The 538248-nt window shown below is 53.1% G+C and overlaps 78 protein-coding genes and 3 non-coding genes across 81 annotated transcripts in view; 40 read left to right on the top strand and 41 right to left on the bottom strand.

Moving 5' to 3' along the window:
- TGME49_282190 (hydrolase, NUDIX family protein) overlaps positions 1-2064 on the bottom strand; it is a 5499-nt gene extending 3435 nt beyond the window's left edge. Inside the window, exons 1-2 of the mRNA XM_018781893.1 lie at positions 455-2064; positions 1-9 (exon numbers count right to left, since the gene is read on the bottom strand). The exon at positions 1-9 is cut by the window's left edge and continues 92 nt beyond it. Coding sequence (XP_018637471.1) covers positions 1-9; positions 455-1125 — 680 coding nt within the window. The 5' untranslated portion in view covers positions 1126-2064. The remainder of the gene's footprint in view (positions 10-454) is intronic.
- Positions 2065-5091: 3027 nt separating this feature from the next.
- Positions 5092-10953, top strand: TGME49_282180 (hypothetical protein). Its single transcript, XM_002371383.2, has 7 exons — positions 5092-5893; positions 6823-6897; positions 7428-7778; positions 8317-8397; positions 9063-9413; positions 10028-10098; positions 10521-10953. Exons 2-7 carry the CDS (start codon positions 6895-6897, stop codon positions 10594-10596), a joined length of 933 nt encoding a protein of 310 aa, XP_002371424.1. The 5' UTR covers positions 5092-5893; positions 6823-6894; the 3' UTR covers positions 10597-10953.
- Positions 10954-13015: 2062 nt separating this feature from the next.
- Positions 13016-20853, top strand: TGME49_282170 (hypothetical protein). The gene is made up of 3 exons (XM_018781892.1): positions 13016-14584; positions 16284-16555; positions 17119-20853. Exons 1-3 carry the CDS (start codon positions 14299-14301, stop codon positions 18286-18288), a joined length of 1728 nt encoding a protein of 575 aa, XP_018637470.1. The 5' UTR covers positions 13016-14298; the 3' UTR covers positions 18289-20853.
- TGME49_282160 (hypothetical protein) lies at positions 18713-20853 on the bottom strand. Its single transcript, XM_002371381.2, has one exon. It carries the CDS (start codon positions 19929-19931, stop codon positions 19167-19169), a length of 765 nt encoding a protein of 254 aa, XP_002371422.1. The 5' UTR covers positions 19932-20853; the 3' UTR covers positions 18713-19166.
- Positions 20854-20947: 94 nt separating this feature from the next.
- Positions 20948-32520, bottom strand: TGME49_282150 (hypothetical protein). Its single transcript, XM_018781891.1, has 12 exons — positions 31022-32520; positions 30240-30645; positions 29681-29777; positions 28877-28957; positions 27383-27512; positions 26534-26635; positions 25530-25671; positions 24526-24626; positions 23715-23789; positions 22934-23109; positions 22398-22487; positions 20948-21893 (listed from the first exon to the last, which is right to left on the bottom strand). Exons 1-12 carry the CDS (start codon positions 32186-32188, stop codon positions 21767-21769), a joined length of 2694 nt encoding a protein of 897 aa, XP_018637469.1. The 5' UTR covers positions 32189-32520; the 3' UTR covers positions 20948-21766.
- A 530-nt stretch (positions 32521-33050) lies between these two features.
- TGME49_282140 (cwf21 protein) lies at positions 33051-38950 on the bottom strand. The gene has a single exon (XM_002371379.2). The coding sequence runs from the start codon at positions 37908-37910 to the stop codon at positions 35901-35903; it is 2010 nt and encodes a 669-aa protein (XP_002371420.1). The 5' UTR covers positions 37911-38950; the 3' UTR covers positions 33051-35900.
- Positions 38951-39120: 170 nt separating this feature from the next.
- On the bottom strand, positions 39121-50064 carry TGME49_282130 (hypothetical protein). Its single transcript, XM_018781890.1, has 5 exons — positions 49414-50064; positions 47764-49352; positions 45077-46642; positions 43072-44650; positions 39121-42307 (listed from the first exon to the last, which is right to left on the bottom strand). The coding sequence occupies exons 2-5, from the start codon at positions 48005-48007 to the stop codon at positions 41557-41559; spliced, it is 4140 nt and encodes a 1379-aa protein (XP_018637468.1). The 5' UTR covers positions 48008-49352; positions 49414-50064; the 3' UTR covers positions 39121-41556.
- Positions 49773-49844, top strand: TGME49_282120. The gene has a single exon. It is a non-coding gene; the product is annotated as a tRNA-Cys (tRNA).
- On the top strand, positions 49977-50048 carry TGME49_282110. Its single transcript has one exon. It is a non-coding gene; the product is annotated as a tRNA-Cys (tRNA).
- A 114-nt stretch (positions 50065-50178) lies between the features above and the next one.
- Positions 50179-50250, top strand: TGME49_282100. Its single transcript has one exon. It is a non-coding gene; the product is annotated as a tRNA-Cys (tRNA).
- A 1440-nt stretch (positions 50251-51690) lies between these two features.
- Positions 51691-61402, top strand: TGME49_282090 (hypothetical protein). The gene is made up of 11 exons (XM_018781889.1): positions 51691-53547; positions 54253-54394; positions 55278-55410; positions 55675-55776; positions 56454-56502; positions 57273-57316; positions 57799-57846; positions 58276-58333; positions 59070-59138; positions 59570-59631; positions 60540-61402. The coding sequence occupies exons 1-11, from the start codon at positions 52962-52964 to the stop codon at positions 60873-60875; spliced, it is 1629 nt and encodes a 542-aa protein (XP_018637467.1). The 5' UTR covers positions 51691-52961; the 3' UTR covers positions 60876-61402.
- Positions 61304-68795, bottom strand: TGME49_282070 (hypothetical protein; the record flags this gene model as incomplete). The annotated part of the gene is made up of 9 exons (XM_018781888.1): positions 61304-64711; positions 64911-65024; positions 65490-65638; positions 65804-65865; positions 66260-66381; positions 66584-66648; positions 66928-66982; positions 67330-67412; positions 67950-68795. 9 exons carry the CDS (start codon positions 68793-68795, stop codon positions 62689-62691), a joined length of 3519 nt encoding a protein of 1172 aa, XP_018637466.1. The 3' UTR covers positions 61304-62688.
- Positions 68796-71564: 2769 nt separating this feature from the next.
- PP2CHN (protein phosphatase PP2C-hn) lies at positions 71565-78063 on the top strand. The gene is made up of 13 exons (XM_018781887.1): positions 71565-71936; positions 72089-72100; positions 72255-72257; positions 72540-72551; positions 72799-72810; positions 73021-73230; positions 73438-73558; positions 73720-73815; positions 74212-74412; positions 74930-75108; positions 75547-75658; positions 76043-76255; positions 76447-78063. The coding sequence occupies exons 1-13, from the start codon at positions 71757-71759 to the stop codon at positions 76533-76535; spliced, it is 1440 nt and encodes a 479-aa protein (XP_018637465.1). The 5' UTR covers positions 71565-71756; the 3' UTR covers positions 76536-78063.
- A 4951-nt stretch (positions 78064-83014) lies between these two features.
- On the bottom strand, positions 83015-94155 carry TGME49_282040 (hypothetical protein). Its single transcript, XM_018781886.1, has 9 exons — positions 90726-94155; positions 90049-90187; positions 89176-89671; positions 88388-88585; positions 86733-87882; positions 85928-86173; positions 85293-85685; positions 84284-85149; positions 83015-83782 (listed from the first exon to the last, which is right to left on the bottom strand). The coding sequence occupies exons 1-9, from the start codon at positions 93669-93671 to the stop codon at positions 83728-83730; spliced, it is 6489 nt and encodes a 2162-aa protein (XP_018637464.1). The 5' UTR covers positions 93672-94155; the 3' UTR covers positions 83015-83727.
- A 1400-nt stretch (positions 94156-95555) lies between these two features.
- TGME49_282030 (hypothetical protein) lies at positions 95556-105274 on the bottom strand (the record flags this gene model as incomplete). Its single annotated transcript, XM_002371371.2, has 12 exons — positions 95556-98578; positions 99451-99552; positions 99954-100154; positions 100921-101102; positions 101599-101654; positions 102290-102399; positions 102552-102623; positions 103012-103134; positions 103492-103577; positions 103829-103928; positions 104308-104468; positions 105211-105274. 12 exons carry the CDS (start codon positions 105272-105274, stop codon positions 95999-96001), a joined length of 3837 nt encoding a protein of 1278 aa, XP_002371412.1. The 3' UTR covers positions 95556-95998.
- A 2503-nt stretch (positions 105275-107777) lies between these two features.
- TGME49_282020 (hypothetical protein) lies at positions 107778-110445 on the top strand. Its single transcript, XM_002371370.1, has 4 exons — positions 107778-108086; positions 108330-108435; positions 108773-109474; positions 109995-110445. Exons 1-4 carry the CDS (start codon positions 107973-107975, stop codon positions 110255-110257), a joined length of 1185 nt encoding a protein of 394 aa, XP_002371411.1. The 5' UTR covers positions 107778-107972; the 3' UTR covers positions 110258-110445.
- Positions 110446-111385: 940 nt separating this feature from the next.
- Positions 111386-123364, top strand: TGME49_282000 (hypothetical protein). The gene is made up of 11 exons (XM_018781885.1): positions 111386-112336; positions 112903-113389; positions 114318-114547; positions 115281-115491; positions 115805-115878; positions 116220-116327; positions 116730-117398; positions 117679-118762; positions 119231-119668; positions 120107-121285; positions 121699-123364. Exons 1-11 carry the CDS (start codon positions 112081-112083, stop codon positions 122744-122746), a joined length of 5784 nt encoding a protein of 1927 aa, XP_018637463.1. The 5' UTR covers positions 111386-112080; the 3' UTR covers positions 122747-123364.
- Positions 123365-123470: 106 nt separating this feature from the next.
- Positions 123471-126761, bottom strand: TGME49_281990 (Nicotinamidase). The gene is made up of 2 exons (XM_002371367.2): positions 125179-126761; positions 123471-124704 (listed from the first exon to the last, which is right to left on the bottom strand). The coding sequence occupies exons 1-2, from the start codon at positions 126658-126660 to the stop codon at positions 124417-124419; spliced, it is 1770 nt and encodes a 589-aa protein (XP_002371408.1). The 5' UTR covers positions 126661-126761; the 3' UTR covers positions 123471-124416.
- Positions 126762-128408: 1647 nt separating this feature from the next.
- On the top strand, positions 128409-134741 carry TGME49_281980 (phosphatidate cytidylyltransferase). The gene is made up of 2 exons (XM_002371366.2): positions 128409-133184; positions 133565-134741. Exon 1 carries the CDS (start codon positions 129952-129954, stop codon positions 133156-133158), a length of 3207 nt encoding a protein of 1068 aa, XP_002371407.1. The 5' UTR covers positions 128409-129951; the 3' UTR covers positions 133159-133184; positions 133565-134741.
- An 894-nt stretch (positions 134742-135635) lies between these two features.
- Positions 135636-137334, bottom strand: TGME49_281970 (adenylate kinase superfamily protein; the record flags this gene model as incomplete). Its single annotated transcript, XM_002371365.2, has 2 exons — positions 135636-136440; positions 136620-137334. 2 exons carry the CDS (start codon positions 137332-137334, stop codon positions 136031-136033), a joined length of 1125 nt encoding a protein of 374 aa, XP_002371406.1. The 3' UTR covers positions 135636-136030.
- A 1100-nt stretch (positions 137335-138434) lies between these two features.
- On the top strand, positions 138435-146674 carry TGME49_281960 (hypothetical protein). Its single transcript, XM_002371364.2, has one exon. It carries the CDS (start codon positions 141597-141599, stop codon positions 144981-144983), a length of 3387 nt encoding a protein of 1128 aa, XP_002371405.1. The 5' UTR covers positions 138435-141596; the 3' UTR covers positions 144984-146674.
- Positions 146675-149089: 2415 nt separating this feature from the next.
- TGME49_281955 (hypothetical protein) lies at positions 149090-150278 on the bottom strand (the record flags this gene model as incomplete). Its single annotated transcript, XM_018781884.1, has 3 exons — positions 149090-149310; positions 149552-149581; positions 150185-150278. 3 exons carry the CDS (start codon positions 150276-150278, stop codon positions 149090-149092), a joined length of 345 nt encoding a protein of 114 aa, XP_018637462.1.
- Positions 150279-151215: 937 nt separating this feature from the next.
- On the top strand, positions 151216-156165 carry TGME49_281950 (membrane protein, putative). Its single transcript, XM_018781883.1, has 5 exons — positions 151216-153056; positions 153419-153557; positions 154029-154197; positions 154682-154740; positions 155173-156165. The coding sequence occupies exons 1-5, from the start codon at positions 152403-152405 to the stop codon at positions 155217-155219; spliced, it is 1068 nt and encodes a 355-aa protein (XP_018637461.1). The 5' UTR covers positions 151216-152402; the 3' UTR covers positions 155220-156165.
- Positions 156166-156524: 359 nt separating this feature from the next.
- SRS39 (SAG-related sequence SRS39) lies at positions 156525-158820 on the bottom strand. Its single transcript, XM_002371361.2, has 2 exons — positions 157994-158820; positions 156525-157414 (listed from the first exon to the last, which is right to left on the bottom strand). The coding sequence occupies exons 1-2, from the start codon at positions 158505-158507 to the stop codon at positions 156954-156956; spliced, it is 975 nt and encodes a 324-aa protein (XP_002371402.1). The 5' UTR covers positions 158508-158820; the 3' UTR covers positions 156525-156953.
- Positions 158821-158998: 178 nt separating this feature from the next.
- Positions 158999-165046, top strand: TGME49_281920 (V-type ATPase, D subunit protein). Its single transcript, XM_002371360.2, has 8 exons — positions 158999-159536; positions 160491-160608; positions 161039-161234; positions 161491-161594; positions 162092-162157; positions 162710-162789; positions 162912-162976; positions 163524-165046. The coding sequence occupies exons 1-8, from the start codon at positions 159502-159504 to the stop codon at positions 163595-163597; spliced, it is 738 nt and encodes a 245-aa protein (XP_002371401.1). The 5' UTR covers positions 158999-159501; the 3' UTR covers positions 163598-165046.
- TGME49_281910 (hypothetical protein) lies at positions 164221-169674 on the bottom strand. Its single transcript, XM_018781882.1, has one exon. The coding sequence runs from the start codon at positions 166755-166757 to the stop codon at positions 165591-165593; it is 1167 nt and encodes a 388-aa protein (XP_018637460.1). The 5' UTR covers positions 166758-169674; the 3' UTR covers positions 164221-165590.
- A 1025-nt stretch (positions 169675-170699) lies between these two features.
- KMTOX (SET domain containing lysine methyltransferase KMTox) lies at positions 170700-177649 on the top strand. Its single transcript, XM_002371358.2, has 6 exons — positions 170700-172454; positions 172673-172823; positions 173157-173296; positions 173780-173901; positions 174207-174327; positions 174870-177649. The coding sequence occupies exons 1-6, from the start codon at positions 171282-171284 to the stop codon at positions 175803-175805; spliced, it is 2643 nt and encodes an 880-aa protein (XP_002371399.1). The 5' UTR covers positions 170700-171281; the 3' UTR covers positions 175806-177649.
- A 106-nt stretch (positions 177650-177755) lies between these two features.
- Positions 177756-184528, bottom strand: TGME49_281675 (protein kinase, putative; the record flags this gene model as incomplete). Its single annotated transcript, XM_002371357.2, has 1 exon — positions 177756-184528. One exon carries the CDS (start codon positions 184526-184528, stop codon positions 179183-179185), a length of 5346 nt encoding a protein of 1781 aa, XP_002371398.2. The 3' UTR covers positions 177756-179182.
- A 79-nt stretch (positions 184529-184607) lies between these two features.
- Positions 184608-185084, bottom strand: TGME49_281660 (hypothetical protein; the record flags this gene model as incomplete). Its single annotated transcript, XM_002371354.1, has 1 exon — positions 184608-185084. The coding sequence occupies one exon, from the start codon at positions 185082-185084 to the stop codon at positions 184608-184610; it is 477 nt and encodes a 158-aa protein (XP_002371395.1).
- Positions 185085-188074: 2990 nt separating this feature from the next.
- Positions 188075-191922, top strand: TGME49_281650 (hypothetical protein). The gene is made up of 2 exons (XM_002371353.2): positions 188075-190738; positions 191057-191922. The coding sequence occupies exons 1-2, from the start codon at positions 189232-189234 to the stop codon at positions 191515-191517; spliced, it is 1968 nt and encodes a 655-aa protein (XP_002371394.1). The 5' UTR covers positions 188075-189231; the 3' UTR covers positions 191518-191922.
- A 265-nt stretch (positions 191923-192187) lies between these two features.
- On the bottom strand, positions 192188-199923 carry TGME49_281640 (hypothetical protein). Its single transcript, XM_018781881.1, has 10 exons — positions 198798-199923; positions 198583-198654; positions 198006-198210; positions 196785-197493; positions 195844-196152; positions 195408-195689; positions 194141-194789; positions 193640-193704; positions 193151-193271; positions 192188-192647 (listed from the first exon to the last, which is right to left on the bottom strand). Exons 1-10 carry the CDS (start codon positions 199096-199098, stop codon positions 192514-192516), a joined length of 2847 nt encoding a protein of 948 aa, XP_018637459.1. The 5' UTR covers positions 199099-199923; the 3' UTR covers positions 192188-192513.
- A 1752-nt stretch (positions 199924-201675) lies between these two features.
- Positions 201676-208037, bottom strand: TGME49_281630 (hydroxyacylglutathione hydrolase). Its single transcript, XM_018781880.1, has 9 exons — positions 206934-208037; positions 206454-206527; positions 205892-205937; positions 205314-205389; positions 204969-205082; positions 204403-204513; positions 203441-203585; positions 202790-202898; positions 201676-202298 (listed from the first exon to the last, which is right to left on the bottom strand). Exons 1-9 carry the CDS (start codon positions 207489-207491, stop codon positions 202179-202181), a joined length of 1353 nt encoding a protein of 450 aa, XP_018637458.1. The 5' UTR covers positions 207492-208037; the 3' UTR covers positions 201676-202178.
- Positions 208038-208208: 171 nt separating this feature from the next.
- On the top strand, positions 208209-213747 carry TGME49_281620 (aldo/keto reductase family oxidoreductase). The gene is made up of 5 exons (XM_018781879.1): positions 208209-209901; positions 210359-210552; positions 211016-211264; positions 211785-211913; positions 212498-213747. Exons 1-5 carry the CDS (start codon positions 209073-209075, stop codon positions 212648-212650), a joined length of 1554 nt encoding a protein of 517 aa, XP_018637457.1. The 5' UTR covers positions 208209-209072; the 3' UTR covers positions 212651-213747.
- A 778-nt stretch (positions 213748-214525) lies between these two features.
- Positions 214526-216016, bottom strand: TGME49_281610 (hypothetical protein; the record flags this gene model as incomplete). Its single annotated transcript, XM_002371349.1, has 2 exons — positions 215250-216016; positions 214526-214788 (listed from the first exon to the last, which is right to left on the bottom strand). The coding sequence occupies exons 1-2, from the start codon at positions 215866-215868 to the stop codon at positions 214526-214528; spliced, it is 882 nt and encodes a 293-aa protein (XP_002371390.1). The 5' UTR covers positions 215869-216016.
- A 1437-nt stretch (positions 216017-217453) lies between these two features.
- TGME49_281600 (hypothetical protein) lies at positions 217454-218924 on the bottom strand (the record flags this gene model as incomplete). The annotated part of the gene is made up of 3 exons (XM_002371348.2): positions 218494-218924; positions 218056-218233; positions 217454-217692 (listed from the first exon to the last, which is right to left on the bottom strand). The coding sequence occupies exons 1-3, from the start codon at positions 218749-218751 to the stop codon at positions 217454-217456; spliced, it is 675 nt and encodes a 224-aa protein (XP_002371389.1). The 5' UTR covers positions 218752-218924.
- Positions 218925-219678: 754 nt separating this feature from the next.
- Positions 219679-221005, bottom strand: TGME49_281590 (hypothetical protein). The gene is made up of 2 exons (XM_018781878.1): positions 220631-221005; positions 219679-220496 (listed from the first exon to the last, which is right to left on the bottom strand). Exons 1-2 carry the CDS (start codon positions 220769-220771, stop codon positions 220221-220223), a joined length of 417 nt encoding a protein of 138 aa, XP_018637456.1. The 5' UTR covers positions 220772-221005; the 3' UTR covers positions 219679-220220.
- Positions 221006-222394: 1389 nt separating this feature from the next.
- Positions 222395-231158, bottom strand: TGME49_281580 (PP2C, putative). The gene is made up of 7 exons (XM_002371346.2): positions 228953-231158; positions 227595-227867; positions 226384-226615; positions 225810-225955; positions 225008-225103; positions 224564-224668; positions 222395-224075 (listed from the first exon to the last, which is right to left on the bottom strand). The coding sequence occupies exons 1-7, from the start codon at positions 230090-230092 to the stop codon at positions 224046-224048; spliced, it is 2022 nt and encodes a 673-aa protein (XP_002371387.1). The 5' UTR covers positions 230093-231158; the 3' UTR covers positions 222395-224045.
- A 1224-nt stretch (positions 231159-232382) lies between these two features.
- Positions 232383-234180, top strand: TGME49_281575 (hypothetical protein). The gene is made up of 2 exons (XM_018781877.1): positions 232383-233106; positions 233835-234180. Exons 1-2 carry the CDS (start codon positions 232926-232928, stop codon positions 233954-233956), a joined length of 303 nt encoding a protein of 100 aa, XP_018637455.1. The 5' UTR covers positions 232383-232925; the 3' UTR covers positions 233957-234180.
- A 62-nt stretch (positions 234181-234242) lies between these two features.
- TGME49_281570 (hypothetical protein) lies at positions 234243-240474 on the top strand (the record flags this gene model as incomplete). Its single annotated transcript, XM_002371345.2, has 9 exons — positions 234243-234437; positions 234767-234890; positions 235326-235687; positions 236185-236357; positions 236893-236971; positions 237615-237725; positions 238114-238284; positions 239057-239164; positions 239846-240474. 9 exons carry the CDS (start codon positions 234243-234245, stop codon positions 239972-239974), a joined length of 1452 nt encoding a protein of 483 aa, XP_002371386.1. The 3' UTR covers positions 239975-240474.
- Positions 240475-240613: 139 nt separating this feature from the next.
- On the bottom strand, positions 240614-244200 carry TGME49_281560 (hypothetical protein; the record flags this gene model as incomplete). The annotated part of the gene is made up of 7 exons (XM_002371344.1): positions 240614-240732; positions 241181-241349; positions 242854-242962; positions 243214-243254; positions 243387-243560; positions 243834-243912; positions 244016-244200. The coding sequence occupies 7 exons, from the start codon at positions 244198-244200 to the stop codon at positions 240614-240616; spliced, it is 876 nt and encodes a 291-aa protein (XP_002371385.1).
- A 4295-nt stretch (positions 244201-248495) lies between these two features.
- Positions 248496-250437, top strand: TGME49_281555 (hypothetical protein; the record flags this gene model as incomplete). Its single annotated transcript, XM_018781876.1, has 3 exons — positions 248496-249656; positions 250032-250161; positions 250398-250437. Exons 1-3 carry the CDS (start codon positions 248849-248851, stop codon positions 250435-250437), a joined length of 978 nt encoding a protein of 325 aa, XP_018637454.1. The 5' UTR covers positions 248496-248848.
- Positions 250438-251679: 1242 nt separating this feature from the next.
- TGME49_281545 (eukaryotic initiation factor 3, gamma subunit protein) lies at positions 251680-261482 on the bottom strand. Its single transcript, XM_018781875.1, has 11 exons — positions 259871-261482; positions 259060-259444; positions 257931-258166; positions 257247-257363; positions 256670-256778; positions 255806-255889; positions 255193-255317; positions 254391-254503; positions 253423-253780; positions 252963-253084; positions 251680-252553 (listed from the first exon to the last, which is right to left on the bottom strand). The coding sequence occupies exons 1-11, from the start codon at positions 261159-261161 to the stop codon at positions 252458-252460; spliced, it is 3036 nt and encodes a 1011-aa protein (XP_018637453.1). The 5' UTR covers positions 261162-261482; the 3' UTR covers positions 251680-252457.
- A 1987-nt stretch (positions 261483-263469) lies between these two features.
- On the top strand, positions 263470-271954 carry TGME49_281520 (zinc finger, C3HC4 type (RING finger) domain-containing protein). The gene is made up of 9 exons (XM_018781874.1): positions 263470-264332; positions 265263-265570; positions 266206-266330; positions 267058-267274; positions 267675-267757; positions 268410-268557; positions 269164-269485; positions 270081-270134; positions 270331-271954. The coding sequence occupies exons 2-9, from the start codon at positions 265510-265512 to the stop codon at positions 270428-270430; spliced, it is 1110 nt and encodes a 369-aa protein (XP_018637452.1). The 5' UTR covers positions 263470-264332; positions 265263-265509; the 3' UTR covers positions 270431-271954.
- TGME49_281530 (hypothetical protein) lies at positions 263797-264342 on the bottom strand (the record flags this gene model as incomplete). The annotated part of the gene is made up of 1 exon (XM_002371341.2): positions 263797-264342. One exon carries the CDS (start codon positions 264340-264342, stop codon positions 263797-263799), a length of 546 nt encoding a protein of 181 aa, XP_002371382.2.
- A 97-nt stretch (positions 271955-272051) lies between the features above and the next one.
- TGME49_281510 (ribonuclease H1 large subunit, putative) lies at positions 272052-278425 on the bottom strand. Its single transcript, XM_002371339.2, has 9 exons — positions 277591-278425; positions 277125-277232; positions 276493-276565; positions 275801-275854; positions 275025-275112; positions 274375-274452; positions 273185-273521; positions 272685-272808; positions 272052-272486 (listed from the first exon to the last, which is right to left on the bottom strand). Exons 1-9 carry the CDS (start codon positions 277661-277663, stop codon positions 272321-272323), a joined length of 1101 nt encoding a protein of 366 aa, XP_002371380.1. The 5' UTR covers positions 277664-278425; the 3' UTR covers positions 272052-272320.
- Positions 278426-279279: 854 nt separating this feature from the next.
- On the top strand, positions 279280-282252 carry TGME49_281500 (hypothetical protein; the record flags this gene model as incomplete). Its single annotated transcript, XM_018781873.1, has 2 exons — positions 279280-281155; positions 281669-282252. 2 exons carry the CDS (start codon positions 279280-279282, stop codon positions 282250-282252), a joined length of 2460 nt encoding a protein of 819 aa, XP_018637451.1.
- Positions 282253-283280: 1028 nt separating this feature from the next.
- TGME49_281490 (glutamine amidotransferase subunit pdxt, putative) lies at positions 283281-288396 on the bottom strand. The gene is made up of 7 exons (XM_002371337.2): positions 287640-288396; positions 287084-287182; positions 286761-286815; positions 286071-286222; positions 284947-285057; positions 284540-284594; positions 283281-284240 (listed from the first exon to the last, which is right to left on the bottom strand). The coding sequence occupies exons 1-7, from the start codon at positions 287751-287753 to the stop codon at positions 283972-283974; spliced, it is 855 nt and encodes a 284-aa protein (XP_002371378.1). The 5' UTR covers positions 287754-288396; the 3' UTR covers positions 283281-283971.
- Positions 288397-288669: 273 nt separating this feature from the next.
- Positions 288670-292192, top strand: TGME49_281480 (WD domain, G-beta repeat-containing protein). Its single transcript, XM_002371336.2, has 2 exons — positions 288670-289690; positions 290201-292192. The coding sequence occupies exons 1-2, from the start codon at positions 289243-289245 to the stop codon at positions 291736-291738; spliced, it is 1986 nt and encodes a 661-aa protein (XP_002371377.1). The 5' UTR covers positions 288670-289242; the 3' UTR covers positions 291739-292192.
- A 1489-nt stretch (positions 292193-293681) lies between these two features.
- Positions 293682-296601, bottom strand: TGME49_281470 (hypothetical protein). Its single transcript, XM_002371335.2, has one exon. The coding sequence runs from the start codon at positions 295602-295604 to the stop codon at positions 294180-294182; it is 1425 nt and encodes a 474-aa protein (XP_002371376.1). The 5' UTR covers positions 295605-296601; the 3' UTR covers positions 293682-294179.
- A 2057-nt stretch (positions 296602-298658) lies between these two features.
- Positions 298659-300139, top strand: TGME49_281460 (hypothetical protein; the record flags this gene model as incomplete). Its single annotated transcript, XM_002371334.2, has 2 exons — positions 298659-299505; positions 299740-300139. The coding sequence occupies exons 1-2, from the start codon at positions 298883-298885 to the stop codon at positions 300137-300139; spliced, it is 1023 nt and encodes a 340-aa protein (XP_002371375.1). The 5' UTR covers positions 298659-298882.
- A 637-nt stretch (positions 300140-300776) lies between these two features.
- Positions 300777-308144, bottom strand: TGME49_281450 (cell-cycle-associated protein kinase, putative). Its single transcript, XM_002371333.2, has 9 exons — positions 307280-308144; positions 306619-306774; positions 305964-306061; positions 305010-305221; positions 304255-304404; positions 303663-303798; positions 303016-303124; positions 302515-302689; positions 300777-301857 (listed from the first exon to the last, which is right to left on the bottom strand). The coding sequence occupies exons 1-9, from the start codon at positions 307551-307553 to the stop codon at positions 301803-301805; spliced, it is 1365 nt and encodes a 454-aa protein (XP_002371374.1). The 5' UTR covers positions 307554-308144; the 3' UTR covers positions 300777-301802.
- Positions 308145-310560: 2416 nt separating this feature from the next.
- Positions 310561-326608, bottom strand: TGME49_281440 (hypothetical protein). The gene is made up of 8 exons (XM_018781872.1): positions 324221-326608; positions 321299-323591; positions 319914-320624; positions 314927-319477; positions 313970-314685; positions 312168-312274; positions 311607-311778; positions 310561-311045 (listed from the first exon to the last, which is right to left on the bottom strand). The coding sequence occupies exons 1-8, from the start codon at positions 326591-326593 to the stop codon at positions 310962-310964; spliced, it is 11007 nt and encodes a 3668-aa protein (XP_018637450.1). The 5' UTR covers positions 326594-326608; the 3' UTR covers positions 310561-310961.
- A 6869-nt stretch (positions 326609-333477) lies between these two features.
- TGME49_281430 (protein kinase, putative) lies at positions 333478-340191 on the top strand. Its single transcript, XM_002371331.2, has 7 exons — positions 333478-333890; positions 334597-334878; positions 335508-335657; positions 336424-336560; positions 337128-337244; positions 337719-337907; positions 338115-340191. Exons 1-7 carry the CDS (start codon positions 333758-333760, stop codon positions 338208-338210), a joined length of 1104 nt encoding a protein of 367 aa, XP_002371372.1. The 5' UTR covers positions 333478-333757; the 3' UTR covers positions 338211-340191.
- A 721-nt stretch (positions 340192-340912) lies between these two features.
- Positions 340913-351020, top strand: HDAC1 (histone deacetylase HDAC1). The gene is made up of 4 exons (XM_002371330.2): positions 340913-344831; positions 345232-347773; positions 348157-348448; positions 348494-351020. Exons 1-4 carry the CDS (start codon positions 342515-342517, stop codon positions 350432-350434), a joined length of 7092 nt encoding a protein of 2363 aa, XP_002371371.1. The 5' UTR covers positions 340913-342514; the 3' UTR covers positions 350435-351020.
- Positions 351021-352736: 1716 nt separating this feature from the next.
- TGME49_281400 (phosphofructokinase domain-containing protein) lies at positions 352737-375438 on the bottom strand (the record flags this gene model as incomplete). The annotated part of the gene is made up of 21 exons (XM_018781871.1): positions 352737-352853; positions 353403-354077; positions 354271-354438; positions 355068-355447; positions 356282-356571; positions 357484-357656; positions 358745-358881; positions 359733-359892; positions 360542-360730; positions 360966-361176; positions 361873-362062; positions 362433-362924; positions 363391-364177; positions 364470-365291; positions 365699-366616; positions 367313-368272; positions 368972-369605; positions 370201-370511; positions 370957-371119; positions 371695-371936; positions 372697-375438. 21 exons carry the CDS (start codon positions 375436-375438, stop codon positions 352809-352811), a joined length of 10689 nt encoding a protein of 3562 aa, XP_018637449.1. The 3' UTR covers positions 352737-352808.
- A 3700-nt stretch (positions 375439-379138) lies between these two features.
- TGME49_281380 (hypothetical protein) lies at positions 379139-383662 on the bottom strand (the record flags this gene model as incomplete). Its single annotated transcript, XM_002371326.1, has 2 exons — positions 379139-379519; positions 380429-383662. The coding sequence occupies 2 exons, from the start codon at positions 383660-383662 to the stop codon at positions 379139-379141; spliced, it is 3615 nt and encodes a 1204-aa protein (XP_002371367.1).
- A 1169-nt stretch (positions 383663-384831) lies between these two features.
- TGME49_281370 (polynucleotide adenylyltransferase) lies at positions 384832-388314 on the top strand. Its single transcript, XM_002371325.2, has one exon. It carries the CDS (start codon positions 385207-385209, stop codon positions 388303-388305), a length of 3099 nt encoding a protein of 1032 aa, XP_002371366.1. The 5' UTR covers positions 384832-385206; the 3' UTR covers positions 388306-388314.
- A 1676-nt stretch (positions 388315-389990) lies between these two features.
- Positions 389991-390788, top strand: TGME49_281360 (hypothetical protein; the record flags this gene model as incomplete). The annotated part of the gene is made up of 1 exon (XM_002371324.2): positions 389991-390788. One exon carries the CDS (start codon positions 389991-389993, stop codon positions 390786-390788), a length of 798 nt encoding a protein of 265 aa, XP_002371365.2.
- A 1150-nt stretch (positions 390789-391938) lies between these two features.
- On the top strand, positions 391939-393718 carry TGME49_201100 (hypothetical protein). Its single transcript, XM_002367395.2, has one exon. It carries the CDS (start codon positions 392817-392819, stop codon positions 393504-393506), a length of 690 nt encoding a protein of 229 aa, XP_002367436.1. The 5' UTR covers positions 391939-392816; the 3' UTR covers positions 393507-393718.
- Positions 393719-394274: 556 nt separating this feature from the next.
- Positions 394275-397178, top strand: TGME49_201110 (hypothetical protein). The gene is made up of 5 exons (XM_018779160.1): positions 394275-394889; positions 395183-395233; positions 395453-395566; positions 395933-396146; positions 396772-397178. Exons 1-5 carry the CDS (start codon positions 394833-394835, stop codon positions 396798-396800), a joined length of 465 nt encoding a protein of 154 aa, XP_018637448.1. The 5' UTR covers positions 394275-394832; the 3' UTR covers positions 396801-397178.
- Positions 397179-398813: 1635 nt separating this feature from the next.
- TGME49_201120 (ELMO/CED-12 family protein) lies at positions 398814-408306 on the bottom strand. Its single transcript, XM_002367397.2, has 4 exons — positions 404826-408306; positions 403581-404465; positions 403006-403199; positions 398814-402378 (listed from the first exon to the last, which is right to left on the bottom strand). The coding sequence occupies exons 1-4, from the start codon at positions 407161-407163 to the stop codon at positions 399022-399024; spliced, it is 6774 nt and encodes a 2257-aa protein (XP_002367438.2). The 5' UTR covers positions 407164-408306; the 3' UTR covers positions 398814-399021.
- A 1534-nt stretch (positions 408307-409840) lies between these two features.
- On the bottom strand, positions 409841-416856 carry ROP33 (rhoptry kinase family protein ROP33). The gene is made up of 3 exons (XM_002367398.2): positions 413885-416856; positions 413333-413442; positions 409841-412585 (listed from the first exon to the last, which is right to left on the bottom strand). Exons 1-3 carry the CDS (start codon positions 414985-414987, stop codon positions 411558-411560), a joined length of 2241 nt encoding a protein of 746 aa, XP_002367439.2. The 5' UTR covers positions 414988-416856; the 3' UTR covers positions 409841-411557.
- Positions 416857-419084: 2228 nt separating this feature from the next.
- Positions 419085-428518, bottom strand: TGME49_201140 (hypothetical protein). The gene is made up of 10 exons (XM_002367399.2): positions 427285-428518; positions 426416-426775; positions 425144-425955; positions 424647-424775; positions 423805-423960; positions 423577-423663; positions 423016-423133; positions 422384-422566; positions 421573-421712; positions 419085-420879 (listed from the first exon to the last, which is right to left on the bottom strand). Exons 1-10 carry the CDS (start codon positions 428048-428050, stop codon positions 420475-420477), a joined length of 3156 nt encoding a protein of 1051 aa, XP_002367440.1. The 5' UTR covers positions 428051-428518; the 3' UTR covers positions 419085-420474.
- A 2421-nt stretch (positions 428519-430939) lies between these two features.
- On the bottom strand, positions 430940-442418 carry TGME49_201150 (heavy metal translocating P-type ATPase subfamily protein). Its single transcript, XM_018779161.1, has 14 exons — positions 442052-442418; positions 441329-441584; positions 439456-440627; positions 437691-439160; positions 437126-437448; positions 436645-436844; positions 436087-436227; positions 435359-435964; positions 434521-435005; positions 434276-434345; positions 433572-433793; positions 433323-433464; positions 432788-433000; positions 430940-432202 (listed from the first exon to the last, which is right to left on the bottom strand). Exons 1-14 carry the CDS (start codon positions 442307-442309, stop codon positions 431863-431865), a joined length of 5898 nt encoding a protein of 1965 aa, XP_018637447.1. The 5' UTR covers positions 442310-442418; the 3' UTR covers positions 430940-431862.
- Positions 442419-442654: 236 nt separating this feature from the next.
- Positions 442655-443676, top strand: TGME49_201160 (hypothetical protein). The gene has a single exon (XM_002367401.2). The coding sequence runs from the start codon at positions 442967-442969 to the stop codon at positions 443534-443536; it is 570 nt and encodes a 189-aa protein (XP_002367442.1). The 5' UTR covers positions 442655-442966; the 3' UTR covers positions 443537-443676.
- Positions 443677-443678: 2 nt separating this feature from the next.
- On the top strand, positions 443679-446319 carry TGME49_201170 (hypothetical protein). Its single transcript, XM_002367402.1, has 3 exons — positions 443679-443988; positions 444642-444871; positions 445369-446319. The coding sequence occupies exons 1-3, from the start codon at positions 443967-443969 to the stop codon at positions 445495-445497; spliced, it is 381 nt and encodes a 126-aa protein (XP_002367443.1). The 5' UTR covers positions 443679-443966; the 3' UTR covers positions 445498-446319.
- A 1464-nt stretch (positions 446320-447783) lies between these two features.
- TGME49_201180 (hypothetical protein) lies at positions 447784-453754 on the top strand. Its single transcript, XM_018779162.1, has 2 exons — positions 447784-450930; positions 451099-453754. The coding sequence occupies exons 1-2, from the start codon at positions 448315-448317 to the stop codon at positions 452026-452028; spliced, it is 3546 nt and encodes a 1181-aa protein (XP_018637446.1). The 5' UTR covers positions 447784-448314; the 3' UTR covers positions 452029-453754.
- A 1303-nt stretch (positions 453755-455057) lies between these two features.
- TGME49_201190 (hypothetical protein) lies at positions 455058-455613 on the bottom strand (the record flags this gene model as incomplete). Its single annotated transcript, XM_002367404.1, has 1 exon — positions 455058-455613. The coding sequence occupies exon 1, from the start codon at positions 455415-455417 to the stop codon at positions 455058-455060; it is 360 nt and encodes a 119-aa protein (XP_002367445.1). The 5' UTR covers positions 455418-455613.
- A 108-nt stretch (positions 455614-455721) lies between these two features.
- TGME49_201200 (zinc finger (CCCH type) motif-containing protein) lies at positions 455722-459299 on the bottom strand (the record flags this gene model as incomplete). Its single annotated transcript, XM_002367405.1, has 4 exons — positions 455722-456138; positions 456410-457216; positions 457789-458128; positions 458752-459299. 4 exons carry the CDS (start codon positions 459297-459299, stop codon positions 455911-455913), a joined length of 1923 nt encoding a protein of 640 aa, XP_002367446.1. The 3' UTR covers positions 455722-455910.
- Positions 459300-459965: 666 nt separating this feature from the next.
- TGME49_201210 (hypothetical protein) lies at positions 459966-464535 on the top strand. The gene is made up of 2 exons (XM_002367406.2): positions 459966-462032; positions 462758-464535. The coding sequence occupies exons 1-2, from the start codon at positions 460296-460298 to the stop codon at positions 463148-463150; spliced, it is 2130 nt and encodes a 709-aa protein (XP_002367447.2). The 5' UTR covers positions 459966-460295; the 3' UTR covers positions 463151-464535.
- Positions 464536-465391: 856 nt separating this feature from the next.
- TGME49_201215 (hypothetical protein) lies at positions 465392-466749 on the top strand (the record flags this gene model as incomplete). The annotated part of the gene is made up of 2 exons (XM_018779163.1): positions 465392-465695; positions 466376-466749. 2 exons carry the CDS (start codon positions 465392-465394, stop codon positions 466558-466560), a joined length of 489 nt encoding a protein of 162 aa, XP_018637445.1. The 3' UTR covers positions 466561-466749.
- Positions 466750-466857: 108 nt separating this feature from the next.
- Positions 466858-475737, top strand: TGME49_201220 (zinc finger protein; the record flags this gene model as incomplete). Its single annotated transcript, XM_002367407.1, has 13 exons — positions 466858-467049; positions 467522-467649; positions 468309-468376; positions 469120-469239; positions 469903-470222; positions 470808-470932; positions 471737-471815; positions 472048-472204; positions 472449-472587; positions 473110-473185; positions 473892-474031; positions 474636-474711; positions 475262-475737. The coding sequence occupies 13 exons, from the start codon at positions 466858-466860 to the stop codon at positions 475451-475453; spliced, it is 1812 nt and encodes a 603-aa protein (XP_002367448.1). The 3' UTR covers positions 475454-475737.
- Positions 475738-476741: 1004 nt separating this feature from the next.
- Positions 476742-485366, bottom strand: TGME49_201230 (kinesin motor domain-containing protein). The gene is made up of 9 exons (XM_018779164.1): positions 483053-485366; positions 482339-482545; positions 481577-481744; positions 481047-481136; positions 480211-480531; positions 479210-479823; positions 478350-478771; positions 477581-478006; positions 476742-477301 (listed from the first exon to the last, which is right to left on the bottom strand). The coding sequence occupies exons 1-9, from the start codon at positions 484307-484309 to the stop codon at positions 477057-477059; spliced, it is 3750 nt and encodes a 1249-aa protein (XP_018637444.1). The 5' UTR covers positions 484310-485366; the 3' UTR covers positions 476742-477056.
- Positions 485367-485652: 286 nt separating this feature from the next.
- On the top strand, positions 485653-489332 carry TGME49_201240 (hypothetical protein). The gene is made up of 2 exons (XM_018779165.1): positions 485653-486792; positions 486941-489332. The coding sequence occupies exons 1-2, from the start codon at positions 486543-486545 to the stop codon at positions 488584-488586; spliced, it is 1896 nt and encodes a 631-aa protein (XP_018637443.1). The 5' UTR covers positions 485653-486542; the 3' UTR covers positions 488587-489332.
- A 636-nt stretch (positions 489333-489968) lies between these two features.
- Positions 489969-498737, bottom strand: TGME49_201250 (histone lysine methyltransferase, SET, putative). Its single transcript, XM_002367410.2, has 7 exons — positions 497531-498737; positions 496746-496898; positions 496053-496300; positions 495500-495732; positions 495217-495324; positions 494646-494887; positions 489969-494380 (listed from the first exon to the last, which is right to left on the bottom strand). The coding sequence occupies exons 1-7, from the start codon at positions 497867-497869 to the stop codon at positions 490796-490798; spliced, it is 4908 nt and encodes a 1635-aa protein (XP_002367451.1). The 5' UTR covers positions 497870-498737; the 3' UTR covers positions 489969-490795.
- A 2798-nt stretch (positions 498738-501535) lies between these two features.
- Positions 501536-509278, top strand: ST3 (sugar transporter ST3). The gene is made up of 10 exons (XM_018779166.1): positions 501536-503014; positions 503579-503698; positions 503972-504110; positions 504646-504737; positions 505064-505252; positions 505585-505758; positions 506135-506239; positions 506727-506924; positions 507233-507350; positions 507773-509278. Exons 1-10 carry the CDS (start codon positions 502445-502447, stop codon positions 508147-508149), a joined length of 2082 nt encoding a protein of 693 aa, XP_018637442.1. The 5' UTR covers positions 501536-502444; the 3' UTR covers positions 508150-509278.
- A 1950-nt stretch (positions 509279-511228) lies between these two features.
- TGME49_201270 (hypothetical protein) lies at positions 511229-518623 on the top strand. Its single transcript, XM_018779167.1, has 7 exons — positions 511229-513701; positions 514084-514354; positions 514691-514784; positions 515317-515496; positions 516187-516607; positions 516914-517116; positions 517753-518623. The coding sequence occupies exons 1-7, from the start codon at positions 512102-512104 to the stop codon at positions 517876-517878; spliced, it is 2895 nt and encodes a 964-aa protein (XP_018637441.1). The 5' UTR covers positions 511229-512101; the 3' UTR covers positions 517879-518623.
- On the bottom strand, positions 518607-524913 carry TGME49_201380 (chorismate synthase, putative). The gene is made up of 9 exons (XM_002367413.2): positions 524493-524913; positions 523650-523894; positions 523154-523447; positions 522726-522795; positions 521982-522058; positions 521267-521705; positions 520601-520705; positions 520350-520411; positions 518607-519823 (listed from the first exon to the last, which is right to left on the bottom strand). Exons 1-9 carry the CDS (start codon positions 524716-524718, stop codon positions 519731-519733), a joined length of 1611 nt encoding a protein of 536 aa, XP_002367454.1. The 5' UTR covers positions 524719-524913; the 3' UTR covers positions 518607-519730.
- A 299-nt stretch (positions 524914-525212) lies between these two features.
- Positions 525213-527731, top strand: TGME49_201390 (hypothetical protein). The gene is made up of 2 exons (XM_018779168.1): positions 525213-525390; positions 525517-527731. The coding sequence occupies exon 2, from the start codon at positions 525748-525750 to the stop codon at positions 526072-526074; it is 327 nt and encodes a 108-aa protein (XP_018637440.1). The 5' UTR covers positions 525213-525390; positions 525517-525747; the 3' UTR covers positions 526075-527731.
- Positions 527732-529705: 1974 nt separating this feature from the next.
- Positions 529706-535345, top strand: SAP18 (Sin3-associated polypeptide SAP18; the record flags this gene model as incomplete). Its single annotated transcript, XM_018779169.1, has 6 exons — positions 529706-531134; positions 531832-531980; positions 532475-532586; positions 533125-533210; positions 533931-534370; positions 534955-535345. The coding sequence occupies 6 exons, from the start codon at positions 529706-529708 to the stop codon at positions 535343-535345; spliced, it is 2607 nt and encodes an 868-aa protein (XP_018637439.1).
- A 2747-nt stretch (positions 535346-538092) lies between these two features.
- The window catches only part of TGME49_201520 (protein phosphatase 2C domain-containing protein), a gene marked incomplete at its 5' end in the record, with an annotated part of 5378 nt that continues 5222 nt past the window's right edge, over positions 538093-538248 (bottom strand). The window contains one exon of the mRNA XM_018779170.1: positions 538093-538248. This exon is cut by the window's right edge and continues 601 nt beyond it.

Here is a 538248-nt window from a genome sequence, read left to right as displayed (position 1 = left end):
ACTGCAGGCCTGTGAAACATCAACGGAAATCTTTGCTTCCGTGAATTGCGGGTGTTGTGCAGTGCATAACACGGATCATGCGGAAGCAGAAGGAGGACTTTATCTCTCAGTGGTTCGCTGCCAGCAAGACGACAGCCTTTATCTCTTGGCAGTTGCTGAAAACTTGGTGACCCCACTTCGTCGATGGCTATTTACAACACGATGCACACGAGTCTTTTTCTCACGAATACTGAAATTTCTTGGCTCAACTGCGTGTCGGCGACACCGGCCGCTCACTTGCCTTCTAGGCCATGCGCAAACCGGTTCAATAACCATGTAAAGCGAGAGATGTCGACGATCCAATATGGGATAGTCTCGAGTTTAAAATCCGTGGTAAGAGCAAGGGTCGGATTGAATCCTAACAGTGGAGGTCCCATGTAAAGGGTCGGCAGCAGTCTGTGGAGCAGCTGATTACCGGTACTGTTTGACGAGAATGATGCTCGAGTCATCCTCCTTCGAGGTCCGTCCCCCATGAGCTATGGCGACGACTGCAACGCTGTCAGCCTCAACATTTTCCTGGGGAACATCCGTCGTGGTCTCCAATCTCCCATCTGCACTTGCCATCCTTCCTTCGTCTCGCCACCCATCATGTTGGTCTGTGCGTCCTAAGACCTTCTGCTCTGGCACGTCCTCGCGTCCGGTCTGTCCAGCTGGCTGAGATGTGGCGGCTTCACTGCAGTAGCAGTTTTCTTCACCAGCAGACGCCGGCAAAGTCTGCAGGCAGGAAGCAGCCGAGGACTTGTTCCCATCTGAAACCGCTTCAACGTCCGTGTCCACCTCGCCTTCGGGCCGGAACGACGGCGACGACTCATTCGAAACTGCCGGGACCTGCGTAACCTGAGTGTGGTCTGCATGCAGCGGCGTGACGCGAACGAAGCGCTCCCAGATAAGTTCCCTAGACCCAGTCGCATCTTTGTACGTGACTTTTTCCAACTTGAGCCAGTCTCCACGATGCATTTCTTCGATGCGAACGTGGCGAGTCTTGCCAACGGGGTGCAGGCGCCTGTGCCCAGCACTTGCGCAAGGCCGTGGTCCAGTTGCCGGCAGGCCATTAGGGACAGTCGGTTCAGGAGCTACGGAGTTCATTGTTCTAGTTTGCGAGTGGTTTGTCCAATCGGACCGGATGCCTCAAACTTGCGGGGGATACTCGAGATGGACAGATTCACACGAGAATGTCGTCGACACAACGGGGATACACCCCGGGGCGAAGAACAAATTGACATACGCTACGGACGCGACAGCAGGCGCAAATGCAAGCTCCACATTTTCTTGTGGTAGTACAGGAGCTTGCGGAGGCTCAGCGATACACTTTGGACAGTTCGAATATGAGAGAAGCGCCGGCACTATACAGAACCAAAAGGCACACCGGGTACGCGAGGTCGCATGCGTCGAAAAGGAGCACTCGATCCACGAAGACCTACGTCGTCTACACAGGGGAGCTGCCTTTGGGGCGAGATACCACCGTCACCAGGTCTCCTGTCCTGGTAAAAGAGAAATGAAATCTGTTTGTTGTTCACAGATGGGCACACCGAGAAACGGGGAACAGTGACATACTACTTGTGTCAAGCTGCAACGCCACAGATACGGAGAGACGCAGACACGGAAGTCAAACAAAAACGAACGTAGCTGGGTGTTCCATGATTCCTCAACGATGACGATTACGCAGGGAACGCGTAGCGGGTCCCTGGACAGAGGCGCCGATGCAGTAGTGAACTCTCTTCTGGGCCTCAGGTCGGCTGACAATCTTCAACTGAAACTCCCCCCCCTCCTGGTGACAGGCGCATTTATGGCCTGTGGACAAAAGCTTAATCTGCGACGATCTCCTGCCGAGAAAATGAACCACGAAAGCGCCTCGTCGATGCTACCATCGCCATCAAAAAGTGGCTGGGCCTCCGTTGAAAACGATCATTCAGACAGAAAGTGCATGCACTCAGCGTAGAACACCACCGAGTTCCTGTCGTCTACCAGGCGACTCGAGAAGGCGGCGGAAAGATTTTCCGTGGGAGCATACATTCCTACTGTTTCTTCCAGAGTGACACAAATGCCATTGCCATTGTGACCCTGTCGGCCTTTTGTGAAGCGCTCGCAACGCTGGAGTGGAAAACAACCCACCAGCTGCATGGTCGTAAGTATTCAGCCAATTGCAGCCAATTGCGTAAAGGTTGCCGGCCCCGTTCCCCACCAGAGGTCGTCGAGTTGGCTGCTAGCTGTCCAACCAAAATATATACATATATATATATGAAGGACAATTGTAAGACGATTCTATCAGGCCAATTTAACATCGAGTCAGGCATTCAATATCCTTGCTTCTCGCTGGAATCTCTGCATATGAGCGTTATTGTGTGTGTTTGACAAAGCGGCAGGCTGCATCCCGTAGTGACCAGACTTTTAGCAGAATCCATTTTGCCACCTATCTTCAAAGGTTTCTCCCCAACAGGGCAATCTGGTATTGAAGATTCAGTGGATATCACTTGAACTTTGCTTCGATTCTGCGGGCATACCGCCGCCGTCGCTGTGAGTGCGTGCGGACACACCGTCTTCTGTGAACGGCAAGACGATCTGTTTTGTACTTGTAGCCTCTAGTGCCCTAGATGGTGCAGATGCTCTTTTAATGTGTTGAGAATATGTCAATACAGAACACGTAAGTATCATCTAGCCAGTCCTTTGCAAGAAACAGACCAGAGCCTGTCGTCACCTCCGGCGAATGACTTTTCAAGGCTCTCTCTAGAGCTAGTAAGTTGCGGGTGAGGTAGAAAGCGGAACGGAACTGCTGCAGTAACTGGGAAAGCGGATGTGATTACGTTTTCTGCAACGGATTTATTCAAGAAATGAACTCCATACACCAGCATCGACCGTCCGTATGACAGGACTGGTACCAGAGCTGAGGCCCCCGGTGGACAGTGGGATTACAAATCTTCCGTCGCCTCTCAAGCCAGCCACTTCAATCACTCTACAGTGCAATTTTTGTTTGGAGTTTTCAATTCTTTCGCTCTTATCACGCTCACAGGCCGTCGTAAGGGCGCCTACAAAACATGCCGACTCTGTTTTCTATCCACGCCGACACTTTTAGCGCACAGTGCCTCTATATGGGGCAGTTCGCTTTCATCGTTCAAGTCGGATCCCGAAACGCTCGTTCAGACATACCACACATATGAGTGACAGTACTGGTGCTGCTAGTTGAAGGCGAATGTTGGGTAGATCACAGAGAAACATGCAACAGTTCTTGTGCATTGCTCTATACGAGTAAGCATGCTCCAACACATTCGCAATGCTACTTGAAGGCGACAGCAGCACATGTAGGGCCTTGCTCTGGCTTCCGTGTCGCTGTGCGTCTGTCCAGGATGACGCTAATTCAATGTTACAACCATGCATACTAGCTCAGTGCATTGTGGAAGCAGCACGCACAACATGAACAGCCGACAGAAACAGAGCCCGGTTTCTATGGACGAAACTACGACATAATTTCTCTTGAGCTTGCCTTCGGATGAATGTCCTGTTAGCAGCTTTTTGTACATTTCTACTCCACCATTAGGATGCACTTGCCCTGAGACGGAAAGGTGCATTGGAAGAAGTGAATATTGCTTACGTTAAGGAAATGCCACACTTAAAAGTCCTGGGACAATGCATCTCTCCATTCACCAAGTACAAGTTTGCCCGTGCCCTCAGGACCATCCTTGAACATCAGAGGGAAAGGTGACACATATAAGATTGAAGAACTGCCAAATGTCTCATTCTACCACATCTGTCTTTCTTGCAACCCTCAACGCAGTTGCTCGTGGCCAGAGGCTTTTCCAATATCGTCGCGAAGCTAAATGCACTTTGAGAACATGACGATCCGTCATTTTGCTCCCCCGACGCAGTTTTGTAAAGTTGAAAGATCTTACAGCTCCTTTGGAGTTGTGCTACGCCAGGGAACTACATCTACATTGTCAACGGCTCACGGAAGTGAAAAACAAAAAACGCTGCCACACGTAGCAAATACGGTACGCTCTCTTCTTCGCACCTATCGTATGTAAAACGTGACACAGGCCTTCGTACATTACCGCGTGCTCATGCTCCCCAAACATTCAGCGATTCGCAGAACGCCGCTCAAAAAAAGAGCTGCCAGATTGCATCTCTATTTAATATATACCCGCTGCTACCGCTTAGCATATTCCTCACCATCTGGTTCTCATTCTCCACTAAAGGCAAACTACTTTGAGTTTTTCCCTGGTTACACAGCGCAGGTAGTTTTTGTTGACATTCCGCAGCGGAATACTTGGTATGCATAATGCTGGGTTTTCATACCGATACGACTTTCGCTGAGGCAGAGATGGTAGCTCAGCGGAGAGAAACATAAGTAAGGCTTTACACTATCAAGCTAAAAGGAGCAGAAGGGCGATGTCCCGTAATTTTCAGATGTTCAGCTGCGCATGTCACTGCGTGTGGTACAGCGAGCATTAAGGATGTCTTCACATGCAGTGGCATGTCCGAAGAACGCGCATACACGATTCCTTCGCAGTTAAAACACCGTTCCACAACTGATAAAGCGGAGAAAGAAATCAACACCAGAAACCGTCTTACCGAGGACGCCGCCCTCGGTGGCATTCCCACGCCACACAGGGGTTCGCGTACTGCTGGTTGAGGAATGGTGGTTTCGTATGAAAGGACGTCACGTCTCGACTGCAAACGTTATTATATTCTAGCATGATAGCTTCTTCCTGACATATGATGGTCACAGCCTTCGTGTGTTGCTGCTTTTGCCGGGCAGTACGCTGTGCAGGCGACGCGGCAACGCCCTCTATGAGGCTATGAGGCGACGTTCCATAGATACAATTAGCGGAAGATCTTCTGATTTCCACCAAGTGACGTAGTGAATTATCTTCGCCCCAGCGTTCCCGGAATAGACTCGCAGACCTACTGAGTGCTCGCAACCATGCTCACACAATAAAGCTTGTATCCGGTACACGAAGACTTGCATGCAAGTCCTACGAGTGAACGAAAGGTAAACATAGAAGAAAGGCGACGTTATGCCTGATCCAGTCGCTGCTTATTTGCTCCTTTTCTGCTTGTCTCCACCGCACATTCTGTTTCTCCTACAGTGATCCGGAAACTACGAAGCACAGTGGTCGCACTGACACAAAACCCCCTGAAGCTTTGTAGTTGCAGAGGTGCCACAACCTGCCACGTGGTGTCATTGAGAAACGAAATCCTGGCTCCTGTAACTCCCCCATTGTGCACGGAAGAACTGCGGGAGAAGGAGTTTTGGTTCGAAAGACAACGCATACGCAGTTGCACACGGCCGTCCGACAAAAAAGAGGAGTTAGGGGAAGATGTCGATTAAAGGGCGAGAGGGACGACAGGAGACTCCGCGACAGCTGTGGCCGCTGTTTTCTGTGTCTGAAAATCGACAGAAATAGGAAGCGGACTGCGAGAGCAGAACTCAAGCGTTCCGCACTCTTTCCCTTTTCTATTTTGTCTCAGCGAGTGGTGTACTTGGTAGAGAGACAGTGGCTCGTTTTTCGTTTGGGCTGTTTCTTTTTTGCGACCCCATCTGGACACTTTCGCGGTCGTCTGTGATATTCTCTGTCGTGGAAGCTTTTTTCTCCGTTCTTCGCTGCTGTGATTTTAGCCGGCTTTCCTCCCTTTCCCTCTTCGAGACGCGTTTTATCCCTTTTCTGTGTGCATTCGCAGACGGCGCGTCCGTCTTTCTTCGGTTCGACCGCAACACGGGTTCCATGTCTCTTCCGTGTGGGTGCAGGGATTCATGTCCCACCGCGTACACAAGCTCTGTTCTCTTCTGCTTTTTCTTCTGGGGTGACAGTCTCTAGCGTCCAGGTTTCCCTTTGGCGACGACCGTGCCCCTCTGCAAGAAGTAGGCGGCGGTTTCTGCCCACCTAGACGGTTCGGGTTTCACCGTAAATGCCGTAGATCAATTAGAACACAGTGGTGAAAGCCATAATCTGCGAGAATGTCCGATCGGAAATACTGTTCCAGGATGCTGCCTTTATTGAAACTGTTTCACCCCTCCTGTCCTGCGCATTCGGGTCCACTCTGGGTTTTTTATTTCACCAGCCCCTGCGTGTATCCTCTGCTCTTCGACACGGTATCTGTCTGGGCTTTTTCGCAACTCTTCTTTGGTGAACTCGCGGCATCTGCATCTACTCTTGTTCCTGTACTACACCTTCCGCCGTTCGTAGGGAAAATCTTTTGAGTTAGTGAAGACTGTCATATCGTCAGGCATCTTTTCGCCCAGCCAGCTAAACACAAGCGCCAAAAACGCAAGAGGGTAGCTCTGGGTGGGCCGAGAACTAAAGGCTTGTGAATGTTTCCTGTTTTTTAACGGGAAAAGTTGTCATTTTCTGTCCAGACCAGCACAGGGGTTCATCTGTGTTGTTCCCCGAACAAGAGTTGGAGATGAGGATAACGATGAGGTTCAGAGCTCTGCGATGGTTGTTCCTCGTGTGTTTTTAGTAGCCCACCGGATAAAGGTTGTGGTATTTCTGCGACACACTTCACACACGCACAGAGTTTTTATCTCTCATCGTGTTTTGTGGACTGCTTCTTTTCCCCCTTTCTGCGTTTTATCGAGTCTGTTATCATCCTTTCGGTGGTCGACACCCAGACACGATCTGCCCACATGCACTCCGGGTCTCTAGGCGTTTGTCAAAGTACTAAAGACTCGTATAGACACAACGTTTTTATATTAGTTGAACAGATATCTTAAGGGAATGTGTGCCACGTCTGGTTCTGCTGACTTACCTGCACGGACCCCCTTTTTCGTGTCTGCTGTCCTGCCTGCAGAGAACGCTTTGCCAGCCGTGACCCACTCCCTTCGACCGGCACCTCCAGGAGTCATAGCTACTAGTATCCAAAATGGTACGCCAGCAAATGCCATGATATTTGTAAAACTTGTGTGCAATTGTTGGTTTTCCAACTGCACGATGGATACCACTACAAGCACTTGACACTAAATCAAGAAAATCACACTCGAACGTGGATCTGGTAAACACAGACCTTGAAGGTCGAAGGCCGAGGTTTAACTCGTAGTGTGTGCTGCCTAGAAGGAGGTGGTTATGTATAGCAACCTAAGAATCCCTAGAAAACTCCCTCTTCTTCACACCGCCCTTCCTTTCTCGCGTCGCGTGGACCCGTCCCTGGAACGGCACTTTAGAGGCAAGCAGGGTAGAAGGCGGTTCTGGGATGCCTTGGCGATATTCTGGGTACGGGAGGACCCTTTTGGATGTAAAAAAGAGTAGTGGACACGTCTAAGTGTGCGGCTTGTTTGTGTTTCTGATTGTTTTTGTCAACGCCTTCTCCAAAACTGAAAAAACTTGAAATACGGTGTGTACCTGCTTGCCGTCTCGGGTCGAGATAAGGAAGTTTTTGTCTTTTTCGCCGCCCTGCAGTCGCCGGTCGGACGCCTCTTTTTGGGGTCGAAGCTGCCGGCACAGACGTGGCAGTCGTTCCGTCTGCAGCCAGCACTCCCCCAGTTTGCTCAGAAGCGATTCTTCAGTGGAGGCGCCGCAAAGCCCAGCTGGCACGTCGCTCGAGAACATCGTTTTGGACCAACCCTGCCGGACCATGCGTACTACGGCGAACATGCGACCTACAACTACTTCGTGCTGTTCATCCGCGGCATGCGTCCGTACCTGGAAAAGATTTTCGGAGACTGTGCCTCCACGATCAAGAACGCGGCGGTGGCTGTGTATCGTCCGGTCAACGCCTTTGTCGTTAAACACAACCCCGACCTGAGGCTGGTGAGCAACGGACCGCGCTGCCGGGAGTCCAAAGCCTCGCGCTCCGCTCCAGATTTCGAGCTCGACGTGTCTCTGTTGTCTCCAAGTGAACGACACTCCAGAACGCAAAAAGGGCACAGCTCGCAGAGGCGGAACTCCACAACTGTTCCCAGGCTTGAGCAGGCCAGCAGGTCGCGATGTGTAGAGCATTCATGCAGAACTCCGTTGGTTGGGTTGAAACATGCATCAGCCGGGGGGTAGACCAGGCGCTGTGAAGGGGCCAGCAACGCCATCCAGATGCGATACAAAAAAAGGGAGAGCTGAAGTGTTAAGGAGCATGGAAACGCGACAGAATTACTTTCAACACCGTGGAACTTCCTTGGTTTCTGTGAGTGGCTTGTGCCGATGACTCTTCTCCGTGCTTTCCTGTGCGGCCTCATTTTGCGTCTCCGGTCTGTGAAACCTCGCCGAGGTTCACTTTCCAGAGTGGACTCTTCTCGGTTTTCATGACTTTCGTCGTTACGTCTGCGGTGTCTGCTTTTCATTTCTTCCGCTTTAGCAATTCGTCGCTTTCGCCTCTTTCATTGCAACCCACATGGCCATCACGAAGGAGTTCAACGACATGTATCAGCGTCTCGTGGTACGTCTTCCTTTCACCTTCTTGGGCTCATCGCTCACAATCTCTCAGGCTTCCTCTGTGCATTGAGGCGTCTCTGATAATTCAAAGGTTTTCCGTTTCCTTCACACGATCCCTGAAGTGTCCGCGCAAGAGACAGGTTTCAACGCTACCTTCCCTGTCTCCTTCCTCTAGGTTTTTGTATGTGAAGCCGAGAGTTTGTGACCACACCTTTTCTCCAGTTCTGTAGCTTTTCTGGCGGCTGTTGTTTCTTTTTCTTCGCTTCGTTAACCATTTCTCGTGTATCGCCTGCCTCTGTCAAAAGCACCGTTGTCCGTGCTTCCTGCTCGTTGACGGCTGCGGTCTGTGTGGAAGCAGATCATGCGGGAGAAATGGAACCCGTTGAACAGCTTGTAGAGAGACGGACGTTTGCTTGTTTTCCATCGTTCTGCCAATTGCGCTACCGGCGTTTTGTGTAATGAAAATATACCTCGATTGTTTTCGCACAAAGATGTATTTACAGTTTTTTCCTGACTCGTCTTCCAGTATTAAGTCCCAAAGTAACTAGTTTTCGAAAGCCGTATATATTTTTCCTATTTCCGGACTCGTCTTCCCGTGTAAAGTTAAATGACGTGGTTCATGCAGAGATCCAACTATGTCGTGTTTTCTGCGGCTGCCTCGCGTTGCAGGACATCACCTCGCTGCTGGAGCTGCAGGCGGCTCAGTTGCATGCGTCCGAAGGTTTTTGGGATAGCGAGTCGGAGCAACAGGAAGCGCGTCTTCAGCGCCATGCCGAGCACAGAAACGATCTGGAGACAACTTGGGAAGAGGCGTTGCGGGAGGCGACACTGGCGAGGAACTTTGATGTTCTGGTGAGCTACCTGAACCACGGAACTTCGGACGGCTGTGGTGAACACGGCGCCTGTGGACACAGCGGCCAAAACGGCATTCCCCCTTCTGTCACGTGGAACTTCAACGCGATGCCCTACGGCAAGGAGAACCCCGATACCAAGACCTTCCCTATCCCTGACCACGAACAGGTGGGCCAAAAGCCCGGTTGAAGGCGGCGCAGGGACGGTTTCGAATTAGAATGGGTATTGGAATCGTGCCTTTCTTTCGTCATATAAGTTGAAGGAGCGCATTTATCGGGTCTGTAGTCTAGTCACAAAACTGGGGACAGGCGGTCGGAAAACAGGAATAGGAAGCCAGAGATGCGTCGGGGAGACGAATGTGGGCTATTGGTGCCTGAAACGAGGGGCACAAAAACGCTTAGAAGGAGCAGCCGCACGAATAAGAAGAATGCGATGAGCAGCGCGTTAACGACCGGGAGACTCTTATGACAGAGGTGGCTAAGGATGTCGGCAGGTAGATTGAATCTTTCAAAGAGACAAGAGAGACGTGGAAGACGAGCTGCGCCTTCCGTGCACGGTTTCGTGTTTTTCTGGAAACGATGAATGATCCAGCCCCCATGCGCTTTCGTCGAGCAACGCGTGTCTCACCATTTACAGATAAAATTATTGCAAGAACGCACAAGGCATGCCGTAGAACATAGTTGTCTAGAGCGGTTGCGCGTGTCGTGTCGTGGAAGGTCTTCTGGGACTTCACAGGCATGTGAAACCTCGTAGCCACTTTTGTTTGATGCTTTTTCTAACAGCCCTACCGTGCCTTTTCTCTGGGTTTCACTGCGAACAACCTTTCCGGCAACTGGGGCGACTACATCGACAGGTGAGAGACTGGAGATCACTCGTTTTTTTCTATGTCTTGTCGATCGCTGCTGACGATTCAGCGAGGACCAGGAAAGACAAAGCGCTGTCCACCAGCGTATATGTGGGTCACGAGAGAGCAGTGATGGAAAACACATTTTTCAGAGTTTGAAAGTATCTGGCTGAAAAACGATGACGCCTGAAATGTCTCCGCCCAGTCTGCTATTTCCCGAAGGGATGAGGAATCCGGGGATGAAGCTACAGGTATCCTTGACACATCCTAGAGCTGTTTAAGTACGTGCGAAGCGGACCCAATTCGAGTGTCTATCGGTGGCGCTACTCACCACTGCAGCTCCGCCATCAGTTTCTGTGTAGTAACATTTTTGAGACCATTAAATCCACACTTTTGGTGTGCATTCGGGTGTCGGTTCCTTTTCTCCTCAGACAAGACAACAAGAATGCCCTCATGCGCCCTGCCCGTATGATGTTCACGGATGTCTTCATCCCGACGACGAAATAAACTCGTAAAGCAGGGATGGTGCTGGCGTCAAAGTTCTTGGTTGTCCACGCTGCGGTTGTCGTGGAGAGGCCGAAAGAGATCCTTGGAACGGCTGTGGAGCGGGAAACAGGTTTTTTTTCGTTCACTGTCGTGAGGGGTGAGGGCAGTGCTCTTCATCAGAGACAGGGGGGTTGTGTTCGCGGAAGAAGGAAGCCGAGGTCCATCAAACGGGCTGTCTTCCCTCGATTTCAGAAGTGGCGATTTTCGGTGGGGATGTCTCCAATCGGTACACTGGACTGCGGAAGCAAACTTCAGCTGGTGAACAGGCTTGCTCGATTTGTTCCTGACAGAAACAGAGGCGCCAGTCTTTCGCGCGGCCCAGTGTCAAGCCAGGAAGACGGCGACAAGTATATATTCACTGCACAGCAACAAAAAAAGCTTTGCTCGGAAAGTGTGCTGCCTGTACACGATCTGCCCTAGGCGTGCTTGGTCACCGAAAGCCTATACGAACTCAGTTGCCAGGCTACTGTAGCGCATACCTAGTCTTGGCGAAAAATGTCAGTTGATGGCAACACTTCTCCATAACGTAGTTCCGGACTAAGACTCTGATTTTCAACCTGCCTTAACGGAATGACCGTATGGGTGTTTATCAGCTCCACACCCGTATGCGAACTGAGGCTACATATTTCTACGCTGTAAAAAAGCTAATCACATGCCTTAAGCAACCACAGTACCAACATACTGGAGACGCACATCCTTGAAGCTCATTTGCAGGTGTCGTAAAATAGCTGCGCCCGCCACACGTGACGATGACATGCGTATCAAGATGACTTGTTTCCTTGGTTTTTTAAAGTAGTTCTCTCTGGATTTAGATAGCTCTTTAAAAATTGGTAGATTTGCCGACATGCTCAAGAGCTCTGACTCTACGTAACAGCCAACATTACGGAAGCGACCCCACTATTGCGAACGCAACCACATGCCGTACCTGGCTTTAACCGACAGGAAGACACAAAACATTGGAACCAGCAGGCATAAAAAACTCGTCGTCCTCCCAGTTACTCGGGGGATATGATGTCCGGTTCGTGGATAAATCCGACTTAGACCTAGACCGCAATCTTGGCCTGACCAGTATCGATTCTTTTATCACGATGAACTCTTCTGTGTCCGGCCAACAGCCACGGGCATCCGAACCACCTTTTGGGGATGTGGCGTTTCTCTGCTTGAACTCATCTTCTTCCTGATGACTGGAAGGAGAGGTTTGGATCAATCGCTTCCATCACACTCTATTCTCGAAAATACCGTTCAGGTACTTTGGGAAGTGATGTTACGGTCCGGTGGACTGAGATTATGCTATCTGGGTATTCTGGTACCACCAAACAAAAGCCGCTCGGCAGAAGAGTGATCCAGTTAATTATGATCGACAATTAAAATCCGCAGTAGGGTAACGACTCCACGTGTCTGCGCCGTAAACTTTGTTAGTACACACACCGTACAATTTTGCAGAATGATAGACTCTCCAAGGTACAAAAACCGTTGAGGGCAACGATTCGGTGACAGATTTTGCACTCACCAACACCCGCCTCTCCCCTTCCGCCTTGAGAGTCTCTCCCTCCTTCGACGTTCGACCACACTCAGTGAGGAAGTGACAGCAAGTCACTTCGGTTTTCCCGAAGGCACCGACTTCGAAGATCAGCGAGTGCTTTCTGGGTCCGTGTTACCCAGCTACTCTATCACTGGCGTGAGTCAACACAAAAGGTAGTTTGTAAGGCAAACTGTCGCTGACCAGAAGCTTTGCCGTCCCCGTTCCAAGTTCCGGCTACGATATGCCTGATGCGGTAAAAACCCGTGTGCACTGGCGACTATGGGAAAGGACCTTGGGTCCCGAAAACAAAGACCTTCAAACTTAACCAGTTGTCCAATTCGCAGTGGAAGAAGCACATCAACAATTCTGTCTCGGAGGTGATTACTCCCAGAGGGTACCAGAAATCAGTGATCATCCTAGCATCTGAAGAGTAGTTTTCTCTCCATGTTAACATTCGAGCGCCACTATTCGTCCATAGATACGACAAGTGACCAAATGGGAACCTTCACGAAGATCGGTAGAGATTCCAGAAGACAGTGTCGACGCTTGTTGCCTACGAGGATGGGAAGGCGGAGACACTCCACGTATCCCTTTCGAAAAGCAAACGGTTGCGCTTTGTGCCCAGGAAGTGCGTCTGATCGTGGAGGCATAGCAGTGGGCATTGTCCGTGACTTTCTTACCCGTGCACACGCACAATTTCAGGAGTCCCCAGCGTTGGGTCTCGCGGCCAACGCACCCGGCAGAATTGCGGAATCTCTAGGCACTGTGCGTTTCTCGCCAGCTTTTCTTCGTCTCATCAGCGTCGCCCCACGGGGGTAGCTCCGGAATCGAACACACCGCGCCGCGCCAGAGGGGGATCTTTTTGCCTTGGTGTCCAGGAGTACGCCCTAGGAGTGTTACGTCCAAGACTTGCGTGAAACACGTTAAACCATCGTTTTTTTGTCGCTTCTGGGGACCACAGAAAGCGGGAAAAGACCGGGGAGAGAAGGCGGCACCTACGCGACGGCCTCGCAGCGGGAGTCTCTTCGTCGGATCCATCGGGATCAGAATGGAGAGAAACGATAGAGTGTCTTAGCTGCTTCCTCGTGCTTTCTACTTTTTGTTCTCTACCTTTCTTCGCCGTCGCGCTTCCCGTCTTCTTTTTCGCGTCTGCGGTCTAGACTGCCACGCTTGTCTGAGGCGCGAAACCAGCTCGCAGGGTGAGCTAGGCGCTCTGCCTATCCGCGAGAACCGTTCTTCTCCGTTCAGCGCAGCACTGTCTTCGCCGCGTCCCCCAGCCTTTTTCCGCTCGCTTTTTGTCCACTCCCGCATCTTCACTCGTCACTTTGTGCGCCCTACCTTTTCTGTGACTACCTGAAGGTGAGACGCTGTACCCCAGCTCTCCCCGTGGTTTGCGAGGTTCGAAGGAGCCCCTGTTGCGGGGAATTTCCCTTGAAACTGGCGGACGAGAAACCAGAGGGTTTCTTTGTCTCGCTTTTAGACGGCAGCTGCTTCTCGTTCCTTTTACCACATGTTTTCCTGACTTTTTGCCTCTCTGGAAGACTTCACCAGGCGCCCTAGGGGTGAGTTGCTCCCCAGGGCGTCACTGGACCGAGGGATCTTGTCCCCCTCGAGTCTCGCCTTTTCTACTTCATTTAGTTTTGGACACCAAAAAACTCCTGTGTCTGCCATGAGGTAGTTCGTGTGCCACCCAGGGGAACCTTGCAACCTCTGCCTTCGGAGTGTCTCGTTTGATGTCGAAGGCGGGTGAGTATCCGGAAACCTTTTTGTTTTAAGATTTGCTCGTTGCAGAAACCTGATTTCCCTGGTTGACCTCTGGCCTCCATAGCAGCTGCTCCACGGTTCACTGCTTCGCTCGGTAGCCCCTGCTGCCCGCATTTTTTTTCGTTTCTCGACTCTGCACATTTGCACCACTATCTCTGTCGATATACCGTCTTTCCAGAGTTTTTTCTTCGCCACCGATCCCCTTCCCGTTCGTCTGCGGCTCTCGGTTCCGTTGGTTCCCCTGTGTGTCTCTGTTTCCGTGTCTGCGTTGCCTTTTCGGCGACCTGTCTCAGCTTCGAGAGGGGCGGTTCTTTCGTCCCTGCCTGGGGGTTTCTGCGGACGAGACCCCCGCAACTTCTCAGGTGGAAATCGACGCGATGGACGACAAGGCGCCTCGGAAAGCAAGGCGAGGGATGCTCCCTCTAGCTGGTTACGCCTCATCTCCCGCTTTGAGCCACCTCCATTCGATCGAACACTCTTCTGCCGGCAGGACGGGCTGCTCATGGTTCACGCGCTGTCTCACTGCCTGGCGGGCGAAACGCCAAATGGTTTTTCTGGCTTGCTGCGCCGTCATTTCGTGTCTCTCTCCCCTGCGTCTGATGAGCGACCTCTCTCAGTTCCCGTGGTCTGTTTTGCAAGTGGCTGCGGCCCCTCTGGAAAGAGGTAAGGGCGTCACCTCGTGAATCAAAGAGTACCACGAAACCAAAAATCCGAATCCAATTGATATAACCTTGTTCAGAATGAAATATAAATAACTTTATACAAGAGAATAACGTTATCTTGTTTAAAAATGAATTTATTTACCATATTATTTAAACCTCCTATTAGTCTTACCGTTAATACCATTCAATCAGCATGTGTTAAGCACATCTCTTTTGAGTTCTTTCGGAGCCAGAATCAAACTCGTAATAATTTCCTGAACCGTTAAAACGTCTAAGGGAAAAATATATATGTATCAAACACTCAAAATGTTCGTATGAAAGGATGAACCGAATAGGGTTAGTCGGGACCTAAGATAAGAAATTTATTGTAATTGATGCGAAAAGTTAATGTTCTTGGACCATATTTATATAGTATACAAGTAGTGACCTAAATATACATTCTAGGTAATATAATAAATGATTTCTATTTCGAAGTAAAATTTTTGCTTGAAAAATGATACTGTGTATGTATAGATATGACCGTACTAAAACTGACACAAGTGAGTAAATACTATAACGTACTAAGAGGACGAAATTTTCGCCACATCCGCATACTTATTTTAGTGTGGCCTGGTAGGTTTCGAACCTACTTAAAAAACTTAGAAGGTTTTTGTCCGTGGGCGTGTGTATCTCGGAAAATGGCCTGAAGCTCTCTAACGTACATGTGCAATGCGCGACACGTCACCAACGCCAAGGGGAAAACGGCTAAGGCCGCGAAAAGCGGTGGATTTCCATGTCGCGTCGTACAGGCCCGCAGCTCGTTATTGAGAGACACTCACGAGTCCCCAACCGTAACTTCGTAGTCCCAATGACTTGCGATCGAACCAGCTTCCCAGCAAACATGAATACCGGTAGAATGTCAAAATCCAACACTTGTCGCCGTCGTAAGCAGTCCAGTGGTGTGGCGGCTGACAACGGATCTCGGTCTGTGCGATGGTTCCAGTCAAAAGCACGTTTCAAAAGAAGACAACCCAAGATATTTTTCGTCGCAAAGGGGCCAACGGGGTGTGAGGCGAGTACCCCAGATTCAGCGTGGACTATCGAATGAAACACTCTGATCCAACGCTAGTTTAAGTCTCCAACATTCCTTTTACCTCATCGGACACGCCACGTTGTTGTCGGAGCCAGCGGCCACGGGTTTACGTCTCGTCTGGCACTTGTGGAGTTGTTGCTGCGCTGGACGCGATATTTGTGTTCGTTTACCTTCATGTGTATACTTGTTCTCTCTACATCTTTATAAACATATTATATATATATGTACGTATTTTTATGTGTACATATTGAATGTGTGTTGATAAAATATATAGAGATTCGAAGTTTCACAATTCGGTGGTGTCAAGTTATCGTGCGAGAGACGTTCAGCCTCCGGGAAACTGTGATATATGCCTCGTCTGGTGTCGGTTGCTTTAGAGGAGTTTGACACAGTTCTGAACGCTCGTGTGTTTGTATCTTGGGCGGTTTTGCCGCGAACCACCATATTCGGTTCTCGCGCGTCATCTCCTTTTATTGAGTGTCTTGCCCGAAGAACTTCCAGAAAACACACTCACGTATCATCTCCTGTCTGGTGCATTCGCATCTGTTGTTAGCTACCATTTATCAGTTTTAAAATCAAGCCTCGTTCATGATTGCACTTCTTCCTTTTCGTGTCCTCTTTGTTGCAGAGGTGGCTGCGCCTGCGGCACGTGGCGGAGGCGCTTCGCAGGGCGCTTCCAAGGCGCATCCAGTGCTGCGGTTTTCGGAGGCGGATTTGCGACAAGTTGACGATGGCTTCGAACGCCACCAGAACCTGTACCCTACGTTTCTCCACGGTCGCTCGAAACAGAAGTCACTCGTGATTTACCGAACCATCTCGACGGCAGCCACGTCGGAGCCTTACATCGTCCAGAGAGACCTTTTAATTGACGGCTTTCTTCTGCAGCAGGCGATTTTGCAGGTAGGCGTCTTGCAGAACGGCGAACTGCTCGTGTGTGCCCGGAAGCGTCAGAAGGGGGAGGGCGTGGGCGAAGAGCGTGCGTTGCTGCAGGCTTCAGCAACCTGTTGCGACTTCTGTTTCGATTCACGTAACTCGCGGGAGAACTCTGCGCCTCTGGGTGCACTCTGTAGAGGGTCGTGTAGGTGAAACTCCTTGCTGTTAAGCTGGACATGTACAAGTATGGAGATCCGCTTCACTCTGGGCATAGCTTGGGCAGAGATACAACTTTGTTCAAAAACACTACGAAGACTACAGAAAAAGAGGAGACAAAAACCGAAAACGAACGCTGGGCTAGCGCGAGGGGTCACACTCCCACTCCCGAGGCTTGGACGTCTTCGCATGAAAGGGAAGCTGGAATGCACAAACGTCGGGTCGACGTGGTTTTCCCGATTCTTCAAGAGGCTCCTTTTTTCCTTTATTCAACGACGTTTTTAGGTTTTTCAGTGAGGTCTCCACCTCGCTTTCTTCCAAGTGTTGACTTTTCACAAAGGGGTCATCTGCTCGCGTTTTTCTCGTTCGTTCAGGGGGGTTCGTCCCCGCGTTTTCTTCTGGTCATTGACTTGGCGCCGATCAGTTCCTTCATCAAGGCGTCGTTAGGTCCGGCGGCAGTGGCGACTTTGCACAAGGAGCCGGGTTCGCCGCTGCTGGGTTTCGTCAACTCTGCCCATTGGCAGCGCCTGCGAAGTTTGTTCTTCGTACCGTCTCGGTGTGAAGGCGTGGTGCTGCTGAACGCGCCGGCGATCGTGCTGCAACTGCTCTCGGTCTTTGATCACTTTCTGTTCCACCCGAACCGGAACATGGGTACGGGGCGCGGGAACCCGTCTAGTGCTCATGCAATCGAGGCGGCGCTCGCGAGCAACAAGGGCGGTCGCTTTCTGCTCCAGGGATCGCTGGACACCTCCGCGCTCTGCGACTTCGTCGATCCCGCAGAAATTCCGGCGGAGTACGCGTACGCCTGCACGGCAGGTGCGGAGGAGGCGGAGAGCGGGAAGTCGAAGCTCGGTGAGGCTCCCGAAACACATGTCTTTTTCCAGTCGCTCTTCAGCCTCGCGAAGAGGCTCCACGGGAACCTTGAGAAAGCCAAGAGACGAAATCCGACGCTCTTCGACCTCTCCCTCAAAGCCTCCGCGGCAGGGATCAAAACTGCGTTGTCGTTCGGGCCGGCGCTCCTCGGCGACGACCCCTCCGAGTCGACCTCGTCTGCCGACAGCAAGGATGTGGCGAAGACGCGGGGCGCTCGCGAGAAGGAGCTCAAGCTGCCGCGCTCCAAGACCCGCGGAGTGTCTTCGAAGGCTCGCGCGCCCGCGCGCGGGGTACCCGCGGAGCCTAGCAGGGGTGAGACTTCCGCGCATGCCGGCGGTGCGAAGCGGCGCAAACGCTCCTCGCAGATTGGACCCGAGGCCTCAGAAGCGGAGGCCGCGTCAGGCCGCGACGGTGTCGCCGAACACGCTGCGCCGTCGGTCCCTGCGCAGGAGAGCGGGGACAGTGAAGAATTTGCGGTGCAGGTGGAGAGTCCGTTTTTCGCGCCCTCCGGCCCCGAGAGCGTGCCTGCGGAGGCCGCGTGGGGCGTCGACCCCACCAGAGGCGCGTGGGGTGAGGTGGAGCCGACCGCGCAGGTCGCGCTGACTCGCGGCTTCTTCGTCAACGAGGAAGAAGCTCAGGCCGTCGGATCCGCTTTCGATGATGTTGACTAAACACCGGTGGGGAAAAGGTGAAGACACGGAAAAAAGAAGAGAAATAATGAAGGAAAATGGGGAAAAAGGGTCAAACGAGAGGGTGAAAACAGGGAAGAACCCGCAAACACTACGAGCGACAGGGCGGGAAGAAGAGTGCAGCTTGCTTGGGTGAGTGGACAGGGAGAGAAACTCATACTTTGGTAAACGCTGAATAGTGACACGCAGGTTACTTGGCTTGTTCCACCGGACGGTTGCGAGGGAGAGAGGGAGTAGACACACAGAGAAGGGCGTAGGAAAACGATTTCGACAGTGTTCACTTCCAGTCCCCAACAGGGAGTCGCGGACGTGGCATGAGGCTAGCCACGACAAGACCGGTGGCCAAGGTCGTGGCAGCTTTGCCTTACTCATCTGGAGGCGTTCTTCATAAACCACCCGTTCCTCTGTTTCGCGTAGTGCGCGAGGAGCGGGGAGAGAAGGGAGAGCGAACGAAAGACGGCGGGAAAGTGGAGGAAGACAGATGAGAAACTGGGGGACGGCAGTGAACAGAAACCCTGCGAGACCCGGAAGGTCGAACGCGGAAGAAACTGGAAAATAGGATCAGGGATTCCGAGGAAGAATCAATGGCCATTCGCCGAAAGAAGTTGACGGAAACATCAAACCCTCATATGGTCGCAGGAAGAGAAAGGAAAAAGAGCGTTCGGGTGCAGCAGGACCGTTTCGAAGACCATGCGTAGCGGAGAAAGCCAGTGTCAAGTGTCGACGTCTTTGTCGACATCTTCATTTGTTTCGAGCTACGTCGAGGCTGTGCGTGCTTTTCGTCTTGCCCCAATGCCGTCATTGTTTTCGTTTTTGAGAATGCGATGTGAAGACGCCTCTCTGCGCAAGATTAGGGGCCTCTAGTGAGTCTGCCGTCTGCCTCCAGACTTTGCTCTGCGTGCCGCTGCGAGTTCGTCGGGAAAACCTTGCTCGCTTCCACGCTGCCAGTTAGGCACACCTTTGCTGTGATTCGAGAAGGGGACGTGCATGCGTGCATCGGGTGCAAGCGGCTTGTCTCTCATTCTCCCTGAGGTTGCTCTGCGTACGAACGTGACGAGGCAGGTTTTTTCTATGGAGCAACTCGAGAAAGAACTCGTTCTAGAACGAGCTCGCGCTGCATTTCCCGTGTGCGTACGGCGCGGGACCCAGCGAGTCAAAAACCTGCAGTGTGTCGGCAGGTTAGCAGGGTTTAAAATAGCAAGATAACTCCTCGTCCGTTTCGGTTCAGGTCGTCTCCCGCTCATTTTTGGAGCGCGGGCTCGGCGTGGTCGTGCGTGCGCTCCATGGTTGCCGCGGGGTGTTGGCTCCGCCGTTAACAAAAGAGAATTTTTGGATGGGGAGCCGCTCCAGAAAATGCGTTCTGGAGACTTTAGATCTCTAGTGGTTTCGCTTTCCAAACGGGATGTAGACTCAAGGACAGTGGTCTTTGGGTGGACCTTTGCATCAGCAAGCTTCGCGCCACAGTGTGCTCGGACGGCAGTCTGTCTGCTTAGGCGCCTTCGGTCCCGCCAAACTCGCATGCGCCCGTTTTGGCACATGTCGGTTTGGGAACATGTCCATGCTGGCATGTGCGCACTTTGGGATATGTTCGTTTTGGGATATTTCCGTGTGGGCGACATATTCATTTTGGGATATGTCGGTTTAGTTGGGCGCCGTTGCGGTGTCTTTGCCAGGCGCTGCTTCTTGTGCTGTCTGACAGAGACTCGTTTCCATGTGTTGCACGCTCGCCTGTTGTTTCTACAGCTGAAGGTGATTTCGTCGTTGGCGCGGTACCGTTCCTGTTGTCTTTCCTGGACGGCTGCGTGTGGACAGAGAGCTGTGAAACCATTTGTTGGTCGTGCGTCGAGCCGGCGCACTCTATTTCGTGTTGTGCACAGCTGATGCTTTGTGTTTCGAGTTGTCCATTTCTTAGGCGTCCGCCAGCCGGCGACGAAGCACACAACTTGGTCCTTTATTCGCTCTGTTGCACATCTTTTTCAATTGTTCTGTCTTCTGGGCCCCGGGTCTTCTCCGCGACCCGCAACAGTTCCTTTGTGTTGGGTCAAAATCGCTGGAGCCGAGTGCGCAAATAAAACACTGAGATGCTGTGGAGCTCTGCCTGCTTTCTCGACGCGCAACTCGCGGCAGTCCTTCTCCTGAACGCTTAGGAAACCAAACACAAAATGTCATCGGTTCCCCCACTTTTATATCTACACTCACTTAGCCCACGAAACTTGTGACAGCAGTTGAAATGCCTACGCGCGCGAGATGGCACGCTGTTGACAGCAGGCGTTTCTGCCGTCAAGGCGTGTCAAAAATGTATTCAAATCATGTCACATGTGGATCAGCTACGCCTTGAAGAAAAAGCTGCTGATCGAAGTCTCGCCATACGCTGCCCGTACTGACGCACATCTTTGGGACCAATGATGCGACCGGTGCTTCCGCCTTCCAAGTGAGACCGAGACTTTGCGAACCAAAACGACTCCTGGTGATGAAGATAAGAGACCGCGTTAGCTCTTTGAGTAACAGGCGTGAAAAGCGTTCCGCCAGTTTACTAATGTGCCAGGCCAACAAGAATCCACTCCGGACCATTCGTTGGCTATCTGCACCACGAGGAGCTGGAGCAGAACATCAAGCTCTTTACCCACAGGCAGTTTGGATGGATTTACTTTAAATGCCGCTTAACGTGCGAGGAGATGCCATTCAAGTGAAGCCCGTTGGACCGTCTTGAGGTCTCTGTTGGGGAGTCAAAAGACCCCGTGATGTTCGATTTGGTGTCGGCGTCGAGGGGCGACAGCGTCAGCAGCGTCCCCGCGGCTTGAGAAGTAGAACCAGTGGGACACCGCGTATTGTTGTAACAATGGTGATCATGGTAATGTCATGATTTCTTTTGATTTCGTTGTTGCGAGGGAAGCGACACGGCATGTTTTCTCTGTTTGTGAGGGATACACATTTTCGTGGCAGCAACAACGCTTTCACCTCAGATGTACCGACGTATAGCAAAATGGGAATGGAACTGCCCTCCTGACAACTTGCTTGAAGTTCTCTAATTCAGAATCGTTGAAAAACGCTCAAGAAGTAGCAGAGCTCTTGGCGTGTGGAAAACGTTGATAACATACCCAGTTACGTACTCATCTGAGTGAATGCACCGGCGGGTATTCATATGAGGCTGGGTGACAAGTGGGATGCAAATTTTCCTTTCGATCTTAGGCAGTTCCTTAGTACGTTTCACTTTGTAAGAGCAGCAAGCGCTAAAATTAAATCCCTCGTTTGCCTTTTGAGAATGGTTCCATCTCACAACACAACGTTATTATGCCAAGAATGATCTGATGTCTTCAGATTCCATCAAATAAAGTGTGAATGTTTGTATAGTCACTTGGCGCTGGTGATCGGAGAACGGTGTTATGTGGCTATAATACCGGGGGGTTTTCCTTTGCGAATTTTGTTTCGTGTGACAATCGTAGGTGGAGGCAGGTGGCCCTCATCCCACAGCCTCTTGCACGTCATTTCCCCCGTCTTTCTTGTCGGGGAAAAGCATTTTCTCCACTAATGTTGTGACGGCATCATAGCATTCCACGTTTAAGCGAGACTTCGTTCCGAACGGAAGCCTGAACGCACACCCACAGAAGCGGAATCGGATGATAGTTTAAAGTTTTGCATGCGAAAAAGCTTAACTCGAAAGCTTTCCAGACTAGGAATCCGAAGGAAAAAGCCAAGAAGAATATCCACGTGTCCACTCGAGCAGGCCACAACCACCAACTGACCCTACCTAAGACTTCGTCTATTAGACAGAGTACGAAATATGTCCTGGATCGACTTTTGAATCCTTGACTGCGCGGCTATTTGAGAAGAGAAAATGACACCCCGGGAACCGGTGTTCATGGCAGACGCTCAGGCATATATTTCATGTATAGAGGTGCCTACATTCATCCGTGCTGACACATTCACTATCCTACGTACTACGGCGTGTGAGTCTATTCGATTGGAGTTACACGGTTCTGGACCGCATATCATTTGCACAGGGACAGTACCTCCCTATCATGTGATCATTACAATGGGTAAAGACATCAGAACCTGACCTAGCAAGAGACATTCCGTTATTTCCCGCCTACTTGATTTTGAGGGCCTCGCAGGCATCGAGAATGTATTGGACGGAGCAGTTGAATTCCTCGGCGATCTGTTCGACCGTGTCGAGGGGATACCTTGAGAAAGAAACAAGAGGAAACAAGCGAAGCTTGTCAACATTTGGATTAGAAGCAGGCGGCAAAAACGCGTGTGCGACTTGTTTCGGTTCCACCATCTAGGATTTTTCTGGCTCTGAAGGGACGTGAACAAGACCCTTGTGCACAGACAGACCCGCGGCAGTCCAGTCGCAACCTCTAAGTCCAGGCAACGCCTGAAATATATTGAAACAGGTGTATCTGAAAGTACGATTTCATTCTTTCATCGATCGATTTTCCGTCTTCCCATACGATTTTGCCCACGACGTGATTCTCACCCCATCACCTACGCCGGCAGGTGACAAACACCTGTGAGACCACACACTGCATGATTCTTCTCTCTCTTTTCTGCTTCTCCTCCCTGTTCCTCTTCTTTTTTTCTTCTGCCCCTTTCGCTTTTTTCTTCCCCGTCCCGAATGCTTGCTCACATATTATGGACTTGTGCAGGGTCTTGAACCTGGAGATATTCGACAAGATTCCACACGGCTGCTGGATCGGTCAACTCTTTGAGAGGCACGTCGACAGGGACCGGCGGCTGGACGCCCTGGCGACAGAGAAAGTCGCCAATGAAATCCTCTGGCACTGAGAACGCCTCGGCTAGGCTCTGAGGAAAAGACACGGGGCAGACGAAAGCAAGAAGTTCTACTGTGCCAGCAGAGCATAGCGAAGATAGTCACGACTGCAGAAATAGAACCGCGAAACATTCGATGTGAGGTACGACAAAAGGAGGTGCGGTATTCAGCAGCATAGGTAGTGGGGTGGAATTACTTTCAACACCGCATCCGGAGGTGGCAACTACCATGCAGAGACGACATAATCGTTGCGACCAACGCTTTCGCGGATTACGTCGGTCTCGTAAACCAGCAGGGGGTCTCCTCGACGACAAACCCGCGACTGCAGGCATCCGGGAGTGAAGTTGTGTTCGATACAGAAAGAGAGGGTGAATGCGAATGCCGAAAACAAGATGCAGCGTACACCAGTTGTGTCTGCCTGGTTGCGAGAACACTCCGTTTTCCATGAAGTCTACTTGGAGGAAGACGTCTGGAGGTACCACCGGAGAGGTACATGCTTTACAGTCCCAGCATCAGCGTCTCAACTGTAAAAGAGGCGACTACTATCCACATTCTTGCCAGGTGTGAAGGTGACTCACCCAGTGCCTAGACAGATGGGCCAGGCGGACACCTCCGGCAGACGAGAACGACCACTTACCTGAACTGTTTCTGTAACGACGCCGTTTGGATTGCCTTCAAGGTACTTGCGCTTCCGTTCCTCCACGGTGAGGTGCTGCAGAGGGCGCTCATGCATGCACAACACTCCATGTTACAGTCGCTTGACACAACTCACTGCTGGGGGAGGGCAAACAGTCGGATGGTGGTGCAGTAAAATTGGTGGACTTGAAACTCTACGACGAGGCTAGTGGAGAGGACTCAACATCCGAAAGCACATCCAGCTCGTCGCGCCAGATGCGAGACGAGGGGAGAGTGGTGACAGCCGAAGCTGGAGGGACAGATGTCGAAAGGTCGCGAAGCTGAAACACGCGGTTGTGACTCTCCAGAAGGATGATATTAGAAGTTGAAGGCGACACACGGCCGAGGGCCGAAGACAAGGAAAAAACCAAGCAAAAAGCAGCAAGAAGCAAAATCACAAATCCGAAGTCCCACTCGTGATCTGTACTCCCCAGAAAAAGAAGCTTCCAGACTCGCAGTACGGTCGTACTGATCACACGCGCATCCGAGCAGTCGCTTGCTCTCGCAGCTGTCAATACGAGTGACACCGGAAACCGAGCTGGTGTCCGCTGAGAGAATGTCGATAGTCGAGCAGTGAAGTGGAGTTTGACGCAAAAGACAAGGACACCCACAAAACGCCAGGAAGCGAGCGGATGCAGGGCACTCATCCAGCGACCGCGAAGCGGAAATCGACTTCGCTTTCGAAGCTGAACGAAAATCGCCTGCCAGGGAAGCGGTCGCGAGAGAAGACAGGAAACCCTGCATGCAGTCCAGAGACGCACAAAAAGACTTACGTCCCATTCGTTCTCTGCATGTTTCACAGGCTCGTCGACAACAATGCTGTCATCGTCACGAGGCTGGAAAGTCTTCGGCACGGTCTCCGCCATGAGGTCACCTGCCAAACAGTGGAAAGAGTCAGGACAACGAGTCTCGTTTCTCAAACGCGCGAACGGAAGACTGTGAGAGAAAGAGAACATGCAGCAAGCGAGAACAGCGAGAAAGAGAGAGAACAGAAAAGAAGGGAATTAACACAAAAACCCAGTGAGAAAATAGGACAAAGCCGACATTCGTCGAACACAGTCTCTTCTGGTGTAACACGAAGACTGGATATACGCCTTGACTACGAGAGAACCCGAAGCAGAACAAGAAAGAAATCCACTTCGTGTAAAACACAAACGAGAGAAGGCAAAAAAGACTCTACCTACTTTGTGAGTGCATGAAGGACCTCTACTGCCTTCGACTCTCTTTGGAGAGCGACGGGCATGAACGTCTGTTTACAGTCGTGCCAAGCTTTTTAAATTCTCCTTGTAAACATCTGCGTCTCGGCACTTCACTTTATCAGCACAACAACGGACGCACGCATACACAGGAATCCTCTTGACAAAATCCGTAGGCACATGTACACACATACTTATAGGCGTAAACATGAAAATCTACTCTTCTTTAGACACATCTTCATCTATATACATATACATCTATATTCATGAATACGAACATATCAATTCGTACGTATGATCATTTAATACCCCATGAAAACCCGGTCACCTATAACTGCTCCGTATATACACGCACGCATATATATATATATATATATACATATAAATATAAATATAGAAATATATGCACACATATATGTATATATTTATACATGCATTTATAAATACACACAAATATATATATATATATATATATATACGTGTAACTATGAACATATGTATTCGTTTTAAGTGTTTCTGTTTGAAACAAATTAGTGAGGATGCGGGGCTGTTTGTATAGCGAGTGTCACAACGCGACGTACGCATTTGTTGTTGGAACAGTTCTTGTTTTTCTTCATCTGTCAGTTCGCGCTCCTCCTCCTGCATTTCTTTCTCGACCTGCGCCACATCTGCTGCGGACACTCGCTGGTCGCTCAAGGCTGCGTCGAGATGGAAGTAGGAAACCTATCACGAACGCAGAAAGAAACAAAATCCAAGGGAGACGCCATATAAAGCTGTGCAAACCGATAAGAAGGGAACTCTTCACCCTCTCCGTAGGAAGGGGCAGGACGAGACTCCGGAGGAACAGAAGAACTGCGTTGAACGTATGTAACGTTAATAGGTGGACAGTGTTCACAGTGTCGAGGTTCCGGCCCGGTTGTCCTCAGCAAAAGCAGGCCTCGACGAGCAAACGCTTATGAGAGAGAAGACACACTGGAACTGGAGAAAGGACAAGAATGAAGTGAGAGCGAAGGAGAACCGGAGAAAGGGAACGAACAGAACAGACAGGATCGAAAGGAAAAAGCAGAAGAGAAGAGAAAAAGAGAGGAGGAAGAGAAAACCGAGGAAGGAGAGAGAGGAGACTAGAACGAGTTGGATAGAACGGAGAGAAATGATAGACAGATCAGCATAGAGAGAGAACGACGAGACAGCGGGAAGGCCCCAAAGTGACACGTGAAACGCTCTGCCAAGCATTTCCGACGGAGGTGAGCTCGTGCAGAGTTGGTCATAAAAACTCCTCGGCAAGATCACGTTTCCCACATGCAGATGTGACAAAGAGAGATGCAGGCTCATCGGTTTGCTGGAATTCAAAGGTTTAAAAAACGCGCGAATGATCTGTTCGCAGATGCACCTCCAAAAACCTTGTCATCACGCGAGAGCAACCCGCGCGAGAAAAGACCACGGGGAAAACACTCCCGCGCAGAAGTCCCGCGACATAGCGGAGAAATGGCGAGCGGCAAAAAGCGGCAACCACACGGCGCCGCGACACCCAAGACGCAGAACGGCAAACGCCTTTCTAAAAAATAAAAGGCACCTGTTTCCTTACAGGATCCTCCGCAGCGTTGCACAGCTCCGTGCGCGCAATCCACCGGCGAACGATTTGCGCAGGGTCTGCAGGATTTTCGATGGGTCTCGAGATTTCTTCGAGCTGCGGAGAACGAAAACCAAAAAAGCATGCAGACCTCGATTCAGGCTCGCCTGCGTGTACAGCCAAGTGAAAAGTACCTCCGACCCCCGAACCACGAAGTCAAACACCACCACGTTCTCTACGAAGGGGAGGAGGCTTCTGAACGCTCTGTGCGTCTCCGTAGAGGCCCTCGGGAGATAAACGCTTCTGCCTCGTGTTTCAGGTTTGCGCTCCCGACTTTGCTGGCTGTCTCCTCAGCGGCTAGCGAGGCCTTGACCGCAGCGACGACTTGGTCTTTGTTCCACTATTTCGACACACCATCCAGTCGGTTCTGTCTCCACATCTGTCAATGAACTGCGCTCTGGCACGCAGAGAACTGTGCTGCAGCGACATACGCTCTTCCAGTGGTCTTTTCTGCACGAAGTCCGACATGAACCCTGCTATCCCGACACACACTTGGATACGAGAGACACAGACCTCAAGACCTGGACAAAGCGCCCCACTCGCAGCCTCGGTGCCCCAGCAAACGTTCTCTTCGCCTGCGCCGCCGTTGCCTCCTCGGTGGCGACGGATCCAGAAACACTCCTTCCAGACCTTTTTCGCGTAGCACTCAGGCGAGGAACGTGACCGTCAACTAGGGCACTGAATGCGTGTATTTGCATTTTAGGACCGCGGGTCCAGCGGTACATGCGATGGAACGCTTAGAAATGGCTCCAGGCTACTCAAGCAAAGACCTTCACAGGAAGACTGCTCTGGAAGAACTCTTACTGCATCTTGGTAGGTTTGCGCAGCGCGCTGAGAGTCTTCGATGAACGACCGTGTGAGAGGACTCTCGGGCAAATCCTCTTGCGTGCCTTCCTCGAAGCTGCGAGGCCCGTCCCGGACGGCCTGCTTCAGGCTGTGCAAAACCAGATAACGCTGCATGCACAGATGACCTAGCCACGCCTTTGGCGCGGTCACTCTATGCTTCCGAACTTGCACATGCATCTGCTATCTGGGTGCGTAGGCTGCGTCTCAGTTCAACTTGCACTTCATTGACAAGTGGAGGCCATCCTAATCATCACACAATCTCCCAGTTTCGTTTCTTTTCCCCTCTGCTTCAAAGTGCAGAGAAACTCGGAAAATGGAATCATCTATAACTCAAAGGACAATAAAAGAACAACTATTCCCTTTGTGGTGGCGGACGACTTGGGATTAGAAACTCTAGACGTTCAGTGTGAATACAGTAAAGTTAACAAGAGGTTTATATTGAAGAAACAAGACCTTCCTCAAATACGCGCGGCCACACAGCAGAAATGGAAACTGCCAAAAAGCCAATGGTGCGGACGTTCTCGAGAGACTCCCCTCCCTCCAGTGGGAGGATCGAAACCTACTTATATCTGTAAGCGTTTTAACTTAAGTAGCTTTACACATCTATTCACATGCATGTTTGCTGACCCACGTACAACTGTATGATTTTGTATATATATTTATATATATCTGTATCAACCGAGGTAGGCTTTTTTTTATCAGATGCATGCTGACCGGCACATGAGCGTATATATATATATATATATATATACGCATGAACGTCTGCAAGCATTCGTGACATAAATTGTAGTTGTTTTCTCTTACACAAGATCCCCAGGAGACGCATGCAAGAAGGAGTCCCCGAGTCCTACAAACCGCCCGACCCACTCAGAGAGGTTGCACGCACATGCAACAGTTCAACGCCATACTGTTTTGCGACGGAACTCATCTGACTCACAAACCACGATGACCTTTGTGGGACTTCCTTTGTACCGATATCTGTTTATCAGGGATACGAAACACGGCAGCGAGAGAGGTTCCCTGCCTCTGGTGAAGAAATGGCATGTGAAGGGCAGAGATCAGAGACAGATCGTCTCAGCAACTACAGAAAGACATAACATTGTTTTCTTAATTGATTTTTCTCTCGATATCATTGCAGGTGTCCCCGCGGATCTGGGCCCTGAATTCGTGAGCGTGATCACTGTACTTCTAGTGTGCATATTTACACAATTTAAATCGACAGAAGCACAGCCGCAGACAAGCCGCAGAACGCGCTTCTCTTCAGGCTCCAAGGTGTTTGATTTGTCAACTGTGTAATGTAGACACATGTGGAGAAGTCCATGTTGCGACAGAGGACAAGTGCTCTGAACACCGGCTATCCAACATCTACTCTCATCGCAAATTCGGGAGAGCTTCTCCTGCTCGAGAGATCACATCGACTCTGAAAGGTTTCTCAGGATAGCTCAGCCTCACCGAAGGCGAACCGTCTCCACCGGCCCTGCAGTCCGGTAGCCACGCAGTCGCAATTCGTTTTTCATCTCAAAGAGGTCCATTCTGTGGAGACAAACGGAGACAAAGGAGAACGAGAGAGCGAGGCGTTCTCATGAAAGGGCGAAGACAACAGTCGGCGCCGACGCCGTTGGTATCTCCTTTTCGGAATACAGGTCCTTCAGCTATTCCACCTTTTCCTGACCCTTGCAGCTGACTTCACTGCCACTTCAAAGAGCTCCACACCTCAGAGTAAAGCGATTGCAGGTGACCAACGGACCGAAAAACTTCTTTTCTTCTCCTTCCGAAAACCGGGAAGCTTTCGTGGACCCTCAGCTCCTCTTGACCAGAAAGACGAGAGGCGAGAAACAATTAAACGAAAGACTGTCTTGTGTTGCTGAGCTAGCCTCTGTTTACTCCCGTGCACACAATCGCCAGGAGGCCTGTTTAGGCAGGACGGAGCAACAGGGAGAAAAAGATGGAAAGATCGGGATGATTCCTTCGGGGAAATTCTGGTTCCAAAAACAGGTCTTAAACTTGGAAAAATGCACTATTTTAAATTCTTGGCGTTACACTTTACACTCAGAAGTCTCTAGAAAAAGGCACATCAAAACCCCCGTTGCAGGCTGGGTGTGCTGTGCCTTGCGTCAGGTGACCCCGACGAGAAACACATAATGGCCATGTTCACAATCACGCGACCCTGTGACTTTATGTCTCCTTTTGACGATACAAAGTTTGATTTCCGAAAGAGAACCAGGAGGTGACAGAGAAAAAACTCGAGTGACGTACCGATCAACTTCTTCATCTGTGAAATGCGGGTGTTCCTCTGCATTCTCACGCTCCTCTTGCTTTCTCTCTCTCTCTTCGATCTCCGCTTGGACCTCCTCTGCACAGGACGAAACTGAAACACCTGTCATTATTGAGAAAAAATGCAGATGTTCCCATAAAGGAGGTTTTCATGAGGAAACGCGTACACTCGCTGTGCCAAGGAGCTCTGACCTTTGCCCCACACAGCATCTTGTACGGGCGCTATCAAACGCGTCATCAAACACGACGATCTGCAGGCATTCATCTGCTCCCCACACACAGCCCTCCACACAGAAATAAATGAAATATCTCTCTAAATGGATGCAAACGCATGGGCATATATAGACAGACACATAGACCCGTGGAAGCGCACTGCCCATCCGGGGAACACACATATACATACACACACATGTAGGTACATATATATATATATATATATATATATATATAGGTATACATGTTTCTGTATGTATTTACGGTGAGGAGACTGGGAAGACGTTATTTGCTTTAAGTTTTAAGAGAATTTGTAGCTATCTCATACCCACGAGTGGCTGGATTCGCTGTTCTCCTTCCTGTATGGCGCTGTCGATTTCTTCGTCGCTCATCCACTTCCCTCGAACCCAAGCGCCGCCCTCAGCTTCCTGAATGTCGAGAGGAGTGAGGTCTTCCGGGAAGGCTTTTTCTTCTTTCGCAGTGGTATCTGTCTGCAGCGTCGCTGTCCCGTCAGAGTCATCGTTCCTTCCCCTGTTCGTATCTCTTCCTCTCTCTGTCAGGCGACCTCCGCTCTCGCGAGACTTTCTCTCAGTGTGCAGACGCAGAAGCGCGTCGCCTGGCAGAGCATGCGGAAGCTGCAGAAGAAGGGAACTCGCAGGATCGAGAGCAACGAGATTTCCAAACGGCTCTTCCGGCTTCGGGCGATCTGGATCGTACGTCCCGTCTGGAGTCACCTGCGAAACGACAAAGAAAAGGAGAATGGACGGAGCCCTGAAGAAGAGAAACAGCAACTAGGGAATGAACAGACACCTCGAAATCGACTCAAAACGCGCTCACAAGTTTCAAATGACGAACCCTGCAAGCGCGCAGGTGGTCAACACAGACAGAAATCTTCATATCAACATATACTTTTCAGTATAGTTGTATATATTTATGAATTTGCCTTACGGACAAATATTCACATATGCATATATATATATATATATATCTGTGTATTTATTATATTGACGAGTATCTGTTGAATTTGTTTTTACCGAAAACCAGATGCGCATGCAGAGGCGGATCGGCTAGACATTTAGCGAGATTTTTATACGGCAAGGAGATACCTACAAAGAGAGGAGGTTTGGGGGGACCTTCCACTGTGTGTTTGACGTCCTTCCACGAGACTGTTGGAAGTTCTCCTGGAGGCAGAGAAACAACTTTTTCCTCGCCTGTTTGTGCAAAGTGTTTTCTGCTTCGTCCTTCTTCTGAGGCATGCTCCGGAGCAGAAAACTGCGAAGATGAAAACTGTGAAGACGAGGAAGAAAACACTGCAGGTGGAGAGGAGACTGCAGGTGGAGAGGAGACTGCAGGTGGTGAGGGTGGCTGCGGAGAAGAGAACAGAGAATAAGAGAGAATGGAAGGAGCAGGGAACTGCGAATATGTCCCCTTCGTTCCACACTGGACGAAAGAGGTCAGGAGAGACAGAGAAGTCTGCGATTTCTCATCGGAGAGAGAGAACCTTCGTTGGGAAGGAAAGGAAAGAAACGAGGAAGAAGTCTCGTGTCTACGAGACAGCTTTCCCTCTCTTCTGTGCGCTGTGCAGGCAGTTTCGTGAGACCGAGAGACGCTCCCAAAAGCCTGAGAGTCGTCGCGAAAGAAAGGCACTTGGTGGCGTGCATGCGCAGAAACAGAAGAAGAAAGAAAGGAGACGGCCCGCAGAGAAGGAGGAGAACGAGGAGACAGAGAGAACAAGGGAGGGCGAGAAGAAGAGAGCAAGGAAGAGCTAGAGGAATGTGACAGGGGAAATGAAGATTTCGAAGGACGACGCGGAAGTAGTACCTGCAATTGGCTTTCCTGACTCAGAGGGAGAAAAACGTAACCTGGAGAGAAGAGCAAGGCAGGAGAGGAATCGAGAATCGCATGAGAGGGCGCATTGGGAGACCGGAAAGAAGAAGACTTGCGCGCGGAAGTTTCGGCGAAGAGAGAAAAAGACGACGAAGCGTTCCCGTAGACACCCGGAGACGAAGCAACGAGAGGAGAGGCAGAGAAAGGAGACGCAGAAGAAGATGGCGAGAAGAGGGAAGGCAGTAGGGGAGAGGGAGAGAAAACATTGGAAGAAGAGAGGAGACACGTTGGAGCGGTGGAGGCCGGCGAACCGCAGGGCTGTGGCACAGCCGCTGTTTCTCTGAGGCAGAGAGATCGAGAGGAACTGACAAAAGAAAAGAGGAAGAGGGCGAGAGGGACGCACAAAGGTCGGAGGACGAGTGTTCTCGCCCCCAAAGCAAGAGGAAACATGGCTCGGAGCGGAAGTCGCAATCGACCATCGGTTTTAGATGGTATTTTACTTTAGCTCCACAGACGGTGGGCGCGGAAATACCCTGAAGGCACGATGTGAAGTGGCGCTACGAACCGCCTGCCTGTCACTGACTCGTCTGTGTGTGAGTGCTCCATTAACCAATACGACAGAGGTCACAGATTCAACAGAGGACGCTCAGTTCCGCTCCGCGAAATGCACAGGAGACTAGCCGTGCTCTCCACGGCTGTCCTGTCGCGAATCTAGGGAATGAACCGCTCAAAAAGGCAAGGAAAGATGCCTTCTGGCGGCTCGTACACGAGGGCGAGACGGCAGCAAGAAAAGATGTCGTGGGTTCTCTCTTGGAGAGTCCTTTTCGAGAAACGCCGAAGCAACGGTCCAAACGCGTGGAAGGCGACAAGCAGCAGACACGCACACCGCTTGTCTCCGGCGCATGCAGCCCCGAGAAAAGCCACAGGTGCGAGGGCAGTGTGGATTTCTTCCCCCGGAGAAAAAAGGGACGGTGGACGAGAACCAGGAGACGGACTTCACGTTTTTGACCTAAATTCGAAAAGACGTTTTTTCCGAGACACATCAAAGTTTTTACGCGAGGTAGAGCTCCAGGCGCCTTCACGCTCCATGGCTAGATGCTGCTTCTTTTCCCGGTCGGACCCCTGCTGGAAAATGAAGGCGCAACTAAGGCGACTGTTCCTCGCGGGTTGTGTTGGGGGGAAAATGGGGAGCAGAAGAACGAGACTTCGAAACAGAAGGACGAAGAGAACGAACAGGAAGAACTCGGAGAGAGCTGGAACGGGGAAAAAAAGAACTGCAACCAGGAGGAGACACAACGAAGGACTGCATGCAAAAGCGCGAGGATCTTCGTTTGCGGAAGAGTTTGCCAACAACTGACTCATGGTGTGTCAACATCTCTTTTGTTGCCTGGGAAGCCTTTCTCGTCCCTGCGGCAACTCTTCTCCCGACGGAAGCAGAGAAGCACTCAAGCAACACGAAACCACGGGCCTCCTACAGCAAACAGAGAAACATACCTTTGATCTGCCTACCGATAAACACAAATATATACATATATATATATACATATATTTAAATATAATTTTATTTCTGTATATACCCGCATATGCGCGTATTCACATCTGCATATTTCTATTTACATATATAAATATTTATGTACTTCTATATATACATAGCACTGAGGGAATGCAGCTGAGTTGAGCCGCGAAAGTGTCACTGTTTCGAAGAGCAGAATCGTGAACCCGTATCGCAGCTTTGTTTCATCAGCTCGAGAAAAAATTCAGAAAAACACACCTCAGCCGTTGGAGACCACCACGCGGCAGTGCGAGGTGTTTTGTCAGACGAAAAAACCGCATGCAAGAAAGCAACGCTGTGAAATATTAGCAAGCAAACGCCAAAGATGGCACATTTACAGTTTATGAAATGCCCACGCACTTGTGCGTGTTTTACTCTGACGACGTCTTCTTCGCACATCGCTTGCATCCTCCCTCTCAGCTGCCTAACGGACTCTCTGTTTTTTGCGCTCTCTACAGTGGGATTCCTTGGTTTCTGCAAGCACCCCTTTTTGCGGAAGAGAGCCTGCCCGTTGCACCACTTGTTGAGATCTGGAAGGTCCGGAAATGAAAAAGGAGGAAGTTCAGCCGCTCTCGCTGTTTCGCTACAATCAGGACTGGGATCACCGTGAACAAAGACCTTGACAAATGGCAATTCCAGGTATTGAGGAATGCATGAGACGCCGTATAGCAGCGACGGAAAGCTCCTACTCAGTCGTGCACCGATAGAACAGAACTGATCGCGGTTGCTGTGAGGACCCGTTAACTGCTCCCTCGGTCCTTGTTGTCCTGGATTGACCTCCCTATCCTGTTGCAAAGTTTATTCAGAAACAAAGAACACAGTTTGAGCCACACTGCCGGCGCAGAGAATGCCGCGTTTAAAGTGCGAATTCGTCGAGTACGGACCGCGGAACATGGAATGAACGCCGGGGCTTGCCCCAGGGTTTGTTGTTGCATGCAATTTTGATTTATTAAGTTGTCGAGAAAGCGGCCCGCATTCGAGGAGCGACTGCACAGATGAGGCAGAGAAGGGTAGAGAAAATCATCGGCACATCCTTCCAAAAAGTGTCTCCTTGAAAAAGCAGCAATGGTCAACCGCGCCCTACGTTCCTTGTTCTATTGGTGCGAGACAGGCAGAAGCTCTGAGGAGGCAGAGAGACTCCAGAGAGAAGCAACTCGGCTAACTGATTCGAATTAAAGTGAGAAAAGGTTTCTCGTTGGACAGAGGACATGCACAATGAAAAAACTCGTGGAGACGCGTGGGGAGTTTCGGACCCTCTCAAAGTGTTTAAGCATCGACACGCAGCTCAGGGATCTCGTGAAAAAGAGGAAAAACTGGAGAAGAAATGTTTTTGACGAAGAATTCGAGAATTCCCCTGCCGGTGAGCTGAGGAAGACGAAAGAAGATATCAGTTGAAAGGACTCACTCAAGAGGCGATACACGCGGGAGACAAAAACTCGAGTTCTCCACTGTACATGCAGTCAAAAAGAAAAGGACAGTTTTTTTCAGTCGTTCGACTTGCGAAAGCTGTGCGAACTGATTAAAGATTCATGTCAACTGCATGCACGTTGTCACTCTCCGATAATCTTTCTGGTTCTTGGTTGACAAAACAGCATAAGGCATCCGCTTTCTCGGCTCCTCTCACGAAACGTCGGCATTTCTGCTTTCGCAGCTTCCCTCTGAGCGACCACGAGCCACACTCCTCTCCCTTCTCGCCCTTTGCTGCTCGTTTGCCTCTGTCTCTCGTTCGCTCTCGTCACCTTTTCTGTTCCACCTTCTTCGCCTTCTCTGTCTCTCTCAGTCGCGAAAAAGTACGAACCGCCACCCTCGTCACATAACGGATTTCCGAGAGAACCACCACGCACTGATATGAAGAAACACATTCCACAGCGTATTCCCCATCGCAGTCAGCAGTAGGTTTGACACTTTGTACCAGACGGCGGACGCCCGTGGTCTCTTTTCGACCATGAAAAGCTCTTTGGAGGTCCATCCGCCCTGCTTCGTCTCCTTGCGAACGCCTCGTTTTCTTTCCTTTCTTGAAAAGCGAAGCACTGGGGTGAAGAAAATCTCCCTTCTGTCTTCGTAGCTCTCTCCGTCCTTCGAGCATCCTCTCTTATCCTCTTCCACCTACCAGCCTTCGCAAAGCGACTGGAGGGAGCAACATGTGGCCGCCTTAAAATGGGACTTTTCTTTCCTTTTTCAATCTCTGCCTTCGATCTCTGTTTCCTCGTCACTCATCTGCCTTCGCGTCTTCACGCTCCCTTTCCTCTCTATCCGACACCCTGTAGATTGGCCCACCTCTGGCGTGTCTGAGAAGCCGCGGTGCGCAGCCCCCAGCGACCTCCGCGGGTCCTCAAAGTTCCTCTTCCGTGGCAAAAAACGCGTCGTCATCTACGGAAAAATCCCCCAACAAAGAAGGACATCTTCATCCGTCTCTTTCCCCCTCCTCGCCTCCTCTGGCACACGACACGGACCAGTTCCTTCTCGGTTCCTTGCCCCACCTAAGCTGTTTTCCTTTTTTCCACCCCTGTTTGTCTGCTCTTGTCACTCCACGTTTGCCTCTCCTTGCCTCTTTCTTGTCTTTGTTTTCACCTCTTTCTTTTCTCTGATGTTGCCTTTCGGTATGCGTTCTTATGCGTCACCGCTGGACACACTTCTTCGGCGTCTCCCCTTCTCCTGTCTGTACTCTTCGTCTCTGTCTAGCCCGCCATCTGTTCTCTCTTTTCCGTCTTCGGCGTTTCTTCTTTTTCGTGCGTCTTCTCGTTCCTCGGAGTCTCTCTCTCGTCTGTGTCGAGTATTCGACGAATGCCCGTCAGCCTCAGGGCCCCCTCTCTCTTCCTCCCTCCGTCGGTCTCTTCCTCCAGTTCGCTCTTCTTCTCCCTCCGTTCTTCTTCGCTTCCTACGATCGTCTTCCTCCTCGACTTCACGTTTCACAAGAACGCGAGAAGACACTTCTCTTTGTCGATCACCTCGATCATGTCCCCTGTCTCCTCGGTCGTATCTCCTTTCTTCGCGGTCATGTTTCCTTTCTTCGCGGTCGTGTCTCCTTTCTCCGTGGTTGTGTCTCCTTTCTCCGTGGTTGTGTCTCCTTTCTCCGCGGTTGTGTCTCCTTTCTCCGTGGTTGTGTGTCCTTTCTCCGTGGTTGTGTCTCCTTTCTCTCGCTTCCTCAGCTTCTTCTCTCCCTGTGTTCGCATGTCGCTCTGCCCTTCTTCGCGTTCTCTCGCGTTCCAGGTCGGGGGTTCTCCGGTCGTCTAGCTCCTCTTCGACATCTTTCTGGGACTCCTCTCGAGTTCCCTCTTTTCCATTTCTTCCCTGTTCTCTCTCTTGCTTCACATGTTGCTCCTTCCTGTCTCCTATCTCTTCGCCGTCTTCATACCCGAAACGCGGGTCTCTCTCTCCCTCTCTTGTCTTCCGTCTTTCTCGGTCGTTTTCCCTGTGTCTTTCCATGTTTTCTCTCTGTCTTTCTCTGTCTCTTCTTCTCCTGTCTCTCTCTTCTTCTCTCCTTTCTCTGTCTCTTTCTCTCCGGTCTCCCTCTTCTTCTCTCCTTTCTCTGTCTCTGTCTTCTCTTCTTTCACGATCTGCGCTCCGTGTGTCTTCTGGGTCCATCCTTGTTTTTTCTCGCCGTTCATCTTCTCTCAGGAAGTTGTTCCTTTCCTCCTTTGGTCGCTCCCTCTCTCTCGACCGTTCTCTCACTTCTCGCTGTCGCCTCGGTCCTTCTCGTCCTCGCTCCGCCTCCAGTTCTCTGTCTTCTCTCTCCTTCTTCACCTCCTTCTTCATCTCTCGCTTTGCAGTCCTCTTCTCGTGCTCCTCCTCAGACGACGAAGAGGAAGAGGAGGAAGAGGAAGAGGAGGAAGAGGAGGAAGAGGAGGAAGACGAGGAAGAGGAGCTATCACTGCTTGACTCGCCACGTTTGCACTTTTTCTGCGCGTTTCTCGCTGCTCTCTCGCGTTCCTTTCTCTTCTTCTTCTCCGCTTTGCGTTGCTTCCGGGCCTGCAGGAGGAAGTCTCTTCTCTCCTCGACCATCTTCCGCTTGCGTTCTTCCCACTCGCGCTGTCTCTGTTCCTTCAACTCCTGCTGCTTCTTGAAGTCAAACGCGAGCCCGACCTCGTGGCGAGCCTCGTCGATGTTCAGCGCCCCCGCCGCGAGTCGGAGCTTCTCCTGCTTCTTCGCAGCGACTGCATGCGACGAGACAGCCTGCTCCGACACCCGAAACTCCGCAGCCGACTGTCGGTTCTCCTCCTTAGATCGATAGCCTCGACCCGGGACGAACGTCGCAGTTCCGAAGAGGCCCTGCGCGCGCCCCCCGTCGCGCTTCGCGTGGAACGCGACTTCCACGTCCTTCAGAAGTCGACTCCGCAAACTCCTGATCAGCTTCTCGGCTTCCCGTTCGCTCTTCCCCTCTGCGAGCAACAGCTCGCGCTCCTCCGCGAGCTTGACCTCGACTCTCCGCTTTTCATCGTGAAGAAGAAGCTCCGCGTCAGGCTCTAGAGACGCCTTAGGCTTCTTCGCCACAATCGGCTTGAGCGCCTCGCCTGGCCGCGCAAAGTCCGTGCGACGCTGACGCAGAAAAGAGTAGTTCCGCTGAATATAGCCGTTCGTCCCGGACCCTCGCGCCGTCTGCAAACCCACACCGTTGTACATCTTGGAGAGGGCGGGGGCTTCGCGAAGAAGAAACAAAAAAGCCAGGCAGGCCGGAGAAGACGAGAAGCAACGGCAGGGTGGCGGCGGACACAGATCCTCGTGGAGGGAGCTCCGCAGGTGCCGAGAGCGCAGGACTGCACAGATCCTCAGGAGAGAGGAGAGGCAGAGTGAGGAGGAAGACGAGAAAAAGTGGCGAAATAAAAAGTATAAGGAAGAGTCTTTCGAGGTTAAGAGGCAGACAATGAAGCCAGACTGAAGAGAGTTGAAAAGAAGCTGAGAAGAGCGCGAAAAAGCAGATTTCGAAAAAACGACGGGGAGGTGAACACGGAACAAAGAGCAGGGAGGGGACCGAGCGACGAGAGAAAGCGCGAGACGAAAGCAAAGAAAGGGAGGGTAAAAAAGCTGAGAAAGAAGACGGAAAATCCGTGAAAACACGACGAAGAGGCTTCAGAGAACGACAGAGACACAGAGGAAACAACGGAGACAAGAAGAGAAGATGGTGAAGTTGTTTGAAGCATGCAGCGCAAAAAAAGCGTCACGCAACGTACTTGCCAGGCACAGATATGGACACGCAACGAGGGAGAAGAAGAGCCCAGAGAAATCAGATTTCTTCACGAAAAGCTGGTTTGATCATCGCGAACTCGAGAAACTCGGGGAGGCGAGAGAAAGAAAGAGCGGTGACAACGACCGTCTGGAGGAACTTTTTTCTCGTCCAGATAGGCGAGCCGGCTTCCGAGACGGGGAACACCCCTCAACAAGAAACAGACAATTGGAAAAGAGTAGAAAGACAAAGAAGCAGGGTGCTTTTTCACGGGAAGTCAGACAAAAACCGGCGCGAGCACGCATCCCCGACCGAGAGAGAGGCCGCGGAACACCGAGACAGAAGGCGAAAAAAGCGCGCCTGCCTGTGTCGGCCAGGGAAGCAGCGGAAAAGAGACGAACCAGAAGTGAAAGAAACGAAAATGGGAAGTGAAAAGAAAAAAGTGGCGAAACCGAGGATGTTTCTCGCCGCTGGGTCCCCAGCGTGAAGCATGCAGTTTCGACAACCACGTTGCGTTTCTCAGTTTTTGTGATCATTTCGAAACAGAAGCGTCCGCGTCTCCATTCCGCCGTTTCCCGGTCAAAAGCTTTTCCTTCGTTCTGCGCAGCTGCAAAAGGTGGAACGCGGGGGCGTCGTTCCGAGCTTCAGTTCGCAAAAAACGACTGGAGAGGCTTCTCCGTGTCGCGCTATACACGACGTGTACATACACCAAATCGAGAACTCCGGACGAGAGCGACCAGTTTGTTGCGAACAGGAAATCTCCCCCTCCCTCTTTTTTTTAATACGAGAGGAAAGAGGGTCTCAACGGCTCCCTTTTCTGGAAGCGGAAGTCGAGAGAAAGGGGAAAGGTTTTCTCGGGAGACTCTCTGCTTTGCTCTCAAGTTCGCAGAGAGCGAAATATTGACGCTCGAAAGAACTTCGCAGTGAATAGAGACGAGAGGTGTATCGGTGTGGCTTGGTAATTCTGGAGTTCAATACTGCGAACGTCCTCACTGTCCACCTCACAGTCGAACGGAAAGCACTAGGGTGGATATCGACGGAACTTCGTTTCTGTTTACTGGAGTACTCAGGCAGCCTAGCTTCTTGCTGACATCTTATGCTCTTTCACTCCACGCATACCGTTCTATTTGGTGTATCGTTCTACTTGATGATCTACGAACTGCATACTGCCTCTTTGCGTCTCGTGTCGCCAACCGCAGAAATCGGAGTTTAGCATCACTAAAGGACTGGAGAACTGACAGGAGGCGGCTGTACGTGGAGTTACGAGTCTCCTCCCGAGAAACTAGATCCTTTTCCTTCTTTTTGTGGACTACCACTTCTCTCTGTTCTCTGGAACAAAGCAGAGCATGGCGGTGGAGAGAAGAGCCTTTTTGAGTGGGGTGCCTTCTCAGAAAACCAAGAAACTCGGGAGCTCTTCTTTCCCTAGACACCTGAGGGAGGCCAGTGCCTCTTTGTCTTTTGCGTCCTTCTTTCCGTTTCCCCTCTTTGTCTGTATCTGGCTTTCTGCTTCCTCGTATACTCCCCTGTCTTCCTCTCTGTCTCCCGTTGGCATCCTTCTGTCCTGCACTTGTTGCTCGATCTTCCTCTCTCCCTCTGTGCTTATCCTCGAATCACGGCAGCGACTTCGAGAAACAGCGAAAGGGAAAGCGAAAGAGCGACGGGACTTGGGTGCTGCCAGGAGGCCCCTGCCAAGTCTCTCCTGGCATTGAAGGTTCTCGTTTGTTCTGAGTCTCTGGAACATGTTTCCTTCGGGAAACAAGCTTCTCGGCACCTCCAAGAGACACAAGGTCTGTGACAGTGCATCATTGCCGAGTGGGGACGAGGTGCCGACGAATAGTCGCTCGGGTGGCCAGGGTTTGACGCTCAGATATCGAGCCCTGCTTGAGAACAGACAACAGAAATGCAAAGAACCTTCAGGTCTCGAATAAAAGGAGTTAACTGCACAAAGCAGACTACGCAGCTGCAAGTGCTGGACTTCAAAATCGTGTGCGACTAACGTTGCTTCACATCGTGTACGTTCGAGCCGGAATGAGTGGACTTCTGTTATCCCTTGTGGCACCCGCGAGCAAAAACGACTGCTCAGATGCTAAAGTAATCAGGACCACCGAGCACTGGGAATCACCACCTCTGACAGAGAATGTTTTGGTGGCATTCTCCACAGGGCGCTGTCTCTGTTTCTTCTTTTCTGCGTTTCCTCTGCCCCGTCGTCGTCTCCGTAGAACTCAAAAGAGACTTGACCCATTTCTAGTTCACATAGAGGCGTGTCGTACGCTTTCAAAAAGGAAAACAACGTACGCCTTTGAAAGGTCTGAATCGATATTTACCCGCTTCCCCTCTGCGGTTCTTTTTTCAACCTGTTTTTCTGTTTCTCTCCACATTCTCCTTTCCTGTCAAGGTTCGACCCTCAAAGACAGAGAGGCACGAGATGCGTCCAACGTGAAGAAGCAAAGAGAGAAGACGCTGTGTCTGCGGATATAGTTCAAAGGCAAAAAATTCGCTCTTTTTGCGAAAGAGCAGAGACGCCTCTCTTGCCTCCCTGGAACGAACTGACAACTCAAGATATCTACACACACGTTAGTCCACATTTGTATGCAGGAAATATGTGAATTCTTGTTATCAGTCATGTAATAGCGCGCAAAAATTACTAGTCAGATGCCCGTTCGATCAGCACCACAGAAGCAGGATAACAGTTCCTTAAAAAAGAAATTAAACCGGGTCTCCAAGAGCGGTAAACATATAGTTCGTCGACAGCATCGTTGACAGTTACTACAGAAAGGAATTCGGTGAGCGTCGTCTACCGAAGGACCCACAACGGGACGTGACGGCAGACGAGCTGCAAAGGGAACGTGTCTGGGTTTCTTTGCAGGCAACACTTTTTTCACGGAACTGGCCAAGGGAAGAGAAGTTCGCGATTCGTATCTGTTTAATCGTCTTCAGAGTTCTCGTCTTTTCCGGATGTCTTTCTCTTGAAGTTCCACATCTTTTCTCTGCAGTCTCTCAAAGTTCATCTTCTCGTTTCGTGAGTTGGTCGGACGGCTCCCAAGTTATCTCTTTGTGTTGGACGCGTTTCTGCTTTTTCGAGTCTCTTCTCTTTTTCTGCTCTTGTCACTGAAACTGTTCCTGGCAGTACTTGAAAAACACACTCTCTTTTCTTCCATCTTCTTCTCCGTCGCCCCCCGTCGTCGTCGCCACTTCGACAAGAGCGCTGTCTCCGCGGTACGTCACTTCGTACGAGCTTTCTGTTTCTCCCAGGGGATCGACGATTCGTCTCCAGTTTCGGCAGAAATCGTCTTCGTCTCCACCTTCTCTTCTCTCCCCTCTCTCTCTTATCCACGGATCATCTTCCTTCTCTCCTTTCCACACATCTTCTTGCTCGCTGTTCTGCAGATCTCTGTGATCTCCTCTCGCGTTCGCCCGAACGCTTGTTTTCTCCTCTGCCCACTGCTGGAGCATTTCTTCTCTCTCCGCTGTTCCAGTTTGCGTCGAGGCTTCCTCGCGCCGTCCACGGCTTCCGCTCTCCGTCTCGTCCGCCGAATTCGTTCTGCGTTGTCGTCGCGCGCCGTCACCCGCCCCGACTGCCGCGGTCGCCCGACTGAGAGAAGCACGCAGTTCTGAGAGACTCGCATCCATCTTTTCTCTCGCTGGCTTCTCCTTTCGTGGAAGCACCCACTGAGGAGACGCGCAGGACTGCGTCTCTTGTGCCTTCTCGATGCTTCCAGCAGACACAGGAAAGCACCCGCGACGCTCCTCCAGAAACGGGAAGAAAGCCGTTCCCCCCCGCGCATCGCATGCAGAGCGGAAGGGAGACCCCAGGGCGGCGACGGATGACGGGGCCAGATCTGGAAAGCAAGGAAATCTGAAGAAATCGAAGAAGGAAGAACAATAGGCACCAAGTCAGAAAACCAGTGGGTTTTGTTCCAGAACCATCTGCAGAAACATGGAGAGACTGCAGGCTCAGCCGCGCGCTGCCGCTTGAGCCTGATCGTGAGAGGCCACAGTGAGAGAGGACAGCATGAAAGGGGGGGAGGGGAGAGGAAGAAGACGAAGACATAGAACTGGGCAGGACGCAGAAAGAAGGACAGACTCCCAACATCCTTGAAATACAGACCGACCAGCATATCCCCAGAGAACAGCACACAAACTGCGAAACGAAGAAATCACGAAGCAATCAGAATCCTACCTAGGCATGCAATCCCATTGCGGCACCCGTCTACACAGAAGGACACAGACGCATATACGCATACATACAGCTGCAAATGTATACATTTGCACACGCACACAATTCCCTCTCGACAAGCGTACATACCTATACAAACCATACAGCTACAGTTACCTCTCTACATGCACACACACACTGCCCACATAACATTACCTCTTTAAGGTAATACGTATAAATATATATATATATATATATATATATATTCGAATACATATATGCATATATATATATATGTATATATATACACATCTGCATCTCTGAGCACGTGAAGAAGGTTTACCTGAACGACTTCAACACCGGATTCAGACGTGTGTCTGTCCATTGTTTTTTCAAGAACCCCTGCTTGGACATGTTTTCGACAGTTTTTCGACTGCATGTATGTGTCTCTCCCCAGTTCCTACTCGCTCTGTTCATCTCCACTGTGGCAAGTGGCGTCCTTTTCTCTCGAGGTCGCGGTGCACGTCGTCTCCACCGTTTTTTCTGCCGCATCCTTTTCGCCGTCTTCTACGTTCGGGAAGAAGGAGTTGAACAGAGCCGGCTCGTTGAGGACCGCGCCACGCCGTCCGTCTTTCTCTCCTTCGGAAAGAAGTGACGGTTGATCTCTCTCTCCATGAAAGGGGAACTCTCCTCGACCTGTCTCCTCGGCTCTGAAGAAGGAACTTTCTCCTCCAAACGGGAACTCTTCTTCAGGCTTTTCTTCTCGCTTTTGTACCTCGTCGGCGGGGCAGGCGGTCCACACCGGTGTCTCCCAAGAGCCTTCTCGGCGTGGCGGCAGCTGTTTCGCAGGAAATTCCAGGAAGGCGTTGACGCTTGCCTGCAGCGCGGCCTGCCCACACGCGGTGCCCGAGGTCCTGCACATGCGAGGGAGAAGGCGACAGCTCTTCTTGGACGTCTCTTGCAGTTCGAGGGAAAGTGGCGACCATCCTTTGCGAGGTATACTCTTCTTCTCCCAACTGGGCAGACGAACAAGGTCGTCGCCTCTGCAGAAGGGATCTCTCCTCTCTGCAGTGCTACCCCACGCTGAGCTGTCTCCTCCAACGACGCTGTCTCCCCTCTCCAAACTGTCTCCGCTCTCTACACAGTCTCCTCTGTGCAGCGCGTCATCATCTTCCTCCCGCGGCAGAAGCGGGAGGCGCGTTTCGCCAGGAGGCAGGGCAGCTGGAGAGCAGAACTGTTTCTCTACAAGAGCGAAGGAGGGAAACGCGCCTCTCTGTTCAGCTGCCTCAAGGCCGCGAGTTGGAGAAGAGAGACCCCGCCAGCGACCGCCAGCCGCCGAAGAGGCTCCAACCGCACTCCGGGACGCGGAGACAGGGCCCTCGAGATCTACGGGGAACACCGAAGGCAGAAACGAAGTCGGACGACTCAGACGTGCCGCGTCCATGTATAAGACCAATTTGATCGCAGTCAACATCGCAGCCGAAGAAATAAACAGCAACAGAAATAGCCACAAAAAACTCGGAGCAGACGGAGAGGAAGAGGGAGTAGAAGAGGGAGAAGAAGAGGAAGAAGAGGGATAAGAGGAGGGAGAAGAAGAGGGAGAAGAAGAGAGAGAAGAAGAAGACGAACGGCGAGCTGTATTTGAGGGGAGAAGCGGAGAGAGAAGAGAGGCAGGTGATGGCGTGTCTTTTGCGCCTACAGTGACCCTTTGAGGGTGAAGGACGCCGAATCGGAAATTCCAAGTTTTCCCTTTTATACTGGACGGGAAGAGGAGGAGCACGGAGACACTGAGGCCTCTCCGGGAGGGGCTTCTTCCTCTCATCCCATTTTCCGCTTCTCCCTCGCCCTCCAGAGAGGCGCCCGCCTCTCGACCAGACGGTAAAAGAAGGAGAGGAAGAAGCAGGTGCCGGCGAAGATACGGAAAAAAGAAAAAGGGAGACAGAGACCGCTCGCGTTCTTCCTGGTAGAGCAGAAGCGGAGCGCGGTAGGCGTCAGGCAGCGTCCCTTGGGTCAGGGACGGCGCAGGATGAAAGCTCGAAATCTCTGGAGAAAAGCGAAAAAACCGAAAACATTAGAGAAAATGAGGAGAGATCCAGATCGAAACTCGCCCAATAGAGGGTACGACACAGGCGGCAGGTGATTGAGAAAAGCACGGAGGCAGACGCAAACGGAGATTCGCTACATCAGGGGGAACCCAAGATGACCCCACCTTCAGCTAGGACGAGACTCCTCAAAAGTGAAGAAAAAAGACGCGAGCGGAAGGGCGCACGAAACTGAAGAAGACGCAGAACCTTAGGTCCAATGTCACTGTCCTCCGTGTAGGTGCAAGTAACGCTCTCAGACAAGAAGATTTTCTGACGTCGGGAGATCCTGACACTTCCGCGGCTGCCCAGGGCTGCGGTGTACGTACACCGGAGAGTTCGCGACTCGCATCGCCAGAAAGGCACCCGCGGGGCACCCGAGACGCACCTGTGCACGTTTTGCGTGGTTTTTGGCAAATTAAAACTTGTGGAGATTCTTCAGGCGACGCGTCGTCAAGTTCGACGAAGAGCAGCCCGTCGCCTCGACTCTGAGCCTTTCGTGCCGCAGCGTTCTTCCCCTCTTTCTTTCCGAAGTCTTCTGTTTTATCGTCTCTCCCCGAAAGAAGCGAGCTGCGCGGCGACGGGTCTAAACGAGTCTGCATGGACTCGAGGGAGAGGTGAATCAGCGAGATGCCATCTTCACCTGGCGCCAGAGTCACATCGACAGTGGTCGCTTCTTCCGAGTCTTCTTCCGACGCGTCTCTTGTGCCGTCGACATAAACCTCGTTCGCCGCCGGCAGACCCCCCGCCGCAAGCGCCGCGACTTCTCTCGCGTTTGCATTCTTCAACAGAAGCGGATTCACACTCAGCTGGACGCACGCGGGTTCGACCGCAGAGGCTTTGCCCGACAAACTGGTGCTGTTTCCCCGAGATTCCGCCTCCGCCTCTCCAACTTCCCTCGCTGCGGAGAAGCCACTATCTTCGGGCTCCGGCGTCAAGTGTACAGACACCAGCAGGAGGACCTTTTGTGGGGTCGAATCATCCGCAGCGGCGGAGGCAAAGGAGCGATCTACAGCAGTGAGGAGGGGGTCTTCTGTCTGGTCTGGATTCCCCTGTTCGCCTCTTGGCAGGGAAGGCAGAGTGAGGGCGAGGTTCAGAGTCTGGGCAGAGACTCCCGGGAGGTCGTTGGCGCCGCCAGTCTTCGCGTCTTTCGAAAGAAACAGTCGGACGGGAGACAGCAGAAGGATCTCGCCAGGGCGACGCGGAGCCTCGTCCGCGACACGTTCTCGTCTCTCTTGTTCCATCAGTTTCTCCTTGAGGAGTCTCGCGACTTGCAGGCGAAGCCGCTCCTCAGAAGAAACTTTTGCCTGGGTGAGGTCGTCGTCGCCTTCTTCGTTTGTGCGCCCTGCTCTCTGCGACTCTGCTCTCGGTTCCACGGAAGACTGGAGAGACTCGGCAACTTCGTCGACAGGAGTGACGCTCAGCAAGAGAGGGATGAGGAGAGAAGCCGAGTAGACGTGAGGGGCGGCGTTTAACGCAAAGCCCGACAGCCAGCTGCAGACGGAAGCGCCGTCGTACGAGCTCAGGATTTCGGATGTCATGACACCTGCGGGTTGCTGCGGCGCGCCTTGCGACGAATGGCGCGGAGGACTCGCTTCCCGAGAGTCAGGAGGGACGGGTTTCAGCTTCGCGAACAGCAGGGGAGGAGCAGAGGCAAATACGTCGACGCGGAGGAGAAACGAAACAGGCACAGACGAAGAGGCGTGGTTCGAAGAGTCTCCTTGCCAAAAAGCGTCTCCAAATGCCGCTGGCTCTTGCGCAGCTCGAAGCGCCTTCGCAGCCGCCAGCGCCCCCAACCCGCTCAGGTATACAGACACCTCGAGGGTCTGCGCCGGCGCAGAGTCGCTGGTTCCCGGCGTCAGAGTTCCTTCTAGAACGACAGAGTCTCTGCTTTTTTTGAACGCATTCGCCACTTCTTCCAGAGAGAGATACGCTTGTGTGGAAGTCACGACTCCTGCGGGCAGCGGCGCGGGCGCAGCCGAGGCAGACACAGATAAGGACAAAATGCCGGAAGCGACTCCTCGAGGCCAACCCCAGCAATCGACAGACGCCGGAGGACCAGTAGCACTGCACACAGACAACAGGAGAAGAGACCACACCAGCGGACCGCACCGCCACAGGCGAGAAGCCTCAAGGGAACCCATCGTAGAAAAAATGAAAACCCTAGCGAATTCGATAGAATGAAAAATGTGGGTCAAAAGAAAGTGCTATGCAAGAGAAGTGGTTTACGTGAGCAGCAGATTAGAAAAAGGTTCGAGAATAAATCCTTAAGGGGAAAGTTTGCCGGAGAACTACTCTGGAAAGGTTGACGCGAACGAGGTGGCGGTGACGGCGTATAGAGTCACACAAGTTCAGGCGTCTGTGGTGTCAAGTCCGAGAATCCCGGAAAAAGGGGGCTAACACGAGAAGGCCGGCGTCAGGCGGAAGCACGCGGAAATCTCTGAGTTCGTAAGAAAAGACTCTTTTAAGATGTAAACGTCATTCCACGAGTGTCTAGAGAGCAGGAAGAAGCACCGGAGACTGATGCCGACTAGCAAGGAACGACGACACGCACTGGCTGTTTCTATCAGACCACCACTCAGATTATACAGGTAGAAAAATCAAGGAAATGAGGAAAAGACGAAGTGGAACAGCACTTGCCACTAAGCAATACACCGTAGACAAGGGGAAGAACGCGGAACGCACGCCGAGAACAGACAGCTCGCCAGCACACACGAGGTGGGCCGGAAAGTGTGAAATGCACTGCTTCTCACAAGCTGAATGTGAAAAACGTAGTCCTGGGAGGAACGCGGAGAAAGTTGCCAAGGGAAAAGAACAAAAACGACGGTACAAAGAAAGATTAACGGTGGAACGCTTTAAACGCCCGCTGTCACTCATGAAACTCCAGCCAGCCAGTTTGCCAAGGAGCAACCTCGAAGCATCGCGGAAACCGGAAAGCCTTGCGAAAGTGAAATCTTCGGAGTCCGTTTCATAGTTGCGACTAAGAAGCCGAATCAGGAAAAAAAGAGCAAAAGAGAACAGAGATACAACTCTTTGGCATGATGAAAGACTGCGCAGTGTCTTGTTGAGGTTTACCCGGCACACTTTCGGCAAAAAGCGCCGTGTCGATGGCGCTTGCACACTCAAATTCGTGACATTCTCGGCGCTGGTTGCAGCCGCGCCGGAAGACACAACACAAAGATTGTCTGAGGAAAAAACTAAGCGAATCTGCGGCAGGATTCGGCTTTGAAAACGAAGAAGATCCGGGAGAAAATCGTACACGTGCTAACAGGGTCCCGGCGGGTTGCGTACACCAGGTGCGCGACTCTAGCGTAGACATGCAGCAGGCTGCTCGACACTGGAGGTAATTTGGAATCTGTTTTGTCGCTAGTTTTTCAACAATCCAATAAAACGACTCGCGAGTGTCAGAAAGGAGCGAAACTCCACACCTGCGGTGGGCTTTCTTCGAGCACAGTCTCGAGCTTCGAGTGTGCCACGCCCCGAGCGGGGAATGCCTGTGGTTCTTATCGTTCTTGGGGGGCCAGCAAAGTCACAGGAAAGGCTCGCTGACCGTTGACAGTTTTCTGTTCCTCTGTCATGTCACCTCCTCACAGATGCCAACTGCGCGCGGTCGTCAGAAAGATATCCGGCCCTTCAAATCCTGAAACTGAAGAGCCGCCGTGTACCCAGCAACCAAAACGAATTCGGCGAACAGACAACCAAGAAACCCCCCGGATTCAGTGCAGCTCGACTTCTGCTGGCTGGCCAAAGGGTGGAAGACCTTATGCGGCCGGTGGTACCTATAATTGAAATCCTTTCCGATCGGATCCCATCTAATAGTTGCGGTTTACATTGGAACAGGGTGTCTTTTCTCGATGAAAACGCGGGAAATGGAACATCGCGATAATCTAGGTTCCAGAATGGAAGTGGTGGTGTACAATTGCAGAAGCTTTCTGTATTAGAAATGATCGAGGTGAATGATTGCACTCAGGAGCGACTGCGTCGACGCCTCGAGCTAGGCCCGGCTCACATCAGGGTGACTAGTCGATTGGAAGTTACGACTAGATGAATCGACCACGGTATATCACAGGAGACTCTCCGTTGTGCTAGCAAGTACAGGCAGATGCAGCTGAAGAGTTTGCGTTTCAGATATCGTGATTACGTTGTCAAATCCCTTCCTAAAACATCAAATTTCGACATTTGCGAGAGTTCGCAATTCCTGATGAACGAGTCTACAAGCAACACTCAATGGCAACTGCAAGTCGACCCTTCAGCCACAATCTGCTGATGCAGACCGGAAAGGGAGCCGGGGGTGGTATTCGATGTCCTTCTACGAGAAACAGACCCGCTTGTCCGGTTTCTGTCAAAACACAGCTCAAAAACCCACCCAGTCTGACCCTTCTGGCGCGCGACTTTTTCTTTTAGACTGCTGCAACGATCCGAAGCCGAACCTGCTCATATCCTGCGAAGATAGTGGAAAGTATACGAGCATCTCTGCTGGTTCTTTGGACGTCCAGGTGAACATGACACTCGGATACGTTTTAATTTTAACTTACTAAAGCCCACGGGAGCGAAGCAAACAGCTGCTTGTAAGCAAATTTCCTGGTTAGATGCGTAACAACTCCACATCCTTTAGAAATTTCGTCGCGGTGCCGAGTTCCTTGTGTACAGCCGAAAGAAATGTGCTTCACATTACTCGTGAATGAGTGCGCGAGAGCGATGAGTCTACGGATTTGTCTGGCCCACACCTTCTCGACATGAGTGCGAGAGGGGCCGGGCGACCCGTCCGATTCCATGAAGCATGCTTGGCGTCTTTTCTGATACAGCAGGCATCCCGGTGACCCAGACCGAATGTGTGCCGACTCACCGGGATTTCTGCGGTGTTTTACTGAGTGTGAGTCAAAAAAGCGTTTGGTTTTTCCTTTCACAGCATACGTGATCATTGTATCCGGCGATATGAAGTTTTGAAACCCATAGATGCGCACGTTCGTTCCGTTCGTGTCCCTGCATCTGCTTAAAGTACGTGCGGACGATAATTATATCAATGAATTACCAATTTAAGCTGAAGATGCACTTCGCGTGGCTAACTCGTTAGCTCGTCGACAGGGTGTGTAGCTCAATGGTAGAGCGGCCGACTGCAGATCGGCAGGTTCATGGTTCAATTCCGTGCGCGCCCTTCTCAGACGTTTGAGAATGGGGGTTCTGCGGGTTAATTTGTTGTCCGGTTTGCCAGTTACAGGATGAGCGGATGCCATACCTCTGTCTCGATCTTCTGGAAAGAAGCAAGCTAACTCGTTAGCTGGTCGACAGGGTGTGTAGCTCAATGGTAGAGCGGCCGACTGCAGATCGGCAGGTTCATGGTTCAATTCCGTGCGCGCCCTTCTCAGACGCTTGAGAATCGGACTTCTGTGGGTTAATTTGTTGTCTGGTTTGCCAGTTACAGGATGAGACTGCCTCACCTCTGTCGCGGTCTTCTGGAAAGAAGCAAGCTAACTCGTTAGCTGGTCGACAGGGTGTGTAGCTCAATGGTAGAGCGGCCGACTGCAGATCGGCAGGTTCATGGTTCAATTCCGTGCGCGCCCTTTTCTAGTGTTTCTTCACTGTGGGGCTGTTCCGTTATTTTTTTTTGTTTTGCAGGTTCCCAAGAGAAGCGACTGATTCCACGGCCTTTTTCGCGTTGAAAGACACATGGAAAATCGTAGGCCACCCGGGCGAAAAATCAGCAGCACATACCGCGTTCACTACCGGGACGCTACGGCTTGGGCCAAGCGCCCACGGATGAAAGACATGTCGCGTCTTATTGACTCTGAGGTAGATCCTTTTCCCTGCCACGTAAAACTGTCCGTCTCTGCAGGAAACAAAGACACATGAGTGGTTTTTCTCGTGGACAGACAGCGCGACACACCCATCGTGCCCCTCTCCACTCCTGTTCACTAGTAGTGTTTGTCCGGTCGAAAGTAAACCATGTTACCAAGGAAGTACCACAAAGAGATGCCTTGTAAATTTTAGGTGTCTTAGATCAGGCAGCACCCTCATCGTTGGCTTCCCTGTTTTGCTGAAACTGAACCGTTGGTGATGCAGAACTGTTTTTTCCGCGTTTGACCCAAATCAATCATTGTTCGTTTTCCTTGCGTTCTCGGCTTCAGCCTCACACTAGCCGCCGAGAAACCCGATACAAAGCTCACTTTGATCACTCCTGATGAGCAACAGATGAAGCAGAGTGCGGTATCCCCTTTGCCTCCTCCAGAAAATGTCGAGAACTCGACAACGGTCCGGTGCTCGCAGGTACTGCTGCGACTTCTAAGTGTGCACTTGCGACATTCGTGTCAAGCCCCTTCTTCCAGGTAGACTTCATGGAACACTTCCATTTCGCATGCTAGATTGACAACTCTCTGCGAAGAAACACTCCTCCAAGATATTGCTGACTATAGCAGGTTGGGTTTGTGTCCCGTCACTCTACGCAGATACGAAGTGGCTTCCTCGGTGTTACTACGCACAGCGTGTGAAACTCCAGTCACAAGGAACAGGTTTGAGTTTTCCTAATGCATATCATGAAACGAACACATTTCCAGCTTGACAGACTTCTTTCGAACGTTTCTCACATCGCGGTAAATCTTGAACGTAATTTTGAGGCTCGTTATGCGCTGTGGAAAGTAATTTCGTCCAAAACCGTCAACCAGCTTGTCTCGTTAGATGTTGGAATTTTGTCAACTGGAACCCTACAGATTTTTGACTTCTCCACCAACGTTCTCGGTTGCTCGTTAGCCTTTGCCGCATCGAGTTCCCTTCTCTGAGGAGCGAATGGCCTCCTAACTGCCGGCCTGTGTCAACATGGAGTGGAATAGAGAAGGAATTCCTCTCTGTCGCCACAATACCACGCCCTGAACACTCTCTCGGAGCTTCGCAGAAGCTGGGGGGTGCCCTCGCGCTCCGTGCGCTTGGTGCCAGCCCCCATTTGCAACAGCAGTGCACGCGCCAAGATCTCGTAAAATGCATCTACTTTCTTTATTATAGTTCAAATGAGCATTATTGTCTGCCGCAAAGCGGCGCAAAAAAGGAATTTTTCGGGGAATCAGCTGTTTAAAAATTCCACTTTTCCGCCGGGACCGTCCCAGCTACCGTTCCTGTCTCCAGCAGGACTTTCCCTGCTTACCGCATTCGCATCCGGACGCCAGCCAGACAACTTTTCTTCCATTTCTTAACTTTCTTTGTTGTCGTTGCGGTCTTCTGAGGAATCTCCGCTGTTTGCTCTTAGCTCCGCCGTCCCTCTGCAGTGCGAGGGACCTGTCGGGTTCTCTCTGTGCGTTTCTTTCTCGATCCACACCGGCTACACAGTCCTCATCTTGGCTTCTGCCGTGGGTTTTCCTTCCTCTCTCTTCTCTGTCAATGCGTTCTGATGTTTTCTTGCTCCTCTCGACCCTTTTTTCTCCCCGGTGCCGACCCACCAGTAGACTGTCTAAAGTCTCGCGTTGGCAGAAAAGCCCCTTCAGAGACCGAGTGTACACCTGCGATGAGACTTCTGAAACAATCCACGCCTCACTGCCAGAAAGGCCTTTTCACCTCTATATCTTCGAGAGAAGGCTCTTTAATCGCCACCTACAAGGTGTTCAGAGCAAAGGGAAATCATAGCGAGGACGCTTCACGTTTGTTGAGAGGCGAGGGTCGCGCCTCGACCGCTCCGTGCGTTTCGCGCCTTCTCGTCGTTCGTGTCTGCTTTATCTTCTGAACACAGAGACGCTCCGCAAAGGGCCTGCGACCTCCCTTTCAGAGCGGCGTTCGACAATCCGATCGAACTAGAAGTTCTCTCCCAACCGCTCTCTGGGTTTCTTGCCCAGCTTGACAACCATTCGAGCGCCGAGTCCGATAAAGGTTCAAAAGACTAGCTCAAAAGACCAGCGTGAAATGAAGTGTCTTTCAAGGAGACCACATTTGACCGGCAGCTTGTGATCGAATTTTCAGCGTCTTCTCTTGAGTAAATGTTCACGACAAACCTGAGAAGCAGGCTCTCTTTCGAAGGCATGTCTTCCGTCTCAGAATACCCCACTGAAAATAACAAAGAAAGCATCTCCAGTCAACCACCTTTGATACTCTTTGACTCTGACGGCGTTCTCTTCCTCTAGTCGTTTATCCTTCGTGTACTCACATACATGTATACGCATATATATGCATATATATATATATATATATATTTATATGTGTGTATACACATATGTACATATATATGTGTATGTATCTAATGTTGATATATATGTATGTATATTTAGATAATATATGTGTATATAAGTAGATAATATATGTGTAGATATATGTATCGATGTATATGTATATATATATATATATATGCTTGTGTAAAATCTGGCGGAGCCATTCGTACCCAGTTCCTCGTTTTCTCTCCTAGCAGTTTATCCGCGTCCACTGCTTTTCCCTTGAAGATGTCGTCGCTGTCCGACTCTCAGCCGGAGTCGCCAGGTGTCGTGGAGGAAGAATCTCTGCAAGAGAAACAACATGAAAAAGAGGAAGACGTTCGAGAAGAGCGAATAGTTACTTCTGCTGAACCTGAAAAATCTGATTCTTCAAGTTCTTCCTCGCGACGGAGAGCAGAGCGTGTCGACTCCAGCTCTTTCACAGATGAAGGTCGAAACCTGCTTTCGAAGCGGAAAGGGCAAGTGAAAGACACGATTTTCTGTTCCCCGGGAACGGAGGATGGCGAGGACTTTGTTCGGGTGGAGGAGAGGAACAGAGACGGAGGTCGACAAGACTTGGAAACACAGAAGCCACCTCGCGCGACCGTGGAAGAAGCTCTCGAAAAGAAACTTGCGACGCTCTCCTCCAGTGCTTGCGTGGATGAGCTCGTCGCGGTTTCTTTTGATGAAACAACGTGTAGGAATCACGTTTCTCGCATATGTGCCTTTCTTCGCGCCGTTCTTCGAGTCTATCTTTACCATCTGCAGCTGCTGTTGAGGTCACGGTTTCGGCCTTGTCTGCGTCTTCTGTCGCGCTCTCTTTTGTTTCGCTGTCGTCTGCGGATCTCGCCTTCCGTTCTTCTTCCTTGGGGCGTCGAAACGACCAAGAGAACGGACACGACAGCACTCAACACAGAAACACAAAGAAACCCAACGCATGCTCCGGAAAAAAAGAAAGGCATTCACAACGAAAGCGTCTCTATTCTTTCGTATAGACGTATGCATGTGTACATTCACGCATATATATATATATATATATAAAGATACGTGTATGCATGTGTACAACAGAGTTCATGCCTGAGAAATTTGAGGACTTCCCCTACGGATCGTTCCTCCGATTCTGTCACAGAGCTCATGTGCTGAAATGGGGGGAAGAATTCTTGTCTTCGCTTTCTACCGAGAGATGTGCATGCCCAGCTGAAGCTCAGGTGTCGGAGTGCATCGACGAGAGCATTCCGCTCTCAGACAAGTGTCGACGCCTTCGTCTTTTCGACGTCTCGGTTCCCCTTTTTCGACGGAGTTTGTGGCAGGCGTCGGGGTCAACGCCTCACGTCGTTTTCCATGTTCAGAGGTGGTGCGTCTGAAGTGCCTTCTGCAGAGCGTTTGGGTTGCGCTTCTTCAGGTTCGCTTTCTCTCGAAGAGTCCTTGCCTTTTGAGGGGGACTCGCTGGACGCGCGATTCGACAGACTCGGAAAACTCGCAGTTGAGAACTTTCCACGCATTTTCCTTCTTCGTCTTGACGTCGAATCAAATTCCCCGGAATGGTGGGCGCTGTACAAGATTCGCTTTCCGAGCAAGACGCGTGCCTCTACTACTTCTTTCTCGCTCACGGAACGCGCATTTGTCTCCCATTTCCGTGGTCACCTTTCGATGCTCTGAACCAGCTACACTCGTTCACGAAACTGAGAAACACGGCTCATTGACACGGACTGCTGGCCAAGGACAGACACAAATCGACGCCAAGAAATGCCAAACACAGATCCGCACCTGGAAGTCTCCGCTCACCATGTGTGATTCTTAACACACACTCATAGATGTACCTACCTTTCTACTTGTCGACCTATATATATATATATATATATATATATATATATATATATACTGTGTTTGTGGATTTCTGTATGTTGGCTTACCCCTTTTACCTCCGGCCCCCTTAACTGACTATATAGGATGCGTTTCTTCCGTCGAACATGCATATGTCCTTGTCTCTGTTTGCTGTTGTCTTTGTTTTTTTCGGCGAAAGAGTGGTTCGATCGATTCGTTGTTTTGTTCCTGTCAGTCTATTTCGAGTGCCGCTCAAATGCAGTAATTTCAGTGTCCTTCAAGTCGACCGCTGTGTTCCTTTTCAACGAGAAAATGCATTTTCAGCCCACTGCCTCAACACTTTTCTCAGTCGTATCCCTGCATACTTCCACTTCCGCCTACACATATGCATATGTATAAATGTATATATATTTATATGTATATGTATATATATGTATATATATATATGTATTTATACATCTATATATGCAACTATGTATATATCCATATATATATATATATATATATATATGCAGGAGTGTGTGTACAGATAGTCTCTATAGTGTATGTGTGCTTGTTTGTGTTTTTTGACGTTTTCTGTCTTTCATGTCCACAAATTTTCAGGGCAGTCATTTCCTGGACTCCTGCGGCAGTCTGCTCTCCGTGCCGACGAACGTTCGTCGATTACGCTGCTTGGTTTCTTCGGATTTCCCTGCGTTTCTCTCGTCCTGTGAAAGAGTACTACGCTAGCAAGAAGGTAAAAGTTTGATCTCTCGTGGATATCCTTCTTGGCTTCCGTGTTCGCTCTCTCCTTTTCGTGTTTGTGTCTGCGTCTCCGCTTTTTCTCTGATGCGCCGCTGACGTTTCTCTTGTTCCCCTCTCTTCGTTTTCTCGCGCTTCTCTCTCTTCTCTCTGTTTCCTCTTCGTTTTCTGTTCGCTGTTACCTTGCTTCGCTTTCGTCTGGCTATGTTCTTTCGCTTTCCTGTTGGTACTACTACTCCGCTGCGTCGGTTTTATTCAGGAATTGCTCACGGTGGAAGCCTTTCGACGAGCTCAGCGTCAGGCCTGTCGCGTGCAGCCGCAAAAGCCTCGCGCCGACGACTTCTGCCTCTCCTACGACCGTGTACGTTCTACGACAAATGGAAAAATTATAAGGAGGCTTTTAACCGTGGAAAAGAAAAATTAAAGATGACTTGAAGGCAAAGGAGAGCCTGGTTGTCTCTCCACACACAATTGTCAAGCTTGTTTCCTCGTGACGCCCAGAGGCGTCGCAAGACTCTTTGTTCCTCCCTCCGGAAGTGTTCTTTTGAGTAAACTCGAAAAAGCAACATTCGCTGTTCTTCCTTTGTTCCAGTCGGCAGGTCCTCCGGTGGGCGCCTGAAACTTTTTCCGCGACTAAGGAGGCTCTTAGTTTCCAGGAACAGAGTCTAGAAGACTTTCCCTGTTCACAGAATAGGGAGTGCGTATGCCTACATGTCCATACTTCATATTTGCAATATATATATATATATATATATGGATATAGGTATAGATATGGATATATATGTTTGTAAATTTGACTGTCTCCGTGTCTATGTGTTTGTGAATAAATTCCTTGAATGGGAAACTATGAGCAGAGGGTTTTTGACAAGGAAAGTGTTTCTGCCTTGCTACATCGAGAGATGCTTCGATTCTCCACCCATCTCGTTCCTTTTCTTCTTTGCGTTTGCTGCGCTGTCCAACTTGTCTTTTTATCTCCCTCTTTCTGCTTTGTCAAAAAATATATTTCGATCTCGTTCTTTCACGACTTTGTTTTTACAGATTCTACCTCCTCGGCTGTCCGCGCTCGAAAGTGGGCAAGCAAAATCGCGTGAGTTTTTCCGTTTTTCTTCTCCCCTTCGCTCTTATCGTCTTCCGTCTCTCATCCCTCACTTTGCAACACTCTTTGTTTTTCCTACGTCGCCTTTTCCCTCGCCTCTCTGTTGCTTCCTCTCTTTGCCACCGACGTCTCTAGACGCTGAGAAGCATTTCTTCACTCTTGAGGTGACCGTTGGCAGCACGAAGATCCGTCGGTCAAATTCTGTCTCCATTTCCGGCGGCGCAGCGGCTTGCCTGCATTTGCTGCTTGTAGGGTTGTCGGGTGTCGAGAAAGAGGGGAGGTCTGTTCTGTGCTCTTACGGCTGTGTCTCCATTCGTTCGGGGCCTGTTTTCCTGGATTTTCTTGTTGCCTTTGGTTTCAGGGCATTGAGGGGTGTTTTCATTGGATCGCCATTTGTTTTAGGGCGAGAAGGCCAATACACTGTACGCACTTTGTGTCCCACGAATCCTCTGAGGAAAAGTTGCTCTTTTTGATTCTTCGCTCACTTCGAGTCTCTAGCCGCCTCAGTCTCACCCGAACAGCCGATTGGAGAACCGCTAACTTCCATTTCCACTGTAAAACCGAGGAAGTCACCAAGAAGAGTCGAAATGTAGAACGAGTGTGTTTCACAAACGCAGGTGAATGTGATTTTTCCCGCGGGTCCTCCGTTTTTTCCGGATCCAAGTCTTTTGTGAAAAAGAGAAAAATCCAGAAAAGTCGCTCTGCGATGTATGAAAAGAAACTTCATTTCTCCTTCTGATATGTGTTTCGTGATTCGACAGCCGTGTCACCACAGGTCCCTTTGACAGTAGACAACTCGTTCAGTGTAAGTCGCCGACAAGAAAGTGGAAGATCGTTTCGCTGGCATTGCGAGCGTCGGCGAACCTTTTTTCAAAGATTGCCAGCCACGCAAAACAAACGCCCTTCTGTGGCAACTCTCTTGTTCCCCCAGTCCCCGTTCTTACTATACTCACGTTTCTGCCGGTGGATCGACTAGTCTGTGTCTCTCTGTATCGTAAACCCTACCCCAGCCCTACCTATGGTCACCTCCATATACACGTATATCGTTTCATTCCAGTCGATCTATCTATATATTTCTATCTATATCTATCCACCTATATTTGTCTATGTATATCTGTATGTCTTTATCCATCTATATGTATCTGTCTCCGTATCTATCTACTATCCATCTGTCTATCTACCTATATTTGTGTGTGTTCACTTATTTGTTGAAGCTTTCTGTAGCTGTTGTTTGAATGCCTCTCTGCGGCACTGTTCATGAGCGCGTGGTTTTCTCTCTCTTTTCAGGAACAATTGGAAGAGTTCCGAAAGGGCGAGATCGCCTGTATTGAAATTGTAAGATGCTCATAAACGCCCCTTTTTACTACTACGTTTGCTTTGCCCTCTGTATTCAAGTGTACACGTGGTGCAGATATTTAAGATGGCATTCGTCTACAGGTGGCCTTTTGAAAACTAATTAGGCGGGAGACCCCGAAACATGAAGGACTCGGTTCTGAATGTTCGACGCTTAGTTCTTTGAAAACATCTCTTCTCTTTTAGAGAACTGCCCTTCTCGCCGTTTTTTTTTTCATGAAACGAACGTTCCAGAAGCCACGCGATCATGGTTCCCAGAATCGTGCTTTCAACTGCCAGTGTCTACCATGCACAGCTGTTGCTCTGTTCTTCGAACAAGGCTTCATATCGGGTGGTACAGAGGTTCCAAGCAAACACGAGTTAGCTGGGGGATAGGTCGCAGGTTGTGAGTGTCCTTCCCTGCTCTCTCAGTTCATCGACGACGAAGATTCAACGCTTGTCGCGCTACCCTGTATCCATGACACTCCAGGTAAGAGGAGAAGCAAGGTGCTTTTGTTCGTGTGCATGCCTGCCTAGAGAAGCGGCTTGTCGGGATACAGACCCGCCGGTAGCCAGCCGACGGGTGGTCACGACGGGAGCGCAAATCGAAGAGAAGAATGAAAGTGTGAATAACAGCGAGAAAACGCCGCGACGGGTCTTTGGGTGTCTTGCCTACTCTGCTAAAGAGGGGGTTTCTAGGCAAACATTCCTAGAGGAAACTTCGTTTTCGCTGAGAAAGCAGACTTGAGTTGTGTGTGCGGCAACCTACTACTAGCTTTTTGCTTGTACCGGAAGATCCACGCTTCATCGTGTTCGTTTAAAGGCAAGCAGCCATATGCATATATTTATGTACGTGTGTTTGTGTAAATACATGCATAGATAGATACATGTTTGTGTGTGTTTCTGATTAGATGTACGGATTAGGTGTCTGTGCGTTTGATAGATCGACAGCTATGCATATATGTGTATATAGACATTTCTGTACTTGCAGAGTAGATGCATAGAGAGACGGATATCTTTCTGGACTCCTTGGTAAAGCTGCAGATGTGCCTGTGTGCGTATTTCTCTCCAGATGTATAGAGAGTCGCCGTGGTGCGCGGTTGAGGTCTGCGTTCTGTGGCCTGTGTCTGAAGGAAAAGAGATTTCGTCTCTCCTTAACCGCGAGTGTTTATGAGATTGTTCTTCTCACGTAGGACACAACATGCTTTTCATGCGTACTTTTTCAGCGCTCCTTCAGCAGCATGTGACCGACGGTCGCCCGCGCTACTTTCTCCTTCGCTACGAAGACTCGGCGGGTCAGGATTTTCTCTTTTCTCTTTCGAAGTATCCTGTCCTTCTGCGTTCCCCGAAACAAATGCGTGCACTGCTGCGAACTTCGTTTCTGCCCGACAGGTCGACTCGTTTTTTCGCCCGTTTCTCCAATCTCTCGTTTATTTGCTTGGAACTTTTCTCTGCTTCCCAGTGTTCGTGTGTGCGAAATCCTTCGGTCTATCAATCTGCGTCAACGAGAGTGGACTCCCGAATGGTCCACTTCTGTGTAAGGGGACAGCTTAGTCCTTCCGGCGTCGGTGGCTTCGTCCAGTTTTCGATTAAGTATATGTGTTTTTCCAAGGCTCTTAGAAGAGGTTTCTGCGGACGTTTCTTTGTGGCGACAGTCCAGGCGTTGCGCCTTGACAAACAGTCTGTGATTGTTGTGTTCCTTAGCTCTTGTTTTCTTCTCTGTCAGCATTCATCTTCTTCGCCGCCGCCGAGAGTCGGCGAGACTGCGTGCTCTACGCTGCATTCAAGGTGCGTTAGAGAGACGGCCGAGCGAAGCGACGCTTTTGCCGTTTAAAAGCGTCCAAGCCATAAACAAAGGGCTCCTTAACTTAAACTGAGGAGTCAAGTAGGTACAAACCGTACAAGGATGAATTGTGCCCATATGTGCATCTAAATCGAAACTCGGTTACACATGTTACGTTCGGGCCTGGACGTGGATAGGTGAACGTCGTTTTGCGTCTCAAATGCAGAACATCTGTCCGGTCAATGAACTCGTTTGCGCGGCGGCATGTGGCTCTGCTCTCACCCATATGCGATCGAGGTTTAGTTCGGCCTGCTCCCAAACGCGAAGGCATGTCTCCTCTCTTTTATCTGCTGAGCCCTCCCCTTCTCTTCCCTTCCTCACTTGCTTCGCTTTCCTTTCACTGCCTTCGCGTAGAGGCGAGTCCACAGGTGTCGATAGAACGTAGTTGTACAGAGACGTTTCTCCACAGAGGTACGAAACCGTATTTTCACGTGCAAGCTGGTAATTAGCTGATGGGTACGCACGGATCACGTAGGAGGCACAGTGGATGTGTGTTTGTGGAGGGAGCCGAACTGCGAGGTCTTGACTTTCCCCTGCATGCGCCACACACCTCAAAACCTAGAGAAAGAGACGAAGAGGAGAAGAACGAGAAGACAGAGCGAAACAGAAGATAGAGGCCACAAGTGTTCGTGTGCAAATGGAGGCTGGACTGAGTATATCAAGAGAACCGCGGCTTCCACGCTTGCTCGCCAGACTACAAGCTACCACGAGGCTGAGCAGCCAAAGGTGACGCCTTCGAAGCTCTAAAGGATCCATTTACGCGTCGAATGGCATTTCTAGGTTTTTCTGTGAACGTGTTTTTCTGAGGTGAAGGTTCATGTCCCCCACGTCTCGTGTTCTCTCTGTTCTCCAGCAGCGCGCCTTGGATCTGATTCTCAAGTGTGGAGTCCAGGTTTCAAATCGCTACGAAATTCGCTGTGCCGAGGACCTCCCATTTGTTCTCGGAGAGGCAATCACCAGAAGTCCAGGGGCCTCGCGGTGTTTCGACTCCAACTCGCTCTCCGGGAGCGCCTCCCTCTTTGTTGGCGTAGGAGAGCAGCCGGCAGAAATGACGAAAGAAAACTTCCTTGTCCTTCTCGCGATGCTTCCTGCCAAAGCGCCTCCTCCTGGCGACGGGTGGCAACAGACTGCAGTTCTCCCCGCTGCCCAAGACACTCTGGAGGCCTGGCAGGTATCGGCAGCTCTCTAGAAACTTCAGGAAACGCTTTTAGGAAAGAACGGATTCTGCCTCATCAATAAAACCCAAAAAATGTCTGGTGCACCGAAGCAGACACACAAGAAGGGTCGGAGTGAGAGCAGATGTGTTGTCAAGGGCGGCTTCTCAGGTTCAGGGTCCGCAGTCTATGAGCTCTTGAAAAACGTTCGCTTTATACAGGCGGAAAGACCTGGACAGATATGCACTTGCAGTAATTTCGCGCAACTTCAAGTGCCTGAAAAGAGGACGTTCTCTTCGTAAACGGGACCGCAGATCAGACGAACCATCGGTCGCAGGCTTCTGAACTGCAGACATGAAAACATCATGTCTCTATCCGCACTCATATATATATATATATATATATATATTAACCGGTAGAGTTGCGGGAAGTACAAAGTGCTGGTTTCAGCTATTTTTTGAAAACCTCGGGCGACAAGGCGTCTCTCTGGTTCAGAGGGCAGTTTTGGGAGTTTTAGGGGAGCGAGACCGGAAGTGTCTCGCCTCGTGTTTGAAAGAAAATTGTGGGTGCCTGGGATCCGTGTTTTGTTGCGTCTCGTGGTATCTTCGATGAAACCAACCCTGAGGGGAAAAAACGTTTCAAGACGCAGTCAGGTTGTGCAAACGGGGAAAAAGATTGTCGCACGAGGGGCGAAAGAGTTACGTCGGAAGACGTGCATATTCATCCTCGCTCTCCCTCGATTTCAGTTCTCTTGCCCTTGGCAGGTCCACCCCCACACCCAACACGCCAAAAGTGCGACGCAAAGCGGAAATTTCCTTTTTGTTGGCCGTCTGTATCTTCTTGACAAGAGTTTGTCGAGCGCCAGCTGGGCCGGGGCTATCCAGATCCAGCCCCACGGGTCGACGAAAAGAGAAAAGCGAGGTGGAAGCGCCGACACGGTTCTCGCACGCTGCAGTGAATACCATGCTTGATGATGCCTTCCATCGCCATGGGTTAGTGACAGATGTGTTCCACCGCCCCTGCCGCATCTGAAACGGGAAACAGGAGTGAGTCTGCTGGAGGAACGCGCAGAGAAAAATTGAAAAGCAATGGCAGTACACTGCAAGTGACTGAACAGCCAAACAGAAACACGGGTGTATAGAAAAGCGTGGCCTTAATAAAAGGACGCGAACGAATGAACTTGCGGAGCTTCGCTCTTGCACCTGGTGCCTTCAGGTGCCCTGAGCCTGGGCGGTTCACATGGGGCAGTGTAGAGAACGATCCACGACTTGTTAGGCAGCAGAAATCACAAAACACTTTCGAGTAGGATAAGCCTTGGCAAGAAGACACTTTCGACGCATTCATTCATGTAGACGTAAACGCATTTGCAGCTTAAAGGCACACAATTGCACGGAACCACGTCGATCCCTTTCTCAGGTATCTGACGTGGGACAGGAGGGGGGCTCGAACGTTAGTTTGAACGTAGACCCCTCAGAGAAACCTAGCCACATTCACAGCGCTCGCTTGGCATCTCCAGCGGCACCTCGTCTCTCCCTTGACGATCGGAGAGGTCCGAACGGTTGTCTCTTTCATTGACGCTTGTTGACGTTCCTTCGACGCGTTTTCCATTTTTCACGAACAAAGCTGCATCGCGACAGGCATCGACGGCGACGGTTTCTCCACAGACTTTCCCGACACAGTTCCGGATGTCGAGACGCGCCACTTTGCCGCTGTCGTGAAGAGTCTGTTGTTTGTCGCAAGTCCTTCCTTCTAGTGGCGTTTCCCCCTGCAAAACGCCGTCAGTGGACGTGTGATATTTTGGGGAGTCTGTCGTAGCTTTTCTCGCGTGATCCTCGAAGTCCCTTCTGCCTAGCGTGCGCTAGCCATGCCCCCCCTCTGAAGTTGTTTGGCTGTGGCAGCGAAGTCGACAAAAGCCACGTGGCCATTATTCGCGAGTTTCAGAACGGCGCCGCCAGCCAAGCGAGGGAGATTTGGGGTCGGCGCGCCTAACACGGGAGCCTGGGGGCCTGCGAGCGGCTGCTTCACAGCTGTCTGGGTGGGGAAAGGCGCCGGGGATCCGTTTCCCTGAACCGACACAGACGTTCCTGTCTTGTCAGACTCCGCTTGCACGACTCCTTTCTGAAGAATGGCCTGCGTCTCCGCAAGCACTGGGTAAGGCAAATTTCTCGGCGACGGAGGTGTGAACGACCCGACGCCTTGCACCGGCATTGGCGCGCCCTGGAAAGCCACCATCGGGTAGTTCGGTTGTGCACTCATCGGCGGGGCTTTGTCTTGGACGAAACCCACAGGCATGCGGGCAGGGAAGCCAGGCGTCTCCGCCATCGCGTTGGGCGCTCGGGCACACGGGAAGGCGTTCCCTATCACGGTGCGCAGCTGCGCTCCACCCAAAGGTCGCACTGAACACGACTGATGAAAGGCCTGAACCGTTCCGCTCGGGGCCACCACGGCGCCTCTGGCGTTGTTGCTCATGTTGCCGGCACTGGCGACCGCATTAGCGGCATTGTTGCTCATGTTCCCAGGATGGTTGCTCATGAACGCCATCGCTTTCATGTACCCCGCGCCGCCCCCGTGCATCGAGTGTAAAGTCGCATCGTTTTGCGTGTTGGGAAGCGTGTCTATCAACGCCGGGTTCCCGCCGTTGCTGGCCATCACCCCAGGGTCCCCTACCTGCTGCCCACTCAGCTGACCATTCCACGTGCCAGCGAAGCGCGGAGACGCCGCCACATTGCCGAGTGCCTGTCCTGCTTGTCTCTTCGCGACCGGCGAAGAGACGGGGCCCAGCGTCGGAGGAGTCTGCGTCATCATCGGGGGATGCATCAAGGAGTAGCCCGAGACAGACTGGAAAGCATTTCGCGTAGACGCTAAACCCGCGGCTGGGTGCTGGGGTGCCTTTCGCGGGGTCGCACCACGGGACGAGGGCACTCGACTCGGGCCTTCGTCTCTGTCAATGAAGCCCCGCGACGCGTTGAAGCTGCCTCTGTGCGACGTCAGCGGCGCGCTCCATAATCCGTCGCTCCCATGGCGAGACGGAAGCCGCTGGCGCATCTCATGTTTCGCCTTTTCCTTCTGCCACGAAGTCAACATCCGCGGCGAGGCGCCTGCAGGCGAAGCGACGTCTAGTGGTTTGCCTTCTCCCGAAGAGTTGAAGGCAAGTCCTTCGTTCTCGATAACAGCGCCAAACCCGCCCGACATCTGGAAGCTCTTGCTCGGCGACTGGTTGTTTTGAGGGTACGAGTCACAGGGATGGTGGATCCCGGCTGAGTCGCTCGGCGTCAAGGCCCCGAAGCCGGAAATGCAACGCCCTGCAGAGTTTTTGCCGGAGCTGTTGCTGCTGGATCGCAGTTCAGGGCTGGGATACAAAGCCGATACCGCTCGGAGCGCGGGACTGGCGGGGCGCTGGAAGCCGAGAAATCTCGGACTCACTTGCGGCGAAGGCATGCTCTGCTGCAGGGGCTTCGCAAAGCCGGAAGGCGCATCGCCGCCAAATGTCGACCGACGGACGCCGCCGTTCGCGGGGCCACTCGGCCCGGGGCTACAGGAGCGGCTCGAGTGCATGTGCAGCTGGCTGGCTTGTCTGGAGACGCGACGCGTGCTGGCGCCCCTACGGGAGAGCGCCGGAGACCGCTGGCGCTGCTCCAGTCCCCGGGAGAAACTGTCTCCTCGAATGGAAAAACGGTGACGGGACGCCGACCGACTTGCCAGGTCGGGACCCTTCGACTGACGCCGGCTGTAGGCCGCGTCAGCGCCGTCGTAGAGCAGAGACACGCCCCTTTCGTTTGGAGGAAACAACGGCTGACCCGTCGTCACCGCCTCGAGAATCGAACGGAAACGTGCTCCTAGACGCAGCGAATTGGCGGCGTCGATGTCTTGCCTAAGACGGGGGGGACGCAGAACACAAAGAAAATGAACACAAGTATAAGCAGGAGACGTACATGCTAGGAGAGTTTTGGGAGAGAAAGCGAAGGAAATCAAGCGTGCGAGGGTCCTGTCCTTAATCGGACTGTTCGCCAAAGTGTCGTATGCTCATATAGAGGCGACGGCTGCCGTGATTGAAAAGGTCTCGCGCTTACCGGATTTCATCGTTCAGTTGCTCCGCCAGCTTCAGGTCGAATCCAACAGTCTCTGCGATGTCCGACTCAACAAGGTTGACCGCAGCGGCTGTGCGTTTGTACTGCTGCTCCAACCTGAAACCCCAGATCGAAGGAGAGTGAAAAGATGTCTTGTTTTGAGTCACAAAAGTTCTCAACTGTATCTCGAGGGGAAAACCTTTGTGCACAGGCAACGGACGTGTTAATTCGCGCTCCCCCCAAGCCCCGCAAAACGACAACTATGTTCTGCTCTCCTCTGCAGAAAAAACCGTCGACCTGAAACCCTTGTTTCACATGTGTGGCACCTATGAATTTAGGAACATCCCAGAATTGTCCTGTGCCACGGTATCTGCACGGCCTACAGATAGCTTGGCGTCTCCAAAGACAGGTCATCGGCTCGGATCGAGAGGCAGGAGAGTGTTCAAGAATCGCAGAGCTAATCCTAAGTATTTACGTTTCCCGGTTTTCTCCCGGATACAGGAACAAGCGCGTAATTTTGTTCAAGTTTTGAAAGTGTTTGCTACTTCCAGGTCGGCTGTCGCGGTGCGAATGCGTTCGTACCTGGAGACCTGAGACACAAGGTCGAGTTTTAGGGAGCGCAGACGAGATGTCTCTTCTGCTCTGAGATGGCGGTAAAAGTCCAAGACTTTGTGAATTTCGTCGTTGTTTCCCGATTCCGACGCGCAGGCAATGTCTGCCTGAAGTTCCTTCTGCAAGGAGGGAAAAGATATTTTACGACGGCGACGTTGGAACAGAAAGAGACGGGAAAACCCGGGAAAAAGAAAGCGAGAAGTGAAGCACACGTTGAAGGTGCCAGCGAAACACAAGAGATTTAAACCAAAGCCATCCGCCAAAACAGAGGCATTCACACTCACCGCGATGAGGTCGTCGATGTCGCGCTCTTCTTGGTGAAGGACACACACAGCGTTTATCAGATCTGTCGGCAGATAGCAAAGCAACAGATACGCACGAACACGCTGCAGAAATGAAAAGCCTAGCACTATGCAGAGAACAAAAAGAACCTCTTCTCCACGTCCAGATGACAGAAATGAGTCGTTTCACCCACAGCGACACACAAAGAAAAACATCGCCACGAATCGCGAGGCAAATACGTGAACAAGCAAGGCGAGGCCACGGAGACAGAAGAGAAGAACCACTCGCGGACAGACACCGGTGAAGTGTATCTAGCTTAGCTCAATTTGGAGGTGCAGATACAAACTGCAAAGATCACAGTCGACCAGTGCACGCGCTGCGCCTGGAACATACACATGAACCCCCGCACCTCTGAACCGCTGGAAAGTCAGAAAAACACAGCCTAACAGCCATCTCACCTTTTTGTTTGTCAGCGAGTTGCTTCATCTTGATAAGGCATGATCTCTGTTGAGCCAGGGGCTTCCGTGAACTCCGTGTAACGGGTTTGAAAGTGCATTCTCGTCTTTCGTCCTCGAGCTTGCTGTACAACAAAACCGAGGACGGAAGAAGCACCAGAAAGGTACTGAAGACCACCCGTTTCCTAGACGTCATTCCAGGTGTTACTACCTCACACGCAGCTACGCTTCTCGCACTTTCCAGAGTGAAGATTCAATACACCTCTCTGCTACTCCTCCGAAACCCCAGACCGACGCTACGACACCGTGTGGTCCTTCAAAATTCACCTTATGTCCAGCTTGCGTCGCAAGTTCTCGTTTGTCTGGAGCTTTTCTTGATGTCTTTTCACCATCTGAGACAAAATAGAGACAGCAGACGTGTCCGGCATGAATGCAGTTTAGGAGGCAAAGTGTCAAGAAAGGGAGACGGAACCCCAATTCTCAAAAGAGAAACTGGCCACTCGAAAGGGGAGCAACAGCAGCTGAAACCAAATCCTACACCAGAGCCCGCGAATGCACAGAGCGACATCGAATCTGTCGGAGAGCAACAAACGTGGACACGTACGGAAGGGTGTTCGCTCATGCAATTCCTTTACGGTGATTCGACAGTTCATAAAGAAAGCCTCACGTACCAAACTCCATCTCTGCTCCCACTGTTGTGGGGTTTGCTTTTGTCCATTACTCGGCCTGTCAACGAAAAAAACACAGAGAAACAAAACTCCTAAGCACAGGTAAAATTGACAGAACCTTGTGTTCTACGCAATCACGCGTCTCTCTTTGAAGTTTGGATACGCATGAGGCACGGCTTCTGCTGCCTATTCGGCAAAACGCGAGCGGAACAGTCGTCTTTCTTCTAAAGCGGACACAGCAGTCCTACGGATCTAAGGACGCTGGAAACAGAGTGTCGCGCATGATGCACGGCCACTGCGCGCTTTGCTCTACCTTCCATGTATCACTACCTGAGGCCGCCGTGTACATTATGCGGCGAAACCGGCTTGCACTTCTTTCTGTGTTTTTCAGCATCGCTGGCGTACTTGGAACGAAGGGCCTCCTCCTCCCTCTGTTTTCGGGCACGTCTCACAAGGGCGTCGTTGTACAGCAAGTCGAAACAGGTCGGCTGCAAACACACGCATGCATTAGTCCACGGCAGAAACACTTTGTCACATAACAAACGACAGTTCAGGCAACACTGTCCTTGCAAGTGACCTGGCGAAGGAGTTCTCTCACCATCTTCCACAGGGTACTCTGCGATTGTCGCCTGAACTCCAACTGGCTCTGTGCCAACCGAACAATTCAGTGAATTCACACAAAGGCAACCGCCAAACGACGATACCTTAAGGGTGTCGAACGCCACCAATGATGAGTATCATACCACTGAAGAAAGAGTAGACGAAACCAGGGTGAGCAGTCAGCTACAAGATGATCAGCCTCACTGTATATGCACAAATGACAGGGCAGCTCTCGGTTGGGAGAAAACATAGGGGTGGCTATACACACATTGCCTCTGTTACTGTTGCATGCGGCACGGTAGGGGGAGACGGTGGCAAATCACAACGTTTCCCAGTCAACAAAAAAACGATCCTAAGGGTAATACACTTGCTGCAATAACAGTCGGTCCGAAGTCGAAACGCGCGTAAAGAAGAATTTTTCTCACCTTACGAGAGCGTCGGCCACTGCCTTCTGGATGTCGAGGCTGAGACGAAACGTCTGATACGACGGTTCTTTGCGAATTCACGTTTGACTCCAGGCTACAGTCTACCGAAGTGCGCTTGGCTTCGCCGGGAGTTTTCGTACAGCTTGCGGATTCATCGGAGCTGCGGTATTCTCCCGGGACACTCGATCGCTTGTCGGTGAAAGAGAGGTTCGACATTTTCCTGGAATTCTCTGCCGCAGGAGAGCCTGACGCGCGGAGACCAGGCAGCTGCTGTAGCTGTTGCTGAGCAGTGTGGTTTTCGCCGGTCGAAATACCGTGACCGGACACGGAAGAAATTCGCGTTCCCTCGAAGCTCGACGATGCCTGGAAAGTGTCCGACACAGTAGAAGCATAGCGGGAATTTCCCGGAAATGTTGGAGTAGCGGCGAAAGACACACTAGTATGGTCTTGGCTTATTAGCCGCGTGGCTGAGTTCAACTGCACAGGTTGGCCGTGTTGAGTCTGTGCCACGGAGAATAAGGGAGTGACCGGATTTTGTGTCCCAGATGGCGCAGACCCCGTCATGTCCGTGGGTGGGTTTGAGTGGAACACAGGTCCCATGGAAGACGGGTTCGTCCACGAAGGAACTTTCGTCTCTGCGTTCTGAGATGAAACGGAGGGTCCAGACGGTACAGCGCTGCTGCCAGCAAGACCATTCATTTGTGCGACTACTCGACCGCTAGAATTGTAACCGAGCCCTTCACCGCGCTGCAGCTGAAACTGAGCCTCCGTAGCCCCGTTCCAGTAGGCCTCCATTGAGGAAGAGCGTTGTTTTGCTTGATCCTTCGGACCGGCCTGACACGACATTTGGGACGTTGGAAGGCCAAGACAAAAGGCAACTCAGAAAAGAAGTGACCACCTCATGGACGAGCGAGATACTGAATGTTTGAGGTTGTCTTCGCTTCTTCTGTCCCGTTGTGGCTTTAGCTACCCCGGTCAACCAGGTGTAGCGCGGCTGAGACACCGGGGAGACTTGCTGAGTCCCAAATGAAAAACAGATCTCGGCAATAGCCGATATGAGCCAAAATAAGTAAAACACTGGTCCTGGATGAAAAGAGATTGAGAAGTCCGGATATGCCCAAACGGACTGAGAAAGTTGCGAGAAGGGGCGATGTCCTGATGGAGAGCCCACGTTGAAAACGGGTAAAAGGTTGGGCACGAAGACTGCGCAAAAGTTTGAAAAGTGCCAGAGAAACAGAAGCGACAGCGCCGCTTGCGAAGTATACAGAGGTTCTTTTCGTTTTCTGACGAAATTTACTTCGCCGAACGAAGAATGAACACTAGGAAAGCGAGAAAAATCAAGAACGTGAAATTCTTTGCAGGACACGCGCGCGGCCAGCGAGCGGCCAGCGAGCGGCATGGCTTGCGCGGTGAGAGTCATGAACGCCCATCACCACGTTGTCGCGGCAAGTGGGGTTCCAAGACAGGGTTGATTTTTTACGCTCTGTGCTTCTTTGGAAGAAGTTACAGAAACAAAAAACGCAAGTAACGACATTTCGTGAGCATCACATTCTGCATTGGACGCCTTTGCAACTCAACGCAATTCCACATTTTTTTGCCACAGCTAGAGCGTGTTGAGTACCGCTCGCTGCCGAAAGTGCTGCAGGCCCGCAAGTTACTTCGAACATCTCGCTGTGCTTGTCTTTTCACAGGGGAGTTTGCCAGCCAGAGCGAGCAGATGCTTTTCGCGCGGTTGCCGTCGCCTATTCCTGTACGCTTCCGTGCACGGTTACTGGTGGTTGCGCTGTATTCACTGTCCGTCTCAAGCTGCGAGTTCGGCGTGCCCTGGCATGGGACAAAAAGACACCAGTCTCTTCACAGAGAAATGTATCGCAAGACACTGATAAATCAATCAGAAGTGTGCGCACCGCCTCCACATAGTTTTCTTCGTTATATTGAGTCGCTCCAACGCGTGATGTCGGGAAGGCCTTCCCTTTGCAGGGGTAGTCATGGTCACAGTAGCTGTGCAAGACGAGGAGGATTATGCAGGCGCGTGTATGCGGAGGGACACTTGCAATTTGAATCGCGGCGAGGTGCCGAGGAGCGAAAAGCTAGAGCAACAACGGGGCACTCTGCTTGCGACTCTAAAGTCGACCAGACGAAACAAGCGGAAGCCCGTCTGTTCAACAGAGCACACTTTTCTGACAGACGTTCGAGAGAATTCGCGACTCGTGTGCCCACCCTCAGGGCAACACTCCAGAAGCACTCAGTTCACGGTTCTGTCAATTGCTCCCTGCATGTCAGCTTCTCATCCTGTATGTTCCGTCTGGACTGCCAAGTAGACTCCGCAAAGGCCGTGTCGTTTTGTCACCAAGGATGTCGGTGTGTGCGCAGGTATGGCACGCTTGGCGTCCCAGGTAGCAATACGTCAACGATGAATGGCAGTACCACACAACATTTCCCGGAATTCCGGGATGCACCCAAGCAGTCACACGGAAACGCCAAGCACACTTGTCAAACTTGCCTCGTGCAGTTCTGCTGGACTGCTAGTCCTGCTTTCATGGTGTCATTATGGCTTCAAAATGCGGGCCCCAGAATGTCAGCAGCAGTCTTTACAGTCACGGCAGAACGGTTCATCGCTCTCAATAGTGAGTGATCATTCACACTGCGCAGTTTTCAAAATGTGCCACACTAACCGGGACACCTTGAGTCGTGAATGTACCTTCATAAAAGCACACACCCTCGTCGAAGGCACTCATTCGTTTATCACTACCACACGAACGTCGCTGTAGCCTTATTTAGTCGTCTAGAAAAAATGCCACGTTTTAATCTTGTGGTTCAGTGGATGACGGCAGTCGGTAACCCAGACCTTCAAAAGGGTACTTGATCGAGCCGTAGGTATCGAGATGTGGATGAAGCCACTGCTGTCTCCGATGTGGGGGAAGCATCTATCTCGAAGTTGTTACGAGTTTCCCTTGCCAGGCTGACCGCAGGGCTGAGATGACGAACTGAGGTGTAAGATGAGTTTCACCACTGGAATTGATTCCTCTGTCGAGCTTACAAAGGCGTTTCGCAGGACACACGAAAAAGACCCAAGTGAGAATGGAGTGTTGCAACACAAGACATTCTGAACGTCGACAAAAGTGTGATTGTGAAATTTGAGTTACCGATGTTGTGACATTTCAAAGTACAAGTGCATTTCCAACGATAACAGCACCAGGAGTGTCTAGGCTCGGTATTAGCTTGTATTGGTTGACTGGTGCCTCGCCTCATGAGAACTGGAGACTTCCAGTTGTCTTGCTCATGTCGCGACGAGATATGGATGACGACAAGAAAGAACGCTTCTGCATGCATATTGTCAGTTTGCGGCCATACCACTTTGGTTCCCAACGAGTCACCCATATTGGTTTTCAACGTGATTTGATCACTGTTTCTCTAGACTGCAGTTGAAACATACGCGCCCATCAATGTCCGCGTCTCTTTAACGATCGCCTATAGGTGACGACTAGAATAGGCTTTCGCTCGGTGTCCCCTCCCGCTCAGGTTACTTCGTGGTTACCATCACGGCAAGCGGAGCAGATTGTAGTATGCGGCCGACTAGGCGGAAGTGCTTTTGTGTTTTTCTTGTCATTGAAAATGACAAAAGGGTTCCGAACGACTTGCAACACTCTAGACCAGTCAGCAGCACCAGCGCACAGTGGAGACATAAAGTTGTTCCCGGTTGGCTGTGTGTGAAACGCTTTAGCTAGCCACATCGCGTGAGAGATTGAGCCTGTATGGAAGCAATCTACAGGACCAGATCATTTTTTATTATGCTGCATTTGTTGCATGTTTTCGTGCGAGTGTCACTTTTGTTGTGCAAACCCAAATAAATCTCTGCCTGTCATTGAACAAGTAACTGCATACACTTGTGCCAAAGCTACCGCAGCCATGGCTTCGTTAAGAGTGTTGGCGCTGGCATGCCTTCCGCTCTTCGCAGTGCTCCATGCGGACGCCAAGACATTGCTGGTAAGGTTCTAGTCAAAGCGAACCATCGGTTGCATTTTTCCATGTTAGCAAGATTGGGTGGAATTACCTGTTTTCAAGCTCGTGCAAGGCGTTTTTTCCGTCTCAAGGGCAGATATGCCTGGTTGTCTGTGTTACGTTTTGTTACTTTACAGGGGAAAGTCAAAGTAAGATTCACGGTTACGGATAAGTATTTGATCATTTGAAAAAGCCACGGTTTCGTTCATCGTACAGTCATCTCGTCGTGTCAAGCCCTCCTACTTATGGTTTATGAGAGATAAAAAAAATGTGCCCCAACACGTTGTCTCTCTCTTGTTTAAGAGAGTAAGGTTTAGGGATGGTGGGGAAGTGGCGTATGAGCCGGCGACATAGTGGTCATGTACCTTGGTTCGTTTGAAGCTGCTGTAGCTAGGCGTCACGCTGTCTGCGCAACCCTCTGAGGCTCTGATGGATTCCGCATTGTTAGACTCGCGTACAACTAGACAGATGCTGAAGCGCAGCATCTGCAGATCCTGAAATAGCCCGGTGTATCAAGGTTTTCTAGAGTTTTGATTCTCGGGTGAAACGCTGCTGTGCTTCTTTTGTCTGTCTGTTGTGTCTTCAAAGGCAACAGGGATGGTGAGTAAAACGCGGATTGTAGCTCTTCGACGCGCTCAGGTTTCTCAGGCTGCCGTGTTCGCTCACATTTGCTGTTACGCGTAACATCCGCGTCTCCAAATTACAGTCTGAACTGATATTGACCGTGCCACGTATCGCAGAAAACTCAAGCGAGGCAGAACATGTTTTTCTTGTGTACTCGCTCGAGCTTTGCTTCACTGCGCTTATGTGCAACTCAAACTTCATTTGTGTTTACCCTGGGCTATAGGGAGTGGGAGAAGTAAGCACCAGAAGATACAAACTACATCGGCAGTGAATGACAGTGTGCGACACTCTATGCGTACAACATTAGCTTCCTTTCGCATTTTAAATACTTGTTCACCTACCGGGCGGTAATCCATGAGGAAATTGTTCGTGTAGCAAGCATACAGTCAGCGAGTAAAAACGATCATCTCTATGTTGGTCTACGACTACCACATGTTGCTTTCAGGGTCCTTCAGTTGCCAAAAAGCCGAAATACACAGCGACGGTCCCAGGATTCACTCCACCGTCTGGCGATCAGCGGATGAATGAATTCATGGCTGTGGACACATCAGGGGAATTCATGCGTCATCTCTACATCGAAGAAGGGCGCACAGTGTGTGCTAGTGCCACCTCCCGCAATAGAAGACCGACGAGCGAGAGCCCCCACAGCGATGATGTGGGTGAACAGACTGGTTTAGCGTAACCATTTTGTATCGCTGAGTACTGAGTAAATGCAGGGAGGTAAATTCGTTGTGGAGTTAGCAGGATCTGCAACCCGTTGTCGTGTTCCCCCCTTTCTTTGGTGTCTCCACAAGGAACTGCAGAGTTAGATCTCCCACCATTGAGGTCATTCTGTTTCTTGTATTGCCAAGGTTCTTTCCAGGTGGTGGTCGTCGAAGGAATGCTCCGGGGAAGACCAGAAACGCGAGTACATGCCATGTTCGACGGATTCCAGGGACGCCACAGTGCTATGTGGCTCGCGCAGAATGTGATGAACTATCTCAGTGAGTTGAAAGATTGTTGAGGAGATACTTTTGCATCGCAGCGCCCTTCTACTTATGATGGTTTCTGCACCATGATGAGAAGACTGCCGAGACAGTATGTGAGCTGTAGGGCTTCGTGCAACAAAGGTGACTTTTATTGGTGTTGGCGTTAAACTGATCAGACGATCTGAGAGATGTCAACGAAGAGGAGATTACTCGGCAGTTCGAGAGAATGGATGGAGACTTAAGAGCAGCGAATCTCCCTGGCGGGTCGTCAGGTCAGTCGTCAGGCGTATTTCCTGGGTTCAGACGAGTTTCTGTGCCATTGCACCTGCACTGATATCTCGAAGTGCTAATCTGCCAGCAGAGCATAGTTAAGACGGTAATTATTGTAGAAATAGAACCAACAGAACACTATGTATTAACAGAGATAATCATGGTAATTCCTGATTATTCTTGGCACAACGATAATGCCTTGTACATGCATCATTGAGAAGTTTGACATTTTTTTCTGTGACAGATTGCGCATTTGCCGGAGTACTGCTAAGGTTCCTGAATTCCTCTGTGTGCGTCTGCTCTAAATGCATGGCGCAAGAACTGATTCAATTTTCACTTTATCTCTATCCGGTCACACGCTGACTGCACGTTGTCATGTCTGCTGTGTTCATCTGTAGCTCTAATCATTTTTGTACGGTATGAAAAAAAACCGACTGAGGCCCGGGTGGTCGGTAGGCAGATAGTACCGGAAGGTGCCAAGGAGTTCACGTCAGTCGCTGAGGCGCTAGGAGGTCCGCTCATGCCAGTGGTAGCCATGAACTTCAGGCGCGATCCCAGAGCTGCCAAGGGGATCTATACCATACATGTCGCTAGCTTAGGTAAGGCACTTTCCCATCATTTAAATAACATATGCAATCGAATGACGGTGGGGCGCAAGGATTCGCCTAAGTGTTGGATTTCAATATCTTACCGGTATTCATGCTTGCTTGGAAGCTGTAGTCATTAGCAATGTTGGTTTAGATTACCGGCGACAGCGAATCACAGGGATCTACGGTAGTGCGTTGCGGGTGTGAGAAAGAGCTTTTCTTCTTGATTCTCATTTGACAAGGATACCACACGTCATTCTTGAGTAATAGACGAAAGACTGATGCGTTCTGTGCTTGTATTCTTCTACAATCTGGCTGTATTTTGGGGGGAGGGTTATAGGGACGCCAAGAGGCAAATCAATTTCATTTGCAGGTTGTGCATGATGCCGTAACCTGCACCGCAGTCGAGACGAATGACGCATCCTGCTGTACGATAGAACATGACAAAAAGTTCATTTGTATGAACTGAAACGGCGAGCGAGATACATCACACAGTGTGACACTTTGCTCTTATACGTTGCTCCTGCAGGCAACTCTCGTTGTGTACTTAAGTCTGGCAGAACTGCGATTCACTTGTCGACTCCTCACACTGCCTCGTCTCATAAGGAAAGACACCGCGTCCAGGCAGCAGGAGGGGTATTCACTACAGTCAATGGCGAGCTTTTGCTAGGCGGAGTTGTCCCTATGACGAGGGCATTCGGCAGTTTTGTAAGCTGGTGTTCACAAACAATCAACATGCCTTGAGACAGAGCGTGCCCATCTATCGCGATGCAAGCAACACACCGGGGAGTGGATGGACGACAATACTGCAGAGCCATGAATTACTAGAAGCCAAGCACCACGAGTCTCGCCCGCCACTGCGCCTCCCTACGGGGGTGTTTTACCAGCAGTGTCCTTACTGGCATTTGTGGTGACCTTTGGGTTCCCTGGCGTAAGAACAGCGGCCACACACAGTACAGGATTGTAGACATAGTAGCAGAAGCCCGAGGAGAAGTAAATACTTAAACCGAAGATTAGAAAGAAGGAGCCAAAGATGTAGAGCCTCTGTTGGAATCTACTGAACGTGAGAGGCACCAAGGTGAACCTACAGTTGTGATTGAACTGATAATGCGTGATGTGGGATCCTCAATCTTTAACTTATCCCAGGACTTCAAGAAAGGAGGACAAGGGAAACTTCAACAGGATTTGGTGTCTGCAGTTCCAGACGTAACGACGTTTTTTGCATATCCTGGTGACGATATCGTCGCGGGTACTGCAGGTGAGACGGTCACCATTCAACTCAACTCTGCCGAGTGGCGATATTCCTGTCGTATGATGGTCACCGTCGGACCAGCAGATCCGTGTGTCACAATTCTCCGTTTTGTTTTTCTCCAGGAAGCTGACACAGTAGAAACGTGAATGTGAGTTGCTCATATTTGCCTGTGTCACATGCCGCGCCCGTTCATTGCACCAGCGACTCAAGGAAAATATTTCTTTGGACACCTCTCAGCACAGACTATCGATCGTTCGCGTCAGTGATAGATGCGTCGGACTGCCGTATAGTTATTTGACTTGACAGTGGGCGAGTTGTTTTTCAATACACGAGGTCGCAGCCGGAGAATTCAATTTTCTGTACTGCTGTACTTGCTGAAATACAACACAGGCGCATTCGCTCATTTCAGATCACATGCGGCAATAGCGGCTGCGATCGCTCTCTACCCGGTCAGTCCAGAAACAGTTCTTGACGCAGCAAAAGCAATGGTGGTGAATGCAAAAAGGAGGAAGGTAACCAAAAACATCAGCACCTTCGTAAGGCATCTCCCCGAGTCACGCACAAGGAGTCAAAAGATGCTGGAGGGCACCTCCGGAGAGAATGGTGAGAAACCGCAGTAGTACAGCCGAAATGGATGTAGGTTGTGAGACACTTACGAGTAGTACGAATGGCAGTGGCCTGCGGTACACACACATACACCCCATAAAAGGTGCAAAAAAGTCACGGTGCAGTCGAAATGGCCTGTTGCTTCAGTTCTGCTTCTGTAGCGTGTCCGTTTTATTACATGACTTCAGGCGAAGAAGACTTCTCGATCGACAGGACAAACGAGCTTACACAGGCGCTTCAGGCGGGATTTTTTTCCTTCTTATTGTATTATCCATGATTCATTTGGCATCGGACTTTCACATATTTGCATTTTCCAAAAGCTGCTTGGCAACATCCGAATCATTGCCCGGCCACACACAGGTGGAGCCGGTGTGTCACAGCGTGGGGAACAGCAGCACCGTGTTCAGGTGAGAAAGACAGGCGCCTCATACTCACCATAAAATCCAGTCCGATGAAGGATTCGGAGGTACTATGTGAGGAACGAGGCTACAGACATGTGATGTTCCATCTTGAGGATCTGTATGTGCATTCAATGTATTTAGATATCAGTGACCTACGGTGGTCACGGATCGTTTAGGGTTCCCTACGCACTCTCGCGAAGACGGTTCGCCTAGATTCGACAAACAGTGGGCGCCATTACTGTGTTTTGTCTATCCGTTGATCCACTGCCTGACTAACACTCCACAGTAGGAGATATTTGGGACTTGCAACCCTCAACATTTCACGTTGCTGACTGTTGGCTTGTAAGGGGACAAGTCCTTCGCAGTGTGTAACTTTTGGTGTTTTTTTTAACTCGATCTTAGTGAACTGGGCTCTAGCGGTGTCAGCCAGTGTGTGTAGGACCACCTTTGCACCCACAGCTGGTGTCGTTGCCTGTGGAGAGGAGACCAGTATTTGTTTTGTTCACGTCCGGATTCTCTTCCGGCGCATGAGACGGTTATTCTGCCTCAAAAGTTGCAAGTCACAATCTCACAGATAATGACACCGGAGATGTCCGTTTTAACTGTCGCTTGACTCGTCTACACTTGTGTGATGTCACGAGGCACACTGTAGAACGGCGGTTCAGTACAACTGTTGTTGGTTCGCTACTCCGTAACACGGAGTAGCAACCTCTCGAAGTGTGGGTTTGCGAGCTACTCTGGTTTTTAAAGCTACTCTAGGCATATTAACTCGCCGTGATGGCGAAGAGGCTCTTCTCTAAACTCTGGTTTGCCCCACAGGACTGCATGTGGGGCTGTGAAGCACCCGCGTTACTGCTGAGCAATCATATAGTGAACCGTGGGGCTATGGCTGCAGGTATTGAGGTTAAGCGACTTCGACTCGTGAAACCGAAACGACGCAACAGGTTGCTCACGGACGGAGAAACATCTCCATGTGCTTCCTGTGATGGACTAATCGCGTCCCTACACTCACTGCAGGTCCATCGTCCACCGTGGTTTTTGCAAGATAGCGTGAACTTCAACTGACTGACAACGAGCTTTTCACCGGTGGATCCAGACGCTAATCAAAACTGTGACCACTGCGCGACACTTATTGCCGTTTTCCTCTAGTGGGTATCGAGTCTACTCGCCCGCCTAGTTGACAAGCTAAGACGTTTTTGCGAGATGACCCGATCCCCGACAGGCAACCGTGGGTGCTCTTTCTTCAGTTTGATCTGTTTTCGAGTCGTATCTACGTGTGGCGTTGCACTGCACCACAACCAGTGGCCAGGGCTGTAGACCCATAAAGCTCAACCGTTGGTTAGAGAAGGGCGTTTACCACCTGTACCCGCCGTAGCGGGGTCCTTCGTCCCCAGTTTAAGGCTCGTAGTGTGCGAGTAAGTGTTATGCCATCCAGGCTTTCGCATAAAAAATATGCGCTACACACGTTTCCTTGAAAAAGTTATCCTACACTGTGAGCATTCAAGAGTCAGAACAAACTATAGGGAGGCTCGCTGGATTCTTGGTGCTGAAACAAGGGCTGGTAGCTTACGCATTCGAATGCGGACGAAGGGTGACTCCTGCGTAGGCACCAGTGGAAACACACGGACGTCGTTTCAAAGCACGCTTGACGAAAAATATGTAGCAGGATTGTTTTGGGGTCACTGTCCTCAAATGTCACGTTACATCATCGACTTATAGCGGACAGATACAAAAACAGAGTTGTGGAACAGACAACACGCCGTCAATTTAAGCTGTGCGTATGCTCTCTGGGCCATTCCTCCAATTGCCCACTAGTTTCCGGGCGAGACAGAAGCTTGTGGAGATTTATGCTGTCGTGGGTATGAATGGAAATGAACTTCCCCCAGAATGGGGTAAGTCACGAAATCGAGCTGAAAAATCGGAGTCTGCTTCAACCCCGAGAGTCGAAACATAGGTTAACGGTGGTATGCAGCTATTTGGAGGATTGCAGCATTGCGCATTGCGTTCCCGTGGTGACTCCGATGAATGCAGGTTGAACGACTTGCTTCAAGTGGGTAGTGGCTTGAACCGGAACCGGAAACAGTAGATGGTTGCGTTGTCGGCACCGCTGTGGATTTTACTGTACCCCGTTTGCCACTTGTGGTCTACGCTAAGCTTACGAACAGTAACTAGATTTAGAGAGGTCGTTTCTCTTGTGTCGCTCCCGATCATGGCAAACGCTTCTTCAGCCTGTTTCTCTTCGCCTGCAAGATCAGATTCACGCCTGGTTAGGCGACTGCTGTATGTGGATCGCGCTCGCAGGAGGGGAGTGGAAAAACACAAAACGTGTTCCTTTTTTCTCGTAGACGCCTTCCTCAATAATGGCGGAGGCGGTAAAGCTAAGCCTTGCCGCAGCAAAAGACTCAAGAAGGCAGGCCGAACTGGATGCCCAGCTGCTCGCAAATCGCATTGCGCTGCTGAAGGTAATGATTTGTCTCAACAATCTCCAAACTTAACCCACAGAAATCACCCGACGCGCCGAATAATTGCGGCTCCCGCGCCAAAGGTGACGTTACATTGCTAACTGTGGTTGAAGAGCGAGAACGTCAGCGAACAACTCAACAGCCGGTGGAACGTGATAATAGGTAGATGATGTTGCCCGAAAACGACAAGCGTCCCAGTCGTCACCAACTGCATGGACGAATCCGACCAGCACAATTACTGGGATACTGTGAATGCTTTGGGTAACAGTGTGGCCGACAACAAGAACTTGCTGCAAACATATTTTTGTAATTCAAATTTACAGCGTTTGTATGAACCAAGTTAGCGCTTACCCACTAATGGAACATGGACGAACACAGTGTATTAGTAAAGCCCGCGTCAGAACTGACAAAAAAGCTGGCAACAGTGTGAAGAGGTCTTCGAACATCACACACTCTAACAAAGTCATACAATACATAGCAAGCCATAGGAAAGGAGGACTGATATGTTTTTGCTGTGAATCTAAGTAAAGGATTATATTACCGTTCTTCAGGATCGTTTTCGTTTCCCTGTCTTTCTACCTCTCCGAGAAGTTGAGACGGAAACTGCTTTCCTATGTAGTGTAGCATGATTGTAGAGAGTCGTGCCTGTCGCCTTACACGGTGAAATATCGGTTGGCGACAGATCTGCCACACGCGTCGTGACGGCGCCGATTGTAAAAACCCCTGTCGGTCTTCGGGGACTATCGATCTGAGACGGTGATCAATGACACGAATGTGTTGGTCACAGCAAGAGGAGGCCAGAGCATGGAAGAAGATCGAGGAGACGCGCCGGAAGGCTCAGGAGCTCCAGGAAATCAAGCAGCGGCAGGAGCAGCGGCAGGAAGGACGGGACGAGGTAACTCCGCAGCCGTTACGTGGGAGTTTGAGAGAAATACGCTGTCTGCGCAGTACATGAGTGACCTCTGTGAAAAATCCAGTCGTTAGTATACGGGAAGCGTAAGAATCGACTGAGACTTCAAACGCGAATAGATCTGAAAGAGAATCTCAACCAAGGGTGAGCATACACTACGGTAAACTAGAGATTCAGCTACACTCTGCGACGAATTCGGGACAAAAGTCACGAGTAAAAATTCGGTGTCGAAGATCCTGTGCGCCGATTCGGTTTCCTTCTTAGACAGGCACAAGAGAACTGTTGGAAATTAGCCTAGTGATTCCCGTCCAACAGATTTTGTGATGGGTGAAATCGGAACTTCCTGTCTACTGTGGGGAGCGAGGCAAAAAAAGTCGTCACTCGCTTAAGGGCGGCTTGCAGCTCAGGGGAGTCCTCACCGCCCAACTGCCTCGAACCCTCTCATCTTCGTGCGTTCTGGATGCGTCAGATGATAAGGGAGCGCGTAAGGCGAATGAAAGAGGCACAGACTCAAAACTTGCTTCTTCGCGAACAGGCTCAACAAAAGCGAGACAATGCACGACATCGGACTGAGCAACAACGCAGGTCAGCAGACGGTCACTACAAACGGCAGAATGTTTTTGATTCACGCGGTGTCGGATGCTTGCCGTCTAATATAGTATGATATCTCGCATAAGATGTTGCGATTGTGGACCACTGATAAAGTGAGTCCAGGACACTTGTGGAGTCATTTGCAGGGACGATGCTCGACGGGCAAAGCAGTTGCAAGCTCAAGCAGCCGAGGAGCGGCGGCTGAGAGACAGCAGAGAGAGGTATTACAACCACGAGAGATCAGTGGCAATCCGACGTCAACAGGAGGAGGTCAGGAAAAAACGTGAGGAAGAACAGGTAGGCCTTGCGGGTCAGATGAGCCTCGCAGAAGATACCCCGTGTGCAACTCGGAGAGGTGGGAGCGGCGCGACGGTGCCCGCCCGCGAGAGATGATATGAGAAATTACAATTACCTGCAGGCTACACTTTGGAAAAAATAACGACAATGGATGGAACGGCAGGAACTGCCCCAGTGGAACGATGCATGGTGGGATACTGTTATACGATATTTTCAAGAAGATCATCTGGTTTCTTATTTGGACATCACGGACACAGTCACCTTGCCAGCTTACGAACCTGTATAAAGAACGTCGGCCAGCAATGTTTCGATCTCCAAGAAGGCCTCACAAAATTCGCTGTGACTGAACCGGTTAGCGGCCGATTATTATATCCGTGGATGATTCTGTGCAGCTGAAGAGAATGCAAAAAACCCAGGAGAATTATGAGGCACGAGTCGCGCAAGAGGAGATGATCAGAGCGAGGACAGAGGCCCTTGTTGCAAAGTTAGAGAAAGAAGAAATGGAACTGATACAGCGATTGCAGAACACGCAAGTAACTCTCCGCTTGCCTCTCTGCTTTCTAGGGCTGCTTCGACAGTGAGGGTTGGGATTCAGTCTCAGCGCTCTGCTCAGACTACACAGGTGATTTGATCAGAGAGAAAGAAGGTGACAACGCAGCCTGTCATGGACATCCTGTCTTTTTGCTGCGTTGTCCTTCCTTTTTCTACGCTGCCAAGATGATTCAGCGCAACGCATATCAACAGCTTGATGAGGCCCTACGCAAGCCCGCATCTCATCCGGGACCTCCCAGACCAAAGGTGTGGAATGTTTTGGGGGGAAAACAACAAAGAAGCCTACATTCGACAATTTCAGAAAAAAAAACAGCACAGGGAACCGTATCAGGCCCAGATACATGCCACTGGGACGACATGTAACCGACAACTAGACCTATATGAACGCGAAGCGTTTTCTTGTGGGCGGGCACATCTGTGTTCACGAGCATAGCCTGATCGATGATGGTTCCGCGAAGCAGAAGTGCGACATGCACTACAGAAATTCTTTCGTCGCCAGAGAAGGGTCTTTTCTCGATGAGATATCGACAAGAGGCCCTGCGTAAATACATCGGTTTTTCCGCCACGCAGACCGAGAAGGGAAGCACATGTGATAGATGTCCTTCTTCTACTGAATCATCTAGCTGGCATCGCGTCAGCTTCGCCGTAGGATCAATCTGCCTTTTTCATTTAATTCCCTGTCACAAAGGATTGACAACGCGCTTGTTTGGTAGATGGCTGTTGCTGCACTAAAACCTCACTCGGCACAGCGGAGCCTTGTTGTGCAGGCCACACATTTTATCATCACGACGCCCAAGCAGTCATACCCTGCTTCCATTTGTTGTGTTGTTCAGGCTAACTCCAAACCAAGTGGCTCGACTAGCCCCGGCGGCCCCGCTCAGGTCAAACATGGCCCACCGTGATGACGCTAAATACGCTGCAGACATCAGCATGTTAGATTCTGCTGGCTACAGGTCACCCCTCCTATCGCGCATCCGTTAGCTAATCCAGGTGTAGGCGGACGACAGTTCGACTTAAAAGGGTGGACGTGTTATTCTCCTCGTGAAAGAGCAGATAATGAAGGATGGCGCTATCGCACAGATGGAGAGTTACGTTAGTCATGCTTACAAAGTTCCTATTCTCCGTACGGCTCTTTCGTGCATGGTTGAACCTACGGATGTGCGGGCAGCACAGACGTGACTTTTAGCAGATTAGAGCTATGTAAATCGTGGCCCAAACTGTTTGGTGTGTGCCTTCGGCGTGCGCATGATCCTCGTAACATGAGGAAGCCACCACCTACGAATATGAGATGAAAACCGAGCGCATTTCTCCCTCTAAATAGTAATGTGGGTGACGACGTCGTGTTCTCGAAGAAGCAGAACATTAACTCTACCGCGATGATGAAGTGCCTACCAAGGCACTCGAGACATTTGATCCACTGCATATCCGGCAGAAGCGTCTTGCCAATATTCGGGAAAAAGCTTTCCATTTGCCTGGTGATGCGTTACTATCTTGTTATATTCGTCTCTTCTTGAAGCTCAGCCGATACTGAATCTTGAGTTGTCATCGTTGGCTCAACGATATTCTCTATCAGAGCAACAGTTTCCGAAGAACGATTTCGGTGCCACGTTGTAGACGCAACCTTTTTACAAGGGTCGGCAATAGATGTACCGGTCGTCAACACGTTCACGAATGGAACACATACAGCCCTCTATACCATTCTGCTGCAGTGCGTGCGTCGTCGAAAATGAAGCTGGCAAACTTAGCATTGCACCTTGATAGGCGTGGGGCATTTGTGTTCACGTTATGAAGTGAGGGTGAAAATTCGAAACCCACAACAATTTCAAACTGGACACATGAACACCGGCACACCTGCGTCAGAGTAGTGGAAATTCGTGAAAGTTCTGCTTTTACACGTTGAAGAAATCTCCATATGACACTTGCTCCTCGCAACAAGATCACGAGTCTGAGTGACAAGAACATGTCTCCAGCGCCCCCGTCTGAAACATCGCCATGTTTGGGTTAAAAAAAAGGAACCTAAGGGTGCCTTCGCCATGCTGCACCCGACTTCTCAAATTGGGAGCAACCTGACCCTAACGGAAGCATGCCTCGTGTGATAGCATGCTATCCTCGAGTTCCCTGAAAGCACCACGAGATTTGCCGCTTTGTTTTCTTATACAAACCAGTTGCCAGTTCTGACGTATGATCTCGGTCAGGAAGGAGCACGTTGACTTATGGTGCTTCGGCTATGCACGATCGAAGCATCGACTGTCCTTCCTACCTAGCAAATACATAGAAAACCTGCCAACCTAGGTCCTTCAAAACACGGTCCCTGCAGACAAAAAAAAGCACACACACATGCGAGGCCACAAATCGAGGCACGGGGGGAAAGAGCTAACAGAAACCAGACCCCATTGTCTATGCACATAAGACGTATTCAGAAAAAGAAAGTGGTTCCACAGTGCCCTTCACGATGCTGAACATATCCCAACCAAAGCTGCCGCGCGCTCTCCTACATAATACGCCGTGAACAAGGGATCCCATCTACGACAGGCAGCAGCAGAGCGTCGGCACCATACACTCATTCCTACAAAGCCCTCTGTCCACCACTGTAAACTCTAAAGGTCTCACACTCTCCATACTGCCAGCAAGACGCTTTTGTCGAGTTGCTCTCAAAAGACACATTAACGTCGTCAATACGCGACATCTTGGCTACAAGCCATTCGATGCTAGTGACTGTTTTACTTGCTCTGAACAGCTCACAGAGCAGATGTAGCACTGGCAAGATATCAGCCACATGTTGATATGCTTAGTGTTTTGTCAATTAACCTACCGGAGCTGCTCATACGGTCCGAGTCTCCACCCTGATGAGTGCTCCAGGGCACTCTTCGAAACAATTGTAACGACATGCTTATTGAGGTCCGTGCGCATCGCATTTCCTTCTGTCTCCATCGGAGTCTGCTCGCGTGATCCTAGCCCTTCACCAGTTTCCGGCAGTGGAGCATCTCTCTTTGTCATCTGGTTGGTCAAATCCAGTTCCCACTGCAACGCAAAAGCGTCCTCTCCTTTGCAAGGCATTGTGTGTGAGCCATCATGTGCCGGACGGACTTTCCTTTCTGCCTGACGGGTTTGCAGAAGGCTTAAGTCGCTAAGACAAAGTGACCTATAGCTGCCCACGACAAAAATAGCGACAGGGCTCACATTGCCGGTTTCGGTGCCCAACGTGGATTCCTGACTGGAAGGCGAACGAATCTTCGAAGATCCCTGAATCGCGGACCAGATGTACACCTGCTCGTCCTCGCCTGCGGCTGCATGCGGCGCTCGAAACCCTTCATCTGGGACTTGCCACGTGTGAGACCACACTGGTTTTGGCGGTGCGAGCGTCGATCTAGAACACGACTCTATGAACGGTGGAAGTGCTTCAACTTCTCTGCCCTCCTCGTCTCGATCAGGCGATCGTGCGAGAGACGCTATGGTCCTATCTTTTTCCTCATCGGCCCGGGTTCCGCGAGGTTGCGTGTGGACTTGGCAGTCGACAGTGGCCAATGTCAATCCCGATGCTCCACCGGATGTATCTCTTTCCCCTTTCTCGAAGCTCTGATCGTCTCCGGCGATCGACGCTTGACTTCGAACCACGGGCCGATTGAAAGCCAAATCCACGGTGAATGGGAACGCGGGCAAGTCGTGAGCGCATACGAGCTGCATACAAGAAACAATCGATACCACACGCTTCACTGAGTGAACCGCTCTGTCACACCCTGGGAAGGAACGAATTAAGTCCCAGTGGCATAATGCCCCAGAGAAATTGTATAAATGTCCTATCCCGGAAAACACTAACTTACTCCTTTATTCTCGAGAGCCGCTGCCACCGCTTTTCGCGTTGCTAGGTCTCGCAGCCTTGTCGCCTCAGATGGAGAAGTCGCGATGGCCTCATCAGAGTCTCGTGTTCTGTTACCTTGCTCTCGCCACCCGCCTGTTGCGCCCGCTAAACCAGTTGCATGCGCCTGTTCGCCTGTTCGGAGTCCGTCGCCCTCTCGGTGCGCATCACTCGCGAGAGCGGAACGAGCCACAAGAGACCTCACAGAGAAACTAGCGGGTGAACTTGCACCGCCTACATTGCCTCCTGGCAGGATTATTGGACTCCCCTCCACAAGGCCGGCGAAGCGACCCAGTTCTTCCGGCTGCTGCAGATGCGGGTTCCTTAATGCATCAAGACGAAAGCATACGCCTACCACCTGGTGAAAAGAAACGAACCACAAACGGAGAGCACTAGCCTGTTTGTACAGACGCACCATGACAGGAGGCGCCTTTCAACGCTTCCAACATTAACTTTACCTTGAACCCCTCGTTTCTTCAAAAATACCAAACTCCTTGACGCAAGCATCAAGCTCTTCGGCAGAAACACGAGACAGTTTGGGAAAAGTCTACCTACGCGTTCTGAGCTGTAGGGATATGCTGCAGCTTTGACATTCCGTACCTGAAGCAGGTGCATAAGCGGGGCCGACACATTTAACGATGCTCCAAGGAATCGACGAATAAGCTTCACAAGCGCTCCCGGTTGGGCTCGGCACTCCGCATCCGCCAGGTGTTCATTGGCGGACCCGATGCTGAGACGGTGTTCGTCGAGCTCACTTCGCAGCGACGGGCGAACAGCAGGAATGCCGAGAGCATACGCTGCCCAGATGCATGCAGGGACCTCTTCGTCACTCAGGGCTCCAATGTGCTACAAAGAGCAAGAAAAAACGACGCTGAACAACCGTGCAATGCCATCAGGACACCGCGTTCTTTATAGTGTCATACAGCTGTTATGGTGGGTCATCGATTAAAAACAAGCCACACAAGAGTTTAATATGTCCACCGGTGCACCTATGTCGCTACCTAGTCGTATAACACATCCTATATTTTAGAATAGTCACTGCGATTTTCATTGGATGATGACTGATTCTTTTTCAGGTGCCAGGCTGTTTTGCCTCGTCGTGCACTGGGGCTAAAGGCACTTTAACCTCAGGAACTCAGTTCACTGTGCAAAGCTGCGCTACACGATCCGCCCGACAATGCAGAGTGCCAGTTTGCTCCCTGTGCGCATGCGCGACCACACCTTGATTCTGACAATTCATACACGATGTGAATACCACGTGATTCAAGACCACGCGTCACGTGGAATTACGCCTGTGTGACCCGGATACAGGCTGCATTGCAGGCGGCCCGCCGGAAACTAAACATTGCGTCAGATGCTAGCCAAGACTCAGCCTGTTTACGACTTCTGCGCCGTTTACACTTACCGTGTCGATGAGTTCTTCCAGAATGTTGGTCGCAGATGCCGCCTTATGGTTTCTCCCTGTGTCGTATTTCGATCTTTGCCCTGTCTCCGCGTCGAGCCAAACAGACTCTGGGCACCCAGTCGCCATCAGAGGATACGCTCCACCCCCACTAACTGTCGCAAGGCCGCTGAGAAGACCAGGAAGATGGCCCGCTGTAACTTCCGACTTTCGTCGCTCCAAAATCCGCAAAACCTGGTTGGTCAACGGTTTGCTGCAGCATCGCGAAAGCTCCAAACCTCGTAGCAGCACGACGAGATCATCGACGGAGAATAAAGCCAGGCGGCGAACGGAAGGTGTCTGCGATCGATTGCCTTTTTCGTCCGGGAGCCGAGACTCCTGTGTCCCTACAGAGTCTTTGGGTTGCCTTGACGCTGAAGTTGCTGAATCTGCCTGGTCTTTCTGAGAGCCAGACGAAGATTCATGCCTCGGAGTTGTTTTAAACAACGGAGCGGAACTCTCAATGGAGTCGTCTGTACAGAGGCGACTCCACCTGTCCTGTTGCTCTGCGCTCTCACGAATGTCTGTTCGTGCAGTTCTTGCATCCAGAGACATGTCGGTGCTCTTACAAATCTCTGGCTGAGTCGTAGGCAACAGGGTGCCTTCATAGTTACCTGCGTCGCCTGATGCTTTATCATCCGCGGCTTCTCCACGTACAGAGCACGTCAATGCCGGATCTGCCATCAAGGCTTCCACGCTATTTCTCCAGCGAGCCTCACGGGCGGCGTCGGCAGTCGCTGCCGCCGTCCCCTCTTTCTCCCCCTGTACAAAAACCGTTTTGCTGTCACCCGAAAAGCACACTGGAAAAGGCGACACTGCAGAGACAAACGAGGTAGAAACGATGGAGGGGGGGGAACGGGCGGTGAGGAAGGAGTACCGAGTTGACGAACTCAGACTGTCGCCTGCCTCAACAGCGGACCCAATGTCAGTTGGTGGCGAAGGTGAAGCTTCCTGGGCCGTTTCGCTCTCTTCTGCGCCCGCTTCTTCTAGTCGCTTCTCATTTAGTCTGTCCTCACGCCCGTTTGCAGCGATGTACTTAGCCGCCGTCTGGAGGGTTTTGTGCCATTCGACATCCTTGTCACTAAAGAATTCACGCATCGTTGCCAGGGGATTGCTGCGAGAACCGACACGACCGACATACAAAGAAGTCAGAAAAACATCCTCCATCGTAGGCGCTGGAAATCCCTTCCGAACGTGACAGGGTGCCGACAACAAAGGCGGAGTCTACTTCAGTGATAACTGCTAGGTGAAGCTGCTGTCACGCGTCCGCGAAGGTAACACGGAGCCGTGACGTCACAGTCCGCCTCGCTGCAGCGTTGTCCCTTCTCCCCTCCGTAGTCGAACTTCCTACTTTACCACGGTATGACGAATAACTGCCTATCCTCTGCAGAGTTGCCACAAACCAACGGAGCAACCTCAGAGACATCTCGGCCACTCAGGCCGACATAATCCCCCACATCTCGTAAAACTCTCGACCGCGGCTCTGCTTGGCAAACGGAGCAACTACCAGCCCCCCGGCTGAACTGCTCACGTAGCCAAAGATACATCCGCGGCCGCGCAGAAACTATCTAGGCCAGGAAGGAAATTTGATTCATGTGAACAACCGGTTTAGGACTTACGTTTCGTCGAGGAGAAGCTGGTGCAAACGCAGCAGCGTTGGCATGTGAACTGGCCGGCATCCGCGAATGCGACCCAGAAGAAGAGGCAAGAGAGCCAGAGCCGCCGGACTGCAATTTGGTAGCTCAGCCTTTTGGCGCTCTGCGTCTAGGAGCATAGCCAGCAGACGTTCGGAATGAACGGATACCTCCTGCATGTCCCTGAAAACGCAAAAACCATTCCCGAATTTGGCTGTCTCTTTCACACGGGGTCTCTGATGCTGAGAAACCCTACAGTCGACAGGTTTCGGCCCAACCGGAGTGCTTGTTTCTACTCGGACGCCCGCGAATCGTTTATCGTATACGTCGTCAAACTGTCACATTTGGCGACAACGGTACGACCCCCGCTTCTTCCCTAGAAGATTCACACTGAAACTGCCGGGAATGGAAACAGTCCTCGGCGCCAGACGATGTGATCCAAAACTCGCTTTCTCCCTCTGTGCAAGCGGCGCCGTCAGGGCAAAATTTTATCATCGCAGGGTGCTTTCCGATGGCTCTAGTATACTGTAACAGCGCCACTTCACGAAAAAAACTGTCACACAAGTTCTTTGACTGGAATGTGGACGCAGAGACCTAAGGGAAAAAGGCGGTAAGGGGCAGCATGGAAGCATGTATCTTGAGCAACGGCAAGCATCTCTGGTGGCACATGTCTCTCTATAGCACCCTTCACTTACGTAGCTCTAAATGTATCACACTCGGCACCCGCAGCCACGGGGAAGTGCACATGTTCCCATTGTAATCCCGGGGCCTACCGCGCTAGGGAAATCAGATGCTGCAGATGCATCCATCCGCGACCTTCTGCCTCGGCCCTGTCGACTATTGCATGCAACAAAGCTGCCTGCGGCACGCCTAACCGCGCAAAGGCTGTGGCAATCTCGCAGCAGAGAAGTGGAGACGATACTGTATCGATGAGCCGTCGCAGCCGTTGCTTTTTTCTCGACACAACGACTGGTCGCGAGGCAGACGGAGACGTAGTCACGACACTGCTTCCTGCACTGTCTTGCGCTTCTGCCTCGTCTTCCACACTGAACTTATCGGCTTCGCCGTCCTCTCCAGCCTCTTCCTCGGCCTCCGTGAGTGTGCCACTCGGCTCCTCACTGCCAGGTGCTGCTGCGGAAGATGCGTGACTCCCATCGAACGGCGTGTCGGCGACGCCTATCGGCCGGAGAAGATAAAGTGCGAAATTGTTGTACAGCCGCCAACCTGCAACGTGGACCCCTTTCTTCTGACGCTCCACGGGAATCCGAGCTGCAGCGAAACAAAAACCGCCCGACAATGCTGGGTATTCTTCCGTCTGGGGGTCACGGCAACTCGGAAGCGTCTCATCTCTTCTATTGTGAAACCGCAGAGCTCTTAGATGCCCGGTCAGCTACGTTCGAGGAGCGACGAAACGCAACTGCGTCTCTACAGTTCAACCACATCATACTGCGAAAAGAGATGGCTCTCCACTGATTCTCTTTAGGGCTTACCGTGATGCATCTGTGGACCTTAAACTAGCCACGTCTACAGAGTACACGTGAAAAGGCACGAGACCCTAGTGCCCCCAGTGTCAACACCATGACGCTTCGAGCGATAAGATCCTAGGAAGGAGTCCTTGCCTCTGTTCAACAGCGTCGCATCCTTACCCTTGTAGGCCGCAGTTGCTGCTGCCACAGTAAGCTCAGCGAAGAAATTTCCTGCCCAGCTGAAACCGAAGAGTTTCGTCACATGGCGCAAAAGGCTTCTTTGGGTACGAGGATCCCCGACGTCCAGTTTATGCAGAACCTGCAGAGGGGCAGCGACCCAGAATCACCGGAAGAACATGCGGAACGAGAAGGCGTACACAAGCGTTGAACGGCAGAGAGAGACCGGCAACGCGACTTCAACGCAGCCCCCCTGGCAGAGTTACGCTTCTAATGCCAGCCGAAGGATGAGCTGAGCGAGGAGAGCAGGGCTGCGAGGAGCGGTCGCTGGCACCACGCGCCTTGTTGCCACTTCTAAGGAATCAACAAGCAAGAAGCGAAACTCCCCCACGTAGTCGTACGAGACGCTAGAGTGGACGACTCGACCACAAAGCAGAAGCTCGCATAAGCGGCACCCGGTGACTGACACTTGAAACTTCCAGATTGTGAACTACTTCCCTAATGTCCCACCAAGGAGTCCAGTGCTTAGATCAGACGCAGCATCGACTTGATAGGCTGACCCGGCCGACCTGAAACTGTTATGAGTTTGTCGTTAACGTAGATCTGGTATTGCTCGGCAACCCATGTGGCTAGTTAGGTTACCCACACCGCCGGCAACCACTTTAGGTTGCGGCACTCACCATCAAAGCTTTTCCAGTGTATCCGAAGCGCATCATGATAGAAAACTTCCAGACTTCGCTTGCGATTCTCTGAGCGAGATCTTCGCCCTCTGTGTCTCCTCGAGGCTCTAAAACACCCTCTGCATACGCCGTCGGAACGTAGCCAAACTTCCCCGCCAAATCGGGCAAGTCACCCCACCTGGAACTGACAGTCAGGGCGGCATTGGATCGCGGACAGCTTAGTCCTCCGCTTCCAAAGAAATCCTTTCTATCTGTCTGAAACTCCGCTATCATTTCCCCTACATCAATCAGATTCCAGTATCGAAAATCATGGAGAGTCAAAGGCAGGTGGCGCTGGAGCGCCACTCCCAGGGGCCTTTGCCATACGTTGAAATACGCCGTGAAGGGTTCCAAGTGCGGGAGACGTTGCCTGTCTTCCAGGTGAGCTAGAGAGCAATTCTTTTTCCTGTGCTTGAACTCTTCATCCCTGCGATCTCTGCGAGTTGCTCTGTCGTGTTCGATCTGCCCTCTGTCTTCCGCATTTCCGTGCAGACGCAATGCGCGGCCCTCATCCAGTGCCTGGCGCGCATGCTGCTCACGCAGCCTGTCGTGATTGCGTTTCATTCTCACCAGCGCTCGACAGATATCTCCAACATCGTCGTCCGTGAAGAACTCAAATCGCTCTGCTAACCGTGCACCGGCCAAATCAAATACACGAAACACGGCCGCGGCGAGATGCCCTCTCACGAGAGATTCATCCACGCTGCTACAGACTGCATTTGCGCCCTGGAGAGTCGCCGCACTCGACACATCACGCTCAGCTTGCTTGGCTCGCGCCTCACTTGCGCAAGGGACACCGGGCGTCCGTCCACATTTTTGGTGAACAGGAGCCAGCGCCACCGCTGCGTCAAGGCTCGGGCGTTCGTAGAAAGCAAGGAACGAGCAGAGGCGCACGAGTTGTCGCTCGTCGATCCAAAAATGCTCAAGAGCCACACAGTTCAGAAGCAATGCGAGGATGTCCGGCTGCTGGAGGCCCAAGCGCCAGTAGGCTTCGAGCAGCGGGAGAACCGCAGACTCGTCTATCGGAGGAAGTCGCAACACCTCCGGCGCCACGGAAAACATCGCGGCACCAGAGGGCGCCGAAAGTGTGTGGACGGGGCGATGAGCGCCCGTGTTGGGCTGTAGGAGGGTGAAGTGCTTGGTGTTTTCTTCTTTATTTCCATCTCGCTCTTCAACCCCCGTCGCAGCTGAGGCCTCGCCGTCTGGAGGGCCAAGTTCTCTCCCATCTGTCGAATGCGGTGCATCACCGGAGCAGATGCGAAGTAACTGTTCAAAGAGGCGCTTCGCAGCCGGATGGGCAAGAAGCGGCTGGAGCTTCCTCAACTGCTTTTGACGTCGTTCTTCCTCCAGCTGGTGCGGCATTTGCTGGCACTCGAAGGGCAGGGAAGGGCTGAGCGCAGAGAAGGCCATGAGAACGGACAAGGCTTGGAAGCTTGTGGGTGGGTGGGCGAGGAAGGCAGAGGCCTGAATCAGCAGGGCGCGAAGAACAGCTGCGGCAAACACTCCCTCGTCCTCGTCGCGGACAGAAGACCTGCTCGTCGCCGCCAGGTCCGGAAGAAAGGGGACAACCTCAGTGAGGTACTCGGTCAAGTGACCTGCAACCAGTGCCGCGCCAGCAGACGCGAGGGATACAGGAGACACCGAGGGTGATGATGGGGAAGCCGGGACACGGGCAGCCTGCAGAAGGGCGCGGAAGTTCGGCAAGAGCGTCGGAGAGGGAGTCGTCTCGCCAGTCGCGCCAGTTCTGCTATCTAGACGAAGGACGACGAAGAAGGGAGAAGGAGACGGAGTCGAAGCAGCCGGCGCGACATCAGATGGTGCTTGAGAGTGCGACACGGCATCGCCTGGAGACACATGTCTCTCGGTGTGCTGCTGAGAGTGTCTCCTTTCGGTCGTTTTCGTCTTTATGTTGGGGGGCTTTCTCCCTCCCAGAACATCTCCACTCTCGTGATTCAGCCGCTGTCGGGGACGCGCGCCACTTGCGGCCCCGTGGGCTCGACTGCCCGCTGTCTCTCCATCCACGCTGCTGCCCGCTGGCTGGCTCCTCGCTTGGAGCTGCTTCTGAACCTCTGCAGGCAGTCGCCGGAGATGCAGTTGCCCGCTTCGCTGCAGACTTTGGATGCGCTGAACGAGTGAGGCATTTGCGAGAAGCAGCACTCCGCGAATGTCCGCGGCAGGCGCGGCAGAGCCGGCAGATCCATGCACTCCGTCTCCTCCCTCTGTAGCCGACAAGTGACCCAAACGGGCTCGCCGTTTCGGAAGCCACCGCTTCCAGGGCGGCAGCGCTGCGACATCGCATTTGGTGCGGATTTGGAGTCCACCGACTGGAGAAAAGGCAAGTTTTTGCAGAGCGAAATGCGTGGCAGCTGGGTGTTCTGTGAGACGCTGTGGCCAAAACACGCCACTAGGGGCCTCAAAAGGCCTTTTGGAACAGGACGACAGAGAAAAGGGTGTGGACGCAGGGAACGCGCCGCACGTTTGCAAATGATTTACTGTAGGACGCCACAGGGTGTGCCCACCTGGCAACAAAGGACGAGAAGGAACGGAAGAAGTTGAGAAATCCGTGCATTCACGTGGAGAGGTCCTTGCGATGTGACCGGCAGTCACCGCGTCCGGGGACGCTGAACTTCGTCGCTTGACGAAAATCTTGATCCTGTTAGACAGGTGAGAAGCCGCAGAGCTGGGAACAGAGACATGCGAACTTTGGAAGGGTGGAGAAGACGAATCCTGCAAACGAGAGCGAACAGATTCCCCAAGAAGGAACTCACATAAAGAACAACACTTGTGTGTATCCGGAAGAAGCCCCCCTACAGCGCTGCCCGCGCAACTGCGGTTTGGAAAACTTCGGGTGACGCTTTGCGGCCCCAAGCACCCCGAGGGGAAACTGACGACCACAGGGCGTGCCATGGATCTCAGTCATGAAGAAAGGGGCATGTTGAAATTCACAGTTTTGCGAGGAGGCTCATGCCTTCAAGCGAACAGACAGCAGGAGGCGTGCTGCAGAGGTGGATCTGATAGAATTTGACCTTTAATCCTAGAGGGGTGGGGCATCATCGTATTCCGGACGCGTGCAAGGACTCTTGCGGAGAAAAAAAGATTCAAAAACGAGTGGGAAACACAGCCATGTGGAAGGGGAAAGGGAGAATCCCTGTGAAGGCGGATTCCACGGGAATCTCACTGGAGCGGGTGAAACAGGGAAAGCGACGGAATAGCTCAATTGACAGGAAAACCTGTAAGCCAGAGCCGAGCAATGCGACAAATGTCGACGCACAAGCGCGCCGAAATTACCGGGGCGAGCTTTGAGTCAAATGTAGGTGGGCAGCTGGTGTTTGAAGGCATTGTAAATGCCCCAGAGAAGGGGAAAGCTCCGTATTCTTCCTCGGGTCGTGCGAGTCGCCTGTGGCGGCGCCCACACGCACATCAAACGAGGAAACGCGATTGATGTGGTTCAATGAGAAAAATACTTCTCCGCATCGTACAAACGTGTAGCTCGCACTTGAAAACTTCAAGTGTTCTCGTTCACCATAGTCTGAATAGCGTGGATTTTCGCTCAAACGCACATGCAGTCTCCGCAGCGTGCTGCGAAAAGGTGTCCGGAGGAGACACGCCCTGAAGACGGCTCTGAAAAGTGCCACGCGATGTCTTCGCTGTGCTAGTTTTGTATCAGTGAAAACAAACCAGGGGAAGGGGTGTTTACAAACAACATTTCCAAGTAAGTGGGTTTTCCTGCGTTCTGGACATGCCTCTGATTTAGCTACCTGGCTCTGCAGCGCCTCAGCTTTTGTGTGCTGTCAATGTCAGAACGCGTGGTCAGTGACCATTCGATCTGGTCGTTGCAGGAGACTGGTAGCGAAGCAGCGCACCTGATTGCTCTAAAATACTGCGAAGTTAAGAGCGAGAAAGCCGGCATTTTTTACTGAGGAAGGAAACGAAGAGGTGACGCACATAACCTTGGAAAGTGCGTGAAGCACACAGATTAAAGAACTCGGAGTCCAACAACTCTCTGCAAACACAAAACGGCGTAGCAGCCCGTTAATGTCCTCAATCGCCACGGTTCTTCCAGTTTTGGAAGAAAAGAATTCAGTTCCCCATCACACAGATATTTCCTGCTTTTTAGTGCCGGCATCTAAGACAACTACGCGCGGTTAGTCCTTCTGCGCGTAACGTCACGGTTATATTGCTTTGTCGCTTGCAGGAAAAACTCATGGTTCTGAGTACGTTAAGGCTACTATCCACAGCTACTCGTGGCTGGCTCGTGCTTAATTCGAAAGAGCAAACACTACTAGCTCAACTGATACGCTGGGCAGTCTGCCTAACTGCTAGAATTCTTCCCCGCCGGCCGGCCGTGAAGGTTATTCGTCCCGTGGGTCACTGGCGCGTTGTGCTACACGGTACCAACCCTGCTGTAGTTCGCCTTAATGTTTTTTATTGAGTGCGATCTTCAGTTGCAAGATGGCGTTCTATGGCTCTGAAGACGCATCTATGAAACCGCAGAGCGCTAGCCACAGGGAAGCTGAAACAAAAACACTGAATTCCACAGCCAGGTATTTCCGTATCTGCCACTGTGGCAGAGCCCCCTATTGAGAGACATGAAACCGAGCTAGATCCTTTTGTTCTCAGAGGGGCGATAAGCCTTTGAAACATCTGGTCCGGGACGAGACTTCCGCTTTCTTGACTCAAAATCATGAAGCAGGTTACGCTGCGAAAGCGAAATCAGGTTGCAGTTGCTTCCAACAAGCATGCTGACGACAACAGAATTTCTCTCCGCTCGTTTGCTGGGGCAGGGAAAAGTTCAGGGTTACACTCCAAGAGTAATCTATGTAAAACCGGCCTTCTTCGAGTTCCGACTTTGAATTTGCGCGTTTCGTAACTCCAGGAAATACCAAAACGTTTTCCTCCACTCTATGAGGGAGTAGTAAACAATAACATGTACCTTGTTCAGTCAGAGCCCAGTTCCCAAGCTTCACCATTGATCACGTATCTATTGAGCAAGCGTCAATTACATAGTGTGAAAGGAAGTACGGCATGCGTTCGTTTCGAAGATTTGTATGGGGTGCGTCGATGGCTACCAGCACAGATATGGAACAAATGCGTCAGTTTTTGGTAAGGTAGCATGTATTTGAAACAGTGTCCGAGTGCAACATTGCCACAATCGCGATGTTGAACAATTGAGGTTACTCGATTTGGAGATACGTGGACCATTTTCCCTTCCACACTCGTTCCTCAGAACACAGTCAACTAGTACCAGCCGAGGAGTCCGACACTGAATCAGCAGGCTCTGATTCGATAGGCCGTGAAATATTAGCTTCGCCGTTATCCAGCAACCTGTCATGCAGTTCTAAAGTGTCGTTTTTTTCCACAATTTGTTCACGACTGCCTCCTGCGGGCGGACCTCCACCTGACCCATCAGGCGTTTCAGTGTTAGCCGTCTCGTCGGGCGTTGATCGCGGAACACCCTCCTCGAGGGATTCTGCCTTGCCATCTCTGCCATCATTCTCAGTATCTCCTCCAACTCCCTCCACTTCAGCAGACGCATTTATGGACCCCGAGGTAGCGTTTAATTGTTGTCTTTCAGCAACCAGGACGTTGTCACTTTGGGTCTTCATGATGGCGGTTTCTTCAGCCATTGTAAAATCAGAAGCGTGCCCAGCTGATTGTTCGTGACCCGTCTGTTCCACATGATCTGCGTCACATGTAGAAGAGACATGGTCGAGTGGCTCTCCTGATTTGACTGTGTCTCCCTCCCTGTCACCAGAGGTATCACTATCACCGTCCACTTTTTCCGTTCCGTCGGAGCTGCGGTGAAAGCTGAGAGGCACTGCAGTGGCCATTACTGGGCTGTCTTCGGCTTGCTCTCCATCAACTGGACTAGCCGTATCTCTTAAACTGGATGAGGATTCTCTCTCTGGCACTTCGTGCAGAGGTGCTGGTGACGGATAACTCTCTTCCCGATCTCCACGATTCTCCTGTAACAGTTGTTCCTGCGTCGTCTCATCTTCAGTTTTCAAGGCTGTCTCCGTCGCTTGTTGGTCGGAGTTGGGAGGTGCCAGGGTGTGTGTGTCTCCGGTAGTGCCATCGTTTTCTGTGCCACCTTCGATCGTCATGTGCGACACGTCGGAAGCAAGGTCTGCTTCATTCCTTTGGTTTACTGGATTCGTAAGTGTGTCGAAATCGAACTGCAGCTCTCTTTTCTCAAACGAGTCCTGGCACTCAGTGTCTGGATCTTCTGAGGAAGAGACGCGGCGGCTCGGCAAGTCAGCAGCTCGATCGCTTTGGGTTTCCTCACTTTCCACCTTGCAAGCATCACCACCTGCCTTTTTCGTCGCTTCTGGATGCGACAGCTGAGAACTTCCGGAAGAGCTATCACCTTCGTAAGCTGGTTCATCCTTCGTCCTGGCGTCTGATTCTTGGTTTGTGGCGGTTTCAGGGGCGAGAGGATCACTGCCTGGCATCTCTATCATCTGTGTTTCAGGTATCGTCGGCTGCGCCGTATGGGCAGGTGGCAAATCTGGTATGGGACTTTCTTGAGCTGTAGACACTATGTCAGCGCCGACTCCCACTGATTCTGCTTGTCTGAAGGCCCTGTCTCCAGCGTGTAATTCGCCGTCGTCTCCATCGGCGAGGTTGGCTTGATCAGATTCCGGCGGACCTAGAGGGACACCGACACTGAGCGGTTCGTTACTCTCAGGTGCATTCGGACCTTCAGGTGAAATTTCACAATTCTCTGACGGTGAAGTGGGAGATTGTTGTCGTGGCGCTGTATCTCCGGGCAGTGCCTCGCCAAGAATACTATCTGATTCGGTTTTACACTTTTCGGCCGCTTTGTTCTGCTCATCTCCAGGAACCACGTCGTCGAGGGCCACTTCAAAACTCTTCTCTTCTCCACCATCTGTGACTGGGATTACTACCTCGTTCATCCCAGGCTCAAACGTGTCGTGGTCGTCATCTTTACTGACTCGGTTCGGCTGCTGCGTAGTGTCTGCTTCTCCCGATGGGAGGACTGCTAAAGCGTTTGAAACCGGAGATGCTTTATCGGGAATGAGCGAGTTTCCTGGATTGAGTGTCCCGGTCTCAGCGTGCTCGGGTAGACAAGCTTCATCGCGGGGCGAAATGATGTCATCTCCACGCTGTATCTCTTCCCCGGTGTCACCTCTTTTGTTTTCTTCGGTGGCTGCGTCGACCTCGCGTCGGTCACCGTATTTTGCCTCAAGTCCTCGTGAGTCAGTTTTTTCGACGGTTCCTATGCCCGGCAGCTCTTGGCCTTCGTCTTCCGGAGGGAAAAGAGGCTCAGTCAGGGGATGATCCAGAATGTTTGATGTATGCACGTCTTTTTCGCCCCTCTCTGTGTCTACCTTCTCGCCAAATCCTGTTTGTGCCGCGTTAGTCTGCTGACCGCCTTTCCTCTCGGGATCGGTGCCCGCGGGCGCACACGGCACGTCTAAGGAGCTGGGCTCTTCTATGGCGTTTGCTGGGGCTGGGTCATGGCTGGTGGTGTCTACCTGAGATGCCGAAGGGGATTCGATCTTCTTAGAATCGTACATGGGAGCATGCATTGCAACGGCTGCTTCTTGGCCTGAAGCGGCTGGCGGCAAGTCATCGAAAACAGGATCCACGCAAGCAGCAGTGGCCTTTTGGAAGATGCGAGGGGCAGAAGGATGACATTCGTCGTTTCCAGGTGGTGAGTTGGTCTTGTCGCAAGTGGCTGATTTCTCAACTGATCCCGGAGACAAAAGGCTGTCGATCTGTCGAGCGTGATCCGCCGCTTGCTCATTATTTTTTTCTTCTTGCAGACACTCTTGTTCCCGCTTTAAACCCTACGTCGGCAAGGTGAAACAACGCAGACAGAAGCAACCTAAGATGCTTTCGTCGAGGACAACACACGGTCCAAATATCACCAGCAGCATGGCAAGGCGTTGCAAACGCCGTGAACGGCGTCATTCCTTCTCCGCCTCACAGCTGCATTTGCTGCAAAATTAAACGTGTATCCACCACTTCTCAAGTTTGAGCATGTACGTTCCCTTTTGTTTTTGTAGATTGGCGAGTAGATTTTCATACGCGCGACCAATCGCACGATGTGGAGAAGCTTATTGAACTTCCGCCTACAAAGATTTCTTCGAGATATGCCACACGACGGGCAAGGGCAGAGGAGAAGAACAGACTAGTGGGGAACGTAAAGGGAAGTGAATAAAGCGTGAGAGCTTTGTCTGCAGCCGGCCAAACCAACGTGGTCTCACGATGTTCTGAGTCATGTGTAGCATTTGCTGTACAAACAGCGAAGCCGGGGTGCCTCGTATGCAACGAGTCGTCTCATTGCCGCGCTAGTCGCTCTTTAACATCCACCTAAACGTTTCTTTTAGCGGTCACTGTAGTAACTTAGTGAGATAATTTCCATGCACAGATAATCCTGGGAGTCAAATACTGTAGGATGTGGGAAGACCAGAACTCATACTCACTAAAACTGTCGAGCCATGCATGTCACAATATCAGTCCTTCAATAGGAAACACCGCTCAAGGAACTTTGTTTCACTAATGTGGTAATGTGTTGTATGTGTACCGTCACCTCCTCTGCCCCTCCGTGGCTGCATAATTAAACGTTCTTCCACTAGCATCAACAGCTGTTTCCGATATTCTTCGGGTTTCCTTGCCACAGTTATGACCTGGCAGCATTTTTCCGACTAACACTCACATCGGTTGTCCGTTTCACGAGGTAGTCAAGTTTCTGTAGTGAAGCCTGGACCATCCACTCTACGGTCGGCTGAGTTGCTGAGGCCTGGCGACGGACATGGGGCTGAAGGTACAATAGAAACACCCCCAGAAAATACGGTTTCCTTTTTACCGCGGCTCAGTGAGATCCGGATTCACTCTTACGGATAAATGTCCTGCTGGGTAAGCTCGTCGACTGCTAAAAACCCCGACTGACTTTATCTCCCCGTGTTACCCATTGGGATATGCACTTCATTCTAGTATTGACGGCACCTCAACCGAGTCAGGATACTTGACGATTATATTCCTCTCTGTGTAGGGGAACAGGCTCGACGTGAGCAGGGAAAGACGAATATTTTCTCCACCACTGGAAGGCCAGGCACCAGGGCTTCCTTCCTGGTGTGAACGAGAACAGGGCACTGGGCTACAGAAAGCACGGGGACACAGGAAAAGGAAGGCAGTTTTTTTATGCTGGAGAAGACTCACATTAGTCTGTGTAGTGGACATCAGTTTCTCATAAAGATGCTCCAGGCCGGCTTGGAGCTCCACAAGCAGCTGACAATTCTTTTCGTACTTGGAGCGAGCTCTCTCGTGTCTGGCATTGGCCTGGCAAGCGGAGATTTCTAAGTCATCCACGACGGGCCACTTGCTCTGCTTGGTAACCGATGAAAGCTTCATCTCCTCCAGCTGAAAGATACAAGGCGCATACCACCCTTTTCAGATTCGAGGTTATTTCGACACTTCGTCTCAATCCTCTCTCTTCTTGGTAGCTTTCCTTGTTTTCGGTTGCCTCTGAAATGTTAAACGTCACCTGTCGTTGTCCACCGACAAGCAGCGGAGGTGGAGATAAGCAACCACGCTCTACTCCCAGTAGCACATGCCCACAAGAAGACCGAAAGCAAACTCAGTGGAAATGTGTCTTTTAGTCAGTCACTACAGTTGAAGTAGTTCCCGTCCAACGCCTTCCCTACGTATTATCCCCAGGCCTTTCGATGCACATCTCAAGGGTGACAGTAATGGTTTCTATAAAGGATTATTACGCACGCGCGTGTTTCATCCGAAGCATCGTGTCTTCATGGCTGCACTTCCTAGGCTGGAACGGAAACAGCCTAGAGTGTTACTACATCTCTGTATGGGGAGAACCGGTTTTTGCTGGCAGAAATATGTCGATCCATTGGATTCCTCACCACTGCTTGCGTACGTATTCGCTTCTCCTGTAGCGTCTGAATCTTCTCCTGGTGCTGACAAGGCATGCACAACGAGGCAGGTAAATGTTTTGACCGTGAGAATGTGATGTGCCTCGGTATCAGCAAGACAACACACAATACGGCGTGGCAAAACAGTCTAAACAATCTGAAGCAGTCGATTTAGTATCAACTGAGTGATGCTGATGTGATGCACAAGACTACCTACCAGCCCTTCGTTAAGCTGCAAAAAAACCAGTTACACTCACTTCTTTGGCAAGGGACACCAAATTTTCTCTTGTTTCTTCTTGCATAAGGAACTTCTGGATCACTTCGTTCACATCAGAGACTCCTGTTGCTTCCTTAATTCGGCGAAAAACGTTCTCGTAATCGTCAAGCGTGGGTGCGTCGTTCCCGTCAGTGATGTTCGACTCTTTCACCTGAGCCATGGCTTATCAGGAAGACAACAGTTGTCAGTCATCTATAATCTGAATATTAACGAGGGACCATTGAATGCTCCAGTACTCTGTCAAAAACAAAAAACACTTGATGCGTCGGAACTTCTCATTGTCCCGACAGGTCGCAACGTTGAGGGGTAGTGACTCATTTCTGAAATAGAGAATGGCATCAAGACTGTGGGTAAATATCTGGTACCTTTCGCTCTCTCCAAGGTCAGCCTCAGAATTCGACTTATCGAGGCGATCCTTTGGGTGGGAAAAGGAAAAGCATTCTTTGTGGAAGTTCCAAGATAGAGCTGCACGACGAGCCACTTCATGTGCATTGCACACTACTTTGTGCACCTACCAGCAAAAAAACTGTTGTGGTCTGGTCACGTAGGAACTCGCCTTCACCAGAACAACAAGCGAAGTAGCTAAAAGAAAGGGATGCTTGTAGTGAAGACAAGACTCCAGAAATCGGCAAGAACTAGGTGCATCTTCCCTTCTTACCCTTCAGCCGATCTTCTTCGACCTTCTGTTTGGTCGCAAGGGCTTCGTCGACGAGCCTGCAGGCGACGACGGCAACCGCGTCTGAATGACGTTTTGTGAAGCAATACGTTTCAGACACAGCTTGTTGCGATGGCTGCACTCCCCTAGAATGTCAATCACCGTGAAATAACGCGTCACCCTTCTGGGTAGCGTGTCGACAGTCACGTGATCAGACGAACAAAACTGAATGGACGGTTGCACTGAAGCAGGAGGTAGGCACATAGCGCTGGGTTCCCCGTCCGGGACACCCCCACTCAAAAGCTAGGATATCGGTACAGCGGGAGAAAGTGTAAATCTGATGAACTGCACATGTCCACAGACACATGACAGACAGGAGGGAGGCTGCATAGTTGTAAGCCAGATATACCCTTCACGTCGGGACATAAACTATTGGGAAGCAGGCTGTACAAACGGGGGAACCGGAGATCAAGAAAATCCATTCAAGATCTAAGCCAGTGCTCCAGTTCGCTATATGCACTCCCGAGAAAAAGCTTATAAGTAATATTTTCTCACACATCTTCTCCCCGAGTACGGTAGTATACTCTCAGGAGAGGTTTTCTGGCCCTGCTAAGCATATTAAACGATAAGATGCCATCCAGGAAATCAATGCAAAATGAAATCAGAGTGGTACCTAACCAGAAGGCATTCTTACTTCTGGTTTGCCGTCACGCACGCCTGCACTAGTGCTCTCTTTTCTTCCACTTCTTGTTCCCTGTGGGCTCTCTCTTGTTCAATCGCCTGGGAGACTCTGTGCAACTCAGCCTGATGCACGGGATGAAAAAACGGAAGCACGATTGAAAAGCCATGCATCCGAAAGCGGCATCATGCCTCGGACCAACATGCGTCTGGTGGTCAGCTTGTTCAAGCAGTGGCGTCTCACGCCATTAGCTGCCTCAGAAGAAAGTGTTACTCACCTGTGCAAGTTCACTTGCGTGCGTGGCATCATGCGACAGAGCGAGGAGTTCCTCGTAATCGTTGTCTTTCTCCTACGCCGCATTGTACAGAGACAGATATACAGCTACGAGAATTGTTCCTCTGTGCGTTTCCATCTGTCTTGCATGAAGTGTAAATACATGGCACTAATGTCCAGGTAAAGTCCACTGTTGTGTTGGTCAATACCCGTTGTCTGAATTCACATGCACCGCGTGGACAAGGGCCTCGTCGCCATACGATCTTTCTGTTTCGTTTCCCACCCGCATGTGTGGAACTTGTTCTTTATAAAGCAAGCGAGTCATACTTGTGCATTCTCGTCGGCTTATATGCCATCTTCCGCTCAAACAAGACTTCCGTCTCAAGTCCGAGGCACCCTCACTATTTGCCCAAGACCCCCTGGTCCATGCTATAGGGTTCCGAAGCAGGATGCAACACCCATACCTTCAGTGTCTTTTCAAGCTGAGCAAGGTGTTGATCGAGGCCCAGACGCTCATCCTTGAGTCGCTTGACTATCTGCTCGTACGTTGACCTGATGGACTGCGCCTCATTCAATTTGATCATCGCCTGGAGCAACAAAAAACAAAATGGGACATGTCCGTAAATTCTTTCGAGCAGTGAGCAGTTCGCTTCAACCTCTGGCCATACCGCGTCTCAGAAGAGAATTGCCTCCTCCATAACAGCCATCAGCTGTTTTTGCTCGATACTATACGCGATCTCTTTCGGGAGGGATAGTAGCTCACACGGCAAGGCCTCTCTTGTGACGAAATTGCGAGCGATATTTCGAGTTCACGTAATGGCAAAGCGTGCGGCCGAGTGAGGCTGACAGTGAATGTAGATGAAGCAACTGAGGCGAAAAAAACAGAAAATCCAGGTCGCTGTATGTTCGCTTCACACCAAAGGGCCAGAGGTCGAAAGCATCACCTGGTCCAAACGGTTTTCGATCACCCTAATTTGTTTCAGCTCCGGAGATGCCTCGGTATTCGGACGTTCGGCGGCAATCTCGAGTTCTACGGAAATTCAGAAGCGAAAAACCAGTAACATGTCGTACCGTTATCCGTGTCTTTGTGTGCTGTGTCAATACGTTTCAGAAGAAGACAACGGTGTCGGCTGATGTTAGTTGCCCAGCTGTTCACACGCTCCAGGAACAGCGGATGTTCTTTTCTTCCCGAAGGATGTGCTGCTTCACATACGACACGGCTTTTAGGTTTTGACTGACGATGTACAATATCCGTTGGCACGAATTTCCTTGTCTTGTTACCTCGCAGCTTGTCCTGCAGAGAGGCCAAAGTCCGCCTTTGTCCCACGTTGTGGTTTTTCATTTGGTCAAGCTGGAGGCGCAGTCTCGAAACTTCGTCCATCTGCAAATGACGACCAAAAACTAAAAACAGTTCCATACTTGATATTAGCAAAATCACGCTACTACTTTTGTTGCGATCTACAGGTAGGGTCTACAGCCATGTTCGTAGGCTCAACCGTCGTTGACAGTTTCGTGTCTTTTCGTAGAAGCACACAGAAAGGGTGAAAAAGATTGCATTGCTCGGCATGTCACCTGAGAGAACTACAAGCCCTATTTCGAGGATACCAGCAAACATCTTAGTGTGTCGGATGTTCATCCTACAGCCCAGACTAAGACAACTGCCGCTCAGCTGATTAGAATCTCGCAGCGGAGACGTCACACCTTGAAGATCTGAATGTGCGGCGGTCACCCTGAGGGAGCTGCCTGACGTCTCTGCGTACCTTCTTTTGCAAGTGCTCCGGCGCTGTCAAGATTTTATTTTTTTTCAACAATTTGATTTGATTCCTGATCTGAATATTTTCGTCCTTCAGTTGCTTCATAAGACCTTGATTGTATCTGATCGCGTTTTGCGCTGCCTCGTACGTCGTCTTCCTCTCCGCGTCTGGCCAGGGAGGCAGCCAGTACGATGATACACGGGATGTGGCAAGAGGAATCGAGTGTACACACGACGTACATTGTGTGAGTAAATGGATAAATGGAGAGAGAGGTAGAAAAGGGGAGGGGCAGCGGAATATAATGATGCTTATCGAGGACATTTGCGACAAAACAAACAGATATCTTAGATGGGGCATTCTATCGTTCAATTTGAAGAGACGCTACTTTGTCTGGGAAGCAATTGTGGTGCATTAGGAAAGAGTTGATGGCGAGTTTTCTTCATCAATCACTACCCATGCCACGTGATACAACGTCGCAGTGTTCATGAGATGACGGAATCCGCTGAGCGCACTTCTCCTTTCAGCTCATATTTTTCAGACACTGTTGTGCGACGAGAGCAGCCAGGGTCTTTGCCGTTTCTTCCTTCGATGGTTTCGCGAGATACTTTGCTTTTGTTATCGTCAATACTCCTAAACGAGAAGAAAAGAGGTAACTGTACATTCTGCGCCCAATCCCCGGAGGGGCTCCACCTTTGAGTGTTTGTGGGGTCAGAGGAATCAGCTAAGCGGAAGCATTTGTAGAACCCTCGGTGGAAACTTAAGTGCCGGTCAGCTGCTGGCATCCATACAGGCTGATGAGAGGAAGAGACATGCTTCCTCGAAGTCGGCAGCGTCTTAGCAGAACACAAGGTGACTCACGACTTTATCTGAAGAGCCAGCGCCCCGCGTTGCAGCAGATTATCGTCTTACCCATGATCTGGAATCGCTTGAGGAGGTCTTCGTACTGCTCCTCTAATGCGAGTGTCGGCGGCATGGTGACAGTCGTGTGTTTTTATGTGGCTTCAGGTATTGGAAAAACGAGAACTACGAGAAGCAGCGAAATAGCCTAAAGTCTAAACATGCGCACAAGACCGTTTTAAAGAAGTTGAGGGCAGCCCTTAAATGTTCGTGCAAACAGCAGCATTTCTGTTTTACACATGGCAAGCTCGTCTTCGCATCACACCCAAAGCATTTTGAATGTGGGAGGTGGGCACAGAATCGAGATTTTGTACATTGGAGAACGCAACACTCCCTTCTGCAATAGATACAGCTAGAAAGTGAAAACTGCATGTGAAGGCCCACGGTAACGGAAAATGTTATCAGAGTGAGTTCTAATACCGCAGAGAACGGGCATGTGTCTGCGGTTAATTTGAATTTTGGGCTCTCGGTTGGGATCCTATTCTGCAGGTGGAGCGACACAGAGTAGAGACCACCAGTTAAAAGTAATGCCGAGACACATTCGTGAACCCCCTGAAGGTTAAACACAGGCGTTTGAAAAAGCCCCGTAGCCGCAGCAAAACGCGCAACAAAAGCCCCACACACAGCGGCCCCCACACCCAGGGCCTGTAGATTTTTTGATGAAGCTGCAAATAGAGTTTTTTTTTCGGCACTGTCGATCCAGACAACATTGTAGACAACGCACAAGGACAATGCTGCCTCAGAGTACAAAAGACCATATATGCCAAGCGTTCATTTCCTCGCTCGAGTCCGTTCGTTTTGTACGAATGCAGACTGAAGACCCAACTGCGCCTGCGAACTGTTGTATAATTTTCTGCTTCCACGGGTAGTCTCTCCGTCGTCGTACCTCTAATGAAAACGAAGAACGCACGGAAACGGATAGGTTCTCAGCGAGATAGGCAGCATCCTCAAACTACCTACATAGTGCGGAGAAAATTGTGTAAGTTGACGTGCTCGCCGTTTTGCGGCCTGAACGTGCCGATATCACATCACCAGATGCTTCGTTCAACCATAAAAAATACCTAGAGAGGTTATGGAACTGTCAGATATTGTGATACTTGCGATTGGTGAGGTTGCGGTGAATCGCGGCTACAATCTCGAAACAACGTCATTAAAGACTGACACTTATCAGAAAACTGTGTATTCCAACTGACCCCAAGTAAATGGAGTCGGCATACTTTCACGCTGAGGTCGATCGGTTCGTTCTATTGGCACACCACATGAAAATTGAACGCACTGAGTGGTTGAAGGAAGCATCCATGTGATGCACGTCTTGTCGCCCGTTGGTGCAATTGGGCAAAGTCGCCTGAGGCAGCAAGAGACACCCCCGTGTGCTTGAAGAAAGCGCGGGATATGGCGTGTCAGTCAGTGGTTTTCGTGTCAGTGCCTGCGGAACTGTTGCATGTCAACCACTGGACGCTTTCGGATAAACCACGTATTCTCATACCGTAGACGTTAGTGGCAGGAATGCGGCTCACCGAACAGACGAGCAGCGTCCTAATACCTGCACACAGGCGCAGCAAGTCTTACTAGTTTGACAAAGCACAATCACTGCTCATTATTCCCGGCTACATTCAGACACCTGACGCTCGAGTGACCCCGATCAGTTCGAATTCACAGTGTTATCGGCAGCAGGTTCACAGCTAGAATGACTGCAGGTAGCGTACAGAAATTCAGTGCGGAGAACAAGTAACGTCACTCAGCAAGGAGAATCATAGTTTGCCCGCCTCATATACGAAGCAGCGTTTCTATTGTGCTCTTCATGACCATCGTGTTAAGTGCATTTAGTATAGTGGTATCCAGCGTATATTTGAAAAACCAACAACGGTTACCGTCATAGTCAAGGGAGACATGTCAGAAGACTGTGGTTAAGGCTCAGATTTCTTTTATGAGTGCAGTTTGTATCAGGCATTACTGTGCTCCTATAACACATGAATACGAGGTTTAGTTTCTGTAGGTACTTCAGCTTCAGAGCTGATTGACTGCAGTGCCGCCCCTGGGATTGTGACGTCGGTCACTTGAGGCGGAGTTTGTTGATTCGTTGGGAAAATATATGCAGCAGTTCGTGTGGCGTTTGGATTGTGATAAGAAGGTGCACACCAACGGTAGCATGCGGGAACTAGTTGTATTAGAGCTGAGACAGGTGACTGATTCAGGAAAACACGCGCAAAATGCCGCAACAACACATGCTAGAGGGAATGGAAGGCCGTCTTTCTGGTAGGCGGCAATACGACAAGCGCCCGGATGGGTCGCGGCGAACCTGCGGTGAACGCTGCCGACCGTTGAGCTGAGAACCAACTGAGAAAACGATGAGATTTTGGCACCGATAAGAATCGCCTCTTTTGCCTATCACTCAGTCTTCCTGCACCTGGCACTTGGACCCTTCATGTGTCATCGGGAAAACGGCAGCGTCAGAAAAGAACCAAGCGAAACAAACGGTCAGTGCATCAAACGTCCCGTGAGCTGAGGCTGCTCGTTGCTGAGTGGTGTCGATTGGCGGCTGCGAAACAGACGCTATGTTGTCTCCCCTCAGTGAGTGCATTTCTCTTTCGTTTTTCAACATTATTTGGAAGGAGCTTCTACTCCCACGTAGACGCGGCAGAGATTGTCAAAATTCACCGCTTGGCTTCATACAGACTTTGAGCTGTGCGTCTATCGTCTCATCTGTATTTTTTCTTTGAGTGCCAAGAGTTACGAAGCTGGAAGATCCGAATCAGAGGACGCACGACGGCACGATGAAGCTTACCTTTCTCCCAGAAGCCCACAATGTGCCCGATTGTGGCGTCGCCCACCCCGGACATCTTCCTGTGGAAGCTCTCGCTGGCCAGGAGAGAGAGACAGAAATTCAGGTATACGCAACCCTGTTGGGTTCCGCCGCTTTTGACCGTACGTAGGACGGTGCCTCAACACTAATGTGCTGCACTTTACAGTCCTGACGAAGAATTGAAGACTATTTGAGGCAGTTTACTTTGTCAGAACTGATACGTGTGAGTTCAGCGCCTCCTTTTGTTCGAAGTTACGGTGCGCACAGGTCTCTCGGTAGGTCTTTGTTGTATCGTTTCGCAATGAACTTGTGCTGTGTTGTTTTTTAGGCAAAAGGGGAGCAAACTAACTATAGACTGCTGACTACCATGCTGGCTTGCGTCGTTCTGTCAAGTATCTGCTTCTGCTGCTTTACCGTTTTCGTCATCTGGAGCTGTGAGTCAGGTATTTCAGAAGTTTCAAGACCAGTGGGACTATCGATTTGTTGCATTGCTGTGTGTTCCGCGCCTAGGACTACTCTGGTCTCTCGTCTCGGATAATTGCTTGCTCTTGCGATTGCATATGGAAACCGAAAAGCAGAGTTTTGATTTGCGGTTTCTCATTCGCTGCCGAGCCCACTAGTAGCTACTCAAAAGTGTTACAGAGACGTTTTGCTCGCCCAGTGACTCGCTCTGTTGGACAGTTTCACTCTTTGTTGGGAGCTGGTGGCAGGCATCACTCCATTGTTAGCCCAGGCGTGCGTCCTCTGCACTGTATCATTACCTACCGCCAGGCGCGTATCAATCACCAATCCTTGGCGTCCAGTGGTCGAATGCCCATGACGCCAGCTACGTAGGGAATGGAGATGCTACACGCTCGTCAGAAATTCTGAATTCCACAGGCTATAGGGACGAAGGTGAAGTTCATTCCTCCGTGTCTTCATCACCCTTCACACCCCTCGAAACTGGCCCTCGCCCGTTTGTGTCAATCTGGGAAATCAACACGATACCACTTTTTGCAGTCCAAAACATGGGAGCGTTGTCGCTTCGGTGGGGAGATGACTCTACTCTGAAAATGACGGAAATGATTCTGCAGGTTACCGGAATTTCTCGCTCTGGATCTGACTTGAATTCAATTGGCACGAACAATGTTGGGGCCACGACGATTTTCTTGGCTGGAGGGTCCACGTTTGTCGTGGAAGGCGAACGCGCCGTATTATATAACTCAGATGGAAATGTTGTGAAATCAATGACCAAAGTTGTTAATCCTTCACAAGACAGGGACGAAGGACGAAACATACCCCCCGAAGAGGAAGGAACGATCCAGTTCTTAGGTGTGAGGCGGTTGGAGCAGAAACCCGGAGGCATCTTCGGAAAGCCTAAGCAAACAGGATTCGCTCCTGCCATGCTCCCTAATGGGCCGCCTCCGCAGCCTCTGGGACCACCCGCAAGCTTCATGGATGCTTACTGTCGATATGGATGCGGAGGCATGTCAGGTATGGTGAAATGTAGCAGCGGATTCACTACCGTCACACTTCTCCCTCAGAGTTGTGGAATCGAAACAAGTCCGGAAGCACAGTGTGTATATGTGTGATTAGTGGCAGCATGCCACAGTGCTCTCAGACGATCTTCTTACGTCATGTCAGGGGCTCGCGTACTGGCTCTTGCTCCCTGAAAGCAACTATTACTACTCCTTGTGTTGGAGGACTACAGAATTCATGAAGCCAGAATGGCAATCGACGAAGGCATCACGTAGTTTATCACAATAGTGATTTGCCTCGTTGTTCCGAATAAGCAATGCGTTGCATAACGCGCTGTTCACCGGTAATACTCTTGAGAAAATTAGGGACTGTCATTTTTCATCTTATCCCTTATTGTCTGGAAGCACGGTTTCTCTGCATCTGCCCATAAACACGGTTTCATGTGTTGGGCTCCGTTTGAGCCCATCCGGTGTTGTGCCGGGCACAAACTGGAAAACGTATTGATTGTGGTTGTACTGTGGGTGCTGCGCTGCAGTGACGTTCCCTTACTACTACCGGCCCTTCTTTGGGTACGGCTACCCATTAGTAGGAACAGAAGCTATGTTCCCCCAAGGATATGGCGGTTACCCTGCTGCTCCCCTTCTGGCATCACAAGGTGGTGCTTCGGCCATAATGGGCGCCTCAGGACCTGTTTTGGCAGGCGGAGTGCCCGCAACAGCTCTCGGAGTGCCTGGCATGGGCGCTGCTAATGTTGTCGGTGGAGTTCAGCCGGTCGCCGTTGCCTTACCACTGCGATAAATTTTCGTTTCTACCTGTGTGTATGCCCGTTAGGTGGCATACTCGTCTGTACAGACTATTCATTTTTACCGAGACTACATGCATCTGCAGTTACAACTGTATGGTTGCTAGATCTGCCTTTGTTCTATGCTGAATGCAGCAAGCGGAGTGCCTTGGCCTAATCGAGGTGCCCGGTGTTGCATGTTTCCACGCATGTTTGAACATGTGTAGTCTCACCAATAACTGCATCTCCACATGTATGGTTGTGTCCCTGTTGAGGAGAACTTCATAAAGAGCGCTAGGAGTGTTAGTTTAGCCATATTTGTCTTTTACTGAAGGACATTGAGCTTTGGTTCTTCCTTTGCACGGAAATTGGTCTATGTCATTTCAGCAACAACGAATGTAACAGGTGATCGCATTGCATTGTTTGTACAAAGCTGGGCTGTGCGTCCTTTGCTTCCATTTCGTGTGACGAGTCTCGTTGTGACACCGGTCTTCGGACTTGAAGCGGTAAGCATCACCTCAAACGTGTAAAACTGCATTAGATGGCTGTTTGCTGTTACCGGCGTTAAAGATTCGGCTCTCCTCTGCAGCTACCACTTGTAGCAGTTGCACAAAAAACGCTTTTAGGTGAACTTTCGCTCGAAGCCTTTCCGAATGCGTCGATGAACGGCAAAAGCAAAACCACTGAAAGTAGTGCCACAGTGAGCTTGGGTAGGCGCTTGTTGCCGCAGAGCACATGGTGAATAGTTACACTCGGATGAAAGATACGGAGATGCCTCCAGCCGGATCGTCTGACAGAATGTGCGAGAGTCGCTGTGAATGTCAGCGCTGTCCTGATTCGTGAAAACGCCACGCAAACGATCAAGTTACACACTCTGAGCGCAGGTAGAAACCCGGTCCAAGATGGAGGTGGTAACTGGTAGCAATTCCAGTATCCAAGACGTGAAGTGCCGCACTTGCACATGCGTCTTGTGTGTCAATGCGACGGCCTCTTTGTTAAAAAAGTGTTCTTGCTCGCTTCGGTGCACACGCGGCATTTTGTCATTTTGTCCAGAATGGTGAAAGACCTCGAAAATAGATAAAAACTGTGGAAGCATGTCTTTTAGAAAACCTGCAGCGGGAATAGCTTCATCAATCAACTTTTCCTCATCAATGAAAGGCACACGCGTGTCAGTATGCGAGCGTCACGACTTACCCGTGTAACAAGGCATGAACGCTCATGTCTGAAGGCGCGGGTGCTTCTCCCAAATAGATTTGATGGAGAACTAAAATACATTTCAAAGCGTGTTTTACCTGATTGACGGAATGAAGGACGCTGTAAAAGGTCTTTTGCAGGTCTGTGAGGGGCGTTTAGCTAATTAACAGGCATGCCAGTCCGATGCTGTTTTCATGCGACGGTCGTCTGTCTCTGCGAAAGCACACGGAGAAAAGCGAGTCGCCCGTCTCTCCTTGAAGTACGAGTCTTTCGTCCATGTTGTATAACCTGTGTTTTCGTTGCCCTTGCCGTACTCTCACCCACTTTATTTCGGTTCACAGTAGATCATTTCTTGTCCGGTACTACAACTAAATTGTTCCAGGTGAGCCGTCCGCGAAGACGCAACCTTGTGGTGTTTCCATATCTAGCAAGGTCTGTTTCAGTCTAAACAGTGTAGAAGGAAAGACTTGGGGCACGCTGCGTGGGGGCCTGCTTTGAGCTCTGAATAGAGGCCAGCAGGTCTTCGTCGGGCGTCCCTTCTGTCTCCCCAGTACACAAGCTCGTTGGTGACTCGTCGAATCCCCCTGCATCCTTCTTGCTTCGAGACTGTAAAGAATTCCACAGGAACCCGAAGAAGTCACTAAAAATGTGGGGCAACTCACGTATCGCGAAGTCCCCTTCTATCGTCTCTCGCCCACGACAGGCCCGAAGTGATCATCAAAAGCTTGAGGTTGGGTGGTGTGCACTTCTAGGCGGTAGAGGGTGTGCTTTCCTGTCAATGATTTCTTGTCTTCTCGTGCTTTGCATTGCCTGGCTCAACTGCGTTCCCCTTCCTCTTCAAGCATCTGCTGCCTCTTCGCCTACCTCACCCGGTACTGCTGTCACCCCGTCCCTGACGGAAGGTAAGGCCCGTTTCCTCGACATTACGGTATCCGTTACAGTTTAAGAAACGAAGCACTGAAATGTGTCTGCCAGGTCTCTTTAACGCGAGATGTTCGGTGCCTCTTACTACGTCCTTTGTCTGTTTCTGGGTCGGGAATGACATTTCTGTTACCGTAATCCTGACAACGTCTGCAGTATGACTGAAGCCTCTAAGAGTGCGTTTGTAGTCTATGTATTTGACGTGTCAGCTCTTCTGCAGGGAATTGCATTAGTGCTCACGCAACATCCGCAAACTCGCGTCTTAAGCCTTGCAATATCTATATTTTTATCGCGTATACTCAAGATAGACTCGATGGCTGTTAGCTTCTGTTTCTTTCGTCGTTTTTTCGAATAGTACCAGTGGTCTCGTTGAGGGAGAGAATTTCACTAAGTGCAAACCAGAATGCAGTCGAGCAAGATACCAAGAAATCTTTTTTTTCTGGAGAAGCCGGCCTCATCTCTCTGCCGGAATGAACTGAACCATTGCCACACTATCATTGTTTGCCCCCACAGAGTTATGTGGGTGTCCTGTTGTTCTCTCTGTCAGACTATAAGGACATGAGAAGCGATGTTCTGGCAACGGAAGCCAGCATTTCCAAGGACGAGTCGAAAGCAAAGGTGCAGCTTAATGAATCGAGACTCCCTCCATCTGGCACAGCACCTACCCCTGCTTCCTTCGAAAACGAAAGGAGACACGCTGGTCAAGACGGTTTCTTTCAAAATGGAGCGTATGCTCCTATTCAAGAAAACCTGCTGGTTGCTGCATATGCGACAAAAGAGACAGGCTCGGCTCATCACGGTAACGTGAGTCTCGGCACTGCAACGGAACAACCGCTCTCCACACGAGTGGAAAGGAGGGAGAAGAAAGACGGTGATTCGTTTGCAAAAGTTGATCCTACCCACAATGACAACTTATTCAAGGATTCTCAAGGCGATAATGGAAATCCGCTCATCGTAGTGGATAAGGAATTCGTGTGTAAGTACCCCCAAGGCGGGTGCGACGAATCACCGTCGGACTATTGGTACATGACAAGGTGCGTGTAACCCTCATCAAGCACCTTTATTCGAGCAGACAACAGTGAAACAGCTCTAAACGAGCTTTTCGTCTAAGCACAGATAATTGCATTTCCCCCAAAGTTTCCCATCCTATTAAAGGCATTCCCCTTTCCGAAGATGACTTTAATTGGATGGGAAACTTTGCGCTACACAACGTATTGACTCTAGCGCCAAAACAGCATCATCCTGCACAGGAATGTCACAGTTGCGTCCGCGTTTCCATTTCAATACATCTTCCTCGCTGTCGATCGTGTCCCCTTCAACTGTCCGGGTCTCCGTAATGTGTCCAACAGGTCGCACCGATTAGCCATCGATTCCTCACTCTTCTTTTACCCATAGTGTAAAGTTTGAACGTAATGCTGTGAAGTCTTTTACTTGAATATGCTTATCAAGCACGCGTCACTGTATGGATAATTCGTTGACACGTATCTGTGTTTTCGGTTTGAGTTGCACTAGCCAATCTTAACACATAATATCGTCGAATATAACAATTTGCTCCTGAATGCAACGGTACACACTGAACAAAGGATTCTTAGTCCATCTTGTAGTACAGAGTCCCCCAGAAAACGCTTGTTTCAACCCCTGTCTGTGATACTATCACTCAGTTTCACGGCTTTGTATGGCGTGTATCCATAGTAGGCATTCGAAAGGCATTTCCCAAGCAGCAAACGCGGTCGTGGAGGAGACTATCAAAGTGAATAGCATGAAATTTGTATGGCGTCTGTACAGTGTTGGCGTTTCAAATATACGCTTCGCAGGCACTGGTTCACCATCAGCTACGTTGTTTCGACTTCCTATCGACAGGCTCGTGCGTTCAGTAACCCATCACTTCATCGCTTTTCGGTAAGCCCCTTTGCCCAGACATTTCTCTCGTCTTTTGTTTTTGTCCATGTTGCCTTTCTTCAGCGGAGCTCTGTCCGCTTGTCGACAAGTTGTCCCTTTAGGCCGATACCGGTGGCTGCTTGTCCTAGATTTGGGGTGCGCCAAGCGTCAGTTACCGCATCTTCGGATTCCCCCAGCCGCAGCCCGCCGCTCGGCTTTCAAAATGGGCGACTACGGACATGGTGTAAAAAGGACTGAGGCAGCACAAGACGGTCCGGGTGACAGAAAGACGAAACGAGATGACGACGAGGAACGTACGCATGCTCATTCAGACGGTCACGATTCAGAAGAAACTGGAGCGGAAGACAGTCGCCGTCCATCACTGCCGCCATTGCCTGCTCTCTCGGAGCTTCTCGAAGAGTGCAATGAAGAAAGTAGTCACAGAGGAAGTGGCGAAAGTGGGTCGCTCGATGCTGACAGCATGCATTCAAGGAAATAGCACGGGCACCACGCATGCAGCCGTCTGCGCATACGTGATCAATAACGTTCTACATTTTCTGTACTGAGGAATTCGACAGTGTGCAACGTTCGTCTTGGTTTTGTTTTTAGGTATCGCACTGTACAGGGACCGAGAGAGCTACATTTGAATGCGTGTATGCGTGTAAGCATGAAGACATGCATGCAGGTGGTTGAACGTGCTCAACATATATATATATATATATATATATATGCATATAGGTAACTTCAGGTATGCTTCATTCACGTTTTCAAATGTATTCACTATATGGGTATGTCGAGCTGTCCCTCGGTTTCTGTATGTATCGACATCTGCATGTATGTATATATGCATCCGTGTTTTAGCAGCAGATACATTATGTGCAAATATCTAAATCTATGTGTTTGTTTTTGGCTTGGTCTTTTTCTGCGTCAGGTGTCGAACCCGCAATGCATCCTCTCTTGCTTTGATTCCTTGAAACTTGGGTCGGTGCCGAATACGTTCGTTCCCATCCCTGACTTCCCTTCTGTCGCTTCTTACCAACTGCACAGAAAAGCATCCCTGGCTCGCGCCACAGTTCTCCCTTTTCCCAGAAACGGACTGCAACCACAATGGGCTGATTGATGTTCGATGCGCAGTCGACTGTGGCTGGCAGCCGCGCAGGGAAGCAACACATGCTCCTGACGACGAAGGTCGAGACAGCCAACGCGCGGACCAGGCATCTGCAGACGCCACGAGCACTCCACCGCGAAAGACACTGAGGTATCTGAAGCACAAATCGTCATGCCCCTAATGCATGCATGTATATGCACGCATGTAAATAGCATCCGCGCTCCTTTTATTTGCTTGGTCTCGTCCCCTAAAATATGAACCGATGTTGTCTGCATTCCACTACCTCGCACATGCAAGTGACCGTACCATGTCGTTTCTTTCAGAGCATAGGTATCTAGGTCGAAGTATATATATATATATATATATATATATATATATATACATATGTTTAAATATAGATGCGTCTAAATAATGAACTGTATAAATGTTGGCTGTCAGTGCTGGTGGGTTTGGACTTCTGCAGATGTCTCTTTCAGTACGACAAAGATGGCTTGTGGGGTATGCGGCAGGAGCACGTGCAATCGTGCTTTGTCATTGGTGAGTTCGCCACTGTGTCATCATACTCCCTACAGTCGTTTTTTTTTCTTTCCGAATGCACCTTTCCTGTTTGCGTACATCCGCGTTTAGTGTTTGTCGCCACAAAGATGAATCTACAACTTTACGGGAGGCTCTCTGAAGCTGTAAACTTCCGAAGAGATACGTAACATCAGGAGGACACAGCCACTGCCGGTGGAGCTTCCCGTAAAGATGATGCATTAGCGATATCTGGATCTTTCACCCGAAAAAGAATTCTAGTTTTGCTCCAAGACTTGCAAGGCTGTTTTCCGATCCTCTGTTGTTTCCACACTGTTTTCAATTTATCTGTCGCTTGTGACCAGATGGGGGCTGCAAGTCGCCCTTTGAGGAACATCATCGAATCTTTTGTACGGGATGGCGTGGACAGGGTGCCGGCTTTGACCCCCGAGATCCTCCACTCCCCCTAAGCAGTAAGCTGAAGGCTACCACGTTTGCGAAACGCAGATAAAGAAGTCTTCTGCGAGGCTCAAGGTCTACGGAGGAAAGTGCAGGGTGTCCACAATCACTTCCATATTTGTCGTGAACATTCGTGTTTGTGCATGTCAGCTGTAGACACAAAAGCATATGCGTGCGAACATTGGTTTGTGCTCACTTTTGTGTAGATGCATGCTTGCGAGTGTGTGACTGTCTATGAGAACACGTTTTTGCCTGGGCTGTATAACAGTTCTTCGAGGCGCATTCGTCACTCCCTTATAACGTATGTTTCACTTCCTTGCTGGAAAAACCGCGAAAGCATAGCAAGGACCTGGAGCCAAGAACGAGTGGATGCCTGAGACAACCTCTCCTCTCTCCTCACATGCGTTTCTATCCAGATGAATCCGTTGGCCTTTGCATGGAAGAAGACTGTCGTTACTGCGACGCCTTCCTTCACCCTCAGACAGGCCTGGTGACTCGAGGGTGTCCAAACGCATCGTGGAAGGAAGAAGGCGGGGCATATGGTCCGGCGTGTTACGGGCGAATTGCTACAGCCTCCCCTTCTCGGGATGCGGCAAGGCAGGGCGGTGGGGAAGATAGGAGAAAGCCAGCACAGGCGAAACCTGCGACCAGTGAATTCCAAGACGTGCCTGCCCAGCTGGCTGATGTAGCTGTTGTGGGAACAAAGGTAGAAAAACGAAAGGCAACTGGGGGAAGCCAACGGCCTGGAAGTGTAGGAGACAGCGGGACAGACGAGAAGCTGAGCGTGACTGTACCGCAGAAAAACAGAGAAGGAAGAAGCGGCTCTGGAGAAGGCGGATCAACGGAGGTCTTGACGCTCTCCGCTGTCTCGGATACAGAGGCGGGAGAGAAGGAACGAGAGGAAGAATCAATCGGTGGCTCCGACCCTCTGCAAAGATTGCGAGCAAGGTCACTACAGGGTGTCCCTAGTTTGGGCAACGCCGCGGGGAGTGCAGCTGAAGAGCCGACAGCGAAGGCCGCAGCGGCAACAAGTGAAGGGATTTGTTTTTCCTACAGTGACTCGGCTCTACCCCAACTCAGCATTTGTACGTCAGAAAGGACCAGTTTGAGACAGGCACTGACGAACGTTAAGCAACGAAAGGGAGCTGATGATGGACGCGCACATGGAGTATCTTTCTGTTTCGATTTGCTCTCCGTTTCTCAATGCATACTTCCATACATACATCTGTATGCATAGTAGTATACAGCGGCATCAGTCGAGCAGTTTGTGATGCGTCTTGCGGTTTGGTGTGTACAGTTAAACTTTTTGCATTTGTAGACTTCCTCTTTTACATGCTGAATAGCATGCGTCCATGTATGCTGCAGATTCGGCCGATGAGGACTGCTACGGAGAATGGAGCGAATGGTCGTCGTGCTTGCCCTTTCACCCAGTTCTTCAGTTGAACCACAGACAACGGCAAAGGCGTGACGATTCAGCGACCGAGAGTTCCACAGGAAACAAAAGCGCGCCGTCGAGCGAAATGGCGTCTATGCAGCACCCGCATCCAGATGCACCCATAGACCGAAACGAACACTTTCCTCATGCATCTCAAGCATCGGTTGGCTCCTTTTCTGTATATCCACCATCGGTAACAGACGACACAAGCGTCCCGAATTTCTCTAATTTCTCAGTTTCGGATGCGCCTTCCCAGATGTCCTCCCCTATGAGACGACTGAGTTCGGCGTCTCCTTCGTCAGAACCTTCCTCCTTTTCGAGTGCCGTGATGGTGGCTTCAGAGACTCGAAGACCAGAGAATGTCTCTTCGTCTTCTCTGCATCGTCATGGCGATCCCGTAGCGATGTCGTCACTCCCAGGTGTGCCAGTTCCCCGAGCAGTTGACAAATGGGAAGTGCCTTCGTATGTGGATGGATCGCCCGCAGCGAGTTGCTACAAGACCCGCATTTTTCAAGTGTTTATTCAGAAGCACGGTCGTGGCAGAGAATGCATCGAAAGGGAGGGGAGCGTCCACTACGTTGGATGTGAAGAGAGCGAAGGGTGTATAGACGCGCTCAGTGCAGCAGGAAGTCAATTCCAGTCATTCCTCAATTCCATTCTGCACAAAACAGAGACGAGCTCCGCCAACCAGCAGACACAGCAAGGCTACGGGGGAAACACTTCGAAGAGGAAAGAAGTTTCAGAAGAGGACACAACGGAGGCGAGTGTTGCAAGCGACGACGCCTTCTTCGCCTTCTGGCAAGCTCAGGAGAAACGTGGGCACGGGAACAATACGTCGAGAAAAGACGCTGGAGAGCCGCAAGGGAATTCACACCAAAATGGGCAACACACGACACCCCCTTACTCGTCTCTGACTGACGAGGAAGAAGAAGCAGGAAGGCTCTTCACGCCAGGTGTTTGTCCAGGGCGATGGAGCTCCTGGAGCTCCTGTGAATCAGATTGCTATGCAAGAAGGTAAGACCATACGATGGGGAATGAGGGAAATCAAGCGTTTCGTTGTTTTTTGTTGTAGCAGGTGTACGCAGCTGGTCTCCCACGTCGGCCTTTCTTCAGGCACGAAGAACACAAACCGCCAAAAGTTGAACAGAAATCGTGTTTCAATCACCATTCCCACGTGGAAGTTCCGGAAACTGGCCGGTTTTACCTACGCGGAACAGGATTCGTTGGACGCTACTAACCCGGTTAACGCTACGAGGGTCATGGTAGGGGTGATTTTTCATTTTCTGTTTTCGCAGCGGCCCGTGTGTGGACGGCGTGGCGAAGATCGCTATGATCTACGGCTCCCTTCTCCAGAAGATGTTCTTACACCCGTGTGGTTTTTGTAAAAGCACCTGTTCGGTTTAACTCTCGCTTCACTTCTGAGGCTCTTGGGTACCTCAATCCTCCCGTTTCAGTCCGTTTTTGCCGGCTCTTCTGTTGCAGATTCTTCACTCTGACTTCCTCCGTCGTTCCTTCTCAGTGTTTTAGAGCGGCGGCCGCTATGGAACTTACGCAGTGCAACAGTAACCCCCCTCTCTGCGGCCGGGGGTTTTTCCAGACGGGTGACGCACTCAGCGCGTCGTCTAGCGACAAAGAAACGACCCGAAAGACGTCGCAGCCTACTGCAGACGATGAATTGGAAACCGGGGAGGCAGGGACGGACGGAAGATACGGAAGTGCATCACACCACTCCGAAGAAGACCGAGGGGAAAAGGACTCCGCTGTGCGCTGGTTGCAAGTCCGTGTTCGACCTGACGGAACCGCGGAAGCTTTTGACCAAGATGGTAGTCGGGCGCCTTTACTGATGGTGTCCCCTGACTACAAGGGACGCTGTGGGATCGCAGTTGGGAACTGGAGTTCCTGCGACGGACTCTGTCGACGGTGAGCACACGCGCAGAAGTTGTGCTGGATAAGATGCGCATGGATGTTTCTCTTGTGAGATTGGGTTGGAAATCTGCTAGCGAGAAAAGCATTAAACCCTAATGGCTGAGCATGCTTCAGGAAAGGGAAAAGCTTACAACATGCGATGAGGCAAGTGCCGATCGTCGCGGAAACTGGTGGCGATCATCACTGTTATTGTGAGTCTGCGATCGAATGCGTGCACAAGTGCCCGCTTCAGAAGATCTCGAGGGACACTTTGAATACACGCACGACTTACTGGGGAATGTCGTGGGGGTAAAAGTCCATGGGAGCTGCCGAGTTTCATACCGAATAGCCGAGAATGCCATGAGCACGTTAACTTCGTAAGTGGAAGCCTTTTTTCCAGTTTCTTTTTCTGAATCGCTTGTAAATTCTTACCGTCTTTGTCCCCCTGCGTAGGTTCCGGGTCTTGTCTGTGCGTCGTCTACAGAAGCACGAACGAGGAGACGAGGATGACGCGTGTCCCATGCAAACGCCGCTGACGCGGGAGCGCGAACTGTGTGAAGAGCCAACTGACTACTCTCCAATGTCATCGTATTTACTTCCTCATCTACAAACAATACAGAGAAATTCATCTGTGCAGAGCAGTCCCAGTGAACCACGAGACACCTCAAAGCTGCGGAGCTGCGTCGACCCTCTGGTAGTGGTGGCGGACCTGAATGTGTCTGTCCTTTTCAACGCTCCCAGTGATAGCGCCTCCGACGGCCTTTTTGGGAACGGCGATGCCTCTGAAGCCGCGTCGGCTCGCAGTGCGAAAAAACCAAGAAGAACGGGAAGCCTGGACGACGCCGTGTTTCATCTTAGCCTCGTTCGTACAATAGCCCGGTTTCTAGACCTCCGGCCGTCGGACCTTATCATTGAGCAGTTGAATCCAGACTACGAACAGCAATTTGCAACGAGTGTTCCTTCCTCAAAAGCAACGCACGGGAGTGCAGAGAAGCATGCAAGCTTTTCACCGCGTTCAGGCCCTCAAGAGTCACCAGAGTCTGCAGGCTGGAATGCCACCAAAGGTACTGTCATGCAAGCGCACCAGAAAGACGTTCACGGAAAGCAAACCCGAGGTGCAGCGGGTGAGGTCATTCATGCTCCCGAAGCTGGCATGTTAACGAGAGGACTTCCGGAAGACATTCGAGGCTCAGCAGAGGAAACCGACAGAAAAAAATTGTCAGCAGCAAGGGAAGAGCCAGTAGAGAGCTCATCAACGAGAAGGCTGAACGGGTCAGAAAATGAAGAAGTCACGAACTCTCTCGCTTACCGCAGGCAGCTTGGTGATTTAGAACAGGTGGCGGAATCTGCCTTCCAAGGAGCAGATGGCGGAGGTGAGAAGGCAGAAGTTGTGCGTGGTAAGGAACAGAGTCTTCTCTTTCGACTGAAAATCCTGATGCCGGCATTCTCACAGGCTTTGCAGGCTGCGGGACTAACGGAGAAGGACCTGAAAAAGAGAAACACAGAGACTGCACTCTTGTCTGGAGGCGATGATTCTAGACTAGGAGACACGGAAGAAGCAGCCAACAGAAAGAAAAGAAGAGCTGCTGACATCATGGACGACATAGAGGCATTTCAGGGAAGAGTGTTCTGGTAAGTTCCGTGGCGCCAAAGCATTTATGGCAAGGTATTCGTACCAGTTTGGTGTCTTACAATTACAGGAAGCAACAAAAACGGAGGATGTCACAGCGGTTTGCATAGATATGTGGACATAACACAAGTAGTCGTATGCATGTATATCTGCTCTGAAGGAAATGTTTATTGCGATGCACAAGTGGATGAGTGTGCGTAGACATGCAAATTGTATTTGCGGCCATACATATGTACGAGCGTTTCCTTAATCAAACGCGTATGAAGATGCATATATTCGTATAAACTGTGTTGTGCGCGTGGTGGAATGGACACGTCACCATCAAATACTCTTAAATACATATCGGGCTCCCTGGCAGCCTTGACTGTATGCAAAGCACCCATTCGTGTTTTGTGTCTCATGTATACGCACGCAGGCTTCCTGGTCCGCAGGAAACTCGCGTAGAGATCGTGCGCGTTATTGACAGAACAAGCAGTTCTCGAAAGGGATTTGGTGATCCGTCCCTGCCAGTCGGGTCCCTGAATGGCTTGCTCGCCTCTCTGGGAGTCCTCGGGGTCGACGGCATTCGGCCGGGTCTGGATTCAGAGGAAGTTCCTCAGATGGTGCCCGTGTTCTACATTGACGCCTTGTTTGACCCAAGTCCGCTAGTGCTCTACATTGTGATTTTCTGTATGGCAGTCGGCGCAATGCTGCTCTTCATGGCTATCTGTGCTTGTGTGCTCGATCGGTGGAGAAAGCAACGACGCGCTGACCACGATGCTCACGTGGAGCTGTCGCAACGACACGGGGCTTCCCAACCTCCAAACAAATTTGATCAGGCGCCGCCTTTCGCACGGGGCCTGCCTCTCTGGCCTCAGCCGTCTTTGGAAGGCCAGAACACAGAGTTTTCAACGCGTTCTTTTTCGAGGGCGGATGGGAGATATAACGCAAGCGAAGGGTTTGTATCGAACCCCAAGTACAGTTTGCCTAGCAAGGGGGGGGAGCGGCTGCAGGAGGTGACTGTGTCGGGGATTCCCGACGCGTACCTCTCTGCAGGTCTGGAACCAACATTGATGGGGAAACCTACGTTCCAGAGTGCAGAACAAAGCGGCAAACAATCTGTAGGAAAAGCCTTTGTGTTTAATGTCAGTAAAGGAAATAGTTCGTGTCCTCGGGAAAACGACTCAGCCCGCGCCCCTGGTACCATCCGAGTGCAAGAGCCGATGGCGCAGAGCAGAAGATCGGGAGATACGCAAAGAACTTCAGGAAATGTGGCTGGAAGACCCTCGGACCAGAACACAGGCCAAGACCAGCAACAAAACACTTCACGAATTTCTTTCCTCAAACGGTTAAGAAACCTGGGAGGAGGATCGAGCAGGGAAGGATCTTACCACAGATTTGCCGCCGCATTGCAAGAAAGAGGACAAAGCGAGAGTCAGGAAGGAGCTAACGGAAAGTCTCACAGTCCGGAGGTGAAACCGTAATCTTCGAACAGATAAGAAAAAATGAAACTTGCTCCACAAATTCCTGGATAGTGGCATCAACAGGCACTTAGACTCGAAACCGTAGGTGGAGAGTGAAGTGAGGAACTCCTATTCACGTGGAACTGATTGCATCGACGAGCTGGACAACTGACTTAGATCTTGAAGGTCTTTGTTTTCCAGATCCGAGATATATTGTGCTTTTCGTGACCATCATGCTACGTGTGGTGTCGGAGCATTTGTGGACTGGCATTTTTGAACGACCCCTGCATGTATCCTTGTGAAAGTCATATTCTGCATGAACAGAGAGGCGCATTCCATTAGAAGGGGTGAAAGGTTTTGTCATGGAACATATACTTGCTTATAGGTACAGATATGTGCGTGCAGCCGCCATCATGTCCACAGAGGGCTTCACGGGCAGCCGGATTCCAACTAAACGCTGTGGACATTTGTCGTGGCAGAAGCGTATTCTTGCTAGACATCCACTGGTTCGAACTACTTGAGTGTTTGCATGCATGTGCGTGTGTGCTTTATCTATTGGTGTGCATCTATTTCGATGTTGACGGAAAAGTGGACTGTGTGAAACTGGCACTCCGAAACTGAAATGGTGTTCTTGTTGTCGACTGGCAGCACAAAGCCACGCATCTGTCGCAGCGATAAATGAACAGAGGCGACACCCGAGGTCGGAGCCGCTATAGTGACACGACGGAGCTTGGAGCTCCAGGAACAGGAATGAAACTTTTGCTGGTAATTCTTCGACCACGACAAAGGGCAAATAAACAAAAACTCTTTGTTCCTGCAGAATTACGAACATGGCAGGCAGCTGACATTACAAAGGTTGCGTTGTCCGAAAAAAGATTCCAAATCGCCGTTACTCTGCTTGACAGGTAACGGCGACTCCGTTTCCATCACGTGATTTGCTCCAGTTTCCACAAAATGTACCTTGTTCCTCCGTCCCTTCGAAACGTCTTCGTTTCCTTTTCGCTTTCCACGGCGGACTGTAGCCACGTCACCATCTCTAGAAGCTCAAGGTGCTGTATCTCGCACCCGGCTGGAGTGAGTGAGGCGGCCAGTCTTTGTCGGCAAACTGCATTCCCAGCCTCTTTGCCTCCCGATCGCTTCGTGCCTCTAAGATTCACCGGGACGAAGACAGACGCTCATCACCTCTTGTAACTCATTCCGGTACAGATAAGCAAAGGAAAACGTTCTCCACAAAATACCGCGCCTCGCCCGAAAAAAGTGATGTCAGTTTGCATGCTTCACGTCATCAGCACAACTGCTGCCGTGCTTCTGGCGGTAGTTCTCCTCAAGAGCCTCCAAATCTTCTCGCCCTCCTCCCGTCGACCCTCTCTACATCCTTCTCCCTGACTCGGATCTCCCTCCTTTGTTTCCTCCGCTTCGTGGACAGTGCCGTTCCTCTGTGTCATGCTGCAAACTGGCACCGGAAATGTACGCTCTACGCAACCGTCCATTGCTGCTTTCTGCAACAGTCGCCTGTCCTGTTCTATTCCAGGGACCGCTGTGTCCGTACCCTTCTCGCATGTGCCGTCCTTACAGTTCAAATCAGAGCAGGCACCAGGACACAGTGTTGCTCGCAACAGCAAAAGTGCGAATAATACCTGTAATTTTTGCTCTTCGTTGCCTTGCATAAGTCTCAAATGCAAGGCATCTTTCTACGTCTGTCCGCGAAGCATCTCTTTCGCGGTGCACACGAGGATGCCTTTGCCGCTTAGTTCCTTACGAACAGTGGGTATCGCTTCTTCGGCAACTGCCTTGGAACAATCTAGCAGAACGCACACAGTCTGTACACCTGGGACTTCTGCTGCAGCGAGTGCAGTGGCTTTGACGCAGTAGTCGACGCACAGCCCCACAACGCACACCACCTCAACTTTCCATTCTCGGAGCAAAGACTCCAGGCCGGTCTTGTGCTGACCGTGTCCAAAACATGAGTAGCTGTCGATCTGCAGTGGAACCGGCAGACAGAAACAAGCACATCATGTCTGCCATCACCAGCTGCTCTTTGCAGTCTCACGACAGTGGCAGCTATTAGGTTCATGCAACAACGCGGGCCGACGCCATCTCCAAAAAACCTAGGCATTCAGCATATGTTCTTCGAACAGAAGATGACTTTGTGCCGAAGAAACCCATGGCCGTACGTCGTGGACTGAACGTTCAATTCCCCGCCCACATCTAAGCAAACACACGGACGTGTACATTACCTCTACGAGAGATCGACTACGGACGTCTGCAATCCCTCTGCTGTCTGTCCCCATTGTCCTACCAAATATGTAGACTTGAAAGGAGAGGCTAACTCTCAAGCCACTGCACCCGTTTGCTGCAGTCGAAAAACTCAAAGACACTCGTTTCGCTCCCTGTCTGCCTTTTCTCTCTTGACTAAAATACAAATTTAGCTGCAGCTGCTGAGCAGAACGCACCTCACGATCGGTAGCTTTGTGAATTGGAACGTCGCTGGCTCGAGTGAGAAGGTTTGGATGGAGCTCTGCGCCCGGTGTATTTTGCACACAGTGCACGGGCCACAGATCCAGCACAACGCCTGTTTTTCGACGCCGGACTCGATTAGGCCCCAGAGGCGGTAAGTATTTCCCTTTCTTCTTTGCTCTTTCACCCGTCACAGTCTCTGGAGCTTGTGCGTCCTCGTCTCCAGAGCGGTCTCCTTCGTTCACCTCACCATCCTGAGCGTTGCCATTTGTTTCTTCATGTTGGTTTGCCACCTGTGGCGACACTTCTTCTGCAGTGGGGGTTTCAGGCATCGCGTCCAGAGTTCCGTCCGTTCGGTCGTTGTTTCTCGTTTGAACTGTGTCGCTGGTCGCAGCTTTTTCGTCCGTGGCGTCTCCAGTTTCTTCCTGTTCGTCGCCACAAATGCAAGCTTCGCGGTCGCAACTGCTTGCGTGGTTTTTCGCGAAGGAAAGGTGGTTCGGAGGGTGCCAGTCTTGGCTTACGACGACGTAATCAAACAGCTCGTCTGCAATGTCGGCAGCTTCCAAGCTAGTTGGCAGTTGTTCGAAGGGAACACCACAGAGAGGGTGGTCCGTGCCCGGACTTCTCCAGCAACGCAGGCGGTTGATGTTGTGCACCATCTGCAGGCGGCCTTCGCCTCCCAGTGCGCCTCCCTCACAGAAGTCCCTCTGCACGTCCGTGACAATAAGACACGACACCGAGGACTTTAGCGCCTCCAACAGCTTCCGCGGTCCTTCTTCGGCGGCTGTCGCGTTGTCTGTAGTGTCCAGCAAACTCCGTGGAGCCGTGTCACCGCCTGCCGCCCGAGACGCCGCCGCAGAGTCTGACGCGCAGTTCTCCGACGCGGGATGAGCAACAGAGGGGTGGGTTTGTGGGGCCGCATCATGTTCTTCGAATGCACCAAGCGCCGAGGGTACGGGCGCCTCGACAGTCGAAGAACTGTTGCAATCTTTGCCCGCGGCGAGAACCGCGTCAGTATTGCCGAAGTCGCCTGCTCCTCCGAGTGGGCAATCGCACGGCGGCTTCGGCTCCGCCATGGTGAGTTGACGAAAGAACAGCAGCCAGGTAGCTCCTAGAGGTGCAGATTCCCTGTTGTCCAAAAGGGGTATAGAGATGGGCTGCCAGATGAGGAAGAAAAGGTTCCCGTTCGGGCACAGCGGTTTCGGTACAACTTGTGGCTGCGCCCGCAAAGACGCGGACCGCTCCCGAGGGAACGCCCGTTTGCACAAGGAACCACCTCTCTCGCGAGCCAAGAAGGTGAAACAAAAGAAAATGAAGAACAACGTGTCTACGTGTCGCGGCAAGACAAAACCGCCACCTCCGGAGTCATCCCTCGCTTTTTCGCCGCAAAACGGTTTAAACGAGTGACGCCCCTCTGAGCTCGGGTGGCCACTTTTCAGTGCTCGCACTTCACCCTCAAACTCGTTGTACAAGTACATGCACCCCTCAACCGGCAGTGCACAAGAAGTTTTGTATCACACGTACTAACTCCAGTCACAAACATTACATCGTCGGGGAAAAATGTTCAAAAAACGGTTGTAAGCTGCCTGCCGCAGCACATGGCGCTCGTAAAGTCGCGTGGGCAAAGGCATGTCGGGCCCAGTTGGGGAAAATGTGTCTGTAATCTGCGCACGGCTCCTGTCTTCTGTTGTCTCCCGCGATTGCTGGTGTCTGTAACCCGTTCGGCCGCAGCCATATAGGACGAAACGGTACGCCTTACCAATCAGAGAAACCCTCCTTCCTTTAAAGCCACGTGTATCTCTGGCATTCGGGTATTTGCAACATCTGCCGTATCAAGCTTCAGTAACACCCGGTGCCCATAGACCATCATTCCATGTACGTAGGTCGTCACGGTGAACTTACGAGTGCTTTTTCTCCACTGACACCAGATGCACCACAGAGATACTAGAAGGCTTTTCCATTGTTCTTGAGATCAGGAGGCAGGAAGCACGGGAAGAGCCCAACGGTTCTTCTGGGTACATGTGGGGTCCTGTGGTTGTATTGAGTGCGAGAGACCAAAGATCCTTTGTGCCTGAGGGACCGTTCACGGAAACTTACCCTGTAGCATGACACTGCCACCTTCAGCTGTCAGTTACATTGGTTCCAGGCCAGAGGCGCGGTAGGGTGACACTCCAGAAGTTCTAGAAGTATCTGAAGTGTTTGCACTGTGGCACGAGCAGTGAGCACTACCTCAGGTGGCTGATAGTCGCAGATGCAAAGTCCCCTAGACCGTTAGACGTGAACCCCCGAGGAAGAGTGTGAACCACGAACATAACTAGAGGAGATGCATGATGCTCTTACCTAGAACTCTTTATGAGCGAGACTGCTTGCTAAATCCGTGGGTACTTTCTCTGAGGTGATAGACTCAACCTAAAGCGCATCAGAAACGAACTTCTGGGCACTCACACAACGTGTGTTGTTCAGAGTTGCTGGTGTGCGCTGGCAACTGCGCCAACTGTTTGATGGATCTGGGTGCTAAGAGCCAGGCTGTGCTTCCTCTGCGAAAAATAAAACGGTCCTTAAGGCTGCGAAATAGCAGCAAACGCCTTTACCAGAAAGTGGAGTTCATGGGCACGACTGCTGCCTTTCAGCTTCACGGTGAATGTGTTCTTTACGAACGTCGTACCACTGTGACTCTGTAACACCAAAATACATGAATATATATGCCTGGACAAAGAAAGTGGGAAGCGTGCCGCCAGGCACAAATGTTGGGGGGTGTGTCTTGACTTGGCTGGTCTTCCTTCTTCCTCGACGATTCGTATTCTAACGCAGTCCAGCACAAAATACCGAGACCAGGTGTTCATGCGGTGTTTGTGACTTGTCCTAAACTGAAGCCCCGGTCGACTTGAACTCCTCCATCTGCAGCCACAGTCATGTGCATTCGGTTTCCTAAGGAATCATGTATTATCCCGGTGGGACAGGCAAGGAGGGAGGTCTTAAAAATTACACGTTGGCACAGCCGGTATGCAGGAAGACTCCCTCATATCCTAGTCATGGTGTGACATACGACCATCGCCTCTAAAAAACTTTTTCTGTTTACTGTGTTCACGCGGGGGGCTCCCTTCCTCTGTTCCCGCGCTGTACGGGAACCCGATCAGTGACACCACCCTGAGACATTTCGTTTCGGCATTGCTCAATGCCGGGGTCGCCGTCTCTCCCCTTTCCTCTCTCTTGTTCGTTTTTCTACTCCGTACATAGGGTTAATATCTCGGTGTTTTATATATACGGGTCCCAATACACGCATGGTGCACAAATGCCGTTGATAGGCGATGGAAATATTAGTACAGCCTGGGAAGAGGGCGGTATCCCACTGTCATCGGCGACAACGCGCCAGCTGAACCGGAGCGATGAGCGTTTTTCCTGTTGAACAAGTTTCTGGGCAGCAGTTTTTACACGGAAAGAATGTTTCGGTTCGGAACAACAACAGAAACTGACTATGCTGTATTCGCTGCCTTCTTCTATGGGTCTTGCAGGCCGTCTTCATAAAAATGCCTGTGTGTGCCGCGTTGGAGGTTCTTTTCGCGCTGGGGACGTGGTTCCTACACGACTTGGTAACGTCCAAAGTTTTCCTTTCAAAGAATTCAAAGATTAGCCACAAGGCTTGACTGCCGTGCAAACGCATTTCGCGTGGAAAAGGCGCCTTTTTGAGCGGTGGAAAAAACGGATATCCACGTGCGGACAGCGTTTTTATTCGCTGTCTTTCCTGCGTTGTCTGTGGCGGCGTCATTCGCGGCCCTTCCGTCGTTCCCCTTTTTTTCGTCTCTGTGAATGTTGCACAAACGCCATTTCCCGTCCGCAAATAAGGCTGGTGTGGTTTTTTCTTCTCTCTTCTGGAAGTGCATTTAGTCTACAAAGGCGTGAGGAAGGACCAAGAAGTGAGGCTGCGTGTCCGTGTAGTTTGTTGCTCAGTCTGTGGAGCCGGCCGATACTCGAATCGTGTTTGTTTCCTCTTTACAGTTACCGTGGCAATTGACAGGCAACTCTCGGAACTATTAAGTCGCTATGCAGTAGTTGTGGCTGGAGAAGAATGCAGCTGTCGGCACGGAGTCGACGAATTTCGGGCGGGGTACGTGGTTTCACCAGCCACGTCGTCTGTCGAGTCGCGTATGTGTGTTTGTGTGATACGGTGGCAGCCGCATGATCACATTTCTCCCGTGTCTCCCTTCTGTTTACATCCCACCGCTTCCTTGATTTCTGTTCATGCGGGTGAACTTGAGCTCTGCATCTTTCGCATGCGCGCTTGCTCCTTCGTCGGGGTTGGTAAGCTCCGACATCTCAGAGGGCAGGCGGGAAACAACGCCGCGGCTAACGCAGTTGCTACTGCACTTCAATCGTGGCTTCATCGCCGTTCTTGAACGGAAGTTCGAGGCTCCAGGAAACTTCGCCTTCGCAACCCGATCTTTTCGCTGCTTCTGACGCCCTCGGAACCTGTTGTCTGCCCTCTTTACCAAGGGGGAGCCACACATTACTCACAAAGTTCAGTGCGAGCGAGAGAGAATCTTGGTCCTGAGAAAGGAGGCGAACTCGCTGACGGCTGGCATGTTCGGTTGACAGTGCTCAAGGGAGTGTGAAACGCATCAGCTCTGGGGAACGAAACGGAGATGTGTTTTTTCCAACCGGCGCGGTCCTCCGCAGCGTAGCCGAGACGTGAACCTCAGTCAGTGAAGTTCTTTTGTGTCTCCGTTCTTCTGAACGAGCCCATATTTTCTGGTAAGGGTCAAAACCCCGGAATGGAACCCCCGTCGTCGCCGATACCAGATGCGTCAAAGGTCGGAGATTGGCTACACTCCAGTCCATTTTTCCGTGGCGTGTCCACCGACGATGTTGCTGAAGGACAAAGCAGGGAAGAGGTAGAGAATGCGGAGTACGTCACCAAGGTGTCTTTTTCCTCCACTCTCCCCTCGTCTGTGTATTCCTCCGGCTCCTTTTCCTCCCGCTCCTCTTCGTCCCTCTGTGTGCCGCGAGTCCCGAGTGGCTTTTCGCCCACTCAAAACGCGTCTCCCCATGAAATGCGTACAGCGATGAAGTCGTCCGGTTACGCCACGAATATGAGGAACCCCGATTTCTGTTGTTCTGCGTGTGGCCGCCCACTCGAATCGGAAGCCGCAGCGAGTCCGAAAGACACCTCGGGAGGTTTACGTAGACCTGCAGGTGCTGCAGCTGCAGCGGTCCCGCCGACAGGAGGCGCTGCGCATCGCACTGGGGCAGGTATGGGACCTCTGGAAGACAGCGAGGGAGAGAACACTGCGACGGATTGGGGTTTGGATACCGATCCGGAAGCTGAGTCGTACGCCGGCGAGATGGGGGGGCGCAGATTGTCTTCTTCTGGACCTCTACGGACGGCGTGTAGCCAGCAACAGGGTCCCGCACACGGTGCAGCGATGCACGAGAGCAGCGGGAGCGGCCTGAATCCCGGCTCACATGTGGCCAGCGCTCGAAAGGGCGACAAGGCAGTAGAGGAGTCGTGTCTTGATGAATTTGGAAGCGTTAGCGACAGGCTATCCCCCGCCGTGCCTGTTTCTGCCGAGCCTGCGTGTCTGCGACAGCGGCGAATCAGCCCGACAGATCACCAGGTGGCCTCTGTGCGGGACGGCGGGGCGCATCGCCTCAGTCGACCTCGGTCTTCGGTGTCGTCGTCTGCGTCTGCTGGGTCCGTCTCCGCAGTTCTGTTGAGACCATTTAAGTATTTGGGCCTCTGGTCGCCGGCTTATGGTCGGAGTCGATCCGGACTTGAGTCGCCTGCCTTCGGGGTCTCCCATGGTGGTGCGGACGGACCGGGCGCGGGGCTCTCAGGGATACGCGGCGGACTCTCCAGCGGCCTCGTCTCGCGCACGAGTAGCTCGTCCCATTTGCCGCCTGTGGGTCAGTCTTCCGTCCAGTTGGAAGCCGACAGGCCGCTCGAAAAGAAGCTCGAGACCTTCCGCGTCCGGTCGCTGTGGACGCTGATTCTCGTCTTCATCTTCGTGGTCATCCTGGCTGCGGGCCACGTGTACAGCGCCGGCTTGGTGCTCGCCCTTGTGGCGTCGATGTACTGGGAGATTATCGCGGTCAAGCAGAAGCGCGAGGAGGCGCGGCTCCCGGACTTCTACCTGCTGAAGTGGTATTGGTTCCTCATCACCATCATGGGTTTCGGCCTGCCTTCCGTGCTGCGGATGCCTTGGCGCCCCTGTGCGTCCCTGACCAGCTCGCTCGGCGGGGCTGGGACACTTTCCGGAGATATCGACGAAGCCGGTCCGTCTGCGAGTTCCATCTTTGGCCGCACGGCGCGCCGCTTCTTGGAGCGCCTGCTCACGTTCCACAGTCTCGTCACGTACACTGCGGGGTTCATCGGCCTCGTCTGGTTCATACTATCGCTGCGGAAGGGTTCGATGCGCTACCAGTTTTCCCAGCTGGGCGTCATGCTCGTCGCCCTCGTCTTCATCGTCGGCCAGGCCCTGATGCAGATCGCGAACATTTACTCGGGCCTCATCTGGTTCATCCTCCCAACCTCGCTCGTGATCGTCAACGACGTCTCAGCCTACATCTGTGGCATGCTCTTTGGCCGCACGCGGCTCATCCGCCTCTCGCCGAAGAAGACTGTCGAAGGATTCGTCGGCGCCTCGTTCATCACGCTTCTCTGGGCGGTCATCGTCGCGAAACAGCTCCAAGAGTACAAAGTCTTTGTCTGCCCGCCGCGCATGATCGACTTCCGACCCTTCGCCATGTGGCACGACCTCGACTGTAAGGTCCCCGACGCCTTCGTTCCCCGGTGCTACGACGAGGAAATCGAGAGTTTCCTCGGACTCAAAGGCTGGCTCACGCCTCCCGAACCGACTCCGCAGGAAGTCGCTCAGTTGCAGCAAGTTGGAGCGACTCCGGGGCCGCTGCAAGGCGCTGGGGACGGCGAGGCTCTGTCGAAGGGAAGCGCGTTGGAAAAAGGACAGGGACGTAAGGCAGCGGGGCGAGGAAGCGTTGAAGAGCGGCGTCGCGTTCACCGTGCAGACTTGGCGTCAAGTCGCAGCCCAGGGGAGGACGAGCGAGGGAAGGAGGACTCCGTAGGTCGGGGAGAAGTGGAACCCGAGGAGACCGAAGAGGTGAGCCTTGTTCTGGACAAGCAACAGGCCGTCGCCGTGTCGGAGGGGAGTTCCCAGGAGGGCAGGTCCTTGTCCAAGGCTGCTCTCGGGTCGCGCGCTCCGCAGCTCCCGGCTCGTTCGCTGGCGTCGTGCCGTTTCTATTTCTCTCCGTTTCAGTTCCACAGCATCGTGTTGGGGCTGTTCGCTGGCTTCCTTGCCCCCTTTGGCGGCTTCTTTGCGAGCGGGTTCAAACGCGCCGCGCGGATCAAGGACTTTGGGGAAATCATCCCTGGCCACGGCGGCGTCACCGATCGTTTCGACTGCCAGATTCTAACTGGAATGTTCACGCATCTCTACTACACGAGTTTCGTCTACAGTGACGACGCGAGTGAGCCGGAGGCGGAGCCCCGCTGGCGCCTCCCCCGCCACACACCTCGCGGCGACACGCTTCACTCTCGCGAGAAGACTGAGAACGACCTGCGGGACTACTCTGAGGGCGGGGTCGACTCCACGCCCGACCATTCCATCTGCGGAGAAAAATACGCGGAGCCTTCAGGCGCAGCCCCGCACAGCCCCCAGAGAGTCTGTCTGCAAGATGCTGGGAACGAGTCGGGGGGAATCGCGAGCCCGGACGCGCGTGGCAAGCTGTCAGAGTGGAAGGCGAAGACCGGCGCCGAGCTCAAAGTAAATAATCGAAAAGCTGCGGCAACTGCTGCCGAAGTTGATCGCAGAGACAAGGAAAAAATGGTTCTCGCGGCGGTCGCCTCTATGGAGGACGCGGAAGAACTCGAACGCGTGAAGGCACTCGTCGTCGCGAGACTTGCAGACTTGAAGAGGAGGAGGGAATCGACGCAGCTCGTGCAAGGACAAACCGGATTTCGGTGACATTTGTAAGAGTATGCACACGTGAGGTAAGACAGAAAAGGCTCGAATAGCGCCGTAACGTTCTACTACGAGACTTTTTTTCCTTCGGCAATGAAAGAACTGATCTTTGGGAAGACGTGTCTGGGGGGGGAGAAGCTGAGAAGAAGTCGAGTGTGTGATAATCTCATTGGAACCCCTTCGAAAACGTCTTTTTGCACTTCTTCCGTCAGCTCCTTGACAGGATGCATCCCAACCTACACTCGACGGTGCCGCGACCGCTTTCTTTTTTTCCGCAGCAGTGCTGGGTGCACTGCCTTCTGCAAAATATGCTGTTTCTCCCTTCTGGAAATCCACTTGTATCGGGGTCGGTTCACCAGCTCAAGAATGCTTCTCTTGTGTATGTTTCTGTGCAAATCGGTTTTTTCAGTGGCGTCGACAAGTCAGGAGAGCCTAGGCTGGTTGGGTGGTTGTGGAACAGATGCCGTCGTGGAAGTGCTTCGTAGAAATCGGACGCGGACTTTCGCCGTGAACTTTCTGACGTTCCGGGAGTGCCTGTGGATGAAGGCGCTGATTCCCAGAGACGCAGTTGAGTGGCCGGTGCTTCCATCGCAGTTTTGAACTGGGCTCGTCTTTCTCGCCGCCAAGTGCATATGTGTCATGGGGAACGGCCCTCACAAAGCGCTCAGGAGGCTGTAGGAAAAGCACATGGTTTCCCAGTGGCATAGAGGGCGACTGTTTTTTTCCCTAGGTTGTTCTCTATAGTGACTGGTTGCCTGTACACCAGGAGTCGACCTCTACCAAGGCTCCCCCCGGGTCATCGCCTTTTTGAGAATTAGACCTCTTCTTGTTTGGGAAACACTTTACCGTTCTCCTTGTAAATGCTTAAATGGGCTGGCGCAGGGCCCGAGAGCGGAAAAGGAAACCGGAAAAACTGCATGCCTTGAGCCAGACGCTGGTAGCCTGGTTTGTATGATGCATACACGCTGCCGCATGTATATGGTACATATGCATCTGCATCGGTTAGACTGGTATGCTGTCTCGCTTTGCCTTCCTCGCCCTTTTCCCCACCGCAATAACGTCGTTATCAAAGGAATTTCGTAACTTGACGCATCCGTTCAAAATTTGAGTGGTCGAAAGACTTGCGAAGAGGAACCTACGTTTACGTCGTGAAAGAAATTCCGTAGTTCTTTCAGCAAAGATATATGTGTGTTTCAACTGCGCTCTCGAGTCACGCTGATTGTTCGCGCGTCCGACCAGAATTATTCTTCCTCAGCTGGTGCAGTCGTCGGTGTCGACCAAAGAACTTTGCATAATAGCCTGCTCAGGCATTCATTGGAAAACTATGTGTACCGGAGAGGAAATTTACGAGTCTTTCGGTTCTGTGGCAGCATCGGGACTGATCGTTTTTTACGGGACCTCTATTCAAAGCAAAAACGAGGCACACTGTTGCCAGCCCCATCCGGCGTTGTTTTCATTTCACGCCTTACTACGGGTTTTAGTAAGGCAGAACAGGGATCAGAGAACAGATGTCTTCGCTGTGCAGTAGCATGGTAGGAGACAACCGCCTCGAGGCTGCGATCCGAAGGTGCTGAGTCACAAGCGGAACATCTACTTCCTAAATTTTCGTGCAAGTATGGGTATGAAGCGATGCGCTTCACCGCGGTATCACTACTTGTGAACCAATCACGTAATATGTATACATGTATACATACGTATGGATATACATGTATGTGTTTTTTGCAGTGCCTACTGTAATTTAGGCAGAACTAAGTTCAATGACTAATGTGTACGTAGACACGGTCTGATTCTCTACAGCCGGGCAGCCGAAGAATACCAAAACCCAGTTTCTGGCCTCGCAGAACACAGAAAAGCGGTGGTCCCAGTTTTCACGAAGCAGCTCGGCCGAAAACGGTGTAGGACAGGAAGCAAAACCGCTTACCGAAGAACAGGAGCGGATACCAAAAGAGTTAGCGGAACTTCATGCAACTACCGCTGTGCCACTTGAGAAGAGCACTCGGAGCGAGTAGAGAGAGCCTAGAAGATACAACCCGATGCGTGCGCGACTAACGATTTGAACTCTGGTTTACCCAGCCAGTACATCAATAGTGCCGCTTTCTCTTGTGAAATCTTGCAGTTCTCACGGATAAAGCACTACTATGAACATCTGTGGCCAAGCACAAGCAGCATGCACCCTCACACCTGTACTCATGCAGTTGCAATCTTAGCAGTTTGCTGATGCTCTTCCAAAAGTGAAGTCCCGACCCTATCATCCATGGCAAGCGCTCTCTTCACGCGGCCGAGGTGGATTGCAAGCGGCAGCCGGCCAACGAGGAGAACCGTTTCCGAGAGGACAATTCATGTATTCATCGCTAGAATCCTTTGTAGGCCTGTGGCTAGTCACAGCTACATAGAACAGTAGCAATGATCTGCAGGATGAAAGCATCCGATACACAGGTTTTCGTGATTTTTCTGTACAACATCACTGCGCAGGTGAATGTGGAGTTGTATGGGCTCGATGTTTGCTTCATGGGAGCGAGAGCAAATATTCGTATTTTACATGGAGCTAATAAATTGCTGAATTGCGTTGGTTTATTCTTGATGGTTGACCCGGGAGTCTTTTGGATAGTGTTCGGATATGTTCAAGCAGAGACCGTCGTGAAGATAACTTGTCATGTGGAATGTGGCTTCTGCGGTGCATACATTAACGGGTGGGCGAAATTTTGTGAAACAGGAGCAGGTTGCCTTTTCCTCTTTCATTGCGTTTTCAGACTCCAACAGAAATTAGAAGCCTCTCCAGTACACGAGGAGTGTGACAAGGAGGTCGAGGGCGTGTGGCTTGTTGTAACAGAGAAATCCCAGAGGTTTTTACTGATGGGCGTTCCAGAATAAGGAATCAACTGAAGACTGTCGGAAATTTCTGTTGGAGTTGTGTGTGGACGTCCTTGAACACCTCTAGTATATCTCGGTCTCCTGCAACCTCGATGACTTCACACGAAGCACGTGTTTTTCCTTCGCTCTCGTTTCCGTCTTGCAGTGTCCCTTTTTCCTCAGAATTCCCTCCACCTTCTCCCTTGTCTCCGTGTAATTTATCCGCTATTAGCGCCATATTTGCTTCGAACTCTTCGATCCTACACTTTAGAACCTCATCGCTGTCGTCTTCTCGGCGAATCAGCCTCTGTTTTTGCTCTTTGTCAGTTGGTTCGGAGCCAAGACCAAAAACTTGGCCAGTGACTGGATCTACGCGGCGGGCAGCCATGCGCTGGAACAGGGTCGCATTGGGAACCTTTAGCAAGAAACAAACATCTGGAAGCAGCAAATTCCAGCACGGGAAAAAGCGAAAAGATGGATGTTTGCAGGACCAGGGTGAAATAGCTTCATTGGCGTATTTTTGTGAGGAGTTAATAACCGAAAGTCGAGGCCGATCGCAAGGGAAACCACAGTTGGCAGGAAATGCCTTCTCAGCGTGCTTCGCTTTTCCTTACCAGGCCATAACTTCATTTCTCTGAGCAGGTCGACCTGCGTGTCAATCCTTGGGAACCCGTCGAGAATGATTCCCTTACACATCGCGTTTGCATTCTTCGCCACCGCATCTTGCAACACGCGAGCAGTGACTCTATCGTCCACGAGTTTCCCAGCCTTCATGGCGGTACCGACCTCACTGTTTTCTCCCTCCTCCTTCGCTATTTGGCGCAGCAGATCTCCGGTCGAACAATGTAGCATTCCTAGGTTATCTCTGAGTAAGGCAGCCAGCGTTCCTTTCCCACTGCAGGGAGGCCCGAACAGACAAATTAGCGGAACAGAGCTGGGACTGGACTGGAGGCAATCTCCTCCCGCGGCCACTGTCACCGCGCTGTTTTCAATGAAACCTGACTCGGCATTCGCTTCGTTTTGGGGACTTTTCGCCAGTTGACTACTCGTTTTGGAGTTTCGACTAGTGTCCCCGCCACCTTTGCTAGGGGAAGGCGTGGGGCTCTTTGTCGAGATGCTGTTTTTCTTGTTGGCGCCTTGTTTCCGACTTTCGGCTGCCGCAGAGGAAGAAGCAACTGGGGAAGCTGGAAAAGAAGCTGCCGGTTTCTCTCCGGTGAGCTTTTTGTTCGCAGCTCCCGCGGAGGAGGAGCCTCCACGCGCATCTTTCTGTGCAGCAGAAGCGGCTGGCTGTCCAGCAGTTGTCTTCTTTCCGGGGGTTGCCGGCGACATCTCTTGTTCGATGCAAAACCAAGAGGTCGAGGCAAGATAAAGAGAAACTTTAGATTTTCTCCCGTGAGCAAGAGGTATAACCCAGAGCAGCAACAAAACCGGAAGGTGTAGTGCGACGAAAACGAACAAGGCTTTTGCCGGGGCGTTTAGACGCTAGGGCACCAGCCGAACGCAGTAGTCACTGTCGAGAAGACCTACTTGTCACAAAATGGTAAACAGAAGTGGTTTCCTGACGAAGCCACTTTTCCTGCTTTATCCTAAAAACGTGGTATAGAGCTTACCGTGATGCTGCATTTAGTACAGTGCGCGGTCGTGGTCGAAAATTTAGAAGCTTCTTCAAACGCCGTCCTTTGTACAGCGTATCGTACAAAAGACTCAATCACAAAGACACCTTGCACTCGCACAGGTGGCCACAGACTTCAAGAGGTCCAACTTCGCTGAAGAAGACCCGAATCTGCCGCACTGCGAGGGTGGGGGTGGGGACGTGTGGCGGAGGCCAGCCCCAAAGAGGCACCGAATGTCGAAGGGGCTTGGAAGCAAAGAGATGACTCTAGCCCGTCGGTATACTTCAGAAACATCTCTCCAGTTACACACTTACCAGTAAATTGTATAACAGAGTAAACGCAGAGGTAAACTAACTAACGACATCTCGGAATTGCTGTGTTGGAGAGCGCGTTGAAGAAATCCACTTTTCAGGGGTTGGAGAACGAAGCCAACCTCAGTAAAAATGGTTCTAACCTTAATATGGCTATATAGTTAGAAACAGGCAACTCTACAGTGAGACTAGGAGACGGCGTAAAACCGGAGAGTACGCACAACTGAAACCTTTCCTAAGGAAGCATCTATTTGTGTACATGGTCACTGGCTTGAAACTGTTTCCAGATGGTGAGCCTAATCACACGCGGTCAGGCTTGATAGACTGGAAAGATGCACAGAAACTCCACCGTATCGCGGCTTGAAGTGGAATACAAGATAGACACGTGCGCTGCCTACGAAGTGGACCACACCATCGGAGTTTGGCGGCGAGCGCAGAAATCCCAGGTGATATCGGTCTTCGCTACAACCTCTTCTCTCCTTTATTTCGTCTTTTATATCTTCACCTTTTGCTTAGGTGGAACCATCGACCCATTATTTTGGTGAGGTGGTTTTGGAGATTCCAGCGGATGTGACATATTTCTCGGACCAGCGGCGAAGCGGCATCTCTTCGTAATTTAGACGGGAGCAGCGGGACTTTTGACAGAAGAGTTCGAAAGAAGGGTACTTACCCACCAATTTGTGCGCACCTTAATGCGCAAACGTCAACATGTAATTGGGTAGGTTTCGATGAATGAGTACGCACATAAGTCCGTGAAAGCGACTGTGATCGAGAGAGATTCGTCGGCTCGAGGAGCTCCACGACCACGCTGATTTTGACACCAGTGTATCTTGGTACATTTGTCTCTTTTTTCTATCCGCCGATGGGCGTATACGCCGGTTAACAGGGTACTTGTTTCTGCTTGTCTATGCATGAATTGCCGTAATGCAAACTGTCTCAGGCCGTAGACAAAGAACCCGGTGATTCCGAGCACTGATGCGGTGAATGTGTGCTGTTTGCCGGGTTTTCCGTGCCCGGCGTCCGGAGGTTTGCATCGTGTCTGTGTGTTGCAAATCGGAAGAGAGCACCTCCCCAGTTCGTTCGATACGTGTGGGAGAATTGATTGGTAGAAATGCATGGTGAGGAGCCAACCAAAAGACAACGGACCTATTTAACTTACTCGAGGTCGCTGTTCTCCCGCAACGGCGCGACTTCCCCTAGCAACCGTGGACGCACGTTTTCCTGCTACTGTGTCAAACGCCCCTCCATTGTTTCATTTCTTCTCCGGGATCTCCCGCAAAAGCACGAGAAATCAGAACGTTTCTTTAGCATGGAAAATGCACGTCTTGACCTTGCACACGACGCGAGCGCAGCCCGTATCGTACGACAGTGCCACAGGAATCTCGATGGACTGCTTTTATGCTGGTTCTTGTCCGGGTCCGAGTTTCGGGCGTTGCCACATCCCTAGTAGACCCGGTGCCGCGCCAGTAAACCTGCCGCGCTCGCTGAGCTAAGCCCCAATTGAACCACACTTTTTTAATGTCTTTGTGCATTGGCTTTTCTTTGAAGGGCTTTCTGCTGCTTTCCGTCACCGAAACTAGTTTGGCGCGTTTCTTCCTGCTTCCTGCTCAGTTGCTCTGTTTGTTCGCGCCGCTGTGGCGCTGCGGCTATTTCCCTCGGTTGAAGCGCCACGGCCGCATGAGATTCGGGCGCGCATGAACGAGCGCAATTCCGCAAGTTCAGCCAGCCGCAATTTTGTGGAGTTTTTCCCGAGCGCCCGGATTTGTTTGTCTGCGTTGTCCGCACCTCGAAGATATAGAAAAAGACAAAAAACAGGCCTGAAGGCTTTATGTCTGGACAAAAAGACCGCAACGCGCCAGCGTGTTTTGTGGTCGGCAGCCCGCTGCTGATCGTGCGGTGTATTTCGCGGAGGGGCTGTTTCGTGAACTTTGTTGCAAAGAGTTTTTTTCGGTTTCTACTCTCCCATTGTTTTCGCCCGCTCTTCGGTACACTGTGTCTTGCTTTGTCTATGTCTCCCGCTTCCTTTTTTGGAAAGCTGCTGGGCTCTGGGTTTCTGCACTCCTGCCAGCTAAGTTTCCGTCACTGCTACCTGTGCATCGAGACATCAGCTTCTCGATTCATGACGAGCTAGCGAGCCTTCCGCTGATGTTTTCACTCCAGCCGGCGGACCGAATCTCCTTGTTTGCTCCAGGAAAGTGACAGTTCCTGCAGTTTCTCAGCAAAAATACCTACCATTAGTAGCGTGGTCGAGATAACCCTTCTATGTTGCACAGAAGGAACAGGCAAGCGAATCCACTTCGTTTTGGCGAGCTCCGAAGTGTCGGATTCCTAGCAGCAGCAATCCGCAATTGCTGGGCGTGTCCTGCCCCGTTTCGTGTCTCCGCAAACAGGGAGTGCTTTGTTGTTTGATGAAGGAACTTCTTTTTCTTTCTGTCGTGAGGCAAAGTCCCCAATAGTCAGCCTTTCCGCGGTCGGTTGAACAGAGAAATAAGCGAATTCTCGGTCCCGGCAACACCGACAGACGAGCCTGTCTCTCGTGCGGGCAAAAGGTGTCTTAAGCGACGTCGTTATTTCTTTCAATATCAGCCTCTCTCCACGCAAAATTCGTTTGGAGGAGAGGCAACACTGCGTGGGTGTCTCCGTGTGACATGAAGTCGTTGCATCAGAGAAGCAGGACGAGAACGGAGGTCTCGGACTCTCACTTCCTGAGTGCCGCAGACCTCGCGTTGTCTACTCTGCTCGCTGTTCCGTGTCCGTCCGTCCGTCTCGAGCAGCCGAGCAGATTCGCCTGTGTTAAGAGAGGAGATTGGACTTTTAGCAGTAAACAGTTCGAAACGGACACGAGTGATCAATCTCAGAGGGAAACTCTGGCTCGCTGGCGCGACCTCCGCCACTGAGATAAGGACGTGCACGACTTTTTGACGACAGAGAACCCCGAAGAAAAAAACCGCAAAGTTCGTTCTCGAATTGCAGGGTACGAAGGATATAGAAAGACTAGGTTCCTGGCTGTTGGTTGAACGGGATCGCGAAACGCCCTCCGCCAGCAAGCACCTGCACCGGCAGTATAATCGCATTTGTTTCTGCATGTAACGAGACTGGCTACTCGCTGTCTCTGTATCAACGTAGTCCATTGCGGTTATGTACTTGGCAGGCGCAAACCCCTTTTTCCGCTGATTGTTGGAACTGCACCTTTCGTGGGATTGTTTCACAGCGCGTCAACTCTGGTTTTCGAGGTCTTTCGTCAATCGTAACGCAAGCGTTTATCACCTGGTGCCTGCTGGGTCACCTTTTGCGTAAGAATTGCGTGCTACGTCCAAGCTTTTCTGTTCGAAGGTGTCCTGTGTTGTTTCGATCGTGTTTCAACCGTGTCATTAACCGCCTGAGCTCTCCGTCCGATTGTTTCTACTCACCGAGTTCACCGAGCCGATAATTTTTCGTCGTCTGAACGCCCGTTTCCGTTGTTCTGTTTCACCGGTTTTGTGTTTCCTCACTGTCTGGTTTGCGGTTTGTTCCAGTGTGGTGCACCCGTTTGTCCAATTTTTTACGCCCTCACCGGTTCCCTTCCATTTGTGAGTCCCGTCGGGCCGCTTCCACACAAACACCGTTTTCCGCCACACCCACTCCCTTCGTGGCTCACACCTCGCCCGCGGTCCTGTACGCTCTCACCATGGAGACCGGCAAAATCGACGCCCCGAATTTCGGCGTGTCTGCCCAGCAAGAACAAGACGCCTTTCTCTCCCTCCTGAAGGTCGGTGGTCACCAAGAAACCGCCCTCGAGTCCCACACTGCAGAAACGGACTCGAACACAGACGCACCAGCGCCTTCTTCAAACGACGGGGAACTGGAGAGTGCCGATCGTCTGCGAGCGCCGTCATCACCTGCCTCGGCACCGTCAGAAGACTCCTCATCCCTTACCTTTCCATCCATGTCATTCCAGGACTCGCCTGCTCTGGGTATCACCCCGAACGCCTCTACGCACTCCCTCGACTTTGCCGCTCCCGCGAGCTCGACCGCCTCCGCAGCGGCGCTGCTCTCTTCCCCAGTCACGCTCAGCCTCCTCGCAACTCCGTGCCCCGACGCCACAGCCGACGCGTTGGACTCCGTCTCAGTCATGGCTCGAAGTTCGCCGGGCCCGCAAACGCCTTTCGCCCGGAGCGCGGTTCCGCGTCGGCAAACGCAAACCCTGTCGGGGATGTCTGGCGCTTCACATTCTCTCGATGATGCTGTGTCCCGCATCGAGGCTCGTGTTCTGCAGCAGCATGAACAACAGACAGACGTTGACGAGGCGCAAGTCCAGCTGGGAGTTTCCGAGGAGTCTGAGTCGAACAAGGCTGACGGTGAGAAACCCGCGTTCGCGTCTGCCGCAAGTGCGTCGGTGGACAGCGCGACGACCGCGGCAAGCAGCTCTGTGGACAGCTCCCCGACTTCTTCGCCTCCTCGCGTGACCTGGACTCCCGGATTTCGTCTGCCACTCGGCGCTGAAGGCCGGCAGGTGCTGCTGCGGCGCCTGCGCCGGGCGTACCATGCCTCGCCCCCAGAGACCCGCGACACGTTCCTCGCGTCCCACGGCCTCGTGTTCTCGCGCATGCCATTCGCGACCGTCTCGGAGCTCTTCCACTTGGCGCACCTCCTCGGAGTCTTCGATTTCGCAGTCCAGTGCAGCGAAGAGTTCGGAGGCGTCTCCAGCGCAACTGCCGTCGCTGGCCGTGGCAACCGCTCTGGGGTCCACTCATCGAACGCTTCTGTCGGTGCTGTCGGAGCCAGCGAAGGTGCATCTGGGGAAGGCTCTGAGGGTCTTCGCGTCGGCGCGAGCGCGAAGCGCAGACGGGCGACACTTCAGCGCCACGCCGCCCCGAGTCCGCAGGCTGTCTCCCGAACTCTGCGCGCGCAGGCGCCCCAACGCTGGCTGCATGGACCTGGCGCCGAGGAGGCGTTCGGCGAGGCCTCAGTGCAGAGCGACGAAGCCGGAACGGGCTTCGTGGCCGACGGCGCCCCCAGGTATCTCCCCTTCGAAGACTCCGCGGAAGCCGACCAGCTGAGCGCGGACCTCCGCCACTCCGCAGACTCCTCGCCCGTGAGTGCCCGGCGGACGCCGCGCGGCTTGAAGAAGCGCCGCCGTCGCCCTCTCGCCCACGCCCCGAGCCGCCATAACTGGGCCCAAGCGCAGGTCGACGAGCATGCCGGCGCCTGCTCGCCCTTCGGCTGGAGCGGTGGGCTGAACGAAGTGGCAGACTGCATGCATGGCGGGGCGTTGGCTTCAGATCTTTTGCTGAATGCGGCCAGTCGTTCAGGGTTCTTCGGCGCGGAGCGTAGAGTTGAGGCCGCCAAGATCGACGCCTGCACTCAGAAGCAGCTGCTTCAAATCCTACAGCAACTCGGCCTTTTCAACGGGGAACTGGAAGGGGCAGCGAACGAGCTAGGCGACACCGATAAATTCTCTGCAGCTGTCCAGGCCCTGCAGATGCAACTCCAGGCTTTGACAGGCAACTCAGCGAGCCACGCGGAGAAGGCGGCACCGGCTGTTGTCCCCAGACGGACGGGGGTGAAGCGCGCCGTGGGAGGTCACGCGCGTCGAGCAAGTGCTGGCATCCGCAAACGCAGAGACATCGCCGACAGGCTGAGTAAGGAGGAGCTTCGAAACGGAGAAGCTGACTCTGCGTACTGCGTGAGAGGCCCTTTGTTTAACATGCAGCAGCCGGGGCAGAAGGAGGTCCTTCACACACCGGCGAAGGCGGCGGCCCTAGACTTCCTTCAGGTCGCGAGTCGAGACGCCGTCAGCGACCATGGCCAGACCCGGCAGGAGTCGCTTACGCTTTCAGTCGCTTCGTCACTGCCCTCGCTGGCGGAGGAGACGACCCAGGCCCCGTCTTTGGAGACGTTGTTGGCGCGATCGCTGGCGGCGATCGGGAACGGCCAGGACTGTGCATCGCTGTTCGGCCCCCAGATCTGTCTCCAGGCGGACCGCACGCAGCCAGCCTCGTCTGAGCGGGACTTCTTCCAATTCGTCGACGAGTTCAAGACACGGATGGACGCCACGGAAGATGCCGTCGCCGCCAAGCAGGCCGACGCGTCCCTCGAAGAGCTGACCCGCGAGCGCGAAGCCCTCCTGCGCTCCTTTCTCCAGGGCGACCTCTCGCAAGTGTTGAAGGGCCATGAGGGCGGAGAAATCGCAGCGGATAACCAGGAAGCGCTGCTGCTGAGTCTGCTTCAGAAGCCCAAGTTGAAGCGCCCGCTCGACTTTCCCAGCGACTCGACGCGGCTCCTGGACGGAGCTACGAGCGCAGAAGAACCGTTTCAGACCTCCCAGGGCCTCCTGGACGTCTCGCCCGAGGCGCTGCGTGGCTTGTCTTCGCAGGCCCTGCAAGCCTCTCGGCCGTTGGCCGCGGCTGCCTTTCCAGGTGCCGATTCGGGGCTAGGTTCCGCCTTGCTGCAGCTGCTTCAGAATCTCCCGACGAGAGACATGGCGGTCGCAGACCGGCTCCTCCCAGCGAAGGCCGCCGCCGTTCCGGCGCCCGCGTCCACGAATGCTCAGTATGCGGTTGGCCTCCAGTTCTTGCGACTCGTCGAACTCTTCCAGCTCCACAACAACCTGTCAGGGCTCCTGGGAGCTCTGCCCAAAATCCAATGCGAGTCGGGCCTGGCCCCGGGCGTCGAAGAAGAGCTGAAACGCGGAGCGCTCGCAGAGAGAGACGATGGTGCAAAGACCTTCGAGCCGCTTGCAGTCCGCGCCACGCCAGTCACCACAGGCGAGGACTCGAACTCGCGAAACGGGACCAGCTGGGGTAGCGGCTGTGACAGTCTCCGCAGTCGCAGCGGAAGCTTCAGCGACAGGACTTCTCTCTCCATGGGGTCCAGGCTTCCCGCAGGGACTCCCTGCATCTTGAGGACCACAGACACCCTCGCTGAGGGCGTCCGCAGCTCCTTTACTACTTGCTGTAGCGACGGGCTTCCCGCGACCGCTGTCGCCGCCCCCAGGAGTGAAGCCTTGAGTTATCCGAACGCCGAAGAGTGTCTCCAGCTCAAGCTGTCCCGTCAGGGTGCCCGCGTCTGCTGAGATAACCAAGGGACAGACTGAGGGAACGTAAGTGACCCAGGTCTCTTGGAGCGCTTTGATCCGACGGCGGTACAGGGAGAAAAAACCGGTCAGAAGATTGAGCCGGAAACTGGAGCGAAGAAAGTCCTGCATGCACTCATTCACTTTGTGACCACATGGAACCGGCACACAGAAGGACGAAACTCGTGAGGTCGCCTCTCGCCAGAAGGAGTACAAGAAGTGGATGCGCCTGAAACGACAGAGAGAATGAAACGAGCTGGACAATGAGGGAATCCGTGGCGATCTTTTAATCGGAGGGAGCACGTTGTCGTGTCTGGGCTGGCCGGAGCGAGCTGTAGACGTGGGGAGTGGCGTTCGAGTGCAGAGCCCGGAACTACGGGATTGGCAGAAAGCAAGTAGTCAAGAGTGAGGGGGTTCTCGGAGCGTAAGTCCCTGCTAAGGGATCCTACGAAATGGGGACTTTTGTGGTGGAGTTTGTGTTGCAGACGTGGAAAGTGGTGTTTGTCGAGGGTTCTGTCAAGTTCCTCCTGTTGCTCCGGGCAGCATGAAATGCAGGAAAAGTCACTTCGAAAATGCAGCTAAGTTTGTCGTTTTCCTTTTGTTTTGTTGCAAACGATTCCCTTTGTCATTAGAGTGTTTTTTTCAGGTTTTTTGTGGCTGAAACGTGCCGCGTGTTGTGCTCGTGAGGTTTCGTTTGACGGTGCGGATGCAGAGAGATAGGGAAAGCGCAACATGCTGACACCTCTGCATGGCGACATTTGGTACCCAGACAGCTGTGTTGACTGGGAAAGCGGGCTCGCGAAATTCGGTGGCGAGAGAAAGGACGGTTTTCTCCGAATTTCCTTTGCACCTCTTGCCGCTATGCCGTGTGCAGGCGCCGTCCGACATTACCGAGCCCTTTTGGGCTGTTGGGAAGGTAGCGTTCAGTTGCTTTGTTTTCGACGAGAAACTGAGAAAGCAAGCTAATGAAGTTCCACTTTCTCTAGCGCCTTCCGCCGCGGAAACCGAAACCGCATCACTGTTACTCTGCGCGGAACTGCAATTGCGGGCTGTTCCTTCCCCACTGTATTATGTCGCTTTCCTGAGCTCCGTGTATCTGTTCAAGAACGGCAGAGATTATACTCTTAGAGCAAGCACGCAGTTCGGTAGGCAGAAGCTCAGATGCGAAGCTGGGCTAAACGTGACCCGAGGGACTGTCCATAGAATTAAAAGGAGAACGTTTCTGTTTCCAGAGTACACAAAAAGGAACGTTGGCCAAAAAAACGAACCAATCGCATCATCTACATGTGCAACAGATTCTTGTTTTTTGAGAAGGGAGACCGCTCCAACAGAGTTTTCGGCGCCGTTCGGTCGCGTTCATCGGAGATGGGCTGACAGTGGTTGAAAGTCTGTAGGCCCTGCGCGAGGTGGCGTTGCACCGACTGCGTAAAAGGCCGTATTTCTGAAACTAAAATGTGTCCGGTGAGTCGTCGGCGACGCGACGGAAGTTGCGAAGCAGATGCTGCAACAATCCTTTCGGCTTGTTCATACGGGATTCGCACTGATTGTCGCACCCACCAGCGCAGTCCAAGTTCAATCAACGATCGAACCACCGCTTTGTGCTGTGTCGATTTCCCGCCACGCTCCAAAGATCCGTTTCCCACAACCTTGACGGTAAAGTTAGACCTAACTCTTCCCTGCGATGTACGCCAAACTGGAGCCAGTAGTTTCCAGGTCAAGGTTTATGTCCAGTTTCTATAGCCCCTTCCGCTAGGAGATGCAGCTGCAGTTGTTTGAAGTACAAAGAACATCACAGCTAAGAGAAGAGGAAAATATACGATGAATTTAGATACAGAGCACACCGATAACAGACACGGTGAGTTCTGTGCGAGTAACTCGAAGCATCCTTTCTGAATTCGGTAGTGTCCGAGGGGAGTCTTCCACCTGAAACAAGGAAATCTGCTGCTTCTCGCAATTCCTTTGTCAGTTACGAGGCTCAGTACACGCAAATGTCAAAGAACTCAGTGCTGCAGATGATGTTTGTTGAAAACTTGCGCCGAATGGGACCTCGCTGCTTAGATCTCAAACGCCATGTTTACACATTTAATGGGAGGTGAATGATACAAACACGTATGTACTGATCTGCTGAATGCATTTCAATGTATATGTGTACTTTTCGCAGGCATGTGATACTTCAGTATACATGAAGGGTTGTTTTATGAAATCGTGCATGCAGTTGTCAACCGCAGTGTGCGGCGTTTGTGTGTCTCGCCGAGCTGCTCAGCTTCCGCCTAAAATTGCTCAAAAAAAGCTCCAGCTCCTTCCGAAGATGACGAAGAGGCCAAAGGGTAATCTTTGTTGTAGATTCCCGGAAGACAGTCTGGATCCCTCCACATCGTCTCTCAGTGGAACGGAAAACGGCTTTCCAAAGGCGTTTCCCGTCTCTCCCGTCGCTGGCGGGTTTCTGTGCGTGTCTTTCGCGTGTTCTGCTTCTCCAGTGGCTCTGACTTTTCTCTGAATCTGAATTTGAATTGTGTTTTCCCGTGAGAGTCAAATATGTGGTAAAATCTGCATCCTTTTCCCCCAGATGTACACGTTTCAGATCTCTCTGGCCCCCTCCCCCCTTCTCGCGGCGGCAGAGTTGACTTTCGACGAAGGGGGTGCGTGCCGCTTTGACAGAACTCGAGGCTAAAATCGAGCGCATTCTTCTCCAGGTGTTCTCCGACCCGTGATTTTTCTCTCTTGAACACTTTCTGCTTGTTTCGGCCCGTCTGGTCGACCCTGTGGCCGACAACAAAAGAAATTCCACCAGTGCAAACGGTTTTAACCCGCCGCTCCACATATGTGTGTCTACATGCGCTCTCCTTGTGTGGGAGGTAAAAACGATACATGCCGTCTTCGCAGCGGTTGCACGTCGAGAAGGAGTTCAGCGACCTTTGATTTAGAGGCTTAGCCGAGAAGTTGGCGCGTAACGTGGAGAGTAGCGCCCGGGGCCGATGGACTTGGACGCGCGGGAAGCAGCGCGCCGGGATCACCCCAGATGAAGGTCGTGCTTCCTGTTCACCAGCATGGAAAGAGGGGATTTTTTCTCACTCTGTCACCTTCGCTGTCAAGGTAGCCTTCCCTTCGCGAGATGCGGCCTCGCTTTGCTCTTTCTCTACAGCGCTACGGCGAGCCTCCTCTTAGAGTCACTTGAGGGGCTCGCTCTCGTCGCGCCTGAGGGCCGTCAACCTCTAGTGAGACTGGATGCTGCCCCGAGAAACGACAACGTTTCTCAGACCGTTTCGCAGCCGTGTCGCCTCTCTGTCGGAGAAAGAGGCGGTGGACGTAGTTCTTTCTCTTTCCAGAAGATTGTAAGAAGCCTTTCGACTCGCGACTTGTCTAGCCCTCTGCTTCTCTCGCCGCCGCTCTTGTCCGGAAAGGCCCAGCTGTCCCGATTTGCATCTCCAATCTCTGATGGACGCTTCGCGAGGGCGCCAGTCGCCCTTGCCTTTCCTCGTCTTGCTCCTTCGTCCGCCATTTGCAGTAAAGACAATGCAAGGCGCTTCCGCCTAGGTGAACAAAACAGACGCAAGGTGTCTGGTCGGGCCTGTACGCAGCCTACGCGTGGGTCGACGCTTTTCGTCGACGCGGTGTCTGGACACCCGGAGAGGGACCGACGGAATCGGAAGGCGCGGGTCTCCGGCCTTTCTCGGTTCCCTAACCACGGCAGGTTGTGCCGCAGGGTGGAAGGCCCTGTCGCCTTTCTGTTTGGCTTGAAGGACGTTTTTTCTTGGGGGAAGAGGAAGAAAAAGGCGGAGGAGGGGGAGGGAGCGTTTTCGGAACGCAGGGACTCCTGTTCACACGAAGCTGCCGATTCACAGGGGTTTTTCGCTGACGAAGGCTCGACAGACGAAGATGCAGACGCCACCGCTGCGACTGCTGAGGCGTTTGAGTCTCCTCTCACGTCGTTTGTGGTGCGCCAGTGGAAGGCGACGCCGAAGCTGACAAAGGGGTATCTGTCGATTGCGGCGGCACTGTCGCTCCTGTCGTCTTTTTCTTCGTCGCGGCACTTTGCGCCTTCGGCGCTGCTGTTCGACGCAGAGGCACTCCGGCGCGGTCGCGAGCTCCAACGCCTGCTTTCTTCGCTATTCTTCCTCGGCCCGTTCTCGCTGTCGTCTCTGCTCTCCTTTTCCTTCGTTCACGCCTACTTGGGAGGCCTCGAAACCCACTTTCAGCGGACGCACGCGCCCGCCGCCTTTCAGCGCATGCTTGCCTTCGCGCTGGGGTGTACGTACAGCCTGGCGGCGCTGCAGCAGATTCCCAGCGACCATCTGCTGCAGACGGTCTGCACGTTTCTCCTCTACGTCTGGAGCAGGACGCATCCGGGAGGCGAGGCCGACGTCTACGGCCTCTGCACAATCCCGAACGAGTATCTTCCTTTCTTCTTTTTACTGCAGAACTGGATTCTTGAGGGGAAAATTGTTGCCGCAGACTTGTGGGGCATCGCCGCCGCTGCGGCTTGGCTGCTCCTCCAGCGCCGCCAGTCTACGAAGAACGGAGAAGCAGCTCTCTCGCTCTACCCCTTCGCGAATGCAGAGATGCCTGACGTGTGTAGTGCAGAGCAGGCAGCGCGGAGCCTAGGTAGCACACACACATTTAGAAGCGCAGAAACAAGTGACGAGAGACTCGCGGGGCGGCAGCCGCGTACCCAAGAAACGCGCGAAAGTGACAAAGGAGAAAGGGAGAAGAAAATCAAACGCGAATCGGAGGGACACAGCGACGAGAAAGGGTCAGAACATCCTCTCTTCCGGCGAACAAGTGAAACATTTAAACGAGGACGCCGTTGGAAACGGTAGACGCTTCGATGTCTTTATCGGCATCGATGGTCTTGCGGAGAGAAGCGTAAATAAGTCAATCTACATTTGCATGTGTAGGTATATGTTTGTAGGCATGTATATATATATATATATATACATGTATGCGACACCGCAATGACAGAGTGCCTTCCTGAAGTCAAAGCGCCCAAGTTGTGCAGAGAAATTTCGCTGCTGGGGTGGTAACGTGATGGCGCGGCCAAAAGCATGCACTTCCAGTGGAAACCAGTGAAAGTCTTCCTTTAAAAAAGATTTCGGTGTCGTTGAATGGACAGACACTCGAGCTGTGTTGTACTGTCGAGCTTGTTGGAGTGGAGGTGCCGCTCTATGGTTTTTTCACCTTCCCTCTTCGTACATTTGACGAACCCGAAGAAAGCTTTTTTTCATCACTTCTCGCTGTAAAGGTTTCACCGCGGCTGAGAATTCTCTGACGGCACTGGCCCCTGGAGAAGAGCTTCATCTTTTGACTCCCAGCACGGTGGTCCTGTTCATCCAAACAGTTGACGAGCATGTCTCCGTCAGCGCTCCTTGCGGTTGTCCACTGACAGCACTTTTACACATTCTTTCAGTGCCAGTCATACTCTAGGAGAGTATTCGTGAACGCGACTTTCCATACAACTCTTCAGAGTTTGTGTGGCAGCTGGCCCTGTTCCAGGAAAGCCGCAGTCGCTGGATGTAAGTCCTTGTATTGGTTCACGTGCAAATACAAAATGCCCATGTATGAGCGTATATATACATTCACATATCTGTGAAGAAGACTCAGTGACCTCACATGCTCACTGCTAACTTGTGACACACAGAGAGACAGGCTAAGTGCCGCTTTTCAGATGTTTAGCGAAGCAAGCATGGGGTGTTTCGTGACGGGGAATATAGGAGGAGTGGCCCGTTCTGTCTTCACCGAAGAGAGGCGGGTTGGAGAAACCGTGTTTTCCCAATTTAACATGAACTTTTGCATTTACTAATGTTCCACAGTCTGCTGACAAGCATGTAACTGTCTCCTTAGAAACATCTATATTTGTACATACGGCTAGAGTGTAAAGGCTGGCGAGTTGTGTAGCAATCGCGCAGTCTGTCAGTTCTTTTCATCACTTGACGGATGATCGAGCGACGCATCTGCGGATACAAAGACTCTTAGCGCGGCATCCATAACTGCAGGGACGATTCCTATGTGCTATTCGAGCTCTGAATCGCCGAATGCTACTTCGTCAACAGTTTATGACCCGGAATGCCCAGTCCCGTCTACAGTGGGTGCCTGGGATTACAGAAACACCACGAGGGCATAAGTCGCTTGCTGCATGCTTCGCTTCCGTGCAGAAAGGAAACAAATATGCGTTACTGACAACCATCCGTTCAAAACATTCTCAGGAATCCAATTCTCTCACAAACACGCATAGATACGCATATGCAGATGAAACTCGTGACCGCGTACACGGCCTCATGCGCGTTACTATGAGTAAAGGTTGCCAGCGTTTTCACTGCATGTGCGGAGCCTCGCGCCAGTCCGGCTTGTGTTTGTCTTTTTCGTCGATTGTCGCACTTCTCACGCGCTCATGTTGTCCTTTCTGTCCTCTTGACTTCTGCTGTTTGTCTCCGGGGAGATGTGTCGCTTGCAGGGATGAAAGTCGAGCATTGTTGGGGTTCGTGTCTCGTGAAACTTTTTGTTTCCTGCTGTCTCTGCACTCTGTTCCGGGAATCGAGGCGCGGCTATGTCGGCGTCAATCGTGACTTTTCGGCTTCTTTTTCTGGAGAGGAAGGGCAAAGGAGAAGCGGCCTGAGTTACGCTCGGTGAGAAGAAGCAGGAGTTTCAGATTCCAGCTCTGTGGACGAAAGTGAGAACGTAGAGCGGGGCAAGCAGAGCGCTCAGAGGTCCGGCGCCAGGGAAAGAGAACCACGGAGGCAGAGAGGAAAGGAGGGGAAATAGAGGAGAAAAAAGACAGGTAGTGAGGAGAGGAGGACCGGAAGACGAGCGTGTGCAATGCTCGGGCAGAAGAAACGGTTTTTGCCCCGTTTTTCGACGCTGTGACGCAACAAGGCACTACACAGACTCAGCGGTACCGGTCCACCATTCTTCTGCTTTTCCCGCTGTTTGAAGCTTCCAATTACTCGGCCGTTTCGCTGTCTCTCTCTATTTTTTCGCCCGGAAAAAGGACTCGATTTTTTGCATGTGCCTGTGCGTTCTTTTCTTCACCAGTGTTGCTCTTGCAAGGATCTTCCAAGGATAAATTCAGACAGATTGGCAATCGCGTTCACAGAGCGCCTGTGCGTTTCCTCGAAAAAACGTTTCCCCCTCTTTCCAGCCTCTCTTTCTTCTCCACTCAGACCTACGGACGCCAAGAAGAGCATCGCTTTCCCGTTCTTCCCTGTATCTCCCTTTTCTCTCTTCCCTCTCTTCCCTTTCTTCCCTCTCTTCCCTCTCTCTCCTCTCTCTCTTCCCTCTCTTCCGTCTCTCCTCTCTCTCTTTCCTCGCTTCTGTCTCTTCTGTCTCCACTTCCCCGCGTTCTCTCCTCTCTCGCCTCTCTTTCTCGCCCATTTGCGAGTGTCTCGCCGACCGTCCCGTTCCTCTGTTTTCTCTTCGTTTGCCAAGATGGCCTCTGCAGCTTCTTCCTCTCTCCAGGGAGGGGGGTCGAGTTCTTCTTCCGCGGGCGCTGCGGGTGTCTCTTCGGGGCGCGCGGGGCGGGGGCGAACGGGTCCGCAGCAGAACGCGGCGGATCTGAGCTACCGGGAAGCGGCGCCGTTTCTTCCTGCGAAAATTCAGTCCGCAACTCCCCTGCCGCACGTGACTTTGATAAAGGTTCCGCCCTTCGTGGCAGCTGCTTGGCGCGCCGCAGAGAAGCAAACGGTCGTAGGGGTGACTTACGGAGATCCGAAGTCGAAGAAGAAGTGCATCTTCGGCATGGCGGAGCAACGCAGCGAGGCGGGGCGGGCGTCGGAGAAGGGCGAGGCCCCGGGCCAAGAGGCCCCGGGCCAGAAGACCCGCGCGCCGGCACCCACCTGCCATCTTCAGTGTGCATCTGTGAAGCCGAACAAGCTGTTCGTGCTGCAGCAGCAGAGCGGCGCTTCCTTTCCGGCTGCTGCAGACGTCCTCTGCGTCGTGGAAGAGTCGTCGAATTTCGTTCCGCTTCTCGACCAGACCTACCACACTTTCTTGCGGAGGAGACACGAAACCACGGACGTCTTCAAGACGCGCGGAACGATCGAGGAAACCCGCAGAGACACCGGATTCGACTCCACTGCAACTGTAGGAAGACCCAGAGGACAGAGAGACACAAAGGGAAGAGGGACGAGCCAGGTGGAAGCGAGAGAAGAGACGACGAAGGAGAGGAAGGAGAGGAAGGAAAGAAAGGGAGAGAGGATAGACGTGGAAAAGAGAGCAGAGAGAAGGAACGCACAAGAGGAAGGAGAAGAATGGGCGAAGAGAAGGGAGAAGAAGAAAGCAAAGGACTTGGGCAGAGACAGGGGTAGGAGGAAGTGAGGAACAAGTCTCGACATTCCGAGATTTCCTCGCCAGTGGCAAGACGAAATCCGTAGTTTCACTCTATCTTTCTCATTTTTCCACTCCTTCTTCACGCCATGATTCCCTCGAATCTTCTTTCTCTTCAGCTCTTCCACTTCCACACACCAAAGCCTGCGGCTGCGAGCTCGGCAGGAGTTGCAGAAGAAGACGACGAATTCTCCATGCTGGGAGGTCGTCGCGGTGGCCTGAGCGCGGCAGAGGCTGCGCGGACGCGGACGGCGAAACGTACGAAAAACCGATATACTTGCAAAAGTGTCTGTCTTAACACAAACATCTCTTCCGCGCTCCATCCAGGATATCATCTCCCTCTGTCCGCACATACGTGTGTACACTTATGACGCTTTTCTCCGTAAACGCGTGAATGTATGCAGCCAAGTGAGACAGATGATTTGCGCCTGTTGTATACGTGATCCTCGGGCACGTAAGCTCCCGTGCATGCGTATGTATACACGTATGCATGCCGTGCATATATGCATATATATATATATATATGTATATATTTGTCACGCATATATATGCATGCATATATATATATATACATATATATATATATATATGAGTACACGGACAACGCCTGCGATTACAGCGATGTGTTCAGGATCGGTTTCTCGTTTTTTCCGTAGTTTTTCTTGTGAATCTTGGAAGGCGGATGTGGTGGGCAAAGCGTTGGACTGCTGCCTCGCTTGTTTTTTTCAGAGAAGAAAGCGGTGGTCACGATTGACGAGGATTCACTGAAACTCCGGCTTTTCTCGATTTTTGAAGCCGCTGGAGCGAACGGGCTGCAGCTGAAGCAAATTGCGATGCAGACGGGCCAGCCATTGTCCTTCGTGCGGCAAGTGGTCGAAGAAATAGCGGAGCCGAGGAAGTGAGGAAAAGCGCGATAGGGCAGTGCATGTTCGCAGCGAACGTGGAAGAACCGGAACAGAAGAGCAAAGAGTGAAGCAGACGAATGAGACAAAATCATGCGCGAGACGGAAACAGACCGAGCTTAGCGCTGGGGAAAAGTGGAAAAACAGAAGGACGAGTCTTTAAGAGGTTGTGTTACAAACACCAACTAGAACAGATAAGCTTAGTCATGTAAACCTACTACGTTTATCGAATAATGGAATAGGAAACTCCACATTATATTCACGCACATATACTGTTGTGTAAATCAACCTTATACATATGTATGTGTTGACCTATATATATATATATATATATGTGACGGTTGCAATATGTCAGCAATCTCATCTGTGTTTTGAGAACGTTAGGGGGAGAATCGACCGAGCTTTGTTTGTTTTATTTCTTGTCGGAAGTTCTTCGCTGTCGAGCAGTTGACTGGTGCGTCTTTTGCTCGCTCTCTGCAGGCGCGCGAGTGACAGGAAAACCGTGTTCTTCTTGAAGGATCAGTACAATCCATATGCTTGTAAGCTCTCCTGCTGCGTTGTTTTATACTTTTCGATGCTTTTTCAGACTTGCCGTTTTCTTTGTTGCATTTCACACGCGTTCTGTGGCGTCTCTTGCCGCGTCACATGTTGTGGTTGCCGGTCCCCGTCGTTCTCCTTTATTCACATTTGTGTTTCGTCTACGCATGTCAGTATCCTAAACGCCGCCTAGACCCGCCGTTGCCTTGCCTATGCGTAGGTTCAGAAGCGCTTGAGGAATGCTCCTGCATGTCCCTGTGTTTCACTTTCATCGTTTCTTTTTCCGCATCGACTCTAGTATTTGCTTCTTTCAACGCTTACGGTCTCCATCCTTCCGAAGATTCCGAGCGCTGAGATTCCATGAGGCGCGAAATGGAACGGTGCCTGTGGGCGGTGTGGTGTGACTTTGCTGCGCATCTTTGTTTCCTTTGCAGCTCTAACTGGAGAAGAACCGCTGGCAAAGAAACCGAAGCTAACTTAATTCTCTGTCGTCAATGCAGTTGCAAGCAGGGGAATCTGACTGCTCTACAGGCGCTCTCTGGTCTCCCGCAACTCTCAACTAGAACTAACGTACATTTCTGTACATGCGCACATGCATGTATATATATATATATATATATATATATGCATGCACGTACTGTCTCTTGCATGTTTAATGCATGGAGAGGAAAGGGGACGCGGGCGAGGCGACGGGGATGATTGCGCAACTGTCTTGCGTCGTTGTTTGTCTGCTTTCTACAATCACTTTAAAAGAGATGTTGTATTGTGCACGCGGTGTGTGGCAACTTTTCGGTTCTTCCACTCGCATGAACGAAAATCCCTTCGTGAGGTTTGCCTGCGTTTGGCGTTGGTTTTCTTGCGCTGGCTGCCGTAGGGAAATTACAACGTCTGTGCATCGGGTAAACTGAGAGGCTCTTGTGTGTCATCAGAAAGGGGGTCAAATGGCGACAGCTTATCGCCGATCATGGCATGAGCTAGGCACAGTCAAGCGTTGAATGAGGATAGTGAAGGCAGGGGAAACAAAGGAAGCGAGAAGGTAGACAGGAAATATTAAGGGGAAGATGAAAGGTGATCGTTTTCTGTTTCCGCACTCGCAGACCTGTTTGTTGCTGCATTTTCCTTTTTTCGGATATTCTCTTACCATCGACGGATACTTCTTGGATGACAGAACCGTAACGTAGCATCCGTCAAGCAACTCTAATTCACTTGCGTGTAGTACGTATGAACGAAGTTATCTACATGAATCACTGACAAGCATGTACACTTACCGTACACCGCCTGCGCCTCGGATTCAGGGATAATTGCGGGACAAGAAATGGCCATCGTGAATTCTTGACTGCTAAAACCGATGCAGGAGTGAAACCGCCTCGTGTCATTCACCTCAAAAGTACGTGCATTGTGAGCCGCACTGCTTCTCCCGCATTCAGTGACTACACTCATAGGATAACGCGATGCCACGAAAACGTTCCTTTCTCGGGATTGACACCACGCTCTTTTCTAAGGTTCCTGTTCTACTGTCCTCTGTGTGCGTCTACGGGTGCGCTGGGCCTCACCGATCCACAGCTTGTCGCTCCAAAAGAACATCGCATAAGCATTCTTCACTCCTGTCCCTTACAAAGCCGAAAAGCGGGCCTGAGTATCTCTGAAACGTCCGATAATTTTTGGTAAGATAAACCTTTTTGTTACGTGGAAATCTGCACTAGGATATTCGTCAGACTTCTGCAGCTAATCGTCAATTCAGCCACAACTGCACCTTCCTGTTCCCTCTACAAGTGTCGGGCCGTTCCCAAGATGCAGTAGAGTGCGCAGAAGCCAGCGAGCGCACTGCCAGTTCGTTTGTCTTGTGTCAGTTGACGCAGACTCGCAAATGCCATACAAAACACATCAGAGGGCACCAAGCTCGCAGTTACTCTCGTGAAAATAAATCGTACAAAAGAGTTCCCTGGGGAGGAACAAAGTATCAACGGGCTTCCGTCTGCTGTACTCAATCGCGGGAGAAACGAAAACTGTCCTAGTTTTGAGAACAGAGCTTCGCTTCCCGTTTTCGACTACCTGTCAGGTAGACACAGCCAGAAAGGACTGTCGTGTGGGTAAAACGAGGCGCCTCCGCGATGCTTCTCTGGGGGCGCGGGAAAAAAGCAAGAAACGTACCGTGTTGAAACGCTTCTACGCAGCTAATCCTGCCGTACACCGGAAAATCCGCGGGGGGGGGTCTCTACTGAATGAGAGAGGAGGCCAAGACAAAAACGCCAACGGCAACACCAGAGACAACCGAGGGTCTGAACCCTGCACTGTCTACTTCTGCGTCTTTGCCGACAGCAATTTTGAAGGTGCAAGTCTTTTGTGGTGTCGTTGTTTTCTCATTTTCTAGTTGTACACACTTGAGGCAAATTTGCTGGGTGGCTTCTGGCATCGACGTCACCTTAAGGACATAGTCCTTCTTTTCGTCGGGGTTCTGAGCAGGCGGTGTTTGTTCTTGCGGTTTAACCTCCAGAGTCGCGTCTTTGAGCACTGTATTCAGTTCAACTTTTTCTGTGCAGTCAGCACCAGTGAACACATTTCCCCGGGCGAGGGTGGGGTCCGCGGTGGGGGTCTCTGTGCCGCAATGCAAGGTGAGGGTGCCGGGCTCTGTAACTGCAATCTTTTTCTCGCCCTCTCCGTTGCAAGTGAGATCCTCTGTAGCGCACATCATAAGCATGGACGCTTCCGCCTTGTAATGAAGATACGACAAACGAACGGCAGAGACACACATACAGGGACGCCCACCTGACAATGCACACGCACTACCCTGTGTTGGGGGAGACTCGAGTTGCCAAAATCTTCGGTTGTTGCACGGAACGGCCACCCAAACATACCACCTCACTTTTCCTGAAACAGAACTGAATGCCTGACCTCGCGACACGCTGCCTGAGACCCAGGTCATATCAGCTAGATAGACGCCCGACGGGCTACAGCATCGGAAGACAGCAGCCCGAAAACAACGGAGCTATCGATATTCACACAACAACGGAGGCTGCAAGTAGATCTCGAACTGCTCTTCTCTAGTACATGCACATTTACACACCGTGAAGGATTCACGTCTTGTTTGCTGCATTCAGCCTACTTTCAGCGCGAGGAACATATTTTTAAAGACGCTCTCGATCACACGACGTCACCACTCATTCAGAACACGTTGGTACGATGCAGTGGATCTGTTTCTTTCTTGACTAGCGTTTGTGTCCAACCTCTCTCGAAAGCTATGATAGAAACACTTGCCTTCCACGGCGCGGCCGACTGTGCGTCCCGCGATCGAGATGACGACGGGGCAGTCTTGCTTGTTTGCCGCTCTGCCTGAGCACGAGAAGCAGACATTCTGCGCCGTCGCGGGGAGTGCAGGCACGAAGAACGCAACCGTCGTTTCGGATATGCCTTCGCCTTTGATGACCGTCAGGTAAGAACCCGGGACTTTGTCACTCAACGCCTCAGGGGCTTGTGACGACAAGCAGGTCGTTCCGTCGGCGGAAGCCGCGTAGAACCGACCCTGCTGCACTGCACGGGTCGGGTCAAGCGGAGAACCGTCAGGGCAAGTGAAAAAAACTTGCTGGCCAGCCCGAGTCACTGAAAGCGCCACGCGTGTGTGGTTTTCGACACTGAGGTCTGCGCCAGGCTCTGCCAGCACGCATGTATTGCTCGTCGCTGGAGTTCCCGAGACACGTGCGGCGATGCAAACAGCGGCGAGGGCGGCGAGGACTCCACGCTTCATGAACGCTCTCGCCCAAGAGTGAACCATCGTGTCCACAGTGGTTAGTAACTTGGCAAGGGAAGAAAGAGGCTTTCGCTACGGAGACAAACTCACAATGTTCTGCAGCTGCAGACACAAGTGGAACGAGCTGAGGCCAAAATTGCACACACTGCGAGTCCCGGGCGTAGTACTATCGGACCAGAGCGGTACAGCTTCGCCCATCCCGAAAAGTATGCCGTACTTCGTTTCTACGTCGCAAAAGGCTTCAATAATTCAAAAGAATAGACAAGAATCGCTCGAAGTCTAACACGCCATGGGGACACTGGACCTCGTTCCTCGTTCTGTCTTGTCGGCCGCCGCCTCGATTGTCTTTAGACTGTCGCGTTCCGAGCTGCGCACCTGACGACCGGCTCTTAAGAGAGACTCGTTGAAACGGATTGCAACGACGTCGGCTTATATTCGGCGACGAAACTTTTTCGAAAAATCTGCAGACGAGTAAGTATCTGTGCACACCGCTGGCCAGCTAATGTGAGGCAACCACAATCGTAAAGCGTCAAGAAACAGCAGTTGCTGCGATTGCTTTCTTTTCCGCTCTTTGAGCGTGGCTGGGAGAACCGCGAGAAGTCGAGCATCTTTACCTAACGAAAGGGTTGCTAAAAGAGGACGAAAACAGAGCGGTTGCTCAGGACCTGAAACGGCTATTAACTTGTTCCTTCGTCTATTCTCGTTCACTATTTCTGTTCCCGAAAATCCTCTCCGGCCCCCAGCTGTGTTTGCGTAGACGGCGACCGTGCCAGCAAGCAACGGCTCCGCCAAGGTGTATTTCCCTCTCTCTGTCCTAGGAAACGCCTTATCCTCTTTTCTGACTGCTTTTCGTCCCCGAAAGACAATCGCTGCTGGCCAAGCGTCGCCTGCGACACACGGCGACTGGGATACTTGTTCATCTGTCGTCAGCCCTGGTTCTGAACGCGTCGTCTGCTCTACAAGTTGGCGTTTGCCTTCCCCCCGTTTTCTCACCCGTTTCTCTCTCCCAGAAAACAAGATGCCGCAGGACATCCGGCCGGCGCCGAATCGCATGTGAGGCTCCTTTCGACCGACAAGACAGTTAGTTGACAGGAGGCGAGCCCCTGAGTTGAAAAAGACACTACCACATGCGTTTCTCTGTGCTGTCGGTCCTCGCGGGTTTCGTTGTCACATTCCGGCTTCCACGCGCTTCTCTCTCTCTCTCTTCTCGGGTGTGCTGGCCTGCCGCAGCTCCTGTAGCAAACGCGGAAGCCGGGCAAACGAGATTGCGGGTGGGGGGGGGGGGCTCTGTGGATACACTGTTTGCAGCGATGACTGTAGAATGGCCGGAGGTCGTTGTTGATTCTGTCACGGTCTCTGTGTCTCGTCAGTTTCCTCATCGTTTCCTGTGTTGACTTCTTTCCACGCCTGTCCCTTGACTCGTTTCCATGTGTGTCTCTCTTTTCTGTTTTTTCTGCATATCTCTGACTGGAGTGTCTCCTTTTTTCTGTTCGCCGTCCTTCCTTACGACGTACCCAGTTCCTCAGTTCCTTTTCAGCCTCCAGCGCCACACCTTTGCGCCGGTCCTCCTTCTCTTTCCCTTCGACTGACCGCGTCGCTTTCTTCGCTCTCCCTCTTGTCGTGCCTTTTTTCTCCGTTCCTTCTTCACAGGGGAACACTCTGCTCTGTCCCCTTCTCGCTTCCTCTGCGACTTCCTCGCCTCGAGGCCGCAGAGACACTCGAGTCCTCTGGGGTCCTGGGGCTTTTCAGCACGCATGCGTCGAGAAGACCTTTCTCTGACGCGGAGAGACATCGACACGGTGCCGGTGCCCGTGGCAGTTTCTCTACGTTCTGTCTGGGGTGTCGTTGTTCGTCAAGTGGTTAGACCATTCCAGGTCGGTCTTTATGCTCCGAGGGCGCGTCTCCTCTACTCACGCGAAAGAGTCGTTGTTTTCTTTGAACGACGCGGGATGATGCCCTGGCTTTGCTCGGCCTCACGACTCCGATCTGTGTTTCCTGTTTCCGCAGGAACCTCGCGATCATGAAACAAAAACGCAAAGGGGCCCAACAAGGTTACCAGTTGCTGAAGAAGAAGAGTGACGCACTGACGGCAAGATTTCGAGGCATGCTCAAACAGATCGTTCAGGTGAGAAACCCTTTCTCTATCTCAAGCATACATCGAGTGCTATGCCAATACAAACGCGCTGGACGTAAACAAACACATATGTGTACATATATATATATGTATATGTTTCTAGGTATACATCGATTGTTCTGTCGCGACAGAAGCGTTATACACTTGTATATTTGGATATGTCGTGGTGCGCAGATCGCTGTGTTGATACACAAGGCGATGGCTTCAAGTTGCAGACGTCCAGGCATTTGTCCCCACTGTGCTGAAGGAGTGTCCAGACTTATGTGTCTAGTGGACAAGCACATATCCACGCAAAACGGTTTGTGTCGGGTGTTTGGTGTGGATCGGAGAGCTTTCTCATCGAAGCAGTGCTGGGCGGAGGGGGGGAAACGCGAGTTCTTCTGTGGGGCACCGTTCGTCTTTTTCGTTTGCGCTTCTGCAGCTGAAGCAAGCCGTTGGAGCAGACATGAACACCGCGGCCTTCTCGCTGGCGAAGGCCACATGGGCCGCCGGAGACTTCAAGTCCCAGCTCCTCGAGCGGGTGCGACGCCCCGCGACTTTTCTGAACGTAGCCGCCGACAATGTCGCGGGTGTCACTCTCCCCATCTTTCACATCTGCACCGATCCCTCCGTCGACGGTGAGGCGCCCTGAGAATAAAAACGAGAACAGGGGGAGCATCGAGAGCAGGGAGAAGTGAAGAAGAGAGTGAAGAGAGAAGAGAGGAAACTGCAGCGTTCTCTGGTCGTTCCCTTCTCCGTCGAAGGCGTCTGTCCACGTCTATTTCGCCGCACTTCCAGGAGAGAAAGTTGGAACAAAGTGCTGGAGCTACTGTCGCTCTGTCTCTCGCTCTGAGGAACAAGAGGCTTTTCGCTTGTCGATGTTTTTGTCCGCAGTTCTGAAGAACGTCGGAGTCGCGGCAGGCGGTCAAGTCATCATGGCCGCTCGCGAGATGTTCCTCAAGGTCTTCAGTGAGCTCGTGAAGCTGGCTTCTCTCCAGGTGTGTCTTTTTCTTCTCGAGTTCTCGTTCCGTATCCACCTTGTGTCCTCTGGAGCAACAGTTCGTTTACATGTCTGCACCTCATCACATCTTGCATCACAGTTTGCCGCACCTCCCTATATATATATATATATATATATGTGTATATATATATATGTGTATATATATATATATATATATGTATATATGTATGTATATGTATGTGTATTCGTGGATGAGATACTGACAAGAAGTTCCTTATGGTTGCTGCACACCACCACTCCACACAGGACTGCGTTTTGGCCTGTCCTTTTGGCATCGCTCATGCGGGTTTCTCCTGCGCCTCTTTGAACAGGTAGAGCAGTTATGATTCTACGGGGTCTGCATATAGAAAGGGGATTCTTTGACGGTGTGTACTCTGGAGCCACTGTGGTGCAGGTGTGCTTGTGTGGCAGTGGTGGTGCGGAGTGGAAATATCCACAACATGTGTTCCACTTTTTTCGCACTTTTGTTTTCAGACGGCCTTCTTCACCTTGGATGAAGAAATCAAGATGACAAATCGGCGTGTCAACGCCCTGAGTAATGTAAGCGCTCAGTTTCGCGGAAAAAGCAGGCGTTTCTTTGCATCTGCTTGAAGCTGAAGCGTTGTCGTCTCCCTCTGTCTCTTCGCTCAAGAAACGCACGTCGCCGATCCAGAGCTACCACTCGTGGCAAGTTTTTTCTGGGGCTTTAGAGCTCTTGGTTTTCGTCGGTTCTGCGTTGTAGATCTTTGGACCCTCTTTGTTCCTAGAGGCATGTCTGCGGCACTTGTCTGTTGCCACAGAACTCTCGTCTTTCGTGAAATGCTTCTGCGAACGAAGACCCGCAATCCGGGACCTCCCTGGCAACGTGACCACGACCTGTACGTGTATGCGCATCCGTCATACACAGATAGATACATATGTAGACACGTATATCTGTACGTATTTACTTTTCTGTATGCAGGTGTGGACATGTCTGTAGCAGTACGTTTTTCGTACCAGTGCGTAGCTACACAAAGTGCTGTCTGTCTTCTTGGAGGTGCGAGACACCCCGCATGGAGATGAGTCGAACCAACGTCGTTGAGTGTGTGAGTGTGTGTCGTGGCTTTTTTGCAGGTCGTTCTTCCCCGAATCGACGGAGGCATCAACTACATCGTGAGAGAGCTGGACGAGATGGAGCGCGAGGAATTCTTCAGGTGCGTTTCGCTTGTTTTGCGGCCGTGACGGTGAAACAGACATCCTATGCGTTCCTTTGCACCAGCCACGCTGTGTCGCGGTCCAAGAGTACGCTGTCTTTGACGTTCGTTGTTTTGCCCAGGTTGAAGAAGATTCAAGAGAAGAAACGGATGCGGAAGGAAGAAGAGGATCGACTGCTTCACGAAAGTAGGGTTTCTTCCAAATGGGTCTTCTGAAGAGCTGCCGACCCGTCTTGGGGATGGGATGCCTCCTTTGTGTGACGCGTGTTCCCTTCCCTCGGTGGTTTTCCGACGGCTGCAAGCGAGCTGTGGGTGTCGAAGCTGTAAATTTCTGACGGCTCGCGAGAGCCCTCCTCCTGCATGTAGTACACTCAGACGGTTACACTCACTGCAGAGGGGCAGAAGATTTTAGGAGGACGACGCAGCACGCCGGGATCCTGTTCCAGTCGCTGCCTTTTCCACTTCTCTGTCGAGCGTTCAAGGAAAGAACAGGCACTCAACCATGTATGCATACATATATACATATATATGCATATTGTGTAGGACTGTGAACCTCGGGATGTGGGGGTCTGCATTGGGTGTAGAATCGCCAGATCTGCCACAGATGAGAGTGAGGTCGTGCGGAGGTGGCGCCAGCCAGAAACAAGGTTCCAAATGGCTGATAGGGACAGGGAGTTCGAAAGTTCTTAAGAGAATGCAGCTTTTTCCCGTTTGGATCTGTGTGTGGCATACAGACGCTGCAGGAGCGGCGAACGGTCACGCGCCTCAGTCTCTTCTCAACGATGACGACGATGATTTGCTTTTCTGATTGCGTCAAATACGAAGGTGGAAGAGGTTTCTCGTCTGTCTGTTGGCAAGTGCTCGCTGTCTCGAACTGAAGTAGACACAGACGCTTTGCCGATTTCAGATATCTTTGTCGATTTTCCCTGTCGCGGTGGAGACGGGAAGACTCCGCTGCGTGGTCCAGCTCGTGTGGGAAGGGTCTCGGAGTTTGAGCAGTGGGTGTCGTAGACTTTTGAAACTACATCTGCCAGACACGTTTGCCTTCCACAAAGACAAACGCACAGCTGACTGGACTCTATCTCAGATGCTGGTGGGTGCGGATCCCTATGTACACCGTAAGATCTAGAGTTTTGACGCGAGAGGTGCACACTTTCGTGTTTTCGCGGCCACGCGTGTGTGGGAAACTGGCTGAGGCGGGGGAGCAGGTGGAAAACGGCTACTGGCAACAGGAGTTGTTTGGTTCACCTGGGATCCAGGTCTGACTTCCCGTTACGGATTGGTGGTATGGAGACGGGTTTGCCGCTTTGCCGCGATGCCCATTGACGGCAGAGAAAGGGCGGACTAGAGAGAGTGCGCAGTCTAGCTCCGCTAGGCGTGTGAGTGGGCCGGTGTTGTTTCAAGAGGGAAGCACTCAGCAATCGGTAGAGTGCGAAAACGACGGGTCAACCATTTTGTGAAAGTGGCTTCAAGCGGGTGCTCTGCACTCGTGCACAAAATCGAGTCACGCTTGCCGATCTGGAGAAACGCGGCGTGGAGATCGGAGAGTGGTAGTCGTTTCGGTGTCGAGAAGACACGGGTTAACTGGGTAAATCCTTTTCTGAAGCACCCGAAAACGACGTCTCCGTTCACGGACGCCTGCGGCCATGGAGAGACCAGCCGCTGAGCAAGTCAAAGTTTGGAACGAAGGGCTCTTTCCTCCGAAGAGCAGCCAACTGTAGACATTGGCTTGGGACTGCTCCGACTGCAGCGTTCAGTGGCTTACGTACACTTTGGTAGCGAGGACATTTCTGAGAGATTCTCGGCGAAGCTGTGTACCACACGAAGTCCTGTTGCAAGTAACCAGAGTGCATGCGTCCGCGAGCTTTTTTACCGGAGCTCCTTTTCGACTTGACAGCTCCAAATGCCAGTGTTGTGACTCGCTTCCCTCTCCCCTGGTCGCACCACGCAAACGAAGAAGGTTGAGAAAATGCTTCCCACACGAAACTGAGACGCACGTGCAGCACCGGTTCGTTGACAAGTCAGCCCTGAGCCTACAAGGCTGCTGACGGGAATCTCGCCGCACACAAGGATGTGCTGCCACGGAACGCGGTGTCGACCACCACAGTTTACAGCTTACCAGCGAACGAGCTCGCTAGACAACACTCCAGTTGCTGGAAACTGCACAGTCACTAGAAGAAAAAGAAGCCAACGGACCCACGAGCAGGCGGCAGTACAGAAAAGACTGAGGCGCGTCTGTCTGCGAACTTCAGTCAGAGCCACACCCGAGAAAAAATGGCAACAGCCCAAAATATGTGTTCGCAAGGATGCACTTGATGAATTTTCACAAGGTGAATGCCCCGCTGCCACCACTGTTGCTTCAGAATGGCACGAGGACGGACCCCCTCGGTAGTGAGGAATCAAAGTGCCTACGGGAGACCGTAAATCGGTCCTTAACGTCATGTTTCACGGACCACGCATTCTTACGCCAGACGCGCTGACTAGATACCGCGGCTGTCCGTGTGGCTCGTGCACAATTTCCTTGTCTTCGATCATATGTCATAATGCGCGGAAGTGGGTCAGCTGAATTCGTCGTCGCCAATCTGCGCCTTGGCGGAACATTCTCCGGTGAAATGCAGCTCACCCGACAAACGTGTCTGGCTCCGGTCGCACTCGATTCAGTCCTCCACCGTTTGCCATTTCTGCGGCACACACACCTGTTTCTGTATATCACGACACTGCGAGCGGACGTCGTGGGGGAAACCTGCCTGAAGCGAAGGCGCTGGCGACCAGCTGGCTAGCCTTGCGATATGCAGCGTCGTTCACCACACGCTGCGTATCACCGCTACCAGAACCGTGGCCGCGACCAGAGCGAACGCTGGTTTCGACGCGACACTTGACGAGGGCCGAATAATGATGAAGATGCTGTTGTTCGGGTTTTTGTGGTCATGCAGCTGTACGCAGACTCCTCCACGAAGAGTCACATGTTGGCCTCCCGCCGGCCACGAGAAGATGTAAGTCGGATGCTTCGCGCCTGGGGGCGTCTCGATTGCCCAGAAATCTGTGAGAGGAGCCGCGAAGACGAAGAAGCCCGCGAGACGCACGAGCTGTGACGTCACGCACACCATAGGCAAGTTGGACCGCACTTGGTACGCTTCCTGCTTGAAGTTTGCAGGCGATATTTCGAAGCGCGACCGATCGAAGCCGGTGATATTCAGCGTCCTACCCTTCCGAAGGCGCACCGTGAGAGTTTCTCGCGGCCTCGTCAGTCCATCCGACAGGTCGAGGAAGACGTCGTTGTACGAGTCACTGCTGAGAGTGTATGCCATCGCACCCAGCGTCGATACCGGCGGGGAAGACAGAGCCGAGGGCAGCCCGCTGGACCACGGGAAGACAGCTGACAGCGCGGACGAGTCGCGAGAAACGGAGGACTGATGTACAGAAAACATCGCGATGATGAGGGCAAACGCACCCGGCAAAAAGAAGAGGCGCTGACGGCGCGCAGACGTGAAGAGAGGAGACGCGGCTGAACCTGGTTGATCCACGGCGAGACGTTCTGAGCTTGACTTTGTCCCGAAACCGGCGGCTCGTTTCCCATAGGACACGTCCGCGTGGGGATATCCACAGTTCGGCAGCGAAGTGTGTGCCGCGTGCCGCGCACCGCGCTTCACTGAGCGGTGAGAAGAGCGGGCAACAATTCTTGAGGGCGGGATGCAGATCGACTGCGGATGCCCTTGGCTTCCCGGTGGAAACTTCGAAGAACCGACCCGTCGGTCGGACAACCTCGGAGGCGGTGCCACATCTGAGGTTTCCCCCTCATAGGAGTGGCAAGCGCGTTGTTTCTCCACGTCTCTTTTGCAGCCCTGTGCTCTGCGGAAAAAAAACGAACTAACGGCGTTTGCCTGTCTCGGTGGACCCCCATAGGGGCGCCTAACTTCGTGTAGCTCTTCGGTTTCTCGCATTTTCCGCGAGTAACGGTCCACCGCCATATCACGGGATCTCGTGCGTTTCCCTGTACCCAGGCGTGGTCCTCTTGCGAGTCCGCGTGTCGCCGGGCATGCACGTTTCAAGAGCTCGTCAGGCAAAAAAAAATGGAAACGCCACAAGTTGCTGCCTCTCTACATGCGCAGTCACCCAGACAGGAGGGAAGGTCTGCGACGCATGAGCATGAGTCCGACAGGAGCGCGACGGAGTTCACGAGAATGCTGTGGCCGGCAGGGCGCACAGAACAAACTGTCGTCAGTGGAGAAACCTTTGGGAAATCCACCGCCAGGTCGGCGAAAGAAGATGAGACCCCTCCGCGGGATTCCTGAACCAGTGGCAAATCCGACGTGATAAAAACCGATGCTATGGACAGCTCTGTATTTGCCAGATCGGCCTCCACAGGAAAAGCGCATCGGTTTGCCAGAAACAATTTGTACCGTGAAATGGTCCTCCATCACCGGAGAATCGACGCAATCCGCCGGACAGCTCCCCCTCAGACATTAGTTGACCGCACGAAAAAAGCTCACGTGTCGCAAAGTAAGCCCAACGTGTATACAATAGGAAAAAGTGGAGAAAAATTCGCGTCTTTCGCCATTCACACACGGCAAGAGCCCGTTGTGTATTGGCACGGAGGAAGAGGCGACAGACACAAAGCGAACCCCAGAGGCGCGAGGGGATTGAGGAACGGGTGTTCTGTATTGAATCTTCGACCGGAGGCAGTAATCCTTCGCCTGGTTGGAGCGAGCGTTAACCAAAAAGTCCTACGTCTCTTTTTCATTCGATCTGGCGCAGCACTTGAATCGATTCCTTCCGTGGAAAAAAAACTCCGCATAACTCTGGCCACACATGCTGAAGTAGGGTTGATCTCATGGACATGCATGCCCTGTCCGCACTGTTGAGAGGACCCCGGCTTTAGAGTACGCGACCGTGGCTGGGATAGTTGTGCAATACGACATGCAAACGACCGTGTTTGAGAAAGGCCTTCAAACCTGCAAGCCGTACTTTATGGCGGAAACTTAATGCAGAATAGATTTTTCGAGGATTGAAGAGACGTCCAGGCTCTTGTTTCTGACCACGACACAGTTGCGCGGGTGCGGCTAGCTGACGGCACACCAGAATAACCACAGGATGTTCAGTTTATTTAACATGGTATATACGTTGTGAATGGAAAAATCCAATAAAAATCAGAGCGGATTCGGCGGTCAAACCCTGACTACTTCGCCAGGTTGTCCCGAATGCTCAGCTTGGCACTCGATCAGCGCTTGGATTTAGTCGTCGCCTGTGTCTAATGCGGGGCGGCCTTCATTATTGCGATGAGGGGGAGGTCTTTTTTGTGAACGCTGCTGCAATTGTTGCAAACATCCTGTACAGATTATACGGTATCCTGATACTCCACGAGGTGCAGCATGGCTGCGAGGAACTCTCGTTCTGCACAACAAGGACAGTCGCGTTGGTACGATACCTCTCGCTGGCAACACCGGGAACCAGCGTTCTATGCGGAGGTATAGCAGAGCCTAGGATTTGATGCTTTTGGGAACGGCTGATGTCGACGGAAGAGAGTCCTCAATCAGCCAGCAGCAGCGACCTTGCCTGCCAAGCACAGCCGACGGGTGAGATGAGTCTGACGTGCAAAGCAGGAAGTGCTCTCAGGTACTTCCTCATTTCACATGTCTTTTACGTGCCAGTTGTCTCGGCTGCTTTGCATGTATACTGTCTGACCACAGTAGCGTGTCAGCTTGCTTAAATCCTGAAGGCCGGCTACGAAGGAAGACAGTTGCAGCAGGACAGCATCGTGCGGTCAAGCTGTGTTGGTTAAGAATGCTCACCTGTGGCTGACAACAGATGTTCTTCCTTCACATGGACGCATTCCATCTCCAGATATTGCACACCACTGCACGTCGCCGGGGTGTCGTCACCTCATGTTTGGATGCTGTGCAGGGTTCGGGGATTGTGGCTCCTCTGGAGCTGGCAGTGGCCAATGGAGGTACGTGATTAGTATCTCTCAGCGGTTGCTATTCGCGCTAGGTAGGCTGAGAAACAAAGAGAGGGAACGTTTTCCATCTGGGGGGTGGGAGGACTTCTGCTGGAGAGTGACTACCGGGACCTGTGGCCGGACCGGAAACGCTGGTGTCCCTGCAGACAGGACTGAACTACAGAAGCATACTCCGCTGCGGCGCTCAGACAGATCCGTATCATTCATTTTTCCCATACGCCGAGAATGCTTTCACGAACGGACGTTGCTTCGCTGTCAATTGGCCTTCGCTTTCACCTCTTTGGCGCATGACTTGACAGCAAGTCCATTTCTGAAAAGGCCTGGAAAATGCTGTGAGGTCAATCAACTCCCTACGCCCATGCCTTGTCCTCTGAGTTCGTGGAGAATGAGTTTTCCGAACAGTGATTGATACCCTCTTGAAGACAAAACTAGCCCCTCGACGCTGCTCCCTCACTTCGGGGGCAGTAGCTTGTAAAATTGCAGGAGGGCTGTGATTTGCTGTAGGCGGACACTCCTTCGACGATCTTTCGAGTACGCAGTGATTTTTCAGAGACGCAAGGGAAGCAGGCCATGTCACGGGGTCTAACTTTTCTCGGCTTTGCTTCGTCGGATCGCGCTGCTCGAGAAACGACAGTTAGCGCATAGTACGTGAACGAATCAGCAGTCTGGAGCCTGACACTCAGTGAATATATCGGACCAAGCGAGCATTCGCTGTCTTCTGAAAAGTTATAGCGTGGGTGGCCAAGAATGCACGAAGTGGAATACGTGGAACTGAGGCAACACTAGCAGGCGGGGAGCCACGATGTAAAACACTGTCTTTTGCAACGTGCAATGCAGCGGTAGCTCGGCTCAATAGTCTCCGTCTACGAACAGGTACATATGCCAAGCGCATACGCTGCGAAAAATGACTTCTTCCTACCAGAATTGCGTCAAGCAGGAGTGTAAAAGAGCAGACAGACTAATTCGTGCAGTCGTTAACCAGGCAGACATCGAACGTGACGAGTGTCAAGGGCCCCCAAAAACCAAGGGAAACGATGATTTACAAAGCCTTCCGCTAAACACTCTAGAAAGAATTCCTGTTCTGAGGTGGGGGTGAAGCTTACTGAAATTTCTTGCTTGCTCTGTACCATCAGTCTGACGAATGAATCGCAAGACTTGCGGGGGGGGGGGCCAGCTTGAGCATACGCGAGTCTGTGTTCATCGTCCAGTACGCACGAAGTTCGGGGCGCCGGTTACCGACCCGAAGAGCTACAGAGCCCCACAAAAGTCTTTGTACAAAGATACACAGGCGCTACATGACATTATGAAAAACAAGTGGTAAAAACGTGTTACACTATGTCCAAGCCAGGCTGCTGCAGTTTGTCTGGTGCCCATTTTATTTTGGTGGCTTATCACGCTGAGGATGCTGGTGAAGACACCGTCAGATCGACGAACTATGTAAATCTTGCCTGTCCTACAAGTTAATAAGCAAGAAAGTACATCATCTGAAGCGTTCCCACACCACTTGTGCATCTTTGACTTCCGTCTTCGCCGTTCGGTCCGCCGACGAGGTGTGTGGTGTGTGTTCTGCGAGTGCCGACTTGCGGGAAATTGTAGAAATAGAGCAACAGGTTTTCGTTGCTCGTACTCGGAGATTAGTTTCGCCCTTCAACGCACCGGATTCAGTAAGCTGGAAGTGCATAATGCGTAGCGAACGGCTTTTGGATGTGTAAATACCACCGAGATGCAACTTGCACATACACATACCGTTCTGTTACGTAAGTTGTTCAGGTTCGCGTGATGCCGAGTATAGCCACAGCAGCTAGTGCCGACCCGGGGACATGTTAAAAGGGACGCTGGAGGCTCAAGAAATCCGCTATTAAGCCGGCTTGTTGCACCACAGTGCCTTCACCAAAACAGGCAGTTCCCTGGCAAAAAGGGTATCTTTTCTCTCGCTCTCAGCCATGTGCTGTCGAGCACGTCCACCCTCCTCCCATCAAGTCCGCGGTGATTTCAGGGCGCGTGCACTTCACTTGGACGGCAAAGCTGGGCACAAGTGTCCCGGTTTCCCCACCGGTTGGTAGAATCGGATTTTTTGCGCAGTTTCTTTTCTTTTCGGCCGCAGCTAAAAGTGCATTTCGCCGGCTTCTCTTGGGTACTCCTCCCAGCGAGACTGCGCTGTCTCTACCATCCGTCGTCTCGTAAGACAGGCGCATGGATCTCGGCTGTGCCCCCCCCTTCGTGTGAGCGTGGTCTGGTGGTCGCGACTTTCTGTGATGCGCTCAAAAGGGCGTGGTGTCCACACACCCGCGCGCGGAAAAGACAAGTTTTCCTCTTCGTTTCTTTAGTTGAAGTGGAGACTGCAGAGCTTCCAAGAGCGGCGGACAGCGAACTCCCGTTGGCGAACAGTGGCCACCGCGGAGGCGCTTTCCTCTCCGTGAAACTCCCCGGAAGACGGTGTGCAGCGGCCCTGGGAAAGCAGAGTATCTCTGGATATTGCGTGTCTGGGAAATCCTTCTGCCTCGCTGTGCCCAAGTCTAGTGAGCTTTCTGAAGACATGGCTTCCGAGTGCGTGGATGAGAACTCGAAACCGTGGATGCGTGTCACGGTGAGCTGTGCCCTCCTCCCGGAGGTGCTCAAACAAGGCGCGGAGGCAGGAGGCGCGGTGAAACTTACCGGGAACCCGTCTGAACAGAGCTCCGAAGACGGCAGCCACCACTGCTCCTCAAACTTCCAGAACTCTCCTGTTACATCGGACTTGTCCGTCCTCGATGCCTCGCCGTGCGGCCTGCCCGCCGAAAAGCGCAAGCCTCCACACAGAGAGACGTCCATCTCGTCGAACGCCTCTCAGTCGGAAAGGGAAATTGCCCCCACAGCCACTCGACGGCTTTCTCCGAAACCTGAGACAGCGACTTTGTCGCCGTCCGAGTCCAGCTCCCTCACTGCCGCGACTCTCTCCAACTGCTCCTCACGTGTGCAGTCAAGCAGCGACGAGAAAATCGGAAACTGCCCGTCCACGTCTGCGTGTTCGGTTTCCCAGACTACCGCTTCGTCGGAAGCCCCCTCTTGGCTTTCCTCAGGTGCGTCTACAGCGCAGGTCCTCTCTGAGCGCCGCGGTTCCATTGAGGAGCAACCTGCGCCCGAGACGTCAGCCGCGGCTGTTCGTGTCTCTCGCTCTTCCTCCGACTCGGAGAACCTCTTTGCCTCTTGCTCTGCTTCTCTTCGAAATCTGGAGCCGGATGACATCAGCGATCCGGAAAACGAAGCTGCGGCGCCTGCATGCGCCGAGACAGGTGCATCGCGCGCGCAAGACGCTGCAGCCGTACGTGCGGACGCGGAGAACCTGGGAGAGGGCGAAAGCCACATGGAAACTGCTTCCACACGAGCGGAGTCTCTCGCAAAGGACGCAATAAGTAGCAAAGTCTCACGGCGGGGCTCCGCGCATACATCCTCAGATGCCTCGGGGCAGTGTCAGGATGCCCTCCCTTCTGTAGGGGAAGGAAAACCTGGCGAGATGAACGGGAGGGAGGAAGATGGAGAGGCCGAGAAACCGGAGGCCAGTGCGGAGAGTTTACAGGGAAGCGATGGACAGGCAAATGAGAGTGAGGCGCCGAAACCCGGCGGAGGCAGAGTCGACGCGAAAATGCGGGCAAAATTCAAAAGAGAATTCGTGCGCAGTTGGGTCGACATCAACCGCGCGCCTTCCTGGCCTCCCATCAAGAAAAACAAGGTAAGCAACTCGGGAAACGAGGCTCCTTGCCTGCAATGTCGACGACACGGCGGTCCGGAAAGCCCGGTTATCTCCTCTTCCCTCCCTGTCTTCAAATGACTCTTTCCGTGCATGCATCCTCACGGAGTTCCAGATTCTGTTTCGCTTCCAGAGGTCTGGGAGTGCTCCGCGACCTTTGAACTTTTCGAGTCTTTGGTGTTTGTGCCATATCTGGACAGTACCTCAGCAGCGACTGGAAACGCGTGGACCTCAGAACGGCGGCGGGCGAGATTCGCGTGGAAACGAAGAAACATCGGCTTTTCTTGAACGATTTGTGTTTCCTCTTCGACGGCGTTTACACCCAAAAGAGCACCCTGGGAAGGAAGGCAGGTAAGGTCTCTGACGTATCCGACAAGACGCAGTCCCGCACAGTTCGGAAATGCCCTTTCCATCGCGAGAGGGTTCCTCCCAAGTACACACAAGTGAACGAGCAGGTTGCACAGCGAAAACAAAGCTGTGCTGCATGCACGGTGTGTCCGGAAAAGAGACTCGTACGTATACTCATCTATCCGAATGGGGAGAGTCATGAAGTGAATGTTCTCGAATCCGTGGCGACGACATTTGTCGACTCGTCTGCGCGTCTTGCCTTTTCGTTGGTGTAAACGCGTGAGAACGCCCACTGACAGTCGCGTCCGCGGCTTCTCGTGTCTCCTTTCTCTGTAGGACTCGGCCTTTTCTGCGAACGACCTGAAGGACTTCACAAGGGCCAAATCATCACGGAATTCGTCGGCTGGCTCGTCGATCGGGACCTCGCCGAAAGCTACAGAAAACAGCGAACCGCCTCTCACATCGTCGCCGTCCAGGTGCGCCGTGGACCTTCGGAACAGTCGCGCGACGTCCGGAGTCGAACTGCATGCAGAAAATGCAGAGTCGCTCCAGGTCGTTTTCCGTTATTCTCCGCACAAACATAAATGGCTGCCGCCCGTCGATCCTTCTGCCTCCCCTTTCAACATCCATAACGATATACATGCGTATACATATATATATATATATATACATATATACATATATACATATATATATGTAACTCTTTCTCTTGATGTGTGTATGTATATGCGGAGAGAGACCTATGCAGATATGTGCTTTCCCGAAACTGGACGGTGAATAGAGTGGACGATTGTCTTCCGTTCCCTCTTTTGACAAGTTCCGTGTCCCTTGAGCGGTGCACATTTCCGTGGTTTTCTCTCGCAGGTCGGCGATTAAGCCACTCAATCTTTAGTTCACATTATTAACTTCGGAATCGTCTCCGCCGCGTTTTGTCTTTCTGTTTCACGCACATTTTTCAGAAAGGCTTCCTGTACATCGACGGAGCAAAAGAGCCGGCGTACGGCATGGGCGGCGGAAGCTTCGCGAATGACGGCAGCGAATTTCTCGGAGGCCCGGGGAACAACGCGCAGTTCTACCACTGGTGAGTGCGCAAAGTCGAAAAAATGTTTTTTCGCAGATACGCTTGACACGTTTCTCACATCTCTCTCATCTGCATCTATACGTATACATATACTGTAGGCTTACATGCGCATATACAGCGTTGGATATGTGAAGGAAACCGTTTTCTGGACTCTCCGGAGAGGAGTGATTTCTATGTTTTATGTCGTCGGTGGATAGAGAGTCGCGCCCTCTTGTGATCAGAAGAAGCAACACGTCCACTTTTGTGTCAGTGCACGCTGTCGCTGTCTGGTGTGCGTAAACGCATGCGCATGCTTGTTTTCGTAGGTTTGACGACGAGTTAGGGCGGACGCGGGTTTTCCTGCGAGCCACAGCGGACATCAAGAACGGAGAAGAAATTTTCGTTCCGTACCACAAGACGTACTGGGTAGACAATTTTGAAGAACAGGTGAGAAACGAGCCCCTGAGGAATCCCCCCCCCCTCCCCCCACGGCCAGGAAAACCTTTTCATCTTTTCCGTAGGTATTTGTACATGCAGCGGACCTCATGTGCATTCAAACACAAGCTCGACGGTGTTCATTAACATATATATATATATATATTAACATACGTATGTATATATATATATATATATATATGAATGAACCTATTCTTGTGTATGTATGCATGCATACAGCCCATGCAGGTGTCAAAGGAACAGGATTTCAAGGATGCATCGAAGACTGTTTTTGTATTTACAATCCTGTGTCGGGGTCTCTCCGCAGTGCGTTCGCTTTGATCTGTTTCGCACAAAGCCCCGTGTTTTTTCGTTTCGTACTTTTTTTCTTTGGGATTCGGTATAAAGGGTTGAGGCGAAACAAAGTCAGGAGAAAAGTCTGCTTCTGCAAAGGCTCGGGCACACATTCGCTCTCCCCCCCCTCCGAGAACCGTCACGTGGTGTTTCGCTTCGTCTTGGCGTGCGTCTGCGTCTTTCTTCTGCAACCTGTTCAGGCCGAGAATTGCCCGGATGCATTCAAGCAGCGGAAGCTGGAGCAGCTGCGGCGGCGGTACAAAAATCCTGAGTTTGTGCACATTCCACATCGCGAGGAGGTAGCGATGCGCGAGCGAGAGGAGGCGGAGCGTAGGAAGCGGGACAAGGAAGAGAGTGAGAAGAAGAAGGCGGCCGCGAAACAGCCGCGGTGTCCCGTCAAGCGCCCCTGCTCGGCGTACCTGCTCTTCTCTGTCGCGCGTCGGAAGGAGTTGCTGAAGGCCTGCGGCATTTTGTCAAAAGGCGACGACGAACCGGCTTCGCAGCAGGTCTCAGAAAGCCCAGAAGTTCCGCGAGAAGGCCAGCGGAAGCGCCGCGCCTCCTCTGCGTCTCAGGCGGCGGCGCCCGTCCCCGCGGCGGCTAATAAACGGCGAAAAGCGGAGAAAGACGAGCCGAGCAGCCCTGAAGAAACCAAGAGGGGACAGGTTGTGGCCGCTGCAGGCTTGAAGCGCGGGGCGGCGCGTCCTGCATGTGTGGGCGACGAGACCGCGCAGAAGCTGGCTGGCTGGCTAGCGAAAGACGGCGCCGCAAATGTGCGGACGTTGTGTGCAGAGTTGACGCGCGAGGTGGCGCGAGAGTGGGGAAACATGCGACCCGAGGAGAAGAAGCCATGGGAGCAGCTGGCGGAGAAAGAGAAGATCCGGTACGCAAAGGCGGTCCGGACGTGGAGGGAGAAACTGAAGAAGAAGAAGAGCGGGAGGGAGACGGCGACGCGCAAGCGGAAGGTGCCCTGCTCGAGGAAGGGGCATGGCACCGAGAAGGGCGAGAAGGCGGGGAAAGTCAAGCCGCAGGCGGACACGAGCCCAAGGGAGGCGGCCCCAGAAGGGACAGAGACGCGCGACCACGAGGACGTCCAGGCGGGAGCGAAAGACAGGGCAGCGACACAGAAAGAGCGATGAGCCGCTCCGACGCACAGGCGCCGAGGAGGGCCAGTGGGAAAAATGAAGCACTACCCAATAAAAGAGGCGAGTTTGTCCGAGAGGTCTGGAGGACGCGAGTTGGCCTCCGGGCTCAAGTGAAGAAAAAACCTGCGTTTCTTGCGTTCTCTCTCTCAAAGCCATCGCATAAACGGCCGCTCTCCCTGTCTTCGTGGGGCGTATGCAGCTGCGCTTTGGATCTCTGCGTCGCCGTGTCGCGATACACCAAACCCAGTGGCAGTTCAGTTCTCGGCGGCTGTTCTGTGGCCGTCGTTGCGGAGGCTCGTGTCATGTTTCTTGCGTTTTCCGACCCGTGGCTCTCGCCATAAAGAGAGGTTCCGCGCAGAGTGACAACTCTTGGCCTACACTGGCGAATCACTTGTACACAGATACATGTTGAAGCTTGAACGGCAACGAGAAAGGGACGGTGCGGCAGGTGGTTTGAGAGAAACATGCGCGTGTCGCGTTTGCTCTCTCGCCGACTGTGCCTTGAGTATAGATGGATCTCGGGGTCCGCAGAGGGAGAGAGCGACGAAGGCGGCTTCGCGGTCCTTGATTTATCTGTTGAAAGCGATCAGCGCGTCTGTCCGGAAAGCGAGAAGATGGGGGTTCCATGGGGGCTCGGTACTCCTCTCCGTTCCCACGACACATGTAGCGCTGATCGTAGCCAAGTTGGAGTTCTCTACTGTAAAGAAACCGACTTTTTGTGAACTATGCAGAGGGATCGAGACTCCAGGGGCCAGTCGCCATGTCGCGCTTTGCACGACACCAAAACTCACTGGTCACACGAGTGTGTTTCCGACGCGTTCTTGTTCTTTAGAAAGGGTCACCCACGGAGCTTACAGCTTTTTTCATTGGCTCCAGTATCGGTGAGCAAGACGGCGCCGGGGAACGCGCACTCTTACCCTTGAAAGTATTCTTCGGCATTCGATTTCAACTCGCTCTAACGCAAGAGACGGAGGACGTGCGTGTTGCGTGTCCTTCAGAAAGAACAGAGCATTCGGTAGTGCGCACGACTTTGGGTGGATGGTGCTCCCTCTTTTTGTTGTTATCCTTCGTAAGCAACAATGGACGCGAAGGAGTCAGAACGACGCTTTCTGACGGTTCACTTTTCTCCCTTCTCTGTGAGTCCTTTTCTTCGTCTTGACTGCGTAGAATCAGCGTTTGGTCGGCATACGCGTCATGAGAATGTCGATTTTCTCTTGGGAGTGCTGAGGTTTTCTTGATGCTTCTTGTGGGCAAAGCAACGCGCGGGATTTCAAAGAGAAGCGCATTCTTCCGGCTGCGTGTTTTGTGCCTTTTCTAGAGAAAAGAGGTATGCCTTCGCAAGTCTCGTTTCCCTTTCTGTAGAAACAAATGTATGACGGTGAGATTCACCAGTGGGCACTTTTTGTGGCTTGTCCGGTTTCGCGTGGCCGTGGACCGCCTCGTATCATCCACTTTCCTTAGGCGACCTCACACAGTCTGATCTTCTCACAGCGAGTAAAGGACAGAATCGTTTTCCCCCACTCTGACACCTTTTGAGCTCCCTTCCTCGCAAACGTGTACACCCCCGGAAATTTCGAGTAGTAAGGGGAACACTGCTAACCGCACGTACAAGGCACCAGCGTACGTTTGTTTCACCCCAACAAGTGGGTCTTGCTCCCACACGTCATCATCTGAACACATGCCATCAACGGACTGCCCTTCCTGCTTTAGTGCGTAGTTGCGCACCGATTTTTTTGGTAGTGCGTGTCCTCGTGGCGCCTGCATGAAGTATTGCCCATACGGATTTTCCAGTCTAATAATCTTGAGGATCGCCTCAAAGGAACCTCGAGCAGTGAAAGACACGCCCTAGATCCGGAACCCTAGCTGTTTTGTGCAACCAATGACGTCCGAGAAGATCGCGCAGAAATGGGATTTGTGTAGAAAGTAATAACTTTGACGACAGATGGCGTAGCGTTGCCTAGACAGCTTCCTCAACACGGACAGATCATTATTTCTGGCGGTGCATGTTCCGATCGCACAGAGTGCGGTCCTCGGCCGTTCTCTCCGTGCACGCCGTCGTTTTGTTTCCAGTGTTTCGGTCTGTTTGTAAATGCTCGTGACAGTTCCTCAAATATTGCGATGCCGCATGATCTCACACGTCTTCATTACGGAAGTCAGCCATAACACAGAACAGACATGCTTCTGCCGGCCACCGAGAACCGCAACCAAATGGCCGGGTCGACTCATGCTTTTGTCAGAGAGATAGTCCTGTTCGTGAGAAACGTTCCTAACACAGTCACGGACTGTTCGTTGCTTCCGAGTTGGGGTGCCTTGTGTTTTTGACTGCTGGTCGCGTTTCCGGGTGAGCTGCAGCAACTCCTCGGTTTGATGTCCCGTGAAAATCTCCATAGATCGCGTAGCTTCAGGTACCTTGAGATGTCTCTGCCTTGCTATCCTCCGTGAACCGTACGGGCCTTAAACCACTCCGAAGCACAAAGCGACGCGGAGAAGGGAACTCAGTCAAAGAAGGGGATAACAGAGGAAAAAGCCGCAGTTGTAGAGAAATCAGTTCTTCGGTGTGCCCTACCGAGCATTGGCAGTGCCTTGGATACGGTTAAAGACGAAACGAACTTCGTCAACTGTGTTTGCTTTGGGACATGCACACATGAAAGCATTTTCAAAGCTTTGTATAACCCGTTTTGAAACTTCAATAACACACGCCAAAAGGACGGCTATGCGAATAGACTAACATGAGACAGGTCTTTGCAGTACACCCAGACCGGGGGAAACCGGAACAGGCCGTGCCACCACGAAGATGAAAAGGAAAAACAGGGATAGAACCGGCCGCAGAGGGCGAACAAGCGAGTGCAAAAACTGTTTCCGGGATCCGAGAGCGGTCTTGGACTCCCGACGTACCCGGACAACGACTGACAAAAAATTGCGCCCCCACTTCTGCCACAATTCTGAGCTGGGCTGGAGTTGCTTCGGGACGGGACGACACGTCAGGAATCCTGTCTCCTCAAGTAAACCAGGAAAGCTGCTTGCCAGTGCGAGCGCGGCGGGCAAGTTTCCTTTACGAAAGCGCATCATCACACAAATCAACTGACAATACACAAACACCTACACATCCGCGCTGTATGTACGTCTCTATGTTCCGCCTGGAGTGCCTCCTCGTAGAGACGAACAGGACCGTTGCTTCTCCGAGAGCGCGGCACGGAGAAGAGAACCTGCATTCTTTTCTACGTTCAGAACAGATCCACCTCCAGTTTCTGCCGAGACATTTGCTTTTCCACCTCTGCACTGTGCCCTGGGGAAGCAGCCGCGGGCACCTAAATATCGCACTTTCCGCCAGCTGTTTCCGCCCGTCACCAGCATCTGTCTCTCGGTTTACATCAGTTATTTCTTTTTCTGTTTTTGCTCGAGCGTTTCCCGGAGGTCAAGGGAGAAACGGAAGGGCTCGATGCGTTTCTGGCCACAGCGGGGTCGATCATCAGAGGAGAGGTGAAGAGGACGTCAAGCGGCAGCCAGCGCTTGACGCGGTCGTAAGTGAGGAGGCCAGTCACAATGCGCTTCAGTTCAGGGTTCGTGATGTCGCCTCCTGGACAGCCGGAGAAGTCGATCTCCCCATCTGTCCGTCTGAGGAGTTGGTCGAGGTACTGCGCGACGGCGACCGGGCCATTGCTCCAGAGCGCGTCGGGGACGCGGAAGGGCGCTTCGCCGCACCATAGCTGGACGATGGCGACACCGAGAGACCACGAGTCGGTGGCCATTGAGGGCGTGAACTTCCTTTGCTGTCGCGCCCAGCAGGCGAGGTGCTCGGGGCTCAGACTCTCGAGGGAGCCGAACTCGCAGCTGGTCGGCTCGACGTTGACGCCCGTGATCTTCTCGCTCGTCGACAAGTCTCCAAGGTACACTTTGCCATGGTTGTCGAGCAGAAAGTGCTCGAGCTTCAGGTCCAGGTGGACGACTCCACGCGAGTGCAGACGGCCGACCGCCGCAACCATCTGCCGCACGGCCTCGAGCTTCACTTCCTCGGGCATCACGTACTGCTCCGCCAGCTCCCGCATGTCGCATGCCGCGAGCGGGTACAGGCCTCCGATGTTGGTCACGTGCTCGCCGTCGCGGAGCTGCGTCACCTTGGGCAGCGAGGAGACTTCGCCCACGGCTACGGGCAGCGCGATTCTCTCGCGGCAGAACAGGTCCCGCGGTTGCTCGTTCTGCTGCATGAGAATCCGCACTGCATGCAGCTCGAGCTCCTCAGCCTCTGCGCAGACGCCATCCGCCGTCCGCTGCCATGCACTCACGCCGGCACCCGAAACTCGGTCGACGGGGAAACGTGACACGAGCCCAGTCCGCTCCCGCTCACTCAGCTCCGTCAGGTGCAGGCGCAGGGCCCAGCGCGTTCGACCCTCCCAGACTTCGAAGAGAAGGGTGCCTCCGCCGGCCTTGAGGAAGCGGCCGCGCTTCAAGGTCTTCGGCTCGAACGGCTGACCGTGCGTCGGCTGCAGTGTGAACAGGGCACCACGTGGAAAGAGCCTCTCGAACGCGCCACCCGCGGCGGCGACTCTGCCGCGGTCGCCCGGGAGAACTGGCGTCTGCCGCGAATGCGCAAGTTCCTTCGCCGCGTTCTCCATCATCTGCACCGCGCGAGAGTCCTCCAACAGCAACGCCGGCTCCGGATACAGCAGCCCGCGTCTCGGCCAGCTCTCACCAGACACAACGAGGGGCGGCCCAGGCGTCAGCCAGTTGTGACCTCCGCTGCCGTACCCACCGCGCTCGTCGAACGTCTCTGCCGCCTCCATCGCTTCCTTGGCACGTCGCTGCTCCAGTTCGTGATCGAGGCGCGAACGTCTGCGCGAAAGGCTCGGACCGGCCGATCGGGAGCTGCGCTCGCGGGCTGGCAGCTTTTTCATGGAGTGCTCTTCACGGCTTCCGCGACTTTCCTCACTGCTCTCTTCGGGGTCGACGTCTTCGGCGCGCGCCAATCCGGATCGGCGGTCCACCTGCCGCAGGTGTCTCGAGCCTGGGGTTGCTGCAGACGAACCGGCCTCGCGATGGCCCTTGCTGCCCTTGCGTCTGCGTCGCGACCGGTCCTCGCTCCTCCGCTCGCGGCTGCGGCGGCTGCGGTCACCCCCGCCACGCCTCTCGCCGAAGAAGCCGAAGCTCTCCTCGATGCCGGCCGCGTCACCGAACTCGGCGACGTCGCCTTGGAGTTCCGCTTCCAAGTCGCTGAACGCGGAACCGAAGATGGAGCGCGGGACAGGGCCGAAGCCGCGGCGCCGAGGCCCAGAGACGCTGTTGTCGGCGGTTGCCGAGAAGCTGCTGGTGCGCTCGGCGGTCTCGTCGCCGCGTTGTGGCTTTTGGTGCAGAAGGACAACATCCGCTTCACCAAACGAACCACGAATACTCACGCGGTGCTTCATATGCCGCGAAGATGCCGGGCCGGAACCGGAAAACGAGCCCGACATACCCCGGTACTTGATATCGCTCTCGGGCCGAGTCCGCGAATTGTCAGACTCTGTCTCACCCCGCGTCGAACTGATGTCTCCGACCGTCTGCGACTGCATCCCCTTCTCGAGCTCCCTCAACTCTTTCAACAGCTTCTCCGCTTCGCTGTCGCCCTGAGACTTAGCTGTTGTCTCGACATTCGAGTTAGCCGCTGCCCGCTCCTTCGGCAACTCTGCAGTCGGCGGCAGCGCTCCTTTCGTCTGCGGGGAGTCTGCCGGAGAAGTTTGTTCTCCAACGGTCGCCTTCTTCTGCGTCGCCCCGCTGGCAGGCTGGGCGAAGAGCAACGACAAGCGAGGAGGGAAGACAAGAGACGAGATTAGAACGTTCGCGAGAGACGTCGGGACTGGCTTCGACTCGGTCGCTTGCAGCGCGCCAAACCGAGGCCCACGCATTGGCTCATCCAGCGAAGGACCAGTCGCTCTCAGCTCGGCAGAATGACGACCATGCTCGTTTGACGCTTCACGCTGAGCCTCACTCTCGGACAGCCTTTCAAGCTGAGGAACCCTCGTCGCGAGCTCTTCAAGCTTAGGTAACTTCTGCAACAGCTCGTCAAGCTGAGGAACAGTCGCCATCAACTCCTGTAACTGCGTTTCAGTCTCACTCGGCTTTTCAGCCTTGGGTTCGTCATCTGTCACCTCAAAAGCCTTGGTCGCAGCGCTGGTGTTATCCGCCTCGTCTGGGTCGAAGAGAGACTCGTCCCCTGTGTTCGCCCTCCTGAGTACGGAAGCGACGTCGACGGGAGGCAGAAACTCATCGTGCGTCTGTCGCTCGCGTCCTGAAACGACTGACTCCGAATCGACCACCGAGGTCGACCCGGGGGCCCCCTTCGACTTTTTCGCGGCGTCAAGCTTCGACCCGCGACTCGCGAGAACCGCTGAGATGGCGGGGAAACCGCTGCTGAGCAGAAACTCTGTCGCCTCCTTTTCTGCAGAGGTCGGAGTCTCGGAAGACAGGGGGAGCGAGCCTGTCGGTGCGGAAACACCAGCGGTGGTCGGCGCGCTGGAGCCTGTGTGAGACTTCTTCGACTTGCTCCTCTTGCGGTTTCTGCGGTGGCGCTTCTTCCCCCTCTTCGTGGACTTCTGCCGGCCCTGTTCGGCCGATTTGGAAGCATCGGCGGCAGAAACCGCCTCAGCTGGCTTGCCGCCTTCTTCCGTTCTCTCCGCGCTGACAGCGACTCTTGCTTCGATCGAGTCGGTCCCGACAATCGCATCTGCATTACCTTCTTTCGGATCTTTTGCCACGGCTTCCCTTTCGGTCAACGACCCGCTCTCCATCTGGAGCAACGCATCGACAATCGCGGCCGTCTGCGGCTCGCCTTTCCCAGCCAACTGCGTATCGCGTTTCATGGTCTTCTCACCACGCTTCCCCTTGCTCCTGCTCCTCTTACTCTTCTTCCCTTTTGTTGTTGCATCGCGTTCCACCTGGGCTGTCGTCTCCCCTCCGATGTCGGCCTTCGATTCGCCTTCCGTCAGTGACGCCTCTGAATCGCCTTTCGCACCCTCCTGAAGATCGGCTTCCTTAGACTTCTCACCACGCTTCCCCTTGCTCCTGCTCCTCTTACTCTTCTTCCCTTTTGTTGTTGCATCGCGTTCCACCTGGGCTGTCGTCTCCCCTCCGATGTCGGCCTTCGATTCGCCTTCCGTCAGTGACGCCTCTGAATCGCCTTTCGCTTCCGCCTCCCGATTGCCTTTCTTGGACTTCTCACCACGCTTCCTCCTGCTCCTGCTCCTGCTCCTCTTACTCTTCTTCCCTTTTCTTGTTGGATCGCGTTCCACCTGGGCTGTCGTCTCCCCTCCGATGTCGGCCTTCGATTCGCCTTCCGTCAGTGACGCCTCTGAATCGCCTTTCGCTCCTGCCTCCCGATTGCCTTTCTTGGACTTCTCACCACGCTTCCTTCTGCTCCTGCTCCTTCTCCTCTTACTCTTCTTCCCTTTTCTTGTTGCATCGCGTTCCACCTGGGCTGTCGTCTCCCCTCCGATGTCGGCCTTCGATTCGCCTTCCGTCAGTGACGCCTCAGAATCGCCTTTCGCTTCCGCCTCCCGATTGCCTTTCTTGGACTTCTCACCACGCTTCCTTCTGCTCCTGCTCCTTCTCCTCTTACTCTTCTTCCCTTTTCTTGTTGCATCGCGTTCCACCTGGGCTGTCGTCTCCCCTCCGATGTCGGCCTTCGATTCGCCTTCCGTCAGTGACGCCTCAGAATCGCCTTTCGCTTCCGCCTCCCGATTGCCTTTCTTGGACTTCTCACCACGCTTCCTTCTGCTCCTGCTCCTTCTCCTCTTACTCTTCTTCCCTTTTCTTGTTGCCTCGCGTTCCACCTGGGCTGTCGTCTCCCCTCCGATGTCGGCCTTCGATTCGCCTTCCGTCAGTGACGCCTCAGAATCGCCTTTCGCTTCCGCCTCCCGATTGCCTTTCTTGGACTTCTCACCACGCTTCCTCCTGCTCCTGCTCCTGCTCCTCTTACTCTTCTTCCCTTTTCTTGTTGCATCGCGTTCCACCTGGGCTGTCGTCTCCCCTCCGATGTCGGCCTTCGATTCGCCTTCCGTCAGTGACGCCTCTGAATCGCCTTTCGCTCCTGCCTCCCGATTGCCTTTCTTGGACTTCTCACCACGCTTCCTTCTGCTCCTGCTCCTTCTCCTCTTACTCTTCTTCCCTTTTGTTGTCGCATCGCGTTCCACCTGGGCTGTCGTCTCCCCTCCGATGTCGGCCTTCGATTCGCCTTCCGTCAGTGACGCCTCTGAATCGCCTTTCGCACCCGCCTCCCGATTGCCTTTCTTGGACTTCTCACCACGCTTCCTTCTGCTCCTCTTGCCCTTCTTCCCTCTTGTCGTTGCATCACGTTTGCTTTGAGTCTTTGCATCACGTGCCACGGGAGGCGTTGTCTCGAAGTCGACGTCGGTGGTCGATTGGTCCTGCATCTCTGACTCTTCTGGACCGCCTTTCGCGGAGACGTTTCCATCGCTTTTCTTGGATCTCTCACGACGCCTCTTAGATTTCACGGTCGCGTCTGGCCCGGCCTTGGAAGCTCCACGCTCGTGTCCAGGGACAGAGGATACGCCGGTGTCGGCGGCGACGACGGCGAAGACATAGGTGTGAGAAGCGGGAGTGGAGAGAGAGACAGAGAGAGTGAGGAGGGCTACGAGAGAGCAGAGAAGCGTCAGAGAGAAACGCAGAGAGAGAGGTGTGCGAGAGGCCCCCGAAGAGGAGCGGGGCGCAGCCGCGCCGCCCGTCATTTTTTTTCTTCGGAGTCAGTGACGGCAGAGAAAGGAGAAAATCGCACCGACAGGCAAACTGCCCGGTTGACCGGGCTGGCTAGAGCGTACCCCAGGGAGGAGACGGAAGCGACAGGCGGTACTCGAAGCCCGGGCAGTTTTCGCGGTACATCTGGCGAGAGAAGGACCGCGAAGACCGCGGCAGGAGCGTCGTGGAAGGAGCACGCGCTTCCACGCAGATGAAAACGGAGGAAAAACGAATGCTGCGTTGTCTGTCGGCGCCTCGATTCGGTTTGACACAACGGAAATCTTCAGCGTCCTCGGCGGGCAACCCCACCTGGCCGACACCCCGCGGAACGCAATTTCCGCCGACTGCGGTACTTTTGTGTCTTCCGCCTCGAAGAGGCGTCGGTTCCGACCTACGCGAAAAACCGATCACAGATGCCAAGCGCCGGACCGGAAAGAATTCAACGAAAATAGTCAGGGCCCGACAAAGCGCTGCGCCGCCCAACTTCACACAAGCGTCCGCAGAGAGCACGCACGATCCTCGGGGGGCATGCCAGACGCCGCATGCCATAATGCGCGCGATCCCGTCATTCCCGCGCGGAAGATGGCGCGACAAAAACGGCGGACATGCACGCCCGGTGCCCTGGAGCGACGTCTCTTGGGGTGTCTGTACACCGTGTTCACAGACGAACGAAGGGTTCCAGAAGAATTGGCGCGTGGAAGGGTGAACGACTGTTGACAGACTGTTTTTCCTCTCCGCTGCGCGGATTTTTCGTTCCTCGCATGCCCGAACTCCAGAGACACAGCAGGCCCAGGCGACCCCGCACGGTCGGAACGCCTCCGCCCCAGGCGGAAGTGGACAAAGTCCCCCGATACAGACCAAGAAACCCGACGCAGCGCAATGTGAGCAGAGTTGCTTCTCCTCATTTCCGGAAACCTTTGCTAACGGGAAGGCGAACTCAGAAAGACGAGTATTTAAGATGAGCCGCCACACGCGGGAGCGCGGACGATCCTCCCCGGAGAGGCGGATGTTTAGTCGGCAGGGTTGTGTTGCGACACCGTCGGCTTCGTTGTACGCACGTACGGTGAACCTTCGGTTTCTACAAAGACACAAGGGGGAAACGACGTGGAAGACGTTGAGTTGCATGGGGTCGATAACACCGCGATGCTGCTAGAGACCGCAAAAACCCGTATATAGAGGCAGAACGGCAATGCCTGGGAGTGTGCGATTTGCCGTGCTCCCGTTATTTCTTAAACACTGCCAGAACGAAGCACGACTGGCTTCTGTGGAGAAAGCGAGAGATGACACACCGAAAGGAGTAATGCACTGGAAACTGCCACTCGAGAAAAGTGGAACTGCGTCCCAAGCGCCTTGATCCCTTGAGCCGCGGGATAGAAACAAGGTGCAGAGTAACGACAGAGCGGAAGCCGCCCCAGATCGTTAGCAAGAGAGGGGAGTACGTGCGGTAAACCCTCAGAGCAGAGAAGGTTTCCGTTGTTTCTGCCAGAAAAGAGGTATTCGCAGCCTTTGCGCAAAATAAAGAAGGTAACCGCCGCTACTTCTTCACATCAAGTACTCACTGCTGTCGTCTGTCGTTCCCCTCCCAGATACTGCTGTTTTGCCTAACTTGTCCTTTAGATGTGAGAGCGTCCATGGAAAACCACCTTCATTTACGACATTCTGATTCAGGAGCTGACTCCTTCAACTCTGGAGTCGATTTCTACTCACTTTGTGGATCGAAACTCACGTCGACGCTTCAGGCAGTGACCCGTCAAATTTGGTGTCATGTTGCACACTTTGTTCCACTGCACTCTACCCTTTTGTACAGCTGCCCCTTCAGTGTGTTCATGTCGGAAAGAAAAACCTCCATGGAAAGGTGGAAAGCGCACTGAAAGGCTTCCGAGTGCGGCGGCATGACCCTGGATCAAGGGCACTTGTGTCTGTACCTATCCTCCCTCGTAAAAAAATTGACAATAGAGACACAATACATCTGAATTCAGACAGACGGCTGAAGCTTGAGCCGCTCACACTGATCTTAGGCTTCGCACAGATTCCATAGCTCAGGCAAAGCTCAATTCGTCTTACCAACCCAGAATCTAAAACGCAGCTGTAATTCCCCGACACGAACACTTTCACTTCTGGGTGCGTGCTTTAGATTCTGCGAATTCGCAAAATTCTTACCCGCGGAATAATGAACGTTGCAGTGAGTGTGGAGCGTTGACAAGCGCTTAAACTTAGTTCAAGCCTAGTGGTACCGTGCTGGACTGTTTCTCGCAACGACGAAACACCAGAGAGATTCGCCCTGCCAATTGCGGCTGGGAGAGTGGCAAGGGAAGACCACTGGAACGTTTGTCTTTCGAGACTCTGCAGACACAAGACGTTTCTTTTCCGCGAGCTGCACGTGACGGCCGCCAGCAGTTCCTCTGTCTTGAACCACCGACGGAAGTGTGCACCTTCACTGCAGATTGCTTAGTGAAGAGGTCGCTGTTTACTTCTGTCCGCGCTCTGTTTTTCTGCACATGGTCATTTTTGTGACATCCTTTCCAGCAGTGATACATCATTAACGGAACTATGACTTCCCCTACGAAAGAGCCGCCTCCCTCTGCCCCCTATAAACGCTTGCTTAGAGAGTAAATGTATGCAGATATGTTCATTCCGTTGAATATATCACTGAACTCTGTCCGTGGAGATTATAGCGACCCCCTTTAACTTCCCAGTTTTCCTGATTTTCGTTTCGGTACATACTGATATGCAGATGCAGTGACAAAGAATCTTACCGATCTTAACCAATTCACGCATTACTTCTTACAGCGAACAATCGTAGTACGATGCCGCTTAAAGTCGTCGCTGGCTGTGTCGCCGTGTGCCGTGGGCACCCTTAGATTTCCAGACTTTGGGTCACCAGCAACGCTCAACATTACACCTTGACTCTCACCGAGGCCGAGCCCAATCGACACTTATTTTATATATCTGTGTAGATATGTACAGATATAAATACGGAGAGAAAGGTCGACATTTCTACCGTGACGGACCAAAATAGTGCGTATTGTCCCGTGTAGACGAGCTTCCAGACGGGATGACAGAACTTCCACCGTCACCCGAATCAACAAGCACTCGTAACTGGCGTCTGCACCAGCAGCGCTCCGACCCTGAAACCGTGAGTAGTGCGTGCTGAACCCGCTGTGTCATTGGTTTATTGCACCTCGATTAAAACTGGCATGGCAAGCCTCATGAAAGAAACTGAACACGCCTGTTTGTGTTTTAATGCTTGTTTCATTTAGCAAGCAAAGAAGAGAGCTGCGTTTTCCCTAAGAACAGACACCGATGAAGACGCGCTCCTGAAAAGCCGACCGTTACAGGAGGCACGAGTAATTACCGTTGCTCCCATATCTCTCCTGAGTGTCCGGCAACCGTGAAATGCCATTTCCCCCCCCAAAAGAGGAAAAACACGAGACGTGCAAAAGCTAGCTGGGCAAACGGGAAAAGAGAATCGACGAAGCAGCGACGCGGGGCAGTCGTAGAGAGAGCCATCCGCGACAGCCTCAATCTGTCTGGCGTCTGTAAAAGACTGTCGACTACCCCTGATTTCTCTCTTTTTTTGCTTACTCTTTCCAATTCAATTGGAATTCGCCAGCAGTCTACTCCGGCGCCTATACCCTTTTGTTCTTCCCGTTTTTCCCGCGGAAATGTCGCGCGCCGAATCTCTGCGCAGCTGTTCTAGCCCTGTGTAGCCGTGGCAGCTGACTGCCTTGCAGCTCATTTGTCTTGAATCGCGTTCGCGGGATTTCTGGCGTTCTAGGACTTGTCTTTCCGTTTTATGTCTGTCTCATGTCTCATACGCGATCCATCTACTCAACGCGCAACCTCGCACTCTCTGCTGCGAGTGACAACGTGCAGACTCTTCATGCTTTTCTCAGCGCTTTTGTTCGCGGTAGAACCCCGGTCTGTCAACCGGCGTACTCACCTTTGCGCCATTTTAACGGTGGTGTCTCTCTTGCGTCGGCTCCTTTTTACCTTACCCTCGCCATTCCCTTTGTCTTTTTGTTTCGTCTGAGTTCACGCGTGCATTGCCAGTCTTCCTGCGTCTTGGGAGAAGCCCGCTTCGGGTGCCTCTTTGCAGCGCACATTCCCCGCGGTTGTAGCCCCGCCCGAGTAGCGGCTGGTCGAGAGTCGTTTTTTGCCGACCAGAAGAAGCGGCTCTGCTCAAGTCTGCCTTTACTGTTTCCTGTATGCCCTCTTTTCTCTTTTTTTCTCGTTCTCCTGCCTCATTCCCGTCGAAAGAACTCGGATTTCCTCACCAGCTTGGTGGAAGTCTCTCCGGGCAACCTTGCGACATTCCTTTAGGCTCAACCACGTCCTCACTTCTCTCAAGCGTCTACCCATCCTTTTACTCACTTGCTTTTGCTTCCTACGCCTACTGACGCCTTTCTGTCGCCTGTGGTCCGTTTCATAAAGTTCTAGTTCGTACGCGTTCGATAGCAGGTTCCGCTCTCGGTTCCCTCAGTTCCCCGGGGGCGGACGCAAGTGCTTTCCGCGCTTTTCTCTACTGTCTTTTCCGTTGCTGTCTTGTCGCCGCAACGCCTCCTCCAGCCTCTCTGACAGACAGGCAAAGTCCTTTACGCCAACATCATTTGTGCGCATGTGCATGCACTCGAGAAGCGAACCGTAAACCCCAGCACCTCAAAGGGCCTAAACATAACGCTCGAGAGCAGGCGCCATGGACGAGGAGGTTGTCTCTTCAGTTATGGAGGAAGAGAGCGAGCAAACGTCTCTTGCTTCTTCCGACGACGAAGGCGACGAAGCGTTCGCGCGCGACCTCGACGCGGAGATGTCTGCTCTTCTCAGTCAGCTGCAGCCGCCGGCGAAGCACATAACCAAGAGCCTCGCGCCTGGGCTGCCGAAGAAGGCCGGCTTACCTCTGCATGCGCGGAAGAAACTTCCTGCGCTCGTGCCTCCGAAGAGCATGGCAGTTCTCGGAGTCAAGGCGAAAACGCCTTCTCTGTCACTGCCCCAGGCTGCAGGAGCGGGAAGTTCTGAACTCAGCCAAACCGACACTGCCTCTCCTGCGAGTATGCACACCCCGCAGGACTCACCCAAGGCAGAAGGAACTGAGGAGAAACATGAACGAGAAGATGAATCGCGTCCAGACGCGACGCTTCAGAAGAAAGCCTTCCCGCGGCCTCCGTCGGTGAAGCCTACGCTCGAAAAGTCACCTTCCCTTTTCCCGCGACCTCCTAAGTTAGGGGGACCTGCAGACAGCAAAAGCAAAGCTATTCCGAAACCGACAGTCGAGCATCGTCCTGCTCCTTCTGCGCCTCTGCGGATGCCGCCCAAGGCGACGGCGGAGCCGCAGCCCAGTGCAGGACCCATGACGCAAAGCCCTGTCTCAGTGAAGTTTCCTCGCCCCGCCAAGGCGCCTGCCCAAGAGAAGGCAGAGCATGCGAAAAAAGTTGTGCTACCCAAACAGTTCGGTGGAACACTGGGAGCGAAAACGGAAGCCCCGAAGAAGACAGCAGCTGCTTCCAAGTCTTCTCTGCCTCCACAGTCTCTGTTCCCTCGTCCTCCCGCTCTTCTTTCTGAGTCGTCGCCGTTGGCGTCGCAGCCAAGCTCTCCTCTCTCAACCTCTTCTCCTTTCCCCGAGTCTCCTGCTTACCGTGGATCTCCTCCTCATCCACCCGCTGCTCCGCATGCAGCCGCTTCTCCACACCCAAGCGCTTTCCCGCACCCAGGCTCTCCTCCGCAGCTGAGAGCGCCTCTTCCGGACTTTGTGTCGCATCCAAATGCGCCGAAGGAGACAGGGACCTGGGCAGAAGGCGCCGTTTGGGAGACCCGCCTGGACCATGCAGACGGAGACAGCGACGAGGGTCGGGGCCGCAGAGACTCGACGACGACAAGTGAAAGCGTGGAAGAGGCGCGGAGAAGGGAGGGCAGAGCCATCCCGGGAAGCCTCGCCAGAGTGGCGCACAAGAAGTTGGCGGATCGCCCGCTGGCGACCGAGACAGAAGCAGTAGGGGGACCGAGCCCCAGGCCGTCCCGCGAAGCAGGCGACAGGAGGAACGCACACCGTCTCGACGTGGATGACGAGTGCAGACAGTTCGCCGCCCACATCCTCGATGAAGCAGAAGCCGACGCAGAGGTCACTGCCACCGCCGAGGTGTCTGGAGACGTCACCGGCGAAATTTGGCTTGACGAAATCCTCGAGTCTGAATCGGACAACGACTTAGGTGGGGTTCCTCGCTCTCACGCTTTTCTCTGTAGAGGAGGAAAGGCTTCGCGACGCATCTGTTGATGCGTGGAGGTCGTGGTGCTGCACATTGATGTTCTTGTTCTCTGAACCGGACCGCCTTCGACCCTTTACACGAAGCCTGTGCAGTGCAGCGCGTTTCCGTGAGGCTCTCTCGTCATCGGAGAACCACTGCGAGTCTCGAGACAAGACCGTTCTTCTAGCTCTCTGATTTCGCTTCTTCTTCTCTCCTTCGTACAGGGCTGGTCGCTTTCGCGCTCTGTCGCTATTTCTTTCTCTTTCTGCTTTTGCGTTTCAGATCCGCTGGACCACCGGTGGGGCATGCTGCTCTCGGACCCGCGCTGGGAACTGCAGCGCATGCAGCCGCGCTACCAGTATACGCCTGTGGTGCAGGCGTCGTACGTCGCTTCTTGCCCGTTCGGTACTTCCGTGGGCGTCCGGGCGCCGCCCTACCGGAGTCTCTACCGTCGGCCGAAGAACTACGTCGTAGGCGTCTCCTACTTGCGGCACTACGAACTCCCCACGGTCTCTCGCCTCCTCAAGGCCCCCGCCCCGGAGTTCCTCCGCAAGCGGCCCTGGACGAAGCACCCAGAGGGCTTCAAAGGCATGCCTGTCGGCGGCGGCCTCCACTTCGAAATCGATCTCTGTGGAGGCAAGCCGCGCAGGGCAGGCAGAGAAGAGAGAAACGTTTCTCAGCGGTGCTGGAAGGAGACCAGGCGAAGCAGCAGAGCGAACAGAGACGCCGCTTGGTTTGCGTGAGAGAAGAAGAAGACCCAGGAGCGACTCTTCGTTTCTCTGGGTCAACGCAGCAGCACTACGGACAATTTGCGTGTCTCGCTGATTGGGTGGAGTCGGTTCTTCGAGCTAAGTGGAAGAGCAGCCTTCTTCCCATGCCTGTGCCTCTTGGCTCTTTTCTGTGTGCTTTGTGCATGCGATGAAGACACAACCGCGCTGCTTTGTTGTTCATCTGGACACTGTCGACTTCGCCTGGCACCATTCCGAGGCGAGTCGTTCCCTCCCGAAACGCATTTCGTTTCAATTTGCGAAGCTGCGCATGCACGGCGGATCTTAGGAAAAGCACAGCTCCACGACAGTGAACGGAAGAGACTAGAGAGAATGGAGATAAACATGAAAAGCGAGATGGAGAGAAAGAGGAGGGGAAGAGAGTGACATCGAGATGAAAGTAAGGAAGTGGAAGAGACCCGCGAGATGCGTCACGAGCCAAAGGTCTTTATGGTTTACAATTCATTCAAGCGTTTTCACACGTCAAGCATCACATGGTGCCCTCGCGCTAGGCGAGCTCGGTTTCGTCATTTCGAAAAAATGCGCTTCGCTCCGCGAAAGATTTTTTCTCATCCCCTTCAAAAGCCTCCACACAGACCCGCCGGATCAGAAAGCCCGGAAAACGAGGAAGAACGCGAAAGGAGCGATGAACGATAAACACAAGACAACGCACCTGCTGAGAGGAGAAAAAGAGGATAAAAAAACAAAAGGAGGAGGACTGCTCGATTCCTTTTTTTTCACTCTTCGCAGCCACGCTCTTCTCTCGAAGCATATCGCCTCCTGGCTTCCTCACTCTGGACTCCAGAGACTCAGACATCTCAAGAGCTAATGCAACTGGAACTATATACACACACTTGCGCGTACACACAACTGCATGCGTGCATATTGCATGTGTATATGCATACATTTGAACGCTTCTGGCAACCTTCACGGGGGACGGCTGCGGCTTGAACTCCTCTTTCGGAATGTCTTTCACTGCGAAAGCAGTTTCCGCAGCTCCGTCTGCGTGAGAGGCGAGAGAGAAGCTGCAGGGCCGAGACCTGCCGCGAGAGCTTGGAGCCGCAGAGCCTCGTGGTCGCGCATGCGCAGCATTGCCTGGCGCACTCCTGAAAAAAAGTGACAGGCGAGCCTGGAAGTTCCCTGATGCAGTTCTCCCTGCCGCTTTCAAACGCTCCAGTCGACACTAAACGATCTTAATCATGTACGCGTGGATTCACGAGCATGTGTGCCGGCCAAGACACCGACATTTACTCATCTATCTATACAGGTGTATGTAAATATAAACATCCACGTATCCACAATTTTCCACCTCACCCAGTGCATTTGTGCAGACGGATATATCTACCTGCGTTCACCTATCTATCACGTCCATCTCGATATATTTGTACACAACTACAATTACGTATCCACCCACATGTTCACGTCTGCATACTCATACCCATATATATATATATATATATATATACTTTCATATGCAACTCCAGATATAAACCTGTACAAATTCATATTTCTATCGACCACTGTATTCGAATATATATATATATATGTATCTTAGGATTTGACAGCGATGTGTAGTGTCCTTTGCGTTTTTTTTTATTTTTTGACCGACGTCTATCGAGTTCGTCCATCGCGGCGGAGAGCTCTGGAGAGAGGGCCGAGGTCGCAGGGCTCGCGCCGCGAGCGGAAGCTGCAAAGCGCCGCAGCAGCTGCTGCTGATGAAGCACCTCCAGCTGAAAAGGACATTGCATGCAACCAAATCAACAAGTGAGCAAGTGCACACACAGAGAGTACGAAGCAATTTGCATCGCCTCGGTGCTAAAGCAGAGACATTTTCTCCTTTTTTCAAGCACCTGACACGCGCGGTTCGGCAACTGGCGGCCGCGCCGTGTGCAGCTCCTTTCAGAAGAGGAGGAACAAGCGGGAGAAAAAAAGCAGAGACGGAGAAGAAGGCGGGAGAAGGCCGCGAAGAAGATACGAGTGGGGAGAAGAAAGAAGAGAAAACGAGAACCACAGAGTCAACAACGAAACGTTGCAGTAGCGCCGTGTGGAGAAGGAAAGGAGGAAGGAGAAGCCGTAGACAACTGGCGAAGAGGCTTACAGAGTTGAGAACAAGACCGGCGGCGGCGTCGCGGGCGGCGACGCTGACATGCGGGTGGGAGGCGCCTGAAGAAAAAGTTGATGCACTCGAAACTCGGAAGAATTCAGTTTCAGCCCACACTCGTCTTTTCAGGTACTTTCAGCTCGTACTGACGGGGAGAAGGGAAGCGCGTTTCACAGAACAGCCACCCACTGGACTGTTCGCGGTGTCGCCTGCACTTCACAGCGGCCTCGTTTCGAATGGACATCCCCAGGGATACTTGACTTGCTCATGAAGAGTCGCACGGTTCCAGGAAAAAAATCGCAGACAAGCAGAATGAGAGCTCTCGCGGTACACGGCTGTCTACCTCCACGCGTCTCTCTCCTTCCCCAGAAACCTTTTCATATCAACAACTGGAGACACAGCAGCAGGGACGCGCATTTTCGGAGTCTCCACGCTTCCGATTCACCTTTTCGTTCTCCTTCAGATACGTTGGGCTTCTACTGAATGGCCTATGCTCACCAGTAGCCATTTCTTGCCCTGAATGTCCTTCGCGGCTTTGCTCGATCCGACGGGTGACGGCGGCTACGGTGCAAAGCCAAAGGGCAAAGCCTTCGACGGCGCATGCGAAAAAATTGATCAAGACGGAGCACTCGACTTGCGCCTTTCTCCAGACGTCTCTGGCGTCTGCGGCAGTTTCCTCGGAGTTGAAGACTGAAGAGCGCCCTGTGGGTCCCGGCTCGCTCGTGAGGCTTTTTCGCCGGTTCCAGATCGAGGCGAGAAGGCTCAGGACGGCCGCCATGCCCCGCGCCACCGCGCCGTCGCCAGCTGCCGCTCGGCGCTCTCTTGCAAGCTGTTTTTCCCCGCATGCGTCTCGGGCAAGTTCATGCCCTTCCGGCTCCGCAGAAACAGCTGAGGCGCCTAGGCGACGCTTGAGGAAGGCGAAGACGAGAGGCGGGAGAAATGGCTCGACCTTGGTCCAGAGAGGAGAGGCATCGCGCGGTTTCTTGAAGGAAGCGACAACCGCGGCGCCACAGGCAGACAAGAAAGGCGAGCCCGCGAGGCCGCGCCGCTCGCGAGAGGCCGCCACACACAACTGCTGCATGTCGTGCAGCAGACGGAGAAAGTACACCGCCGAACCTCTCACCAGGTTTCCGTACAACGAAAAGAGCTGAACATGACACATACGGGAAGACAAAGACATGCATGCACACACACAGAGACCCTCACTTCAGGTACGCAAATGTACATATAAATATACATAGAAATATATATATATATATATATATGCATGTATATGTAGAATTGTAGGCATGGTTGTTTTGCGTTCCCATGTTGTGCGCCTACAGGTGAACGAGATTTCGAGCAAAGACATCCCCCCTCAATTCTCGATTCTTCGACATCCATGCAAATGCCTGCCTGCATGTAGAAGTCAAGGTTTTTACTCTCTTTTCCTCTGTCTGGAACATTAGCTCATGATGACGTAGTGCAACACGGCGAGCGCCTGTTGTACAGCAGCAGTGTAGGCACCGCTAATACCCCTGCAGAAGTCCTCGCTTTCCTACTAACAGAGATGCACATCCCCACTAAAAACACAAACGCCTACGCGCCTACCTATATATTTATATATTTACATATATATATGACTGAGTCCATACATATATATATATATATATATATAAAAGTGCATGTATTTCGGTGAGTACGAACCTATGTGCGTAAATGTGTGTGGAGAGATGTCAAGTGTATGCTAGGATGGAAAGAGCATTCGTCTTGCCGTGATTCTCACCAGACTGGGCGTCCCGAAGATTCCGGTTTCGAGCATTTGCTGCGCCGCAAGAGTGGCGGCTTCGCGTTTGGAAAAAAGGAAGAGTTCTTCGCCTTCTTCGCTCGCGGCCGTTTTCTTCGCGCTCCGTCGCGCCTCTTCCCACTTGGCTGCCCCTGCGCCCGTTCTGCATGCATCGCAGGGGCGAATCAGCGAGGCCTGCGGGTGGGGTGGAAGCAGAGGGAAGTCGTCTGAGGTCTCCGCGAAGAACTCGGCGAGGGCCGGCACCAGCGGGCAGTTCTCGCGCTGACAACAAGAAAGAGGAGAAACCGAGACTCTGTGGAAAAAGACCGTTAACTCTTTTCTGTCTTTCCCCGACCGGAAAACGAGAAAACTCACAGACTCTTTGCCGCGCTGTCTCGCAAAGCAGAACCGCCCTTCTGCCTGCTCCGAACCTCACCTGAGCAGTCGAGTGGGGGTCTTGCAGCAGAGCCAAGAGCTGCCAGGCGCCGCCGAGGCAGCCCCCCGTCTCCGCGCCCCACGGTCCCGTGGAGCCCAACGCGGTCGCGGCGGCGCCTGGGGCTCCAGCGAGGTCGCCGCGCTCGCAGACGGGGCAGAGACCCCAGAGCGCAGACCCAGCGGGCGCACACGAGAGAAGACTCGCGCGAGGCCTAACAGGCACATAGGGCGGCAACGCGGAAGGTACGTCCGCAGCGACGGAGCTCTGAAGCGCCTCCACGCAGTCGTACAGCCAGTGAAGAAGGAGACACTGAAGAAACAGGAGGAAACAGACATAGGGAGGGAGACATAGAGACTGGACAGGACAGAGTGAAACGCACAGCGACAGAGCCGCAGAGACGGACGGGCAGAGACAGCAAGCCAGAGGGAGACACACAACAGCAGCAATACTGAGATAGAAAGGAAGAGACAGGACTTCAGAGAGAGAGGGAGAGCCAGTGGAGTCTACGAGGTGCGGAGTTGTCTTTCGGACATTCAGCGCGTCTTCGACTTGTCTTTGGTCACGGAGGAAAGAACTCATCATTCTCTCCAGACACCACATGCGCGATCTGTTCACGAATTGCCTCCACTGACAGTCGTCCGATTTGCGGCTTTGCCTGCGCCCCCTTTGAACTGTGTTTTTCCGTTTTTCAGGCTAGGAAACTGGCGACGAAGGCTTGTCTTCTCTCCTGCTGAAAGACTCGGGCCGTAAAGAGCCAAAGGTTAGTTGTCGAGCAACTGACAAGAGTCGAAACGCAGTCCGTTCAGGACGATTCGTTGGGGTGAACTGTGTCTGTCTCGATCGGCAGAGAAGGGCACACTTCACACGCGTTTTTCGTCGCTGTGCATTTGCTTGTCGTCAGCTCGGAAGGCCCGGGTTTCGATTTTTTTTCTGCTTCTCACCTGGCCGTCGAACCCAGTCCCGGCATGTGGCGGCGAGAAGCCGAGGAGCTGCGCCGCAGAGTCGGAGAGAGGCGCGCAGTCGCGTGCAGCTGGAGTTCCAGAGGAGGCCGACGCAGAGGAAGAGAAGGGAGGAAAGCAAGAAGAGAAGGAAGAGTTTTGAACAGAGGACGACGCGCAACAGGAGCGCGAGACGAGAGAAGACGGACAGGAGAGACGGCCGATGAAGGAGGCGACGGAGAGGCAGTCTGACGCCCGCGCTTGCTGCTGCAGCTCTCCGTGGACGTTGAAGAGAAGGAGAAGAAGAAAGAAGACGAGAGAAGCGACGAGGATGGCGATGCTCCAGTCGCAGATGCCGTCTAGGGCGAACCCCGGGCGCGGGGAGAGCGAAAACACGAGAGAGACGAGGAAAGAGAGAGGCCGCGAGAGCGCAGAAGAAACCGAAAACGTGGAGACTGAGGCGTCGTCGAGCGGCGCACTCGCGAGGCTCTCCGGAGCCGAGAAGCGCGCCTTCGTAGGGAAGGAACTGAAGACCAGGAAGACTGGCAGAAGCAACAGAAACAGAGGAACAGCCAAGAGGAAACCCGCGAGCGTCTCCACGCAAGCCAGACGCGCGCAAGGCACAAGAAGAATCGGCGCAGGCCCCGGCTTGGAGGGACACAGCAGCAGCTGATATCGACTTTGCGCAACGTGACGATACAGATGGAGAAATCTGCACAAAACACACAACATCAAACAGAAAAGCGGCAAATATGCACGCGCACATCTAGACATATACACATTTACATTTGTATGTATACATATACATATATATATGTGGAGATAGATACACACAGAAATACATGTACACATACATCTACGCAACAACATACGTACATATATATATATATATATGTATATATATGTATATATATATATATATATAACAGGAAATGCGTGTGGGATGATGGGGCAGTCTGCGAGGCGTTTCGCGCTGAGAACAGACGTAAGGAGAAACTGAGAAGCCTGGGAGAAGGCAGGAGACTTCGAGAAGACAGAGAACTTGTGGGAAACTCTTCCGAGTGGAAGAGACGCGGGTACAATCTTGTCAGGATTTGAACCTTCGTTAGAGTTCAAACTGGACCGCGAGACCTTGCGTCGTTCTTTGAACTCGATTTCCACCACATCAGACGTTTCGGAGCTCCTCTCTGGATGTTTCGCCTCTGCACAGTCAGAGGGACGTACACCGTGGCGCAAGCAAAGAGGACGAGAAATGCATGCAGGAGCGTGCGGGACTCTTCTTGCAGGGCTTCGCGGAGAGGCGAGAGAGCGAAGGAAGCCGCGCCTAGGTGGAGGAAGCCGGCGACGAGGAGGCACAGCAGGAAGCGCGGGGAAGAGAGAGGGCCGAGCAGTGAGCCTTCGGACGCAGCTTTGACAGCCTCGCTCGGCGCTGAAGAGACGAGGAAGAGAGGAAATGAAGACAGTGGAGAGAGGCGTTTGAGAAACGTGGATTGTGAAACGCGACAAAGAAAGACAGGCCCCCCCGACAAGAAAAGAAGGTGGACTTGACCCTATCGAACTGCGTCGATGTGACCTGGAAGAGACCTTCCTCGTCACGAGTTCCTCTTCTTCGCGCTTCTGCCCTTTTCCGCGTTCCGTCATCTTCTTCGTCGCCATCGTCACCTTCTCTTCCATTTATTCTCGCTCATTCTTCTCCTTTCGACCGCCTCTTTCGCTCTCTTCCCCTCTCGCTCTTCCTCTCTCGCTCGCGTCGCGTTCTCGGCTGTTTGCCGCCTTGACAGACCCACGGGGAGACACTTACGCGCGAGAAGAAGGGAGCGCGCGCAGACGGCGAGGAGGAAGGAAAGGAGAGACAAGACGGCCGGCCAGACTGCTGCAAACAAGACAGGATAGCAGGGGAGACTTGAGAAGTCGAGTCAGGCAGCGGCGGCTGACGGGGACAGAGAGACGCACGCGGGGCGAGAAGCGCCGACTCAGCAGATTCGCAGCGCAGAAAACAACGCGAAGCTTCCGTACCGTCACTGGGTCCAAGGAGCTGAAGCCGCGCGCCGATGACGCATCCCGCAACCAGGCAGCAGGTGTACATACTCCCGACGACTTTGAGCGGCACCTTCAGGCAGCATGACTTGAAGAACGCAGGCCACAGTCGGAGACGACCCCTGCTGAAGACAAGGCTGGCACCCTGCGCGCATGCAGAGAGCGCCGCGCTTCTCTCTCCCAGGGCGTCTGGAAGCACGGGGCGCTCGTGAAAGTCGGAGGACGAGAGGGCGGAAGACGCGGACGGCCGAGGCCGCGCACCGCCTCCGTAGATCTCCATGGTTCACCGAAGAAGCGAGACGAAATCGGAACTCGGCAGGCTAATTCGCGCGACGGAGTCTCTTGAGAGTACCCGAAGGGGCAGGAGAGAGCGCGCACCCCGGCGTCTCTGCGAAGCCTGTCCGCGACTCGATATGGTTCTGTATTTGGAAGGGTAATGAGCTCGGAGATGAGATTCGGCGGTGAGGGAGGAGAGAGAAGAGACAGGAAGAGAGGGTCTGGAAACGGAGTTGAGGGGAGAGGCAAACGCGTTCGAGAGATGAAGGAAACAAAATCGGCAGGAAAGCAACAGACAGGGTCCTAACGGTTTCCGCTGTCTGGTGGAAAGAAGTGTATGACGGGAAGAAGCAAGAGAAAAACGCGACACAGAGAGAGAAGACGACGCAGAAGCTTCTTCTCTCTCTCGTCGAGAGAATTACGAAGGCAGCCTCGAAGGTCGAGGAAGGAGGTGACCGGGAGGTGAAAGGTCTTGGAGAGACAAACAGCTCAACTCCGTTTTTCGTTCTGCGAGGAGCACGGATTTCCGGAGTGGCGGCAAAGGCGGCTTCTCCTTGCAGGGCAGAAGAGCATGCAGCCGCAGACAGCGGACGGGGACTGAGGTCCGACGAAGACTTCAGGTACCCAAGACAGGAGAAAGAGCATGGTGAAAAGAGACGAAAGGTCGTAAAGAAGAGGCGAGAACGCGAGGTCTTTTCTACGAGGTCAAAGTCACACACTTTTGTGCTGGGCACCGGGAGAGCGTGCGGCATACGCGGCCTCCCTTTCTCCTCGACTAGAGGAGAAGTTCGAGGCTTCGCTGATTTTCCTCGCCGTTTTTCACTTGTTCTGCTTTCCACTCTTCTGCCGGTGCTGAGCCTTGTCCCCTTTTCTCGCGGTCGCGATCTCTAAACGACCTCTGTTCGCGCATGCACGGACACACACCGGGGAGAGACGAAGACAAGCGACCCCGCATGCGCCGCGCAGATGCTCTGGGAGAAACGGTCGAGACTCGAGCCCCGCGAATGTCAGCGGCGATCGCCCGAGACAGCTTCCTTCCGCAAAAGAGCCTTTCTGCTTTTCTCCGTTTTCTGGAGAATCTCATGAGAATGCCTTCGCTGGAGAACTCAGCGTCTCTTCGGTGTGCCAAGTGTGCTAAAGAGTTCTCTCTTCGAGACGCCTCGAATGTTCGAACACACGCTGCCTTCCTTGCTGTCTCGACACTCCAGACTGAACTGCTTGCTCGAAAAGCAAAGCGACAGACGATCGCATGCAACTTGACACACGTCCCCGAGTGCGCTGAGTTGAAAGAGCTTCCTGAGAAGCGACAGGCCTTTTGAAGGTACCGAGCCAGCGCAGAACAGAGGCACCCTCACAGCCTGCAGGACACCGATACACTCGGATCTGTAAGGAGTGAGGTGTAGAGACCGCGGGGGAATTGAGCGTTCTCTCGTAGCGCCTCTGTGGGCTGGCTCCTCGGGCATCTGCCGCGGAGCTTGAGCTGTTCCTTGTCCACTCACGGCTACACATGCGCCGGGTTTCACACACACTCGCGCACTTTTGTGGGAGAACGAAGACGGCAGTCGATACGACTGCCACTGTCGCCGGAATTCCTTTCTGTCGCTGTTTCCGCGGCTCTCGAGTCACATGCTCTTATCACTAAACTGTTGAACTTTAGTTAGCAAGGCGACCTGTGTAAGGTCCTTTCGGAGCCTTCACAGTCTTACATGTCAACTTTGTCGACGCATCCCGATGGGCAGCGAAGGCTCGCTCCCGCCGCCTCCACACAACCGCCTGAGTTCCGCTGCCTTTAGAGGCAAATTTTAAACGGTTCGACCGCGCGGGACGGTGAATCCTTTGTACGCAGACACGGTCGACTCCACACGCGACAGCGGCAACACTTGCTTCAGCTGCGATCTGCGTGCCCTTCGCAGGGATCCGAAAAGTTCGAGATGGCAAACAACGCCTCAGGCGTCTCAGCCAGAAATTGCTGCGTCGCACGCGGCCCTGTCGGAGTGTCTGGACACCCCCGCGGCCGGAGCGGGCCGCGCCATTCACTTGTTCTCTATACAAAGGATTCGCGAAGCAGCATGTGCAACTCGACTCGAAGGGAGAGACACAGATGTCGATTTGAGTCTGGAAAAGTTGCCATTTTCAGCCGCATGCTGTCGCGGTTTTCGCAGACGGCTGTCGAGCCCCGGCGGAGAGCCGCCGCCGATCACCTTAACTGGACTTTTGACTCATTCTCTGACACAACCTGAAGAGAAACTGAGGCTGTGTCTAAGTGCGTCTTCTCTGTAAGTGTGAGAGGACCCGAGGCACGAAGACTCAGACACGTAAACGCAACAGGCTCCTGTGAGCGGAGAAAGACGCGGTTTCTGGGAGCTTCAGATGAACTGTCCTGTGCAGGGTGAGAGGCCCTTGCTAGACTATCTTGCGTTTCACTGCCTCCCTTCATCTGCCAGTGGACAGCCACGGCACTCGACGAGGGAGTCTACGCTAAAAACATCTCTGTACTTGTATACACACCGAAAGCAACATATATAGCTACATACATAAACATATGTATAAGCATCCATATATGTTTATATGTAAAAGCTACACGGGACAGCGTCTAGAGTTGCGCACATCTGCATCTGCATATGTATATATACAAATATGTGGATATTTGTGTCTTCACGGACGAGGCGGTTTAACTGTTTGCTAATACAGGTTTGTTGCGTGTACAGACACTCTAAGCGCGCTGTTTTCCCGCTGGAACGCCAACCGCGTTCGACACCCACGAGCGGTTGAAAAAACTGACTTTCAAGAAGTGAAAACCAGGACAGAAAGCCACAGATTCTTCTCTCTTTTATCCAGTGTCACACCAACAAAAGTCACACCTCCGCCCTCACTTCCACTGCCCTGTTCGATCGCAAGGCTTTCGCAAACACACCGACACAGCGAGCATGCCTGCACGATAAAATCTCCCGCGAGGACGCCCCGATGATACATCCATTGCGGTCACCTGCGGATACACATCAAGTGCCTCCTTCCTTTCTGTGCTAATGCGTTTCTTTGCTGTCGTTTCTTCTCTGTCGCTGCCCTCTGTGTCGTTTTATCTTTTCAAGAACGATTCTTGAGGTCTCTGAGACGCTGCATCGTCTCGACTTTGTCTCCCACTGCATGCATCGCCTCCTGCACCGCCTTCTCCTCGACGCGCATAAAGGGATTGTATCTCATTTCCTGAAAAAAGCGAGAGCATTCACTTCATGAGCACCTGCTTTTCGTCTCCTGTGTCTACCCCATGGATACCACACATGCACATGCGCTATCTATTCTATCTACATCTATCTATATTTATTTATATCTATCCGTTTATATCTTTCTATCTATGTGTGTCTGTCTTTTTCGCTCCATCTCTCTCGCTGTGTCTCTCTATAACTCTACAGCGGTCTATGTGTCTGTATCTGCAAGTCGTTTCCTGCGATATCTGCGTATATTCATTTATCGATTTCCTTTAGTCTCTCTGTGAATCTGCCCACCTGTGTAGCTACAGCATGCGTGAACATACATGTTTTAGATGAAACTCGTTTACTGCTTTGTCTCCCCCCCCCCTCCCTCGGGTCCGTCCCTGGGAGGTTCATTCCTGGACGAAGTGCGGCGGCGGAGCTTATCTGAGAAACCTGGAAAAAGATTCCACTCCCTCAGCGTCGTTGCAGAGAATGTAACCACACCTGCTCGACAGACGAAGGAACTGTCGGCTTGTTCGCCTTTCGCTGCTCCACAGTCCACGCATACTTTTCCTGCAAGTCCTTGTTGCTGGGTTCCACCTTCAGCGCAAACCTGGAAAGAGAGTTCCCCGAAAGCCACGCACATCCGCAGAAAAGACTGCATGCACAGCCCCCTTCAGCTGTACAGACCGCCGCATAAAGGCGAGGCAAATGCGCGCGCGGAGGAACGCAGGAGAGAGGAGTGCCGACCGATGGGCTCTCGTATCCCCGCCTCGTATTTACTGGAGACGTCTGAAGAATCAGAAACGAACTGTCACCCCTTCACCTTCACACCCGCAATGTCGCGAACGCCGGTAAAACTCGAGAACGGACGAGAGGCCATCGCCGTGGAAGCAAGAGAAACTGTAGGAGAAAGAAAAGTAGCAGACGTCGGGGGGAAGCACGAGGAAAAACAGAGGTGGGTGAGGAAGAAAGAAGAGAGCGGGGCAGAAGAGAGCGGGAGATAAGAAGACGGGAGAGAAGTTGAGGAGAAAAACGGGAGACGACTCGAATCCAGCAGAAAGGGGGGCGGAAGACGAGCCGGCAAGGAAAGTGGGGAGGGAATAAAACCGGAACTGAGAGCGAGAGAAAACAACTGCCAGCACCGAGGCTCACTCAAGATTCGACTTCGTGTACTCGTGACCGCAGTACACTCGCGTCGCTTTCGGCAGCGACCTTATCACGTCCAAGAGGGCATGACACATTTGTTGTGCTGTCCCCTCGAAAAAGCGTCCGCACCCGCCGACGAACAGAGTGTCTCCTGAAAAAGAGAAGAAAATAAAGAGAAAATGAAGAGAAAAAAAAGAGAAAAAGAAGAGAAAAAGAAGAGAAAAAGAAGGGAGAAGGTCAAAGGAAAAGGAGACCAGCAAGAACAATTGGTAAGGAGAAGAAAACAGATTCGCCTGCCTCGGAGAACAGACAGACACCAACACCCAGCAAACAGTCTGAAGCATGCCCCGCTTCGATCTAGCGCCTCTGGCATGCATCCTCAAACGCGACACTGTCGACACTGAAATCTTCCAAGTTCCTCTCGCTGCTGCCACTGCACAGCACCCGCCCCCGGAAAAACTCATTCTCCCCACACCTCGCTCTCCAAAGATATAAATAAATACATATTGAATAATGCTTGAAAATATATTGATTTCGTCAAAATAACTAACGCAGTTGTAAACAGTTATCCAAAATATTCAACGATTCCCAAAAAAACATTTATACATATATGCACGTTTAAATGCGTGATATACGTCTACTCTACAGATATGTACACACTTTTCCTACACCCACCTCCATATACTACTATGAAAAAAAACATAAATATACAAATATATGTACATATATGCATAATAACTGTATATTTATATGAGGACATCTCCACAAAAACGCGGATCTATGTAGACAGTTTCGTGTTGATATATATATATATATATATATGGATGTCTGCTCCATCGACTGAGAATCCTGCAGGAACGGAGCCTCCCGTGTTTCCGTTCGAGGTGTCTGACTTTTAGCTCGCTTCTGGATTCCCCGTTTGCCGCAGCACGAAAAGGAAATGCGCCCGTCACTGCGCCTCGACGCACCAGTGAAAAGGATAGGAGCCTTTCCCTCCGGGTGTTTCGAAGAAGTCACAAAATAGAGGACATGACCGCCCGTGTGGCAGGGTGCATGCAGAACGCGAATGCGCAAGCTTCCTGCAGAGAAAAGAATACGACAGAGACAGGATCAGAAGAACGGGCAGTCGAAGAAGTGAGGGAGAGGAGACCACCAGACAGGAGAAGAAGGAAACGACAACAGAGGAAGACAGAGTTCACAGAAGACGAGACAGGGAGAGGAGAGAGAGACAGGGAGAGACAGGGAGAGGAGAGGCAGCGATCGTCGAGGCGAGTCTCCTCCAGAATTTCGACGCTTGTTTTTTTTGCTCCGCAGTCGCGCCGACTGCGAGAGTTTGCCTTCCCCGGGCTTCTTCTGTTTTTGTGTCTCTCGGCGTCTCTCCGTTTTCTGCGCAGTGCGGAAGAGGGGAGGACGAGCGGGTGGATTTATGAATGCGCCACGATTCATGAGTCGTTCCTCCACCAAGACCTAGAACTGTTCCTGCGAAGCGTCATGTGTGTCCGCGCAAAACAGCATCCTCGTTCTGTCTCCTCACCAAGAGAGAAGACGTCTCCATCGCGGACCATCTTCTGCACTCCAGGCGTACGCTCGTAACCGCTGCCGACGACCTGGATTTCTGGGTGTCTCTGAGCGAGCTCCTCGTTGCCTCCTGAGGAGACGAGGCACGCGAGAAGAGAGCGAGTGTACGTACACCCGAAAGGCTGCGCCGCGACTGCCTGCCGCTTCCACGCCGACCCGTCAAAAACCGCCTTCACGACGCATCGCCACAGGCAGCGAAGCGAGAGAAACAAACCGACCTAGAGACGGAGACACCGCGGAGGAGGAGACAGAGAAAGAGGAGAGAGAGACGAAGCAAAAGATGCATGTGAGTCTCTCTCACCGGAGTGATCAAGATGTTTGTGAGTGCAGAGACACATCTTCAAGTCGACGCCTGCCTTCTTCGCGGCTGCCAGCACCTGCGCACAACGCAAGAGTCCAGCATGCAGAGACTACGGACAGGAGCTCTGAAGAGCAAACGGGGAAGTTCCCCGAAGAGCGGAAAACCTTCAAAACGCGGGGAAGACATCAGAGAGAGAAGGCAGATTCTCCGAAAAGCGACAAATGCATCGCAGAAAACGAGCAGAGCCGAGCCGAGGAACATCGACACATAAACTTTTGCGCATGCTGACAAATCGCTCTACGGTAAAGCCGCTGAGTTTTGAGCAGTAGCGTTTTTAGTGCCCTCTTTATGCAGAGAGGACCCGAGGCCTTATTGATATAGACATATATACACATGCATACACATATATGTGCTTATACATATACGAATATATATATATATATATATACATGCTTTTGTTCGCGTTTTTTCCTTTCAGAAAAGAGGGGAAGCCAAGATACATCTGCTAGGAGTGTGGAGGACTATTTCGCCAAAATCAGAGGAACAAGGACACACGGTTTCGCAGCAACTCTGCCCACCTTTTGTGGCTCTGCAGGATCCACACAGGCGGCCTCCTTCGTTTCTCTGCATGCAGGACGGACGCGAGCAGGGAAGCGGAGAGATGGAGAACGAACGAGAGAAATGAAGAGCCCGCGAGAGACGCGCGGAACGCAGCGACAGAGGCGGACGGCGGCAGAACAGAAGGACAGCTGTTGCCGAGAAGGGAAGCCCCATTGACCTTTATATTGAGTGCAACGGATCTTCATTATTTCCAAATTCTTCAGTTGAGGAAGCCAGCAGGGATGCAAAAAGCGCAGGTGGTGTCATTCAGGGAGAGAGGACAAAGAAAGGAACAGCATCGGCAACTTAACGTGCAATGACTGGCGTGGTAGAAATATCCTACTCCTTGCAAAGGAACATGTGGAAGAAAACACAGAGGACAGCGGACAGCCACACAAGTCTCCATGTCGAAAGAAGGCGTTTTAATTGCGGCATCTTTCCTTCTTGCTCTGGGTATCTCTGCCCCTTCCTCTTTGCTTCCCTCTCCCGTTCTGCCCTTTTCGTTCGCCTTTTTCGGATATGTTGCAGAACTGCTCTTGCCTGTCGACGAGGAGATAGGCGTAGTTGTCAGAGAGGGTCGGAACGAGCATCACATCTGCAACTTGCGCCGGATCCTGCGAGAAGAGAAGGGAGGGCACCGACGAGAGAAGATCACAGGGAATCACTGCGTGGAGATGCAGACATGCGCGACGCCAGAGGTCGGCCCTGCTGTGACAATGAGGGAGGAGCGAGCAGTTGCCGGGTATCGAGCAAGTCGATATGTTCTTGCCTCCTCAAAAAAGGGTGGTAAACGAATGTAGGTGCGGCGCACAGAGAAAGGACGAGGATCCACTGCAGCGAAAAAAGGGAGAAAACGCAGAACAACACAGGAACGAGAAGCGAAAAGCGACGGCTCGGAGTGAGACACACGAAAAAAGGCACTTCTCGAGTGTACGGACACCGCCTGCGCAGAACGGCCTCGCGGTGGGGTGTACGTCCACCGGAGCGAGTCCGTTTCCTGGACAGGCACGGAGATCTCACCAACGGATCGAAGCCGTTCATATGCGTCGCCATGGCGTTTCTTTCCGCGTTTGCAGAACGCGAGGAGAGAGCCGCGGAGGGAGGAACTGCCGCAGAGTGGAGACTGCGCGAGTAGCAGAAGCCGGGCTGCGCTTCGCCTCCAGCGCTCGCGGGAGGTGTAGTGACACCTGAGAGCCTGAGGGTGTCGGCGAGGCCGGCGGAAGGCGGCAAGAGCGAAGGAAGTCGAGCAGAGAGCGCTCTGTCTGTGCAGCGAAGAGGCAGGGAGGCTGACCTGTTCAAGAAGAGAAGCGAGGAGCAGAAGAACGCAAAAGCTGCTCGGGACGACTGCGAACCCGGTGCACACACACCGGCCGCAGCGGTCGGGACGGAAGAGAAGCGACTTCTTGTCGCCGACGCAGAGGACGCGGGGGCGCACAGCAGCGAGGACGCAAACAGAGAGGAGGCACCGCGAGAGAACTGGAGAGGCGACGGCGAAAAAGAACAACTCGAGAGTGACGCGCGACCCATGGAGCTCGACGGACATACGGACGCGAGCGACAAGAGAGCCTTTGGCTGCATGCGCGAAGAACGGCTCTAGTGGCACAAGACACCACGAATGAACACACAGGTGAGCACGAGACACAGTCGCTACTTTTGCAAACAGAGCTCTGGCGCGTTCTACCGCAGCAGCTTGCGTTCAGGTGCTCTCCCGAGCTTCTCAGGCAGCGAGGTAACAGATCCAAGCTCAGACACACACAAACTGGCGCATGTCTGCGAATATGTTGAGTCGCATTTGCTGCATGCAGTAAGATGGACTTGAGTGCACAACGACTCGTCGTTTTGTGTGTGTTTTCTTGTATCTGCGTGTCTCTCGAACGAATGCAGGGAGAGACGTTGAGAGAAAGAAGGGAGCCTTTGTCATGCGCACCGTCTGCCCGCTCAAGCTGTCGGATGTCCTGGAAATGTCTCCTCTCTAAAGAGAAAAAAACGACGAGAGAGCCAAGCAAGCCTGCTTTTCTGGACTCTACGAGACACCCCTCCTTTGCTCACCAAAAAGGCACCGTTCAACCAGCAGCCTCGAGCACCGCGCATGCGGCGCGTCCGCTGCCGCAAAAACGTTTCGAGCCAAGCGGAAACAGGCCTTTCTTCGCGTTTCGAAAGTGAATCGACTGCTCGCGCTCCTCAAAAGACCAATGCACGGTAAGACAAGTTGCTGAATCCAACTGGGGCTACATAAATACACATAATACATATATACGTTTATATATATAAATATATATAGGTGCAGACAGTGAAGTTGACGCGCACATCATCGCTTCTTTACACACGTAATCTACGTGGTTGCCTGTGCCTCCAAATATCCGTGAAACTCGACAGCCCTCCCTGCCGAGAATGCAACGGGCACACGGGAGATTCAGCCTTCCTTCTTTATTTTCTTGTGAAAAGTCTAAAACTTGTCTCCTCGGACTCTGCGCGAAGTACGGAACTCGCCCGGTGGGACGACTGCCGGACGAGGCTGCAGACCTTGTGTCCGCGGACCGTAATGAGAGGGGCTGTTTCCTCAGCAAAAGAGAGGAACTCCTCGGAGGAAGCGAAATCTCTGGACGACGTTGGACGGTTGCTTAAATGCACATTAAGGTGTAGAGGGAAAAATGCTTTTTCACTGGCATTCTTCCGGTGTGCACAGAGAAATCCCCCTTTTCCGCGACAGCTTCGATCGACGCCCACTCAAAATCTCTCGCTGGCGCCTCCCTGTCGACCCGGCTGCCCAGGCACGGTTTTTTCTCACCCTTTTTGGCCAGAAGATGCGCGTGTTTCTCACTTTTGTCTTTCGAAGAACGCAAACTTTTCTCGCGCTGCGTGAAGAACTCGAGTTTTTACCTTTTTTCGCTCTTCGCCCTCTCTCTGTCTGTCTCGCTGGGTACGCCCGACGCGCGAGACACACACTGCGCGCAGTCTTCCCTCCTCGTCTCGCCAGCTCTGTTGTTCTTGTCGGGCAGCTCCTTTCCGCCATGCAAGGACCGTCGGATTTTCTGCAAACTGTGTTGCGGCGTCTTTGATTTGCTTGTCTCGTTTCAAAACCGGCGCGAGACGAAACAAGTCAGTCCGCGAGGAACTGCAGAGCGGGACTCCACCTGGCGAGTCTCCAAGGTGCCTGGCATGACACACACACTGAGGCAAGTCGCCGCCCGGCGACAACAGCCTGCCGTTCCTCTCAGCTGGCGCCGCTTCTCGCCTGCCTTCGAGTTTCTCTTTTTACACACAACAACCTCCTTTCTTCTCGACGAACAACGATCGACTCCACCGCTCCGCACCCTCCGTCTCGACTTCTCTCCTTCTTCTTCCTCTTCTTCTTCCTCTTCTTCCTCCTCCTCGTCTTCTTGCTCTTCTTCCTCTTCCTCCCCTCCTTCTTCTGCTGTGCCTCACCGCGCGTCGTCTGTGCGCTTTTCTTCTTGTCTGGGTCCGTTGTCTCTCTCGTTTGCGTGTCTGTGTCTCTCTCTTCTTCCTCTCGCCCTCGGCGCGGAGGAGACGCGCGCGCCGCTGCATCAGTCGGCGCTGGAGGCAGTCGCTTCGGCGCCGTCCTTCAAGTTCCTCGTGTGCCTAAGTCTCTCGGCCTTCCTGGCCGCGGGCGTCGTCGTCTCGCTGGGTCGCGCGATCAATCCTGTGGAAATGTCGCGTCTGCCGCCTCTCTCACGCGCGGTCTTCCTCCCCGCCTACGCCCGGCCCTCGCCGGGAGCCCTCGAACTTTCGGGTGTACGTACACCTCCCGGGTCGCCGCCCTCCGCCCTCGGCCGCCGCAGAACCTCCCTGGAGGCGCAGCGGCTACCACGGCGCGAGGACAGTGGCGACGACGCGCCGGAGCGGGAGACAGCGTCTCGCGAAGGCGTCGAGCTTCCGAGACTCCTTTACGGCACTGCGTGGAAGAAAGACAACACGGCGCAACTCGTCAGGCAGGCACTCCTCGCCGGCTTCACTGGCGTCGACACAGGTCAGAAAACAAGAAGGATTTAGGCAACGGGAGACCGAACAGCGCGCGGCGAGAGGAGGAGGAGGCGGGCAAGAGGCGCTAAGGACAGAGAGAGGGAGACGAGGCACGCGAGAAAGAAAGCTCAAACAGACACGCATGCGGCGTCTACCGAAGAGCAACAACGACAAGGAAACGCTCGCACAGGCTTATGCAGAGTGAAGCATGCATACTTAGGGACATCCATGTATACACAGGGCTCGCCATGTACACACACATATATACATACATATACTTATATATATATATATATATATATATATATGTATATGTGTATATTTCCATAGATATAGTTATGTTTGTATGTATGTATGTATGTATCTCTATGTGGTATGAGTGCCTGTGGTATGGTGAGGTCGGAGAATAGGGAGAGAAGAGGATCTGGTCTCTTGGAACTCGTTTTTGAAATCTTTTTTTTCAGCGTGTCAGCCGAAGCACTACGACGAGGCGGGGGTTGGCCGAGGCATCCAGGAATTTCTGCGAGAGAAGAACTTGCCCCGGAGCTCGCTTTTTATTCAAACGAAGTTCACACCTCTCGACGGACAAGACCGCAGCAAGCCGCTCCCCTACGACCCACACGCGCCCGTCCACGAGCAAGTGAAACAGTCGCTTCGGGTGAGGAGGTGCCGAGGAGGAAAGAGGAGGAAGGAGGAAAAAGGGAGAAAAAGGACAAGAAAAAAGGCGAAGAAAAAGGAAAAAGAAAAAAGGAGAAAAAGAAAAAAGGGGAAAAAGGAACCAGAAGACGAAAACAAGAGAGAAGAGTGGAGAAAAGGGGGGGAAAGAACAAAAAGAAAAAAAGGAAAAAAGAGAAAAAGAGAAAAAGAGAAAAAGAGAAGAGAGAGAGGGGGAGAGAAAAGGTATAGGGAAGGCACTGTGGAGAGGGGAGGAAAGAGAGGGAGGAGGGACAGAGTCGGAAGGCGAGTAAGAAGAGAGAAGAGAGAGAGTCGGCAGAAAGAGGACGCCATGAGAGAAGCAAGGAGTAACCCACTTTGGAGACCTGAGGATGGCCGCCTCTCTTCCACGTTGCAGCCTCCGCCTTTCGTCTCGCTTCTGCGTGTCTTCGCGTATGCATGCACAGACCTCTCTCGCCAATTTGCAAGTGGACTTTTTAGACAGCGTGCTGCTGCATTCGCCGCTGGGGAGTCTGGAGAGAACTCTGGAGGCCTGGCGAGCTCTCGAAGCGGCAGTGGACGAAGGCACCGTCCGCTTGATCGGAATAAGCAACTGCTACGACGTCGAGATGCTCAGACGCCTGCACGCTGCGGCGCGACACAAGCCGAGAGTCCTGCAGAACCGGTTCTACGCAGAGACAGGATACGACAAAGACGTGAGTCGAGGCGGGGGGAGAGGAAGAGGGAGGAAGCTGCCACACAACGAAGGGAGATGCGACGGGTCAATCTAAGTCCGGAAGTGAGAAGGAAGGCAGAGAAGAACGAGACGAACGAGAAGAACGAGAAGAACGAGACGAACGAGAAGAACGAGAAGAACGAGAAGAACGAGAAGCAGGAACAAAAGGGGACGAAGGAGGGAGACAGAGACACCGGAACACGGATGAGAGACAGGAAGAAGGGAGAGAGTCACGGAGAAGGAAAGGAGGAGGAAGAAGAGGTGCAAGAGGAAGAGAATAAAGTGAGAAGGGAAGCGAATAAGGGAAGAAGACATGTGTGAGGAAGCGATGCATGCGACAGAGTGGTGCTGCTGCAGCTGGATTGCCGGCGACAAGGACTTGAGTCTTCGTTAACGAGAAAGATGAAAATGAGAGAGAGAGAGACTCGAAGACGTTTTTCGTTTCATGGGGTTTCACTTCCCTTCTCTTCTCCTTCCTTTCTGTGTTGGGGGCTTCGCAGCTCCAGAACTTCTGCCTCGAGCAAGGCGTAGTGTACGAGGCCTTCTGGACGCTCACGGCCAATCCACACATGCTGCGGTCTGCCGCCGTCCTCAGCGCAGCTCGCGTCTTCCACTGCACTCCGGCGCAGGTACCTGCAGACAGAGGAAGAAGAAGAGAGGAGGAAAAGGAGAACGAGAAGAAGAAGCGCAGGAAAAAAGACAAGGAGAGAGAACAAGATGCGGGCGGGACCGTGGCGAAGGAGAGAACGAGAGGAGAAGGAAGAAGAGAGAAGAGAGCGAGGAGGCGCGAGCAAGAGACGAGACAGAGGAGGAAAGAGGAGAAAGTGCAGAGGAAGCAGGAGAGAAGGGGAGGAGGAAAGAGAGAAGAAGAGAGGACGCGAGGAAGAGAAACAAAGGCAGAAAGAGAAGGAGATCCCGAACGAGAACAACGGGAGTTAGGACTGGTGTGTCTGTCTCGGCCTCGTTAAAGCGATAGAGGTGTGGTGTGTGTGTGTTTGTCTTTTGAAGACGAAGGCTGTGTCACCCAGGGGCCAGTGCTCCGAGTTTTCGTGGTTTTTGGTGACACTCTGGGCGTCCTTTTTTCTTTGCAGTTTTTGTCTTTTTTCAAGAACGCGCCGCTACGCCGCGTTTGCCTACATCGCACTTCACTTCTCTCTCGTCTTCTTTCCTTGTTACGCTCGCGTTTGCCTGTTTCTGGCTGGACCGTCTGCAGGTTTGGTTCCGATATTTGCTCGAGAAAGGCTTGGTGGTTTTGACTGGCACGACGTCTGCACAGCACATGCGCGAAGACCTCGACGTTCTGGACGTGGACTTCTCTCAAGCTGCCTTCGACGAAATCGACGCAGAAGTCGAGAAGTTCACCTGAAACGGAAAGCAGACCGGAAAAAGTCGAACCGAAAGACCTGGGAGAGGCAAAGGCGAGAACGAGCCGTGCAGTGAAGAACAAGAAGAAGATCACGCGAGAGAAGAAGAAAGAGGTCGAGATGGAGAAGAGCTGTGACAGAGTCGGTGTGGAGACCTCGAACTCCAGGCTCGAGTCCCAGGAAAGGAGGCGAGGACAGAAAGCGAGGAGAGCGTGTGACCGACAAACGTGGATGGAGAGAGCAAGAGCCAGAAAAAGGGAGGGGTCAAAGCAGAGAAGGAAGTTCAGAAGACGAAGCCTGTGGACTTCCGGCTGCTTTTTCGTCTTCTTTCTCTTTTCATGCAATTCTTCCTATGCATCGGCTTTCCCTTCCTTCGTCCGTTCTCTCCGTCGATGCGCTGCTCTCGCGCGTCGTGTGTTCCTGCGACAAAATGCGTTTGCGAATGTAGACTGTCTCCTAATGTAAAGGATGCGTGAATGCACACGCGTACCTCTCCGCGTTTGTATACACCCTGTATGTGCATATATATATATATATATATATATATAAATATTATATATATATATATATATATGTAATGCACATCTGAGCTTGGAAAACTGGTCTATGGTGCCTGGCTGTGCGCAGCTGCTTTCCAGAAATATGTTTTTTAATGAAATGATAGACATTTTTGCAAGAGAACGCGCATCGGTTGCAGATCCGACCGCGTGCAACTCGTTTGATTCTTTTCTGGGAGTTTCGCACAACGAAGCAGCCCCGTTCTACAGCAAGAGCGATAGTTTTTCTCTCCGCAGAGGACCTGCGAGAAAAAGGCGACCCTGTAGATGTGTGTATATGCATGCATGCATATAATCATCATAATTTGTGGAATTATTTATATTTACATACGGGATGCATATATATATATATATATATATATATATATAAATATATATATAATTATATGCATGTGTGCGTTTTCATGCTTGTATATGTTGGTGTCGACCCGCGATGAAGTCGCAAGGCTGCTAGGGAGAGATGCGTTTTTCTGAAGGAATTGTTTGTGGGCATCTGCGCCTCGGAGGCACTGGGCTTCTCCGAAGAGGTTCTTGAAAGTATTGTTTCGGAGACGCTTCTTTCTGCGTGTCGCGAGACGCCGTCCGGGAGCGAAAGAGGAGAAAGCGCAAAGAGAAAGATGAAGCCTCGAGGGACGTTCTCCGCATGCTCTCGGGAGCGACAGGTCGACGCAGGGAACAAAGGAGTAGAGACTGAATTTCTGTTTCGCGGCGAGAGTCACCTCAGTGCCGTAGGCATCACAGTATGTCGCTGTTGAGTTTCTTGCCCGCGATGCGAGGGACAACAGGAGTCCGCACACGACACTGAGAACGTAGCTTTTTGTGGAGGAACGCTAGCGTTGCCAAGAGAGAGAGAGTTGAAGTGAGAGAGGGAAGGACCAACTTCCACGCTCGCTGCGCGCCTCAGCGGGAGAGGAACGAATGCAGAGAGTGCGAGAGAGGCGCTGCCGGGCCGCCCACATGGACACAAAAGGACGAAGAACTCAAGAAGACGCGCGAGGAAGAAAAGGAGACGGACGAGAAAAGAGACAGCGCGAGGCATGGCGGGAGGGAAGTGCACACCGAGAGAGGTTAGGAAGAGACGAAACGAGGAAGAAGGACTCTGTCGGGGCCGGAGGACAGCAGAAAAGAAGATGGAGAAAAGGCGATGGAAAAGTCGGAAAACGTTCCAGAGAATCCACCCCGCTTTGACATGCAACGCCGACGCGCTCTCCCGGCGCCACACACCTCTTGATAGAGATTCGCTTTTTGCTCAGTTTTCTCTTCGTCCCCCTTCCCTGCTGTCTCCTTGTTCTCTCTCAACACACGTTTCTCTTTCGTCTCTCATCGTCTCTGCTTCTGGCGGGAAAGGCGCTCTTTCGAGAGAGAGGGACGAGACCGTCGTCTACAGTCGATTTGTCTGCTCATCCATTCTGTCAGTTTTCTTGCCTGATCGTCTCTTTCCTCTTCGACAGAGCAAAACGCGCCTGCTCTTCCCTTCTTCTCACGCGCTCCAGGAGGGCGCTTCTCGCTTCTCTTATTCGACTTCTCGCTCTCCACGTTCAGCACGGCCGCGAGGCCCCGCAAAATGCGGCGGTTCGCAGGATCTGGAAACAAAGACGAAAAACAAACTCGGGCAGGGTCGGACGCTCGAAAGAGGAGACAGAGATAAAGCAAGAGACGAGGCCGCTGTGAAAGGGATGGGCGGAGACGCCACAAGAACAAACCACACTTCAAAGAACGTGGAGAAGAAGTCGGAAGAGAAAGCGACACCCACGGCCATGGATGGAGACAGACAGGAGGAAGGCGCTAAAGAAGAAGAACAGAAAGAATCCTCGAGGAAGGCGCTAAAGAAGAAGAACAGAAAGAATCCTCGAGGAAGGCGCTAAAGAAGAAGAACAGAAAGAATCCTCCAAGAAGTCGTGAGTGTGGCGACCCACCCGTTGTCGGCCCAGAAGGCGAACCGACAGGAACACAAAAATGTTTCTCCCTCCTTCGCTGTTTTGTTGTCTTTCCTCGTAACATGTGGATCCACTCGGCTCTTTCCTCTCCTTTTCGGCTTTTTTACCTTTCCAGAAAACCTCGAGTCTGGTCGACGGGGTCTCTGCCTTGACGGAGGTTTCTCCAGAGCGCGCATGCGAGGCAGTCGATCCATGTCTTCTCTCTTCGCGAGTGGTGCCGGAGAGCACAGAGACGTCCGAAGCAGTTTCTCTGCATGCGTGATTCTCTCTGTCCCTCGCTCGCGAGCGGATTTCTCCGGGCAGGTGCCGACGTGCATGCAGCCGCGGAGAGAGCAAAGTTTGAGAAGCTCCACTCGGCAGCAAGGCGTCGTCGGCCCCGGCTTCGTCTCCGTCGGCGCCGAGCGACAGACGCGAGCTGCGGTGGCTGTACACAAGGGCGTTTCCTCCCTTTGCGCAGTGTGGAGCACGAGGAGGTTCTTCTTCCAGGTCCTCCTCGTCTTCCCAGTCAGGAAGCGAGAGCGAAGCACGAACAATCGGCGTCTTTCGCGTCTCGACCGACTTGGCCTTCTTCGAGTTCCGCTGCCTTGAAGGTCGCTCAGGCGCTCCAACCAAGTTTCCTCGCGGAGTTTCACACGGCGGTTCGCTCCCGAGTTCGCCGGCTTCTCGTTCGCGCTTCTTCCCTGGCGAGCGAGACAGCGTCTCTGCTTCTGCATGCAGGTACCCCATTTCTCTGGCCGCGCTGCAGAGGATCGAGAGGGAGAACAGAGCAGACGAAGAAGGGTGAGGATCGAGAGCAGAAGGCAGAGGACAAAGAGGGAAGTGCAGCAGGGAGGGAGAGGAAGAATTCACCCAGAGACAGCGAAGGGGAAAGAGTTCGAAGACGGCGCGTTTCGCAGCGAGACAGGAGCTGAATACGGGAGAAAAACGCCCGGAGAAACGGTGGGAGCGCGGACGACGTGTACAGACCGATGTGGCGTCTACAGCTAGCAAGTGGAGGAAAACGAAAGGTGCCGGGTGTCTACAGGGAGCAAAGAGAGACGAAACGGACGCATAGAAGCAAAGTTAATCTCCAGTGTTTCTAAAGGATGAACGAAGTGGAACGCTGTTCCCGCAACCGCCCGCCTTCACGGTGGAGTATCGATACTCCCCGGGAGGCTGGTGGAAACGAAAAGCAGAGAAAGTCTCCAGAGTCTCGTTCGCACAGCGCATTCACTCGACCGCATGTCCCCCTCCTTGGTACAACGGTTTCTAGATGAAGGAATGCGACTTCTGCGCAGCTCGCTGATCAGCGTGGTAGAGCAGGTTCAGAGAAATGCGAGGCAGAAAGGGAGAAGACCAGCGCAGTTTGAGAAGCCTCACTGAAGCTGTGTAAAAAGGCAACGGCAATCGCTCTGTCGAGTCTCGCGTACACCGTGCCTAAGCTGCTCTTGCAGGAACAAACGCCGTTTTTCGATCGCTTTTCTCCGCTGGGAAAGCCGGAATACGGGATCGGAAAGTGGGGGAAATTCTTTGTGGCGAAAACCGACAAAGGAAAAGAAAATGCGTGCCTGATTGGCTGCCAAGCGGGAGAAAGTCGCGCGTCGATTGCATGCAGACGCGCACGAAAGCTGGAGCCACTCTGCGGGACGCTAGAGAGTTCGCCATGACTGCATGTAGCGAAAAATGAGACCTGTACGTTTCGAGGACTTGTTTAGGAACAAAGGAAACTTTTCGGCTCGTCCGAAGTGCCTTTTCGGCTGTCCTTCTCGTCCGGCTGAAGCGTCCCTCCACACGTTCAGGGAATCGAACCCTCCAGAACATTTTCCATTGATTTCTAGCGCAGTGTCTCTATGTAGTTTCTTACGAAGCTCTAAAACCATAGGGGGGTGCTTCAGCGAGCTACCCACGCAGGTTTCAAACTTAAATCAACTCCAAGCAGCGTACAGCCAGGGGCGTATGAATGCCAGGAAGGGCGCCGAACTGCCGGATCGACCGCCGGAAAAGGTTCCACTCACTGAGCTTGTGAACTTCAACTTGTTTCACCACACCTCTGAGATTCTGGGCAGCTGTCGTTCTGTCTGGAGGAACGAGGCAACGAACCGGCTGCGGGGTGGTCTGACAAGTCGCAAGGTTCCCTGCAGTGTGTCGAAGAAGCGAAGTCTTTTGAAACGTGTCTAGGACGCAACACCCGGAATCCGTCGAGCGCTCTCTCGCCAGGTACAGGGAAGCTTCTCTTGCGAAACGAGACTAAAGGTGTGCTTAATGAACATGGAAGAGCAAACGCGATTCGGTGGAAGGAATGTGTATGTGTGTGTGGGTGTCTATGTCGTTGTCATTTGGTGATAAGCTCCAAAATAAAACCTGAAGGTGGCTTTTGATGAAACTGTCCGAGTCGCACTGTCACACGGGTTTTAACGTCGTCACGCGCCAGCCTCTTGGCACGGATCGGCTCGAGTTCTTGAAGGCTCGTAAACGTTGGGGTTGAGAGGGCTTTGCCGTTACCCCAGAGTTGCTTGCGAACGAAAACCAAGAAATGCTTGAAAAGGATGTGACGCAAAGAGAACGCGTTCCCTGAGACGTTTCGGATGCGAAAAACTGCATCACAGTTTCATCGCTTCGCAGGTGGCGGTGCTCATGGATCAGTTCTGAGAGAGTGGCATCTGCTCCTTACGAAACGAACATGCCATCTGAATATCTCTAACGCCTAATACGCAGGCTTGATAAATGGGTCGGGGGCATTAAACAAATCTCCGCGGCACACAAATGCAAAGCACGCAAACGAATTAGGTTGTTGCTCTACAAGGCGTGCGACAAAAGAGCCACCATCCACACTCTCATCCAGCAACTGTCTTGATTGAATTTCTTCTTCCAGTCCTCCGCAGAGTTGAAGGATGCGAGTCGAAGCACAGTAATAACGAGATCACCGACGCAGACCTGCTAGTATCTTTTCTGCGAGAGGTGCCACTGCGTCCCTAGCCGGAAGAGCATCAGAAAGGGAGTTGGGGTCGTGCTGGAATTTCTCCGACGGGATCGGCCTGTCGCCATCCCTCGCCTTGACCAAATTGATGATGTCGTGAATCTCCTGCTCGTCGGGGATCATTTCGCCTGCCATCTGCAATACAAACAAAGAAAAAGGATAAAGAACAGCACACCGCGCAGTGCAATTGCGCCTAGACACGTCGGTCGTCTGAAGTTGTCACATCGTCGGAGCTCAGCGACCTGGAACTGTCGACGAAGTAACAGTCAGCTATTCAGCGCTCGAATCTCAGTAATCGTCGATAAATAAGAGATGACGTGACTCCTAACAAGCCACCAGCTTTACACGGAAGTACTTCAACACCGTGGGGAAGCGTACACGAATTCCGAGCTTACCCCTTGACCCACAGCAGGAGAGAACCCTTCGGCCATGATGCCGAAAAGTAACATGCTCAGTGTGGACGCCTTCATTTTGTTTAGGTGACAGCCAATGCGTTTGGTAAACTTTGATAATCGACTGTAAAAATGAAGCACATGCGGTGACCAGGTCATCTGAAAAAATGACTTACAGGCGGTGACCAGGTAACTCGTGGATGACAGAGTGAGAAGGTTAACAAAGCATCGCCAGACGTTTCGACTATAAAAACACAGCATAACAGTTGCAGCTGATCTGAATTTGTGGCCTGGCGTGTGATCCCAAAATCAGTAAGTAGCATACGCGATCTGGAAGTCACCAGTCGTAATAGAAACCGCAGCAGCGATTTCACCAGTGCATAGAAGGCAGCACCACGTTTCTGCTTTTTCAGTTGCACGGAGCAGCCGGATGAAGACTCCCTGATGAAAGAGGCACGCTAGCTGCAGATTACGCAGCCTCCAAAGCCGCAGGGATGACAGCTAGCTGTACCTCTTCTAGAACTACGCTGTCGCTGGCTCCAGCAAATTCTGCTTGGTGGAGTCTCTGATACTGCAACGAAGAGAAACCGGCTCGTTCAGGGACAAACAGTGCACGATGTCTGTTAAACGACGGTGAAAAAGTTGAATCGTCGAGTGCTACGACTCGTAGGCGACCCCCACGCGTCAACGGCCAGCCTTGCTTCAGAGATTACAAAGTTCCGTCAAATCGTCAAGACTGAGTAGAGCAACCGACCTCAAACCGTAAAATGCTTCCAAGAAGTGAGGGTTCATGAGAAGATGCCTATTCACACCTGTGTGTGTGCGCATGCTGGAGCGAGTCGAAGGCATCCTTCTCCGCGTGGCACAAGTATGGAAATTCGTTGTAGGTTGCTAATGGTGGAAAGAGTTGTGCCCAGTGCACGCAGCGACTTATCAACCGTCAGAGGAACAAGCTCTAGGTCCCTTGGTAAGAGAAAGAGATTCATCGCACGCACAGAAAATCATTACCTTCGTCTCTTTTTTTCTGTAATCGAAAACGTCGGTTGGATCAAAATAAAGACTGGAGGCGTTGCAGCCACGGAATTCGGTAGGATCACACGAGTACGGAGAAATGAGATTTGTATCGCGTCAAATCGATGGCAGACAGGTGTACAAACTAAAAACATGCGTGACATGTGAGCCCATTCACTCGGGGATATATGCTGCGATTTCTGATAAAGGAATCCGGTGCATTCTCCACAGAAGCCCCCTGAGAGCTGATGCAGTGTCAATGACAGTATAATTGACAAGTGATTCTTAGCGAGTTCTTCCCTCGGCTAATGTGGTTGTTTCTCTACCTCTTTCCACGCCGGCTTGCCACCGTACGCGTCTGGCGTCTACCTTTCGTCTAAGAACTTTGTTCTGAAACTCAATCTCAGCTGCTTCATGACCATCTGTTGTCGCTACGTGTACCTAATGAGGAGCGCGTCATCTGAAGGTATTTCGCTTCCTGTCGACAGAAACCGACAGCTTGCCTCTGTGGTTGCACAGTAAGGATTCTGCGCTGTGTCTAAGTGGGCGAAAGCCGTAACTGACTGCCGGCGCCGCTGATCTAAGAAAGAGAAGTTTTAAAATTGCTTAAGTGTCAAAGAAAACAAACTCAGGCCCATGACAAAAGGTCTCTGTTGCATTTTGGCGGCACCATGCACACTTCAAATCGTGGTTCTGCAACAGATCCTGACAAATGACTTTTACCAATAGTGGCGCCCCCAAAAGCGGTGTCCATATCCGTAATAGCCGGGATATCCATAGCCGTAATAGGGGTAGCCGTAGCCATAACCACTGTAGTAAGGGTAGCCGTAACCGTATCCGTAGCCTCCATAGCCTCTGCGTCTGCCCATTCGCCTCTCTTCAGGCTCCATGTCGCGTTCAACTTCTTTCATCAGCTTTTCCATTTCTTCAGGCTCCTCCATCATTCTCTCTATGTCTCGTTCCACGCTTGCGTCGATGCGTTCGGGTTCTTCCATCTGTAGGAAAAACAAACATGTCACACTAAACCGGACTCGTGGGTGCATGACCTCTCTGAAGAGATCTCGGTTTTACCGGATTCTGCTCTTCCCGCTGCACCTAGAGCACTTCTTTCTGGTCGGCTGGCGCGTACCTTTTGCCCTTGAACAGTCCCGGCTAGAACCAGGACGCAGGAAAGGACGAGAAGGATGTTGGTGAGGAACTTCATTTTGGCGATGAAAGGGTCTGAAAGCAGGTCACGCAGATGAGATCGAGGAAGCAAGTGAGTTTGCATCGTTGTGCTTGCGGCGTTGCCAGCAGGCTTCCACAGAGAGAACGAGCTGTGCTGCCACACAGCTTCTGCAGAGCGCGTTGTTGACTTCGAATTGCGAAATGCCCAAACAAGAGTTTTCGTCTCGAAGACAATCCTCACTTTTCGAAGACGCGACAATAAGCTGGACTTCTCAAAGCCGGACAGTGGTGGAATTTCTCGTCGTAGAGATCTTGGGGAAGTAAAACTTGGAAAAGGGCAAAAGGAAGAAAGGAAGAAGTGAATGATCAGTGTGCCTTCCAGTAGCAGGTGCTCATCCCGAATGGTCACCAGGTGACACTGCGACGAAGGTAACCATCGCGGACGTGGATGAGCTGTTTCGCGGTAGAATTTGTCAAATTCCGCCGGCCTCGGGATATCCAATCGCTCGAACAGGCGAGTTCCGGGACCAGCGAGCGGCCTCGTTGCCGCGCTAAAGGGCCTCCACAACACTTTAACAACTGCGAGCGCTAGCCCGTCCCACTTCTCGTGGAAATGCCGGGAAACACGGGCTCCTTTCTACCTTCCACGCCTGGTTAGCTGCTGGTTTCAAGCGGAAAATCCTTCCTGCATTCAACAACAGCGACCCTGTTGTTCGCTGACACTGCCATTGGCCTCTGAACGCAGGCAATTGTGTACGCGTTGGCGAAGTAACATCGACAGTTTGTCGTTCAAATCACAGGTCTCAACAGTACACGGCTCCTGCAGAATTCTGAGGGACGCAGACGGTCATGTGTTACCTCGCTTACGACTCAGTGTTACCGTCACAGGCGGCGAACGTTCGGTTCGTTTCGCATGGACACAGCTGTTCATACTCAGTATTCGTAGCTTGCAGGGCAGGTCCTGGAAACCATATTTTCACTTCAGTGGCAGGTCGTACCGAGTATTCACTACCAGCTCATATTCTGCATCTTCCAATGGTTGCCCTGGTCCGGTAAATTGACTTGATTGCCTCTGTTGCATTTGCAGAAAATCAACGCATACATGCATCATTATTCTGCTTCTGAACAGGTACACAGTCTGTCTCAAAGCTTCAAGCAACTGCAATGGGTCGAGCTGCTGCCACGAATTTTTGCTAGACGAGAACCTACGAGGCACAAAGCACAACGTAACGCCCAGTGGCCCGGACACTCCTGTGTATTGCTGGCGTATGCCATGAGCATCCGTCAAACAAAGGGTTCCACCCTTCTTTGTTCGCTGACACGTTGCATTTCTCCGCCACTGGTTTGTTGCGATTCGGGGAATCGTTAAGCGGCTGCTCGCATCTGTTCCAGACGTGAGTGTCGCCTGTTCTGGCTAGACTAGCCCTCAAAGGAACTCGAGTGTTTAGGAGTTTTCTACACATATGAAATACGTTCTGCTGCTGCCTTGTTGTCACAGACGCCTGTAAAAAGGACAGAAACAGATGTGAGAACATGCGATGTCGTAAGGAACCACCGCGAAACCGGTGGTATGACCCTCGACATTCCGGATCACAGTTGCAGTTCTGTGCCTCAGACTGTGACTCGGCCTGCTAGTGTTACACCGAAAACTCGCGCCTCTTGGCGTTGTTCAAGAGAAGCTGGTGCAGAAGGGGCAACGCCGCCCGTGAGCGCGATGGCGTATTGACGGCCGGAAACCGGTTTGAGAAACAGAAACGTACAGTTTTTGAGGTTTTCGCGTGGTGATACACACGCATCGTGTGCCTCCATCCGTCGAGGTTTTGGTGTCTCAAAAAGTGGTTTTCCACTGTTTTCGGTACAAGGAGAAATGTACAAATACCGAGCTCCCCTCACATACGAGAGCGCCATCCACGCGTGGAATTTTTGCTTCCTCCTCTCCACAGCACGCGTTTCTTGTTTTCATGCGAGCGACGCCCTTTCCTTCGTCGCACATCGCAATATAAACTGTCGCGCCTACACGACTGCTTCGTTTCCTCCCCACCCAACATGAAACAACCGAGCACGCTTTGGCAGCTCTCTGTCGCTTTTGTACCGGAAACGGATTTCCACCCTGAAGCAACGCGCCACGGATGTACGACCGCTGACGCAAAATCTCCCCTCTTCTTCTGGTCGACAGCTCGATCGACCACGGACGAGTTTTCTTCAGAACGACACGAAAACTTAAGTGTAGGCAAAATCACACCGGTTCCCGCCCGCAGTTTCAACCAGCTCTCCTGTGATGCGGTGGCAAAGTGCCGCTCTGAATTTCAGACACGACACATCTCAACTTGTTTTGAGGGCACACCGACTGCGGCAGTTCCAGTAGGTACACAGACAAATATATACCCCGACAGGCCTTCATATACCCGTGGAAACCCACAAAAGTGTGGGATCGACGGCCACAAAGTTTCTCCTCGGCACTGTTACGGGAGGCGCTCCAGGCAATTGCACCAGAACGCCGGTGCCTGCGGGTTTCCCCAGTCCGTCCGGGAGCGGCGCTCTGGCCTCTTGTTTCTTTGGTAACGAACTGGTACGGTAACCTGATAAAACTGAAGATGTATCGCTGCATTTCGTACGCATCCCTCAGAGCTTGCTACGAAAAAACGCTTCTTGCGCGGGCCAGGTGTACATACACCAAGGCGCCCACGAAATATCCACTTTAGCGAGCGCCGCGTGGATGCCCGCCCTCTTCAATGGACTCTTCTCAGGTGAGAGTGTATGCAGAGAGACTGAAGGCCGCGCAAAAACAGAACGGCATGGTACGAAGAACATCTTCCTGCTAGTCAAAGTGCCTTCCTGTCTGACAAAATGAACCAGGCAGGAGGCGGGACCTATAATGGTAACGTGCGCACCGTCTAGCCGAGGAACTCCTCGGCGCGCTCTCCATCCGGGTCCATGGACTCCAGCTGCGAGTGAAAGTCGAGACGGTTCGACAACGAAAATTGGAATCGACACAGACCGCAACGCTGGCGACGTCCTGGTCCGTCTCTTTCAATCCCCCGTCGCCTATCCGCGCCCCCGGAAGCAGAGACAGGCGTAGACGAGCGAAGCGAAACACTTTCGACACCACGCCGCGCGTCGCCGTGAGCTGTTGCATGAGACGGACTTGGTTTTCTCGGTTGCCACATTCGCAAAGAGGCAAGGGGATCTGTTCCTCGCTTTTAGAGCTGCTGCGAAACGTTGGAGCCCCAGACAGAGGTACGCGACGAACGCGGAACCCAACGAACGCGACGCAGAGAAACTCCTGCTCCAGAAAAGCCTCGGGGAGGCGTGGAAGAGGAACCACATTCGCGGTCCGGGCGGAGTCGGCTTATAGGTGGGCAACTCGAGGCGCGGTCTCAACGGAGGCAAATGATTTGACAGGTGATCTGTACAAAAACACAAAAGAGTGGAGAACGAGCGAGTGACAGGATGAGAGAGCAGCCACCTTCCAGGTAAACGCGTGTCCTGTCAGTGCCGAGCCGCGGAAGAGCCAGGGAAAAAATATTTCCATATTTGTTCCCATCGCACAATATCCACCGTCCTTTTTCTGCCAAGTAAGTTGTCGACGACCCACGTTTCACCCGTGGTCAGCAACGGAAGAGCATGAGAGCCACCTGGAGAGACCGGAAACACCTACGCGAATGCACGCATCAACTCGCACACTGTCTGCATGCATGCATAGAAATGCGTAAGTTGTGACAAAGCACCGATTGCTTGAGGTGTATGTACACTTCGGCACGCAGCCATTCTTTATCTGTTCCTACAGATACCGACACGGGGAGACTAGAAGAATAAAAAGACGGGAGCAGGCATCCCAAGCGTTTCCGCTCCGCCGGGCTCTCTTTTCGAGTCTGTGGTCATTGCTACAACTCACATCGTCCACCACATTCCCCTCTTCCTCGACCCAGCGCTTGAAGGCCTCCAGGGCGAGACGCTCCGCCGCCGCCTTCGCGCGCACCTTTCGCTCGGACCCCATTGCCTGCAGAGAAAAGCACAAAAAGGCGTCTGACAGTCGGAAGGAGGGCACCCCGAGGTGTAAAGACAGCCACAGCCACGGAAGAGCCTGAGAACAACAGATGAAGAGGAAGACAGATGCGACAGACCAGACAGCACACGGAAGCTCAGTGCAGCAAGAATGACCTGAAAAGGAGACAACGAGATAGGAGGGGAAGAAAGGGAAGAAGAGGATTGGCACAGGAGGACGAGAACGAGAAAGAACGGAAGAAGACGAAAAAGAACAGGACGGGCTTCCCCGTATGCTTTGGTAGACTGTTCCTTGACATGAACACTGAACAGAACGCGTCTTTTTCGCACTTACTTCATTCACAATATTCACTGCTTCCTGATTGCTGATGAACTCCCAGACGCCGTCGCTGGCGATGATGACGAAGAGACAGCTGCGGTCAAGTTCCACCTGAGAGAAAAACAGGACATTTGGAAAAAAACGTCTTATACCCAAACGAACGCCACGTAGTGTTCTCTGCCTACGCGAAAAAATGCGGGGAAGCTTCGGTCACTCTTGGCTGAAACGTTCACTGAATCTGCCTGTCGAACATGAGTCCTTCGACACGACTCCCGACCCCGTACAAAGCAAACGACTCGCGACGCTACACACATAAGAAAAACGAACCTTCTTTCAACAGAAAAAAGTCCTTCACAACGCACGGACAACTTCCACCATCCTTCAGTATCCACAACTCTGCTTCATTACAAACGTACGAGTAACTACAGAATACACGCACGTGAATCTATCTATATCTATATAAGTATATTTATATATATATATATATATATACATGCATGTGAATCTATAGAAACAGATATAATACACGTATACACGCATCTACATACACGCATATATATATATATATATATACATATTTGCATGCATGTATACACGTTTGCATAGATAAGGGTACACGAACAAGCCTCTACGTACACAGAGATAGACAGGCAAGTGCTATATGTATGAACATGTGAATGCATATAAAGACATCTACGAACGCATCTACGAATCAGTATGTGTGCATGAGTACGTCTACAAATGGAGATATGCATTTTAGGATTTAGACACTTGCACTGTGTGTCCTCGACGCTCTTTGGGAACTGTCGAGACTGACAGTGGAGAGGTCTGGCTCGCAGCTGACTCCCGCGTGACTGGCGATGGCGTCGCCGAGCGCGCGACTCATCGCCAAGCCAGGGTACAGACGACCTTTGAGAAAAACGCGGTAGGGAATGTCGCACTCGAGGCGTTTCAGTTCGCCGCCTGAGAAGAACAGCACAAACCGAACAGCCTTTGCTTCGTCCTGAAGCTCAAACAACAACACAGGACACACCTACGTATCGACTTTTCTATCCATATCGATCTCTATACCTAGATGTATCTCTATCTAGAGCTATCCATATCTCTCTGCATGTATCCTGACGTATTTGTGGGCTTTCAGTGACGCATATATATATATATATATATATACATATATATATATACATATATATATAGATATATGCGGCTTCGTGTACAGACGAGTGTCGCTGTTTCGCGTTCAGTGAGCGGCACACTGTGTGGAGAGTCAATTCGACCCCGAACGCGTCTCGCCCAAAGTGGCGCCGGCGAGAGATGGCTCGACCTCTCTGACGGACTGGTGGGTCCAGAACGTCTTTTTGGATGCTTTTACGCGGAAGAAATCGCCTGACCTGCGGCCTCGATTCTTGCGCGCTCCGCCGGAATCGTGGGTTTGTGGTCGACGGTGAGTGTCTCTGCAACAACTCCGTCTCTTCGCTGCCTCGCTAGAACCGCTCGCGAGTCTCCAACATGTGCGACGAAGAGCCTCCTCTGCGTCTGCAACACCACCGAGGCAGTCGACCCACTCAGCGAACAGTCGAAGCGCTCCGTATGCGCTGCGTACGCCAGTACACTTTGGTGAGTCTGCGGGCAAGAGCGAGGCGGCATTTGGAGAGAACAGACGGCGCGTGAGAGGAAGGAAAAAGTCCGGGAGTGCCGGGCCGCTGCAGGAAAGGGGGAAGTGCAGAGGCGAGAAAGAAGAAGTCCACAGAGAAACGGAACTTCGCAGAAAGAGGAGAACAGAGACAGCGTCTCTTGCACACATCCAGGAAGCGGTTCCTGTCTCCTTACATAACCCCCAACGTTTGTGAACGGCTGCGGTCTGAAGAGCGGCAGACACACCACCTGCAGCAGCGCGCTCTTTCTCAGTTTCGACGGCTGACGGAAGACCAGCACACGATGGAAGGCGCCGCGAGACTCGCCGCGCCTCCGAGCGAGGAGCAGAGACAGACAGACACACTCGAGATGTGCCACCGGCGCGGCTCGACGACGGGGGGGGGGGGGGAACTGGAAGACCTTGCGTATCTGCGTCGCTCTCGCGAAACAGTGTCGAGAACAGAGAGAATCGCCGCTCAAGCCTCCTTGGGCTGGGGCGACGCAACTCACAGACTTCTTGCGTATCTGTTTCACTCTCGGGTACAAGGAAACGCGTTTCACGAGGACGAAGCACTCAGAAGAGAACCTTTCTCGAAGTTCAAGACTCTCCCGATGCCTCTGGACGCTCTCCACCCGGAAACGATGCACAGGCCGCGCAGAGAGAAGACGCCTTTCGAGACACAACGACGCACCTCTGGCTAGACACAGAGTCAGAGATCTCTTTAGATAGACCCCAAGCCTGCGGCGCCTCCTCGGAACGTGTGTTTCGTTTCCTCTCTTTCTTCCTCCCGAGAAGCAGACGCCACCCCCCCTTTGTCGACAGCTTTGACGCGTGAGAGTCGCGACAGCGTCTTCCTTCTTTGCCATTCTTTTTCCTCCGGAGCTCTGTTCCGATCTCTCCACTTCGCTCTCCATTGCCGGCTTGCCTCCCTCGTTTTCTTTTTCTTTCGGTCTTCGCCACACCTACGGCAACGAACGCGTTCCGGAGGGCCAGCTGCGGATTCCGGTTCAAGCTCTCGTCCGTGAGCAGCAGCGCGAAGAGCATGCGGTGGACGTAGCCACTCACGTCATGCCCGCTCGGCCCATGCCCATCGAAGACGCCGAAGAGGCGGAAGGCGCTGCAGCAGAGAGCCGCGAAGTCGTCTTGGTTCGGACTGTCTGGCTTCAGTCCCTTCTTGCATGCGAAGCCGAACCCCAGAGATCTCATCACGTTCTCCACGCTCGATCCCGGCGGGCGAACCTGCCAGGAACGCCGCAGACACAAGCAGAGACGCTGCAGATGTCCAGAGAAAAAAGCAAACCGCGACAACCCAGCTCGCGAGAAAGGCGAACGCAAAAGAGGAGACACATCGACGGAGAAGAAGGGAGACTGCACATGTCGACGGACAAGGTCGACGCGTCGGCACAGATGCCGAGAGAAGAGAGAAAACAGACGACGCAGATCTCGAAGGAGAGGCTGCTCGTTTTTCAGCATCTATCTGATCGTGATTAACGGCAGAGAAGTTGGGTCCGGTAGCAACACAGAGACGCGAGATCTACGCCAGGACTCGTAGGCGTCGTCGTATCTGCACACAGCTGGAAGAAACTCGCGCCTGAAGCTGTCTTTTTCCTAGCACGCAACGAACCCATGGCCTCAAGTGGCTATCGGCAGACAGTCACATGCGCGTCTTTTTCCTTTTCTGTCACGTCGCTCTCCGCACATCCATTTTACGCATCTTCGCCTAAAAAGTACCCTACACAGACATATACTTACGTCCATACAGACACACACGTATATGTAAAAACGTACATATATATATATATATATATATATATATATATACATATGTATGCATGTATGTATGCGCATGACCTGCCTGAGGACCAGCACGGCCTGCAATGATGGAGAAGTCATCGAGTGAGTCCAAGCAGTCGCCCCATCACGAATTTCGGGAGCTAAGTGTCTCCATGCATCCTTGCATCGCAGCCTTCGTAGCGGCGAGGAAACGAGGTTAAGCTATAGCAGGACATGAAGAGTGGGGAGGGCGAGAGTCCCACAGAGAAACACGAGGCACAGAGCGCGACTTCGAGGAAAAAAAAGAAAGTCAAACGCGTTAGTGAGTCTTCCTCTCCCTTGTCAGCAGTTGTTTCTTCTGTCCTTCCGGAGGCGCCGTCTCTTTCACCTCATCGTTTGTGTCTCCTGCTCGCTTTCTACTTCTTCCACTGTTCAGGCGTTTCTTCTTATTGTTTTCCATGGTTCTCCCCTTTGCTGCGAGACAGATCTGGAAGGTCTCTGCAGCCGGAGAAGCTGCAGTTCTCTCTCTCCCGCGGCTAAGACTCGCGTACCGCACGGTCTTCGACTTTGTCGTCGAAGCTTTCTTGACGGCAGTGGGCGGCTGCGCCGAGGAAGCAGCACGAGGGCGCGGCCTGCGGGGGCGTGAAGAGGTCGAGGAAGAGACTGGCGGTGAGGACTTCCGGGTGTTTCCATAGGGTGTCTCGCGAGACAGGCAACGAGCCTCTGGCGCAAGGCACGAGCAGTTTTCTCGCCTCCGCGTCTGAACGCGTCGTCGCTCCCAGCCCACTCAAGAGGCTCGCATCGTCCGCCTCACTGGGTGTCACTACAGACGGCGGCTGCTCGCGGCTGAAGCTGAGAGCCTTCGCAGCGATTGGGTCGTCTTCCTCGACAGCCACCGGCAGCGACTTCTCGCGACGAATCTGCTGAATCAACTCGGCCTCGTTCTCTGTCTCCGAACCTCGCCCCTTCCTCTCGCCTTTCTCTGCGCCCTCGCCTCGGTCGACTCGCTCTCCCCTTTCCTCGTCTTCTCGGAGGGAGAGCCGGCCGTCGACGGAGGCTGGAGGCGACGAGTGGAGACTCCGGGAGAAAGATCCTTGGCGCACAAGCGTCGAGAGAGAGACGGCCTCCTCGCGTCGCTCCACGAGTCCTGCGCCGTTCACTGACTGCCCAGGTGTACGCGCACCGCCGGCACCGGGGATGGCGTCCACGCGCTGGCTGATGGTCGACCGCGAGGCCGCGAGACGCGCGGCGACTTCCACAGGGCGTTTGAAGCGGTCGGCGAGCGACGCGTGCTGCGGACCTGCGGCCGAATCGGCTTCCTCCGTCTTCTCCTCTGGGGCTCTCAAGACCGTCAGGCGCCGTCGGCGGAGGTCGCCGACTGTCTCGACACCTGGCGAACCTGGCGCGTCCACAGGTCCTGCCTTCCCTCGTTCACCAGTCTCGCCGTCCGCAGTCGGTGCCCCCGAGGAAGAGGAGAAGGAGGTCGAGCAGCAACTGTCGCGCTGTGTCGCCTTTGCAGCCTTCAGAGGGAGTTGTTTTGCCTCGCCAGTTGGCGGCGTCTCGCTGTCGACAGGCGCGTCGCTCTTCTGCGGGGAGGCGGAGAGTTCCTGGGGCTCCGCTCCTCTCCCCCCGCGCAAAGCCTCCGCCTCATCGCGAGTCGGCTTCGCTGCCTTGCTCTTGCATGCACCCATCTCGCGGAGGAAGGACGCGAAGATGAGGGAGAAGAGACAGGAAGAGGGGCAGCAAAGAGGCGACGCACGAACAACAGTCGGCAGAAAGGGAGCTTCCAACGGGCGCGAAGAAGCAGAAAAGAGAAGAAAGAGAAGAGAGAAAGAGAGGAGAGAAAGATAGGAGAGAAAGAGGGGAGAGAAGCGCGGGAAGAGTCGGGGAAGAAGGAAGGATTGGCAAAAGAGACTCCTGAAGAAGAGAGAGCGGTCGACTCGGAAGAAGTCTCGCTGCCTCAGCTCGGCGGCCAGGTTCCGCGCCGACGGAACAGACACAGGGAGGCTGAGAGAAGAAAGGCGAAAGGAGTGAACACTGCAAAGTCTCGAGGGCGCTTCAGCCGACCGGCGCCACCCCCAAGGCCTCGGCGAGCTGTGTCAGGAGCCGAGCAACGCGCGGAGCTCTTGGCGCCCCTGCCTGGCAGCGACGAGGCGGAGAGTTGAAAAGGCTTACCGCGTGGAAGACGCAAAGTCCGAACTCCGGGAACCTGGGAGGAAACGGCAGAGAAGCCAGTCACTTCACGGCGAAACGGGGAGCTTTGACGACACGACGCGAACGCCGCGAAGAGTCGTCGACTGCATGTCCCGTTCACGTGTACATACACCTGAAAAAGTGACGGTGCGGAGACCGGAAAAGAACTCCGAAGGCCGTGGACGGCGAAAGAAGCCTCGCGCGTTCTCTGCTGTTTCTCTCCCGTCCTCGCATCCTCGCGTTCCGGTCAACTGTCGCATCTCTCGCTGCGAGAGAAGCGCGGGCGGGAAGAGGGCGCGCGAAGCACGGAGAATTGGCGGCAAGACGCGGAGATTTACGTATTGAAAAACGGGGAAGAGGAGCAGAAACGACGCGAAAAAGGCCCGACGCCGCGTTCTGAAAGCCTCGCGCGTCCGGCGCGCAGTGCGACATGCAGCTCGCGCACCCACTCAGCTGCCAGCGACGTTCGTCAGGATTTCTTGGAAAAAGAGCATGTAGCTCCACTCCTTTTGAGGAAGGAGAACAAGACTTCGCCTCCAAAGCGCGAACGAAACGCAATCAAACTCTCCCCGAAAGAAACTCTGCCGTGAGCGACAGACTCTCAGGCGTCCATCTACACCTTGACGTCTCCCGCGGCACCCCGCGAGGCGCCCCCGCTTGCTCTGCCAGCCCCAAGAGCAGCCCCGAGGGAGCTTCCCGCAAAGAAAAACTTTTGGAGGCGCCCGGACAAACTTTTCGACAACGAATCAACTTTCGAAAACCTGACTCTGAGAAAGGCCTTTCTGAAACCCAAGTCTCCTCCCCAGTTCTCGACTTGAAAGAAAGCATCATCCACGCAGCTAGCGTGTCTCGCGAAGAACCGCGTTTACACACCTACATACATACGTACATACATACATGAATACAGATATGCATATGAATGTATGTCTGTATACATGCACATATATACAGGCCTATACACACATGCACGCACAAACATATATATATATATATATGTATATGTGAAATACATGCATGGTTTTATGGGGCATTGTGTGTCCTGCAGAGACAGCCGTGAACAGCTTTCAGAAGGATGCAGGAAGGTTTTTTTCGCGAGGCACAGTCTGGGGTGTGCAGAGGTCCGTCGGACTATTTTGCGAACTGAGAGCGGGTCCCGCTTTTCATGTTGGCCTTCGATTTTCTCTCCTTTTCTGTCTCGTCCCGAGGGCTTTCGAAGGAAGCAGATGCAGCGTTTTACGGCGCTCACGAGCAGCGTAACCGAGAGTACCGGCCTCACACACCATGGAGAAAGAAGCATGCGTGTATGTACGGGAGCACATAAGCGTTTCCATCTTTACATACACGTATATGCATAGAAGTATGTGTGAGCAGTCGTGACACCTTTCCAGCCACTAAAGAATTCCGACGCAAAAAAATGACTTCCCTCTGCGGGACAAGGCGTACACGGTAGGTCCTCGGCATCGACACAGGCAAGCGGGGGATGTTTGCACCCTTTATCTCAAAAGGATGATGACCCATGCATTATATACGCATCTATCTAGATGTGTGGCACTGAAGAAGATTGAATATATACATATATATATATATATGTTTATAGGTTTATAGATGCATATATTTATGAAGAGCAAGAAACGTTTTCTTTCAAGCACTTGGATTTCTTGTGACGAGGCGCGCACCCTCCTCCACCCGAGTTGGGTGCTTCGTTTTTTTCTCTCCTTGGCTCGAGCAGCATCGCGGCTTCCCTAGTCGAAAGTCAAGAACTGATTCTTCTGTTCAGGCACGAATCCTTCTGCCGTACGCAAACGTGAGACGCGTGGGGTGTACAGACAGTCCCGGAGGCAGCTCGTAGAACAGCAGATACACGGACCCACCACCATTTCCACCTTTTCCTCTCTCCGTTCGAAATACATCTTCGCTTCCGCGTCCTTCGTTCTTCATGAACACACATTGTTACGAGTGCCACAACACAGATACTCTACTTCCGAAGTTACGTACTTGTGCATGCAACCGTGTGTGCGTCAAGCACTCGGAGGCTCTTTGCCTCAGATGACGACGGCGACCGACAGAGACTTTCCTCTTGCTTTGTTTTCCTTTCTGTGAGTTTCGCTTCCTCTGACACTGGCTAGAAAGGAACAGAGAAGAGCATGCACCCAGAGAAAAAAGGACAACGAGGGACCAAGGCCTGTCGACTGTGCTCCCGAGTTCTTCAGGGTCGCTGATTCCGCCACCGCAGTCGACTCTGCTCTAAGAGTAGCGTTCGGCGCTGCGTCTCAAAGATTCAGTCTAAGCCGACGTTTCTCCAAGAATGGGCGCGACCTCCGATGTCGTGAAATGCTCAGTCGCCTCTGTGTTCCCCGACCTCATCGAGCCGCTCCCCTCCACGCTGAAGTGTACATACACATCGGGGGGAGAGTCGCAGAGTGCGCGGCTCTTTCTCCCCAGCTAGCGGGCGGGGGCGACGTCGCTGGGTGGGTTGAGGGCGAGCTTTCTGCGTTTCCTTCAATATTTCCCGGCAAGTCTCGCTGGAAATGACGCCTTCTTTCTCTTTGTTCGAACCTCTCTCCCTCTAAACTGGGCGGGACTCTCCCGCGTTTCGTGTGCGCCAAAAAGCAGCGCGAGACGACGCAAAGCAGGTGTGAGACCACCGTAAGGAACTCCCGCCCTTGGCTGGTCTCTCCACGCGCCGTTCTGTCTCTGGACTTTCAGATTTGAGAGAGCATCAAAGAGACCTCTGAAGTTTACCGCGCTCTGCACGCTGGCGCGCTGCGTACCAAGGAAAAAGAGAAAACCAACCGCTCTCTCGCCTCCGGTGTCTCTGTTTACGGACACAGAAGCCGTCCGTGTCCTGAAGAAACTCCCAGCGAGCGGGCGCCTCCGCACTGCACACGCCATTCTTTTTCTCCCGACACACTCTGCCTCTTGTCTTTCTTCCGAGGTGCCTTCACCGTCAATCGCTTTTTGCTACTATCTCTATAGATATATGCATATACATACATGTATATGTGTGTCTGTAATTCAGGGTGGATTGAGGTCTGTGTTCATTAGCATGTGACGCCTTTTGTCGTTCAATGCCGCGGTACTTGTCGGCGCACCAGCGCGTTACTCGCCTAGTGCAGCTTTTCCCCAGCAGGCGCATCTGCCCGGCCTCCCCCCCCCGATGTTATCTCTCGTCGTACAAGGAGGCCGTCGAGAGACACTCCAGCTGAACGGCCAGCCTGCTTCTTCAGGCGTTGCATGCAGGACTCCTCTCCAGCTCCGCTCTGCGGATGCAGTCCGCACGCTCTTTTGCAGAGAAGGCAGAAGAAGGAGAGGAAAAGCGCCTGGAGTCAGCGAGAGAGAACGAGAGGGTGAAAAGAAGCTGAGGGAGAAGAGGATAAGAGAGCGGAGGGCGCAAGGCGGCGAGCAGGAGGGAGAACAAGAGAGAGACGAAGAGAGAGGCAGATGGTGACCCCTGCCTGTAGAAGAGAAATCTTTGAGGACGGAGAAGAGAGAGGGGCAGCTCGGGCACCCCAGTGCGCGTTCTGAAGCGTCCTGAAGGCACCGCGTCGCTCTGTCTTCTCTCCTCTCCCTCTTCTGCTTTTCCTGCTTTCTTCTTTTTGCCTTTTCTTCTCTCTCTCTGCTTCTTTCCTGGTCCTGTGTTTTCTCTCCATGTCTCTGGGGTCGCACGCTTTCCTGCAGCGCGTGGTGCGCCACCACGAGCGAATCCTGACGGCGGCAGCCTCGTCGAGTGTCGCGAGCAGAGAAGCGAAGCCTCAGGCAGGAAGCCGCGCTTCGCCGGGAGGGTCCGTCTTGGTCCTCCTCCCCGTCGAGGAAAGTCTGCGCGACCTCGGAGTCCCTGAGCAGGTGCGAGGAAACGGACGAGAAGACGAGCAAGTGAAGACGAGACACAGGAGAGAGAGCGAAGAAGAGAAAAGAAAAGACGAAGAGGAAAGAAAAGAAGAAGAGGAAAGAACAGAAGAGGAAGAGGAGGGAGGAATCGTGGACAAGTAGAGAGGTACCCAGCCAACGAGAAGACTGCGAGAAGGTGAGAAATGAGAGAACTAAGCGGGGGACGAGAGAGGAGTTGAGGCGAGGGCGAAGGCAGGACTGAGGGAACCTCGATGAGGTAGAAGAACAAGGAAGTCGGCGATCACGCAGGGTCTTCGTCCTTTTTTCTCTTCTGTGTGTTGCAGCTCCTCGTGGAGACTCACCTGTTTTTGCCCGCCTCGTTTCCTTCACAATTCATCAACTTGAGGGGTCAAGGCATACACCGCGACAACGGCGTCTTGATCTCCGACTTCGGCTTCCCTACTCCTCGTAAGAGTGCAAACAGAAGGCGACTTCTGTGAATGCACCCATCGGACGCATTTGCGCCCTACATAAATATATGGATATATGTATATATGCATGTATATATTTATATATATTATGTGTGACTGGATATTTATTTTCGGTTATTTGCGCATGTGTGCCTCCTGAACGGAATTTGTATGCGGAGATGGTGGACAGGCTTTCAAAGAAAGATGTCCACTTCAGTATATGCGATAGGGCGAAGGGGGGAGTGTGTCTGGAGTGGAGCCCAACTAGCGGTCGCGTCCGTGGATGCGATCGTTCTTCATTGCCGGGCCTCCGCCTCGAAATTTCAGGCGTTTCGTGCGTTGTCCCCGCCCTCTGTGTCTCTTGCTGAGCCGCGCAGCCTTCACTCTTTCCCTCCTCTTCTCCCTTCTGTTTATCGTGTTCCTTCCTTTCCAGTTCGCCTCGACATCCTAGCGGAGGAAGTCATCTACGACCGCGGTTTAATTCTCGAGTGTCTTCTCGTCTCCTCTTCCCTCTTCTCCTCTTCCGCGTCTTCTTCCTCTTCTTCTTCCTCTTCCTCTTCTTCTTCCTCTTCTGCTTCGAGTCACCTTCCGTCGCACGCATCCGGTCGCAGAAGCTGGAACGGCGTCGCTCGCGTGGACGACGAACAGGAGAAGGAAGAGAAGGAGAATCTGGAGAAAATCGAAGCGGACTTGCGCGCAGAGACGACGCGGTGGTGGCGCGGCTCCAAGGCCGGCGCAGCTGCCGAGAGGGATGTCGAAGAAGAAATTAGCTTCTTCAGAAACACCTACGTCTTGGTAAAGCAAGCAACAAGTGCTATGGATCCTGGATGTGTACATGCACATATCCACATATTCTTACATGCATGCCTCGACATGTGCAACGCTATATCCAAGCACTCTTGACGTATGCATGGAACATACGCATGCAACGGTGCATACCCACAGACACTCGATACATACTCATATACATGCATATATATATATGTTTATATATATATATATATATATATATATATGTTTATATGGTTTTTACTGTGTATGCAAAGACACTGGATAAGTGTTTATCCATAGGCATGTTTTATACATATATATAACTTCCTCTCTATATGCATAAACCAAGATACACATGTATATATATATATATATTTGCATGCATATATATATTTACCTATATCTGGGACGTTGTAAGCTTAGCTCGTTGATAGGTATTGATATATACATATATATTTATATTGAGAGAGAGCTTCTGGTCAGTTGTATGTTGATTTTTCTTCTTCTGTTGTCGTGTACAGACTTTGGGGTGTGACACAGAAATCGCGAGTCGACTCAGAGAATTGGTGTCTGTTTGCGCGCGGCGAGTCTGTCTCCTCGGACCTGCGTTGGGGACAGGCGCCGGGGGGGCGTTGCTGGCAAGAAGCTCGGCTGGAAGCGAAGCCGTCGCAGCCGTCGCCAGTACAGTCGAAAGGTGAGAAGGAAGTAAAGGAGGAAGGACAAAGGAGAGAGAAAGCATAAATTAAGGATACAGAGTGGAGAGAAGAGGAGAACAAGGAACGGAAGAAGAAGATAATCTGAAGAAAGAAGGAAGGAGGGGAAGAACAGGATGAAAGAAGGGAGAGGAAGGAGGGGAAAACGGGGAGGCGGGGCGAGAGAGGTGACATAAAGAGAGATAGTAAGAAAGAAGCAAGACAGGAAGAAGACTCGAGGAAAAAGAAAGGAAGAAAAAGAAAATACAACACGACAAGACGGCCCAGTCGAGTTGGACGAGACAGAGAAGAAAAGAACGAACAATGAGAAAAGAAAATCAGAGACAGGAGATGGAGAGACAGGAGACTGAGAGAACCTTCACAGAGACGAGCTCCAGTTGTTCTCTACTTTCTTCGTGCTTGTCGTCTTTCTTCTCTCCACTGCTCTGTTTCTCTTCATTTTTTCTCTCGCGTTTTTGAGTTCGTCGGCCGCGGTCTCTCCACCATGCGAAAAATGTTTCCTTTTTTTCCTCTCAGTTTCGTCTTTCTGCGACTCCAGGACCGCCTCTGGAGCTTCGCGGTCCAAGCCCTGGCGACGCGACAAGAAAAATTGGAGGTAATATTTCCTCAAAAGTCATCTCCACATCCGGTTTTGGATAGCTCTTTCTTCCTCTGCACTCCCGAATTTCTTCATATTTGCACACTTACGAATGCATGTGTACGAGCGTACAAATATCGACACCTTTATATATATATATATGTATATATATGTATATATATATATATATATATATGTATATATGTATATATATATATGTATATATATATGTATATATATATGTATATATATATATATATATATGTATATATATATATATATGTATATATATATATATATGTATATATATATGTATATATATATATATGTATATAAATATATATATGTCTATGTATATGTAGATAGGTATTTGTATGTGTTTCTAGATGTAGGTGTGCGATGATCTGTGCAGGAGTCTACGTGTAGACGGGTGAATTCAGACAGAGGGAGAGCAATGTCATGAATTCACTCTACTTGCTTTTTTACAGTGCGAAAAGTTGAACCTTGGGGTTCGTCTTGTTAGTATCTATCCAAAGGTCATATATATATGCGTGTAACTGTGTGTCTGTGTCGATACATCAGTAGGTGTGCATACACTGAGAATTCATTTGACAATGTCCTATTCTCGTTTGTCCAGGACTTTGCGTGCTTTTTGCAACAGATGAAACTCAAGACTCTTCGAGAAAATCTGCCTTTTCTCCATGAGCGTTTGCAAGTTAAGCCCGTTCTCCGCAATGTCCCTCTTCAAGCTTCTGCCGCGATTCTCGACCAAGTGAGAGATTTGTTTTCTTGTGGTCGTTTTCGTCTGTTTTCGTTTTTCGTCTCTTCTCTTCTTGCGCCTTCGGCGTCGTTTTCTTCTCGCTTCTTCGTGCCTGTCGACAACCTCTCTGTTCTCTCTTCTGTCCTTTGTTTTGCCGCAGCCTTTCCTTCTTTGCCAGTCTTCTCCCTGTTTTTTCCTGCTTTTCCCCAGGATGTTTCCTATGAGCACTGGAGCTTCCGTCTTCGTTCCCTCTGACTGTCTCTGCTTGTCGTTCTAAATCCTTTGTGGACTACCTGTCTGTCTCTTTTCTTCGCTTCCCTCGGCGCCGCTCTTCGCTCCCCCATCCCTCTTGCCTTGTCCCACTCACATGTTGTTGCATCGGTTGTTCTGCGGTTTTCAGCTCTCCACTTGGAGACTCCCAGAGCAGAAAACTGCATGCTTGGCCTGGGTGGTGCGCAGCGTTCAGAACGCATGCAGAAAACATGTTCGCCTCGTTCACGGCCAACAGCGCAGAGCGGAAATGGAGAGGAAAGAGACGCGTGTCTCTCCTCCTCCACCACAACCTGTCGAGGTAGAGCCTCCCGTTTTCACTCTGACTTCCTCGGAGAAACTTCCACCTCCCCTTCGCTCTGTTGAAGTGTTGTTTCCTTTCCCCTTCGTTTCCAGTTAACTTGCAGAGGCTCTCTGGGGAGCTCCAGGTCTTTGCTGTTTCTTCAGAGGGAAGTTCGAGTTTCATTTCTCTTCTTTGTTCGCTGTTTCTGCATCTCTACGGACTGTTGTATGTGCGCATGACCCCCTGGAGACGTGAGTGTCGGAGGGTGTACAGACGCCCGCTGGCGACTGGCAGCGAAGCTGAAGAAGGCGCGCATGCGCTTCATTTGTCTGCGTAGATGAACGCGTCAACCTCACTCGCGATCTGCAGACGCGTCTGTCCTCAGCACAATCTACATGGTTATCCCCACAGAGCATGTCCACGTAGACGTGTACATGCACATCCGTGAATGTATGCGCAAATACCCATATATATATATATATATATTTATATCCATTTATATACACATGTCTACGTCGATGTATGCATATTTGTATATTTAGATGCGTCAGTGGTAAACATGCATATTTATGTGTAGTGAGGGAGACATACGGGTGCGCATGAGGAAGTGTGTGGAGCGCGGATTTGTTTTTTTTTTCGGATTTCCGTCTCGAGCGATCGGAGGGGAAGCGTTTCTGCCTGTGTGACAAGTTTTGCGTTTTCGAGTCCTTCTTGTCTACTTCACAAACAGGAAATGTTTCTGAATTTCCGATGGTGATCGAAGGCACCAATGCGTGCGAACTGTTTCCAGATAACGGTCGACGACCTCGTGGGGTTGTTGCTCGTGACGGCTGCGTTGAGTCAAGGGCGACTTCTCCTCGCGAATCTCTGGATGATGAATCTCTTCAATCTGCAGCGAGTAAGGAGATTCCTCTCGACGGAAATCTCGCCTGTCTTGGGGATTGCAGAAAAAGGTGTGGCGTGTTGTCAGCCCGGTGGAGTTGAAACCGAGGACAGAGAAATGCGCGTTTCTAGGATACTGAAGATGCCGCGAGTGCAGGCAACGGAGGTGTGACAGGCATGCGGTAGGAGGCTTCCAGTGAAAACAGAGGCGTTGTCAGCATAAATCTGTCCTTTCTCTTTGCCGTCTGCGGCTGCCGTCGCTCCTTTCGACGTCCTTGGGGATACACGCGGGCGTTCAGGACTCGCAGGGGAATTGATGGGTGGGCGCGTTTGCGTGGGCAGATTGAGGGGAAAAGCGTTGTGTGTTTGAAAAAGGCGCAGAAGTAAAGGCTGCGGCACCGAGTGTGGCTTCGATTGGAGGAACTTCTGTTTTTTTCGTGTATGAACGACGAAGGAGAGCGAGAACAATTTGCGCCTTCTGAATCCCAACCGACGAGAGAGAAAGAAAAAACGGGGAAGCGAAGGAAAAGAAGAAAGCACAGAGAGGAAGCACGAGATCTACGTAGGCGGTGCATACTGGACTCTTCGTGTCATCTCACCATCGCCTGCTCTGTGCAACTCTGTTTCTTCTCGGCTTATCGATTTCTTAGAGAGTTTCTGATTCAGCGGTTTCTGATTTCTCTGTTTCCTCCTGCAGCCACGAGAAGCCCAGTTCGATGAGGCTTCTTTTCATCTCACCACCTTGCAGTCTGCCCTTTCATTTGCATGCGTCGTCTCCGTGCCGCAGACGCAGACGACGCCCCGCAGGGGTGAACCTCAGACGTAGAAAAGAATTTCTTTTCGTAGGATCGCTTCTTCTCACTCTACTGCAGCTTCCGCATGCCTCCGTGAAACGACTGATTCGGTGCTTCACATGGACACAGGATGGTGTGTACATACACGCGTGCTCTCGCCGACCAGAGATCATCTTTCCAGAAAACGCAGAGACACGTACGCCTAGACAAAAGAATGTGGAAGGTGCTCACGTACTTGCATCTACAGAGATATATACAAACGTATATATGCATTTTTACGAAAAACACTGTATCTTTTGACCGTTCGACTGGATAACTTCATGAGTGTGGAGAACGAGATGGGAGCGCGTTTTTCGAAATCTACGTTTCGGTGGGCTGGGGGATCAGGTGTTGTTTTTCACATGGACGTGTAAAGGAAGAACTCCGTTTCTGTCCCCACAGTCGGGTGTGTGTCTTTGTGTGTGGAGTCTTCGATCTCTGTTTCTGTCCTTCTCGAAAAGAAACGTCTAGACTTTGAATCGTTCGCATTTACGTCAGTGTCAGGCGGATCCGGAGTTTCGATCTCCTCTCCGAGTCGCAGGCGCCCGCGCTTTCGACGTTCTCTTTCATGTTCAAAAGGCCAGTCGAAGCAGCTGAGCTTGTGACTTGTGGATGTCCTGGGTGGCAGTTTTCTAAGTCTCGGGGATCTTTTTGTCCGTCTTGACTGCGTTCGCCACCGCAAGATGGTCTGCGTCGCTGTCGCGGAAAGAGGCTATGATCCTTCTAGCAGACGCGCTTTGTTCTCGGGAGCCTGGCAGCAGGCAAGCCGTGAGACCACGAATCAAGAAAAACGCGGTCCAGAGGCAGAAAAGCGGAGCGATTTGGAACGGCACTTGAGCCAGTTCTCTTCTTGGCAAGGGAATGTACACAGAGATGTGCATGCGCCGCAAAGAGGGAGAAAGGGATCTCTCACGCAGCATCATTTAAAGACAGGTTCTCGGACTCTCGACGGTGGTAGGTCGGGCGGTACAAAAGGCCGCACTCGTTTTCATGGCGAGACACGAAACCCAGCGAAACACACCTCCCGAGAGGTAAACAACTGGTGCATGCGCATAGGTATATATGTATATGTATATATATATATATATATATATGTATATATATGTATCTGTGATATGTTTTGTCTACACAAGTATGTGCATTGAAGATGTGGAGACAGAGATACGTTAGTGATGCTAGCGACGAGTCTGGAGCGTCACCTTTGCTGTCGATTTGGCAAAGAAGGCGTTGGAGTTCGTCTTCCACTTCGGCGCCTCCGTCGTAGAGGTGGAGGTACAGGAGCTCGACCAGCCTCTGTTTCAGCGTGCCGATGTCTTCCACTTTTTCTTCGTCTTTCTGCGCGTTTCTCGCGCTCTCTTTGACCTCGATCTGGGGTGAGTAAGGAGAGCAGGAACACGGAACAGGCAGAAGAAAAGGCTACTGCGAACCGGGGACGGTGAGGACGCGCCGCGCGGGTGGCCGGACAATCGGAATGGATTCGGCTGGGGATCCTTGCCTCTATCACCGGTCGTTCGCTCCGAGCGAATGCCGCGACGACTGCACTTTTGCATCAAACAGACGCATGAAGTCCTTCCGACTTGGGCGGGGCTGGACGTGGCGTCGCGTCGAAAGAAAACAGGTTTTCCCGCATGCAAGTGTCAAAATGCCAGCCACTGCGACACACTCCGAAACCACCGCGCGCTTTGGGAAACACACGGTTGTTGCTTAGTCCAAGAACACAGAAAAGCGGCCGAGACGCAACGCATGCGGATACACCGGACCGTAGCGCCTCGAAACGCGTTGCTCTCCTGGACGGCGGACGCGTTCGCAGGAGGCAGTGGGTGCAATAAGTAGTCACAGACAAAGCGATCCAGGTAGAAGTTGAAGAGCTGCAGCGCACATGGGGTCACCTAGCGCGTTCACGAATGCCGTAGGACACAGGAGATCGCGTTCAATCTTGAAAACCGGCTCTTCGCCCATCCCGCACAAACGCAAGCAGCAGGCTGCCTGCGCATGCGATGGGAAGAGACGGAAAACGAAAGTGTACACGTGGAAATTCAACGAATATCACCCAGAGTCAACGGGGATTTCTGCACTGTCTTCATGAGGAACGGAGGTGCGTTGCGGAGAATGACACTTTTCGCGTCGTTCCGGGGCTGAATCAGGCTGCAGCGTATTTTGCCTGCTCACACTCCGTTGCGTGTCTCGGCTAGGCAGTTTCCCCGCCTCCAACGGATCTGCAGTGTCGGAAGAACTTTCGCGAGTGTCTTCTGTGACGACCCTTTTCTCTGAGCCTGCAAAACTTTTACGTGGTCGACGCGGGGGGACCGCTGCTAGACCCCGACTCGAAATCGTGCTGCCACAGCAGCTGCTGCCGCTGCTTCGCCGCCTCTCCGAAAGTCGCCAAGCTGGCGGATCGATACTATCAAGTACCGGAGACTGAAGGACAGTTCTGCCGTTATCGCGCTGCCACTGACAGGATGGGAGCACATAGAACACAACGTACCATCTTTGACACCATCTGACGCCTAAAATCCACTTGATCCGCCTGTCTAGGCAGCTCCCTGCGGCACTGCTACTCAACAGTTCACTTCCTGCGAGGTGGGCATGCTTTGCTCCACCTTTTTTCTACAGCGAACCCAGGCTTTCCCTGTCGGTGCAGTGTGTCATCCTACAAACCAGAGGCATGTAGCATGGCTCCCTTTGTGTCCTGGATCACCATCTAATTCAGAGATTCACCATTTCCTGCATCGCTCTCTCTACAGGTCGCTAAATAAATACATCCGTGTATCGTCACAGAGCTGCATACTTATCTATACAGTTATACAGGTGCTGGAAGGTTTGCAGGAAAAGAGCTTTTCTCTAGAGACTTTATTTGTCGGAATGCATTTACTTGAGACGATTCACGGCTGCCGTCTTCTCTGGTGTTCAGGCGAACTCTCACCTCGACGGAGCCGGCAGGCAGCAGGAGAGAATCTGGGTCGGGTGTTCGGTTCGTGTTTCTTTACAGACACAAAACACAGAAAGCACAGGAAAGTTCATCGCGTCCTTTCGAGTGAAGTGGCATGCTCCAATGCTGCGTCGAGCATTTGTTCGTTGTTCAATGTTGCGGGTGTATTGCTCAGGCGACATACTGAATTAAAGAGAGACGCATTTAAAAGCAGACCTTCTCCCGTTCACTATAGTGGGAGAATCTGCGGAACACTAGTCAATTGGGTGCGTGAAATCTTTTTCTGTCAGGGCTTTCGCTTACTGCTGGTGGGCAGATGCCATGGCAGTGAGAGTGTCAATGCCCTGAAAAAAACTGGAAAGGCACTGCATGACAGTTTTCTGCCCTCCATGGCGGCGGCTACTCTGGCGCTCTGGTCAGGAACTCTGCTAAAGGCATGAGCTGCCAATCTTAAAAAACCTGACCGAACATCTCACAATTTTCAAGCTGGACAGCCAAGAAGTTTTCTCTGTTGCACCCGGATAGTCCTTCTTCCTCGTCTTCACCCGCTGCTGTCCTTCACTGAATTCGTCGTTCGTCTGTGCTGCCCTAGGCAAGTAGTAAAGAGTGTTTTTCTCCTCGATTTTCGCGCGAATCTCTTCCCGTTTTTTCTGCAAGTGGCAAAGCAGCGGCGGAACAAGCACGGCGTCGCAGCCAATATCGAGAATCTGGTATTGAGAGCTTCCACCTCATGCAGTTCGCTAACGGCGGGGGTCGTTGGCAATACTGTATAACTAAAACCACAAGTAAGATGACAACTCCGTATGAGAGGGTCTATTTGATTCTGCTGATTGAATGACCACAGGAACCGCCAGAATGACCAAGGAGCACCGAAATTCACAAATAGATGGACGTTCTAAAACGGATCGAGGGAAGTCGCTCACTGCCTCGTACGCTTTGAGCAAGTTCGCCGTTTGCTTCAAGTTTTTTTCTTCGTCCGCAATGGTGTGAACGGTCGACTGTCTGAGGCACAGCAGAACACAGCGCTCACGTCGGTGTAACAAACGCATCAGAGGCACACAAGCTCGCGGCAGATCACGATGGGCATGCACTGCCGTGGTCTTACTTGAGCATTCTTGAAGCAGTCAGTTTCTTGTAACAGGGAATCCTGTCTCCTTCATCGAGTTTGGTAACTTCATCGTGAGACTGTCCGGCCGCTGGCCGGTTCGTAAGAAAGGTGTAAAGTTTTGTGATGACCTTCACAGCAGCATCTGAATGTACAGAAGGCGCGGAGTGAGGAAAAGAAACCATGAGAGGATCGTCAATTCTTTGCCAAGGGAAAAAACTCTGTACACGTGTGAGAATCCGCGTGTGTCAGTGGCTATCCAAATGCTATAAATCCTAGCGTCACCTTTTCTAACACCTGAATACGTATACGCCCGGGATGAAATATAGTCACTCGGAGGTCTTGGAGTTTGCACGGGGCTTCACCGATTCAGCGTCCGAACCAAATTGCACGTCTTTAAAAGTGTGCCTTCGGTTCTTCATCGCGTTGCAGATTCGCCACGGTGATATAGGACTCATTTTTGGATAGCCCGTCGGCTCCAGGATATGTGTGAGGAAGGCGCCTGACTGCGTGACAGTTGTGCATTTCGGCTGCCACGGACGCAGGCGTGCTTTCTACAATTCCATAGGGTACCGGTCTCAAAGTTGACAATGCCTTCAATGTCTGGTCCACCGATGGCAAAGCTCCGCTTTGCACAAAACTGTTGAATGTACTGCCAGTTCCTCTGCCTGGCCTCCAGCGCAAAGCTTTTGTCCAACATTGTGGTTGCGAACACCTACGCAAAAGATGAGTGGCATATGCGTGTGGACGCGCTCACTCTCTGCTTCTGCAAACGGCATCTGAGCTTTCTATTTCCTGGAAGTTGCTCCGCCAGGCGTCCTCTACCACACCCGTCTTGCTCTGTTCAAGGCTTGTCACGGTGTCCGACCTGGCATTTTCTCTACTAATGAGAGGATGCACGGAAACCGATTCACTTAGGCGGACGTCGTCGAGGGTTCGTCAAAGGTGAATACACCTAGCGAGCTTTTGTAGACCCACCTGGGCAGCGAGCGCAGGTCACGAGTTCAGCATGCTGAAACAGCTTACTTTTGGAAAGTGTTTCTGCAAGATTTCTGCAACCAACATTCCGTTGGCAAAGTCTAGCCGAGTATGCCGAAGAGGTGTGGACAGACCCAAGCCCTGCAACCACACTACCACCTCTCGAGCCAGCCGTGGACCCTTTGGTGCTTCACAGACGTCATTTAGTTGTATGCCATGCTCTCCCTCCATTTTTCTAACTGTCAAAAAAAGATACGCTCAAACTCGTCTCCGTCTTGCTCGAGAGGCACTCCTCCTCTTGTAGGACTTTCGGACGAAGGCAGGGACAGGTAGCGACTAACAGACGAGTCCTTGTTCGACACAATAGACTCGTGCCTAGATTCTAGCGTTGTGTGTTCAATATGAATGTTCGTGGATCAGAAGTCCCTTATGATAAGAATGCTCCAATTTAGCATGGAATGGATAGAGAGCTGAGTCTGTCTGCTGACTCCAGAGACAGGCTGTCTCCCAACAATCGGGCACGAGTGCAGTGGATGCTGCACAGTAGCGTCATCAGGGCGAAGGGAAGAACCATAACGGAGGATTTGTCTTTGTATCGAGGGAGTTTCGGCTGTCTGTTGTCATGTCAGCTCTGAAACACCTTCACTACGCGTGAAAGGTAATGTGGGGTCGCAGGCACACCGGCCATTTGGAGCAGAAAATCCATTGTTAAGGAAGCGTAGTCGTGTGCGAGTCACCACAAGTCATGTAGACATTCTTGCTGGGGAGGGTGCCAGGGACCCAAGTCAAAAAGGACGGGGAAATACCTACAGATAAGAACTTCTGACAAGAGAAGAGGAAAATGCCCACATCCACTAACCCTGTTCTGCTTTGAATAACGCAAGGAAGCTCCACGGCTAACTAGATTTCCATTTTGCCCGTCCGTTATATTTTGGTTTGTATTCGCATGCCCGGTCTTGGCTAAAACACATCTAGCTGCAGCCCTGGACAGCACGGTTTCGGCCCCGCAACATGTAGCGAAAATGTAGGACTGAGTCGTTTGCGGAACGAAAGTTCCCTGAATTACGAAAATCGCTTCCTAGAATAGGTATGTTCACGTGTCGCCAGCTGTCGTGTTCTAAGAAGACCCGTATCGCAGGTTGTACATCGCAGAAGCCGGGGGGGTTCTGTACGCCGCGGTATTGCACAAGCGACTGTTGCAGTTGACAGCTGTCAAAGTCACCAACCATCCACTTGATGGTTGCTCGACTCCCGCTGTTACCCTAATGGCTCATATCGCTTGCCCGTTTGCTTGACACACATGGCAGGCGCTCTTTGAGCAGTGAGCAATACCTTTTGCTGGCTTCGATTGGAAGTTAAAAGCTGTTGCGCTCGGCGCTTGTGCATACAACAAGCTAGGTCTAGATCGAGACGTTTACCCCCCCCCCCTCCACCGTCCCCCGTCTCAGGCTGTCGGACAAATTTCCTGATGGGAACTGGTGGCACCCAAATATCCGATCCCAGCGAACCTTCCTTTCTATACGTGTGGTGCCTGATCAAAAGCAATATACACAGAAGTTGTGTATGAGGAGCTCAGAGCACACAACGCCTCACTATGTCCCGTGAAGGTGGTAGCACCTCGAAGGCAAACCTGAAACTCAAAGAAAAATCTCGTCTGTGAGATGTTTTTCGTATCCGAAAAACACGCAACACCACTATGGCAAGACCACCATCAGCAGCGACAAGCTCCGCGACTGAGTTACGGGTGGGAAAGGGCGGCGGAAATGGAAACAGGATTGGGCGACCTAGTCGAGAGGCCAGTAGCAATGGAGTATCGGAGCCTTTTTCTGTCGGTACCTCACTCTCCGAACCGCATTCTTGGGCTTCCTGTGGCACGGACGACGAAGACAGCTGGTCCGTCTCTTCCACTGAAAGTGACCCTGAAATAGATATTGAAGCCATTTTCGACGGCGCCGCTCGACTTGGGTGGACTCAGCCGCAGCTGGAGAGTAGCGATTCGCCCTCAGGGAAGCTGGGCAATGCCTGCATTCCGACCTTACCTCTATGTTCGGCCCCTAAGTCATGGGGTGGCTCTGGACTGGGAAAGGCGGCAGAGAGTGCGTTTGCTTTAGCCGGACGGGCTGGCCTTTCTGTTACGGCGAAGGAACTGGTCTCGTGCAGCACTGAACTCGACATTTCCGTAGACTCTCTTTTTCACCAGAGACAGAGTCTCATGGAGGCAGCGGCGGATCTCGAAGCAGCCCTGGAAACAGACTCGCTGTTGGTGTGTCGAATAAAACAACTCGGAGTTGCGAAAGCCATCGCACAACTTTACCCGGAGGCCCAATGGCCAGGCGAGGTTCCATTGATAACGTGCCTGCTGAGTCGTGCGTACGCGAGAGCTGGATACGCGGAACAGGCTCGCTGGCATGTGGAGGCTGCAGCCGCGCTGTTGGACAGTTTGGGTGTCGATGATGCTCAGATAGCGTGCAGTGCCGTTTTGCAGAAAGCCTCTTCGAATCCAGCCGGAGACAACGGTTCTGCTGAGCGTCAACGCACGCTGTCTGCGGAGCTGCCTGAGAAGAGACGATCGAACACGACCGTCACAGACTCTAGTGCACCCAGTGACTCCATTGGTGACACCAGTACGCCTTGTCCCTCCCGTTCCTGTGACGAGCTCTCGGACGATTTGCTGTTGATGGAATTTTTCTTTTCCCTTGCCGAGGCGCTGTTTGCATCTCGGTCGTTCACGAAATCCATCGGTGGTTTCTTTAAAGCCATCAAACATGCCGACAGGGCTCTTGCTACACTCGGAGAAACAGGCGACACGGAAAAATACCCTTCCGGTGAGCCTCCAGTGGCTGGTAGGTCGAAAACTGAGCTACCGGATTCCTCTCTTTTTGAAACCCTGAGAGGAAGCGAAACCTCTGACGAGGTGAAAGCAGCTGTGAGCCAGTTGAAGCTCAGAAGAGCAGAACTGTTGATGGGTGTAGTTGAGGCTTCTCTTCGCGTCAAGGAAGTTGAGGCCACTCGGCAGAGCCTCGAAGCGGTTGAAATCTTCTCGCGGCTGCGCGGGTCCGGAGATGTGAAAACCCTGCAAGCGAGATATCTAGCTGCAAAAGTAGGCGCATTTATCTGCATTTTTAGCCGTCTCATCGTTTGAAAGCAGGGATGTGTTTGCTGGGTCAGCTGCGGAGAAACACCATCGGTGCAACCCAACGAAATATTTCACCAGCGCTCGTCCCCAGCTCGACACCTAGTTGGAACACCACAGATGGCCTTTTGTGACTGAGATTCTGGACGAAATTGCAACTGAGTAGTTCGGCATGAATGTGCGACAGTCGTTACTCTACACCCGACACGGCGGAAACTACACTTCAGGAGCCTGTCGCGGCACTCGAGAAAAGACAAGACAACGCCAGTCAGCACGTTTGTTATAGTCTCTCTTGCGGTACAATGATAATCTTTCAGAAACCTCTGTTTCTTGTAGCTACATGGGTCAACAACGGAAACGAATCTCACCGCCAAAGTCAGAGATTAGGTGCCCAAGGCCACTTGACGGACATTACGCCAGAGTCAGAAGAGTATGCAGTGGACGTTTTTGTTTACAATTTACTCTTGAAGTTACCCCGATCAGGCATGACAGAAGCGCCCTCCACTGCTCACGAGTTCCCCAGAGCAACTAATGTCGATATTGGGTCGGACACTGACAGACTGCCCAGGCTGCTTAAACATTGAGACAGTAACGGCCTTGGGAGACCATAAAGCTGACACTCGCCGCGTACCCCAAATGCAACATCGGAGGAAACGTGAACAACGTTTCTAACTTTCAACATCTCTACGTTTCTCCTTGCTGGTGTGCAACTGCGGTTCTAGATGCTCGACCACGTCGGCAAAACTCCTGAAGCCTTGAGAGAGCTCAACGAAATCATTTGCAGATGCACGGTCGTGGAAACGGACGATTCAGAGGCTCTGTCCCGCGATGGTGTGCCTGCTTCGCCTCCCTCATCCGAACTGGAGACTGACAGTGACCGGAGGCGAAGTCCGACGCCTTGCTCGCCGGAAAGCGAATCCGATGGAGTGTTCGACGACTCTGCGTCAACGACGCCTCCAAAAGAACCTCTTGACCCGACACGGCTCTCGGTTTCTCTGCAACAACGCGTCGATCTTTTGATGAACGCGACGCTGACAGCACTGGACTGGGTCCCGAAGCTGCCAAGAGAAGGTCAACTAGACTCTGTGAAGTTCACCTCCTCTATCTTCACTGCCCTAGCGCACCAGTCTCTAGAGAACCTGCACGAACACCACAGCAGACGAATATCAGGGGAAAGTTTTCGGCAAAAGCGTAGAGTTCTCAGCAGACGACTGTCGCGCGCGAAACCTAGGAAAGTGCACGCAGGAGACGGCGCCCACGGGGAAACGGATTCCTTCGAGGCGCCGGGTGTAAGAGAGGAATTTCTAGAAGAGTCTGGGTATGATAGCAGCGAGTCAGAAGATGAAGGGATACGACAGAACATGGCGCAAGACAATGAACGAAGCGGTCGCATGAGCTTTGCAGGGAGTCTCATTTCTCTAGGTCGCAAACTGCTTTCGCTTCAGCGAAACTGCGGTATGCACGAGGCTGAACAACGAACTCTGGACCTCCTCATACAGTTTTCGAACTTGAAGTTTGGCGAAGCTTCTCGTAAGCGTTTCCAAACCTCACAGAAAAAGTGGCTCCACTGCGAACTCCTGGACATCTCGGACGTACTGTCCACGGATTCAGGACTCCCGTTTGCGCATCTCAGTTCATACTCACCTATAGATAATTGACACGAGTTTTTCTTTGAAAATGTCAAAGAAGGGTTGCTGGCCCTCATGCGTAGCCTATCGTGTGTGTATTCATTTTTCCATCGGGAAGTTCTCGTCTGGATCTGACCGCCTTTCTGTCTATATCCGCATGGGGGAAAACCGGTGCAGTCGCGACAGAAATGGTGGATGGTAACTCTGCAGCGTCGCAGTTCTCTCTTTCTCTTTAGACCTTTTTGTGTTTGCTGCAATTTCCGCGGTCACCTCTCAGCTCAACACCTCGCGTTTCTTCTCGAGAAAAGCGAATTCGAATCCTCTGAAGGAAACGTCGAAATCGCCCTGGCTACTGCACAGTATGTTCTGGAGGTCCTAAAAGATCGGCGTCTGTTCCTAACTCCCAGGTCCGTTCCAGCAACCCTTTCTTTTCTGAGTACAGCAGTCAAATCCATCGCACGCCTGGCTTTCGCCGTCGAAATAAAAAACAGCCGCACCTTCAAGAGCACTGCGACGTTGTTGCCCACCTGGAGTGATCGAAATCTGAGATCTGTTCCAGCAGAAACAACTCCGTCGAGTTCCCCGGATACGACGCACGGTTGCACAGTTCCACCTTCTCTTGCTGTTTTCGGATCGCCGGCAGATTACCTTCCGTCTACGAATTTCCACTGGTTGAACCTTGATCAGACGCATGTGTGTGTTTCTGAACGAGGACGATATGGCGTGCGCTTTTGTGTCGCGGCCCGTCGCTCAGCATTTGAAGGTGTCTATTTACTAGACCCAAGTTGGTTTGTGCGTTTCGTGAGCACCGCAAGTGCGCCAAGCATACGGGCATCCCACGTTGATCCGGAAAATCAACCTTCGCTCACTGGAGGCCCGCTGCTATTCGATTTCCTGCGTCTTGCCCTCTGCAGTGAAGACATCCTCATGCAGAGAGCACAGGTGAAAGTGGAGTCGGCCAGGAAGCCAAGACGGTCAACGCGAAGCCGAAGCTCCTCACGTCTAGGTTGACGAACAGGGGCGTCTCTCTCACCGTGCGCTACTGAGTTCCCGCGGCTCGCCTTTGCTCCAGAAAACACCACTTTGCCTTCCTTTACAAGCGAGGGGGAGAGGGCGTTTTTATGTAATAGACCTTGCGTTCAGAGACTCGAGAGAAACCGCTCTGAGGCCGCATGCGCGAAAACAAGTGAAACCTAGATGGAAGCTGAAAACAGCTTCAGCAGTTCACTTGAGACGAGCGTGTCGGTGGGAGAGACGGGGAACATTACCGTGGCAGTCTTCAAGAAACATCTGATTTGCTCTGCAGAAACACAGTCTGCTTTTCGTTTGATACTTTTTATACGCCTCCATGGTTATGTATTTCTCTAATGGCATCCAGATGTGCCGAGGAACTTTTGTCAATCTTGCTGCGGCCGTTCTGATACGCATGTCTCGACCTTTTGTCGTTTGTGCATCATTGTCTGTCTCCCTCGCCGTGTTGCTGGAGCTTCCTCCGAGATCTTTGTGAGTTCTCTGCCTCGGAATCGCGACAGCTCTCTAGATATATCTACCTCTAGCGTCGAGTCGACGTTCCTCTCGCTCTTCCACCTGGACCCCCCTTCTACAGCAGGAACAGCTACGGACCTCTGTATACAGGAGACGCATGGCTCGACCCTGCGCTCTTCTTTTCCCCTCCGGAACTTCCACTGTGGAAGCAGACGCTGCACTCTCGAAGCTGGAAACTCGACTGTTTTGGCTGCACCTGGAGACTCGAAACTCTATGAGTCGGAGAGAGAAGACTCTCCTGGTTGTCCTCTGAGAGCATCAGAGATCGAGGGCGTCAGACGGCCTCGCCATTCGACCACAGAGAGGTCGGAAAAGGCGGCTACGTCTCCACACACACGCGAGAAAACGTCGTTTCTCGCCTTTCAGATGAAAAGTGAAGCCGTGGAACAAAGTGTCGCTCCCGACAAAGATTCCAAAAAAAAGTCGGAACGGCCCCGACCGCGTGGAAGCACCGCGGACGGCCTTACAAGCAGAGACATGTCGAGACACACGAAGACGAACGTCCATGCGCAACGAGAGAGAGAAGTATATGGCAAATGCATACGTGCAAATAGGCAACATACACACAAAGAGGATGAAAATTTTTCAGGATGGAACTTCAAGCCTGCCCGTGAAACGCGTGCTTCTCGAAACAGCGGCGAGAAGATGTGGAGAGGGTTCTTTGCAAAAAGAAATGTTGAAGAAGTCGAGGAAACCTCACGCAACACCTCAGACAGGCCCGCACAGGGAAACGTCAGAAAGGGGAACAGATCATTGGCGACCAAAGGCGGAGGTGAACGCAGCCGAAAACACCGCCGATTTTGCATGCATCTAAAAAACGTATAGATTCGGGAACAACGCACAACACAGAACAACAACCAGAGATCTACACTCGACCGAAGCGACATCCGCGGTCCCCAAGGTCCACGGTGTGCCAGGCGCACAGAGAACGCCGAAGAGACGGAACATCCACACCCTGATGTCTTCACGTCTCGGTATATCGAAAGGGTAAACATGCCCACACATGCAGGCAGAAATACTTATTCACAAATAATATACATATATATACATATATATATATATATATAATATATATAATATATAAATGTAAATTGGTAGACAGAGGGAGAGGCTTCCGCGCGGGTTTCTCAAGTTTGGTTTTCCACATGCTTTTCAGAATCACTTGTCAGGCTGCATGCGAATGGCCGAGACGACGAAGCCGCTGAAGAGCGGAAGCGAAGAGTTCATCACCGGGTGGGTGCGTCGCGGGAGAATCTGGAAATTCACAGAAACGCGCATGGACGGATGTTTCGAAAGTGGGCAAGCGAAACGGCGAAAACAAAAGCAGCCAAAGCGGCCGCAGAAGACGCATAAAGGGCAGATGCGACAAGCGTTCAGGAAAAACGGACCGAGGTAGAGCAGAGCAGACGAAAAGGATGAAAACGGCGAAAAACACAGAGAAAATGCACACGGTGTTGAGATGTGCACCGCGAAGGCACCTAAACTGGAACACAAAAGAGAGTTGTGAAACTACGAGGGAGAAGAGAAAAGAGAGCAGAAGTGAACAGCCGAGAAGAAAGACAGGGGAGACAGAAGAGAAAAACGAGAAGGGAGAGAAGCGAAGAGAGAGGAGAGAAGAGGAAGAAGATAGAGAAGAGAGAGAAGAAATCCGATCCAGACTGACTTGCTGTTCTCTGAGCATGAACTCCTGCATTTGGACGTGGAAAAATTCGCGAGAGGCGCCAGCGGCTGCATGGAGGGCAGAAGCTATTTCCCAGTTGTGACAGAAGACGACCAGCCGTCCCCCTGCAGAAAGGACATCCAAACGCGTTGATATTTGTTTTCTTCCTCTGTGTCCAGTGCTCGTACTCCTTTCGCTTCGTTCTCCTTTTTCGAGGCTGCGATTCGTATTGTGTCTTCCGTCCTTTCGTTTGTCCGCAGGCTTTCGGACTCTCTTCCTCTTCCTCTTTCTCTGCTTCTGCGCAGTGTTTTTGGGTGAACTGCTTCGCAACCCAGCGGAGTACGTTTCAGAAGAGAAGAGAGATTCTGTGTGTGTGTGAAGCGACTCTCTGGACTAATATATTCTTGCTTTGTGCTCTGGTGTTTTTTGTCGCGTTGAACTTCACTCTCTTCGAACCTCTCACCCGATTTCAGGAGACGAAAGGCGAGGAGCAGAAGTCTGTGCGCAAGCTGTCGGAGGGAAGGCAGAGCGTCTGCGGGCGTTGCCTTGATGAGTTTCTTCAGACCCAAAACGTAAATCACGCTATCCACTCCCGCGCTGTGCATCTGCTCCATCTCGCAGAAAAAGCGATTCGAAGACAGAACAGGAGACGCAGAAGCAGAAGGAGAAGATGACGAAGAAGAGGAAGGCGAGAGCGAAGCTGCTGAAGAAGAGTTGACAGGAGAGGAGGCGTCGACTTGCGCTTCAAGCACGGACGCTTGCGTCGGCCGATTTTCAGAGGCAGCCAGAAGCTCCCGGCGCTTCGTCGGCCAAGACTCAGCCTGCGGTGGGAGAAAAGCGGAAAAAGAGAGAGACTCAGATCACGCGACCTCATTCATCTAGAGGCTGCACCGTTCAGATCTAGGAGACCCGCGATGAAACAAAAGAGAAAGAAAAAACCACAGGAAGAGAAAAACACGGAGAAAAGAGGAAAAAGGGAGAGAGAACGCCACATAAATATATCATCTGTTTTCCTGGACAAAAGAACAAACAGAGGCAAAGGGGTTGCGCTTATCCGCATCCTTTCATCTGACGAGGAATGAATTCTCTTTGCATCCACTTTCATGTTTCGCGCTCTGTGCATGAAACTTCAATCACTCGCAAACGAAACATACACGCATATGTTCATATATATATATATATATACATATATAAACACGCATATAAACGTATACAACGACATACATGTATGTACATACACATACACTCATATACATTCATAAACATACATATACATACATATACATACATATACATATATATATAGATAGATATCTCTGTATATAAATATATATATATATATATATATCTGTTTTCCTGTTGTTGTGTTTCTACCGATTTTCCGTTGTTTTTCCTTTTGATGTGTCACGTAGGAGAGTTGAGGAAACTGACGTTGGCGAGAGGAACGTTGAAGATGGTTCGGCGAACGGAGGGCGAGAGATTCAGTTCCGCTTCGATTTTGTCGCTGCTGCCTCGGTCCACCAGCCGCCAGACGCGGCCCACACCTGAAGCAGGTGGATTGAAAAGGCGAGAACTGGAACTCAAATTCGATTTCCAGATCTGGAGCGCCCTCCCATTTCCTTGTTCCTTCAATGAAGGTGTAGGGTGCGACCGTTCGCAGTGAGCGAAAAGCAGAGAGAAGATTTGATACAGAAAGCAAGTGCAGAGAGAAAAACGAGACTCGAGGAGACCAGACATACGCACAAGTGCACACACTAGTTAGCGTTACTTTCGAACTCGCTCAGAGTGCAGAAACCTGGCAAACTTCATTCTTCAGACTGACACCCTCCTCTTCTCGAGCACCTCACAATCCAACCAAACGAGCGGGTCCTAGCAGACAGACACGACGACGAAGACGCGAGCGAGCAAAAACGATGGATGCGAGGTCTCCACACAAACAGATATGTCCCATGGGTTTCTATACACACAGACGCCCCCAGATGCGCTATCTCCACAATGAGGTAGACGTATACAGATGAGCATGAGGAGACGAAGTCCGAGAGATACATAGACCAAAAGCTCGGTGGCGCTGGAGGCTGAGAAGACGCACATCGATAATCACACATGTCCGCAACGTATCGACCGTTTCCTCAGAAAAACGTCGACGACCAATCTTGTCTCTTAAACGCGGATCCGAAAAAGGTTCAGCGAGCACAGCGTTGTGAAACTTCAAAGCGCATGCACCTCTGCTCACCGCTGAGCTGAAGAGCGACAGCGCCCGTGAGCAGACCCATGGCATGATCGAAGACCAGCACTCTGTCCCCGCATTTGATGTTTGCGTTGATCAACACCGAACTCAGATAGTCCATTCGCAGGTGCCTGAATTTGAACAAAGCACAAGCCGATATTGCATGCACTCTTAATCGCATGCGTGTGTGTGTGAGGCATGCGTTTGAACTGCATGCAGTCTTTGCTGCATCCGCGGTGCAGCAAGTGGCGGATTTCTTCGGTGCTGTCCTCGTCGCAGAGACAACAAGGCGTCATGGCGAACAAGTAAAATCACGAACTGGCAGAGTCAGAAAAGACTGAGTTTTCGTCAACGAAACGCGACGAAAGAAACGCATCTCCCGGAAACTCGCGAAAACCTGAGTGGAACTGCGACCCTCTGCTTATCTGTACATCTATACACATATACATACGTCGTGCAACACACTCACGCCTGCGTCGATTGATGCGCATGCACATACCTATACAAGTACACATATATATATATATATATATATGCCGGGGTAGAGCCTGCACCTCTGTAGCGTAGGTATCCATTTGTTGTTGAATGAAGCGGCGCTTTTTTTTGCATTTTCTCTTACGCAATTTTTGCGGCGTCAGTGGCGTAGTAGGCCTCGCATACTTCGCGAAGAGTTGCGGGAAGCACGGTGACCCTCTTCAGGTGTCTAGGGAGATGCAGGAGAGAAGGAGAAACCAGACGCAGAATCCGCATTGAAGCGGGGACTACACCTTTCGTCGACAATATGAATGCCAACGCACGATCTACACTGGAGAAATGCATTCACAGGTGTGGCGACGCAGAAGATCCGGCCGCACCACGGTCAAAAACGGCCAGGAAAGCAGGTCAGTCTCCCGCCGTTTTTCCCTCAGCACAGAAGAAGCAAGCTGCTTCGCTCAATTCGCGAGTCCTGCCGAGGAGGCAGGCGAAAAAAAAACCGAAGAAGAGACGAAACCGAGGAGTCGACCGCTGCTTGAAGCAACTCTTCCTGCTCACTGGAAGGTGCCTGCGCCGCGCAGGTCTCCGAACTTGAAAAGCTGATGCATGCAGAGATCGAAGACACAACCGAGTCACCGTCGTACAGGTACGCCAGTACCATGTGCACGAAACATCTCCTCATCAGACGGGGGAGGTTAAGGGGACAAATGTCCACCCAAGCACGCTTGATGAGTTTACACGCTGCGTTGTCATGAACGACTACTCTGACCGCGGAGCTGGCGGACGACCTGAGGTGTATTTACACCCGAGAAACGTACGGGAAGACGCGAGCTCATATCGTCCGTGACATTGTGTATGTATGAGTCGATTCACACAGCTTGTTTCTGTCTGTGAATGCGTGCGAAAGGATGTTTTGAAGCGCGCTGTCCAGCGTTTTCATTCTCTCCCTTTTCCTCTCCTCGGTATGTTTGTGTTCGTTCGCCTCCCTGCCCCGCGTGTGTCTGCTCACCTGGCCATCTTCTTCCGGATGTACTTCTCTTGAGCGAATTTCGTCTTTTTCTCAAAAGTCGAACTGTTGGCCATCAGCAGACGAATCACCTCCTCGCCGCGCATGCCTTCTGCACGCGCCATAAACACCATGAAACCTCACCCTCACAGTCTGGGAGACAAGGCACTGCCATCTTCACCACGCAACAGGACTCTCTTTGCATGCAGCGAAACGCTGCTCATCGGTCTCGTCCCTACGGTTCTCCCTCTGCATGCATCCGCCATTAATTAATCCTGACACGCATCTGCACCTGAGCTACCTCCTCCTGCGTCCCTGTGTCCAAATCTAGACATGACCATTCCTTTCTTCACTATTGCACATACTACACACACATATACATATATATGTATATATATGTATATATATATATATATACATATAGATAGATAGATAGATAAACATAACATATATATACATATATATGGATGTACAAGTATGCAGATCTGCATGCTCCACAGACATACATATATATATATATATATATACATGTATGTGTGCATCTTGGTGTTTTTAGATCCAAAATTGTCTGCGTGCTAACCTTCTCGAAGGCACTCGATTTTCCCAGCTGTCAGCTGCTGGGCGTCGTTGCTATCTGCGATGTCTCGATTGTCGCCTTCCACTTCTTCGTGCAGGTCAAAGGCTGTTCGATACGCGCCTGAAAATACGCGCAGGACCGGCGAACCGCGAACGCGAGGAAAGTCAGAGAGGACAGAGAGAAGACGAGTTCGTGACGCAAACGGAACGCACCAGTCGCTGCGTGGTAGAAACGTCGCGAGTCAACCAGGAGGCCTTCGTTCTCTCTTTCTCGCTTTCATATTCGACTGACTCTCTCGCTGTCTTCCTGGTTGTCGCTCTCAGAAAACGTATCTGTGTTTCTCCTCTCTCTCTTTCTTCCTCGTTCCTCGCTGTTCGGTCGCTCAGTGCCTTCGTCACTCTCGGAGCCTCGCTTGCCGTTTCGCCTTCCTTATGCCTGCTTTTCCTTCTTCTCTCTCTTCTGCTGCTCCTGGCAACCCTGCCTCGTCCGTTCTCGTCTATGCGGCCTTCGCGTCTGCTTCTTGTCTCCAATTTCCTTTTCACTATGTCTCCGCCTTCGCTGGTCGAGCTTCTCTTCGCGTCTCCGTCTGCACCTTTGTCTGTTCGCGTCCTTCCCTTGTCTCTGTGTGTGTGTGTCGCCTGCCTTCCGCGGCTGTCTCCCAACGGCTTTCCACCGCCTCTCGCCTACTTGGGCTCTTTCCTTCTCGACTTCCTCCTTCCTCGGAGTCGCCGTCTCTCTGCGCCTGCGCGAGAAGCTCGTCGACGCATGCTGGCGAGTCGTCCAGCCGCCAGACGCCTCGACAGCAGAGAAAAGAGGAGAAAAATGCATGACCAGGAAGCAGCGAAGGCGGAAAGTCGAACGGAGACGCCGAGGAACTCCACGCCCCTGACGACGAGCCGCGCGACTCACGCTCTGTCTCTCTCCTGCACAAACAAAACGCAAACCACAACCGCACCTCTGCAGCATATGCAAACCAACGTCTACGTCAATACATACAAACATGTGTATGCATCTAGACACTCACATCTAGACACACACACACACGTATCAATACAAACAAAAACAAACAAAAACAAACAAATACATATATATATATATATATTCATATGTATACAAATATAGATACAAATATATATATATATATATGTATATATACAAATGTATGTATATGTATGTGTACATGCAGAGACGCACCCCGAGAGCGGCGCGCACAGGTGAAACTACGCAGTGGTGTGGACAGAGAGGTGCAGATGCACGCTGACGTCTCTTGGATGGTTTCTCGAAAAGGAAAGGATACATCTCGCTTTGTCGAAAGGACGAGAGAGAGGCGGAAGGTCCGAGGAAGCGACAGAGCCGAATGTCCTTCGATATCCCAGACGCCAGAGTCTCTCCACCGAGACCGGTCCAGAGAGACGCGAGAACGCAGGCAAGAAGTTTTCACGAAATGGCGGAACCGGCGCGCCCAGAGGCCGTTTCCCCCTCCGGTGGAACCTCAGACTCCGCAAGGAATTGCATGCAGACATTTCCGTAGATGCAAGGAAACGCCGCTGCATGCGCCTCAGCTGCCTCGAGCCGAGGCTCTTGCACTTCGACGAAGACGCCATCTCTCACCAACGTCGTCTCCGTTCTCCACACCGGCCGCCAAGAATTCGACAGACGACCGAAGGCGAGACGCCGATGGACGAAGCGTGGAGAGAAGACGGAGCGCAGAAAGGCGGAGTCAACAACACAGCACCAGATGACCCAAGAGAGACATGAAAACGGAGACAAAGGAAGCAGAGCTTCACCCCGAAGAAAAGAAGAAAACGAAAGTTACCTCGACGTGCGAGAGGCCGCTGCAACGGCGTCGCCGTTCTCCTCTTCCTCGCGGTCTCCTGTCTCCGAGCATCGCGGGACTCTCACAACGAAACGCCGGCCGAGAGAGCAAATCAAAACGACAAACATGCCTTCTTCCACCAGCCCAACTGCAGACGGCGAGAGAGCGGAAGACGCAGACGAAGAAGAGGGAGAAGAAGAGGAAGAAGAAGAGGGAGAAGAAGAAGAAAAAGAAGCAGAAGGGGAGGGAGAACGAGAAGTTTTGGTTTGAAGTTCGGAGGGGTGGAGATCTCGAGAGGAAGAGGCGAGTTTACGCCTTTTCAGCGGCACTGCGATTTCCACTGGAGACGAGGGGTCTTCGGTGCCCTCGTCGAAGAGGGGATTGCCTGCGCCGCGTTGTGACATTTTCAAAAGGGAGAACTGCCGTGGAGTTTCCAGTGTCTCTCTGGTCGATGAAGCGAGAACAGAAGACGAGAAGAGAACCCCAAGGGCAGACGTCAAAGAAGGAAAGACGAAAAAAGGACTCTTGGCAACACGCAAAGGTTCTCTATTTGCTGTCTTGACAATGCTCGGAAAAGAAGAAGCGTCTCTCTCTTCTTACGAATGGTGCATGCACAGGAAACCGTTCTGTGAGACTAGAATCCGACCGAGAAGTACACAAAGCTGTAAATGTACAAATGCATAATTCAACTTCTATGTTCATATTCGTGCACATATATATATATATATACATATACATATATAAATACATATAGCATGCGCGAAGCATTCACAACATGGCTACGCGTTGAATGACTCTTCCAGACTCCTACATTCTACGAGACGCTGGGTGTCCAGATTTTCCGGAAGCGTTTTGCTGATTAAATTGACTCTGCGAGGCGGAAGAGAGAAGAAAAAAGGGAGGAACGGTGCTCTGAACGGACCAAAACGGGGAGGAAACAAGAGCGTGGAAAAGAGATGAAAAAAACGGAGAAGCCTGCAGTGGGAGAGGGGGGGGGCAGCGCACGAAGAGCGTATAAAAGCAAATGCTGACAGGAACAGTTGTCGAGACAGGTGACACGAGAAATCTGAATTGCGAGGGATAGAAATGCCTTGTCTACCGTTTCTGAGAGGAGAGAGCTGGGAAGGAGGCGTCGGATTCAGGTTTGAACGACATGTGCATGCGCGCGTTTGCATGCAAAAAGCGAGAAAAACAACCGTTCGAGGGGGTGCATGCCTCGCGACAGAAAAAGCTTTGTCGTTGAAAAGAAAGGGAAAAACTAGGTAGGCGAAGCATTCGCTTCTTTCTGTGGAAGGAGGAAGGCAGTTCGGGGGAGAGTCTCGTCCCCTCGGCACTTGCTCGCGACTTTTTAGGTCGGTTCCGCGGCTCAAGAAATGCCAAGGAGACTCTTCTTCGACAGGCAACGCTGCGTGTCGCTGCGCGAGAGCCACGCAGGCCTTTTCGCTAGTGTCTGCAGAGAGTTTCTTCCGCAGCCTTTTCCAGAAAAAAGAGTTCGAATGCCCGGTCAATCGCTCTCCGACCGAAACGTAGCGTTCTCTCACAACGCGGCCCATATGGAAAAAAGAAAAAACAGAGACCGAGTGACTTGGAGGTCTAGGACTGAAGTGCAGCCCTTTGATTTCTTCTTTGAAGGATCTTTTTCCAACTGCGCTTGTGCGTGATTTAACGTGCGTGTCAGCAGTTGAGGTACGGGGAGGCTGCCTGGGCCAAGCAGAAAGACCGCAGGTGGGCATTTCGTTTGTCTCGAGATCCGTCAGTTTTTCACAAGGCGCCGTGCACTGAAAGGCGAAAAGACGTACCTGATCCAGGAACTGTAACTGGGACTCTGCGTGCAGGGCAAGGTGGCTGAAGATGCCAGGTTGTCTTTCTGTGGTTCTCGTTTGAGGAAAAACCCCAAGACGTACGAAATGGAATCGGTAGACAGTCGCGTCGGGGAAACAGGTTTCTGCGTCTCGCAGTGGGCCGGCCACGACCCCTTGAAATGAAAATCCCTTTTCCGCGGAAAATACAGCGAAAGATTGCGCCCATCTGAGACTCTGCGGTCTGCGAAGAATTTTCGAAGCGTGCGTGGCGGTGAAGGTCCACACCGCAGGTACCAGCATGGCCCCGGGCGCGCTTCGGTTTAGTCCTTTAGGAAATGGAGGAACGATAGAGACGACTACACTGTTTAGGGTAAGAGCCACCCTTTAGTGAAAATCCAGTTAAACACTATTACAGACTTTAATTAAATGCAGACTCTTTAGTGGTAAATGAAGTCGAAGGCGCTCAAGCCGTAGGTCTGGACTGCGGCACAGACACAGGGAAACGAAATCGGGAACTTCAAATGGAGGGCCAGGAAAAACAGAACGACAAGGAAGCCGCGAAGGTATTTTCAACTCTGCGAAAGAGAATGTGCACGTCTGAAATCTGGCACCAGACTGGAGTTTCTCAGCGCAGAGGCGGGAACTCGACAACCGCGTTTGCGACCCTTGTCGTTTGCTCTGCCCGGGGTTCAGCTGTCAGTGGATTTCTCTCAAACGCTCTGTGGACCCTTTCGCGACAGAGTTCCGGATCCGTCTTTTACCGCCGAACTTTTGAGCAGGACCTCCTCGCGAGCGGCTAACATTCGCAGAAGTGAATCTCGTTGGCTACCATTGAATTGACAGTTACGTGAGAGCGACTGTTCCAGTCCTGGCCGACCAGAAATCTCTACCGACACACAGAGCTGTGCCGACAGCGCGCGGACCTTTTCCACGTGAAGAGGACGGAGGAGAAGACGGCACTTGAAGAAACACCGGCGGAGACAGTTCTAAGCGGGCACAGCGCTTTCTTCCCGGATGAGATCCGTACTCCGCCCGTAGTTATTGTCAGCAATTCGGAAATCGTGAATGCGGGATGGACACGGCTTGCCCGAGTCCTTACCTCAGAGAGTGCATGCTACATTACTTTCGATGGGGTAGCTGTGATCTGTGCGGTCTTCCTAAGCGAATATTTTCCGGAGGAACTGGCAGCTCTTTTGTGTAAGAAAGTCGTTTCTAGAGCTAACGACGCGGGAGGATTCAGCGGCACATGCATGAAGCAGAGTAATGTGCAACGGACACTCGAAAAAATCAGCGCCTGAACACAAGCCATAGATGTGCCATGTTTCGCACCGAGAGCGACTCATGGGGTAAATCTTGATGGCATAACGTGCAACAGGGCACACCCCGTCAGGCTGCATTTGACACAGACGAGGAACCCTCGTCACAGAGAGAGTCGACTTTTCGTCCCGTGGCTCTGACCACCACACCGAGATCCCTTTCCTCGGGATTCGTTGTGGGTTCCGTCTTCCAGCATTTAAACCAACTACAGAGTAAAAGGAGCGCATGTTAACGCGTCTCAACCGCACCCTGCCTCTCTGAAGCGAAGAAACAGAAAGTACGGAAAACTCGGTGAGGCTGAATGGAGCCCTCGACAGGCGAAAGAAGCCGCCACCGTGTCTTCATAAAACTGCAAAGGCTCCCTACCACTGTGGTTCTATGACTGTTCAAGAACATTCCCAGTTAGAACTAAGCGGCAGCACTTGCATTTGCCAGAGAAGAGCGTTTTCCGCCAGGCAACGCGCCGTACCATCGCAGGCAACAGCTACTTTTCAAGTTAAGCTTGCGCCTGCTACAAAAGTCCAACACACTGTTGCTTACCGCGAAACGAACGCATCTTTATAACGCGGCGAACAGTTTTCTTGAGACACACTCTCGACGCGGCTGTGCCTGTGGCGTACCAATGAGAAAGTCAGGAGTACCACCCGTGGAATCGTATTCCTTCTTGAATTTCAGGCGAAGAGTTGCTATAAGGCCGCCCGTACAGAGCGTCCAGGAAAAACAAACTACTCGCTGTGAAGTTCGCCGGAAAGTGACACTGCTTCGTGTTTAGGGGTACGGACGTGAAGACAGACCGCGTTCCCGGGAAGTCTGGAGCCTGCGCCTACTGCCGGGTCTTGCCGCCAAATCTTTCAAAGGCAGCATAGACAGAGAGACCTGAGAAGTTCTTGCAGCCTTCGCGGACGTCCGTCCAAACGCCTTCCAGAATCCGGCGAACCGTCGTACCCTTGTTTGCCGTGTGTGGCTACTTGGTTACAGGTGTGTCTTCGTTCACTGTCGCCGTCCATAATTCAGTAACTGCTCCGACTGTCTTGTCTGCGGTTCGTCGGGAACGTCAGAGACTCGCCTCTGAGCAGCAACCTTTTCTCGCCGTTAATGCGACGCTACACCAGAAAAGAAAGCGAAGCCAAGGTCTTTGCTTTTTGAGCAGCAGCTGCTGGCGGTGCCGCCTGCTGCATGCACGCGCGATGCGAGTTGCGCATGGGCGGTCTCTCGAGGGCAACGCGCTTTGAGCTTTTCGTGGACTCCGCTTGTCTGTCGAAAGCCCTGCGAAACGCTGCAAAAAGTCTCCAGTTGCTCTCCGTTTCCAAAACGGATTTCGCAGTCGGCAGAAGCGCGGGAGTGTCTGCATGACCCGCGACCGACTGCTCGTCTCTTGCGCGGCGACTCAGGCTGTTGCTAGCCTTTTCTCTGCACACGGTACACATCTGAGTCCAACAAGAGATCTGTGCCGAAGCGGTTCGCTGCAGTCGGGAACTCAACCCATTTTCCGCTTCGTTGTCCGGCCATAACTTATCAATGTCGAGTGGAGACAGGCCACGGACGCTGTCAAGTTGCAGCGCTAGCCTCCCGTGAGTCTGCTGTCTGAGGCAATTCGCCGCCCGCTCCCGGTTTCTTGTCAGTCTCCCGCCCTTACCTTCACGGTACGATGCATTCCTTCTTCGGAGGAAGGTGTCTTCCCCCGATCCGCTTCGCCGCTGTCTAGCCGACTCCGCCGGTCTGTGCTCCATGCTGGTTTCCGTCGATTCTCGGACTTGTTCTTTGTAGTTCCACGCTTGCGAGCCCCGAGACTCTCCTCTCCTGCCCTCCAGTGCTCGCGGCTTTCAAGAAAGCGGCCGTGAAGCGCCGCAGTGCCATGAGATATGCTCCTCCAGATAACGCGATTCGCCGTCTCACTTGGGCAACCGCCAGGCGTCTGTACACCCGAGAGAGCAACTTGGCGCGCGCGCGCGTGGAACCTGGCAGAAGCCTGCGGTGCAGACGTTTTCCTCTCCCTCTTCGGACTGGTCGTCTCCGAGTCTGTGCAGCTGGACTTCCCCCCCCAATTTGCTTGTTTGGGGTGACGCGGCTTTTGCGTTCTCGGAAAAACCTGGTTTCCGTCGCACTCAGAACGCGGCGCTTCTCCCTGCACCTGCCACTCCAGCGCCTGCAAATGTGAATGCATGCGTCTCCCGTTGAGTCTTCTGTTCTCGTTCGTCTGCGTACCAGTCTCTGTGCAAGGCTGCGGTGAAGCGTCCGCTTCCTGGTCGGCATAGCTGTCGCTCTCTCTCCTTGCCCAAGACGGATCCCCCGTCGTCGACCCGTGGTCTCCGCGTCGTTTCCTCAGGGTCTTGCCGCGTCTCGGGATGCTCCGTTCGAGTCTTCTTTTCCCCTGTCGTTTGAAGAAAAGAATATCTCGTCTGCCGTCTTGGACGGGACAGCTTTCAGTCGCTGCATATCTGCTCTCCGGCTCTCTGGCTTCGACAGAATTCCGCCAAGTCGAGACGACCTCGACCTTCAAGAGGCTCTTTTTTTTGCGTCCTCTTCGACATATGCCTCCAGGCTTCACCGTGCAGACCTTCGCGGCTCGTCAGTGGAGTTCCGTCTCGTCGGTGGCTCGTGTGGGTCGCCTCTGGGGCGTTCGTCGAGTTCAAGTCTTTCCTCTTTCAGCTCGCGCGCTTCCGCCGCCCGTCGCTCATCCGCGTTTGCGTCTCCTCGACTGATCGTCGTCGACAGACGTTCATATATATGTATATATAGATAGACGTTCATAGATATATATATGTATATATGTGTATAAAGGAAAAGTAGGTACCGCTGGACAGGTGCAGATGTAGATCGATCGATCTGTACGTGATTGTGTCTTGTTCGAGGGAGCGCCTGCGGCTTGGGTGCCGTTTCGCTGTCTGCTTGTCTGTTTGTTCGGAGAGGAAGTGAAGAGCGATCCGCAGAGAAGGCGAGAGCGCCGGGGTGTGGTGCCAGAGCTGTGGATGGACCTTTCTCTTCTCTGTTCGGCTGAGCATTTCGACAGAGACGACGGGAGGATACACGCCTCCTACTCACCCCTCTTTTCCTGCGTTCCGCTGGCTCCGTGCGTCTCGCCAGGAGGGTCCCCCTCGTTGCCTTGTGTGCCTCGCGCGCGCTGCGGCCTTCTCCGCTCCTTCTCTGCAGAGTTCCCGAGGCCTCGCTCGCCGCCGCAGACCGCAGAGAGGCAGCAGAAGGCGTCGGCAGAGCGTCGGGGAGATGCCTCTGTCTGAGCAGACAGACGGGGACATCGGCGAGCTCGGCGCACACAAGAAGAGACTGAGAGAAGACCCCAGCGACGCAGGGCGGACGCCGGAAGGAAAGAAGAATGGAGGCGGCGGAGGCCGAGGCCATTGCGTTGCAAATTCAACGCGACCTCAATGAGGAAGGTAAGAAGGAGGCCTTTGACTTCTTTCGAGCCTCCACGCTGAGCAGAACTCGAACAAAGAAAAGCAAACCGCCCCCAGGTTTTCCGGTCTGCTTGTCGCACCGAAGCTGTCGGACGAGCAGCCAGGACTGCGCGCTGCTGCGAGTTTTTTCCATACTGCGGGCGTCAAAAGAACACCGAAGGCGTCACGTGTGAGCCTTCCTTTCGAGTTCGCTCGACTTCCCTTTCGCAGGACCAGCTTCCTTGCGATTGTGGCCAGTGCACGCTCAAGAAAACTGTTTTGACGCATGCTTTTAATTGCCTGTCGTTCGCTGGGCCTAAGCGAGTATCGGCTCTTCTTCAACTCGTCCTGCCTTCGTGAGAAACCGCTTTCTGCTTCTCTCCCCCTCTCGCTCGGCTCCCCTCGTCGGAGACAGCTACGGTCGAACGAACGAGAGAACGACGCTGCAAAGTTTCACACGTCCTTTGTCTGTTTCTTCCGAGACACTGGAGAAGCTCGTTGCATGCACCCTGCAAAACACAGTCGAGGCGTGGAGCCTCCAGGTGCGTCTTCTCCGCGCCGCGGCGAACAGAGACCGAGCCTGACGCGCCACATTCGAAAAAAGTTATCGTCTTATATTCGGGGTTTTTCTGCAGCTGAGAATCTGCGCCGGGATCGGCGCATGGCGGTATCCGTCTACGTTTTCTACGGCTTCTGTCTTGTCGGCTTCAGTGCCTGCCTGATTGCTCTCCTCGCCCTCTACAACAACGACTGGGGTCGAGTGAGTTCCCTTCCACCTCTTCTTTTGCATGCTTCGAAAACCGGCTTTTCAGCTCTCTTTTCTGCGCACCCATCCACATGAAGAATGCGTGAAGGAAGGGCAGGAAGGCATACTTGGACACAGTAACATGTCGCGTTACGCATAGATCTGGATGTATGTATATACACACATATATATATATATATATATGTGTGTGTCTGTACATGGACATAGTTTCTATGTACACGAATACAAAGGTTTCTTTGTATTCGTGTACATGCGACGGCCGACTTGTGTGATTCTCAAGCAGGTGCCGTGGAACGTTGTGCTTCGTGTCTGTGGGATGTGACAAAGAACCTTCTTTGAGGTGCCATGACCCAAGTCAATGAATCGAGTCCCTGCTACTACTCTCCTGCGCATGCATCTCAAAAGAGGCGTACAAATATCTGGGCGCTTGACCTTCTCTCCATCAATGCATGCACATCGCTGTACAGGATCACGTCTGTATATCTGTATCTATATCTGTGCATCTATCTATATCTATTTGTACGTATATCTTTCTCCTCCAGCCATCTCTCTCTCATTTGTGATATATTTATATATATATATATATGTATATATATATATATATGAGCCGGTCTCCGTGCCGAGTAGATCTTTCTGCTTTTTCTTGTTTTTAATTTGGCGCATGCATGCGCTTTTCCGCGTTTCTTAAGGGAGGTGTGGAGGGCGTTTCTTTTCTTTTCAGAGCTGCGATGTAGGGATGAAAGTATGGAGCGTCGTCTGGCTGGCTCGGATGATTCTGCAATTGATTTGCAACACAGCAGTGACGGCCTGGCGCATGCGGGCGGGGACCTCGGTGCCGCGAGCGATGATGCTTCTCCCGCGACTTGTGCATGCGTTCGGATTTACTTGGTGGCTTCTGGGCGTCGAACAACTCTTCTTCGAACCCAGCTGCGAAGAACGTGAGTGACGAAGCGGACAGGACGTAACGACTGAGAGAGAGGATGAGGGGAGGAAGAAGGAAGAGAGCGAGAGGAGAGGAACTAGGGAGGAGAGAGAGGGAGTCGAAATAGAGAAGGAAAAGGAGAAGGAGTGAACGAGAAACGGAGAAGAGGAGAATGAGAAAGAAATTGCTTGGGAGAGCTGGGGAAGAAATTTAGTGGAAAAGAAGGAGTGAAAAATGCGAGAGAACGAACGAGACAGAGAGAAGTCGCATGCGGGTATTCTGAAGAAAACGTTTCGAGGCTCTTACGGTAGACCAGGCGGGCGAGGGAAGCGTCAAACGTGCGACAGTCAAAGAGAGCCTCAGAGGAATCTTATTCAGGAAATGAACATTCTTTTTTGTTTGGGCTTTATCCCCAGCGACGCTCGCTCGGACGGTCTCGCAGGTCATGTTTTGGATGACCGGCACTGTCTACTTGATTCCCTTTGTTGTCTATACACTCGTAAGCGTTCACTCACCTTCTCTCTCGCTTAAAAATGTCCAAGTTGTTCTCACACGAAAAGCTGTCACTTCCTCACCTCCACGATGTCCCTTCGTGCATACGCGTACGAATCTGTACATATATGTCACTATATCTATATCTATATAGATATATGTATATATATATATATATATATTCGTATGCAAATGTGTGCATACATGTATCCACGTATATGTGTGTATAAATATATATATATATATATATATATATATATATTTGAATTCATTTCAGTAGGAACAAATGGCGTCTCTGTCTGCGTGGAGGCGGTTTCTCTTTTTCTGTGTCTTCATCTCCATTTGCGCGAGTGTATTTTTTCAAGTGGCTCTTCATTTGCAGGGATTTGTAGATGTGTACAGTGAGACAGTTCGGTGAATTTATTTTTACATTTGGAGGGACGTTGTCGCCTCGAAGCTCCACCCTTTGTGCACGGCTCTTCGTGTCACCCGGTGGGTCGTTTGACGTTTTCATGAGCGCGCTAACTCCGCAGAGACAGCGGCGAGAAAGGGGAACTCTACGGTCTCCCGATTCGCAGCAAAGCAGGTATACGACAGGCACTGCAGGAGCTGTTGCGCATGCACTTGCGGCGCGGTCTGCGTTTCGGGTGTACGTACAGATCTGCGTGTGTCTGCCATGCATCATTTACTTCATGGTGCGATTCGCCGTGAGACCCGCGGATCGGCAGCCGACGCCGCCTTCACTCGTGCAGCAACTCGAAGTGAAGACGTACGGCGACTTGATCGAAACTCTGCGACGCCAGTACAGTGAGTTCTCTCGTGGACTCACCTTGTTCTCCTCGATGGTCTCTGCACTTCCTTTGTGGCGCTCGCCTCAGAACGAGACAGTCTGCAGGCCTCTCCAGCTTTCTTCTGGCCTTTCCAGCTTTCTGCGCCTGTGTCTTTTTACCCATCGATTCTCCTTGCTTCTGTGGGGAGTTTTCGTCTCTCTGTCCATGCACATGGTCTGTTTGTCTCTCTCTCTGTAGCAGGCTGCACAAATCTGTCGGTATGTTTTCGTCTCTGTACCACTCTGTACGTCTCAATCTCTCAATCTCTCTCTCTCACTCCATGAACGTCGCTCTCAAAACCGCTGTCTCTACGTACCTTTGGAAATTGCCTCTTTCCGCGTCGTGTGGGCGGATTCCGGTTCGTATCTCTGCTGCTTTCCACCGCTTTCGCCTGTCCATTCCTCTCTGTGGGCGTCCAAGAAACATCTGTTCCTGAGCCGTTACATGCTCCCGAGTGCTCGAAAAGAACGGGTGGCGCCTGAGGTCCGGAGCGACTTTGGCGGACGCGCGCTAAGAATGCCCCGACCGCGCCGACATACCGTGACGCGCGCGTCGATCGATGTCTCTCTTTTTCGTCGTTCAGCTCTCGACACCCATGAGGTGGACATACAGCACGAGCGTCGGACGTTGCCGAGTCTCTCTCTCGAGACGGTGATCGACGGAGTCTCCAATTTGCTCACTCCTGGCCCAGCGGCTGCCGGGGCGCCAGCTCCCTCCACGACCGTTGGCGGACTCCCGCGGACTCCGGCTGGAGCGCCCTGGGCCATCGACCTCGGCGGAGACAGTGGAGTGAGCGCCTCGGGGCTCCTCAGTCGACAGTCGATCTCCGTCAACAAGGCATGTCCGATCTGCATGGTCGACCTCGACGACGAAGACGAGGTTCTCATCATGCCTTGCGACAGCCGGTAAACAGATACTTCTCGTCTCCGCATTATCTGTGTACTTTGAGTTTCTGATTTCCTTCTTTATCTACCTAGATCTATCTGTCTCTCAATCTATATGCATCCCCATGTTTTCGGTCCTCACTATCTGGTTCTATCTACATGGATATATATATATATATATATATAACTGTATAATTACATCCATCTGTAACTGTTTGTGGGTCTATCGGTCTGCCTAAGTGGATCAGCTGCGATCTTTGCCTGTCTCGAGATCCATTCCATCTGCGAATCCATTTCCATATGCATATACATATATATACATATATATATATATATATGTATATATATGTTGATGTATGTGTGTGTGTATGTGCATGAAGGTATGCATATCGCTGAATCCTGTGAAAGTGAATGCGAGAGGCTTCTTTGCAAATCCTGTTTCACGGGCGCGTGTGACGAATGTCCGCACAGGGTGTACAGCTTCTGCATGGCTGTTTGTTTTGCGCTTTGCGTTTTTTGTCACAGTTTTTGATGCGCTGAACGTGGTGACAGGAGAGCGTTTTCTGCAGCGTTGTTTCTCACAGCGTTTCGAATGGCTTTCCTGGTGTCTGTACAGCCACTTCTTCCACAGGGCCTGCGTCGAGCACTGGCTGGAAACAAGTCAAGCTTGGTAGGTTTGTCTCCTTCTGTCATTCTTTTCCTCTGAGACCCTTGCTCTTTCGCTCTCTCGCTGATCTGGAGAACTTCTCGCTGCTGTCTTTAGCTTGCTCTCGCTCTCTTTTCGCTCTCCTGCCTGTCTCCGAGCGAGCACTCACTTGTCTGCGGTGTGTCAGGCGTTGCTCTGGATTGCGCTACCTTCTGTGCAGCCCCATTTGTCGCGCCAACATCGTCAACATCCTCACAGGGACGCCATCGGATCCCACCTTGCTGCCGGTGGACCATCGAGACCTGGAATTACAGATTTGAAGTTCGGAAGCCAGGCGGGTTTCTTTCGCTGGCCGCGAAGGCGGATCAGAGAGCGAGAGACAGCGCTTCGAAAGCGGGTTCTCTCCCTCGCTGTTCCGCCGTTCTCTTCCTCTCATCGCTAGCTCGCTCACACACACGACCCCAGCCAGAGACCGGAAGGCAGTCTGTCCAGCTTGTCAGGAAACTTAAGGAAGGGAACCTCCGTCCCTGCCTCGGAGCGAAGTCGCCTCCGGCTCGGCAGGCGATTCGGCTTATATTCGGAGCGCACCTGGGGCGCGCGGCCCACAGGCCCCCTGGAGACGCAGTCGCCCTCTCGAGTGCATCGCCCGTCGGGTGTCCAGAACTTTCGTGGCTGGCCTAGGCGTACAGACACCGGGGTGCGTGGCGGCCTTTCGCGGTGTTTCAGGTTTTCAACAATTTCCGACTTCCTTCTCGAGGTTGCCAGGGCAGCCGGTTTTCGCGGGATCGAATGGGGTCGCAAGAGTTCCAGAACCGTCAATTGTTTCGTCTAAGAGACCACGGGGACCGAGGGAAACGGACAGAAAGGCGTTTGTCAAGTTTCTGACGCAAGAGGTTGACACTACCCTTTTCAGGGTAGATGCGCCACCGTATGAAAAAATGCCATCATCCCTAAACGCTGTCTGTTGTAGTGTGCAAAGCATCATCGTTCAGTCGGATTTCTCTCCGGCCCGGGACTTCTCTGCGAGTCTCGGATTCTTCCTCCGGCCACAGTGGTGAGCGCCTTGGTGTAAACCGCTTTCAGAAACCGCGGATTTCTCGGCCTTCCGAAGGACGCGTGACGAAGCGAAGAGAGTTGACGAAGGCAATCTAGAGTCGATGGAAAACTCGAGAGAGACGCAGAGCGCAGACCCGTCGCTATCGCCCACTCCGCACACCTTCCTGGGGTCCCGGCACCGGCGGGGCTTCTTGCTGCGCGGAAGAGAATCGTATTTTTAGGATTGCATCCAGATATTTCGTCGCGAAACAGGTCGTGCTTAGAGGAGAAAAGTTCTTCAGTCGCCGCTCTCTCGGGAGCCGAGTCGCACAGGCTCGTTCCTCGAGAATAAGCCGCGAGGTATCCGGGTCGAGAAACAGGGGATTCTGTTGCCTCGCCAGTGACAAAAAGAACTATTTCTGTCAGAGAGGAGAGTTCAATCGAGATCAGTTGATGAAGAAACTTGAAGCAGTTACGTATTAAAGTGGATCTTCGGATTCAAGTGCTTCGGCAGCCTGAATTTCGGGGACTGTGATTTCGTCTTCAGTTTCACAGACACAAGAAATCCTGTATCTCGCCACGTCTCGAGAATCTCCTCCATAAATCTGGAGTCCTGGACACCGCACAGATTTGTCACAGCCCAAATCTCGACGCCTCTCTCCGTATCTCACTCTATCTGTATCCTTTGTGCAGTGGTCTCCACTGAGAGATGCCTAGACTCAAATAGAACAATCTACATAAATTCTTACGCATATAGATATATGAATATGACGATAGACGCAGGTACTCGTATAAATACATCTGCCCACACACATCTACGAATATATATACACATATATATGTATATATACGAGTATATATATATATATATATTTATACTTTTCCGTTTCCGGCGAGACGAAGGGTCTGATTTGTACGTTAGAGGAGGGTCTCGTTGCCTTTTTGTCGGCGTCTTCATTCTTTTAGAAGCGTGTCAATCAAGTTCTCGTGGAATTTGACAAAAGCCTCAGCGTTGGTGCAGAGGCAAAAGACTTTCGAGCGGCGTGGAGGCACAGAGTTTGAGGCTCCACGCTGAAAGCAGGTGGGATTCGAATGTACACTATTGGATGTCGCAGAACCCCAACAAATGTTGGTCACGCACAGTCTCGCGCATTTCAAGAAAAGCTGAATTTTCTTTAAACGCCCAGGTTGGAGAGCAGCTGCAGTTTCGATCGAAGAAAGAACGCAGGTCTTTCGATGCCGCCTGCAGTCGCCTCGCGCTTTGCGGCGAAGAAATTCGTGATTCTGCTCTGCTTCGCTTCGCTGGCACCTGACCCTGCCTCGTCGTCCACCTCGTCGTACCTGAATTCGACAGACAGACAAAGAAACGCGTTCGCCTAGCAATGCGCATGACTCTGCAGCGGAATCCCTCCAGAGAGAAAAACACAGACTCGCTCCTCGCTAGCGGCGAGCTCCGACGGCGCCACCGCTGTCGCTGTAAACCGCGCCTCTCAAAAACGAGACACGAGGAGACATCGAGGTCGGAGGGCCTCGCCGTACCAGTCAACGGGGACGCCGCGCTTCTCGAATATAAGCCGAGCCGTGGACCAGCTGAAGCGGACGAAGCCGTCAAAGCCGAAAACGGGGTCGCAGTTTCTGTTCAGGAAGGCAATCGTCTCCGAGTCTGGCAGGAAAGGCAGAGAAGGCGCGCAGAGACTGGGATGGAAAGAGAGAAACCTCCCGCCCATAGAATCCCCGACAGAGAGCGCAGAGAGGAAAACCACACAGACAGGGCGTAGGAAAAGAGAGAACACACAGGCGGGGAACAAGAAGAGAGAGAAGAACGTGGAGACAACAACGAGAAAGATGATGATGAGAAGGAAAAAAAGAGCGGCAATTCGAGAACTAAAATCAAGGGAGAACAAGGAAGGAGAAATGGGAGAAATAAAGAGAACGCATCTCTCAGTAACCCAGGCCATGCGAGGAATGGAAGACAAACGAAGGTCACCTCATCACAAATTAGAGCGGTGAAACAACTGAAACTACTTTAATCCGTTTACCTCCTGGATAGCCGCTGCCGAAAATTGACGAGGAGGCGGCGCCTTTTGCGTTTCTCGTCTTCTCCTTCTCTCCTTTCCCTTTCTTCTTCGGATTCGCCTCGACCTCTTCGTCTTCGTTCACTCTTTTTCGCGGCGCAGGCGAAGTCTCGTTTTCCTTCTCTGCTTCCGCCGCTTTCTCCTTCTTGTTCCCTTCTCTGTCCGCGTCTTCCTCTCGCTCTCGTTCGTCTTCCTCGAGCCTGTGCGGCGTCCAGCGAACGAGCATGCGATCGCGCGTGACTTTGGCAAGAATCGACGCCGCGCTCACAACCGGGAACAGCGAATCTGCCTTCTCCGCCACCTGAAAAAAGAAAACGCAAACACTCACTCCTCAGAAAACGAAAGTCCTTCCCAGTCCTCATATCGAAATGCACATCATATATATATATATATATATACATATATATATATATGTGTATACACATGCAGATGTAAGCAGTTCTATCTACCTTTTATCTTTCTGTCTATCTGTCTGTCTATATCTCTCTCCATATACATGAATATTCATGCATTGCTTCATAGATGTATATCTCGTTGAGTCTATGTAATTACATATACATCCATAAATAAATATATATATATATATATATATTTGGCACATGTTTGTATATGAATACGCATAGGTGGATGTGAATATGTTTCGGAACAGCTGCTTCCGTCTATGTGAAGAGGATCGAGAATCGATTCGTCCGTTGTTTCAGAACGGGGAATGCGTGAGATGAGTAGAGTTTCTGACCGAATTTTCAACCGTAAACACAGTGCATGTATTCGCTCTGGAACAGTCTTCATGTCACGACTTCGCAGATGCAATCCAGCGACTCGACAGCTCAGAAGCGCCTAGCGAGGAGACAACCTCCTAGCGAATTTTAGATTTTCCCCCAAATCTATCTGGAAGAGGAATCTTGACAGTGCTCCCGTAGCCGCTGAAACACGACCCTCCAAGACAAATTTATCTATCGCAGGTTCGAGGTCTCGTCTCCCGTTGAACTGGTACGCGCCTCCACTACCGCAGCTTTTCCAAACCTCTAGGCGTCTCTGGTGCAGTCGAGACAAGCGCGAGCGGCTGCGGAGAACGCCGAACGCCTGCGCCGATGCTGCGAACGAGCGAGAGGCGAGGAAAGACTTAAAAAAAGACAGCATATCTGGTTGCTTGCCTTGATTTTTATAGACGGAAAATGAGCCTTCAATTTTGCTTGGTATGCGTTCGCGTTGCCGACGGTGTCGACAAAGACCTGCAGAGAAATGGAAAAAAAAGTAGAAATCGGTGAAGAACAAAGGAGACACTTGGCCTGTGGGGCCTCGCGCTGGGCAAGGACCTTCGCCTGGATACATAAACGTTCTGCGTCACGTTGACGCGCTTCCAGAAAAGTCGAAAGCTCTCTTCTCAGGCACAGAAGAAAGGCAGATGCATGGTACAGGTCTAATACGCATGCAGGCGTTCTTTCGTGGAAACCTGCATTTGAACAGCCCCCGGAGAATCTCGACTTCTCGTCATTCTGAAGTCACAAACATCAAACCACAAAGCGCTCGCTAGCCTCTGACGCGCCAAAGGCTCGCCCAGTGTGTGAAGGCCGTTCGCCAGAACGGTCAACACAGAAAAAGCCTCTGCCTGCCGTTGTGAAGATGGAGGCGACGTCAGACGAATCTGCTGCTGTTTCTCTAATCTCTTCTTCTGTTTTCTGTCGCATCCGCTTCCATCCGTCGGGTGTGCATACACTCTCGGCCTCTAGGGCATCTCCTGCGCTTTCTTTTCTCTCGCACTCTGTTTTTTCTGGACCTGTGGAGAGCCGCAGATGGGTCTCACTTCTGTGACGTTAACTCCGCTTTTCACCGTTCGCAGGATCAGAGAAATCGCAGTGTCATGGGAGATCTCGTTCAAGCTGTATTTCTTCCTAAGAACAAGCATGGCAATCGAGGAAACAGAAGTGAAGAGGAAACAAAACGAGCTGACAAACAAAGGTATCTCGACCGGCCGAACTCGCCATGCTCCACCTCTTCAAAGCCAGTCTAGCGAAGAAGACCATTTAGATACATACACGCACATACATACATGTACATGCATTTGTATGCCGGTTCGCTCCGATACTTTACTTGATCTTCATGTTTCTTCTGCCAGTTATGCACTCAGATTTTACGCACAGATATCCAGACAGATAAATATTCGCACATGTCATTAGAGGTTTTCTCTGCTTTTTCCAGAGGGTTTCGAGCCTCGCGCATGTGAACGCAGAGACAACTGTGGAGGCGGAAGAGACAGGAAGAGCGACAGAGAAAAGAGAAGGAGAGCGGACGCCGCAAACGAAAGCGAGAGAGCGAGAGACAGACACACAGAGAAAGAAAGACAAGGAGAAACCGAGAGACACAAAGCAGGACGAGAGGGATGTGAAGGCAAGAGAAGAGAGACATGCGGACGTGGACGCTGACCCCCTTCAAGTCGGCAGAGACGCCAGCGGCTCTCTAAAAACGTTTCGAGCAGCTTCTTCATCGCAGCGAAAGCGACGAAGAGAACGAAGGAAACGAACGCAACAGACACCCTCTCGAGCTCCTCTAGGCAAAGAAGTCAGTCCTCTCGACTCTCACTTCCTCAGCATCTTTGCAGAAATTTCCTCGGAGCGAATCGCATGAATGCTCCACCTGGAAAGAGACGCAGTGTTTTCGGAGACCAAACAAATCGCGCATGGCGCCTCGCTTCTCTCCCGACTGTCGGAGAAATCGAAAAAGCTACCTTCTAGTTCGTAGAGAAAATCGAGTTCCAAGACACCCACACGCAAAGTCCATTTTTTCTACACAATTATACACACAGATGTATATACATATAGAGAGAGATATGTATATGTACATCTACTCCTATCTCTGCAAACATCGTTACGTAGACCTCGATTTTACCTCTCCACCTAGCCAGACAAGTCCATCTGCACATGCATATATCTGTGATTTGATACATACACCAGCATAGATTTACGCATATATAAATATACACGCATATATACACACACATGCATATATATATATATATATACATACATCTATAGATATATATATATATATATATATATATATATATAGATAGATAGATAGATATAGATATGTATAAATATATATATATATATATATATATGTATAAATATATATATATATGTATAGATATATATGTATAGATATGTGAATACGACTCTATATGAATGCATGCACAGGATTGAAAAGCAGGAGATGTCTGAGGTGTGACGGAGACCGAGCGAGAGGAGAGAGAAGAAAAAAGAAAGTTTCCGAACCCAAACAAGTCGCGCTTCGCCTGAATGGCTTCGAAAGCTTCTTCACGCTCCCATTCTTTGAGCTTCTTCGAGTCTGCAAAGACAGAAGAAACGTTCAAAAATAGCGCAGGTTTCCAGACTGCCCGAAAAACGAACGAAAAGCGAACGAAAAGCGAACCTGGAGACACCAGTATCACTTCTCCACTGTCATTCAACAACGCTCCGCTACAACACAGCTGCGCTCCGGTACATAACCACTGCCGTTACCTACACAAAAGTCCTCGCCGCAGTCGACGACACGATTCTATCTATTCATATATACAAATATATATATATATGCATATATACATACAAATATATATATATATATATATATATGCATATATACATACAAATATATATATATATATATATGCATATATACATACAAATATATATATATATATATATATGCATATATATATATATACATTCAAATATATATATATATATATATATATAAACACACCCACATACATATGTAAATGTATATATGTGCATGTGTGTAGGCAGCTAGGTAGATACAGATATCGCTTTATCTTATCTTCACGAGCATTGCCGGAAGCCGGTGGAGAGCGCAGAGACACCATTGACAGAAGAAAGGCACTGATTACCGTCGACGTTGAGAGCCTTGAGTTCCTTTTTCTCATCTTCAGCTGCACAGAAGAAGCAGGCGTAGACCATCGCGCCCAAGACGCAGCCGCGCCCCGCTTCGTCAATGCCTGCAGAAGAGCGAGGAAACGAATGGAGAGGACAAGCAGGAAACTGGGGAAGAAGAAGAGCCGCAGAAAGTGGAGTGGAAGGAAGAGAGCAGAGAAAAGCGAAGTTTGGAAAAGGAAAAAACTGGCGAGATGTGGAGCAGACTCTGCGGAGAAAAGCCTGCAGGCGACAAGAAGGAGATGGTCGACTCTGTGTGAGGAGACGACAGAGCAGAGACTCTCGCACACGGAGAGAGAAGCGAGAGACCGGCGATGAAGAAATCCGAACTGCGAAAGAGAGGGGAAACATTCAGAAAAACCGAACTCTCGGAACGGAGCGCATGCAGCCTGGAAATGCTTGTTTCTCTCCCGTTTGCCGTACCGAGACGAACAGGCTTTCCGCCGCATTTGTGGAAGTTCGAAGAAATAATTGGCTGAAGAAGAACAGACTCCATCTTCGGTTTCTGAATGCCTGCGTTTTCGAGAGCGGGACGCTGCAAGGGTGCATGCGGACGAGGCGTAACGAGGCGTCTCCCTCTTCCCTGGCAACGGTGAGAGACTGCAAACGCTCTGGCTTCGTCGCGAAAGGCTTTTTGCCCAGCGAGACGAGCAGACGCAGCATGCGACAGGGAGAGAGAGAGTGGAAGGGAGAGCGACGAAGTGAGATAGAAGAAGAGAGTGAGAATCAAGCGCAGCGAAAAGGGAGAGGGAAGACTGAAACGAGCAGGAGGTACTTTGCACAAGAGACAAACGAAACAAGGACTGAGAGGAAACAGGAGAGAAAAAAACGAAAGGAAATGGGGACCGGGAGAGAGACGAGGAGAACGAGATCACAGTGGCGGTGCTGGAGACGAGACAACGGTCACACAGAGCGAGGAGACGGGGGGAGAGGCGGAGAGAAGGAATCGGACATCAAAACCAGCAGGGAATGACGCGAGACGACAACCGGATGAAAGGAGAAGTGGAAACAGGATATCCTTATACACTCCGAGACTGGGAGGAATCGGCTGTGAAGACTCGACTCAGAAATTCGTTCTTCGGAGAGCTGAAGGAGACTGGGAAAAGGTCCGCAGACCTCTTTTCAAGAAAGGGGTGAGAACGAGAAGACCCAGACGCAAGAAAAAAGGATTCTGAACCGCGCGCGATGTTCCGGCTCAGGGCGCATGGAGAGGCGGTCGCGTCTGCAGTGAAAGAAAGAGAGAGTGACTCCCGCAGAGGAAAGAAGCAATGTGTAGAAAAAGAAAAGGAAATCCAGAAGAAAAAAAACGGAGAAGACACAGGAAACAACGAAAAACGTAGTGTGCAACCACCAGGGGGGTGCATGCGCGAGACAAGCGCGCGGTGTCTCTGTTTTTTTCTCTCACGAAAACGAAGAGAACGAAGAGAATGCTGTTTTCTCCTTCGTGTCTTTCTCCTTCTTGGCCTTGAACCGTCGCTTCCTCGACCTTTCACAGAAAAACGAAAGAAATACTCTTCTCCAGCGACTCTCACGTTCCCTCGAACTCGCTATGTCTGCCTCGCGACCTTTCGCCAGCTTTCCAAGCTGCTGTCTTTGAGAGAGCGTTCCCTCCGTCCTTTTGGAACGAATTTCTTCTCTCCAAGAAATCGCCTCCGCGTCCACACCCCGGACGCGTTTCGGCATACAAAGACCTGTGCGTTACAACCGACGAGGCCGTCCGGCAGAGTCGAAAACAAGAACTTTCCCTCAATCCGCGAGACCGTTTCTGCATGGGCAACGGAAGTCGATTTTCAGTTGCACTCGAAAGGCTTCTCTTCTTGTCTCCGACCCAGGACGTTCCGCTCCCCGCAGAAAAATCTGTTTCTCTTCGGCAATCAACTGTGGATATTTTGGTGTGTAACCGAGAAACGCTGCGCCCTCAAAAGAAGCTGTCCTGAAGCTGTCTTTGAATTCACCTGAGTAATGCAGACGTTTTCGCGAGCATGCGGATAACAAAAAAAAGGAGACGCATTTCTTTCTTCTCCTCTAAGACCAGCGAGAAAACGCCGGCTGCTTAGGGCCGCCTCCAGGAAAACTGGAGAAACTCGAGGTCTACCGAGGGCGGCGAGGAAGATGACAGCGAATAACACAGCAGTCTCGTTTCAGAAGTTGTCAACAACCTCTTCTGCTCTCTCTTCTTCTCTCCTTTCTTCTTCAGGTTCCGTGATGCCTGTGAGGATTTCTCAGACGGAGTTTCTCGGTTGCTTTCCCTCTTCGGCGTACACCGTCTGTCGCACAATCTCTCGCAGGTGCCATATGTTTTTGCTTCGCAGTCACCTCTCTCGGCTGGCTGCTTCTTTTTACAGCAAAGAGCGCGAGCACCCGCTTCTCAGTGTTGACGGTCGCGATGGGTGCAGCTCCTCTTACGTTCTCTCTCGGTCCACAGCGACTGGGCTTGGAGAAGAGAAAGCAGAGGTCGAGGAAACGGAGCTCAGACGAACGACAGAGTCTGCGCTTCTTCCCTCTCACGAAGACATCGCCGTTGCGCTCACAGACAGTCTGAAAACTCTTCTCAGATACGCCAGCCGTCTCCACGATCCTTCCTTCTTTCCAACTGCCGCTCCTTCATTTACGTCTTCTCCTGTGAATGCTTCTTCGTCTGCTTCTTCGTCTGCTTCTTCGTCTGTCTCCCCGACAGCTCCGCAGCTGGCTTCCGACTGGCGTTTCTCGGTAGTCGTTGTGCGTCTCTCGCTAGCGCGCTTGGCCAGGCTGCTTTACAGTCTTCGAGAGAGAGGAGCTACGCGCAAGCCGTTCCAAGAGGGGAGGCAGAACACCGACGACAAGGAAGGCAGGAACTCCACGACCATACGACAGACGAGAAGCCGCCGACTCGCGTTCGAAGAGTGTGACGGAGAGGAGATGGCAACGCAGACGGCAACGCAGACGGCAGACGGCCCGACGCGCGCGGCAGAGAACTCGGCAAAGGGAGAGAACAGGAAGGAGAAAAACGATTCGCAAAGAGACGAAGCAGACGCGCTGGTGCAGAACGGACGGTGCACGGAGCCTCGTCGAGACGGCAGCGAATCCCTTCTTTACTGGACGGTGATCACACCAAAGTCTCCCGCTTGTGAAGCCAAAGAAAGAGACCGAGGAAACTGCGTCCGCCATGATGGGGAAGACCGAGCTCTGAATGGACGAAGCACGAGAAGTCTCCAGAACTCTTTTTCGTCTTCTTTTTCTGAGACTCCAACGGTCCTTCAGACGACATGTCTGCCAATCGAAACTCCTTCCGCAGCGCCTTTCTCTCCTTTCTCCTCTGCCAACCCAATCTGCCCTTCCACCTCGTCGTCTCTCGCTGAACCTCCTCCCTCGTCTCTCTCCTCTTCTTCTCTCTCTTCTTCTCTCTCCTCTTCTCTCTCCTCTTCTTCTCTCTCTTCTTCTCTCTCCTCTTCTTCTCTCTCTTCTTCTCTCTCCTCTTCTCTCTCCTCTTCTTCTTCTCTCTCTTCTTCTCTCTCCTCTTCTCTCTCCTCTTCTTCTTCTCTCTCTTCTTCTCTCTCCTCTTCTTCTGTCTCCTCTTCTTCTCTCTCCTCTTCTTCTGTCTCCTCTTCTTCTGTCTCCTCTTCTTCTGTCTCCTCTTCTTCTGTCTCCTCTTCTTCTGTGGTATGCCTTTTGGTGTATGCGGAGCCTCTGCGTGAGGCTTCTGTGCCGCTCTGCGGTCCAGTCTTTGCTTCTGCCTCTCACGCTCGTTCTTCTTCCTCTCCACCTTCACCTTCTTCGTCTTCTTCTGTCTCTTCTTCTTCCTCTCCGTGTATGTCGGAAGAAAACGCGGCGAGAGGCTGCGTTGTTCTTGCTGTGCTGCATGAAGGCCGAGGCAATGCGCAGACCAAGGCGACGAACTGGGTCGAGGAGAAAGAACGACTTCTTTCGTTCGCTCGCGCTGCCGAGGAGACCACTGGAGAGAAAATTGAAGAAGTCCTGTTGATGAATACGTCCCAGGAGATTCTTGAAGGTGAGAGAGAGACGACAGGAAAGCATGCGAAAGAAATGTTTTCTTTTGGGGGGAAGTCTGCCGGTTCGACTTCTCTTTCTCCTGTTTGTTGCTGGTCTCATCTCTCTTCTTGTCGTTCTCCCTCTCTGCTCTACATCCCACAGTTCGCCTGCTCTCCCTTCTGCTTCCTCTTCTCTCCCTTCTATCTCGTCTCCTTTCTCTCTCCCGGCTTGTTTGTTCTTTCCTCCTTCTCTTCTTTCTCTCCTGCTGTTCCTCCTTCTCCTTTTTCTTTTTTTTCTTTCATCTGCTTTCGTGTCTGTCTGCCTTTATGCCGCACGGTGGTTGTTGGCTCCTCTCTGGGTCACCTTCTTCTTCCCCGACGGCATTTCTTCTCGTTGTCGCTCTTCTGGACTCTTCTGGCCTCGCGCGCTTCAGTCCGTGGTTTCTTGGAGTTCTTGTCTCGCGTTGCTTTCGCCTGTCGCTTCATTGCTTCTTTTGCTTCGCATCTTTTCGTGTCTCTTTCGCTCAACTTAGGTTTAAGCAGTAATTTCTTCGTCTACAGCGCCTCTCAGAATCGCCTGTTTGCTGGCGACGCTGCGCGCTGTCTCCCGGGGACCGTTCGCGCGTTGGTGTTGAAGCTGTTGGAGAAGGAAGAGATTTTTATCTCGGAATCTGCGCCCTGCTGGCGCCTCCGAGAAGCAGAAGAGTGGACCGCTGCCTTCCTCACCTCCACCTCGCGCCTCGTCTGCCCTGTCCGGAAAATCCTCGTCTGGCGAGAGCGGACGCCAAACAAGGTCCAGCGGAAGACGCCGCGCCCCGGACCGCAGCGCCTCGCAGACGCAGCGAAAGAGAACAAGAAAACATACCAGGCCAGCGCGGAGGCACGCACAGAAGCAGACGGCGAGAAAGAAGAACAAGAGAAAGAAGAAGAGCAAGAAGAACAAGATGAAGAGTGTGACAAAGGACGAACGGAAGGAGGGCAAGTTGTCGCCACACTGGAATTTGATCTCCAGAAAGAACGTTTTTCTCTGAAGATCGCCGAGATGGTCCGCGAAGCAGCTGATGCGGCGTCGACTGTCGTCGCCATTGCCGACGAGTCAAGTCGAGAGGGAAGCTGAGGCAAGGAAGTCTCGCAGATCCGGCAGCGTGAGAGAGAACAACTCGAATGCGGCGGCCAAGACAACTGTCAAACGCTCCCCGGGAGTCACGTTAGAGAGAGGAAAGACATCGAATGAACTCGCAAAGGCGACAGAAAAAAACACAGAGAAACATGAGAAAAAGACAAGAAAGGCCTCGCAGAAAGTGGAGCATGTGGAGTGGAGACCCAGCAGCTCCCCGCACGGAGAGGGAGTCGAAGGTCTTCTGGCTGTCTTTCGAACTTCCGTCGTAAATACATGCGCGTCTGCTTGCTCAGGATGATCTCTATTCTTCTGTGCGAGAGGTGAAGACACCAGAGAAGTTTCGCTGAATTGAAGAAGTCTTTGCCGCCAGTGCGCCTCTGCGAAGCAGCCTTTCAAGCGCGGCCCAACAAAAAGAAACGACAGAAGGCACTCGATCTCTGCTGCCTCACAGAGAGTCTCTGCATGCATCCAGGCATGCATCAATGCATGCAGCGGCGACTGTGTAACGGCTCCTTCGTGTCTCCAGTGGATCTCGTGGATTCTCAGCGCCGGCGTTGCTTCTGGCTTCTTCATTTGCACAGCCTTCCCCCTGTGGCTTCGCTCTTCGCTTCCCTGTTTTCTCGTTTCCCCGCAGTTCGCGATCGCGACTTGCGAGGCTCCAGCTGCGCTCTGCGCCGGGCAGGAACCGGAAGTTGTTCTTCGCTCTGGTGCAGCCCCCCCCTCTGTCAAATCCCGTTCAACAGGTCTCGCGAAAACGCCAAAGAAGGCGGAAAATACTTTCTTCTTCAGTTGCAAATGCATGCCCAGACATATATATATATATACATATATATATATATATATATATATATATATTGTATATATATATATATGTATATGTGTATATAAATGCATATATGTATATATATATGTATATATAAACATGTTTATAGATGTAACTCTAAACGGTTAGATTGGTGAGGAGGCAGAAGTACAGATACAAGTGACGAGCTGTACAGAGGCTTTACAGACTACAAGTGGGGTGCATGCGCGAGATACGTGGATCTGTGTGAGTTGCGCGTGAGAACTACTACAACGCCTACATAATCGTGAACATATATATATGTATATGAATCAATTTGTCTATGGAAAAGAAGAGAGAGGTCTGCTGATTCGCTTGTACGTCTGGGAGGCCATTCGTGGTAGGCGTCGGCTTTTCAGAGAGTGTGTGAGGCAGCGAAGAGGTCTGGGAGGCCCTGGGAGCGTTTCCTTCCCTGCATGCAAGTGCCAAGGCACCCGAGACTTCACAGCAAAGGCTGTCGCTCTGGCCAGCGACGGCGAAGCTCAGAAGGGAAGCACCCAGCGCCTCAAGAGCCTCGTCGCTATTCGGTATCCGCAAGTGTGACTGGAACGCACGCAGCATTTTCTGCATGCAGTCGGAGACATGACAGGTTGTGCAGCGCCGTCACTGCACAACCTCAGGAAACCGCGGCGCAATGCAGAAAACAATCGATCAAAATGGTATTTGTGTGAACTCGTCTCGGAAGCAACGTAGACACACCTGCCAACCAATGCGCATGCAGTCATCCACACACAAGGATCTGTGCAGATATGCTCTGGACAGAGCAGACACAGGGTCTGTGCTGCTCGGTTGCATGCGTCAGCCTCCGGAGCGACCTTCGATGGAGCCAGCGAGAGCAAGTCGCGAGAGTATTCTGGGGAGACTTGTGGTCCGCCTCACGAAGAGCGGATGCCGAGCTGTGGAGACTTCGCGTCTTGGGCTGCCTGCGCTCTCTCAGAGACCCGGCGTTCTCCGCTTGGAAAGGAGACAGACGGCTCGCTGTTTCGCGCGCCAGACGCCTCGACCTCACGTTTTGTCGCCTTCGCAGAGGAGGCTCTGCCGAGAGCAGGAAAGACGAAGTTGTCGAGGAAGAACGCATGCAACCGTGTGTCGTTCGTCAGCTCAGGGTGGAAAATTGTGAGGAGGAGCGGCCCGTGGGCAGCAGCTGAGAAGCAGAAGACAAAAAAAAACAGAACCAGCAGCGCGAAATTCGCTCGTAGAAGGCGAAGAAGAGAAGCGCGAGCATCGACAGCAGGCGTGTACACACACCAGGACGTTACAGAGGAAGAGGAAGCGAGAGAGGAGGAAAAAGAAGCAGGAGAGGAAGGAAACGAAAGGCAGAAATGACGGAGGCAGAGAGTAAGGAAGTGCAAACGGACGTAAGCAGCTTGGGCAGGCCGACTTCTCTGTTCGACTGAAGCGAAGAGGAAAAAGGAGTCTGACGAGCCAGCAACGTTCCCTCACCTGCAATGACGCTGGTGTGACGACCGGGGAGGTCGATGTACGCAAGGACTTCGACCTAAGGGCAGACAGGCACACCCTTTTTTTCTACTCGGTGTTCCACGATGCGTCGGTGAATCCGTTTGTGGAGACCAGATCTCCGCGTCGAACGTTCGCGAGATGCAGGAGCTTCGAATGGCCTGCTAAACAGTGTCTCAGCGCGCGACTGGCCAAGCGCTCACGCAGCGAAGAAACGCAGGAGCAACGGAGGATTCGCAGAGAGAGGAAACTCACCCTGTCTGAGCACAGCGGCAAGAGACGCGAGCGCCCCGGTCACCCAGTGGGCGAAGAGGTAGTAGAGGCGAGTAGAAGAAAACGACACAGAGAAGAAGGGGAGGACGCGCAAACGAACAGAGAGGTAAAAGGCCTACCTCCGGGGAGACGTCCACGATGGCGGGAGCACGGATGCAAATTGCATGCATGCCGTCTGCGGCGAGTTTGAGTCTCCCGACAGCTCGCAACGGCGCCTCGAAGCTGTCCACCTGCAGAGAAGAAAGGGGACCGAAAACCACTCAGTCGGAAAAGAAAAGTCGGCAACTGAAGGACGTCACAAGACAAAAAACAACGAACGACAGAGGAGACAAAAAGAACCAGAAAGAGAACATCCGAGAGAAACAGAGACTCCATCCAAGCGGAGGCTCTGCGGAAAAATAGACGAGACACGAGGAGCGCAAAAGGAAAAGAAAAAGAAACAAGAAAAAAAGGGAGGAACGAACAGAGACACAAAAGACAAGAAAGATGACGACGATGAAGAGCCGTGAAAGCAGATGAGGTCGACGATCTAGGTGATTAAGAAGAAGAGAGAACGCGGAGAAGCGGAAGGGGGAGAAGAAGAAGAAGTCGAAGAGAGAAAAAGAAGAAAGGGCAAAACGCGAGGAGAGACGAGCGCAAGAGCAGGTGGAACACAAAATGACAAAACAAACAGGGAGCCGAGGAAAAAGCGACAATTAAAACATTTCTTGTTCATACGCACTCTCGCCCATTCCCCGCATGCAGAAAGCAGACCAGTGTAGGCACATATTCGTCAGTTCTTCCAAATTCGTGATGCGCGCTCACACATGCGCAAGCATATACACGCGCAGGCATATATAAACACACAGATAAACATATATGCACAGAAAAATACATATTTACATGTAACTCATTACGTACATACATATATAAATATATAAATATATATACAAATATATATATATATATATGTATATATATATATATATAAAGAGAGACAGACGCCCAACTCTATTCAGATGTGTATGACGGTATATCCATAATGCGGCAATCGATCAGGAAGTCGTCTCTAAAGTCTCCGAGACAGAAGTCGTTCGTCTGCAGTGTCTCCGCTCTCGGAGACTTTCCAGAGGCTGGCCTTCGCCACACTTCCGTTGCTGGATTTTCTGCGAGTTCTCTCGTGTGAAGGATTTTGCGAGGGTCTCTTCAACAAGCCAAGACCGCAGGCTGTTGAGCGAAACGCGAGGCCTTTCGAAACTCTCACCTGTCTGCCGAAAAAATTCCTGCAGGTCCGCACTGCGGCACCGCCAATGAAGTCTCCGTACCCGTCGTCGCTTGGCGTCTCCCGAATTTCAGAAGCGGAAGGCGAGGAAGACGTTTCGAGAGTACAGACGGTGTTCGAGAGGAGAATGCAGCCTGTCGGAGGAAAGCGGAGAGCAGGAGTCGAGGGACTGAGAGAGGCTCAGGTATCAGGTCGCAGTACACCAAAGATGGCAGAGCTTGGAGGAGAAATAAAGAAGAAAAGAAAAAGAGCCGACCGAACAGAGGCAGAGCCGCGCATCTCACTGACTGTGGCGACGCGCAGACACCCGACGAAAAAGGAAGGAAAAAAACGATTCCGAAACCGCGTACCACCCCAGACCGAAATGTGAGAAACGTAAGGAAAACATGAAAGAAAGGAGAAAGACGGGTGCGAACAAGGACGAACGTAGAGAAGAAAAAGGAGGCCAAAGTGCGAAGGTGAGGAAAGGGAAAAAGCAAAGAAACGAAGAAGCAACGAATGAAGACGGCGCCGAGCAAACCAAGGGAGGCGAGAGAAGGAAAGCATCCACTCTGCGAATGAAAGAAGGCACATTTGTTTTTGTCGAAGCGAACAAGAATGCCAGAACACAGCAAGAGAGATTTCCTTTTCAGAAACGCCCTTGAAAATGGCTGTTTTGAGTTTTTTCCTCACCTGCGCAAGTACCCCACACAGGTTTCTTCTTTTCGTGGACAAAGGCCTGGAGAGCCTGCGAGCGACACAAAAGAGATTTTGGAGGGGAAGGCGCTGCTCGTGAGGAAACGCGAGATGCGTTTGTCCTTTCTCGGAAGAGTCTCCCTCCACAGGCGAGGTTAGCGCCTTTCTTTTCTCGAGTTATTATCTTTCTCGTTCTCTGCCTGTCTCGCTTGAGCTCCCTCTCTGTCGCGCTCTCTCTTTGCATGGCTCCTTCGCCACTGTCTCCCTTTTTCTCCACCCTCTAGGCGACTTGAGCTTTCTTCGCGCTGCGGGGTACGTACACTCATCATTTCCTCTCCGGCGATGATCCGCATGGCCGTCGACTCGCCTCCAGGAATGACAAGCGCGTCGATCTCCTCCAAGTCTGCAGGCTTCTTCACCTGCAGACACAGAAGGCGAAGCATCGACGGCAGCAGATCACACAGAGAAGCCCAGTCGACAAAAAGCCTGCCTATGCAGATGCATGTCCATGCATTTCCATTAAAACGCAAGTGTGAGAACATCAGAATAGGCGTGGTGAAACATACGGAGGAAGCGAAAGACCTTGCGGATGCCCAGGCATGCGTAGTACGGGAAACATCTTCACATAAACAAGTAGATAGAAATGCGTCTCTGTTGCGTCTGTGCGTTGCGAATACGTCTGGATTTGGGCAGATCCTGGGCCGAAACTCCACCCTTGGCACCGCGACTCCTTTTTCTATCTCGGTGTGAGTCGAGCGTCTCTGCATGCAACGCAAGATGGGCAAGGAGAAACGTTTCGGAAGGCAGGCGCGACGCGCGTTTCAGAGCGAGCAGAGGAGAGAACGAAGAAAAGGCCCCCAAAGCTCGATGTCTCACCAGAGTGAGGCGAAGCCTTGTGCCCAAGTTGAGGCGCTTGAACGACTTTATGTGATCGAAGAAGGCGCCCTGGAGCGCGAGGACGCCGAGACAAACTGGACGTTCTTCTCCCATCTTTGCCTTCGTCCAGGAAAAGATTTCCTCTCCACACTCGCAGGGAAACCGTCGCACCTGCAGCCTCCAAAAGGAGCAAAGCGGAGGGCGGAAAAAAAACGAAAAACAGAAAAGAAAAGGAACAAACAGAAAGGACGAAAACAGAAGAGCACAGAGGAGGAGTCGAGGCGGCCACAGAGACGAAGACGAAGACTCGGTTTTTGAGTAGATGGTGAATTGAAGGCTGGCTGGCGAGAGAAGAAATGTCAAGAGTATCTCAAAGGCGAAGGCCAGAAAGTGAGACAAGACCGTTCATCTGGCCTTGGGGCTTGGTTCAGCGAGAGACGCGCATTGCCTGATGAAGAGGCTGGTTTGCTTTTTCAGTTCCCTGTTCAAGGAAAGATCGATCTCGCTCCTCTGTCCGCGAAATTCTTGCTCTTTCTTTTGTCTTTTTGTGTGTTTTCTTTCCTCTTTCCTTTCCTCTTCGTAGAGGGGTCTCCTGGCGGATGTCTCTGCAGGGTCGCCGCGCGCCCTCGCGCTCCGAGGCGACCTGTCAGCTTTCCTCCACACGAAAACCGCGGGGAAACCTTATTTCTCGAGAGCGAAGAGAACCTTCTTCTTTTGCAAGAAAGAACTGACGAGCAGTGGCTGACGCGCTGTCTCTGAGCTGTCTCCTTTTCGGCGTTTTGTCTCGTTCTGTCTTCTCGTTTTTGCGTAGGGTCACGAGGCCTGCTGAAGTCTGTGCATGCACTTTCGCGTCGAGCAAAGTCGCCCTCCTCACATAGTCGCGGCACTCTTTTCGAAGTTTCTCGATAGACCTCGTCTTTTTCCGTGGAAGGGAGAATCTGAGAGCACAGGAGAAGCGAAGTCTCGGGCCTGCTTTCTGTCGACGCATCCTTTTTCGTCTTCTTTGTCTCTCTCCCCTCGGGTGTGTGCGGCGACCGCAAACGAGCACAGGCTTGCGCGTCGCAGACAGCGCGAGCGCGAGTGTGCAGAATATCGTTGGTGCTCTGGATTTTCTGTTTGCAGTCTTTCTCGTTTCTTGCTTGCCTTTGAATCGCCTGTAGCCGCGGCGAGTTGCGAGAGCGTTTGCTCTCTTTTCCAACCTTTTTTTCGCTTCTTCAGAGCGGGGCAGGCATGCGCTTCCACCCCCCTGGAGGGCGAGCTAGACAGAGAGCAGGCGAAAAGGAGAGACGCCGACACCCTGTAGCTGGTTTTTTAAAGCGGTGAAGAAAGCTGAATTTCCGCTCATTTGACTCTTCTCCAGAGGCGCAAAATGCAGACTTCAAACGGACGTTTGACTCCACACCGAGTGACGCGGCTCGTCGAGAAGGCTTCGGTTTTTCCGAGAGGCTCGAGACAGTGCTGACGAGCATCTCGGTCTCGGTACGCCCCCCGCCCACCAAAACCGCGAGAAAAAAACGCTGGATCAAGCAAACGCGCCTCTCAAAGGCTGAACCTTACAGTGTAACGAGAGGAGAAGAAGAGTAGAAGAAAAGAGGCACAAGAGATGGCGGAAGAGTTCTTTCCGGCCTCGTCTTCTGCGTCCAGCCAGCGAGGTGGGGGACGCCGCGAGACAGGACGGCAGTCTTCTTCTTCTCCGTCGCGCTCTCTGTTGTCAAGATCTTCTGTCAGGCTCTCGACCTCCAGAAGGGACATGCTTCTGCTCTCTTCTTCGCTTCCCTCTTCGGCGCGCGTCGCTGGAGAACCGGCGCCGCAGAGCCGAGACGCAGGGCCAGGGCAGAGAGGAAGCAGAGAAGAAGCGCAGGCGAACATCCCGACAAGGGAGAAGAACGACTCCGCAGAGGACAGAAGAAGCGCCGGCGTTCTCCGGTGGCTACGACAGTTCGCTCCACTTCGGCGCCGCCTCAGCGCGACGAGGACGGTGCTGCCGAGACTGACGGTCCTTCCCGATGGACATGACCGCAGTGTTCTGAGCGTCGACGTTCATCCCTGTGGTGAGAGAGAAGGACGCCACAGGCGGCGACAACTGCGAAAGGCGCAAGACAGGTCCACAGGGCAAGAACGAACGCGCAACGGATAGAAGAACAGGCAAACAGAGAGCCAGAGAGATGGAGATAGATGGAGACGCACAGAGTGACAAACAGAGGTGGAGATATCATAAGATATCGATAGACAGAGAGATCTGTAGACGAATAAACAAACCCGTAAATATATAACTAAGTATATAAATAGGTAAATGTGTGCGTGCGTAGGTAAATGAAGAAATCCATGACTAAAGAAGTGAATAAATGAATGAATAAAGCAAGAAAACGACATGGATAAGAAGGATCCGACAGCATGGAAGACCAAGCGCAAGTGGGGACTTTCTGTCAATGCGCGGGTGCGTTGTTTTCGACGTCTGTGCATGTGGGGTCGCGCTGCAGGTCGTCCTGGTTGTTTTCGCAGTTCACTGTGGCCTTTTCGGAGACGTTTGCCTTTTTCTCGAGTGTGATTCGTCGTCTCAGGGGACTTCGCAGTCTCGGGGAGCGCAGATCACGGACTGCGTCTCTTTTCGCTTCCGCCCCGTCTGGCTCCTGGCCTCGTCGGCGAGCTTTTTCGCGCGCGCGAAGGCCATGCAGACTGGGTCACCTGCTGCGCCTTCGCGCCTGACGGCTCGGTGGTCTCCGGAGCGATGGACGGGAAGCTCTTCCTGTGGAACACCAAGAACCATCTTCTGCGGCGTTCTTCTCACGCGACGCGGACGTCGAGGAACCTCCTCCCCTCTCCAGGATCTGCGACGCACTGGGCCGCTGCCGCCGCGGCACCACCCCTGGCGAGGGAACGGGGCGAGAGAGGTCGCTCGCAAGAAGGCGAGGCATCGAGAGGACGGGAGCGTCTCTCCGCGCGGACGCAGACATGTCGCGCGAGCACCAACCGGATTTCTGGAAGGGAATTTCGAGGCGGGCACTTGGCGTCGATTAGCGGACTCCAGATCGCGCCTGTGACCTCTTCTCAGCCGGCTGCCTCTTCTTTGTCGGACGCTGCGTCGAGCCGAGGCACTCAGGAGTTCTCGAGACAAACATCCGGCTTCGAGCCCCCTGCGTTCTGCATGACCTCCGGGTACGATGGCTTTCTCCGGCTGTGGAACCTGCAGACGCTCCGAGAGATGGTGGCGCTCTCGAGGGTCGCAGAGGGTTCCCCCCTCGCGCCCTCTCCCCTGGTCCGATTTGTTTGGGCAAACGCATTTGCATGCGCCGGCTCAAAGGCCGGAGACCTCACGGTGTGGGATGTGAACGCCGGGCGCCGCGTCTGCTCCTCGCGAGGCGGTCTGCACGCCGCCGGGGTCGCCTGTCTCCGTCTGTGGGCCTCTTTTTGTGGGGTGGAGACAGTCCCGCTACTCGCGTCGGGAAGCGTGAGGGACGGCCAACTGGCTCTCTGGGACCTGCGGGCCTTCTCGAGCCCCGTCGCGAGTTTGCAGGCGCATGCAGGCTCGCTGAACGAGATTCTCTGCCTGAGTGACTCAGGCGGAGCGCTCGGAAACTCCGACAGACGCATGGCCACCGAACGCGTTTTATGCACCATGGGAGCCGACGGCGCATGTCGCTTCTGGGACCTGCGCAGGCTTTCCTCCGGTGGGCAGGCCGCGACTCGAGAGAGGACAGACACGGGATCGGCGAATGGAGCGCTCCTTCGAGAAGTTTGCCTCGGAGGGCCTGCACGCGGCTTCTTGTGTGGAGACGTTGTTCACAGTGGCTTCGTCTGCGGGGGGGCGGGGGACGGCTCGGTGTATCTGATGAGCGCCGGAGACAGGGACGCGGACAGCGAATTCGGGTGTCATTTCGCGGAAGCAAACGAGCTTCCTGGCGTCTGCTTTAGGCTCCAGAGCGACAGGAAAGGCGCCGTGCAAGTCCTGCGAGCTGTCGTGACCCCTGCAAACGCGGCTGAGGGCGCCAGCGACCAATTTGAGGAAGACCGAGGAAGCCAAGCCTCAAAACAGGAAATTGTGCGGGGTGTGATCGCGGGAGGAGACGACGGTCACCTGTCTTTCATTGAATTTGACTGAGAGAAAGAGGATCTGGACAGTTGTCGAAAAGTTCGAAAAGTACGAATGAGGAAGGCAGGGACCGAACGATGCTGGCAGGGCAGGGAGTGAAAAACTCAAGAGGAAAGGGAGAGACGGGGTGGAAAGAAAACGGCGGAAAAGCCTTGCATTTTCTTGTCTCGGGACGCTGACTCTGCGGCTCCAGAAGCAGCGACGATCTTGCAAACCAATTTTATTCGCAAAGGAGAGATGAGACTTGGTGATTTTTAGCATCCGCGGGGAACGTTTTGCTCGAGTCCCTCTCAAATTCGGCGCACTGGAAAGAGAATTTCCGTGGTTCGCTCCGAGTATCTTCCTCTTCGATCAACTGGAATACGTCCCCGCAGTTTTCTTGTCAAGACGCATTTCGTTTTCCTTTCCTCGCTGGACAAAAAACGCGACGCAACTGACTTCTCTCACTCGAGAAACAGAGGGCAAATGGCATTTAACTTGATCCGTCTGAAGTGGACGTCGTTTGTGTTCTCCAGCTAAACTTTCAAGAGGAACTTTCAACTCGAATTCAAAAGAAAGTTCAAAATACACGTTACACCAGTAACCGTCACTCCGAGCCGTTTTTTGTGTCGATTCTCTCTTCACTCTTTCTTCCTCACACTCGAGTCTCGTAGATCGTCGCTGAATGATCAATGCAATGGCACACGTTGGGGAAGAAAATAAAACGCCGGAGAGGGCGACGACGATCTGGACGACCCTCATATCAAAGCGCTGTCATGTCAAGTGTGTAGCCATTCCTCAGTAACATCGCGGCTGTCTCACGCCAACGCACAATCGACGGTACGGATGATGCCACAGACACTATTCACCTCACTACAGCTTTATTCTCGCCTACGTACTTCTTTTTGTAGCGGCAGACGCCGGGAGTGTGGGCGACAGTATCGTTCACATGCACCCTTTCGAGACGACCCCAGTGATGGGGAAAGGCAACGGTCCCAGGTGAACCCAGAGGCGACTTCTCCAGTCCTGTTTTTCTAATTCGCTCTCTGCAGCGTTTAACGCAGTTGGTCAAAAATGTCCATGAGCCGAAAGGGAACGCCTTAACTTTCTGCGTTCGGCGGAGTCACGCCTGGGAGTGGAGTTGCCGAGGTGTCAAGGAGAAGGGACCAGCCCAAAAGTGGACTGCTCAAGAGAGTTAAAAATGCTGAGTTTTATACAAACCTCCAATCTGAGCCACATCGGTTACGCTCTGGGCGTAAGAGGTCGATTACCGTTATCGCTCGCACTGGAAGCGCGAGGAAACTACTCTTCAGATGCTGGAGCCTTCGTGACGTATCATTAAACCGAGTGCGTGAGTAGGAAAGGAAGTTACCGTGACAGTAGCTACGAAAACAAGAAGAGACTTGCTTAATTGACGAGACGAACCTGTGTTCAAGAGGTAACGATTTAGAGGAGCTCCAGAAAACCTACATGGGCACCTTTGTGTAGAAAGGGCGTTTTGTCAGTCTGGCCTCGGACTACGGAATTTCTGTTGTTGTCGTCAGAATTCAGAATCGAACCGGATTGCTGCGTGGACCGTGTATCCTCAAACAACGAACGAATGCGTTTGCTCAGCACTGTTAACAGCTTCAAGTTCAAGAACGGTCTGGAGCTGGACTGTTTTGGTGAAAACGTTTTTCACATGCCAGCACTTGGCAGGTCTTTTTTCCGACTAAAACGTCTAGTGCCACCAGGCAACTCTGAGTGATGGGAATGTCGCCGAAAAGCGTTGCGCCCTCGACAAGTTAGCGCAACAGTGGAAGTGAATAGAGGGAAAGATGGAAGGAACCTTGAGAGGAACGTTTTTCGAAAGTCGTCTCCATGAAGGAGATCTGTTGGCACCACTCAGATGTCGTAAGGTGCGCCAAGGATAACAGATCAGATAATGTTGGGAGCTCTAAGCCTCGGACTGTGTCGGCCCATGCGTGTCAATTCAGTTCTCTGTTCTCATATTGAGCAAGAGTCGAGAGTTATCCATATATATACCATTGTGTAAAGGCACGAGAGACGTGAATCACTAGAAAGGCAGGTTGCGCTACTTCATTAGAACAACTGCCCGAGTTGTTGTGATCAGGAATTACCTTACAGTCTCTTTACTCTGGTGATGTCTTGCGGCGAACGTTCCCGACGGGGCGGGCCAAGACGCAACCGACATGAGAGTAGCCACCTTGGTGAACGCTTTCAGAGTCGTAAAAATTAGCATGAGTACCGAGACAGACAGAGAGAGAACCACCAAAATACGGTAGGTTAGTGCACCGTATACCAACGTGGAGTTTGGGAGCCTGTCTGTAACTCGAATAGAAAAAACTCGCAGAGACGAGGGAAACCGTGGTGGAAGTGGAATCTGTGTACGTGCAAATGAGTGCTCTTCATACCTCGTTTCCTCTGAGAAACAAGAAAGGATGGTCTGGTTCGTGTCTCGTGGATGTTGATTAGAGGCGGCGCCCCACAGAGCGCAAGTACGGATGAGACGCCTCGCCAGACCGCTTGTCCGCTTCTTCGTCGTCATTACCTGTGCCAGATTCCTCAGTCGCCAAGGGTGCAGGCTCGACCTCAGCTGCGCTATCTTCCCCCTGTGTTTCACTTTCCTCCTCTTCTTTCTTTATCTCATTTGCCGTGTCTTCCTTCTTTGCTGCATTTGTCGTCTCTTCCGCGTTTGATTCATCCGCATTGTCTTCTGCTTTTGCTTCATTTGAGTCTGCTTCCGTCTCTGCTTCGTTCGCCTCCACTTCCTTTGCTGGTTCGTTCACGTCTTCTCTCCTTTCCGTTTCATTTGTCTTGTCTTCCTTTTCAGTTGATTCACTTGCCGCAACAGCCGGAACCTCCTTTGTCACCTCTTTGTCAGTGGGTCCGTCTACTGCAGGTTTACCGGCAGCTTCTGTAACTGCAGGAGGGCTGGCGGTCGTTGTGGTAGTAGTTAAAATGTTTGCTGTTGCATCTTTCTGGGTTTCCGCACCTGCTTTTTCAGCATCATCTTGGGCCGCGTCGTCTGTCCGGGCCTCCGATTTCTCAGAGCCTGTCTGAGACACTTGAAGATTGTTCTCCTGGGCTGTCTCTTCGACTGTTGACTCCTCTGAGGTAGGAACGTCAGCGGTTGCTGCGGTAGTCATCGTCCCGTTATCGGGAGCCTGAGAGGGTTGTGATTGCATATCGTTCGTTTTCCCGGCTTCTTCAGGCACTGGTTCTCCAGATGAAGTTGTTATTTCGACTTCCGTCGTTGGCTGGACGATCGGGAGGTCCTCCGTGTTTGTGTCCACCTGTGGAGTTACCTCGTGCGAGAACAAATCGCTCTCTGTGTACACATCTCCGTCAAGGAAGGCATCGAGAGAGGGTTCTTCTTCACTGAAGATGTCATCAAAGAGATCCTCTTGGAAGGTCGGTACAAAGTTCATGTCGAACTGGTGCCCCCAAGAGGGGTCCAAGAGACCTTCACTGATGAGTTTTTCGATTGCGGATTCGTCGTTCAAATGCCAGAACCGGTCCTTCATGTCCTGATGCATATCGTACATCAGATGCTCCGAGTTCTTGTGTTGGGGCTTCTCGACCCACGCCTCCTCGTCGGCAATCCTGTGATGCACCTCACCGTTTAACTCGTGACTGTATTGCGGGACTGGGGAGGTGGTGAACGCCACACTCTCGGGTTCGAGAGATGGCGTTTCGTCAGTCACGACAGGCGCGCTGTGGTCGAACGACGCCGAATAGGAAGTTGTGTGTTTCGTCGGGAACGGGATCGTTTCAGATGTAACAGAAAGCAAATCCGCCGATGCTCCCGTGGACACGCCCGCAGCGGCCAGAAGGCCAACCACAATGGCTGACCTCGAGAAAGCCGCTCCTTTGGCGGATTCGAAAACCTTCATTTTCGCTGTTGAAACGAAGTGAGACAATGTGTGTGGGCGCAAAGAAAGAGTTATGCACAGAGAAATACTGATGCAGAAAAGTCTATATCATGTGTTGATGAAGAAGAACAAAGATCCCAGTTTATGACCTAGAGAAGGAAAAGAGCACGAGTCGATGCGAGAGCTTTTGGATTCGAAGGCAGGTGTTGAAACTCGAAGAGATCGGCCCTGCAACTCAGGCAAAAAAAGCTCTATGGGCAAATCTTTGAGGTAGTCGCGACAGCTGACAGTGACTTGGAGACTAGCCAGTCATTCCCAAAGGCTCACGGACTGAGGTATCTTTGACTTCCTGACTCCACCTGTTCACTTGGAGAAGGGTAACGCAGCACAGAAAGCAATAAGTCCGACCTAACCTGCATCAGAGGAAGGCTATTTTATACCGGATCAAAGTAAGCTACTATACAACTTTCGAAACCTGGAGAAGGCGAAGCGAGATATATTTTTTTCAATTTGGGAGGAAAGTAAGAATTGCTGGTGGAAGAGTTCACGGTCGTCGGACAGACGCTGGTAATGTGCAGAGATCGTGAAAAGCAGCGCAATTCCCTCAGCAGTAGCCGCCGCAGCATTCGACGCTATTCTACTCCCCTCGCCTGTCATGACCTGCTTATCAAGGGGGGACCTTGCTCATCTATCTGCCACGAGGATAGAAAGCTGAGAATTTCTTTGGAAAAACATGGCAGGCAGGGGAAGAGGCTGGAATGTGTGTTATTTAGCGAACAATTTCCGGCGATGGTTGACCGGAGAGACGTCTTGCGGTGTTTAAGGATTTCTCTCAGATAGACACATCGTGATAAACCTCTTCTTCCTGATCCACCTGTGAGGACAGCTTTTTTCCACTGAAACTCAGTGAAGCGACAGAAAGTAAGGTCAAAAGCCATCCAGAGGTTCCGAGTCTCTTCTTAGGATTCAAAAGTAACTCATCCGCTTGAATAAAGTTCACCTGTCGCGGGCACGCACGGGAAAGAGGCAGGACAGCAGGATATTGGGAGATGCTGACAGTTAAGAAAGTAAGAAAAACGGAGAAAGCGAGACGAGGAAAAGGGGCAAAAGGAGACAACAAAGCGACAAAGCAGGACTGTGCACACTGAGCACATGGAGGTTCGACCCTGTGGCGGGATGTTTCTAACAGTTGACGTCTTTTACCATCTGTGAATCCACACGTGTGGAAGTCTTGCCACGCTGTCTCTTGGGATGTTTATTGCAGAACAACGGAACTTTTATTAACCAGCAATCCCATTAACAAGCCTACTGAAACGTATCCTTGAGATGAACCCGCAGAAAGCAAGATTGAAACCACGCGATCTTCACCTGAATAGTGCATTAGAGGCCACTTCAAAGCATGCCAGATGTGATTTAGCAGCAGGTTTTGCTGGCGATTTCCACGACATCTGGCTAGATTCGCCAAGACTCGTTGCACGCGGCAACCCGAAAAAGGACGTCTACTTGATATACAGAAGTGGAAGAGCGTCCAAAAGTGGTGCTTAATCAAATCTCGAATGTTCCAGAAATCACACGAAATGGGAGAAGTAAGATTGAGAAATGTCAACATGGAACTCGACCTTGCGAAATGGACAGAAGGAGTCACGTGAGCAACGCGTCTGTGCCTCTCTTCGCCTTCACAGAGAGTTTCCTCTAGGAAAGGGGGCTCTGCGGCAAACCAGACAGTGCAGTCGGGACAAATGGTATCTCTGCGTGCCAAATAGAACGGGCGACAATTGTGAGTGCAACCCTTCTGAGACAGAAGGTCTGCCTTTCGTGGTCACACAGCATGCACTTTCAAATCGGAACAACCGTCTTGTCGAGTTCCTATTGTGGAACGAACACCGTCCACGTGTCATTTCCAATTCGGGTTATTGTAGAAATAGAGCCAGCTGAACACCATAAGATTGACGTGGCAAAAATCACAGAGGTAATCTGTGATCCTGCTTGGCATAGCGTTAAATCCTAGTTTATGCATAGGTAAAAAAGATGAACGTTTGTCGGTCAAGCGCTCGGAGTCAGGGGTTTCAAATGGACAAAGCATGTTGAGCAATAAAGAGCGTTTGTGCACACCGTGTGGAGAACGCACAGTGTCAACCAATCATGCGACTATCAACTTTTCCATGAACTGTTCCAGGAAGAAGAAGCGTGGTGACTTAATGCTTTCAGAAAGAACCTAGTTTTGATCTCATCAACACAGCCGTATCGGCCCCTCAGGCCCTCTTGCTGGCTCTTTGCAAACGATACAGCGTACGCCGTCACTCTGTGACTTCAAGTGAAGACTTTATCGCCATTGGGAAACCGCAAAACGTTTCTAGCGGAACCGTGTTTATCTGTCTGTGAAAGAAATTTGTGCAAAGCCTTGCATACGAACTCGAGCGCGACCGGAGATCGAAAACGAACTGTCTGTGTGTTGCTACTTGTGATGGTTTGCCTTCATCGTGGTCTCTGAAAACGGTTTTTCCCTGTCGTGAGAAGCACGGGTCTGTCAGCTTTCCAGTCTGCACGGGAGAGAATGTGATCACGAAGAACTCGCTGGCTTCGCTCCCTGAATCCCAATTCTTCAGGTCCCACGGTCGTTCTCGTGTTTCTCTCAGAAAGAGTAGGCAATTCGGGACAGGGTAGACTAGTCAAACAATGACGATCCCGAAACTGATGACTGAAGTGTGGTTAGGTGTCCTGAATTCCTTAAGATGCGAAGCTCCCGAGCAGAATCTCTTTTTTACTTCGTTCTGCTTCATGTGCGCGGTGCCAGCTCCCGCCTCGTGGGTCTCGAATGCTTCCCCAGGAGACCTGGGGCCCCTCGTTCTGCCTTTGTCGCGGCCACACTTTGACAGGGTGAGGCGGACGGTGCTTTCTGGTGTTGCATGCACTGAAGGTCAGTTGAAGGTCAGTCAATAAACACTGTGAGGCCGCAGTTTTTTGTGAAGCCTCAGCACGCGCTCTCGGTCTCCTACACGGATGTTCTCGAACGATGTCTGCAGCCCTCGCGTGACGGGGACGTCCTCGCGTGCAACGCAGTCTCGATAGCGGCGACCGCGCAGCATCGACTCCGATCAATTTGCCTGTTCGAAATTCGAAATTTGAAGGGTTTCGAGTTCAGTATCTTTCTGTGATAGCGGCAAAGACAAGTCCGCGAACCCCCGGGAAAACGCGGGAACGGCGCAGCAAGGGCTGCCTTGCTCCCGGCGCGCATCTAAGAGACGAGGTTCACTCAAACAACTCCCTCGTTTTTAGACTTGCCAAAAGGCACAGGCACAATGCCAACCCAAACGTTCCAGGCTTCCTCTGTGGAGGCCAATTTCGGCTGTCGCAGTCGTTCCCTACAGCCCCGTATAGCCGGGGCCCTGCTGCTGTACACGGCATGTTCTGTCGTGGTCGTTCTGTCGCTTGCTTCTGCCGACGTTGTCTCAGCCGCAGCGGAGAACGACGAGGCAGTTCTCAGACAGTTCCCAAAAGCCTGGGGGAAGCAGGCCGTGGAAAACTACGAAAATGAAACAGCCGGCCTCGCTCCTGCGGCAACGTCTGACCTCTCGGCCGACCCCCCCGAGGCAGGTGAGGATGGGGTTTTTTTGGGTTCTCGTTTGTGGCAGTCTTCCTCGGACTACTACAAGGCGCTGGTCGATCGGCTTCCGGAAATGAACGCTCTTATGACTTCTGCATCTGAATTCCTTGCCGCTTCTCAAGCGCGCCTGTCCACCGCTTGGACGGAGTCTCGCGAGAAGCTGTCTTCGGCGTTCACGCAGACGCGCGAGAAACTGAGTTCGTTGTCAAAACTCCTCCCGAAAAGAGCGGACTGTGAACCTCTGGCTTTCACCCCCGTGACTGCAAAGGAGACAAACGCAGCTTTGCTGGCGGGGACTGTCCCGGCGGAGTTGACGCCGTAAGCTGCAGCACTTCCTTGAGCTAGTTCCCCCCTTTTTAAGACGTTGAACTCGGCTGGGCTCCTCGCGCAGTTGCGAAACGTATTGGGGACGACGAAAACGGCACGCAATTGGTGCATCGCGAGACGCATGCTGGAAACAAAGGGAACACTGGACTTCTCGAACCCTGCGGCGGAAGACATTGTTCAAAAGATAGTGGTAGCTCTAGTCATTGTGGGCACAGCTTTCGCCAGTGTCTTCTCCCGCGACGTAGTGCTGAGGAACCGGTTGCAGTTGGCAGGCATTCCTGTTCTTTCTCGAATTTTAGAGGTGATACTTGGTCAGGGGACGGTCAGTCTTCAGCGCCATCGTGGATGCGCGGCACCCGCCGAACTGGCTGTGTCCCGTGCTATCCGCGCTATACAAACGATGTCTTCGGGTCAGCTCTCCCAGATCGAGGCCAAGTACGAGAGCGTTCTCTGCCGGTTCGGCGTCCACCGAGGACAGCTGCCACGAGGGTTGCAGATCGCTGTCGGCGACTCTTTTGCGAGTGACGAACCGGACGCCTACGCCCCTGTCTACGCTCTGCCCGCGCAGGGAGTGAGGCGGGTCGATTCAGGGATTTATGAAGAAGAGAGCAACGATGCTCTCTAGAGAAAGAGCAGAAAGAAACATCTCTCTATCCGCAGTGTGTACACAGACGAGGAAGAAGAACGAGACACGAGCTGGAGTTCAAAATCAAAGGTATAGAGGAAGCGGCTAGTGGCGCTGTGTGTTTTCCTACGTTGCATGCAACCGGAAACGGGTTAGTTCAAGCACACCGTTAGGTCAAGATCCGCAGGGTAGAGGTAACGAGAAATCTGTTGAGGATATGAAAGCAGACATTTCCTTCGTTCACCGGTTGAGCAACGTACACCCCGTTTCTGAATCGCCAGCTTCCTCGCGAATTTCCAGGGGGATTGCCTGGCTTTCTCTTCGACCTTCTTCGTTTTGTGAACCTTGCGCCTACGTGGCTCGTTCCTCCGTCTGGATGTCTGGGCTCGGTGCATGGCCTTCAAGACTTTTCCAGAGATCCTTTGAGACCGGGATTCGGAAATTGCGGGAGCTTCGATGCAGGCGGGACGCGCCACTTGAGAGTTCTCTTCACTGGCGTTTTCCAGTCCAAGAATTGTGTCAAGTGTTAAGTGATCGGAAGACTCGCCAGGAACAGAGAGAAGCGCATCCAAAGGAAGGCGAAAAGTGTGGCTGGGTGGCAAACGCGGTAACGTAGCAGGGTGTCAGTGCAAGCTTTTTCTGTTAGTTGTGTGTTTTCGAAGTGAAAGGTGTATTCGCAGCGAACGAGCCAAAAAACGGAACTTTCCACGCGCATTTGAATTAAGCTTTCTGCCTTGAAAAAAATAGCTGCGCTGCACGGAACGGACGCCACCAACAGACCCACTGACCACAGAATCCCCGTAGAGTAGCACGCGACGGAGCTTCCATGGCAGCTGCAACTCCCGCGCAGCCGTCCAACGCCCAGGTTTTCCACTCGCAGGTTCCGGCTGACGTCTCGTTACACTCTGCAGATCACTTCGCTTCTCTCAGTTCGCCTCTCTCACTTCGCTTCTCTCACTTCGAGACACACTGCGTCGAGACGAGTCAGCGACAGGCGAGTTCGTGAGGCACGAGCACTGAGTTCCCTGTCCTCACATGTCCTCACAACCCGAGGTGTAGCAACTCCGTGACTCTGTTTTCGCTGGTCGCTGAAATTTTATCGCAAGAAACGAACGCAGACACTCAGTCGCTAGCCACGCAGATCGGGGAGTTGTTCTACCCCCGCGCTGGTCCAACAGTGTGAACTCTTGCGGCTTCCAAGGCAACGCGACTGCCGGCAGGTTATCGAACTCCAGCGCGTTTACTCCGTTTCGGGTGCCTGTTGCCTAGACAGGCTGCTTCGCTTTTCCACGCCGACTAGCTGCGATACGGGCAGAAAAACTGTGACGGCGCGCATTTTCTCCAGGCAGTGCGTGAGAGGCATGCAAAGTACAGAGAAAAGTGAACCTACGGGTGTGCATCCAGTCGCCTCGTAGGTGGATCTTCACACCACCTATACACGGTGTCCGCAGCAAAGACGCAGAACCAGACGCGGGTCTTGAGAGAAGCAGCTCGCAAAAAAGACGAGAAGTCCGAACCCGACACTGCTGAAATTCACAGTGTATGTACTATGTGTCCGACGGGACTTGACAGACTGTTCTCGAAAAGTTTTTCCTAAAAAAAAGTCACGTCTCGAGAAAAAAGCGAGGAAACAGGCAAGTCGTCAAGAAGGCCTCGGTCCACGTCAGTCGAAGATGGAGGCCTTATGAATTCGCTTCGCCTCCAGAATGAGATTTTCTCTGAAAAACAAACAACACCACGACAGAAAAAAAGAGTCCGTTCCTAAATATTCACACAATCACACATAAGGTGGTGCAAGCTCACGGCCGTCTGTGGCGCTGCAATCGGCCTCTTTTCCTTCTCTTTCCTCGTCGCTCAATGGAGGAGCGGACTCCCGGCCTCTTCCACTGCGCCGGGCAAGCTGCTCGTAAAAAGGCTTTCTGTAAATCAGAGTTTCCCTCCGTTCTTTGAGACACAGAAAGTCCGAGTTCTCCGCGAGCGAACACTGTTCTGACACCCCGCAAATGTCTGCCTGGAAAGAGAGCTCCAGAGCACCCGGTTTCTGCTGCGATCGGCTTCAGTCGCATCTCGCCTTGGCAAGCAGAAAGCCGCGTTCGACGCAGGGCACTGGTTAGACCGAACGCCTTAATTTTTCGAGTTAACACAGCACTGGGTCGCGGCGCATCTGCACAGAGACAAGGTCTCGTTAGTCGCTGACGACTACAGCGCACTGTCGAGCTTCCTCCACCCCCGCTCATCACCACCCGGCAGAACAGGCTTTCTTAAAAAGGCCTGAAACGGAAGCATCTCCCGAACACCCCCGTTGCTCGGGGATCAGCTAAAAGAGAGTGGCGCGAACATGAGGAATCCTTTGACTCTTTGGAAAGACTCTGTACCTGTCCGAGGCGGCGTTTCGCGGTTGCCGGGACTTCTCCTTCTCCGACCCCTCCACGTTTGGCCATCGTCTCTTCGCCCTCGCTTCTTGTTTCTGTCGTGTGAGTTGCATGTTCGTCGAGAGAAGCCGGACGCAACTCATCGCAGGCTGGTCGGTGAAGTACGGGTGCAGGAGAGCTGAGAATCCGCGCCGACAGGAGAGAAAACGCGAGGGTAAAGGGAGGGTGTGCAGGGGCGCTGCAGGCCCACGCAGAAAAGACTGGAGAACGTGGAAGCGTCAGCTGGGAAGAGAAAGGCGTCGCGAATGTACGGACACAAACACAAGACGAGAGAGACATGCGAGACGACAACTAACTGTGTGAAGGAGAAAGAAAGCGGAGGCGAGATTCGGAGAAGAGAACCTCAAACGGGAGCGTTCCCTGAACGCCCCTGTTTTTCGAAGACCAGCTGAAACAAACGTGCGAAGAAAGGGTCGAGTCCGCTCACTCGTTGTCGAGACTCACCGTCACGAGCAGAGATTCGGTTCGCCGGATTGTAGATGAGAAGGCGACTCAGGAGGTCAACGCAGTTCGGCGTTTCCTTCTTGAATAGCTCGCGAAGAGAGCTGGTTTTCTAGAGGGGAAGAGAAAGACAATGGGAACAACGGAAGAAAAACACAAAAATCAAAGAGAGGAAATCGACGGAAAGACAAGACCAGAAGCACCAACAAGCACGAAAAGTTGAAAAACCGAAGCGGCGAAATCGTCGAGACACGAAACACCATCGGAAGAAAGACATCAAAAGAAAAATGAATTCACCACCACACGATACGTCTTCTCTCCAGGATGCGTCCTTCGAGTTTCTTTCTGCGCCTCTTTGTTTGATCTATGCTTCGTGAGTCCACCTTGACGAGTTCAACATTTTCTCTTCCTGTTCAACCTCGCTGCCTCCCCGCGTTTCTCCCGAATTCTTTCCTTTTTTTCCTCTTCTCATTCACTTTCTCCCCTTGTCCAACCTTGTGCCTTCGTGACTTTTCTCCTTGCCTCTGTGGTCGGCTACTCTCCGTGTTCCTTCTCTTCTGTTGTCTCTGTTTGTGCTTCGTACTTCCTGCCCTCTCCTTCCCTCTCGTCTTTCCTCTCTCTCCCTCTCTTTTTCCTTGGCTTGTGCTTACGGGAGAGGCGGGCAGCCGCAGCTGCGAGTAGCCTGGAAGAGCCTCCATCTCCGGCCATGACTTCGGCTCAGGAACCCCCAGCAGTTCGCACATCAAATTCACCTGTTCCTGCTCTGTTTTGCCTGGCAGAAACGGACTGAGACAGCGCGAGGACACAGCGCAAAAGCAGACAGCGAGAGACTCCTCTGCACGCAATGAAATCTATACACAGTTATAAAGAGATGGGTGCGGGAGGAGAGAAACGGAGAAACACCAATATACAATCACATATATAGATACATAAAATCTTCATAAAGAGACACCTACTCACAGAGATGAATCCATGTGAAGAAAGAGAGATGAAGAAACATCAATAGACAACTACGCATATATATATATATATATATATATATAAATACATAAAGCAGTGGAAACGAGAAGAGGGTCAGTTGGTTTCCAGCGCAGAAAAGAGCGTCTGTGGAGCATGTCAGAAGGAAGAGGGCAGAAGAGTCACGGGAACAAGGTTAGGACTCGAAAGAAACCGAGAAGACTCGAGGAAACAGCTCCCTGCGTAATTGGTGTCGGAAACCAGTCGTTTTAAGGCTCGCCTCACTTGTTCAGCAGAAGCTCTCCAAAGATACATCCCACAGCCCACATGTCGATTTTCTCGCTGTAGGTCGACGCTCCGAAAAGCAGCTCTGGCGCGCGATACCACAGGGTCACCACCCCGTCGGTCATCGCATGCCCAGGCTCCGTGAAAGTCCTAACAAACAAAAACGTTTTCCAAGCTTTGTTTCTCAACCCATTTCCCCAAACAAAAGCCTCTCGCACTCTATCCATATCATCATGGACACACACACGTATATACATATACAATATATATATATATATATACATATATACATATGCGTATCCATACCGCAACGTTCAGCTATGTATGTACGTTCACATACCTATATATATATATATATATATATATGCCGTATGTACAGCACTGTACTGGAAGAGGCGTATCTATGTATCTAGAAGTACTGTGTAGAAGACTGTGGTGGTGACGGTTGAAGAAAGGAGAATTGAAACTCCGAGTTGCTGGTGCAGTCGAAGAGAAACGAAGGCGCCACTGCTCTGTCGTGCCTCTGTTTTTGGAGAAGGTCGCCTCCATGAGACGCGGAGATTTCCGTTCTGTTGCATGCGCTGCGGTTTCTGGGGAACCACTAGAGAGGTACGCCCTCTTCGTTGACTGTTCTGCAGAGACCCAGGCGTTTTAGTTCTAGAAAGAACGCTCTGCGTCAGGACGGGGAAGAGGCCTCTGTTTTAGTTGAGAAGCTTTCGAGCACTCTGCATGCAGTGAAGGCACGCCACGCTCACCGAGTGAGGCCAAAGTCTGCAAGCTTGATCGATCCGTTCGAGCTGATGAGAATATTCGAGAGTTTCACATCTCGGTGAATGACGAAGTTCGAATGCAAATGGTGAAGAGCCAGCAAAAGTTGTCGCATAATGAGTTTAATTTCACTCGCTGAAAACGGCTGCGTTCGCGTATCCAGAAGGACTCCCAAGTCTCTTTCGCAGTGCTCAAACACCTGGAAAGCAGAAGAAAACAGAAACAATCCTCTCAAAGGACATACACCTCCGGCCGACGTTTCGCCTCTGTCGCCTCCACATGCTTTTAATCGAGTTTTCGAGTTCAGTCATTCGGACGCAAATTCAGCAAGCCGCGTTCGACTCCACGAACGAACTCTCACACAGTCGCTCTCATGTTCCACCACGCATGCACAAATCGAAATGCAAATATCTATAAGCGCATACATACATACAGCCAAATACATACATATATATACATATATATATATATATATATACATATACATGCATATATACATATACATACATATATACATACATACATATATACATACATATATACATACATACATATATACATATATACATATATATATATATACATATATACATATATATATATATACATATATACATATACATACATACATATATACATACATATATACATACATATATACATATATACATATATATATATATATATATACATATATACATATATACATATACATATATATATATATATATATGCATATGCGTATACGTGAATGTTCTCTTCAGCAGGACCAGGTTTCTGAAAAGAGGGATTCTATCGTGGATCTGTGGAGGGTGAGAGAGACATCCACTAGGCAGAGTCAAAGAAGTCGTCTGGATGGATCGATTCGGAGTAACAGAGGCGAAATGCAGAGTCGAGGGAAGCTCAGGACTTGAAGACCGCCTTCCGAAGGGACAACTCACAAGGTAGACGGAATTGCTTCCTGAGTACGGCTGGTCGTTGTTTTTCTTTGCCTTTGGCTTGAGAGTCAAGTCAGGTCCGCACGCCACCTCCATCAACTCTGGCGAGAAATCCAACGCATGCAAAGAAGGAAAGATGAAAGCAGAAGCAATGGAATAGCGCCACAGACAAGTTCACCAGTGGAGCTCCGCGGTTCTCAGAAGCACCGCAGTTCTCAGAAGCACCGCAGTTCTCAGAAGCACCGCCGGTCGCGCTTTTGCTCAGCTTCTTTTCCCAAGATTTCTTCGCTTGTGCGTTCCTTCTCTTGTTTCTCCCTTCTCCCTCAGTGCTTCATGCAACTGTGTTCGCTCTGCCTTGCCTTGGTACGTTTCTTCCTTTGCCTCTTCTCTCGCGTCTTGCGTACAGGCTCGCTTCTACCATATCCTCTGGCCTTCCCCTGTATCGCCTCTTCTTCTTCGCTCTCTGCCTCATCTTCCTTCTTCTGTGGGTCCTTCTCCTTTGTCACCTCCCTTCTTGTTTTCTCTCTGCCTTTTCTCTCCTTATTCTTTTCCTCTCTTCTCTCTCCTCCTTCCTTTCTTCTTCTCGCTCGCGTTCTTTTCCCCGGCTCTTTGCTTCCTTTCTGTCCTCGCGGATCGCCACAGCCTCGGCTCTGCTCACCGACGATGTGTGGATGCTGCAGCTGCTTGAGCAAGCCGATTTCTCGGACAGCAGTTCTCGGAAATCCTTCGTGACTGCTTTGCTGTTGCGCCAGGCGCATTTGTTTCACAGCGACGACGACATTGTGGCGTTTGTCGTATGCTCGCCAGACTCGTCCTGAGGAGAACACAAGGTGGACGCTTCAGGGATGTCAGTGCGGCATTCTTGCGAGGATAGGAACGCTGTTTGCAACTCCGAGTTTTACAGAATGGACTGGATTGGTTCCTCTACAGATCTCGCGTCGTCTTCAGCTCTTTTCTCGACTGAACGCTAGAGAACAGCTGACTTCGCTGAGAACACTGCGAACATCCGGTACATCTGCGAGTTCGAAGCGAGCAGGCCATAACCTTTTCCAGTTTCAAGGCGAGTTCGACAGACCGTCACCACATGAAGGAGGCCAGCATCAAGTCGACACACAGCCTTTTCTCGAGAGCACCCGAAGAGAGCGAGAGAGGAGAGTCGCTGAGCGCGAACAAGGAGAACGAAAAATCGCGCTTTACGGAGATGAGGGAAAAGCGGGAGGACGCAGGGAACCGAGCCAGGAGGCGAAGGCGTAAATGAACCAAGAGAGAAAGGGAAGGCGCCGACAGAGGAAACAAGACAGAAAGGATAACAAACTGACCGTAGGTGCCTTCTCCAATAACTTCTTTAATCTCAAAGTCTGAGATCGAACGACAACTCCCATAAAGTTTAGAGCGACGAGCCTTCTGTCCAGAAACCTGACGAAGCGCAGAAGAGGACGACGGGGAAGAGGAGGAAGTAGACGAAGAAGAAGAGGAAGAAGAGGAAGAAGAGGACGAAGAGGACGAAGAGGAAGAGGAGGAAGTAGACGAAGAAGAAGAGGACGAAGAGGAAGAAGAGGAAGAAGAATGTCCTGGAGAGGCGCAGGCAGTCATGGCGCAGAGGAGAAGAGACAAAGAAGAGAACAAGAGGAGGAAGAGGAGGGGATGAAGACAAGAATGAGACGAAAAGGATATCTTCGTCTCGTAGAAAGGAAACGGGGGGAGGCCCTAAGACTCTCTTCCCCCGTTCTTCTCTCCCGCCAGTCGAGACTTTGCCGTTTGAGAAAGGCGGAGACTTCGAGAGAGAGTGTGAAAAGACCGGCAGAAATGTCTAAGAAAAGTCTAAGAAATGTCTCTCCTCTCACGAAGAAAAGGGAGAAGAGAGGGGAGGCGAGCGTCAACCTGTGCTGAGGAGTCTCTTCTTCTCGTCGCGTAAAGACACAGAAGGAAGGACACCGACGTTTACTTCACAAAAAAGTTACAGAGGACAGAAGAGGATACGGAAGAGAGAGGAAGAAGGATGAGAAAAAGACAGCAAGAAGGTGAGACTTGACATTCGCGGCGCGCAGAAAGGAGAAAGACGAAAAAGTTAGAGCAAAGGAGAACTTGGGAAGAGCGGAGAAACAAGGCCCAAGAGATACCAATAAGAAGCTCGGTGTCGTCAGTGCTTGTTCTCGTTACAGGAAGAGTTTTTCGCCTTTTTAGAGACAGAAGGAGAAGAAAGGGAATTGAAGGAAATCGACATTTCTCTTTATTTTGCAGAGTGGGGGGAAAGAATTTCGGTTGAGTTTCTCGACGTTTCTCCGGTGGAGAGACACCGCGAACGGTCCTCCGACGTCGCATGCAAATGCTGTTTTCCTGACGATCGTTGTCTTCTCACTGCGAAAAAGTTAGCTGAGCGCGACACTCGCCACCCAACAGGCTTTTCCAATTTAAAAAAGCAGCTGACGTCTCAACTGGTGAAACAAATATATATATATATATATATATATATGTGTGTATGTGTGTGAGGGAAGAACAGAGAGAAGAGTAACGGAGGAAGAAGGGTGCCCGTCAGCTCTCTTTCACTTTTTTTTTTTGACCTTTCCTCCGTGTGTGTGAGAGAGAACGAAGACGTAGAAGGACGCGAAAGCAGAGGAGAGCGGCGGTGTCGGTCAGGGAGACAAAGACGACTGCTGGAGTCTTTGTTCCGTGGAAAAGACGTGAGTTCCTCGTTCGATGACTGCGCAGGTCGAAGTCTGTGGAATCTCAGTGTGGGCTTCTGGGAGGCAATTCCTTATAAGAAGTCAGTGTAACAAGTCCCCGCTTTTCCAGCATGTTGCGTGACATTTCTTGAGTCGACTGTACGGAGTTGTGCCCTTTAAACTGGGTCGTTTCTGCGTCGGTGGCCTAGGCACGCCTCATCGATGCAGCCAACTAACTCGGAAGGCATCCCTCTCGAGCGAGGTCAACCGCCAACCGCAGCGTCGAACAGGAAGAAAACAGGAGCGCGTCTCCGAGAATTGACTCTCCGGACGGCGGCGCTTGCCCTCCCCGCCTCTGCGGACTCTTTTTCTCTCGCTGCTAAGCCGTGCGTTCCATACCAGCTTTGACCGAGTAGAGGAGGTCGAGACAGCATATCTTATTTGTACAGTTCTTCTGCGAGTATTTTCTCGTCTAGCCGAAGGACGAAAGCAAGTGCTCTTCCACACTCTTTCCACGGCTAAAGGCGTTTGCACGTTTTGCATCGCGCAGACCCACCGTCGCTCTTCGCGATGGGTCTCTTCCCAGATTTACAAAGTGAGCTTTGTTTCCGAGACCGTTGCAGGTCTCTTGTTTTGCGGTTTCTTTCAGTCGCCAACTCCAGCCACGAAAGGTACGCTGTTTTACCGTGCGTCCAGTCAGGAGGCGCCTTCGTAGAGTGGAGCTCAGGTAGGCTGTCGCGCGTTGGCAACCGAGCTGCCCACACCAGGCAACGCGGGGAGTTTCCACACTGTTTCGAGTGTCTTCCCTCAACTTTCACAGAAAGCGTTTCGCCATCTCGCAGTCAAACCACACATGGCCAAAGGCTCCACAGATCGACGGCCTGCGCGCAGAGCCGTCTTCACTTTCCACCTCGACAACGGGAGATTTTCGCAGTCGAGAAGTTTCGCCACCCTCTTTCTTCACAGAGTATCGAGTTCCTGCCTCGGGCACCTGGGACAGGAACTCCGAGAAAAAATCTTTCTCGCCAGCGACGAGCGGCTCGCGAAGAGAAAAAGAAGCAACAAGAGAGACGCGCGCTTGGGGTCGCGAGAAGAAGCCTTTCTCATCCAAGCATGAAGGCTCTTCTCTCTACGGAACACAACCCGACAGCAGATCATAAGGGCCGCCTCGCGAAGCGCGCGACGTACGCGTGTATTTTCACCAGCCTGCCTCAGCCTCGACCTTTCTGTACATCGGAAACGCGCAAAAAGACGGATCTGTTGACTCGCCACAACATTCTACCATACACATCTCCGCTCGAGGTCTCTCCCCTGCGCATGCGCGTTTCCCGCAGGAAAGGAGAAACCAGCAAGGCTTCTCGCGGTTCTGGAGAAACTCCTCGTCGCAAAAAGCAACTCAACTCTCACGATACCGAACGCCACACAACAGACTCTCTCTTTAACTCACACAAAAAATAAGTCTAGTCCGCCTGCACACTTCTATGTAGACTGGATCTGGTTACATATATATACATATATGTATATATGTATATATATATATATATATATATATTTGACAGTATATATTTGGTCAGGGGGGATCGAGAGGCGAAAGAGGGGCGTCGGAATACTGGCAGGATTTCTGGGCATTCTTGGGGAAGCGCTTTCTCTCTTTTCTCCGAACTTCATGCCCCCGCCTGATTCTCCCGTCAGATCGCTATGAAAGATGTCCGCATGTGCAGCGCATTTTCGGAAGCAGGAGAGGGGGTGCGTCGGCACCCTGCCACAATGCACTTGACAGACAGAAGCGCATTGATGTCTCACCAACACAGATGGTCAACAAACGCATCACTCTGTCTTGAACGCGTTCTGAAGAAGCCGTCGCGGAGAATCTCGAGAACGGGAGCGAAGAGAGGAGGCACACAAAAACATGCGTCTCTCCCGACGCGGAAAACGCATGCAAGAGCAAGCTGAAACGATGCGCGTACAACAGGGCCGCAATGCACGCAGCGCGCGCTACCAGTCTTCTCTTTGTTCCATCTCTTTTCGTCGAGCCTGAGAAAAAAATCCTTCCATCTCTCGTCTATCCACTCCGTCACCCTCCTGCATGCGATCCCTCCTTCCACTTCCACTCTTTACACAAATACATATATATATATATGGTATATATATATATATATATATATGGTATATACATACATATATACATATATATATATATATATATGTATGAGAATGCATTCGTGTATAGAGATATACACGTATACGTCTATTTATGACCAGTTTTGTCTGGCTCTGCAGCTGGACGAAAAAATTTGAATGTCTGCGTAGACAGAGACAGCCGGAACGACGTGAGAAGCTAGAAAGCAATTTGGATGCCTTCCATGTCCACGTCGAGTCCGATTCGAAAGTCTTGGATGCCAATGCGAACTTCTCCCTTCGCCTGCATGCAGGAGACGCGCAGCAGACGAGAAGAGTCAAATCAAACGCCGTTGGCTTTTCAACGGAAACCAAACTCCCTCCGCCCCGCTCCACACATGCAGCTCTCAGGCCTCAGTCAAGCAGCGAACATCAGAGAACGACACACAACGCGTCTCCTCGTCCTGAAAAGACGCAAAACATTCCTTCCGGCACCACAACGTCTTCATGTAACAGGCTGAATCAGCTGTTCCCGCTGCTCAGCCACACCCAAAGAAATGCAGGCACCTACACAAATATTTATATATATATATATATATATATATACATACATACATATTTCCTCGATCGCGTGAAAATCATACTTCCTCATACGTAAATAAGCATATATATAAACATCTATGCATTATGTATATATGTATATATATATGTATATATATATGTATATATATATGTATATATATATGTATATATATATGTATATATATATGTATATATATATGTATATATATATGCATATAAAAAGATGTGTATTTATGTGTGAAGATGCAGGTGGATATTCACATCAGGTTGTTGGTGTACGTACATCGATGGCGACGTTTTTCCGGGTGCCTGAGACGATGTTTCTGACAATGGCGAGAGCCGCGCTCGTGTTCTGCAGCTTCGGAACGATGCGGACTGGAGTTGAATGAGAGATTTGCATTGGAGGGATAATGTCTGGCTTGTCTCCCTTGTCGATCACCATGCCTCCCAGAGACCTAAAAAGCACCAGTGAAACAATCGAAATTCCAAAGATGTCCACCACAAACAACTCCACCAACAGCGAGTGCTAAAGTGTCTCCCTGTAATCAAGTCGATACACGTGATGACACATATATACATATATATATATATATATATACATATATATATGTATATATATGTATATATATGTATATATACACGCATGCATGTATGGATCTCTGTGGAGTTGGAGAGTTACGGGTGGAATCCACGAGAAGGAATGGAGTCATTAGGCAGATGCGTCGAGGCGAAGGAGTTTTCTATTTATTCCTGCTTGAGCGCCAGAGAGAGAGACAGGCACACACAGAGAGGGAAAGAATCCGCCTTATATTCGGACACAAGGACGCCTTTTCGGACTGCTTACTGTCCTTCGTAGAAGGTTTCCATGTCGGCGTAGTACAGTTTGATCGGAACTTTCACAGGATTTTCGTAGACGGACACCGCCTCGATGACGGGGACGAAGAAGTTGAGCTGAGCACGGGAAGCAGAAACACACAGACTCCCTTGTTCTTGCAGACTCGGTCACTCAGTTCCTTCCCTCTGAAGAACGAAACGCGATTGTCTCCTCCACTCCGGCGCTGCAGAGAAGCATCTCCGAGTCAAGGAGAATCGTATCTTCGTTCTCAGGCTTCCCCCGCCTCTGGTCACACACCGAGACAGCGTCTCCTCTTCAGATCTCTGTCTCCTCCAGGGGATCTCCGGATCCGCAGGAATAGCCTGTCTTGTCTTTCCCTGACGCACGGCCACAGATTTATCGATTCTGCTTCCAGAGATCCAAGGCTCCTCGAAAACAGCGGCCTTCCTCGTTCTCTTCTCTCGCTTTCTGTCCGGTTCCTTCCGACTTCTTCGAGGTCATTCAGGGCAAAAGAACAGAGAGCAAGAGGAGTAAGGCGTGGAGAGAAAGCGAGGAAAACGTCGACGAAGGGAAGACTCGGCGTCCCCACAGGTCTCACGGAAGAATATCCATGGTCTTCAGACCTCCAGAAATCCGAGGCGACGTGACTCACTCGCGTTTCGCTCTCCCCAGCAACAGAAGCCAAGCGAGATCAGCGCGTCCTCTGTTCCCTTTCCACTGCCTCTAAAATGCCAAAATTCTTCACCAGGCAGATCTGAAAAATTCGCGCTTGACACCTGCCTCTCGGTGACTGATCTCTCTGTCTCCCTCCACACGAACTCTCCGGCTCTCGGTGTATACAATTCATACATATATATATATATATATATATATATATATACCTTGACCCTGAAATATAAATATATATATATATATATATATATACGTATCTTTCTGTGTGTGTGTGCACAACGTCTCTGTCTCTCCTTGGACGGGTGACATCCCATCTGTCTCTGTGTCTTTCCCCATCTCGACGCGAGTCGTTTTGTTTTCTTGACTTGCACAGACGTCCGCAGCCGAGGGATTCGAGATCCAGTCCAGATGGTCCAGAGGCGACGAGCAACTTACGGACGGCAGACCGCGGAGGCGCGAAGGACTGGCGATTTCCGGGAGCGCTTGCAGCAAGCTGTGTGGATCGTTCACTTGCGAGAGAAATGAAGAGACTGGATTCTCTGCTCCATTCTGTCGATTTGAGGTCCAAAGCAAATGCGCAGGTCGTCAGAATCCAGAACAACAGGGACACCGGGACGCGAAGAAGAAACTCCGAACAAAGAGAAGAGTCAGCAAGCGAAGGAAGTCCGGAAAAGAAAGTCTCCGCAAAAAAAGGCTCGGCAGCTGCTCCTTCATTGCAGTCCGCAAGGAGACTCGCGCAATCAATCCCCTTCCAGCCACACCGGCTCTTGTACACACAAAGCCGTCTCTACTCACGTGATAACATACACATACATATATTCATATATATATATATATATGTATATATGTATATATATATATATATATACATGTGGATATGTATGTATGTATATACATGCATGTGTTTATAGGCACGGACTTAGAGTTTGGAGACCAGTGTCCTGTCTTCGAGGGACTTTTAGAAATCTTGAGGATCGCACCACACCACATGCCTCTTACCTCTCTCGCCTCACACAGGAAGCGTCTTCCTCTCGCGTTCCATATGGATGCATATATATATATATATATATATATATATATATATATATATGTACGTGTGACTGCATCGCATGGCACAAACTTGGTTTTCTGTGGCTTACTCGGAAGGAGATCTGGACGCCTTTGATGAGTTTCTGTTGGGTGCCAGGTAGGTCGACGACGGCTTCCATTTGAGCGAAGAGGCCAGCGAGAATTGGGTTCTCCGAGCTGTCAAGCGAGCCGCGAATCACGAGTTTGCCGGTTCGTCCATTCATGTAGTTGCTCATGATTTCGCGAGTGCCGATCGCAACTTCCTCGCCTGCGACGTCCACGACGGGGCGCAGCAAGACCGCCTTCCCGATTAGCCAGCCGTCGCTCGCAGCGTACTTTTCTCCTGCGCCTTCGCCCCCTCCAAATTCTTGGTCGTCTTCCTGCTCCGCCCCCGAGTCCAGGAAGTCCAGGTCTGTGGCCGCGGCCGAGCGAGAGTCTTTCTGTCGCGCAAAGATCGCAGGGCGCTTGGAAGGCACAGCCATGTCGGCGACTTGAACCATTCCTGCCTGAATGACGTAGCCGAACTGCGGGTGAGGCTGCACGAGCTTCAGCGCAGGGGGAGACAGGAGTTTCAGGTCTCCCAACTGCTCGCGTTTCGCGGGAGAAATCGGGGTAAACATATCCAGAGTCACCTTCCCCAAACGCACTGAAAAGTTCTCCACCACCTTCGGCATCATCAAACGCAAATGCGCCGACGCCAACAACCCGTGAGCCTTCCCAGACTGAATGCCAAACTCCTCCATCTGAAACGCGTTCTTCACTGTCTCCGGATCAAGGCCTCCAATGCCTACAAAGAAAACGCGGAAATAAAAAATACCCAAAAAGACGTATACACACATATATATACATATATACACTTATGTTTATATATATATATATATATAGATAGATAGATAGATGAATAGATAGATATGTATATATACATCTATACATAGCTTATATGTGAGTGTATGTGTAGGCTGTGTTTTGTCGTTCTCTGTGGGCGATGCAGGCATGGATCTCGCCGTCGGTTTCTCTTTCAGATTTACATTTGAAGCTTTTGGTAAGGTTGATAGGTACGTCTTGGATGTCCAGAGTCCCGAGGGCGGTGTGTATTTTGAGGTTTGCGCGGCCCTTCAAAAGGATGTGCATTTCTCCGCGTTTGTTGACGATTTCGGCGATCATGTTCGACAGGGCGTTCTCAGCGCCTTCGAGGACGCTCAAGCGCAAGGCGTCGACGAAGAACTTGAGCGCGACAGGCGCCCCGACCGCGGCTTCCGCAGCATCTCCGTGCTGCGCTCTGACGAGAGCAGAGACCGGCTCGTCGCGCGCAGCCGCCGCGAGCGTCACGGGCGCCTCGGCCTCGAGGAGCTGAGCCGCAGAGACTGGGGCCAGTTCTCCGAGGTGCATTGAGCCGAGCGGCGTCGGCGGTCCTTGGTCGTGGCGGTGAAACAGGGACATGTCTCCGGCCACCGTCTCCACTTGGTGTCGGATGTCGAGTCGCTCGGGCAGCGCGTAGAAGACCTGGACCTCGCCGGAGACGAAGGGATCTCGGGGACCGGTGAAGTCGACGTCAATGTTGACGAGTTCGACTTTCTTGACCATGTCCGACACCGCGTCTTCCGGGCGTCTCCCGCGACCTGCGCCGTCGCCGAACAGCGACCCCGAGACAGGCACCGCGAACTCGACGTTCGCGAGCACCTCGCGAAGCCACCGTGGCGCGCGGCCCTGGACGCCTGCGTGGGCAACCGCGAGCTTCGCAGCCTCGCTCGCGTCGCCCGCGGACGCCGAGAACAGCCGCTTTGTCGGAGTCCCCCGGACTCCTACCGTGTACTGTTTCTCCAAGAAGAACGAGGAGGCGAGTCGACTGAAGGCTTCCAGGCCCTCCGGCTTCACTGCGCCCTCGAGTTCCACTTCGTTCCTCCCGGGCAACATCGCAAAGTGAGGAAGGACCACAGCGCCGATCACCAGTCCTTCGTAGGTCAGGTCGAACGCCATCGGGCCGAGGTCCACAGAAACGTCGTGGCTGTTCTCCATCACCAGGCGCGTCGACAGGTGAAGACCTTTGACCGTCGGATCTGCAAAGTCCGAGACGCGCAGGTTCTCGAGAGCCCCCTCGGAGAGATGTTGCAGCGTGCGACCTGCGAAGATCTCCAAACCTTCGACAGGCACCTCGAGAGACAGCGGAAGCTCGCGCAGATCCAGAAGACCTAACTCCGTGTCAACCACAACCGACGCGGACCCCCGGACGTAGACCTCAACTGACGCAGTCGCCTGCATCAAACTGAGAGCGAGCGCCGCGAAAGAGTCGCCTCGGTCTTCGAAGGTGAGGACAGCATGCTCGAGGTGCACGTGGATTTCCTCGCCGACATGTTCTAGCGGGACGTCTTGCATTCGCAGCCACCCGACAGTCTCCAGGTCGTCGTCTTCGTTCGTCGCCGGTGCGTGGACCGACCCTCCACGCGCCTGCAGTCGTCGCACAGACCCACCAGACGCCGCGTCTTCCTCGGCAGATTCGCGCGTCTCAGACGGCCTCGGTCCTTCCTCGATCCCTCCGTTCTGCGCGCTCTGCTTCTCTTGTCTCTCTTCTTCGTCTCTTCTTCGCTTCAGTTCGACGTCGAGGCGCACGGTCTTCACAGCTAGCCGCGACGCGTCGCCGAACGGACTCTGCAGGCGCGCGCGGACGTCTGCACTGAGGGCGACGGCGTCGTCTCGGCTCTGCACTGCCGGCGCAACGGCCGAGATTCCGACACTCTGCAGAGAGAGGTTCGCGAAGGAACCTGCGACGTACTTCTCTAGGCCTTTAGCAGGCAGCGGCGCCCAGACGCGCATCGCCCTGGCTGCCTTCGAGAGCCACAGAGGCGTCGCGGCTCCGACCAGCTCCACGTCTTGGCCCAAAACGAGGAGGTTCGGCGACAGGCCTCGAAGGGCATGCGAGAGGAAGTCGGAGACCACAGGCAAATCCGCGGCGCGCGGCATCAACTGTCCAGACACCGCAATCGTCGACACACCCGGCTGCAGGGACAGATTCGGGATGCGCAGTGAGCCTAGGAAGGCCGAGGAGACCTTTCGCGCGTCCGTCGCCGTCGGAGGTTTCGAGAAATGCTCGGTCAACGGCATGTCCACTCTGAAGGCCAGCGACCCAAGCGAGAGGGAAACGTCCATGGGAAGGCGGAGAGCCATCGTGGCGTCGAACGCGACACCGGATTCGCGGGGAGACTCCCCGTCACTTCGGAAGTTCAGATCCACGAGGTCGAAAGAGAGGTCGTCGAGGAGCCCCGCAGGCGTCGTCGCTGCGCCTTCTTCCCGAGCTCCTGCCGCTTCGTCTCGGCGCTCCGCTCTCTTCGATTGCGCAGCGGCGCCAGCCAAGTTGAGCAAATCCGCCGCCGAACGCACGTTCAAGCCTTCGATTTTGAACGCCCCGAAGGCCGTCGAGACGCTGGCATGGACCGTCGCTTCATACGGCGTGGACCCAGCCTCGCCGTTCAGGAGCGCGGCGACGAACTCGCCGAAAACAGCTCCGTCTCCCGCGAGCTCCAGGGTGTCTCCGAAGTTTACGTGACTCAGAGACAACTCGAGTCGAAGCAAGTCGCCCTCCTGGGACTGCGAGCTTGGCGGCCGCGAGGCCAGTCTGAGGGTCGCCATGCGAGGTCCGCGGGAGGCTCCGGATTCGGCGCCACGGTCCGCAGCCGGCGAGAAGAGCAGAATGTCTGCCGCGACTTCCTCGACGCGGAGCGCGACGTCGGAGCCCAGCGGACTGCGAGTTTCGACAGAAACCACAGCGTCGGTGGCGAGGTGAGTCGCATCGAGAATCGCGATCGACAGAGCCTGTAGTCGCAGACTTTCGACGAGGTGCAGAGCAGAATCGAGGCCGGAGAGGGCAGGTCGTAACTGCATGCGGTCGATGGTGTCGAGGAGCCAAGCCGGGACGGCTGCGTTCGCCGCCGTCGCGCGGTGACTCTGAATCAGCAAGCCGACGTCTCCGCTTCCCGCGCCGACTGCGCTGCGCATCAGCGCGAGGAGACGCGAACTCGGACTGCCTCGCACACTCGAGGCCTCGAATAATTCGCCTTCGACTGCAATCTCCCGCGGCTTGCCATCCAAAGCTCCCAGCACTGCCTCTCGAGTCTCGACCGAACCGATCACGACTCCGCCAGACACGAGGTCCAGCTTCAGAGTTCCTGCCTGCACCTCCATGGCTTCCGCACCTGCGCGCGCCTCGGAAGTCGCGTCCGACGCATTCTCCGCGTCTGGGACCGATCCGAGAGCGACGCGAGCGGAGAAGAGAATTCGGTCAACTCCATCTTGGTTGAAAGCGACGTGATTCACTTTGAAGGACTGCATCGACACACCCTGAGAGAGACTCGCGAGCAACGCTCGCACTCCGGAGAAGGGCACCGCTTGCCTGATCGCGAGGCCGTCGACAACGAGCCGCCCCAACGGAGTATGGACAGTCGCGCCGGCCTCGCCTTCGACGCGAATCAAAGAAGTCGGCGCAGGCCCAGCATCCGGAAAGGGTGTCTCCGTCGCCTCTGCGACAGCAAAGTCGGCGAAGGCTGTTGCGTCGGTGACTGCGAGAGCGCCGGAAAAGGGCAGATCCACAACGCAGAGGTCTCTCTCAGAGGACTGCGAACCGCGGTCCTTCGTTTCGTCGAAAGAAGAAGATCTCCCTGCTGTTTCCGGCTTACACGCGTAGCTTGATGCCAGCCTTGACGCAAGCGCGGAAGGGAACGCCTGGGTCTCGATGGCAGACGCTGCTTCTGCGCTCCTCTCCTCGCTCTCTTCTACGTCACGCGAACTGATACCGGAGAGGCGCCCGAAGACTCGGTTTCGCTGCGCGTCGCGCAGATCTGCGTTCACGGATACATTCTCGATTTCCAGAGACGCTCCAGGACCGAACGGATTCTGCAGATGCAGCTGGAGACGCGAGTCCAGCAGCAGCGGCGCGTTCGCCCCCGGCTGAAGGCGCACCAAAACGGTCTTCAGCTCCAGTTGCCTCAGCAGATCCCGAGGCAAGACCTGCTCGCCGTCCACGGGCGCTTCGAGCGCGAGGCCGTCGAGCCCCACAGCGAGCCAGAGGGGAAGAGTCCCGGCAGGAGCGTTGCCCGAGCCAGCGGCGTCTGTGAGAGTCTCGTGAGATGGCTGAGTCACGAGACCCGCAGTCTCCAAACTCCTGTCCACCTTGATCTTCACAGAGACCGGGGAACGCCTTCCACTTTCTATCGCTTCTTCTCTTGTGTCTAAATTCTCTCCGAGAGTCACTCGGCTGACTACGGCCTTCACTAAGGCGTTCAGGTCGTGCAGCCCGCTCTCAGTTGTTTGTCTGTACAGCCGACCGCGGACGCGAAGCTGAGTCTCGCGAGGAGAAGGCTCCACCACCACCATGTCGTCCGCCAGCCAGACATGGCCGAGGAGCGTCTCGTTGAAGGAAATGGAGAAGAACAGACGAGGCAGAACAAGCCGAACTGGCGCCGGATTCTTCATCGACGCGACAGCGGCGAGAGAGACGCCTCCGTTGGGGTGGGTGCCGTCGAACGAAAAACTTAACAGACGCGGAGAAAACATGTTTCCTTCATTCGGGGAGGCAGGCACTGACGACTCTAAACGCAGACAACAGAGAGAAATGCATGCATGGCCACAGGAAATGCAGAAGAAAAAGATGGGGAGAGTGGGGAGAGAGTCGATGGGCAGTGATAATCGAGTGGGCGGGGACGATGCAAAAGGGGAGAGAGGAAAGATGTCTGGGATTGAGTGGAGAAGAGGTCAGAAAAAAAACTCAACGGGGACGAAAAACTAGGAAGTACTCACCAACCACGTGTGAGGCAAGAAAGAAGGTGAAACACCGGAAGCGGCGCTGAAAGAAACGCTGAAAGAAACATTTTCCGATATATCGAAAACCGACATACACAGGTCTCCTCTCTCTGTTGTTCTTTCCTCTCCTTTTCACCTCGATGACGGTCTCTCTCCTCTCTTCTGTCGGCTTCCCTCTCGTTCTCCGTTCTCTCCTCTCCCGCCTTCACTCCTTGCACTCCTTACCTTCTGCATCGTGCCTGTTGGCGTCTGGCCTCTCTGCTCCTCCGAGAGAAATTGCTTTTTCGATCCGCAGTCCACCGATGACAAGCGTCGCCTCTCCGACGTCGACTCGGACGTCGGCGCGGCCTTGAAGAACGAGGCCCAGCGACACAGTGGGCGTTTCGAGGAATTCCTGAATGGCTCGTCCGAGCTGGACGCCCTCCGCGTCGAGCAGCAGACGTCCGTCCTCGACGTTCACCGAGACCTTCAGCGAGGCCTCAGAACCGGACCCGGTGCTCGTCGCGGGCGTCTCCGGCAGTGCGAGGTGCCCGAGGCGGCGGCCCTGACGGTCGGAGACAGTCGCCGAAAAGGAGACACTTCGGACAGAGACAGGGACGGCGGAGCCCAGCGGGTTGAGGGCGACGACCGTCGTGGCCGCCTGGAAGAGAAGCGACGCGGGAGCCTTCGGAGTCCACCCCACAGCAGAGACAGTGAGGGCATCGAAGGAGACATCCTGGAGGAGGTGCTGTCGATCCATGCTCGGCAGAAGCTCCGCGAGCGGCGGAATTTCCGGAAGAATCGTCGCCCCGCGGAGCGCCAGCGCCAGCCACTCAGGTCCTTTTTTTCTTGCGGCCGCGGAGACCGCAATACGCAACTCCAAGTCTGCATTTAACAGCGCGCGAGTAACCAGCGAAGAAACTGCGGCCTCCGTGCTTCTGCTTAGAAGGATCCCACCTGAAGAAAAAAGACGCGCATTCAGAGACAAACACAGGGGCGCTCAAAAAAGCGTCTCGAGACGTCGAAGGACGGTCAAAGGGTCCAAAAAGCAATTCACAAATGTGCAAAGGTCCGTAAGGAGACTGGACAGCATCCACGAGATTCGAAGGAGAGATCACTCAAGCGAAAAGAGTGGATAGGGAAAAAGAGAAGAAGGAGGGGCACAGGTCCGAGGAGACAGAAGGGAAGCGGAGGAGGTTTTGCATGCGCGCCAAGAACAGGAAAGAACGTAGTCGCGACCGCAGAAAGTTCTTCACCACGACGCTCTCGACTGGACGAACAAAGGATTATTGGAGGATCTTCCTGCTTGACGAGGTTCCTCCCCCTTCAAATGCACCGACAGTCCAGATGTCTCTCTGCGCGCGTCTCCTGCTTGCAGGGGCTATCCATCTCGACAGAACGCGATACGCGAGCATGCATTTATAAATTTATATGTATTGCTCGACAGGCACATAGGCAGACATTCATTCGAAAAGCTAAACAGGGTGCACTTGTACGCACTGCTGCATCGTCTGTGCATCGATTTCAGTCAGTTTTTGACAACAAGAAACTGCCAATGCAGAGACTGTTGTGCACTCAGGTCGACACCGCAGCTCGCGACTGCATGCGCCTCAGCGATGGTTTCTGCCTACCGACGAAGTTGAGGAAATTGTCACCGGGGACGAGAGAGACGTTTGCGCCCTTCACCCGTCCGACCGTCGCTCCCATATGGAGGATGTCCAGTTCGATCGACCCCATGTCGACAGTGGCCTCCGACGGATTTCTCATCAGCGCAGTGAGATCGAGAAGAAGCGCCTTTTCTCCAGTTTCCCTTGACACTCCCAAACGTTGCCTCCTTTCTTCCTGCCCGACTTCACCCTCTCCGTGAGTCTCTTCGCTCGTCTCTCTGTTGTGAGCCTTTCCTTGTGTACGTCGTTGGGAAGCGTCCGGACGAGGGATCGAGGGAGGAAGATTGGGTCGGTTTCCGGCACTTTCCGCGTCCGGAGAACTGTGCGCGTTTCCGTCGAGAAAAGACCGGAGGGATCCATATCCCACGATTTTGAACGCGGTTAACCTCGACCCTTTCAGCGCATGGAGCCCCTGAAGCGGCAAGGCGGACTTGACGTCCACGTTTCGAATCTTGACGTCTCCGAAGCCGGTCTGAACGGTGCATTCGGCCTCGCCGAAAACCAGCAATTCCACGTTTTCGCTCTCAAGAAACGCATTCACAAATTCCGCAAAAGCTGCGCCGTCTCCCGCGAGTTCCAGAGGGACCGCCAACGGCAAGACGAGACGCAAAACCGACGCGTCGCCTTCAGAAGAAGTCGAAGGCGGCGTCGCGCTGTCTGAGAAGAGATGCCCGACGGCTTCCGACTGCAAGTTTTTCACCTGCGTAGCGAGACGTCCAACCACGAGACGGCGAGTCTTCGGCTGCACTGAGAATCGCTGGGTGACACTGTCGACCCCTGCAGAGTCTTCAGCGCCTTCGGGAACCTCCGAGACCACTGGCCGGGAGAGGCCGGAGGGCGTCGGCACAACAGCAGCCTCTGTGGGGAGGTCGACGGCCAGCGCGAAGGTGAGGGAGACAGCCGACAGCCTGAGGGCGAGGTGTCTCCCCAGCGGATTGTTGAGGAAGAGTTCGACGGATCCGCGCAGCGGGACAGCTTCGTCTAAACTGTGCGTCGCTGTCTCTCCATCCAGAGACATGCGGAGACCCTTCATGTTCACCGATCGCACCAGGTCGGCTGTCGTTCCAACTTGAGGCACAGGGACATCCATCGAGACTCCTTCGACGCCTTCCTGCACCCACTTCATCGGCTGTCTCTTCTGTGAAACGCGAGACAGCTCTCCGTTTTCTCCTCCGTCTTGGTCAGCCTTCTCTTCTTCGAGCGCATCCAAGAGCCGCGCAGCGGCGGCCGTGATGGTGACTTGCATCATCGGGACCTGTTCGCCGGCGGCTTCCTCGACCGCGAACGCGGCGTCTCCAGGCATCGAGCTCGGATCCTCGGCGGTCTGTCCAGCTCGGGAGTCGCCGCGCGGCGGGGAAGCGACAGCGGCGGAGAAGAACTCGGAGATGGTGTCCAGGGCGTCGGCTGGAGGCTGCAGGCGGCCGGTGAAGCGCAGCTTGTTTGTGCCCTGCGCAATATAAACGTTCCGCGCAACCACGCTTCCGATCAAGACGTCGCGGAACCTGAGATTCAGTCCGAGGTTCCCCAGGTAGACGGACGTCGGCGCCTTGCTGGGGAAGGCGACGACGGTCGAAATCAGCCATGCACCGGGTACTTCGCCCGTGACTTCGAAACTCTCGATCTTCACATTGCGCATGTCCCCCATCGAGGCAATCGTCAGCGTCTGGTCCAGCGGCAGGTTCTTCAGCACAAGCGGTCCGAGTGCAGTCACGGTCTGAATTTCAACGTCAGACTCGGTGAACGCGAGAGCGACGAACGGCGCGGGCTCCGACACCATGTCCCGAATAAACGCCGAGAAGGGAACACCCTCGTCGGCCAGTTCGATCGTTCCCTCCATGTCGAACGAGACGTCCATCACAGACATGTTGACCAACACTGGCTTGTTGTCGCGGGAGACAGCCAGCCGTCGAGAGGGTGCCTCGTCTCCGTCTCCTTCCGGTTTCGCCTCAGCCTGCAGGCGCTTCGCCAGAGGCGCGAGGAAGGCCCCCGCATCGTCACGAGATGGCTGAGAAGCGGCCTCAGGGAAATTCACCAGTTTCTCTTCGCGCTCAAAGGCAGCGACTTCCGTCCGGCTTGCCAGCGGGGCCGCCGCAGGCTCGAGAGAAGAGGAGGGCGCGAAAGAGTTGTTCTCGGAATTCAACGAAATTTGGGGGTTCTCCACTGGACGCGGCGGACCGGTTGCATGCATCAAACCGTTTATCACTCCCATTGGAGTTCCGTCGAGGCCGCCTCGCCGCAGCGAGGCAGACAGAGACACCTGCAAAAGCGAAAGAGAGAGACAGAGAGAGAGAGACGGGAGACAGGATCAGAGTTCGAGGAAGCTTCGCGTTTCTCCGATTCGCCGCAGCCTCTGGTTCCTCTACAAACCAAATGCAGACGTGGTGAAACAGTTAACGAGCAATCGAGGAAACAGGAGGAGAAAAGAAGAAGTGTCTTTCAAGGGGGAAGAAAGAAAAGAAAAACGCGCAAACTCAAAGGTTCATACACTCGCGACGAACGTCACACCACCTCGATTCACATCCTGGATGTTCAGTCGCTCCTCCACACCTTGTTCTCTTCGTTCACCTTATTTTTTCTTGGTTTCTCCCGCCCCTTGGATCAAAGTCCTTTCCTCTTCTTGTTCCAGAGACTCGCCAAGTGAAGACTCGCTTTCCGAAAGCGGAACCCCCAGTGCTCTGTTGTTTCAAGAAGCCCCTGGATAGCATTCCACTTGCCCCACACAACTCCGCGGCCATGAAAAGCAGTCTTCGTATCCAGTGAGCAAAGACCCTCAAAAGGACTTCATCACTCGACTTCGCAGTCTCGGCACTCTCGCGAGAAGACGTTCGGAGTCCTCTCCCTCGCTTCAACCTCTTCCGACAGCAGCGTCTCGCTTCCTGTTCTCACCGTCTGGATGTCAAGGGGAGATTTGTCTCCGAGGGGATTCGCGAAGCGGACAGTGACTTTGGCGGCGACGCGTGCTACGTTCTCCGCACTCGGTTCGGCGCTGATGTCGAAATGGTCGAATCGCATTTCCTTGACGAGTCCGCCGCCTTGTGTTCTTTCTCCAACTCCGCCGTCTCTCCGCCGCATGTGCGTCTCCTCGGCACCAAACAAGTTCTTGACAGGTGTCTCCATGGCGAGGGCGCGAACTGCCGCCGCGAACAGCGGCTGCGTCGTGTACACGCCGACCGTCTTGACGTACACAGGCGCTCCGGAGAGCGAGGCGGACATCATGTCCGACAGCGCAGTTCGGAAGCGAGTTGCGTCGTCCTCAGAAGGCGTCATGCGCGCCATGTCCGTGCTGTAAAAACCTTCAATTTCGGCGGGGGAACCCACGGCTTCTGCGTTCCGCTGCTTCGCGACTGTCTCCTCCGCAGGGCTGTTCGGCACCTGCAAGGCCTTCTGAATCTCTCGAGAAATCGGGACGACGGCGGGATGGAGTTCGGCGTCGAACCAGTACAAGTTCCGCCCGCGCTCCAGTAGAACGGGGCCTCGGGAGCGTAGGAGCCCGATCGGGGTGTCTCGATACGAGAGAAGAAACTGGAGTTCGCCCAGCGAGTTGATGGCTGAGGTGCTCGTGTTGTCAAACGCGACTTTCGCGCGCGCTCGGAAACGGTTTTCGTCGCTAGCCGCCAAGTCCATCTCCTCGACCTGGAAGCCGCGGGCGTTGCGGGCGGAGTCGACGACGGGCAGCGGCGGTCCTTCGATCTCCACAGTTTTGTCAAAGGGGATGTCCGAGAAAGTCAGACCCAGAACGCGGATCTTGGCTTGACCTTGGATTCGCCACTCACTCTTTCCGTCTCGGAGCATCGCCGTGAGAAAGGCGTCCCAGTGCGGTCGATTCGTGACGCGGAAGTCCGAGGAAAATGCAACATTTCGAGTCGACGGCTGCATGGTGAAGCCTGGAACGGTCATGCGTCCTACAGGCCGTTCCTGCCAAGAAATCGACACCGGCAAGTCCTCAACGTGTGCCGCGACCGGCGTGGAGGAGAGGAACTCGAAGTCGATGCTCGCGAGGAAGCCGGAAGGATCGGGATTCTCAATAGTCGTCGACCGGACGCGAACTCGCACCGCCTTCACCTGCTCAGCGACGATGCGCGGCGCGACCAAGAAAAACAGGATCGGCAAACCTATCGCAAGGAGCAGCAGAAGAAGCAAAAAGAAGAAGAGCAACCGGCGTCGCCTCTTGTTCTTCCGAAAAGTCGCAGGCAGCCACCTATAACTCCAGAAGCCCCCGCCATCGCCGGCCTTGTCCGACGGCTCCAAACTCCGCGACGACGAGTCCTCCCCGTCTGTCAGCAAGTTCTCGCCCCCTGGAAGGGTCTCCTCTGTCCCCTCGCCCTCGCGCTTCTTCTTCAAAGATGCAACTGGCGCGATCCCCAAAAACGAATCCGCTTTCGCATCTCCACTTCCGTTCTCCTTGGAATGTATGTTTCGGCCCGCGTCTAATCCGCAAGCTCGACTTTCTTCACCTTGACCTCCACTTCGGCCCTCCTCCGAGGACCGCCTCGCCTCTTCAGGCTCCATCTCCCGTAACTCCTGCACTCGCGCCGCACCCGAAGACGCCGCAGGACTCGTACTCGTCGCGTCGGGCGCCGCGTCGCTCGAGCCTTGAGGAAAGCCGTCGTCAGCTTGGTCGTTTCCTGAGGCGGTGGTTCGATCGGATTTTCTGGTCAGTACGCTTCCTACGCTGCGGCCATCCTCAAGAGAAGCCAAACTCGGAGACGCCTGCCCAGTCTCGAGTTTTTCCGATGCATGCGTCTGCACCGACTGCCAGTAGGACTGACGACCTAGAGAGTCCTCAGGACTCATCTGGCCCCGCGACTGGGCCGTCGGCGCCACGGAGACAGAGGGCGAGGTCGGAGGCACTTCGGACGGCGCGCGGATCTCTTCCGGGTGTTCGCAAGACGGGAGAGAAGACTGCTCCTCCGGCTGGCGTCTCGGATTCGAGGTCGATCGCCGCCGAGTCTCTGCGGTGACCTCGACGAAGTTCTCACAGAAGAAAGAGGAGCTCGAGGAGAAGGAATGCAGAGAAGGCGCAAAACTGAGGCCTCGTCGCGCATCCACGGGGACACAAGGCGAACGTTTCGGCAGAAGCCGAGGCACGACCCGCCCTACAGGCGCCTTCGACGCGAGGTCGCCAGGATTCACACCCGAGCTGTCCGCAGCTCGAGGCTTCTTCAAGATCGAACGAACGGGCATCACCGGGGCCTCAGCCGCAGACACCTCCCTCTCCAGAGAGGCCGAGGACGCGAGCTGGCGCGACCGCGCCGGCATTGCGGGGTCCGACAGAAAGAGAGATGCGTGCGAAAAAGACGGAGAGACGCGGCGGAAACCAAGAATATATCTAGAACAGGGCAAAGAGAGGAAACGGGTCCTCTACGCCTCGGTGAAGGGAAAGAAAAGAAACAATAAAAAGCGAAGAAGAGAGGAAGGTGTAAAGGTTGTTTGTATGGTGGAACACGCAAATCCAGAGGCGAATCGCATCCACAGCGAGCAGCTGCGGCCCGTCGGTTCACGGAGAGACAGCGGTTGAAAGAGAGACACAAGAGATGCGACCTGCCAGCGAGGTCGGGAACCGGAGAAGGGGGCCTCGTTTCTCGATGTGGGCGAGAGAAACAGAGGCAGACCACGGCGAATACGACAGGAGAGGGAAGCGCGTATCGAGAGAAAACATAGCTACGTCTTCCTTTCAAACGAACGTCGGAAGAAGACGCTCGTTCCTTGTGCATCTCCAGACAAGAAACTGAAAACCATTTGCTACAACGCGCTGTACCTCCACGTGGGCGGCAATGTAGAGAAACTTGTCTCTGAATGGTCTGGCCCTTTCGCCTTCATCTTCGCCGCATGCGGCTCGCCTTGCGCCTCGCGCGCTTCAGTGTCTTCTCGACGCACAGGAGACGAATCCCCTGTTCACTGGATAGGCAATGAGCAACAAATCGCCGCGAGGAGCGGAATGAGCGACGATGCTGCCGCTTGAGGGAGCTCTGCGCAAAAACGCGACTCAGCTTTTGAGCCAGAAAAAGTGAGGAGGCGGCAGCCTGTCTGCCTAACTCTAGCTCCGGACGATCCCCAGGGAGTGTTCCGTGCCGGTTTGCGTCTGCAGAGAGGCAGCCTGAGCGAATGGTTGGCGCGAAGAACACGGGAGTTTCAGGAAGCCTCGAGCGTCCAGGAGACCGGACTTGTTCGGCGCTTGAAAACCACAAATGCAGAGTTTGGGCCGTGAAAACTGAAACGAGGCGGCGGACGAGATGCAGACAAAACTACAGAGAGAAAATCGAGACAAGGACTTGCGGATAAGATGCGGGTGGCGACCGCGAACAGAAAAAGGGAAACAACAAATCGCCAGTTCCTCCCCGCCTTTCGCCGTGAACCGGCGGGCGTCAAACAAGACCCGCAGGACGGGCTTCAGTGGCAACGAGGAACCGATAAAACAGCAAGAGACGGAAAAATGTGGAAAAAACGGACGCTCACACAACCCAGCGAGAAAAATCGGTTCGTCGCGGGGCGGAAACAAGGAAGGCGCAAATACGAGCGGCCATCGGCGGCTCGCTCGTGTGCACAAATCCGTTTTCCCCGAGAGTTCTCGGCTGCCCTCGCGCGCCGAGAGGCGACCTCCTCGCAACTCTCGGGAAGCCTGAGAACGATGTCCTCACAGAGCCGCGGTACCGGAGAAGAATCCACGTGTGTTGCCGCTTTTCAGTACATTGGGCAACACACAGGCAAACGGAGCGTTCAGCCGGCTGTACGAACACCCGAAACGCTAGCCATTGCCAACATGCGCAAGCAGCAGGCCGTGACCTTTGTTGGCACCCGAGAAGCCACCGGGACCGAGGCGGTCGCGTTGAAAAGCTACAAATGCAAGACTCCAAACTTCAACGGGAAGACAAGGAATGGGATTTGCCCCAAGTTGGACGGGCATCTGTCGCATGGACAGAAAAGCACGCAGCCTCGGCAGCTCGGCACTCGCTGCCAAGTGCTACAGTACCTCTTCGCTTCGCTGCTGCGCCGCCCTTTTACGCGAACATGACCGAGCAAGACCGGTAGTTCATCTGAAGAACGCATCTCTTATCCAATGCTTCTTCTTTTCTCGTCTCCCTGACATTTGCACGTTGATTTCCGTACACGCGTACGCTGTGCGAGAGCGGTACAGCGGCGACGACAGGGGAACGCTTAAACGGCCAACAAACAAGAACTTCAAAGCGTGAAAACTCAAGCGAAATCAGTGCGAAACAAGGAAAGCTGTCGACTGACTAAAGAGAAAAAGGTCTGACCGATACGGTGGGTTCACTGGTGAGACGGCAAAGGGAGTCAGCAAAAACCGCGCAGACGAGGCGAGTAGACGTCAGGTAGACATGGGGCAATATTTACGACGGAAAAACGCGAAAAACAAGTGAGGCAGGGGAATTAGGTGAGACCTCGAATCTCTAGTTGAAGCGCCCTCGATGGGAAGAAATTTTCCCTCATCTTCCCGAGGGAAGTCGCCGACGTTCCGGTTTCGCTTGAAACTTTCCGGTCCGCACAGCCGGGGCTTCGGTTGTTTTTTCTGTTGGGCAGCAGCTACAAAGGCAGAAAAGAGAGAACCAATCGTGGCATGGATAGATTAACGTAAACGTTTGAGAGGAATTTGCCTTGGAACAAACCGTGACAGGCACGCAGAAAGAGCAACAGGAACACTGCCGCTTCTACCACAGAAGAGAGATACGGCGACGCGCAACGGATGGCATCCCACTGGAGTTTCCGGGTGTCTTCCTCGGCTTTTCACGTTCGTGTCGGAGAGGCATTCTTCTTGATCCCTTAGAGATTTTCCGCCTTAACGTGGTGGAGGAAACGAGCAACAGTTGTCTGTGCAAAAAGCCCCCGGATGCTGCTCGAGGCGACCGCGGTTCTAAGCGCGGTATTCGCCGCCAGTCTGGACAAAAACACGAAAAAGTGCCACGGGAAGAGGAGTACGCAGTGTGGCTGGAGGCAGAAGACCCCCAGTTTCACCACTTTTGGGTTTTTTGCCGCTTTCCAACGCGCTCTCGGTCACGCACACGTCCGGGCTTTGCCGGCATCTCTGCCTCCGCAGCGCCCGTTCTCGGGACTCGTTGCTTCAGCGCAGTCCACTCCTGCCCCATATCTTGAACGAAACTGTCGCGTGAATGGCGTGGGTCAGTTGAGTAAACTGGACAGCAACGGAGACGGTCCGTCTGCCAGAAAAAATCGCGCAGAAGACACATAAAGGGGAACCGTCTCCGTGAACAAAACGCACGCGTGGTTACCCTCTCATATAGAGCGCGGGAAAACATGCAGACGTCCAAAAAATCGTCAGCGCCTTCTATTCCTTGTGATATTGCGCGCTCCAGCCTCACACACCGTTGCACGGCGTGTGGCTTAAGTGCAACGCGGGTGGGTAGCGCGAGAAAACGGAACCAAACCCCGGGAAAAAAACGGCTGCCGAACTCGTCTCGAAACTGCGGCCGAAGGCTCTCTGTCGCCTGTCGTCTCGGGGAAGACAGGGGAGACCGAAAACTTTCCGTCTTTCCTCGTGTGAAAATCCCAAACCATCACAGTGGGGGTAGCGCGCTGGCCGCTGCCAGCCATCCACAAGAAATATCGGGGCAACGCCCTGGGCTGCCGACGCCGTTTCGCCCCTGTCGAGAACCAGGACCGACCACCCCCCGGCTTCTGGGACACAAACGCCGGGCACGGGGTTCCCGGCAGAGAAAATGAAAACGCCGGGACACAGAGACGAACCTCAAGGCAGTTCTCACGCTTCCCTGTGGAAAAGTTCAGTTGGATGCGACTCTTACCAGGCAATCGATAGGGCTCGGAGACACAGTCCACCACGTTGAAAGAGTGGAAAAAACACATCAGGTTCGAGGACCTGGTCCCAAAGGGAGTCGTCAAACAGATTAGACACGACGCTCAGAAGGGAGTGTATACTCAAAGGAAATACCCCACTGTGCCGGTGTGAGAGGCGGCCGTCGCGCCCGTCCTAGAAAGGACAGCGTGAGGTCACTGAACACAGAGTCACGCCTCAGTCGAGATGTTCCACGGTGTTTATCTCGATTCCTAACGACTCTCTAATAGAGTCGACAGGGAAAGCAAGCGTTTCGCCCTTCAGCAACCTCGTCGTTTCGCGGTGCCCAAGCTCCACACGAGGGCATACAGCCGAGTTTCCGGAAACCGGCACACCTGAAGTCGGGGAAGTTACCCTCAGACCTAGGGACCAGAATGCCGGGAAAAACGCAGAGTGTAGAGAAAAGCAAAGTTTTGTTGCCACTCTGTCTGAGGTTTTGGGCGTGTGCCGCACAAGAAACAAATCCATGTGTTTCACGAGAGGCGGAACGGCGGCCCCCTTTGGGGTACTGGGTTACGGACACCCAACGGAGCCGATGGGTCTGGCGATGCTTCACCCGTCGCTTTGTTCCATTCTGAAATACGCCAGCAGGCGCCCTGAACTCGACCCCTCACGTTTTGGAGACGCGCGGGACGTGTGGGGGAAACGACAGTTAAATCTTTGAGGGACAAGAGAGGGCATGTGCCGCGGACTGCGTGCCTCCAGCGTTTGTATTGGATGGTGTTGGCAAAGAGTGAAGTAAGCACGGAAACAGTGTGTAAGCAAACGAGCAGGAGTCGCCGAAAGAGACACATCCGCAGAGCGCCGTCTGTGCTACACTGGCTATTTGCTGTTTCATTAAGATATTAGACAAATCGGCCCGCCTTTGAGACGACAAATGCTGGGGCAACGAGCAAAAGAATGCAGTACCGAAAACGTCTCTCGTTCACGTTGGTTCTTTCTTTTTCCGGCTGAATACCGGGACGGATCACTTGGCCTCTTGATGCGAGGCTCAGTAACAGTCATAGGAATGTCTCCTACCACTTTTGACACAGGAATTGCAGCCACAGGCGTGATGTGTTTTTCTACCTGATATGCGTTTCTTTTCTTGAGGCAGGATAAACAGTGGGGTCCCTTTCCGTTAAAATGTTCAGTCACAGATGACCGTTTCGATACTCCGAATCACCAGAGCTAAGGAAAAGCGGACAAGGGCCACCGAGATCGGGAAACTCGGAATACAATTTGTAAACCAAAACGTGGTTTTGGGGTTAAGAGGCATCTGAAACAGTTGATTCTCACGACGCTGTTCGTCATGTTGGGGACATTTTGATCACTGTCACATTATGCTTAGCCAGACTGCAGAGGTGGTATTCTGATGATCCGCCATTTGCTTTCTGTTCTTGTCTGAAAGCGGGTGATTCGAAGCGAGGGCATTTGGAGGACACACTAAACGTGGAAAAAAAAGAAAGGTCCAAAGAATGAAAAGGAGTACGCCTGATACTCAGAACGGGCTGGATGTAGTCCCTATGTCTGAGTGCGAAACGGATTTCTCTACTCCACTATAAAGGTCACATACACAATGATCATGAGGTCTTTGGCACAACGTACAGAACAATGATTAAGGATGTGGACTTAACAAGCCACAGACAACAGTAGACAACAATGAAAACGCAAGTGAAACACCAAGCAGAATTTCAACAACGTGGTAGAACACTGGCATGTCGTCTCCCCTGCATTTGTTGTGGAGCCTTGTTTCTTCTCAAGTTTCCGCCAGAGATTTTCTATCGCTAAAAATAACGGTCACCTTCCGCCCTCGGTTTCCGTGACCGAAGGGTCGTGCGAAAATCCCAACCGGCAAAATTTGCCAGAGAATGAAATTCAGGTATTCCTGATGAAAACAAGTCTCTGGAGAACTGCTTGCTGCGTGCAACAGACTCTTGCGACACTTGAGGTGAAGTGTTGTTCAGAAACAAATGCACAAGGAAACTGTTTCTTATGGGGTACCTTCGATAGTCTCTCGTTAGAACATTTAGTCTGCTGTCATCTCTGCTAACACAGTGTCGTGTTTCCCGTCTCCTTGTCACCACTGTACTCGGTCAAGAACCTGCAGCTGGTTTTCTGCTCGTGGTCGGACACCAGCCAGTGAAGTTCATGCAGTTTGCTCTCTCCTTCTTCATTGTGCTTCTTCCTTCGCCGTTTATTTCCTCCGGTCGGTTTCGTTTTACCACGACCGGCTGACACGCTCCTTCTTTCCTCTTGCGGCATGCGTTTCGGTCGCACTCCGTAGAATCTGCGTGGAGTGGTTCCTAGGCCATTTTCCGTGTCGCCCTTTCCTCCCCTTTCTCTCGGGCGCCATCATCACTGTTTTGTCCCGCAGTTTCCCTCTGTTTCTGGCTTTTTCTTCCTCGCACCATCGCAGAGAACTGCGTCGACCTCGACAGGGCCTGATTAAAAAATCCACTGCGAGGACAGGCTGCTTCACCGTCGGAAACAGTTAAAACGGTTCGCATCTGCCAGCATCATATGAGGGTGAAAGCACCCTTATCAGCGGTAAAACACGCCCACAATATAGCAGAAAAAAAACTTCTGAATGTAATGGTACAACGCGGCAAAGAGACGATATCCACGTTTGTATGTACCGGGGAGTATGCACTATATGTTGGACTCCTGTTTGAGATCTTGAAGGGATCTGTTTACTGGACTCGAGTTCCTTTGTGATTTCCATACGTTTTTCTCAAATTGGAATTCTTTTTGGATACAGGGATCGAGATACCCCGACGGTCAGAGCCTGAGAACAGCACTTCCACAGTTGCCAATGCATTCGCCTCTGTGAAGTGAGAAGGTTTGACTCAAAGCAACTTTTTTTAAGATGCGGAAAACCGAAAACCGATGAAAACATGACTTGCACATGCACGGAGACTAAGGAGAGCCTGTGGACTGGAAGACTTCGAGTGCCACTCGACGGTGATTTTTAGGGGTTCCTACGCGTCGCTCCCCTTCCTCGCATTCTCCTTTAGAAGCACCCTTTTTTTCTTGCTCTAAAGTTGGCGGTCGTCACTTTTTTCGAGAGTCTTAACGCGCAAACTTGAAACCACGGGAGCAGCTTCATAGCGCGCCCGAGATTGAAGGCGACTCCGGCACCCCAGGAAAATGGAGGAGAAAGGAAGTTGAGTGCGTTCCCGGCACTCCCGGCAAGGCTTTCTTTTAGAGACTTTAGTGCTCCTTTTTTAGGAAAGCTTCCAGGTTTTCTCGTCCGTCGCGCTTCCTGTATCCACTTTTCCAGGTGCTGGCTGCCTGTCTCCGTCGTCTAGCGTGACCGATCTGCACAGTCTTGTCTTCTGCATGCGCTGGATAATTGCCGGCTACCTGTCAGACTGACCTCCGTTGGCCTTTGTTTTTCGCGAGTCTGCTCCCGAATTGCTTCCGTCTTGAAGCCTCCGTTCTTTCTGCACCGAGTCAGTCGGCCGTTAATCCGTGCGAAATCCTGGAGCGCCTAATGCGAACAAAAGAGGCGCAGTCTAGTCGAGCTGCGCGAGAGACGACGGAGAAACGACGCAGCGAAAGAGAAACTGGAGACCCAAGATCGCGGACAAGAACAACTAAGCGGACGAAACAGGATGGCTTTGGCCAATGCGGCAAGGCAACCAGACGCCTCAGCTGTTAAGACGACGCCTGTCGAGAAGAAATTCCGAGATGAAAAAGGAATCACACACGTTAATAACTACATTGTTGGACGACGCCTCGGATCAGGTACGCTCCTTCCTTGTGCATTTCCCCCATTGACAAAGATTAAAAGGTATGTGTAGTCACAGACCTTTGGTTTTTTGCTTCCCTACTTACTTTCTGCAGTTCTCCGGTGGGATACAGGCTTCGTTCTCTTTCCTTCCCCGTTGCATGCGCTTTTCACCACCAAACAGAAGATTCTGTTGTTGTCATCGAGCGAGTGTGAACAAGCCGAATCCTTCCTTCCGTCTTAGTCCCCCTTCAAAGATGTACATATACCGTTTCATCTTAACCATCTGCTTCCTGCATACGTGATGTCTGTCAATCTATCTAAATCTATCTATTTATATCAATCTATCTATATCTATATCTATATATATCCATCAATCTGTATCCATCTATCTATATCCATCTATCTATATCCATCTATCTATATCCATCTATCTATATCCATCTATCTACATCTATCTATATCCATCGATCTGTTTCTATCAATATGTTCTTCCTCTGCATCTGTCTACATCTGTCTGTGTGTCTGCATTTATCTGTGTGTATGTCAAATCGTGAATGTGACTGTGACTGTGTGTGTGCCCAAGTCGTTTCCTTAGAAGCTTCCTTCAATTTGAATGGCCGCCTGCTGTTGTGTACGTATGCATTCGGCGAGCTTTCTGTTCGTTTGGAGCGCGTTTTGCTTGTCGCTTGCGTTACCCCTTGACTTCCGCGTCGCTTTCAGGCCGCTTTTCCTCCACGAAAGAATACGACTTGATTGATCCTTCGACGGGGGCGGTTCAAGGGCGGTTCGCCGGCAAGCGGTATCGAAAGGGAGTTCTGGCTCGAAAGAAAGAGTTCCGAAGAGACCCTGTCACCCAGAGACCACAGATCTACACGAAGTTGCAGGAAGTTTGGGAGGAGATCAGAATTCTGTCGCTTCTGAACAGTCCGTACTGCGTCCACGTTCGAGAAATCCTGGAGTCGGGCTCCCAAAACGGTGGAGAAGAGGGAAAACTCATTATCAGTAAGCTGTACCGTCGTTTCTCGCTCGTTTATGTCACCATATGTCGACTCAGAAATGCACACATGCTTGTGTATGTCCTTGTCTGCCTTCCAACATCCTCCACAGAGAATTCGCAAGTTGCGTGCGTCTCATGTGAGGGCTCGTACGCGTCTGTCAAAACGCCCTTTCACTGACTGGAGTTGTTAAATGTGAAGCGACCAGCTAGTCAACACAGTTCGACGTTTGGCGATCAGGTTCTCTGCACAAATGATCCGCGACGTCGAACTCCGGACACAGGACGGGTGAAAACATTCAAACCTAAACAGACGAGAAACCTCTCATCTCATCTGTAAGGTGACTCCTCTCACATCTTGTCTTTCATCGGTGTGCTCTGCTGGCCAAGTATCGAACATGACCTATACATACATATACATACATATTCATACACATACATACATATACATACATATACATATATATACATACATATACATATATATACATATATATACATATATATATATATTTGTATCTCCATGTGTATCTCTACGTATATGTATGTATGCCTGGATGCGCGCTCGTGTGCGCTAGGGTGTCCTCCTTTCTCCACGGACTGTTTTTCGTTTGTGTCTGTCCTGCCTTCTCCGCAGTCACGAATTTGCAGGCGTGTGGGTCGGTGATGTCGCTGAAAGAAGAAGCAGTCGAAGAGCGCTTCGTGCCTGCCCTCAAGAATGCCGTCACCATTTCCGAACCGGTTTGCAGGTGCATCGTCCGCGATGTCGCACAAGGACTTCTCTACTGTACGTTGGTTTGAGCGAGAGCGAGCACTGGGATTGTCCCAATGGAAGAAGGCGTTGTCTTCGTACACACGCTCCGCGACCCAGAACTGCTTTTTTGACGCAAGCCGAATAAACAAAGCCGTGAAGAAAATCGACTGCTTGGATGCCAAGTTCACTTTCTGTACACTCATGACAGCCACTGCCTTCGTCAGCTATGCACTGCCCAATGGAGAGGTCAAATGAACTTCCGGGGGAAAAATGGATTTCAGATTCTCCACTGCCTTCCGTCACCTTGCGGGTTTCTCGTCGAAGTATCATCCCTGTGTTTCGTCTTCTTCTCTCTCTCGTCGCATGCTGTCTCGGCTTCCCTGGCGTCCGTTTTCTGTCTCTTTCATGCGAGTCACACCGGCTCACGACACTCGAGTCTCGCACACAAGATTTGGACCGTTCTCGCCCTGGGCCTGTGCCCTTGGAGATGCTCTGAATCTATCGCATGCGAACAAGCGCTCTAAACGATGCTGGCCTCCTCACCATATGCAAGCATCGAGCTTCAACGCTGCGTCGAAGACGCCCCAGACTTCCCTGATTGTCTTTGTTATGTTAATTCCTCGTGTTCACTGAAGTCTACTTCCACAGGAAGGATCGTCTCAACTGTGCTCTCCTTCATTTTTGCGGAGCCGCTTCGCTAGCGAGCTTCGCTGTCTCCTGGCTCCACGCAAGAATGACATTTCTACCACAGAGTGCATGCAGGGCGCGACGCCCGAACATCTGTGTGTGTCTCTCTCAGTGCATGAAAAACTGAACATCGCCCATCGAGACGTAAAGCCGGACAACATCCTCATGGGAGAAGACGGGAACGTTCAGCTCGGCGACATGGGATCTGCAGATTTCATGGACCCGCAGGGCCGCGTCAAAAACACCAAGGTATGTGACCGACTGTTTGCGTCGTTGTGACTTCCGTTGGCTGACAAAAACTCCGGGCATCTTTATCACTCGGGTGTACGTTGCTCTCGAAGAAAACGTTTCTGTGTACCAAGTCCTGAAGCGTAGAAACATTTGGTGAAGCGGATGCACCAGATGAAGAAACGCAACGCTAGGAGAGCTCCGAAAAGGTGACGTATGCATGTTGCTATTCAATGGTCGTGCTTGCAAGTCATGTCCATTTCCACTCGTGAGGATCGACATCCCGCGCATGGTTAGAAAAAACAAGCTCTTTTTTAGACCCGTGTGAAACAAGCGCGCATGACAACAGTCGTGGACCCCACAAAAGAAACATGTGCATTCGTATATATCTATATATATCTATATATCTATGTAGAATTATATATATATATATATATTTATTGATGATTGTGGTGCTGCGAGCTTCACTGCTCCATTTTGGTCGAGATGGGGGGTTTTATATCTTTCACTGTTTACAACTGTCTGGTATTCTGGAGGTTCACAGTTTCGGAGATCTGTCCTCGAAAGAAACTCGGCCTTTGTTTTCAGGGTACTTACATGTTTATGTCGCCCGAGTCGATGAGGGTCTCGACCTCCCCTGAAGAGCCTTACGAGGGCCATAGCGGACGAGCGGCGGATGTGTGGGCGCTGGGGATTTCTCTCTACGTGAGAAGGCAAACAGCATGCACAAAGCAGGCAGAAGATCGCGAACTGCGAGTCCCTGCCGAAAACGACACCGCGATTTGCAACCAGTTTTCATGACTCCACGCGTCTAGGATAAGCCTCACGTTTTCAAATCCCCTTCCCCTTCGGCCTCGGCCCAGCCGATCTACGCATGCAGATCGACGGGCAGACCTACGCACACTGAGGGAGGCACACGTGGATGTTCAGTATCTTCTGCGTGAGACAGTTTCTGTAGGCGTCTGCATGTTGATGCATGCGTTGCGACTGCGCGACGAGGTATCTTTCCCCGATCTGGTTGCTTTAGGGACTGCTTGACTGCTTCTGTTCTCTCCTCGGATCCCGTTCGACGAGGCTGAAGCTCGGTCAGAACGGAGCGGACTGTCAAAAGTAGATTACAGCTTACGCATGCGTGGGTAGATCTGTGGCCTGCGTGCGTTTCGCTTTGTTCGTATGCAGGTTATGCTTTTTGGCGAGATGCCTTTCAAAAGGGCGACTTGCATGGAACAACTTTTTGCGCAGCTCGCTGAGGGAGCAGTAGTGCTGCCAGACGACAAAGCAGCCTCTGTGTCTGAAGATGGAAAACGCGTTCTTCTTTCTCTTCTTCAATCAGAAGTGAACGATCGAATGACTCTTCCTGCACTTCTGGTGAGAAAAACCAAGCGGAGAGGAGGGCAGGGGGGAGGGTCTTCCTTTCAGCTCCCATGCCGTCCAAAGCAGCCTGTCGCCATGCGCAGTTCATAGTCTCGTGGCTCGCGAACCTCCACACTCGCGATAGGGTCCGGACGAAGGTTTTCCAGGTGGTTGTCTCATGTTTAGGTCTTCTCTCATTTCTTCGTTCGTGCATGTTTCAAGGAACACCCTTGGATCAAAGGAGCAGACAGCGCCGAGGCAGCGAGGTACGCCCGGCTGGTGATGGACGACATGGCGACTTCATCGGGGTCGGCATAAGTACGAGAGGGAGAAGAAGGGATACGCCATTCTCGGCTCTCTCGATTCCGGTGGATTTTGCCTCGGTAACTGTTTTGTCGCAGCCTTCTTGGCACTTGCACAAGGCTGACTGCTGTCCATTCTGTTCTTGGAAGTCTCCAGACGTCTTCCGAAACGACTTCGTTGCAGGCATTCACAACTTCTCGGTTGGGATGCGGCTTTCCTTCCTCGTCCTTCCGCCTGCGTGACATGCTCGGATTCGCTCGATCGCTCGCGATTTCTCTCGACTGTCCATTCAATAGGATCTCCAGTGCGTCCTCGAACAGGCTTCAGCGGGGCTGAGTAGGCCGTGAAGACGACACAACGCACAACGAGGAAAGTGCATGCTTGGCAGAGGGAACACTAGAGGAAAACTATTGATCTGGCAGCGCGGGAGATGTTCTAGTATGGGGTGCTGTGAAGAGAACTGTGAACAAGGGAGAAAACACAAAGAAAGCAACTGTGCAGTGTCGGACCGGTAAGGCACCTGAATTGAGAGTCTGGCTTCGAGTTGAGAGTCTGGACGCATTCACCGTTGAGTTCGCGTCGCCAGTGTGTGTCTTTCTGTGCGCACTCTGTATCGTTTTCTACCATTCCAGATTCTCTTTGTTTGACACAGCGCTTGTGGTCCTGTGGCGAGAAGACGAGCCGGGTAAACTGGCCTAAAAGAACGGCGTCTGCACAGCGTGTGTCTAAGCGTGACGCATGGTGTCTTGTTGATTTTGATTTTTCCGAAAGAACGAGAAATACAGCAGGGACTTTCCCCTTGTGACCACTGTACAGGCGCGATACAAATCTGTACGCAGAAGCCCACGACCACAAACGTTCAGGAATCCGCATATTTGAATATGCATACGGATACATGTGTGTATATACATGAATGTGGACGAGTCACTTGACCGCGACTCTATGGATGGGTGTATGCATGCTCGTGACTGTGCGTTTGTCCCGGATCGTGCGCCGTAGAGCCACAAGGAAAACACCAGACGAACTGGGGGACGGGCGGAGTTGTGCAGACATTTTGTCTGGGTCGAGAAAAACTCTCGTGCGATCATTTGGAGCAGAGAACGGAGTGTAGATGATCGTGTCGCCGTGTGCGGTTCAAGATAAAAGAGAAAGAGACGCAAGGGAGTTCAACGCAGCGAAACTGTGTCAACAGAGGCTCCGCCCTATAGTGTTGGAAAGCCGAGATTTGTTCGGTATTCGAATACCAGGTCCTGACTAGGAAGGCACCGTGGGGATATCTGCGTCATTCCATTTGACCGATTGCCAATCGAGTGGAAATGTTTTTTTTTCCCTCTTCAAATATTCGGATACATGTATAATCATGGACATCCGGTCGCCGTGACGTCTGGTTTTCTGTCTGTGCGCATGGCAGTGTACCCGCATGTCTACGCATTTCTGTTGTTTTTTTCAATGGCGGTGTCAGGGACTGTTTTGCGGGGTGCGGACGGTTCGGAAGCATCTTGGAATTGTGGAGAGAGTGAAACTGAGGCTGCATCTTGTCCACGAATGCTTCGTTTGTCAATCCTGAGTAGACGTTACGCCCCAAGAGATTCTTTCGTCTGGCACCTATTTTTTCAATGGGGCAAGGTGTACCGGTTCCGCACTTTGATCAGTTTCGCGTTGCACGCATGAGGCCTGAAGCGTATCCTCTCTCCCTCATCAGTTTAAAGTACTCATTTATCGCTCTAAAAGACCTACTTCGGACTCATGTCAGAGCAGTTCAAATTTTCCAAATGCGTTACTCTGTCACGGCCAACCGTGAAAGTCCGCCTTGTCCAGCGTTTCAACTCAGTTCCACGTGGCGCATGATTCCTGTCAAAATTACGTTTTTTGCGGCTATGTTCCGGTCCTTAACGTAGCATTTCTCCCGAGAATACGGTGGCTTCTGCGTACCACTCCAAGTGTTTCCAATTTGGGACTGAACCCCTTCGTTTTTTATGGGGTGCGATAACCAGCAACACAACTGTATTCAACCAATATTCTAGAGCAGTTCTTTGCCTGCGACACAATTCTACGTGAGTTGTGTGGCTGTTCTCCGAAACACAAACGTCACTGAACGAAACGCCTGACAGGAAATAGCGGCAGAGAAATACGCATGTATGTAAACTCCCAGGTCAGCGAGTTTAGCGGTATGCTCCTGAATGTAACGGCGCAAGCGGTAAAGAGGGATTCCTTTGACTAAGCAGTCAAAAGCAGGTGATATCGGTCTCGTATCCGGCTATACCGTCGAAACCACCCGTTGTTTCCGGTGGCAATAGCAGGACATTCCCCGTCCATCCATCGTCTTGGAGAGTTGTTCCACCGTTCTTCTGGGGAACCTACGCTATGGAATTCCATCTTCCCTTCTGTCTCCCACCCTTGATGTCTATTTCTGCCTGTCACGCATAAACATCTCAGCTCGGTCAACACAAAAGCATTCCTACCAGGGACATGGGAGGACGCACGTGAGCAGAATTCGCGAGTTGTGTCGCTTACGGATTTATAACAACCCCCTGAAAGGCTGCGCCTGTCTCTCACGCTCTTTAGTTCCCCTCGGGATGATTGACTGTCTTTCGCCTGAGAAATTCCAGTTTTTTCTACCGAACCCCCCGAGTTCCATGCTACTTTTCGTGGCGCAGCGGATTTGCCCGCGTTCATTCGCGCAAGCTGACATGCCTTTGTCAGGAAAAGCCTCGCAGTGTGCCGGGTGTGTCGGCACACTGGCAGGCGCTTCTTACCCTAGAATTGCTCTTTGTCGCTTCGTTTAACCAGTTCATGCGTCTCTTGGCCACTGAAGCTGTTTGGTGTTCTTCTGGAAAGTCCACGTCCTCCTGGGATCTGGATGAGAGGAGCGAGACAGCGTCTGTTTCCGCATTTGCGAGAGTCTGCGGAACTGCATGCGCGGAACACGAATGCTGGACGAGGATCGTCTGTTGGCATTCCTGACCAAGCTTGCCACTCTTTTCTCAGCAAATGGAAAGGCACCTGCCTCTGTCCTTGTTCCAACTCTGTCTGCGCTAAAAATCGCGATTTCATGGGCTCAAAATGTCCGTGTTTTCATCCGTTTCTGTCGGGGCCGGCTAGCCGGAGCCCTGACAACTTGCTCTTGGCAGCATGACTTTCGTTCGCAAGCTTCCCCCTCCGGCCTTCGTCTGCAAAATTGATGCCGCAGTGTAAGCACCAGGGACTTTTCTCGAGTGAAAAACTGCGTCTTCGTCGTTCCCCTCCCTTCTTGGCGGTGTAATTCCCGTGGCGCGCCTGGCGCATGCTCTCGAGTCGGTTTCTCCCGTTCTGCGTCCGGCGACAGTCCGTGTCGCCATGACCCCTCGTTCTTCACTTCCCTGTCGCTTCCACCTTTCCCTTTGGCGACGCCTCTTTCCCAGTCCCGTTTGCTGTTTCGGTCTGTCCGTCTTTCCGGCTCTTTTTCTCACCCGCGGTCCGTTCACATCTCACGTCACTCTCGTGGAAACGCGCTTGCTTCATATTACCGACACAGCGCGTTCCTTGCCCATCTCAGCTTCCTACTGGTCTCTGTTCGTCTGTCCTTTTCCTTTGACTGTCTGACGGCTGCCCACCAGCAACCCAAAGACGAATCTCGCGACGCCTGTGTGGTTTCTGGGGCTTCGTCGTATGCGCTGCTGCGAAATCCGAGATAACGCGGAGAGAAAACGACTACTCTGATGCTAGGACGAGCTGTCCCCTCGCATTCGGAGAAAAAGTGCCTGGAGGAGTCATCGTCGAACGCAGTCTCTCACTGTCTTGAAAGGTGAATCGACCGCGGGCGAGCTTCAGAACAATTGTAGTCTGTAGGCTGTGAGAGGCGGAGACTCGATGCGGAGCGTCGGTTACCGGGGAGCAGCAGGCACAGGAAAGAAAGGAGGAAGCAACGAAGGAACTTTTAGAGTTCAATCGGCTGCCTCCGAGCCATGAAAGGAAATCGATCCGCCCTTCATTTCGAACGTGAGAGCGACAAAAGGTTCTTTTCGCTGGGTGTCTTTCGCTCGCGTTCTGCTTGTCTTCCTTTCGTTTTCGACGAGAGGGGAAACGTTTCTGTGGGCAGGCACATTAGAGGGACATCTAGACGTCCTTCGATCATGGCATCCTGAAGACCGCGGTTCCGACTGTAGCGAGAGGAGAAGCGACGCGTCACGGCTCTTTGCGCAGGTGACGTTTCCTCCTCGACAGCGCCTCGCTCTGCTTTTCACCCTCGCACATTCATTCGAAGCGAGCAGGCCGAGACACATGCCCCGGAAAAGCAGTGAAGTCTACTTCTCCTTCTCCTCCCCAACCTCGGAAACGCCATGGCGAGGTTTTGCGGATCTCCGCCTCCTTGCTCACCCAAGGAGAGACCTGACGACAGACCCTCCCCTTCCTCTCCGCCGTCACTGTCTTCGTCAGCTCCACTGTCTTTGAGGGCGTCAGTCTCGCCTGCTTCTCCGTCCTCTCGTTTGTCTTTCCCTCCTATCTCCGATCTCTCTTATTACTCCTCTCGCTCTCCGCCTTCTTCCTCTGCCTTCTCTTCTTCCTCGTGCGCTTCAGTGGCGCTTCTGATCGATGAAGAGGAAATGGCGTCGCCGTTCTCTCACGCTGGCCCCGCGTCTCATCCAGAGTCTCCCTCGCGCATTTCTGCAATTCTCCGGACTCTCGTTCACCACGGATGGCTCTCGAGAAAAACCGGCATGGGTGTGCAGCAAAGCGAAGACGCAAGCGAAAAGCCGCAAACGGAAGAGACGCACCCTGCAGTTTCGTCCCTCTCTCCGCCTACCTCAAGCGCATGCGGTGAGACACAGGCGGCTCACACTGATGGCCGCGAGCAGCGGCGGAGTCTCCTCGGTCCCGCAACAAAGTCAAACGCCGTTCCAGGTGTCTCCGAATGCCCCTCCCTTTGTTTGTACGAGTCTCCCTCTGACGGCGCCTCCGTCTCTCTTTCACCTCCTGGCGAGGACGGCGCTCCTCCCGTGTCTTCGCGTTTGCCTGCATGCTCCTCCAGTGAAGGACGCCGTCTCCGTGATTTTGACGCTTCTGTCCCCAGAGAGTCTCCTCCCGCGTTTCCCTTTTACTCGACGCATCCGAGCCTTTTAGTTCTTCCCTGTGGGCGCCTGGCGACAGACGAAGAGCTCTGCTTCTGCCACACTGCTGGTTACGTTTCCCGCGTCGAGTCCGTTTTTCCTTCCTTGGGATCCTCTCTGCCGAGAAAGGCCGCGAAGGCGGGGGCGGCGAAGGGGCGAGGCGTTCCAGGGGAGAAGGAGAAGAAGGCGCTGCATGCGTCGCTGCCAGATCGTTTCAAGAAGGGCAGGAGATGGTCTTCTCACAATGTAGACACGGATAGTAAGTCGACGTCTTGTCATTCTCCCTCTGCCGCGTCTTCGGCAGATTCGAGTTTGTCTGCTCAAAGTTCTGCGTCCTCTCCGTCTTCGCGTGCGTCTTTCCCTCTTCCTTCTTCTCTTTCTGTCGTCTCGGTCTCAGAAACGCCGCCCTCGCCGTTCTCACGCCTGAACGCCGCATCGGCAGACTCTTCCAGCAACGCCTTCGACTGTCACCTTTCCACGCACCCCAGGAGTCTCGACGGTACGCAACCGGCTCTGTTTCCAGGAAGTTGTGGAGGAGAAGGGAACTCAGGACATCCAGTGTCCAGGTCCGAGGCACTCTGTGAAGCGGAGACAGTCGCGTCGAGCGAGGTGCATGCAACGCCTCTTGCGGAGGTCACACGCGCTCCAGGCACAGGCTTCGGGGGTGCAGCAGCAGCGCGAGAAGAAGAGAAGAGCGAGAAGAGAGAGGCCGTATTTCCTTGCTCTTCGCCGGTGTCTCTGTCCGTCTTGTCGACCGCGCCCTCGACCGTCGCCTCCCTGGAAGAATCTAGCGATGCCCGGACTGCATGCGACGCGTACGCAGCTTCTTTGGAAGCTGAACCATGTGCGGTGACAGACGCGAAGCCGAGCGCTGCTCTGCCACCAGCGCTCGCCGTTTCGTCTTCCTGCGAGTCTCATTTGTCTTCTGAGGTGACAGAGGAGCTGGGGAACAACGGCCCGGCGTCGCCGGCGCTGCCGCAGTTCGTCAATCTCTTCGGAGGAGACACCTTCATCTGTCCCCGCACACCCCACACTGCGCGCCTGGCTGCAGGCGCCGCCCTCGAGCTTTGCGACCTCATCTACGGGTCCCCCACCGTCGAGAGACACAAGGAGACTCGCCGCAAGAGACAGGGGCTCAGGCGGAAGGAAAGCAAGGGAGAGAGACACGCTGAGCGACACCGTGAGAGACAGCAGCAGGGGGGACGTCAAGAGAGACATCTCGAAGGAGACGAAGAGCTGAAGGCGAGAGAGGGCGAAACGGAGGCGCGATTGGCATCTGGCGTCTCCGACGAAGGGGGACGCGGGGCCTGTTCTGGTGTGTGTGACGGGCGAGACAAGCAGGACAGTGAGAGGGAAGATGACACACCAGCAGCGACAGAAGAACATGGCGGAGAAGATAGACGAGATGACACACCAGCAGCGACAGAAGAACATGGCGGAGAAGATAGACGAGATGGCCCCAATGAACAGCGCCAAGAGAACAAAGTGAAACGTGGTTTTGCGATTATTCGTCCGCCTGGCCATCATGCATGCTCGCATGAAGCAGCGGGTAAGAGGGCGGGAGAGGACTTCTCCATGTTGACACTTGTGCGTTGGCATGCAGGATTTGTCTTGCATGGGGTCGCAGATCTACACGCTTTGTTGCTTTCTTTTCACGGAAAGACTGTTCTTCGCCTCCGGCTCTCTCCTGGATTTGTTCTCTGGTGCGGATCATTTGTCTCATCTCTTTTGTGTGAGTGAGTTTCCTCGGGATACCATTTTCTTTAGCTGTGATCTCTTCTGTCTTCTACGCCTCATGTCGAATTTCCGTTTGCTCGCTCCGGTGAATCTCCTGTTCCATGTCGCGCGGGCCGTCTGCGTCGACGCAGTGTCTGCGTGTGATGTGATGGGCGCCATACGTAAAGACTGGCGCGACCCAGCGTCTAGCTCTCTGTCTTTGTTTGTTCCAGGTTTCTGCATCTACAACAATGTCGCCCTCGCCGCGAACTATCTTCTCGCAAATCACGGCTTGTCTCGAGTCGCGATTCTTGACTGGGATGTGCACCACGGCAACGGGACTCAGGACTTGTTCTATAACTCTTCCTCCGTCCTGTATTTGTCTGTCCATCGGTTCGAAAAAGCCAAGCCAGTCTCCGCTTCGCATGGAGAGGCGCTCCACGCCTCCCCGTCTCCTGGCGCAGGCGCCGCCGGCCCCAGTCCAGAGTCCCCGCGCGCTTCGGACTCTCCGGCAGCGTCGGGCGCCGCCTTCTACCCTGGCACGGGGTCTCTGACGGAGACAGGTGTCTCTGTGGGGCGCGGGTACACGATCAACGTCCCGCTGTCCAGGGGCTACACGGATGGAGACATGTTTTGGGTATTCTGTGGGGTCATCGCACCCGCGCTCACGGCCTTCCGACCGCAGGCGATCCTCGTCTCTGCAGGCTTCGATGCAGCTGCCGGCGACCCTTTGGGTGGCTGTCTCCTGTCTCCTGCGCTCTTTGCCTGGATGACGAGGCAGGTGTGTCGCCTCGCCGACATCCACTGCGAAGGGAAAGCTCTGTTCTTCCTCGAGGGCGGCTACCAGGGAGACGTTCTGGGAGCCTGTGTCGAGGCCTGCGTCGCTGCCCTGGTCAACCTTTCAGAAGAGAACAAGCCGGAGGAGAGGCACAGGCCCAAGGAGACGGCAGACACCGCGGAGGATGCGGGAAAAGGCGAAGAGAAGCCGGTGAAGAGGAGAGAGAGTCCAAGGGGGGCGAGAGACAGGGGGAGAGATTGCGTCGATCAAACGGTACAACTCTGTCAAAAAGAGCGAAGGTCGAGGGACGAAAACGAGGCTGCATGCAGCCGATCTCTCCTCTCTGGAAGGCTGGGGGAGACCCTCGCTCGTCTCGATTCGGGGATTCTGCAAGGCGTCGAAGAGGGCGTTGAATTGCCATCGACAGAGGGTCCAAGTGCGTGTGGTTCACCTCCCTCGATCTCGCTGCCGGCCTCGCTTCGCGTGCATGCGAACCCACCAGGGTGGCCGCCCTTCCGCGTTTTGTCTCCGTCGTCGGCGTCTTTTCCTTCTCCGGCGTCTCCACTCTCGTCGTATGCACTGCCCCGCCTCCTGGAAGAGCCTGTCGCGGCCTTCTGCCCAAAGTGTCGCCACCGCGTCCGCAAACGGACCAGCTTGTCGGCAACGTCTTCGGCTGGGGAGGCTTTGTCTCGAGGGGCTTCAAGGCGCGCTTCAGCATGCAACTCTGATCTGTCCTTCTTTGTCGAGAAACGCAAAGAGCCAAAGTTCGTTCCCGAACCGTTCCCGCCTGCAGAACGCTGGGTGGTGATCCCCCCGAGCGCGGTCGACGTGGCGATGCGGGACGCTGGGGACGTGGCTCGTTGGGCTCCAACCGCGACCGCGGAGACACCCCGCCGGAAGAAGGGCCGCGGGGACAGGAAGAAGAAGGGGGAGAAAGGCCGGAGCGAGGCGCGGAAGAGCGGGTCCCGGAACGCGAACTGCGAGGAGAGAGACAGTCACGAGGACGTCGCCCTACGCCTCCAAGGAATCGCTTCTGAGGTTGAGACGGAGACTGGTCGAGCGACCCCTGTGTCTGTGTCCGAGTCGTGCCTGTCGCCCTGTTCGAATGTCTTGCTTCCAGCGTTTCCGGCGGACTCAGCGCGCTTCGGATCGACTCTTCGTAACCCTTGCCCGACCGTCCGGTCCCCAGGCGCTCTGTCGCAGGGTCATGGCTTGCCCGCCGTTTGTCCCCAGTTCGGTTCGCGGCCCTCCTCGCCATCGACTGTTCTCTCCCTCTCGCCCCTCTGCAAGGTGTGGGCGTCGTCGCCGGCCTCCCGGCCCACTGAGGTCTCTTCTGCATGCGGACCGCTCAGCGACGAGGTTACGTCTCTCTGCCCTGGATTTCGCTTAGATGCAATCGAAGAAGGAAGCCAAGAGATGACAAATTCTCAACTCCCGCAGGTTCTTGGAGCCCTCTCTGCGTCGTCGCTGGCGGCGACGCCAGGTCCCCAATGTCCGACCTCTCCCGCGCTCGTCTGTGCGGCTTGTGGGGTGCCCCTGGAAACTGCGGAGACAGCTTTCCCCTCGTCTTGTCCAGCCTCGCCGACGCTGTCTTTTTCATCCTTCTCTGCCGCCGCCTCGCCTGCGAGCTTCGTCGCGAGGCCGCGGAGTGGGTCGGTCTCGGATCACGTGAGAGTGGGGAAAACGCAAAACGACGGAGGCAGACAGCTTCAGAAGTCGGTCGTCTGTCGGCAGGCGACCTACGACACTCTCCGGCTTGTCCGGAGAGTTCATGCAGGCTCCCCGTTCTTTCTGCCTCCACTCCCGCCTCTCCCAAAGACAGTGAAAACGAAGAGCGTGGAGGCGGCCCGAGAGCAGACGGACGGCGACGCGGAAACCGCCGAACAGGTTTCACTGTGTCTCAGGGAAGGCGGCGACTTCCGCGACCAGGCGACGGACCAGCAGTCACTCGCGCATGCACAGCCACCAGACAGCGCCAGCGATGGGACCGAGACAAGGTACAGCTCCCACCGATGTGTGGGGTGCGACCCTTCAATGCACCTCCGTCACCGGGGAAAAACGCATATGTCGAGTTCGGAGACACAGTCATTTCTGCATTTAGGCGCGTATATGTGGATCGCTTCTTCCATCCTCGTGTTGAGGGCAATGCCTGCATTTGTATATATACATATGTATATATTCATGTATACATTTATGTGTATATATATGTACAAATATATATATATATATACACATGTGTATATATTTATGTATATATATATATATATATATATATATATGTGAGGGTATTTCAAGGGACGATGGGGGAGCGGCGTAGCGATGCAACTGGGAAACAAAGGTAGGTTTGTTGGCATGCGGTTCCTGGTGTGGTTTCGCTCAGGCACTCCACCCACGGAGTGAGAGGGTCCCGAGCCAGCGCGGCTCCTGAGCCTCGTCCGAAGACTCCTGACCTCTCTGCAACACCGTCCATCGCGTCTCCGCTGGCATCCTCGTGCTCGGCTCTATCGTCGTCGGGGCCTCCACACACCTCTACGACTCCGTGCGGTTCCACGTCTTCTTTTTCTTCTTCGCTCTCTGTTTCTGCTTCGCTGCTGCCTGCGTCACGGACTCTGGCGAATGTGCTACCGGCAGGTTTACTGTCGCATGTGCGAGGCCGCATCGTCGGCGGCCGAGTCAGTCGCTGGCTCCTCCCCTCGGTGTGTGCAGAGGCGGTGCAGGCTCGCGGGGCGCGGGAAGAGAGCGAGGCGGCTCTCCAGAGGAACGAAACGATCGAGCAAGGGCAACTCGTGAAGCTCTGCAACTGGGGTGAGGCTGCCTTCTACACTTGGGTGCAGATGCACTCAAAGAAAGGGGAACCTGAGGAAACGGACTCCGGCGAAGACGTAACAGTGACGCTGCAGGCGCTCGAAACTCTCTTCGGGCGCCTTCAGCGTCCACGCAAGAACTCACGCGAGAACTCAGGCGAACTGCAGAGGAAATCGAAGGATGAGAATCCGACGGGCAGCGAAACACTCGCCGTCCACACGACTCGGATGCCTCGCCAGGAGGCAGTGCCGTCCGCTGTCCTCTCCTTTGATCCTCAACAGGTCCTGGACCTTCTGCGGATTCAGCCGGATGGTGTCGCTATCAGCGAGCCTCCGTCTGCCTCTTCCGTCGCTTCGGATGCTCTGTCTCCTTCTTCTGTTTCGTCCGACGTCGCCACCGAGCTAGCCAAGTTCATGCCTCGCTGCCACCGCGTCTTCTGGACGCATGCGTGGGCACTGGCGGAGCCGCCGTCCACTCGGAAAACAAACTGCGAGGGAGGAAGGAAGAGGTGCCATGGCGACGAAGGGATGGGGGAGAAAGAAGGAGAGAGTCGACTGCCACGAAGCCCCACTGAGCCTCGCGATGCTTCCGTCGCTGACGTCGACCGCAGATCTCGTTCTGCGTTGAATTCCTCTCAGCAGTCTGTGCCACAAGGCTCCTCCGGGGAGGCCTCGCGTTCTTCTTCTTCGTCGGCTTCTTCTTCTTGTCGCGGGAGTTCGGGGCCGGAGTCTCGCGGTGCTCCGTTGGCGTTTCCTGCCTCGTCTGCGTGCGGCTCGCGATTTGCCTGCGCTGTGGCGTTGGCCGACCTCGCGCAGTTCGTCCGACCGTGCGTGATGGATATAAAGATGGGCATCCAAATGTACGACCCGAGCTGTACAGACGCTGGGAAGATTCAGCGCATGCAGGAGAAGGCGCGAGGCCGGTCGGTCGGCTCCCATGGCTTCTTCATTTGCGGTGTGTCGGCGGGGGCGGTCGACAGCGGGACTGCACGGGTCTCTGAGGAAATTTCGACAGAAGCAGGCAAATCGAAAGTTCTGGAGAGCGAGACGACGGAAGACTTGTGTGGCGGCTCCGAAGCGTGTGACGAGTGCAACAGGGGCGCAGCACAGGACGCCGGACAGGTCGCTCCTTCCTCTCTGAGGCCCTTTGTGTTGTCGTCGCAAGAGGCGTATGCGGTGACTCAAGACGAGGCGTTCCTCCGCGTCTTCACAAACTTCTTCTGCGTCAATAACTCGACCGAACTCGCTGCGAGGCTGATCCGCAAGTGTCTGGGGAAGCTTGCGACTCTGCAAAGATTCTTCGAGCGTCAAAAGCAAGTCTCGTTCTACGGTTCGAGCCTCCTCTTTGTGTTCGACGCGGACCCGGCTCCTGACCGCTTGCCGGTTCTCCGGGACTCCTCAGATGGACCACCGGCTCTCTCTGTTCGGCGAACTCAATACGCTGGAACGACGCAGACGCAAAGGCCGCCTGTCTTGCAGCAGAACGACAGAAGGGGAGGGGGGAATGCGGCGAGGCGCCGCGACGCCCACAGAGCCGCGGATGTCGAATGTGCAGAATGTGGGCGAAAGAGAGAAGCAGTTTACGACGCAATTGTCGAAAGTTTCGGCGTGTACATGGTCGACTTTGCCCATGTGAATTTCAGTCGAAAACAACATGACCGCGGCTACCTTTTTGGCCTCGCCAACCTCCAGAGGCTGTTCGCCCGCGTCCTACACAGTCTCGGTTCTTCGCCTTCTCCGGCGATAGCGGAGGCGGCGGTCGTGAGCGAAGAAGAGACGAGAGCGAATTCATCAGAAAGTGGAGAAAAGAAAAACGAGGCTGAGCCAAAGCACGACAGGGAGGGAAGGCCGTAAACACGCACTCAATAGGGATTGGGAAAACCACAAGGAACGGAACGAAGGAAAGGCGAAGGCGGGCATCACACAGATACAGTGTGTCAAGGGAGATGCATGCAAGACGTGTATCTGAGGTCTGCGGACAGAAGATCAGACATGGAAAGGAGACAAAAACGCCTTCAAGAGGTGACATTTTGTACAGACAGGCTACGCGAGAAGAAAGGGGAAATGCGGGGACCGGCGATGACATTGACAATGTGCTTGTTCCAGTGTCATTTTTTTCTTGGGTCGGCTTCTCGGAGATCTTTGGCGGACCTACTTGTCAGTTGACACAAAGCGACTGTGTTTTTTTGGTTCTTTTCGGCTTTTCAAGTTCTCTCTCCTTCGCTCGCCATGCCGCCTGTCCCGCGCAGGCAGCCAAATTAGGAAACTGCGGAACAGCGTCACACCCGTACAAAAATCGGAGTTTCATCTCTCCCGTGTGCGGAGCGAGCTCGCCGAAAGAGAGGCAAACTACCATCTCGCTTGTGTCCGCAGAAACCACAAACTCTAATGAATATGGAAGCGAACGTCGTAGTCGTTGCGAAGGTGAACCGCGACGAATTTTAAATTTTTTGGGGAGCGTAAACCACGAATTGGACTCCGGGTTTCGACCCAGAACTAGCCAACTCAAATCGAGAAGAACGCGTTATCTCATGTCCCTCTCTCTACGTCGTAGCGATATACACGAGATAAAATAAAAACCTGCTTGCCGTATGAACGTTTACCTACCTATATAAAAATATGCTTCTGACTTCGTGACTCTTGTCACGCAAAAACATCTGCATTTGTACAAGCGTTTACCTATATTCACACGCATTTATCCATACCGAAACACATGCAAATATACAGAGGTCTATACTGGTTTAGACACATTTGTATCTTTAGATACATTCGATTATACACACGGATACTCATCCATGAATATATATATATATATATATATATATATATATATATATATGTATATATATGTGTATGGAAGCCCAGCACTCGGCGCCTGCGTGTGAAGCAACCGTCCCCGGTGCAGTATCTAGTGAAGAACTCGGTCATTTGATTCAAGCGAGAAACATTTACAGGCAAATGAATGCGTTGCGTCCCCGTTCACTGAAGAAACCACTTGATTCGGTTCCCAAGTATCGGCGAGAAGTGAATGCCTCAAAGGACGTTTGCGGAGACTTTCGTGGAGCCTTGCGAAATGGCTCGAAGTGTCTTGCGTGCAGTGGAAGGAAACGCGCTTCCCTTTTACGTGATCAAAAGGAAATAAAGAGAGCAAAGCAATCTGATGAATTTCCTTTCTCCGACGACACTCTGCTGTCTCCAGCGTTGAAGGACAGGAGCCGCCGGCGTGTCAGGCCAGGTGCGAGGACAAAGACACGCACAGAAAAGAGAGACAGAGAAAAGAGGGACAAGGGAGACAGAGAGAAATGAGACAGAGGAGAGACGGGGGAGAAGAACGAGGGACGGAGAGGAAGAAGAGAGTAGAGTTGGAAACTCGAGAGGAGAAAAGAGCGAAGAAAGGGACCTCTACGGGGAAGCCGAGAACGGCAACCGAACCCCATGGGTCAGCGCAAGACAAAGACAGAGACTCTTTGTAGGCCGAGGCACTGTGGAATCTTCAAGAACAAAAAGGAGAGAAAAGCGACGGGATGCAAACGTGGAGGATTTTTCCGGGCAAAGCGGGGAGTGAGCAGGCAAAATAAGAAAGTGCGTCGATAAGAAAGATAGGACCGTGCCAGCAAAGGTTGCAAGTAAAAGAAGCGAAGGAGACTCAGACCTGGCGTTTCACATGCAAACGTTTCGCGTGTCTCTCTATGGTTTTCCTCAGTCACCACATCAACTGAAAAATTTCGAAAAAGAAACGGCAACTCTTGCCGTATCTTCAATTACAGAATGCCTCCTCGTTTTCTGTCTTCTTCACTCCAGTTTCCTCTTCCCTGTCGATCGCCTCTACTCTTTAAATATCCCTCTCTACATTTGTTTCACAGATACATACCGATTTGGTGACGTATGTATATAGTATATATAGAGTATATATATATAGTATATATAATATATATATATATATCTGGGTATATATATACTATATATATACTGTATACGATTTGATACGTGTTGAGCGGTGATGGCCACTTGCGCAATACACTTTGAATATACACTCTCTGCAATGGCTTCGTTAGTTTCCTCGTCTCGGCCTCTGGACTGTGTGAGGTATTTCCCCCAAACTCGAATCGTCTTCTTCATCTTCGCCTCCGTGTATCTGCAAGGGTCCTGAGATTGGATCCCATTAACGATCCATTATCGATCCATTAACGATCTTTTTCTCTCTCCTCGTTTCGGACTTTCTGCACTTTCAGCGTCGCTCCTGGAAGTGTTGGGCGGCGTAATTGCTCGATGCCTAACCAGACAAGACAGACGCAAAGGGACCGGCAAAGAACGCGCAAGCACCGCCGATATTTTTGAAGCGCCACAGTAGTATACATCCTCAGAACATATCTGACAAAGGCGGTGGCTCCTGGAAAGGAATAAAAACGAAATGAGACACCTACGCGAAGAAGCGAATGATCAGGGGCAAACACCCGATTCGCCGGTAACTCGCCCTCCCTTCGTTCGCGAAATTCAAACTGTTTCGTCACGACGATTCGAAGCCGGTCTCATGCCCTCTCTGTCCACTCTGCTGAAGGTTTTCAAGCGACGTTGTTTTCTGGCACAGTTTCTTCACACCTCCGTGGGCTGTTCTAGACAACAGACGTACACCACACTGACAGGCGATTTCGGAGAATCTCCAAGGCACCCTCCGAGTGGATCTGGGGTTGCGTATCCAAATGACGAGTGTGTTGCTTGTGTGTAAGTACGCTGTGCGAAAGTTGCAGTTCTTTCGGCAAAGCTGCGAATGTCTGTTCGAAAACGAAATACGCCACACACATCGCTAGAGACTCCCGCTTGCCTTGTTGAGACAGACGAGAGAAAAGCTGGGGAGGCGCCGGGTGCCTGCGTGGGCGTCCCCACTCCAGAGAGTCTCCATTTCTTCTTCTCTCGAAATGGAAGGTTCGGTGGCTCCGCCGCCTGCGGCTCCTGTCTCCTGGGCGAAGGCCCGGCCGGTCTCCTCGCTGCCCCTCGGTGCCGCTTCGCTGTCTCCTTCCGCCCAGTCGCGGCGTCCCACACGAGCACGAGAAGGCCGAGCCGCGAGCGTTGCGAGGGAGACCAGAGAGCCAGGCCTCTGTTCTCGGCAGCCGCGGCTTCTCTCGAATTCCGCATGGAGAGTCTCTGCGGCTTCGTGTGCGACGTGTGGCTCTCTGCCCTTCTCTGAGGTTCGCTCATGGCGTCGAAAAACATCGAACGGACCGGCAGAGAGAACCCCAGCGGAGGTCGCAGCCGGCGTCCAGGCGTCGAGGCCAGCTCCTCCCGTGGGGAGACCCGCAGAGGCCGCAGAGGAAGCCGGCGGCGACACCGAGAACTGAAACCAGTCCTGAAAGGGAGGGGGCGAGGAAGAAAGAACACAACTGCCAGCTGGCGGGCCGCCTGGGCCACAGCGGTCTGGATGCCCCGCGCCGGGGAACGATCCCGGAAGCGGAGAAGGCCAATTTGACAGCGGCAGAGACTCCGCCGCCGACAGCCAAGCCTGGAGACAGGAGACGGAGAAGATGCGGCTTCAGAGTTCGTGAAAACAGTCGAGAGTCGAAAACCAGGATCGAAAGCGAACGAGAGACAGACGGAGCAGGAAAGAGTAGGGTCACGTTCTGCATCGCTCGAGCATCACCGAGACAGACACCGGTGCGGCGCTCTAAGAAGCGTCCGAGCATGCGACCGCCTACCTTGGTTGTGCAGCGCTGAGCGAGCACATGAGAAATGTCGTAGAACTGCATTTGTTGGTTTCTTTCACTTCTGGATAGAGTTGAAAGAACCTCCACGATGCTGTGAAGAGAAGACTCCGCCGTCTTCAACAGGGGAGGCGTCGCCATCACGCTGCACAAGCTTTTTACCTGAAAGCAAAGACAGAGAAAGATAAAGAAAGGAAACGAGCAAACATAACTTCCAAACCTCTCGGTCTCGCCGCTGACCACCGTCCTCGTTTCACCACAGTCGCAAACTAGACGACTCTTCCCAGCGACACTCCCGCACGAAGTAAATCTTCTTACCTCGTTCTTCTCGCGCCTCCACCTCAAGTTCTAAACACTCTACCGTCACAGAGCGACTTCAGTTCACACTCAAAGATACATATCTATACACATATATATATATATATATATATATATTTATTTATTTACAGTCGGATGGTTTTTGCACCTGCCTGTAGATACTGGAAAATACGCGACTCTTACGACCTATCTGTTGCTGAATTCACTGTGTCTCTCAGCTCATAGTCAAGCACGTATATCTATCTATCTATCTATCTATATATATATATATATATATATGTATGTATATGCAAACGAATGTACGTGCGTATGAACTTTTAAGTATGTAGGTCCCTGTTGCTTTGTGTATCCACGTACAGAGAGGACTGTTAGGACATATATGTTACTGAATTACGTGCATTTCTCGGATCGTCGTTTCCCGCGAGTCTCTGCTAGGCGTCGCTCGCTGGCGCCAAGATTTGTCCAGCGTTTACCTGGCTGCAGAGCTGAGAAATCTTCTTGAGTTTCACTGTGGGGTCTGTCGAGGGGAGCCGAAGGGAGTTGAGCCGCACGCGACTCGCGGCGCCTTCATATTGGACAGGACCTGGATTGGAGAAGCAGTCCCCAAGAGCCCACTCGGCCCGCGACAGCGCGAGCGTTCGAAACATGCCCCCCTGCAGAGACAGCTTCTGCAAAGGCACTTCCACCCGAAACATCAACACGACAGCCGAAGAAGAAGAGGAAGAAGAAGAGGAAGAAGAAGAGGAAGAAGAAGAAGAGGAAGAAGAAGAAGAGGAAGAAGAGCCCCGCATGTCGCTTTCGCACTTGAAGGATTCTTCGGATGTGTGAGCAGACGCAGAACAGCCGGCGCGACCTGCAGGGCAGGACAGGGAAACGAAGAGGGAAGGAGACCACAGGGTGGACTGCTGGGTGGATCTGTGTCCACAGACTCGCATGCAAAAAATCGGAAATGCTCCGTCTTTCTTGTCAGAACTCAGCACACGCTTTGTTGAACAAGGACGGTGCTTCACGACGGCGTGGTATCTTGAACGGCAACGGGGTGCCCTGATCGAAACGTTGGTGTACAAAGCCGAACCATCCCGACGGCGGTTTCCTCTGAATCGAAGTCCCCAGTACGTTCGATTCGAGGTGGACGTCAAACACAGGAGAGAAAGCAAAAGAGGTACACAAACAACTCGTTTTCTGAAGTGTGTCAGACTGCGGAGTAGCCTCCGTGTTCAGATGGTGATGGTCTTTGTTGACGCGGTCGACGTTCACTCGTTTGGTTCCTGATTGTGTTTCACAGGCTTGGGTCTGAGGGGCAGACACTCAGGAGACTCGCTTTTTTTCTGTTCCCTCTCTGCCCCAGAAGCAGGCCCTCCGCATTTTTAGGATTCATCTTGGGCCTCCCTTAAGCTTTCGTCAAGGCGACTCCGAACTCAAGAAGCTTTCCATCACCTGCAAAAGCCTTTGGACTCGAACTACACCCGAGTAAGCAAATCACCTCTCATCGAAGAGAACGGTGCGGCGCCGAAGCCAACGCTTTCAGTTGTAGAGAACCTTGGCTTCCACGCTTCGCTCCCTGCGGAGCTCGCGCTGTCCCCACTCCTCGCGATTAGGAGCAGCCTCGGCGTCTCTCGGACTCGCGGGGGGGGGGGAAGTATGAACGCCTAGTCACCCTCCGGCTGACCATTGCCTCCCGTCTCACCTAAGGCAGGACCGCAGTAGTGGTGGGTCTCATGCGTCGCCGGCGACGCCTGCGCAGGGGACCAGACCTGGCGGCCATGTTGGTGAAGGTGACCCTGTCGCAGATGAGCAACCTTGTGGTGCAGGGGCGTGACTGTCGACGTTTTCACCGGCTGTACGTCGACTAAACATGTAAAGGGCACTGCGCTAACCGACCATTCCGCAGGCTGTCCAACCAAGTTGCTGATCTGCGCCATGTAGCCTGTGCAGCCGCCATCCACCAACACCGCCGCGGTGTAGCCGTAGGAGAACCTGCCGCAAAAGAGAGCAGTCCAGGAGGCATGCCTGTTTTTCATGGACCGCAACAAGGAAGGCTGCGACCAGTCAAGGGACCCAGCGAGGGAGAAAGAGACTGGTCGCGGAGGCCGGGTGAAGCGGTGTTTATGGAGCTCGCGAGGCGGTGGATGGGGACAAGAATTCGTTCCCCTGCTAGACACTCATGCGCAAAAGTTTTGATTCAAAACTTGCGGAGAGGCCATGCAATAGGGAAGGCATATACGAACGGGTTGCGAAAGTGCAATCCAGTCACATATCCACGCGTTTCAAGGCAAAGAGAACTCCAGAGGAACATGAGGACCGCATCGCAACGACAGAGAGAAGGCGAGCAGCGCACGACAGTCAAGGCGGCAAACGGCGGAATTCGACAACCAGCAGTCAAAACGGTGAACAAGGGATTCTCGGAACTGAAGACACTGAACACACAAATTCAGTATCCCACCTCGGGACGGAGAGGGAAAAAAAACGCGAGAATGACGCATGAAATGGGTCCGCGGTGGAGAGCGAGAAACCGGGAGTGAGACAAAAGTCACCGAAAATAAGCAACGAATGTCGAAATTGCAATACACGTTCTGCAGGGACAACTTGTGGGGTGCAGCAGAGAACACTATCGGTTCAACACCGACCGGGAAAACAGACACTCACACCGAACAGCTGAAACTGAAAGCAGACTCCCACAAAGACGATCGACGCAATGCGGGGTGAGCGCAAAGCCATCTGGAAGCAGGAAAGGGTGCAGATTGATATTTAGAGACTCTACGACAAGACCGGAAATCCCATCAGTACCATGGCATCTATTCCTCCTGGCGCAGAAGGCTTGAAAAGGTGCATGCCATACAAAACAGTCTTACAAGAGGTCGCTAGAAAGCGCGGGGAACCCAATCTTACCCCAAATCAGCATCGAAGATCGTCGGCGCCGCAGAGCGCCCCTGGTACGCAAGAAAATGAGTCTTGCATAGAAACTGTCCCTTGCGGAAGGCTCCGATGCTCTTGCGCCTCGCCAGCTCTCTCTCGACGAGGCGCTTCAACAAGACTTCTGTGTCAATGGCCGTGAGATCCACCTGGTCAGGCAAAACCGGATGCGAAATAAACACACACAGACCTCCGGTGAAAGACCAAAGACGACAATTTCATGTCAGTCGCGAGGCCCCAAAGCAGGGAATCGATAGAACATCCTACGCAGAGATAAGTACTCCTTCCTCAGTGCGCGCTGCACGAACAGCTGCCTCGACACAATCAGCTGTTGATGTCACTTGTGAACCAACCACGCAGTGGACGCGAAAAACAGCCAATCTAACTATCTCTCTGTCTATATGTCTATCTCTCAGTCTATATGTCTCTCTCTGTCTATATGTCTATCTCTCTGTCTATATGTCTATCTCTCAGTCTATATGTCTCTCTCTCTGTCTATATGTCTCTCTCTGTCTATATGTCTATCTCTCTGTCTATATGTCTATCTCTCAGTCTATATGTCTCTCTCTCTGTCTATATGTCTATCTCTCTGTCTATATGTCTCTCTCTCAGTCTATATGTCTCTCTCTCTGTCTATATGTCTATCTCTCAGTCTATATGTCTCTCTCTGTCTATATGTCTATCTCTCTGTCTATATGTCTATCTCTCAGTCTATATGTCTCTCTCTCTGTCTATATGTCTATCTCTCTGTCTATATGTCTATCTCTCAGTCTATATGTCTCTCTCTCTGTCTATATGTCTATCTCTCAGTCTATATGTGTATCTCTCAGTCTATATGTGTATCTCTCTGTCTATATGTGTATCTCTCTGTCTATATGTCTCTCTCTCTGTCTATATGTCTACCTCTCTGTCTACATGTCTATCTCTCTGTCTATATGTCTATCTCTCTGTCTACATGTCTATCTCTCTGTCTACATGTCTATCTCTCTGTCTACATGTCTATCTCTCTGTCTACATGTCTATCTCTCTGTCTAAATGCCTATCTCTCTGTCTACATGTCTATCTCTCTGTCTACATGTCTATCTCTCTGTCTACATGTCTATCAGTCTATTTCTGTATCTTTGTTTATACCTGCCTTTCTCAATATCTCTCTGTCTCCATCTGTATATTATCTCTACCTGTCACCTACTCAGCGCGCATGCATGTATTGACAGTTTATATTCATACAGAATCTGACCCGGTATGTTTGATCTTTGTTGAAAGCAAGCTGCCACTGGATCGCCTTGGGGAGACTGCTGAAGAGGGCGGCGCTCCATGGCGTGAGCCGCGCCCGAAGGAGTTCAAGGCCTTCTTCAGTTTGAGCATAAAAACCACCTGCAGAGACACGCAGATCGAGAGAGGAAAACTGAAAAAACTGTCCTGTTAAGAGCGTCGCAATCGCTGGAACCTTTTTTCCATGTTTACTCCCTGGTGAATCTGAGGAGCTCAGATGTGACGACAGTGGTAGACGCGCTCGAGTTAGAATCCAATAAGGTGGATTGTTCAACTCTCGCTATTTCCATATCCAGAGGCGACGACAACATGGACGTTCTCTATATAGTCGGGAAGAAGCCTATTAAATACGCTTCTCGCCGGCGTCTACTGAAGGCCCCAAACCGCGCCAAGGCGACAGGAATCCGGTGGATTCTGCATGGATCCCCATTACAAAAGAGCCTAGTGCAACCTGTTTCACCGAAGACGCGCAGACCCTGTGGCCTCTATCCTCGTTTCGTTCGTTTTCAACTGAAGAGAAGAATCTATGAAAAATGATTTCAGTCAGGCCGAACTGGCTGAGGACTCACAGACCCTCAGTCCCGAACCGCCCCCTCACCCCCCGAAATATATCTCAACACAAGAACGTGATCAAAGGCGCATCACCAATAAAAATATACATGGTAAACAGTCGTCGGTTGGACAGCCACAAGCTGAGACAAAAAAGGCAGATGGAGCGACGTGGACAGAGAGAGACGGACAAACATACGTATATAGAGACCGATATAGTTGTAGAATGATGGAGACAGGGAAAGACGCATAGATAGGTATAGATAGTGATATAGACGTTGATTCGATATACAGAGAAAGGCCGCGAGACAAGAAACGGAATCGACGCAGAGAAAGACACAATGAGTCTCCAAAAGGACACAGAGGTGTGTAAAGAAGTCGACAAAGAGACGCATGTCGCCCACTTTCGAAACATGCATCCACTTCGTTGATGAGCATGTGCATTTCCGGCAAATGCGCCAGGAGAGAGTCGGGAAGAAGGACGGTCCCGTAGTGAAGGCCCAGGCCGGCGCGCGTCTCCACGATATCGCTGATCAAATTCGTTAACGCCATCGCCCCCATGCGCTAGAGAGGAAACACAAAAAGCAGAGAGAAGTCAACATTCGAAGTCTGCTGCAGCCAGACAGAACTTGGTATCCCAAGCTTGTGACTGGAGAGTGCCAGGCAGCACCCTAAAAAACGGGTGTCTCTGTCTACACTCCCGCCTCGCGTCGCATGCAATCCGGAGACGCGACAGGGCCAGAGTCTTGACTTGGTCTGTGACTACACAGGGCGGTTGACAATCGTTTCACAGAGGAACAGTCTTTCGCGCGCTGGCGCAACGAAGGAGACTGAGGCAGAGCCACTGCAGAGGCGATACGAAGTCTCGTTTGCCTTCGTGGTGGTTTGTCGACTCCCAAGTACAGTGCCGGAGAGTGAACGCCTGCTTTCAACATTAACCTGGATTTCACCTCTCTCAGAGATTGTCCCTGCTAGAACATGCGCAAGCGGTGCGCGAGGCAGCGTAAGGCTGCGAGCTGCGACTCCGGTGCATCCAAGTGAGCGGCGATGTTGCCCAGCCCAGCTGTGAGCCGAAGTCGGATTTGAGCGTTTTTCTGGCCATTCTCCAGACACTGGGAAAGCGATATACGGCTTGCTTGCATGCACTGGCACAACGGTGGCTCTCGCTGTCATCCCGCCCATCTTCCAGACATGGAAATCCTGCAATTGTTACCTTCTGCTCGATTTCTTCGTTGATAAGGACCAAGTTCGGGTGCGTGTCGAGTGCACATTCCGCAGCCAGGTGGGAGAGACATTTGCCGGAGACGCGGATAAAATACCAACACTTTGAGCTGCGACTCTCGTGCATCAAGCTGCCGATGATGCTGTTGAAGACACGACAGACTGTGTCGTGACCGAGGCACTGCATGCAGAGGGACGCAGAGAGCAGTGACGGCCAATGGAGACAGAAAACGAAAGGGTGGAGAAGGGAGGAGACGAGCGCGAGAGAGAAGAAAGCGACGAGACAGACAGACAGACAGAGGGAAGGAGGCAAAGAGGAAGAGGTAGAACAAACGAGCGACCAAGAGAGAGCAAGAAAAACATGACAAGGCAGACCCGCGCAGAGGCGGTCCGCGTCGCGGTCCGATGAGGCTTACTGCTTCAATGAACGGCACACCGTTGTCGACCGTCATGGGGACGCCGACGACACAGGTTTGTGTATCCGAGTCGAGGAGGTGCTCAGTCAGGATGGCAGCGTCGCTGACAGCGCTGGTCCCTCCGAGGACGACGAGGCCATCAAGTCGGAGGGCCTGGATTGTTTTGATGCATTGCTGCAGCTCGAATTCGTTGCTGAAATGTTCCGTTGTTCTGCAGAGTCCCAGAGTCACAGACGCGCAGAAACGTCACAGGGGCAAGTCAAAATCATAAAAAATACCGCGATATTTGGACAGCCTGTCCACACACGCTGGTTTGCCAAGTCCACTCTGGAGTCCACGTTTCGTTACGGTGTCAAGAGAGAAAAAGTTGACTCACGTTCGCCTTCAGCAGAGACGCTCGGCGACTCTAAAGTTGAGACGACACTTTGATGCGCGCCGAGCGGTTCTCCAAGGAGAGCGATGGCTACCGTCTGTTTACGAAAGCATTCTCTGTGCCGAAAACGAAGCTGTACACATCTCGCGTTCACTTTCTGACTGTCGCCTCCCCGATGTCGCTGTCAACACAGAGTCGAGTGCGTCTTGACATCTGTGGAGAGAAACATGAAAGAAGGCCTCTTCCCACCTTCGCCGCCGTGAAGTTGGAAGTGTCATGAATGCATTCAAGTCCAACAGAAAGCTCGGGGACATCGTGAGACGGGAGTCTGAAATGAAGTCCTAGACTGACGAGATACGCCTCGCACACTCACTGCGGATGGAGACAGAAAGCGAATCGGTCCGAAGAAAACGTACTGTGGAAGGGAAGCCGCCAGCGCGACGCACGATCGACACCCAACAGCGAGACACGGTAGCACTGGAACAGGGGCAGTGAGCGAGGCAGACGTTCTTTCGAAAATCAAACTTCACTCACCTGCACAAGAGGTCGAGGCCGCCTTGGTTCCGAAACAGGGAGAACGACCGCCTGTCCACGATTGTGTACCAGCCGTGAACGAGACCCAGGATGCCTCCAAGAATGCCAATGCAAATGCCCTTGGGAGACAAATTTTCCAAGTACTCCAAAACGCCCATGACTGCGTTCAAACCTCCGGGGGCTTGCCGCCCTGAGCGTCGAAACAGCCAAGCAAGCCCAGCCCAAGACGTCCTGTCGCACTCACGTGAGCGTGGAAGTACGCAGAACACACACAGGCGGAGAAACCGAAAAAACCAAATACCTAGTCTGTGCAGAAAAGGGCACTCCATAAACGTACAACGACGCATACATACATTATGTTCATACAAGTGTAGAGCGCTCTTCGTACAGACACCGAATTGAATCTTCATGAGTATGTATGCATGTACGTATGTGTGTGTGCATGAATCCGCGTTACGTGTACACAGACTCTCACATCCATGAGAGCAGGGCTTTCTGTGTAGCATTGTTTTCTCGCTACTCGATCGACATTTCTCCATGTTCTCTGAGCAAAGCCTCACCAAAGAAACAGACAGCAATCCTGAGAGGCTCTTGGCTCTCGACAAGATTGACTCGCGACGATTTTCTGCTCAGACAGAGTTTGGGCTCGATGTACCCCTCGTCCGCCTTTGTTGGCTGTGGGGTTCCCCGAGCGTTGGCTTCTTCTCTCTTTCCTTCTCTCTCGTCCCTTTCTTCTCTCCGTTCTGCGTGTTCTCTCTCGCTTCTGTCTCCTTCCTGCAAACCGTCTTTGGGCGCGGCCTCGTCTGAATCTTCCTCGCCGCCTCGCAGCTTCGCGGCCTCAGCAGAAGCGGCAGACGCGAAGGAAGAAGAAGAGAAATGCCCGGCACAAGGAGCAGCGGGCTTCTTGCCGTCCGCGCTTGGGCCTGATCGCGGCAACGGAGCACCTCGCTCCTCGCTGTCACCTTCGAGTCTCCAAGGCGGCTGGTTCCCGGTGTCTAGACCGGAAGGTTCTCTGGGGTCGCGGAAAGGCGACAGACTTCGGCAGCGGCCCTCTGAATCGAGAAGAAAAACATAGACGGTCTCTCAAACCATCAGCCACAACCGTCACCAGCTCACTTTTATCGGACTACCACTCGACTGTAGGTCCACAGAGAGATAAGTAGAGAGATAAGTGCATGTGTTTTGTCTTCTAGCGCCTAACCTCTCTTTCACGATCTATAGAAACCCCGTACTCGACGATCTCGCCACGCATTCCTTCTCTCTACCTCTCTATCTATCTCTCTATCTATATAAATATCTATATCTCTATCTCTTTTCTCTCACTTTCTCTCTCCCATTCGCCCCCTTGTTTCCTCATGTCCTCCCGCGTGGTCCCTTCATGAAACAATCTCTTTTTTCGAATCCAGGCGCCTTCTCCCGTCTCGCTCGCCGTCGCTGAGTTTTCGTCACCTGTTTCCACCATCCCTGGTTCTTCTCCCTCCATGTCCGTCCAACAAGCAGGCGAACGCATGCCCTCACCTGTGGGTGGGCGACGGCCCTGACAGACCTCGTCAAGCACAACGCGCGTCTTGGCGCTGTCGCCTCTCTCCAGCCGGCGACTTGAGTCGGCCCGTGCAGTCTCGTAGCGGAGCATCACCACAGGCGACGCAGAACCTTGCAAATCGATTCGCGTGTTTCTTCTCACGATGCCCGAAGCCGCAGTGCTCTCGACGGCGCTGCGTCCACCTCTGTGTGCGCCATCGCCTCTTAACAAAGAAGCGACGAAGGAAGGAAACCTAACTCGAGCAGCAGGAGACGTGCCTGCCGCCCATCTCTTCTCTCCGACACCTGGAGAACTTGCCGGCCTCTCTCCCTCCGCGCTCAACTCTGTTCCCGCGCTTTCTCCCCTTTGCATCTCTGTTGTGTGGGGGGCTTTCGTGTCTCTTCCAGTTTCAGCATTCGTGTGGGGACGCTGATGGAGGTTGCCTTCCTTCGCGACTGCACCCGCCGTCTCAGAAGGGCCAGACCAGCTTTGGGCCTTGCCTGTGCCTCCTGGGGGGGGCTGCCCGTGCGCCTCGTGAGACCCCGGGGCCAAGTCACTGAAGAGTGCCGGCCCGACCGGAACCGGTGGCCGCACCAGTTGGGCTCCATCGGACACAGTCGGCGCCTGGAGGGGCGGGGACGGAGCCGCGGCGCCGGAGCGGGCGAGAGAGCCTTCGTGGGAACTTCTGGCGCTGTGGGGGCCTCGCCGCAGAGCTACAGATGGGTCAGCTGTCGAGTGAGAGGCGGTGCAATGCGATGACTGGAACGTCTCCTCTTCCTCGACCTACAGAGAGAAAACGGTTTCCGCTGGCACAGAGAGTGAGTTTCAGATGCACGGTCTGCGCTTCGAAAACAAACGTACTTGTTGAGAAAAGGATGGATTTCTAGAGACAGAAAACTGCCCCTTTGGATGGCAACTGGAAGCCCGGATCCCCCCCCGTCCCTGCCTGCAAAGATTCTACCATCCAAGCGTCTCACGCCACTCGACACAACACCGCTGTTTCACTAGATGCTGGACGCACAGCAGCCGCCTCTTTCGCACTTTGTTCCATCACTGTTTACAGTGTTCTCCTTACTTTCGGGAAATCTCTCTGCGGGGCTGAAGCGGCGCGAATGAGGCCCAACGAATGCAAATGAAGATGCCCGGTATCCTGCTCTGGGGTTGAGCCGCCTTCGCGCTTCCACGAGGCTCTGGACTTGCTCACTGTGGCCTTCTTCGCTGTCCCGCTATCTGCTTCTCCTCCTTCCCCACAGGCGCGGCCTCCTGCTCTCTCTGTCTCTTCTCCTTCGTCTCTGCCTGTTGCCCTTTCTCCAGTCCTACTCCCGCTTCTCGAAGTACCGAAGGCTTTGGTCGAGGGTCGTCCGAACGTCTCCGTCGCCGGGACGGCCACCAGCGAAGGCGAAATGATTCGGGCCATGGTCGCCGGCCCCGTGGAACCCACGGCGTGTCTCCAAGCCCCAGCTTCACCCGCGGCCGCTTCGCTTCCGAAACGCGGGGGCTCGCCTGCCCCCGCCGCGGGGCGCGCGAAAATGGGGACAGTCCCCTCCACGCAGCCCCCCGCGCGCCCCCGAGAGCCCACGGGGGCCCGCGTCCCTGACGGCGCGAGAGGCGTCGACTCCGGGAGCGGGTGTTTGCCGGTTTCTAGGCCTCGCTTTCTCGGACTTACCTCGAGGCCTCCGCGTGTCTCCGATGGGGGCTGAGGGCCCCCAGGCATGGACGCCCCGAAGGGCACAGAGGGGAAGGCTGCGGGATAGGGCGAAACGCGCCGCGGTTTCTCCGCCTCCAAGGAGACAGGCAAAAGCGGGGCAGGGTAGACCGAGGAACCTGGCAGAGGGCCTAGGGGGTTCGCGAAGAAAGGCGCCGCCGAATTTGCGGTCTCGTGCGCGTCGAACTGAAGCTACAGGCACGCAGATAATGATCCACGTAACCGTTTTCATCTCTAAAGCATATCGCGGTTGTAAAGTCTACAAAACACTGATGTGCTGAAGCGCAGATGTCGCCTGCCTCTTTCGTCTGCTTTCTATTCTTGCCTTGACAGAATTGACGGTTCATAGGGGGGAACCAAGAGACACACCCTGACAATGAGGCTGCCTCCCAGATCCCGATGTTTTTATTCACAGAAACATTTTGATGCTGTACATTTCGCTCTCCACCTTTCTGCATCCATTGTATACCCATTTTCAAAGAAGAGTCCCCACTGACTTCGCAGTAGCACGTATTTTGGCCCTCAGAACGAATCCACCCTTCACCCTGTCCCTTTTAACTCCACCCTCTCTTAGGGCCTTTAGTCAACTTCCGCCTTACTGCCTCTCCCAGATCTGCGTCAGCTCGAAGCGCCAAGCCGCCACGATGGACACCGACAAACTGAGGGGGCGGAGCAAGTTTTTTTTCTTCTGTCCTGCGAAGGCCATCCATGTCTCCTTCATAGTTCCCGCCTCTCCGTGGACTCGCTGCTGCAGATCTCAGCGCGTCCGCCGCGAGTCCCGGCGTCGGAGACACGGGCCTGGCGGAAACTGGCTGTTCAAAACGACACTCGCGTTTCCTGTTTTCGCTTCCTTCGCTCTGCGAAGGCTTTGCGTCCCCGAACCGTTGGTCGCCCTCGCCATGTTGCCTGTCGTCTCCTCGCTTCTGTGCCCCTTCGAATTCTCCGCAGTCGTCTCCCTCTCTCGCCTCTCTGGCAGGCTCGTCCCTCACGGCCTTCCCTTCCTGCTCTCGCTCCTCCCTCCTTTCGGCGGCCCCCACTGTGGCGACCGGCGCCTCGCCACCTGAGATCTGCCTGTCTCCTTCTTCTCCGCAGTCTCCCTGGCCCGAGGCCCTCTCTTCGCCCCCGCAGCATGCGGCGCCTGCGGGCGCGTCGCATGCGTCGTTCACCCCTGCGTTCGCGCGTTTCGCGGCGCGCTTCAGATGGTAAGGCAGACAGGGTGGAGGCAATGCGGCCGGAGAAGAGGAGGAGTCTCGGGACCCAGGCGAACGCCAGAAACGGAGGAGACAGCTAGAAGGAGGAAGGGGCGCCGGCGTCCACGGATCTGCCTCCAGAAGCTGCTTCATCGGGACGACGTCGATCGCTCGCAGGTTGTGGGTCAGAGGAAAAACCCTCTGGAGTAGAACCGGATTCGAAGAAATCACCGCGGTGATGTCCATGCACGCCAAAGTAAAGGGCTGGAAGAAAACTGCTGGCAGCTTCGGCTTATACTCGAGACGACGTAGTTGAAACGACGAAAGCTGAGCACCCAGACGCAGAGATCGGACATCCGACCGACAACTATCGGACCCTGAAACGCTTTGGGGGGACGGAGGCCAGGCACACACATTGCAATCGTTTGCTCCCGAACAAGCAGACCGGCGAATCAACTCAAAAGGCTCATACTTCGTAGACACATGAAGCATGTGGAGGCGGTTCTCCATCGGATAGGCCGTTCTATAGCGTCGACATCTATCTATACAGACACCACGCACATATATATATCCATATTTCTCGTGATTGTCTCATGGCTCCCTCAGATGCCGAACGTCCACTAAACTATATATATATATATATATACATATATATTTGCATGCTACGCCATGATAACGGGACCGTGTTGCCTTCGTTTTTTTTAAACAAAGTGCAGTCGGGGTAAGTCCGTTGGCCCTTCAAATCGACAAAGAAGAATACATCACAAAATGCCGACAAATCCTTGTATCAAGCGGCCTCTTCCCGGAACCTCGCATGCACTGGGGCTTTTCTACGGCTTGGCTCGTTAGACGGACTCGGACACGCACAAGGGGTTTACACAGGATTTGTCTCAACTTCTCCCAATGGATTATCAATACCGTTTCCCTTCCCTTCTCCTGCTCAGTGTGCATCCGGGACCGTCTTCTCTCCCTCCTTCTCCAACCCCGCAACTGTTTTCTTTCTCTTTCTCTTTACAAGCTTGCCTGACAACGTCTCCTGCAGTTGAGGAAGAGGGTGGGGGGTTCGAGCGGAAACACACGTTCCTCTGCATGCTCGGCTTCACTGTCTGTCCAGGCATCTTCGAGCAGTTCTGCTTCAGCCCCGAAGAACATGTCCTCGCCCTGGTCTTCGTCTGTCTTCGTCATCTCCATCCTCGTTGCTCCGGGTCCTTCTCCGTCTCCCACCCGTAGGCCTTGTGTCCCCTCGCCTTTCCTAGAGTCCGTTCTCGGCTCCGCGCCTGCGTCTGAGGATGTCACTGTGAAGCTCTCTCTTCGCCTTCCTTCTTCGCCTGGGGGGTGCGGCCTCGGGTGGGTGGAGTCCTTCAAAAGATTGAAGCCTGCATGCGTAGGCTCAGAGCTCCGCGTTCGACTCCAGATAGGATCGCTCGCGAGTTGCAGGAGACCGCGGCGTGAGGCGACACCCGTTGAGGCCCTGCCGAACTCTGGTGATGCGAAGAGCTCAGTGAACTTTGACTTCTTCAGCTTCAAAGGCTGGACTCGCAGCAGCGTTTCCAGCGGGGAGCAGAACTGAGCAACCAGCATCAAGGGAATACTCTCGTCATGGACTTCCGTCGAGAGAAGCAGCTGTCGCTTTCGTCTGAGACTCTCTTCCATATCCTCGTCCTCCCCGCCAACCGCTGTCCGCCGTTTCGGCTCTGCATCAGCTCGCGAGCCTCCTCCCGTCTTAGCGTCTTCTGTCCATCGCCCGGACGCGGGGCTGAGAGACGACCTGCATGCAGCAGAAGGCCGCGGCGTCTCGCCTCCCTCGCAAGAAGTACGTGCAGTCCCCGACGAGAAGGAATCTGGACAAAGAGCGTGGAAAGAACGTCCAGACGCGCAGATACAAAGACTCAGGTACCGGTGACACGCGGAACAAAGCGTCAGCGCCAGGCGAGACGTCGGCGCAAAACTCACGGGTCCCGGGCTCCTGTACAAACAGTAGACCTGCGAAGCGCAGATGCCACAAAAACAAGGAAATGAAAAACATGTTGACGATCCACACTGGAACCTGCAAGAAAAAAACCGAGACAGGCCAGTCGGCGATCAGCCAACAAAAGGAAAAACACACGCGAAGAAATCGCACCGAAACACCGAAAAAAACGTTCACTTGCACTCGGGAACGAACGCCTAAACATCAAACTTGTACCCATATATATATATATATATATATATATATATATATCTGTACTATATTTAACATGTTGGCCTTTTACCCTTTATATATAATATGTCAAGAACAATATAACATACAAATATGTATATGGTATTCGCTAAATACAATATAAACTATAAACATATTATATTAAATGTTAAGCCTAAGACATATAATATATAGAACATATATGAACATTTACGCTGTTTATTTCAAGTTATATATACGTATATATATATATATATATATGTAGGGGCTCGTGTCTGTGCCTGTATGTGACTCGGGCGCGTCTTTTTGTTCATTCCTGCGTCTTGACGCCGTCACTGCTCTCTGTCTCTCTGCTGCTTTCTCAGCCTGCAAGCTGTATCTCTCTTGATATCATAAGCGCGCGATCTTTTCTGTTTGGTGTCGTCTTTCAGAGACTTTCGCTGCGTGCATGTGCACTCTGTCTCCCGTGTTCTCTTTTCGGCCGCCCCCTCCAGCGTCCTCACCTTCCAGGAGTCTTTGACGCGTTTGTAACAGCGAAACAAGTTGCTGTTGGCCGCGAGTCGATAGGGAGGAATTGTCGGCACTGACAGTTGCTGATGGTGATTGAGCCGCGCTAATCCGCCAGTGTTTGAAGGTCTCCTCACTGTCTGCCGAGACGCAGAGCCGCCCCCACCTTCAGCATTTGCCTCCTTCGTTTCCCGCCTGCTACTCGCCATGCTTTGTGTGTCTTCTCGCGGCAAAAACGGGGACCCCGAAGACCCAGCAAACATCTCAGCTGGGTCAGACAAAGACGCGCCAGTGGACGGTTCACCCGTCGCAGGTCCAGCAGGTCCGACAGAAGATGCAGAAGGTTTCGAGGCAGAAGCAGAAGGTGCAGAGGGCACTCGAGAGGAAGGTCTGAGGAGACAGACGAGAGGAAGGGCGCATGCTTCCCAGCAGTCCAGAGGCAAGTGGATGTTTCGGACGCATGCCATGTATCCAGTCAAGCCAAAAGAGACGATGGCGCCTGCCACAGTGCCTAAGGCGTACCCCAAGGTGCAGTCGAAGCGCGTCGGAAGAGGGCAGCGGCCCTCTTGGCCGAGGTAATGCAGGCGGTAAGTAAAGGTTTCAACGCAGCGCGCGTCTCCCGCAGCTTTTCTGAGCAGAGTGAAGAAGAGAGGTAAGCGGGCATGCGGACGAAGAATGAAGGATACAAGGAGACACAAGGAGACACGGCGCATAACTGACAATAAGGTCCACGCCAGCTGGGCGATGACGACACACGGCAGAGAGATCCCCACACACAAAGGAGGAAACAGTCAAGATGCTCGATTTACTTTTCTTCCAAAAGAAAAAACAAGTTAAACCGTAGACGAAATCGCGGCTGCCTCGTCTGCCGTTTGCTCCCTGACTGGATCCACACACATCAAAGCCTAAACAAAGAAACGCCGCACATCTCTAAGCATCAACACGAACATATACATATATATTCACATATTTGTATTTATATATATATATATATATATTCATATATACATATACATATTTGAATACATGTACCGGTATATATATGTACAAATAAATGCATATATATTTGTATATATATATATATATATATATTGGCTGGCATGAGGGGACTCGGATCGGAAGTCGATGGCGAGAGACTGGTAGAAAGTGTGATGACTGTAGCACCCCAGGCATTCCAGTCGAATATCGTCATTTGTTGACCAGTGGATCCTGTGTTGCGTCGAACCTTTTTCTGAGTTCCTTTTCGACTCTCTGAGCAAGCAAAGCCTCGGCTTCGATGGTGGGGAGCAGTGGCCGTCCCCGACAGTCATGTTGAAGCATGAGCGATCTGCGCGCGTAAGCGGGAAGGAGTCGAAAGGCCCTCGCGAGTCTCTCAGGAAGCAGCGCGCAAAGAGAAGCTTCTGTCGGCGGTTGAATCGTCCACGCATGCGTCGCGGCCGTGTTGTCGGAGGGTGCAGCGCAAGCTGCCAGAGGCGAGGAAGATGCGGCGGACTCGGCATGAAGCAAGTCGTGAATCATGTTTCGTAATTCTTTCATCTGATACGAAAAAGAGACACGAGAGAGATCAGGGAAGTACACAGGCATCGCTGCCCACAAAGCCTGAGCGTTTCCCCGGCAACAGAAAAACCAGACGGATCGCAACACTCGGGGCGTCTAAAGCCATGCATGCAGATTTCTGTCCTTCATGAACATGTATATTTATTTTAGGTAGACACGCGTTTCTGTGGGGTCAACGCGGCGTTCAGACAGGTTCTCAGTGAAGCGAACCAAGGCGAGGACTATGTGAACATGCTGAGAGAGAAGAGACAGGCGGTGTCCCTGAGCGTGGAGAGACAAGAGATCATGATGGATTCTGCACGAATGGAGTGATAGAGTATCCTGAGACATCTCACTCCTTCTGAAGGTACAGGGCGAACCATGCGAACGCTGGAGGGGCAAACGCGACGAGTATTTCCTCAAGAACAAGGCAAGACGTTCGTACCTCAGGCAGGTTTTCGACGAGTTCCTCGGAAAGGAGAATGGTGCCCGAGCGCTTGCCCAGGAGCTTCCGCCTCTTCACAATGACGTCGCAGATCGCCTCTATAATTCGCTCTAAACTCCAGCCCTCGATGTCACACTCGAGGCCTGTTAAGCACATTGTCGGTCTGCAAGTGAAACGCACCAAAGATGCGAGCAGTGCATGCACATACACACACATGACACAGATCCTACCTCCCTTCGTTTCGTCTTCCCAAGGGGCATCCGTCGAGACACATGGCAACAGAGAACACAACGCACAACGCGTTGAAGAGATAAATGAACCTCTCAGTTGTATTGGAGACAACAGACATGCTGGACACAGATAAGCGAGCTTGCAAACGCCTTCATCGTTCCGACAGATTCTCGCGGGAGCTCGCTTCCACACTGCATGCAAGAACGAACTCCGCGTACACACCCCTGTCGGCACTACACGATACCCTGCTCGGTCTCGACTACGTTCGTTTTCCTCTCCATCCATACGTTTCTACACAAGCGCTTCTGGCACCCTCTCCTCACGTGTATGTGACCGCGTTGAGAGCGCTTAGTACTCGGCATGAACACACCTACTCCTTTACCTATACCCACATACACCTATACCAACATATACCCCTACACACAGATACATGTCTAGCTACAGGACTAAAGACTTGGAGGTTGACGGACGTTCGGTAGTCGTCAGCTTGTAGTGCATGTTCCCTACCTGGTTTGGAGAGCGCACTCGAGAGTGAGGTTGCTCGACGAGCACCGGATAAAGTGATAGTACTTCTTGCTGCTCGAGCTGTCCAGCGCGATATTGCCACAGAATTCAGAGAGCATGCTCCGGGCGCTGTCGAAGCCGAGAGTTATTGGAAGAAACTCCTCACAGTGCAAGTCGCCTCGCGCGCTGTGCGGCACCGCCACGACCCGGGTGCGCAGGCCTTCTTGCAAAAACCGATGCGCCAGCTGCAGCATGCGATGGTTTCCAGCACTCAAAGAAGGACCGTCACACGTTGAAAAAGCCCAACGACGGAACCGTTTTAGGTGGTAGGCCTCAGAAAGCAAACGGTTGAGAGCTCAAGCGCAGAGCCCCAAAAGAGAAGAGACACTCGTGGACCTCGAGCTCCACACGAAGAAACGGATGAGCACAAAAAACGCTACAGACAGACACCCGATCCTGGAGAAACGTGGAGGAAAAGGGGATTGAAACAAAGCCCTTGAGAGGCTCGATCGTGTGGAGGTTAGACTCTCGGAGAGTCGGCAACTCAGACGAGACAGCACGGAGAGACAAATGACATCTGGAGGAATATGCAGAGGGCAACGCGCCCGTTCTGAACTGTCTGCGGCGTGTGTCTGTATCGTTCTATCTTCGGAAAACAATCACAAAGAATGGCGATCGAAGCCTCATCTCCAAGGGTACACCAACAGCACCGAGTGACTCCTGTATGTCCCCACCCCGCATCCTGTGCCTGCAGCATACGCGCGCTACATCCCTCCCAATCCCTCCCTCTCTTTCTCTACACCCTTCGTTTCCTCGCTCTTGGAAATCAGAAACGCACATGCCCTCGACACGCAAGTTAATTCTCTCACATTCTCTCTTCATCTCTCTCTCTCAGCTTCTCTGTTCCCTCTTTAATGTTGCCGTCTTGTGGCCTCCTACATCCCCAACGCGCAGCTTCATTCTTTCTCATATGTTGCCTTGCCGAATCCATCAGCGGAAGCTCACCTGTGTGGCGGCCTGCAGGTCTTCCGCGCCTCCGACGATCACGAGGCCATGAAGGCCGTGTTTTTCGCAGACTTGTTGAATTCGGCTAATGGAGAAGTCGGTAAGAGATTTAAAGGCGCGGTATCCGAGCAATTCGCACCCGCCCATGTTCAAGAAGTTGGCGACGATGTCTTCTGTGAGCTCCACGGACTCATCCTTTGAGAGGCCGAGTGCGCCGTCCAGAAAACCTATCAGTTTGCTGCACCTGCACACACTGTTGTCGCGCAACTCCGCTTCGCCCCCTGACCGTTGGAGGCCTCTCCCTTCTCCTGTTCCACGTCTCCTGTCTCCCTCTCCACGAACGGACGAAGACGCAACGGTGGATGCGAAAGCAGCTGCTTGGGAGGGTGTGTTTGTGTGGGGACTGTCGAGGCGCAGCCTCGTCGGTTTCGCAGAGTCTCCTGAGGCTCCAGAAAATAATTCCTCTCGCGCAGGCGTCTGCCAGAGTTCTTCTCCTTCGGCATGTCCCCCCTCTTCCGCCTCGCCGCGAACCGCGAGGTTCGACGGCTCAGAGGTTGAGAGGCGAATTGGCGTCTGCGGCGCGCCGCGGAGCCTGCTGCCCTTCGGAGACGGTAGCACCTCCCCCAGAGTCCCGGCAGCCTCCTCTTGGGCCTCACCGTTAGCAAAGTTTCGCCTGCAGGCGCAGTCGGGGATAGGGCGCGTAAAGTCCCGGAGAAAGTGCAAGAGGCCGACAATCACGTTGTGTACACCCGACGAAGGCGCCAAACCCCCGACCATGACTCCAAGTCGGAGGGGAGGCAGGAGCTTCTTCTCAGTGCGTGCTGGGAAGATCGGGAAGAACGACGCATGCGTAGAGGAGTCTTCTTTCTCGTTGCCTCGACGTTCGCCTTGAATCTCAACGGCCGTTTCCTCCGCACCGAACGCACCGGATTCCACCTCTGCTGACTCCTGGATGTGAGTGTCGCCCTCTGGTTGCTCGGCGGGGGAGTCCGCCTCCACGACGGGGCTTGGTACGGCAGAAGTCGACAGAAACGCGACATGTCCCTCGTCTCGCTCGGTGCCTTCGACGCGGCGCCCGAACGCGTCTTGGCCAGATACTTCCGACAGACAGGTCCGCACTTCCACGCCACACATGGTTTCGCAGGAACTCGCGTTTCCCCCGCTTCCGTCATCTCGGGTGTTCTGTCCTGGAACTCCCCCTTGGTGAGCAAAGATCGACAGTGAAGAGAGACGCGAAGACGAGGAAGAGACAACGTGCACCGGCAGCCCCTCCAAAACGCGGTGCTCGCTCCTGGCCGCCCTCGGGTTGCCCGCGAGGCTACTCAGACGGTTATCTCTCTCTCCGATCCGTTGTTCTTCAAACATAGGTTCCGACTGGCCGCCTCCGCTACCAGTTTGAAGCAGCGAAGAAACCTCACCGCTCGGTGACACCCCAGGCTTTCCCCAGGCTCCACCCGTCCCCGGTCCACTGTCTCCGTTGCTCTGGCGCAGGAGGCCGTAGCGCCCCGAAAGCCGCTGCGCCCCCAGAGCGGCGAGGACCGAAGCTGCATGCGAGAGATTCGGAAGCGAAATTGCGTTGGGCATGCCTCGAGACATTCCAGGACGACTGTGCGCGGATCCGGAGCGCGTCGCGGGGTGCGGGGCCCCAATGGGCCATCCTCGAGTGTCAAGAGACCGCTGCGAGTCGGGACGCGACCCATCGACCTTTCGGATGAACCTACGCTGGACAAACTGGTAGATGCGAGCCTGCTCGTTCGCCAGCATCGGATAGTGGTGCAAGATCTGCGGATCGAAGTCCAGAAGCTCGGCTGCCACCTGAGCAACGTTCTTCTTTCCTGTCTCCCTCCGGTGTCTCTCCGGCCCGTGGCGCCTCTTCCCCGCGGTGCCAGTGGGGACGGACCTCGGCTCACCTGCAGCCGGCCCAGACGGAGCCCCCGGACCGGCCCAGGATGCCTCAGAGTCTCGACCTGCCTCGGGACCTCCAGGCCACTGCGTGGGCCTCCCCGATCCGGGGACCGACTTTCCCGAAGGTGACGAATGCAAAGCAGAGTGGGGAACCGGAGAGAGCGCCGGCAGGTCTGTCTCTGTGTCGCGAACACTCTCCCGAGAGACATTTGCTGCCCCGACAGAAGACCGCCCTCCCTGTCCCCACTGTCCAGTCTCTCGAGATGTCACAGCGCCTTCTCTCCAAGCTCTCTCTGACCTCACGGGTTGCTCCCTTTTGTCCGCCATTGCTTCACCATCAAGCCGACTTGGCTGTGTCTCCTCCCTCCCGTATTCTGGAACTCGCGTTTTGATTTCTGGAGCCGCCTGCGGAGTGCCGTCAACACCATCGCTGTCTGTCGCTCGTCCCCGGCGTCTCTCCACCACCTGCGACTGGCCATCGGCCAATACTTGAACATCTAAGTGAACTTCTTCGACGACAAAGGGAGAGAAGGGAATGACGGGTGCGGAGGAAAGCCGGAGAGGCGGCGACAGGCCTGGGCTGCGCCCGTGGAGAGGGTGACGAAGATGCGCAGAGACTTCCACGAAGGGCGTAGCGGCCCGGAGAGACGGAGAGATCGAGTAGCCGTCGGGTGGCTCAGTCTCGCGCTGAGATGGAGAGACACCAGGGTAGAGAGGCAGGCCCGAAGCTGGGGGCAGAGGCGCCGAAGGAAACGCAAAGCAGCGCGGCAGCTGAGGCGTGTCGTGGAGGCGCTCTGCCTCCAGTGGAGACAGATTTTTCGATGGTGGTAACAGCATCCTGATCGACTATAGGGTAGGGACGGGGAGAGTGGAGGGGGAATAAGCGAAGATACGCGGAGGGGGGGCAAAGGGGCAAACGGCACGGAGGCAGAGGGGAGAAACGCGGACGGCAAAAATGCGTGCGGCCGATACTGTCGATAGACTGCTAGATGTACGGCATGGCATGGCAGTGGAAAAAGCTAAAAAGTGTGGAAGGGTCACAAAAAATTAAGGCGAGAGCACAGACGTGTAGGAAACACGGCCATGTGAAAGTGAGAAAAATGACGAGCAGTATTTGGAAAAGCATGCATCTCAGAGGCAGAACTGCAAGGGAACAGCATTACACGTGGAGGCACTGCGAAACAACCTTCATACGAAGCAGGGAGACCGGGTCAAAAAGCAGATACTGCAGTACAAGAACAGAAATGTGGAAGCAGGTGTTGAGGTGATTGGGTAGACGATGCTGAACGATAGGCTGCAAACGATAGGTCGATTCACTCCAGACAGCACTAATGATGTCGGCGTTGCCACACCCGTTAGCCAACTTCGTGAAGGTGTATTTATATACTTGACATACACAGAACTACCTATGTATTTGTGTGCGCGTGACTCAACGCATTAGCGCCTCGTGAGCAGATACCCTCCCGTTCATTCCGCTATTTCCTTCAGTGTGGCTTTTTGTACGGTCTGTGAGGTGCAGAACATTCCCGGATCCACCTTCGTTTCCGTCTCCGTCCTTCTGGAGGCTTGTGTTTTGGGCATTTTAGTCAACACACCGATAGAAGGCAAAGTCCGTACCGCGCCAAGTCAAACGCTGTCGTTGCGTCAGGTTCGGATTTTATGGCGCTTCTACAATTATACGGCCGTAACTACAACTGGTGAAGGAAAGGAAAAGTCAAATAAGCCAGCTAAAAAGCTGAGGCGGGCACACCAAACGGGAAGCGATTCAGAACGACGTCGCACGAAAACGAGACACACGGCGGGAACTGTCGCTTGCCACAGTAATCATGCGAGGTCGCTTCACAGCATTGAGCCGGACACTCTCAGCATTCGCGAGGTTGAGACAGCAAGCAACAAAGAAGGCAAAACTGAGAGACACGTGGCAAAAAACACGCAGAAAAGTGACAGTTGTGCCCCAACGCACGCTTGCAAGCCATAGACTCTTTACCGACAGCGTGTGCCGGCTTGTACCGCCGCCTCGAGATGCTTGGATGGTCCAATTAAGAAAGCGGAAAGCCAGTCCGTCACCAGCTGAGACCAGATGAAATATGAGCAAAGACAAGCCCAGTGAAAACAGATGTTACTCGGTGGCTACATCCTGGCACAAAAGGCTGTGTGTGTCTAGAGTCAAAACCCGCAACATGGACGTGTGCATGCAGACTCAATACACTCGGCGAAGAATCCGTGCATAGGTTTCCTTGCACGGAGAGGGAGTTTACAAGTCTGTTTCTCTGTGTATCCGATGTGTCTGTATTTAGAGGAATCCACGCAGTTCATATATAATCGAAGTCCACCCTAGAGACAACGCGCTGGCGCTTCCGTGTATCTCGCTGGTGGAATGGCTCTGGACAAAGCGAAGAGAACGGCTGAACAGTCCCATGGCACTTTTTGGCAAGTGTAATACTAAATTGTCCTCGCAAAGACACGCCCGAGGTATGCTAATACATTTTTAGATTCAACAGCCTGCCAGAATCGTCACCCGCACTACATGAAACTTGAGCCGCCGCCATACCAGCGAGGCTCCCTTATGCCCCATACCTTAGTTGTTGATAATCGGGGATCCTTCTGGCTGGAAAAGCGTAAATCCGAGCACATGCAACGGTTTCAGAACGATGAACGCAAACGATAGCTCAGCTCAACCAAGGCAAACTTGCCTTTACAAGGACAGGACAGAAGCCCCGGCGTGCGTAGCATCTTCCACGCCCGCAGCTGTATCTATCCTTTGACGTAGATGACGTAGAACTACACTTCTGACAGATATCGACTTTCTCAGGGGCGGTGTGCAGCTGCGAGTGTCTCCGTCTCACCGACATGATTCTGTAACATTCTACTCTCTTGAGCTGAACGTGTTTCATACAATATCCCCGCCACATAGGGGGACTGTCTGTGGCCGACGGTATATAGATACACACATTTGCTACATATATATGCATAAATGAATATATAAGCATACATGGAAGTTCTTTCCTCTGACGGTAGACCCTGTAGGCGTATAGCCGTGTGCATGTATGCCCCTCCTCGCCTATGGTTTGCCTCCACACAGCCTTGGCCTCAAGTTCACGCCATTTCAGTTTTTGAAAATAACAAAAACTGAGTGGGGAAAAAGAGTTCGCCGTCACGCGTTGATGGGCAAGTGAGTACACCCCTTTAAACATGTATTAGTTAACTCAGTTGATTTGTATTTTCGTCTTGATATGCTGCACGTACCGAGCTAAAATAGTGATGTCTGTCCACATGAAGTTAGGACTCTGAATGCTTGTTCACGAGGGGACCAAACTGATCAGAAAGCAAGACTAGGAAGGTGTGTTGTTGTGGTCTTGTGAAGTCGTGGCGTGTGTTTGTTTCCTGGCTACAAGGGTGAACCTGGTGTGGATCGAAACGCTCCAGCCTTGACTTGTGTTTCCGATTCTCGTTTTCAACGAAACGGGTTCGCCAGCTGTGACAGCACGCGTTTTGACTTGGTTGTCCCGCTTCGAAAAACAAACGGAGTCTTCTATGTGCAGCTCCCGCGAAGTCAACCGAGCTGCCAAGACAACTGTTCTGGTTGACAAAAAGAATCCTCGCATGTGAGGATCGGGATGGCCCGACGGATAGACACTGAGAATCTTCACATCTCTTGAATCATGAACAGGATCTACTCTCCCTTAAGCGAATCGACAGGCATCCCAGGCTGGTTTAAAAAGTCAAAATTTAACGTCTAACAGAGAGAACCGAGTATCAACTTAGATGCATAGATGGCGTACGAGACTGTCGGACTCTCCGTCGTGTCTCTTGCTTTCTCCCAGCTCAGCTCGCCGCTTTCCTTTCTTCTCTGAAATCATGACGTGTGGTCGTGAGACATCTGCTTTTTCGTTTCTTCCTTCCCTTGTATGCTTGTGTCCTCTCCTGGACACTCTCCTGCACATCCCACTGACCGAGACAAGAACTGTTTTAATGCTGAAACGTCACATCTTTTTCATCTTTTCTCTGTTGTAATCTCTTGTGCTTCACCCAGCGCCTTCCACGGCTTCGCTTTCACAGATTTGTCCCTAAACCCTCTTCTCATTCGTTCGCGAGTCTTGCGGCTCTATATGTGAGAGAATCTCGCAATACAGGCTGCCAAGCGTGTTGTTCAACCGCTATTCTAAACTCTTCTAATTCTCTTCCTCTCTCTCTTCTCTGTCTCGGAGATGTCGCGCGTCCACCTCTTCCTTCACGTCTGTCATCGTGTGTTCTGTCTCGGGCTCCAGCCGTCTCGTATCTCCCTGTTTCCTTTCCCCTGCCTTTCTCTTGAACGTTCCTTTACGTCGCCGTGTCTCACCCCCGAGTTCCCCTGCTTATCCCCTTATCCCGATTTCCTCATCTCTGTCGATTTCTCTCGCGTTTTCCTCCCCTCCCCACGATTCTCCCCCTGCGAACGCGCGGTCTCGTCCCCGTCCTTCGCTGGTTCACACCTGCCGTCGCTTTCGCTGTCTCGCAGATCTCCCTGTCGCTTCCTCACTCTCTCGGCTTCGCCCGCCTACGCAGCCGGAGGTCTCGCACGTTCGCCTCTTCCTTTGCCCGTGCCTCTGCCTTTCTTCATCGCCTCTGCTGTCCGCTCACTCCAGATGTAGTCTACAAGCACCTCGATGTCCCCCGGCTCCTCGCTTCTCCACTTCACCGGCTCGAGGGGGGGCAGGAGGTCCTCAAAGTCACCGTACGGATCCGCCTTCTGGATCGGGCGAGAGACCCGCTGTATGTCGTCATACAGTTCGGTGTAAGACGCGTAACATGTCGTTCGCTTCTCGAGCAGATAGCCGATAATCTTTTCTTGGCCGCGACCTCGGGGGCACAAAACACGGCTCAAACGCAGAAAGCGAGCAGGCGACGGAGTCGCAGTGAACGTTGCGCTGTGGATGACCTGTGCAGGAAGAGACAGTCCGCCAAAAAAAAAGCGCGAATGGGTCAGGGCAAGAGAATCTGAGAAGGTGGAAGCCCAAAAGGGAAAAAACGAAAGGCGTAGACGAGAGCAGTGTATCTTCGACTTCGCTCGACCGCCCCCCCTTCTCTTCTTCACCCGGCTTTTGTGGCTCTCGACTTGTGGAACGACAGAAAACAAGAACCCATTCTTCAGCGATAGCAGGGAGTCGCCCTTCAGTTAGTATCCGCCACATCCTTGGCTGTCTCGTATCCCCGTGCGCTCGACCTGATTTTTCATTTTCTCTCTGATCACATCTTCGCTGTGTATCCACTTGATGGATTTGTATCTCTCTCGAGCAACTCGTCCTGCGTTTCGCGCCAGAGAGAAGGATCGACCTGCTATCTGTCTCCTTTTCCAAACTCGTTTTTCTCTGCTCGACGCCAAACAGTCCCGCGATTCCTCTCTGTTTAGCTCGCTACAGGTTTCACCCAGCAACACTGTCCAGAGTGGAGGACGTCGTCCGGGGAGGCGAAGCAGTGAAGGTGCCTCCCTGCCTGCTGCAGAAACGACTGCGTGGTGTGTGTTCCTCTCGAGTGACCTCTTGCGAGTTGTGGAAATCCCTCTGCCTGCATCAGCCTCTCTTCCTCGATTTCCATCTTTACCTGTCTGTCTATGTCCATCTCTCCCTATCCATCTATCCACCTCTGTATCTAGTTGTCGGTGTGCGCTTGACTCTCCCTGTCTCTTAGTCTGTTCGTCCACGTACTTATGTAACTATCTGCATCTCTGCGCATGCGCCTAGTTACACGAGGATCACGTTTGCGAAACTCTTGTCTCTGCCTAGGTCGCTGTGAACCTGTTTTCTCTGCATGCTGCTCCTTCTACCGGCGTTTCTCAAGTTTCCATTACCTTGATAATTGTCAGGAGGTGAATTCGTGCTTTGTTTCTCGGCTCCAAGAAAACGACGCAAGGCGTGGACGCGTCCAAACTTTCACGAGTCACGCTGACCTTCTCGAGGCCAGGCGAAACGAAGGTGGGCAGCCCCTGTGTTCTTCGTCTCGCCTTTCCTTTCTCCTGTTCCGACTTGCCTCTGTTCTCCCTCAGCCCCCCATCGCCAGCCAAAGTTTCTTCGCGTGCACGGCTAGAGTCGCCTTCATCACCGTCTTTCCTTGATGTTTTCGCCGAAAGGTGAGACCTGCAGAGAACCCCAAGAGTCCCGCTGTCTCCTGCGTCCCGGGTGACTGTCTCCTGCGTGACTGCCTCTTGTTGCGGGGTGGTCTCCTCCAGGCGTGCCTCTTGCTCGCTTGTCTCCTGCTTCTTGACGAGCAGGAAAGTACACTCGTTTCTTCCATGAGGTTTGCTGTCTCCCTTTGCCTCCTGCACTGTCGAGACTTGAGTCGCGTCCGCGCTAGAACTATCCCCAGCGAGTTCCGGCTCTTCAGCCTCTCTTCTTTCCTCTGGGGCGCCTTCCTCACTGGCTTCGTCTGGACGTCTGACCGGCACAGACTCTGGAGCCCGGTGAGCAGAACACCAGGCAGAAGGGGAGCCAGCAGGCAAGAAAGGAGACAAAGAAGAAGACAACACGGGAGAGGACAAGGAGGGAGGATCTTTAAGGAGCCGCGCAAAGGAATCGAACCAGACGACGAGTTGGCGAGGAATGCGAAGATCTTCGTCCCAGTTCAGCGTCCCCGTGCAAGGCAGCATGACGCAGACGCTGTCGAGTGTGCTCTTCAAAACGACATATTTAGCGCCGCCGGGCTTCAGAAAAGAGAGAGCTGACGAATCGACGAAGTCCTGAGAGACACCGGAAGAAGAGGACCTCTGCTCGCGCTGGTGAGGTGGTAACACGACCTCCTTTAACGAACGAGAGGGCGACATCAAAGGCGACTGCTCTCGACGAGGAAAAACAGAAATCGAAGCTGAATGCTCTGAGAGAGGGGAAGACTGAATCAAAGACGACGGTACAGAAGGCGAGGGGGAAGAAGGCTCTCGACACCCGGGAGGATCTTTGGAGGTTGCCACAAAAGGCAGACAAAGCGAGTCCGCCGCCTGAGCTTCTTGGCAAGAGGGGCGCATCGACCCCAGGTTGACGGCCGTGACGCATGCAGTTTCGCGATTTTCTTGTCCAGCATCAGAGTCGTTGGCCTTCTCTTCCATCTGCTTCCCTTTTGTGCCATTGATCCCCTCTGCTGCAGCGAGAAACTCGCCCTGGTCCTCTCGCCGGCCTTCTCCTTCCTGTCTTGGTCCTGCGTCCGACTGTTCATTTCCTTCTTGGTCATGGCCTCGCTGTGGCGTAGACGAAGTGCGTCCGCGTGGTGGGCTTCCCTGCGTGCGGTCTCTGTCTCTGCCTCGAGGTTGTGTCCGTCTCCTTCGTCTGGGGCTGGGTTCTGTGAGCAGCAGACTCTCGAACTCGATTCTTTCAAGCTGCAGGCGTCCGGCCTCGTCGACGTAACGGAAGCCGTCTGTACACACGGCGAACTCGAGACAGCCGCAGCGCACCATTTCTCGCAGGTGGGGGCCTCCGCATGTGTCTGCTTCTTTCTCACTTCTTCCACACTCTCGTTCTGTGTCGTTTTCTGTGGAAGGACCTTGCGGGCTTCGTCGGTTAAGACCAGCTCCGTTCTCGATCTCAGTCAGCCCCTCGTTCGTCTCCCCTGCTAGCTCTGCAGCGTCCCCTCGTTCGCTGGTCTCGCGATTCCGCCTCACATCGTTGCTCTCGGAAAACAACGAGATCGACAGCTCAGGTCCCGAGTCCCCGTCTTTGGCGGCGTGTGCTTTCTCGGAGATTGTCGAGACGTCGGACATGTTTCTTCTTCGCCTTTTCCTGTCCTCCAAGTCGTGAGAGGGCCGCCCACCTGGCGCCCCCCGAGCGCCGCGCCCGCGCTTCCAACATGTCTCCAAAGAAGGCGCGCACTTCCCGAGAAGAGCCTCGAGATCTCGTCCTTGAAGCAGTGCAGCTTCAGCGGCTTCGCGGCAGCTCTCGATGCCGACGTAGCTGCCAAACGCGAGGCTCGCTGAGGAGTCCTCTGCGTCGCAGTCGTGCGTCTCTACACGCGTCAAAAGGCTCGAACCCCCCTCTGCGCCCCACAGGCCCTCCGGCGCCTCTCCCGCCCCACAGTCCCCAGGCGACAAAGGAGACAGAGGAGACGGAAGAGTCTTTGCGGCTCTTCGGATCTCTCCGCCGCCGTCCACCTCGCAGGTGACCCCCTCTATCGCTTCGGCTGGGCGGACGCCAGCCTCCGCCCTCACTTCCCGAGTTCGTTTCCGCTGCCTCGCTGCATTCTGCCTCATGCGCATCCAAATAAAAGGAAGGAGAGGACAGGCGCCATGTCCAACTTCCACCATCACCTCGCCGGCAGAGAGCGAGAAGCAGGGAACGAGACGAAACAACAGCCTCACGGCGTCCCTCGATGTGAAGGAATTAAACGGCGCTCGACTGTCTGCGTGATGCAAATAAAAACGAGACCAAGCCTCTGCATGCGCCGGCGCATCCAACAACGTCGACGGCCACCCGCCCGTCTTCCGACCTGCCAAAGACGGCAACGCAACATCCCAAGAAGAGGAAGATGGAAACGAGGATGGGGACGAAGAACAGGGAGACGAGGAAGAACAAGAAGACGAAAGCGAAGCGGGAAGGGCAGGAGATGATGTGGAAGGCGAGGGATTTCCTTCGTCACTCGACGAGGGCCTTGAGCGATGTATCTCTGCCTCAAGTGTACAAGCTAAAGGGAGAGAAGGCGACTCAAGTTCGGGTGACGAAGCCAAAGATGAAGACAAGCAGAAACCAGTTCCTCCTGGACTATCGAGCAGTTTTCTCGAAATACATTTGTCAGGCGCCTCGCAACCATTCCATCCTGCGCCTGCGAGGCACTGGCGCATCACAGACCCCACATCCTCTCCAAGCATTTGGTTGTCTCCCGGGTCTCCTGCGTTTTCGTCTTCTCCTCTGTCGTCTGAAATTCTGGGACTCAACTGGTGGTGTAAAATCCATTCTGTGCAAGGCAACAGTGAAGCGCAAGTCGGGCGATAAACGCCGGCGCCGGTCACAGGAGACGCTCGCTGACGACAGGCTCGTACGGGTCTCTCTCGCCTTGTCTCAGGGCCTCCTCTCTTCGGAGACAGTGTAGCGTTGAGGTCCACCATCTGTGCTCGTATTTGTCGCGGGGAACCGAGGCCCAATGTGCTCTTCAGATGGACGCCTGACTCTTTTGCCTCAATGCAATTCCATGACGGCCATGGAAAGCACAGCCGAGCTCGGATCCGGCGAAGTATATTACATTCAAGACCTAGGAAGGCCCTCTCATTCAAACAGGGTCGGCAGATAGCACTGTGGAGAGGCCGAGCAGAGAGAGTCTATACGGAAGACGAGAAGTCAGCTGAGAGGCACCAGATCGAGAGACGGGAAGGAAGCGGTACAATGTACACACAAGAGTCGAGCACGGAAACACCGGCTTCCTGAGACATTGGTACACATGCATGGAAGAGAAAAGACGAGGCTTACGGGAGTTTGTCTCTGCCTTTTTGACGACGCAACAGTGTGGGTGTAACAGGACCAAAGACCAAGCGCGAGAGAGGAGTCTGGAGATACGCCAGCAGCAGCCAGGGACTACAGGAAGGTCCGCCTCGCTGGCAGCGTTCCCCGACAGAGACTCTCCCTGGAGTTTTTTCTAGTCGACAAAGGAGTCACGGCGGCAGTGGAAGCCTGTGTGGAAGACTCGATGAAGCAAAAGAGAAAAAACTCGACACCGGCGCAGCACACCCACCTACAGCTCTTCTTGGTGCGTCGGTTGTCTTCTCTTGGGTGTCACACGAGGATATGCAAGCAGCTTCGCTGCGTCCTCCAAGGATAATACAAACTTCCGACATCAGAATAAGCGAGTCGTTGGCAGTTCCAAACACAGACAGACCGTGTGTTCCGCGCTTTCTTGGCGCAGAAATCCCTCCAATCTGGTGCCTCTCTTGCGTCTCCTGGCCCAACGGACCCGCCGTCGAGAATCGCAGACAAGAATACACAGTTCACCCTGTGTGTGACAGCGGCGAAACTGGCGAGGCAAGTCTTCTCGCTACATCGCTTCACTTCGTCTCTTGTTCCTTCCCTTTCCTTGCAAAACTCGACACCGGAGTTGCTTCTGCTTCTCGGCCGTAGAGTGCACCTGCCTGCACACTAGAGTCTGCCGTGCATGCAGACTGGACAGCATGCGCGCAAAGCCGCTTCTCTCACGGCGGAAGTCTCGTCTCCTTCCGTGTCAATGTCCGTTTCTTTCGCGTCCTCCTCTCTTCCCCACGTGCCTCGAAAGATTCTGCGGTTGGCTGCCGGTCTATGTGAATCTTAGTCTCGGCAGAGCTTCTGCACTAGTCAGATCAGCCCGCCGGGACTTCGAATAACGGCCAGAGTCCCGGACCCCATTTCAGAGATTCTGTTTTGCATAGTCACTCATGCAGCAGATCTCTTCAAGACACAGAACTCGGGCCAGTGAGCGAGCATGGGAGAGAATAATTGAATGGGGAATCCTAGAGGGGGTGCATTGTGGGGGAGATCCTCTCGTCTTCAGCATCTCGCGATGCCTCCGAATATCTCAGCGTGCCAAATCGCCTTTACTGGACGAACAGGAGAGCCTCGACAGCAGACGCATTGGAAGGCGTTTTTCTTGGGGTTTTAAAAGTGGTTGAATCCCCGCAGGAAGATCATGGCAGGGCCAGTCTCGTTTTGTGCCTGTTTGCTCCCTGTTTCAAGAGCGACAGGGAGAGGCACAGTTTCTGGTTCGCTGCTTTTTTCGGATTGTGTCTGCTTGAATGAATGGAATGCCTTGCAACCCGCTGGAACCAGACAAAGGTGCAGCCTGTGGGACCCCTCTTCTTGCAGCTCGTGGCGTGTGTCTTCCTCGCCGGCTTCCTTCTACTCTTCCACTCCCGAAGGCTCCTCGCCGCACCGTTCTTCTGCTTCTTTCTATCTTTCTTCGAAGTTCACCAGTCAGTCTCCACATCCTACATCGACTCGCGCTTTGTCTGGTTCTTCCCTCCGCCCTTCGACAACCACGGGGCTCGTGCGGAGAGTGAAACAGTGCCTGTCGCTGGAGTCTAGAGTGACGTTTGCTCCTTTTCCGTCCTCTCGCGCTTCTTCGTCTGCTTCCTCTCACGTATCAGCAGACCGGCCAACTTCCTCTCCTTTGTCTCTTTGTGTCCTGCCTCGTTCGAGGTCCCGCCCGTCTTCTTGTGTCTCTCGCTCTTCTCACTGGAATCCCGCCGACGCCTGCCTTCCTCTGGAGAAGCGGAACTGTGAGGATGGCCATCCTTCTTGTTCTCGTCCACACTCTCCCACGGATTCTCTCTCTTCCTCTGGACTCGCCTACACTTGGCACTCTCTTCCTGGGATTTTCCTCTCCGCTGGCCTGTCGCTGCCGTCCCCGCCTCCAGGCAGGCGCTCTTGTCGGCGTTTCTTCTCTGTCTCTTCCTTCTCTTGGGTTGCGTGTGCTTCACACCCCTCTTTTCTGTCACCTCTGCCTTCCCGTGCACTCCGTGCCTCTTCTTTTCATTCGTCTTCTCCGTTGGATAGCCGAAACTTCTTCGAAGACAGCGGGAGCAGCAGCGGGGAGGAAGACGCGTCCAGCTCTCCGCCATTCGCGGGATTCGCTCCAGAGGCGGCGCGAAACAGGAGATACGAAGAGACGCTGTGTCGCCCATCGGGGAGTCCGCGTTCCGCGTTCGACTTCAAAGTCGGTGAGGGAGAATGTTATCGCTCAGAGAGGACGGAGGCAGAAAACCGCAACAGAGGCAGAAGGAGCAGAGCGCTACGCGATGCCGCCGCGAGGCGCATGCTGGAGAAGGAAGACCGCGCACTCAGTGTGGGATGGCGACGGGAGCGAGCTGGGTCCACAGACAGGAAAGGCGACGCAGAAGACGGACATGTGACTCCGCTCATAAGCGCCTTCGCTGCAGTAAGGCAGGCGCGGCAAAAAAGGGGAAGAGAACGAAATGACTGCGTCCTCAGTCGATGCCGAGATGTTTCTTCTTCACTTTCCTACGGGAAAACAAGCCTCGAAGCGTTGAAGAAGCCCCCCCATTTAGGGTCGGGAGTATCCGCAGGTCATTCCCAAGGCCTCTCATCTGGCTTGCGAGGCACCACAACGAGTTCGTTTCCAGGCAATGGGCTTCTACAGGAAGCTGAGCACGCGGCTAACTCTCCCCATATATCTCCTGTATCTTCGGTGTCATGCACCCCTCCCGTTTCCGCGGCCGGTTCTCCGTCGCTCCCAGCTTCTTTTGGCGCCCCTTCATTGTCTGCGTGCTCCAGCTTGGAGTCCCGGTTTGGCGTGGCGGTGTCGCCGTCTGTCTTCGAGGCATTGAACCGTGATATGCAGCGGCTCGAGTCGCTCATGATGCCGGGAACGGAGGACCAGGCAGGGATGCGCCGCTTTCTATCTCAGCTACAAGATTTGCTGAACAGCGTGTTGGATGCATGCATCGTGACGCCCTTTGGATCCGCAGTCAATGGCCTGTGGACTCCACAGAGCGACTTGGATGTGTGTGTGCAAGTGCGCGACGCCTCGACGCGCGCCAACCAGATAAAGGTCCTGAGACAAGTTGCACATGCCTTGCATCCCGTCCATACGCACCTGGTCGAGCCCCGTTTTCAAGCTCGCGTTCCGATCATTCACTGGGCGCCTCGATTTTCACACTCAACGAGCGGTAGCGTGGCGCTTTCGGGGCGGTTTCTACGCGACCCGGTGGCCCGCGCACTGTATGAAAGGCCGGGAAACGAGCGGCTGCGGGAACGGGGAGACAACGAATCAGCGAGACGGACGACAGCGGGCAGAAATTTGTCTGAGGAGGGTATGGAGGAAAGGAACACTCAGATGGTCTCCTGCGATATAAGTGTGAACAATCTGCTAGCTGTGGTCAACAGCAAACTTCTTGGCGCATATGTCGGGGTTGACCCGCGACTGCGAACTCTCGGGTACGCAGTTAAGTTCTGGGCCAAAGGACGAAACATAAATGATCGGTCGCGCGGCACCGTTTCGTCGTTCTCTCTCGTACTCATGCTCATTCATTTCCTTCAAAATCATGTCCAGCCGCGGATTCTGCCGTCGCTCCAAGACATGGCAATCCACCAGCGCCTGCCGCCAGTGTACATTGGGGGCGTCGACTGTAGATACACTGCGGATCCTGAAGCGGTTCAAAAAGAGCTGGAGTTTCTCCGTGGGGGTGCACCTGCGAACACAGAGAGCCCTGGAGAGCTTCTGCTCCAGTTTTTTCGGTATTTTGGGTACGAATATAGAGGGGGTATCATTGCTATACGCGACATCTCTCACTTCTGTCTGTCTTCGGGTGCGACTTCGTTGGACAGGAGGGTCGGATCCGTAGATTGCGGAGGGGGGTTTCTGTTCCGCGATAGACGGCCAAAGCAAGGTGCATCACGACGAGGGTCGCCAACCCAGAAGCTGCCGGCCTGGGGTCTAAACTGTGACTATAGCGACGATGCGAATCACGCTTCTTCATTTGCCTCGGAGTTCGCGGGAAGCGACACTCGTGAGGAAAGGGCGGGAGACGGAGAAGATGACTTGCTCGATTCTCTGTCAGTCTCGATTAGGGAAGCAGAGCTAAACAGCAGTGGGGGAGATTTTCTTGTCGTGGATAATCCTTTCGAAGTCGGCAAAGATGTGTGCAATGTCCTGCCTTGCCAGTATCAGCGAATCCGCCACGAATTCAAACGTGCTTTCCGTTTGCTCGCGGATGGTGCCTCATTTCGGCAGGTTGCGTCTCCCGATGGAAAGAAGGTCTTTTGGTGATGGTAGCAGACTCTGCTCTAGTGTCGTTTTTTTTAGAAACACAAATAATAAGAAAGTTCTGCTGCCTTCGTTCGTTGCTGTCTAACTATTCAGCTGTTGTTTCTTCCCATTACATTTGGTGTTCGAATCCATATCGTGAGAGCTGGTGACGCTTGTTCCACTGCTTCAAGAGCTCGTGACAGTGGAGCGTGCAGTCTCACTTCCTCTCATGTGTGTGGACTCAGGCCAACTCACAATCACGGAAAACGCTTGCGGGAAAACGCAGGGAAGTAGGGGAAAACGGCATTTATGACACTGTGACTGAGCGGGCGGCCGGGCCGTGGTTAATAGTGCATCACCTTTGGACTCAGAAAGGGGCAACCGTCAGAACGCACTCCGTCCAGCTTAGGAAAGTAACATATCCTCCAGACTCACATAATGCAGCCAACACTTCTGCGTACAGATGGAAACATTCGTCAGTAGACGTGCGTAACTAGATTCCATAAATAAGCATGTACCATGGGAACCAAGCACAGTATTGTATATCAGCATGGAGGACAGGGGGAATACGATACGGCACGCACGAGAGAGAGCGGGCTTCTCGGTTCTTTGAGCGGTCGCTCATAGAATATCCTGGAAGAAAGGTACTCTCGTTGATGCGTGTAATGAACTAGTGAACGTGAAGACATTTCACTGAAATGACACTGTTCGTCGTTTCTTTCGGGGGCTGTCTGTGGCCCTTTCCGATTCATGCACTGACTGGCAGTTTGATTCTTGTAGTAAACAGCTGGGGAAGAGTGGGCTCGAGAGCATATGCATTCTTCCATGAGGCTCTGCCACAGGGCAGATGTGCCTGACTCACTGACACAGGCGTCTATCCCCGCCAGTGATACAGCAGTGCTGCTACAGAGAGCTGCTCGCATATTTCACTAGTAGGGTGAGCTCAACTGAATAAAGAGATTGTCCAGGGATAAGACGAGTCACCGGGCAAACCGGTACCTTCGTACAATCCAACAGATTATTCCCAAAAATTGAGTTACTATCGTTGCCACCGTTCGCTCTTCTGGACATGAAATTGAATTGAATCTACGTCAGTCACTAACTAAATCTATGCTTCCTCACCAAGAACGGCATCTTTGTGGCACGCTGGTTGCAAGCTTCGAAACTAATCCTAGGGTGCAGATCCATGAAGTCGATAGAAAGCCTGTTTCGCACACTTCGATCCCTGTCGATCGATATCGTTTTCGTTTGAATGATCACTACACATCGTTGAGGACGAGAAGCGGGGAGAATAAGAGTTAATTGTGGACGTTTGAATCTCAGTGGTAACAGCAAATGTATGCCTGTCAGGCGGAAACCGGCAAACTACGATGGAACCCCTACGGAGGGAAGCAAGTGGTACGGTGGGAGAGGCGATCGCAGCTGCTACTCGCATTTCACAGCCCCGCTATTTGTTCTCTCCCATTCCTGAGTCTCCCGTTCCTGACACGAGCGAAGTCCTTAGCGGCAGAAGGAATGACAAGTTGACAGAGGACTGTCCGAACAGTCAAAAATGTTTCTTCCCATTCTGTCGTCTTTATCTGAAATACCCCCCCCTCCCGGGCGGCTGTTCTTCTCTACTCAAGTTCGTGGCGCTGCACAGTGCAAAAGAAAACTGGCAACCTCATTCATAATAATTCCAGGTCAGTCCTCCTCTTACAATTCCGATGAAATTCAAGATGGTGGGTTTCAGCAGATGCCTTGTTTGCTTGGGTGTAGCCACGGCCGTGGCAGCCCCGGTCCTAGCGTCGGAATCAGACAAGACCTTCCTCGATAAAGACAACTTGACGAACTTAAACGCCTCCATGGCGACTCTAAACTCTGCGGAAGACCCGACAGTCGATTCCCGATTTTACACTGTATTCTCAAGCTGGAAAGATATTATGAGCGATATCGTGTACAAAAAGTATCACGCCAACTATGAGGCAATGAAGCATGCTCAGCACTCATCTGAGACCTCGGAGTCCTCTGACGAACCCACACTGCCGAAACCTCCATCCTACCACAACCATCATCACCACCACCATCATCATCACCCACATTCCTCTGAATCCTACTCCGACAGCTCCTCCGACAGCTCCTCTGACAGCTCCTCTGACAGCTCCTCCGACGAAGCCAACGACCGTCCGCCTCGTCCTCCCCACCACCCCCGCCCTCCCCACCACCCTCACCCTCCGCACCATCCTCACCCGCCCCACCACCCGCACCCTCCTCGTCCGTCCAGCTCCTCCGAAGAACACAGCTTCTCTTCTGAGGACAACCGCCCACACCACCCTCACCCGCCAATGAAGCCTTACCCTCCCATGATGCCCTACCCTCCCATGATGCCCTACCCCCCCATGATGCCCTACCCCCCCATGATGCCCTACCCTCCGATGATGCCCTACCCTCCTTTCTATCCTCCCTCCAAACCCCCGCGTCCCACTCCGAAAGACCACACTGAGTCGAAGGTGAATCCGGCATAGAGCATGCGTGATGTGTTGGTGGTGGAACAGGTTCCAAATTTTTTAGACAGGTATTCCGACATCGACTGTGTCTTCATGCGTTGCTTGCCATATGAGCAACGACGTCTGTGTTGGTGACATGCTGCTTCGGAAACTGCCGAGCTCTACACAGGTTAATCGCATTATTGCAACAGCTCTGTTGGTTCCTCCAAGTCTATTGTTAGCTTGTCGATGACTGGATCTGCCTCATACGCACACGTCGCTGGCTCGCACACAGATTCCACGAATGGCGTACACGCGGCTCCAGTGCGCTGGTGACCAGTGGCAGCCGGTCAGCATCACGGCGCCTGTAGCTCATCATGCATCGCCGCTTGTGACATTGCAGCTAGTGCAGGCAGCCTTCAGCATAGCATGGGATACGGCTGTAGTTCAATCCGGCAGTCGCATCCACACTGGAGCTACGGCTCAAAGTGATAAATCAGCAGTCCACCACCAGCCACGACACGTATGGACCGCGTTTGCCAAATACACATGAAAACATTAGCGCCAAAGCAGAATCTGCGGATGGCTGCCTGCCGCTCAGGAGAAGCTGCTGGCCTTGTGTATCGACCACTCAGTCGGCCCTACCGCGGCAAACATCGACAGTCCAGTTCTCGAACCTAAACTGTCCGCAACATTTGATCTGGGTTCCCTCCTATGGGCACCGAGCAAGGCTCCGCGACTAGCGGTGTCAGTCACGCTTCAGCCGTACAACGGGCTGCTCGTCGAACCACGATCCTGCGCCAAGAGGACTGAACTCTGCGCCGTTTCAAACTTCATTCACAAACTCTCGTTCGCCTCGCGACGTCTCCCATCCCACAAACAAAGACCTCCCAACTCGAACTCATGATAAATCGCGAAGCAGAGCAGGTACGGGAGGCTGCCTCGCTGAGACCTGGAGGCTGTCAGAAGGGTGGTTGATTTCGAGGAAGTGCCACGCTCGGTGTCGTCGCCGATCTCCGACCAGTGTCACATTCATTCAAACGCTCAAGCCACCCCAGACACTATCGCTTCTCCCGTCTCTCGACTACGCGCAATAACTATGGAAGCAACAGCAGCAGACCCGTGTGTGGCAATGGGCAGCTGAACGACGAATGCGTCCTGTCACTTCTCGGACTTGGAGACTGACGATGTAGCAACATCCTTTTGGTCCGATTGTACGTACGCAGTGAGGTCAGTAGATACAAGGAACTCGACACTGAATGAAACTCCAGTAATGAGATAGATACCTCAGCTCATTCGAATCCGCGGCGGTGGCAGTCACTACGGCCTGGCGGTCACGTCTTTTTTTTCCTCGCGCACGCGTCCGAAGACGTGTGTCTGCACCGAGATATACCAACACTGCGCCAGACGCATCACCTGTTTTCTCCCCCCTGTGGCATCGTGTTCCTCGTCGTCTGTTCGAATCATTCCGACTAACACTCCTGCGAACCGAAAGCTCAACTGCGTGTATTCGCTGTCTCGCCACAATGTTCAGTGATGTCTATCTGACCACCTGTCAGCCAGATTCCACACTGGTTGTGAACGCCACCGCCTACGCTGTATCACAGAGATCTGCGTGGAGGTATGGCGTGAGTCAACAGATTCCTTTGGTGGCTATCGCCAGACTGCAGGGTGCAACGCCATCCTCGTTACTGACGCCCATGTCAGGAAACTTGCATTGCCGACGGACTAGCTGCGAAATGTGTCTGGGAGCCCGCGCCACCTCCCGCGCATGCCCCCGCGGCTTCCCGCTCGCGCTTCGCCTGCACACCGGGGCTCCCCTTTTCGCCTCTTCGGCGCTCAAGGAATAGGCCTGCCACCCGATAGACAACAGTCTTTCTCGGAGCTCATGTCGTACATCAGATATGTTTCTTTTGCCTCTTCGCTTCTACGCAGAGGCATGTCCAGTAAAGGGGAAACAGGTAACAAGGCAAACAACAGGACGTACTGACAGCGTAACATTAGCATCCGCATTCGCCGCGTTGAACCCTTAAACACCCTTCTCTCTCTTGTTGTGTGGACGTCAAGATGATGGGACTTCGCAAGTGCATGCTGGCCTTTGGTGTGGCAGCTGCTTTGGCAGCTCCCGCCCTGGCAGCGGACCAAGAGACGACCTTCCTGCAGAAGGATTCCGACAGTGCCGTCACCATCGCGGAGGAGGATCCGAAGGTCGATCCACGCTTCGTCTCACTCTTCGCAGGCTGGTTTGATGTCATGTGCGACCTGATGTACAGGAAGTACATGTACAACTATGGCGCCTATGTTCCACCGCCATCCCAGCCGCCTCACCACCATCATCATCATCATCACCATCACCCGCATTCCTCTGAATCCTACTCCGACAGCTTCTCTGACAGCTCCGAAGAAGGCAACGACCGTCCGCCTCGTCCTCCCCACCACCCCCGCCCTCCCCACCACCCTCACCCTCCGCACCATCCTCACCCGCCCCACCACCCGCACCCTCCTCGTCCGTCCAGCTCCTCCGAAGAACACAGCTTCTCTTCTGAGGACAACCGCCCACACCACCCTCACCCGCCAATGAAGCCTTACCCTCCCATGATGCCCTACCCTCCCATGATGCCCTACCCCCCCATGATGCCCTACCCCCCCATGATGCCCTACCCTCCGATGATGCCCTACCCTCCTTTCTATCCTCCCTCCAAACCCCCGCGTCCCACTCCGAAAGAACACACTGAGTCGAACGTTAGCGTGGCATAGGGAAACTGGTGCACGGTGAACGTGGTCAGGTGTGCTGTTTGCATGATTTCGAGTTCAAGTATACGGTGCCCTGTTGGTATCGTGTAGCTCCTGTTTGTTTCATATTCTGCAACTGTTCGTTTTAGCAGCAAATGATTTGGCGTGTCCATATGAGACAGTTGCTATGTTCGTGATGTAGGATGTTGTCGTGTAAGCAAATTAACCGAAGGACCTTACTTGTACTCTCATGGAAAATGAGAAGACAATCAACAACCGACAGCCCCGTACAAATCATCGTCGGTCCTCGGAATATCAGAGGTATCTCCGACCAACCTTGCTCTGGAGAGGAGTACATGCATTTGCCATACGTTCAAGGTTGTCAAATCAGTGATCCCCAAAATGTGTGAGTCCTGCTCTTAAACAATCCCGTAGGGGACGAACGCCTGTAGTTGCTCTAACTTGGCTGTTTGTCTCTCGTGACGGAGGGAACGCGCAGTGATTGTCTCTGGTCACTGAAGGGGATTTCCCGAGCTGGCAAAACTACAGCTGCTCAGCCGAGCGTGGCTGGCAGTGTAGAGCTACACTGCTGAAAAATGTAACACAGCAGCGCTGCTCCGGCTGTCTAGATTGTTCCTGCGAAAAGAAACCAATGCGTTTCAGCTGCATGCAGCGAAGCGTTGTCCCAGAGGTACGACAGTCGTGGAATCATAGCTGTGGTTGGAAAAAAGCTATCCTCGTGACCGCCAGTCGTTCGCAGCAATATGCTGTCTCAGCCGCTGTAGCCGAGCTGCCCGTATTATCAGGGCTGGCAGGAATGTCGGAACTGTCACGCGAACTAATACGGTTCTAAGAGTGCTGTTGTTCAGCACCTATGCCTGAGCAGCTCGCTGCGACAACGCGAGTAACCGCGGAATTCACCATCCACACCCTAAATTCGGGGCATCCATAACGTGCCACCAAAGCAGCTTGCAAATGTCGCGAGACACCGTCGGCCAACCTAATCAGTTAGTAGGGCATCCGCCACCGCCACATGCAAGTTAGAGAGAAAAACGGACGCACATGACACCAGGGGCGTGGAGAAAGATGTAGGCATCCCACTGGGCTATATGGAGACGCAGAAACGATAAGACCTATCTTTTCTCGCCTGTTAAACATAGCTGTGCTGGCGCTGAGCCCAATCACATACCACTGGAACCCTCAAATCCTCATGCTGCAGACTCTTGTTGCCAAAGACAAACTTGTATCACTGAGCTTATATATTTGCTTGTTCTTGCCCAAAGCATTTTGTGGCACAAACTACGCCTCCGGACTGAGCCTTGCGCTGCTTACGTCTACCTTTGCGCATGCATGCATCGGAGCGGTTATCGACCGAAGCTGCGAACGGCCGTCAATGATATTTCCGAAGTGCGATCCTTCGTGAACGTGCTGTTAAGACTTCCTTAGAACGCACATTTTTCTTGGTTTCTGGATAATCGTTTCTCCTGATTTTTTTTCCCGGGAAGCATTAAATATATTGGCTTGACTCGCTGGACTTCAACGACCCCGGCCTCAATACGGGCAATCGACGCGAAGCGTTTTCTCCATTGCCGTTCTTCTGAGCCTCGTCTCCACCGTTTGCCTGCTTACCTCGTTCTATGTATTCCCTTTAACTTCCCCGTCGTGCTCATCCTTCGCTGTACGGGTTTTGCACATTCGAGCCCCAATGTCATTTCCAGCCCCATCAACCGGATCCCTGGCACCATCCGCTCGTAACAGACAGACCCAGACACTTGCAACAGATTCTGACTGCCGTTACAGCCCCTATGAAGTCTCCACATGCATGATTAAGCTCAAAACATCGCGGCGTGTCTCACGGCTCTGGTCTTTTTAGACTTATTTGCATTTGCACGCGCAGTTCTCGCAGCCAATGTATACCCGGTGACATCTCCAAAGTGGTGGAGCAGCTTGATCCTTTTCTCTGTCTTCAGCACAAATCAGTCGACGGATCGTCAAATACACCCACCCCTTTGGCTGCATCTCTCGCTGCGTTGGTCCGGTACCGGCGTCTCACTGCTTCACTGTCGGACTCACACAACATGGAGGTGCGGCAAAATTACCACGAAATCCATCGCACAGAGAAGCCTATGTTGTTGGCTTCAAAGACATGGCAGCCTTTGTTTGCGTTTATTCGCAACAGTCGAAGCCTGAGCATCAGATGGAACAAGAAGGAGCATACATGCAGTCAATCAGAGGTGACATCGTGGAAGCAGGACGTTTTTTTGCGCCCCTGTCCCTCGACATTAACTTCAACCCTTGGCGCAGCATTTGTAGGCGCAACACTCCATGCTCTACCCGGTGTCAAAATAGTATTCGGCCTGGACATGGATACCACATCTGATGTTTCAAAAATGAGCACTTCCGAGTAACACACGGACTATGTTGTCTGTGCGTCTTTTTGTTCCTGGCAGGGATCCCAAGCTTTGGGAAAGCCCAATCTGCGACGGAAGCTCCCTCTCCTCGCTGTCTCGATGTTCCTCGTAGGAATGGGTTTGGAGACGGCTATGTGTCTGTCGGGCTTCTACTCCGTGTATACTGTGAATGAAGCTAAGCGAAAGGCAGAAGAAGAAGTGAGAGAAGAAGAGTTCTGGCAGCGCGTTCGCGACAGAAGAGCGGCACGACAAGGTAAGGCCGAAGGAGTGATCTTTCTATGCGGTCCCCCTCAGCGTCTCGTGCATGTTCTGCTATTCTGTCTGGGTCGCTTGCGGTCAACGCTGTGCATGCATATCACTGTTCATTTGTAAGCCTTTGTACCAGGTATAGGTGCTCAATCACGTCAGAAAAAGGAACCGTTCTCTTGCTTTTCTCGCTCCTTCAATCGGATTTGCGTGTCCTTCTACCTTTTCACTGCTCTTGTCTCGCTTGTGGGCATCGTTCTGGTTGTCATTTTAGTATCCTTTGTGCAAGAGGAAACCGAAGACAGCACAGTCATTTCCAGCTTTCTACTACCATTCCAGATTAGCACAGAAATATTGACCACCCTTTCGATACCAAGCGATCAGTGAAGCGGGTGTTTGCTTCGGGGGAAAAGCAGAAACCATTTCGAGACTTGCTTTCTGGTTGCGTTGTATTTGCCGTCTCTTGAAGTGCCTCCGGTCGAATGATGTCTCTGCAATCTTGCTCTGTAGAAAGATCTGCGTTTTTCTAGGAGCTAGCACTTGTCGAATTCTTTCTGTAAGGAGAACAAGGATAAAGTCCGCATTTCTGGGATGGTCCAACGGGTTTCGTCTCTCTTTTTTGCTGTCTTCAGCCGCTGTAACCATTTCGTCGGAGGAGTAAAGACGAACTGGAGGAAGCGACGGCTCGTGTTCAACTCGCACGTGCCGGCATATGCATAACTTGAATATATATATATATATATATATATATATATATATGCGTACGCGACTATACTTTTATATGCGCATATGCCAATGAGTTTTTGAATCTGACAGGTTTTTATGTCTTTTTGTTTCCGAGAAGATCTTACACAATATACCTCTGCATTTACTCGTAGTGTTCAGCCGTTTTCTTCATTCCTTTCTACTAAGAATGAACTGTCGACAACCTCCGCCCTCCGTGTTTCTGGACCACACAAACACATCGGCGAGGACCTGTCGCGTGTCGTGTGGTACCTCTTGCGTTTTTCAACGGGATTGGCCGCATAATCCTATTGGAAGATTTCCATGGTCTCGCCGCCCTACAGTAATATCTACGTCCACACACACACACATAAATGAATAACATATACAGATATAGGGAAAGGAATTAACTTGCTGAGACAAGCGACCTTGCACCGCAGGAGTCATGTCCGTTCGCAATCTGATGAAGCGAAATTTGATTGAGATTCAATCAATGTACGATACATGAGAAACTGATTTTACGTCCAGTTACGCAAATTAGTTCCTGTCGCGATAAACACAGAACTTACCACTTCGGTTTCTTAGTGTCAAGGTATGCCATTTATTTGTCGCACTCCCAGGACAGAATGTTTTGGCACGCCGCGTTACTATACGAGCGATACCGGTTCGAAAGAATCCGGATTCGACAAAACTTGCTTTAACGATTTGTTTTAGCCCCTGTAGCCCACACCCCTTGTTCTGATGTCATGGTAACCGACATTCTGTGCCATTCCACGGAGCACTCTTGTACTTTTTTATATCGAGCTCCGGAACTGAGATGAACACAGGGAAGCAGCTGCGAACGCGCTATCTTTACCTGCCGGGTTGCTAGCACCATTTGAATGTAAGTAGAAGATATGCAATACAATTTTTAAACTGCCTATAAAAAGCGAGAAAAAATGTAATTAAGACAAATCGTCTTCGTGCTACATCAGATACTTAGTACCCTCCATGTAACCAAGGTAACGAATGTAAAGGGTACACGTGTGCTTACGTAGACGAAGAAATTGCCCGATGTCTGAGAGCATGTAATGGTTCATCCCCTCATACAAGCACAAGTGCGGCCGTTTGACTCCCGCTTGCTTAATCGGTCAGTGCGCGTCAAACATCGAAATCTATCTTCCCAGAGTGACAACAACAGCTGGTGCCGTCCCCTGTATCACGCCGGATTCATGCTGAATTATCGCTTCATCTGACCATGTTTTATGTGTAGATGTGTATGGAATGACATAAGCATACTGAGTACATCTTTCTGATTGAATTTGCAGTGATAGGTATGGGTTCGAGTCCTGTGTACGGTACCCCTTATCCCAGGCATTATGCGCGTGCATGTGGCCTCTACTCTGAATAGTGGTTGCTAGTCATGGTCTTCTCCCCGTTGGCAGCTTCCGGTACACAGGGCAAGGTAAGACACTAGGATGCCGAAAAATTAACCTGTCTCATCGATGACGCACTTGTGTCGTAGGCCTACGGAAACCACGTCGCACAACACGGAAAAGGAACGTGCTCTCTTCTGAAGCAAGTGTTTCGTTCCTCAATAACTGGATAGAGGGCCTGCCACCCGCTTCTGGACGTAAGAGGCAGACATGGTAGCAATACTCGAAGCAAAGGTCGGGTTTTTCTGTTCCAATTCCGCGTGGTAAACACAGTCCACGAATGGCTAAAGCAGCAGAGCATCCAGAACCAATCGAATACGACTTGACGCTAGATTTAGGTCACGGGTGCAGAAATGCCTGCCTATTCTTGTACTTCTACATTCAGCTTGACAAAAGTATAATTTACTGCTGAATCTCCCGGTGGTCTCTACCTATGCTAAATCAATGGGTGTACACCAGGAGGCAGCTGGCTCGCCTGGCTGATCGCAGTTTGTGTTCGTTTTCCTCTGCGTGGGTGGCGTTTGAAGTGCAGAGGTCGGTGCATTTCAAATTTTGCAAAAAACAAAATAGGTCTGTTCTTCTCGAGAGGAAAACAATACACACGTTTCCGTACAAATCGCCCTTGAAAAGAAAACGTTCCACCACCTCGGTGTCTCGGTCACCGCGAGCTTACACATTCTCGCTGGTCCAGACTCACGAAAGAAAAGAACACGAACCCACAAATTCGTTTCTCGTTTCCCTATTTCAAGACAGCAGATCAAACGGTTCTCGCTTTTCGCCATTTGCCTTGGGTCCCCCGATTCGACCCTTTACAGCGTCTCCGCCTGCGGGGCCTTTCGGTCCAGGCGAGGTGGAGGCGTAAACAGGACCCCCCGGGCCTTTTGCTCGAGGCGGCAGGGGAGACGCACACATGTAAGGAGTTCCGGCCTCCGGGGTGTGTCTCTGGAGATGTAGCCGAGCCTGAGCCGAGGCGAGAGAAGAGGCAGATGAACGAGGACCCGCAATCCCTGTCGGCGGATTGTGCGTGACGAAAGGCACTGGGGGAGCAGCAGCAAAGCTCTGTGACGATAGAGACGCGAAGCGAGAGAGGAGAGACCGGCAATCATCCTGGGGGTCCGCCGACTGCAACGAATGCCCAGGCACGGGGGTGAAGTACGCAGTTGCGGCAGACGCGGAGAAAGACGAAAACTGCGAGTGGGAAGCAATTCCCCGACCTCCTTGCAAGAAGGGCGACACGGTCTGTCGGGCACCCGCCGCGCCTCCAGACAGCGACGCCGACAGCGGCTGCTGGGCTCCGGAAGGTCCTCCCAGGGCGCCATCCGCGTGTGTTGTGTTCTCACTTAGGTTCGCTTTTCGGCCGCTTGCCCTGTCGCTGTCTCCGGTCGGCTTCGGCGGCGTAAACTCGCCTAGCTTGGGTCCAGAATAAAGCGCGCCGCCCCCTCGGGTCCCCATCTGGGCGCTGCAAACCGCGCCTGCGCTCGCCGAACCCCACGGAGCTCCTGGCCCGCTCTCTTTCGACCCACTGGAAGAGGGGTACGCGTAGTACGAAGCGGAGGCCGCGGAAGAGTCGCTTTGAGAAAGTTTCGAAGACAGTCCCGGGGGGGCAGAGATCATGCGGGATAGCGGCGGGGCAGGAAACCCCTGGGGGTGTTGATCGCTGTGCAAGAGGACTCCCTGGGACAACGAGCAGTAACTGACATGGCTCGCGAGTAGGCGTGGATTTTCGATTGTGTGGCCAAGCGGTCCTAGACCGGACGGAGATCCGCCTTCCGTTGCACGCCACGGAGATGAAGTCCGATCCGAGTGAGAAGATGCATATCCTCTTTTGGACTCCCCGGGCTCGTCCACTTCGTCGTCTCCGCTACTGAGTGATTCTCGATCGTCCACGCTATTTCCGGAGGCTACGGAGCTGTTTTTCTCTTCTTCGTTGGTGTCTTCTGTGTCGCGGCGCCGCGAAGACAGAGAACGATTCCGGGACGACCTCGAGGTGCTTAAGTGGCGATACAGGCGCCAGCTCTTGCTTTTCGTAGCAGGTTCCCTCTCTCTGCTCGACCCGTCTCTCTTTGGCGCGAAGGCGAAACCCGCCTGGCCCCTGGCTCTGCCGCCTCTCTGTCTCCCAACTCTGTTCCACCCCCTTTCTCTCCCGTCCCCATCAGAAGACAGCGATGATGGGGACGAGCCGCTTTGCTCTCTGTGCGCGGCAGGCGTCCCCTCGTCGCGAGCCGACTCATAAGGTGTCTGTCTTCCGCTGTCCTTCGCTGCTTCTCCTCGCCCTCCCTTGCTCGCTCTCTTCGGTGACCCCTCAGGCTTCTTCACGACGGAAGAGAGCAGCCTCCGGAAATGCGGAGACGCCGAGGACGGCTTCGTAGGCAGCCGCTGCTCCGCTGTCGGCCCGGCGTTCGGGTACGACAACTTGGGGATCTTGAAGCGGTTCGATGGTTTTCCCAGTGTCTTCGACCTTTCTTTGTCTCCCCGCCTCGGCAAGCAAGTGCGTACTTGCTTCACGCTTCGGTTTCGCCAGAAAAACGAGGAGGCTCCGCGCGCCGCTCGATTGTCCTGCTCTCTCTCCTCTTCTCGGTCTTTCTCTTCTCGGTCTTTCTCTTCTCGGTCTTGCCGATTCGAGAGGCGTTGCCGCAGTTTTGTGTACCTCGGAGACCCGCCCACAGAACTCGCTGCCGGAGACAAAACGAGGTGAGCAGGGGACCAGATCCAGCCGCGGCAGCAAGGACAGTCTCCCAGGTGGGGCCCTGCCTGGACGTCACTTGTCCTTTCCCGCTCCAGCGCCCCTTTCTCCTCCTCTTCTGTCTCTTCTTCGCTGTCTTCCTCTGCGCTCGCGTCGCCTTCGCTTCCCTTCGCCTCCTCGCGTTGACAGCGGCGATACGTGAGCCTGCCGCCGACGCTAAAGCCGCCCCGAAAGCACCGACTGGAGGCCGAAGAGAGCAGACGCGAGGTCGCGCCCGCCTCTTTCGACTGCGGACTGCTTCTTAGTTTCTTCAGCATGGTGTACTTCGGAGACAGACTCGAGGTCTTTGGGCTTCCTGACGGAAGGTTCTTCGCTCCGCCTTTTGGTTCACTCTCTTGTGGGGTCCTCGCGTCTCCCACGATCCGCGCACAAGCCGACCGCAGAGAGTAGCTGTTTGACGCCGCTGCTGGGCGCTTCCGGTCAGAGATCTCCCACCCATCTTTGCTCCGTAAATGACAACGCTCTTGGCTGTTGCCCCGCTTCGCCTGCGCCTTGTCACCTCTTCCCCTTTCTTGTCGGCTCTCACCTCGAAGACTCATGCCCTTCTCCGAGCGGCCGCCGCACCCCGAGGGCCCAAAAGACCCTGTCTCACGCGAACTGGAGAATAACGCTCTGTCAGCCTTCTCGTCTCCGTCTCTTTGCACCTTCGTCGCTCTGACGCGCCTGTATCCTCCTCCAGCCCCAGGACCAGCTTCGTCGCTGTCTTGCTCGCTCTCCTTTTCTGTCTCTTCTTCGGCGCCCCCGACACGACCCCGGTTCTCCTTCCGCATTGCCCCTACAGATCTGACGGGTCCTGATCCTTCTCGGTCCGCCTGCGTCTTTGCCTCTTTCTCGCGCGCCGCGTCCTCGTTCTGTCTCTCCGGCTGCTTGCCGCTCTGCCGGTAGGCTGTTAGGGCAGCCGTGTAGCACCACGCGTCCTCTCGTGTTTCGTCGGAGCTGCAGACGCCGCGAGGCGAGACGAGAGCGCATGCGGGGAGCGAAGAGGGCAAGACGCACATGTTCTTGAATGCGCCTGCAACGAAGGGGAACTCCATGATGGAGCTCGGCTTCTTGAGAAACCAGAACTCGTGGAAACGCGTGAAGATGTGTACGAACAAGTAGTAGAACGTCAACTCGACCGCCTCGGGAGTGTGCGTCGTGAAGAAGAAGAAGATCACCTGGGCGCGACGCTGAAATAGCCACTCGCACAGCCAGGACGTGACATTGATGCAGGTGATGGCGAACGAATACCAGTACGTCGAGTGCCGCGAAGCCTCGAGCATGCTCCGTGCGTGCGACGGAAACCGCGAGGCCAGAAAGACCAGCGCGTCGAGGCCCAGCTCGCCGCAGCCGCGAAAGTCAGTCGCCGGGTCTTCGCCCTGAAGTGGCCAAAAAACGGAGACGCGTTCGCAGGCCATTTGTACGAAAGCCATATCGTCTGAGGATGTGATTTTATTGAAGTGCACGAACGAGCTACGATTTGTATGTTCTTAGTGCCAGTTGTGAACGGAGGATGCGACAACTTCTCTGTACTCATCTGTAGTCGAAGTTCGCAAGTCATTCTTCCTAAACCCAAAACAGTTCCAAAAAAACAAAGGACTACCATACAGCAGCTGCAGACCGGTCCCGCTGCACTTCCCTCGCATGTCTGCTGCGTTGAAAAGAATACACACTAATCCACGTAACTGGTCATGCAAATCTAAAGAAACAGAGAAGGATCGCCCGGGAGGCGGACCAGGAGAGTAAGAGAGAGATGAACGGATTCTTAAAACAGTAACACCGCGAAACAGCAGTCACCTGGAGAAAGGACTACGAATAGAACCAAGAAGAACTGAGTACACAACCGCGCACGCGTATATATATATATATATATATATATGCAAATATAGATGCATATATATATATATATATATGTAAATATTTATATGTATATATATAAAGGGTATATTATATGCATGACATGTGAAAAGAGTAACCGTCGGTAGCACCTCTCGTTGTGCCTTTACCTGGAAGCCGAGCTCCTTCCACTCTTTACAGATGCGGCCAGGCAGTCGATGGTTGGGCATCAAGAGACCCCAGAGACGAGAAAATTTTTCATGGTTTCTCACGTCGGCGCTGTCCACCGGCTTCTGCTGGAGACTGCCTAAATGCTGGATCGCCAGCGTGACGCCTCGGAGCGCCGCCAGGTTACGGAGGAAGCCTGAGAGACAGGATGGAAAAAGCACCAACTAGCCGTGAGACGAACAGGAGCACGCGCGCCGCACAGGCGAGCAGTCACAGGAGACCCGGCCACCAGAAGCCATCACAAGAGATCGGCGTCTCCACAAAAAGGAAAAAGTGGAAACATCTGGTCAGACTAGCCCGGCGAACAAGTGCGTTGTCGAGAGCGAGAGAAGGGGAAGCAAGGCGCTCACACCGACGCCGTGGAGACACCATTATGCACGGGTCCCGAGAAAAGGGGAAGCGAACCGAGTGTCGCCGCTGGTCGAGGACCGGCAAACGTCTTCCAACGTTCTACAGAGAGCAGACGAGAAAGCGTGAATATGTCCCGGGCTTGGTCGACGACCCATACTGCTCTTACCTATCCGGAAGACACCTGTATTCCTGACGAGTTTTTTCCTCTGGACCTCCTCGACGCACTCCTCGAGAACGGCTCGTTCTTCGTTATCTCGACCCCACACCCTCTCTGTCTGCTGTGTTTCTCTCATCTGATCTTCCTCTGCGAGAACAGCGCGAGTCTGCTCTTCTTCCTCGAGTCTGCGCTTGTCTCTCGAGCACGACCGCCGTCTCCGTCTCCTAGTCTCCCACGAGCTCTGGCTGGTCCAGAAGCTCCTATGGTCTGCAGTCCCCGACTTCTTCACCCGCAAAGAAGTCGCTTTCCGTCTCTCCTTCTCGCCGTCCTTACTCCACCCGGCAGGCGTCTCCTCACTTTTGATGTCTCCTCCACGACTCCCCATCGAGTTGCGGCCCCCCGGCGGCGCGTCTCTGTCGCCTTCGCCCTCGTGTCGCTTCCTCGGTCCCCCGTCGCGACCCCCGCTGGTTTCCAGACCTTGCGTCGAGACGCCAGGCGTCAGGCCCCGCGTCCCCCCAAAGGCGACAGGCGCACCCGTCTCCTCAGACGCGCTCTCCCAGTCGGGAATGCGCCTCGCTTCCTTTGAGAGGGTACCGCTTGCCCGTGGAGACCCCCGGGGTCCACTGCCCCGAGAAGGGTACGACGACTCGCTGGACCGGCGCAGAGAGTCAAGAGAGACGCACGACGCAGATGCCGACTGCTCCCAGAAACTGGCGGAGTGGCGATCTTGAACGACCGAGGGACGCGTGAGAAAAATGAGTCGCTGCTTATCTTCCACGGAGAGCGCCTTGCTCTGCATTACCACGCGCTCAACCTCCTGCGGTGAATACTCGCCGCACAGCCGCTCCAGCTCCCCGCGCCCGTAGAACCGGTGCTGCAGCCACTTGCACACGCCTGTAAAGAAACAGATACGCGATGGCAGGCGTTGCCAGTTGAAAGCCCACAACCTCATGCAGTCGAGTTCACGGAACTCTCCCGCGATGTACAGTGGTAAGACACCGAGACCTTCCTGTATAAACGCCCGTTTCTGGTCTTCTGTGTTTGAAATGAAACGTCACGTCATAACAACATGGCCACATTTGTAGAACGGTCGGTTCTGCACATTCATTCGCACTTCACGTCCCACTCTCGCTTGTTTTTCCTGCCGCCCCCGTACATCCCTTCTCCCTCTTCCGTCTCATTTCCTCCCGCGCGTCGTCCTGCGGCCCTTTCTGTCTCCGCCTCTGATCTTGCCTTCTCCCTCGACTCTCTTACCGCTGAAGCGCGACCTCTGAACGGTCAGGAGGGTGTCGCTCGAGTCCTCCACGAGGCTGGCTTCTCCTTGGCCTTCGACGGCGGCAGCTGCGATCGCTGCGGCGTGGGTTTCTCTCTCTCGCCGACTGGTCCTCTGCCCTCTCTGGAGACTCTCTGCCTTCTCTCTGTCTTCTCGCTCTTTAAGCAACCGGCTGCCTCGCGCGCTCCATCTGAAGGCGTCTGCCTCGGCCTCGTCCACCTCCAGGTCCCGCCTCCCTCCAGCTCTTCGCGTCGAGCGTAGGCGCCGCCCTTTGTCTTCCGAGGCAAACGGGGGTGGCTCCCGTCGGCTTCCAGGCCTACCTGAGTTTTCTCGATCGCTGTTGCTTTCTTGGTCGTCCCCCCAGGTCGTTCTGGCCTCTCTTTCGAGAGGAGACCGCGAAGAGACCGATTCCTCGGACGGGTCGCGCACGGTCGCTGTGTACCGACTCGACTGATAAGATGTCCTACGGGAGGCGACCCTGGGCACACGGACGCCCTGGTCGCGGCCCCCGTCTTGAGTCTGCGTGCGACCTGTCAACGCCGATGTCCGCGGGGCTTCGCCCACGGCTCCGGCTGACGACACGCGAGTCGGACGCCCCGGGATCGCGCCCCAGAGGGTCGAGGTCGTGGGCGCGTTCCGCCTGAAGGAGTCGCGGCCGATTCCAGTCTTTGGCGGCTGCGATGAGGACAAGAGAATGCTACGGGCAGTGTCGCTGGGGCGAGGCGACGCCATCGGTGAGCTGCCACGCCCAAAGTTAAGCAGGCGCGACGTCGGGGACGCCTTTGAGTCGCGGCGTGCGCCCAGGCTCCCCGAGCCGCGCCCGCGGAGCCTGGCACTCGAAGCCTCTGCGTCCAGAGACGCCACACCCCGCGTCCCAGAGGCGAGGCCTGCAGACGCGCGGGGCGCACTCGGCGGCAACGGAGCGGCGGGTCTGGGTGAGGCGCGGCGAGAGCCGCCCCTGCCGAAGTGTTTGCTCGAGGTCGGCGCCATTAACGGACGCGAAGAGGCCGCCGGGGCTGAGGACCGAGACATGCGAGACGGCGGACTGGTCCCCGTCGTCGGATCGACTGTGTGCAGGAGTCGCCGCCGCAGCGAGGTGGAGGCGGAGGAGGAGTGGGAGGAAGGGAAGTCGCGGAGCTGCCGGCGGCGAGAAGAGAGAGACGGCATCGCGTACGCATGCGCCTCAGACGGAGATCGCGGCCGGTAGCTGTCCGTTTTGCGTGAAGCGCGTGGCGCAGAACGGAGCCGCGAAACCCAGTCAGAAAACGCGCGCGAGCTGCATTCTTCGCCGGGGAACAGAGGGGCCTCCTCGCCCACAGAGCACGCTCTTTCAGGGAGACACCTGGGCTCCCTCGGCGACGCAGGCGAAACCGCGTGGTGCGCTTGTGGGGCGTCTCTGTCGTCGGCCCTCTCGGCGCCTCGCCCTGCGGCGAAGGACCCGCGCCGGTCGCCCTCAGTGGCGCGTCGCTCCGGCGAACAAAGCGGGGTCCCGACGACGTTTTCTCCGTGGTTTGGTTTGAAAGGCAGGAGCGCGGGAGGCGGGAACGAGGCTGACAAGAAGGACGAACTCGACGCTGGAGACAGAAAACAACTTGGAGTCGACAAGAACGAACGCTCCCAGTCGACACCCGCCTCACACACGCCACATCTGGAACACGGAGACGCGTCCCTCGGCGACCAACAGAACGAGGAAGAGAGAGAAGAGGAGTCAGCAGCGGCGGTCTCCGGAGCGGGATTGGACGTCAGGTGAGGAGGAGTCCGAGGAAGAGCTGACAGGAGGAACCTGTTCAATGTGGTGCCAGTTCTTTTGTCGTCGCGGATGCAGACAGGGTGGAGAGAGGACTCCGAGGTCCGGCGACGAGGAGCGCGCTCTCCCTCGCTGTTTCCACGAGGAGACAAGAGAGGGTCTCCCCTCGAGGGTGGAGAGGAAGTCGAGGCAGAATCAGAGTTGTCAGGCGCGACAGATGGGGAGCGGGGTGCAGGCCCTAACGAAGAAGCGAGCAAGACATCTGGCGTTCGCGTAGGGATCCCGTCTGCTGTCTTGGAACATCGAAAAACGAGAGAACATGAGCGAGAAGCCCTGCAGCCAGCGCGCTCACCGCGGCGACTCGGTGGAGAGAGGCGACAGCGACCGGCTTCGAGTTCCCTCGAGAAGAGACGGCCAGAAGAAAGAGAAGAGGCGAGGCACGACTCAGACGCCGCACAGACAAACGCGCCGCGTGAGGCTGGTCCGTCAGGGTCACCTGCTGCCGCGTCGGGGCGGCGACGACGTGAAGGCGACGGCGAGGGTGCCATCTTCCAGCGAGTGTCCGGGCGCATGCAGACCTGCGCTCTCGGCCTCTCGCTAGCAGGGAGTCGCTGCCTACCTCTTGGTGCGAGGCGACAGCGGCCGCGCTGAGACAGGCGGAAGACTTGGAAGGCGGCGGCAGCGACCACGAGGCATCCAGAGAGCCTCCATGCTTCCTCCCGCTTCGCTCTCGAGAACGGCGCGCCCTCGTGTTCCAGCCAGACAAAAGGGAAGACAAGCGCGGAACGAAAGGAGAAAGGGAGCGTTGGGTATCTAGGAGGCTAGACCCCAACTGGGCGACGGCCGCACTCCAAAGACCTAGGCGCGAAAAAGTGAGAAATCAGGCAAGGTCCGGGAAAACCGCCACTATTAGACGGGGAGAGGCGCGCTCACAAAAAACACTTTATCGCTGTCCTCAACCTGAGCTGTGGTCCCATGCTGACGCAGCGGCAAACAAACTCGCAAAAGCAAAGCAAAAAGGCGACTCATTGCCTCGGCGAGAAGCGAGGAGAGTGTCTGTGACAAAAAAAATAATCTGAAGAGCCGCGGCACAAAACACACTCTAGGGCCGAGCCCGTGTGTTGGCTATCAGAGTCACATTTAGCAAACCTATTCGGAGCGCGACATACAAAGAACTGCTGCCGTACGCATACAACATGCACAGTGGATACGCTAATCCAGTTCTTTGATCGGCCGCGAAGGGGAGCGACGGAAATGTAGTTCTGTACAGTTGACGCCGGCCATGTGGGCAGGATTCGCGTGAAGGCACCGAGGAGACAAGGAATCCGAAACAAACCGACAGTTTCGACAGCCGGCAGGGAGCGACCGTAGCAAGGTCCGTAGTTTTCCCAGAGGTGGAACCGCCCGAACGGGCCACAAAAAGGCAGGCGGTTCCGTCTGCAAGGAACCGAAGAGGAAAAAAGTGGAAAGTCTGAGAAAACGAGGAAGTCTAACACGCAGCGTCTCGGTGAATGTGCGCACTCTGGGGGGACAGAGCGGCGCTAGGTGAGAGATGTGGTGTTTGTCGCGAAGGAATTTCCTCAGCGACAAAAGCGGGGCCTCACAACTTTTGTTCCAGATGGAGCATCGTGTCGTAAAGGCCGTCTTTTCGTTGGGTGTCGTCCGCTGTCTCTCGAAAGAAAGCCGCCCGAGAAAAACGCAGTAGCGGTAACCGGTCACCCGTTTTACACGGGGGGATTATGGCCCCAACGCGGAAGTCGGTCGGGGCACTTGCGTGGATGCTCCCCTTTTTCTGCTCGTTCAGAACCGCGCGCAGGGAGTCATAAAAGAAATGGCAGTGTGCTCAGCACGGTGCAGCGGTCGTTTAAGTCGCAGAGGCAAAGAAAAAGTGCAAAACGCATCTAAGCGGCCTCGACACAGATGGTCGGTTTCGTTCCCGCGAAAACGCTGCGAGAACAACGCGATCGGAGTTGCGCGGCACACTGCTGGCCGTTGCTCACCGGTGAGGTGGACAGAAAAACAGAGGACGTCGAGTGCCACTTCGGTGAAGCGAGTGCCTCTCTGTGGCTTGGCTTTTCCCGGTAAGATGTTTGTTTTGCCGGACGTTGATGGTCCCACCGTGCTCGCCGTTTACGCACAACTGACTCACCAAGGAACTGTCTTCCTCACGAAACTCGCCAAAAGACACGAGTCTCTGGTCGTTTTGTCGCATTCGACTGGGAAAGAAAGCGAGCAACGCCGGCTTCTTCCACGAAATGGAAACCGGAGAGGCGCAAACACATTTGAAAAGGAAGGTTAGTGAGTCGGACGAACTTGAATTCTCTTTCGCGTCTTTGCCTTTCGCGTGAACCTAACCCAGAGGTGGAAAAAGTCTATCTGGACCGGGCGGGTTCGTCGCTTAAAGAAAGGTTAGGCGTATAGCAGACGCAATCCATAGCTTTGTCGAGTTCCGAGCAATCGGTGCTGGCAAGCGCACACTCCGTTCTCGCCCTTTGAACCTAAGAAACCCGGACTGTAGAACGCGCTCGTTCGTTCTGTGGTGATAATATGCCTCCTGTTCGGTGCCCACGAAACAAGAACTGTACACAGCGACACTCGAATCCGTCTTGTTGCGGAAGTTTCTCTTCTCTCAGTCTGTCACGGACGCTTGCCTTGTCACGACAGTTCAAATCGCAGCTACATCCTTCTTCATGCATGAGGTTCCTACACCCTTGTGACACAAAGACACAGAAGAGTTGAGGCCTTCTGAAACACTAATCGTTTGTCAGCCATCGGCAGTGTGGCTCATGGAAGAAATCACTCAGTCAGAGCGGGAAACAGCTGGAAGTGTAGCTGGTGGAAGGACGAGCAAACTAACAGTCGCACGCTCCGTGTCGGTTAGGCTACAGCCGAAAGGAGGCGGCAGAAAGGTCTGTTGCTCGAACAGTTTGTGGGTGAATGTTGCTTTCTTCCATATTCCAGAAACAGAGAGTTACCTATAAAATCCTGAACCCCAAAGATGATTTTTGAAAACGAAGGAAACCCTCTTCACATTTGGGAGTTGCAGGCAATGGCTGAACCTTAGAGCTGAGCTTGATTCCCAAACTACAATCGATGGTCCCAGTCAAGAAGACAGCCTCAACCCATCAACGAGCGGAACTGAAAACAAAACGTCCACACCTTCATATATATATATATATATGTATATATATCGAAGAGGTGCGTCATCACGCATGCCACTGTTATGAGCATTGATTGCCTGTACACGCACTCAGCAAATGTCGGAAACAGTTGACGCCTTTGCGTGTACGTGTAGTTATGCTTTCCTACAGAGGAAAGGGGCACATGTTCCCTACTGTGTTGCTTTCTTATTGCAACACCTGTTGTCACGACAGTGCAGAACATGGTCGGTGAAACAACAAAAGTCGCCTTTTGCGATGATCTTGGAACGCTACCCTCGCTGGGCTGTTTCTTCGCGGCACCTAAAACGCCGCGAACCGGGCCACCCTCTTCCACTCCTCTCAGGTGTCATATCCTCTTAAAAATATCTTGGGCACCCAAAAGGCAAATTCATAGGGTCTGTCTCAGTGGTAGAGGCATGTCTGCTTTATTTGCATGAAAATAACGATCCGGGAACTGTCGGCCGCGAGGTGTCGTGGCAACCGTGTGGGCGAGCAGGATGGGTTTCGGAGAACGGTTGATTAGAGGTCTTGGTATTTCGTTAGCAAAGCGTCAAAGAGTTAAAAAAACTTCAGGCTATGGGGACACCCCTGGCGTGGTGTTCAAGAGCAAAAGGTTCCTCTGGAGTCGGCACAAGGCAAGCGTCCGTGGCGTCCTTCAACCCAGTTGACAAAACACACGCCGACCCAACAACAGCGAGAGTAAACAATACAGAAGGCAAGAAGCGTGGCCTTCCTGTGGTGGTTCCATGAGTGAACCAACTAAAACTCGAACACTTATTTCGCTTTCCAGTGTAAGGAGTCATACATCAAGAGGCGCATGGAGTATCCAGATTACTGAACCGGCTGTCGATATTTTCCCCTGGAACTGATGTGTGTGCGTCGCATCCCTTTGTCGCCCCTGTATCCACGCGAATACATAGTTGGATCAGTGTCTCTGTGTATAGGTCGCCAGTCCCGCCTCTGAATATTTCCGATTGTGGACGTCCTGCTACATGGCGCAGTACGATCTCCTTCGGGAGGGGTTGTTACATCTGAAGGCGGTTCATGAGTTGCACCATGCAGTGCCGATTTCTCGGAAAAACCATGTGTGTGTTTGCCTGTGCATGCCATTTTCTTCTGGTCAGTGTCAGTATTTTGCACGACGGGTGCTCCGCCCCTCCGTCGATATGGCATATCACCGGCAGACACAAACGTAGTTAAACAAGAAGTATTTGAGCCAACATTGAGTTCGAAAGTCCGTGTACACACGAGCGTTTCGCTGCAAACGCGTCACCGTTCGAGATATCAAATAGAAACAGAGGAAACAGACTCCAGGCGCGTCTTACTGTCCTGCGAGTCTCTCGTTTGTCAGCGTTCTTGGAGGTGTTTGAAGCTGTGGACCCCCGTATACATTTGGTGCGTACGATGTGTGTCCTCCCCGTCTGTGAACTCACTTGCCCACGATGTTTCGTGTTATCTACTTCACCTGGCCTTTCTTGCCTGTCCCACACACCTCTTTTCTCCCGGTGCGCTGCAGTGCTCGTTCACCCGCTCACGTTTTTTTCCCTCCTTTTCGCGTATTTTCCATTTCACCACCCTCCTCCGTCCCCATTCCTCCTCCAATACTGGCTGCGCCAGAACCACCTTCTCGCTTCTTGTGAGCCTCGCACTCCGCCTCTTGTGCGTTGATACCACGCCAACGGCGGCAGGCCCCGTTTCAAAGAAGAATCGTGTTCGGCCGGAAGGGTCGCCTTCTCTCTCATGTCTCCTTCTCCTTCTCCCCCACGCGTCTCTCGCCGCAAGTCCCTCCATTCGACTTGGCCATCCTATCGATAAAACGTCGCGCGATTTTGGAAGTCTCCAGGGAACGGCGCCGGGTGTTTAAGTTGTTCGAGCGTTTCGAAGTCGACGCCGTCGAAGAAACTGTGCCCCAGAGCTTCCTCAAGCGTGAATCTTCTGCGAGGATTCGCCTCCGTCATCTTATCACTCAAGTCGTGCAGCTTGTCTACGTCGGCTGTCTTCGGGTACCGCTTCGCCAGCTGCTTGAGGCAGACGCCGAGGGCGTACACATCAGACTTTGCGGTGTTCAAAATGACTTGGTCGTGAGGGTCTATCTCAGGGGCCAAGTAGCCCCGGGTGTAGACGAGGTACTTGTCTGCGTCCGCCGGCACTCCGATCGGCCAGACGCCGTCGAAGTCGGCGAGGAGCACATGGCCGTCGTACCCCACGAAGAAATTTGTCAGCTTGATGTCTCTGTGTAAAAAGCCTTCGCGGTGCAGCTTCTGGACTGCGTACAGCATCTCAGCTGCAGCGTACTTGACGTCGACGGGAAGCGACCGCTTGCACAGGTAGTCTCGAACGTCGCCTCGCGTCCGAGGCATCACCATGAAGGCCATGAACAGCTTCTTTTTCCTCCTGCGGCGCTCCCCCTCATTCGCCCGCGGCTTCCAGTCACCCAAGTCAGAGATCCACGCTCCGTAAGCTGGCAGGATAAAGGCGTTCTTCGGCGCGGCCCAAAGCTGCCCATTCACTTCCAGGCCCACGCGCGTCCCGTCTCGTTCGTCAAAAACGCGCGCCTTCACCACCAGCGGCTCTTCGAGCATCTGCGCGTTGGCATCATCGCCTGGCGACGGGTCCGTCGCGTGAGTGATCCCCGGCCTGACGCGAGACAGCCCCAGCGCACGCATCGCCGACTTCACCAGCGCTCTCAGCTCCTTCGACGGAGTCTCCACGAGCATCACCATGCGATCCTCGCGACGCATCTGCTCTTTCAGTCTACGGAACTCGGGGACCGCATTCACATCCACCCGAGGCACCTTACTTAGGAACCTCCGCCACGACAGTGGCAGCTTCCCTGGGAAAAACACAAAATGCCAACAAGCGACACACACATCGTCAACATGCGACGGCGGCGCCGCGAACGCCCTCTCAAGCAACGAGGGCAGATAGCCCCTGTCCGGGAGACGAAGACGACGAAGGAGTCTCGCCGGAGATCGACAAAGCGACAGCGGGGGAAACTAAGAAGTGGAACAGACAGAAAGTCTTCGCACGGTAGTGCAGCGAAACCGAAAAAAACAGCGAACAAACGAAAGACTGGAGTCTCATTGCGAAGCGCTGATACGTCACGTGAAAACAACCTACACCTTCACCCACACTCAGCAACCCTGTCCCTGGTGCACCTTGGCTACAAGGAAAGACGCATGTTTTGAAAATCAGTGCGAAAAGGCAACGATGACAAAGTCTGCATGCAGAGAGGCAACGCACAAACGGTTACCGGAGCCACAGAAAACATGTCAACGAACATCGTCTGCACAGAGACAGCCAGGAGCACATAACCCATACAGCAACTATCCCGTCGTTACTCGACATATTTCCTGCAATCACTACTGGCACATATGCATGTATATCCATTTATACGTATATATATATATATATATATATATATATATATATATGTAGAGAGAGAGAGAGAGGGGAGGCAAAGTGACAGAGAAACACACACGCCGGTGGGGCAGACACAGACAGATGCAGGTACATACACAGGTGAATGTTCGGTGATGTGTGACGCCGGGAGCAAGTACAGACGCGCATGCAGGCCTACCGCGAGCGATCAGACGCATTTTCCTGGCGCCCGAAAGGACTGCCGTTGGTACCGCTTTGATAGCGTTCCACGTCGACGAAGCAATGTCCGTGAGAATCTGCAGTCCTCTCCTGAGACACAAGGAAACGCGGCACACGGCAAGGGTCTTTGGCGTCGCTTGCAGGCACTCTGAAAAGCAACATGGGAGGCGTGGAGAAAGACGCGGGAGGCAGCAAAGCCTGATAGGACCTGCATGCACGCATCAGCCTTGCAGTGCACTTTCGCCGGCACACAGTTTGCAGACTGTCGGGCGATACACAGAACGCAGAACGCCCCCCCCCCCCCCCCCGCAGACCCGCAAAGATCCGTGTAAGTGATGGAAGCTGACAAGGATCCAGAGGCAGCCCCATGTCATCGACGCATGCGAGATCGCCCCCACCTTGCTCTGCTCCACCTGTGCCTCCCATCATTCACCCGTTCACCCAAAATCGTTGTGGCCACGCTTGCCGCTTGTTTCTCTAGTTTCGTCTCCTGCGTTGTCTCCCCTTCTTCACGGTCTTCTGTGTATAGTACCTGTGGCGCCTCTCGCTCCGGCCTCTTCGGCAGGACGACCCGCAACTGTCACTCTTGTCCTCTGTCGCGGATTGCTCTCCACTGTCATCATTCGCCGCACCCGCACCGGCTCCAGGGCCTGTCGAGGTCTCATTCGCTGGGTTGGTGTCAGCCTGTTGATTGGCAGGAGAGCCGGGAGGCACTGGCGCCGCTCCACTCTGCTTGCCTCCAATCGGCTTGTTTCCGTTGCCGTCGCCAGCGGCCCTTCCACGGGAAGGCGCGGGAGGCCGGAGGTGGTGGAGGTCGCGTATCGCGCCCGCGTCGACTGGCGCCTCTCGCTGGGCCGCCTCGAGGCTTGTGCCGACCGCCTGTTTGTCTCTGTTGCGGCCTTGAACTTCCAACGGCGACGGTAACGAAACGCGGGGCGCTAGGGGACCTAAGTCGCCAGACGCTTGGCCTACGTCCTCACCACTAGGCGACGCGAGGGCGACGGCATCCTCCCCTCTCTCCGGCTCGCTACTGACAGCAGAAGACTCGGGACTGCTTGTCGCACTCGAAACTTCGCTATCAGTCGGTCGTTCCTTTCCAATCAGGACGTCTGCTCCAACCAGGTGAGAAGCCTCCTGAGATTCTAGCGAATCCGCAACTTCTGCGCTTTCGCCTGACGCAGTGTCGCTCTTCACAGAGGCATCGAGGCTCTCTGAAAACGCCCTGCCAGCGAGTGGATCTTCGCTGGTTGTCGCCTCCGAGTTTAGCGCTTCGACAGTTGTCTCCTCGCTTGTGGTTTTCGCGGCCAGCGGATCAGAGCCTACTGAGTCACTCATCAAGACCGACTCGGTTGCAGGCGCGACGGTCGCCTGCTGCGAGGAATTAGAGTGTTCCCCCGCATTTTCTGTCTCCGCTTCAGAGTTGTCCGACGGACTCAGCGCCAAGGTTAGCGAGGGTGACGCTGTATTTGCCTGGCTTCTCTCCTGTGTCTCATTGTCACTGGCGGGAGCACCCGAAGCGAGTTTCGCGTCCGACGCAGCCAGGGACGACGCAGTGGTGAGACACAGAGTAAAGAAAAGAAGCAAAACACATAGCCGCGCCATGGTGGAACATGGAAAGCGGCGTGGAGAAGCCATGTGGTAGAGAGGAGAGATGGGGAATGAAAAAGGAAGAACGGAGGGCGAGAAACCCGGGGTGCGCGCCCAAAATCGGTTCTCTTCTTCCACGTTCCGAGAGAGGGGCTTGCACTTGGCGGACTTTGTCTTGAGAGAAAGGCAGACCGAAGCAGCGAAGAAAAACTGGAAGAAACGAACTGAGTGGGAGTGCCAAATCTGATCTTTGAAGGTCGTTGTTTACCGCATCCACGTTCTACCGCGCAATTCACAATCATGGTTACGCGCCTCGTTGCTTCCTCTTCTGAACCAAGGAGGTTTCAAGCGCGCCGGCAGTGCTAGCCGAGGAAACGAATCACACGCGCGCCCAAAGAACAATGTGAGAAGGGAAGGGATTCGATGCCTTCGCTTCTTCCTGCCCCTCCGGTCACGTTTTTGTTCACAAAGATAATGAGGACACTAACTGAGGACGGCGGTTTCAACAAATCGAGTTAAAATCTTCACACGAAGTTGTAGGTTTACAGAAAACATGTATATCTACCTTTAGACAAATCGATCACACATGCGTGACTCCCGATACAAAGTTCACAAAAAATTCTCCTTTGCGTTTCCTGAGCTCGATAGGCCAGAGTCGAAGGCGCCGCCGAGCTCAAAAATCGAAACCGCGTTTGACAGAGTCTGCAGGTCCTGCATGAGAAACATTCACTTTTTGGTCCCGCGGTTGTCGGCCCGAAAAAGTGTCTAGGATCTTTGGAGGATCGTTATACAAACTGCATGCGTTCCCTCTTAAACACGCATCACGTGGAGGGTCTACTGGCTGCTTGCGAGGTGCAGACGAGGCAGAAGAAAACGAGAGACGCGGGAGAGATAAAGACAAGAGCGCAGACCAACGCAGAAACAAGGAGGCACGGTTGCAAACCGCAGCAGGTGAAAGAGGAACGACGGCGTCGCTCCAGAGTGAACTTCGTTCTGGCGACTTTGGTGGAGAAACAAAGTGGAGGCCGCGGGCGTTAACAAAGGCACAGCAGAGAGGCCTAGACGGGGAACTCCACAAGAAACGAGGGCAACGCCGAGCAGGTGTATCGAAGGATATAAATTCGCAGTGCCACGAGGAGTGCTCAACGGTGCCTCTCACAGGCTTGAGCACTCGTTGCTGTGAGTAGGTGCTCGGCTCTGTCCCGTAAGGCAGGTCGAATTCGCAGAGCCGCGTCTCCTGCATACGAGAAGACGGAGATGAGGTTTGAAACAAGATGGATGAATGCCTCTGGCGTTACTTTTCTTCACGAGCTGACAACGGGTTGCACGGGGAATCAGGCAGCAGCTCTCGGAGCCAGTTGCGAGCGCGAGCTGAGCAACAGGCGAGGAAGTGTTTGCACGACTATCTCCAACCCCTCTCATGAAAGGCCTTTCTCCGATTTCAGTTGTAAGAGGCTCGCAATGACTCGGAAAATTGGAGAGCGCAAGCAGACTCACAGTCGTCACAAGCGAGAAAAACGGCAAGCAGCCAGAGCCGGCCGTGCTTCTCGTCTCCTGCTCGTCGACATCGGGACACGCCAGTTTGCGCCTATCGAACAACGGTCTCGCAGAGGAATTGGTTTCACCTTTTTCCAGAGGCGAACTGGCGGTAATAATTACCTCTCTGAGAGTAAACAGGTTGATTCCAGCGCGGACGTTACTCCGACCTGGCCGCGTTACCGGGAACGATCGAGCAGCTCAGAGCGCCCGCCCACCACTTTTTGCGAAGCCGAGCGCGTTCCTCACAGGTTGCTCCGCGTCGGATTTGCAAGACTGGACGAGCGTGCGAGTAGAGATCCGCGAAATGCAGCAGCCACAGCTGCGACGAAAGAGAAGACAGAGCGGAAAAGATCCAGGCCCATGCCAACCAAACCCCAGTATACCTGAACTGCCCGTAGGACAGCTGCCCGTGCCCGCGGAAAAATTAACGGGAATGTGTGCCCCCCGCGGCCGCGCTGTTGGAAACGCCACGCCCTCTCTGCACTGTGGCGACGATGCAGACGGCTTTCCTTTCTCGTCTGCCTCCTCAGTTTCTCGGTTTACACGGTTTCCTCTGAATCTGGGAGTTGCTGGGCACATGTCGAAAGAAACTCCGGCGTTCCCCAGAGAAAAGGCATTGTCCGCGTCCCCGGAGCTAGTATTGCCTGGGGTGTCGGGTAAAGGCGCGCCGATTGACCGGAAGGACATTGGAGAAAAAACGAGGGGGACTAACCATAGGGAGAGGGAACGGTGGGTGCCCAACTGGTTGCTCGTCGCCTCTGTCCGTTTTTCACAGAGGAAAAAAAGAGACGATGAACGAGATAGGCGGGAACCACGTGCGGTGCATTTTGCACGTGTAGCAGCGACACAGGTATGAGTGACACAACCAGACACACAGAAGAAATCCGAATTAACCTGCAGACAAACAGACAGTAGACGCAGATGTCTACGGAGACGGCACAAGATCATCTTCGTGAGAGATGACGAGACGGATGTTTCCTATCATTCACGCGAACGCACCCCACGTATCTTCGTGCCCACCTTCCTACGTCGCGGTACACGTCTGCCGGCGTACCAGATAGAGAAAAAGGGACTTTCACACTTACGCGTGCCTGTGAGGCTTTGAATCTCAGAGGCCTTTTGGAACATCTGAAAAGAAGATGGAAGGGAAGGTAACAGGAACGTCCGATACAGGGATACTTATCGGACTAGCGTCTGCGTAGGAGTTTTCTCTGAAGGACTATCAAATGAAGCAATGCACTCCAAAACACAAGTCTGAGCGTCAAACACACCTTCTGCGTACAACTTAACCGAACGTGACGCCCCTGGATGCAGAATTGCTCTACTAACGCAATATAGCTTGGATCCGGCAAATAAAGGCATTCGGGAATGAAACTATTAGCCCAACTCGAAGTATGATTACTCTCCATGAAAGGCGAGCTGAGGGCCATCCTGCCGGTCTCGCCTCTCTTACCAGAACTCACCTTTTCGTGGTCGTGTGACGAGAAGAATGATTCTGTAGAGCGTAGATGAACTAGGTATTCTCTGCTGCCAATCTGAGGGGAGTCACCATCAGATACAAAGCCGAGTGTGTCTGAAACAGAGGAAACTGCAAATCATGTGCCTGTCTGCTCTCCAAAGGCGCATCAAAGAGAGCTGGAACTAGCCTATGTCTTCTGTACTCTGCTGCCACCACGTTAACTAGTTTGGCACCTAAAAGCATCCACCTTCGAGCTGAGTCCTCTTACGCCTATGGGTGAGACAAGCCATTAAGAAACACTCAGACCAGATGATCCGATCAATGTCGCGAAAGGAAGATATCATCCGAAACGATGCAATGAAAAAACTGAAGGGTAAATCTAACGTGGAAAACACGCTCCTACACAAGGTCTCCCTGTAGGATTGCCTCTCCTTTGCGGAGACGTAAGCCACGCTCCTCCTTAACCATGCGTTTTCAACAAAAACGAGATCACTCTCTTGCTTGCTGACCGTATGTCACATGTAGACGGCACAGGGATGCAGCTCACCGAAGCCGTTGCGAAAATTGCTTAGAAACAGGGCATGAGTTAGCATATTATCAGGGCGTGCACGTCTTTATTTTCCTTCTTCTCGTGTATCCACTACTTCTAGCTGTCCCACGCAGTTCAACGGGGAGGTGGTGTACATCAAAGCGCGGCTTTCTACGCCTGAAGGATTGCTAGAACCATTTCATCAGAAGTAGCGGAAACGCAACACTAGGGCAAACCATACCAATCAGGTAACACCTGAAGCTAGATGGGTTTAGTTCGTCCTACTCTTACGTCGGTGTACCCTGAAATGCCGAACGCGCCAATGTACCTTTCGTGTTTCATATCGGATCTTTCTTACTCTGACCCATTTGTCGTGGCTGTCGGTTGTAAGCAGAAACTGATGCAAAAGTGAAACGTCTTATGGCTTGCTATCTGCAGTGCGTTTCGCCTACGACGCCTCGACAAGTGTATCAAAATAACGACGCAGGGAGAACCTCCCTCTGGAGGCTACAAAGCGTTCTAAGCAGTGCCCGACTGTTTGGGTGAGACAGCGGAACGCTGTTCGAATGTATAGGGCGGCAAACGGACCGGAACGCCCTGTCCCCCGGCTGAGTGCGCGCCGGCAAAAAAAGTAGAGCATGGTTACAAAGGAAACACGGAGTGCAGAGGAAGTCTCACACACACCGGGTGAGGGAACAACGCGGCAAGCGCTGTGAGATTTGGAAGCGAATCAAGGAAAGAACGAAGTCCGAAAGGCACGAGCAGACTAGTTGTAGGGGGCACAGCAAACGACAGGTGGCGCGTGGACATAAAAAACAGCCGACAGCTGGTGGACGGTGCAAAGGCAGGAGTGAAAACTGAACAAGTGAGGGTGAAGGTAAACGCCCAGACGCAGAGCACAGCTGCCGAAGACAGGAGCAACACAGATGCTGCAGACAGGAGGGAAAAAGGCCCACGAGAGAACGAGAGGGTTTTAGGACCGTAGAAACCGGTGACAGACAGTGGATGCAGAAAAAAAAACAAAGCGAGAGGGAAAAGACTGGTTGAAAAAAGCAAAAGGACGAAGAAACAAAGCAGGGTGATAAGAAAGGAAAGACAGCGCAGGGACAATAAGAAAACTGCACTCCCGCAACAGTTTCTAACGGAAATGCAGAGAGTGCGAAATCGCGGAGAGAATCTCAAAACAGCAACTCAAAGGACCACTACAAGAACAGGGTGACAAACGCGGCGTCGATACCAGAGACGAATCCCGCTCGCGAGCATGTCCTGACGTCAACAGGAAGGAAGCGAGATGTCGACTTGTCTCGAAGTCCTCCTGTCCACAGAAAGCCTCTTGTCCCTGTTTGTCTACCGTAACCTTTTGCGCCGTCACGCAGAGAACGACGGACGAGACGCGCGAGTTCGTCTGTTTCTCATTCTGTCTTCGCTCCCTCCCTCAGTCTTGTCTTTCCTTCTCTTTCCTCTGGTTCTCTCCCACATGTGTTGAGACGGTATCACCTGGCAAGTTGGCCATTTTTTGATTCGATCAACGTTTATTTTCAGCTGTGTTTTTGTCTCGTCTCTGTGCCCTACGTGCAGGGGCTGGTGTCGAGCTCTCGCCTACGTTTCCCTTTTTTTTCAGGCCAACTTAAGGCACACGAGGCAGTCCGCAGGGAAGTTCCAAGCCCAAACCCTCCCCCTTCAATTGAACAGCCTTCGCTGCTTCTCCTAAGCACCTCCAGCTGTTGACGAGCCGAGGTCACCTTAGGAACCCTGTTCCCCAGAGTGTGGGGGTTGCGCAAGGAAGGAAGGACGACCCCGTGTGTCAGAGACAGATCACATGTACGTCGTCGGCAAAACAAACAAACGTCAACACAAGAAAGGCGCCGCGGACAAGACCGCGCATGCAAAGTGTTCAGAACTCTGCTGGTTCCAGATGTTCCAGAGGCACTCGGTAGAGACTCCACGGATGTCGAGGGAGAAAGTCTCCCTTTGTCTCTTTGTCTCTGGGCTCTGGGGCCGCGTCCCATTACTCGAAGTCGTAGTCGACCTCAGTCTCATGGAGGCTGTGGTGCTGGTCGAATGGTTTGCCTCCGTCTCGGCTCGCTGTCTGGCCCGTTCGTGTTTTGTCGCTTGTGCCAGGCGTGTGGGCAACAGCCGCGTTTCTCTCTTCCGCTCGACTCTCCTCTCGCCTCAAGGCCTCTAAATCGCTGTCGAGGAGAGAACGCCGGCCGTCAAGGTCGTCGCTCGACGCAGCCGCAGCGAAGCCGGGAGGGGAGTCATACGCCGCAGCGAGGGAAGAGGTCCGTGGCTCCTCTTCGCCCTCGCGGGCCTCAAACAGCGACGCGTCCGAGGCGCATGCAGGCGCCTCCGGCAGCGCCGGCGGCGCCATCCACTCCAAGTGCGCATCCAGCGACGCGCGATTTCTCATCACCTGACAGCGATCGCGTAGCGAAACAGATACCGAATCACAAGAAAATCATGCATTTCGAGTGCATTGGCAGCTAACAGGAGTGCGTAGAACAGACTCACACACAGACACACACTGAGCGGCCTCGAAGCTGCGGTAACAGAACACAACTTTGATACACAGTGGAGACACACGCCTTCTACTTCTGAATCAGAAGTTCACCTCGGAGCACGAATACACCACAGAAAAAGCTGCTGAATAATCCCTCGGAGACGACTACTCGCAGGACGCGGGGACTAACATACTACCACATGAGTAGTCGTTCTCGTTCGCTGTTGATACGAGTGATACCGGAATAGGAAATGAACACCAGCACAGACACACGGAACAACCGGGATACACAAACACGGACTGGAAAACAACCACGACAGAAGCAGGTGGTGAACCCAAGACACCGAAGACAACGTGAGAGAGGCTTCAACGTTCGAAACGATGTCTTCACGTACTCGACCGAATCCAACGGAAATACAGACAAACCTCTTCACCCACATTCATGTTTACATAAAAATACACATAGATATTTGTACATGTGCATGTATGCATGGTGAGCTTTCGGAACATAATATTCAGTGACTTTGTTTTTCTATTGGCACCACGCAGAAAAGAGAGAAGAGTTTCTTTCCACGATGGCTGTCGCACTTTTGTCTGCCGTCGCACCTGTTCGGCCGCTTGTCGATTGATGTACTTGAGGCAGGAGAAACTTGTGCCGCCTTCTTCGACTCTGAGTATGGCCTCGATTGCGTCAGCCAAGAGTGCATCTGAGTGAGCGAGCACCCACTCGGTAAAGGTTTCCTGGTCTGCAAAAAGCACAACAGACTCTCTTGTTTCTCGTCAGACAACAAGCATATGATGCTCCCGCCAGACAGGCGAAGCGGCAGACGTGCCTTTCACGGCACTGAAGAAGCCCTACCGTCACACCTGCGACAGGCCAGAACATCGCAAGCATGCCCCCAAAGCCAAGAGCACGATCGAAGCACTGTAGGTAAACGCCAGTTCTCAAGTGCAGTTCTGATTTCCCTGCGCGAAGCCAGCAACTTCTCCGCAGTAGGTGAGAGGGACACAGCTTCGTGGAATACGCGAGGCAGACACGCGAAGAAAGCACAACGCAGGCAAGGAAGAGACCCTAACGCAAGCACCGACGGTGCGTGAGCGGCACAGCCGCCAGCGATACTGTCTCCTAAAAGGAGACGAGAACATGAGAGCGGGAGGCTGTCTAGAAAACTCATCGATGCCATCAAGCCTAAACCCTCTCAGTCCTGTTCACTCGCTGAACTGTCACTCCTTTTGTTCTCTCTCCGTTCAGAGGTTCTCACGATCTCAGCACGCTCTGGTTTCGCATGCAATCAAGCAGCTCAGGAGGCAGTGTCTGAAATGTTTTGCCTGAGACGTTCTTCAATGTGCTGTCCGGAGAAAGCCTGGTCGCGGCCTTCATGCCCTTCACCATCTGTCGCCTTTGCAATTTCTGTACCTTGGATGTTGTCAAGAGCGGGACCTGAACACTTGATGTAAGTCGTTCGGAAGTCGAGCTTGTAAGGATTTTGGGCGGCCGCCTGTTGGAGCAGCAGGCGCGGGTTTAAGCCACGAGCGACAGCTTCGGCCTGGAGGCGGCGCAGCTTCTCTTCCAAGCGTACTTCCTCTTCCGGACGAGCGTCTTGAAAGAACCACAGGTCACACAGGACAAAGCAACGCTAAAGCCCGCTTGATTCGGTGTTCGCCGATGTCTATCTCTGAAGCCCGGTCTCCGTGAAGATGGGTGTCCATCTTTCCCATCTGTACATCTTCGCATAGACGAGGATGCGGTGACGTGAGTGCGAAAGTGTCTGTGAATGCCTGCATGAAAGCACTACGTTGCCTTCTGAACCGGCGTCAGCCGCTGGCTCCACTACGCACGAATGCTTTGCAGTATCTCTCTCCACCTCGGATCGCAGTCTCTCGCCGGGCTGCTCATCATGCTCTAGAGCGCCTGTACCCGAGATACTGTTCTCCCGCGGAAGGAAGAGAGACACACGCAGATGCTTCGGTGCGATAATGGAGAAATCTACACACACCTGTCTTGCTTGCTCGTCTGCAGATACAGCTGTATCGAGCTGTGGTACGAACCTTTTTGCTTGTCGTCGGAGAGAAGAGAGATTTTCTCTTTGATAGACGCAATCATGGCGCGCACCGCCTCCTTTTCGTTTTCGGGCGTCTGAGCGTCTGTCAGGCGTGCGATCGCTTCCTGACAAAAACAGAACGGGGCACCACGCAGGAGACGCGATCGGCGCATGCAGCACAGCGCTCCGACGTCAAGGCGCGCACCCGCGTAAAGAGGACAGGAGAGGCGAACCACGGGGAGAGAAGAAAGAAAACACTGCAGGCTAGACATTAGGAAACAGAGCAAAAAGGCGTGTAACGCGGGGAAAGCGAAGAGACAAAGGAGAGACGAAGGAACCAAATACGAGTGGACAAAGAAGAGAGGATGGAACAGAGAGGAGAGAGGACAAGCTATGCCAACTGAGAACGTCGCCGGCCAGGAACGGGCGAGAGGCAGAGAACGCAAAGAAGCGAAGCGGAAGCAGTGGAGGGAGAGACACGGGAGCGAGACATCGAGAGCAGAACATAGTGCGTCTCCACGTCTCCACCTTCGTTCCATTGGACATTCCTTCTCCACCCGCTGCGGACCTTTAGACTTTCAGTCAATTTCGCAAGTAACTCCTGCTTTTTCTTCGCGCACTGCTCTCTCTTCCGCTGCAGCTCCTCCAGTTGCTTCTGAAAACACACACCCCACACAACACAAATCCACCACCGCATGTTTTACCTGTTCCCTTTCGCGCCGACCACTGAGCTGTTTCTCTCCCTGTGTCCTCGCTCGACCTTCCTTCTTTCTCTCTCTCTCTCTCTCTGACCTACCTGCTTCTCCACATACTCCGCAGACACAAACTTGTTGGAACCCGGCGTGTGAATTAGGACGGCGTTCGACGCGCTTCCTTCGTGGAGCGCAGAGGGAGGGGATACCGCGGAGACAGCTCCCCCGGAGACGCCACTGAGTTGCGAGATTATTTCAACCTGCGACGCCCCAGAGACAACCAAGTTCTTCACGACTGCTGTACACCACCGTCCCAGTGGACTGCTCCAGCCAGCTGTACAACGGGTGCGTGTCAAGATCCGAAGACACTGAGATCATCCCCCATCAGTCACGCGCTACAGGGACTGCCTGGAGTGCTGGTCCCCGCGAGTCGACAGTCGGCGAAAAGGATTTCTTAGGTGCCATCGTGGCCAGCATCGGTGCACTGGGAGTCACCACGACACGAGCTCACACAGAGAGACGAAACCGGCGAGCGAATCCGGCGGAGACAGCGAGAGAGGAACCCGCGTAGAAAGGTTGAAAGATCCGCAAAGACAAGATGTGACTACATACACACACACACACACGTTGACGTATCTCGAGATCCTGGAAACTGAAGAAGCAAAACACGAATTTACACGCGTAGACACGAGGTAAAAAAGGTGCGAGTCCAGCTTGAGGCATGAATGAAGCACCACACAGAGATGCACATGCATCAGGTTAGACACCCACGGACGGTGTATATACATCTGCATATATATTCGTAACTCGAGAGATATATACTTACGGCACAGACATAAAGAAATTTCATTTATCGCACAGGGCTGGACGTGGATTCTGAGTTGACGATTGCGGTCCGAGAAAGAAACCGATAGCGCTGCCTTCGCCCCTTCGCACGCAAACTTACGACAAGAGCAGGAGCCCCAAATGCTCGCGGAGCATTCCGCCCGGCCTCCGCAGCTGCGGCTGGATCGGCGAACGTGGCGCGAACTGACTGTTGCCCCGGCTGTACGTCGACGTGAGCGACCTGGCCGAACTGCGAACAGAAGAAGAAGCCGATTGAGAAGGCGATCAAAGCCGCGGAAGCAGTGGAGACGTTAAGAGCTCGAGAGTGGCAAACACGATGCAGAAGCGCCGGAGGCCAAATCCGCAGAAAGAGCGAGATGAACAGGCAACTCTTCCTGATACGCGAGCGACGGATGTACAAAGTGAACAAACAGGGAAAACACGGTCGAGTGTGGAACGCATGCGAAATGCAGAGGCGGTATTCCCTTGTTTTCCATTCGTCGTTAGTCGAGCGACAGACCAGCTCCCGACACTTGCACCCCAGCCGCAGATGCCCAGATGTATGCGATTCTCCACAGAAAGAAACGAAAAAGGCGAACCTCGACCCTCGAACCTCACCATGGAGCAGAAGGAGAGCATGTTTTCATGTGTGAGAAAAGGGCCTGGAACACCTGCAAGCCTGAGGACGACGGGTGCGGTCCCAGCAGTGTTCTCTGCGCCGCAGCAGGTCGCGCCTTCGTCGTGGAAGCCGGGGCCCCCTGTCTCTCTCCACGTCCCCTCTTCGAACGGCCGCTGCATCGCTGGCCGGCCTGGAGCCTCGGGGCCGCGAGGGTTCTCCTCGCCACGCCCCGAGACCCAGTTGGGCGGGGGGCCGCCGGTCCCGAGCGGCGGACGTCCGGGCGCGTCGGAGCCCAACGGGCCTGCAGGTGGCCCGTGTCGCAGGGGTGGAGGGCCGGGCCTCAGGCCCCCGCCGTTTCGGGGGGGCCCAAAGTACGGAGGCGGAGCAACCATGGCGTGCGTCGGATTCGGTAGAGGGCCAGAGGGCGGAAACCCAGAAGAGGCATTGAGGAACATCGGACCTTCTCCGTTTCCCGGCACCGCTCTGCCGCCAGCCGCGCCCATGACCAAAGGCGGGGGGTACGGCGGGCGACAGTGCCCGAGGGACCCGTCCCCGGGGCGGGGACAGAGGCCGGCTGGTGGGCCCGTGAGGGGCGGAGCAGGCGAAGGAAAGTGAGGAGGACAGCTCGGCGGAGGAAAGGAATGAGGATGTGAAGGATGCTGCGACGAGAGGGAAGGTCGAAAGTGGTTGTCACTTTGACTGTGCGGGACAGACGGAAACGCAGTCGGAGCAGGCGGAGGCGGGGGACGGCACATCTGGGCTCCAAAGGGCTGCAGAGAGTTCGGTTCCGCGCCCGCGGCGTCAGGGCGACCTAGGAGACACAGGGAGAAGAAACCAAAGGACTGGAAGGCGACGGAGCAGCGGGCGCGACGCTAGACACGATACGGAGACTACAGAAAAGAGGGGAGCCGCGCAGAAAAAGAGGAAGATGTTCTGGACCCCGACGGGGAAACCACAAAACCGACCCAAAGAGGGCGAAGCACATGGAGACCCGACCCGCACGGAAAGAGAGGCCTGGCCCCATCAAGTGTAGACACACACCGGAGCGGGGAATCGTGGAAAGCAGGAAGGATGAAGCGCATAACCGCAGGAAGACACGTGAGAAGCAATGAGACTAGAAATCAAGTGGAAAGACAGGGGGATGAAGAGATGTGCACACACCCCCGCCCACTGCGAGAAACGCGTCGGAAGCGTTCCTTCTCTCCGTGCTGCGGCGTACACAACTCGGCCCCTGAACCGCAAACGCATGTTCTTCGCCTTCTGTCTCTCACCTCCCATACCCGGTGTCACGGCCTGAGCGAGACGCACGCCCTCGGGTCCCCTGTGTCGGCTCCCATCGTCGAACGCATGCTGCTGTCTTTGAGCCCCTTCGTGCCTGTCTCCTGGGAATCCCGTCGTGGCATCTTCGGGGCCTCGCTGCCCCAGAGCGAAGCCCTGGGCGGGCGCGGAGACCGGCGACAAGCGAACGACGGACCCAGACAGAGGGCCTCTGTAGTCGCCGTCGGTGGCCCCGTAGGAGGACTTGAAGGGAGGAGGCAGCTGCGACGAAGTCGAAGGATGCGCCGGTCCTACTCCATCCCCTCGAGGACGAAGAATGAGAGGAGATGCCGAGGTGGACGCGCCGACTGGACCTGAGAGACCATGCACACCAAAAAAGAGAACGAGCAGGTGCTTGGCGGAGGACTGGCGCGCATGCGATGGTTGACGAAAGAGACACCCGCGTCTCCAAAGCCAGCGCCGGCTCTTAAGGTTAACGAAAAACGCTCCACACACAGACTGCCAGCGGGTGTCGCGCTCACCAAGTCGCCTCTGTTGAGGAGAGCCGCAAGGGAGACTTACTCAGATTCGTCTTGATCAGAGGAAGACTCCTCTGGCTGACTCACTTCGTTCAGATCTTCCCCACAGACACAACAGAACAGGTTTTCATAGTCCCACATATGCGTCTCATCTTCATGTCAGTGAATTCATATCTATATATATATATATATATAGATATAGAGATATAGATATAGATATATAGATATAGATATATATAGATATATAGATATGCATGTGCGTATCCACACGCGTGTAATTTCGATGAGAGCAAAGCATGCTGAGGTTGACTGGTGAGACAGGCAGAGACGATTTGGGCATTTACCTGCGCCTTCGTCTTCAATTTCAACAGCTCGTTCATCTCTGTTCGTTTGCGAGCAGGGACTGAATTGAATGCCAGTGCAGGTCTCGCGTTCGTCTGGAGTGTCTCCGCCGTGTCGTCCCTCTGTCTCCTCACGCCTTCCTGAGTCCTCCCTTCTCCCGCTGCGGCTGTCTCCGCCTGCCTCTTCTCGAAGGTCTCTGTAGCTGTCTCCTCTGGCATCGCGTCCTCTGTCTCTTCGGTCCATCCCAGGGTCGTCGGAGAAGCTCCGTCGTCGCTCTCTCCTGCTCGAGTAGTTGTCTTCCCTGTGGTCTGTTCGGGGCCCTGGGGTTCTCCATTGAGTTCGCTCTCTCTCTCTGCTTCTCTGTCGGCTTCGGTAGGAGATATCTTCGTCTCTTCTTCTGTCTCGACCTCGTCGAGCAGACTCGTAAGAAGGCGTCCGGCTCCGACTTCGTCGGGGGGCGTAGCCCTCGACCTCGGGGGAGTTTCGCTGTCTATACCGTCGCCAAGAGAAGGCCCCCAGTCTGTGGTCGGATGGACACGGGTGTCTCCTCCTTTCTCGCTCGTGTCTGGAGTCTTCTTTGTGTCTGCGCAGGTAACTCTCCCTCTCTGCATCTCGGTCGCGCCGCCGTTCGCCTTCGCCGTAAGACAACTGGGTGCCCCCCGCGCCCCTGCGTCCTCTCTCTTCTGCTCTTCTGAACTCCTCGCCTGGCGCCCTCCCTTCTTCTTCTGCTCTCGCCGAAGTCGAAGAAAAAGACGAAACGGCAGCCATCGTGGTCAGCAGGCGCGCTCAGGGGAGAAGCAGATATGAGCGAGGGCAGACGACCTTCAAGACCTGAACGAGGAGTCGAACTCGTACGATGTATCCTCTCCCCAGAGAAAGGTCTCGGGAAGAGGCAACGCTCGATCAGAAAACGAGAGGGTAGAGCGCGTAAAAAAAGAGAGGCGCGGCGCTCGAGGAGAGCGACCCCATGTGCGTGGAGGCAACTAACGAGCTGAGACCGAGAAAAACCGTACAGGAAGCGTGGAAGAGAAGGGAAAGAAGAGAAACTGGGCGGGGGAATCCAGCGAACTGAAGGTGAGAAACAGAAAACGCGTTGCCCCGTTGAGTGTCGACCAACGGCGATTCGAGAGAGTTGTGGCTTCCTGTCCTTGGGGTTTACTTTGGTGAAAATAGAAGAAAATGAGCACGGAATCGAACCACGTTCCAGGGAAAAAAAGAGAAAGGAACAAACGCGAGGGCGGAAAAAAGGGAAAAATGCTTGTCGGTCCGAACTCTCTGCCTCTCGTGCTCCTGCATGCGCAAAGACGAACTCGCGTCCATTCGCCCTCGCGAGTGTGCCAATGACATCTTTCAGCCTATCCCAGAGAACCCCCGGATTCTAGATGGGGCTCTGTCCCTTCAGAGGTGTAGTACATCAAAGCTCACTCTTCCCCTCTCCCACGAAGACGCGAATTTGGACTCGCTTTGTCTATGTCGTTCGTGTTTCTGTTTGTCCGAGGTCGGACGGCGGCACACATCATCTTGTGCGACGACGGGGACATTCCTATCTTCGTCTGCTTTCCCCTCTTTGCGTATGTCTTCGCTTGTTCTTACCGCGAGTTCGATACTTCTTGCCCGATGCTTCCTCTCGTACCACGAGAGGGGGCGAACTGCGGCAGTCTCTCTGATAACCGAACGGCACGAACAGCGCATGTTGAGTAATCGAACGAGACAAGACAAAAGCGCGTAGAGGTGAAAACTGAGTGAATATATTCGTACAGCAGGTATACACATGTTGGGTTCTCGAAGATAAGCTGGATATAATCATGCTTAATGCACTTAACATGGTCATGAAAAGCACAGTAGAACTTGGAGCCGGGAAACAGACGCCGTTAAGATGTAAACCAGGAGTGCAACTCGTAGTATGTAGTCCCCAGAAAAAGCGTGTCAGTAGCCCGGAGAAACAGAGAAGAATAAAGATGTACAGGCAAAGACACAGAACGATGAAAGGTGGAAAGCAGGAGAGTCAGCGCCTCCGAAACTGTCACCCGAGAGCGACAGAGGACGCGATCAGGACGCAGGCGACACCAGCGTTGACCATAGCAAGAGAGACAAGGGGGTACAAAGAGGGACGGAGAAGAGAAAGACATACGGACACACAGAAATCCAGACACGCAACGGGGGAGGACGAAATAGAGGGAAAGTACACGTGCTTGTGCTTGAGACAGACACACACCGGTGCTACCCGAAATCATTCGTTGCAGCTGCTATGCTCCCTGCTGTTTTTGTTCACTATCTCGCACTTCTTTTCCATTGTTTTGTTCTCGCTCTCTTGTGTATCTTCGTATCCTGTAGCTATTTTTAACTGGTTGTGATTGTGAGGAGTGCGGAACTACGACGCGACTCGCGGAGGGAACCCCTGTTTCCTGAGATATGTTCCCACCTGAAAAATTAGAAGAGCGAACTAGAGGATGGACGCTTCCTTGCTTCAACATGCAGAGCGTATGGCATCAAATGTTTTCATGTATGCATTTGCCTATATATATATATATATATATATATATATGGGTAGTCGTGATTGCACGATGCAGATCTTAGTTGCGTCTTTCCTATTGCAGATAGACATGCACTGACTTTTTTTCTGATTGCTTACACCACCACCCCAATGGACTGCTTATGACAGCTAAAAGTGTTGGATGTCAATATCCTACGACATTGTTATTCCACTACGCGGCCGATGTACATTGTGACCAAGTATAGATGGCCATCCTTTGCCCTGAAAAGGTGTGTGGAGCTCTGAGCTCTACAGTAGAGTGTCCCTACCGCGCGATAGGCATGCGCGGAAAGCTCATATTCCTTCTTTCATGCACTGCCTTTCATGTGCCTCTTCCTAGACGCATAGTCTGTATCGATTTCCTAATTGTGTCTATGGAGAAGCCCCAAAAGACAAGGACACACATGGGGCAGTTGTAGCGATAGTTTCTAGAAATCACTCGTCGTAAACCCTTTCAAGGAACATCTCGCTATCAGCCTTTCTTCTCTTTACCTGCAAACGGGTCTTGGCGGACGCGGTGTTTTACTTCTTTGCATTGTTTGTCGTCCTTCATAACAGCCTACTCACAACTCAAAGAGCCACTCTTTTTGTCGGAGACTTTGCTTCGACATAGGAACTTGCTAAGCGGGCGTACATCTGATTGGTTGCCCGCAAAGAGTCTCGTGTCGCGAGATTTTACAGCACAGACATACAAACGGAAATATGCATGAGTGAATGCATCTGCCTCCTTTGCGTCCTGTTCTGTGCTTTTGCGTGCGTCTACAGCATCAGCTGCAGCCGTACTGTGAGGTGAGCAGCACTCGCCTGCACATAAACATAAATATGAGCGTGCAGACCTGAACGATGAACAGAGAGCTGTACAAAACGCTTTAGTTCCTGAAAGAGCCCACAATGATAGTATCTGCTGTTCTTTGTTTCTTCCCTCATTGACGGCATCCGGGTGAATTGTTTTTCGACTCTAAAGAAGCAGTGTCTGGTTGGTCTGCTAAGGAAAGAACACTGGTAGACTTTGTGACCGTCTGTGTCGTCTAATTATCGTGCCGCCCTTGCCTCGAGCAAGTTCCTCCCGAGAAGGTTGTGTACGTCTGTCTCCCTTTGTGTGTTATCTGCGTGTACTTTTGCCAGCCGAACAAAAGGGTTAAGGAATGCTTAGTGGCTGAAAAACAGAGGATCAGCCGCAAAGACTGTGGCGGGTAAATATCGCGTCTCCTCACGATCTAGAAATGTAAGCACGGTGAGCGGATTTGGCAGTTCATTCCCTTTCCGGTCAAAAACAACAGAAAGCGTGACACAAAACGCAAATCACAAGCGTGCAGTGGTCGAGCCAAAAAGAAGTCAAAAATCAGCGGCTCTCCTCCGCTGCTGGCGCGCGAGGTGGAAACAAAGATCACCACCACCATCCCGCTCACATTGAAAAACCAAATGTGTCAGCAAAGACACGAATACAAGCACGTGCAGATACACACACGCAGCTAATACAGATACACATGCAGCTTTGCACATAACTATACATACATATACATATATATATATATATATATGTAGACATAGGCATTTGAAAAGCATAGCTGAAAAACGGAAAAGATGCAAAACTCCCTCTCTTGCTCTCTGTTTCCCGTGCACACACGTGAGAAACAGAGTGTGTCTGAAGCCACGGTGTGAATCCTGCTTCAAAACCGTGATTCGATTACCGACCGTGTTGAGTAAAGTAAACCAATTAAACGCATGCAGGCCTCCTCTGCCAGACTGTTCATTTCGCCCGCACGTATGCGCACACACTCACATGCAGAAATAGCTATACACGCGCATGTCAGTGGTGTAAGTCGTTGCATACGCAAACCCGTACCGAGGACGCAAACGTCTCCGAGATGGCAGGCACCAAACCACCTAAATGTCTCCATGTGCGCAGTGTACCGCAACATGAAACCCAAATACGTTAAGCCATTAGAGGCACAGCCAGTGTAGTTGCAGTGATGGGCGCGTTTGCACTTCTTGACTTGGCTACGCAGGGGCGTCCTTCTTGAATAGAACAACCTTGTATCTGCAGTTAAGCGTCTGCGTGTTCTCGACTGACAAGCGGATGCATGCAATCTTGGGTTCTGAGAGAGGCGAAATCTGCTGCAAGCCCCAATCGTGTTCTGGTTCCTGAGCACAGTGTCGCCGGGTTTGTGTCGCCCGCTGCGGAGTCGGCAGCAGCCGCACACAGAAAAGAATCCCTGGGCGGATGGGCGCCGGCAGGGTAGACGCGACGGCCTCGGGACCCCGAAAACCAAGAGTGGATAGAGGAGAAGACTGGGCGAGGCAGAGACGAGGAAGTAGCCGAGAGGAAACGGCAATGCGAAGAAGACGAGGAAGACGATCGAGGAAGAAGAGACGGCCGGAAGCGCCTGAACGTAAACACAGAGAGCGAAACCGCAATCGGCGCAGACTGGGAATGGGACGCAACGCACGAAGAACAGAGGGGTAACACGCGAGAAAAAGAACGAGGTGAAACCGGGTCCGTCTGGTGAGAGAAAAGGAAAACGAAGAACTCCTTCGAAAGAAAGGATGCTCCCAGCAGAGCTTGGGTGGCCGAAGGGCTGGACAACGATCGCGAAAGGACGGCACACTGACGAGAGAGTCAAGCAGAAAAAAGACGAATCCTAGACCGCGTTGCTACGCAGGCTGCAGAGATAGGCTTGGTTTGCTTTAAACGAGTATGCCAAGGGGTGTCCTTTTGTCACCTCACAGTAAAGAATGCAATCAATAGAGACAGACGTCACCGGAACCTTTCTCGACGCCTTGGACAACTTGCCGGTACCGGAGTCCCGACGATAACGGATGTCGCTCAAAAGCCGTGCAGAGAGAAGAAAGCGATAGACAACAAACAGAAGAGAGAATGGGAGGAGATGGGAAGCCGTACAAAGAAGGTGGGACACCACGACAACACGGACTAGAAAACCCACAGCTGTTTATAGTTAAAATATGCTGACCTCAACATGAGCGCATTGGAGATGACAAGCACTGAACTGAGAGCCATCATTGCGCCTGCTAGAGTGGGAGGGACGAAGACTTTGAATTTGTAGAAAGCTCCAGCAGCGAGAGGGATGCCAGCAGCGTTAAAGATACATGCCCACAAGATGCTCAAGCGAATGGTGAAGAGGACCGCTCGAGAGAGCTCGAGAAACGCGACGATATCTGAGATCCTGGGATGACATCGCATACAGACACACGAAAGAGAGTAAGGAGCCTGCGTCTCGATCCCTATATATGTGAATAACAGCACACACAACGAGTCGAAAATGCGAACGATGTGCAGCTGTCTGACGACTACCCAAAAGTCCAGCGCATTCAGATTGACAGCACTCGAGGCCCCGCGTCCCGTCACCTCCACATCTCATCCCATCTCCGTTTGTTCATCCGTTATCGCTTTCGCCCCTCTTATTTACACAACGTTACACCACGAAGAGTGTCAAACTACCATGATTCTCTCTTTATACATATAGATAGATGGATGCATGTTTTTACCTGGACTTGAGAATGACGACGTCCGCCGCTGTGAGGGCAAGATCTGCCCCTGCCCCAAGAGCCATGGACAGATCAGCATGCGCGAGAGCTGGTGCATCGTTGAGGCCATCCCCAGCCATGCCAACGGGCCGGGGTGTTTGCCCTGTGGCACACAAAAAGACGATCTCACAAGAAACACGTAGGGTGGAATGCAAAGCGCGACAGTACTGAAGGCACTCGCAGAGACATCTTACGCTTCCTCGGGCGTACCTTCATCCGCTTTTCGGAGCTTCTCGAGGACCGCCACCTTGGTCGAGGGCAGAGCCTCAGCGACAACGCGAGAGCGTGAAAGACCCACCTCGTCCGCTGTCGCCAGGGCCGTGCGAATGCTGTCGCCAGTGCACATCCACAGTTCGAGTCCGAAGCGAGACTGTAGGAGAGAAACTACTTCTCGGCTTTCCGGCTTAACGGCATCTCGTAGCGCGACTGCACCTGAAGGGCGAGGAGCGACCGCAGTGACGGAAGAGAGAGAGGAAAGGCGGTTGAGGCAGCTGGAGAGAAGACGTGGAGCATGCACAACGGAAGGAAAAAACACAGAGAACCCCACTGGCCTGTCACCAGAAACGCCGCTTACGGCCCCAGGCGTCACTGTGGTCCGAAACTCGGTCACTGTGTCTCTTTACAAAAAGGCAAAAGACGAAAGGTGGGAACTGGCAGAGAGATTTCAGCACAGAGAGCAGGCGGCAAGACGCACGTCGAAGGACCCAAACACGCGTCAGGGCAGAGAAAGAAGAACTGCCGCTCTCGGTCACCGTCGCTTGCGTTCCCGCTCCTGTATCTCACATAATCGGAGTTATGCCCACCCTCCTAGGTGCTCTCCTGTCTGGTGAGTCGGTTTCACCGACACCATTCTGGACCGCAGAGCATTAGGACAGAGAAGCGTTTCCACCCTTTGTCTTTCTGAATTCTCTTACCTAGGCAGACTTGGTTAACCACCACGAGTGAGACAGTCGCTCCAAGGCGCTGTTGGCTTTCTGCCCATGCCTGCGAGGAAAGGCCAAGTTCCACAGGACCACCAGAAGGACGGCAATACTGTGAATGCACAATGGTTAGTCTATGCTTCGACGACAGCTGCTTTGTTTGGACAAGGTCTGAGCGCAGTTCGCCGTCGCCTGTGACACACTTTGACCCTCCATATACCCCCTTACTCCGACCGTACCTTCAACGCTGAAAAGTCAGGTGTCATTTTCGCCACCGCGGGAGAGTCGAGACACCCACAGTTGAAGCCTCCCAGCCGACAGCGACAGGGTTTGCATGTGCATGCAGGATTTGTGCATTCGCCCGCGTCTTCACCCTCGATGTCTCCTCGTCTGTTGCCCACGGCTGCTGTTGTCCCTCTGTGCTTCCCCTTCTCTCCCTCCCCCGTAATCTCCTCTCTTGTATCTCTCCGTTGGGTGCCGGAGCAACAACCCATTTGAGGAGCTGCCTGCGAGGCGGGAGTCGAGGAAGGAGAGGCACCATCGGAAGCGCCGGAGGCCGCCGGAGCACCAACAGAGGAACAGTCAAACGAACGGAGTGGAGCTCGGCTGGACTCGGCATTCGTCAGGGAGGTGACTTCAACAGCGAGGTCTCTGCCTATCTGACACGAAATGCCTCGCCCAGGGAGAGCCTTGAACGAGGAGGGGCTGGCGAGGGGAGGGAGGTCTACGAAGCAGAAACAAACCCACTGAAAGGTAAGTGAAAAAGTCGTCTAGACACAAAAAGACAGCCGATGGACGGAAGGAAAACAGAGCGACGGGAGGGGCAACTCTATGGAAACCTAACCCAGGCAAAAGCACGAAGTTTTCGTGCGAGAAAACCCGGGTCTGTCTTGATTTTGTGGTCACCGAGAGGCTAGCGAGCATTCTTGTCGAAATCCCAGGAGACCACAAAGGATGCGGCAGAGAGCCTCTGGTGTGTCTGCTTCGCCATACTGTGGCACACACAATACAGTTGGAAACCCAGGGGGACCGCGCTATACTTCTCTCTTTTCGACGTTTTCAGAGAACATCGCTCACCCTTCCAAGACCGAACGAAGTCCATCAGCGAAGCGGCAACCGGATGCTCGCTGTTTCTTTCTGCCACACCTAATATCCACACGAACGCGGAGAGCATCTCCTGAAACGAGGAGACAGAATAGCTCTGCATCGACGTGGTGGATGCATTCGCCGAAGAAGTCTGCTCTGTCGCATGCAGAGACATTTCCTCTTTCTCAGTCGGAGGCGACGTAGACGCCAGCCTGTGCCCTCGTGCGACGCCAGCCGTCGTCTCAGAAGCGTCTTCCGTGGAGTCCCGAGAGAGCTTTGAAACGTCCCCGCTCCTTGAAGCGATGCCGCCCTCTGGTAGCGCACGGCTGCTCAGGTCCCTCACACTCAGCCCCAGCGTAGAAGCTGAAGGGAACAGCGAAGAGGGTGAATCTGCGTTCCGGTCTACCGCAACGCATAAGTCCTCGCAACCTCCCCGAGAAGAGGAGGAAAAGGAAGAAGAGGAAGGAGAGGGGGAGGAGAGACGAGGAGCGAGAGACGAGGGGGACAGCACTGAGCGCCAATCTGGAACGTTTGAAAGGGCGGCAATGTGAGCGAACGAAGAGCTGAGGAGAACGACTTCTTGCACTTCGAAGACGCCTGAAAATGATATGGTTCATCGCAGGAAACCAAGGGAAGGTCTGGCAAAGAGGGAACACGGGGAGTATATCTCCGTTGGCCGTCTGTGCCTATAGAACAACGCCTCAAGTCTATCGCCTCACCACTGGTGACTGTTCCCGTTTTGTCGAGAACAAGCGCCTTCAGCTTGGTCGCGAATTCAAAGGCTTGTCCACTTTTGACAAGAATGCCCAGACGCGCAGCCACGCCGGTGCCCACCATCAGTGCCGTCGGCGCGGCGAGACCTACGCAGCACAAACAGACGACGCACAAGAGAAACATGCAGTCCAACCAGTGCCCGCTGTACGTTTCCTCACTACGCAGCGAGAGGAGATCCGACACTCGCGTTCACTGCGACCGCTGTTGGCTCCAGACAATGGACATCGGCCACGCAGGACGGCGAGGAAAGAGAAAAAACAAGGCGGAGCAGAATGCAAGGAAAAGAAGAACTCGCCGAGAGGGACAGGACAAGGCAATGTGTGCCGGGAGGCCCAAACATGTGCGTCGGCGGAGGAAAGGCAAAAACGCGTGGAAGAAAGGGGAGAACTCGTCGGGCCGCAGCAAGCTGAAACAAATTGTGAGGAGACCGCGGAACCTGCGAAAGTCCGGAACAGGTGGTGCTCGAACACGGCATCCCTCATACGGCATCCCTCTCGGCCTACCTAGGGCACATGGACAAGCAATAGACAGGACGCCAATGCCAAACTGCAGCGCGAAGAGAATTCGTGAAGCAACGGGAAAGGCTTCAAGAGTTTCGTCGTCGAAATGTGAGAGGGAAGGAGTGACGATGCCTCCAAAGAGGAGGACCAGCCACACGACGACTGTAACGGCGGATATGAGGAGGACGCCGGGAACGAAATACCTGAGAATGTGAACAGACGGTCAAAGGTCGAGACGAGTCAAACATGTGTTGTTTGCGATGCTTCGCGTCACGCTCCTCATGACATCTCCCGGGCGAGCATGCGCTTCCTCGTTCGCATTTCTCCTTCCCTCTTTCTACCAAGTACCACGAAAAAACGCATATGCATGCTCCTTGTTTCTCTCTGTGCACATCCTTTGCCGCCATACGTGACTCCTTCTTCAGCCTCGCGAACATTAGAAGGGCCAGACGTCTCGCCCGCTCATCCTCGTCTACCTCCGTACCCGGCAACGCGGTCAATGAACTCCTGCGTCTTCGTCTTCGTCCCCTGCGCTTCTTTCACGAGCTGAAAGATCTGCCCCAGAACACTCGCAGTCCCGAGCTTCTGGACACGAACCAGAAGCAAAGAAGCTCCCTCTGGTCCTGCTCTCGTCGCGTCTTCTCCCCGCTCCGCTACTGGACCGACGCCTGGTGCCGGAGACGAAGGGCGACGCGCCGCGCCGTGACCGCCAACGACCATGGAGCCGCCTAGAACGGTGTCCCCCTTCATTTTGGAGACAGGCATGCTCTCGCCTGTCAGCAACGCCTCGCTGAGGAGAGACTCCTCCTGAAGAAGGACAAACGTTCATGGAACGTCACCCCAAAAGCAACGCACCACACTCTGATGGCCGGTGTGGCAGACGCCAACAGGAAGGAATGTATGCCCATCCAACCGCGGGTACCCACATCACGGCAAGTCCACATAACCATATGCATATATATATATATATATATATGTATATATATGAATGTATTCACAGAAACATCTGTGTTTGAACAGGTCGTGTGTACATTATTCCGTGTCTGTACCTCATTGATCTTTTCTCCATCAGCTGGAACGGTGGCGCCCGGCGGCACTCGAACCACGTCGCCTAGTTGGAGAAGTTCAACAGGTATGATTTCGTCAAAGTATTCTGCCGCTGATCTTTGGGCGCTGCACTGTCGCGCTCCCCCTTGGCGATCCGCGGCGTCTTGCCAACTCGCAGCCTTCTCCGAGGTGACGCTGTCTCTGCCCACGCCATCTCCGCTGCTCCGTTGATTCGGGTGGGGCCCCAGTGCCCCGATTTGGTCTCGCTCTGTCTCCTCGGTGGTCGCCGCTTCTTCTCTACGATGGAGGTCCAGCTGCAGCTTCGCAGCTTCTTCTCCCGTCCTGGGCGCCTTCTCGCAGTGGGTTGTGGAGCCATTTCGTGAGGCCCGAAAGGAAGACAACTGTTTCCGGACCACCATGGCAAACTCCGGCTGAGCCGCAGACAGTTCGTCCAGCGCGACAAGCGCGCGTCTCTTCGCCTTTCCTTCCAAAAGTTTTCCGAGAAGCAGGACGCAAATGAGCACAGCAGACACTTCGAAAAACGTGGGTGGATCCATGGGTTCGGCGTTTTCGAACGGCGAATCGGAGGGAGCAGACAAACTCGTCTCAGAAGAGACAGATGCAGCCGATCGTGGGTTCCTGCTCGACAGGGGTGTCGGCTCGGACGAGGGGACTGAAGAACGGGGAGGAAGCCCCCTCGGTGACAACGAAGAAAATGGAGTGTCCAGCTTCGAAGCGCCGACCGACAGGTCTGGTTCTCGCCCCGAAAACGCGTAGAGTTCCGCGAACTCTTCTCCAGTCAGAAGGAGTGAAGCACTCGACTGCGGGTCTGTTCCTTGGCCTTTACTCGCAGGTGCCGGTCGCATGCGAAGGCCCGTCGCTTCGTTGCGGAACTCATCGGAGACAGCAGCGAGGTAACGGGGAAAGGGGAAGAAGTGGCGCAAAGGAGAGGGCAAACTCGGGGGTACGACATTCCACTTCACTTCATCTCGCTGTGACAGACCGACCTCGCGAACCGAGTCAACAGGCCCTTTCCGTGCTCCCCCCATTCCTTCTTCTTCCGTCACGCGCTCGAAAACAGACGGAGAAGCTTTCAGTGCAGCGCCACGGACAGCAGCAGCCGGCGAGGGCGAAGACACCCACGGAGGGGAATCTGGTTCGGGAGAGGAGGCGGAAAGGAAGGGAGGCCCAGGATTCAAGGACGAGAGCGCCGAATCGGCAGTGAACGAGGCTACCTCGTCTCCGCGGGGCACCGCGACAGAGACGTAGATCGTAAAGAGAACAGCGATAAACGAATACAGAAACGCGATGTTTGTCGCCAGGGAGACCAAAACGTTCATGTCCGCAATCCGGTGGCGTGTCGCCTCATACGCAGCGCGGTGGAAGCGCCAGCCCGGTCCGTACATGACAGCTGTCGCCAGGAGTAGGACGAAAAGCAGGCGCAGCGAGATCCCAGGGATAAGTCGAAGGTTCTGCAGGCAAACATTTACCTCAATGAGGACCCTAAACTTTGAACCGTAGAAAGCCCCTGCGACGCCCTTGCAAAGAACCTACTTTACCTGCGGACACTCCTTTTGTTTTACGTAAACCTAATCAAGCGAAACAAGACACTTGCTATGGAATGGAATATGTTCCAGAAGAAATAGGTTTCTGTTCAGCCTACGCGATGCCCCACCTCCACCCAGCTGAGAGCGAAAGTTCCAGGTGACGCCCGCTGGCTGCGTCACCCTCCCGTCTCCCTCTCCTTTCCCTCGGTCTCCCGCTTACCATCCATTTGGGGAAGGCGTCCACGGGGATGACCATCATCATCGCGAATATGATGATGGACGGCAGGAGCGCAGAGACGAACTGTCTGAACAGTACGCTTTCTACTTTCGCCGCCTGCTGGAGGTCGCCGAATTTCTGTTTGGCTGTCGCGTCCCACTCGACATTCCACCCGGCCTCGCGGGCTCGCTCGAGAATCTCCCGCGCCCCAACTTGGTCGGGGAAGTAGGTCACCTTGATCCCCGGGAGAGAGAGCTGAAGCTCGCGTCGCTCCACACTCAATTCGTAGGGAGCTCGAGGAGCGGTGGAAGCGAGGGGAGCCGGGTGGCAGGTCGCGCGCGACAGAATAGCGGCACCAGGCTGACCTGTGCATGCCGCGCTTCGCAGCGAAGAAACGAAAACCTGCGTCCTGCGTCTTGCACGCTCCGGCGCGCCGCCGTCGGGCGCCGCAGTGACGGAGGCAACACCTGACTGCTTCTCTAACCAACTGACGAAGGCGGCTACGCGCTCCGAAGTGTCAGAGGAACACGACGGGTCCGAAGACAACGAAGTCGAGGAGGGACACTGTGTCAGAGACACTGCGCGCGCGCAAGAAGCCTGGCGCGGGAAGGACGACACCCCATGGGTCTCGGTCTGTGTTGAGGCAGAGTGAAGGAGAGGCTGCGTGTGGGTGCTGAGAAGCGAGGAAGAGGCAAGCGACGCGTCGCGTGGAGACGGAGAGAACGTTTGCAAGTCTGGACGACGCGGACAAGACAACATCCCGCGAGAAGGAAGCGGAGGGAGAAGACACAGGTGCAGTGTCGCTGCCTGGGGGGCGCATGTGGCAGCAGCAGACAAGGAGCCAAGCCGCTGTGTCTCCCGATCTCTCCTGTCCCCTCCCGCGACCGCGTCTCCGTGAGCGCCGGACGGCGGGGCCTGATTCGGTGGCCAAGTAGACGCCGTGGCGGGGTGATCACGGAGGCGGTCGAGAGTGACACTTGCGCGGTAGCCCAAATCTTCTATTTGGCGGCGAATCTCCTCGACTGTCACAGTAGGTGACGGGAACGAAGGGTCGCACGACGCTCGATATTCAACCGTCGCTGAGTCTAGGATCAGATTGACGGTGATCGACGTCACACCAGGCAGCTTCTGAACGTGTTTTTCGATGTGTCTCGCGCAAGACGCGCAGGACATCCCTGGAAAAAGAAAAAAGGTCTCACAGACTCGTTCGCATGCAAACGACCCTCAATCACACCGCTCGTCAAGGGAAACATGTGCCACAGTTTCATCTCGGTCGGGGCAGAGGAATCGGTTGAACACGTTTAGTGGTGAATCCTAAAGTATTGAGCTGGCGGTTCGATTCAAAATCCACGGCACACTGCTTTAGCTGGAGAGACGGACGCCGATGTGAGCTGCGTGGACCGCGTACCCCGGGACGGGGAAGCACGCAGAAAGCGACGCCCATTCCTCGTCAGTTCACACGAACACGATCGGACGGGAAGCCCGAACGGAGCTAAACATGCTCTCGAGAAGCTGCAGCTGACCTAGCCGCCTTCAAGAACGGACCTACAGACGCATTTACAGCAGCACATTCATGCTGGCGTGTGCGCACCTACACACATTTATTTTTTTCTAGATGTAAAGGCTTCGTGTCTCAGCTGCGAATGAAAAATAACTGGAGGGCATGCAGACGCGGCATCGAGGAGCAAACCGCGGTGAAGTCGAACCAGCTAGCAAGGATGGAGTCACTTTGCCTCTGATCCTCGGAGTGCAGCGGCACCTCCATTCAGCTTTGTGCTCCCTTGTTACTGAAGACGATTCGGACAGGAACGACTGGTCACGATCAGCAGGAGTACCTGAGCTGAGTTGAAAACGTCTGGTGACAGGTTTGTCTCACCTTCGACCTGGAGTTCGGCATAGTGGAGCTGCGCCGTGGAACGCGCTTCTTGGCCTCCGTACGTGGCATCTGCGCCGCGCTGCACTGGCATGGCCGTCTCGTCCGCTGCGGCGCAAGACGAGGGAGAGGCCGAAACATCCGCCGACGTCGCAGACGACGAAGAGTTGTTGGTTGGGGCAGCTTCGTTCACGAGCGACACGTCTAGTCCGAGACTTTCGATCACGGCGGCAATCTGCGCTTGCGTTACGATACCGCGCTGAAAGGGAAGAGACAAAAAGGAAGGGAAACGGCGAGTGACACCAGAAAGAACATGCGAGAAGCAACGAATACGCGTCATACGAGACATCGAGAAGAAAGGCACGGGGAGAGACACACGCAAATAAGAGGCATCAACCGGAAACAAAAAAGAGAGACAACACACCCAGTGTGCCACGGTTTTCAGAGACCGTACCACTTGCTCGTGGTTGCCAGGGCGTCTAGGCAGGAATGCATGTTGGGAGTGGCAAATCGAAGAGACAAAGCGCGTCCACAGCACCTTACAGATGCGTTCGCATACACGTATACATATTGATTTATTTCTACAGCTGTCTTTACCCTGCTGCACATCGTTGCACGGTAATGATACGCCGGTGTCTGTGCGACTGTCCCTACGAATATAAATATGCAGAGCCGAAGTTTCTTTCGGGTGCTGGGACATTTGACGTTCAGCTTTCAATGCCTTACTGCAGCAGAGGGTCTTCGACAGCAGGCACCCGAAGTGGAAACTTTGACGCGTCCCGCCCGAACATCGACATCAACGGCGAGAATCTCGGACGTGAAGGTTTGTTTCACTTTGCTTTCGATATTCCTGGCGCAATTCCCGCACCGCATTCCTCCTACTCTGAATTCCCATACGTTGAAGGGAGGAGACTGGGGACTAGATGCGGCGGGGAAAGGGACACACGCAGAAGTCGAGGGTTCTCCTGTCGGGGGCTCATCCATTTTTATTTGTTCCGGAGAACGAGGTACGGGGACAAGCTGAAACTACCGAGACTGCGGCATGAAAATCGGTTTCTTGAAGCTTCGGAGTGCGGAATTTTCTGGAGTGAGATGAAATTCATGGGGGAGGACAAGCAGTTGACGACAAGAGTCTCTACTTGGAAACTTTGCTAGACAGGAACAGCAGGCAACTCAACTTCGCGCACACAGCGACGCGAAGTTGAGCTTCAGTAGCGCGCGGAGACGGGATGTAGGCGTCCAACCCCAACACAAGGGGGTTTTAGATGCACCGTGTTCAGTTCGCACGTAGGCGTTTCATCCATCACCGCGTGTCTGAATTGCCAAAAACTGGTGACTCTGGAAGGTGTCTTGTCTAACTGAGTTCCTCTTGTCTTACACCCTTCCTGCGGGTGATCCGACCCCAGCAGTTGTGCCCCCCTCCTTCACCGCTGTCGTGTAGGGAGGCCGATAGAGTTTCAGGGCGCACAAAGAAAGCGACGTGCCAAATGAAGGTCTAGGTGCCACACATATTGTGACACTCGACGTTTTCAATCTCGTGTTGAGGCTCCGCGCAACTGGAAGGGTTAATTGCATAAGAGCTCGCTTCAGATCTTGGGCTTGGGCATGGCGAAAAGCAAATGAGCAAGCAGGCCGCGGCCTATGTATGCCCTCGCCACGAACGATTCGTTCGCCGTCGATTCCTCGACCTGGTCGGTTGTGGAGAAAGACTCTGAGCTTTCCAGCACCTTTCCCGGTGAAGGGAGACACCGGCTCCCTGGCGAGTCAACATCTACGCCGCGGTGTCGGCTCAACACCACAAGCACGGTACCACAGGAGACGGCGAAGCGCCGGGAAGGTCCCCAGTCACCCACGATGTGTCCTGGCGTAGCGGTGCTAGCAGCGGGCAACCACGGAGTCACCAGGGGTAGCGTGTCTCTCTCAGCCGCTCTCTCTCGGTGTGGCTGCGGAGCAAAGGTGGGGAAAAGGCAGGTTTTTCGTCTTCATCTTTCTGGATTATGTGCGATGTATCAGCGAGAAATGGGCAACTTGACAGGTGGCGGCCTTCTTGGTGCTGAAAGGAGGCGGACGCCTGACAGTTCTTTCTCGGCCATGCGGTGCTCTTCGCAGTGCTACGTGCGAGATGAATTCAACGCACGAGACATTTCGCACACTCAAACAGCCTGCTCACCATTCAAAGGAGCTGAAAGAGGCTTTAAGGGACCCCCATAAGAGAGGTAGCTGCGCTCAGGTGGCTTGCGCAGGAGCTCGAGCGAAAGGGCAAACAGGCCGCTGCCGGGGTTAGCGAGCGTCGATTGCCACAGCGCGATGCGCAAGATGGTGGCGAGCTAATTATGCTGGCAACGAGACCCTCAACTACAAGTACTTCATTTCCGTTTGCTTCTTGTCATCTCCCTTTGCTGAAGTTGCTTTCCATCAAGATTTTCCCCCAACTACTCGTTCCGAGATTCTGCTTCGCGTAAGTTCCCGTGCGATAACGACGAGGTCTGTACGTAACCGAGAGCCAAGGTAGCGGTGTCGCGAAATACTGCTGAGCCGGCTGAACAGGAAGATCACCAGGAAAGAGCAAATCGCCCGGCTACAAAGATCGGCGACGCCGCTTTGGCTCTTTCTAATTTCTTCAGCAATTTCTCCCGGAGCAATGGAGCAGCCAACTGGTTCGGGTACGTGGGCAAGGCGACTCGGAAATTGCCGCGGGCAAAACGCCGTTTCATTCTCAAACTGTCGTCAACGCAGCATAATTCCGCGCGGAGGAACGGACGAAAAGCGTGTAGAATGCAGACGTGGGAGTGTATGCTTGCATGACAGCTGAAAAGACGAGTTATTGTCGCTTGAACGTATTTCCTTTGTGTGAAGTTTTTAGAATCCTGAACAAGAGATTAGCTGCCGTTTTACCGAGGGTTAGGAACACGTACTTCTCGGCTTCTGGCGTGGCGCTTTCAGGATCGTGGGACGTAGAGTTGCGCGTAAAGCATGAAATCACGGATTAACTGGCTTGTTGCGTTAATGCGTCACACTGTGAAGTGGCTTTGCTAACCATCGAAAGCGTGTCCTACGTAGTGGCCCTCTCTGATCACTTGTGGAGCGAAAAACCAAACTTTTTCTGAGTTCAGGCTATGTGTAAACAAAACCTGCGCAAGTTGTTTGCTGTGTGTACACATCGGTAAATTTTTATCTACTGGAGCAAGCTGCTCAGGTTTTCAATATTGGCGTCACATGCCAGTAAACGCGACCAATAGGGGACGTTTGTCCCCACTGCAGGCACCACGGGGAAGATCACTTTCACGTGTGTGTTGTTTCGTGCTCGGCTTTTCAGCATTTCCTTCCCAAAAGGAGCTTCCTGTGAGCGCACCGCAACGTTACATGACTACTTCGCCGGTCTACTGGTCTTACCACTACGACGCAAAGCCGGCAGCGCGCCAGAATCTCCCGGCGGCTGTCTCGTGCCCTTGTTCTTTCGAAGAGCCTCCTCAAGAGGACATGAATGCACTTCTTGCCCATGCGCTCTACGACAGCATTCGGGAAAACTTCCACTACATCCTGCAGGTGGGGAAAGTTGTCGGAACGAAGCTAGCGTGTGGCCAGGATACAGCAGGCTGGCAGCGGGTTCCAACACAGCGAACCAGTACAATGAGCAGCAGGGGAGAACAGCAAAAATGTTCCCTTGACACAACGCGTGACACGGCCAGCGCCATTTGACACAGGGATGCCCTTCGTTGATCTTCGTGTCATTTTGGTGGTGGGACTCGTTGTGGAAGTGCTGAAACGGTTCGTGCCAGTAGTAGACCTGAAAGGGGAAGGAATCTTGCGTCCCTACAGCTGTATCTGTGATCTCTGCTAAGAGGGAAGTAGTGGCAGCAGACTATACTCTGTAGCCATATGGACAATCATGATTTGTCATATCGATGCTTTATCCAACAGTACAACCTCCCATCGGGCAGAGGGGAGGTTTCTCGCGTAGGTACTTGAGTGGTTACATTCCCAATCTCACAATAGGTCTCACACCCCGGGAGGATGTTTTTGTGCATGTCGGCTACTTTCAGACGCAGTACAACTACGGTTTCGACGCGGCAGGAAATGTATGGGGTGCCAACGGTTACACTCCCGTCCGCTTCGCTCCGGAGAGAACTAGGGCCGCGATGTTGAACCAGACAGGGCAGCAGCACCTCTAAAAAGGGAAGTGCACGTTTTTCCACCGTTCGATAAACGCCGAAGAGTCTGTTTGCTTCCCTCTGCAGCCATCTGTTGCTCAAGCGTGGCGGGCGAGCACGGAAAAGCTTCCATTGAACGGAGCACGTGGAGATTTCAGGGAAGAACGGTCACCAACAGAAAGTAAAAAAAGGGATTAGATTCCGACTGTCTTTGTTGCAAAGAGGAGACAGTCCTCATGACGCAGATATTTGAGTGACACATAGACTGAAATGGAAGAAGCTTGGAGCTTACTGGTGCTACAGCGGCCGTCATTGTTATAACGGCAGGGATCTGCGTTCGCGCCGACGCCTCCTTAGGGACCAGGAAAGATAACGGGTTGAGATTGTTACAAGGCTCTATGTGGACTTTCCGTTTGGAAAGAGGGATGGAGGAACGGGGAAAGAGATACATAACATCATCACTTCATCAGTTGTTCAGCAGTGTTCTTCGAAATTGGTTGTGGCGCTTTCGCTGGGTGTCTAAGTCTGTTATAAATCACCTCTCTTTCTGGCAGTATGAAATGGCAGGAGAATTGTGGAGCATGGACGAAACACCCAACTCTTCTGAGTAGGATTTCTTCGTGCTCGTGTCTCATGCAATGCACTGGCTTGTTTCGCGGGGAAGATCGCTCAACACAAACTCCCAGTTTTGCATCACAGTTTCCTTTCCCCCTCGTGAACGTTTGTCTCTCATTATAGAATGCAGTTACGCATCGTTTCTGAAGGTGCAGAAGCTTCTTCCTCTGCTTCCCGACAATGTTCGACCATGATGACACTTTAATAACTGGCTGTTACAAAGTAACAGGAGCCACTGTTTCAAACGGCCGGCGTCCGTTTCATTGTAGTCTCTTGCAGTGGTGCTTGCTCTGCGACGGAATGTGGTAGCTTCCTTGTTGACAGTTTATTCAGTTCTCCAAAAGAAAACAATTTCGTTCTTCAAGGGAGAACGCGTTCCAACGCGTTAGGTCCCCCGCAAATAGAAGGCAGTCGCGTGTACGGGCTCGTCGTCGGGCGGCAGAAAACACATTGAGTCGGGCCTGTAATGACCTAGCTCACAGAAGTCACAGATGATGCGGGAAATGCGGACGACAAGCTTGGTGGTGACCACATGCTGTGGACACCCTTATCAAGAGAGTTTAGAGTTGCCCATCAGCGGAGACATTCCACATACGGCATCCTGCTCCCTCCTGCTGTTTTCCCTCTGGAATCCGCGACTGACCCGACTAGATATCCTGTTCAGTTTTTGACATTTCAGCAACGATACTCGTAATTACATGGCAAGGATAATACACAACATTTTGAAGCAACCACCCAGCATAGCTGAGCGCATTTACCCTTTTGTCGTCGGGCATGTGCTTACGCCCGCTTGGCGCGTCTGACGAGTCCGAAGTGGCTGCTACCGTAGAGCCACTGTAGACGCTGCTACTGGTATCCCACTAAGAAGTTTCTTATAACCTCAGGTAACTCCTGCGTGAATTACCATGCTCGTGAGACAGTCGGAGGGAGCCTGTAGCATTCTCACACGACGTTACGAAGCTACCTCCGGCGTTTTGCTGGGACGAACACATGGGTGCAAGTGCGTCCGCGGCACGCTACCCCGGCAACAGGCCGATGCTGCAGCTGCGTCTCCTGTGTGGCGACCTGTTGTTTTTTTCGTTTTCCTTTGTCGTACCAGAGTTTTTCTACCTGTGTCGCAGCACGGCCACCCACTTGACCGACCCTGGCTCGTTTCGCCTTCTGTGAGGGGAACTTGTCGCTGTCAGGCGATACTGTGCACTGATGGTGGTGCGCGGGAGCATAATCTCCCCTGGGAAAAGACAGGGGGAAGGAACGTCGTCGGAAAGAAAGCAGGTCCGGTGCAAGTAACTACGAATGCAGAAGAGGAAAGACTTCAGCTGCCAGCAGCGTCTCTGGAGACCGGCATGTGCCCTAGGCACGACCACAGTTGCCCTCGTCAAGCACTCTCTCTCAGCGGCTTCCACGTCAAGTCTGCAGGGTCATCCCCCCCGGCTCCGACCCCGTCAATGCCCGGCAAGGCGAGCTGGTGATGGCGCTTCGACAGCATGTGGAGGCGTGGGTTCCCACACAGCGTCAGACGCGCGACCACCTCTCAGTGCCGGCAACCTCTATTACCTGACGATCACCTTTCGGCAAGCAGCGTCTGCTGCACTGCTGTTGGAATTTCCCCCTCGCACAGCTCCACGGCGCTGGGGACGGGTGGTTTTGGTATATCATCGTCGGTGATCGGCGACGCACAGACGCCTTTCTCGCGAATGTTCTTTTTTGACGCAATTTCAAGGATTTGTTTTTCTTCGCGGTTTCCGTCGTTCTTGTGGGGTCTGTTTTTCGTTGCATGGGCCCTGCGTAAATGCCGCCGCTGCGCATTGGGCGGGGCGCGATTTCGTCAGAGCGTCACCGTATTCTACCGGTAGTTCGGGCGTAAGTGCCTTCCTTGGTCGGCCCCTCTAGTATTCCCGTTTTTTCATTTTGTCTAACCCTTCAGGAGTAGTGAATTCTCTGCGATTGGCGCAATCGAATTGGTTTTTTAGTCACTGTTCAAGCATTTCCGTAAACCCCCGTCTCCGTTAGCGGCGAGAGGAACGACGTCCTCCGAGGGATTCTGCCAGGGCGTATGCAAAAGAGCCGGCGGCAAATCTGGCTTAGTTTCCTGCGAGTGCGGCGATGTCCCTGTGGTGCGCCGACCTCTTTGCCTGACGAGTCACCGTCTCCTAAAACACAAAAATCCTTGTGAGAAGCAGAATCCAGTGCCTAGGACCAACTTGGACGCACCAAAACGGCATGATGCTCCTGCGACTCCTTATCCTTCTGCTCGCCGTCGCGGCGACGCACTGGGTAACTGGTAACGCTCTTTACGAATCTGCGCTGGCACAGGAGTCTCCAGCGGTGCCGGTCAGAGCACTCGCCGCTGTTGAAGTGACGGAAGAGGTCAGCGAGTCTACACAGGACGATGCGGACGAAGAGAGCGAACCGATTTTCGAGGCTGCGACGTCTAGTAGTCGAAGTCGCGTTCAGGAAAGGACCCGGAAGAACCGCAAGGGCGCTATCGCTTTAGCGTCGGTTCTCGCGGCAGTTTCCATTCTCGCATTCACTGCGACAACTCTGGGGTATCAGATGTTGTACGAGACCGAGTCCGATGCCGAAACTGAAGCGTCCACGACTGCCGCTGCGGGGGCTTCGGCTGCCACCACGAAAAAGACCCGTGAGGCACCCACTGAGGTCGACGACGACGCGAGACGCGCTCGGCTCTTAAAGAAGCGGTTAATCCTCACAGGTGCTGCTATCACTGCTGCCGCCCTCCTGGTCGCGTATCAGCGGCTCGGCGCTCGCGACACGTTGACTGACGATTTCTCCGGTACTGGGAAACAGGGGGAACTGCTTGCGTCGTTCACATCTCCGGGAGGTCCGGGTACGCCCGAGTCGGGTGTCGATATGTCCGGGTCTCAAACTGTCGGCCCGCTCGCTGACACCCGTGTGGCGGAGCACTGGCAGAATGTCGTGTTGCACGCTCTCCAAGAGGTTAAAAAGCTGCGTAACGCTGCAGCTCTGGTGGCTGGCTTGAGTGTAGTGTTTTACGGCCTGCGTCGGCTCGCCAGGGGCGACCAGAGACCGAGGAACGAGAATGAGATCCAGAGCCTACTTCAGCAGTTGGAAGTTGCCACTGGCGGCATGCTGATGGCCGGCAACAAACTCAACTACCTGAAGTTGGTGGATGTAGCTGGGGTGGTAAGGGATGCTGCAGAGGAAGCAGGAGAGGATCTTTTGAGGTATGTCGTCGACCAAGAGATTGAAGAAGCCGAGCGACGGGTCAGGGAAGTCGTTGATTTATGGAAGAAGGACGCTGAGAAAGATGCAACTGCATTCTTCAGCAAACTCACCGAGCTTGAGGCAAAATTATCCACGTATAGGGTGCAGGCAGCAGAGCTTGAAGCAGCGCGTAAACCAGCTGAAGAGATACTGGTCGCAACGGCGGAGACCCTACAGACAACTCTGAAGGAGGCGGCAGGTCATGCGAGTGAGAACCTGGGACTCGCCCTCAGCTCTGTCCACTCTGCTGTGCGAAGTGGCTTACCCGTGACTTCTCAAGATGCTGTCCGTATTCTTGAGAGTAAGTCGATATTGGCTCTCGTGGGAGGTGTTTTGGAGGACATGAAATCTATGGTCGAGCAACTGGGAAGCGATGTCAAGCCAAAGGCAGACGCCCATCCGCGGACTTTACCGCTGCCAGCAGAACAGCTCATAGACCCCAGCAGCTTGACAAAGGCAGCTCTCGAACAGCCCTTGGCGAGGGAGTTTGAGTACGAGGGGCCTGGAGAGCCGCAGGAGAGCACACTCCCGTTGCAGCATGGGGTCGAGCAGCTTCCAATGCCCGAGGGGCATCCCCCGCCGCTGTCTCAAGAAGAGGAATATGGACCTCCACCGCAGCAGCCAGAAATAGAGTATCAGCCGCAGCCTGGACTGTTCGAAGACGGCGCCTACTTCTTTGAAGATGGTGGCGAACAGCCTGCAACGCCCGAGCAGCAGTCCCCGCCACAGCCTCTGCAGGAGGAGATGCAGGTGTCTGAGGAAGGAGAATCCCCAGAGGTACCGCAGCAGGCGACGCCAACGGCTCCGGAGGCGACGGAAGAAGGATTGCCGGGGGACGCCACATTCTCTGATGAGGAGGAGGAGCTTGAGTTGCCTGAGGAGCACCCCGTACCACAGCCTGGGCAAGGACTCATGCAGGTGTCTGAGGAAGGAGAATCCCCAGAGGTACCGCAGCAGGCGACGCCAACGGCTCCGGAGGCGACGGAAGAAGGATTGCCGGGGGACGCCACATTCTCTGATGAGGAGGAGGAGCTTGAGTTGCCTGAGGAGCACCCCGTACCACAGCCTGGGCAAGGACTCATGCAGGTGTCTGAGGAAGGAGAATCCCCAGAGGTACCGCAGCAGGGGACGCCAACGGCTCCGGAGGCGACGGAAGAAGGATTGCCGGGGGACGCCACATTCTCTGATGAGGAGGAGGAGCCTCCAACGCCCGAGCAGCAGCCCGCGGTACAGTCTCTGCAGGAGGAGATGCAGGTGTCTGAGGAAGGAGAATCCACAGAGGTACCGCAGCAGGGGACGCCAACGGCTCCGGAGGCGACAGAAGAAGGATTGCCGGGGGACGCCACATTCTCTGATGAGGAGGACGAGCTTGAGTCGCCTGAGGAGCACCCCGTACCACAGCCTGGGCAAGGACTCATGCAGGTGTCGGAGGAAGGAGAATCCCCAGAGGTACCGCAGCAGGGGACGCCAACGGCTCCGGAGGCGACGGAAGAAGGATTGCCGGGGGACGCCACATTCTCTGATGAGGAGGAGGAGCCTCCAACGCCCGAGCAGCAGCCCGCGGTACAGTCTCTGCAGGAGGAGATGCAGGTGTCTGAGGAAGGAGAATCCACAGAGGTACCGCAGCAGGGGACGCCAACGGCTCCGGAGGCGACGGAAGAAGGATTGCCGGGGGACGCCACATTCTCTGATGAGGAGGACGAGCTTGAGTTGCCTGAGGAGCACCCCGTACCACAGCCTGGGCAAGGACTCATGCAGGTGTCTGAGGAAGGAGAATCCCCAGAGGTACCGCAGCAGGCGACGCCAACGGCTCCGGAGGCGACGGCAGAAGGATTGCCGGGGGACGCCACATTCTCTGATGAGGAGGAGGAGCTTGAGTTGCCTGAGGAGCACCCCGTACCACAGCCTGGGCAAGGACTCATGCAGGTGTCTGAGGAAGGAGAATCCCCAGAGGTACCGCAGCAGGGGACGCGAACGCCTCCGGAGGCGACGGCAGAAGGATTGCCGGGGGACGCCACATTCTCTGATGAGGAGGAGGAGCCTCCAACGCCCGAGCAGCAGCCCGCGGTACAGTCTCTGCAGGAGGAGATGCAGGTGTCTGAGGAAGGAGAATCCCCAGAGGTACCGCAGCAGGGGACGCCAACGGCTCCGGAGGCGACGGCAGAAGGATTGCCGGGGGACGCCACATTCTCTGATGAGGAGGAGGAGCCTCCAACGCCCGAGCAGCAGCCCGCGGTACAGTCTCTGCAGGAGGAGATGCAGGTGTCTGAGGAAGGAGAATCCCCAGAGGTACCGCAGCAGGGGACGCCAACGGCTCCGGAGGCGACGGCAGAAGGATTGCCGGGGGACGCCACATTCTCTGATGAGGAGGAGGAGCCTCCAACGCCCGAGCAGCAGCCCGCGGTACAGTCTCTGCAGGAGGAGATGCAGGTGTCTGAGGAAGGAGAATCCCCAGAGGTACCGCAGCAGGGGACGCCAACGGCTCCGGAGGCGACGGAAGAAGGATTGCCGGGGGACGCCACATTCTCTGATGAGGAGGAGGAGCCTCCAACGCCCGAGCAGCAGCCCGCGGTACAGTCTCTGCAGGAGGAGATGCAGGCGTCTGAGGAAGAAGCCAAAGTGGTAGCGCAGCCAGTTAGCCCACCGGCTGACGAGGAGGAGGATGAGTGGGGTGACGATGCATTCTAGGCTGAGGGTGGAGAGGTGCAGCCCGCGTGTCACGCCGACACAGCGTGCGCGACAGTATCAGCAAGGTACGGAGACGTCTGCTGAGTGGGAAGGTAGCGAATCCTCCGGCGACCAACGAACCTGAAAACTAAAGGGATTGTGCGATGGTGAGGGATTCATGATAGATCAGAGCAATCGGAATTGGGGGTGTAGGCCTCCGCGGTACCGTAATGTACCGGTGAGCTGGAGACTGCGCGATGGGGAGAACTTCACCGAGGGAATGGATTGCGTTCGGCATCCTGCTTCGCCGGAGAGACTGGTGGGGAATTGCCCTGAGCGTCCGTAGACCCAGATGTGGAGGATGAACACGTAAACAACAGACGACATTCCGAAACAGCTGGAAATGGCATATCTAGTTCTTTGCGTCGCCTACTTAAAAGAAAAAATTCCTGCATTAAGACGGTGAAACGAATCTCGGTGGAGAACCCATGCTTCTCATCTGAGGGAAGACAAGAAACAACAGACAGAAACGCCATCGTCGGGTCGTTGCAGTGATATTGGCAAAGAGGATGCTGGTCGGCCGGTAATCCGGCAACGCGTAACTGGTGTTCGGTCACGACTAAACATGCACTGGTCTCGGTGAGGCCGATGACGGAAGCAGTCTGTCGCTAATCCCTTTCACTGATGTGTTGGGTATGGGGTGCTGATTGACTCTTAATGCCAACAGTATGAAATGCTACAGAAAAGCCGAGCCTGTCAAGAGGACGGCCGCCTAGTTGTCGCCTTGAAAGATGCAAATTTTGAGGGTGGAGTCCCACAGAGGATGCATCCTCATCGACGTTGTTTCCCTCTTGCGTTACGAAGGCCCGTTAGTAACTTCCATGGGCAGAAGCATTGCTGATTTTTGTTGCGGATGCAAGGATTCAGTGGCAGTGTCCACCGTAAGACGAACACATACTGATTCGGAAAGGTTATACGTCATCCGCAAAGTTGAGGCGGTGCAACTGGAGAGCACAAAGCGCCTTCGGTTTGCTTGCTGTAAAAGCTAAGTGACGCAGCTCTTCAACCTAGTGTTACTGCGTAGATACCCGGTCTCACAGTCATACCGGATCCACTTACACGAACCACTGGTGTGACAGTCATGTTGGGTATCATATGTGCCATCACTCTTGTGTGCGGAGATGAAGGAGTGGTCATCTTTCGTTCATGCTTGAGGTGGGGTCAGTGATGGATCTCCCCCGCAGATAACTGCGACGCTTTGAGACGTGAGCAACATCAAGTCAAGACCTCTGGTCTGGTGAAACGGCTCTACGTGCGTTTGTACTCAATCCCACTGGAGCAGGTCGGACATGTGTCATTCGGGACTGTGTTCGTATGCTGTAAGAGGCATACTACGTGGAGGCTGTAGGAACCGCGTACGTTGATCCATCGAGAGGCTAGCGGTTATCTGTGAATTTAAAGTACCCATGAGCAGACGAGTGTGACATATTAAGCGATCTCCAGTTCCATTAATTGAGCAAAGAGAGCCCCATGTGCATGTCGCAAATCAACAGCAAGCGACCTGTGAATGGATGGCTTTTTGTACGCGTTTGCGTTGAAACTGAACAGATTGACGCACTTCACTGACAGTTCTGTCTACTGGTCGTGGAGAGGCTACAGTTGTGAGACACGTGAATGCGGGACGCACACAACTTCAGCGGTGCTTCGCTAGACCATCACGTTTTTCGATGCTGGATACTGTGACAGCGTTTTTGCCAACGGTCATCGCACATGAAATGTTGCACTTATATTCAAAGACAAAGCAAAAATATTATTTCGACTTCCGATGACTTACGGTTAGAAAGACGCCGACTTCTGAACCTTGCCCTCCAACGTACCCCTGGCGTGACTTGCCCAACATGTGGGCGAGGCGCACGTTACTCAGAAGCTTCTCACTTCATTATCATATTCGATCAGTATATGGCAGGAAGCAAAAGCTTCCCGTCGTGTGGTATAGCCGAACTGCGTGTGAGGGTGGACGTACCCTGTGACTTGGGTAGCGTCGCACCCCCGTACAAACAAAAAGTAACTGCGAATGTCGCCACGAGATTAAGATCCCCGTCGGTATGAGGCAATCATCCATAAAAATATTGTACGCACGTCAAGCCACCGAAAGTGAGATGCCGTCCCGTGCTCCAGGCGAATTGGTTGCTGCAGGACTGCGTCGAGTCGCTTGTAGTAAACTTTGATCAACAAAAGCTCTATGTCCACTCTGAAATCCTTGCTTAGTGCTGGTCGCTGATTTCACACCCCGTGTGCTGCTGCCTCGTCTCTAGACGAAGTTGGAGCCGGATGCCCGACCTATCCCGATTGGACCACGAGCGAGAATATGTCGCTATCCTAGAATCCCAGTGATTCGTGCGCACAAACCAGTGACCACAAAGGCGACATAACCACACGATCCAACACGGTACCACACTTTGATGAAGAAACTAGCTGGGTCAATCCACACGGTTCTGAATACCCGTTCGTGTCACCCGCTTCGCGATTTACTGCCGAACCGCAAAAAGGTCCAGAGCAATGTTGTGCTGAAGCAAAATCTGTATCTACTCACATGTATGGCTATGGGCCGACTGCTTGCACAACTGCGCGGACAGAGGTAGCTGCGAACATGCGCAGTAGAGAACAAGGCAGCAGCGGCTTTCTGTTGCCGTAAGGACGGAACTGTATCAGCTGCTGAAGCCCTATGGCACGAATCTATTTCTGGGACGGGAAAGCAAACAGCCAGAGGCAAAACTTCAAGAGGCGATAGCACGGCTACTGGAAAAGAAAATGAATTTTTCCTTAAGACATTGGCAGGAGCGAACTACCAACTGGTGGCGGCATGGATAGGCGACGAGAGATTCAGTTTTACGCCAGGGTACCGCCTCCTCGCCTCACGACTGGAAACCGAGTTGAGGTGACAAAGACTTGGTGGAGGCGTCAGTCTCAAAAGAAATCATCTGTCCAAGGGCTTCTGATCCTCGATGTTGACAGCATCAGAAAATGAAGTGGCGATTGGTTAGCATTTCTTACTTTGCGGATAATGGGATGATCAGTTTTTTGTGCTCTTTCGCTTGTGTTTCGGCGTTGGCGATCGTGCCGTCTGCCCCAGCGTATGGCGCCTCAGTATTATCCGTGCAAGATTGATTGGTCTCGTTTCGCGCGTCATGCAGCGAATGCGCAGAAAGCGTTGTTGCTAGAGTTTTCTGGGTGGTACCACGTGTCAGTTTGTTTTGTGCGAGAGATGTGACCAGACACAGAACCCGCGAGAGCGGCAAAGAAGAAAAGTGGCCAGATGCGTCACGGTTCCGAAAAGCCACTAAGACGGAGACTATTCCCTCGCCACTCCCCCTCCTCCACCCTTGACGCAACACACGACGAACATGCATGGCCGCAGAGACATTATTGGCACACCCCCATCCCCCCAGCAGTCCAGTTCTCGACAGGAGAACGAGTGAACTCCGCCACTCGACTTTGCCTCCCGTCTTCTCTGTCGTCTCACGTTAGCTCGTTGTCTTTGGCCCGATCGGCTGATACACAACATGCCTGTGTCGAATTTGCGGCCTTCCTTTTCGCCACCTTTCTTCTCATCTCCCTCTCTCCAGTCTTCCCTTCTGCTTGCTGATTCGTTTCACTCCCTACTTCATCTGTGTGGAATCACGCAGCCTCTGCCTTTTAGCATTCGTCTTGTTGTCCCGCCCTCTGTTTAGGCGACAACGACGAACTTCAGCCCCGCACGCGAAGCAGAGTTGCCCTTTTCCTCCTCTTCGGCTGTTCGCATCCACGCAGCTCTTCCTTGGTCTTCTCGTCTCCTCTGTCGTCGACAGTTTGCCTCCCGTCCCCACCAGGCGCGCCCATGTTGCCGCTGTGCGCCACCAGAAGCTACGACGGTTCACAGTGGCGCAAGTCGATGGGTGCTGTCGGCTGCAGTGTGCCCTCAACGGTTCCCGAGGGAGGGACAGACAGTAACTTGTTCTGAAGGAGCATCGCGAAGAAGGCCGAGTGGTCGATGCGGGTTGCTGGATCGATCCCAGTGCCTGCTAGCAAATCCTCAGACGGTCTCTGGGACATCCATGTGCAGAGGAGAGACCCTAAAGCCGGTGGCACTTCCTGAAGCACAACGAACCGGAACAACCAAACCGCTTCAGCGATGTCTACACGCGACTGCTTTGCGATGTACACACAGGTGAACTGATGCTCAGATGTACATATATTTATATATATGTATATATACTCAAGGATCCGGACGTGACTTAGATGTGTATTTAACAGGTGAACATGCCGGAAAACGCTCCTCCTACGAGTACGTGAGTGCATGCGCAGATCTGAAGGCAGCTTCCAGCCGATGTCAGCAGGTTGAGGGGCTCGGATCATTTCTCACCGTTCCATCTCTGCTTTTTCGAAGCGGCAAGTCGTCATTCCAGGGGTTGGTGACTTTCCCAAGTTCTTCGAACTCGATCTTGCACTGTTTGAGCCACATGACCCGGAAGTTGGATCCGAGGCGGAGCTGTACAGGGCCCCAGATGCCCGGGAAGAGTTGGGGATCGGGGAGACTCATCATGCGGCCGAAACCCTGGAAGCCTCCGCTTTCGTTCGCGGAGAAGAGCAGGAGGACATGGTCCGTGGAGGTGAAGGCGTTGCTGAGCTTCCGCGAGTTGCCCTTGCTCGTAGCCCACACGCCGTGCTGTATCGACGTGTAGATGTTGCTCATCCGGTTGCTCTTGATGATGAAGAAGCGCTTGGTGCTCTGCGGTGAGGCGACATGGCCGAACGGATCAACGAGGAGCGGCACCACGCAGGTCGTCGAAGGCGCGAGAAGCGTCGCCGAAGAGAGAGACCCGATGCCCTCTCTCTGAGACCCAGCCGTGGAGAACGCGCCGGAGGAGAAGCAAGCCGAAGAAGCCCCTGCACCTGCCATCGAGGAGGGAAACGGACCGCGAAAGGCCGACCCATCCTTCCCGGCGCCAGCTTGGCTCTCACTCCTCGACACGCCGCGAGAGGCCTCCAGCCCTCCACGCGACAGATTCCCGCACGAAGAAACAGATGAAAACGACGAGAGATTCGCGTGCGAAGACACTGGCGGTGCTGGGACAGAGCCCCGAGACGCCTGAGAAAGCTGCCGACAGCGACCGATCACCTCAGCCAGCTGCTCTTCACTCTCGGCGTCCAGTTCCGTCGGAAACACTTGCTGAAAACACAGAACACCCACACGTTCGAGACCCTTGGCCTCCTGGCTGAGACTCCTTTCTTCACGCCTCTGAACCTACGTTTGTGTGTGTGTGTGTGTCGAAGCAGAGCCGTGCATTCATCTAGACTCCCCGATAAGTCTGTATCTTTGAGCGTCAAAACGAGAAAAAAACGAAAGTGAGAAAGACAACACCGAGACGGACCCGCGTGAGCACAGGCGTTGATGTGTCGCTGCCTCGTCCTGGACGTTCAGCGACATTCATCCGTGGACACAAAAGACAGACGCAGAAACAAAAGGCGTTACGCCGATTTATTCGCATTTTCCGCCTGCCGCCTAGGTCGACCGTCTTGTCGCGACCGGAAAAGACGCGCGGACACAGGTATTAACTCGAGATCCCTCCACCCACTCCTATGTCTGCGTCGAAACCATCGATTCTTCCGCCGCCACACACTTTCTTCTCTTCTCCCCCTTTCCGCGCAGGTGGCGCCGTCCCTTCTCTCGTCTCCTCTTCCTCTCTCCGCGCGTTGTTTCCCTTCCTCTCTGCGGGGCGTCTCTACCTCATCGCCGCTCACCGGATTCGCCAGAATCTGATCGAGGAACCATGTGGGGAGAATCGGCGGGATGTCTCTTCGGTTTTTCGCTGTGTGCTTGCGGCGGCACTTGGGTCCGTGTTTGCAGAAGCCCAGAAAGTAGTTCACACACTCTTGCTGATTGCCACTCGCCCCTGCGCCTCCAGACACATAATCCGTGGAAGTGAAGTCTGGCAGCGACGCCCCGTACACGTTCGCCGCCTCCTCGCCCTCCTGCCCTCCCGCGACAGAGCCATGGCCGTCGCCGGCCGCCGGCGCGCCGGGAACGGCCTTGGGCGCACCGGCTGGGCCACCGTCTTCGTGGCGGAAGGGACAGCAGCCTCTGAAGAAGAACGCAGAGACCCAACACATTCTTGTCTGTGTCTCGTACCTGGAGTCCTGTTCAGAATCCTACAGTCCCCATCGCGGACAACGGCAGTCGCCGGGTCGACATCGAAACGAGGGCGCCGACTGCGAACCGGCGACTGAGTCTCTCCCTTGGCTCCGCTGACTCTGACCCGGCAGAACTCGAGTTCTGCTTCGTCTGGGAGACACACACCGGTGGTCAGAAGACACGCGGGAAACAACAGGAGGACACCCGAGCGGAAAACGAGGAAAAGGAATCACCCAGGGAGAAGATGCTGCGCCGCGCAAAACGCAGACAAGAAGGCAAAGCAGCTGTTATACGGCGGAGAAGCCGACACGGGGAAGTCTGCCGCAGGTCGAGGCCAGATCGAACTGACACGTATGTATATACCTATTTTTGGAGAAAAAGTTCACGGCACCGAGAACTGCGAGCTCCTTTACAGACAGCCACCTACGCTTTATCCCGTTCTGAGTCGTTGTTGACGCAGAGATGGCGGCATATCTGCGCTTCTGCGCGTAAAAAAACGGAAGCCTCTCTTGAGAAGTTTGCGCGCCGCCGCTTGCGAGCGTGTCGTGTTTGGGTGCCTTGGACTCGCTTACCGTCTGGTGTCTGGACAGCACAGTTGATTGCGGCATGCGGGCATCCGGTGGTAGATCAGTTGGTGAAGAAAGTCGCAGAATTCGCCCTTCATGCACATGCCTTTCCACCAGTGTCTGCAGACAACTGTGTGTTTTCCCCACTGGCGTCCGCTCACGCAGTCGGCCCTGGAGATGCCCTGCTCGTTCAGCAGGCGACCCTCCTCTTGCTTTTGCTGCTCCAGAGAAGGCTCGAAAGAAAACTGGAACCTCTGGTCAGTGACCGAGGCGGGCGCCGGAGACGCAGAAGACGGAGAGAGCGCAGAGACCCGAGAAGACGCAGGCCGCGAACTCGTGGAACCGAGAAAGTCCTGCAGTATTTTCCGCTTCCTTCGTCTTCGGGGCGCCGACGCGGCGGAAGCTGAAGAGGCGAGCGGCAGAAGCGCGTGCGCCTGCACAGAGAGGGCGAGGCCAGGCGAAGCGAAGGAGCTGAATGGATAGCTCGGAGGAAGAACTGGTGGAACAAAGGAAGCAGACGCGGCCCCGCTGGGACCGACGGGGGGGAGAGACATCGCCAGGAAACAGCGGCGAGGAAAAATAAGCTTGTGAGTGAACGGCCGGCCACAACGCAAAAGAAGCGCCGGCGAGAGAGATCTGAATCGACCCCGTCTCCGTCAAAAAAGCTTGTCAAGGGCCTCACATGGCCGTGAGGAAAGGGGAGCGACAAGAAGGCGAACCACAAGGTAAACGGCAGCGGAAGACAGACGCAGAAAAAAGACGGATCCACGCCTCTGAAGAGAAAAACAGCGAACTACAAGGAAGCACAGGCGGCTGCAGAAGAGGACGCGCAGGGAACGGGAGACAGAAGAGAAGAACGGAGTAAGCGACGAAGAAGCGAAGTAAGAAAAAGAGACGGGAAACCCGGAAAGCGCGCAAGAGACAAAGGAAGAAGTCGCGCGGGGATAGAAACGGGTGAGGAGCAGAGAGGAACAATGGGAAGACAGCGCAGCGAAGAGACCCAACGGAAGAGGTCCTATGCGCAGGTAGTGGTCTTGGGAGGAGATCCAAAGAGTGATTGACTGTGGTACTCTGTCTGGAAAAAGTCAAGGAACGCCATTAAAGTTAGACAACTCATGAAAGAAACACGATGGACAACGGAAATGGGACAGCACGGAAAGCTGAGAGCATGCAACACATGAAATTCGCATGTTCACGTGAACCGGCACTTCCATCCTTGTGTTCCGTTCTTCTCCTGCGTTCTCTTTCCGCTCTGTTGCTTCTCTCTGTTTTCGTTGTCCTGCGCAACGCTTCTGTATGGTGTCGCCCAACGAGGGAGAGAGACCGCCTTCTTCTGTTTGCTACTTCCTTTCCGTGTGCCCTCAGCCTCAACCGCGTTCCCTCTCGCTCTCCTCGTCTCCGTCGTCCTCGCTCATCGTCGCGGCGCCGTCCAAAAGCAGCCGTTCGCTGTCCCTGAGAAGAAAACAAGAAACGGTCTCTTTCCCTTCCGTTTCGTCTCCGCCTGCAACGGTTGCAGGTGGTCTGGCGTCTTCGCAGGTCTCTTCTCTCACATGCGCGCCTACTTGTTTGCTCTCCCGGCCCCGCGCGTCTCGTCTGCACCTCTCTCCCTGCTCTCCCGTCTCCTTATGCTGCCCACCTTCTCTCTCGACATCCATCTCCTTCCTATTCCCTCTTCTTGTCGCTGTGTGGGGTTTAGGGCACCTCTGCCCTTCTCTGCTTTGGGCTTTTCCACTTGCCAGACGAGACTCAAAATGAGGTTCTCTCTGCGTTCTCCTCCGGTCCCCTTTCCTTCGGCGTCGCTCGCGCCTTTCTCGTCCACTGCTTCTCCCGTCTGGTCCTCTTCTCTCTCTTCTCGCGTCTCTTGTTCTCTCTCTTCTCTCTCCTCTCTCTCTTCTCTCTCTTCTCCCGTCTGGTCGACCTCTCGCCCATCTGTCGGTGGGGTCAGGCCTCTGGTACGACAGACAGTCCGTGCTGCAGGGCGGCTCTCTGGGGAGGGACATGTCTGTGAGCTATGCGCTCCTTTCTGGCGCAAAGGCCTCTGCATGAGGCTTGGAGTGCGACGTATGTCCCCGGCGCCGACCGCGAGCGACACTCGCCTCATCTGCTGCCCTCCGGGGCGCGCGCGCGCGGCAGGTGACTGCGGCCGAGAAGGCGGCGATATCTCGCCGCCAAAAGGAGGTCCCCTGCGCCTCTCCCCACCCGCCTCGGTGCCCAAGGAGAGGCGGAGGGAGAGAGGTGCGTTTGTCCTCGAGAGCCTGTCTTCGGGGCAAGCAGAAATCGTGAGGAACCACGGCAGGAGTTCTTCTGCTCCGAACAGGGGAGGTGGCGGATGTCGGAGACACTTTGCTTCTGCTTCGTCCAGCGCAGTGGGTTACATGCTGCTTCGCTCTGTGAAACTCAATGCCAAGCACAACTACGCGCCTCAGATTCGAGTCGAAGAAGTTCCAGAGGCCGAAGGACGGTCCAGAGGAGACGCCGAGCCTGTCTTCTCACATCCCTCTTCTTCCGCTTCTTCGTCGCCAGCATGTTCCTCTTTGCTTTCTTCGTCTGCACCGTCCTGCTTCCGCATGTTGCTGGATGAGCAGCCTTGCTGCACCCCCAGCGGGAGCGAGCTTCTTCTCCCCTCGCGAAATCTCGCGCTTTTAGTCGCCGCAGAGCAGGTAGCCCTGCGAGCAGAACTGAGAAAGCGCCTGGCTGTCTCCGCCGAAGCCGCGACGCAGCGGAGCGAAGCGTTTGCGTCTTCAGCGTCGGCCGCTTCTCGTCTGTCTTCCTCTCTCTCTCCCTCCTCTGGCCGCTGTGGGGAGGGAGGCGAGAAGAGAGACGCCCTCAGGGAGCAGAGCGCAAGGCTCCAGCAGTTCTTGAGGGAGCGCCCTTTCGCTCTTCGCCAGCCTGTCTCTTCGATTGTCTTCACCGCAGTCGACCGCATTGCGGCGAATCGTAAAGAAACGGTAACCACGCTGGTGTCTCTGCTCCACAGCGATACAGCCTTGTCGAGAGAAGAAGACAGCGACGCGAACCGCGCATCTCTTCTCTCGCCCCCAGAGCGTGTACCGCCGCGAACGCAGGAAAGCGCCTCACCCGTTTCCTCGGAGGCAGCGCTTTTGTCATCGGCCTCCCAGTTCCTGCGGGATCGCCTCAGTGGGCCGTGGAAGGAAGAAGTCCGGCGAAGGGAAGAAGACGTTCTTGAGGCGCATGTGCAGGCGTTTGAGAGACGGCGTTGTGCCGGCGAGTCTCTCCACCGCAACAGCGGCTTTTCAATCGTTCACCAAAGCGACAGCGTTGTGCAGGTACAAGTTGGTGCTCAAACGGAGGGATCGAGGAGGGGCAGCGTGGACTCGGATGACTCATGTCGACTGCAGGCATGCATTACCAGTCAGATGACACCTGCAGCTCGATCGAGTGTTACGCATTATCACAGCGGATCCCTAGGTTTCTATGAACGACTTTCTTCAGGGAAACACGTCTTCTGGGGACTTGATGCCACGAGCAGGACTCGTGGTTTACGTCTTGAATGTCTTTGTTTTTACCGGATCCAAGTGTATATATGTGTACACCTGAGCTGATCCTTGGTGCTCACTGCCAGACGCTAATGTCCCGGCGAAACATCCCTTTTCTTTGAGACACACTTCCCTCCCCCTCGCCACTAGTCTGATATCAAGGAAACAGAAGCCGTGCGATCTATTTAGCCTGAGACGGCATCGAACGGAAAGCCTACGACATATACGTACGTCTGGGATGCTTGTGCATTCGCGACTGAGTGTTCATTTCTTCTTCGGTCTCTTCGTCTCTCTATTGCTTTCCACTCAGCTTCTCTTCTCACTCTTCCCTCCTGCTCCTCCCGCGCGCCCCGCGCGTCCGTCTCGGTGCCGCCTTCGTCTCTGCGCTTTGGCGCAGTGGTGTGGTGATCCTGCTCTCTGTCTGCAGTTCTCGTTCGTGCTCTCCTTTCTTTCGGTCTCGGGAGTGTCTTTACTCACTGTGTTTTCCCTCGTCGCTTCCCTCCTGTGCTCCTCAGCGCCTTGAGGCCCTCTACCACTCGTGCTCTCCTTTCTACGTCGCGGCCCTCCAAGTTGCTGCCATGCAGCTTCGCTCCCTCATCCTAGCAGACGAGCTTCTCCAGTCCGTGTGTGGCGAAGCTCGCAGCAGCGGCGCCGCGGAGACTAGCCACGAGGAGCGAACTGCGTTTGCAGCTTCCGCAGCAGCTATCCCGGAGGACAACGAGGATCTCAGACAGAACAATCCGGGCGCAGGGCTGAACGCGAAGATCATTCACTTTTGGAAAGCAGCGAACATCGAAGCAGAGGAACAGCAGAAACGCTTCGGCTACGTTGAAGGCGTCCATGACGTGGAAAAGGCCGAGGCTCTGCTGTGGTTGCATGCAGCCGCTCTCGTTGTCAAATTCGCTTAGGGCTCCGGTGCCGCCCCCTCTCGATTCGGTGCGCCTTTCCTCCGTGTCGCGCGGCTTCTCTCACACAGAGAGAGCTGCTTGCCCCAACGCGTTGCGGAGCTCTTGTGTGGCAAGACTGATCGTCGATTTTTCTCTTCTCGTCGGCAATGGGCCGTCCTGGGTGCTACAAGCGCGCAGTCGATCCGAAGTCAGAACAAGGTTGTTGATGGTAAACCCACGGTTGAGCAAATCTTCTAACTGCTTGCGCAGACTTCAGTCCCGATAAACTACAGTTCTGTGCACACAAAGATTCAAGGAAGTACAGACTGAGTGTCGCAACGAATGTTTCTCTCTCGAAAGACGAGTTTGATGGCGAAGGCAAGTTCGCGGGGCTCTCTCCGTTCTCAACATCGCTCCAAGGTATCTTTGTTGAGGGAAAAGCGTGCGTTTATATTAACTGATGCGCGCGCAGTCTCCAATCCTTGTGGATCAGGGAGTGTTCGACGGAGAAAGGGAAGGGCGTAGGAGGAACAGAGGACGTGAGTCCGACAAGACTCGACAAGACCTTCTTAACAGACGGAGACACAGAACCGAAAGGCACACGCAGATAGATTTACACGCCAGCGGAGTGAGAGAGAAGGAGTGGGAAGAGGGGGGGGTCGAAACAGCAAGAGAGGCGGAGAACAGGCGGAGAACAACTGCGGAAGAGAGAGCAAACGAGAAACACGAGAGAGACAACGAGAGAGAATAAAACTTGAGTGAGGATAGGAGAAAGGACGGACAGGAAAGAGGAGAACGCGGCGGTAGAGAAAAACTCGAGAGTCAGAGGAAGCGAGAGGTACAGAGAGTCTGAGAATCAGAGAGACAAGGGACAACAATTGAGCAAGGTATCCCGACAGAGGCGGAGCGAGAGAGGGAACACAATAGAGAAACTGAATAGAAGGAAGAGACGGAAAAATTCCACGAGAGGTAGAAAGGACTGGAGGCACTGGAGGACGGACGCAGTAGAGATCAAGAACGAAGGAAAACACGACAGATGCAGAGAACAGCAGAGATAACAACAGAGATGATGTCATGGAGTGTGCGAGGGAAGGGTGAAGCAATGGAGGATGATAGACAGAGACAGACGAGACGGAGAGCCAGCGAAACAGGGGAGACAACGACCTCTCTCCTGTTACCGTCTATATTACTAGCGTCTAGCAAGTGTCATGTTGGACCGACTCGTTGCGAAAGAACAGAGCAAGATGCTTGCAAGTCCTTCCTTCTCGACGTCATCAGGAGGGCAACTGTCGGCAGCGCCCAACAGCAGGCCTTAAATGGTCATGCGCCAAGCCTGTGTGTAACTAGCATTTTCGTCTAACACCGATGTACTCTCAGACTCTTTCCATTCGCTCGGAGCTTCAGGCCGAAAGATACATATATATATATATATATGCACATGTATAGGTACATATGGATGCATGAGTTAGATCTAGTGGCGTCGCTGTCGCTTGCTCAGGAGTTGTGGACCAATTTTCAAGGAATGCAAAGTTCTTGTTTGACGTTCCTAAGAAATTCGTCTCTTGCTTTCGTGGATACAAGCCACATAATCAGAGAGTGAGACGTCTTCACTGCTGGACCGGCGAGTGGTGCGGCGACCTTTTAGAAAGTGTTTTGAAAAAAACAAATGGACACGAAGATCCTTCTTCGCGTCTGGTGCTTATTGTGGACGCATCTCCGTCGATTTACGCGTCCGATTTTTCGCGTCTGTCCTCATAGACACCCAGCGAGACGCAAGGCGCCTCGTAAGAGATCTCCACCAATGAGGGGTGCGGTCTTCGACTAGACACATGGACGTCGACAAAAGTACGTTTTGACGCATCAATCGTGTGGGGTGCATGTGCCGCATTTGCTGATGTCTGCAGAGAAACAAGCCAAGAAGAGTTGTGGCTTCAACTTCTTTGCACTCCCTTGTCCTACCAAGTGTTTGTCAGCACCTGCTTCTGCGATTCTGTGTGTACAAGTGAGAGCTACTCAACTGCTGATTTTCCTCTTTGCGTCGGACTCGGCGGTCGACGGGAACCGTCGTTGCGTGAGTTTGACCTGGTGAACATAAAGGAAGACTCGCATGCCCTTTGGTCGCGAGAGGCCCATCCCCTTTTGAAGCGACAAAGGTGTCTCTGGTCCTGTAATTGGTCATGATCTCGTCGGGATGGCTTTCTTCAACGCCTTCTTTCTTCATTTCACACCCGCTGTTCTCTTTTCCTCCTTTCTGGGGGTCCTATGCATGTGTGTCACGGCGGTCGCCAGCGGGGAGTGGAGGGACCCGATGCAGCGCGCGGACGCCAGAGGCGGTTTCTTGTCTTGTCCGAGAGGAAAGAAAAAGCGCATCTTTCTGTAATACACGTTTTGCCAGCTCCGGCGGCTCATGAAGGGGGACTTGCTTCTGCGTTTCAGCGTTCTTTCAGGGCGCAAAGAAGCTCCGTTGTGTGCTACCGAGTCGCATTCTCTTCAAGAGGAGTGAGCTCGATGGACGGCACACAGTCTAGCCACCCTCGGAGCTCGATCGACAGAGTCACGTCTTGCGGTCAGTCGCCAGCTGTTTTCTCTTTCGCCTCTTTTTCCCCATGCTTGTTCCCCTTTTTTCGCTTCCATTCTTTCTCACGTGTCACGGTTTTCCTGTACCTTTCAGAAGTAGCTGACATATTGGAAAGACGACAGAAAGGTGAAGCGATACGTTTTCTGGTGGTAGCCTCGCAGCACAAGGTCCTCGCGTTTCTTTGTGTCTTGTCTCTCCTCTTGAAATGTCCGCAAAGTTTCTCTTCTGCTAAACACACCTAGCTTAAGGCGTTGTTAGGCTCGAGGACGGCAAAGCGTTTTGCGGATTCTTTGAGTTCTTGTCAACTTCGTCTTGTTCGCACGTATTCAGTACCCGCTTCTCGCGTGAGATCCGCGACCCGCGACCTTTAGCGCATTTGAAAGGCGTTCTTCTTCTTTTTCTTCTCACGTGGACGCTGTCGGTTTTTTGTTTCTTCTTCCACCTTTTCAAGTATTCGATAAGGTAGCCTGTCTGCAACCTGAGTCTTGCGCCCTTCTCAACTGTTCTGTCTTCCGCCGTCTATACACGCTTCCCGCTGCGAGTTTCCCGTCCTCCGCTCCTGCAGTTTTTCGCTTGCGCCCCGCCTTCAGTCTGATTCCTTCTTTTTCTCTTGTCTTCGGTTGTCGTATTCCCTCCCTTTTCTGCCGTATTCTTCTTCAATCCTGCAGCTGACTCAGTCGCATCTTCCTCGCGACCCATTTTGGCAAACAAGCTCCCTCGTCGCTCTTTCACGCCCTTTCCTTCTCTTCAGAGGAGACTTTTCATGCTTCTCCCTCTCCTTTGTCCACCCTTCCGCTCTTCTTTCTGTCAAACTCCTCCCTCTTCAGCTTTTCTTCGGACCTCCTTTCTCTGACAGTCGGTCTGGCCTCAGCCCCCCTCTCGCTTTCGCCTTCATCTCTCAGTCGACATTCCCGATTGGCGTTGCGCCGTTCTCTAAAAGAGTGAAGCGTCTCTTCTTCTTCTTTCTGTTTTCCACCTCTGTCGAACGCAGCTGCGTTCTCTGGTCCCTCTCTTCCTCTCTTCTCTCTTTCTCTCTTCTCTCTTCTCTCTCGTCTCTTCTCTCTCCTCTCTCTCTGGCCCGCTGCATGTCGGGGACGCTGGTCGTCGCTCTCTGCGCGGCTGAGCTCTTCGTGCGCGGCGAAGCCTCGCCATGGCGACCTCTGTGGGCGGCGACGTCCGCCTGTCTGAGAAGGACCTCGGAGCTGTTTTACGAGACTCTGATGAATGGGCCTTTCTCGAGTACCTCCTGCAAATGAGTGTGAGGACGTCTCGCGTGCGGCTGCTTCAAGCTTGGCACATTGCAACGCCTCACCTCGTCAGCGCCTTCGAAAGAAGAACTCAGGTACCGCGCAAGAGAGACTGGGAGGCTCAGAGCGACGAAGAACAAGTGGCGCCAAGGGGCAGGAAGGGAGCTTCTTTTTCGGGGACGCCGACACACTTACATCTTCGAGTCTCCTCTTTCCTGCACATGCGTGGAAGCCATGGGCCTTCTTCCTGTGCGACAACACAGCCAGAAATCTCACGAATGCTTCTTGAGGACCGGTTCCTTGCCTTCCCAATACATACTGGCACACCGGGTCGCGGCAAGTGCAGAAACTCTGGATTCGGAATTTTGGAGACCCCTCTCTTTCTCCTCGCCGTCGATCCTTGGACATGTCTGTTCCTTGCCTCAGATTTTTTCATCTTTCAAACACAACTCCTCCAAAGACGGTCGGATTTTTCCTGCTGCACCACTGTTGCATTTGCCACATCTGCCAGTATTGCTTCGCAGCTCTTTCGCGTTCACGAGCGCCGCTTCTGTCCTTTGTCTTTAGGGCCGCTTGCTGACGTACTCCTTCGTCGACACCGCCTCGCTTGACGAAGACAACTCCCTCCAGGATATCGCGCGAAGGGGCCTGAAGATCCCGATGACGGGCATGCGCTTCGCTGTCGGAAACTTCAGGTACAGAAGGGAATTGTTGAACTTTCCAACGCAAAGTTTCCTCGCGTTACTCGCAAACGCGTGGAGCCTCTTCTGCTTCGCGACAGCACGTCCAGATGCTAGTTGCTCAGATTGCCCCCAGAGACAGTGCAGAGAGAAAATGCGCACCCTTTAGTCTGTACCGTTCCCGCTCGGCGAAATAACGCGTCGACGACGGCGTACATGTAGAGGCCGTCCATACTAACACACCACCGGTTTCCGACGGAATGACTCAACTTCCAGCTTCTAGAGCGACCGTCACCGTGTGTGATGTACCCCGAACAGTGAGGGCCTTAGTATAGAGATAGACCTCACGACCAAAACCATAGGTCGACCGCCGCAGACCGCTCGACATGAAAGCATAGAGCGCTCGAGAGACGCGGAACCACGGTGTCTAACTCATCGGTTACCCAGTACATCTGTACAAGCGTGGCAGCCCTCCAAAAAAAGAGCTTGATAGCCGACTCTCTCTCTCCTCAGCCTCACAGAGTGTGTCTGTGGTGTCGATTCTCACCTATTTGATTCGTGCTCAAGAGCATGCAGCGACTCGTGCTTGCCCCTAGCCCACTCTCCAGGGTTCCTGGAGGCTCCGATGGATTGCGACGCGCGGTTCGATGACCTTTGTTTCTGCTTTGTGTCAGTCTCCCTGGCTTCCCTCTTATGCGTGGAGGCCCTGCCGAAGCTGAGGATCCCTTCGTTCTCCCGTCTAGTGAGTCTCAAAGGAAGCCGCGAAAGACGCCTGGGACAGCTACCAAAGGGGGAAGAGCCGATGTGCTAGTGGACAGCGAACACGGCTGAATCAGCACAAAGATTCAGGCGGAGAGACCGTAGAGGTTTTGTCCTAACCCCAACAAAGGAACAGCAACAGACAGAAACGACGGCGAAAGAACATCCATGCATGCATAGGTGAATATGCCTTTGTAGATTTCAAGACGTGATCGTGCATCTGCAGAGGCCTGGCCTCGCACACCGTTACGCGGCCATTCCACCTCTTGGAGTTTCGAATCACGGCTGGTTTGGAAAGTCAAAGATGAGCCGGGAAGCTAGAGCCGAAGAAGTATACCCGAGTATCAACTCCGATACTAGAAAAAATGCTTTTAGGTCCAAAGTATCAAATGTGTAGTCAAATTCCGGACGTCTTTGGTTTGACTTTCAAATTTCTAAAATATCTACGTGTAGACGACCTTGGTCGTTGAAGCGAACCCTAAGTTGAATCCTTTAGTCCGTATACGCAGATGGTGCCACGAGTGGAGCCCGCGACTCAACTTTCACGCTCTTTTGGGGACATTTGCAGCTTCGAAGACATGTCACAGGAGGACGCTCCTAGGTGGCCTTGCCAGCGAACGCGCCGCGAACAGAGGGGAGAGGCTGGCCAGAATGAAGGCGTTTTTCAAACGGGATCCCAGGCATCCTGTTTTCGCTTCTGTGTCGATGCCTGGCAACTGGACTCAGGTGCTGTATCAACGCGTCAGGAGGAAGCCAAAAAGGACAGAAGCAAATTCCTTGACGCCGCCCGTTCACAGCTGCTGACGGGCGAACGGCGAATCTTCGAGTATCTTCTGTGTCAAGTCGGTGAGGAGTGCGAAACAGAACCACATCTGTCTCTAGGGGTGCACCGGTTTGCGCATCGTACACAGCCGATTTGCCGGTGTCTGCATGAACGGGAGTGCCCATATCTCTAGCTTGCTCGGTGCATACGCACAGTTACAGACTTTCGAGCACAGATTTCGATGCAATTCAGCACAGATGGATACGCAGATGTGCAGATTCTTCAGGTGGCCAGCTTCGCGGTACTAATCTGTAACTCAAATGCGGCTCCGCACCGCAGCTCAACTCCTTATACAGGGCTGAGGTCAACGGTGGGCTGCGCCTGCGTAGACGCGAGTATGGGAGCCATCAAACACATTCAATACGCATATGCAAGTGAAGGCCTACTGTTTTCTATTTCTAGTGGAGAAGACTGGCGCGTCTGTACTGCTGCATATACACCTTTGCTTAGGCTCACAGAAGAGTCTGCCAGGTGGTTAGATGAGGACGCATTGTGTCTTTCCTTCGTTTTGATTCAGTCCGGGGGCCTTCACGCCTCTTGACTGGAGGGGAGATTTGAACGTGCATCGAAAAAAGGCGTTCTTTCAAATCGGTATGTCGCGTCACTTCCACGGACGGGGTCTCGCGGTGACGGATGGTAGAGAGTAGAGAAGTCGCTGTTCTCTCTTTTGCGTCGCGCTGGCACAGGTGTGGGCCGCTCTGTCGTTGTCGAGGACGAGAAGGAAGCGTGTGGAAGTCGCTTCTCACTTCTCTGGGAATATGATTCGGCTTATCTGGAGAAAGGTGCACTGGCCCCCGAGGAAAGTCTCACTGTGCACTACCAAGCTGTCGACGACTCGAAGTCCGGAGACGACGGCCCGCTGAAGAAGACGAAAGATCAGGAGGAGGCGAGGAACTCGCGCCCCGCGTCTCTTCCCTCGATCTTCGGCGACGGCAAAAAGGTGACGCCCGGTGTGCTGCCTCAGTACACCTTCCGCCACGATTACGTCGTCTACGACTCCTCACAGGTGAGCCCAAGTCGGAGGCAGAGACTCGCAGAAAGGAGGGAGAGCAGAGAGCCGAGCGAGGGAACACTGAAAGGAGAGATGAAGCAGAGGAGGCAAGGCGACAGGCAATAGAAACAAAGTGTGGGGAAGACGCGAGGCGGGAGGAGGAGACTCGGAATCGCGCGCGCAGTGAGAAAGGAGCGGTGAGTCTCCTGGAGAGTACGACCTTGGACATACGCTTGCTGGGAGGCCGAGAGCGCGACGAACAGACGTCGGACTGCGTGCGGACGCTCCGAAGCGTTCTCGAACACTGCCTTTCGTCACGACGTAGACAAGAAAGATGCGCGCGCGCGACAGAGATGAGAGAGGATACGGAATGAAGGAAACCAAGAGAGACACTCCGCAACGCGAATGCGACACAGTCCATCTCCGCAAAATGCGCGCGCTGTCACATCCCAGCGTGACTGCCGACGGTGGTGTCTTGGTCTAGACATGTGACTGCAGCTCTGGAAACGCCAGACGCGTCTCTGCGCTCGTCTAGACAGCTGCACATGTCCAGTGGCTCCGGTCCAGAAAGCAGAAGTGTACAAGCTCGTTTGTGTTCAGGTCCTTCCCAGGTTCTTTCTTCTCTTTGAAATGGATCCCTCGCTGGAGGAGCTGTTCGCCGTGCCTCTCTGCGATAACTGCCAAGACAATCCTGCATGCATCTGGTGCCCAGCAGATGCTGCACGGTAACCCAGCATCCGAACTCATGCAAAAAGCTGCGCACTCCTGCGTCGCTCGCTACCGACTCCTCGCTCCGCTCACCTCTCTAGTTTTCAGTTAACGTACTTCCCCCCACTCACCCCCCCACCCTTGCAAAGACTAGGTGCCTTTGTTTGTACCCCTCTCGCGCCGCATCGCTCCCCTCTATCCATGCGTAGGAGATGCCTGTCGATGTATGTGCGTGAAAACAGCTAGCTCGTAGTCTCTTTGTCTCTCGCTCGAGATGCAAGTTCGCGTATGCCACCAACGAGATTCACATCCACTCGTGGACGAATGCTTCTGTCTAGCAAGAGTCGCAGGTGCACTGTACATACAAGGCCGATGCGGTGTTGGAAAGGCGCTTCAGTCTGGCCAGTGACCCGTTGCTGAGTGTGTTTCGTGTCACGCGCTACCAGTGAAGTTCTCGTAGAGGTCCCCGTCTGCAATGCGGCGCTTTTCCGTAGACGTCGTTGCAGGGATTTTTGTAGACAGACAGATCGATGTCCAGGCGGTTGCGCCTTTCTCATTCAAGAGTTCTTCTCCAGCGAAAGAAGGGAAAGGAACTGAATGCTCACGTTTTCTTCTCCGGGTGACCCCCAGAGGGAAATCGATGCATCGCAACGGACAGAAAAGCGTGTGACACATAGATGCAGAGCAAGATATCTTCACATGGAAGGAGAGAGCATTCAGGACACCACGACAGAGGTCCGAGACGTGGACAGTCACGCACTGTGACCGTGAGAGCGGGAGAGACAGACGCCGCTCTTGCTTCTTCTCTCGCTTGTTTGCAGCCTCTGTGCGTCGTGTGACGAACTCATCCACCAGCAGAACCGACTTGTCTCCCGGCACATTCGAGTGCCGCTGAACGAGGTCAGGAGAGAAGGCTGTTTGCAACCTCCAGGGAAAGGCCTTTCGCGCAGCATCTCTCGCTGGGGAGTCGTTTCGAGCCTGGGAGGTCTGTTCTCTCTCGAGCTGTGGAGGCTGCCGATGTCTCGTTTCTCCTTGTGGCGTCAGGGGTCGCGACCTACAGACTTCACTTGCTGCTGCCCTTCCAGAGAGGTTCTCTTCCCTTATGTGTGGCTCTCTCGGTTCTTTCTTGCAGATGCCGCGGGCGTTTGGGACATGCAGACGCCACCCTGGGGAAGTGTACGAACTGTTTTGCTCCATTTGCCACGTTGCCGTCTGCCGCCTCTGTCGCGGAAACCATCTTCACGCTGCTCCGAGCAAAGCTCTCGGCGATGAAGGGTCTCTCTCGATCGGTAAGGAGGAAAACGGACCGGAGCTCGCGCTTTTTCGACAGACGCGCCGGCCATCCAACTCCGCGATTCCCGCGCCTTGTTTGCTCGTTTTCGCACGAGAGGAGGTGCTCTCGGCACAGCGTGCGTGAAGCTGCAAAGCAGCGGAGACGGCGAGCGTCTGCTTCACTTCTCATGGTTGCTTGCCGTCCTCTCCCAGGGTCATGTGCTCGTCTCGGCCGCTTGCTGCGGGTGTCTCGTGTCTCAGTTGCAGGAGGCAGGTCCCTGATGCCTCTGAATAAGCCGTACCAGGCCGTTCTGCACATGGCGAAGAAGCCGCACTTTGTTTTGGCCGCAAGACGAACTGAGTTGGAGAAGCGTCTCGAGGAAGTGCAGAAGATGCTCGAGTAAGCGCACCTTGAAAAAAAAACGTTCCCGCCTCGAGAAGAACATCCTCGAAGTCGAAGAAGGTCGAAGAAGCAGCGACTCGGACGCACCATCAACTTGGGAACCTCGGCACTCAACTCCTATTTCTTTCTCTAGAACGATGCGTTTTGTGCGCGTGTCTCCAGCACACTCTGTCCTCTTTCTCCACGTTTCGTCTTTCCGTCTTTCTTTCTTTCTTCATCCGTCTCTGGCAGTCTCTCGACAAATCTGTCTTGTTGTCCGTGGGACCCTTGCGGAAGCTCAACCCACGGCTTCCATTGCTCGCAGCCACTCTTCTGTCTCTGCCGGTCTCGCTGTCGCCGCACCTCGCAGTTCTGCAACCGTCTCTTCCCGAGTGTCTCTGCTCTGTGCTGTGTGTCTCGTTGGATCCCCGAGCCAGTTTTGCTCATTTTCTGTCTCGTTCGTCTCCTCGAAACCCCCGCGGCGTCTTTCTGCCTCGCTGTTTCAACGTCTTGCACCTCGTTGTGGTGTCACTGCTGCAGCGGGGTCCGCCGAAATTGTCGCGAGGAGGAGCAGAGATGTTACGCTATTCTTGAAGAAGCCATCACGCAACTTCACGTGAGCACGGCTTTCACACTTATCCTGCTGATCACCTGCTCTGCCGGCTCTTTTTGCGGCTTCCGGCCTCATTCACTTCTCTCTTCTTTTCGTCTTCTGCATCTGCGTCGACCCTTTCACCCTCCGGTTGTGTCTGCACAAGTCTGTTCGACACTCCCGTCTCCAGTCTCCCCTCTCTTCTCTCCCTTTCTCTCTTTCGATTTCTAGTTACGGCTCATTTCTCTGTTTTTCCTTGTGCTATCCTCGCTACCTCCTGTTCTCTCACTTCCCAACTCGTCTCCCCGGTTTTTCTTCTTCTGCCCCATCCTACCGTGCACCTTGTTTTCTCCCTGGTCCTCTCTCTCGATCTTCTGATTGATCTCTCTCCTGGTCTCCTCGTTGATTGCGCTCTCTTGATATTTCCCCTGTTCTGTTTTGAGCTTCGTTTTCATCGGCCTTTGCGTGTTTCCTTTCCCCCGTGATGCCTGTCTGGGCGCCAAGCGTCTTCGTTCACTTTCTCGCGCTTCCTCTGTCTCGCAGTTTAGTTCGCTCTCCCTTTAATTCTCACTGCATCTCTCAGTCAGTTTGTCGATCTGCTCGCTCTTTCGATGTTTTTCTTGTTTCTGGTCACTGCCTCCGGCCGTTCAATCACCGTGGCCATCGCGTAGGTTCTCGGCTGACCTCCCTCGGCCTCGTCGTTCTGTTCCTCTGCTTTCATGCTTCCCAGAGCTGCACGGAGGACAAGATGGGGGCGGTTCTCTCGAGACAGCTCGAGCTTCAGAGGGAAATCGACACGATGGACTGGAGCGAATCTTTCCTCCAGTACCTGCGCACCGTTCTGCCTCCTGCCGACTTCCTCCACGCCTGGTACGCTCAGCCGCACGAACCTTTTTTAAAGAACATTTAATAAATTTCCTAACAGCACTAAAAATATAATAGAACTATAATATTCAGTTGCTTGATTAAACTGTCACATATTCTTTTATTTTATCCATATATTCTAAAAGAGCTTGGCAGAGCTGAAACGTGTCCCGCATCTCACCTCTTCTGCTCGGAGCGTATATACAGCCAAAACATACCTCTTCCTCGGCCTCCACGTTGCGACGAGTCGAAACGATGATTCCATCTGCGCCGCCGCTCCCTATATTGGAGCCTGGTGAGGCGCGGCTTGGGGACACACAAAAAGGGAGAAGACCGAGAGGCTGGAGACCGCTGAGCTGAGAGTCATCTTCTTTCAACAACGGAGCTCTTGGCTCTCCAACTCATCGTTCTTGACCGTTTCCATGAGTCGTGGGGTTCTTCGTCTGTTTCCTCCTCCACTTTCTTCCCTCTTGTTTTTTGTGTCGGTCATTCGGCGACCCGCTCTCTTGCTTTTTTTTCCTCCACCTTCTCTCTCGCCTACCTCTCCTCGCCGTCCCCAACTCTGTCGGCCTGTGCGACTTCTTGTTTTCTTTCTCTCCGTGTTTGTCAGGTTGCGACACTGCCGTCTGCGCGACGAGTTGGACGCCCTGGCCGGGGACCCCTCCATGCTGTCGCGCAACGTCTTTGTAAGTAGAAGAGAAGCCTCGACTGTTTATTTTTTGAGATTTTCTGTTCTTTCTTGACCTCTATCATCCCCTGAGTGCTCTCGAAGACACGCGGTCCACGAATCTGTCCGAGTCTACCTGGAACTGTCGCGGTGGCTGTTTGTCGGGTCGCATTTGTGAGGTATCCCGTTAGCCTCGTGACTCTCCTCGCTTCGCTTCCCAGTACCACGTGGATAAAGGGCGACGTTAGGTGGAAGTCGAAGCAAGAAAAGGCCGAAAAAGCGGCACACGTTCTCGCACGATCTTCATCGTGTTCCTTTCTCCAGCCTCGTCCCCTCAGTCGTTGACTTCTAAATGTCCACTTTCTTCCTTTGCTCCGGATCCTCTCGTTCGCCTGCCCTTGTCAGATGCTCTGCAGGCCGTTTCTGTGGCTGGGTTTGCGTCTCTCCTTCTGCATTTGGGCTGTGCGCCGACGCTTTTCCTGGATTTCGACGTTTCGTGGATTTCGACTTTTCGTGTCTCTAGAGCTTCTTCACCGCTGGGGATCCTTCCTTTTTTGCGTTCTCTTCAGCCGGACATGCGGCTGCAAGGCCGCGTGGATATCCTGACCGATTCGGCGCTACGCCGCCGGGACTACGTGGCGGTGGAAGGTCGGAGAGCCCCCATGGCGACTGCAGGGAGCGACAAAAAAGGCCCGGATGAACAGAGGCGGAAGAGTCCGGAAAAGAGAGTCCACTTCGGCTCCACACTTCTCGCAGGCTAGGAGGCGGGGACATCCAGAGGCGCGCCGAGACGGAACGAAGAGGACGATCCCAGGGCCATGGTCCGCACGGAGACGAACAAGAAGAGCGACAGAAGAAAATGCCAAAAGTTTTCTCTCTTCTCGCCCTGCAGCGCTGGACCTATGCACGTTTTTCGACGAACGGGGGGGCGTCGGGAGATGCGGGGGTCTCGCGCGGTGGAGGTTTCTGCTCTATGCGACGTGGCTTGAGAAACAGGAAAGGCGCGGAAGGGAGAGAGACTTGGGGTAACGGAATCATGATCTGATGCAATTTGGTTCTGTTTTTCTCCACTTTCGCTGACACGCGCTGTGCCTATTCTGGAAGGGGAAGTTCGCACTTTGCGCGCTTTTTCGAGAGTCGGTTTCTCCACGACGAACGCTCGAATGGCAGAAAAGAGGCCGAAAGAGCGAACAGCGAGAAACAGCTGAGATGACGAGTTCCCACAAGAGGAGGGGCATCCAAACTTCAGGAGTCACATCCGATTGTACTGCCGAAATACGTCCTCGCCTGCTCAGAGTGTGTGGGAATCAAGAGGCTCTCAGAGGTGCAGGAGGCACTGAAAATGTGAGACTCTCTCTGTAGCATACGACGTGTCCAGTAAAATAGACCTGCACCTGTTGTAGGGGGAAAGGTCGTCTACCACTGCCGTTTCTTGGATTCATTCACAAAAACCTTATAGAGATACGTGGTAGAGAATCAACTTTCATGTACACGTTTTCAAGCTGCTGCCTCTACGCGCAAGCTTAAGAATCACTTCATGAAACAATATATATATATATATATATATATATATATATATTTATGCATATGTATATATATATATATATATATATATATTTGAAGTTCTTCCGCATCTTGGTTCGCTGAGGTCCCTGATTCATCCACTGAGGAAAGAGGTTGCTGCAGCGACGTATTCGACAAGCAACGCGCTGATGGTAGCGCAGAAAGGGACGGCTTAAGACAGCTTAAAGTGTTCGATTTCAGTATCCTTACTTCACATCGATTATGTTATCGGCGTAATATTTGCAGTACTATTCTCACTCGTATATAACCAGCGAGAGAAAACTACTACTCAGATGACAGTCTGATCAGTACCATCGTCCTGGGAGTAATCATAAGACCAAGGTGTTCTCCGCTGCCTCCTAGTCATTCGTGTATGGAGATGGGGGCTTGAGAAGACAGCAAGCTGCCCCGAGGAGCCTTGTGCTGTGCCGCACATTTGTGTTCTCCCTTTGCATGCATCACTCTCATGAGTTTAGAATAAATTTGGCTCTCTGACTGTTCGAGCTCATGAAGCCGCGTCTGAGTTTGGAACAGAACGTAAGGCAGATCGGAAAACAAGGTCGAGAGAAACACGAACTGGAGGAAGGGATTCTTCCGAAACCATGCTTCTTTGGTCGCCATACACTGTGACAGGGACGAAGCGAATCGGGAACGTCCATTCTCGCTTTCTCTCGAAACAAGGAAGGCAGAAGAGGGAAATGGAAAGTCAGAAAGAGAACGCTCATCTCAGCGCTCGCGCAGCCGTGTCTTCTGCCGTTTCTCGGATGCCACAGCGTTGTTGAACGCGCAGCATGTGTTCCCCTACTCTTCATCGGTGGTCGACGACCCGTGAGACGGCAGACAAAAGAGAAGAAGCGCACGAGAGAGGGACGGATTCAAGCAGTCTTCCAGCACCTGAGTTACGCAGGTCGAGTGGTAAAGGCCCTTCACAGAATCTGCTCGTTCCGACGCTGTAGATTTGCTTCTCTCGCGAGCGCCTTCGCTCTCTGTGGAGGAAGCGTACGGGCGGCAGGTCGGGCAGAGGGTGGAAGGAGTGCGTCTCGCGGCTGCAAGACAGAGAAAGAAAGGAAGGCAAGCGTTGAGTCCTGCAGCGGAAACAGCAATGGGCGTCTGGTGCTTTTCTGTGGGGTGGAACCAGGCGGTGGAGCGCCTAAACGCATGCATCACCTTAGGTGTATCTTCCTCATGACCGAGAGCGAAACAGCAGGTTTCTGCAGGGAGTTTCAAACCGTCCAAGCACAGGACGCAGAACATGTCTGTCTCCAGACTTGACCTGTTCTACTCTGTTCTCGGTTTCCCAGCACGTTCGTTTCGTCTGGTCTCACCTAGAAAGATTTCTTTGATGGCTCCGAACGTCATGTTCAGCGACAGGTCCACCTCGCCGTCCGCTTCTCTCCCGGAGAGAGAGAGTGCTGTGGAAGGAGACGGGGAGGAGAGAGAAGAAATGAGTCGCCTTAGAGCTGTTGCCTCGTCTCGTCTTCCCGCGGCATCGAACGCAGGCTTCAACTCGGGCGGAAGCGACAACGAGAAGGAAGAAGGCATGTCTACCAAGGCAATCTTGCCCCTCTTCACTTCCCTCGTCGCCGGATTCACGACTTCAGTGTGGATGAAGAGGAGAGAAGAAGAATGGATTTCTGCGTCTCCGCCGAGAACACTGGACGGAATGGAGGAAGACGCCTCGCTGATGGCTTGAAGGAGAGAATTGCACGTAGGTGTGGCCCGAGTTGTGAGGTTCAGAATCTTGACTTCGCCTGCGGTCACGAGGGAACATGGGCGAACAGCAGAGAGAGTGAGGCCTCGAAAAAGACAGGACTGGCCGCCAGGAAACAGGCGATCAACAGACAAGCCGCGCGTATCGCCAGGAGGGTTCCGAAGCACACGGAAGGTTTCAAGGCGAAGGCGGCTAGAACTCGAAGGAAAAGAATGTCAAGGAGCGGAGGCGAGAAAGATGGAAAGTCCCGCGCGACGCGAGAAGCGCAAACGCGAACTCAAAGCGGGCAGAAGCTGATAAAACGTGGTACACTCGCGAAGTCCCAAATGATGAAGGGGGGCCTGACTGGGGCGAGGAGGAACGAAGACATGCTCGCTCTTTACCTGTTCGTGTATCTCTTCGAATGTCGAGTTTCTTCGCGAGTCGTTTGTCTCCGACGAAATTATCTTTCATCCTCTCTCGACTGATCTCCAGGCAGCTCACAGAGACAGAGAACTGTGGGAGACAGTGTCCATCGCTCTTCGTCTCTCTCTGTCTTCTCCTCCCTTCGTTAGTCTTCAGAGAAGGCGCAGGCGACATCACGATGGACGACCTGCCGGTTCTGCTCCTTGTTTCTTCTTCCCTCTCCGACGCCCACTTCACGCAGACCTTCTCCAGCTCGTCGAAGACAAAGCGCGAAAGCAGCTGCGCCAGACCAACATCCTTGGCCTCGCAATACGGCCCTACAGCAGACGAAAAGGAGGGCGGTCGACCAAGGAGAAGCGCCGTCTTCTCTGGAGTCCGAGGGCCGACCGCGACGAGACAGCTGCGCGCGAAACGCCGAGACACAAGGAGAGACAGAGACGATGAAGAACGCGCGAGCACCACGGGGGAGGAGACTGCGGCAGGTCCGCCGGAACGGCAGTCCAGCAGCGAAGTGAGAGGTGCAGAGGAGGCGGAGAGCGACACCAGCAAACGAGGAGGACGCAGAGGCGGCATCCTCACGGGCAGGAAGCGCGTTCCACTGGAACTGAAAACGAGGCGCTTCACGAGCAAACACGCAAAGACGGGCAAATGACCAAATGGATTTTTCCTCCACAGCACAGAGGAAAGGGCCGCTCCCCCAGAGAGTGCACCATCAAACATCATCCGCTCCTGCTGCACCCAGCGACGCCGAAGGCTCGGACCACACGAGAGACTGCAGACTGTGCAAAGGCGAGTGGATCTCCTCAGCAGCGAGCCGCGGGTCCCCGGGGAGACTTACAAATTGAGGCCGTCGCCTACACAACTTTGAAGGAGATCGGAGAAGCCGTGGAAGAGGTGTCTGACGCGCGTGTCTGCTGGGTAGACGCGGTCGAATTCAAACGCACTGTTTTTCCCCTTCCGCCGAGATCCAGGCTCTGGAAGTGCTTTCGAGCCTCCAAAAAAGAGAGTGGAGAGAGAGTTCGTACGACGGGCAAGGAACGCCTTTACGAGAGAGAGATGCATCTCAGTCTCTTTGTCTGGGCTGGAAACGCGCCCGCTGCCGTCGACTGGCCCGAGTCCTCGCACTTCGAGCTCTTCAGCAGCCTGAGCCTCCACCTGTTCAAACGCAGCGAAGCGAGCAGCGGGGTCTCCTCTCCCGCCACTCTCAGAACTCTCCTCGTCGTCCTCTTCTCCCCACAGTTCCCAGCTGTTGGCGCCGCTCGGGTCGCGACCTGGAGTGTACACGCAGCCGAAAATGCGGTGAGTACCGCGCACCGTCAGAAGTTCGGTGAGGTGCTTCTCATTCTCCTTTGCTAGATCGACCAGCAGCCTCTGCTGCTTCTCGTGGAGACGCAGAACGGAAGCGAACCGGTTCTCCAACGCGTCGCGTTCCGCCGTCACCTCCCGAAGTTTCTGCGAACGAGGAAAAGCGGGAGAACAGGCGGCCGAACGTTGCCTCGTTAGCGCGGTTGCAAGGACACCGAGCATCATGTCTGTGGACCGGGACGAAGGCGAAGAGACGAAGAAATTTCATGACAGAGGGGGGACAGAGAAACTCGGAGGCAAACGAAAGACAGGAACGGAAGTCCTTCACGCCAGAGAAGCTGCAAGAAGGTAAGTACCCTACGAATCGCATACGGAGGGAAATGGAGAAAACCCAGGCGTGCTCAGAGGAGCCGAGACAGGCGGAAGACGGCCGGTGTGAGTTTTGGGGAACAGAACGGTGGAAAGCGGGGACGGGAGTCATCGGCGGTCGAACCGATCGTGAAAGACCAGCCAAGACTGCAGGTGAAAGCTTACCTTTTTGAGGAGCGGAATAGTGGCTACAGCGGCAGTCGTGTGTCCGGCAGAGGAAGAACCCGCAGTGCCTTGAGCTTCCTGCCCCTCTTCGGATGCTTGTCTCTCGGCACCTTGTTCCTTTTCGATCGAGGTCTCCTGCCCACCTTCACTGTGCTCTGTCTTTTTGTCCTCACACGCCTCTGTCGCGTTTGGCTCCTTTCTGCCTGATGCGCTTCCCGCAGAAGAGCGACCGTTTCCGTGGAGAAGCTCGTTGGGAGACAGACACTTGCCTTGCTTCTGCAAGAGAGTGCTGACTTGACTTTGCACTGCCTTAATTTGTCTCTGGCAACGGAAACAGAAACGAGAAAAAAGCGCGTCTCTCTGATGGACGGTCGATTTCCCAAGAAGCCACAGAAACATGGGAGGAAAGCCCAAGCGGAGTAACACAGATAATCCGGGTCGTCTGGGACTCTTCTTTGCACAGCGTTCAGTAGGCCTCTCTAGAAAAGTAAAACGACCATCACACACACTCCAGACATGGTATTGTCCGCGCTCTTTTGGAATTTTCTAATCTGGGTATGTACATTTGCGGGGGGAGGATACACTCCCGCATCCATCGCGCTGAGCTGTCCAGCGGGGTGGAGATGTGCAGCAGGCAGCAGATATTGGAATACAGCGTCCTACGGGATCTAGGGTGCTCCACATCCGTCATGTTCTCGAGGCTGCGTCCTGAAAATCAGACCAGAAGAGTGCTCTGCAGGTCCCCGACTTTTCCCTTGGACAGACTCGAACAACACTGTGCAGCCCGGCGACGACCTGCGCGGGGGAACACACATTTCCCTGTGGATCTGCCTTACAAAGGTGCCGACGAGACGCCGAATCGCGGCGGAGTCCTCCACTTGGACTTGCTCGTCTAACCACTTGGAGCGGCTCGAGTCATCCGCGTCCTGCAAAGATCGTTAGAACAACGCCTTGCACGGGTGCGTCAGAGACTCTTGTCTCTTACGTATTTTTTCACAAACCTACACCCAGATTGGCAGGAAATATCCGGGAAACGAAGCGTCGTGGCGGTGCAGGGGGAGAAAACGGCTTCATGGAAAGACGCGTGAGGGGCAGAAGGAAGAACAGCTTCTACGTGCTTGCCTCTAAAAACGTCAACGCTTCACCACCCGTGAGCCAGGTCCCGAAAAAGGAAAACCCGTCTATGTTCCGGAGATAGAGACGACTTTCCACTCGATTCGTGGACGCATGTGTCATTCTACGCTCAAGGCCTCTCTCCCTAAAAGGCTGTACACATGCTTCTGAACATGGCCCGGAGAAGGGAGCACTGAAGCTGCATCTAGGCAGGCGCCTTCTCGCGGAACTCGGCTCTGCTCCTCGGACTCACCTTCCACGCCTGCGGCGGTAAAACGCGTTCGACGGTCGTCAGCAAGTGCTCTATGCGCTCCAGTTTCTCGCCAATCAGAAGGGAAGCACTGCCTCCTTTGTCACCCGTCTTCGGTTGCCGCGGATAACTTGCCGCCGGCTTCTTGGGCGCAACGTCTTCGTTCTTCTGCTGTGGCAGAAGACATCGGGGAAAAGGCAGAAAGGAGAATGAGGAACGCGCTCCGAGAGGTCGAGAGACGCGGCCCACGGAAAGGCAAATGAAACACCGACACGAACAGACACACCATGCGTCGGTCACCGTACCGAGATCTTACGCTAGTGGCACGGCGTTCGCAGCCAGACGCAACACAAAATGCATGCATATCCTGGGCAGACTGTAAAAGGCCTCCTGCTACCAGGGAACCGCATACGCAGGTCCAAGAGGAAACCTTACTCGACACACCCTTCCTCGGAACGGGGTTCACAGAGATCCCCCCGCTGGGGAAGACGGTGTGGGAACTTCTGTCAGCTTCAAAGGACCACTCTTCCACCTGGACAGCTGCCAGTCTACCCTCAGACATCTTCCTTGGATCTGCATGCGCAAAAATAAGACTGCTGTAGAGTTTTGCGAAGACGGAGTAGCTCCGCCTAGCCGGTGAGCACACCGGACAGATGAAGCGATTGAGTCAGCGCCACTGAAGGGAATCGAACGCGCTATCGATGGTCAGCCTACGGACTGAAAAGAAAGGGGAGTGAATCTGCTAGACATGTCGCACGGACTCACCGGGGCAGCGAAAATGTTTGCGTCGGCAGGCAAAAGACTTTTCATTTGCTCTCGGAGATTCGCAGCCTGTTGCTTCACCGAGGCCTTCAATTGACAACACTGAGACCGCAATCCGGGCCTGTCTGTGGCCAGCTGAGTGCGGTCTGGCAGCTCGCCAGTCGCCAGGTACCGATCTCGAGCCCACTCTTTGAGGCGATTCACCATGTTCTGCGCATGAAACAAGAAACGCGAAAACCGTCCGCATGCTGGAACTGCAAAATCTTCAAGTTGACAGGCAAATTCGACCATCGGCAAAGCCGAGTCACGTCCACTGACAGCTCTGCTGCCAGAATCGGATGTCTCCAGTGCCCGTTCACGTGAACACAGCCTGTGGCCGAGTCACCTGCGTTCTCGGGAGTTGCGGGATCTTCTTCTCACCCAGTTCCCAACAGTTTCGCCTGAACAACGTACACCTCAGTTCGCGGGAAACTGCAGCCACCCGGGTAACCAGGTTGGTCTGTGCTTATTCTCTGAACCACTCTACAGGCAGTACAGATAGCGTGAAGACTCGTTTCTATGAACGTAGTTACAGCTTAGATTATCGTCACTCGCACTTTCTGGGGGAATAAACTACCTGTTGCGGTTAACCTTCAAAGTCCGTTCCACTGTGTTTCCCTCCTTGATGAGTGAAGCTTTTTCACCGGACGGCGTAACATGCCAGTTCGAGAAACGTACTTCGTATTTTTTCTTGGTACTCCAGAGTTTGACGACGCCTTTGAGCAGTTTCCTCAATTCGAGCCTCTCCGCAGTGGACGGGTCTACGGAGTTCCTTCGACTTCCGCTTTCGCCTTGAACTGCTTCACCGTCTTTCCCTCGAGTCGTTGAAAGCGACCCCTGTGCGAGAATGGTATCGATTCCTGTCTCGTCATCAGCAGGGGCGCTACTCCTCGGACCTCGCAACGACTCTCTCCTCTGCCTCGCCGTCACGCAGTGTCTCTCCAGCAAGTCTGCTGCCCCACTGAAAGAGCGGAAGCGCTCAGACGAGAACCCCGAGAAGTTAGACAGTCCCGCAGGAAAGGCTGAAGACCTGGGAGACAGGCAAGCGGCGAACTGGGGATAGAGGGAGGGAACCAGGTAAGCTGGACCGTAGATCCCGGGCGTTGGATGCCCCTGTCTGGCAGTCTGGGCGGGGCTCGAGAAGGAAGATAGATTCTCGAATGACGGAGCGGAAGTTTTTGTACACATAGTCGAGGCGCTGCTTTCCCGCTGACACGCGGGATTGCATTCATCTGCTTCAGAAGCCACTTCCGTCGACACATGTCGGATTTTGGGTCGCCCCTCAGGATCGTTTACATCTTTGTCGATGGCGAACCGGCAGGTCAAAGGAGGAAGAGACAAGAGACGGTTTTCCGCCTCTCCGTCTTCCCCCTCCGTCTCCGCGCGGAGCCCGATGTTCCCTGGCATGATTCTGACCATCGCCTCCGTGACGGGTTCCTCGTCCTCGTCACCTTGTAGCCGTTTCTTCGAGGCCGAGTAGTGGTCCGCCAGAGCCTGCTGCACGGCCTTTCCCGCCGCCTGGCTAATGACCTCGAGGATTGCGGTCTCAACATTTTCCTTCTGCGATAGCAGACCGCCGGCTGACGCCTGAACCTGTGACGGTGGCGAAGAGAACGTCGTCCAGATGGGCGGCATCGCAGAGCTTTTGTCTCCTCTACCTTCAAAAAAGCTTTCTCCGTACGGCGCACCCAAGGGAGGAAAGGAAGCTTCTCGAGAGCTTGCCCGAGCTCGGGGCCTAGGAGCGACGCGAGAGTGACAGCTTGAGTGACGGAGTCGTGATCGCCGCGAGGGAAGCAGACACTCTTCTTCTGCGTTAGGTCGATGCCGAACAAAGCCGCCCTTCTGACTGGACATCGACGGGGCAGACGACAGAGACAGCGAGGGGTGACAGCGCTGACGTGGCGTCGGCGACACAGCGTGTGTGCTGGTCCACATGTCGACGGACCCGTGGAGAGATACACAGGCTTTGGAGGATCGGAGAGAAGTTGAAGACACGGACAAACAGAGACACAGAAGAAGGAACGTCGCGCATATATCTTTTCGGCTGGGAGAGTGCTGGGAAACGCACCGTGCGAGGCGCCGGGAAAAAAGATCCAAAGCGGTCAGACAGAAGAAAGCTTGAGGGCGCTGAATAATGTCTCATACAGCCCGCGCGTTACCTCAGTTGAATCCACAATCTTCGGAAGCTGGGAAACAAACACAACTAGGGCAGCATACGGACATGCCCATCTAGCCGGACCAACACGCGTAGCTACCTGCCAGAACGCATCGGTATGTGCAGTAGAAAGAGAAGATCTTCAAACCCCGAACCACGGCGCACGATGTAAGACAGTGGGGGCAAGGGCACCGGGATGTCACATATGGGCCTGTGCATCGGATCGGCACGAAGAACAAGGAAATTTATGGAAGCTTTAAAACTCGGAAGCCGTCACTTAGCGCCAAGACGGCTTCTTTCGGCCACGTCTCCGTTGTTAAAAGGATGGATTGTGTCTGCAAGCGCATGCCTGACCCCAAACACAAGAATCTGATATCGGAGCAGCAGAAAAAGGCAGAGAAAGACTTGCAGATTTTAGACCGGAAATGCCAGCTGGTCGCTTCAAGACCAGAAAATGCATCGACAAGACATTCGCAAAGATCCAAAGAACATGACGATCTGTAAGGGGAGTGTCACGAGGACTGCCCTGAATGCAACTCGCGAGTTGGAGACTCCGCAGAAAAAACAGTAAGGCGTTTTGAGCGCAAAAAAAACTTTATGGGGGTTCTCCTGTCCGTTTTGCCCCGATTCGGAGCGCGAGGAACAGAGTAGCTGCCTGGCAGTCGCAGGCTACTCACGGCTCTGAAGAGGTCGTGGGCACAACACAGGTCTGGCGAACTACAAGACAAGGGGGCTCTTCTGCAGACGACTCGCTTCGAAAACTTTGGATAAAGCAGGAAAAACCCTAAATAACTGGTAGGTTAGTTCTTTCTCTGTTATCCAGCCGACGGAATATCGTGAAAATGTAGTGACACAAGCAGTTATGAGCGGGACAAAGCCGAGAAAGTGTGTCTTGAATGCGATGGTCCGTTAGCTCCGAATATAAGCCGAGACGTTTTGCCGTTAGGGGAGCGCAGAGACGCAGAACCTGTCGAGACGAACGCTCCCTTTGTAGCACCCCGTTCTTCCAAGCGTAACGGGAATACAGCCTTTCCTTTTCCCGTCTCAAAGCCCCAGCAGAAGCACCTTGTGACTTGCGCGTGAAAGACGCCTTTTCGTTCAAACGCCACACACACGTGGAACACGGGAATGGACGGTTGGCCCCGCCTGAGGCACGCGTTCAGTGTCTGACAAAGAGTGGGACGAGATGTGCGAAAACGCGCATCATCCACGTTGAAACGTGGCTAGCGAGTTCGCGAGCTTTGAGCGCGTTTCAGTCGCTTCTTTTGGCGGGTCGTGTGTCTTGCACACTTCGCCAAATTCTACGCCTTTCCAGCTCTGAATTTTTGCCTGTCGATTTCGCCGGATATTCGGACGCAAAATAATTGCCCACGAAGCCTTTTCGTGTCTGCTTCCCTTTCCTGACATAGTTGACACCCCAGGGTTGTTCTGCTGTCGCGCCAACGTGGAAAGTCCAAAGTTGCAAGACGCACACCGCTCCACGCAAATCCCGGTTCTGCATCTTCCAGGAAAGGCTCCCCGAAGGACAATTGAGCAACTACTCAGCGCGTGTTTCGCCGAGGAAGGGAGGTGATTGAACTGGACTGTGTGCAGTTCAGGAGTTTCGACGAAAACCCGCGTTTTGCCAGTATCTGTCACTGTGTGGCTGTGTCCGGCCGTCAACAGGCGACGGCAAACCCGCCAGTCTGCCTCGCGCCTGCTCTGAGGGTATTCAGTGACAAAGGCGTAGGTTGTTTTCTCATCTGTGTTCACTGAATTCGTTAGTTTGGCTGAAGAGGACGGCAGTACAGTTGTTCTTCAACCGCTTTTCTTCGCACTGGTGCCGGAGTCGTTTCTACGAGCATCAGACCCTGCCCTCTCTCCGTCTCTTGCCTCGTTTTGGCTGCGATCTAACAGGTGTCTGTGTTGGATTTTCCAGTGTCTTGTCCAAGAATTCCTCTGGTTTCTCGCCTCCATCGACCCGAGTGTCGTGCTGCACGCACATCAGCTGCGTGTATCTTTTCCCCCGGCAACATGACGAGCCACCATCGTGGAATGGCGGCCTCTTCCATGTACGAGGTGACACCGAACAAGCGCGTCGCCGCCTCAGCATCAGCCCAGCAGTCGTACTACCACCATGCACCGACAACGTCGTCAAGCACAGCTGCAGATGCCAGTGGCCAAGAATCTTTCTTCTCTGGCCTCAGCCTGCATGACGAGTATCGCTACGTAATGCCGGGCACCCAAAGCAAGGACGCGGCCAGCGTGTCGTCTTCGAGCACAGGCAAGTAGAGAAAGCGTCTTGAACAGAACCGCATCTCGGTAGGACACTGCGAACGCATGTTGAAGCAACAGCACTCTCTCTGGTCACCCGATCAGGGTGTCGCGGAGAATAATCGATTTCATCTGAAATATGTGCGTTACATGCCCAGGTAATTTCAAGACTGTGCACATGTACCAAGCTGAGCACTCGACAAAGCACACGGCGCTCACAGGTTCACAGGCGTCGACTCCGATGCCTGAAGAAGGAGTTCCTGGAGCTCGTCTCTATAGCGTAGCGGGAACGGCTGCGTCCTCCACGCTATCTGGCACCAGATCCAGAGCCGCCTCCGGCTCTGGAATTCCACTTCCCGAGCTGGCGACTACGTCACTCAGCTATGCTCAGAGAGATCCGCAGCTCCAGCAGGCGCTGTCTTTGCCGCCTGTGGCTTCGGTGCCCAACCTCGGCGCAGCTACCGGCGCCTCTCAAAAGGAGCAGTATCCCTCGTCACGCAGTTATTACGGCTTGCCGAGCAACGAGACTTCCCCACCAGTTCTCTCTCAGGGAGGGCCGATCTTTCGGTCGGGCTCTCATGTGAGTGCGTACGGAACGCATGCAGATGTGATATCGCAGACAAACAGCATGGTGGATCGGACCTCGTCGTCGAAAGACGTTTTGGCTCACAGACAAGCTATCCGCCAGCAGATCTTCGTCGACTGCGTCTCGCCTCAAGAGCAGCGACCCACCCAAACACAAGGAACGGAGCAGACGGGTGAAGATGTGACCGAACGCAGCACAGTGGCCGGCGCCGCTACCGCGCCGCAAGCGCCTGGGGGGACGTTGACTGGTGCAGCGTCTTCAGGTCCGCAACAGGATAGGACTGACTCGATGTGCGCTTCACAAGGCCCGTGGAGTGGCTCTGTCTCGGCACCGAGGCTCCCAGTGGATGTAGAGAAGCCCCAAGGGGTGACAGGCCACGGCGTCCCCGGGAGCCACACATACACCTACACAGTTGGGGATGCAGAAGAGCAGAGTGCCCTCTTTGGAGGCGACGCGACCAGCTCCTCTTCTGTCAACGGTGCTCAAGATCTGTCCTATGGTTACTACTCTTGCGGACCTGCTCAGGCTCCTCAAGTGCACACTGTGCAACATGTTCCAGGGTACTACGCCCCGGGGTTCGACTACCCTTCAGCCCTGTATGCCCCGGGGCCGGTGCCAGGAAGCTACGTGACCTATGACGGCGGAGTGGCGTACGTTCAGAACGCGCCGATGCCAGGCGAAGCCTATCCTCCCGCCACCTATGCGACGAGCTACGGCGGCGAAGCCTACTACAGTCATCCCCCTTTCAGTGGAACATACTTTCTGGACGCAGATGGCAATACCTACTGGTCCTCCGCCGCTCCGATGTGCGGCACCCAAGTGTACATGCAGGTGCCTGAGGCGGTCGGAACCCCAGTGGCGGACACTTCGCCTAACGAGGTGCATGTTTCTCGTCAAATCGATGTGAACACGGGTCAAGGCGGCGACCAAAGGAGAGAAGGCATCTCCAACGTCGTGCCTCTAGCATATGAAGCGGCTCCACGCGGCTATTCTGCGCGCACTGGATCGCCCCGACCCCACCAGTGCTCCGTTCAACATCTTCTGCCTTCGATGGCCTCCTACTACGGCAGCGAAACTGTGCAGACGCCACGCTCTGAGGACGAAAGTCACCGTGACAGGACGGCGGGGAGGCACGAAGGAAGGGTACAGGGGGAGGGCGACGCGGCAAGGAGAGGCAAAAGAAGGGTGAAAATGAACTGGTGTTGTGACGCATTTTAGCCAACCAGTTCGGGTTAACGAAGCCGGTCTCGATTGAAAAAAATCCCGTGGCTGCCTGTGTGGGTGATCAAGACATTTGTGAGTGAATTTGGAGGGGAGCGCGCAGATGGAACGGAAGGAGGGAGATGTCTGTTTGCAGACTCCTGCGTGAACGCGTGAACACAGCGGAACGCGCGATGTATTCTGTGTGAAGCCTTCGAGATCTGCTTCCACGACAGAGAGCGATAGTCTTTCTGATATTCTACACGCAGTGCCTCTTCGTGGCCTGTGCCTCTTAGCGAGTGGCAATCGGCAGAGAGTGAATCGTGACTCCGCACTGCTTGGCGTGTGGGTTATGTATGCGTGTGCTTAAAAGTGAGCAGGAGCTCCACAGTTTGTCTGACGAGGAAACGAGAGAGGAAGTGACTTAGCAACAGTTGGCGTTAGCGGCTAAGGGCTTTGTAGGTCCACAAGAGACCGTGGATTGTTTGCCGCCCTTCAAGACGAGTACGAAAGAACGTGCATTTTCATCATGTGACGACGTGCACCTTCATACTCTACTTGTCATGTCTCTCAAAATGAAGTTTTTTTGACGACAGCGTGTTGTGTTCAAGACTTATGGATTAGATAATGCTGGTTCTATTTCGTTCTGCTCTCGACTCAAAGTCGCGGGCTTTTCATCTAGAGCGTGACGACGTTGCAGATTTCAGTGAAGTGTTCCGCTTTCGAGTTCGGAGGAGATAGAAACAGAAAAGAACCACGAGGACAGCGTCAAAAATGACTTTTTCAAGCCGGACCCTTGTCCTCAACTGAGTCTACCTAGTTCCGCACTAGATTTTTTTCGATACTTTGTCGCTACGTTGTGTGCCTAGTTAGGAAAGTATCAATTTTTTCTGCGGAAGGCGGGGAAGGGTCGAATTGTCTGTCGTAGCTCGGAAAGGCCGCCCCTCTCTCGGCAGTTGTTGTGCCTATGCATGGCCATATAGAAGTCAGTGCACAAGCAATTGCATGCATGTACACATGCAACCCACGAAGCCCTGAGGCCTACCGAGAAGAGGCCAAACTCGTCATTTCTTGTTGAAGCGGCTGACAGTCGATCCGGATTCTTCCGCCGAAACCTTTCTCTATGGATAGATTGGTGGGTTGATAACGCACATGTGCAACTAGGAGAAAGTGCACACAGAGCTCTCGATACAGGTGTGAATGTTCACACATGACCCTGTTGCCTCGAAATCCGTGCGACTGTCTCCATGAAGCAGCACTTGCGTTTCCAAAGCAGGAGGACGATGGTGTTTCTGTTCTTCCTTGTCGCCAGAAGTGCTACATCTTGACGCAGCCCTTTACGACATCCGGGCCTGTCCGCTGCAAAATATGAGGTGGAGCCGACAGATTGAGGTTCTGTGCTGTCGGTTATTGAATATAGTGCATGGGGGATCGCCCGCAAAAGCAACAGAGAAGCAACACCCGCGAGGAAACAAGAGAGACAAGACCGGTACGGCAGTGGAGTTCGGTGCAGCATTGGACATGCCGTCTTCCGGAAAAATGGTGGAATGGAAAATTGTCTCTGGCTCGCTGTGGACGACTCTCAACGACATACCAATCGTATAACGGCGAGCCTAGCGGTGGATTGACAAGTCATTCTCCTCTCTTGTTTTATCGTCAACCTTGTTGTAACGCTTACGCACGCCTGCCTATGGTGTGCATGCTCTCTGATCTGTGGAATCCGACGATGGGCTGCTCCTCTCTAAATAGCCGCACAATGCTGAATTGTAAACACGACGAGATACTGATGCATACATATATATACATATATATATATATATATATATATAAAGGTGCACATGTATATATCTTCGTCGATTCCCAGGCGTTCCTTTGACTCCCTCTGAGGACTACTTTTCGCATTTCATATCTGGGCATATCTTGTGAAGAAGGGGAAGCTGGAGAGGGGCAATATACGCATACTGATACATATGTATATATAGCTAACCCACACTTCGAAAACTATAAACGCAGCAGTACAAAACCACTCGCGGATATAAATCGGCACACGAACGTTTCTCCATGCATGCATGGATAATTTGCTTGTATAACTTCGAATGTCCAGGGTGAAGTTCTGGTTTTTCTTCTTCTGAAGTATCTGCTCTCTCGTCGAAGTTTTCTTCTCCCAACCATCTCTTTTTTTCCGCTCCTCCTCCTCGTACTGGAATCACCGCCGCCGAGCGACTTCCTATGCATGCCGGGCGCTGCTCGCTTCACTGGCTTCGGCGTCACTGCTATTCGCCTCCTTTGACATATTCATTTCCTCGTGCGTCTCGCTCTCCGTTTTCTTCTCAGAGCCCGCCTCGCTTTCTGTAAGTTGACCGCCTTTCTCTTCGTTCATGGGTTTCTTTCCTTTCTTCGGAACTCGCGTATTTTCCTTTCCCCCAGTATCCTTCTTGGTTCGGCCTTCGTCCTCCGCTTCATCGCCCGCGTCAGCCACTTCCGCTTCTGTTTCGTTTTCCTTTTCTCCGTCCGCGTCGTCTTCGCTGTTCTCGGTCTTCTTCGCCTTCTTCCCGTTTTTCTTGCGCTTCCTTGCCACCTCAGGTTCCTCCTTCTCCTCCAACATCTTGCACCTTCGGAAACGTAGATTCAGCTCCTTCTTCGCCGCCAGGATCTCCGGCGAGAGAAGCTTGTCCAGCGTCGTAGTTTTGTACTGGTGGCGAGTTGCAGGGTCCGTGTGGCGAATGCCATGCTCAGCCAGCAGGTGCACCAGTTCCTCCACCTTCAGACACTCTGTGTCTCCGTCCTCATACTCGACTTGGAACTGATTCGCATACCACTTGCCGTCCTCGACGGCGACTGCGGAGTACTCGGTGATGAGACCTTCGAACCAGCCGACGTTGAAGCATCGGTCAATCACCGTCTTCCCGAGGTGCACGCCGATCAGTGGAATGAATCCCGAAGTGAGAGGAGCTGGCAGGTTGTCTTCTGGCCTGCAGTCTTTCTCGTCTCGGACACTCTGCAAGCCCAGCACTTCAGCTGTACCTACACCTCGTGGCCGCTTCTTCGACGCTCCTCCCGCGTGTTGCGACCCGCAGAGGAGGCCGCTGCAGCCGTTCCCATGGCTCTGCTTCTCCGCGCCGAGGCCACCGCTTCCATGGGCGTGGTGTCCCTGAGCCTTGGCCGCGATCGACATCTTGAGCTGCCGAATCTCTTCCGCGACACTCTGCGCGCGCTTCTTCGCCTCGTCCTGCAGGCTGTGGACCTTCTCCTGGAAGGCCGTCAAAATCGCGTCCTTCATTTGACTCGGCGTCGTCGAGTGTGGGTGATCCCAGTTCGGGGACAGGTGGCGCTTCGCGAGCCGGCAGACCTCGGTAGAAGCGCGTCCGCCCAGCGCCTTGTAGCAGACATCGCAGGGTTGCAAACTGCCGAGCAAGCCTTTGGGATCGACGAGGTGCAGCGTTTGCAGTCCTTGCAGTTCGTCGCTGGACAGATCCCCCTTTACAATCTCGACTCGCGACGGGGTCATTCGCCCCAGAGACGCCTTTTCGTTGCAGGACGCGAAAACGGCTCTTCTCTCGCGAATCCCCACCGGTGGAAGGTCGAAGCGGTTCGCGTCGCTTCTCCTCTCCGACGAATGACAGCGCGCGCGAGGCCGGACAGAGTCCACAGATGTCGGTTGGGCGCCCGACCTGTCTAGGCCCCTGGAGGGAGAAGACTCGCGAATGCCCACTCGCACTTCCTTTCCTCCGTCCTCGTCGCTCTCCGATGACGGAGCAGTCGTCGTGACAACAGCGAGAGGACCAGCACCCGACACGCGAGACGGACCGTCGGACTGAGAGCAGTCTTCATGCGCCTCTCTTCCAGTGGGCGATACATCCTTTGCGTCTTTCTCTTCCTTACCGCGCGCGTCAGATCGAGGCGGACCAGTGTGCGACGCGCTCGTGTTCGCCGTGTCACGAGAACCCAGAAAAAAAGAGAAAACGTCCTGTTCCTTGCCGACGAGGCTACGACTGCATTCTGGCAGCGATTCTGCACTGCAGGTTCCCTCGGTACCTGTCGCTTCTGTCGACCCAGGCCTCAAAACAACGTCATTGCCCTCGTTTGTGCCAGCGCCGTCTCTCAAAGGCCCACAACCCAGCTGAGACACAGCCACCGGGGACAGGGATGCTTCGTCTGCCTCGTTCCACAGCATGGCTCCGCTGCCCTTTCCGAGTTCTTCGAGCGGGACATTGAGGAACTCCATGCCGACTGCCGTCAGAGGCTCCTTGTTCTCTTTCTCTTGCGCCTCTCCACCGAGAGAAACCGAACCAGTCGGCATGCGCGCGTCCGAGACCGAGGCTAGCTGTCTCCGGCCGCTGCATGCCTCTCCTTTTCCGTCTGTGTTCACACCCACCGGGGCTTCGATGTTGCTGCTACGAGAGTCTCCACTCAATACTTCCATCTCCGACAGTTCTGTCTTCACTCCCGAGTTTTGCGTCCCCACGAGTTCCGCTCCTGCACGCGTCTTTTCTTCCTGTCGAGGTTCTCGCAGCCCTCGCGACCTCTGCCGACCACTCAGAAGAGTTGGCGATCCCTCCGACTTGGTCTGGTCTTCTTTCTCCGTCTCTTGCCCCTCCGTTTCGTCTCCATGCTGCCCAGTTCTCCTCTGAGACCCTGTGCTCGCGCTCCTCTCTTTGCTGACTCGGCTTCCTCTCCACTTCTTCGCTTTTCCGGGGTTCTCATCTTCCGTCTCTCTCTCTGCCCTTCTTCGGCCTCCAGCGACAGGCTCAGGAGACTCGCGACGGCGGGAGTGGTGCTCGATTCCCCCGCAGCTCGGGCGCCTCTCCTTCTTCCTTTCCACTTCGTCGGCGGCCGCCTCTCCATCCGGAGTCTTCGCGAGCGCGTGGACACCCATGTTCCCGGCCTGCGCGGCAGTCCACTTGACCTCGTGACCCTCTCTGTTTCCGACGGACGCGAGAATGCCCTCTTTCTCGAGGGACGCGAGCGCTTCAGAAGACAAAAGAATCTTGTAGTTGAGGTGTCGAGACATCTCGAAAAAGCGCATGCGACACACCGCGCAGTACCACCGCCAGTCATTCAAGATCGCTTCTGGGTCCGGCAGGCACCGCAGGTGACACGGGCGGTCACATCCGTCGCAGTGAACGACCTCGTCCCCTGAAAATGAGCAAGGTGCGAGACGGCCTGTTTCCTCCGTGTTCGTTTCCACGAACTTCTCTTCCGCGTTACCCTTTGGCTGCGGTGTCATGACCGCCGTCGGTGGCGGCGGGGCGGGAGGCAGACTCAAGTCGGGGCTAGCAGCGGCGACGGACGCTTGGTCCGAGCTGTGCTTCTCTCTTTCGAGCTGCTGCGTGACGAGAAGAAGGTCTGAACTCGAGGGGGAAGAACGAGATCCACTTTGTCTCTGGGACGGAGTGCTTGCCGAGCACATGGGGAAACCGGAAGACAAGGAAGACAGGCTTCGCGGTTCATCGGCCTTCTCTCTGCCTCTCCCGTCGTTCCTCAGCTTCTCGCAAAGCCCAGAAACTGGTTTCTCCGCCGGTGTCGCAGCCTCCCCGCTGCTCTTCCTCTCCGCGCTCCACCCTGACGAGGACGAGCACCTCCCCGTCTCGGCGCCGCCCTCTCGCCCGCGGCCATGTGCCTCCTCCGGACTCTTGGACATCTTGCTCGGCTCGCGACTCTCCGTCGACGGAGACGGCGCCAGAGACGAGGCGCAGGGACGATGTTCATGACTCAGGCAATACGGGCAAATCTCTCCAAGTCGCGCTCGATTCTCCAGCTGCGGATCCGATCGTCGATTCACGCACTCCACCGGTCTCGCTGGCACGAGCTTCTGGGAATGCACAGCACACGAAGCGGGCGCAACTGTGAGATACGAACGCGATAGCTGACGTCGGCCAACAGTTCGAGAGGCCGAAACTATGCACAAAGACAGCAAACAAATTAAGAAGCAGAGATGGGTCCAAATCAGCACACACGTCGAAAAGTGTCTCCATCCAGATCGCGCGTTTCCGCTCGAGCGTTCCGGTATCTTTGGTCATTACGTGCGTCTGCTGATGGGGGGACGGTAAGTCACGCCCGTTTGAGAGCCTACGGACCTGGGAAGGCGCCGTTCGGATTCCGACGCGGTATTCGAGAAGCTCCCTCGCGATAGCTTCGTGAGACGCATCCTGAACTTTGAAGAACCACGCGTTCCCGAAATCTGCGAGAATTTCATCACCCGGCTCAACCGCCACTCCAGGAATCGAAGTCAGGACGATATGAGGCCAGCCGTCGACAAAGACTTGCTGCCATTCGCTGTTTCGCTTGCATACGCAGTCGCCGAGCAGTTCAATTGTGCCTGAGAGACAAAGCCGAGCCGAGCGCAAGGTCCACAGGAAGAAGACACAGGGGGGCGGGGGGGATGGCGGGGGGCCGAACCTCCGTATCGATTTGCATTACCAGATGAGCAAAGACCTCGCTTTGCAACTTGCCAACGCGGTGCGTTCAAATGGAGAACCCGGTACACACTCATCAGCTTGTCCAAGAACTGAATCTAAGTCTACTTATCGTAAATGAAAGAATTCATTTGCTCTTCTACATAAATGCGTCGACAGCTCCAGGCACACTCGTGCGCAGTTACGGGGGGACGCGTTTGGGGAGGAAAAACGCGTACGTCCGCCGCCTCACCGTAGTGGTTGACGAGAGACATTTCGTTGCAGGCTTCAGAGGAGTCCAAGACGAACTGACTGCGGGCTGGCAGCTCGACTCTTGTTAAGCCTTTCGCGTCGCGGCGTCCTGCGCAGAGAGCCACGCAACAGAGACGCGAACGATCCACCTCTCGCACCGAAAAACGAGCTGTCTGCGCTTGTGTGTTCTGCTCTTGAAGGCATGGCGAAGCCGTCTGAGACAGATGGCGCCACACGAATATATGTTGACAAGCGCACTGCTCTCTTCGCTCGATTCTCCTTACCCGACACAGTCACGGATTTCTTTCGGTCCTTCCCTCCAGGGAGACGCGACAGCTGACGCGACTGCGAGGTGACAGACCCAGAGGAGACAGGAGACTCGGACAATTTCTCGTCCCTGCTATCTCGAGAAGGGAGACTGGGGCAGTCGTCATCTGAGGAGTCTGACGCCGTTTCGAACTCCTCGGCGCGGCGCCATGCCAACGCGGAGAACGAGAGGTCGAAGACGTATTCGAATCTGCGAAAAAACAGACCGGCGGCGCACCGGCGAAGAGTGAGCCACGTAACCCCGCCGCTGCACGACGACACCGACGCACGACCTCAGCTGCTGGTCCGCCCATGCACATGCGTCGCGAGCCGCCACTCTCGCGACAACTCGCCTGACAGCCTACGTCGGTCTAAAGCCGGGCGAGCAACGTCGTTCACCTGCACGGCCTCGCCTGTCCTTAGACTTTCCTGGGATGCATCTCTACGGCTACATAGATGCTGCACGCGCTTGTCTACGCAGGCGCCAGCTGGGACGGCAACGGGCCTTGCTACGGAGAAGAGGAGCCGCACCTTTTCTTGACAAGGCCTCCATCTTTAACGACGCCTGTATACTCGCCGAAAACGACTCGCGCCTTCCGCGAAGCAGGAATCTTTGGTCCGACGTAGACGACAGTGTAGCACGTCTCCTGCGGCGGTGTAGCGAAGCGAACGGGGTGCGTTGGATCCACGACTTCACATATCTGCAGCCGCGGGTCGACAAAGCCCTCGACGACGGACTTCAAGCACTCCCACAGTTGCCGACGCCCCGATCGAGACACCTGGAAGAGACACAGGAGAAACCGGACACAAAGACGCAGTCATGTCCCCGACGCCTACAGCACCCCTCTCGACAGCGGCAGCCCTCAACAGTCTCGACATGCGGATAGAAACCCAGGACGTAAAGGCGTGCAGATCCCGATGCAGGCGCTGTGCGAGGAGATGCGAGTGCGACGAGAAGGGAGTCCATGTGCACTCTTCTGGTGTATGTACAAGTCTCTGCATGCTTTCGCAATGGTTAAGGCCTAGCGGAAATGCCTCGCACGGCGACTGCGCTGTTTTACGTCCTGCGTCTGAGGCCTTCCTCAGAGCACCTTCGACGAACATGTCTTGCTGTGCATAGGCTAGAGCCGATCGGAAGTGGTGACGCCGCGCCCATCGCAGAAAGATGCTGATCGGGGCGACGGAATCGCCAGATGCTCCGCTAGTTCGCTCTCTTTTTCTCACTTGCAAGCCTCCCTGCCGAAAGTCCGGGCAAAGAATGACGGGATTCCACTTGCCATAGACCCAGCCCTCCTGGTTGTTTCCCCAGCCCACACACTGCTGCTTGAAGAGAGAGTCGAGCCGCTCCTTTTCGCCCCGCGCTTCCGGACTGATCATCTGCACAGGAAGACAGACGCCACAGGAACCGGCGAGACAACCGAATGTACACGAAGCCGACGAGGGCAGGGCGGTGGGGGAGGGGGTGTGAGAAGTATCAGAAATGCACGCGTCGGACACAGCATTCCGCTCCGAGACGAACTCGTCTCCTACAGGGGACAGTGTTGTGTTCCGAACGAACCACATGGCCTTTTTTCCTGCGCGTTCTCTCCAAGTCTTTCATCTGTTGTGTTTTCTTCCGCTCGCTATTCCACCGGTTCTCTCCGCCGCCGTAAATTTCCTGTTCTCCCGCTGTTTGCGGTGCCTCTTGCCAGAGTTCGAAAGGAGTCGGCACTCTCCTGGTCAGCCTCAGCATATTTTTCGCAGTTGCTGAGTACGTCTCAACGCAAAGCCACCACTTTACCGGCGGCCGTCTGTCTCCTCCACCGCCGACACAGAGATCCTTGTTCACTTGAGCATAGAACATGACACAGAGAGCGGCGAAGCCCGCGAAAACAGACTTTCTCCCCAGAAAGCCGTTTCCTTTCGCGGTCGCCACTGTGTCTCAAATACAAGTGCTTCCCTATCCATTACCCGCGAAGATCCGCCGGCACCAAGTGCGTCTGGGAGCCGACCACGGGGTAAGTTCTTACCTGAACTTTCGCCCACATCTTGTTTCTTCTCTCCAGAACCTCTCGCAGACTGCAAGGGCGCAAGCCTCTTTCCTCCAGGTTTCGGCGCAATTCAGGAGTCAGGCCCTCAGCATACCGGTGAGGCGGCAGCCAGTCGACCTGTTTGCCCGCTTCCGGTTCGGGAGGGAAAAGGTCTATCCGAGGGGGAGGGATGACCAAAAGAGGAGACTGAGCCCCAGCCTCGATGTCGCTTTCTCGCTTCGTGTCGCCAGATGGAACTTTCGCGCTCCTCGACGGAGGCCGAGGGTGTCCGTCTTCGGGCGGCATTGCGCCAGCCCGCGCTGCGGCTTGCGCAGGCATCGACGTGGAGAAAACGGAAAATTTTTGGGAAAGCAGAGGAAGATAAGACGCGGAAAGCAGGAGAGGAAGCGCAGAGGAAGCGAGAGGCGCGAAGCCGTCTCAGCGGAGGGCTGACAATCTTGGTGTGTTGCAGGTTGCTGCGCCCGAGACGAAAGCTCTGTCGCTTCTCTTGAGAAGACTTAGCTGCTGCTGCCGCGCGAGGGGATTTGCACAGACTTCCAGAGACACCGATTCCGCTGAACTGATGCGAAGGCAGGAAATTGACAAATGGGTGTTCGAGCGATCTGTGCGTTCGTCCGAGGAAGGAGAGACATCCTGACAACGAACCAGCGGGAGCTGTTCGTTTTCTCGCGGAGGTAAAAGATACAGAGTCGAAACCTCGACAGCCCACTCCTTGATGAAGGAAAACTGACCTCGCCGACGATGCTTCTCTAGTTCCTCAGGTTTACAGACAAGAACTTCGTTAACTGATCCCAGGATGGACAGAACTGCACTTGAAGTCGCAGCGGGTTATCTCCCGTTTGCTGCCGACGTTTCCGCCCTCTTGATTACAAAAGCACTCCTGTATTCCCGCGTTCAACAAGGAAAACAATAGAGGTGAATGGGTTCGAGTAAACCTTGACAAGCGACACGTAACACACACTGCGGTGTGATGCACCACAAACCTTGGAGGGGGGCCACCAGCAGCTCACGACAGCGGTTTGTTCGTTGCAGGTATTTTTCCTGACGGGAGCGTAGCAAGTGTGGTGACGAGAGAGGGAGTATGACAAACACATGAAATTCAGAAAGTGGACTGTGTAGCGGGAAAGAGAAGAGAAGCACGGGAAGCAACAGACGTCAATCCCTTGATGAAAAAATCTACGCACTTAACCACCAAGGAATCCGGATATCTCAGACAATGGCGACCCCGACAGCGTGTGTGCAGCGTCCTGCACAGGAGCGACCCTTGCAAAAGGGGGGGCGGAAAAGCGATTTCGACGAGCGAAACACGAAGAATCGGTTACGCGAGGAAAAGCAGAAGGAAGAACACCGATGTCACCCATACTTGCCCAGAAAGACGCAGTGGGTTACATTGTGAAAACCTCTAAGAACGGAAAGGTTGGTTGGGGGGGCGGGGGGCAGAAGGGAAGGGGGGGGTGTCGTCTTCCTCCCGGATAATCCTTTCAAAATAGTGAGAAAAGGGGGGCCTCCGCTATGTCGTTTTCACACAAAAACAGGGAGAACAAAATGAATGTCGACACTTGGCGGAGGCGGATGATAAATGATCAGCCCTCCGTCTTCATCCAGTTCAATGCTGGATAAAATTGATGCTTTCGGGTGTATCTGCCGATGTGCCATGCCCCTTGGGCAAAATATAGGGTACCGATGCGGTTTCTACGAAGGGAGTGGGATAAGCAGGTCTATGTGGCACACGCAGAAACGGACACATGCTACAGAAGGGGAGAAATAAAGCAGAAAATGATATGTGACTGCATTGCCTGAAGCACACTCTTGTGACCAATTCGCAGTGGATTTGCGCTTACAGGCAGTTCTAGGGGGGTGTGCGAGCGGTAAACCATCCCAACCTCTCCTCGGGAGTATGCATACATAACACACCCTCGAGTTTCACATCACATCGCGCCTTTTCATTTTGTAGTAGAGAGGTCGACTTTATACTCGATGGGTCAGCGATCAGCGGAACGTGAGACTGCTCGCTCCTCCCGCCTTAAGTCTCAACAACGCCGAAGCATTAGAGTCACTCATTCGCCGTGTACATGGCTACCAACGAAGCCGAATGAAGACGATGATAGAAAACGGACTGGTATGATCAGCGGAGGCCTTGATCATACGACAACGTGAAACGAATAGGAACTTGTGCTTACGACGGTACACAAGAACACGCTGCGACCCAAAACGGTTCCCGCCCGCAGCGCCGCCACATCTCTGCCTGCGTTCTGCTAAACCGTTCCAATCCGCTAATCCTCGCGAAGGGGATTATTTGCGTTGCTTAACAGGACGGCTTGTCGCCTGATAAAGACACCAGGCCCTGGTCATCCTGTACATGTCCTTTAGTGCAACTGATTTGCTTCCATTTTACTCTTTGAAGCGAGAGGGAAACACTCAGAACTCCAGTTCAACGAGAACATCGCTTTTCGAATTCGAAGCATCATGTAGTAAACGCGTGGATACGCATCGTCGAGAGAGGAAGAGCGAGTGGCGAGGTGTCGTAGTGTACACGCCACACTACTGTGTTTCTTCACCAACTTGCTGTAGAGCGTAACTGTTTTTGAATGACTCTGCAGTTGGAAAAATCACCAGTTCGCAAAGCTGGAAAACGATGAACTGCATCTCTCTGCCTGGATTACGCAGCATAGGTTGTTGCGTTACCTTTAAGAAGCCCCCTAGTGTCCCTGCTCCTTCTTGAGTTTCCTCGCCTGCATTCTCTGGCGAAAAAACAGTGACAGTGTATTCGCCATCATGTTTCCATACAACTAAGCGTCACGTGGCAGCAGTATTCCCTCACCGTTGTGTAACCACCCTGCTGCCGGGTGCGTGTATCGGCGTGTTGAAGCAGGCGAGTGATGTAGCATAGAAGGACAGAAGATTCCCCTTTGGAGGGTTTCTGTGGCGCATGCTTCCAAAAAGTCGAACGCTCTGGTAGACTAAGTTGAAGCATTTGTGGTAGCTTGTATCACTCGTGTGACATCCTCCATCTAGTCGGGATCGTGTCTGTGCCATGTTTTCTCAATCTCCTTGCCAACAAGCGCGCGCCAGCGAACGCTTCGGAGGAGCCGCTGCGAGCGGCTCGCGGGAGCCACCCTGACATACCCGTCTCTTTCAACATGGTTTGGAACGATAATGAAGCTAGTTTCGTGCCGAACACGAGTAAGAATGGGTAGATCCGCGTCTGGAGAATGAGAAATGTTGTCTCCTCTTTGACAACAACGTTGCTGTCTATTTTGTTCTCGCTGTTTGTCTTCCATAGCGGAAGAATCGACTGCTCCTCCCCGGTAATGAGAACGTAATACTCTTGCGTCACCGGGTATCTGTTTCACCTGAGACTGCCGCGCCTGGCGGGGCGGACAGGCGGACTCGTAGGTGAAATATCTCGCTTTACTGTATGCTTTACTGGCGGGCTCTTTCCTTCGAAACAACACTCTGAGTACCTTTGACTTCTACATGTACACAATTATGTATGTGCATATATTTACAGTTGAACCTAATGTCTACACGTGTCTGTATACAACAAGCTGTGGGAGTTGCACGGTGTTTCTATCAGTGTTCAGTTTTTTCCCGGATGAAACGGTACGTACTTCACAGTGTCCAGGATCTCCTTCCTCTTGTTGAGGTCTTCGTCGATTTGGCGTTTGGCGGGCTGACTGACGAATTCAAGGTTTCTGCGAGCTACGTTTTTGTCCCTGTTGTTTTTGATGCTAGCTACCGTATGGCCGCGAGCTACCAGAAAGTATCGGGTGGCTTTCAGGAGGGACTATTCGGTAGGCATTGTACTAAAAACTCCAACGCTTTGACCTGGGCGTCGATGTGATCGTGGTTTATTTGAGTGCCGAGGTAGCGCGACGACGTTCGACTGAAACACTTCGCCAGCGGGAACGAAAACACTGGTTCGTTTCTATTTCCAGTAAATTGTCATGTGGTTTTCATCCGGGATTTTCGCTCACACATCAGTTTTCTGATCATGTTAATATCCCACAGCGCTATACACTCAAGAAACGGGGCGAATACCTGTTGGCGGTTTCTTGAGCTTTCTTTCTGAATTGATCTTTTCCGGTATTTTTTGCGACACACAGCAAGTTACCTCGTACTGCATAAGTGCGAATGCCAAGCGGACTTGTTCGTCGGTCGATCACACTGCCTTCCGGTTTTTTTCGACAGTTTGTCTGCGTTTGCGTACCTCTGTGCCCGTACACTCGAGATCCCTTTTTTCGCGTTATGACTTTGTGTTTGATAGTCAGGTCATAGTATCAGTCGGGTAGCCTTCTTGCTTGTGGCGTGTGCCTGACTCGACAGGTGCCCACTCTGATAGTTTTTTCATACAAAAGACAGACTGTGTTAGCGGCATGTCTCAACTGTCTCTATTTCTTCACGCTTGTGGTGGTCTTCATCTCCGGCCTTCTCAATCTCTAAGGTATCATCCCGGCATAGGGATTAGGGCCTATTCTTTTTTGTTTGCTCGTCATTTCGAGCATCGTTTCTCGTTTGGTCGATGCTCAATGCCCCTGGGTCGGTATCCATTCGTTGTCGGGTGAAGATTTGCCTTCTACCACTGGATATTCTCTTGCAGGTATTTCTCTCGTCTTCTTCTCATTTTATTGTCTACCTTCGTCATCGTAGATTGTGTCATCTTTCTGCTGTCTTCGTTTTCTCTGTCTTCTTCCCTCTCCCCGATGTTTTTGTTAATTATATCAGGTATCTCGATTTTTGGTCCCCTCTTGGCCGATATATTCCGTTTGAAACATTGCATTTCGGTCTTCCCTTTATTTGAGCTTCGTCGCAAACCAAAATTGTGCATATCTATCTCTTACGCTCCTAAGTTCTTTTCCGTAACTTCTGTTGTTCGACAGTGCCTTGGCCCAAATGATGCGACCAACATGTGGCACTCACCCGTTGGGGCCCTCACATGAGGCGGAGACGCAAGGAAGCGAGCACGGGGACTCCGACGGTGATTGTCCCACTTCACCGAAGCAGAACACTGAAACGCTAGAGGAAAGAGGTAACCGACTGCCTCATGTGTCACCTCCCCGGCCTCTTCGATACATTGGGCAAAAAAGGAACTCCGACCCAGGAGACAGAGATCTTTCCGGCTGGTCACTTCCTAGTGACGTGACGGCTGTAGGGGTGGCCACCGAGGAGGAGGCGGGTAGTGGCAAGGAGAAAGAAACAGCCAATGAGCTGTTTGGCAAAAAAGCCCAGCCGTCCTTTCTCGTTGAAGGAGAAACCTACGATCTTCATTTAACTCAACGCCTTATCGTCAGTGTTTGTGTAGTGGGAATTGTTTTCGCTCTCGCTGGGTTCGAATCAACGTCACCGTGGCCTACCATACAGAATGAGGGGGTGGATCTCAGTGTCTTTTGCTCTGCTGGTGACAGCAGACGTGGCTGCGTTATACAGCATCTTTTTCTCCTGCTCTTTCCTGTTGGACTCGCGGTAAGGACGAAGAGGAGCAAAAGGAAAGGTAAATCGGTAGATTTTTAGGATGTGATAATGGGGCTAGAGAAAGAAACATACCCATATTCAACGCAGGGGAACGTGTCGAGGCGCTGATATTCCGTGTTTTGTTGCAGTCGATTCATCGTCACTGTGGTTGGCTATTCTGTTGGAAAGCTTTTCCGGAGCATCCATACATCCAAAGTGGGAGTGTTGATGGTAAACATCGTTGACGCGATTGCACTTGACAGTGTCACATAAGTATGGATATGCGTATCTAGGTTGTCACAGTGACACTTTCATGCTTTCCCGCACAGCGCGCCCAAGGAGATGCATCATTGTGTGTGATCATGGAACGAAAAGCGTGTCCTGGACTACTCACTTACTCCGTTTATCTGTTCTGGGGCGTTGCAGTACGTTGATCAGTCTGTAGCAGCCTATCAATGCAATCCTCGGCCACTACACCAGCTGACGTGTAATTGTCAAGCGTACCGTTATTCTGCATCTGTGTTGCCCTTTTTTCTCATTCTGTATTGGCGGTTACGTCATCTATTCCTCGTTCAGGTCGGCTGCGTATTCGGTGGGCTTTTCGGTGACTGCTGGGGAAGAAGACGCGTGTTCTTCTTCACAGACATTTTTGCGGTCACGGGCTCCGCGCTCGTTGCCAGCGCGCGTAACTACGTGGTAGGGGCCTCTAACAGACACAAAACGAGTCCTGTTTCGTCTCTGTGTTGTTGCTGGTGGCATTTCGCTGTCCGTCGCGTCTTACACCATCGTCTTCTTCTGTTTTTGCCGTCCTCCTTCCCGATTTGTCTTTTTTTATTTTCCGTGTAGCTAGTGCATTTTGTGTCACAGTGAGCCGACAGCATTAACACAAGGCCTTCTTCGACTACATCTGTGCGTGCTTCTTTATGGTTATTCCTCTCTCGCCTTTTGGGGATGTTTTCGGCTTTCCAGATGCTGCTTTGTGGGCGAACGTTGGTAGGCGTGGCCATCGGTTCGGGATTTGTGGCGTATGGAGCGTACGTGGCAGAGATTTCACCGCCTGAATCTAGAGGCGCTCTTCTAGCTATGTCGCAGGTTTTCTTCATTCTTGGTAAGGTTCATGAAACACTACTGAAACGAAGTAACTGTATCGCCCAGAAGGGTGGATAATGAGCGGTGCCGTCCTTTATCAGTTTTAGGAGGAAAAGCAGCAACGTAAGTGAACGACCACCTGTCAAAACCTGGACGATTCCAAATGCTGGAACTGTCTGGTATTCGAAATTAACGCCAGCGGTTAAAACCGAGTTAGTAGAGAACCACGATGGGTATAGCTTCATGCATCTGTCTACTTGTAAGTGGTTCCCTGACATGTCGGTCGGAGCATAAGTGCCGCTCGGTATTGTGTGTTTCTACGTAAGTGAAAACGTGAGTTCACAAGCATGATCATTCATCATTTTGTTGTTTTTCCCCCTTTGTTCCTCTATACGACGCGATGCGAATTCCCTGATTTGTTATCGAACTGATTCAAACACATGTTCGCGTTCAAGTGAAATCGGTGTGGGGTTGATGCGTCGCTGGATTCACTGGAGCTTCAGTTCTTTCTTTCAAAACCGCATGGGCGCATGTGTTGACCCATGTGCTTCCAGGGCGTTTGTCGTCCTTTGCGGTCCTTTCCACCATGCAAGAGAGTGCTTGGCAGTACCTCGCAGGTATCGCCGCAGCAATTGCAGGCGGACAGGTATGACTCCTCTACGGATTACATGTCCTTTCACCTTTGACGTTTCGACTTTATTTTCCGTTTGCTTCACTGCTTGTTGTCACATTGCCGGCCCGTTTTTCCAATCACCTGCCTGCGTGTATTGAATATGAATGGGTCTCTCTTCTTCTGCCAGCTGTTACGTCATGCTTAATTTCTCTCATGCTGTCTTTCAAGATTTTCCTGTCCGTGCGACGTGTTTTGATTGCGTGTCGGCATGCACATCGTTTCATGTCCTTCAGTCGTGTCCGTTGTGGTACTGTACTCGCCAACCAACGCTTGCTTCTCTGTCTTTACTTGTTGCTCAGTTTCTTCTTCTTCTCTTCTACGTCCCTGAGAGTCCTAAGTGGATGATTCAAAAGCAGAAACCGGCGAAGGCTCTGAGTGCACTGAAAGCACTGGGTGAACAGGAGAGTCACGCCGGCGCCATTATCATGCAGCAGGAACAAAGGATTCCTGAGCAAGTTATACGACAAGCACATAGGTATTGCCCTGAAGTAAGCAAACAGTTACCGAACGAAGGACGCGAACGCATGCAACCAATATTTAAATACGTACGCATTTCAAATACCAAGAGAGACAAATATTTGGTCTAGAAGATCGTACTATTGCTGACAGGGGGCGCATTCGAACCTTTTTTGTGAACTAGCCAACGTTTTCCACAATTCTAGGACAACCGCCCGTTTGATTGACAGGTTGCACTGTGTTATTTTCTCATCTAGGTTTTGCTTTTTCCTCGGCTCTCTCTTGTCGAGAAAACTCCTCGTTTAACGCTTGATTCATAGCTCGGCGCTCTTCCCTACCTTCTGCTGTGTTCCTTTCAATCCAGACCTGCTCGCTGCTATTGGTGACCCATGGCAGACAGTTTTTGACAGCTCTCGGATGCGCCTTCTTTGCGGTCGTGGTAGGATCCAGTTTCGTCGGTCAGCTTCATAATGCCAGTATCGCTCAGACAGTCGCTTGCGATACTCGCCTCGTCAGCATTGCGACTGGAGCAGCGAAGGTAAATAGACAATTTATTGTCTCATGCAGCAGGGGTTCATCAAGACGCCAAAGAATGTGCCGTTAAAGGTTCGGTTTAGGTGGTCTGTGAGTGTGTTCGGCGTGTATGAAGATGCGGGAAATTCTAAGTAATAATCTGTGTTGTAAAACGGATACATGGACTAAACATCATTTTTCATATTTTGTAACAGACATGCAGATACGTGGACACGACTGTTCACGCCAGAAGCGCGAAGGTTGACGTTTGCGGCATATGCTTGCCCTCTTTGCCACTACAACTAGAGCGAATACATAGAAGGAACAATCAACCGTTTTGGGACGTGACATGTCCGTACGTCGTTCACTTCGTTTTTGTGTGTGAAGTTGTGAGTTCTCAGGGGCTAGGAGTCTTGATTGCTCTTTTAGTCGTCGACAGTTGGGGGCGCCGCCCTCTTCTGCTCACTGGCACGGTAACTGCAGGTGTTGCCTTCTCTTTGATGGCTGTAAGCTCCGACATCTGTCCCCTCCTTTCTTCGCTTTTTGTTCAATCAATTTCGACATGTCGTCTTGCCACCCATCGAAAACAGAGATGTTCCTTTTTTATGAAAGGCAGAGGGGGTGTGTTTTATCCGCGTGTAGTTGGTTTGCTGCGTGTTATACTGAAAGCAAATGGGCCGTTTGTTCTGGTGGTCGGTGGAAAAACTTTTGAGTATTACCACAAACACGGACATCACAGCCGTTAGCACGTTGAATCATTCCTGACGGCCAACTCCTCCGACAAACTACGCATGAAACACGTGGTTATGTAGCGAATTTCTGGAACGAATAAGTGTTTTTTCGTTGGTCTCTCGTCTGTCAAGCGCGATCCAACCAGGCGCCGTCATACGGCAGCGATAGAGGGAAAACTGAGGTATTCATCGGTTTCGGTGTCTCATTTGCTTCTTCTCACGTGACCACCCGTTCTTGAGTTTTGCTCTCCGGATGCTTCAGATTGATTTCTTGTGGCACAATCAGTTGGCGAATGACTCGGTCCGTTCTACTGGAACAAAGATTCTCACTCCGTGCTCGGGACGTGGAGCGGAAGCGGGATCCATGCCCTCTACAGATATCAGAGCTGTCGGCCTCATTCTCGCGGTTTTTGGACAGAATCTCGGGTGGTCAACGCTTTTTCTCGGGGTAGTTGCAGAGGTAAGCGAAACCACAAGAGGCCGTCTTCTCTTACAATGGCGTATGTAACTGAGGTAGACATCCGGTGAAACGGGCGAGATGGTGGTTTCCACTGGACGTATGGAAGCGAACTGTGTTAGATACAGTATAATCAGTCGCGTCTTTATACTCTGCTTCTGTAGGTATATATATATATATATATATATATATATATATATATATATGCGTATTGTGGACACCACCAGCGGTGCGCGTAGTGGCACACAAATACGACCTTGTTTGTGCGTTGTATAACACGTGCGTCGTTCTGTCTGTTGTGCTGGTTGCAGATGCTTCCAACGTGCGTGAGAGGGTTGGCTCTCGGTTTCACGTTGTTCCTGTATTTCCTTTTAGATGTCTGCACCAGTTTCCTGATGGACAGCACTCTCTTGAAGGTTGCGCCATCATGTGAGCCCCACCATTTTGCTGAGGCCGCTCAGCTGTATAACTGCTGGGCAGAATTGCTCGACTTGCAGTTCGCGAAGCAGTGCATCCCGAAGCCAAAAACACGCAAAAGCAATAACAGGTTTGAGGACCAATAGTGACATGCAGCTGCAGATGTCAAAATGCAAATAAAGCCAGATGTTCCCGCAGTTAACGAAAAATCAAAATTCACAAAACACAAACGTGACCCACGCGAGTTCGTTTTCAGGAATGGGAGTTCTCGTCCTCCTTCGAAGTAGGAATATTTTCATCTGTTTCCTACGTTTCATCATATGTTGAGAGTGTCTCCTGGAGATATGGACGATGTGGTGTTCTGTCTTCTGCGAAGAACAAATTTAATCTACTCTCGTTTCAGAGACTTGCTGTGGTGTTCCTTCGATTTGCAGCTACTCTGACCGGGTACACCGCCTTGAGTGTTGTTGCCTTCTTTTTCACTTTCATCGTCATTCCAGAAGGCCGAGGGTGTGCTCTTGACAGTTTGACCCCAGATGGGTATGCCCCGTCGTGGCTGAATGAGCTTCGCGCTTGTAGCACACGGGGAACCGAGAAGGACGCATGCGGGACGGGACGAGTTCGCCGTGGTCGGGGACTTGGCAGCAAGATGATATCCAGCAGAGAAACCGGCATCGAAATGCAAAGTCAAACAGAAGAAAACAGCCCTACAATAAGCCAAGAAGCATCGGTAATGCAAGCAGTAGCTCTTTCTGATGCAATGTCGCTTCAGAGGGACATACAAGAAGCCATACGGGAGTTACCTTCTTAGCGCAACGGAACATCGGACAAAAGGTCCGCAACCAGTTCATCCTAAACGAGTACAGACGGCGTAGAGGGAATTTGTAAGCATGGCGATTGCTGCGAGGAGACGATGCCGTGATACCTCAGTTGGTTTTGGTCTCGCGCAAGAAGTGAGACCGTAGGGCGCGCGCCTCGATGCACAAGTATCTCCTTACTGTAGAATCTATGTTGGCAGGAGTCGCAGACAATGACTTGTCTGGTAATACACAACGCTGCAGTGCGCAGAAAGCTGGTGAGAATGAGTATAGATCTTTCGGCGTGTCAAGACGGATAGAAAACTGCTGTTCTGGGGAGTGACTTCTTATTGAAAGAGCGTGACAGCTGCTCCGACGTCAGACGCCATGGTCTTTTTTTTTTTCTGTAAGGTAGAGAGGCAGATTCCGGAAAGGCACTGGCAGAAACTGCGTTCGGCCTTGCTAGCCGTAATCGTGTGACCCTTTTCTGGGAGCGGGAGAACGAATAGTGGAAGTGGAGGTTCCTGGAATTGTGTCGTTTTTTTAGACCCCCCGTGATGTGGGCGATACGATGTAGGCAAGCCTTATGTCCGCCTGCAGCTGGAAAAGAGGCTTTCTGAATCTTGTAAACCTCGGTTATGACTGAAGTGCCGTGCTAGATGGTATCGGATTTATGTGGTGGCAAGCGGAATTCCACGAAGGCGTGTACGCGACACACATAGCATTTCTGGTGTAACTGCCTCGACGGACTCTATTCCTAGTTGGAGAGGAGGAAACAGACATAGACGTTCAGCAGTGGTGAGATCGCAGCAAGTGATGGGACGTATGGTAAAGTGTTTTTTCCCTTTTCGAAATAGACTGCCTTCTTTTCACACAATTGGTAATAGTGTAGGGGCGTATGCGACAGCAGCGCTCATTATTTGTGTTTGTGTTTTCCGCGGTCACCGTGTATTTTATTGGTCTGGTTCACGTGCCACAAGACTCAGTCTCAGTCTTCTCTCGTACGATGACATACGGGAAAAAGTGTCATGGTATCGTTCTGCATCCGATGGTGTCAGAGCTTTCACTCAACGACCAACACTGCAGCCATTGCAAAACCAATTCTCTGTCTGGGCAGTTGTTACTTCAATTTATGGAACAAAATGTGTTAAGACACCGCCGTTGGGGTGCTTCCTCAAAAAAGCGTGTCGCAGCAGCTCTGCAGCGTTATCGAGGAAGACAGTGGACGCCCAACACGTTATTTCCGGCGAAATCCTGGATTCCGCTTAGAGACACACGAGAGACCCAATAGCTGCTCGCGTGGTAGTCGTGTTTGAGACACCAATTTCGATTTTTTTCTTTTGACTGGAGTGATACCAAAGGATGTCATCAAACGTGGAGGCAACGAAATCTAGTTTGCGTCAGCATTCGCTTACGGCTGATGGAAACGCTTTGGCGTAGAAACCAAATACAACAGCAACGGACATACAATAGATTGTGTATCGTATGTTCAACTTGGAAACAGTGAAATGCATACTTTTGGGTGGGCTACAGCTTTGAGCGGCGCTCGTCGGGCCTGCATTCGGTGCGGGGCTCCGGGTTGTCTATATGGGTTCACTGGGTCGGAGAAGCTCCAGGTGCACACGTGGTTGGTAACGTCAGAACAGGATCACTTCCACGAAGAGGCCTTAATATTTTGCGATAGCACTGGCTTGACGCGACGGGGATAAAATTAGCTTTGAGGATACCGATGAGAACTACCAACAACCCGACGGCATTCGTGACGAGTCACTAATACATCGAGTGAGTTAGATTTGGGTTCTGGAGAAAAACCACACGAATGAGCGAGTCGTCTTGCGCATGATACGGTAGAATCCAAGTGTGGAATCCCGTGCTTCCAGCCCCCCGTTGCTGGGAGCAGGCCCAGTGCGGAGGCGTTTACTGGTTGCTGCGGCGCAGTCCACGACGGCAATGCTCTCCCTGTCTGACCCACTGATATGAACTGTTCATCTTAGGTTGCCTACTGTATGCCCTAGTTGGCATGTTGTCGAGAGGCTCCGTTTTGGCAGTGCATAGTGAAGGCGAAATGATGTAATGCCGACCTCGATGTTTCATAGGGAAACAGCACCAGGAGCACTCACTGTTTCGTCTGGCATGCATGGACTGCCATTTTAGACTGCGAGCGATTCGCGCCCGATCCGCGCGACGGGCTGCTATCGGTAAACTAACTTCCGCGTACTCGGATGTCTCCACCATCCGGCAGCATCGGGCACAGAGGATGCTTTAATTGGACCGCCGGTTGATTTTTGACGTGAGGCATCGCGATACAGTTAACCCAAATGAAGAAACTTGAGGAAACTAAAATGGTTTGTTCAACCGATGGCCTGTGGGTCAGAACCTCATCGCCGATCGAGACTCACAATCGAACCTACGTGCATTCGAGGATATGGAACTACCTCCTGTTGTGCACATGCGGAGACATGTACAAACTTCGATGATGGTCTAGAGCGTGATGTTGTGCTCAGTTGTTATTCTTGGGGAGAGGGTGCTATGGGTAGCGAGTCCCTCTAGGGAACTGACACCCGATTGACGTTGGTCTAAGGCTTCCGTGAGAGCAGCCCGTAGCCGAAGTCAGCGGACGATGGGGGACTTAAGTCAATGTACTCTGTTCGACAGTTGTGTCCCGCTGACGAACTTTAGGAGTACGTCATAGCGTCCCAAGTTCCCCGCCTGCTACCCGGGCTCCACAGAGCGAAGAAGAAGTAACATTGACCATTTTGATTCCCCCGAAATATCGTCCCCACACTATCGAAAGGAATGAACGACAGCGTGTCCTGACCAACAAACCAGCTTCGGCCTCTTCCTTACAACAATTGCAGAATTGTGGGACGGAGGTCCTGCAAGAGCATCTAATCAGGAACACAGGCAATATGTCCGTTTCTCCAACAAATGCCAACAGTCACGAACTTGCCATGAGACGACGCGCCATGGTGACGGTTCGGTGTGCTGCGTGGTGTAACGGGGTCGCAAGAGCCGCGTCTCCGGAGCATGCGCCGTTCGTTTTTTCAGCGTGTTGACTCCTAGACAAGCACTGTTTCATTTTCTTCGTACCCACAAGAACCGTTTCTTTGATTATGCACGTGAGAGGAAGTACAGTCGCTTTTTTGCAGCGAGTTCATCTGCAGTGCAACGTGAGTTTTCAGTGCACCCGTTTGTGTGTGATGAGATTCGTCCACTAGGGACAGCGCGGGCGGCGGCGTGGAAGCGCTTTGCTGCTGTTCACTACTTCGCGAGGACGGTGTCTCCAAGTTCGCACGCGTCGGGGGCCAACTCTGCGACATCGGTTCCCTGCTTCACAAATCAAAGACCTTTAGTGAAAGAATCCTCCAGGAGACATCATCTCGGGGCCACCCAGAAAATCTCTTTTTAAAGACCGGAGAGTCTCGGAAGACACGCTCCTCCTTTTGCCACCTGGGGCTCTCTACTAGAAACGCTGTCTTGTGCCGGATTTTACCCTCGCCTCACTCTTTCTGATCTACCGATTTCTCGGATAAATAAATAAGTGATATGTGTCGGATACTAAGCACAGAACATGGTGGAGACGAATTGTTTGAAGCTGGTGTATCTTTTCGGAAGAGTTTTGTCATGAGCACGGAAGGAGACGACAGCAACTTCTGAGTCATTGCTTTTCCTCGTGTGGATAAACACGCAGGAGTCTCTGCGCAGCAAATCCGTCCTCCAGGATATCTCCGGTTCGACTGCCAGATCAATACGGAAGTTGGACTGGGAAGGCTCATGACTGAAAGGTCTCGTTCCACAGCGGAAGATGTTTGGGTACCATTTTAGGAGGAGGAAACGTGGTCAGGCACAACATCGCGTTTACCGGAAATAGCAATATAAAAGGCGCGACGAGTTCCATCATCGGAGCTTCTCTCAAGGATTGGTGCCCGTTTTTACAGCGGTTTTGCGAGCACATGCGGAGTGAAGATGGGGTCTCCTAACTCATCTCTGCCCGCACATGACCGGGAATTCGGCAACACCGAAGATTCTCTGATGGCACGTACCGACTATGGAAAGGAGCATTCAGAAACAGCTCTAGGGGGGCCTCAGAGAATGGACGACAGAGCCAAATCGAGCGTGTTTTCTGTGCGCTGCCCTGGTGCCCTAGCCCGAGGAGGCGAAAAGGCCTACACAGGGCTGATAGGGGAAGTCACTGACCCAAGACTGGAGACCAGTGAATTGGGCTCTCGCTTCATGGTGGATACCGTGTTCCCTTTGTGTTCGTCTCGAATAAAGCATTGGTGTCTTCGGCGGGACACGCTCGTCTCCGACTGTGAAAATTCGCGAACGCCGTGCGTTCGTTACGGTGCTTTTGCGGGTGCGTCCCCACTATTTGATCGGGCAGAAAGCGTTTCCGCGCCCGGCGAAACTCGCATGGTTTCTGATAGACTTTCGCTTTGGGGTGAATTTCCACTTTCAGGAATTGCCTCAGAGACAGCATACAGTGGGCTTGGAAGCAATATGGTCACTCCTAGGCGACACACGATAGGTTGTGTTGCGCTGTTTCGGGCTGCCAAAAAGACGTCTGAATCGGTTTCAGCAGTGAAACCGGAGCCCCGTCCTAGCACCACACGATCCACAAATGCCACTTCGAGGCATACATCGTTATGTGGGCCTTCCGTTGGAAAAAGTGCCTGTCATTCCTGGACTCCTGGTATTAGGCCGCTACGGGTGGTTTCAGAGAAATGCGAGCAACGTTGCAAGGGCGAGGAGACGGGTTGTGGCCAACAAGAGTCGCGCGGCCGAACGACTGTCTCCGAGGAAGTGGTGTTGCGTAGAAGTGGTGCTGTGAGTAGACAGGGTGTTGATGATGCTCAGAAGAAACAAAGGAAGACAGTTTTGCGTCTCTTCTGTTGGGTCCGTCCATTTCTTCGTCTTGCGTCGTTCATCTTTGTCGTTTCACTCTTGGCTTTCTGGTCCAAAGATGGTGCATACGCCCTAACATGTGACTCTCGTGGGAGCGGTTTGCCGCACGTTTTCTTTTCTACATCAAGCGTTTCGTTGTATCCATGTTTGCCGCACGAAAAACGCTGTTGCCAACGTGCACTTCCCGAGAGTTTCTCACCTGATTTCGATCCGTCTTCTTTACGGACGGATCTACCGTCGCTGACTCATCCATTGCCGTTCAGCGTCAGTCCTAGATATCTCTCCGGCAGGCAAGCGCCAGATCACTCGTCGTCTCTCCTCTCTCGGAGACTTTTCGGAGCTGCGCTGTCAGCGACTGCTTCCCCAACAGCTGTCCCCTCGTTCTCGTGTTTCCTCACTCCCCTCAACACTGAAAGATCTCCCTGTTTTACCCTGGCACCGAAAGTGTCTCCTCTCAGAGAAACGCCGACACACCGCTTCACCGTTGACGTCGCTGCTTCCTCTCTGTCGGCTGAGAGAGGAGGTGCTCAAGGAATACAGGGGGGATTTTGGAATGGGATGTCAAGCAGTGGTAAATCGTCGACCGCGTCGTCTTCAGGCCTACAGGGGTCGTCGCTGAGGCGCCACTCCAACGACAGCGACGAGGCACCGTCTCGCACACGTAAGAGCTCTAGGCCGACTGCTGTACGGTGTCGCGCGACTGGATGTATGACTGCAGGGAACAGTTGTGTTCTCTCCCCAGTGGTGGAGAATGGGACTGGAGAAAGTTCAGGCAGGTTGTTCCCCATCCTTTTCCTCAGTAACACCCTGAGATACGTCTTGTGTCCGAACCTACCGGAATTTAGATTTTCTGACGTCGACGCACAGGCAGTGAAGATGGACTTGCGAGGCTCGACAGCTGAATCTATCCCGAGCCCGAGGCCTTAATGGGGAACACTTACTATGCGTTGACGCTTAGTGACTCTGAAACTGTCGCGTAAGAGATAACACTCGCAAACACTTTCTTTTTCTGTGTAACATGTGGCCATTGACGGTGTTTTCAGAAGAGGAATGGGTGGAAGAGCTAACCGCGGCACTTCAGTCTGGCGCTTTGAAGATCCCCGCCCTAACTGTAGAAGTAACAAAGGCAGCAGGTGGGAGACAAATAACGCCTCGAGGACTTGACGATCTCATTAAAGCAGCTGCTGCGGTCCGTGCCGGCCTTCCTCTGCCGTCCCACTTGTTTCAGCCTGAAGAGGAAGAAAGTGGCAAAGAGGATGTGGTGGACCAGAGCTTGCAGAAGACGAAAGGCAGTAGCAAGGCTGAAGAGAACAAGTACGTAAAGGCTATTGGGCAGAGTCTCCCACGAGTGCGATGAGACAAAAGACAGACTTCGTTCCGCATTCAGTCTTGTGATTCTGGATCCGAGACCGACGGGAGAGTCGGGATTTCGGCCAACGCGAGAGAAACGACAGAGTCACAGCGTCAGTGTGGCGTGGAAAAGGGAACGGTCTTCGTTTTTGCCACCTGCTTTCTGGAGATTTAACCGGCACTGAGTCCATGCCGCCGCTTACGCATGAAGAAAGTGGTAAATCATCGGCGTTTCTGTGAAGAAATCGGTCAATGAAGAGCTGTCGTTTCCTGATGTTGTATTGGTGCTGCGCTATGCAGATCCTCAAACGAAGGAAAGCGAAGTGTTGCGGCGTACGCAGATGAGGCGCGGCGGCTGCAAGCGAATCTCGATGGCGTGAACGAAGAGAAAAAGGTGGGAACTCTTTCCTGACCATCTTCCACCTTCTCTGTGGGTCAGTAGCGAGGAGGCGCGATATTACGGCGCCACGCCAGTCATCTGAGACCCTCCTAGTATTCAGTTTGGCAGTGCGGGCGAGATAGAATCGTTGGCGAGACGAGAGCGTGCTTGTGAATGTAAAGTGTTTGAACGGTGTTGATTCATACTTTTGGTAGAATCTTTTGAACTTGCTGATAGTCTACCTTCCTTCTCGACTCAGAGAGGTACAGTATGCCCGAAGCGGGGGTGCGTTTGCATCCGATCTTGCGACGGCCGCTTGTGGCGGTTGACGACTCTGACGGCTTTCAAGGTTGCCATTTGCCCACGTGGCGAAGAGTCACACAAAGGCGACTCTTGTTAGAGGATAGCTGTTACCACAAGGCAAATGACATAGTCGCTGTGACGCTGTCCGTTCCTCAGCCGCCGTCCGAGTGACTCATCCTGCGGTGTCGTCTCCTCAGTAAACATCCGGTATCGTGTATGTGTCTTTAATGTGCTGAAATTTCAGGAGTTCTTTCTAAACGCATATCGGAGAGAACTGCGTCATAGGGGAGTGGACGATCACGACTGCCAGACACCCCAAGACCTGTGCAATCGCCTCGCGTTCGCGCGTGTCTTCAACAGTTCTAAGGGCTCCAGAGGCGCCTCAAAGGCCGCAAGGGAGGCAGGAACGGTGAAAGTTGTGAGGGTAAGAAACCTTATCTCCGACCTACCGCCGTGGTTCGGCCAAAACGCAGCTCCAGTTGAAATTGGCGTCACCATTTCATTTACGTTTCGCGCGAGCTGACTTTGCGTTACGAGTCGAACTGAGAGGGGATTTCACGTAGTGCCGTTTCCTTGAGGTGCCGGCATGTACGTGATTGTGCGCTCTGTTCTTCAAGCGGCCCGGTGGAGACAACGATAAACCGCAGGGGAGAACGAATGCAGATTCTGTCACGTATCAGTACCTGAGCGAATTCTTCAAATGCTTCACTTCATTGTTGAGAGAGGGTGGTGGTTTGCACTGTTACTCATTGCTCAATGGCCGTGTCACTTTAGATTGGAAAAGGCGGTTCCTGTCGACTCACAAGCAGCGTTCTACTGTGACGCCTCAAAATGCAACCACTTCTGATGTTCGTGCGCAGTACAGAGCACCCACCATAGTGCATGTAGCTGGTGTGGGGCTGGGATCAAGAACTTGCGGTTCACGCGGAGAAGAGAGCAGCGGGCGCAATTCGTCGTCGAGATGTGAGTTATAGACTGCGTGGAATACTGAACAACGTGAAGATAGGCGGCAAGATGGCGGGCTAGCGAATAACAAGGTGACACTGCGCTGGTTTGTAGAAAGAGACTATGCGAAACACACCTCTAGTGGTTTTCATGCTTGCGCGGTTCCTAGGCGGAGGTAACAGACGGGGGACGAGGTAGACGATCACGCCGCTCACGGGGTCGCCTCGTAGCTCGCCTTTCCAGCGCTGACGACGACGATGCAGACGGTGACGCAGACGACGGTAGTTCTTCCGGAATTGTTCAGATTTCTCCAGGCGTGTTTATGGCGCGAGGTGGTTCGTTAGGTGGGGGAACGGGCAGTCCGTTTGACCGTTTGTTCGCCGACGTCTTTGGAGGTTCTTTCTTCGGAGGACGGCCAGAGGGAGAGGATGATGAGTCCAGTGAAGAGGACGGAGAAGATGGGGTTTCACCGAGACGAGGGGTGCGAGGTGGCAGTCTCTTGGATCACCTCTTCGGTGGAGACTTATTCTCTAGCTTACTGGGAGGTGGCCTGATGAGTGGAGGCCTTCGTGAAGCTGAAGATGATGAAGGTATGCCAGGGGAGAAATCAAGAAGGTGGAGAAGAGTGGCCGTGTGACGAGAGTCGATATAGCAGTTGACGGTCCACAGGCGATCCACCAAGAGGGTGACAAGAGATCAAGATGCACAGTGAACCAGCAGGCGGCTCACATTCAGACTACGAACCTTCAGACCTTCATTCGTGACCAGAGTTCCGCACTCGCTCAAAAAGTAGTGATATCCTTCAGTGGGAGAACTGAGCTGTCTCAGTGCACGTCGAGGCCATGTGGTGCACACAACTTTGTCTCCCGGATGTTTCCTTTTGCTGTCTCATTCAGGCAGTGCGAAAGCGAGAGTGAAGAAATTGGATTTCAAGACTGCAGAAAGTGCGGAAGCAAGCCGCCAACCGGGTTCCGTTGATAAAACACAGGACGACGATGTGTCTGCTGAAGAGACAGACACCAGGCTGCTACAGCTGCTGAATAAGGCGCAAGCTAGGAGTGACCCCTCGCTTGCCATGTTCCTTAAGAAGTCCTTCCGGGTAGGCATGGAAGAAATGTGAGACACGACACACCAGGGTTACTGGAAGCGGGGCCGGCATTAATAGCTGCCGACAGCAGGTTGTAGTTCAAAGGTAGAGACTGTGTAGCAAACCCGAGCAGGGGTGTCTGTTAACGGCGAAGATCTGGAACAGCTTTCTCGCAGAGCAGCGTGTGCGCTGTGGCTGATGTAGAAAATCCATCCTCGCGTTGGCGCGCATCAGGTCATAGCACCCGCTTGTACTTTGGTTGTTTTATACCACCTCTGGTCACGCTCCGTCGTGTTTTCGCCCACGCGTGAATCGTGCAGCAAGGCTTCCTGCCACTTCTTTGACCGGTGAAGATGATCGCGTGAGCACAGTGGTGCCATTTTAGTTGCTCTCCTCGTCAAACTCTGAGAACTGCCTTTCGATGGCATTAGTCAGAGTCGAGGACCACAGTTTAAATTGAGGTGGTTGCAACTAGGAGTGAATTGTTTCAAAAACCGAGGGTCAACGAAAACATGTGCAAACGTGGTTTATGGAAAGTCAGGGTCGACTGAGACCATTTGGTCCAATACCCCGAGTGCTCTTCTTCAGGGAAAAAGACTGCATTGTTGGCTGATGTTTGCTGGATTCACGCTTTTCTTCCGTGTTCAGGATCCGTCACTCCGAGAGATGCTGCTGACCGCCCAAACGGAAGGTGTGGAGGCGGCAGAGGCCATGGCAGATGGTCGAGGAAAATATGTTCTTCAGAGACTGAAAGATAATCAGTTGTTTGGTTGATCCGGGAGTGGTGGCTTCGGGGGTCCGGATTTAAGAACGATTATCGTGAATCACACACGTCACTTAAGCATGGGTATTACAAGAAAATGTTAGTTTGTAGCAATACTCAAGGGTGCAGGGTCCTAAGCGTCAGCTTCAGCATTTCAGGAAGCACCTGAAATGGTGTCAAACAGCTGACCTACCTCGGGTGACAGCCGACTGGTAAACTTTATTTCGTAACGGACGGGACGAGGTGTACTAAGGGGTGTCTCTTCGTCTGCGTGAGAAGAGAACTGTTCCTCTACTGCCACAGGGAACAAGCATACTTTACGACACAAACTCATCAGGTTATGTGAAGCAGCGAAAATTGTGGCATTTCTGGTAGAACCGAGTTGGCTGTGTTGTTGCTTCGTTTTTGCACGCCTGTAATTTTGGGGGGGTTGACCGACACTGTTTTGGTAGCTGTTTTATGCAAAGACTTCAGCGTGTGACCTTCGCTCTCTTCTGTGAGCCTTTCAAATATCGTACGCTCTCCGTCGAAGCTTAGGCGATGCTCCCATCAACTTGCTGTTCTGTCGGCATACAGAAAAGTAAGAACGTGACACCAAGGCAGCACAGCAGCAAGCTGGCTGCACTAGAGTTCAGGCACCAAGCCCAATTGCACAAATTACTCTTTACGCATCAGGTGTCCCCTGCGATAACCCTGGGACCGTCAAGTACACTAGATGTAGAACCATGCCTTGGTTTAGGTGTGCCACTGCTCGTGATGCGACGCATTCACAGTATTCGGTGGAGACAGTTCCGATGTCACTGCCTCCCCCAGGAGGGTTTAGATCGCAGCTGCTACACAGCCTTGTTCGAGAGAGAGGCAGCAGCGTTGCTTAACAACACGCCTGATACCGGCAACAAACAAAAGGCATTATTGTACTTCAGGTGGAGCCGCCATCCCCAAGAAAGAATGCGAAACATAAATGCTGCCTCATTACCCGTCCGCTTCGGCAGTGGGCCAGCAACCGTGCACATAGTGACGCCACTGCTACAGCCGAGGTATGGACAGAGTTTTAGGAGTGCGGTATGGTGGCGAACGACGCTGGCGTCTCGCGTGGATTGTCACAGCTCTGGGCAGAGGAGGCGTGCATCCTTGTGTCACCAGGCTGTTCAAAGTCACGTTCAGTGCCATCAGCGCGTGACCCACACGAAACAGCTTCATCAGCCCGTGACACGAGGCAGCTTCATCAGCAATGTCGGTGCCGCGTGTTCTGTTGTTGTACGGAGGCAACGCATAGGACATGCAGAAATGACCAGAAAACATGACTGCCGACGCCAGATGCACAGGGACAACTGGCAGGCGGCCGATGTCATTGAGTCTGTCGAGCAAAGGGTCGTCGTTGAGTGGAAGCTGTGACAGCGTGTATAAGATCCAGCATTAGAAACGTTTAGTTGTTCAAACACGACGACAATCACCGTGACAACCGAAGAACTACATATCACGCGACGATTTCGCCCGTGTTTAGTGTGCAGGCTGAATGCAACTGAGCTGCTTGGCTTCGTTATTTCGTGAACAAAGGCGAACTCTCTCCTGCAAGCGTGAGACCAGATTCCCTTCCACAAAGGGTTCTGTTGGGAGCCACTAACAATGCAAAAGGAGCTTGATGAAGCTCGCGACGTATCATCGCGAGCGTAGAGAAGAAGGCCGAGCACCGCCGGAACGATATCCAGCAACTTCATGCAGCTGGGTTGTGGCGGAAATGCGCTGTTTTCTTTCTTGTGCATGAACAGCAATCTGTGGCGCTGGCCAGTCACCGCCTCACGATTCTCCTTGTGAGGAACCTGGTGTACCCCGTATGCACAAGGTTTTGGAACAAGGTAGAGCTCAGCAAGATGGGCAACCACTGTGTTGAGGAAGGACGAGAAGGGGGTGCGGCCCTTCCCGGGCGCGCTGGCGGAGGCACAGATCGCCAATCACCTAAGGGGACATGTCATCGAGGCAAGTGACGAATTCAAAGAGGGGTTAATGAACGGCCAGGGTCTACAAGAGACAAGAAGACAGGATTGTCCTACTGTTCGAGGAAGGAGGCCACACCGCAGATTCCCTCAAGAACATTCTACGGGGGACGTCAGCACGTTTCCCTGCACGGTAGTTCGGTCCTCATGCCAGTCTTACGTGAAACTGCACGCAAGCGAGGCACACGACTGAGGGCTGCTTTGCATAATGTCTTTGCACGGACCCGAGCCAAATTGTGAAGGAAAATTGTTGCTACAGTTCCCACGGGTGTTATATGAGCTGTTTGAGAAGCAGTCATACGGTTGAGAGACATCAGCCAAGGAGTTCACTGATCCAGCGTTCGATTCCAACCCATTTTGGGTGCAGTCACCAATCCCGCACAAGACTCAGAGAGACTCGAGGTACTACGGAACATCACGGATCCGTGTTGTGCCCATCCCCGCTCTGGCAATCGTTTTCGTTTTCCCAGATTATGTTGCCGGCTTACAAGGGCAGCCATGCTCTCAACCAGAGGAGGGGCTCGCGGAAGGACGCAGGGATCGTGGCGGCCTGTCAACGAATTCACGAGAACACCAAACCAGTTTCTTGTTGGGCGAGCGTGTGGAGAAAATGCAATGTGAGTGACCCGCCCTCGACTGCATCCATGTGCACCACAGATTTCGACCTTGCAAATGTTGATAAGAGTGAATGGAAATGTGACCGCCTAAGTCGAGACGCAACTAAGCAAATGCCTCTTACCTTTCACAGCTAGCTGGTTCATTTCACCAGCGAAGTCTGCAGTTTCTTGTTCCAAGCCGATGGAAGAAACAGGCTTGAAGGCCACCCGAAAAAAAATGTTCTCTCCTGATGAACACACATCAATCCACGCCACCGACGTAGTCACACCGTCCTCTTGGGGTGGTGCGCACCCCGTTAGACGACGTCTGCATTCAGGCTGTTCATCACGTCGATGGTACTTCACCACGGACGCACGAACAAGACAGGGCAGGCAGCAGTTGCACAATGTGTGTCTCTCAGCACAGAATCAACAACCTGAGGTCGCGACGCGACATCCTGCAGCGATGCTGGAAGCCCCTCTGTTAAAATCTCATTACTGATGTCCGCATCGTGTAATTAGACAGCCGTCTTCTTGGCTCAAGACATTTCTCTTGTATCTGGGGGATCTTGTTCTATCTGAGTCGATGGCCGCAGCAAGGACTCACGTGCGCACCAGAAAGGTGCATCAGAGCTGTAGACTGAATGAAAGGACACCAGTTTTTTTTACACCTATTGAAAGCAGCCAGCAACAGTGTGTTCTTTACAGCCCATGCTGCCACTGGCCAGAAAACCAACCACTTTGAACGAGTGCTGTCGAACGCCGGAACTGGACAGGAAGCGGAGCGCGAGTAACGGGTCGGGACCCACCTGATGTAATGCCTGCGAGCGTTCCACCAGCGTTGTTGCTTCCACACCTGATCCGTACTCCCTCGCCTAGTGGAATGCGGCAGACTGGAGCACCTCCAGAGGCAGCATTTCCCGACAGCCTTGTGATGGACGCCTCTGATTTGGAAGTGTATCGAACTGAATCTTCGGAGTTGCCGTTTTGCTGATCTACACCAGTAACATGGAGGGTATCGCGCTGTATGCGCTCCCGCCCCCTTTCCACCTCCTCTTCATGTCGAGAAGTTGTTCTACCGTCACTCGCTCGCTCCCGTGAGAGTGTAGCAGCTGAACACCCATCTCTTTCATGCTTGCTCGTGCTCGCGGCTGATTCCGAGAATGAACACGACGCTCTCTCGAAGGGAATGAAGCGGTCGTTGTGCTCGCTGCCTCGCAACGTGACACTCGCAAAGCCCTGGCCAATCTGTCAACACAGACGGATGCATCACGAATGCAAAAGAAAACATTCGCAACGCGATTCAGGGTGGCGTCCGATATAGAGCCAGCGGCAAGGTGTTGACGAAGTGTACCTCACATCTATCCCAGGCAAAGGGTGAAAGCGACAGGCCACAGGTGGCGTGAAAAGACCCGACCAGTGTTGATTTCTTCGGTGGAAACTGAGCTGTACATATTGGGCCTGACCACAAATTGCATGCGTCGTGCTCAATTATCACCTCTCTGGAGAAAGTTGCACACATACCTCAAACCCTTTCGTAGCAGGGAGCGACATCATCGCCTTCGCCAGCTCCGCCTCCACTTTGTCGAAACACGGCTCGCCTACATGCACAGACCTCCAGCAAGAAATCAGAGAAAACATGATTCAAAAAAACTCTCCCTTGCACTCTCTGAATTCTCGCATGCTGCCTTCTCGGTCTCGCAGTTGGCGCCAACTGCTGGTGGTGGATGGACTGAACAGAGCAACGAAAACGCTTTCTGCCGCACTAAGAAACTACACGGGGAAAAGGGTCTCTGAGGCACTGATTCTTGATGCAGAGTCATCTGCACCTCACAGAGGTGTGCCGTCGGTCGCTGCATCTCGGGTGGTGCGCGGGTGTGTGCACCTTTAGTTAGTTCATGCATTCAGCACTGCGCTTCCACATCCGCTCGTTTGCATGCCTATATCAGCCTGCTTTCTGTTTGCATGGAAACACACGCCTCGGCCCAGTCTCGCTCTTCACCAGCGCCTCAGTCACGACCTCGCAGGAAAACGGCAAAAGGGCAACGTTGTCACAAGTCCCCGCAGGTCGTATTTGTCAGTTTCATTTGTCAAGCAAACCTATGCGGTGTGTGGGGTGTCTGGCAAGGAGATGCTGGTGCATGGAACGAGCAATTTGGACGAACTGTGCACGTCTCGAATATAGGTCCGACCTGTCGCCACACCACCTAGAAACGTGGTCAGGTGCTGTATAGGAGCCGAGGAAACACAGAAAACGAGACTGCTTACCGAGGCCCAGCGGTGGCCGCACGATTGCACCGGAGATGCATCCGCCAATCGAATCGCCCAGAGATCGGGTCTGAGAGGATAAAGTAGGGACACCATCGAAGGCAGGGTGCTTCATACAACTGGGGTGATGACTTGTCTGCACACTCGGATGGAGGGTTTCGCCGCTGAAAGGTACCGCACCGTGCACACCATCAACGTTCGCGGAGGTCTTCCGAGCCTCTGGGTGGGCGCACTGCTCGACACCCTTCTCCGGGTGACGCCTTCCCCCGCTGCTTTGCTATTCGCCAAATGGTAGGTCTGCAGGGTAGACTAGACGTGTCACGGCCAAAGCCAGCTCACCTTCCGTAGATTCACTTTTTTCCCCCACGGATGACCTTCGCGTTTACGGATCCAGTGAACAGATGGCTCATCGCACTGCTCCACCTCACCTGGTTGATTTTCACAGCCATGCGAACAGCTGTGGAGGGGCACGGGCACCTGGTCTCAATCACTGTTTCTCCTGGCGTCGGGTTGTCGACTCCGAAAAGAAGCCGACGCCTGGCTTTGTCTTCCTCCTCGACGAGTTCCTCTCCTCGCTCGTCGTAAAGGCGGTTGTTCGCGTCGAGAAATGTGGTTCCATCTGGGCTCACGCGGACCACGCCAAGGCGATCGACGTCTTGGCGAGTTGGCGGCTGCCGCTCCCACTTTCTTCGGAGCGATCGGGGCACAGAGACATCACCAACCTAAGGCGTGAGAGGACCAGGCATCAAAAACCGACGCGATCCTAGGGTCACCGCTGTCGAGTCATGGAAAATTAGCCACGCTTGCCCCATGAATCGGAAAGCGCCTGAACGTTGTCTTCCATCCGCGTACTGCCTCCAGCGAAGACCTGTCTATCTCTGTCTTTTCATCCACTCTCCTGTAACCTTCTGGGTTTCGTCTCACCTGACACACCCAAGCTGTGAAGCTGGTGCCGTAGTGCATGCCTAGCCACTTCTCAACGACTGCTCCAGCGGCGACGCGCGCCAAAGTCTCCCGCGCGCTGCTCCGACCGCCCCCGCTTTTCGCGTGAATGTGGTACTTTGCATGGTAGGTGAAATCCCCGTGACCTGGACGCGGGACTGTCGCGAGGGCGTGGTAGTCCTGGGGCCGCCGGTCTTCATTCCAGACGAGCATCGCCAGGGGAGTACCTGCAGACGGATCCCGGTGACACGAACGAGAAGGCGAAGCAGAAAAAAATGATTTTTTGGAAGGGACGCGAGGATCACGGTAGACGGCCAGTCCACGATGCCAGATGGCGCAGGCCACGAGCGCCGGGCACTTTTGCACCCTCCAATTTCCCATCGAAACCACGAGGCCATCTTCGGAACAAAGCAGCGTTCCGAAGCCTGCAGCAGGTAAACTCGGATCCGGTATTTCTACGGAGTGGCGCGTGTGTTTTGTCACCTCCGAAAACTCGCCACGTGCAAGACACTTTTCGGCTTCGCTTGTGTCCAACACACTGTGTGGATAAAAGAGAACGTTTGGATACGGTACTTTCGAGCTATTAACTGCGGTTTCTGAAGCTTAGCCGGCAGAACTTGTGCCAGGGCTTCCGTTTCCCCAGGGCCTTCTCCAAAAGCGCCACAGGGCGAATAAGAATACACCGACAGCCATTTTCAATATCATCCTCTGCTTAACTATACACACAAAATACACATCTGTATATGTATATATATATATATATATATATGAATCTGCAGTTATGTGCTGGCACAGGCACGTGACGTCTGTAGTTTCTTCCCTCACCGAGTGTATATCCGTCTTCAACACCGGAGAGTATGTTGACTCGATCTTTCTCTCTCCGCTGCGTCGAGAGAGGCCCTTGGCCGGGTCTTCTGCGATTTAATTGAGGCTGAACATCTTCGACAGAAAGAGGGAGGCGAGGAGGCAGCCCGTCGATTATACACCCAACGGCTGAGCCGTGAGATTCACCGAAAGTGTGTATGCGCAGAGCGGCTCCATAGGAAGACATCTGACTGCAAGAAATGTGAGGAGATGCAGCGGAACGAGCGGGATGTGTGACAGCTGGAGGGAAAACAGGACTGTGAGGAAAGGCGTGAGCGGAGGAGATTCTTGTTGCGACGACCGTCTCTCACACAGGCACTCAAAGAAAAGTGAAACCGAGAAGATGAGAACCATGCTGCGTCGAAAAGTCGTTTTACCAGCGTACAGTAAAAAGAGCGAAAAGGGGAGACACGCGTCCGCGTCGTCTCCGTAGGCCCCGGGAGTCAAAGGTGTGCGTCTCTAACCCCATCGCAGACTCGTTAGCTCTACCGTGGATGCGCGCGAGTGGCGGCCGGTGCAGGTTGTGTGTCACGCCGCCGAGTGACGCAAGCGCTGCGTCGCAAATACCTACGGGTAGTGGGCAGCCATATATTCGAGAGAACTGCAGAATTCGCGCACCGCTGCGGCTCACCCTCAAGTTTGTCCCGTGCCTGACGCCCTCACGCAAGCAGGAGTGAACAGCGAAGTTCGGCGTCTCTTTCGTGAACCCAGAAAGGCTAGCCGAGTATTCCCATGTGAGTTCTCTAGTTTTCCGTGGCGAAAGAAAGAGGGCCAGCGCGCGATGATGTTTTCCCTCTGCTTCGACTGTGCCACTGCGAGAATTATTGGGCGACCGTTTGAATCCAACAACTGTGCACAGGTAGACTTGGGAAGAGCGAGGCCACAGTTCGGGTGGCCGCATCAGTCACGTAACCGTTACGCACTTTCTGATTTTTGCCGTTCTTCAGGTGTATTTTGGCGTTGTGAACTGTCGTAATTCGTCGAGGTTTATCCGCAGTTCTCAATCAACAACCGGGACCTGCTGCCGCAGCTGTCACTCGGGCGAGGGCCCTCGTCTGTCGTGGAGTTTACACTTTTACGACGATTCGAAAAGGAATTGCCAGGTGGGAATCATCTTCGCTTAAGGCTTCCGTTAGCGCTCACTACACTGGGTGCAAGAGGTAGCCGTGCCGCTCACTGAGCTTTCGGGCAAGCAAGGTAAGCAGATCTCTCTAAGATGAAGACTCTTCATTTACTTCTTTTCGCGGTGGTGGCCATCGCGCTTTGTGGCCTGGCCACAGCGAGCCACGGCACAACGTTTCAAGACGCAGGTGCAAGAGCGGATGCCTTTGCAGCCAGGGTGGCGGGTGCGAGGGCGGCGGTAGTTTCCGGCTTGACAAGCGAGAACGGCCTTTGGCGTCGCACTCAAGCAAGGTTAGGCTTCTGGCCCGGTTACCTCGTGGGTGCCGCTGCAGTTGCCGTGGCCTTGGTGACAGGGTATGCACTGGGGAAGAGGAGAGAGAGGTCTAAATGGAAGAAGGCCCTGAAGAATCGGCTGGACTAAAGGTAGTCCGTCAAGAAAAGGAACTTGCGAGGTGATTGAGGCAAACGGCACAGCTTGCCTCACGCTTCGCCGTGTTCCATCTTGCTTTCAGGGTATGTATAGTTACGTACTTACAAGGAAAGTGTAATTCGTTGAGAAAAGACAAAGGCCCATTAAGTATAGTAGTATGCCGCGTATATTTTAAGAACCAGCATTTGTGTGCAAGGTATACAAATATGATCGTAATCGAGGTAGTCTCCGTTCAAATGTTCGTCCCTTCTGAATTCGCATCCTGCTGCTACTTCTGCAACCAGATGTTTGACGCTAGCAAACACACAGGATGCTTCTGAACTGTATGTAAACGCTGCAAAGTTAGTTGCCTTTCATAATTATATGTCAATGCCAGCTGCTAAATGGCTCCCATGTTTATCAAGATAAATCCGCTGAGCAAACCATTTCATTGATTTAGCTTACTTTAGTCCCGATACATTTCAATTCTGCCTAAACTGGTGGGTGGAGATGTTTTCTAAATCGACACCTACGGCAGGGATAAGGATTGTGTAAGGACGGGAATTTCCTTCTGGATGCAGAAGTTTCAGATGGGGAGACTTTTCAGCACGGTGAGAATCGTCCCTAACCTCTGTGGCGGAAGAAAGCCGCAGACTGCGTGTGAAGATACGCCAAACAGTGCACGCTACTGTACTGTGCACAGTGTGGTAAACCACGAATCAGTGACGTGAATTGTTTCTGAATGGCTGCTGAGACGAACATCGCAAGTGTCACACTATACATGGCATTTCTGAACGGAAATGTTTCTCACATGCAGTGCGCTACGTGACGGGTCTTCTAGTTCTCATCGTGTGTTGAACATGGTCCACAGTTGATATGAAAGAAACGTGTTTGGCCCTTTAGACTTTTCTCATTCGCATGATTAGTGGATGCAGAAGGTGTAAACTTGGTTCGAGTGCGCCGTATTCAATAATATGACGAGCAAAGGGTTGAGTGCACAGTATAGGTCACGGTGAGGGAGCTCACCTGTCTCACCACCCACGGCTTAGAAACTCGACTGCGCCATAACTTCGGCGTTTGCTACTCAGGTGTATCGCCGACACGTAAAGCAGTATCACAGTTATCCATGTTAAGCGTAGAAAAAGGGAGGCTGTCTTCCCCGTTTCAGTGGATGTGCGCAAGATGCGGCAGTCATGCCTCAGTCCTTCTTGAGTACCCTACAGAAACGCGTGTGTTCCAGTAAGATAACCTATACATGATGAGACAGACAGGAACGTGATGAAGTAAAGGCTTCCACTTTTTTGACGCTGTAGTTGCGAATCTGGAGAGCTTGAACTTGCAAGAGCTGAACACGGAGCTGTACCACAATCGTTGAGTTTTGTAACAATGAAGCCAGGTAAACATTGCTGTCGTTCGACACTGCATCTGATGCAGATTGCTTAAGATCACAGCAGAGCGACTGTATAGGTTGCACACGGTGTTGGTGGTGTGTCTTCACGTTGCAGTGTTCTGATTTTTGATAATGAAGGTTGTCGCAAAAGCTCGGGATGTAACGAGGCTCTCGCGGGCCGTCGACCATACATTTTCGCGGGCCTGTGTTTTTGTAGGTAGCCGTGCACATGGAACGAGCAGATTTCTGTGATGCGAATGTGTAAAGATATTGGCAGATCGGCCGTTCGAAAAAACTGCTGGTGCGTTAAGGCACCTGATCTTACGTGAGAGAGGCCGCACATCGGGTTCTGTAGTGTGCCAGTTACGACGCGCGAGCTTCCCAAAAGAAATACTTCCTCTCGAAGGTCACAGAAGCTGAACAGAGACTTTTGCCTGCGCACCTGGCCTATGCTTCAGAAATAGCAGCGTAACACCATTGAAGCATGACTGTCTTGTTGCAATTTGCAGTAGTCGTATTTGACATTGTCTAGTAAGGCCTTTCGGAAGCCGTGGGAGAGATGGTCGGAGATGTTTGATTACTCGATGAGCATATTCCGTGTATGGATGAGGGATGTGGGGCATTCAACTGACGACGCCATTGTTCCTAACTGCAGCACTGAATGTGTTCAGGGGAGAACGCAGAAGCTGTCTCAAGCCCAGTGCTAAGGACACCTAGAGTATCTTTAGTCATCGACGTAATCTCGGATCCAGGACTTCTAGAGCCCTTCATCCAGCATCGTATAGTCGAGAATAGCATATTGCGACTACAGCGTACCAATTTCATGCCAGATTCGAGGTGTCCCCGGAGTCTTGCGATGCGCTTTGGCAGAGAGGGTCACGCCTCTACCGTCTCTGCGTGAAAAGTGCTGTCGACCAGCACTTAAGGGGACCCGCTGGTGTTGTGCTTCTGCTGATAATTTCAGGAAAAGCATCTCCGGTTAGACACTTGAAGGAGTGGCACTTTTTGATGCTACCGTGAAGTGACAAGCTCTATCAACGGAAGCAGCGCTGCCCCTGGTAGTCCAATCACGGGTTTCGTGTCCCCCGCGTGGTGTCCCGATGTGTGTATTGCATGCACCACGTCAGTTTTTGCACAAAGAATGGGGCAAAAAAATCACGCACGTCTCACCACTTTGAAAGGCACACTTGAATGCTTTAATTGCTTCTTTTTCTTGAGGCAAGCTGCGAAGCCTGACTCCCGTCAGAGGAGTTCGTTCTGTGGCAGGATCCCGTTGTCGCTTTTCCTTTCTCTGGGTGAACACTTCCAGCATCCCCCTTGCCAAGCGGACAGCCTGTGTCTACAAAAACGGGCAAGACAGATAGAATCCTCTTCTGGAATTTCCGATTGCCGACTCTTCTTTCTGCCTGACAACGTGGTTTTTCTACGCTGGACAAATCCGACAGCAGGACCGCGCTCCGTGACATGAGCGACTACTCACCAACTCAAATATGCGCAACGACGAAACGTTACAGCACATTCCGTCACCTACCCGTATTCTCTTCCGAAGCGCACGCGCGAGAGGATCTCTGGGGGTTCTACGCTCTTCTGTAGTGTGACGGAAGGCCCTGAAAACTCCTCGGCATCTGTGAGGGAAAACGTCGAATTGCAACTCCGGTGTCGACGTGGTCAGTCACCGTCGTTCTGGGCACACCAACGAGTGCTTCTTGGCTTTCCTTGTGAGACTATATTCTCGTTTGAGTACACAGAAGAGTCTTTGAAGAGTTTGGTGTTCACTGGTTCCGTCGCTTCCCGATCAAAAAAATTTTTTCCTGTTCAGGTGTGACGTGACCGTTCTCTCGAGTCGCACGTTCCCGGGCGGGTTGCTTGTTTTCCTTACAATCATTGCCGCCGACTACACGTTAGATGTAGCCTTTCCGCTTAGGTGCCGCCACCTGTTCTTCATAAACGCACAGTTGCTGTTTTATTTTTGCATGCCCGTGTCTACGCTGCTCTGGCTGTCGTCTCCGAACACTGTCAGTCACTTGACCCCCCTCTTTTCGCTCCACCGGTTCGCCAGCTCTCTTCCCCTTCCTTGGCTGAGTCACCAAGACGCCGCGCCTCGGGCGTGTTTGCGCAGTTTCTTTGTGTCGCTATTCCACGGACTCCGCCTTCTCGCGCGTCCGGCCACGCCTCTCGAACCTGGTGCCTCTCTCTCACATCAGCCGAGCTGCTCCCGGCGAACGCAGTCCCCGCACATGCCCCTCTCCACCCATGGCTCGGCACCGTAGCCGCTCTCCTAGGAAGGAGGGAGACAACGGCGAAGAGAGGAGGATGTCTCGGTCCGCCTCCTCTAGGCGTCGTCGGTCGCCGTCTCCGCGCGTGTCGAAGCGGAAGACTTCTGGCGCGTCTGCCTCGAACAAGCGGCGGGCGGAGAAGGAGAAGCGGTCGCGGTCCACCTCGTCGCGGCGGCACAGGTCGAAGCAGCGAAGGACGGAGAAGCGCGCGTCTGCTTCTCCGCGGCCGGGTTCCGAGGGGGCAGAAAATGCCTTGCAGAAGAAGGAGAAGTCGAAAGCGTCCTTCCGGGCGGTCGCCCCACCGAAGGGCCTCTCGTCGCGCAGTGGCCGCCACAGGACTTCTAGTCGCTCACCTGAGGACAAGGTCCGAGACGGAGTGAAGGACGCGACACACAAGCCGTGGCTGCGCAAGTCGGAGGAAGATGAGAAGCCAAAAAAGGCCCGGCGCGCGGCCACCCCGCGGGCCTCGCCCCGCCGCGAGCTCTCGCGGAGTCCGTCTCCCGGCGACGCCGTGGGATCCCGGCGAAAGCCGAGCCGGAGCGGGAAGTCGCGCACGAAGGCCAACAAGGGCGGTAGCGAGAGTCCGCGCCGCGAGAGAAGCCGGTCGCACTCGCGGCTGAGAACCGACAAGAAAGAGGCTCGCCGCGAGTCTCCCGAGGGGCGCCGCCCGCGTCGCCGCCGTCGCCGAGGCGCGCACAGCCCGCGAAGAAGCTTGAGCCCGAGTCGAAGCCGCAGTCTCAGACTTCCTCGCCCCAGTCCTTCGATCCAACGGGAGCCCCGTCGGAATCCTCGCTCGCGAGGGGGCGGCGGTCGTAGCAACCGCCGCCACAGCAAAAGTCGGAGTGTGAGCAGGAGTCGCAGCGACTTCTCCCCGTACCCGAATTGGCGGTTCCTCCCTGGAAGAAATGGCGCCCGTCATGCGTCGCCTCACGGACCCGGGGCCATGGACAGTCGCCGCGGGCGGAGCGCGAACGAGGAGTTTCTCGCTGCGCTGCCGCCAGATCACCCGTTCGCCTCGCGAATGCCCCCCAAGCACAGCACCACGCCTTTGCTCCCTCCCCTCTCACGCACGCCTGCTGAACTCCGCCGGGGACTCCATCCTCTTTTTGACCCCCGCAGCGGACCCGGCGCATTCTGGGGCTCGGGCGACCGTGGTCGCCCCACTGGTGCCGACCGCGGAGGGCCAAACGATCGCTGGGCGCGGGGCGAAGAACTCCGGGACGACCTTCTCGGCGGAGGCGCTTTCGGAAGGCGAGACGCGTGGACAGAAAGGGGTCGGCCTGGCAGCTCTGCCATGCCCCGGGGAAGTTCTCCCCCGCCTTCCTTCTTCCAGGAGCGGCTGATGATGAGACGCAAACTCGTGCAAGACGCGGAAATGGCTGGCATCATGAAGGAGCGGAGACGAGGTGAGAAAAATCGATGCCGCGCACCAGCTTCGCAGAGAATTGGCTGTCTTTTTAGGAACTTGCGTGCTGTTGAGACACGGCTGTGTGTCCACCGAGGTTTGCCTCGAGCTCGTTCCCCAGAGCGTTCTGGACGATGTACTCGTACGCGAACGTCTCGCCTGACTCGAAGCGTTCTCAAAAGAATTCCCTGGCACCTGTGTCATAGAAGAGGGGGTACATGTGGGCAAGGAAGCGAGAGAAGATCAGAACTCGGAATTGGGTTCATCGAGGCTGCCCGTGGCAGCACAGAGGCATGTCATACACGAGGGTGGCAATCCGGGGGCTGCAGAATAGACACACCGCGTTTTCCACCAAGCGAGACAGAGTGTGGTTGCTCGTGTGTCGGTCGGTGTCGCAAATTTTAGGACGGGCCTACGCATAGTGATAAGCAGATTGTCTCCTCGGCATCTACAGCGTCGACACATAGTTCCTTCACGCACCCCGACAGGGCGAGGCACTGGGTGGAAAGAGCGGCACTGGTGTCTTTGCAGGCGTGGGTGTTCGGTCTGCGCGCACCGCCACCTAGACACTTCGTCGTCCGTGACTTTTGTTTTTTATTCGCCGAGGTGTCCTATTCAGATCTTTTTCTGTGCGCGTTTGCCCCAAATCCCCGCAGTTCCGTTCTCCTCTCGATGCCTTTGATGTGCATGCCCCGTAGCCTTGAGGCGGACGCTGAAACCTGCGCTGATGGTGGACAGATGCACGACACCTCCTTTTCTTCTTCGGGTTTTCTACAAAGTTGACGACCAGCATTCTTTCGAGCAGTTCCAACAGCGCGGCCGCGAGCCAGTCGAAGACGAGTTGCAGGTACGCTCTCCCAGCTGCAGTCCACTGCGGAAACAGGGAGAAAACAGCGCTTCCCGTTTTCATGTCACAGCGGAGCGTGCGTCGGCGGGACAGAAGACAGAAGTCGATGGAACACCAAGGCAAACAAAAAGACGGGGTCACGGCACGAGAAAAGTGGTTGCTCGAACGCTCTAAAGGGGGGTGCAAATGGCCAAGTGTCTGTGCCGTATCGAATTCTCTTAGGGAGGCGCGAGTTCACACTCCGATTCCACGCTTTTTTCGCTCTCCGAGGCTTCGCTGTGTTCGGCGGTTGACTGTTTTTGTTCACGTCTTTGTTGGCTGGCTTCCTCGTGAGAAAAGGGGTCTCCAGTCCACAGGCGTCAGCCGTCCTTGCTGTTCGCTTCGGTGTGTTGCTCCTCCGAGCTTCGCGTTTTCAACCTCGACACAGGGGAGGTGTCCGTCAAAAAACGAGATTCCATTTTCTCTGGAAGCCTTCTGTGTGTGTGTTTGCTCAGGTGTATGCGTGGATGGACAGCAAACTAAGAGAGATCGCGTATCTGGTCAAAGACGTTTGTTGGGAAGCCAGGGACCGCCATGCAGTGTGGAAGTTTCGGCTCGTGTATCCTGGTGAGTCGACTTTGGAAGACTGTGTATTCGCGGCTAAATGTCAATCATACATTCGAGTTTTAGGGTTTTCCATAAGTATAGTTTGATGAAGAACATGCTACGGAAAATTTCTTTTCCTTCGCAGCTGCAGCTGTTCCTTTGCAATATGTTTGCTCTGCTTCGTTTGACCAGCCAGCAGTTGGCCTCACATAGAAGAGAAAAGGGCACAGCCTGGGATTGCTTCCTCAACGCGTCTTTTCGCTGGAAAAATCCTGTCCGCTACGTCTTCCTAGACATGTGTTCTACCTGGCAACTGACGGAACGGGGCCGGGGAAGAAAAGACAGCGCAGCTAGCTTTTTTCTGCCGCCAAGCAAGCGACGGAGATGTGTGCTAGCGTTGGATCCATGTAGACTGGCAAGCGCTCTCTGCACACAGTCATTGTCTTCTTCCACGTCTGGAATAGTGGCAGAGATGCGAGCACTAAAACCGAACGACTAGAGGAGGGACACAGGGCTGTGTGTACAGAGAACTTTTGGTCCCCGGTGTTGGTGTCTGCAGACAAAACAGGAAAGAACGTGATTGCAGACATAGGGCTCTTGCACTCCACGATTCCCGATCTGAAAGAAGACTCAAAAACTCTGGCAGTAGGGAATCACCGCAATTCCGTGTCCCTCTCGACTTTCCTGCTGAAATACATGAAGATGGCGCGTTTCCTTGAATCTTTACTACGCTTGTCTGCGCCTCGCTGAGTTTTTTCGTTCCGATCTGCAGCATGGGTTATGCATGTTGTTCTTGTCACGCTTGTCTCTGGTGGGGGCTCGCGAGGTCACCGGCTGTATAGCGAAGTCGGAAAGAGGGAGATTGATCGGAAGTTCGTTTTTTGATGTCTGCTTTCAAAGTGTCAGTGCTTTCTGTTGTGGCGGCTCGAGTTTGTGGGTGTGCTTCGATCGCTCCCAATCGGCAAAAGAGCAAAGGAAGGCCATGCGCATGTCTTGATTTTGTGGATCTCGGCACCGAGGGAGGAGACGAGAACTCAGAGAGAATGCTTCTCGGGGAGTCCCCAGGGAGAGTGAGGAAGAATTCCCTCGCGGCTTTCTCCGCATTTAGAATGCCAGAGTTGTCTGTCTTTGTACGCACTGTGTTCCCGTGGAATGGTATACGCCACACAGCTAATGTTACGGGACTGCGAAGGGGGTGTAAAAATGTATCAGAGCGCCTTCGTTTTTGTGGCCGCTCAGCTCAGTGTCGTGTCTCTCCTGTTGTTTGATGTCGCTGTCTTCTGAATTTCTTCGCCTCTTCGTAGTCGTCCATGTTTTTCGCCAGAAAGAGCGCTTTGTTGTCTGGTTCCGTGTGCGCCTTTGCAGGACGTGAAGTTCCAGATCGGCGACTTTCTGCTTCTGTCGATCGTGAAGGAGAAGAAGGACACTGACCACGTGTCTCGAGCGGGTCAGCAGCGAATGCGTACAACGGCAGGAGGGTGGGAAAAGGTGGTTCAAGAGGAACCGGAGGGTGTGAAGTCTGTGGTCGGGGACTCCAGCGGAGATAGGGAGGCCGAGGAAGAGGCAGCGAGCATAAGTCTCGACAAAGGTGGCGACGAGACGCCGGTCGAAGAGAAGCAGAAGTCTGGAGGTAGTGCGACGGACGACGTGACCCCCCAAGAAGGCGACGACAAGAAGAAAGACGGTGAGGGAGAACCGGAGGCTTTCCCGTATCGTCAACGATACACGGCTCCAGACCAACACACCGACGATGAAGATGACCCGGAAGAGAGGAAAGACCATGGCGCCGCTTCTATCCTTGCAGAGTAAGACGCAGACGGAAGAGTGACTCAAAGTTTAAGTATTTTCCATGTATCCAGAAGTGGTGATACTCTTCCGTATATGTTTCGTCAATGCCCTGCAAGGCGAGAAAACCATGGGTGGGAGATACATGTGTGTACTGCACTTTGGAATCAATCGGAGAGTCGAACGCTGCCTCTGATGCACTTGGCATCAGTTGCACCCGAGGCGCTGTGAAGTGGGACAGCGTCGAACTCGGTCATGAAGCTCGTGTTTCACCAGATAGAGTGCCGGGTGTTTCTACGCAATGATAGCCATCACTTTGCAGTGGCGCCACAGGCTGTGCCTTGCGTTTCCAGAACGTAGGCCGTCTTTTCGGAGACATTCGGACTAATGAGTTCTGGTGACGCTGTTGTTCCTCCTTTGTGTTAAAGCCAGCATGGGCAAGCTTTGTAGCGCGAAAGGAAACAATAGAAGAACTGAGCCAGGCCTACCTGATGGAAGAGATATAGTGCTCAGTAGAAATAAAACTCTCATTAAAACCAGCGTACGAGCCTTTAAGACGACTGATACGGTTCCAATGCTTCGCCAAGTCTGCGACTGTACTCAGAGAGGATGGAATGCGCGCTGTCCATGGAGAGGCAAGCACGCGGGCCGTTGAGAGCTGCGAGGGAGTACAGACAGACAGCAAGGAAGGCGTCGAGGCTGTGTCATCCGTGGAGAACACAGCAAATCGCGACGTAAGTCGTCCAGTGGAGAAGGAATCAGCGAGTGAAGTAGGGAGTTCTTCGGCACATAGTGCCTCTCCTGAACGAGACGTTATTCCGAAGCTGCCCGATGCAACAGGACACGCCAGCGACGAAGAGCAAGGACAGGAAAGTGGCAGGGGCGTGGCACAACGTGATGAAAAAGAGAGAGAGAAAGAGGGAGAGAGAAAGGATGCACCTATGGAAAGGAGGCGGTCGGCGAGATTGGGGAAAAGAAAAGGCCCAGATGCATGACGCGTGCGCAAGACAAGGCAGAGGCTGCTACAGCAAACTGATGCATAAGAAAAACCATCTGCAACGCCTGCCCCGCACGCATTACGCGTAGACTCATCAGTCCATGTAGAGCTGATCCTGAGCATGTTGAACTCTGTCGAGTATGTCATGTCAGAACGTCGCGTGACCGATGGCAAATGGCCCCAGTTTGCAGGGCCTCACTTGTGACGGAGCAGTCAGAATGCGTACAACGTAGGAGGAAGCTGTAGTCAAGATAGCGTAGTTCCAAGGAAAAGCGTTACTTGCCCAGAGGGGGACTGTGTGCGGGCTGAGAGGGTGGGCATGGCGCGGTCACAAGAATGGTTCAGGGTTCGCCGCGCTTCTTTGTTAGGTGTTAAATGAGAAAGCATATCGGTCTCAACCGCGGGCCGCCGCGAGAACTTGTGTGGGAATGATGGATTGTTTGACTTGCCCCTCTCCGTGCACAACAGTGGCACATACAGTTTCGTGGAGTGGACAGAACAAATAAGCGCACGACTGGGGCAGAAATGGATGCCATCCAGGGGAATGGCATGCGCACGACCGGATATCGTCAAAACAGAGGGCACGACTGCGCAGATATCAAGTCGAAGAATCTGAATCACCCTTTCTTCAGTGAAGATGATACGCAAAGCATTCAGTTCGGATGGGGGTTGCGTGTTTTGGTAGTCGTGCGTGGCACAGTTGTGGATCCAGCGTTGCGCGACAGGAGAGGTCCTATTCTTAGAGGTGAAAGTTAATAGTGACGGGCTGTGTGGTTTTTAGGGTGGTGCTGTCGCATTTGTTTTATCCGCCTTCCATATATCACATGCTTCTGCGTGCTTGTCGAGGTCGTGCTCGCCCTGAGCTGTTAGCTTGCTCTGTGCTTTCCAGTACTTGTTTGCCAACTTAATCGGACGTTTCTGCGACAGAATCCTTCCCAGCGGAGTAGAGGTATACAGTGTGGTCGGGCGGCGACGATCTTGCGTTACACGGGGTGTCGGCACGTTCGTTATGCAGACTCGATGTGGAGGCTAGCTGGTCCAGGCATTACGATGCCGAAAGTGAGAAAAAAACAGTAGCGAACGTGAACGAGGCAAGGATTTTTAACTGCAGCCGCTTTCCGAGCTCACTTTTTGTGCTCAGGCAGTTCTAGAGTGTTTTGTTTCGCTTGAGCACACCGGCCGCGTGCGGAACTTAAGGGTCTCATGTAAAACCTCAGAAAGAATTGATTACCTAGTTCTGCTGTGGAATTTGTGTTGTTACATTGTAGCCTGCCGTCGAGAATGCTCTTCAGTAAAAGAGAAACACATGCGACGCTGGTTGGCCCTAATTACTACAGGTGTTAGACCTGCACACTGGCCAGTGACTCCCAGCCCACGCTAGACTACGAATGTGGGCCACTAACTGTTGTAATCGCTGGAGTTCCAAGAATAGTTTCTGCAGCTGGCAAGTACCCCCTCAAGCAGAGAGGTATGTTAGAAACGAACACAACCATCGGTGATCAATCCGCCTCCGCAACCGTCGGGCTCGTTTCGTCGCACGATCCGTCGATTTCTGCGCGCACCATGTAGTTCCAGCACTGCAGTACAGAGGGCGCATATGTGGTGTTGGATACAAAAGCCGTGTGTAGACTTTACCCGTCGCAACCTGTGTCGGTACCGCACTCGCATGGAGCTGAAACTCCACTAAAGAAGCGCGTCTTCTTTTTTGGCTTACCTGCTGCCTTTCAGCGTGCAAAAAGTTACAGTACAGACGCCCTGTGGAAACCCTAATGTGATCTTGAGTTGTCTAAAAAGGATCACTTCGAACTCAGACAAAACAGAGTTTTGGTGGAATACATGCCCATCGGTTGTCCGATGTCGAAGCGATGCTTCCGCTTTCAGTGTTACACGATGGCTGCATGTGGGGGCAGTTGCGAGGAGAAAAGGCTCAGACCTCTCATTCGACCAATGAAACAGCACCAGCAAGTGGTGTCGGCTACAGTCACCTATTGCGGACGATACAGCTTGTGGTGCCAGGCTCGTGAGTTTGTAATATAGACCCCAGTGAGACCGGTTTGGAACAAATTGTCAGCAAGTATCCTTCTAAAGTGCTGCCCGTCTCTGTCTTACTGCGTATTTCTTGTCCTCTGCGTCTTCGTTCAGTTTGAGCTTGTCTGCGATAAATGGGTTCTGTCTTCGAACGTGGTTTATTAATGGCTCGAAGCCCTCTCAATCTTGTACAGAAGGGCGAGACGGACAATATCTAGATTGATAATTTGCCTAAATCAATGTTATACGCGTATCATAACATGCCAGCTGACAGCAGCAGGACGATTTCATGACTGAGAGCAAATAAAAAGTGTCTTCGCAGATTTTTCCTCCTTTACGTGTCCAGTGACCACGGCAAAGCTGTGTGGCGCCTGCTAAAACTTGGAGGACCCACCGCAGCACAGTATTTCCGCCGGCGACGAGGACCGAATGCCATGTCTGCACATTAACTTTCGGTGTCTTTGCGAACGCAGGAGCAACGTGTGGAGCAAAGACTCCAGAGCGATTTGGAACGACCACCTTTGAGAATGCAAAGCTGCGTGCAGCAGGCAGCATCCTTGGTACTGTCACCGTATTTATATATTATATATATAAATACGGTGACAGTACCAAACCCGATGCCGCGTGCAGACTTGAGGAGAAAATGTAAAGTTCGAAGAGGGCACAGTCCTAGCACGTCATTATCTTTCTATTTTCTCTGGATGCCGCCATCTGGACAACTTCTTCTGATTATTATGCTTTAGAGTTCGTCACCTAACACAAACTGCCGGGGCCACGCGTACCGGCAAACACGAACGCTCTGCGAAGTAACAGAAACGAAGGATTTAGTGCCGCGAGCCTATCGACCTAGAGCTTTCCTAGGGTAGTTTTTCG

Source organism: Toxoplasma gondii, chromosome VIIa (assembly GCF_000006565.2).
Source record: "Toxoplasma gondii ME49 chromosome VIIa, whole genome shotgun sequence".
Taxonomy (NCBI): Eukaryota; Apicomplexa; class Conoidasida; order Eucoccidiorida; family Sarcocystidae; genus Toxoplasma; species Toxoplasma gondii.
The sequence above is the reverse complement of the archived record's forward strand: the minus strand, read 5'-3'. Positions and strand labels throughout refer to the sequence as shown.

Coding starts and splice junctions, on each gene's coding strand:
- TGME49_282180 (XM_002371383.2), top strand. Junction 8,398..9,062: donor ACATGTATCAGCGTCTCGTG/GTACGTCTTCCT, acceptor CTCGCGTTGCAG/GACATCACCTCGCTGCTGGA. Junction 10,099..10,520: donor TGGGGCGACTACATCGACAG/GTGAGAGACTGG, acceptor TTTTCTCCTCAG/ACAAGACAACAAGAATGCCC.
- TGME49_282170 (XM_018781892.1), top strand. CDS start 14,299: ATGGACGACAAGGCGCCTCGGAAAGCAAGGCGAGGGATGCTCCCTCTA. Junction 14,585..16,283: donor TGCGGCCCCTCTGGAAAGAG/GTAAGGGCGTCA, acceptor TCTTTGTTGCAG/AGGTGGCTGCGCCTGCGGCA. Junction 16,556..17,118: donor TGCAGCAGGCGATTTTGCAG/GTAGGCGTCTTG, acceptor TCGTTCGTTCAG/GGGGGTTCGTCCCCGCGTTT.
- TGME49_282160 (XM_002371381.2), bottom strand. CDS start 19,931: ATGAATATGTCGCCCACACGGAAATATCCCAAAACGAACATATCCCAA.
- TGME49_282150 (XM_018781891.1), bottom strand. CDS start 32,188: ATGTTTCCTCTTGCTTTGGGGGCGAGAACACTCGTCCTCCGACCTTTG. Junction 23,790..24,525: donor ATGCAGAGAACGAATGGGAC/GTAAGTCTTTTT, acceptor CGCCCTCTGCAG/CACCTCACCGTGGAGGAACG. Junction 21,894..22,397: donor TGCGAGGCCCTCAAAATCAA/GTAGGCGGGAAA, acceptor GTGTGCGTTCAG/GCTTCCGTTCGGAACGAAGT.
- TGME49_282140 (XM_002371379.2), bottom strand. CDS start 37,910: ATGTACAACGGTGTGGGTTTGCAGACGGCGCGAGGGTCCGGGACGAAC.
- TGME49_282130 (XM_018781890.1), bottom strand. CDS start 48,007: ATGTCTACGCTAGAGTCGCGCACCTGGTGTACGCAACCCGCCGGGACC. Junction 46,643..47,763: donor TTTTGCCGAAAGTGTGCCGG/GTAAACCTCAAC, acceptor CGCTGCCCGCAG/GAGTCGTGACTTCCACACAA. Junction 44,651..45,076: donor ACCACGCAAAACGTGCACAG/GTGCGTCTCGGG, acceptor GCTTTTCTCCAG/AGATTTCGAGCTTTCATCCT.
- TGME49_282090 (XM_018781889.1), top strand. CDS start 52,962: ATGTGTAGATATATGTATCGATGTATATGTATATATATATATATATAT. Junction 55,777..56,453: donor TCTGCCTCTCCTACGACCGT/GTACGTTCTACG, acceptor TTGTTTTTACAG/ATTCTACCTCCTCGGCTGTC. Junction 56,503..57,272: donor AAGTGGGCAAGCAAAATCGC/GTGAGTTTTTCC, acceptor GTGATTCGACAG/CCGTGTCACCACAGGTCCCT.
- PP2CHN (XM_018781887.1), top strand. CDS start 71,757: ATGTTTTCGTGCGAGTGTCACTTTTGTTGTGCAAACCCAAATAAATCT. Junction 73,559..73,719: donor GAATGTGATGAACTATCTCA/GTGAGTTGAAAG, acceptor TAAACTGATCAG/ACGATCTGAGAGATGTCAAC. Junction 75,659..76,042: donor TATCGTCGCGGGTACTGCAG/GTGAGACGGTCA, acceptor AATACAACACAG/GCGCATTCGCTCATTTCAGA.
- TGME49_282040 (XM_018781886.1), bottom strand. CDS start 93,671: ATGGCACGCCCTGTGGTCGTCAGTTTCCCCTCGGGGTGCTTGGGGCCG. Junction 87,883..88,387: donor CAGCTTCTCCTCGACGAAAC/GTAAGTCCTAAA, acceptor CGGTTCTCGCAG/CAATCCCCTGGCAACGATGC. Junction 85,686..85,927: donor CGCTTATGCACCTGCTTCAG/GTACGGAATGTC, acceptor TCTTTTCACCAG/GTGGTAGGCGTATGCTTTCG.
- TGME49_282020 (XM_002371370.1), top strand. CDS start 107,973: ATGAAGCTTACCTTTCTCCCAGAAGCCCACAATGTGCCCGATTGTGGC. Junction 108,087..108,329: donor AGAGAGAGACAGAAATTCAG/GTATACGCAACC, acceptor GTTGTTTTTTAG/GCAAAAGGGGAGCAAACTAA. Junction 109,475..109,994: donor TGGATGCGGAGGCATGTCAG/GTATGGTGAAAT, acceptor GCTGCGCTGCAG/TGACGTTCCCTTACTACTAC.
- TGME49_282000 (XM_018781885.1), top strand. CDS start 112,081: ATGTGGGGCAACTCACGTATCGCGAAGTCCCCTTCTATCGTCTCTCGC. Junction 114,548..115,280: donor ACGAGATGACGACGAGGAAC/GTACGCATGCTC, acceptor CCAACTGCACAG/AAAAGCATCCCTGGCTCGCG. Junction 118,763..119,230: donor TCAGATTGCTATGCAAGAAG/GTAAGACCATAC, acceptor CTTCTGTTGCAG/ATTCTTCACTCTGACTTCCT.
- TGME49_281990 (XM_002371367.2), bottom strand. CDS start 126,660: ATGTACTTGTACAACGAGTTTGAGGGTGAAGTGCGAGCACTGAAAAGT. Junction 124,705..125,178: donor ACAAAGCTACCGATCGTGAG/GTGCGTTCTGCT, acceptor GTTCCACTGCAG/ATCGACAGCTACTCATGTTT.
- TGME49_281980 (XM_002371366.2), top strand. CDS start 129,952: ATGGAACCCCCGTCGTCGCCGATACCAGATGCGTCAAAGGTCGGAGAT.
- TGME49_281960 (XM_002371364.2), top strand. CDS start 141,597: ATGGAGACCGGCAAAATCGACGCCCCGAATTTCGGCGTGTCTGCCCAG.
- TGME49_281950 (XM_018781883.1), top strand. CDS start 152,403: ATGGCCTCTGCAGCTTCTTCCTCTCTCCAGGGAGGGGGGTCGAGTTCT. Junction 153,057..153,418: donor GATTCGACTCCACTGCAACT/GTAGGAAGACCC, acceptor CTTTCTCTTCAG/CTCTTCCACTTCCACACACC. Junction 153,558..154,028: donor GCGGACGCGGACGGCGAAAC/GTACGAAAAACC, acceptor TGTTTTTTTCAG/AGAAGAAAGCGGTGGTCACG.
- SRS39 (XM_002371361.2), bottom strand. CDS start 158,507: ATGGTTCACTCTTGGGCGAGAGCGTTCATGAAGCGTGGAGTCCTCGCC. Junction 157,415..157,993: donor AGTCGGCCGCGCCGTGGAAG/GCAAGTGTTTCT, acceptor TGTGCGCTACAG/AGGATCTCACTTGCAACGGA.
- TGME49_281920 (XM_002371360.2), top strand. CDS start 159,502: ATGCCGCAGGACATCCGGCCGGCGCCGAATCGCAT. Junction 160,609..161,038: donor TGCTCAAACAGATCGTTCAG/GTGAGAAACCCT, acceptor GCGCTTCTGCAG/CTGAAGCAAGCCGTTGGAGC. Junction 162,158..162,709: donor GTGTCAACGCCCTGAGTAAT/GTAAGCGCTCAG, acceptor GCTTTTTTGCAG/GTCGTTCTTCCCCGAATCGA.
- TGME49_281910 (XM_018781882.1), bottom strand. CDS start 166,757: ATGGCGGTGGACCGTTACTCGCGGAAAATGCGAGAAACCGAAGAGCTA.
- KMTOX (XM_002371358.2), top strand. CDS start 171,282: ATGGCTTCCGAGTGCGTGGATGAGAACTCGAAACCGTGGATGCGTGTC. Junction 172,455..172,672: donor CTCCCATCAAGAAAAACAAG/GTAAGCAACTCG, acceptor ATATCTGGACAG/TACCTCAGCAGCGACTGGAA. Junction 172,824..173,156: donor CACCCTGGGAAGGAAGGCAG/GTAAGGTCTCTG, acceptor CTTTCTCTGTAG/GACTCGGCCTTTTCTGCGAA.
- TGME49_281650 (XM_002371353.2), top strand. CDS start 189,232: ATGGACGAGGAGGTTGTCTCTTCAGTTATGGAGGAAGAGAGCGAGCAA. Junction 190,739..191,056: donor TGAATCGGACAACGACTTAG/GTGGGGTTCCTC, acceptor TTTGCGTTTCAG/ATCCGCTGGACCACCGGTGG.
- TGME49_281640 (XM_018781881.1), bottom strand. CDS start 199,098: ATGGAGATCTACGGAGGCGGTGCGCGGCCTCGGCCGTCCGCGTCTTCC. Junction 198,211..198,582: donor GCGCTCCCTTCTTCTCGCGC/GTAAGTGTCTCC, acceptor TCGTCTCTTCAG/CGCCGAGCGAGGCTGTCAAA. Junction 194,790..195,407: donor TCTTCGGGACGCCCAGTCTG/GTGAGAATCACG, acceptor TGTCATGTTCAG/CTCTTTTCGTTGTACGGAAA.
- TGME49_281630 (XM_018781880.1), bottom strand. CDS start 207,491: ATGCAGCCAAAGGCTCTCTTGTCGCTCGCGTCCGTATGTCCGTCGAGC. Junction 204,514..204,968: donor TGGAGACGTCTTCTCTCTTG/GTGAGGAGACAG, acceptor TTTTCTCTGCAG/GAAGCTTGCGCATTCGCGTT. Junction 203,586..204,402: donor GGCTCCTATCCTTTTCACTG/GTGCGTCGAGGC, acceptor TCTCTTTTTCAG/GAGACACTCTGTTCGTCGGC.
- TGME49_281620 (XM_018781879.1), top strand. CDS start 209,073: ATGACACACACACTGAGGCAAGTCGCCGCCCGGCGACAACAGCCTGCC. Junction 209,902..210,358: donor CTTCACTGGCGTCGACACAG/GTCAGAAAACAA, acceptor CTTTTTTTTCAG/CGTGTCAGCCGAAGCACTAC. Junction 210,553..211,015: donor AAGTGAAACAGTCGCTTCGG/GTGAGGAGGTGC, acceptor ATGCATGCACAG/ACCTCTCTCGCCAATTTGCA.
- TGME49_281590 (XM_018781878.1), bottom strand. CDS start 220,771: ATGCAAACTCACTTGCTTCCTCGATCTCATCTGCGTGACCTGCTTTCA. Junction 220,497..220,630: donor GGACTGTTCAAGGGCAAAAG/GTACGCGCCAGC, acceptor TTTTTCCTACAG/ATGGAAGAACCCGAACGCAT.
- TGME49_281580 (XM_002371346.2), bottom strand. CDS start 230,092: ATGGGTGCATGCAAGAGCAAGGCAGCGAAGCCGACTCGCGATGAGGCG. Junction 227,868..228,952: donor ACAAAGTCGAAGACCGTGCG/GTACGCGAGTCT, acceptor CGTTCCTGGCAG/GTTCGCCCGCCGGGATCGAG. Junction 224,669..225,007: donor CAGTGAATATTGTGAATGAA/GTAAGTGCGAAA, acceptor TTTTCTCTGCAG/GCAATGGGGTCCGAGCGAAA.
- TGME49_281575 (XM_018781877.1), top strand. CDS start 232,926: ATGCTCAGTCGCCTCTGTGTTCCCCGACCTCATCGAGCCGCTCCCCTC. Junction 233,107..233,834: donor GTTTCCTTCAATATTTCCCG/GCAAGTCTCGCT, acceptor CGTTGCATGCAG/GACTCCTCTCCAGCTCCGCT.
- TGME49_281545 (XM_018781875.1), bottom strand. CDS start 261,161: ATGCTGGTACCTGCGGTGTGGACCTTCACCGCCACGCACGCTTCGAAA. Junction 255,318..255,805: donor ACTGACGCCGCAAAAATTGC/GTAAGAGAAAAT, acceptor GTTCAAATTCAG/GCACCTGCGAATGGACTATC. Junction 253,781..254,390: donor TCAACGTTCCTCTCGCCAAC/GTCAGTTTCCTC, acceptor CTCCCACCGCAG/GCTGAGTCTTGGCCGACGAA.
- TGME49_281520 (XM_018781874.1), top strand. CDS start 265,510: ATGGAGGCGGCGGAGGCCGAGGCCATTGCGTTGCAAATTCAACGCGAC. Junction 265,571..266,205: donor ACGCGACCTCAATGAGGAAG/GTAAGAAGGAGG, acceptor GTTTTTCTGCAG/CTGAGAATCTGCGCCGGGAT. Junction 269,486..270,080: donor ATCATGCCTTGCGACAGCCG/GTAAACAGATAC, acceptor GTGTCTGTACAG/CCACTTCTTCCACAGGGCCT.
- TGME49_281510 (XM_002371339.2), bottom strand. CDS start 277,663: ATGGAGTCTGTTCTTCTTCAGCCAATTATTTCTTCGAACTTCCACAAA. Junction 273,522..274,374: donor TTCCGTCTATAAAAATCAAG/GCAAGCAACCAG, acceptor TTCTTTTTTCAG/GTGGCGGAGAAGGCAGATTC. Junction 272,487..272,684: donor CGCGGCGTCCCCGTTGACTG/GTACGGCGAGGC, acceptor TGTCGAATTCAG/GTACGACGAGGTGGACGACG.
- TGME49_281490 (XM_002371337.2), bottom strand. CDS start 287,753: ATGGGAGAAGAACGTCCAGTTTGTCTCGGCGTCCTCGCGCTCCAGGGC. Junction 286,223..286,760: donor TGTGTGGGGTACTTGCGCAG/GTGAGGAAAAAA, acceptor TTCCTCCGACAG/GCTGCATTCTCCTCTCGAAC. Junction 284,595..284,946: donor TCGTGGACGTCTCCCCGGAG/GTAGGCCTTTTA, acceptor GTCTGCCCTTAG/GTCGAAGTCCTTGCGTACAT.
- TGME49_281480 (XM_002371336.2), top strand. CDS start 289,243: ATGGCGGAAGAGTTCTTTCCGGCCTCGTCTTCTGCGTCCAGCCAGCGA. Junction 289,691..290,200: donor CGTCGACGTTCATCCCTGTG/GTGAGAGAGAAG, acceptor TCGTCGTCTCAG/GGGACTTCGCAGTCTCGGGG.
- TGME49_281470 (XM_002371335.2), bottom strand. CDS start 295,604: ATGAAGGTTTTCGAATCCGCCAAAGGAGCGGCTTTCTCGAGGTCAGCC.
- TGME49_281450 (XM_002371333.2), bottom strand. CDS start 307,553: ATGACTGCCTGCGCCTCTCCAGGACATTCTTCTTCCTCTTCTTCCTCT. Junction 304,405..305,009: donor GCAGACTTTGGCCTCACTCG/GTGAGCGTGGCG, acceptor TTTGTTTGTTAG/GACTTTCACGGAGCCTGGGC. Junction 302,690..303,015: donor CCGAATCTCTGCTCGTGACG/GTGAGTCTCGAC, acceptor GCGGATTCTCAG/CTCTCCTGCACCCGTACTTC.
- TGME49_281440 (XM_018781872.1), bottom strand. CDS start 326,593: ATGCCGGCGCGGTCGCGCCAGCTCGCGTCCTCGGCCTCTCTGGAGAGG. Junction 312,275..313,969: donor GCGTCCAGATCTCCTTCCGA/GTAAGCCACAGA, acceptor TCCCGTGCTCAG/CTCAACTTCTTCGTCCCCGT. Junction 311,046..311,606: donor GGAAAAACGTCGCCATCGAT/GTACGTACACCA, acceptor TCCTGCATGCAG/GCGAAGGGAGAAGTTCGCAT.
- TGME49_281430 (XM_002371331.2), top strand. CDS start 333,758: ATGGCTTTGGCCAATGCGGCAAGGCAACCAGACGCCTCAGCTGTTAAG. Junction 333,891..334,596: donor TGGACGACGCCTCGGATCAG/GTACGCTCCTTC, acceptor CGTCGCTTTCAG/GCCGCTTTTCCTCCACGAAA. Junction 337,245..337,718: donor CGCTGGGGATTTCTCTCTAC/GTGAGAAGGCAA, acceptor GTTCGTATGCAG/GTTATGCTTTTTGGCGAGAT.
- HDAC1 (XM_002371330.2), top strand. CDS start 342,515: ATGGCGAGGTTTTGCGGATCTCCGCCTCCTTGCTCACCCAAGGAGAGA. Junction 344,832..345,231: donor ATGCTCGCATGAAGCAGCGG/GTAAGAGGGCGG, acceptor TGTTTGTTCCAG/GTTTCTGCATCTACAACAAT. Junction 348,449..348,493: donor GCCGCATCGTCGGCGGCCGA/GTCAGTCGCTGG, acceptor GAGGCGGTGCAG/GCTCGCGGGGCGCGGGAAGA.
- TGME49_281370 (XM_002371325.2), top strand. CDS start 385,207: ATGGCAGGGCCAGTCTCGTTTTGTGCCTGTTTGCTCCCTGTTTCAAGA.
- TGME49_201100 (XM_002367395.2), top strand. CDS start 392,817: ATGATGGGACTTCGCAAGTGCATGCTGGCCTTTGGTGTGGCAGCTGCT.
- TGME49_201110 (XM_018779160.1), top strand. CDS start 394,833: ATGCATCGGAGCGGTTATCGACCGAAGCTGCGAACGGCCGTCAATGAT. Junction 394,890..395,182: donor CCGTCAATGATATTTCCGAA/GTGCGATCCTTC, acceptor TGCACATTCGAG/CCCCAATGTCATTTCCAGCC. Junction 395,234..395,452: donor ATCCCTGGCACCATCCGCTC/GTAACAGACAGA, acceptor CTCTGTCTTCAG/CACAAATCAGTCGACGGATC.
- TGME49_201120 (XM_002367397.2), bottom strand. CDS start 407,163: ATGCGCCCGGACACTCGCTGGAAGATGGCACCCTCGCCGTCGCCTTCA. Junction 404,466..404,825: donor TCAGAGGTCGCGCTTCAGCG/GTAAGAGAGTCG, acceptor GTTTCTTTACAG/GCGTGTGCAAGTGGCTGCAG. Junction 403,200..403,580: donor TACAGGTGTCTTCCGGATAG/GTAAGAGCAGTA, acceptor CCTGTCTCTCAG/GCTTCCTCCGTAACCTGGCG.
- ROP33 (XM_002367398.2), bottom strand. CDS start 414,987: ATGGCTTCTCCACGCCGCTTTCCATGTTCCACCATGGCGCGGCTATGT. Junction 413,443..413,884: donor CGGAGCGAGAGGCGCCACAG/GTACTATACACA, acceptor CTTGTGTCTCAG/GAGAGGACTGCAGATTCTCA. Junction 412,586..413,332: donor AATGCGTCTGATCGCTCGCG/GTAGGCCTGCAT, acceptor TGTTTTTCCCAG/GGAAGCTGCCACTGTCGTGG.
- TGME49_201140 (XM_002367399.2), bottom strand. CDS start 428,050: ATGGCTGCCGTTTCGTCTTTTTCTTCGACTTCGGCGAGAGCAGAAGAA. Junction 426,776..427,284: donor AATTGAAGACGAAGGCGCAG/GTAAATGCCCAA, acceptor ATGGTCTCTCAG/GTCCAGTCGGCGCGTCCACC. Junction 422,567..423,015: donor CTCCGACGACAAGCAAAAAG/GTTCGTACCACA, acceptor GGTTCTTTCAAG/ACGCTCGTCCGGAAGAGGAA.
- TGME49_201150 (XM_018779161.1), bottom strand. CDS start 442,309: ATGGATGAGCCCCCGACAGGAGAACCCTCGACTTCTGCGTGTGTCCCT. Junction 441,585..442,051: donor GTCGAAGACCCTCTGCTGCA/GTAAGGCATTGA, acceptor CTTCCCTTTCAG/CGCGGTATCGTAACGCAAGC. Junction 433,794..434,275: donor GGTTAACCAAGTCTGCCTAG/GTAAGAGAATTC, acceptor CTCGCCCTTCAG/GTGCAGTCGCGCTACGAGAT.
- TGME49_201160 (XM_002367401.2), top strand. CDS start 442,967: ATGTATGCCCTCGCCACGAACGATTCGTTCGCCGTCGATTCCTCGACC.
- TGME49_201170 (XM_002367402.1), top strand. CDS start 443,967: ATGGAGCAGCCAACTGGTTCGG. Junction 443,989..444,641: donor GGAGCAGCCAACTGGTTCGG/GTACGTGGGCAA, acceptor TCGGCTTTTCAG/CATTTCCTTCCCAAAAGGAG. Junction 444,872..445,368: donor ACTTCCACTACATCCTGCAG/GTGGGGAAAGTT, acceptor GGCTACTTTCAG/ACGCAGTACAACTACGGTTT.
- TGME49_201180 (XM_018779162.1), top strand. CDS start 448,315: ATGATGCTCCTGCGACTCCTTATCCTTCTGCTCGCCGTCGCGGCGACG. Junction 450,931..451,098: donor CTCTGCAGGAGGAGATGCAG/GTGTCTGAGGAA, acceptor GGACTCATGCAG/GTGTCTGAGGAAGGAGAATC.
- TGME49_201210 (XM_002367406.2), top strand. CDS start 460,296: ATGCGCGCCTACTTGTTTGCTCTCCCGGCCCCGCGCGTCTCGTCTGCA. Junction 462,033..462,757: donor AAAGCGACAGCGTTGTGCAG/GTACAAGTTGGT, acceptor TGTGCTCCTCAG/CGCCTTGAGGCCCTCTACCA.
- TGME49_201230 (XM_018779164.1), bottom strand. CDS start 484,309: ATGTGGACCAGCACACACGCTGTGTCGCCGACGCCACGTCAGCGCTGT. Junction 481,137..481,576: donor TACCGCCGCAGGCGTGGAAG/GTGAGTCCGAGG, acceptor CGATCTTTGCAG/GACGCGGATGACTCGAGCCG. Junction 478,772..479,209: donor GTAGGCGACGGCCTCAATTT/GTAAGTCTCCCC, acceptor TTTCGCGCGCAG/CTGTCTCGTCGCGGTCGGCC.
- TGME49_201240 (XM_018779165.1), top strand. CDS start 486,543: ATGACGAGCCACCATCGTGGAATGGCGGCCTCTTCCATGTACGAGGTG. Junction 486,793..486,940: donor CGTGTCGTCTTCGAGCACAG/GCAAGTAGAGAA, acceptor TTACATGCCCAG/GTAATTTCAAGACTGTGCAC.
- TGME49_201250 (XM_002367410.2), bottom strand. CDS start 497,869: ATGCCTGCGCAAGCCGCAGCGCGGGCTGGCGCAATGCCGCCCGAAGAC. Junction 496,899..497,530: donor AGATGTGGGCGAAAGTTCAG/GTAAGAACTTAC, acceptor CTTCCTGTGCAG/ATGATCAGTCCGGAAGCGCG. Junction 494,888..495,216: donor GTCTCTCGTCAACCACTACG/GTGAGGCGGCGG, acceptor TTTGTCTCTCAG/GCACAATTGAACTGCTCGGC.
- ST3 (XM_018779166.1), top strand. CDS start 502,445: ATGATGCGACCAACATGTGGCACTCACCCGTTGGGGCCCTCACATGAG. Junction 503,015..503,578: donor TCTTTCCTGTTGGACTCGCG/GTAAGGACGAAG, acceptor TTCCTCGTTCAG/GTCGGCTGCGTATTCGGTGG. Junction 504,738..505,063: donor CAGCAATTGCAGGCGGACAG/GTATGACTCCTC, acceptor CTTGTTGCTCAG/TTTCTTCTTCTTCTCTTCTA.
- TGME49_201270 (XM_018779167.1), top strand. CDS start 512,102: ATGGGGTCTCCTAACTCATCTCTGCCCGCACATGACCGGGAATTCGGC. Junction 516,608..516,913: donor TGAAGCTGAAGATGATGAAG/GTATGCCAGGGG, acceptor TGTCTCATTCAG/GCAGTGCGAAAGCGAGAGTG. Junction 517,117..517,752: donor TCCTTAAGAAGTCCTTCCGG/GTAGGCATGGAA, acceptor TTCCGTGTTCAG/GATCCGTCACTCCGAGAGAT.
- TGME49_201380 (XM_002367413.2), bottom strand. CDS start 524,718: ATGTCTTCCTATGGAGCCGCTCTGCGCATACACACTTTCGGTGAATCT. Junction 523,895..524,492: donor TGAAGACGGATATACACTCG/GTGAGGGAAGAA, acceptor ATCCGTCTGCAG/GTACTCCCCTGGCGATGCTC. Junction 522,059..522,725: donor GCGGCCACCGCTGGGCCTCG/GTAAGCAGTCTC, acceptor CTGTGCATGTAG/GCGAGCCGTGTTTCGACAAA.
- TGME49_201390 (XM_018779168.1), top strand. CDS start 525,748: ATGAAGACTCTTCATTTACTTCTTTTCGCGGTGGTGGCCATCGCGCTT.